Genomic DNA, 471,219 nt, shown 5'->3' on the forward strand with positions numbered 1-471,219 from the left:
GAAATAATCCTGAGGGAAGTGGATGGGCCTATAGTGAAATGAGGTGGCCACATATTAATAATTGTTGATGCAAGTGACAGGTGCATAGACAATCATCATATTATTCTGTACTCTCATCTATATTTGAACTTTCTCACAATAAATTCTAAGGTTGTTTTGAGGATGAAATGCATTCTCTTGTGTAAAGGCACATATCTGAATGGTTGACCTACCATTGATGGCAAGAAATGCACAGAACCTTTTTCCCTTTGGTGCACTTGAACCAGTTAAGAACTCGTATTCAAAAAGATTTTCTGTTAAATCCATTCTGTTGCACACGTTAGGACCCCTCTTCCTTTCAACTTCGCAGTTGGAACAAAATCTAGATCTTTAAAACAAGACACTGTCAATAAAGCACAGTAAGTGTTTAGCAGCTGTGCATTTTTAAGCAAACCGTGGAATCTGGCTTGTTTCCCAGGAAACGATGTTTCCATTTCACAATGTAACAGAACAGGAAGAGTGTGAACTCTTGTTTGAATGTAGATTCCTTGTGTGCCACTCAGATTTCCATGTTTCCATTGTAGTCTGGGTGTGAGAGTCCAGCTGCATGTTGGTGGAATGACTCATTTTTCCACCAAGGTGCAGATTTCTGTGAATCCCAGGGGCCACTGATTGGTGTGAAAGAGCAGTCAGCACAGGCTTGGCTCCTGGATCCATCATATGACTTGATTCAAAGTTTTCTTCATGGGCTTAAATTGCAAGAAGCAATTCAGCTATTCAGATAATTCATGCTCCAAAACCTTTAATGTTTACAAGTGGTTATTAAGAGCAGCTACTTGAGGGACTTCCCTAGAAGTCCAGTGGTTAAGATTCTGCCCTTCCCCTGCAGGGGGCATGTGATTTCTGGCCAAGGAACTAAGATCTGACATGCTGAACAGTGAGGTTAAAAAACACAAAAATAAATTAATATTTTAAAAAGAGCAGCTACTAGATACAATAAGGAAATACAAAGGTAATAGAAGCAAAATTACATCCTTTGGGTGTTTAGTAATCTCATCAAAGAAATAAATGTACGAGAAGTATAAAGATTTCAAATGAGTCAATGATACCCAATACAAGTATATATAAAATATATCCATCAATGTTTTGGAGTCTTAGAATAATAGAGTTAATGAAATAAAATTTACATTTTCAAGCAGGACAAGAAGAAAAAATTAAACAGAAAATTCTCTCTCCATATTTGTTTGGGCCTCCTCCTTCCCTAATGTGCAGTGTGCACTTGCATTATGCATTAACCAGAGCTCCTCCAACCATAAAGATCATTTAACTTCTTAAAAGAACAGTGTTCTTTCTCAGCTCCGTAGGGACTCATGGTGACTTGCTGTTCCACTTTGTAGGTGTGTACCTGAACTATGTATCCTTGGTAAACTTTATGTAAAATATCAGCATGTCATTTTGATGTATGATACTTTGTCTCAGAAATATATAAAAAGCCTTCAGCTTCTAAGAGGTGGAACATTTCTCCAAGCTTTCTGAGAATCTGCTTTCCGGGGTTATAGTCCTCAGTTTGGCTCAAATAAAATTCCCTTTTTAATTATTAACTGGGTAGTGAATTGATTTTTCATTGATAAGAGTGAGCAAAATAGAAACAGGTTATCTATCTGGAAATTTTTATAATTTACAAAATTTTAAAATTTACAGAAAATCTCTAAGTACAAAAAAGGTTGTATATATTTTTGGAACCATTTGAGAGTAAGTTGGCAACATCATGTCTCATCAACCCCAAATACCTTGTTTCTATAAACAAGGCCATTCTGATACATAACCACAGAACAGCCATCAAAATCAGGAAATTGATATCAATACATGCCACCATCTGGTTCTCAGCTACCTATCAAATTTCATTATTTGTCCTAATAGTGTCCTTTATCACTTAGTGATCCAATCTAAGTTCACACTTTGAATTTACTTGTCACCTTTCTTTAGTCTCCATGAATCACAGGAATAGTTCCTCATTTCTCACTTGACTTTCATAACATTGTCATTTTTTAAGATTACAGGACAATTATTATGTAGAATATTGTTCAATTTGGGCTTTCTGATGCGCTTTTTTTTCCCATGATTGGATTTAGGGTTTTAACTTTGGCAGGAAGAGCATGAAAGGGATACTGTGTTCTTTTCATTGTATCCTATCAAGGGGTACATGATTTTGATTTGCCCTTTGCTTGTGCTGTTAACTTTGATCAGTTAAGGTGAGGTCCGATTTTCCAGTATAACTGTCGGTCACTCAGTTGTGTCCAACTCTTTGTGACCCTGTGGACTGTAGCCCACCAGGCTCCTCTGACCCTGGAATTCTCCAGGTAAGAATACTGGAGTGGGTTGCCATTTCCTTCTCCAGACTATAAAGTTAGTCTTTTCTTCTTTGTCATCCATAAGTATTTTGTAGGGTGGTATTTTGAGACTGAGTAAATACTCCATACACCAATTTCACACACAAACCACCAGAACTCATCTAACATGAAACAGCTTTGCTACCTCTATAACTGTAAAGAAGTTTAATTTTTAATTTAAAATCTAAAAAAAGGAAATATCCAGGTCCAGATGCTTTTAGTGGAGACTCCACTAAACATACAAAGAATTAACACCGACTCTACACGGTCTTTTTTCAGAAAGGAGAAGAGGAGAGAATCCTTCCTAACCCATTTTATGAGACTGGTATAACCCTAACATAAAAAACCAGACAGTACAAAAACGGTAAGCCAATATCCCTCATAAATAGACATGTAAATATCCTTAACAAAGTATAAGCAAATAGAATCCAGCAATATGTAAGAAAGAATTATATATGAGCTGCTGCTGCTGCTGCTGCTAAGTTGCTTCAGTCATGTCCAACTCTGTGTGACCCCATAGATGGCAGCCCACCAGGCTCCCCCCATCCCTGGGATTCTCTAGGCAAGAACACTGGAGCAGGTTGCCATTTCCTTCTCCAATGCATGAAAGTGAAAAGTGAAAGGAAGTCGCTCAGTCGTGTCCGACTCTTAGCTAACCCATGGACTGCAGCCTACCGGACTCCTCCGTCCATGAGATTTTCCAGGCAAGAGGACTGGAGTGGGTGCCATTGCCTTCTCCATATATATGAGCAAGTTCGGTTTATTCCAGGGTTGCAAGGCTGATTCAGTATTCAAAATTCAACCAGTGTAATTCACCAGGTGAACAAGGTAAAGAAGAAAAACCACATGACCATCTCAATTGAGGCAGAAAGTACATTTGACAACATTCAACACCTATTCATGACAGAAATTCTCAGAAAACTAAGACTAGAGTGGAATTTCCTCAACTTGATAAAGAACGTCTACAAAAACAAAACACCACACAGCTAACAGCGTATTTAATGATGAAAGACTGAATTATTTCCCCTGAAGATTGGAAACAAGTCAAGGATATCTGCTTTTATCACACATATTCAAGTCAAAGTACTAGCCAGCATAGTAAGGCAAAAAAAGGAAATAAAAGGGATACAGATTGGAAAAAAAGAAATAAAACCGTACCTTTGTGCAGATGGCATAGTGGTCTATATAGAAAATCCAAGGAATGTATTTTTCAAAACCCTAGAGATAGTACATGAGTTCAGCAAGGTTACAGCATATAAAGTAAACACATAAGAATCAATTGTATTTCTACATAGTATCGGCGAACACGTGGAAACTGAAATTTAAAATACTATTTATGGGGCTCCGAATTGACCCAGAGAAGGGCAGTGTCGTCTCAGCGGCGCTGCAGAAACCCCCACCAAAGACGGCTCCCCCTCCCCGGGCCTGTCTCCTCTTGCCCACGAGTCCTCTCGCCTCGTAGGCCTCTCGGATCTAATATCGTGGGGTGAGGTGAGAGCAGGCCCGGGGAGGGTGGTTACCGCTGAGGAGCTGCAGTCGCGATCAAGATGATAGAGGTACTGACAACAACTGACTCTCAGAAACTGCTACACCAGCTGAATGCCCTGTTGGAACAGGAGTTGAGATGTCAGCCAAAGGTCTGTGGCTTGAGACTAATTGAATCTACACATGATAATGGCCTTAGAATGACTGCAAGACTGAAGGACTTTGAAGTAAAAGATCTTCTTAGTCTAACTCAGTTCTTTGGCTTTGACACAGAGACATTTTCTCTAGCTGTGAATTTACTGGACAGATTCTTGTCTAAAATGAAGGTACAGCCCAAGCACCTTGGGTGTGTTGGACTAAGCTGCTTCTATCTGGCTGTAAAATCAACAGAAGAGGAAAGGAATGTCCCATTGGCAACTGACTTGATCCGAATAAGCCAGTACAGGTTCACAGTTTCAGACTTGATGAGAATGGAGAAGATTGTATTGGAGAAGATGTGTTGGAAAGTCAAAGCTACTACTGCCTTTCAGTTTCTACAGCTCTATTACTCACTCCTTCAAGAGAACATGCCACATGAAAGGAAGAGTAGCCTTAATTTTGAAAGACTAGAAGCCCAACTTAAGGCATGCTACTGCAGGATCATATTTTCTAAAGCAAAGCCATCTGTGTTGGCATTGTCTATCATCGCATTGGAGATCCAAGCACAGAAGTATATAGAGTTAACAGAAGGAGTAGAACGTCTTCAGAAACATTCCAAGATCAGTGGCAGAGATTTGACTTTCTGGCAAGAGCTTGTATCCAAGTGTTTAGCTGAATATTCATCGAACAAGTGTGCCAAACCAAATGTTCAGAAGTTGAAATGGATTGTTGAAATGGATTGTTTCCGGGTGTACTGCAAGGCAACTGAGGCATAGTTACTACAGGATAACCCACCTTCCAACAATTTCCGAAACAGTCCCTTAATTGGTAAATTTGGATGATTACGGCAACAAAAAACTTCTGAAGCCTTTCTCCACAATCCTGAGCTGTGGATTCCATAATATTATAACGGATTTAAGATGTGAAGCCTCAAAACATCACAAATAGATTAGCGTTGGTATTCTCAGATTTGGGAAAACTGCCTAATTAAAATTACCCTATAGTGGAATTACTCAAATTTGAATTCACCTATGAAACATACAAATCAAAGTAACAGTATAAATGTGAAATGCAAATGACAAGCCTGGAAAGGTAAACTGTGAATCTTCATTTCTAACATTGATCCAAGTTTCTATATTGGGTCAATATATTGTATTTAGGTGGTGTTTAAAAAGGGTAACCTACTTAAATTTAAACTATGAAGTTTACATCAAAACCACCATTTCACAAATGCACTTTTTAAGGCACAATAAGGGTCACTATTCTAGACAGTGAGAATAGTTAGTTTCTCGGCACCTATGATGCAAGTAATTATTAACCCAGAGATGTGGACCTTACTGCTACACAGAAATCACATTTAAATTTGAGGGCATTTATGTAAAGCAAAACTACCAACTTGTTAATTTTGGCATGTTATCTTTAATATTTTTCTAGAAAACAGGTGATGTTTGTATCCATGATTTTAAAAGTTTTATACAAAATTTACTGCCTCAGTCTAGTCCCATCAAGAAAATTAGTTTTTACTGTACTAGTAGCTCAAAACAAATTAGCGTCACTCTGAAAACTTTTTAACACTCCATCAGTTTTTACTGAGGACTGTTTTTATAAAACTTGGTTCTAACTTAGAATTTTGCTTAAAAGGAAGAGAATATACTTACATTAATTGCCCGTACTGTGTGCCAAAAGCAAGTATCAAGAAAGGTAAGTAGGCATCTTCATAATTACAAGGTTGCTGAGGTGTGGTGTTTGGAGATCTACGGGGTTGAAGTGTTGCAGAGAGTTACTCCATGCAGTGTGCAGCCTGAACCCATCCAGGATGGCTGCACCCAATTCTGACATCATTTTATGGCTATAGAGGCATTAGAAAATGAACCAAAGAACCACAGTGTATCTTATACTTGGTAAACTGTGTTTTATGGATAACTTTACAGTTTTCCCAAAATACTGATAAATTTCAATATTTTGAATACATCAGTGTTAATTTTGAGTTGCCAGAGGTAACCTAACCAACTCCCATTATGTTTTGGTACTAAGGGATATGCCTTTCAATAAAGTTACTGAAATGCAAAAAATAAATAAATAAATAAATAAATAAATAAAATACCATTTATGGGGATTTCCCCAATGGTCCAGTGGCTAAGACTCCACGTTCCCAATGGAGGGGGGCCTGGGTTTGATCCCTGGTCAGGAAGCTAGATCCCATGTGCTGCAACTAAGAGGTCACATGCCAGCAACCAAGAGTTGAAGATCCCACATGCCACAACTAAGACCTGGCAGAACCAAATATATATAAGATGTTTAAAACTTAAAAAGCAATGCCATTTATGGGGGTTCCCTGGTGGTTTAATGGTTAGGATTTGGTGTTTTCATTGCTGTGGCCTGGGTTCAATCCCTGGTTGAGGGACTGAAGTCTTGAGAGTGGGATGGCCCCCTCGAAAAAACAAAGCATTTACAGTTGCTAAAAAAATATGAAATATATGTGAATCTAATAAAACATATATAACAGAGTTAGTTTTGTTCATTTATAATTTTTTAAATAAAATCACCCAGTCTGTTAAACTTTCATTAACATTTATACTTATAACTGTATATAGTATTTTCATGTTTTACATTTCTTCTATATCTGTGGTTAAAACCAATTCTCGTTCTCATTATATTTTTAGTCTTTCTCTCATCTTACCAGAAGTTTTCCTATTTTTATTAATAGTTTTCCTATTTTTATTAATATTAAAAAAAGAACTACCTTTTATGTTTGTTATCTTTTAAGTCATTTGTCAAAATTTATTAATTTTGAACTCATGCACTATACTTGGGTTTTGTGAAGGTTTTTTGTTTTATGGAGTGCTGGCTGTGCTGCATCTTCTTTGCAGTGCCCAGGCTTTCTCTGACTGTGGTGCAGGGGCTTAGTTGACCCAAGGCACATGGGATCTTTGTTTCCCCACCAATGATGGAACCCAAGTTCCTGGCATTGGAAGGTGGAGTCTTAACCACTGAACCACTAGAGAAGTCCCGTGTGCTAGGGTATTTTAAAAAACACATTCCTTGAGATTTTCTACATAGATCACCGTGCTATCTGCACAAAGGCAGATTAATAAATTCTGCCTTTCTGCTTTATTTGGGTTTATCTTGTTGTGTTTTATAAACATCCTGAGAGGGGAGTGGCCAAGATGGCAGAGTAGGAAGATCTTGAGTTCACCTCTTCTCATGGGCAGACCAAAATTATAACTATTACAGAACAACTATTGATGAGAAAGACCAGAAGACTAGTAGAAAAGATCTTCCACAGTTAAAGATATAAAGAAAGAATCACAGTGAGACAGGTAGGAGTTATAGGGATAGAATAGGATAGTTATATACAGGTAGTTGTAGAAGTTCCAGTGAACAGTGAAAGTGTTAGTCGCTCAGCTGTGTCTGACTCTTTGTGACCTCACAGACTACAGCCCACCAGGCTCCTTTGTCCATGTAATTCTCCAGGCAAAAATACTGGAGTGAGTAACCATTCCTTTCTCCAGGGGATCTTCCCGACCCAGAATCAGATCCAGGATCAAACCCCAGTCTCCCGCATTGTGGGCAGATTCTTTACAGTCTGAGCCACCAGGGAAGCCAATGAGGGACTATAAATAGAGAGGGAAAACTAGGGAACTTTGAGAGACCACTGTAAGTTAATGATCGCTCAAGAAAGCTATTGGAACATCATGGAACGAAGCAGGCTTGCTTAACTAGAAAGCCATAAATAAAAGCACAAGATATGCCCCAGGCCATTTGGTGAAAGAAAAATGTTACCACCTTTCTGATGATTTGAATAAGTGCTATGATAATCCTAGTTGGACTTCATAGGGTCAGAAACTCTCCTGCTTGACACAAAAGGAGGAGCTAGTGATATAAGCCTGATGTCTACTCAAAGAAGGTGGTCTTTCCCCACCTCCCCCACTTTCCCTGTCTTCCCTGATGGCTCAGAGGTTAAAGTGTCTGCCTGCAACTCCGTCCTGGGTTGGGAAGATCCCCTGGAGAAGGAAATGGCAACCCACTCCAGTATTCTTGCCTGGAGAATCCCATGGATGGAGGAGCCTGGTGGGCTACAGTCCATGGAGTCGCAAAGAGTCAGACACGACTGAGCGACTTCACTTTCACTTTTCCACTTTCCTTTGATTAAAAAATTTTAGCCCACTTAATCCTTGAGGCAGAGTCCACTTGCCCGCTTGCATCTCTCATAAGCGTCCAATATTAATAATTGTACTTCTTTCCATCACTTTGCCTCTCACTGAATTCCTTCTGCACTGAGACACAAAGAACCTGAGCCTTCAGAAGTCCAGACACCAGGTAAGTGACTGTAATTATGTATATCTATGGCTGATTCATGTTGATGTTTGGCAGAAACCAAACAAAATTCTCCAAAGCAATTATCCTTCAATTAAAGAAAGGAAACAGGGGAAAAAAAAAAAAAAGACCACAGGTTAGAATCCCAGTCAGAGTTTTGGCTGGCTTTGAGTCTTGGTCACATGGGTCGGTCGAAGTCTCAATCTGAGGTGCACAGTTTCAGCAGAGGCAGAGATGCAGTATAGTCAAGACCTGTAGCCCTAGGTGGATGACCCACAAATGGGAAGATAATTACAACTGCAGAAGTTTTCTCCAAGGAGCAAGGGATCCAAGCTCCACACTGCACTCTGCAATCTGGAGTTTCTGCACTGGGAAAATGAGCCCCTGGAACTTTGGGCTTTGAAGGTCAATGGGCTTACTTTTGGAAGAGCCAGAGGAGTGCAGGAAATAGTCTCCACTTTTAAAAGGTGCACACACAACTTCACATGCCGTAAGACACAAGGAAGTAGCAGTAGTTTGAAAGCAGCCTGGGCCAGACCCACTGCTGATCCTGGAGAGCCTCCCAGAAAGGCAGGAGGCACCTGGAGCTCACCCTGGGGACATGGATACTGGCAGCAGCCATTTTAGGAAGTTCAATCTACCATGCAGACACTGGTGCTGGCAAGAGCCATCTTAGACTCCTCTCTCTAGCTTATTGGCCTCTCCCACCAATAAGCAGTTGCCAAGACCCCTGGGCCCTGTCTCTGCCCACCAGTGGGCTGACACGAAGTCTGGGACCTCAAGGGTCCTGCAGTAAGAGACCGAGGACCAAATCCACACACCAGCAAGCTGGCAGTAGCCCAGTATCCCCTGGGCCCCTGCCCAACCCATCACCAGGCCAACTCCAGGACACTCACCTTAGACCCCTCAGCCAGCTGCTCTGGGATTCAACCCCACTCACCAGCAAGCCAACACCTGGCTCTGCCCACCACTGAGGCAGCACTAGCCCCGGGGCCATGGGGGCCCTGCAGCTAGCTGCCTCCTGACCTGGCCCCACCCACCAGCATCTGGTATCTTCTGCACAAGGCAGGCGCTGGCAACCAAGCAGACCAGGGACCAGCCACACCTACCAGATTGCTCACTGTAGTTAGCCCATTACAACAGAAGGGCTCTCACAGAGCCCACACAAAGGACACGCATAGAGGATACAGCTCTGGTGACCAGAAGGGCCCACCTCTCCAAGCTTGGGAAATATAACCAACCTACCAAATACACAGAAACAAAAATAGCAAATTAGGCAAAATGAGGCAACAGAGGAATATATTCCACATGAAAGAACAGGATAAAACCTCAGAAGAAAAATCAAGTGAAGTGGAGGTAAGCAATCTATCCCATAAAGGGTTCAAGATAATGATGACAAAGATGCTCAAAGAATTCAGAAGAAAGGATGAACAAAGTGAGAAGTTAGACATTTTTAAGAGTTAGATAATATAAAGAACCAAGTAGAGCTGAAGAATGCAGTAAGGGATTTTTTTAATATATGAGAGGGAATCAACAGTAGATTAGATGATATAGAGAAATGAATCAGTGAACTGGAAGACAGAGCACTGGAAATCATGTACACTAAACGGAAAAATAGAATTTTTAAAGAATGAGGGCAGATTAAGAGATCTCTGGGACCACGGCAAATGGAGTAACATTCACAGTATAGGGGTCCCAAAAGGAGAAGAGAGAGAAAGGATCTGAGAACACGTTTGCTCAATGTTACTAACCATTACGGAAATGCAAAGCAAAACCACAATGAAATATGTGAGAATGGTTGTTATAAAAAAAAAAAAAGGGGACAGATAACAAGTGTTGGTGAGGGTGTGGAGAAAAGAGAACCCTCACACACTGCTGGTGGAAAAGTAAATTGGTGCAGCCACTCTGGAAAACAGTATGGTGATTCCTCAAAAACGTGAATAGAAACTTCCCTGGTGGTCCAGTGGTTAAGACTTTTCACACTTCCACTGCAGGGGACACAGGTTTGATCCCTGGTCAGGGAACTAAGTCTTCCCTGGTGGCTCAGACAGTAAAGAATCCGCCTGCAATTTGGGAGACATGGGTTCAATCCCTGGGTTGGGAAGATCCCCTGGAGAAGAAAATCCACTCCAGTATTCTTGCCTGGAGAATTCCGTGGACAGAGGAGCCTGGCAGGCTACAGTCCATGGAGTCACAAAGAGTTGGACAGCTGAGCAACCAACACTGTCACTTCACTTTCTTTTCAGGGAACTAAGATCCCACACCCCACGTGGCGCAACAACAACAAAAAATAGGACAGCTGCTGCTGCTGCTGCTAAGTCGCTTCAGTCGTGTCCAACTCTGTGCGACCCCATAGATGGCAGCCCACCAGGCTCCCCTGTCCCTGGGGTTCTCCAGGCAAGAACACTGGAGTGGGTTGCCATTTCCTCCTCCAATGCATGAAAGTGAAAAGTGAAAGTGAAGTCGCTCTCTTAGCGACCCCATGGACTGCAGCCTACCAGGCTCCTCCTTCCATGGGATTTTCCAGGCAAAGTAGGACTACCATACAGCAATTCCCCTTCCTGCTATTTACCTGAAAAAATGCAAACACTAATTAGCAAAGATCTATGCACCCGTACATTCATTATAGCATTATTTACAACAGCCAAGATATGGAAGCAATCTAAGTGCCCATCAATAGATAAATGGATAAAGAAGCTGTGAGATATGTATCAGTGATGTGCTGTGCTGTGGTTAGTCACTCAGTTGTATCTGATTCTTCAACCCCAGGGACTGCAGTCCACCAGCCTCCTCTGTCTATGGGGATTTTCCAGGCAAGAATACTGGAGTGTGTTGCCATGCCCTCCTCCAGGGGATCTTCCTAACCCAGGGATTGAACTCAGATCTCCTGCATTGCAGGCAGATTCTTTACTGTCTGAGCCACCAGGGAAGCCCAAGAATACTGGAGTGGGTAGCCTATCCCTTTTCCAGGGGATCTTCCTGACCCAGGAATCGAATCAAGGTCTCCTGCATTGCAGGCAGATTCTTTACCAGCTGAGCTACAATGATATATTACATATATATGCATATAATATATATATATATATATCAGCCATAAAAAAGAATGTAACCTTGCCAGTTTGACACAACACGGAAGGCCCTAGAAGGTATTATGCTAAGTGAAATAACTTCAGATAAAGACAAATGCTGTACTATTTCATTGATATGTGTAATCCAAAAATAAAACAAATGAGCAAACATAATAAAACAGAAACAGTCATAGATACAGAGAACAAACAGGTGGTTTCCAGTGGAGAGGAGGCTGTGGGGAGGAAAGAAAAAGGTGAGGGAGATTAAGAGGTACAAACTCTGGGCTGCAAAATAAATGAGTCACGGGTGTGAAATGTAGTGTGGGGAATATAGTCAACAATGATGTGCTATCTTTCTGTGGTGACACATTGTAACTAGACTTATCATGGTGATCATTTCAAAATACAGTAAACTATCAAACTATTATGTTGTGTAACAGGAACTAACATAGTTATACTTCAAAAACAAACAAACTTATAGAACCACAAAAATAATTCACAGTTACCCGAAGTGGAAAATGGAGAGAGGGGAAATTGGACGAAGACAGTCAAAAGTACAAACTTCCAGTTAAAAGATAAATGTTATGTATAAAAGTTCTTGAAAGTAAATTCTGAGTTCTCATCACAAGGAAAAAAATTTTTTTAATTTCTTTAATTTTGTATCTATATGAGATGTTCACTAAAGTTATTGTGACCATCATTTCATGATGTATGTAAGACAAATCATTATACTGTGTATCTTAAAGAATCTACCTGCCAGTTCACCTTCCCCACCTGGGTTGGGACGATTCCCTGGAGAAGGAAATGGCAACCCACTCCAGTATTCTTGCCTGGGAAATCCAGGACAGAATGGACAGAGGAGACTGGTGGGCTACAGTCCGTGGGGTTGCAAAAGAATCTGACGTGACTTGGTGACTAAACAACAACAATACCTTAAACTTATACAGTGCTGTATGTCAATTTTATCTCAACAAAACTGGAAGGAAAAATGTCAATTTTATGCTTATTTAACTTACCTTAATTCTTTCTTGCTTAATAAACATATTTAAAGCAACTGTTATTCTCATTCTGAGTGCAACTTTAGTGATCTCTCATACAATTTCATATGTAGCACTGTCATTAAAAGATTGATCTTCAACTCAGTCTTGAAAGAAACAATTTGCAGAGAAGTGCTAGAATCATTCCCAGTGTAGGCAGAAAACCAACAGGTTCATAGTCTACTCACAGACAACACTTGTTCACTCTTTAAGACAACTCAAATTTCATCCCCTCTGTAAAGATTTCAAAGCATGGTTAGTGATGCCTTTATCAGTGAATCCATAGTACTACCTATATATTACTAATAAAAATCCTTATTGTATTGTAGATTCTGTGCTCCTTCGGGATAGGACCCTTGTCCAATTTTCTTTCTTTTTCTTCTTCTTCTTTTTTTTTTTTCTTCAGGATCTTAGTTCTCCAACCAGGGATTGAACTCAGGCCCTCGGCACTGTGAGCATGGAGTGTTAATCACTGGACCACCAGGGAGTTCCTGTCCTATTTTCTATATGTAGGCCTGAATCATATCGAGCACAAAACCTTGTACTGAATGAAATAATAGAAGAGAGGAATATAGAAGCTGACTGGAAAGCTCCTAAAATTCACTTCCCTCACAGATTTTACTCAAACGCAGTCTTGTCAATAGCTATTCATGTTGCCAGAAAAATGTAAGGGCCCAAAGTATCCTTTTTTTAAACAGAACTAATTGTTCATTTGTATTCAGACTCTCTAAGCAAAAGGAAATTTGTAATGAAAATACAGCTCAAGGCAATATCCATCTGAAGGTTCCCTTTTGGATAACTTTCTGCTTCTCCTAAAAAAAAATTTATCCTCTGAAGACAGCACCCTTATTTATTTTCTCTACAAGTTTCCTGCAGGCTCTCTTCCCCACCATTCTCCCTCCTTAAAAACACCACAAAAGCTTGGTAACTTTTTATAGCATAAAAACAACTCCAGTGTAAAGCACAGAAATTTCCAGCCTTAAGTAAGCACGTGATTGCAAATAACCTTTACCAGTTTGTCACAAGTTAAACTGAATTCCCAGTTTTGCTTGCTTTCTTTCAAACATATGAGTTGTCTATTGAATGCCAGGCACCAAGTTAAGCAGTAGACATACAACAGTTTAGGGTGAATCTATCCCTTGACCATTAAATCAATCAGATTCAATAAATCTACTTGAATTTTCGCCATGTGTTTCTTTACTACAGATCTCACCTCCTTTCTCTAAGTCACTAGAAACTCAATACAGAAACATTTGCCAGGTTTTCCACTTCAGAAATCTTGAACTCGTTTCTTGTTTACCTGGGCAAATACTTCCGGTCTAATTTCACAGAGAGGTTTCTCTGCTCTATGTCACTCAATCCTTTCCCTCCTTCTCATCTCCAGTTTTCTCAGTTTTATTTCTTTAAGAAGCCTCTTTCCATGGCATTCTTCACTCACACAAATTAAGAGGCTTCTTGCCTCATGTGTTGGTCACAAGAGTCTTAAGCGTTGCATAAAATGTCACATGCCTTAGATCATTCGTATCCCCTCATGGATGTATCATTACCAGAGCTAAAGGACGTGGACATTCCCTGAGTTTCAAAGGGAAACTCAAGATCTATTATGAATATATGTTTACTTAAAAACTTTTATCTGAAACATTGATGAACTTTGCAAATAATAGAGTGTTTTTTTCTTTGTTTTTGTATCTTGGCCATACTGTGCAGCTTTCGAGATCCTAGTTTTCTGACTAGGGATCAAACCCGCACACTGGGCAGTGAAGGCGCAGAGTCCTAACCGCTGGGCCACCAAGGAATTCGCAAGAAGCTTATCTTAAGGAACTCAGAGTGCAACGACAAAAGTAAGTACATGTTTCTATGGAAACAAACTGCTAATCAGTATTTCAAGAACAATGGTCAAGGTCATGACAGGTTACTTAAAGATTGTGGCAGGAGAAATCTTTCATCCAACACTCAAATCAGATGTTTGGTAGAATAGTTTAGGATTAGAGTTCATTTTCTTTAATATTATTTATTTATTAGGTTGTGATGGCTCTTAGTCGCAGTACACAAACTCTTAGCTTCGGCATGCAGGATCTAGTTCCCTGACCAGGAATTGAACCTGGGCCCCCTGCATTGAAAGCATGGAGTCTTAGTCACTGAACCACCAGAAAAGTCCCTAGAGTTCATTTTTACATAAAAGGGAAAAAATTATTTGACTATATATATATAATCATTACACTGTGATACTATCACCTCAAAGAGTGCCGGCAAGCAGAATGAACTTTTGAATCAAAATTTTAGCTGCCAGCTGCTTGCACTATCACACAGAGCAAAATTTCCTCCTCAAAACTGGTAAGGCAAGTGCACTGGGGTGAGCAGTGCTCCTCCCAAATTTATGTCTACCTGGAGCTGGTGAATATGTCCTTACTTGGAAGCAGAGTATTTGTAGATGTGGCCAAGTTAAGAGTCATACTGGATTAAGGTGGGCCCTGATCCACTGACTAGTGACCTTATCAGAAGAGGGAAATGTGGATGCATGTCCAGACACCCAAAAGGTGGAACGCCATGTGAAGATGAAGGCAGCAACTGGCTGATGCTGCCTTCCCAAGGCAAGGAACACCAAGGATTATGGGCAACCACCAGGAGCTGGGTAGAGGGAATAAAGGATTCTTTCTTAGAGCCTTTTGAAATACTGTGCCCTGGTGGATACCCTGATTTCAGACTGCTGTTCTCCAGAACTATGAGAGAGTAAATTTCTGTTGTGTTAGGCCACCCGGTTTGTGGTCATTTGTATGGCAGTTCTAGGAAATTAATACAGGAAGCATATGGCAAAGAGAAATACTTCAGCAAATATGAATTTCAAAACATTTGGTTTAACTTTAATACCCTCCTCAAGGTCCCATCTAGGACCTACGTTGGGTAAGCAAACAGGAGCTCACCTTTCACTGGTGGAAATTCAGAAAATTGTTGTGCATTCATTCAAACTAAAAAAAGAAGGAGGAAAAAGGAGAAAAAAGTATTTATTTTACTTACTCCAGTACAATGATAATTCTTTTAAATTTGATCACTGACTCTGGTCTGTCATCTTGCTAGTAGAACTAAGTGTTATAACTATTGCATAGACATTTCCACAGATGCCAAGAAATAATAACTCAGTTTAGACATCCAGAAATGCATTACTGGCTATGGCTCATATGGAATGGCTCATGTCTTCTAGGGCTGTGTAGTGATAGACCGTTTATGTTGGATCTTGTTGGATATATGCTGTGCTTGTTCAAGTTACAGAAAGTTGCAAGTACAATTTCTTCCTTTCTTAGAGAGGCATACAAGTTAACTCTAGATAAAATCAATGTAAATGCATGCTTATTCTGGATCAAAATATCTTAGTTTTGGGCTAAGTTGATGTATTTACTTATTGTGATGAAAACAAAATCTGAATTTAGTTTGATAGTAGTGCTATTTCTGTTCTACTAGTCTTTGCCTTCTCCTCCAAACTTCTATTTATCCTTTAATACCCATCTCAAGTGCTGTGTCTTCTTAAAGCCTCCCCCATTGGGAAACAGGATTAGTGAGTTTTCTCTGGGCTTACAAAGACTACTTCAATCGTTGCTATATAGTATATGTTAGTTGTTTGTCTGTTAGACTGTGAGCCCCTTCTTCCTCTTTGCGTTGCTAACATTATGCTTGGTATAAAGCATGCACTTAATAGATGTTTGCTGAAGGAATGATGAATTTTTGATGACTGAAAGCTATTTATTAAAGTACTCATCATTGAACTTAAAACAGCATTTTCCTCATAGAATGTTCTAAAGTAGAATAACTTCGGGAACTATACATGGAATACAAGTATCAGCACTGTTATTGTACTGAACTTGATGACTCTGCAAAGTTTTCACTGACTCCACACACATTTCCTGATTCTAGCTTCTGCTTGGAACCTTCCCCTCATATCTCTATTACAAGAATACAAGCATCTGTCCTGAGCTCTCTACCCCAACAGATAATGAAGTCCATAAAATGAAGGGGACAGAGAAAAGGCAGGATGTTCCTTATGTTCCATATTCCTTTCCCTTTATACCTGTGTTCTTTTGGTGATAGCAGGTTTCCATTAGGAGGTCTTTCAGAATCAACTACCCATTCACCCATTCATTCAGGAAATGGTACTTTACTACTGAATGAGTAGGCTCATAACTAGGGGAGAAAAGTCCAGGTAGAAAGTACTGTGTTTATAAGAGAAATAGAAAAGCCCCATTAGAGTTCCAGTGAGGAACATGAAGTTCAGTTCACACTTGCTCAAGTTCCCACATCTTGTAACTAACTGTGAGAGCTGAGACTGGCTCTTCTTGCATTTGACATCAGGTGGAATAACTGGAGGAACTGAGATTCAAGCCTAATTTGGACAATACAAAAGCCTGGGGTCTTCTGCTACACTATACCATGCGCCTCCCATAGACTACTGTTTCAGTTATTTGACAGATGCAAAGGTTATCTAAGTTATCAGCAATGAAAATAAAAAGGATCTAGGGGTAGAGACAAGATATAAATGCAGGTTATACAATGAGAATGACATGATAGCTGACTAAATTAAGAATGAGAGGGAAACGAATAGAATTAAGGATGGCCTAAGGGAATCCCCTGGTAGTCCAGTGGTTAGGACTCTGTGCTTTCACTGCTAGTGGCCACAGTTCCATCATCCCTGGTCAGGAAGAAACCCAGGATGATTTAAGCTTGGAGTTCTGGTAACTAGGAAAATAACGATGCCATTAGCAGGATTAAGGATCTCAGAGGAAGAGACAGTTTTTATTCAGTGAGAGCCTTGGAGGAAGGAGATGGAGGGTAAAATAGGTATGAGTCCTATATATAGACATTTAAGCCTGACATTAGGCAAGACTTCTAAGGAAGAGAGCAGGTAGGGAAAAGAAACAGAACACTGGAGAAAGACTGATGGCAGGAGATGAAACGGAAAAGGAGCTCTGAGAGAATATACTTCCAAGAAAGCCATGAGAAAAGAGAATTCAAGAGAACCGAGATGAGACCAGATGAAAGGCTGTCTTAAAGGTAAGAGAATGAAAATTTGTGGTTAGCAAACAGCTGACCCTGAGGTTTAAAAAAATTTTTTTTAAGTCTCAAAGGAAGGAAATAACCGTCATTGTGTAATAGTTTTCTAAAACTTGGCAGGCATTCAAATGTGGGTCCTTATCCGCCTTTCCGGTTAAGGTGAGAGAGCTAGGGAGAACTAAGCTCACCAGGAAAATGAGGTTCTGGGGCTCTCCAAGGTGCTACTTCTCAACAAAATCGAAATGAAATCCTGTCTTCATTCATACTGTGACATGGAAAATGCAAATTAAGTGTCCGTTTTGCCCTTATTTCCTTTAGGCTGGTAAAGCAAGGTTGATGATGTTTTGCCAGGTAGATGTCAATCCGTCATTAAATTTGAATCCTAATATGGTCCACCACCCACGAAGTATGAATAACCGGTTTTCTGAGTTTTTCCTGATACAGTTCTGGTTTTGACAAACGATTTGGGATCCCAACTCTTCCTTACAAGTACGGCAAGAAAAGGGAACCGACATCAATCGATAATGGTGGGGTTGTTGTTGTTGTTGTTTTTAAATAAATAATGGGTAGGCATCACTTAACACGGTTTTAAAACCTTAGGTTATTCTTCTACAGATTTTGAGGAAGATAAAACCTTTAAGCGATCAAGTGGGAGCACAAGTATGCAAAGAAGATTCAAAATTAACTTTCACAACACATGGCCTAATAAGGTTTCTCCCACTGTTAATTGGAGAAAAACAGACCTTGGATAGTTGCTGGAGGGACTGAAACAACTACCTTTACAAAGAGAGGTTTCTCCGTACTTAAACTAAAGAGCCCCCTGCTCAAGCCTAGACCATAGGATCTAGCACCTTTATCAAGTCTCTCCCCACTCTAGGAATCAAATTTTCTCCTCTGTAAAACAAGGGGAAAAGATGTGTGTGCGTACAGAGGAGACTGGCTGGAAGCCCTTTAAAGCTTCCCTGCAGCTCGCAACTTATTTCATAATTTCTCCCCTTCATGCTATTTCCCTAGAAGAGGGAAAAGTTGTGAATTAATTCCTTGGATATGAAAATAAATAAAGCAGACAGCCTGGCTTCAAGGAAACTTATTAGGGAACACGGATTCTGAAGAGCTCAATGACTTAAGGCCGCCAGCACCTGCGCCACAGCCGGCCGTCCCCGGCCCGCAGCCGCGGCTGAGGGAACAAGATGGCGTCAGCACGCAGGGTTTCGCCCACGCCCCCGCGACTCCGCAATGCGGCCTCCGGCTGAGGCCGCACCCCATTGGCCAATGGCAATGAGGTCATCGTGGGGGCGGTGGCCGGCGGCGGCGCGGAGGTGGGGCTTTGCGGACGCACGCACGTCGAGGTGCGGCTGCCAGGAGCTGCGGAGGCTGCGGGTTTGGTTTGCCGCAGCTGCCTTGGCGGCGGCACCCACCTGGAGGTGAGCGGGAGCTGTGGGTACAGCGCGGCCGGGAGCGGCCTTTGAGGGGTAAAACAAGCCCTTCTAACGGCCCCCTCGGTTGTCAAAGGAATTAGCAAGGGCTTCAAGTCTCTGAGAGGAAATGGGGGTTCACCCCTCCTCGGGTACCCCTCCTGTAGGCAGAGGAACAGGAGGTTCACTCTCTTTTTGAGGCTCCGATCCCTTCTCCCATTTACGTGGAAGGTGGAAAAACTGAAGGTTATTGGGAATACAGAAGAATTGGAGGTCTTCTTAGAGGGACTCCCATTTGAGGGTTCTCCCCTTTATTCCCCATTCCAGGAGGTAGGTGTGCCTGGGCCCGGGGAATTCCTGCTTCTCACTGGATAGACAGGAAATGAGGCAGGTGAACTTGAATACCTCGTTAAGGGAGACGAGGGCTGGATGGCAGTTGTGAGGCAGGAGGGCTCGGGAGCTCTTTATTTGGACTCCTCTTGTGCAGGATTACTGTTTCTTCCTATTTTGCTTTGTGACCCTCCCAACACCCCCGGATCGCTATGGCCTTTTTATTTTTCGATTTGGCTCCAGTGGGACAGAGATGTTCTAGGGAGACTTGTAATCATTAAAGAGCAGAAACAGGGAGGCAACTCATTGGAGGTTGTCATTATCGGCAGCCTCTGAACTATGCTGATCTGGCATAATTTTATGTGCTTAGAGGTTGTGGAATCTATTCGTGTTGGGAGGTGGAGTGGGGACTGTTAACAGCTGTTTTGGATGAGTCAGGTGTAGGCAGTCTCAAAGTCAAGCTACATAATCTCTTAAGAAATTCTTGTTTCTATCTAAATGTGTTGTTTTGCTACCTTGAATGCCAAATGCACAAAGGTTTTGTCATTCAGATTTCTCAAAATGTCTCCCAGGCTTCCGGAGAAATAGCTCTTCCTTTGATGCCAGTTTTGCCTATCATTAGGAATGCCCTCATGATACCAGAAATAACGTGCAATTTGTTGAGTTTAGATACTGTACAGTCCGTGCCTTACAGTAGCCGACTGAGAATAAATAATTACAGTTTCAGGACCACTGATAGCGCCAATTGTCTTTCCTACCCGGTAACGGTAAGACCGCCCCAGAAGGATATCTTTACTGGCTCATTCATGAGAAGCTTTAACAGATGGAAGAACGTAGTTAATCTTGAAGGTGGGGATAAAAAACAGAAAGCTGCGGAGGTTGAAAGCTTATTCTCTGACGATAAAATTGCTTTGTCATTTCATGTGTTCCCATCATGTTTGACTTGAGGTTGGGCATAATGTGTAAGCTGTTTCTGTGTGTGTGTATGTAGAAGTTAACACTTATGTGTTTAGATTCTTTGGGGAGAAAATGGTGTTTTGTGAGGGGTTTGAAAAGGTAAATCCTTTAAGGTAGCTGTACCTTGAGGGAAAAGGTAAATCCTTTAAGGTAGCTGTACCTTGAGGGCAGTGCTGGGACTTTGGCTGTTAGAAATTGGCAGTAGAGGATAGAAAACTAATCTCAACAGAGACATCCTTTTTGAGAGGGTAATTGAAGTCTCTTCTGATTGTTTCCTGACACAGGCAAAAACAAAAAAAGATCTCTGTGAATGTCACTGCCTTATAATACTGTGTCCAGGGTATTTAAAGAACTGTTTCGGATTCCCAGTTCCTGTTTTTAATCTGAATACATTCTTATGTATTGAGATGTCCCACATTATTGTCATTTGATCCTGATGTTGACTGCAAAGGAAGTGACTGTTCATCAGGCATTCTTCATAAGAGGATTCAGTAACAGCCTTTGCTATTTCTTCTGTCTTTCTAAGCTCTCAAAACAGTTAATAAAGATCTGTCAGCATGGAGTGGGAGAAATGAAATACAATGTGGAAGAGGCCTCCTGGGGTGTTTGCTTTCAGTCCTCTTGGTAGTTCCAAGTTCATGTAATTTTCTCTTTTTGTTTTAGGTTGCAGAGAAATCCCGGTACTCAGCTGACCGGTCCTTTCTGTCACCATGGGGGAGCTTTTCCGGAGTGAAGAGATGACACTGGCCCAGCTTTTTCTACAGTCAGAAGCTGCTTATTGTTGTGTCAGTGAATTAGGTGAACTTGGAAAGGTTCAGTTTCGTGATGTAAGTAGTTATGGCACCGCTTCTTGATTATCACTGAACTTTATTTTTCTTGTTATGGCCAATTGCCTCGTGACAGATGTTTTGCTTTTTATTTGCAAAAATAACATTATAGTACTGGCTTACTACTAGAAGAGTGTACATTTCAAGTTGTCTTTGCACAGGTGAAAGTGATTTGTGCTGATCCTTCCACACTTTTACTAGCGTACCTTGTGGAGGATAATCTGAAGCATTCTCAGCATAATTGCTTGAAATGCAGACGGAGGACAGCCTCCATCCTCAGCCTTCAAAAGTTCAAGGCTCGAACTTCACTTTTGGGCTCCTTAACACCCATAGTAGGGTATTTTTAAAAAGTGTCATAGCTCTGCGTACAATAGGATGTATTTATTACAAAATCTGAAGCATCCAGTTACAGATATATAGTGCATAAGGGTATACTGAATACTCACTGTTTTGAAGCTAGGCACTTTGGAGGAGGAGATAGCAAAAGAAAGTGGATAATCTAAGTATTAAAAAAAAAAAAAGTATACTATGAGGCTTACAATCTGATCAGGAAGGCAAATCTACGGTGCTGAAAGGAGGGGGCAGTTAACAGTTCCTTGTTATGCAGTCTCAAAGCTCCATGTACCTCTTGTTTATAGCATTCGTCAGTCTTGATTTTCTGTTATTGGTGTGAGTGACTGATTAAAGAATGTCTCTTGTGCAGTGATCTTAGCACGAGGAAGATAGGGACATTCACTGTTATATCCTTAGTGCCCACATATAAGATAATCAATATTTGTTGGAATGAATGGATAGATGAAAGAGGAGTGGTCAGAAAGCAGTGGAATTAATCAGTTTTGACTTCCTGGAATTGGCAAGCTTTCTGGAAATTCTCAGTCTGAGCTGAAATTGCATAGATATAATCCAGTGACAAGGTCTCATTCCTTTTTCTCTTTGAACCCTCTTATATTACCTCGCTTCAAATGTTCTCCTAACTCAGCTAATGCATCAATATTCTTCCAGTTTTTTAGACTTGAAGGCTAAATCAAACCTAACTCATCCTTAATTTGCATCCTTTATTTCATCCTATGGTGTCTCCCTACCTAACACCATTGTGTGTATTCAGTGTTCTTAACTTTTATGTCAATCATAAAAAAAATTAATAGGGATTAATAAGGTGAATATTTATTTTAGTTCCAGACCACTACAATAAAGTATCTCAATAAATTGAGTTACACAAATGTTTTGGTTTCCCAGTACATTTAAAAGTTATGTTGGGAATTCCCTGATAATCTAGTGTTTAGGACTCCTCCATTTCACTGCTCAGGGCATATTATCAGTCCTTGGTTGGAAGATTGAGATCCTGCAAGCTAGTGGCGTGGCCGAAAGAAAAAGTTATGTTTATACCATAGACTGTAGACTACACTAAAGTCTATTAAGTGTGCAATAGCATTATGTCTAAAAAGAAGTACATACATTAATTTAAAAATACTTTGTTGCTAGAAAATGCTAAACATCATCTGAGCCTTCAACAAGTAATCTTTCTGCATTCAGAAGGTTACTGATCACCATAACAGATACAATAATGAAAAAGTTTGAAATGCTGGGAAAATTACCAAAATGTGACAGAGACAGAAAGTGAGCAAATGCTATTGAAAAATGGCAGTGATCAACCAACCTTCCTCGAAGCAAGGATGCCCCAGACCTTCAATTTGTAAAACAATGGAGTATCTGCAAAGCGCAGTAGTGTGAAATACAGTAAAATGAGTTACGCCTGTAACTATGTTTCTATTATCTAATTAAGAGAACTACTCACAAATAATTGAAAAATGCCTGTGTAGCTTTCTTCCGTGCCATTCATTTCTCTCTCCTCCCCTACAAAGGTGATTTCTACAGTGATCTTTGCTTTTGTCATTCCTTTGTGTTTTTCCCCCATTTTTGCTGTGTGTGTATGTATGTATCACTAAATAATAATATATGGTATAATTTTGTATGTTTTAAAACTATGTACATGGTTTCCTGTTGTATATATCCTCTAGCAAGTCATTTTTAAATTTAACATTGTGAGAGTTAACCATGTTGATACAGGTAGTATCAACCTGTATGGGTTAAATTGCTGTATAGTTATTGTAAGAGTATACAGTTTAGCATTTTTTCCTTCTGATGAACATTTTGGTTGATTGCAGTTGTTTGCTCTAGAGTGGTAGTGAAGATTCATATATATATATATATTATATATATATTGTGGTATACATATGTGATAGTTTCTTCTCTGTATATATTATGTATATATCATGGTATACATATGTGATAGTTTCTTCAGGGCAGTGGTTCTCAAACTTTTTGGTCTGAGGACCTCTTTACACTCTTAAAAAATTATTGAGGACCCTAGAGGGTTTTTATGTGAGTTACAGTTATTGATATTATTGTACTGGAAATTAACACTGAGAAATGTTTGAAGTATTTATTTATTAAATCATTTTAAAATTATAATAAGCCCACTACATGTTACCATAACTTTTTTATGAAAAATAACTATTTTCCAAAACAAAGAAGAATAATTTTGAGAAGAAGGGTATGGCTTTTACACTTTTGAAAATCTTTTAGAGTCTGAATTAGTAGAAGACAGCCTGATTCTTACTTGTTTCTGCAGTCTGCCGTGACGTATCTTATGAGCCTCTGGGAAATTTCACTGCAGACTCATGAAAGGATAAGAATGAAAAGGGCAAATAATGTCTTAGTGTTGCATGAAAATGGTATTGCTCTCATGGACCTGCTGCTGCTCCAGGGATTATAACCAGGAGGGGCATTGCTGAACATCGTGTGTGTCCCTGTTAGATGTAGTCAGAGTCCATACTTCATGGTGAATGTACCTATTCATGCTCCCATCGCTGGCTGAAGAGTTCCTTTTGTTCCACAATTGTGCCAACACCTCTGTGCTCAGACAGAAAGAAATTTGCCCATGTGATGGTTATGAAGTGGTATCTTACTGTTTTAATTTGTACCTTTTAGACTAGTGTATTTAGTATCTTATTATTTGTTTATTGAACATAATGAGTTTCATTTTCCATGAATGTCTGTCCATATTTGCCTATTTTTCTGTTGAGTTTGCTTGCTCACTGACGTGTAGGATTTTTTTTTAAGTTCTCCTTGTACTCTGGAAGCTAATCTTTTTCTAATCCTCTGTTGGTAACTTCTAGGCTGTGGCTTGTCTTTTCCCTCTGTTGATGGTATAGTTTGTCACATATGTAAAGTTTACTTTTCTTTTTTTGTTATTAGTATTTTCTTTTTTTCCAAAATTTTTATCTTGAAAAATTTCAAGCCTGAATACTCTGGTGTAGATTCATTAGCTGTTAATATTTTGCTGCAGTTGATACAGTCTTTTTTTTACTGTACTGTCAGAGTGAGCTGTCTCCTTCAAACCCTTTTTCTTTTTTTCTTCTTATTTTACCTTCAGTAACATGTTGATAAAGTATAAGACCAAGCTGATAATAGTTAGGATTGTGTTCAGCTGTATGTAACTAAAAACCCGAATGATAGGGGTATACTTTTCTCATGTAACATGAAGCCCAGCTTCCCACTGTCATCAGCGTCCTAAGATCACTTTGTATTTGTTTGAATATCCTTGAGCACTTGGCTTTTGTCTTTACAGATGATCACCACAACTCACAGCATTTCATCCATATTCTAGGCAGGAAGAAGGAAGTGCAAAGAGGAAGGGGAAGTACTTACATATGGAGGAAAACAATTTTCCCAGAAATCCTCATCAGACTTTGCTAATTATTCATTGGCCAAAATTACGGTGTAATCTAGCTGCAAGGGAGTTTGGGAAATGTGGTTGTTTTTTTTTTTTTTTCCAACTGATCTGCTACTGCCTGAACAAAATTGGGAATTTTGTTAATAAGGAAATAGAGCAGAATGCCTTGTGTCTATCACATAGTATGCTTGTCTTGCTCCTAACTTTAAGGGTAATCTTTTAGATTTTTTATAGTTTAAATAGGATGTGTATTCTTAATTTGGGGGGAAAATTCTATTAGATTATGCAGATTCCTTTCCATTTCTGGTTTTTCTGAAGTTGTCACAAATGGTTGTGGAATTTTACTGAATGCCTTTTGTTTATTGAGATTACCTTAAAAAATTTTTTTTTTCTCCTTTAACTCTGTTAATTTGGTGAATTACATAGGCACTTTTTTCCCTACTAATTTTTTTTAACAGCTTTACTGAGATACAATCCATATACCATACAATTTGTCCATTTCAAGTGTACAGTTCAATGATTTTTATTGTAGTCACAGAATTGTACAACCATCACCACACTGAATCTTGGACACTTTCAAGAAGAAACCCTGTACCCATTAAGAGTCCCTCCCCATTTCCTCCTAACCCCACGCCCCACCTCCAGCCCTTCAGTTTAGTTCAGTCGCTCAGTCGTGTCCGACTCTTTGCAACCCCATGAGTCGCAGCATGCCAGGCCTCCCTGTCTATCACCAATTCCCGGAGTTCACTCAGACTCACGTCCATCCAGTCAGTGATGCCATCCAGCCATCTCATCCTCTGTCGTCCCCTTCTCCTCCTGCCCCCAATGCCTCCCAGCATCAGAGTCTTTTCCAATGAGTCAACTCTTCACATGAGGTGGCCAAAGTACTGGAGTTTCAGCTTTAGCATCATTCCTTCCAAAGAAATCCCAGGGCTGATCTCCTTCAGAATGGACTGGTTGGATCTCCTTGCAGTCCAGGGGACTCTCAAGAGTCTTCTCCAACACCACAGTTCAAAAGCATCAATTCTTTGGCGCTCAGCCTTCTTCACAGTCCAACTCTCACATCCATACATGACCACTGGAAAAACCATAGCCTTGACTAGACGGACCTTTGTTGGCAAAGTAATGTCTCTGCTTTTGAATATGCTGTCTAGGTTGGTCATAAGTTTCCTTCCAAGGAGTAAGCGTCTTTTAATTTAATGGCTGCAGTCACCATCTGCAGTGATTTTGGAGCCCAAAAAAATAAAGTCTGACACTGTTTCCACTGTTTCCCCATCTGTTTGCCATGAAGTGATGGGACCGGATGCCATGATCTTCGTTTTCTGAATGTTGAGCTTTAAGCCAACTTTTTCACTCTCCACTTTCACTTTCATCAAGAGGCTTTTTAGTTCCTCTTCACTTTCTGCCATAAGGGTGGTGTCATCTGCATATCTGAGGTTATTGATATTTCTCCCAGCAATCTTGATTCCAGCTTGTGTTTCTTCCAGTCCAGCATTTCTCATGATGTACTCTGCTGCTGCTGCTAAGTCGCTTCAGTAGTGTCCGATTCTGTGTGACCCCATAGATGGCAGCCCACTAGGCTCCTCTGTCCATGGGATTCTCCAGGCAAGAACACTGGAGTGGGCTGCCATTTCCTTCTCCAATGCATGAAAGTGAAAAGTGAAAGTGAAGTCGCTCAGTCGTGTCCGACTCTTAGTGACCCCATGGACTGCAGCCTACCAGGCTCCTCCATCCATGGGATTTTCCAGGCAAGAGTACTGGAGTGGAGTGCCATTGCCTTCTCCTCATGACGTACTCTGCATATAAGTTCAATAAGCAGGGTGATAATATACAGCCTTGACATACTCCGTTTCCTGTTTGGAACCAGTCTGTTGTTCCATGTCCAGTTCTAACTGTTGCTTCCTGACCTACATACAGATTTCTCAAGAGGCAGGTCAGGTGGTCTGGTATTCCCATCTCTTTCAGAATTTTCCACGGTTTATTGTGATCCACACAGTCAAAGGCTTTGCATAGTCAATAAAGCAGAAATAGATGTTTTTCTGGAACTCTCTTGCTTTTTCCATGGTCCAGCGGATGTTCGCAATTTGATCTCTGGTTCCTCTGCCTTTTCTAAAACCAGCTTGAACATCAGGAAGTTCACAGTTCACATATTGCTGAAGCCTGGCTTGGAGAATTTTGAGCATTACTTTACTAGCATGTGAGATGAGTGATACATAATACCAATAATTTCCTTATTAGTCTCTCTGTTACCAGTCTTTCTCTCTCTTACAGTTCATTCTTCACATACAATATTCTTCAAAACAGCAAATCTTTAAAAAAAAAAAAAAAGTAAAAATCAGATCATTTGATTCCATATTATTGCCCAGAGGACAAAATCTTCCACATCCTGCTCCTTGCATTCCCTCATCTTGATCTGTAGAAAATGTCCCCCATTCTCTGAGAATATGATTGATTTATGTCTCTGAGTCACTTGTCATGGTCTTTCTGCTTGCATTCTATTTCTGCTTGTTGAACTCTGCCTCATTGCCAGCTCAGGTGTTACCTTTGTGCATTTTTTCTCTTGTCCCCCAAGATAGAATCAGTTATTCCTTGTGTGTGTGTCTGTCCCCCCCCTTTTTTTTTTGCCCTCATTTTTTTTTTATGGAGGTAAACTTTTATATTCAATGAAATGCAAAGATCTTAGGAGTACAAGTTGATGATTTTGGTAAATGTATACACCTTTATAACCATCACCCCAATCAAGATACAGAATATTTCCAGCAGCCCAGAAGGTTGCCTCTTGCCCACTTCTGGTCAGTCCATACCCACCGTAGGTAACCACTGTTTTGATTTCTACCATCATAGTTTAGTTTTGCCTGTTCTTGAACTTCATGTAAATGAATGATACAGTACAGACTTTTTTTTTTTATTACCTAGACTCTTATGTCCAACTTCTTTCACTCATTCAACTTCATGTTCTTGAGATTTAATCTCATTTTATATATTTCTGTAGTTTATTCTTTTTTATTCCATGATATGAACATAGCACAATGCTTTTATCCAGCCTCATGTTGGTGGACAGAGAAGGCAATGGCACCCCACTCCAGTACTCTTGCCTGGAAAATCCCATGGACGGAGGCGCCTGGTAGGCTGCAGTCCATGGGGTCGCTAAGAGTCGGACACGACTGAGCAACTTCGCTTTCACTTTTCACTTTCATGCACTGGAAAAGGAAACAGCAACCCACTCCAGTGTTCTTGCCTTGAGAATCCCAGGGATAGGGGAGCCTAGTGGGCTGCCGTCTATGGGGTCACACAGAGTCGGACACGACTAAAGTGACTTACAGTACAGTTGTTGATGGATATTTGGATCACTGCTAGTTTGGGGGTATTGTGAATAAAGCTGCTGTAAACATTCTTTTTTTCTTTGGCTATACTGCACAGCATGTGGGACCTGAGTTCCCTGACTAGGAATCGAACCATGCCCCTTGCTACAGTGGAAGCATGGCGTCTTAATCACTGGACTGCCAGCGAAGTCTTTACGAACATTCTTGAACAAGTTTCTGTGAACGTGTTTTCATTCTCCTTAAGCAGGTGCCTAGTGGTAGAATGTTCAGTCATGAGGTAGGTAGGTGAATGTTTATAGGAAACTGCCAACAACATTTTGCTTACTCTTTAATAATATTTTCACAAAAGTTGTATTGATTGGTTTCTGTCTGTCTCTTCTGTAGGGCTGATAGCTCTTCAAACCTGGGACATATCTTACTCTTTGTATTCATACCAGTGCCTAATAGTGTCTGGCGCATATTTGGTGCTCCAGAAATGTTGAGTAACTGTTAGTTCTTTATTTGTATTACTTTTATGGAACTTATCACAGTCTATCTTATGGGTTGTATTCATCTTTCTTCCCTATTAGGTTGCAAGCTTCTTAATGAGGAGGAATTTGTTTTATTCTTGTTTGTGTTTCCCAGAATATCTTGTGGCATTGTTTTGAAAATTACTTGTGATGGGTGGATGATTGAATAAATAAGCCTGTCACCTAGAAGGTGAAGACCCTGGGCAGAAAACTGAGAGAAGTTTGCTTTCTCTCTCTACTGACTGAGAAGGAGGAGAGAAGGAAAAGCAGCCAAAGCTTCTGTTATATCCATTGCCTATATTTGGGAGGTGGTTGTGCTCACTGAGCCTTCTGGCCTGAGATGAACATTGTGTGCTACTGTGTTTTGTCATATTTGCCTCCATTCCAGTAATAAGCCTGCAGCAGTGAGAGAAGGGTTTTTACGTTTCCTTGGTGTGACTGGTCCTAAAGCGGGTTGTGTGGATCAGTAGAAAGTTTTTTAATAGCATTGTATTAGCCAATATTTTGGCCACCTGATGCAAAGAGCTGACTCATTGGAAAAGACCCTGATCCTGGGAAAGATTGAATGCAGGAGGAGAAGGGGATGACAGAGGATGAGATGGTTGGATGGCACCACCGACTCAATAGACATGAGTTTGAGTAGACTCTGGGAGTTGGTGATGGACAGGGAGGCCTGGCGTGCTGCGATTCATGGGGTCGCCAAGAGTCAGACACGACTGAGAGACTGAACTGAACTGACACATTGACATAGAACTAGGTTTTCACTTCACAGGATCTGTTGCTTATGAAAGAGAGGAAATGGATACAGTATTTGGTATTCTGTTCTTATTTTGCAGTTAAATCCAGATGTGAACGTTTTCCAGAGGAAATTTGTGAATGAAGTTAGAAGATGTGAAGAAATGGACCGAAAGCTTCGTATGTGCATTTTGGTCTTGTCTGATGTTCCTCTAGTGACCCCGTTGTCTTAAATTAGAGTCCTCTTCATAAAGGAAGAAAATACTATGAAAGGAAAAAGAGAGAAAAAACCTTGCAGTCTAATGTGAAGATGAATTTCTTGTGCACAAGTAGATGTGTGGTATTTGGGCTCGGTGGTGCTTAATAGAAACTTTGAGATGACAAGGCTGCAAGCTGAAAATACTGTTTTTTGTTTTTCTTTTATGATAAGAGTTTTATGTCAGTGCTACACTGTAGAATTCTGAGAGATAGGACCTAGAACACCATCAATTTTAGATGGCAGCATAGCCAGCTTTAAATTGTCTATTTATGTGGGAAGAACCTAACATTTATTGAGGTACTATTGAGAGTTAGGGTGTTCATACGCTTTATTTTGTTCATTCCTCACAGCATTCCTTCAAGCAGGGTATCAGTTTCCTTATTTAAGTAAATGAGGAAGCTAAAGATCAGAGAGGTTAAGTGACGTGCCCAAGAATGTAAGTGGCCACGATGGGATCAGTGTCTGAATCCAGGTTGTCTGCCTCCAAAACCCAAGATCTTGCTGCTATATGAGGCCAACTTTCAGTTGGGTGAATTTAGTCTCTGTGCTGAAAAACAAGTCAGTAGTTATCACCTGAAAACACACTTTTCTCCTGTGTTTTGGGGCCTTTTCTGTGCTTTGTTTCTTGTTTTGTTTAACTCAGAGCTGACCTATTTTCAAATTTAACGAAACCCTTGTAGGTTGGAGTTGTCTCACTAGTGTGCTGAGGGTCAAATATTCTACTGAGTAACACTCTACTTTAGCTGTCCTCTGCACCAATATCTGTGACCAGAGCCATCACACAGGGTTGAGAGCTGACACAGATGAGAACCAGTGTTAAGATCAGAAGAGGAAAAGAAGACAGTAGTGGACTGATAAACCTCTTTGCAGGAACTGTGCTTTAGAGAATGTGGGGTAGGAGGAAGAGCAGTGTGAAGCAAAAAGGAGTTACAAGCTCTGCTTCTTTTATATGAAAAGTGTCTTTCTTAGAATGAAGCTCTTCTTAGCCAGGTTTGGGATCTTATTATTTTTTTCCTCAGATATTGGCAGTTCCAGACATGTGGATCTAGACATGAATGTTTTGATTCTGTCGTTCTAGGATTTGTTGAGAAAGAGATAAGGAAAGCTAACATCCCAATTATGGACACTGGTGAAAACCCAGAGGTGCCCTTCCCCCGGGACATGATTGACTTAGAGGTAAATAATTCTTCTGAGGAAGCCAGAAAAGTTTCTTTATATTCAGGGCAGAAATTACTTTCCTAACTAGATGGAAAGTAGAATAATTCTTGCCGTCCTTTTCTGTTGATTGCAAGGTTCTTGTGGACGGGATTAAAATGAATTTCCTTTTTTATGATATAAAAATCACTGTGGTATTAATATCTCCAATACTGTCACATGCCACTAATGGTTATTGGCTTGTTGAAAATTTATTGGATTAATGTTAATTTAACTAGTAATTTATTAATAATCTCATAAACTGAATCTCATAAAATCTCGATAGACTTTTCAATCATTATTTTATCTAAAGTCCGCTGGGGGATTTAACCAAGTGTATAACAGAATCTATAGACAAAAAGAGGCTATTTTAAGCAAAAAAAAAACCTTTATAAAGAAAACCACCCTGGTAAAAACACAGTACAGTCATCCCGCAGTAACCAGGGAAGATTGGTTCCAGCCCTTCCCTCAATATCAAAATCTGCTGGTGTTCAAGACCCTTGTATAAAATGGCTGTAGTATTTGCATATAACCTACGCTCATCCTCCCGTATACTCTAAATCCTCTCTGGATTACTTACAATACCTAATGCAATGTAAATGCTATGTTAATCATTGTAAATACAAAGTAGATCATAGGTAAAATAGTTGCTAGTGAGCAACAGATTCAAGTTTTGCTTTTTGGAACTTTCTGGAAAATGTTCCTCCCCAAATATTTTTGACCTATGGTTAACTAACCATAACTAACCATAACTAAGCATAACTATACAATCTGTGGATATGGAACCAAAGAATACACAGGGCCAGATGTATTGCTGGGTAGATATGAAGATACCTTTGAACATTCAGCGTGGTCAGCATTCTGCGGGATGGATTATTTCATCTGTCTTTTAGAGCAAACATTTTGAGCTTAGTGTGAGTTAATAGTTTGGTTGGTTGTTTGTTTTGTTTTTCTATAGGCTAATTTTGAGAAGATTGAAAATGAACTGAAGGAAATCAACACAAACCAGGAAGCTCTGAAGAGAAATTTCCTAGAACTAACTGAATTAAAATTTATACTTCGCAAAACTCAACAGTTTTTTGATGAGGTCAGACTACTGTTTCTTTTAGTATTTAAGCAGCTGATATTACACCAGCACTAATGGGCCATATTTTTATTCCAATAATTATTTTAATTTGCTAGTTTGGGAACAATACCATTTCTGCACCCTGTTTTAGTTGAAGAAATGTCAGATTCTGTTCCATTTTCCATGCAGTACACAGCCAGCCATGGTTTTGTATATTTTTGCATTTTCAGCAGTTTTTCATCTCAAAATGAGGAAAGGAATCCTAAAGTAGTTGTGTAAACATAGATGAAATTTTACATATGAAGGTAAGTATATGCTTGAAGTTGAAGCAACAGGAAAAAGTTATACATGAAATTGAAACAAAAATTTAATCTCCAAACCTTTTGTCATTAAATTTTAGCTTGTATCCTCTATGGTTGCTTGTCAGCCTTTGAGCATATTTTTAAGTATTCCAGATGGCAAGCACACTTAATTTGAGAGCTGTTTTTTTATGTTGTATGGAAAATTGGTAGGATTCTTGTTTGAAATTCCTGGATTTTCCTCTAAACTCAACTTCAGTACCTTGTAGGGGCAAAATGTTAATAAGTTCCTGGGTTAAAAATGTAGGTGACTCAGTTGCCAGGGGACAGCTTGCTGAAGTGACCCCACCACAGGGATTTGGAACAAGGCTCTCAAAAGGCTTCCTTCTCCCAATTAAAGCTGGGGAGGAGTCTTAGCTTCCGGTGTGGACATGCTTTTACTGATGGCCTAAAATATGGGTAACTCTTCTATTTTATAGGTGTCTTTGCCACCCGATTAGCAACATCGTACATTTCATAGATTGTCTCAGTCACTATTCAGTATGCCTTCCCATAAGTTCTTTTTTTAAAAAAAAAATTTTCAGCCACGCCTTGCAGCATGTTCCCCAACCAAAGATCAAATCCATGCCTCCTGCACTGGAAGCACTGCAGAGTCTTAACCACTGGACCACCAGGGAGACCACCCCATTAAGTTCTTTATTTCCTTTGCTCAACAACAAAAATTAGCAAAGCTTTTAAAAAAAACAAAAGGCCTGCTTTAGTTAGTATCTGATAAGTCCTCGGTTTCACTTTTAATTTCTATGTTTTGAAGAAAAAATAACTCTCCCTAGTTCTCTAGCCTGGAGCAGGGGTTTGCCAACCAGCAACATCAGCCTCACCTGGGAACTTGTCAGAATGCCAGTTCTCAGTCCTCATTCAGAAACCCTGAGGGTGGGGCCCAGCGATCATTTTCACAAGGTGATTCTGAAGCATGCTAGCGTGAGAACCACACGGGGCTGGGGAAAGTCAGTTGAAGACGTGTTACATTCCTCAGTAACTGAAGATCTGACTCAGAGAAACCATGCTAATTAACAAGATCTACTGGAGCCAGGGAAAGGGGGAAAAGCTCCTAGGAATTAAATTGCCTGGTCCTGAGAATCAGGATCAGGCTACATATCAGGAGAGAGAGGGTGTGAATATTCAGTTTGCTTGCTGAGTTGAGAATTTTGAAACTGACTGTAACTTCTTTCACCAGTCCCCACTGTCATCACATTAAAGGATGTGGGACAGTGTAATTAGCTCTTTGCAAGTATTCCAGGTCTTTTGCAACAGGCATGGTCACTTATGTCAAGTGGTTTTTGATGAACAAATAATCTGGAATTCCAGTATACTTACTGCCTAAACATTATTATTATTTAATAATAATATTATATTTAATAATAATACGGCATTATTATTGTTGGATCATTTGAAGAGCACTTGCTGTTTGTGAGGCATCAGCTGGGTGACATGGTCTCTGTGTTCAAGGGCTATATCACTTAGTCATGTCTGGAAACATCCACGAACACAGTGACTCCCTAGGCTCACAGATGGCGTGCTTTTTATACGTGTCCAAGCTGCTGCCCACAGATCCAAAGTAAACCTGGCCTCAAGATCAAAGCTCAGTTACTTTTATCATTATTGGGTACTTAGTTCTTTGACTCTCTCCCTGCCTTTTTCCCCCTTTTGATATACCCTTTAGTTTTTTGCTGGGATATTGATAAGATATATGAGAATGTTTTTCATAGTCTCCTGAGTTTTAAGGATTGGGATAGACTTCCTAGTCTAGTTCATTCTGGGAGAAATTCTGAAAAAAAGACTGACAAATGGACTCCCTTAAGGAAAATAGTTTTTTTAACTCTTCATTTTATAATACAAAAAAAAAACAACACACACACACACAATAATAGTAAAAACAAAATAAGCAGAATCACTTGGAAAGATGATATAAGATTTTAAAATTGTTACTATGGGTTTAGGAATTTTCTTTGTGGTTAATAGGTGTAAACATGAAATGCCCATCTTGAGAAGTCAGGCATGACCTTCACACCCTCTTCATTTTGCATCGTTTCCCCCCTCCTACTCATGCAAAGCATTTTTTTGAGCATGAGGCCTTGGCTGTGAGAGGCTCTTCTACTGCTGTCGTCATCAGTCCCGCTATTTCCAGTGGCAGGAACCCCTCCTTTTCCCTCCTCGTGCACAGTCAGCATCTTGTCCACTCTCGCCATTAGCTCACAGCCTCAGCCAGGCCCCTTTCAATAGCCCCTGCCCTGCTGAGGCCAGACAGCAGCCTCAGGGTCGCTGCCAGGACAGGAGACAGAGCCGCACAGAGTTAAGCACGTCTGCACCTGCGAGTACACGCTTCACACGATGCAAAAGATCAGGAGGCTTGGGACCTCGAGTCTCAGAAATGTAGACTTTTCATGAGCCTTTCTTCCATGCCTGAGATTATAATGTTTGCCAATGGCCTGAAACACTACCTATTTTAAACCCTTCTTTTGAATATAATTTGGTGAATATGATCAGTAATTTACAATAATGAGTTAGCAGAAAATGACTAAATCAGAAAATGATTCACTGCGTCTCCAGGCATAGGGGTTATGATTGGCCAGTTGTGGAGAAGGGGAGAGGTAAACACATATTGAATAGTCTTATGATTTATGATGATTACAAATTCAACTTAGCCATTTCTTATCCAGAGCATTTTAAATGACTTGTTAATGATTATCCTTTTCTCAGTCTTCTTGCTTATGAAGAACTGTAAGAGCTGGAGAGATTTCTCTGCATCTTTTACCATAAGCACCATAACATATGAAAGCGTAAAGAAGACTGGAAAAGTAATGGTTAATGGCATGCAGAGCCCTGCCTTCCTTTCCTTCTGAGTTTTCCATCCATCTGCTTTCTTTACTTTTCTTTCCCATCTGCCATCTCCTTTGGGGCTTGCGTGAATACTTCGGGTGATTAAATGTAATTTTTTTCTCATGTCAATGGAAAGAAAAGTATTTGCTCTTGGTCATGTAGCTTGAACTGGATGTGCTGCTTATACTGAAGAGTAGAAATAGAACTATTGAAGTTGTGCTACTTCCTCTTTCAAGGCATGGTTTTAGTATTCTGACTGGGGGAACGGGTAAACCAGAGGGCACAGCAAGTAATGTAGAAGAACTTTGGCAGTATTTTTATGAAAGAACCCAGATTAGGACTGAGATACCTGATGACATGGTTTTAGATATTGCTTTAAAGGCCCTCAGTTAGTGGTTCTGGACAGTTTCTCATCAGGCACAATTATTTCATTTGAAGGATTCTTAAGTTTGAAATGGTGTAATTATTAATTAGAATATTATTGTAAATTTGTATTTGATTTTAATTCTGCCTTTTTTTTTTTTTTTGGTATTCCCAGAGATTCTAGATGGAGCCTTCTCCTTTAGAGGAGCACTGTTTGCTTTTCCATCAGTTCTCCTCTTTAGAGCACATATTTGCACTGAGCTTTATCTTTATGGTTTACTTAAACCAAGCATTGTGAACCATGCAGTAGAGTAGACAGGAGGCTTGTGAGTTTCACTGGTTTTTGCTAAGGGACATCCTAAGAGCAAGATGAAATGCTGTAGTTACTCTGGATCCTCAAAGCAAGTTGCCTGTGGTTTGTAGTCAGCGGATTTGATTTTAAGCAGAAACAAGAACTGCGCACTTGAGAACAAGTAGTAACCTGTGCCCTCATTATCTCATCTTCAGTTCAGTTCAGAAAGTTTCCCAAATCTCATGGTGGTATTTCTCTGCACTTCTGGTGTGCCCACTGCCTATCCTTCATTTTTTTTTTTAAAGAAATTTTTTTCTTTTTTCTTTTGGTCATTGAGAGTTGATCCTGCTTCTAGAATTTACTTCCCAAACAATTGCTTTCACTTGTTTAGACTTTCAGACTTATCTGGTTTATACTCAGTTCCCCACCCCCACCCTGTGACTTTACATTTATAGTCCTGTGACTATCAAGAAGGGATCCCCTGTGGCTTTTTTTTTTATAGCAGGATTGATAAGAGTAGAATCAAATTGAAATTTGGAGTGAAGATGATGAGAAAAATTCTCCTGACTTCATTTTTATTTAGTTCTGCTTTTGAAAAGGAAGATTCCTCTGGCTCACTTCTAGTCTTTGGTCAAACAGGTAGGCCATGGATATTGAAGCTGGGGAGATGAGGCAGTGGAGCGGTCAGTTAGCCTTCATTTCTTAGGGCAGCTCCTCCTTCCTGGTGAGAGGAAATAAGGCGAGACGTATTGTGGAGAGAGAGGCTGAGAGGAAGCGGGGCAAAAAGTATTGTGTAGAGAAAGGCTGAGAAATGTAGGTCTGCATCTGAGAAGGTCCCGCTCCTCCTCCATTTTATTGTATAAACTGTCGTGGTGGAAATCATTTTAAATCTCAACAATCCAACTAGTCCACATGTTCTGAACTGGCTTATTATCTGTTACTTTTTTTCACTTGATTTAGATTGTTAACTTAAGCTATGTTCTCAAGAATCCTTAAGCTGTAAAGCCCACAGGAACTTTTTACCTGGATTCCTGGTCAGAAACTAGGACATTCAGGTATGTTTTCGCTTTTCCTTCCCTTTATTGATGCAGTGAAGGCCCATGCCTGCCCAACTATTGTGTTTCTTACCTTTTTGGACAACGAATACTCTTTAAATCCCATGGTTTGAAGCTTTTTTTTTTTTTTCTTTTAAATAGTGGGTGTGCTGAAAGCCCCCATGTTTTGACTTTTTAAGGGCATGGAAAACCTAGACGTCTGGAGACACCCCTTCTATCTTTCTCCTGTTCAGGACAGTGACAGCTCCTTGCTTTCTTCCTGGGAAAGAGAGTCTCCATCTTTTACATTCTTACACAGGGAAAAGTCTAATTTGCAGCTGCCTGGAAATTTGATATTGAATGTATCTGCTGAGCTGCCTTGTTTTTGCTCAAAAGGAAGAAATACTTCAGCTTCTATGCATATGCAAGAATATTTTTGATACTTTCATGGCTTATTCAGGAAAACATAAGAGAAAAAATGGTTTCCACCAAGTCACAGGTTTATACGGGTGTCACTATCATTTAACGTTTTTTTCTTTATTCCTTATTTCTAAAACCATTTCCCCAGATGCTTTACTGGGGCAGTTCTGCTTCCTTTACCTCTTGTCTTTTCTTTGTTTCTTCCCCTGTTCTTCTTGTCTTCTTTTTGTGGGTATGTCTTCTCTTTTGGTGGTTTTCTTTTTTTCATCTTTATTTTCTGAACTTATCTCCTGGTTCCTCGTTCCCTGCATGCCACTAACTATTTTCATTAGATATTAATTGATTTGTGAATTCAGGCTGAATTGCATCATCAGCAGATGGCGGATCCAGACCTGTTGGAAGAGTCCTCGTCCCTCTTGGAGCCAAGCGAGATGGGAAGAGGCACGCCCTTGAGACTTGGGTAAGTACCACTTCGATCCTCTGTACTCAGCGGAGTCATGTCCATTTTTGCTGTTCAGAAGAGCAGTCAGGCTGGGCATTCACTGCCTTCCAGGATGCCCTTTCTTCTGAGCCTGTTGCAAGTTGTTGCTGACTGACTTTGGGTTCAGTTCCTAAGTCGTTCTGTCAACCCTCTGCTGAGTCCAGGAATCAGATTTTGGCAGTTATTTTGGCATAGCAACGCCCAGCCTCCTGTCTGACATCTTTCCCCTCCCCTGCTCTTCACTTTCCTCCTATCCTGTGGCATGGAACCATTCCCAATCTGGCTCTTCTCCCCACAGCTTCGTGGCTGGTGTGATTAACCGGGAGCGCATCCCTACTTTTGAGCGCATGCTTTGGCGGGTGTGCCGGGGGAATGTGTTCCTGCGGCAGGCTGAAATCGAGAACCCCCTGGAGGATCCTGTGACTGTAAGACAAGGGAATTGCGTCTGGTGGAGTAGGTCTGGTACAGGGAACTCAGAGCAGCAACATAGCATGTGCCACCTGAACCTGACCCTCGCAAGAGGAGCCCTTACATTTACTCCGTTTGGATCTGTGAATTTGAGGGACTCCTCTTTTCCTCTTCGCCTCCATCGTATGTGTACATACAATGTGTACATGATGTGTGGGGTCTTAGTTCCCCTACCAGGGATCAAACCCAGGCTACAGCAGTGAAAGTGCCGAGTCCTAACCTCTGAGTTGCTAGGGAATTCCCTCCAGTTATTTCAGCTTTATGTGTTTTCTGGTACTTATCTGGGACCCAAAGAACATTAACTCTTAAATGAAAATTAAAGCAAGACATCTGGTTCCAAGTTTGGTAACATCCATTTGTACAAGGAGGAGAGATTTCCTAAACTGTGATCCTCATAAGTTGATGAAACTTTAATTGATGGTTTTTGGTCTACTTGTTTGTTGGGAATTTTAGGAACTTAGTTTCAAGATTTATGTTGTGCAAAATAGGATGATATTCCCTACCCAGTGCTTTGGAAAGCAGGAATAACTTAACATCTTGGCATTTGACATAACAGGACAGAGTTCTTAGCATAAACCTACATTTATATGGTGAATCCATTCAGAGATGACAAGCAAAGATGAGTAACTGTTCTGCAAGAAATTTAGTTCACTTTGCTATTAGTGTTATTTAGAAGCCTGGAGTTGGTTATTATGTTCTTAATTATCTTTTGGGTGTCTTAAATTAGTATTCTTTTTTTTTTTTTAAACCTAAGAAGAGAGGTTGAATTATGAGGCTTCTCAGAGTAGCTGGGTCCTTCAGCTAGAAGTAAATGCATCATGTCCTCGGGACCGAGTAGGAGGGTGGTGACACTTAGGTTACGGTGAGTCTCCTAAAGTACCAGTTTTGTAGTCTTACTGAAGGCTGTCTTTGGGTCATGGAAACATCACAATCAGCAGTTACACCTCATGTGGAGCTATTCTCAGGAATATTCAGCCAGGTTCCTGGGCAACAGAAGCATTATTTTTTATCAACAAGTGGAGTAAAGGGAGGGTCTGGCTGTCTCTGACAAAGCAGCTGCACAAAGAATGTGCTCCAGTTAATTCCTGGAGAACTTAGGAATTTAAGACCCATGAGCCTTACTTACTCCTTCCCTCCTCTTCCTTCTTTATCCTCCGAAGTTTTGTTTGTTTTCCTGTTATAAAAGCTCTGTATGAACTGGAGAAAATACAGGCCACCGGAGACAGTCCTGGCTAACACCCACTATAGAGTCTTTTTCTGATCTTTCCTACTAACCTTTGCCTCAGGCTTCAGGTATACACTTGGTCTTTGGATAGATTGCCTTCCTCCCTGCCCCCTGAGGTCTAATTCAGCATGAATCATGAGATTGTGCATCAGCATTTCTCCCCAGCTGCTCAGCTCCTTGTAGTTATTCAGTCCCCTTTATCTGGAGTTTCTGAGCATGCGAGCAGGCAGGAATGACTTCCTTTCTTCTCTGTACTTGAGTCATTTAGGCAATATAAGAATTATTCAGTTTGAATAGTTGAATTGGTAGATAGGGCTAAATTCTACTACAAAGAGAATCATCTTTGCATCTGTGTCAAGCTCCTCATTGAGTTTAAAAACAAGTATGGGAAGATTTTTGTAAATCTTTATAGAGCAAATGTTCTTGTGGAGCTTAAGAGATGGATTGAAGATAATGGTTAAAGTGCATGGTTGCCAGACCCTTAAAGGATTCCAGTTGTTTCTATGTCACCAAGAAAGAAAGATGCTTAAGAAGTTTTCTGGGTTATAAGTCTGAATTCTTGGTTTTTGGTTTGGGGCCTAGGGAGACTACGTGCACAAGTCTGTGTTCATCATTTTCTTCCAAGGCGATCAGCTGAAAAACAGAGTCAAGAAAATCTGTGAAGGGTAAGAGAAACATGCCTCCCCGCAGGGTGTAGCCAGGCCACCTGTTAAGCCTGTAGAATGGTGAGACACAAGCCCTGTAAGTCCACCTTAACGTGGGGAATATATTTTTTAATAATGTGAAGGTTATCTTGACCAGAAATGGCCTAAGTTTATTTTTTTTTTACAGACTGTCAAAATCACAATTTCCTTTTCTTGGGAAAAGTAATTAGGACTCATGGTTTATAAATTCTACATTGTTTTTGGACAATGGGTTTGCATACCTAGCAGTGTATCGTAGGCACTGTGCCCTTAAACTTTTCTGAAATTCTGCCCATGAGATCCTTTCTCCATGCCATTTTTCTCCAGCACTTTATAATGTGATTTGTAATAACTGCTTCTGTCTTTCTTTTTTAATCTAAAGGAATTTAATAGTTACAGAGAATGCCAAGACAGTTCAAATGTTGCTTGCTGCTCTATTGTAGGCCCCTTCCCATAAATAATTATTATTGATTAGTGCATCAGTCTGAACTAATCCTGTTTTGGTCCTTCCAGTATGTTGGGATTATGTTCTGAGATTACTTAAACTGGCTCCGTGAAGCAATGTCAGTGTTCCTCAGGCTGTGTCTGCACATTCCAGGTTCCGGGCTTCACTCTATCCCTGTCCTGAGACGCCGCAGGAGAGAAAGGAGATGGCTTCTGGAGTTAATACCAGGATTGATGATCTCCAAATGGTACACTGAGACCTCAAGGGAGTTTGTCTTTGTGAAATACTGCTTACTTGAAGCACTAACAGTTTATTAGGCACTTACAGAAGCTCAGGATATGTTTGTTTGTGTGTGTGTGTACTATTTTTAAGTCATTCCCTGAAACTCTTCCCCATCCCCCACAGGGAATGACTTTAAAATGGTGTGAATTATCTTCAAATGAGACAGAGATGCTATGCACCTGAAATCGTTGTTGCTTAGAATATTCAGTTCCCCAGCTCATGAGTCTGAGATACATTTATAGTGAATGAAGTATGAAGTATGAATAATAAAGTATGCTTAGTTAAGAAAAAAATCAAATAATACAGAAGTACATATCAAATCAATTCTGCCTCTCACAGACATGCTCTACCTCCAGAGGCAGCTACTCTTAATAGCTTGGTGTGTGTCCTCCTGGTCACCTTGAGTCTGAACATACAGTCTAGTCAGAGTCCTGGGGTAACTCTTGTTACCCAGGAAGGAACTTTTACCCCGTCGTAGTGTGTGTAGTTTGTGCACGTGATGGCTGTCACAGGCTTCTAAAGAGGGAGTCATGATTTATACATACATGGGAGGAAAAGGGTGCCCAGTTGGAGTTTGGTTCCCTGTTGAAAGAATGTAATGATTGTTACCTTGAAATCTTAAGAATCATGTTCGACATGTTGAAACATTTCAACCCCTGTTGTGTATGACCCACCACTTGACCTGCTGCTGGCTCCTGTTAGCTGCACTTAGCAGTTTAACCAAGGGAAGAGAGTTTTCTTCGAACTGCTGATGGGTAATGAGCCATGTGTACATTCTGGCTTCTAGGACTGTTATACCCCCTCCTTATGAGTAGGGTTGCAGTAGACTGTGAAGAACATGTGGTGTAGCCTTTATAAATGGCTAGAATTTGACTTTTAAAGCACCAAAATGTATGAAGTAAAATTTTAATGGATTAATTTTTTGAAGCAAAATTTTAAAAGGGATTGAATACCAAGGAGTGAGATGTAGGGGTGGGGGCAAGTTTATTAGCATCCTTCCAGAAGTTTAAATAGTCATTGTGAAATTGTCAACAATCAGGGGAGAAAGTATCCTTGTTCCTTATTCTCAAGTGAACAAGAGTTTCCCTAGCATGCCATGGGTTTTTTTTTTTTTTTAAACCTCTCGTAGAAGTTCTTTCTACTGCCCAAGACAGTTTCTCAGGGAGCAGTCATGACTTTTTTTCCTGAACTGACCTGAAGAACCAGCTATGATGGAGCACTTGTGCTAAAATGATTAATACATAGTTTTTTCCTTTTCAAAAAGATGTTGAGATTTCAGATAGATTCTTATGCACAAGTGAGTGGTGAGCTGCTTGCCTGGTTTTGGCTTCTCCCCTCACCTGCTATAGACCTGTTAAATATTTGGTGATAAACAAGACAGTAGAATGTGAAGTGTCCCTGGCCTTTCTTTCCACCTCTAGTCGAGGCAGTATTATTCCTCCGAGGTAACTCTGTGCTGGTTTCCAAGGGATCGGGCTTCCTGGGCAGAAAACAAAGCCTGACAGAAAAATCAAGCCTCATCTGCTCTGTGATGACTGTGGTATGTGGCAGTCTGAATCCTCTCCAGAGGCCATGAGTCTCCTGTCTCCTTCCCCAGCATGGAGTCTCTAAGAAGCAGATGATGGCGATCAGCAGCGCCTCTTTCCCCCCACTCCTCAGTGCTGGCTGATGTTCAGGGGCGTTCTGCGGCCTGCTGTTCATAAGTACGGATGTGACAACTCTGTCCGTTCCTGGGCCTGGGACACTGACTTCTTCAAGTCAGAGTTACAGGCTCCATATGGAAAACGATTGCTCTTTAATGAACCAGATAAAAGCCAGTGACTGCATTGTTCAGCCATAGATTTGGTGGTAAAATTAGAAAAGCTGAAAACCATTTCCTCAGGTTTCTCTTTAGCTTGAAGTGAAGTGAATATGAACATTAGTAAGTAGAACTCTTAATTTCTTTCAATTTGGCCAAAAAAAAACACAAAACCTTCTAGCCAGAGGAAGAGAAAAAACAGATTCCCCCGCATCCCTTCTCAGAAAGCTGTGCCTCCTTGCCCTCATGTCCTGAAATGGAAGAAGGGCGTTAGAAGAATCGCTCTCCTGCTCCTTTCTCTCCCCAAAGGTTCTGAACCAAACAGAGGATCACCGCCAGAGGGTTCTTCAGGCTGCTGCCAAGAACATCCGTGTCTGGTTCATCAAGGTGCGGAAGATGAAGGCCATCTACCATACTTTGAACCTGTGCAACATAGATGTGACCCAGAAGTGCCTAATTGCGGAGGTCTGGTGCCCTGTCACTGACCTTGACTCCATCCAGTTTGCGCTCAGAAGGGGCACGGTGAGTCCCCCACAGCTGGCAGTGCAGCCTCCAGCCAGGAAGAGAGGTTTCCATCAGTGGTAACAGGAATCAATCACATTCTCGTGGCATTTTTGTCTCAGAATTCTTCAGTTTACCCACCTTGTACTCACCTTGTATCCTGACAGAACATCTCGTGTATCCTTATTTTCAAATGTAGCAATTGTAATTCAGAAAAGATTAAATGATTTGATCATATCCCTGTGATCCTTCAGGGTTACTCACACCCAGAACATCAGTTTCCTGGTCCATTCTCTCTGTCCATTAGTCTAGGTACATAGTATAACCCTTTAGTAGTAGTTACAGCTACTGCCCTGTCCAAGCCTCTGATCGAGGGGTCAGGAGGTACAGAGATATAAAAAGTAGGCCCTCAAGTATCTTCTGACTTGAAGAGGCTGATGTGCAAACATACAAGACAGTCTGTGCCAAGAGCAGTTTATGTGTGTAGAGGGAAGGCAGGTGCTAGCTTGTCCAGCAAGGATGATCAGAAGAAGCTTCAAGAAGGTGGCATTTACTCAGTGCTTTGAAGACTGGATAAGATGTCTTTTGGCAATAACAAGAAGTAAACAGTCTGGCCAAAGGCAAGTACAGTATGACCACACATGGTTGGGCCAGAACAGGAATTGTAGCGGGCAAGCTGAAAGAGCAGGAGGTAAACCTGAGTCAGGGAGCCAGGAACCTAATTATGAAGGGTCATTAATACCAGATTAGTGAGTTTAAATTTTATCCTGGAGGGAGTAGAGAGACACTGGGAGTTATTTAGCAGTGAAAGGACATGATGATCACAACAGTTTTAAAAGAATAATCCAGGGACTTTCCTGACAGTTCAGTGGTTAAGATTCCACGCTTCCACTACAGGGGGTACAGGTTGAATCCCTGGTCGGGGAACTAAGGTCTCATGTCCTGCATGCTGCATGACTCAGTCAATCAATCAATCAATCAGTATCAATCAATTAAATAAAAGAGTAATCCACTGATAGCATGGGGGTTGGATTGGGGAGCTGAAAGAGCCTACAAGTGGGAGGACAGTTAGGTTATTGTAAACAGTAGTAAGTGATAATGACCTGGCAGTAAGACCTGGCAATGGGAAGAGCAAATAATGATGAATTTGTGAAACATTCTGAAGGAAGTATCCATTGATAGACCTAGTATTTAGCAATGTACAGGAGAAATACAAGGTGAAAAAATTAAAATGTTTCTGAGGTATCAAAGCTGGGTGACTGGTAGAATAATAGTTCCATTAATGGAAGTTGAGATTCAGTAAGAGAAACTTATTGATTGGAGAAAGCTGCTAAGTTCCGTTTCAGTCACATTGAAGGGTTGGACAGAAATCCATGTGGAAATGTAAAACAGACGATGAGATAGTTCTCAAAAGGGGAAAATGCCTCTATTGGACAGGCCTGGAGTAGTTACTCTCTGCTAAGGTTTCCACTACGTACAGATGCAAGAAAAATATGTCCTCGAGCTTTCTGTCTGTCTTGCTGTGGCAGCCCAGATTGAATGGGAGAATGCATGGGAAGATTTTTGCACCTCACAAATAACCTTGTGAACAGTAAAAGCCTGCTTTACTCAAAAAAAAAAAAAAAAAAAAAAGGCAAAATGAAAGAAATAGGATACATGAGATTGGCAGGGAATGAGACCTCCAAGAGAGAAAATAAGGAGTTAATAATAGAACCTTGGGGGCCTGCAATGTTACAGGCAGAGGAGGAGGAACCAGCAGAGAGACAGGAAAGGCATGGCTGGTAAACAGAAGAGGAAGCTCTCCAGTGTCGGGGGCTTGCATGTAAGAGAAAAGATCTTTGGATCTGGTGATGAGCCAGCCACTTTGACCAGGCGTGGTCTGCTAGACTCCAAGGATTATTAGAGAATTAAGAGGAGGTGGTGAAGAGGGAAAAGTCAGAAAATAACTTTGCTTTCTTCATAAAAGCAGGAGAGAACAATGACACTTGTAGACAGATAAGGATATCTTCAGGGAAGAAAGTACCACGTTTTTTTTGTCTATACATTTTAGACTTAATTTTTTTGTTTCATGATAAGGATATTCTTCCCAAGACTTCGTTTACACATATCATCATAAATTTTATAGCCTAGTTCTAGTGTCCTCAAAGACTGGAAAGATTGAGATATAATTTACCTGAAAGGAAACACACATATTTTATGTGTACTATTCAGTGAGTTTTGACAAATATATGCCTATGAATCCACCACTGTAATCAGAAGGGTGACCTGATTCTGATCTGTGCTTGATGTTTCCCAGGAGCACAGTGGTTCCACCGTGCCCTCCATTCTGAACAGGATGCAGACAAACCAGACTCCCCCCACCTATAACAAGACCAACAAGTTCACGTATGGCTTTCAGAACATAGTGGATGCTTATGGAATTGGAACTTACCGAGAGATAAATCCAGGTAAAAAAGCTTGAATCTTTTCCCTCTGGAGATTTTTTTGTTATTTCTTTTAATGCTTCACTTTGAATGCAATTGAGCAATTGGCTCAAGACTGAAGATGCTGTCCAGGCCTCACCTCTTGTAGAATTCCCATGAAGAGGTGCCTATCTGGATGTAAGGAGTGAGGTTTATTGCCAGGTGGAACTCCTTTAGCAGGCGATTTTATAGGAATTTTATAGGCATGAGCTCCATAGATTGGGTTCCTCTGTCCTCACGGCTGTATAGCACCTGGCTTTCACTCACATGCCATTTGCTGGAACTGCTTTAAGGAAAAAGTTTTCCCAAGGTCATTGACATTTTAGAATAGCTTCCTGGTTCCAGGTTAGATAGAGAAAATATAGCAGTTGTTGACCATTTTAAGCACAAGGCAGATTTCTCCTCTGTTCAGAGAGTTAGTGATTAAATCAAGAGTCAGGTAATTCATGTTTAGTGGGAGTCTTCTGCAGGACCTGATCTGCTCCAGATTCTGAACGTTCTCCCACTTAACCTGGTGGCTTTATTCAGCTGGTTGCAGTGCACAGGGGAGGAAAGTTGGCCTGTCCCAGGAGCAGCATCCCAGGAGTGAAAGAAAAGGAATCAAGAGACAAACCCCCCTGGTGCCAAGGCTAGAGACAAAACCTTCATTTCCTGTGTGATTCTTTGTTGAAAATGCTGGTGGTAGCTTTGTGAGTCTGTGCAAATCCTGCTGTGGACATTATTTCCTGGGAATCCCTCTGACCAGCAGCTTGGGAATGAGTCCCTTTTATACTGATCTTAGATTATGGAGAGGGATGTGATGTGTTAGGAGCTGCGGTTTTCTGGAATTTGTCTTTTTCTCTGTTTGGTCTCTTTATAGCTCCATACACCATCATCACTTTCCCTTTCCTGTTTGCTGTGATGTTTGGTGACCTTGGCCATGGCATTTTGATGACTCTTTTTGCTGTATGGATGGTGTTAAGAGAGAGCCGGATCCTCTCCCAGAAGAATGAGAATGAGGTGATGTTTTGTCTGTTTGTTTTTGCTAGAAACTCAGAAACATAAGATAGTAGTATTATTTTCTTGACATATTTCTAATATTTTTCTCCTGTAATCTTTGGCTGCATACTGTTTTTGTCTCTCCATAGGGCAACAGGTTTATAAAAATTTTGTACATACAGAAGGATAATTCAGTCTTTTCTCCATGATTGATGGAAATATATTTTCTTTTTACTTATTTGTTGAGGTATTATTGATTTATAATATTACATTAGTTTCAGGCGTACAGCATAGTGATTGCAAAATTTTATAGATTACACTCCACTTATAATTATTATAAAATGTTGGCTACATTCTGTGTGCTGTACAATATATCCTCATAGCTTATTTATTTTATGCATAGTGGTTTGTACCTCTTGAGTCACTTACCCCTATCTGACCCTCTCCCCTTGGCTCGCCCCACTGGTAACCACACAGTTAACACTAGCTAATTCAAGAATGAACTAATGTCTAGGTTACGTCTGCGTTGGTCTGAAACTTTATAATTTCTCAAGCACCATTATGAAAATTATGATCTGGAAGTCTCTGACCCATAGAGAAATTTTAGAGACTATTTAGAGAATAGAGGCGCTATGTTCATTTTAACACTAAAGAGGCCATGTGCTGTGAAAGTACATTTCTTGTTAGCGTTTGTATTTTGGTCTTTACTTCAAGCTCTCTGACCCAGAATGGGGTAAAAGTGGCAAGAGAGGAAGGGGCTAGTATATTCTGAATGATATTGTCACAACTTGAGCTGCAGGGATTATGTTTCATTGGCCTCTTTCTTCTGGCTCCCAGATGTTCAGCACTATATTCAGCGGCAGGTACATCATTCTGTTGATGGGCGTGTTCTCCATCTACACTGGCCTCATCTATAACGACTGCTTTTCCAAGTCTCTTAATATCTTTGGGTCATCCTGGAGCGTACGGCCGATGTTCGATATATACAACTGGACGTAAGTTGCCAAGAAGCTGAAAGTCAAAGCTTATTCCTTTCACGTCCAGCTCTGGATTTCCAGATAAGTGGTAAACCAGCACTTCTTTAGGAAGTGTTTGACACTGTTTCTGTTCCAAAAGAATGTAGTGTCTCCTCTTATCTATGCTCTAGCCTGGGAAATGCTTTGTGATTTGTTCAGTAGTATCAAGGAACTGAAACTGTAATTTAGGCACATTGATTCTTTTTGTAAGTTAAAAGCAGGTCTCCCGATTTCCCTACCTGGTCTTGTATGTATGTTTAATCTTTCTCTTTGTTATCTATGATCCCTTCTCACTCTCTAATACTAATCCCTCCTCTGTTACTGAAAAGACAAGGTAGCTTATAGTAGTTTCTCTGGGGATCAGTTTTTGGATCACAGTGATTCCCTCTCTTGATAAAAAAATAAATGCTGGTTTTCTCCTAACACGGTAGGGAAGAGACACTTCGGGGGAACCCTGTCCTCCAGCTGAACCCAGCCGTCACTGGAGTTTTTGGTGGACCATATCCTTTTGGCATCGATCCAGTAAGAGCACTTCTTTTCTATATGTCTGACATGAAGTTGTTTTTTTTTTAATTGGCCATGCCACATGGCTTTTGGAATTTTGGTTCCCCAAAAAGGGATTGTACCTGCACCCCCTGCATTGGAAGTGCAGAGTCTTAACCACTGCACTGCCAGAGAAATCTCTAACACCAAAATCTTTAAATGAAACCCAGAAGTGAAAGAATGAAAATGAAGATAAATAGTTTTTTTGGAGTTTTAGGTTACATATTTTTAGAAAACCTCAGTGTATCTGTCCAGAGTACTTTAAAGCCTCAAGAGACCCAGATGCCTTGGGGAGCCATGTTATTTTTCCTGCATGACTTACTTTAGAGATGGCTAATAATACTGACTCTGGGAAGATTGATTTTTCAAGACTCCTTCCCAGTTTATTTCTGTTTGACTTAGTTTCATTTTTATTTTTAGCAGATGTTTTAATAAAGCAAAAATAGCTCTTTTCTATGGATTTTAGATTAGCATTCTTATAAAACTTGTCCCAGAATTTTGTTTTGTTTTGTTTTTTTCGAATGTGTAAGCAAGTAAAGTGGGATCAAATCTTTTGTGTTATGTGCTTAAACAAAGGAGGTAGGGAGGAATTTAAGCATTAGATTGTAAGGATTACAGAATTCCAGAGGAAAAGCAGATCATTGCCAGAAAGATTGAGGTTTCTTATTAAAAAAATAAAGGAATTAATCTGGCCTTTGAAAAATATTGCAGATTGTTATAGATGAAGAGAAGTATGTGCAAAAGCATAGAGGTAGGGAGATAAAAAGTGAATTATTTTAATTTTTATAGAAGCTAATGTTACTGAAATGCTTACTATGGACCAGGTACTGTACTGAACCCTCAGCATATCTTATTTATCCCCAAACAATTCTATCAGGTAGAGACTGCTGTCTGTGCCATACAGATAAGGAAACTGATACTTGGAGATATTTCATAACATTTCATATGTGCATTTAACAGATGTTTACTGAATCCCTATTGTCTATAAGGTGTAGCAGCTGCTAGTGAAATACATCATTCTAAGACATAGCTCCTACCCTCAAACAGCTTGGAATCTAATAATAATACTATCTCACATTTCTGTAATGTTCTGTAGTTACAGAGGTTTTGTTGTTGTTGTTGTTGCAGACATTTGATGCTTACAGGGTAGGTACTGAGTTTAAAGTGCCTGTGGGTCACCCGGGTATAAATGTCCATCAGGCAGTTGGAGTTGCAAAAGCTCAGGCCAGATTGGGGCTGCAGAGAGAACCAGCCAGAAGTTTTCAGGTTAGAGGTCACTGAGGATGAACTCTTCATGAAGAGGCTAGTTCAGAAAAAAAGATGCTGGGCTAGATGGTGGAAGATCTGGCCTAACAGGTTACAGAGTTTGCTTTTGGTCTCAGAGGTGATGGGGATTCTTGGAGGTTTTGGCCTAGGGACATGGCTGCCTCAGAGTCATTACTTAGGGGAAACACTCTGATGGGCAAAGTGGAGACAGAACTGTCAGGAAGATTTTACAGGCGTCCAGGCCTTACGCGACAAAGCTGAAGGCAATTAATATTTAAAAATAATGGAAGGTCAGCACCACTGGGTTTCAGCCAGCATCTAGAAGATAAATGTCCCCAATTTCTTCAACAAATATTTTGTAATGAATAAAAAAGGAGAGCTCCAGGGAGAAGCTATAGAGACTTAAAAACCCTATCAGCAGTCACGTGATACAGTGACTTATTGGACTCTACTTTGAATAAATGAATTATTTTTAAAAATATGGATGCAATCAGGGAAATCTGAATATTAATGATTCCATGGTATTAAAGAAATCATTGTTAATGCTTTGGGGTGTTACGACAGTACTGTGGTGATTTTTTTTTTTTTTGCACCAGGTCTTAGCTGCAGCATGTGGGGTCTTGAGTCTTTGTTGCAGCAAGCAGGTTCTTTAGTTGTGGCATGCAGGATCTTTAGTTGCAGGAGGCAGGATCTAGTTCCCTGACCAGGGATTGAACCCAGGCCTCCTGCCTTGGGAGCACAGAGTCTTAGCCACTGGACCACCAGAGAAGTCCTTTGTGGTCATGTTTTTAAAATGAGCTCTTACCTTTTAGAGATCCATGCTGAAATATAATATGTACAGGTAAAAGGATATGATATCTGGATTTTGCTTCAAAATAATATAGAGGTGGGGCATAGGTGAGGTAATGATGAAGCAAGATTGATGAGAAGTCAATAATTAATCACTGCAGCTAGGCCATAGGTACATAGGAGTTTGTTATGTTATTCTCCCTGCTTGTATGTATGTTTAGAATTTCCACAATTAAAAAAAAACTTTTTCAACAGTAGGTAAATATTTTTCCATTTGAGAACTGTTTGTAATGCCTTCTGTCTTCTTGGGATGTGATAGATTTGGAACATTGCTACCAATAAACTGACCTTCCTCAACTCCTTTAAGATGAAGATGTCTGTTATCCTTGGTATCATCCACATGTTGTTTGGAGTCAGCCTGAGCCTTTTCAACCACACGTGAGTTGCTCTGTCTTGTCCTAAGAATTCACACAGTTCAGATAGTGCTTTTGCCTGAAGAAGTCATAATACCTTTAGGAGGAAATAATAACTCAGAGCACTGTTCTCTATTGAAGTGCCTTTAAAAAAAATCTTAACTTCTTCAAATGAAGCTTGCTTATTAATATCAGTCCCTTAACAATGTATGAGTTTGCCAGGTGGCGCTAGTGGTAAAGAATCTGCCTGCCAGTGCAGAAGACACTAGAGACATAGGCTTGATCCTTGGGTCGGGAAGATCCTCTAAAGTATTAAATGGCACCCCACTCCAGTATTCTTGCCTGGAAAATCCTATGGGCAGAGGAGCCTGGCAGGCTACAGTCCATGTGGCTGTAAAAAGTCGGACATGACTGAGCCACTGAGCAGACAACATACAATTGTTCTCAAGATCTTTGTTAAAAAAAAAAACACCAAAAAAAAACACCAAAACACCACCTTGTGTAATTTTCATCAAAATGGAAGTTATGTTTTTTCCCATGATGTGTAACTCACATAAACTTGTGAATTGTAGTCTCAGAAGGTACTTGATTTTCCCTTCTCTTTCTCACGAGGGATTGACGGGGATGGTATTAGAACTGTTCAAGGTTCAAAAGTTTGAAAGTAGTCATTAATCCTGCCTGTCTCTATTGCCTCTAGTGCTTCTGGCTGTCACTTCTTAAAGTGTTCAATTCTTAAACACAGAATTGATGGAAAGTTAGGTAGAAAGTCTAGGGAGAGCAGTCCACTTGGTATGAGGTGATCCGCGGTCTGTTCACTGTTAACATTTTTTTCTGTCTTAATTTTTAGCTACTTCAAGAAGCCCCTGAATATCTACTTTGGATTTATTCCAGAAATAATCTTCATGACCTCTTTGTTTGGTTACTTGGTTATCCTTATTTTTTACAAGTGGACGGCCTATAATGCTAAGACATCGGAGAAAGCACCAAGCCTTCTGATCCATTTCATAAATATGTTCCTCTTTTCCTACGGGGACTCTGGTAATTCAATGCTGTATTCTGGACAGGTGCGTCAATCTAGAGGTGGACTTTTCTCAGGTTGTTGTCCTAGGTCAGGAAGCCAGATGTTTCTGTGACCTGAAAGAAGCCTTTAAAACTCCTTTTCAGTCCACGCATTCAGATCTAAATTCAACCCAGTCTTATTCTTTGGGAGAGTCAACTGTAATTTTCTGTATCCAGGCAGAGTGGAATTTATAACTCCCATTCTATGGGACAAACCTGGGCTTTGCTGCAACATCTAGTTATTTTGAGAAACTGGATTATGTTTTTTATTCTTAGATCAGTAAGAAAGAACTATTTTAGGGAAAATCTCTGCTAGAGTTGGAAACTTCACGTTTGACTAATACAGCGTGCATTTTCCTCCTTACTTTGCAGAAAGGAATTCAGTGTTTCCTGGTAGTGGTTGCACTGCTGTGTGTCCCTTGGATGCTACTGTTTAAACCACTGGTCCTTCGCCGTCAGTATTTGAGGAGGAAGCATTTGGTGGGTATATTTCTGTAGCTGAAAGTTACCAGATTTTTTTTTTTAATCAATGCAATTCCTCATTGGATGTAATGAGTTGTGCATAACCGGTATTCTCTTAAAATGCACTTGTGTTGTATCCCAGCATGAGCCCTGGACCTGCTGAAAAGAAAAGAACAAACATGTAATTGCTGTTCAGACAGCCAGATGCTCAGCTTTGAGTAGTCCAGGGGGCAAGAACAAGTCATAGTTTTCACCTTTCCTGATGGGGCTTTGCTCATGCTGTGCTCAGCACAGTCCAGGTCTGGGCCCGTCTCACTGCAGCAATAGCTGAAGCAAGGCTGCCGGAGCTGCGGACGGCGAACCCACTCATGTGGTTTGCCTGGGCAACCACAGGGCTGACACCAAGACATTTTCTTTTAAAATGAGACCGTGATACTTTCACCAGCCAAAACATCTGGTGTAGGGAAAGATTTGGTCTAAAGCACATTGACGTTTTTTCTTTTTAAAAAAGCTGCATATGTACTTGTGCTTACTTTATGTTTGCGTGCATCTGAATTACACACACACATACACACACGCACACACTTAAGTTGCCAAATACCCGTTTCTGGCACTGTAGTAATGCTTACTTATTACATTGCCTGGTAAAGCCTAAAAGATCGTATTGCATGACTCTCATACGGCTGTTAGATTGTTACTCCTGTTGGAGAGCAGCTGAGTTACCAGACCGTCCTTCTCCCTTTTCTGACCATCTCCATCCTTCCATGTGCCCTCCATTCGTCTGCCCTTTCACTCCCTCCCTCTCTTGTTTCCTTCTCCCTTCCTCTTTTCTCCCATTCACTATCAGGAAGGGCAACCTGTGGAGGCCCCAGTCAGCCCAACCCCGAGCCAACAGGGACTAGAGGCAGCAGCGGCTGCAACAGTGAGTGAATTAAAACCAACAAACCATCACATATTGTTTAAAGAGGTGGCAAACAGTGCAGCAGAATTCTTTCTAAGTATGTTGAGAGCATGGGCCATGTGTGCTCTTGGGAATTTTGTCCTTGTTACTCACTGAGACGATGACAGAAAAAACCTCCACCTCTTAGGAACAGACTGTAGTGTCATCTTTACCATTGGTCCACTAAGTTCCCATTCAGTGTATAAGTACAGTCATGTCTGTGAACGCAGGGCGTTTGTCATACCCTCTCCAAGCCCATCATCTTAATCCAAGAGGGCAGCTCTTGGACTCATCCATTGTCATGTGTGCATTTTGTGACCCTGTGTTGGATGATTTTTTTCATCATGGAGTGAGAACATCCCTGTGATTCTTGAATTGATTTCCCTCCACTTTCAAGATCTGCTTCAAAGTGATGCTTGGACATTTGGTCCACGTTAGCTGTGACTTACTCTCTTTCCAGTGGAGACTTGTACGTGTCTCCTTTTCTGTGAGAGACTCAGAAGCCCTCACATCCTCAGCTGTTCATTGAGACCTCATCCCTGCCATGTGTCTCGTGTACTTTCCACTTGGTGTTATAACAAAGTCATCTTCTGTTTCAGTCTTTCCTTCTTCCAGTGCTAGCTCATGATTCAGTGACAGCCTTTGAACCTTAAGCATTTCATTATTTGTCCTTAAAACATCTCTTAACCAAAATCTTATAATGTACTAATACCAAATTAGCCCAATCTATTCTAGGTAATAATGAATCTGTAATATTTTTGAAATCTCACCAGTAGCGGTTCTTCATGTTCTATTGTATTCTAGTGGCAACATACTCTTTTAAATAAATGAAATATTTAGATGGTGACCATTTACTTCATTAGGTGTTCCTGATCCTTTTAACTCCAAAAACTAATTATTCTTCTAGAACTAGTCTAAAAAGGCTGATATCTTGAATCAGAAGATATTTAAATGTGGCTGCTTAAAATTGTTTTCAAATGGGGACTTATTCTCTTTTATGAGAGGGGGAAAAATACCCTAAAGCACATACTGTCCATGTATTGACATTCTTCCCATGTGCTCTTCTTTCTTCTAGTCTTAGTTTAAAGTGTGCTTCTGCTGCATCAGTCTTGATGCTTTTAAATCTAGCATCCTCTTCTGTGATACTGTCCAAGTTAAAAGTCTCCGGTCAGGAAACCTGCTCATTCGGAGGGACTCCTTAGCCCACTGGTTCTTTAGCCAAACATCTATTTCTGGAGAGCAGCCTGAATGCATCAGAATGATCATTCCATTATGAGGCCCTAGATTCTTGACCCTAAGAGCTGAGGATATGAACACAGATCTGGTTTTGTTCCGTCCCCTGTCCTCTTGGTTGTCTGTAAGCAGTGTGTCATAGTTTTAATTTTTTCTTTTCTTCTTTCTGCTGATGTGTGTGTCTCAGCTCCCTTCCTGTAACTCACACTTCCTCTGTTCCGAAGGGACACCTATTCTGTCCGGCTGGGAGGTTTAACCTGGCTGCCCCCTCACTTTATCTGCTGGTTGGGGAAAACTTCAGAAACAACTTTATGCTTTAGGCCCTAAAGCCTGCTTCCTCAACCCAGGCACCCAAGGACCCACCCAAGGATACGCAGGAGTCCTATCCTGTCACCAGTGTGGTGCAGAAGATGCTGCAGAGTGTACACTTGTGTTACATGTTCAGTCCGCCTCTCGGGGGTCATCAGGTGTAATAGTTACACAACCTGGAGGTGCCTGGGGCAGTTCCCAGATCTGACTACGCATCAGAATCATCTGGTGAACTTTGAACTTGTTTCTTAGGTGTTAGAACAGAGAAGGGGAGGAAGACATAGAGATTGCCCATAATGCCATGACTCCTCATGGCATTATGTGTCACCCCCTCCTGACACGAAAAACTAAAAGCAAAGCAATAGGTGCACTTGGTTAGGGCTGCAAACAGTACTGACAGTGAAGCTTCCCCCACCTCCTCCTCCAGGCTATTGTTAGCAAGTGGGGAATTTTGCCTTTCAATTTTTTTCTGCCAATATCAGCATATATCTGTCATCTATTGATAGAAGTACGTATATACGTATGTACGGGTATATCTATTTAAAACACATTAGCAGTTGGGTTTTAAATTGTAGCGCTCTTCTGCCCCTTGACTTACTGTTTCATCACAGTACCCTTAGAGTTGCCCAGCAGTCCGCAGGACTGTCAGATGTGCTAAAATTATGTAACCATCCTCTTATAGATGGCTCTGGTGGTTGTTCCCAATTCTTTGCTGTTCCAAATAATACAGCATCCTTGTCCTTGTATCCTGATAAAACTTCACAGGTATAGATGTTCCTAGCAGTGGGCTTACTGTCTTAAAGGGTGCATGCATTTTGGGGGACACGCTTTTTCAATTTTGGTAGACAATCAAAACGATCATACAGTTTGTCCTTGGGGAAATATTTTTTAAGATACAGATTTTCTAGGCCCCACCCTAGACCTATGAAATTTACCATTTCTAGAGGTGATATTCGAGACTGTCTATTTAATGAAATGCAGCTTTCAAGGTGATTCTGATTCAGCCGGTTCTCTGACGAGCACATGAGAACCATTACTAGAAGAAAAGAGAGAATCTGCCCAAACCTGGAGGGTCGGTGGTCGTATGCTGTGGTCAGAGATGCACACCAGAGGTGAAACAACGAGTGGGGACCTTGGGGTGGCTGTCCCAAACCGCTTGCGTATTGTCGCTCGTGCTGCTTGGAGGCCATCTTCCAGGAGAGCAGTCTTTGAACTCTTGCCTTGTTTGGCTTCCTGGGTGGCAGCCACGTGACATAGATCTCAGAGCGCTTTCCTTGGTTCCTTTTCACTCTAGTGGCAGGTTAGCACTAATTGGTATCTGCCACACTTAACCCCAGTTCTGCCTGGTTTTTGTACCCAAAGAATCTCCTTGCCTCAATAAACCCAAACTTTTCCAGATCAGGCTGACTTAGAAATTCTGGTCCTGGGGACCCTGCTCAACACGCCTGTGGAGTGAGAGGCAGCAGGCACCTAGTCAGCATCTGCCCACATGCCTGTGAAAAAGTTGTGTTAGCACTCGGAGTCCTCCCCTGAAGGACAGGAGCCTAACTCAGTATTCTCTAGCTGCAAGCTAATGTACATTAAGCCTTTTTTCCCTGTTCTGTGTGACCTAGAAAGTCCTTTGTTCCTGGGCAAGGACCCAGTACATTTGGGGGAGAAGTTGCTGAAACTGTCTGGCTCCTGTTGAAATCTTAGCCGACCAGGTTGCAATCACTGTCATCTGACTCCCCTCCCTCTTAGAAAGTGTAATCTTAAGTTCCAGAAAAAGTTAGGTCACTGAAGCCTTTACAGATAGAGCCACGCTTATTAGGAGAGTCTGTTCCTACTAAGCTTTTCATGCAAGCAGGATTCTCAGTTGGCATTGGCTGAGGCGAGGTTGATGTCTCTTGGTGCAGCAGAAACTGCTTGTTGCCTCTGATCAGACTGAGGTGGTACATGTAGTTCAGGCTGGGCCTGGGCAGAGGTGGTTGGGGTGGGAACAGTGGCTTGATTTTACTTAGCTGTTCCATCAGCGGGTTTTGTTTTTGTTGTTAGAATATATGCTTTTCTGAGGTTTGTATGTACTAACCATCACCCTTCCCCACATCACAGAATGTCACATTAAAGCCCAGGCAAATTCTACTCTTTCTGTTCATCTGTGTAGGGAACTCTCAACTTTGGTGGGATCAGGGTGGGCAACGGACCGACAGAGGAGGATGCTGAGATTATTCAGCATGACCAGCTCTCCACCCATTCAGAGGACGCAGAGGAGGTAAGATCAGTGGTGTGGGCTTCCTCTCCTCCCATCTCGGGTCAGCCCTAGTCTTGTGTTCCCAAGTGGTGTCACTCCTGTCTGCTCCTTGAAAGATGTAAATACTAATACTGAGCATCTGCCTGCCTTCTGAATCTCTTAGGGCCCCTCAGCTTTTTTCCAGTGGCCCCTGCTCTAAACTCCATGTGTTGCCTGCTGAGCCCGTAGTAATTTTGTTCTGTTGTCCGGCTTCTTGAGTTCTGCAATGCCTGCAGTAACCCTATGCGTGAATCAGTCACTGACCACTCTGCTCAGACTGAGGCAGAGCCAGCCCCAGTGCCCCAGCTCTGACAGCAGAAACCCGGCCAATTTTGGTGGCCCCTTCGTCCCTTGCCCTTTCTCAGACTGGTTCCCGTGTGAACCTCAATCAGTGGGTTTTTGAAGTCCTGTTCAACTAATGTGCTCTTATGGCAGACATGTTCCGTGAGCCTTTTAAAGGGGTTACTTGCCTACTTTTTAAAGGGAGGGTGAAGTCTGAACATGCTAGACTTTTCCTTAAACCACCACCTCCAAGCTCAGTTTTTTTTTAAATCAGTCTCCTTGCCTGACCGTTTGTACGACAAAGCCTCTGAGCTGAACTTTGAATCTCATCTATCCACTATATTCTTCTTAAAGCATAAAGAATAGGAGTTGGAGACCCAGGGGACTGAACTGTGCAGTATGACTGACCGCGTCTACCATGTGTATGACTTTTTTTAAATAGAAATGGCAAGGCTTGGGATGCCTTTTCAAAATAAGTACCAGCACTCCAAGCACTGCTGATCTTGCTTTCCATTTGTGCTGAGGAGGCCTGTCTCTAATATGTTAGAACATTTAACATTCGCGGTCCCCCACCCCCACCAAGCAGCAATGAGTAGCCTGGTGCTTATGACTTGTGACCTTGTGTGTGGTGTGGCTTCCCACTAAGTGTAAATTTGTGTTTTCAAGCCTACCGAGGATGAAGTGGTAAGAAACCAGCTGGCTTTGGCTTCATGTTTATCTGGGGCTTCTCTTCCCATCCTTGTCATCACTCTGCTGTCCCTGCCGCATCCTGGGGCCCCACGTGACACCCGTGTACCCTGCATCTCACTGGCCATCTCTAACCAGTCTGTGAATCTGTGTTCTAAAAAAGCTCATCTCCATTAACTGCATCTCATGTCAGTCACCTCTGTCTCTGTTTCATTGACTTTGCTGATCTAATGCCTTGAGAATGGCTTTACAAGGAGCTGCAAGTAATGTCTGCACTGGCATTCTTGAAGTGACTCCCCTTGGGAGTTAAACCCTGTTGGCCTCTGCCTTCCTCTCTGTGATGCTATGATGGTCGCTCTGCCCTGGGGGTAACCATTTCCTCCTTGCTCCTCTGAGTGCTTATGGGAAAGCTCACCCTTCCTCCCTGAGATGCCGCCCACCTCTTCCTGCTGCCCTCATCGGCTTGATGATGCTTGGAGTGAGAATGCTGGACCTTTGCTGGGGGTCACCTTTACCTCCATGTGACCCAGTTAGAAGACAGACAGCTTTCAAAAGGGGGCTTTGCCTCTAGGATGCATCCCAGAAAAAAACAGTCCATCTGCATGCAAGGAGTTCATATTATCCCAGCCACACATAGAGAGTAACAGAGTAGAAAGTTGGCTAAATGTTCAGGCCACAGCCAGACTAGAAGGCCTTCTAGCTCGGCCCTGATTCGCTTAGCAGTATACACATTTTGAATTGGGTTTTTAATAGGCATTGCTGCACTGTTTGCATCTTCTCCCCAAATTTCTCTCTGAAATACCCAGACCTGTGACCCTTTCCCTTTTCTGGCTTTACTGGTGCTAAGTGGGCAGTGGGATGGGAATGGGAAAGGCTTTGCTATTCTATGTGAAAGCAGACAGTGCTCGGTCTTCCTGAAGGCTGGAGAGGTTCCTTGGCTGGTATCTGGGAGCTTCTGTTCCTCCAGACCACTCCTCTGTGCATGGCCGCAGGCTGAGCAGACCACTTCTCTGTGCATGGCCGCAGCCTTAGCAGACCACTTCTCTGTGCATGGCCGCAGGCTGAGCCGCCTGGAAGTGCCAGGTGGGAGTGCGTCCGTGTCAGTGAGGAGCCCAGCCCTCTCCCAGTAAGGCTGTCTCCAGCACCAGTGCCTCCAGCTCAGTTTTTATATGTGGCCCTGTCCCAGGGGAGTGGACATGCAAACAAGATGGACTGGAATTCAGCCTTCCCAGTCTCTGGCCCCACCCCCGACTCCCTCAGAGATTGTTTCCCATAGCATCATAAGTGGTGAGGACATTCAGATAACTGTCTCAGATATCTAAATACATCACGGGTAGAGGCAGCAGACCCTCTCTCTGGGGGCGCTCTGTCCAGCTGCAAACCAGAGCCCGGCCCCTCAGTTGTCTGGGAAATCTTTGAAGGCTGTGACCATTCAGCAAGGGTCAGTGGAACCTCTCCCTACTGTGTCACCTCACCAGATAACATTCATCCAACCCATTCGTTCAGTCACCCTCCATGTGCCAAGCACTCTGTTTAGCACTGCAGGAACTGAGAGAAGAAAAAAAACCAAGTCCTTGCCTTCAAGGAACTCCGAGACTAATTGAGGAGACAGTCTGGGTGACAGATGCTGTGATCAAGGTGTGCCCAGGGTGCTGTGGGAGCACAGGAAGAGGGCACCTGACAGAACTCTGGGGGGGGTGGGGAAGAGGACCCCTAGAAAGGGTTCCCCAAGGGCATTATTGCTGAGGTTGGCCTGGTCCAGCCAGAGTCCTCTGGAGGGAGGGCCAGAGGGAATGCAGACCCATAGTATGTAGTTACCATAAAGACACATTTTGGGGATAAACAAGTTTTCAGCTTGCTGGAGCGCAGTCAGGAGTTGAGGGACTGGTGAGAAGTCAGACTAGAGGTGGCAGACAGCAGCCATAGTAGAGTATTAGGCAAGAAGGAGCGTCAGGGGCGGTGAAGCTGCAAGTAACCCAGTGTGTACCATTGCTGAATACCCTAGGGGAGAAGGGGAGAGGGTGTATTGTGTGTGTGGGGGCACAGCCTGAGAGGGGTCAGGAAAGACCAGGGAGGTCTGGAGGGAAGTCAGGCATTGGCAGTGGGAGTTGGGAAGGAAGGGAGCAATAAGAGATGGGGGACGGAAAAGCCGCAGTCCTCGGGCCTTCGTGAATGCAGGCAGTGGGAGTGAGTGAGAAGTCAGGCTCGACTTCCAGGTTCCGGTGCCTGGGGCGCTAGTTATGACCCCAGTTAGATACGGGATGAGGAGCAGAAGTAGGTCTGGAGGGTCAGAGAAGAGCAGTCAGTGAGTTCAGTTTGGGTGGTGTGGAGTTTGAAGCACCTGTGGTGTGGCAGGAGGAGATGTGGACTGCTGGTTGGAAACCCGCAACATGGAAGTAAAGGTGCCCATTGGGAGCTCCTCCCGGGGTGGCCACTGAAGGCCTGAGTGGCAGTGCTACAGGAGAGAAAAACCAAGAGGAAGTGAGCGTGTCACGGAGAGGAGGAGCGCAAGGCAATGGTGGCAGATGCTGCAGAGGCTCAGTCACAGGATGTCTGTTAGACCTTGTGCCCGGGAGCTAAGGGGAGCAAGCCTGGGAGCTATGTGGAGCTAAGAGGGCGCAGCATGAGGAACAGGCATGGTGGGGCGGCCAGGAGGCGGGTAGAGGATTAGGGCGTCTGCGGTGGCTCCCAGTCGGTTGTAGCTGACTCACATTGGGCAGTGACAGACTCCCAACTGCTTGGCTGGTTTCTTACTTAATTCTCAGCCCACTTACTCTCTTCCACACCCCACCCCCCAGTATACAGGTGTGAAAACTTGCCCACGGTTACAGAGTAGGAAGTTGGGAGTGAAAGAGAGAAAGCAAGGGTAACGCCTGGAGAAAAGCTTCCTCTTCCATCTCTCTAAGGGCGCCCACAGTCACTGCTTTCACGGAGCTCTTAGTAAAGCCTTGCGCTCCATGGAGATGGGGACCCTGTCCTTCCCTGGAGCGTGGACTGTGGGGTGACAGCCAGCAGTGGTGGCAAAAAGCTCTTAACAACATTGTCAGGATTGGAGTAACTATGGTTACCCTAGTTTTCAGGGTAACTAGAAGACTTTGCAAGAGCCTATTTCAGAAGAAAAGCCCAGAAATACTCTTGGTATAGATAAGGGTGAGGGAAAATGAGGCGATTGCCAGAGATAGCGTGTTGGACCTGGCCCCCCTCGCCACTGGCCATGCTCGTGAGGCCTTGGCTGTTAGCGCTTCACCAGCCAGCCCAGCCCTCTTCTGCCCTCATGATGTTTCTCAAGGTAGTTCTTTCTGGTATCTTTTGGGGGTCAAGTCATGTGAATCTGGAAAGAAACTGGTGAAAAACGGACTCTGACCTGCAGGCAAGGCAGGCTTGGAAAGCCGAGCTGCTGCTTGGGCAGCAGCCCTCTGCTTACTGGGTCCGCTCTGGGCCCTGTCAGGAGGGGCTGCCTGCCTCCTGGCCTTTAGTGGCTGTGGCGCCACCTGGGAGAATGAGGCCCAGAAGCACACCTAGGGCTGGACCCTGAGCAGGCCTAACAGGAAGCTCCCCACAACCCCTCCTCCTTATGCTGGAAATGATCTGTGACGTTGAAAGGAAAACCGGAAGAAAGGGAGCGTGAGGAAAACAGACCTAAAAGATAACCTTCATCACCTGCCCGAGTAGGAATTTGTAAAACTTTGCCAAAATGTCCCTGTGTGATCTTTTCAGAAGTCTCTAAAGTAGAAGGGAGTGACCCTGCTGCCCACATGTTGGGAAGATAAGAAGGGGCTGCGGAGGTTTAGTCTCCTCCAGGCAGTTTGCAGCCTGGTGGCCTGTCACCTGATGCGCATCCCAGGGAAGAGCCCTTCCTGCCCTCCTGGCTCTTTGAGAGCAGGGTGCTCTGCCCTCAGGCTCCACGAGGTGGAAGTCAAGCCGGAACAGAGCTGCCAGACAGCTCTTACCCCAACGTGCACCCCACTCCGGAGCTGACAGCCTAGTGGGGAGAAGAAGCATATGTGTTAAGAAGAGTCCCATTAAGATATAGTTCATTACAGTGTAGTATTTTGAGGGGCGGGGGGGCCCAGCTGGGGGCCCAGCCAGGCAGGATTTCCAGGGGTGGCCCCACCGAAGTGTCCCCACCAGGAATTCAGCACCAGGGGCTCTGAGCCCAGGTAGCCATTCATGCCAGCACTCAGACCCCTGCACGCTCCCCTCCCCGCCTCATTTCTGCTGTCTGATTTCCTCCCCTGACAGTTTGATTTTGGGGACACCATGGTGCACCAGGCCATCCACACCATCGAGTACTGCCTGGGCTGCATCTCCAACACCGCCTCCTACCTGCGGCTCTGGGCCCTCAGCCTCGCTCATGCACGTGAGTGTATTTCTCTCGGGTCAGAAGCCATGTCTGTCCCTCTTGCTTGGGCACTCCCTCCACTGGGGGCTTAAAGAGAGTGGACATTACCTTAGGGCTCTGGAATTATGGACTCCCGAATCCCAGGAGAGTGACATCCCGCTGGGAGGATCCACACTTTTGCCAGGTTAGCTGTTGAGGTCGCAGGAAGCCACGGGGCAGGGCATACTGCAGTGGGGAGATGGAGAGCGAGGTGCATGGCCTGCAGCACCCCCAGCCCGACTGAACCGATGTCCTGTCTCTCCCCATCCCCAGAGTTGTCCGAGGTGCTTTGGACCATGGTGATCCACATCGGCCTGAAGGTGAAGAGCCTGGCCGGGGGCTTGGCGCTGTTCTTCATCTTTGCCGCCTTCGCCACCCTGACTGTGGCCATCCTCCTGATCATGGAGGGCCTCTCAGCCTTTCTCCATGCGCTGCGGTTACACTGGTGAGGGGAAGAGGGGGCTGGGGCGGGAACGTGTCCTTAGCTGCACAGAGGGTGGTTTTACGCTGGTCCAAAATCTGAAGACGCTAGGAAGTGTCTGCTTGCACATCATCATGCCCAAGGACATGCTTGGTGGTGAGCCCCAGGAAGTGTGCTCTGAACAGCACAGCTCACTCTCCCAGCCTCCAGGGAGGGGGCCCTGGTGTGCTGTCAGTTGTGCGCCTGTGTTCAGCCTTCTTCAATGTCCTGATTATGGCTTCAGAGATCTTCTGGGGTCTTTGTTTGGGGTTTTGCACTGGCATTTAACTCTTTCCTGTCTTCCGAGCAATGAAAGCAGCTGTGGAATAGATTCTAAGGCCAGGGAGGCGCTGGAGCACACTCTGCCCGTGTCTTGTCCCCTTATCCTGTCATGGCGCCAGTGTCTTTAGGTAGGACCCTGGCAGCTCTGTGTGAGTAGGGGGATTCCTGTTCCAGAGCATGTTGCTCGGTACACTAAAGCCATCTCTTCAGAAGGGCAGGTTTTGGATTTGTTTGTTTTCTTTCTTGAATGTTGTCTGTGGCTCTTAATGGCTGTGTATGGAAGTGGCTCAGTCCTGCGGAGTGGAGAGCTGGGGTCTGGTCTGGACTGTGACTCCATGATTTTAGAGTAAGGTTGGCAGATTTAACAAATAAAATTACAGAGCCCTCAGTTAAATTTAGATTTCAGATAAACAATGAGCTTTTTTTTTTTTTTTTAGTATTTCCCAGATGTCCATGGGACATGTTTATATTGAAAACTGGCTGTACCGTACTTTATCTGACTACCTGACCTCAAACCCTGTCTCCTTAAATCTCCCTTTACATTGTGATTCTCTCTCTCTTTTGGGGTCCATCGGCTCTGGAAGCTTTAGACCTGAAGTGTGCACACACAGCTGTGCCAGTTTAGGGGCTCACAGACTCACTGCCCTTCCCTTTGGGCTCCCTAGACGAGATGATCTGTAGTGTTCATGATCTCAGGGTCAGGAGAGAGGGCTGTGACTCTTTTCATTGCTTCTCAAAACCTGAAGAAAACTGAAATCTGAACCTGAGAAACCTCTTCCCCACTCCCCTTATCTTTGTTTTTTTTCTCGCCTGACTTGTTTTCAGCTGAGCCTGCTCAAAGATTCCACCATTTGTTGTTCTGAATGACAGAGGGGAAGGTGAGGCGTGGGAGGGGGAGCCGTGGCCGGGGGAGCCGTGGCCGGGACTGACTCTTCCCTCAAAAGCTCCTTTAGGAGAATCGGCGTCAGGACACCGTGCTTTCTGGGCCTGGTCCTCTCCTCCCCCACGTCCCCTCGCCGCCCAGCTGTTGTTTACTGGGAGCCAGGAGTCTGGCCCGGCCCAGTGGCCCGACTGCTGGCGCACTACCCGCTCTCAGCTTATCAGCACACGCTCGCCCCAGCACACTTCCTCACCACCCAGTGCTGCCAGCCTGTGGTGACTCACTTGGTCTTACCCTCTTGGCTTCCTTCCTTTCCTATTCACTTCTCTGTTTCTTGAGCACTGGGCTCCAGGGAACAGTGACCAACCTACCTGGACTCAAGCCCGAGTAGGGAGCCCATTACCTACCCCCAGGTCAGCGGGGCGCAGTCAAGGAGCTGGGGAAGACCTGTCAGAGCAGTGAGCCAGGCCCACATGGAGCAGGGAGGGGCCGCCTGGGCCCGATGTCCAGGGTGAACGGTGGCGATTGGAGGTCATGCTTTGCTGCCAGAAGGATTCTTCTTCCTCAGACTCACCTGTGGGCTTCGAATGAAAGTCCTTATGAATGAGCCTGAGGAAGTAACAGGTGGCGAGTGAGCAGGCTTCAGAATCGGGTGACCCTAGTTTAAATTCCAGCTCTGCTGGCACTGGCTGGGCACCCCTGAGGACAGCCCTTGCCTCTCTGAACCTCACTTTCTCTCCTGTGAAAAGAGGATAATGTCCATGTGACAAGGTTGCTGCAGTTAAATAGGAAATAATGCACAGACCAAGTGACTGTCCTGGTGCCCTGGCGCATCAAACCTGAGGTCAAATGCAGATGGAGCTGCCCTGCGGAGAGGGCTGTGGCCCCTATAAGCGCTCTGCTTCAGTCTGTTAGAAGAGAGACCCAAGGGGAGGCACATGAGACCACTTGAATGCCTCCCAGACGTAGTTTGCAAGGAATAGGCTCATCAAACACTGTATCATACTTGCAGGGTGGTGGTGGTTTGGTAGTGGAAATTTTGGATAGGAAAGGAAAAAAACAGCAGTGAAAATTCCTTTGTGCAACTTTGAGAATCGCTTCCCTGGAGGCCTTTGTTTTCCCCTGCCACTAGGAAGGAGTGAATGAAGCTGGTGCTCGTGCACCCCCTCCTGGCTGAGTGTGGACGTGCCCCGAGGATCTCCAGACTGCAGGCATTCTGAGTTACGACCATCCTGTGAGGGGTGGAAACAGCTGGGCCGGCTGAAAATGGCTGCAGGGACATTGCTGCAGTGTTTTCCTGGCTTCCAGCCTGGGCATCTTCATACCTGTCACTTTACCCCTAGTGTTCAGCTGGGCTTTCTTGAATCTGCTGCAAGGACTGCCCCATTACACAGGTTCTGGGTCTCTTTGGTGCGAACAAGAAGAAAACCATCTGACTTGATAACAAGGATAAACCTTGAGACTGAGGGTCATGTAGGGACATGAGGAGGTGAAGGACATGTGAAAACAGCAGGTGAATTCATGCACCCACGTGCTCATTCTGTCTCCTCCTGAGTTGCGTCTGTCTGTCTTTTCCCCCACCAACTGTGCAGCGTGGCCTTCGTGCCCACCATAATTAATGAAAGGTCTTTTCTTCCTCAGAAAAGGCAAAGGCAGGGGTGCGATTTGTGGTTTGAACTGTGGACACCAGATTGATGTTAATAGAAAACTTGTTGCCCCATGACCTACCTTCACAGGAACCTCATCCCTTCCTGCCTAGCAGGTTCCACATGCACACTCAGACGGGGGGCTAAAGGGGCAGATTTGGGGGCCAGTTTGTAAGGAATACAGTGGCACCACAGCCAGACACCGCGGTGGCTGAGGGAGTGGCTGCTCAGGAGCATGAACACCCCTGAAATGTAGCCCCCTGGGCTGACCTCACGGCCCCGCACGGGGGTCATCGGCTGGCTGTGTGCTGCAGGCCCAGCACTGCTCAGATCAGGACAGGACCATCTTTCTAAAACCGCCTCCCGTCGGCCACACCCCAGCAGGGAAGGTCCAGGCTTTCTCCCTTCATTCACTCAAGAAAACAAGATTTCTGTCACGTAGCAGGGGTGCTCTCTCCAGGGACTCCCCGTCAGTCCTTCCGGGCCACTGGGTGGCCTTTGCCAGGTGTGGGAGCTGGCAGAGTGACACAGCCCCGCCCGACTGCCCGAGGCTCTCCTCGAAGCTGCAGAGTTGGAGATGCATTTTAGTGGCCTGGGGCGTGGTAAGGCCCTGGAGGCGTCCCAAGCAGAGCCGCCCCCACCCCCGCCCCCGAGAAGGAAGGACTGACAGGGCAGCCAGCAAGGTCCCGCCGCGCCCCGGCACAGAGGACTTCATGTCTGTACTTTCTCAGGAAGCACACAGTTCCTGGCTGGGGCCGGGGGGTGCGGGGGAGAGACCAGCAAGGAAACTGCTTTCCAGCTTTGTACTGGGAGGTTGGGGCAAGCACGACCAAGAAGTGGAGCCACACTGGCCTTGAAATACCCACAGTGTCCCCTTGGGCACCACCCTAAGTCCTTAAGTGGCAGCTAGTGGGCGAGGGGGACCGCGCATCCGCTCACACAGTAGAATGTGTGTGCCCCCCTCCCAGGCCTGGGTCCCCTGATACACATGAAGCAGGCAGGGTGATGGCAAGAGACCTCTGCTTCTGACCCATTGGGCCTGTGAACACATCTGCAGCTTCTCTGTTGAGCCAGTTTGGATCAGAACTGTTTGTGTGATGAGTCAGCCAGAGGTCAGATACCTCACAGACCCCAAGGTGACTTGCCCACGGTCTGGCTGTACATGGTTGAATGACATGAAATGCTGTTGCCTGTGCACGCACAGCCTACCCAGCATGGAGAATTCATCCTCAGAGCCAGGAAAAGCCGAAACCTACCCCCACCCCCATGGCATTCCTCAGAGGAGCTGTCTGGAGCTGGACCCTCATCATGGGGGTGTTGGGACATGGGGCTGAGACCTGCAACTGACTTCAGTTTGAAGCACCCCCTCCTGGATCCCGTGCTCTCTGAGGGGGCATGGCCGAGGCACTGACCGGACTCCTCCAGGGGTCAGGAGGCTCTGGGGACCTTGGCGCAGCCCCTGGAATGTGGGATCAGGGTGAAGGGCTGCCTTTTCTTGTGCTCACACAGAAAATCCAGTTCCCCAGGGCTGAGGGGCCTCTGGGGACCTCTTAGGACCACAGCAGACAGTCCCCTTCCCACCTCCTTTTCACTGATTTCCTGCTTTGTCTTGGAGGGAGAATACCCTGGCGGAAGGCTGAATGAGAGGCAGGAAGGTGGAGAGTGTCTTGGTGCCCACTGCCCACAGCCTGCCTCAGCTCCGCGCGGCTCACTGCTGCAGGGATCCAGGCCACCAGGGTCACACAGCATTGAGTGGAAACTATTCCTCAGGGCAGCTCTCCTTGGCTTTTTTATCCTCTGAATCATGCATTTTTCTGCCCATATTTGGTGGTGATTTGGTCGCTGGGCAGCCATCCAGGGCGAGCTTGCAGCCGGGCCCTGCTTCCAGGCGTGGACGCCTTCCTGCCCCCTCAGAGCTCGAAGGGCCCAGGGAGACCATCAGGGCTGGATGCTGAGCTGCCGGGGAAGGGAGCTAAAGCTGTTTTTCCTTTCAGTCCCCAAGAGAAGAATTCTTTCTCAGATGTTTTTGTAGTTGGAGAATATTTTTGCCATTGCTTTGAGAAGACTTCCTCTCCTAACTTCCCCCTTTCCTGGGAATTTCCTCCCCTAAATCGAAAGCCTCCACTGTTCACTCACAACCCTTGCTTCTCCTTCCTCCCCTGAGAAGAGATAAAAACAAGCGAACAGTGGTCCCTGCCAGGGTTCCTCACACAAGCTCACACCACTCCATGTGGGACACTTCCGTTGGAGATCCACACCAGGCCCTGCCAGGAGCGGGTGTTGGGGGACTCTTCCCCATCACTGTTAGAGGCTCAGGCCAACTGAAGGTTTTCTGCACCCAGCTTTCTGCAGAGTTTGGCATATACACATTTTCTGCTGAGCAGGACAGAGCAGGAACAGACCAAATCAACACATTGGTGCAGTGCGCCCTTGCTGAGGGCAGGCCCTGGGCATCACGGGCTGGAAGCAGGTTGAAGTCTGGGCTTCATGGGCAGCGGGGGCTTGAGGAACTTGAGGTTGGGACATCTTTCTGTAGAGTCCCAAAGTTTTTGTGGAATGACACTCTCTTCTTCCCATTCTCCAGGGTGGAGTTCCAGAACAAGTTCTACAGCGGGACTGGCTTCAAGTTCCTGCCTTTCTCCTTTGAGCACATCCGGGAAGGGAAGTTTGATGACTGAGCGCCCAAGGGGCTGTGTGCCCGGCTGCCCTCTGCTCCCCGCCACGGTGGTTAGCTGTGCTCCGCTTGCCTGCTGGTTGTGATCCCTGGGTGTCAGGGCACCTGTGTCATCCCCATCCCCTACCCCCAGCCACCTGTGAGGCATTTAGCTCGATCCAGGTCCCCCAGCTCCCCCTGGTCCCCCGCCACCCGCAGCTTGGTATGTGGTAGTGTAGTGGTATTCTAGAGAAGCTACGCCCTGACGGTCACTCACACCCACTCACCCTGGGCACCCAGCCTGCCCTCCCAGCCTCTGTCTCATTCTTTCTTTGCCCCCTGGTGGTGAACACATTTGTGCATTTACACGAGAGCCAAGAGCACTTAGAGGGGGGGCCTCCACCGTCCACACCCAGACTTTGAGCCCCTGCTCCTGCCATTCTCTTTCCTGGCTGGGGGTGGGGTCCTCTTTAACACTCCCCACTCTTAGATTAGCAGCAAGGGGTCTAGGGAGATGGTGTTTTTGTCCTCCACCCATTCGCTCTGATCTTCAGTGCTTGTCCATCAGGAATTCAGCTCAACCCAGCTGCGCCAGCAAGCGTGGCTTCTCCCTGGCAGCCCAGAGTGTCCGTAGATATCCCACACCACCTTCCTAAGCGCACCCTGAACTCACACCTTCCCCTCCTCCCTCCCAGATTCCCCTTTTAGCACCCAGCATAACCTGCACAGCTGGGAGAACCCAAGACAGAGGTCCTGACTGGCTCCCTTGGTTGGCTGAGTCTCAGGCCGTGCTTGGGCCCTGCCACAAGCACCCCTCTGCACAGAGGTTCCAGACTGATGCCCTTTCCTGGTGCAGATGGGAGACCTTGCCCACCCCCAATTATGAGTCTCAGAATTGTAGTCATCAAGGCGTTTCTGCCTGCTCTGCCCACCAGTGCCCCTCCCTACCTCCCTGACAACCCCACGTCCAGTGAGTGAGTCCTAGGCGGGAAGGTCGATGGCATTTACCATTTATTTGCTGGTTGGAGGCAGCTGGCAGGGCTGCCAGTGCATGTGGCTGAGAGCAGCATGGCCCTGAGCACTACCTCTCCTACTTCCCCCTCACCTTATCTCAAGTCTCCCCCACAGCAGGAGACAGATCTTGGGGCCTTTTAATCATGTGTTGGCATGGCAGCCCTGGGCGCTTTAGCTAAATTGATTCGCAGACCTTCAGTGATGGAGAGGACCCCCTAAATTGGTCAGCCCCACACACATACACTTGTCTAAGGGAGCTGCTTGGAGCTGCTCAGTGACTCCCCAGGCTGTCTGCTCCACCCCAGCTTCACCCTGCGCCAGCCAGTGTGACCTGACCCAGCCCGTGTGCAGAGCCCCTCCTGTCTGGCCCCTGTGGTTCACATGATGACCTTTGCTCTGTGGACAGAGGGGTTAGAAGCAGAGTTCTGTATCAGGAATCCTGCCAAGGTCCCTCTGTTCAGACATGCCTGTGCTGAATAAAGTGTGTTTGACTCGATCAGGGAGGCTGCCCGTCTGTGTGCCCATGGCTCCCGTGTCACTCAACCCTCTTGAGTCCACTAGTATCTTACCCCCTCCACTTCCCTTGGCCAGCATTGCTGCTTTTTCTGTGATCCAAGGCCACAGCTGCGGTGGCCCTGGCCAGGCAGTTTGTGAAATTCTCACCTTATCTCAAGTTTCCCAGGGGCCTTCCCACTCCCCCATCCCACCCTCCCTGAGCCAAGGCAGCTTTGCAGACACCACCCATGTAGGGGAGGGGCTTGGGGTCCCATCACCACCCCCTTTTCTGCACCACACACCCAAACAGCCCGGGGAGGAGGGGGAGCAGGGGCCTGGGTGTCTGCCCACCCTCCTCTCCGGAGCTCTGCTACGAGCATGCTCTCCAGGGCTCAACTGCCTGGCTATTTTTAGCCCTGATTGCCTTTGGCCTTGGTGTAGGTGGAACTCTGCTGGGGGGTTGGTTCCTCAGGGCAGCTGGAGAATTCGAGGTGCTGAGGCAGGCAGCCCAAGGGCCAACAGGCTGTCCCGGCTGGCGGGGTGGGCAGGGCGGGCGCCTTCTCCCTCCTCACAGCCATGTAAGGCGACCACATTCTTTCTCAGCCCGCCCTCTCCATTCCTGCCTTCTCAAACCTCTAGGGGATGGGCTGCCCAGGAATGTGAGCACCAGGTTGACAACTGCTGCTGCTCCAGGAGGGGCAGGAACACCCTGTTCATGCCATGCTCCTCAAACCATCTCGTCTCTGACAAGCCACCTGCCCTGGAACAGGCCTGGGCTCAACACCCAGCATCTGCTCCTCAGAAAGTTGAGAGGGACCATTCAGGTAAATGAGCTCTTTTAACCTCCACTCTGCTACTGACTCAAAGAGGGAGGCCTAGTGAGAATAGATACTTGGAGTTAATGGAATAGAGCTGAGAGTTCAGAAACAGCCTAACAGGTATAGTCAGCTGGTTTTCCACACAGGGCCCAAGATAATTCAATGGATAAACAACAGTCCTTTCAACAGACGGTGTTGGTACAGCTGGGTGAAAGTGAAAGTCGCTCAGTAGTGTCCAACTCTTTGCGACCCCATGGACTATACAGTCCATGGAATTCTCCAGGCCAGAATACTATCCACACATGACAAATTGGGACTGTGACTCACCATATACAAAAATTAACTCAAAATGGATCATCGACCTAAATGTAAGTGAAATTTTAGAGGAGATCATAGGAGTACCTCTTCCTGACCCTGGGTTAGGCAGTGGTTTTTAGAAATGGCATTAGAAGCACAAATGATAAAAAGATAAAAGATAAGTTGGGTTTTAGCAAAAATTAAAAAACGTTAGTGCTTTGAAGGACAGGGTCAAGGCACCCCTCGTGGTGGGAGAAAATATTTGCAAAGCATATCTCTAATAAAGGACTTATATCTAGAATATATGTAGGACTTTCACAACTCAGTGATAGAGACAAAGACTCAATCTTTAAAAAAGGGCAAAGAATTTGAGTACACATTTCTCCAAAGAAAATATGAGGCAAATAAGTCCATGAAGAGATACTTGACATCGTAAGTCATTAGGAAAATGCAAATCAAAATCTCGAGGAGACATCACACCACCTAAAAAGGTTATAATTTTTAAAAGACAATTACAAGTGTTGACAAGGTTGTGGAGAAACTGAAAGCCCCATCCCCTGCTGGTGGAAACATAAAATGGTGCAGCTGCTTTGGAAAGCAGCCTGGCAGTTTCTCAAAATGTTAAAATGTAGGGTTAAGTTAGGACCCAGAAATTTGAGTTCTAGGTAGCTACTCAAGGCAAATGAAAAAATGTCTACACAGGCTTGTGTGCAAGCACTCACAGTGGCTTTATCCATAATAGCCCCAGATGGAAACGACCCAAATGTGTATTAGCTGATGAGTAGATAAACAAAAGGCAGTGTATCTATCCAGTGGATATTCTACAATAAAAAGGAACAACATTGATACATGCTACACGAATGGACCTCAGAGTCAGACATAAGGCCTCATAATGTATGACTCCTTTTATGTGAAATGGCTAGAAAGGGCAAATCTACAGAGATGATGTAGATCTGTGGTTGCCCAGTACCCGTTGCTGGGTGGCATTGCAGGCAGGGTTTCTTTGGGGGGATGGTGATATTCAGATTAGATTATGGTGACGGTTGCACAACTGTGGGTATACTAAAAAAAAATTGAGTTTAAACTGATAAACTTCCTGATAAGATCAATAAAGTGGGGCTAGGAAGGGGGAACTAGGACTTCCCCAGGAAGAAATGCCTCCCAAAAGATCTGGGTCAGTGGGTCATTAGCTAAGGATTTAGGATCTAGTGGCCTTGAGCTGACCCCAGCCCAGCCAGCTAAAGATGGGACCAAATAGAACTGAGCCCTGAGAGAGGGAATCCCCAGGAGCCCTGGGGTGGGGTGGGGAACGGTGGCTGTTGCTCTTTCTGTTGCTCTTTCTGTTGCTCTTTCTGTTGCTCTTTCTGTTGCTCTGTTGTCTCTCTTGGTCCCTTGGTTTATGGGGTCTGAGTCCTAACAATTGGACCCCAGGGAATTCCCATTGCTCCTGTTTTTAAGTCTAGACCTTTACCCTGATTCCCCTTTTTGTGGAATCCCTGGACCCCAGACATCTGCTGAGTGAGTCTGTGCCCCCATCAGTGAATGTCCTCTTGAGGTCCTAGAACAGTGTGGAGAGGGTGGCTTTGGGCTCAGTGTTATAAAGATAGGGGACAGTTCCATCACCATCTTCAGGACCCGTCTCTTCTTCCTGTCCCTCAGTGAAGACCAGGGCAGGATGGCACCTCTTTCTGCCCAGGAGCGTGGTGTGGAAAGAGCATTGGAGCTCCCCTCTCCAGCCTTCCAAAGGCAAGGCCTAGGCATGGGCTGCTCCCTGGTGGCCAGACAGGGAAGGACTCATTCCTCTTTATAGGTAAGGCAGGTGGGATCCTAGGGGGGTTGTCACAGGTAGGGAACTGAATTGGCAGGGCAGAGGGCCAAGAGATCTGAAGGGTGCATAGGCAGAGGGCAGGCTGGCAGGAACGAAAGAGGTAAGATAGGAGTGGAGAGCGTGGACAATTTGTTTCACACACAGTAAATGAAAAAGCAATGAAATGTGTCATATGGTAAAGGGATCAAACCGTACAGTTCAGTCGCTCAGTCGTGTCCAACTCTTTGTGACCACATGAATTGCAGCACGCCAGGCCTCCCTGTCCATCACCAACTCCTAGAGTTCACTCAAACTCATGTCCATCAAGTCGGTGATGCCATCCAACCATCTCATCTTCTGTTGTCCCCTTCTTCTCCCACCTTCAATCTTTCCCAGCATCAGGGTCTTTTCCAATGAGTCGGTTCTTCACAGCAGGTGGCCAAAGTATTGGAGCTTCAGCATCAGCCCTTCCAATGAATATTCATGACTGATTTCCTTTAGGATGGACTGCTTGGATCTCCTTGCAGTTGAAGGGACTCTCAAGAGTCTTCTCCACCACCACAGTTCAAAAGCATCAATTCTTCAGCACTCAGCTTTCTTTATAGTCTAACTCTCATATCCATACATGACTCCTGGAAAAACCATAGCTTTGAATAGATGGACCTTTGTTGGCAAAGTAATGTCTATGCTTTTTAATATGCTGCCTAGGTTGGTCATAACCTTTCTTCCAAGGAGCAAGCATCTTTTAATTTCATGGCTGCAATCACTACCTGAAGTGATTTTGGAGCCCCCAAAAATAAAGTCTGTCACTGTTTCCATTGTTTCCCCAATAGCATAAGCCCTCCTGGAGGAGGTCGCCATTAACCCCACCATATAGAGCCGCCAGAACTTAAACAGGACGGGAAAACAGACTCTTGGAGGGCACAAACAGAACCTTGTGCACCAGGACCCAGGAGAAAGGAGACTGCAGGCTTCTCATTGCGGTGGCTTCTCAAACCGTACAAAAGGGCCTAATGTAAAAGTAAGTCTTCCAGGCTTCCCTGGTGGTCCAGTGGTTATGAATCCACCTGTTAATGCAGGGCACATGGCTTCCACATGCCTCGGGGCAACTAAGCCTTTGCACCACGGGCACTGAGCCCGCACTCCAGAGCTCATGCTCTGCCACAAGAGAAGCCATTGCAATGAGAAGCCTGCACACCACAACTAGAAAACAGTCCCTGCTTGCCACAACTACAGAAAGCCCCACGCACCACGAAGGCCCAGCACAGCCAAAAATAAAGTTGTCCACCCCATTACCCTAGGCAAGGTTAGCACTTTTTACACAGCATTAAAAAAAAAAAGACGGATGCACTATATCCAGTGATTTGACCTATTTAAAATACATATATATATACTTTGCAGAACATTCCAAATCAGCACCAATACATCTTCCTCACTTTTTAAAAAAGCAAATGCTTGATATTTCATCCTATCAATGCACCCTAATTTCTTCAGCCAGCCCTCTACTGTCCTCAAAGAGTTCCCAGCTTGGTGGGGAAGAAAGACAGTGTGACGCACTGGACTAATCGGTGAGGCCCCCACCACACATCCCATGAGCTCAGGCTGCGAATGTGCTACCAACCCCCAGGATGGGGTCCCCAACCTGCTGTCCCTGCCAGCAACCATCTGCCATTCTGCATGAAGGCCCCATAGAGAGGTAACCTGAGCCTGACGGTGCACCTGCAGCTCAGTTCCCCCAAGCAGTGCATTCCCTGAGACCCAGATTACTGGCAAAACAGGTCCTTGGAGGAGGAGAGTCTGCTGAATCTCACCTGGAGCAAGAGGTGTTTGGAGCGGGTGTTGGAGTGGAGAAGGGCCTGGGGGGCTACAAGCTATAGCTCCACAAGGACCCATCTCTCTGGGCAGGTCGAGGAGCTCCTTTCCAGAAAAAGCTGAAAAGCCTCTGATTGATACTAGGAACTGAGTGGAATGGAACAGGGCCGCACCTCCTGCACTTGCTGCCCACTGAGCCAGGAACAAGGCCGTGGGCACCATAGCTTGAGTCCGAACCTGCGGGCAGGGGGCAGGGTAAGCTCAGTGGCTTCCCACATTCCCTCTGGATGTCCTGAGTTGGCAACCCTCCTCTGACCCCTTTCCTGTCTCTAAGCAGCTGCACTCAGGCCTGACAATCTGGTAAAAGCTGCACCTGCCTCCAAAAGGGCTCAGAATCCTTTTAGAAAGTGCAGTCTTTCCAAAGGGCCCACCACTCCTGGCCACCACACAGCCCTACTCAACCCCTCGCTGCCAGTAAGCAGCATGAAATGTTGCATCTCTCAGGGGATGGTGGCAAGAACACTCATCTGAGACTTAAGACTTTCTGGTTCTAGTCCTAGTCCTGCTGTCCTACTTGTCATTGATCTTCTCAAAGTTACTTCCTTTCTCTGGCCCTCAGTTTCCCAGTATGTAAAATGAAGATAATCCCCGTCCTGGAGAAGGAAACCCTCTGACACTGTTGGTGGGAATGTAAATTGGTGCAGCCACTGTGGAGAACTGTATGGAAGTTCCTTAAAAAACTAAAAGTTGACCTACCATGTGACCCTGCCATCCCACTCCTGGGCATATGTCCAGAGAAAACATGGTCCAAAAAGATACATGCACCCCAGTGATCATTGCAGCACTGTTTGCAACAGCCAAGACACGGAAGCAGCCTAATGTCCATTGACAGGAATGGATAAAGATGATGTTGTACATATACACAGTGGAATAATAGTCATTAAAAAGAAGGAAATAATGCCACTTGTAACAACATGCATGGACCTAGAGATTGTCATACTGAGTGAAGTGAGTCAGAGAAGGAGAAATATCATATGACATCCCTTATATGCAGAATCTAAAAAAAATTATACAAATGAACTTATTTACAAAACAGAAAGAGTCACAGAGAACAAAATTATGGTTGCCAGGGAGGAAGGATGGGGGGACAGATTAGTTAGGGAGTTTGGGATGGACATGTACACACTGCCATATTTAAAATGAATAACCAATAAGGACCTACTGTATAGCACAGGGAACTCTGCTCAATGTTACGTGGCAGGCTGGAAGGGAGGGGAGTTTGGGGGAAAATGGATACATGTATATGTATGACTGAGTCCCTTGCTGTGTGCCTAAAACTATCACAGCATTGTTAACTGGCCATACTCCAGTATAAAATGAGAAGTTAAAAAAAAAAAAAAAGATAACGCCCGTCCTGTTCAGCAGCTGCTACCACTTAGGGATCACATGAGAGCCCTTGACACATCCACTAGACCCTGCTCCTTGGTCAGCCCAGGCTCACATGACACATCTGTCCTCCGACTTCCTGACCTTTTAGTTCCTCAAACCTGCTCAGCTCTTTCCTTACCCTTCCTGGGTATTCATATGTGTATTTTTTTCTTCGAGGAATGGTCTTCCCCTTTGTCTTCTCCTAGTCAATCCCAATTTAATGCAGATTAAATGTCACATCCCTTTGGAAGCCTTTGGCTGGGTACCCCGCACAGCATCACAACTACACTGGACCATTGAACAACACCCATGTGAACTGCACAGGTCCACTTACACAGGAATGTTTTCCCATAAATACGAGTTACTGTACTATATGATCTGCGGGTGTAGTACCCTGGATACAGGAGGGCTGACTGTAAAGTTATATCTCAACTGCCAGTGGGGTCAGCACTCCTAACGCGCACAGTTCAAGGGTCAACTGTATAATATTAATCTTTGTTTATATAAGTACTTGGTTTGTAGGTCTCAGGAGAGGGGTGGTAGTGCCTGGTACAAAATCAATGTCAAATATTTATCAAATGGTAGGATGGATGGAAGGAAAGTGATTTGTACGTGAAAGCACATTATACCCAAGGGCGCTTGTGAAAGGCTGCGAGTCACATCCCATCCTGGACTTTTGAAATCACTAGAGTCACGCGCTCTTGGACCGAGTGTGGTCGGAAAACACCCACAAGAAGCTGGTGCGGGGCCCCGAAGCTGGGTTTCCCGGTCGCCGGCGGGTTTTACCTTCAGTTCCACGTGACCTGAGGCCCGCAGCTGATTGGGCGCGGCCGGGCCGGCCCTGGTCCCTGGTCCCCGGTCCCCATTGGTTCCCCACGGGGCCACAGCCGGGCTGAGGACCGCTGGACCATGGAGGCCATGGGGGTGGCCGCGGCTCTGGGGCTCCTGCTCCTCACGGCGGGAGGTTCGACCGGGGACGAGGCCCGAGAGGCGGCCGCCGTGCGGGAGCTGCTAGTCCGGCTTCTGGGGCCCGGGCCAGCGGCCGCCTTCTCCGTGTCGGTGGAGCGCTCCCTGGCGACCGAGTCCGGCCTGGACACCTACCGCTTGAGCGGCGGCGGTGCCGGGACACGGGTGCAGGTGCTCGGCTCCACGGGCGTGGCCGCCGCCGCGGGGCTCCACCGATACCTGCGCGACTTCTGCGGCTGCCACGTGGCCTGGTCGGGCTCTCAGCTGCGCTTACCGCAGCCCCTGCCCGCTGTGCCGGAGGAGCTGACCGAGGCCACACCCAACAGGTACCGCGACCGGACCCCGCCGGTCGGCTCCCCTACAGCTCCCGCTGCCCCCGTTCCCGCCCCCTCCCCCCGCCAGGGGCTCCCCCTCGGGCCGAAGGCCCCGCCCCGCCCCAGTGCCCGGCTGCTAGCAAGCACTGGCTTCAGACTCCAGCTCTGATTCTAAAAGCTGAGTATCCTTGAGTAAATCACTTGGCCTCTCTGAGCCTCAGCGGGAAACAACGGAAAAGTGGAAACAATGACCTCTACCATGCAGTGGTGCCTTTCTTATTGTGATGATTTGCACGGTGCGGGGTGTAGAATTTGTGGTGCACGATCGGTGAGCAGTAAATGCTGTTCCGTTCCTACCCCACCCTCTCTTCGAAGATGCTCCCTGAGGAGTGACACCCAGCCTGGCACAGGCCTCTGCTCGAGCGCTTGCCCCACTGTCCTGAGATGATGGGTTCACACAGCTGTCTCCCCATTAGACTTTGGGGAAAGGGATCCCCCTTACAGGGCAGGGGCACACTGTACCCAGAGTAGGAATGAAAATGGAATGTGCCCTCTCAGATATCTGGGAGGCTAGAGAGCTGAGTGCTGGGGATAGGTGGGTGGACACTTCGGAAGCTCAAGCCTCAGAGTGTCTGCTGCATCTGGGTTGGATCCCGGAGTGAAGCAGTAGTCTAAAGGCCACACCCGGAGTCACTCCTCTCTGGGCTCCATCTGGGGTGGCAGGGCAAGCTGCTCCCCCAGGTCTTCCCCCGATTGTGTACCCTTAGGGCTGAGAGACCTCCTCTTTGCCCCTAGGGCCGTGCCCCAGCTCCTGCCCCTGCCTGCAGGTACCGCTATTACCAGAATGTGTGCACACAAAGCTACTCCTTCCTGTGGTGGGACTGGGCCCGCTGGGAGCAGGAGATCGACTGGATGGCGCTGAATGGAATCAACCTGGCGCTGGCCTGGAGCGGCCAGGAGGCCATCTGGCAGCGGGTGGGTGCCAACCACACCCCAGGTGTCCTGCCTGCCCCACATCAGCTCAGTATCTGGCACAGAGACTAGGGCTCCAGAAGTGTTGGTAGCAGGAGTGATGGCTCCAGCCTCCCAGCTTCCATGGTTGAGACACACTCGTGGGAGGACTTCCCCAGGGCTGGACCCCAGCACCCCCAGTAAACATTAAGAAGCCAGGTTTCCCTGTCTCCCCACCCCACCTGGGTCAGTCAGCTGCTTCTCTGGATTCTGTTTCATTAGCAGCTATTGCTCTGCCTTGTCCTCTTCCTCTCCATCCTTCTTCATGGCGCCAGTTCAGGCTCTCAGTCTCCTCTCCTTGGTCGCCTGCCCACCACAGCCTCTGAAGAGCATCAACCAAAAAATAATGCAAGAGGCTGCATATAAGAAGAGTTTATTTGGGAGACTTTACTAATTGCCATTTGGGAAACACAGGCTCAGATACCTGAAAGAGTGCTCTGAGAAAGAGAAGTAGGGGCTTATTTTTTGGAAGCCATGAGACTGTTAGAAGTTCCCTGATGGGAATTGTGACTGGCAGACATTGATTGCAAGTTATTTTAGGGTAAAGGCCTGATAAGTATCTTGAGTTTCTAGGAGGCCTTTTGGATGACTTGATCAGATTAAAAAGTCAGATTCCATTCTGGCTGAGACATGCATAAATTACACTTCTTTAGTGACCTCCTGGTCATTAGCACTTAGAGAGCTCTCTTAAGAAATATTTTCCTTTCAAAACAAGACTCCTGGCTCTCAGAGTTGTACCAGAGTGTCATTTCTGAAATGTGAATCTAGGGGAGACCTTCAACTTTGAACACACCCAGGAGTTCCCTGTTACCATCAGGCTCTGCCCAGCCTGGGAGCTTCCATGGCTGAGCCCTGAGAGCTCTGGCTGCACCTGGGGCTGCTTAAGCTCCTTGCAGAGCTGCCCTCACCCATCATGCTAGGCTGCTTGCTCCATGAAGCCTTCTAAGCCCCTTCCCCATTTGAGGGAGAACCCCTCTGTGCCTCACCCCACCTATGCACCAAGAGTGACATTCGCAAACTCACCTGCTAACTGATCTATTTCTTCTGGACTGTGGGCTCCTTGCAGGCAGGGATCAGAGCTTGTCTTAGGAACTCTAGGGCACAGAGAAGAGAGGGATGTGTGTTTGTCGAGTGAATGAATCAGTGAATAGAGATGAGTGATTTATATGTGTGGGGCTTGCCTTCCTCCTCAGGTGTATCTGGCCTTGGGTCTGACCCAGACAGAGATTGATGAATACTTCACTGGTCCTGCCTTCCTGGCCTGGGGGCGCATGGGCAACTTGCACACCTGGAGTGGCCCCCTGCCCCCATCCTGGCACCTCAAGCAGCTTTACCTGCAGGTAAAAGGATGGAGAATGGAAGGGGCAGAACTGATGCTGGATAGTCACAGGTCTGGGGTGGGAGTAGGGGGACTCTGTGTGCCTTGGGAGAGAGGAGACCTCCCCCTGGCGGGGTGGGGTGGGGGGGCGGCGGGCATGCTCACCACCACCCCGTCTGTTCCTCCCAGCATCGAATCCTTGACCGGATGCGCTCGTTTGGTATGATCCCTGTGCTGCCGGCGTTTGCAGGGCATGTCCCCAAGGCTCTCACCAGGTGATGTACCCCACCCCCACCCCCTCCCCATTCAGCTCAGAGAGAGAATATATGTTCCCCTGCGAGACACTATTTGAAGAAAAACTCAAGCTCTGGATGTAGGCCTGGGCTTGATTCCTAGTTCTGTTACTGACTAGCCATGTGACCTTGACTGCTCTGGGCCTCAGTTTCCTCACTTGTAAAATATATGTATGGCTTGGCACAGAGTCTTAGCAAATGGCAGCTCTTAGTGATGGTAGGGGTGCTCCTCTGCTCCTCTGTGCTATACACATCCTCAACTGTGGCTGGTCAATTTCTTCAAGGCCCAACTGAGACCTCCTCTCCTTCAGGAAGCCTTGCCAGGGGCCCCCAGCATCAGTTATCACCTTCCTTGGGCCTATAAGTGCCTGGTTCCCACTGCCCTCAGCGCTCAGCACATGCTGCTGGCCCCACTGGCCACTCCTTGGCCTTCTCAGCTCGGCGGCAAGAAACTCATTCGTACATTTAGCCAACATTTGTCAGACTGTCTGGGGCTGCCAGAGCAGACCCTGGGCTGGGGGCTGGGGATGCAGCCACGAAGGTGCACAGAGACCCTGCTCCTGGTGGGAGACACGTTGCCAGGGGGATACAACCCAGTGATAAGGAATGGATGTGGCCCAATTCTCCATCAAGGTCACTTCTGCTTGGGGAAGAGAGGAGCAGCAATGGCTCAGCGCAGAGGTGGTATCATTTATTTAAGCCATAGGGAAGGGCTTCTTGTTGTTCTGTCGCTCAGTCCTGTCCGACCCTTTGCCACCCTGTGGACTGCAGAAGGCCAGACTTCCCTTCCCTGGCGTTCACTATCTCCTGGAGTTTGCTTAAACTCATGTCCATTGGTTGGTGATGCCATCCAACCATCTCATCCTCTGTGGGAGGAGGAGAGACAGCCAAAGCTTTCCAGACGGGACACGAAAAGGATGTCAAGGAGTAACCAGATGCATCAGCAGGGAGGGGGGAAGCGAGAGCTCCAGGCCCAGGGCACAGCATGGGCAAACGCCCAGAGGCATGAGGGCTCCCAGAACGGCAGGTGTCAGTGAGGCTAGAGGAAAGGACTGCATCGGCCTCCGACTGTAAATGTCTGAACTGTTACCCCCTCCCCCGCACTAGGGTGTTCCCTCAGGTCAATGTCACCCAGATGGGCAACTGGGGCCATTTCAACTGCTCCTACTCCTGCTCCTTCCTCCTGGCTCCCGAAGATCCTCTCTTCCCCCTCGTGGGGAGCCTCTTCCTGCGGGAGCTGACCAAAGAGTTTGGCACGGACCACATCTACGGGGCTGACACTTTCAACGAGATGCAGCCCCCGTCCTCGGAGCCCTCTTACCTGGCTGCAGCCACCGCTGCTGTCTACCAGGCCATGACCGCAGGTACGGTGCCAGTGGGAGGTGAGAAAGGGAAGTCCCCTGGGCCCTCGAGATGGAGGTGGCAGAGGTCAGGGGGTTGGGAGGAGGGATGGGGAATTGTAACACCTCACTGTGACACACAGCACTGTACCATTTCCCAAGCACTTGTACACAAACATCATCTCATTTAGTCACGCTGTGATTGAGAGGTGAGCCCTGGAGCGGACACCCTGCTCCCTCACCGGCCCTGCCACTTCCTGCCTGCGAGACTTGCAGCAGCTCCCCTCCCTCCCAGTACCTCGGCTGCTTCATCTACAAAAGGGGCTCGCTCATAAATAGACTGATGCCCAGCCCAGAGTAAAGTGTCATTAAGTGCTGACTATTGAAAATATTCTATTTGGTCTCTACCTCCATGCTGAGGGCTTCTCAGGTGGCACTAGTGGTAAAGATCCTGCCTGCCAATGCAGGAGACACAAGAGATAACAGGTTCAATCCCTGGGTTGGGAAGATCCCCTGGAGGAAGGTGTGCATATCCTCTCCAGTATTCTTGCCTGGAGAATTCCATGGACAGAGGAGCCTGGAGGGCTACAGTCCACAGGGTTGCCAAGAGTTGGACATGAATAAGTGGCTTAACACACGCACACATGTGTATGCTGGTAGGCTAGAGGTTAGAGATGTGCCCCCAATCAATAAGGTGCCCTTCCTGGTACACAGATAGGAACACAGCACTCCTCCCAGCCACTAACAAGGGAGGGCAAGAGAAGGGCCAGGTCAGGGATGGCTTGGGGAGGCCTCTGTGTCAGCTGGGAAGGGGCAGATTGGGGTGAATTGGCTCAGGCTTCCTTGAGCAGCGGTGCTCCAAGTGTGGTCTGGGACCAGCAGCGTCACCCCAGGGCCTGTTGGATTGCAGGTTCTCAACCTCCCCCATCTCCTGAATCAGAATGAGGGGGGCTGGGGCCCAGGCCTCTGGGTAATTCTGATGCTCCCTGAAGCTTTGCAGTACTCAACTGGTAGTCCCAGGGGAAGGGTATGTGTGATGAAATGTCCTGATAACGCGGGTGGGGAGATGATTTACAGGGACATGATGGAGTGTGATAGAGTCATTTAACTTCTCTGGACCTCTGTTTCTTCATCTGTAAAGTGGGGTGAATACTCCCTGCCCCCCTCCTCTCATCACCCTCCTGTCCTCTGCCTCCCACAGTGGACCCTGATGCTGTGTGGCTGCTCCAAGGCTGGCTCTTCCAGCACCAGCCTGAGTTCTGGGGGCCCGCCCAGGTGGCGGCTGTGCTGGGTGCCGTGCCCCGTGGCCGCCTCCTCGTTCTGGACCTGTTCGCTGAGAGCCAGCCCGTGTACGTCCGCACAGCCTCCTTCCAGGGCCAGCCCTTCATCTGGTGCATGCTGCATAACTTCGGGGGCAACCATGGCCTGTTCGGGGCCCTGGAGTCTGTGAACCAAGGCCCCACAACTGCCCGCCACTTCCCTAACTCCACCATGGTAGGCACGGGCATGGCCCCCGAGGGCATCGGCCAGAACGAGGTGGTCTACGCCCTCATGGCCGAGCTGGGCTGGCAGAAGGACCCAGTGGCCGATTTGGGGGCCTGGGTGACCAGCTTTGCAGCCCGGCGGTATGGGGTTTCCCATGGGGATGCAGAGGCAGCGTGGCGGCTGCTGCTAAGAAGTGTCTACAACTGCTCGGGCGAGGAGTGCCGGGGACACAATCACAGCCCACTGGTCAGGCGACCATCCCTACAGATGGTCACCACTGTCTGGTACAACCGATCAGATGTGTTTGAAGCCTGGCGGCTGCTGCTGGCAGCCACCTCCACCCTGGCCAGCAGCCCAGCCTTCCGCTATGACCTGGTAGACGTGACCCGCCAGGCAGTCCAGGAGCTGGTCAGCTTGTACTACGAAGAGATGAGGACCGCCTATCTGAAGAAGGAGCTGGTTCCCCTGACGAGGGCAGGAGGCATCCTGGCCTATGAGCTCCTGCCTGCCCTTGACCAGGTGCTGGCCAGTGACTGCCACTTCCTGCTGGGCAGCTGGTTGGAGCAGGCCCGACAGGCAGCAGTCAGTGAGACTGAGGCCCATTTCTATGAGCAGAACAGCCGCTACCAGCTGACCCTGTGGGGGCCAGAGGGCAACATCCTAGACTACGCCAACAAGCAGCTGGCAGGACTGGTGGCTGACTACTACGCCCCCCGCTGGCGGCTCTTCACAGAGACGCTGGTGGAGAGCCTGGTCCAGGGTGTCCCCTTCCAGCAGCACCAGTTTGACAGGAACGCCTTCCAACTCGAACAGACCTTTGTCCTTGGCACAAGGAGATATCCTAGTCAGCCTGAAGGAGACACAGTGGACCTGGTCAAGAAGCTCTTCCTCAAATATTACCCCCGGGCTGTCTCCTTCTGACAATTAACCACTCTCAAGCCACCTTCTCCCCAGACTCCAAACCTGAGCAGGTTTCCAGGGCCTGGGGCTGGGCAGGCGTCACAGGAGCACCGCAGGCCTGAGTGAAGGAACTCACTGACCCATGGGGTCAGGCGCGGACTATCTGGAGGGGCTGAGCTGCCTTCCCCCACATCCCAAATTCGGGATCAAAGTACTGTTTTAATACAACTTAATAAACTGGTAAATCACCTAGATGGGTGTGTCAGAATGTCAGTGCTGGACTTCTTGCGGTCCAGTGGTTAAGACTCCTTGTTTCCACTGTAGGGGGTGCAGGTTCCATCCCTGGTCAGGGAACTAAGATCCCACATGCCATGTGGCACAGCAAAAACAAAAAAAGAATGTCAATGTCATGATGCCGGCGAGGACTCGGGTCTGTAGCCTGGGCGCTGGTGAGGTCAGGTCTCCCTGCCCGCTTGCCTTGGCTTCCTCAGTGTTTTGTTTTATTAGTTTTATTGGTCATACATCCAGAATTGATTATATAAATCTTTCAAAATAATGAAATATTACAAGGATAGAATACAGTTCAGCTTTAATTGACAAATACTTGACACGGAAACCATTTTCACAAATACTTGTTTTTCTTATAAGAATACTTCAGAAAACAAGCCTCTATATCGCTTACAGCAAATTTTATGGAACTTTTTTCCCCTTTAACCGTCATTTCAGATTTCCTATCACAGAACATCTGACAGACCATAAACCAAATTATAATCAGCTGCTGCTGCTTTGTCTAGTCTTTCCTGATCTGAAAGAATTCATGTATTCAGGCTAGAAGAGGTAATTAAAACATTCCTTCCAAATCTAACTTATATCAGGTTATCACTGTGCTTAGTGAAGAATCTTCTCATTTTTCACTTAGGCTAGTCTGGTTAGTGTTCACCCCTGCTGTTTCAAGCAGAAGGGATAAGTCTTTATATTCCTAAGAGTTTCTAAACTGCAAAAACAAAACCCTAGAAGCAACCGTTAAATGCAAATATTTAGAAAGCTAAAACATTTGCTAATGATGAGAAACAGAATACTTTAATTTTTAAAATTTATTTATTTGGCTGCCTTGGGTCTTAGCTGTGACACGGAAGGTCTTCCGTCTTCCTTGCGGCATGTGAGGTCTTTAGTCATAGCATGCAAACTCTTAGTTGTGGCATGTGGATTCTAGTCCCCTGACCAGGGACTGAACCCAGGCCCTCTGCATTGGAAGCAGGAGTCTTAGCCACTGGACCACCAGAGAAGTCCCAAGAACACTTTAAGATTTGAGAACACTCCTAGTTGAAGAAGAAAGTGTAAGGATATGGCGTGCTCACACGTGCTTAGTCAAGTCCGACTCTGCCACCCCATGGACTGTAGCCCCCCTGGCTCCTCTGTCCATGGTATTCTCCAGGCAACAATATTGGAGTGGGTTGCCATTTCCTCTTCCTGTGGATCTTCCCTACCCAAGGATCAAACATGAATCTCCTGCATTGGCAGGCACTGAGCCACCTGGGAATTCCAAAGGATGTGGCAGTAGTTTTATATTGATAAAATATTGAAAAAAATGAAAAAGGTGAATCTTACATCAGTGGCATATCATTTCTAAAGTGCCAGGACATACAGAATCTTAAGAGACTGTGTCTAGCTGAACTATTTGACATTTTTCTGCTGGTGTGACTTTTTCTTTTTTGGCTGTGCTGGGTCTATTGCTGTGTGAACTTTTCTCTAGTTTCAGTCGTGGGGGATATTCTCCAGTTCCAGTGACGGGCTTCTCACTGTAGTCACCTCTCTTGTTGTAGAGCAAGGACTCTAGGGCACATGAGCTCAGTGGTTGTGGCTCCCGGGCTTTGTTGCTCTGAGGCGTGTGTGATCATCCTGGATGAGGGATTGAACCCATGTCTCCTGCGTTGGCAGGAGGATTCTTTACCACAGAGCCATCCAGGAAGCCCTGATAGTGTCACTTTGAAATAGTCTAATAAATACTCCTTTGTCTGGAACAAATAGTCATTTAATTTAGGCCAGGGGAAAATTTACAGAATACAGAACACATTTCCCTGAAGAGACAGGACATCCCCAGGGGAAATATCTGGCATTTATTCCATTCTTTGTTACTGAAAAATGTGTCTGGTTAACAAAAGTTTGTTATACTTTACGCGTAGCTTAAATTAAAATCAAGAGCCTGGCAGCATTCTCCAGTCCAGTTTCTGAGTGCTCATCTCCAAGTACCCAATATTCTTAAAAGAACTCTTTGATCAGACCCTTGCCCAGTTAGAGATTTAACAGTACTTGGGGACTACAATATGTCCCCTTTCTCTGCTTTTTGATTTCTCTTTTCTCACCCTAATGTAACAAGCTGCTACAGGTTTTTACCAAAATACCTGTTTGGTATTGTTTTGAAAGTGGGTTATTCTGCATTACCAAAAGCCTTCCATCACATTAGAATGGGTCACATTAGCTTCTAACTAGCACATGGCCACATCATGTCTGCTGCAGTGATTTTTGCCACTCAGCATAGTTCCTATATCTGTCATGTCCTTGTCTCTCAAAACACCATCTATTAAGCTGATCAGCTCGTCTTCACTCATTGGTTCGTGTTCACTCCCTCCAAGGTTGGATTACATCCCTCACCAGTCAAAGCCAGATCAGGCTGCTTCCTGGCTCACTCAGCCACCAAGCTTCCTCAGCTTTAATACTAACTCCTGATCTTTGAGGCTTCCCGGGTGGCGCAGTGGTAAAGAATCCACCTGCCAATGCAGGGGACACAAGAGACATGGGTTGGATCCCTGGGTCAAGAAGATCCCCTGGAGTAGGAAATGCAACCCACTCCTGGAGAGTTCCATGGACAGAGGAGCCTGGCTAGCTACAGTCCATGGGGTGGCAGAGTCAGACACCACCCAGCAACTGAACACACATACACACACCTGACCTTTGAACCAAGAATACCCTTCCAAAACACTTTCACACCCTCAGCCGCTAACTTTAGCAAAAAGTTGTCCCTGTGGTACAGAGGCTTGCTGGGACAGAGGCTTGCCAAGGCAAGATCTGCCCAGGGCACTCAGCGCCCACATGGGAGCTTCATACCTCCTGTGTGCAAAACTTCACCCTCCCTCTGACTAACAACTTAAAGAAGGGGCTTTCTAAGCCAGGGGCCCTCTTCTCTGCCTTGACCTGGAGAGCAGGCCAGGGACCCACAGGAGGGCTCAGCCTTGAGATTGTGCTGCAGACATAATAAAGGGGTGGGGACCCTGGAGGGCAGGGGCGGAGCGAAGCAGGTGATATCCATCCCCGGAGACCAGAGCCCAGCATATCCGGGATCTCTCCCTGTGCACATCCCAATGGATCGCACTGTGGTACTCATCACCGGCTGTTCCTCCGGCATTGGTCTACACCTGGCCCTGCGACTGGCGTCCGACCCGTCCCAGAGCTTCAAAGGTACCTGATGGAACGGGGTGGAGAGAAAGGAGCAACTCCTTCTCGGCCTAAGGGGGCCTAAGTAAGGCTGAAAGACCGGAATTCAGAGCCTTGTCCTCTCCCTGAACCTCCAGTGTATGCCTCGCTGAGGGACCTGGCGTCACAAGGCCCACTGTTGGAGGCCGCCCAGTCCCGAGGGTGCCTTCCCGGCTCCCTGGAGACGTTGCAGCTGGACGTGAGGGATGCAGATTCCATAGCCGCTGCCCAGGCACGCGTGACCGAGGGCCGCGTGGACGTGCTGGGTGAGCCTCCCCGCAAAACAAGCCCAAGAGCCTTCTTCACTCTGTGTCCAAACCAAAATGTCCCGAAGCCCACGGAGCACGGGGGGACGGGCGGGAAGGAGGGCCGTGCGTGAGGCGGCGGGGTCGGGTCTCTCTCCCCGCAGTGTGTAACGCAGGCCGGGGCCTGGTGGGGCCGCTGGAGGCACACAAGGAGGGCAGCGTGGACGCCGTGCTGGACGTGAACCTAACGGGGACCGTGCGGATGCTGCAGGCCTTCCTGCCGGACATGAAGCGCCGCCGCTCGGGACGCATATTGGTGACCGGGAGCATAGGCGGCTTGATGGGTGAGCGGAACGCGGCCAAGGGCCAGAGGCGCGCGGGGCGGGGGTGGCTCAGCAAGAGCGATGGGGAAGAGGGTGTCCAATAAAAGGGGAGGGGCCTGGTGAGGCTGCCCCGGGACCCTCCGGCGCCCCTCCCCGCGGACCCCCTCCCGGACGCGCCCCAGCAGACTCCTCTCCCTCCCAGCGCTTCCCTTCAACGCCGTTTACTGCGCCAGCAAGTTCGCGCTCGAGGGTTTGTGCGAGAGTCTGGCGATTCTGCTGCAGCCCTTCGGGGTCCAGTGAGTCACCGCCCTGCCCCGGGGACCCCCTGACCCCTGACTTTGGGAACCTCAGCACCCCATCTTGTTGGAACCGCTCTCAGGCATTCTCCCCAGTGCGGCTCCCGTTGCTTGTGCGCCAGGCACAGTACAGGCGCTTGGCGCGCGTCCTCTCGTTCCACCTGTCCACCCTGCTGGTGAGGCGTCGGTATTGGGCAGCTCAGGCCCAGAGAGGCTCGGTGACTGACCCAAGGTCACACCGTTTTAAGTGACCCGGCCAGGTTGGCCTTCTGACGCCAGAGCCTCTCTCACAACCTCCAAGGGATGTGGGGGCGCTTTTCCGGCTGTAAACCCGCTTTCAAATAAATGCTCGCAGCCCGAGCCCCCCTCAGGCCCTCCCTTCTGGGCTTGCATCCGCCCGCGCTCACTCGCCGCTCTCCGGCCCGCAGCGTGAGCCTCATCGAGTGCGGCCCGGTGCACACCCCGTTCCCCGAGAAGGTGGAGGGCGGCCTGGGCGGGATGCTGGACCGCGCGGACGTCGAGACTCGCGACCTCTTCAACCGCTACCGTCGCCACTGCGAGAGGGTCATACGTGAGGCGGGTCAGGACCCGGAGGAGGTGGTCGAGGTAAGGGCCGAGCAGGACTGCGGGAGCGGGGGTGGGTTCTCCAGCCCAGCCCCGGCCAGCGCGCCTCCTCCGGCTGCTGCAGGTCTTCCTCCAGGCGCTACGCGCCCGGCGCCCGGCCCTGCGCTACTTCACCACCGAGCGATTCCTGCCACTGGTGCAGCTGCGCTTCTCTGACCCCAGCGGCTCCAGCTACGTCGCCGCTGCGCACAAGTCAGCGTTCCACGACAAGGCCGCCGAGGGCTCCGACGGCGCCGGGGCGGAGGCAGAAGCCGGTAAACTGGAGGCATCTGAGCTCCGCGCTCCTCTCGCCCCGCAATAAAGGCCTAATCCGCTGCTGTCCCCGCGCTCTCCTTTGCGGCCCCGGGGGGTGGGGTGCGTTTGGGTAACGGAAAGGGGCTTTGACTGGGCTGACCTACGTGACCACGGGCGCGCACAGTGGGTGGATGATCGCGAAAGACGGTGTTAGCCCGAGTGATACCTCCGGAAACCGAGGCCCAGAAAGGGGAGGAGCTAGCCTAAGGTCAGGCCTCAAGTTCCCCGAAGGGCAGGTAGAGCATTCCCTATATTCTTGGCGTAGGGGTGTCTGCAGCCATTGGAGTTAGGTGGACCTGGCGGGGGAGAGTCGGCTTGTAACGTGGCTCCCAAGAGTCACGGAACCTTAGGCAACGTTCTGACCCTCTCTGAGTCTGTTTTCTTACCTGAAAAATGGGTATGATACCTATGTGGGGGCTTCTCAGGTGGCGCAGTGGTAAAGAATCCGCCTGCTAATGCAGGAGACACTGGTTTGGTCCCTGGGTCAGGAAGATCTCCAGAAGGAGGAAATGACAAGCCACTCCAGTACTCTGGCCTGGAGAATTCCATGGACAGAGGAGCCTGGAGGGCTTACAGTCCCTGGAGTCACAAAGAATCAGACACAACTGAGCGCTGTAGGCACACACATATCATGGATTGTGGTAAGAATGAACTGAGATAGTGCCTCAAAGTGCTGGTATTAGAGGTCTTAATAGCAGGCACTAACACTGTTACTACTAGGGGTATTACTATTGTCATTGTGTTACCCTGTAGAAGCCAGATGTGTAAAAAAGAAACAAGGCTAAATGAGCAAAAAGGAAACAGCCCCACTCATCCCCTCCTTGCCCCCTGCCCTAGACAACACTCAACAGGAGGGATCCTGACCCACCCAGAAGCTGACTCACCAGGAGGTCTAGCTGAGGCTGCAGACCTCCTTCCGGAAGCCGGCAAAAGGACCTGGAGTGGCAGGAGCCACTGAAAGGGCCTGCAGGGTTGCAGAGACGATCTGATTTCCTCTGAGGTTGGGGCTGGAGGAGGGGTGGAGACAGAGACTAGATGGGGAGGTTGCAAACAGAGGAAAGTAGTAGGGATGCTCCAGGAGGAGCTTAATAAAGAAGATGCATTAGCGGACTCGTCAGGTACGAACACACAGTACTCTGGGTAATGGCACAGGAGCCTTGCACGATAATGTCCAGAGGCATCCTATTTTGGAGGACAGCTTTCTCATTAGAGACCTCAGGACGGGCTTTGTTGGTTATCATTTAAGGCTTGCTAGGTGCCGTCAGTAAGGGCATGTGTGTGCTGTAACTTTCCCCAGGCCAAAGGAGGGAACAAAGACCGCAGTCTAATGATTTGTGACAGTGAGCACAGAATGCGCTCACATGGCCCTGAAGAGAAGACGGCAGGCTTAGGTACTTGACCTGGTTGTGCATGCCATGCGCATTGACCAAGGATGCAGCACTGTCAGATGTGAGCACGGGGCATGGTGGGAGGTGCTGGGTATGCGGGACCAGACCTTCATCTTCTATCTCTTTTTTTTGGCCACGTGACTTTTGGGATCTTAGTTCCGTGACCAGGGGTCAAACCTGCACCCTCAACAGTGAAAGAGCAGAGTCCTAACCATGGGACCATCAGGGAATTCCCACCTTCTTCCCTTTTTTAATGGTGCATGGTCCACTCCAAGTAGAGTATGTTTCAACAACCAATCCATCACTGGCTGGGAACTCCGATGGATGCCCCCTGACTCCTTTGGCTGTTCCTTTGGGCATTGTGTAGACCACATAGGTCATGCTGTTACTGCATGAACCATGTCACTATATTTCAAGGGCAATTGGGTATTCTTGGCAATACGCCATCCCATCCAGGCTCTTCAGTGATTGCTTTTTCAATGCACCCAATCTGTTGTATCTACTGAAGGGTCAGTTTCTAGAGCTTGTACCTAGGCAGGGGATCAGCTTCCTGATTGCTAGGAGATGTCAGTGCCTTATGAGCCAGAATGTGGAAAACGGTGAGGACCATCTCAGGTTCTTGCATACGAACACAAATGTCTTCACACATCTTGACCTTACCAGGGCTTATCCATCTCTCAGCTTCCCCTTGTCCAAGCTGTAGGGTAAACCCCTTTATTTATTTTTATAATCGCCAGAGTTTATTCACATTTCACCAACTGTACAGGCAAGTGAGTGTGTGTGTGTGCACGCAAGTGCAATTCTTTTTTTTAATTCATTGTTTTAGTTTTGGTTCAGCTGGGCCTTCATTGCTGTGTGCAGACTTTCTCTACTTGTAGCAAGCAGGGGCTTCTCATTACAGTGGCTTCTCTTGTTGCGGAGGGGTTAATCGTTTAGAACAGCACAACTGTTCTGCATTCAGCCCATTGGCTGCTGCAGTTCCTTCCTGTTTCCATCTAGATGATGTCATTGTTGGGCAGAATAGCAACTGCAGTCCAAGTGGGTGGGGTGCCCTGGTTAGACCCATCTGTATACCAGGGACCAGCGGGGACCCCTGCTCCCACCGCACCTCTCTACGAGCTGCAGGGGCCACTCCAGGTATAGAGGCATCTCCACATTCCTCAGGGCCAAGTAGCACTTTGAATGTCTAGAGACAGTGGACTGGTAGACAAGGTACCCTTTTGTTGCAAATGGCCACTTAGGTAACGTGGGGGTTGAATCCTGGCAAAGGTGGGTTGACAGAACACAGTCTCAACCCTGCTCTTGACAGGGAGGGAAGTTCTTACCATGATAGACTATTCTTTTCATGAGAGGCTCTACCTGATGGGGTGTTCTGTGTACACTGCAAGGAGGCTCTATGGGGGTGTATTGGGGTTTGTCCCCTCCCAGAGCTAGGGTGCTCTCGCCTTCTCTTGTCTCTGCCGCCATGTGTTTGGAGTCACAGATGCCTCTAACTCCAATGGTGTCCCTGCCGGGAGAGGCCCAGTGCCTTGATGTGTTTCACTGGTATTCTTGCTGTCTCAAAGGTGGCTTGCTGCCCTGACCCCCAGCCCCACGTGTGCTTTCTGTTTACCAGGTGGGATAAGGGATGGAGGTACCAGGCCGGGTGGGGAATAAAAGTCCCTCCAAATCCCCCACAAAGGCTTGCACCTCTTTCTTGTTCTTAGGAGTTGGAAAGGCTTGTAACTTATCGATCACAGCTTCCAAGACACGAAACTCTATGGGGTTGTCTGGGCCTTGAATTTTCTGAGGGCTTACCACCCATCCTCTCCTCACTGATGTTCCAGCAACATCTGCAGAAGGTCCTGAAGCAGAGGCAAGTCTGCATATGTTAACATTATATCATCAATGTAATGGGCCATTTTACTGATGTGGGGAAGGAGTATAAAGACAAGTCTGGGGCTCCCATCCCACGACATGTGGAGGGGTTGTGCAAGTGACCATTGGGAAGCCTTGAAAGGTCCATTGTCACTCCTCCCACATGAAGGTAAGTTGATGCCAGGTGTAGAGTGAAAAAAGCATTTGCTAAGCCCAGTACTACATGGTAGGTTCCTAAGATGGCAGGGGTGGCATTGTTGGGCACAGCCACGTGCATGGGGGCTTGTTCAACTCTCCTTGGCCCACAGTCAGCTGCCATGAGCCATCTGGCCTTTTTAGCAACTGTACCGGGCTGATGAAAGAATTAAGGGCAGGGTGTACCCTTCCCATGCAGTGCAGTTCTAGAATAGTTTCTTCTGTTTAATTCCTTAAGCTCTGCCCACTTGACAGTTACCGTTCATCCCCTACTGTTCCCAGTTGGTGTTGCTTCATCGCTGGTTCGATTACTTTAACCCTGATTGACTATGCCAAAGCCTTTGACTGTGTGGATCACAATAAACTGTGGAAAATTCTGAAAGATAGGAATACCAGACCACCTGACCTGCCTTTTGAGAAATCTGTATGCAGGTCAGGAAGCAACAGTTAGAACTGGACACGGAACAACAGACTGGATCCAAATAGGAAAAGGAGTACGTCAAGGCTGTACATTGTCACCCTGCTTTTTTAACTTATATGCAGAGTACATCATGAGAAATGCTGGGCTGGAGGAAGCACAAGCTGGAATCAACATTGCTGGGAGAAATATCAATAACCTCAGACATGCAGATGACACCACCCTTTTGGCAGAAAGTGAAGAAGAACTAAAGAGCCTCTTGATGAAAGTGAAAGAAGAGAGTGAAAAAGTTGGCTTAAAGCTCAGAAAACTAAGATCATGGCATCTGGTCCCATCACTTCATGGCAAATAGATGGGGAAACAGTGGACACAGTGGCTGACTTTTCCTGGGCTCCAAAATCACTGCAGATGGTGATTGCAGCCATGAAATTAAAAGACACTCCTTGGAAGCAAAGTTATGACCAACCTGCTGCTGCTGCTGCTGCTAAGTTGCATCAGTTGTGTCCGACTCTGTGCGACCCCATAGACGGCAGCCCACCAGGCTCCCCCGTCCCTGGGATTCTCCAGGCAAGAACACTGGAGTGGGTTGCCATTTCCTTATCCAATGCATGAAAGTGAAAAATGAAAGTGAAGTCGCTCAGTTGTGTCTGACTCTTAGCGACCCCATGGACTGTAGCCTACCAGGCTCCTCCATCCATGGGATTTCCCAGGCAAGAGTGCTGGAGTGGGGTGCCATTGCCTTCTCTGTGACCAACCTAGACAGCACATTAAAAAGCAGAGACATTACTTTGCCAACAAAGGTCCGTCTAGTCAAGGCTATGGTTTTTCCAGTGGTCATGTATGGATGTGAGAGTTGGACTATAAAGAAGGCTGAGCACCGAAGAATTGATGCTTTTGAACTGTGGTGTTGGAGAAGACTCTTGAGAGTCCCTTAGACTCCAAGGAGATCCAGCCAGTTCATCCTAAAGGAGATCAGTCCTGGGTGTTCATTGGAGGGACTGATGCTGAAGCTGAAACTCCAATACTTTGGCGACCTGATGTGAAGAGCTGACTCATTTTGAAAAAACCCTGATGCTGGGAGGGATTGAGGGCAGGAGGAGAAGGGAACGACAGAGAATGATATGGTTGGATGGCATCACCGACTCGATGGACATGGGTTTGGGTGGACTCCGGGAGTTGGTGATGGACAGGGAGGCCTGGCATGCTGCGGATCATGGGGTCACAGAGTCAGACACGACTGAGCGACTGAACTGAACTGAACTGAGGCAGAATTCCCTGACAGAGGTTTGCAGAGTTTGACCTTGTAGGATATCAATGACCACTATGTTCCTTGTATTGGATATTTTCAGGGTGTGTGTGAGGGCAGGGAGAATGCCCAGTTTGTTTTGTGAAAAGGACCTTCCTGATTGCAACCCTTTGCCCTCTGTAATTCAGTGGTACTGAGGGAGCCTGGAAAACTTCTGAGGGTGACTATGTGTTAGAGTATGTCCGGGGAATTCCACGGCAGTCCAGTGGTCAGGATTCCGGCTTTCACTGCCATGGCCCAGGCTCAATCCCTGATTGGGAGACTAAGATTGCACAAGCTAAGCTGGGCAGTGTGGCCAAAAAGGAAAAAGAAATTAAGGTATACTGGCTCCAGTATCCACTGAAGCTGTCCCCTTTTACTTCTGGAAGATCAATCGGTGTTGAGCTCCAACCAATTGCCTCCAATGGGTCTCACCTGGAGGCAATCTCGGCCTGCATCCTATAACCTGGGATATGGAAGGCACCCACCTTGAATAGGAGTTTCTCCAAGGCCTCTGCTGGGGTTGGCATGGCAGCAAGGATTTAGGGGCAGGTAGGGCAGGTCTGAACAGTTGTTTTAAGGCTTTCCACAGGCCAACCAACACAGCACTGGATGGCCAGTTTATATTTTCCTGTGCAGTCCTGGCAGTAATGAGATCAAACCACATCAGCTTCCAGGTTACTTTTACCATCTTTACAGCCCACTCAAGGATATTCGTCTCCCGCCTTTGCAGTGGTTCACCCTGCGTGGTTCCTCAAACAAGCTCACTAGACCAGCCTGCGTGTCCCAAGATTTCCCATGCAGGTGCTTCTTTGCCAAGGTCCATTTCTTCGGTCTCCTGGTCGGCTTGCCACCAACGTCGATTTGTCAACTGGGGGCAAAGACCCCCAGAATAAAGAAAGAGGCAACCACTCTAGATTGGAAGGTGGCAGGTTTAATAAGCAGCGGGAACTTCCCAGACATCCAGTGGTTTAGACTAAGCCTTCCAGTGCAGGGGGTGCAAGTTCAGTGCTACATGCCATGGAGTGTGGCTAAAAAAGTTGTTTGTTTGTTTTTTTTTTTTTAAAAGCAAGGGAACTTACACACAAGGCTTGTCATGGTGGAGAAAGAAGAGTAGATCTCTGCAGCTGTCCACCAGAATCTCCAAGTTTCTATAGAGGCCTTAAGTGGGTTCAGTCACCTAAACCATCCAGGTGGTCTCAACAACATGGTGCCCTCTCAAGGCTGCATGCTTGAAATAGGTCCCACTGGAGGAATCGTGGGCAGACTACATTCCAAGGGCACGGGAGGGGTGAGCTGCCTCTGACTGCCCAGCTCCAGCTCAAGGGTCAGTTGGCAGTCACGGGAGCTCCTCCAACAGTGATTCTGTAAGCATGTGAAACAGTGTGTCCAGATGTTTCAGGGCATTGCCTCACAGTCTTTCTGGCTTGCTTCCTCAACTGGGTCCTCTCTTTTTTAGTTTTATTTTTGGCTGCACTGGGTCTTCATTGCTGTGAGGGCTTTTTCTAGTTGCAGTGAGCGAGGCCTACTCTCTAGTTGCGATGCATGGGGTTCTCATTGTGGTGTCTTGTTGCAGAACAAGGGCTCTAGGCTCAAGGGCTCAGTAGTTGTGGCACAGGGGCTTAGCTGCCCCTTGGCATGTGGAATCTTCCCGGACCAGGGATCAAACCCGGTCCCCTGCATTTGCAGGCAGATTCTTAACCACTGGACTTCCAGGGAAGTCCTGAGTCCTCTCTTTAAAACCCAACTTAAGATGTCTCTGCAAGAAGACTGGTCTCAAGGCCTTTGTGGCACTAAAACTCTTCCATCATTGACTTCAGGACCAGATCCAGGTTCTGTGAGGCCAGAAGCTTGTACACTTTGGGAGATCTCTTTATGATAAAAACAAAATTAAGTGTGCAAGTGAGCATTTATTTAGTATGAGAACAGAAACCACAGCACATTACTATAGTGGATCTTGGAAATTGGTTTCCCTCCGTTTTGAGATCACCCTGGACAATTTACCTGAAATGTTCCTAATGGCAACTTGGCTTTGTCTTCCCACTGCTGCTGCTGCTAAGACTACCAGTTCCAGCCTCTCCAGCACTCTTTGTGTGCTAAGTCACTTCAGTCGTGTCCAACTCTTATAGACCGTATGGACTGTGGCCCACCAGGCTCCTCTGTCCAAGGAATTCTCCAGGCAAGAATACTGGAGTGGGTGGCCATTTCCTTCCCCAGACCAGCACTCTAGCCTCATGGTAAATTCTCGCCACTGAGTCTCCTCCCCCAGCCCCGCTGCCTTTTCTTCCTCCCACAGGGACCATTCTCTGGCAGCTCTACTGAGCTCACACGCAGAGCTCTCCTCTTCTTCCTCCTGTCTCGGGAAAACTGTCATATCACTGGTTCTGGGTGATGTGGAGAGCACTGCACGGGAGCCACGACACATGGCCTCTGTCCTTACCTCCCTAGATGTCCCTGGAACATACAGGGCCTCAGTGTTTCCATCTGTGAAATGGGGACTTGGACAGAACTGTTCCGTGACCAGATCCTTAGATTGGGAGGGCGTCAGGAGGGCTCTGGGGACGCCGAGCCCTAACTTAAATGCTACCCTATGACACATCCCTCCATCTCTGTCCCCGCGATTTATTAAGCAGGAAAGCCAGGTGTTAGTTCCGCCTTTGCCGCTGTTTCCCGAGTGACCTGGCTGAAGCCAGTCTCTTCTCTCAGAGTCTGAAGGGCACCCGTTAAGCAGGCTTTCAAGCCCGCCTTGCCCTGCGTGCGTGCTAAGTCTCTCCAGTTGTGTCCGACTCTTTGCGACCCCATGGAGTGTAGCCCGGCAGGCTCCTCTGTCCATAGGATTTTTCAAACAAGAATACTGCAGTGGGTTGCTGTTTCCTTCTCCAGCGGCTTTGCCCCACTCCGCCCAGTTTCCGTGAGGTTGGGTTTGGCAAACAAGTTTTCACGCACCTCCTACGCCTCAGAGCTCCGCCCCTTTGCAACCGCAAGCACCGCCCCCCCCGCCACGCCCCCGCCTGCCGTCTAATAAAAAATCTCGCGAGAATCCCTCGCCGAACCAAAGCTGAGATTTTTGGCCTTTCTTAGGTTCCGTAGTTTCGAGTCACAGCTCCGGAACTTGTGTTAACGGGTCGTGGTTGGGGAAGCCTCCGTGGTAGTGCAAGCGGAACCAAAGCCCGGAGGTCTCAGTAAGTAGGACCCGAGCCTGAGTGTCCTCTTCTAGTCCCCTCCTCCAATTCCTTGAAGATGCTGGTGCAGCTCAGCAAGAACGCCCGGGATTTCTGGATCCCCAGTCTTACGACGCAGGGGCTCCTGCCCAGTTCCTCTCCCCACCCCAGGATTTTGATTCAATTCAGCGAATTCACCGCTCTGAGAGATGATAAAACCGAGATTAGAACACAGCCCGGAGGCGCCATTTACCAAGTCCAGTCCCCTTTCCCAGATTCCTCTCGATTGGCACTGAGAACCCCGTCCCTGCTCCAGGTCTCCCTCTCTTGGGTCCGAGTCCCCCTACAGTTTTCGGCCTCAAACACATAACGCCCATTCACCCTCGCCTCGTCTCCCTGACTGTCCGCAGGCCTGGGAAGGATGGCCGTATTCCGGTCGGGCCTCCTGGTGCTGACAACGCCGCTGACTTCCCTGGCCCCTCGCCTGGCCCCCATCCTGTCTTCGGCAGCCCGGCTGGTGAATCACACGCTGTATGTACATCTGCAGCCGGGCATGAGCCTGGGCGGCCCGGCTCAACCCCAGTCCAGCCCCGTGCAGGCCACGTTTGAAGTTCTCGATTTCATCACGCACCTCTACGCAGGCGCCGATGTCCACAGGCACCTGGACGTCAGAATTCTGCTGACAAATATCCGAACCAAGAGCTGTCTCCCTCCCCTACCCACCTCAGTCCAGAACCTGGCCCACCCGCCGGAAGTGGTCCTGACTGACTTCCAGACCCTGGACGGAAGCCAGTACAACCCGGCCAAGCAACAGCTCGAGCGTTACGCCACCAGCTGTTACAGCTGTTGCCCGCAACTGTCTTCAGTGTTGCTGTACCCAGATTACGGGCCTGCAGTGTCCCCCGCGGGGTCCCTGGGCGTCCACTTACCCTCCACCATCAGGCCAACCTCCCCTGTGGCCAGGTCTGCAAAGCAGCCAGTGCGTGGCCACCAGCGGGGGGCTGTGGGCGGCACCTTTGACCGCCTCCACAATGCCCACAAGGTGTTGCTCAGTGTCGCGTGCATCCTGGCTCAGGAGCAGCTTGTGGTGGGAGTGGCGGACAAAGACCTGCTGAAGAGTGAGTGACAAGAGACTCTGGATCCGGGCGGTCTAACCCTCCCCCCGCAGGCCAAGACTGAGGAAGGGGGCCCATCCATTACTTCCCACCCCTCCTAAATGTCACAGTGCCTGGGGCTCAGTTCGCACTGAGGGGATATGTTAAATGAATAAACGCAGATTTTTTGGTGTGTGGTCTAGTCACCATTCAATCAGGATCCCCCAAATGTGGAGCCAAAGAATCTGCACTTATAAACAAGTTCTCCAGGTGATGAATCCTAAAGTCTGAGCTCCTGGGAATAAATGGATGAGTAAGCTGTAGGTAGCAGTGCCACGGGCAGTAAGAGGAGGCTCTAGAAATTCTCTGGCTCTTGGAATTCTTAATCTGACACCTCCTGGCACTGCCAGTTCTCTGCACATGTGCCAGCCCCTGCAGCAGTACTGTGCTTGCCTGCTGCCTCCTCCTCATAGGCCCCTTCGTCCTGCCCCCACCTCCCCTCTGGAGATAGGATGCTTAGGGACACTCTTCCCCAAACTGGCCCACCCTCATCCTCCTCGGTAAGAAGATCTCACTGTTCTTCTGGGCTCCTTCCCTAGGCAAGTTGCTCCCTGAGCTGCTCCAGCCCTACACAGAACGCGTGGAACATCTGAGTGAGTTCCTGGTGGACATCAAGCCCTCCTTGACATTTGATATCATCCCCCTGCTCGACCCCTATGGGCCCGCTGGCTCTGACCCCTCTCTGGAGTTCCTGGTGGTCAGCGAGGAGACCTATCGTGGGGGGATGGCCGTCAACCGCTTCCGCCTTGAGAATGTAACCCCTGAGGGCAACTGGCAGAGGGAGTGGATGGGGATGGGGAAGGCCACTGGGGGCTGTTGGAAGTACTGTGACCCCAGAGGAGGGAAGAGAGGGCTGAAGGTGGTGGGAAGAGGCAAGGAGGAACTGGTTCCCACCTTGCCCTCTGAGGCAAGCTCCACCTCTGGGGTAGGCAGGGGAGGAGGTGATAGATTTGTCCTTGTCCACTCACCCCTCCTCTCTCCTCACTCTTCCTTTGCTTCAGGACCTAGAGGAGCTCACTTTGTACCAGATCCAGCTGCTGAAGGACCTGAACCACAAGGAAAACGAGGAGGACAAAGTCAGCTCCTCCAGCTTCCGCCAACAAATGCTGGGAAACCTGCTCCGGCCTCCATATGTAAGCCCCCACCCCCATGTGGGTGGGCTGGGATTGCTGGAGAGCAAAGACTGAACGGTTCAGCCTCCATCCTGAGTCTGGGGACCCTAGTAACTGGGGTTCTCTGTTATGTACCTGTAGAAGAGGCCAGAGCTTCCCCCAGGTTTCTATGTGATCGGGCTGACGGGCATCAGCGGCTCTGGGAAGAGCTCAGTAGCTCAGCGGCTGAAGGGCCTGGGGGCGTACATCATTGACAGTGACCACCTGGGTCACCGGGCTTATGCCCCCGGCGGTCCTGCCTACCAGCCAGTGGTGGAAGCCTTTGGAACAGGTAATAAGTGGGGAGGACTGGAGGTGGCCTGAAGCAAGGAGGTGGCCTGGCCTCCTTGCCCAGTCCTCCGTCTCTGTCGTCCAGATATTCTCCATAAAGATGGCATTATCAACAGGAAGGTCCTAGGCAGCCGGGTGTTTGGGAACAAGGTAAACACACACCTCTCCAAGGGCTCTGCAGCTACTGCCAGGCCCGGAGGTGGGGACCCAGTGAACCTCTCTCTTCTGGCCCCAAATGCTAGTCTCCACCGCCTGTTCCCCACCACCTGCTCCCTCGGGCTGGCTTCATCTCTGGGGGAAGGTGAACTTGGCCCACCCCTTCCATTCCCTTCCTTAGAAGCAGCTGAAGATACTCACGGACATTATGTGGCCAGTTATCGCAAAGCTGGCCAGAGAGGAGATGGATCAGGCTGTGGCTGAGGGTGAGTGAGTAGCCCAGGGAAACAAGTGGAGCAAATTCTACTCCCAGAGCTCCCCCACCCCAAATCAGACTATCCACTTTCCCTGGGACTACGTTTCCTTGGCTCTATGACTGGTAGCAAGTGGTGGGGTGCTGCTGGCAGTGACTGGGGTCTCTCCACAGGAAAGCGTGTGTGCGTGATTGATGCCGCCATGCTGCTTGAAGCCGGCTGGCAGAACATGGTGCATGAGGTGTGGACAGTTGTCATCCCCGAGACCGAGGTATCTGGATCCCATCCCCACTCCATCATTGTAGCCTGGTTCCTGCCCGGAACCAGTGGGCTGACGAATGCCCTATCTGCCCAGGCCATACGACGCATCATGGAGAGGGATGGCCTGAGTGAGGCTGCGGCTCAGAGCAGGCTGCAGAGCCAGATGAGTGGGCAGCAGCTTGTGGATCAGAGCCACGTGGTGCTGAGCACCATGTGGGAGCCGCATGTCACCCAGCGCCAGGTTGGTGCCCAGGGAAAGGCTGGGTTGTGGGGAGGGAGTCTCAGTGAATACCTGTCTGACCCTGTCCCCGTTTTCTTCCTGACATTCCGGCCCGTCTCAAGGTGGAGAAAGCCTGGGCCCTCCTGCAGAAGCGCATCTCCGAGGCACCATCAGGCCCATGACTGACAGAGTTCTCTGTGGGGTCAAAGTGGCCCCTGGAGCTGACGAGATCCAGCGGTGAGGAGGAATGGAACCTTGAAGCTCACTCTAGCCTGGGCCTAGAGGGCTCTGAGCTAAGCTGGGCAGGGCAGTGCTGGGCCCGCTGGACACAGGAAGCCTACCCAGCTTGCCAGTGTGTGGCCAACACTGAGGATGCAGCTCACGCGGTGCAGGCCCCCGGCGTTGTTCTATCCCCGCTCTTATCCACAGGTCGTTGGTACCCCTGCTGGGCTGGGGCCAGGGCAAACACTGGAACTTGTAACAGAATTAAAGGTGAATGTTGCCATGGTGTCTGCTTCCTGCTTCAATGACTCTGGGTATCTTTGTGACCCTTGAGCCCCAAGTGCAAGGCCCAGGCCTGAGAAGCCAGAAGTGCAGTGGTTAAGAGTGTGGCTTCTGAAGCTAGCCAGACTGAGGCCAGCATTGGCCCTGTCACTGGCTAGCTGTGCACTTCTGGATAAGTTCTGGACCTTCCTGGCACTTCAGATTCCTTAGCTTACAAAGTAGCGTAATTTGGCTAACAGGTTCTTTCTTAATTCCACAAGTATCCTGCCAGACTCTGGGCTGGGTGTTGGAGGAGCTTCCTTCAACAAGCCATTCGAGCCCCTGGCCTCACAGAGGTTGCATCTCGGCGGGGTCGGAAGAGGTGGCCAGAAGTGCAGGTCTGGGAAACTCGTCCGGTCCCAGGAGCCCGCTGGGCACGGCGGTGCGCCTGCGCTGCGACATTATGCGGACAAGCCTCTTAAAGGGACCCCGTTTCACGGAATGTGCTTCATGTCGCGGCGGCTGGAACATCTATCCTGAGCAAGAGCAGGGACTAGCGAGGAGGGTGGCCCCGAGGCCACCAGTGTCAGCTCCGACAGCAGGCAGGGCACCATCTAGGCGGCGGCTGCGGCCGGGCGTGGGGGTTGTCCGCCGGATCACGCGTGCGCAGCCGCCCCGCCCCCGCCACTGGGCTGAGGGTTGGTGGGTTTGGGTCACGTGAGCGCGCCTCGCCTCTTCCTCCAGGTCGGGGGCCCGCCTGCTGGCAGGTTTCCGGTTCGGTGGGTCGGACATGACGGAGCCGGGCGCCTCTCCGGAGGACCCCTGGGTCAAGGCAAGCCCCGTGGGCGCGCACGCCGGCGAGGGGAGGGCGGGTCGGGCTCGAGCGCGTAGGGGGTCTGGAAGACTAGGGGACTCCCTGCAGTCCCCAGAGCTACCCCCGCTCCTCGGGCCCTGGGGCTGCAGAGAAGACAGCTCTCACCCTGTGTGTGCCAAGGTGGGAAGACAACTGAGGCGTGTGCGCGCGGGTGTGAGGGGACGGGACTGGAGGGCTGGGGGCGTGGAGTGGGCGGACGGGGTCCTGCTGAGGGGCGGCGCTCCCGCGGCCTAACCGCTCTTGGCTTGGGGGGAATCCTGCGACTGCCCGCGCACCCCAAGTGTGTACGTATGTGTGTCCGTGTGTGTGTACACGCGTGCAGGGGCGGAGGAGGCCTGACGGGCTTCTCCCTTGCTCGGTGCCGCAGGTGGAGTATGCCTACAGCGACAACAGTCTGGACCCTGGTGAGTGCCTCTCGCACCCTCTTCACCTCTGGAGGGACACTGCCACCTCAGCCCGATGGATTCGCGAGGCCTTGGCAGCCACACCTGAGCACAGCCCACCGTCCCTGAGCTGAGCGGGCCTGAGCAGCGAGGGAGGCTCTGGAGGACAGGGGCAGGAAGCATCCAAGGGTGACACCTAGTTCCCTCTGCCCTGGAGCAGGGAAGTGATGGAAACAGGGCCAGCCGGTCACTCTCCATCATCACGCCCAGATGCCACTTTGTGAGCCAGGAGGTATCCTTGCAGGCCTGTGGAGCAGTGTAGACTAGGGACGGGAGCACTGCGGCATGGCACGACAGGAAGTGGGTGGCCCAGGATGGCTGGCTTTGGGGTTGAAGGAGAGAGGTCAGCATTTAGGGCTCAGGAAGCCATTGGGCCCACAGGTGTCTGAGAGCCTAGCAGAGCCCCTCCCCCTATTCTATTCCTTAGTGATTGGGGCCTCTCTTTTCCAGGGCTTTTTGTAGAAAGCACCCGCAAGGGGAGTGTAGTGTCCAGAGCTAATAGCATCGGTTCCACCAGTGCCTCTTCTGTCCCCAACACAGGTAGGCGGCAACATCTCCCCACCCGGGGAACCAGATGTGCCTTCATTTTAGTCTTTTTCTTAGACAAGGCAGCTCCTGCCTTCCACATGGGGGCGCTGGAACCCTAGTTCTAGACACAGGGTTTCACCCTCACGTCATCTAGGGCATTAGGTTCTTGTATCCATTCGCCATCTCTGGGCACCAGGTTCTTCCCAGCTGGGGAAAGTGGGCTAGCTGGGCCCCACTGGGCCCCAGAATGACCTCTTCCTGCCCCAACCCTGAGCGTAGATGACGAGGACAGCGATTACCACCAGGAATCCTACAAGGAGTCCTACAAGGACCGGCGGCGGCGAGCACACACTCAGGCCGAGCAGAAGAGGAGGGACGCCATCAAGGTGATTGGGGGGGCCCGCACCTCAGGGAGCACCTGCACACTTCAGATCCACTCTGCCCTGGCCCCAGCAGGCAGTCCCAAGCAAGCTTGGGGGCAGCTAGTCTAGGCCCTAGACGTGAACTTCTCCTTCCTTTCTACTCCTCTGAGTGAGCGAGCATGGAACTTGGTATCATGGAAGAAAAGCTGCGTGCCCGTTTGTCTTGACCCCTCCATAAAGGAACCCGTTTCCCCTGCTCTCTCCACAGAGAGGCTATGATGATCTACAGACCATCGTCCCCACCTGCCAGCAGCAGGACTTCTCCCTTGGCTCTCAGAAACTGAGCAAAGCCATCGTGCTGCAGAAGAGTATGGCCAGGAGAGCGCTGGAGGGCTTGGAGCCAAGGGGGCTGTGAGAAGGCTAGAGCCTAAGAGCCACTTTTGGCCTGGCCCGGGGGGGATGGTTTTAAGGAGGTGGGAGGCGGGGAAGTGGGGTCTGGAGGGAAGGGGAGTCAAAATCAGCCTTGTCTTTCTGTTGAGACTTCCTCTCCGCCCACCCCCTCTGCCCACCCCCACTCCAGCCATTGACTACATCCAGTTTTTGCACAAGGAGAAGAAAAAGCAGGAGGAGGAGGTATCCACGCTCCGCAAGGATGTCATGGCCCTAAAAATCATGAAAGTGTAAGGGAGGGTGTTGGGTTGGGGGAACCAGGGCATCTGGTTTTGAGGGGACTCTGAGGCCTCTTCAGTTCACACCCTGCCCTTCTTCAAAGGCCGCATCAGATGATATTCTTAGTCCCTTGTGTGGTAGGCACCACTTAATCCCAACTGTAGCAAATAATACTCTGGAAACACCAGTGGGATTTAATGAAGGAAAGGTTGGAGGGGGTAGGCCACCACTGCTGACGTAGAAGCTGATGTTGAATCCATCCCACAAGTTCGCTGGGAATCTCCTTCCCCGGGGAGCATGGAGGGTAAGCGCTATTACTCTTCAGGGGCCAGGAGAGCTGCTGCAGCCCCTCAGGCCTGGCCTGCTCGCTTTCAGGAACTATGAGCAGATTGTGAAGGCGCACCAGGACAACCCCCATGAGGGGGAGGACCAGGTCTCGGACCAGGTCAAGTTCAACGTGTTTCAAGGCATCATGGACTCCCTCTTCCAGTCCTTCAATGCCTCCATCTCTGTGGCGAGCTTCCAGGAGCTGTCAGCCTGTGTCTTCAGCTGGATTGAGGAGCACTGTAAGCCTCAGGTACGGGGCGGCAGTAGTCACGGGGTCAGGGGCTCTTCGCTCAGGCAAAGTGACCCAAGCTGTGATTTGTTCAGAGAGGCAGGGCAGCAGCTTTTAGGTTTCTTGAGGGTATTTTTACAACTTGTATTCCTGTTTCCCTCTGCTTTCTAGCCCAGATACTCCTGTGGAGGCTTCATTTTGCAAGAATGATCTGAGCACTCACTCATGCAAGGCCTCTGTTTAGTTCACGTTGTGGCAAGTAACAGCAGCCTCAGGCACTGCTTGCCTGCCCAGCAAGTGAGCCCGGATCACTTGCACTTAACTTGGGGTTTTGGGAAAAGATTTAAGGCCCCCACCCTAGGCCCCCTACAGTAGTTTTCCTTGGGGTGCCTAATTATTATTTGTAATAGAGAGTGTGTTAACGGTTGACCGAGTCTTTTGAGGTCTGGTTGATTTTACTGAGGCTTGACTTGTATCTGAGATTTCCTTTTGTTTGCCAGTGTTTTTTTCTGTATAATTTAAAAAAGCGACTCTACATTTCCAGTTATCACAACATATTGGCTGTATTCCTCATGCCGTACAACACCCCCAGTCGCTTGTACCTCCCATTCCCCCACCCTGATGTTCCCCCAACCCCCATTCCCGACTGGTAACCACTAGTTTGTCCAGCGTACTTTTTTGTTATATTCACTGGTTCATTGTAGTTTTTTAGACTCCACTTGTAAGTGACGTCGTATAGTATTTGTCTTTCTCTGACTCGTTTCACTTAGCACAATGCTAAGTCCATACATGCTGCTGAAAAGGCGAATTTTCATTGTTTTGTCTTTTTATTTTAACTGAGAGGTATTCCGTTGTGTTTGTGTACCACATTTTTAGTCATTCATCTGGGGTTTTTCTGATTTTTAAGTTTTATTGAAGTATAGTTGATTTACAATATTAATTCCTGCTGTAAGCAGTGACTCAGTTATATTCGTTTTCATATTCTTTTCCACTATGGTTTGTCCCAGATAGTAAGTTTCCTGTGCTATTCAGTGCGACCTTATTGTTTATCGTCCTACGTGTAAGTTTGTCTCTTAATGCCAAACTCCGCCTCTCCCCTACCCACCCTGCCCTCTCAACCACAAGTCTGTTCTGTATACCTTGTTTCATAGATACTTTGTGTTGTACTTTAGATTCCACATATAAGTGATATATGGTATTTGTCTTTATGACTTCCTTTGCTGATTAATATGATCATCTCTAGGTCTGTCCATGTTGCAGCAAATGGATTATTTCATTCTTTATGGCTGAGTAGTATTCCATCACACACATACACTCTGAATTAAGTGTTTTTGTTTTTTTGAATATACACACGTATTTGTTTTTTTTCAAACATATACGTCAGGGTGGAAGTGCTGGATCATTTGGTAGCTCTTTGAGTTTTTTGAGAAATCTCTATTATTATTTTCCACAGTAGCTGCACCAATTTACATTCCCACCAGCAGTGTGCAAGAGTCCTCTTTTCTCCACATCCTTACCACCATTTATTATTTGTGTTCTTTTTGATGATAGCCATTCTGACAGGTATAAGGTGACAGATGATTGTGGTTTTGATTTACATTTCTCTGATGATTAGTGACGTTCAGCTTCATGTCCCTGTTGGACACCTGCAGTTCCTCTTTGGAAAAATGTCCATTCAGTTCTTCTGCCCATTTTTTAATTGGGTTGTTTTCCAGGGATGTTTTTTGGCCATACCATGTGGCTTGTGTGATCTTAGTTCTCTGACCAGGGGTTGAACCCGGGCCACAGCAGTGAAAGCACCGAGTCCTAACCACTGGACCACCAGGGAATTCCCTAGTTGTTTTTCTGATGCTGAGTTGTTATCAGCTGTTTATACATGTTGACTATTAACCCCTTGTCAGTCATATCATTTGCAAATATTTTCTCCCATTCAGTAGGTTGTCTTTTTGTCAGTGGTTTCCTTTGCAGTGTAATAGCTTTTAAGTTCAACTAGGGTCCCATTTAATTTCCTTTAGGAGATGGCTCTAATAAAATATTGCTGTGATTTATGTCAGTCTTCTGCATGTGGTTTTCTCTGAGTTTTATAGTATCCAGCCTTACTTTAGGTCTTTCGTCTATTTTGAGTTTTCGTATATAGCATTAGAGAATGTTTTACTTTCATTCTTTTACATGTAGCTGTCCAGTTTGCCGAGCACCACTTATTGAACAGCCTGTCTGTTCTCCACTGTGTATTCTTGCCTCCTTTGTTGTACATGAACTGACCGTGAGTACGTGGGTTTATTTTTGGACTCTCCTGTTCCGTTGATCTTGTCTGTTTTTGTGCCAGTATCATACTGTTTTGACTACTGTAGCTTTTGTAGTAAGTATAGTTTGAAGTCAGGTCATATGATTCCTCCAGTTCTGTTCTTTCTCAAGATTATTTTGGTTATTCAGGGTCTTTTGTGTTTCCATACAACATTTAAAGTTATTTGTTCTGGTTCTGTGAAAAATGCCGTTAGTATTTTGATAGGGACTGCACTGGGTCTTTAGATTGCCTTGGGTAGATGGTCATGTTAACCATGTTGAGTCTCCAGCCAAACAACAGGTTGTGTCTTTCTGTTTGTGTCCAGTTTCTTTCATCAGGATCTTATTCTGAGTACAGGTCTTGGCCTCCTTAGGTAGGTTTATTCCTAGGTCTTTTATTTTTGATGTGATGGTAAATGGGATTGTTTCCTACATTTCTCTTTGATCCTTCATTGTTAAAGAAATGCAAGAGATTTCTGTACATCAGTGTAGTATTCTGCAACTTTACGAATTCATTGTTGAGCTCTAGTAGTTTTCTGATGGCGTCTTTAGAACTTTCCATGTTTAATATCTTGTCAGCTGCAAACAGTTTTATTTCTTCCTTCCCAATTTGGATTCCTTTTATTTCTTCTCCAATTAGTATAACTAGGAGTTCCAAGACTATGTTGAATAAAAATGGTGAGACTTGGCATCCGTGTTTTGTTCCTGATTTTAGAAGAAATGCTTTCAGCTGAAGCCATGTCCCAAATTTTTGTTGCAAAACACCATGAACATACTGCAGCACTGCAAGTTTTACAATGAACCCTCAAATACCCCCGCCTAAAGTGCACCATTAGTCATTTCTGTATTTGCTTTATCACAGAGCAATGCATCTCAGCCTATTGGGGGCATGTGCAAAGTAAACTGTAGCCATCAGTGCTTTCCAGGGGCTTTTTATTTTAATGGTACTCTAAAGAGCGCACCTGGCCCAGGCAGGTGTCACTGAGCAGCTCTGTGCCCTCCTTGACTGTCATCTCTTTCTTTCTGTGCGGCCCTCACCAGACCCTACGGGAAATTGTGATTGGCGTCCTGCACCAACTGAAGAACCAGCTTTACTGACCAACTCTTGGAACCTGCAGAACAGCCAGCAAGAGGCTTTGAGTCTCCTACTTGGCCATGGAGCCACTGGGCTTATGAGAGTGGACTGTGGCACTGCACACTAGTGAGCTGCTTTCTCCTCAGTGTTTGGCTCCCCAGCTTCCTCCATGCCCTCCCCCGCCTTCACTGAATTGGTGGGGGGAGAGTATTATGAAAGCTTTAATTTATTTGACCATAGATCTCAAACCTACCTAGTCTTTCCCCCTCCCATAGAAGTCCTCAGGATAGAGGTCTGCTCTTGGCACCCTAAAGAGCTCCTGGCCTCTCCCCTTTTTTGAAGCCTGGAATTCCTGCTCATATTTGGTAACTACTATTTGCCTGTTCTGGTGTCTCTGGCAACACTGAGCCAGTGCAGCCATTTGGCAGTAGTTGGATGGGAAGAAGGGAGTAAGAGGAAGTACTCCCACAGCCATGAGGGGTGGAAGGCGGCCTCATGCCTAGGCTAGGGCTGCCTGGTCAGTCCAAGGTGAGGCCAGAGCTTTTTCTGGCCAACTCAGGGCAGGGCTGCCAGGTTCCTGCCCTTGCCCCCTACTCCACTGCCTCCCTGCTCTGGGTGGTAGAGGGAAGCAACCTCCCCACCCACTCCTGCCCTCTGTCCCCACAGGCAGCAGCAGTGCACAGCAAAGTCAAGTGTGACACAACACTACATATTAAATGTCTTTAATTTTTCTAAACAATGCAATTTTGCTAAAGTTACAATTTTGGAAAAGTAACTGGCCCCCAGACTATTTGCAGCCTTTCTGTCAAGTGTATCTGGCCCTCTACCGTCTCAGTGCTTCCTACGTTTCTCCCAGGACTTGGGGGGAATGAAGGTGGGTAGAGGAGATTCTTTAAAGGCCTTCTGACTTGCAGAGCCCAGGAGAATCCTGGGTAAGGCCCTGGGCTTCTTGAATGCTGTGTCTGGCAGCCTCTCTCTGCCCTTGTTCCCAAGCTCCCTTTTGCCTTCCTCAGGTCTGATAGTTGGGAGGTGTGATTATCCAGAGGAAATGAAATATTTTTGTATCAAATTATATTACAATAAATATTGCCAAATGCTGTCCTTTAGCGTTGTTCCACATTTAAGTGTTTAGTTTAAGCAGTTGACAAGTGGCTGATGAAATAAGCATGCCCATCCTCTCTGGGCCACCTGCGCTCCCTCCCTCCACCCAGTACTCTGGTGTGTGCCCAAAGGTGGGCACCACCAGGAACAACAAAAGAGCTGACCTAAACACGGCAGCCAGTCCAGAACGTCTGTTCCCAGTCCTGCCGGGGGAGCCTTTCAGGGATCTGGGAGCTTGACGTTGTGATCTTCATCCGTCTCTATCCCAACTTCCTCCTGTGGGGCAGCGAGACAAGAGAATGAGACCGCCTTGGATCAAAGTCCCAGGGGAGCAAGGGAGGGCGAGCACCACTTACAAAGAACTGCTTCTTGCTCTTGGGGTATCCTTCAAGGATGGCATCAGACAGCTCTGTTGCCTGAGAAGAAATAAGACCACCCCGTTTCAGATGCCAGTACTGGGCATGCCTGACGGGCCCCTGAAACGAGGCAGCTGTGTCCCCGGGGGCTGCTATCGTCCAGGGCCTTCCTAGAGCTCCCCTACACTTACCATCCTCTTGCGCTGCCTCCACTCCTTGTGGTACTTCTGCCTCTCCTTGTACACCTAGACGGGGAAACAGGTTCCTTTGAGCCCACAGCAGCTGCTGGGGTCAACCCTCTTCCTCACTTCGAACCTGCAGAGGCAGGCCTCCCTGCTCCGCCTCCCTCCCAGCCCACCTGCTCTTTCTCTTCTGGAGTCACGTGGTTGGTGGCCGCTTTGATGTTCTTCAGTCTTTCTCTGTAGCCAGCACATTCCTTCTTTAGCTCCTCGATCTCTTTCTGCATCTCCGGTGTGGTCAGGGCAGTAGTTAACTCCTTCAGCTCTAAAACCACACCTCCCTGAAGTCAATGGCTACCCTGAGGTAGGAGACGAGGCCTCCACCTTGCTCTGGGCTCTCTCCATACGGGGTTCAGAATGGGTCCTATATTCTGGAAAGCCTCAAGAAAGACTAATGCTTACCAAATTACCAGTTTATTCCAGTTTTCTTTCCTCCTAAATCTACAAACAGTTGGGGAGTGTAAGTTCGAGTAGACTATTAGCTGTAGTCAATTAAATAGGCAGAATAAAGGGGAGTGTGGGAACCGTGTATTGATATCACAGTAGGGAACGTAAATGTCTGTCTTGCCCATTTGTCTTCAAAAGCCATTAGTTGTGACACATTAAGTTGAATGTGACACCTATGTTGTTGTTATTTAGTGGCTAAGTCGTGTCTGACTCTTGCGACCCTCGACTGCAGACTGGTCCTCTGTCCATGGGATTCTCCAGGCAAGAATACTGGAGTGGGTTGCCATTTCCTTCTCCAGGGGATCTTCCTGACCCAGGGATCGAACCCCTGTTTCCTGCATTGAATGGTGGATTCTTTTACCACTGAGCCACCAGGGAAGCCCATAATGCCTGTGGCAGCCTAGCAAAGGGATCTCTGCTGCGAGATGTCACTGCACTCAATAAATCCTGCACTTAGTAATCCCTGACCTTGGGACCAACCCTGACAGTAGGGGCACCTTCCAGGGGCTGCCAGTCCTACCAGCCTCCATGTGGCGGCAGCTCTGCTGCAAGCTCTGCACCTTAGCCGTGAGAGCCAAGATTTTGGCATCCAGGCCTTGGAGGTCAGCATCACTGACCACGTCAAACTGGTCCTGCCAGAGACAAAAGGAAAAACAGAAGCAGGCTGATGGGAGGCACAAGAGGGGACCCACATCTGGGAAGGCAATGTTCATATACACTTGAAAATCTGGGGCTCCCCAACCCTCCAGAGGGCCCAGGAAGGTAGTGGGAGGGTACTTCTGAGCAGTCGTTCAGTCTAGAACCTGTTTCCTCAAAAAGCTACAAGAAAGAACAAGTTGAAACCTGCTATTCGTCCTCAGGGGCTTTGAGGTGTGGGATCCTGACCAATAGAACAGAAATAATCTTGCAGTTTACTAGCAAAACTACTCACTGGGCTGAAGGAGTAAAGAAACATTCTTTTAAAGGGGCTGATACCTAATTACAGGTTTCCACAGTAGTAAGAATCAAGACAGGTGAAGCGGCATGGTGGGAGGTATCAGTGAGTCTGAGGCGCCCCTTCCATGTGAGCAGCTGCTAGAAAAGGCCTGTGCTGGGGCTCAGCGGCATCCTGTCAGTTGGTGATGGGAAGCAGGATAGAAAGAACTGGAATGCCACCCTGAGCAGTTTGGACTCTACAATCAAGTGCAGTAAACCATTAAGGCAGAAGGCAGCACTACAACCTGCAGGCCAAATCCTGCCAGATGCAGGTTTTTAAAAACACAAAATTTATGGAAACATAGCCATACCCATTCATCTACATACTGTGTATGGCTGGTTTTGCCCTACAATGGCAGACTTGAATGCCACTGACAGCTGTGCAGCTGCAACAAAAGACCACCAGGTCTGCAAAGCATAAAAATATTAACTGGCCCTTTACAGGAAAAAAAACCTGCCAACTTCTTTATGGAATCTTCAGTACAGCAGTAATATAATGAAACCTACTTTAGGGAAATTAGCCTTGACAGTGGATGTTAAATCTTGTAGGAGTACTGAGTAAAGGAAGATGGATGACAAACGGGGTCTGCTTTAGAAGAGCTTCAGTTTTGTAATGGAGGCAAGTGAAAGACAATTAAAATAGAGGATGCCTCAAAGAGGTGAGTGCCTGAGGAAGGCAGTTAGTTCAGAGCAGTAAGGAAGGTTTCCAGAGGTGATGCCTGAGTGAAATCCTAATGGATGAGTAAGAGTTAGCTAGGCAGAGGAAGAAGGGACTCCAAAACCCGGGCAGAGGAAGGACAACAAGCAAAGGCCACAGAAGTTAAATACATCTAAATGGGCTAGTATTGATGGATGGAGAAATAACCAGGACAGGAGAGGCTGGAGCCAACTCTCTGAGTGCCTTTTATCTGTTCTAAGGAGCACTGGAATTTTTGGTAGGGAAATGGCATGACTAGAGTTGCACGTACATAGATTATTCTGGCTGCAATGTTTAAGATATGTGTAAGGAGCCCAGGCGATCAGGAGGATACTCCAATAGACGAGGAACACCTGAAGCACAGCAGTGGTGGCAGCTGGAAAGGAGAGGATGGAGTCAAGAAAGGAGAAACACCTAGGCTTGACGGCTGACTAGGCATGTAAAATAAGGAAGAATAATTTCCCAGGGAATTCCCTGGTGGTCCAGTGGTTAGGACTCAGTGCTTTCACTGCTGAGGGCCCGGGTTCGATCCCTGGTTGGGAAATGAAGATCCCACAAGCTGTGTGGTGAGGCCAACCAAAAACAAAAAGAATGACTCCCTACTCTCTGGCCTGGGTGAAGAATGATTCCGTTAGGGAGAAGAACACAAAAGGAGCCGGTTTAGGGGAGAAATGAAGCATTCTACTTTGGCAATATTGATTCTGATGGGTCTGAAGGGGGCCTGGGCCGCAGACAGAAGGAAAACAATTTGGCAGACTGGTTCTCATTCTAGATGACTGGGAATAAGAACTTCCACGCGTAAATGGACCTCGACAGCAACAATTCAGGATTTTCTGTCATCGATCATATTTCAAGTCTGGAAATCTAGTGAAGTCTGGATGACAGCAAAGGGAGTCCACACTTTGTCCTAAAGGTTGGCTGGGGCCCTTTAAATGACCTAAGACGGGTGAATTTCACTGGATGCTTCAATTCTCCCAAATAGAGTTCATACTAGGGGCTGACTGACCTAATGCCGGGCTCTCATACATCTGTTTTCCTCACCTGGTCCGCAAAGTATATCTTCTGCTTGCCATACATCTTCTCTTTGATTTTGCCTTGTTGCGCCAGCTGCTCCAGCGCCTTCACCACCGCCTGACAGAGGCGAGAGGACGGAGCAATCAGGAGAGGGACTTTGGGAGCCGGAAGGATGTCACCAATGATGGGGGAAGCGCCCGACAAGCCTTAGGAAGCCCTGGGCTAAAATGGCAACCTGGAGGTGCAGGACCCTGGGGGTCCCAGGGGAGGTCCCGGGGTCCCAAGAGAGGGTTCTCACCGTCTTGCCCAGCCCATGTTCCCGCTGCAGGTTCCCGAACACGTCCTGGGCACTGTAGGGCCGGTTCTGCTCCTGTAGGTACTTCAGCAGGATCCCGGAGGCTACGGATAGAGACAAGGCAGGAAGGGGGTCCTTCAACCGACCCCAACCCACCCTCCTCCCGGTCTCCCAGCTCCCACGGCTGTTACCTCCCGCGGCAGCTTCTGACCGGCCTTTACTCATGGCTTTTCCCGCCACCAAACTCCGAAAACCGGACGTTGTAGTTGCTCGGGGTAACGGCTCCTTCCGGCAAAGGGCAGGGCGGGCCTCAAGTGTGATTGGCTGGGGGCAGCCTTCGCGAGGAGCGGAGCGGATCGGCCCTTCCCGGGCACCGTACTTCAGCTCGGCCTGCTCTAGGGAGTCCGGCTCCCGCCCCAGCGGCCTGGGTCTCTGCTGGAGAGGTGGGATGTACGCTTCGAACCTCTCTCTTCCTCCCTTCGGAACCAGGGCTGTAGGGAATCACGCCTTGGAGTCTCGGGACCCAGCTCCAGCGGCCGCTGAGCACTCGTGACCTTGAGCTGGACTGAATATTTGAGTGGAAAGGAATCTCGGCATCAGCTCCCGCTGGGCAAGTGACTTGCTCAAGGTCACAGTTACCCAAAGGCGTGTCCCGTCCCACGGCCCAAGCCTTTCTCTCGGTTTTTATCTTTTGCAAAACGGGAACAAGAGGTGCTTGCGGGGGGTGGGGGGTTGTGAAGACTTAATAGAACGACGCGTAGACGCCCTGCAAGGAATAACGCTGCGTTTGTTTGCCCGTTACCGAGCTTCTCACGCAGGCGGCGCTCAGCACACGCTGTGGTTGAAGGTATGGTTGGGAGGGGGCTGATCGTAAGCCACAAAGCTTGTAGAAGTTTCTTTTTGGCAGAGACAGTCTTAGGGTAACACCTGACAGGTGCTTTCCATTCCTGCCCACAGTGGCGAGTGGGACAAAGCCTTAAAATAAGTTATTTCTAGTTTCTGAGGTCAGCTGAAGGCCAAAGAACAGCTGTTCCTGCAGCTCAAAGAATCCAGTGGGGCATGGTGCTACTTTTAAAAGCCTCTATTACCTCAAATCTCATTAGCCTTTGAAACCTGTATTCCTCTTCACACGTTTAGCGGACAATATTAAGAATTAGAAATGATGGAACTGCAGGTTAGATGCCCGCCAGGAGTGCCGGTTATGCTGTCTGGGCTCTCCTGGAGATGGGGGTTAGCTTCCTACCATGGTGATTTTTCTGGCTGTCACAGAACAAAAAACCGAGGATGAGCAAGTGGGTCCTTCACACACTGGGCTTTCTTTGAGGCTGTCACCTCCTCTAATAACATCTCAGATTAGCAAGACCTTTCAAGGCTAAGACACCATTCAATGTTAAGTCTCTTAAAGGTTGTTCTCATACAAGATTTATTCCCCAGCACCCCTCCCACCCTCATCCCCATCCGGATTCACAGTGGAGGACTAAGGAGATTCAGAGCAGGATCCGCAGGTACAAAACACACCTTCCAAAGATTTTGCTCTCCTTCCTTTTCTCCCTCCTGCCAACTCCCAAGGCCTGAAGCTACACACACTCATGCAAACGCCAAAATCCCACTCCTTTCCCACACCTCCTGTTTTCTTCCACATCAGAGCTCACCTGTAAGACATCTGGGCTCTGAGAAGAGAGGTGTCCAAAGTCTGAGAACCCTAAAGCGAGGGAGAGGCTGTTACTCTCAACTTCACACAAAGGGAAGTGACTGAATCAGACACCAAGCTCTTCTCTCCTCTCACCGTTGACTATTTTTACTCCCTGGCCTCTACCTTGTCCATCAACCAAGAGCAAACACGTTAGCACACTCCCACCTGCAGCACGTGAAAACTGGCTCTGTCCAACATCCATCACCCAGGTGCGGGGTGTTGGAGGGAGTGGTCCCTGAGGATCAGCAAAGGGGTAATTTATGTGGAGGGACAGATGATTAGGAGAATTTGGCTTGAGCTCTGATTGGGGAGGCATGGGTTTAGAACTAGTGATCATTTTGTTTTTGTCTCACATGATTTTTACTAGGGGCAGTAGAATATAGATACCCCATACAGGGGTTTCTGCTGATTACAGACACATTCTCGCTAACTGGGCTCATCTTAAAAGAGGCCCTGCCAAACTGGGCAGTTGAAAACAAAATTATTAAAGGAGCTGAACAGAGGGTAAGAAGAGCTGGTGCAAGAAGAGCTGGTGGCTCCTGGGATGAATGCCACTGAGCCGTCTGTAAAGTGCTACTCTGACATCGCCTGTGTGGGATTATTGCTTCTCCAAAGGAGGAGCAGGGGAAGGAAGGGAACACGGAAATGGTATGGAATGGTATGGTATTGCTATGCTCGTTGCTCAGGCTGATGGGTAAATGGAGCCAGGGGTTAGCAGCACCAAAAATAACCAGGCAGCTCCAAAACAGTGAGTGAGTCTGGGAGCTACAGAGGCGTTCACCCTCCCAACCCACTGACCCCACAGCCCAAAGTAATGTGGAAGAGGCCCACCCACACCTCATGTTCACATTCTAAAACTTCACAAGCAAGATTCTGGAGCACTAGGGGCTAGGCCTCAAGAAATGAGGATGGGCTGAGGCAAGGGGAACAGGCCTGCTCTGCAGAACCAAAGGACAAGTTTGCTTAGAAAAAGGCAAATCAACCATGGCTTAGCAAAAGAGGACAGTAAAACTCTTCCAGCTGCCTGACTCGGAGCTCTAGGGAGATGATAAACGGAGGAAGGAAGGGAAGGGATCTATTCACTGAGGGCCTCTGACCACCCAGACCTAGAAGCACACAGCAGCATCCCCTCAAAAGGGAACCAATACCCCTGACTACTTTGTTCCCCAAAAGTACCACCATCCTGATGGAGAGAAGTGTCCCTCAGGGGAGCACACTCTCACTTCGGTGACTTGAGCTCAGATATCAGCATCTAGCTGATAGCAAGGGAGTGAGTATCCTCTCTGAGTAGGCCTCTGAGCATCAGCCAGGCCACCGTGCATACTATATATAATTCAGAGGGTTGGACCTGGGTTCTTCCCTTGCCCCTTCACCTTAAGTGGAATGGGGAGAAAAAAACTTAAACCACAGTGACCCCCCCCCAAAGGAAGTCTCTCCTCAGTGGCTCCTGGAACTGGCAGGGTCCAGCTGATTCAGCTCTGACTGGTCCAGAAGTTCAAAGTCATCCCCCTCAGCATCAGTGTCCAGGTCTGAACTGGGTGCCCTGAGGACACCTCTGGTGGCTCTCCGGGGAGGTAGGCCAGAAGGGCCTGGCTGGGAGGCCCCTGACAGGGCCAGTTGGATCATGCCCTGCGAAACCAGGCTAGCAAGGTTGCTGGTGAGGTTGGATCCTGCAGGCAGGGCACCAAGCAAAAGCTCCGGCAGTGCGGCCTCTTCCCGGCTGGCAGGGGGGCCCTGAGACTCCCCAGCCCCCGGCGGGGACCGGTACATCAAGCTGGGCATCCCAATGCTGGTATCGTCCTCGTCATCCAGGCCCGTAGGATCCACGTTAATGGAAGGGAAGTCTGGAAGGTCTCTGGCGAAGGATTCCTCTGGATCACTGTGACCATCTAGGTCTGGGAGAACAGAGGAGTGTCTGAGACATGGCAACCGCCTGGCCTTCCTGTGCCCCAGCCCCACCACGTCAGCCCCAAATAACCAGATGTTTCCACCCTGGATTTCTGGCACTGGTCAGCCTTCCCCCTCCACTTATAGACTGCTGTTACCTTTACTGGCCAAAGAACTTCCCCTTTCTCTGCCATGTCCCCCATGAGCTTTGATCCTGAGGCCACTAAGCGGCTGAGGACTTCCAGGGGAGCAGCAGTGCCATCTGGCTGGAGCCATGCCCCTAAAGCTGCTCCACCACCTAATCCACAGCTCGGAAAACAGGTGAGGCGGGGGTAGTGTCCCTGCTGCCTGCAAAGCTGAGTGGCAACAGTCAGAGCCAGTATCAACTTGGGTCCAAGGTTCCTCTCACCTTCAGAGCCTTCTGTTAGAGGTGTTTGGCCCCGTGAAAGGTTGAATGTACCGTTGTCTGTACAGGAGACCTCAGCATCCGAGTGCTCGGAGTCTGTGATGGCCAGTTCCCTGGCAACAGTGGAATCATCCAGCTGAGGTAAAGACAAGACCAACAAGCATGAAGAAGCGGTGCCATTAGAAAACAGGTGCAGTCTGCCACTTACAGCTTCACCAGTGAGCTGGCCCCAAAGGCTACCCCTAAGGCTAACAGTGTAACCAGGCATGGATGGCGACTTCAGTCAGAATCCTGACCCCTTTCAGGTTGCTCCCCCAGGGAAAACACTCTTTTTCATCAATCTTGAGCCCAGGAAGGAAAGCAGCCTTGAGAGTCAACCAGCCACTTATACTCTGATGCAAATAACTAACCCAGAGAATACTTTTCACAGGTGGCCAGGAGGAAATGCACAGGTTACCGCTTGACCTAAGGCAAGCTGGGCTGTTTAAAGAGAGATCAGGCCAGTTGCAGAAGTTCTGCCCTGATGGCAGGGGTTAAAAGGAGACATGGAAGAGGGTGTGCTGGTCACCAAACTCAAACAAAGATCTACATACAAAGTCCCAATATAATACTAGCTTCTCTCCTCACTGCTCTTGGGGGCAGGAAGGTCCTTGGAGAGCCCACAGTGACCCTGGAAACCTGTTTACTGTCTAAACAGGAGTACCAGATGGTAAAAAAGGAGCTAAAAAAACTGGCCAGTGAGGCAGCTCCCCACACCCCAGATACCTGAGGACAGAAGGCAGCAAGCTCCTCCTCGCTGTCACTGTGGTTGTCCGCAGCACGCTCTGGGTGGAGAGCTCTGCGCCGCACTGTGTGGGAAGAGCAGAAGCCATGAACACCTTCCCTTGAGGGCAAACTCCCTCCCTCTTCGAATTTCAAAGGCATTAAAGTCAGAATACCAGAGAATGAACCCCTTAAACCTACATACCGATGTCTGAGGAAGGAACTGCCTAAGTAGCAAGGTAAGCTAATAACATAACAGGAAAGAAACCCTTTCTGTTCTGGTCAGATCAACTACCAGTCTTGTCAACAAGCCTCAAGCTCAGCTAAGAACAGATCAGATATCAGTGTGAAAAGTGGATACTATCACAGAGAAGGCAAAGGGAGCCACCCCACCTGGGCTGAATCAGGCTTTTGAGGAGTGGTACTGCTCAACTGGCTGCGTCAGGCGGAGCCAGGCCTTGGCACCCATGTGCAGGGCTCTTAGAAGGCCAGGGCTTAATGAAGACCCAAGCCGACCACACCACAGAAGATAGGGAAAAGCTCGCTCGACTGTCGTTTGTGGGTTGGAGGATCTCAGGCTAGTATACACCCGGCTTCAGAAGCCAGTTTTCAATCACTTTGGGAAGGCAGCTTTCAGGAGTGAACAGAGGCCCACCTGAGGAGTTTAAAAGACCTACTCTGCCATTTACTAACCGTGAGCTTCAGTTTCCTCAACCAGAAAAGGAAAATATCACCCTCTTTTTAAGGGTGTTGTACAGACAACGTATGCAGAGCAGCCAGCTCAGTGCTTGGGCACATGGGACGTGCTTCATAAAAAGCAGCTAACACTGGGAATATCTTCACTGTCTTTTATATGATGTGGGAGAACTTGTCTCATATTTGTCTAAAATGAGTGTCTAGAATTCCAAAGGGAAAAATTGGTAAGCCTGCAGAGTTCCCTAGAGTAGATCATCACTTTTACCTACCACCCCGCTATGCACCAACCACATCCCACTTCTCCACGTTCAAGGACCTATGACGCCAAACCTCTGGGCTTCTCCTTCTCCCCAAACTGCCCAAATGGACGGAAGGTTCCCCTGGACACTTACATTGTCTCTCTCTCTGCTTGGACATCATGTAGCCACGAACGCTGAAGTCCAGCCGCTGCAGTGCGGGCTTCAGCCGTACATACACTCGGTCCCACAGTCGGTGGTACACAGCGAGGGGCCACATCATGACAGTGACAACTGAGAGGAGTGAGAAAGAGTGGTGAGATGGAGAAAGGGCTGCATACACAGTCCTCACTGTCCCTCTGCCGTGTGTCCTTAGGGCTGGGACACTTAGTGTGGGACGGTCCTGCTTAATTCTGCAGGTCATCTTCACGAGGTGAAGATTTTTGGGGTCAGAGACTTCTGTAGCCCTGACAGGGCTGTGCACGGTGGGCTGTGCTGCTGACACATCAAGGGCAGAACCAGTGCTGTCACCTGCATATGGGTGTCGCTGAGTCATAAACACGACCAGATGGTAACAATGCCTCGGCAGCTACACAACACATCATTCGAGCTTCTGCTATATAATCACCAGGGTCATTATTGCTCAGTTCTTCCAGCCTCAAGTAGACAGAGTTCATGCCAATATGAAGTAACTAAATTTACAAAACTGCTCTGGAGGGGTGGGGTGGGGGGAAGTGCTCCAGGTAAACAGAACCTAGTAACCTACAGAGTAAACAGAATCTAGAACAGAATCCTAAGAGTTATGTCCTACTGTTACACAATACACTGACTCTAAAAATTCCCTCCTGAAATAGGAACAGACAGTCCTTTCTTTATAGCTGGTTAGTGGACCCTTGTCAGTTTCTAAAATTCGGTAAGAAAAGGACTTTATATGTGGGAGCTTGACAGGTAAGAAGAAAGGTATTTTCATGACTCTAAACAGGACATGAAAATAAAAAAGGTCATTTCCTGGAGAACCAAAATATAAAAGTCCTCTCTCTAGACAAAGGTAGCTATGGCTAGAGAAGCTATGAGTAGGTTAAGCTTGTGGGGGAGGTATATATCATACTTACGAATTAAGTAGGAGAGCAGGAGCCCAGGGATGTAGCGGCCCAAGACAGCCAAAAAGGTCAGTATCCCACAGCTCAGCAAGCAGAACTAGGGGTGTCAGGAAACAATATTAAGTTTCTGCTATATGGCAGGGGATGGGGTGGGGATGGGGGGCAGGTAAGATGGAATGTGACTGAAATGATTTTTTATGACCTCTGAATAAAGCCTGGACATGTCAGAATGACATGTACCTAGCCACTGCTGCTGATGGTGATTCTGCTGGGGAGGAAAGGGAGCATGTCCACTTCTATTCAAACTCTTCTCACATGGCTAACCCCACAGGGCTGCACCTTTCATGCTGGGAAATGGTTTGAATAGGACTGAGCCAAAAATTCTCTCTGAAAACAAGTGCTGGTGGTGGGCTTTTTTAAGGCAAAGTAAAATAAAATGAAAAACTCAACCACTTACCACATGTTTAATATGACACAGAATGCACACAAGCAAGCTTTCTTTCCCATCTTGGGGCAGGAAGATGGCCTAATCTAAGTGGCAAGCACCTGAAGGAGTCATTGAGTTCTTGCCTTAGTCCTAGTGGCTGGTCAGAAGCCCCTTCCTATGACTTCCCTTGTCTCTACCAGCACCATGGTCTTTTCTTTCTTGAATGAGGATAGGTAGTAAAAGGGCTGTTTCAGTTTAGCATGAACTGAACTGAGAAGCCAGAAATGAGAGTGAAAAAGGGAAGAGTCTTACCTTGCCTGGGTTTTGCTTTTTGAAAAGCAAAAGATTCCTTATGAAAATGGTCCCACTAACCCAGACTTCAGCTACGTGGTGGCAGAGCTCGGGCACGCTGAGTAACCGAGGGTGCACAAAACCCCAGCTATGGGAAAGAGAAGGGGGAGCTGTGAAAGGAGGGTGCTGAGGGTTCCCCCCCATCTCACTTTGAAGGCAGCTGATGGTTCCGGGTTTAAATAGGGGCTGGGGAGTGGCTAGCCCGAGGTGCTCTAGAGGTGAAGCACGACTTTCTTCTTGGCTCTCCAGGTTGAAACTTGAATTTAAGGACTAGGAGGGCAAACTTGTTCTGACAACTCCACCCTATGAGCCAGCAGCCCAATCCACGTGTGTAAACCTGCCACCAGCTCCTAGGCCCTTTGTGCTTAAAAGCATCTTTCCTGTGCTCAGACTACTGCAATTCACTAAGATTGCAATCCAGGAGAAAACGTAAAGCACAGACTGACAGCACTGTGGTGGGTGGGGTGGAGGCGATGGATGTGCCCCTTAGAGAGAAAACAAAACAAAACCAAAATAAACCCAGCAAAGACAATCCAACATATGACATGAATGAACTGAAAAATGAAAGCAGGAGCTGTAAGCCACAAGAGGAATCTTTGGCTTGCTGATGCCAGAAACGAATGTGTTTTCTGACCAGGAACTTTAAACAGCCAAAGGTAACAGAAACACTAAATGACCTGGTTTTTATAAAAGCCAGGAGACAAATGAGGTAAGTTGCCTCTAAGTTTTCACACGGGCTGAATAATTCCTTGGTACGTCAGCACGCTAATGTTGCTTTCTCAGAAATGTCTCTTACAAGTATCACAGGACGCTCAGCATCTCAACCTACTGCTGCCTGAACTTTAGGATTTGTTAAAATGATTATTTGCAACAGACTAGGTTCTCAGCTTCTAATTTGTATCCAGAACATGGAGTTAACAACCTGTAACCAGAATACTACAACAAGAGAATCAATCAGAGCAACAAAAAGGGATTTAATTAGCATTCCATACCTCTCATTGTCTAACACGCCGGGTCTTGGCACTACAATATTAAAACAAACACCAGCATTAGTTGGTAGGGAAAACAAAACATGAAAATGTTAGGCTGTTGGTCTGATAGCTCAAGTTTTAATAGGTTTGGGGGAAAGGAAAACAGTAACAGCCAATAAAAAGGAGACACCATGTTATACTGCCAGTTAGGGAGCTACAGACAAGGGAATGATAGCTAATGCCTGCTCATTTCTCTGGTAGGATGGGGTGGGAATTCAAATGGAGCATTAGGGCCCCTTCTAATTACTACAGCTGAGAGCCAAGGTGCACACAAAGAAGTTCATCCCACCCACCCCTCAAGTGTGTCTGGGTTGCTCATATGCATCAATGTGTGCCAGGTCATGAGGGCATGTTATGACTACTTTAACTCTGGAAATCTGCTATTCAAAAGAGACCTATTAACTACAATCAATGATGAAAAGTCTTCTGACATTCACTAGCCATAGGACAGGTGGGTGAACTACATGATTCCTTGAAGTCTCTGCAAAATAGGATGGGAATGTATTTAAAAACTGTACACTCTAGTTTGAATATTCTGCCAGCACTTCAAAAATAACATGTCCAACCTACATCAATCTTCCTCACTCTCAGTCTCCACCCAAACCAACTGCCCAGCCTGCCGCTGCCTACCTCTGCTAACTGTAATGCCACTCTTACTCCTCTCCTCGCTCTGAAATCCCAAAGCTGCTGTTATTCCTTACTCCCCTAACCTCCTATTTATCAGTCTTTTTAAACAATTTAAAAGAAATTCCTGAGAGGCAAACTGATACTGCCTTGGTATTGATGCAGTATCTAGTGAGGAAAATTATTTAACAACTTGATGACTATTTATTCCTCACACCAATTATGAAGGAAAGGATATCTCAGGTGGTGGATACAGATTTCCTGAACTTAACAACAATGGGAAGGACAGAACTCAGCTCTAAGGCACTGTGGGTGGGGCGCTAGCCCTTCAAGTGTCTCCTAAAGCAAATAATTCAGACTTCAAAAGCTATTCCCAGCTTCACATACTCCTCCAAAAACTCCTAAAACTACAGGTAAAAATGATAGACAATTTCCGGTTCAGAATGTTCTAAATCCTACCAAACTCACCTTTTATTTCAGGCCAGATTTTGTTCTTCCATTGATCTATACACACAATAATCATTGAGCTGAATGCAAGTAAAAACACAAGACGAAGGGATGTCAGGGCAAAGAACCTAAAGGGAAGGAGAAAGAGAAGATCGTTATCCACTTAAGCTAATTTTATAAAAGACCCTATGTGCACTACTGGTTCTGTGGTAAACAGACTTAAGTGCTAGCTATACACCTTGGGAAAAACCACTTAAACTCAACGGACTTTAGCTATTTTACCTATGGCGTAGACATAAGAATTTGCTTCTGCAAAGCCAAATGACTAAATCAAATAAACTTAGAGCCCCTTTCAACTTTCAAGTCTGTGATTCTATTAATTTCAAGAAGAAATTCATCTTTTTTGTTGCCTGTTTTGGGGTTTCTCGGCCACACTGCATGGCTTATGGGATCTGAGTTCCCCAACCAGTGACCGAACCTGGGCCCTCAGCAGTGAAAGCTCAGAGTCCTAACCACTGGATGGCCAGGGAATCCCCAAAATTCATTCTCGAACTGAACAAGTTGTTATGATGAAAGCAAACGTCTTTCTATAAAATTAGACCCTGGTTCAGGGCAATAAACTGACAGAGGTGCATTAAAGAACAGCTAACTCAATCAGACATCCTTTTTCAGATAAAGGAACAAAGGCTCAAAAAAGTGAACCAACTTGGTCAAGGACACACAAAAAGTGAGCACTGAAGCTCCATCTAAAAACCACTTCTTCAGAACTGACATCAACCCTTCTCAAACTTCCCAGAAAACCTGACTCATTTAATGAGGAGAACATTACTGATACCAAAGCCAGACAAAACACTACAAGAAAACTACAGTCCAATACACGTTATGAATATTGAGGCAAAAATCCTCAATAAAATATTATCAACATGAATTCAGCAGCATATTAAAAGGATTATACACCATGAATAATTCCAGGGACTTATCCCAGGAATGCAAGGGTGGTTCAAGATACAAAAATCAACAACTGTAATGTATCGAATTAACAGAATGAAGGAAAAGCTAATTATTATTTGAAGGAATAAATATGGGTGCATAAAAAGATGTTTACAAAAAAATTGGGGAAATCAGAACACTGACAGTAGGTCTGAAAATATTAAGGAATTACTGTTAATTTGGGGGGATATGGTGATATTATGGAAGTTCTGTTTTTAAAGAGTCCCTATCTTTTAGAGATACATACTAAGATATTTATGAATGAAATGACGTATTTGGGATTTGTGTCAAAACAATAGCCTGCCAAGGGGCAAAGGATGTGAAAGAAGAGGAAACAAGACTGACTGTGAGTTCTTCACTGCTGAAGCTGGGTGATGAGTACATGAAATTCCTTATGCTCTCCTCTCTACTTCTGTATATATTTAAAATCTTTCACAATAAAATTTTTTTTCAAAAAAAAAGACTGGTTCTTATGAATCTTTCTATGATCCAACTCAAAAGCCTCCAGGGCAGTGCCCTGCAGAGTGTCTGTAGTCCAGTGATTTTACCAGACTGTCAAGGAAGTAAGTACAGAAACTGAAAGCAAGAATTTAGTAATTTTTATAGCAATTTGACCAAGTAATTTCGAACATAAGGATATATTTGGGTTTGTATTTTGTGTGCCTTTTTAACTTATCTAGTAACTTATTTATATTGTATTTTACAAAAATTTGATCAGATGTAGACCGGGGAAAAAGACAACACTAGTCCTTCACTGAAGATGGTTTGAGAGACAACTGTTCTAAGATCTTTGTTGTTGCTGTTTAGTTGCTACGTTGTGTCCGACTCTTTGCAAATCCATGGACTGTAACCCACCAGGCTACTCTGTCCATGGGATTTCCCAGTCAAGAACTGGAGTGGGTTGCCATTTCCTTCTCCAGGGATCTTCCCAACCCAGGAATCGAACCCGCGTCTCCTGCACTGACAGGCAGATTCTTCAACACTGAGCCACCAAGGAATTAAGGGAGGCCAAATGCATCACCAGAGAAGCAGTTCAGCAGGGCAGTGAGGTATGGCTTTTAAAGCTAGATTGACTTGAGTCTTTCTCTGAACAGGCACTCTTAGTTGTATGACTCTGAGTAAATTAGCTTAAACCTCCTTAAGCCTCAGTTTCCTCATCTATATGTTATATCTATATTAACAATAACAAATCATGCAGGATTGTTTGGAGGTATAAGAAACAACATACTTAAGTCACTTATAAAAGTATTATAGTTGGCTTCCTTGGTGCTCAGTGGTAAAGAATCTGCCTGCCAATGCAGAAGACCTAGAGGCAATCTCTGATCCAGGAAGATCCCGCATGCTGTGGAGCAACCAAGCCTGTGCGCCACAACTATTGAGCCTGCGCTCTGGGGCACGGGAGCTGCAGCTACTGAGCCCATATGCCTAAAGCCCGTGCTCCTCAATAAGAAAAAGCCACTGTAATGAGAAGCCCGAGCACCTCAACTAGAGAGAGCAGCCCCTGCTCACCGAAACTTGAGAAAAGCCTGCACAGCAACAAAGACCCAGCAGAGGCAAATATAAACAAATAAAATTATCTTTAAAAATACCATGGTTGATCTTGCTAAAAAGACAAGAAAATACAAACAAGGCACCTATATATGCCCAATATATGTCCTATTCAATTTTACAAAGGAGCAGTGTTATTAGCTATCATCACAGCAACTGATCAAACGAGAATAAGGATGACCAAGAGATCATTCATGGTTATAAACGATCTCATCTTCTCAATACAACACGTGACCTAATGACTTGACATATTCACAGAATACCATACTAAGAGTATAATCCTTTTTTTTTTTTTTTTTTTTTTAAGAAAAAGCTGTATCTATGAATACATAGATATACATACATACATATGCATGCAGGGACTGTCAGAGGAACTTTAATTTTGGTCTCTAGATGTTTTGCACTGTTTTCAATAAACATGAATCCATGTTATGTATTTTAAACAATACAAAAAATGAGGGATGGAAGAAACCAAGAACTTAAAGAAACCCAGTCACTAATGGCAACCCTATTCCAATATTTCCACCCCATCACTTCAAGGATACTGTAATTATACACGAAATTAAAGAATGAAAGTAGTTTAACAGGAGTAAGCCTCAAGAGCTGCCCCAAGGCCATTAATCTTCTCTCCAAAGCCAGTTCATCACCTCAACAAACAAGGAAGTTTAACAAGGCCAAGGATAAGGGCTGAGAGCATCTTGCTCCCCCGTGCTGCTGCTTCCATGTCCCAGCAGCAGGATGTGGCACGACTCAGTGTTCTCTGAAGTACCTGCGAGGGCTCTCTAGGGAGGCAATCCAGACTATCTGCAACTTTCACTTTCCAGATCACAACTGCTAACGCAAATACAAACTGGGGTAGGGAAAGGATACTAAACTTTTCTAAGAAAGGTCAGTTTTTCAAAGATGACCGCAATAAAAATACAGTTTCTCGAAGAGCTGAACTATAGTCTGTTAGAGCCCCCACCTATGCTTCAACTCAATTCAAACATTTATTAATTGCCTACTATATGCTGAGGCCTTATGGTAAGTAGGCCAGTTACAGAAAAGAGTAACACATGGACCTTATTCTCAAGTGGATTTGTGTCAGTACGTGTTTGTAACATAGCATGATAAGATAACAATAACGATGAGGACATCTAAGCTGGGATTTGCAAAGGTAAGACAACACAGGAAAAGAGTGTGAGAAAGGAGAAGATATTCAGAGAGGGAGAACAGCCAGCTGGCATGACATATTTAGGGAACTACAAGTAGTCTGACAGAACTCAAACATAAAGAACAGAGGGAGAGGATGAGTATGGGGAGAGAGGAAGAAGTCAGACCATGAGGGACCTTTTATGACAAAGGGTACTGAATTTTATCCTGCACATAAAGGAGAATCAGCAAAGAGTTTTACAAATGGTCTATTTGCTGGATCATGAAGGCTAAAACTGCAAGCATCTTCTTGAACCAGATTAATCCTGGTCAGTAATGCAATTTTAGAGCCAGACACAGGATAACCTTTCCTTGAACAAGCCAACGCAGAAACTTAAGAGGAAGAAGAGCTTTTCTGTGAAGTGAGAGTCGCTCAGTCATGTCTTACTCTTTGTGATCCCTCAGACTATACAGTCCATGGAATTCTCCAGGCCAGAATACTGGAGTGGGTAGCTTTTCCCTTCTCCAGGGGATCTTCCCAACCCAGGGACTGAACCCAGGTCTTCCACATTGCAGGTGGATTCTTTACCAGTTGAGTCACGAGGGAAGCCCAAGAACACTGGAGTGGAAATCCCTTCTCCAGCAGATCTTCCTAACCCAGGAATCCAACCAGGGTCTCCTGCATTGCAGGTGGACTCTTTACTAACTGAGCTGTGAGGGAAGCCCTAGGTAAAATAACAATTCTTGGAAAAATAGTTTCTTCCATACAGATAAAATATTAATTAATGGGAAGTTCACCTCAAACCACTAGAGTTGATCTCTTCAAGGTACCTGCATGCATACATGCTAAATCACTTGTGTCTGACTCTATGGGACCCTATGGACCCTGCCAGGCTCCTCTGTCCATGGGATTCTCCAGGCAAGAGTACTGGAGTGGGTTGCCATTTCCTCCTCCAAGGGATCTTCCCCACCCAGGAATTGAACCAGCATCTCTTACATCTTCTGCACTAGCAGATAAGCTTACCACTAGCGCCACCTGGGAAGCCCCCTCCAAGGTACCTGAAAGTGAAACTGAAAGTCGCTCAGTGCATCCAACTCTTTGAGACCCCAAGGACTGTATAGTCCATGGAATTCTCCAGGCCAGAATACTAGAGTGGGTAGCCTTTCCCTTCTCTAGGGGATCTTCCCAACCCAGGGATCAAACCCAGGTCTCCCGCATTGCAGGCGGATTCTTTACCAGCTGAGCCACCAGGGAAGCCCAAGAAATACTGGAGTGGGAAGCCTATCCCTTCTCCAGCAGATCTTCTCGACCCAGGAATCAAACCGGGGTCTCCTGCATTGCAGGCAGATTCTTTACCAACTGAACTATCAGGGAAGACAATATCAAATGTTATTAATTCCTTTAGGGGTCTATCAAATATAAAAGAATATGGATAAGTGTGTACACCTTTCCTTCAGCCTCAATACTAAATTCTTAAAAGGAAATATCAGTCTCAGATTGGTGTGTTTGGAATATAGTGAAGTCACATTATACTTTTATTTTATGGAGGTAACTTGGCTGTGACAGAGGATGAGATGGTTGGATGGCATCACTAACTCGATGGACATGAGTTTGAGTAGGCTCTGGGAGTTGGTGATAGGCAGGGAAGCCTGGCGTGCTGAAGTCCATGGGATTGCAAAGAGTCAGACACGACTGAGTGACTGAACTGAACTGCACTGGAGGCCTACCTGTTAAAAAAAATAACCAACTCTGCAACTATGTACAAGGACAAGACATAATTGAAGATAAAGTACTTGTGAGATTGGTGTAAGTAAGGAATGAAGACAAATAAGGGAGGATTCCTCTGGATTAGTTTCGTCTTCCAATGTCTATTTCTGCAAGCCAAAAAATTCACATACAGATATAACAGTGTAAAAGCTGGATAAGACAACATGCAAAACATTTTTCAGCAACTATAATCATCATGAGAACTTTCCAACTTAGCAAAAACAACTACAACTGCAGTCAACTCTGGATATTCACATGTGAATTATTTAATTTGATTATTGCCCACAGCCCATTACTCCTACCAAGTGTAGAAGGTTCACAACAGACTTTTCCTTAATGATATTTATTTATTTATTTTATTTCTAATGGCAAGCATGTTTGTAGAAGAAATTTCAGAAAATATACTTCATAATTAAGGAAGAAAATAAAAATAAAATTAATACACTATTACCAGTCTGACAAAAAAAATTTTTTTACCCTAAATCTGGTCAAGCCTCTAGATTCAGCTACCAATTTACAGGAAACACACAGAAGAGCACAGAGGAACGTGTTAAGCCACAGGGATGCAATCAGCAAAATACAATCTGTAGGACACTTTACAGGACAAACTGGTTTCTTGCCTCAAAACAAGGAGGAGGTGGAAAAGAACTGGGGTATAGAAGACACAAAATTGGCCAAGAACTGAACATTTTTAAAGCTAGATACATGGTGATACATAATATTATTCTGCTTCTTATATATATGTTCTCCAATTTTCCAAAGTAAAAAGCTTAAAAAATAAATAACTCATTATCCACACACATATCCCAAAATATCAAGAGAGATTATTCCCTTCAGTTAAAAAAATATTCACATATAAAATACTCCATGGGAAAAAAAAAAAAAACTCCATGGAAGGATACAGGGTACCTGGTTTAAAAACGTTCTCCTTCACTTAAAAATCCATAGATATGTTTTTCTTTATCACCAGAAAAGCACTCACAACTTGAGGATGATTAATTACATCATACACAGATACAATTAGTTTTTAAACCTTTCCCTAATTGAACTGAGATGCTTCCAATGTTTGATGTAATAAAACTCTGTATCACTAAGCATAAATCTGACCTTACTTATGATTACTTTAAATGGAAGTACTAGGTCAAAGGAGAAGGCAATGGCACCCCACTCCAGTACTCTTGCCTGGAAAATCCCATGGACGGAGGAGCCTGGTGGGCTGCCGTCTATGGGGTCACACAGAGTCGGACACGACTGAAGCGACTTAGCAGCAGCAGCAGCAGCAGCAGCACTAGATCAAAAACCATTAACTATTTTAACAGCATTACAGAGATACAGTTTGCATACCATAAAATATACCTTGTAAACAGTCAAATTCAGTGTTTTTTGGTATCTCAGAGTTGCAACTATCATAATTATCTGATTTAGAACATTTTAATCACCCCCAAAAAAACCCCATGCCGGTTAGCAATCACTCCCAATTTCTCCCAAGCCCTTGAAAAGGTAGTAACTTTTTAAGTGTCTTAATACTGTTGCCTAGTTTCCAGAAAGGCTGTCAAATTCATATTCCTATCAACCATACATCAGATTTTCCATATTTTGCCCAGAATTAAATACTATCATTTTTAAAAACCTAATAAGCAGAAATTAGTAATTCACTGCCACTTATATTAGATTTTTTATTATTAATGAGTATAAATGTATATATCCATTGATTTATTATTGTTTGGGTTTTTTTGTCCTTTTATAAATTATCCACCCCCTTTATTAGGGGCTAAAATTCAATTAACTATCAGTCTAAATAAAATACTTATTAGAAAAACAATCTGGTGTCCAGAAAAATCATGAGAAATTCCAAAAAGAAACAATTTTTTGAGGTCAACAAAACCATGGATCCTCATCATTGGTATCGGTAAATTAGAGTCTGCTATAATCATAAACAAAAGAAAGATCACATGTCTATTTCAATCAAAGAAGATACTATTTCTGGGTTTCTTTGTTATTACAGAATAAGCTTCTCTCAGTGGCACTTCAGAACAAAGCAGCCCATCCTATAGGGACAGAAAGCCCATTATTGTACAGCACTTGCGGCTGTCTGGTTAATGAGCCAGTCACTGGTAAATTAGAAAGACAAAAAATTAACGTAACCTATATCGTGTAGTGCTGGTTGCTGCCTGTACAAAACCAGAAATGAAACCAGCTAGCTGCAAACGACCCACCTTATGTTAATGGACAGAAAGCACCCAACCTTAAAATCAGAACAGATAAAAACTTTTGGCAAAAAAAAAAGAAATAAAAAAAGAAGCCAAGGCAGCTCTGGGAATCCTCCCTGCTCAGGGAGACAGTGAAGGACTGGGAAGCCTGGCATGCTACAGTTCATGGGGTACCAAACAGTTGGACACGACTTAGCGACTGAGCAACAACAAGGCATCTCTGGGAGTCCTTCCTGCTACCAAATGCAAGAAGAACCCTCCAAAGACCATCATCAGAAACATCTGCTCAATAGATTCCATCTGAAATTTGATATACAGATTTTTTTTTCACAGAATAAATGCCTCTACTTAATAGGCCCTCCTTTCCATTTCCTATCTCTCACTACTATTTTTCCCCCCTCAAATTCTAACCTTTTAAATCAGCGTTACTGTATAATCACTTCTTGGGTCATTTTTTCACTTGGGGGTATTTTTCCTGGGGGGGAGGGCAGGGAGGGAATCACCTTTTTCCCATTGTGAAAACAAGAGATTTCCTAATACCCACTAAAATATAGTATGGTTAACTCAGACTTAGTGACTCTAAAAACAGATCCCAACAGAGATCTTATCAAAGAGAAAAAAAAGTTTGTGGACTGCTCTAAATCAATATTCCTAACCTCCTAGAATCACAGAATGTGAGACTGGAAAGGAGCTCAGCAGTCATCTGCCCCCTGCTCCCAGTCCCCTACCCCTGTGAACCATGTGCTTTTCATAGGAGGCAGTACAAGGGCTTAGAGTTTACACTCCTTTCCAGGGCTCCTTTATCCTTCCCTTATCTCCTAGGAATGAGTCCAACCAAAAAGTTATTAGAACCTGTTTTTTTCTTATCCTGTCAGGATAGATTCTTGCTGACTCAGATATTCTTCCCCCAAATTATTCATTTACAGGTGCTGTTGAGGCTAACGAAAATACAGGCCTGATATTGATAAGGAAGGCCTGATATTTCTGTTGTTATACTAGAGAAAATAACATATAAGTGACAAGGAGCAATACAGGCTAAAGATCACAATCACTGTAATTTTTCTGGAACTGGAAAATAAGAAGGAAAGCCTTGAAATACTATAGGAGCGAGGCATCTCATCTATCCCTATCTTTTATGTTCTTTATTAAAATGTAAAAGGGCACATTCACGGGTACAGGAAAACCTCAACTGAGAAGATAGAACATTGAAAGTTAAGAGCTACCTACCTGAATTCTGATGATTTGTTTGTACTCCTATTCAGTCTTCTAATACCTCGAAATGTATAAAACACCTCAGTTAATGATGTATCATTATTCAAAACAAGTAAAGAAAAATAAAATGCTTCAGATTTGATTTCTCTCTGACCTGCACCGAAGACCCACCTGCATTTCCTAAATACCTTTTTAAATGAAATGAGAACAAAGCAATTACTCTTTGACATTCCTAAGCAAAATATCTACACCCATATTCAATTTGATGCTACTGGAATGTAGTCTGACTTTTATTTTGAACCTCAAATCACCTTCCACGGAAGCTCATTTCCTAAAACAAACCACCCTGTGAACTCCAATGTTAAACAACCCTCACTTCTGGATCCTTACCACCATCAGTCAGTCATTTTGTAACCTTCACAGGTATGAGTCCTCTCAATAAATGGTACACCCAGTTCTTTCACTCTCAAGAGTCACACCCTCATCTTGTTACATCTCTCCCCCACCTACTTAGAGCCTGATGGGAATGTAACAACAGTAAATGCCTACTGGATACACAGCAGGCAAGCTACCAGGAAATGCCAGAGATAAAGACTAATGGGTGTCAATGCATTAAGAGACCCAGGAGAAAGGAGAAAGGGATCTGACATTCTAAACATTGCATATTAGTAAACTTAAGTAAATGCTATTGGGAACCAGCAAATTAAAGGTAACTGTAACATTTAAACACATGTATGAGCAGACTTCCACCCCACATTCTACCCAGAAAATCTCTCAGGCAAGGATCATGTGGAAGGTCCTCTCCTCAAAAATAACAACATATATGCTACTGATCTATGTGCATTAATAAACCCTTGCTTTATCAGAATTCATTTAAATGCTGCCAATGTTTTTATACATCAGTCACACTTTAATACAAACTGATTCATGATCAGCTCTTTTCCTAATAATACAATCCCATTGTAGGCAAAGAAGTTTTGACTTAATGGTCTGGGGCTACAGTCTGGGATGTGGAGGTGAGAGGAAAAGAAGATAAGGTCACTTGGGGAAACGCTCCAGAATGAGGTGCTACAGTTAAAAGTTTCCTAACAGAGAGCCTGGGGGAGAGTAGGTACCTGGGGATCAAGGAAGAAGCACTACCAAAAATAAATGAAGAATCCTGAAGGAAAAGTTTATCAAGTTTGCTCAAGACTCTAGAAGCAACAAATATCAAGAGATTGCTGTGACACCTCTAACCCAAGTCTCCTTCAAACCGGGAGACGATTACTGTAATATATACCTCCGTAGTGTGTCTTCCTGTCAATGAACTTGGAATTATTTGTTTGCTCCAGCTCACTAAAAACGTTCTTTCAAAGGATAACAAATATTTTGGTTTTAAAACCAAGAATTTCAAGAGGAAAGATATTTCTAGCAAAAACAATTATGTTTTGGAAACACACACTTTGTTTTGTTTCAGGCTTATCCAGAACTGCTTTATTTTTCATTCAGCTGTAGAAACCCCCCCTACACTTGAGTTCCCTTGGAATCTGATCAGTAATACTTCCCTAGTTACGAATAAATTCAAACTCTGCTTGGCAGATCCTATGAAGACCTAAGTTCACTTCAGGAGATGACAACTCAGGGAAGCAGCAGTTCCATTTTCACACAGCATGACACAGACAGATTCTTTAAGCATATTTTTAGCCCTACTATCCCAGCTCAGAAAAACAAACACTATTAGACACCCTCAATTTCCTTGCATATAAACCGTGGCGAAGGATGCTCCTCTAATTCCTTGAAACACGGAGAAGTCGTCTTAAGTGGCTTTGAAATGAGTGAAATCCCACAATTACTATTTCATAACTGTCTTCAAAAGCTTGTGATTTTCTTTCAAGTTGCAGTTATGGAGGCTCTCACGGACTCTCAGACTTTGCAAACTTCCTGAGTGGGCAAAAGGATGTCTATCTAACATGCTAATTCAGGTCGTTTAAGCCTGTTTCCTTATTACACCTATGGATCCCTTTTCAAGATCTCACGCCTTACTCACCTACCCCAACAATAAGTACTAAGATCTCGAGACTGTTGAGCAGACAAGAGAAGGGAGGTGATGGCCTTAACGGGACACAGCTTCTCTTGGCTAAAATGAGGCGCCTTCGCTCACTGCGAGCGGCTCAAGATGTTACTAGAAGCTCCTGCTAGATGTGCGGGGCGAGGGTGCACGTAAAGCAGGGGAAACAACTGGAAGGCCCTAAGAACTGCGGTGCCAAAGCCTCAGGCGGGATAGAGTGGAAGGAGGTGAGACAAAATTAGGCAGGTATAGGTAGGAGCCAGTGCAGCGAAGAAAACAAAGGAGGCGAGAGAGAGAGCCTTAGAGAAACCTGACGAATTCGCGCCTCGGAGGGTTTCCGAGGATCCAGTTCTCTCACCAGAAAGCCGCGTTCAGCCCCAGGCACCACAGGGCGCTCCTGGCTGGCCGCTCCCACACCAGGGCTGCCTGCACTCGGCTCAGCAGAGGCTCGTAAGGCCCCAGCACCTCCACCAGGGCCCGGTGCGCCGCCTCAACCTGCTGGTCCCGCTCCCAGGAGCCTGACATAGGGCGGCGACCCTTGAAAGTCTGACCGGAGGCTGGGCCTGGGGCCTCGGCCACCCCCTCTGCCTCCGCCATCTCCCCCCTGCAGCCACAACATCCGGGGCCACGGCCCGACAGTCACAATAATATCAACTGCGCAGATGCGCGAAACGACGAGGGAGGCCGCATCCCTCCACAGCGCGCCTGCGCGAACGCTCTTGGTCGCGTACATCCCAGGACGAAGAACACTGCGTCAAAATTACGTCCCCGACGCCCGTCAGGAGCTGCGCACGCGCAGTCTGCAGGGCTGAAGCCGAACGAGTAAGGAAGTGCCCTCGCCAGAACTCAGTTTTCATTGGAACAGAGGAAGTTTGGGGGCGGGGCGAGCTTTGGCGTATGCGCAGTGCGACGGGCTAGCGAGCGGCGGCTTTGCTGGCGGGAGCGGCAGCATTTCTGTGGCGAGAGCGGTAGCTTTGCCGTAGAAAGCGGCTGCAACGCAGCTGCCAGAGGAGAGATGCCGAGGGAGATCATCACCCTACAGTTGGGCCAGTGCGGCAATCAGAGTGAGCGAACTTCCGGCCCCTCCACTAGCCAGGGTTTCTTAGGTTCTACGGGATCTCACTGTGGGATCCTGAACTCCATCTGCCCTTCCCAGAATCGTAGTTCTCCGAAAGGTGGGACATGCCTGACCCAGTATCCAGTTGCTCAACCCCAAGGGGCCCTCCTCTGCCCAGTCGCTGATATAGTGCCCTTTCCTCTGACACGAAAGACTCCCGAAGCTTGACTTCCTATCCCTGGACCCAGGCATTGAGTCCCCCAGCTCCTAGTTGGAACCTGCCCAGACCCAGATATCCTCTTTCTTCCCGCCCCCGTCCCTCCCGTCAGTTGGGTTCGAGTTCTGGAAACAGCTGTGCGCCGAGCATGGTATCAGCCCCGAGGGCATCGTGGAGGAGTTCGCCACCGAGGGCACTGATCGCAAGGACGTCTTTTTCTACCAGGTGCCGCCAGCGACTTAGCCAGGGCCGGTAGTGGCCCAGGGGTTCTGAAGGGAAGGGCAGTGGCTTGGTACTGGGAATCCCACTGGGCAGAGGAGCCAGGGAGGCTGGCTTGAAGAGGGAGGGAGGCAGGAACCAGGGTTGGGAGGGCTGGAGGACTGGGCAGGCCCGAGCTGATTGGGCTCCTCCTAAACTCCCCTTTACAGGCAGACGATGAGCACTACATCCCGAGGGCAGTGCTGCTGGACCTGGAGCCCAGGGTGATCCACTCCATCCTCAACTCCCCCTATGCCAAGCTCTACAATCCAGAGAACATCTACCTGTCGGAGCATGGAGGAGGAGCTGGCAACAACTGGGCCAGCGGATTCTCCCAGGTCATTTGCTGTTCCCTGGCAGAAGAACTCCACTCCTGCATGGGGACTGGCCCTATGACTTCCTAAAGAGAAGATAAACCAGATGGAGACTATATGAGTGGAGAGGGAGATGTGACTGAGGGGGTTCTGAGCGAACTATGTAATAGTCATAAGACACTGCACTCGGCTCATGCCGGATGCCAGGCCATTGTTAGTGTTTTACATAAATTAACTTACCCAGACCTTCCAACAATCCTAGAGGTAGGTACTACAGGTCCACAGTCTCTGTAGGTTTCCAGAATCCAGAAAACTCTGAAACTAAAAGAGGATTTATAACTACTCATTTAGCATCAAAACCGAATCTCAATATAGATAAGCTAGTTTATAGTTTCTGTTCAACTTACTTCCACTTCTCATTCCTTTCACTACAGAAATATTAATGTATTTGGTTAGCACCCCTCAGACCCCTGCCCCACTGGTGTTCTACTTAGCTTGTGTTATACACACCATATAGCCCTCCTAGAATCTGAAATATCTGAACTCTGAAACATAATGCCCCAAGAATTTTAGATAAGGGACTGTGGACCTGTATTAGTGCCTTCATTGTACAGATGAGGAAACTGAGGTATAGAGAGATGAAGTAGCATGCCCAGAGTCACCCGACTAACTAGACCTAGAGCTAATATAGGCAGTCAGGCAGTCTGGATGTAGAGACCCTGCTCATAACCACCAGGCTGCACTACCTTTCAGTGCAAACAAAAAGCAGGACCACTGTGTTCTGAAAAGGACTTTTAGGTACTATAAGGAGAATGGAGGGTGGCTATTCTGAGGCCAAAGTCCTTGTCCCTTAGTCCTGCCCCACTCTGATGCCCCCCATGTCTGTACAGGGAGAGAAGATTCACGAGGACATTTTTGACATAATAGACCGGGAGGCAGATGGCAGCGACAGCCTAGAGGTGAGCATCTCCGGAATGCCGGTGGGGGGCCAGCAGGGACAGCTCGGCAGCACCCTTTAGAAGCCATCTGTTAGGTGTGGGACCCTCCCTGTGCAACCTTTGCACTGCACAGAAGCCACAGGGCCTTGTTGGAAGTAATGAAGAGTCTACTAATCTGTGTGTGGGGGGTGGGGGGAAGGAAGTGGAGGAGAGGTCCTGGGAAGATAGGAATCCAAGAAGTTATGAGATGGGTAAAATTGGAAATCCTGCCACTTGAAACCTAGATACTGACCGCCCCTTCCCCATGCAGGGCTTCGTGCTATGTCACTCCATCGCTGGGGGAACAGGCTCTGGCCTGGGCTCCTACCTCTTAGAACGGCTCAACGACAGGTAAGTCTGTTTTGAAGGGCAGTGAGGATTTGGTTTCCCAGGTGACTGGGAGGCCCTCCACATAAAACCTTCCCATTCACTGGAGCAGGAAAGGGCTCTTCATTCCCTGCTGTATTGAGAAAGGAAAAGTACAATGATCAGGAACCCAATCACACTCCTAGTGGTTGGAACCAGAGTCTAGAATCCCGATCTTTGATGAAGATTCAGGGAGTAAGCCTGATTCGGAGTTAGAACTCTAGGTCCTAAGATGTCTCTCTGCCCTTCCCCCCTTTTGGGTTACAGACTGCCAAAAGTCAAGTCTCCCTTCTCTGCTGTCCTGTGACCCGAACCCCAATTTCCCCATCCTGACAGTCATTAGAAACCCCAGGTTTACCAAGCCTCCAGTCTGTTGCCCTTGACCATCCTTTCTCAAACACCACTAGGTACCCCAAGAAGCTGGTGCAGACATACTCAGTGTTTCCCAACCAGGATGAGATGAGCGATGTGGTGGTCCAGCCCTACAACTCACTGCTCACGCTCAAGAGGCTGACCCAGAACGCCGACTGTGTGGTAAGTCCGGGAGTCTCCCTTACTCCAGTCCCAACCCCCATCTATTTCATCCTTTTCATGCATTTTTAAAAGTCCCATTTTGAACCTTCCTGTGCCCCAGTCTTGTTCAAGTTTCTTTTGGATGGGTCTTTCTGGCCATGAAGCACCAGGGAAATGAAGCGTCATAGCCCAGACTCAGGCAGAGCTCCTGTACTTTCTGTCCTCCTAAATCTGACACCCTCTTCTGTCCCCCCAGGTGGTGCTGGACAACACTGCCCTGAACCGGATCGCCACAGACCGCCTGCACATCCAGAATCCCTCGTTCTCCCAGATCAACCAGCTGGTGAGCCCCCCGCTCCTGGACTCCCTCCTTCCCGAAGCACCATCTAGGGAAGGGAGGCCCCCAGGACAAGGCCCATGACCCGGCACCCTGTCCCCAGGTATCCACCATCATGTCAGCCAGCACCACCACCCTGCGCTACCCCGGCTACATGAACAACGACCTCATCGGCCTCATCGCCTCGCTCATTCCCACGCCACGGCTCCACTTCCTCATGACTGGTTACACCCCCCTCACCACGGACCAGTCGGTAAGAGCAGCCCTCAGGCCCAGCAGGCCCTGACCAGCCTTTCCCTTCTCTCTGCTGCACCCAGAGGCCCTGCTTCCTGGCTGACTTGCTCTCCTCTCCCCCTGCCCGTGGTGCCCTGCAGGGCCCAGGCTATATGGAGTCTGCTGATGCTTCTGCACAAGGCATGAATTAGCTGAGCTCAGGGGACTGAGATCTCTGATCCCTCAGTGAGGACCTGAATCTAAGGACACTCCCCAGAGAGACCAGCCTCCCCCGCGTCTGATGGGGCTGTGCGTCACCTCGTGCTTTCTGTCCATGCATCTCTCAACTGTGCCCTGAGTGCTGGGCTGCCCTGTGGCCACTCTCCCCTCAGGTGGCCAGCGTGAGAAAGACCACGGTCCTGGATGTCATGAGGCGACTGCTGCAGCCCAAGAACGTGATGGTGTCCACAGGCCGGGATCGCCAGACCAACCACTGCTACATCGCCATCCTCAACATCATCCAGGGGGAGGTGGACCCCACCCAGGTAGGTGAAGCCCCTTTGTCCTACCCCCGGAGCCCATAGGGGTAGAGGAGAGGCTACCACCACCATTCCTGTGCCCACCCCAGGTCCACAAGAGCCTGCAGAGGATCCGGGAACGGAAGCTGGCCAACTTCATCCCCTGGGGCCCCGCCAGCATCCAGGTGGCCCTGTCCAGGAAGTCGCCCTACCTGCCTTCTGCCCACAGGGTCAGTGGGCTCATGATGGCCAACCACACCAGCATCTCCTCGGTGAGCCCCATAGTCATCTTCCTGGTGGTGCCTCATCTCTCTACAACCTTGCTGCCCTGCTTCTGGCTTTTTTTTACTGTGGGGATACCCCAGCCTTGGTTCCCTGGCTCTCTGAGTCACATGGTTCCTTGAAGTTCTCCGTGACCCCTCTCCACTCTAAGTCCTTTTTGTACACCCTTAGCTCTTCGAGCGGACCTGTCGCCAGTACGACAAGCTGCGGAAGCGGGAGGCCTTCCTAGAGCAGTTCCGCAAAGAGGACATCTTCAAGGAGAACTTTGACGAGCTGGATACATCCAGGGAGATTGTGCAGCAGCTCATCGATGAGTACCACGCAGCCACAAGGCCAGACTACATCTCCTGGGGCACCCAGGAGCAGTGAGTCCTCTGGACAGGGACCCTCATCTGCCTTACTGGTTGGCCCAGGCCCCGCCTGACTGACCACCCCTCAGAGCACAGATCAGGGACCTCGCACCTCTTTCTTATCAACACACTTACCCGTACTCTCTGTTGACCTGAGGACACATGTAATCTCCTTGTGAGACTGTTTATGTTTAATAAACCACTGGATATAAATCAAGTCACTGGACTGTTTGAAGGCTTGGGGAACTGGAAGAGGGGGTGCCTGTTCTTTCTCCATCATTCTGATGGGGTCTTCCTCTACTTCCTACACCTTCAACTCTAAGCAAATGGCCTCCCCTAGCTTTTCCTTCCCCTGCTTAGTATTGGAGAACATGGGTGGGCTGACTCACCTGAGACATTCCTTTTTAGGGCAAACAGGCCCACACACACTGCCTTGCTCTCCTGACACTCTGTATCCCAGTTCCTCCCACCCTCCACCTCCCCATATGGTGACCATTCACCAGTTTCACATTCCCACATCTGAATGTCCCATTGGTCATCACAGCAGCAGGCCTGTGGCCACCACCCCCACCACCAAGCCCTGGACAAGCAGTAGAGTCAGCCCAAATGCCTTTAATCTTGCAGGCAGGGTAGTGACAGAAAGCCAGTCCTGGAATGCCCTGGTCAGGCAGGTGGAGTCTAGGATGATCAAATCAGGAGACCAAATCCAAAGCCTGGACTATAAGCAGGGCCAAAAGTGGACCCATATCTAAGGTGCCAAAATTCAGTTATTTCAAAGGCTAAAGTTGCCTTTTTAATTAATTAATTTGCTGTGCATTAATTAATTTGCTGTAGATCTTTAGTTGCAGCATGCAAACTCTTATTTGAGGTAGGTGGGATCTAGTTCCCTGACCAGGGATTGAACCCAGGTTCCCTGCATTGGGAGCATGGAGTCTTAGCACTGGACAACAAGGGAAGTCCCAGAGCCTTCTACTTCTGGTACAGGATTGCAGGGAAGTAGTTAATACACAGTGGCCTAAGGCTTCAGGATCAAAAGAACAAAGCAGGTTGTCCGTAGACTGGTGGATTGTCAGGGCCCCTCTTAGGCCCTCATACCCCCCAAAGCTGAGGGTTGTAGTAACTTTTACATGCATGTGGACCCTGTGCCAGGTGCTCTGCGTTATTTTGTTTAATCCTCAGGACAGTCCTATGAAGTAGTAAATGTTATTAACCCCATTTTGTAAATGAGGAAACAGGCTGAGTGATTAATTTACCCAGTCACCCAGCTGGTGAAGAATAGAGTTAGAGTCAAACCCTGGTTTGACTGCCTGGCATAGGTGTTCCTAACCATTGCACATCCTGCTTTTTGTGATACCTTCCTGGGCTGGTGTAGAAGAGTCCCATTTCTGGGGTCTTGGAGCTGTAGGATGGGTCCATGGTTGTCACAGGATGTGGGGACCTTGAACACCTGTGCATATTGGGCAGGTGGAGTCCAGGGAGGGAGGGGGTGTCGGCCTCAGCAGGCAGCAGGTAAACCCACCAAGCGTCCCTATCACCCCGGTCAGGGCAGTCTTCTTGCCTCACCACCCAGATGTCTGGGGCCAAACCTAGAGAACCAGGCCCTGTGGATGGGAAGGATGGCACTGGCAGGGCTCAGCAAGCAGATGAAGCACCAGCCCAAGAAAGTCCCTCCAGCTCTCCATGAAGGCTGAAGAGTCCCCTTCACTTTGGGTGAACTAGGACTTTTTCCCTCTTGCTCCCTGTTAGCCTGGGGACACACTTTTCCTTCCATGAACCACTGTATCTTTCATAAAGCTCTGAACGTAAACAAAGCGAGCAACACACAGGGCAGACCTTCATGAACAAAGGGGATGCTTACAGGACTGATGGGCTGAGAATGCGCAGTCACAAGCCAGGCCCTGGGCTGCCTGAGGGTGGCAGGGAGGCTGGTCACATCAAAGCCTGTCACCACCATGGTCAAAGCATGAGCCTGTCTCTTTTGGTTGCCAGGGTCTGTAGGTGGTAGACTCAGGAGAGCCAGCCTTGTTGTCAGCCAGCTGCCTGTTCATCCAGGAGGGAAGAAGATGACTTCAGGAAAAACCAATGGGCACCGGGTCCCTTCTCAGCTCTACCTCTGACGCCTGCACCCTGGATACCTTGTGTTGCTCCCGCCCTTGCCACTGACGACCTGCCTTTCATCTCCTGGGGCATCTGCAAGACTGGCTGGTGCTGAATAGGGGATCATGAGCTAGCTGGCAGATGTGGTGAGGCTGCTGTATGTGAAGAGCCAGCTGGCCCCCCTCCAGGCCACAACCATCCCAGAACCCTCCTTTGCGAGCCTAGTTAAACAGTATGGAGCCCAGAAGGGAAGGAATACCTAGGGAATCTGGAGTCAAAGTTGTATGTGGATATTACTAGCTACCGACCCAGAGGGGTGAATACCCTCCTCAGGAGGGGGAACTGGACTTAGCAAAGATGCCTCCTTTTTCTGACTGCTGAGTGTCTCAGCGCAGACTAACACCTCAATGCCAGCTTCAGAGCTGGGCCCCTCCCCCAAGGCTATTTCCAGATCACCCATCACCCCACACCAGCCCAACCCCTCCCTGTTCTTGGCCAGCAGCAAACCCCAAAGTGTGTCAACCAGAGGGCAGCGAGGAGGCCAGGTGGAAAGGGAGGGAGGCCTCTGGGATCAGGGCAGCAGGTGGTGCTGGTGAGAAAAATCCCTGCGGTCTGAGAGCCTGCCAGCCACAGAAGTGACTGTCCCTGATGAGCGACAGGACTGTTTCGGAGGAGCTGGAGCGAGCAGAATGCTCAAGCCTGGAACAGGAACCACTTCTGGACTAAAGAGATGAGAGAAATGAACAATTTATTTTATTTCAGCATTTATGTTTTGGCTGTGCTGGGTCTTCGTTGCTGTGTGCGGGCTTTCTCTAGCTGCAGTGAGCAGAGACTACTCTAGTTTCAGCAAGAGGGCTTCTTGTGGTGGCTTCTCCTGTGCTTCTCCTAGAGCACAGGCTCCAGGGCTTCAGTCGTTGCAACACAAGGGTTTAGTTGCTCTGCGGCATGTGGAATTTTCCCAGACCAGGGATTGAACCTGTGTCCCCTGTATTGGCAGGCGGATTCTTAACAACTGAACCATCAGGGAAGTTCAAAGATGAGCCACTTAAAGGTAATTTTTCTAGAACACTTCAGTGTGATGTGACCACGGGGACCTTTATATGTACCTGAGACAGAGATCTAGCAATAGGAAGCACTTTAAAAACAGACTGAGGGACTTCCCTCGTGGTCCAGTTGTGAAGAATTGCCTTCCAGTGCAGGGGATGCATCAGGTTCAATCCCTGGTCAGGGAATTAAGATCCCACATGCCTTGGGGCAAATGAGCCCACATGCACTGCAACTAGAGAGAAGTCCACGGGCCACAACTAAGAGCCTGTGTGCTGCAATAGAGACCCAGCACAGCCAAAAAAAAATAAATACATTCCTTAAAAAATAAAAATAGAGTGAAACTTTGAGATTGTAATTTCCAAAAATGTGTTGAGATGAAACCGGGAGGTGATGAACTCAAGGATGGGCAGGTGAGGAGAGCTGCTGCACAGAGTTGGTGAGTTAGTCTAGCAAGCCTTATTCGTGGTCTCTACCAGACACAGGTATTCTAGAAATCCCTGGAAATGGGCACTCTGCCCTAGAGAGTCAGTTAAAATCCAACACAAAGGGCTTCCCCAGTGGCTCAGTGGTAAAGAACCTGCCTGTAATGCAGATTCGGGTTCAATCCCTGGGTCAGGAAGATCCCTGGAGAAGGAAATGGCAACCCACTCCAGTATTCTTTCTTTCCCAGGAAATCCCATGGACAGAGGAGCCTGGTGGGCTATAGTCCATGGGGTTGCAAAAGAGTCGGACAGGATTGAGCAACTAAAATCCAACATACAATCCTCCCTCCAGTAATGCCCACGCCCCACTACCACCACCACCACTCTCCAATCCCTCTTGAGGATCTGAAGCAGGTAAGGCGATGCCCTAGAAAAGTCACAAGAGCATTTAAATTGACACGCTGATTTATTAATACATCATGTGTAAGTTTAAATTACATATGGCCTGACCACTACAGTGTGAAATGATAAAATGTTCTTGCAAAGCTGCAGGCTCTGTCAATCAAGGTCTAATACTTCTGTGAGACCCTACTGGAAACACCATCTACATATCTGTGGCACTGCTGTAATGGTAACCTTGGTCGTGGAACCCAGAAGTAGGTAGTTCTCACTAAGCTTCAATCCTCAAATCCAGTGGCACTGAATTATTAATAGGGTGACCAATTCATCCTGGTTTTAGCACTGAAAGTCTTGAGTCCCAGGAACCCCCCTCAGATTCAGTTTTAAAACTAAAATTTCCACATTTCCTCATTCCTGGGAAAACCAGGACAGCTGGTAATCCTAAATTTAAGAACACCATAGAGATGATTGGAAAATCTCAAGGCAGTATATGTGAGTGATCAGGGCTGAGTTCAGGCCTAGTAGACATTTGTTCATAATTGAGCAAGCATTTATTAAAAATAGAGACTGGGCTTCTCTGGTGGCCCAGTGGTTAAGAATCTGCCTTGCAATGCAGGGCACACCACTTTGATCCCTGGTCCAGGAAGATCCCACATAACATGGGGTACCAAGCCTGCGTGCCATGACTACTGAGCTCTGCAACAAGAGAGGCTACTGCAGTGAGAAGCCTGTACATTGCAACTAGAGAGGAGCCCCCGTTCACTGAAACTAGAGAAAGGCCTCCTGCAGCAACGAGGACCCAGTGCAGCAAAAAATAAATAAATAAATGTATTTTTTAAAAAATACAGACCAAGTTGCCCATTAAACTTCACAATGGACCCTACCTGAGGGGGTTTCCAATTTTATCAGGAGAGAAAGAAAGTGAAAGTGAAGTCGCTCAGTCGTGTCCGACTCTGTGACCCCATGGACTGTAGCCTACCAGGATTCTCTGTCCATGGGATTTTCCAGGCAAGAGTACCAGAGTGGGTTGCCATTTCCTTCTCTGGGGATCTTCCCGACCCAGGGATCGAACCCGGGTCTCCCACATTGCAGGCAGACGCTCTACCCTCTGAGCCACCAGGGAAGCTCTTATCAGGAGTGGGTAATATATAATGTGATTTTATTACATATTCATAAAATATTAATAATATAATTTTTGTATGTCATCATGTATTTTAATTAACTAACTGTGTCAAATGTAAGTTGTTAATTTTAAGTGCTGAATGTAAAATGGCACTATTCTGGGCTTCTCTGGTAGCTAAGCTGGTAAAGAATCTGCCTGCAATGCAGGACACCCCAGTTTGATTCCTCGGTCAGGAAGTTCCCCTGGAGAAGGGATAGGCTGCCCATTCCAGTATTCTTAGGCTTCCCTGGTGGCTCAGATGGTAAAGAATCCGCCTGCAATGCAGGAGACCTGGGTTCAATCGCTGGGTTGGGAAGATCCCCTGGAGGAGGGCATGACAGCCCACTCCAGTATTCTTCCCTGGAGAATCCCCATGGACAGAAGAGCCTGGCAGGCTACCAGTCCATGGGGTCACAAAGAGCTGGACACAACTGAGCGACTGAGCACACACACACACAAGCACTATTTTAAGCACTTTAAATTTATGAGCTCATGTAATTTTGACAACCATATAGATAGATATTAGCCCAATTTTACAAACAAGGAAACTGAAGCTCAGAAGAAAGTGAAGCTCTGGATCATATGGCTAGTACGTGGTTTTTCTGTACTTGGAAAGAAAAGACAGATGTGATAAATGTCAAATATATGATGGGCTGTCAATGGCAAGAGGGAGGGTCTCATTCTGTGACACTCCAGGGAGAAGAGTAAGGACCCATGGAGGGAACCACAGAGGGGCAGGACCCAGCTTCACGGCAGGGGGACTTCTCCATGATCAACACTACCCTCGAGTGGAGTAAGTGGACACGTGGACCGTGAGTTCCCCTGCAGTGAACTCGGTCAAGTAGATTCTGCACGATGACTTGCCTGGAATGGATGGATGCCAGCAGATGGATGAGGTGACCTTAAATCCACCTTCCAGCCTTAAGGACTGTTAGGAATTTCTTAAAAGTCATTTTCTTTTATAATAACGTTTATTCATTTTTATTTTTAAAATATATTTATTTGTTCTGGGTCTTCATTGTGGCATGTGGGATCTAGGTCCCTAACCAACGATCCAACCCAGGCCCCCTGCACTGGGAGCGCAGAGTCTTAGCCCCTGGACTCCAGCTTATTTATTTTTTAAAAAACAAATCTATTAGGGGCATACCATGTACCCGAATCCTTTCCAGGAACTGGGGATACCTAGATGAATAAACTAAGGTGCTTAGAATCTCAAAAAATTCACAGCCCGAGACATCTACACAGAAGTGACAGTCTAGATGGTAAGCAAATGTCAGCAGGACCACTACAGTGTATGCTCAGTAAATATCTGTTGAATATCTGCAAGAAGGAGAGGCTGTGGGGGGTCAGTGTGGGAGTCCCACAGAGGAACAGTTGTTGACAGGGTCTTGAATTCTGAGGAAAAGCTTCCCAAGTGGAGATGTAGGAGAGGGTAGGAGGGCTGGCATGTGCAAAGGCGCAGTCTGGGCAGGGGAGTGAGGTGTAGCTCACTCTCCTCTGAAGCTCAGCCATTCCTGCCCCATCAGTAGTTTTGAGGGGACACTTGCAACAGGCAAATGAGGCCACCAGGGCTCACCTAGGACTGCACATATGGCATGGCTTGTGTGCTCAGTCCAACTCTCTGCGACCCCATGGACTGTAGCCCACCAGGCTCCTCTGTCCTTGGAATTCTCCAGTCAAGAATATTGGAGTGGGTAGCCATTTCCTTCTCTAGGGGATCTTCCCAATCAAGGGATTGAACCCATGTCTCCTGCTTGGCAGGTGGATTATTTACCACTGAACCACTTTTAGCTTCAGAAGCCCCATTTAAGGCTGAGGGGATACCAGACAGAGAAAGGAGGCTGTGGCCCAACCCAGGTATGATAGTAGGCTTCACAGAGAGAAATCAGCCGGGGTCTTTTATGCAAAGGGAACAGTTAAGGCACTGACGTCCACAGGGAAAATCATGGTAAGCACCGGGAAGAACACCTGGGAGAAGAGGGAGGCCCAAAAACAGGACTGTGGGTTTGGAAGCTTCGAAGACTCAGAGGTGCATCTGGGGAAGCAATTGGAGACCAGGTCAGGGAGATATTCCAAGACCAGGTCAGTCATGTAGGGCCTTTTATGGCATGTAGAGTTCGGACTTTATTCTCAGAGCAAAGAGGAAACCCTGAAGGCCAGCTGGGAAGCTTCAGCCACCAGCCTGCCCTTTCTAGACTTTCCCCCCCAAATGACCCCCACCCCCACCTCCTGCTTTCTTTTTTTTCCCCATTATTACTTATTACAGAATGTTGCATATAGTTCCCTCTGCTATACAATAGGACAAAGGTTAACTATTTTATATATAGTAGTTTGTATCTGTCAATCCCAAACTCTTAATTTACCCCCTTTCCTCTTGGGTAACCATGAGTTTGTCTTCTAAGTCTATGGGTCTCCCTCTGTTTCATGTATAAGTTCATTTGTGTCGTATGTTATTTTTTAATAATTTTATTTATTTTGGGTTGTGCTGGGTCTTCACTGCTGCATGGGCTTTTCTCTAGTAGAGGTGTGCAGGCGTCTCACTGTGGTGGCTTCTCTTGTCTGGGAGCACAGGTTCTAGAGCACAGACTCAACAGTTGCGGTGCACAGGCTTAGTGCTCCGTGGCATGTGGGATCTTCCTGCATCAGGGATCGAACCTGTATGTCCTGCACTGGTATGCGATTCTTTACCACTGAGCCACCAGGGAAGCCCCTGTGTCATATTATAGATTCCATGTCAAGTGATATTATATGGTCTTTTCTATATGGACCTGCTTCACTTAGTATGATAATCTCTAGATCCATCCATGTTGCTGCAAATGGCATAATTTTATTGATTTTTATGACTAAGCAGTATTCCATTGTATACATGTACCATATTTTCTTTATCCATTTGCCTGATGATGGTCATTTAGGTTGCTTCCATGTCTTGGCTACTGTAAATAGTGCTGCAATGAACATTGGGGTGTGTGTATCTTTTCTAATTAGAGTTTTCTCTAATTAGAAAAACTCTTCTAGAGTTTTCCAGAAGTGGGATTGCTGGATCATATGGCAGCTCTGTTTTTAGTTTTTCTAAGGAAACTCCATACTGTTTTCCATAGTGGCTGCACCAATTTACATTCCCACCAACAGTGTAAGAGAGTTCCTTTTTCTCCACACCCTTTCCAACATTTATTTGTAGACTTTTTTTTGGGGGGGGGGCGGTGCTGCATCAGGTTGCAGCACATAAGATCTTCGGCACACAAGCTTGCAGCTCCCTGACCAGGAATCAAACCCAGGGCCCCTGCATTGGGAGCGCATAGTCTTAGCCACTGGACCACCAGGGAAGTCCCTGTAGACTTTGATTAATTATCATTTATTTATGGCTATGCTGGGTTTTCATTGCTGTGTGCAGGATTTGTCTGGTGTGGTGAGCGTGGGATACTCTTCGTTGCGGTTCATAAGCGTCTCACTGCAGCGGCTTCTCTTGCTGCTGAGCACAGGCTTTAGGTGTCTGGGCCTCAGTAGTTGCTGCCCTTGAACTCAACAGCGCAGACGCAGTGGTTGCCGCGTGTGGGCCCGGTAAAGCGCCTGGGCTTCAGTAGTTGTGCCGTATGGACTTTGCTGCTCCACAGCATGTGGGAGCAAACCCGTGTCCCCTGCATTGGCAATCAGATTCTTAATCACTGGACCACCAGAGAAGTCTCCCCTGTAGACTTTTTTTTTTTTTTTCCCCTGTAGACTTTTAAATGATGGCCATTCTGACCAGTGTGGGGTGGTACTTCATTGCAGTTTTTATTTGAATTTCTCTAGTAATTATCGATGTTGAGCATCTTTTCACTTTCCTAATGGCCATATAGATGTCTTCTTTGGAGAAATTTAGGTCTTCTGCCCATTTAAAAAATTAGTTTGTTTGCTTTTTTGATAATGAGTTGTATGAGCTGTTTGTATATTTGGGAAATTAAGCCCTTGTCAGTCACATCATTTGTAAATACTTTCTCTCATTCCACAGGTTGTCTTTTTGTTTTGTTTATGGTTTCCTCTGCTATACAAAGGTCTGATTCAGTCCCAGTTGTTTATTTTTGCTTTCATTGCTATTGCCTTGTCCACCCCTTGCTTTCTATTCCCCTCCTGTTCCCTAACTTCTTTGCAACCAATATTTGGCAAACCTAATATCAAATCTCTTGTCTATGTCCTGCCACTTCTTTCTGAAAGTGGATTCTTAGCTGCCGTTGCCAGTACACTGACGCCTGCTCTTTATCATTTTTTTCTCAGGAGCCAGGGCCGGCCCCACCCTAAGCTGCCCCAGACCAGTTCTGCTCAGTAGCCAAGCCCAGCTTCCTTCCCTTCCCCCAAGGCCTCAGATCATTCCTGGCCAGGCCCAGGCGGGCCTCCTCCGGGAGCTCAAACACAATATTCCCCTTTCTGTGTGCAGTGCACTGGCTGCACAATTTCACAGTGCTTTGTTAGTGTTATAATTGTATTTTTTCACGTAATTTCCTTTTCTAAACTCTCGAACACACCCCATGTATTCCATAAAATGCTTTGGCATTCTTGCAATAATTAAGTTCCAACAAATAAAGGTGTTTTGTAAATGTACCCTATTCCTTAGCAGTTAACTCTATAATAAGACAGATTTTTTTGGTTCATTTTTTGTAGTAATCAAGAGATGTGGGTATGAAATGTGGACATTTTCTGTTAAAAATGAAAATATAAAGACAGGATACAAAATCCTTGCTACAAACTGATTTTTTTTTTTTAAGTTTGAAATGATAAATTCACAGAAAAGTGCAAAGAAACACACAGTGAGGTCTTTGACACCCCCTACCCAGCCACAGGGCTTCCCAGGTGGCGCTAGTGGTATCGACCCTGCCTGCCAAAGCAGGAGATGTAAGAGACATGGGTTGTATCCCTGGGTCAGGAAGATTCCCTTGCCTGGAGAATCCCCATGGACAGAAGAGCCTGGCAGGCTACAGTCCATAAGATCATATAGAGTTGGACACGACTGAAGCGACTTACTTAGCATGCACGCATGCACCCAGCCTTGGGTTAACATCTTGCATAACTATAGTATAATATCATAACCAGGAAATTGACATTGGCACAATCCACAGAGTGTATGCAGACTTCACCAGTTATATATAGAAAACTATATATATATATATATATAGTTAATGAATGTGAGTGTGTGTGGCCCTATGCAATTTTACATGTATACCTTAATGTAACCACCACCATAAACATGATACTTCATTATAACAACAGCCCATGACTCTCTCATGCCACCCTTTTATATCCACACTCACTCTCCCCTCAGCCTGATTTAAATATGAAAAAATATTAATGGAGCACAGAAAAATTGCCGAGAAAATTGTGGGATAATGCTTGATTTATTTTTTATTTTTACAATTTTTAGTCTTTTCCATTTTTATTCAGTGAGAATCCATTACTTTTTTAAATTAATTAACTAATTAATTTAAAATTAATTAACTATTTAAAATTACTTAATTAACTAATTTGGCTGTGCCAATGGGATCTTCAGTCTTCACTGGGGCATGTAGGATCTTTTAGTTGCAATGTGCAGAATATTCAGTTGCAGCATATGAGATCAAGTTCCCTGACCACCTTTCAAACCTGTGCCCCCTGCATTGGGAGCATGGAATCTTAACCACTGGACCACCAGGGAAGTCCCAAGAATCCATTACTTTATGAGAAAAATATCTTGGTGAAATTTCTAGTATACACTGTAACATTTATAATCACATGATCCCACAATTTTCAAACTGGAAGAAGACCTGGTGGATTTTAATTTATATTAAAGTTTACCAGCAGATCAAAATAAGCCCTCCCCTTCCACTCATAAAAATTTTTCCATCTCCCACAGAGCAGTTTACAAAGTAAAACATTCTAAGTGTTGTTCATAATTTTATCCTAGCCCGCCTTTATAAGGTTAAACTTGAACACAGTAAAAAGACATTGTTTCTATTATTTACAGATTGCATAAAAACTCATTGCAAAATGTAGAGGCATAAAATCTTGATTTATTGTTTCTCTTGATTCTGTGAATTGACTGGAAAGTTCTTTTGTTGGTCTCCTCTGGCTCACTTGGGCTATTACAGATGGCTGGAACAGCTGGAAATTCATTCCAAGTTGGCCTCATTCACAAGTCTGGCAGTTGGTGCTGAGCAGGGAGTCTCAGCTCTTCTCATGACCTCCCAACCTCCAGTAAACTAGGCGCTGATCTGGGACAGTGCTCCAAGAGGGTGTGCCCCAGTGCTCAGGTGCTTATCCTCCCAGGTTTTCGGGATGCACAGGTCTCCTGGCCAAGCCCAAGGCTGATAGGGAGTTACACAGAGGCAAGAATACTGGGAGGCAGGATTCATTAGGGGCCATCAAAAGCCATAATCTACCGCAGATATAAAGGTTTGCCCCTTTATAAGAATGTAAATATGGGCAAAATAAAATACTTCTTTGAGTCCAGTGGAAAGGCTAAAAAAGGCAATTATAAGTAATTTCTTTTTTTAAAAATTAACTTATTTATTTTTGGCTATGCTGAGTCTTATTGCTGCACATGTCCTTTCTCTAATTGCTACAAACGGAGGCTACTCTCCTGTTGTGGAGCATGGACTCTAGGGTGAGCAGGCTTCAGTAGTTGTGGGACATGGGCTCAGTTTCCCCGAGGCATGTGGGATCTTCCCACACCAGGGGTCGAACTGGTGTTCCCTGCATTGCAAGGTGGATTCTTAACCACTGGACCACCAGGGAAGCCACAGCAATTTCTAATCTTCATATAACCATTATTCAATCAAGATAATAGACAAGGTCAATCTCCCCATGGTTAACTCAAGAACTAGTGCCTCATTAAGGGAGCTGAAAAATATAGTTACACAGTCAACTAGATGTTACATTCATGTATCTATTTCCATACATAGTAATATAAATAAGAAATTCTCTTAATATTTACCAAACATAGTTCAGCTATTTTTAAATTTTTGGCCACACCAACACATGTGGTATCTTAGTTCCCAGACCAGGGCCTGGTCACCTGAGCCTCCTGCAGCGGAAGTGGAGTCTTAGCCCTTGTACCACCAAGTCCCTATAAATTTTGTGTGTGTATGAGCGTGAGCTCAGTCACGCAGTTGTGTCCAACTCTTTGCCAGGCTTCTCTGGAATTTTCCAGGCAAGAATACTGGAGTGGAGTATTATGGCACTAGAGTGCCATTTCCTCCTCCAGGGGATCTTCCTGACCCAGGGATCAAACCTGGATCTCTTGCATCTCTTTATTTTTAAAAGATTTATTTTTGGAACTCCCTGGCAGTCCAGTGGCTAAGATTCTTTGATCTCACTGCAGAGGACCCAGGTCTAATCCCTGGTCAGGGATCTAAAATTCCAAAAGCTTTGCAGGGCAACCAAAAATATTTTTTAAAATAAATAAATAAAACACATAAATATATTTATATAAAAATAAATAATATCTATTATTTTAGAATAAGTATTTATGAAAAATCTAATTAAAAGTTTACATTAAATATTAAAAATTATACATTAAATCAACTTTTGCCTCAGAACTAATTTCTGAAAATACAGGAAATATAAAAGGGATCAGTTCAGTTTAGTTGTTCAGTCATGTCCAACTCTTTAAGACTCCATGGACTGCAGCACTCGAGGCTTCCCTGTCCATCACCAACTCCTGGAGCTTGCTCAAACTCATGTCCACTGAGTCAGTGATGCCATCCAACCATCTCATCCTCTGTCGTCCCCTTCTCCTCCTGTCTTCAATCTTTGCCAGGATCAGGGTCTTTTCCAGTGAGTCCATTCTTCCCATCAGGTGGCCAAAGTATTGGAGTTTCAGCTTCAGCGTCAGTCCTTCCAATGAATATTCAGGACTGATTTCCTTTAGGATTGACTGGTTGGATCTCCTTGCAGCCCAAGGGACTCTCAAGAGTCTTCTCCAACACCATAGTTCAAAAGCATCGATTCTTTGGTGCTCAACTTTCTTTATAGCCCAAGTCTCACATCCATACATGACTACTGGAAAAATCATAGCATAAAAGGGATATGCTTTTTAAAATTTTAATAAATATATTTCGGACGTCCCTGGTGGTCCAGTTTTTAAGAATCCACCTGCCAATGCAGGGCACACAGGTTCAATCCCTGGTCTAGGAAGATCCCACATGCAGTGGAGCAACTAATCCTGTGTGCCACACCTACTGAACCTGAGCTCGAGAGCCCAAGCTCCACAACAAGAGAAGCTACCACAATTAGAAGCTAAGCACTGCGACTAGAGAGTAGCCCCTGCTTGCCATAGCTAGAGAAAAGCCTGCATGCAGCAACAAAGACCCAGTGATGCCAAAATAAATAAAATACATAATGGATGTTTCTTTCACTGTAAAGTAGAATCAACACGTGCTATACAGCTAAGTTTTGATGTGTGTTCCCTCCAAAGTTTGACTGATCCGACGGCTCCCTGAAGCATAAGACACTTAGATAAGACTTAAGATCCACTGAGAATTTATTTGGAGGATCAAATGTTTCAGTCGATCTTGAGACTACAATAGTTCCTCAGACATCTGCTGTGAAGCTTGCTCCCTCGTCTGCCAGATGCTGTCTCCAGATGCACTGGCCCCTGCCCTTTTCTGTACCACATCTCTCCTTGGCTCCCTTCACTCTCCAGCCATGCTGGGCTTCCTTCAGGTTCTTCAACCAGTCAGCTCTGGCTTCCTAGCTCTCTTCACATGTCTCCTCCTCTGAGATCTCCTCGCTCCACTTCCTTCCTCTGGCTGACTCCTTATTCTTCTTGCATGTTACTTAGGTGTCACTTCCAATGAAGATTTCTGACTTTTCCATATATGTTCCACCTGCACCCTGGGGGCTTCCCAGGTGGCGCTAGTGGTAAAGGAACCCTCCTGCCAATGTAGGAGACAAGAAATGAGGTTCAATCCCTGAATTGAGAAGATGCCCTGGAGGAGGATGTGGCAACCCACCCCAGTATTCTTGCCTGGAGAATCCCATGGACAGAGGAGCCTGGCAGGCTACAGTCCCTAGGGTAACAGAGTGAGACGTGACTGAAGCGACTTAGCATGCATGTGTTTTTGATAATGTTAGCATTCTGTACTTTCCCTGCCATAATGTCACCATATTCTGCTATTTTTTTTTTTGTAAAATTAAAAAAAATTGTTGTTGTTGTTAAGCCATGTGGCATGTTAGTTCCCTGACCAGGGGTGGAACCTGTGCTCCCCGCATTGGGAGTGCAGAGTCTTAAACACTGGACCACCAGGGAAGTTCTCACACTTTATTATTTTATGTTTTTAGTTTTATTTCTTCTCCCTGAGGGCAAGGAATGACCTGTTCATTGCTGTGTCTATTGACTGACACATGGCAGCCCACCAGGCTCCTCCGTCCCTGAGATTCTCTAGGCATGAACACTGGAGTGGGTTGCCATTTCCTTCTCCAATACATGCATGCATACTAAGTCGCTTCAGTTGTGTCTGACTCTGTGAGACCCCATGGACAGCAACCCACCAGACTCCTCTGTCCATGGAATTCTCTAGGCAAGAGTACTGGAGTGGGTTGCCGTTTCCTTCTCCAGAAATGTCCCTCAAGTGAATACAAATACAACAGAAAGGAAATTAAAGAGGCACTTTCAGTAGCCATGTTCACATACTCAAGATTATGCTCTTTGCCCAAAGGTGATGCTGTCAAGTCTTGACTTATAGTCTACTCATTTTTTAAAAATAATTGTATTTATTTGTTTGTTACTTTTGGTTGTGCTGGGTCTTCGCTGCAGTGCCAGACTTTCTCTAGCTGCAGCGAGAAGGGGCTACTCCCCAGTTGTGGTGCTCAGGCTTCTCACTGCGGTGGCTTCTCTTGTTGCAGAGCACAGGCTCTAGGTGGACGGGCTTCAGTAGTTCATGCATTCAGGCTCAGCAGCTGTGGCTTGCTGACTAGAGCAAGGGCTCAGTAGTTGTGGCTCCCAGGCTTTAGCTGCCCCATAGCATATGGAATCTTCCAGGATCAGGGGTCAAACCCGAGTCCCCTGAGTTGGCAGGTGGATTCCTAGCCACTGTACCACCAGGGAAGGACTTCCCACCTTACTCCTACTTTTTAAATTAATTAATGTATCATTTTTGTCTGTGCTGGATCTTCCTTGCAGCCCGCGGGCTTTCTATAGTTGTGGGGAGAGGCCTACTCTCTAGCTGCAGCATGTAGGCTTAGTGCTGTGACCTCTCTTGTCGTGGAGCACAGGCTCTAGGTGCACGTGCTCAATAGTTGTGGCTCAGGGGCTTTGTCGCTCCACTGCATGTGGGCTCTTCCCTAACCAGGGGTCCAACTCGTGTCCCCTGCATTGCAAGGCGGATTCTTAATCACTAGACCATCAGGGAAATCCCACCTTACTGTTATTTTAAATAAAAGTCTGACCTATTCGGACTTATGAATTCCTAAACCAACACAAAGTTGAAAGCACAAAGGAGAGTGCTACTTGGGACTGTCAACTAAACGCAGTCAGGACCAGCAGGATCAGTCCGATAAGGAGAGCAGGAACAGAAGCATTGCAAAAAGTCCTCAGGAAAGGCCAACTGGCTTAGAGGAGAAGATAAGAGATTTTGGGCAGCACAGCCAAATCCAAAGCCTAGCATTCATGCAGTGCCTGGAGTCAAGGAGAAAAGACTGAATTTCATTGAGCATATACCATTTAGGAAAAAAGAGGGGCCTTCCCTGGACTCTGAGCTTGCACTGCAGGGGGCACAGGTTCCATCCCTGGCTGGGTGCTGCACGAACCCCATGGTGCAGCCAAAAATTTTTTTAAAAAATAAACCAACTATAGCTTAAGAACTTAAAAAAAAAAAAGAGTACATTTTACCTATTTCCATGAAAACAAATTTTTTTAATGCTTTAAGTTTGGGGACCTAGAAAAATAAGCCTGGTTATCTGGAAAATCCACTTTTCCACATGGAAAATCCCCCTCCCCCAGCCCTGGTAAAACAGTGAGGGGCTACTGATTTTCCACTGAAGGAGGCAGTATCTTGCCTCAGGGATTATTGTTGTTGTTCAGTCACTAAGTCGTGTCTGACTCCTTGTGACCCCCTGGACTACAGCATACCAGGCTTCCCAGTCCTTCACTATCTCCCAGAGTTTGCTCAAACTCATGTCTCTTGAGTCTGTGATGCTCTCTAACCATCTCATCCTCTGCTGCCCCCTTCTCCTTTTGCCTTCAATCTTTCCCAGCATTAGGATTTTTTCCAAAGAGTCTGCTCTTCACATCAGGTGGCCAAAGAACTGGAGCTTCAGCTTCAGCATCAGTCCTTCCAAGGAATATTCAGGACTGATTTCCTTTAGGATTGACTGGTTTGATCTCCTTGCAGAGTTCAAGGGACTCTCAAGAGTCTTCTCCAGCACCACAATTCAAAAGCAGCAATTTTTCAGCACTCAGCCTTCTTTACGGTCCAACTCTGACGTCTGTACACGACTACTGGAAAAACCACAGCTTTAACTATACGGACCTTTGTTGGCAAAGTGATATCTCTGCTTTTAAATACACTGTTTAGGTTTGCCTCTGGGATACCAGCCCCCTGATCACGGCTTTCCTGGCAATTGCTCCACTCTATTTCATTAATGACTCACTTCTCTGTCTCCCTGGCTGGCCCATGCATTTCTTGCAGACTGGGATAGGGTCTTTTATCTCTTCAGCCCTGATATCTACCACAGTCCTAGCACATTGTAACCGTTCAATAAACATTCATTAAACAAGTAAAAGAACAGTGTCAAGGCCATAGCTTCTACTCTCTGCCTTTCCTTTAACAAGAAGACATTAAAAGCCTTGCCGTACAATCACATAATAGCATACCCCAGGATAAATTTGTGTGTTCATCACACTGGCCTACAGATCAATAACACAGTTGACTATAATCAGCCCATTTTCAAAGAGGAGGAAAAGGAATAAGAGATGTCATTTCTGCAACTTTAGAGATTTTTTTTTCAATTTCTTTTATGCATGACTTAAGAAAAGATATCCCAGGAACTTGGCTTGAATTTCTGGATTCAAGTTGAATTTCTGATATTTGAGCCTCTGGAAATGGTCCCAATGGATACATTTATACAAGATGCCATTAGCACCTGAGTGGAAACAAACCGGTGACTAGGAGTATTTTACTTTCTACAAGATCAAATAACAGTCATGAAGCACGAACTGGATCTGTCGACGGCTGCACCAAAACAGAGAATCAGTGGACAGTACGGCAGTTCTAAGGCCCTCTCTGCAAAGTCAGCTGGGAAAGGGGGCATCAGAACTGGCACAGGGGGTAGGTCACCTATAGGGTAAAACAAAGCTGCCAACTGGATGTGTTCCCCTGAAACAGCTTTGCAGTGGCGCGCCTCGCTCAAGGAGCACAGGCTCAGCCAAGAGATGACCAGAAGGAGGAGGTGAGGAGGGAGAGAAAGCCTCGTGTGTGCATGCGTGCTAAGTCACTTCAGTCATGTCTGACTCTGTGACCCTATGGACCGTAGCCTGCCAGGCTCCTCTGTCTATGGGATTTCCCAGACAAGAATACTGGAGCTGGTTGTCATGACCTCCTCCAGGGATCTTCCCAACCCAGGGATCGAACCCATGCCTCATGCATCTTTTGCATTGGCAGGCAGGTTCTTTACCGCTGGCTACTCAGGAACCCCCTGGGAGAGAGCCTCAGCAACACCCAACTACAGCTGGGCCAGTGAGAAAAACATTGAGTCAAACAACCCCAGAGTTTGAAAGTGATCCATTTTTCTTTTCCCAACCTACAGCCCCCACTGAGAATTCCCACTCCCACCATGTCCCAGTCTTCTTTAGGATTCTGGACCCTAGAGAGAATTGCTCCCCAGAACATTTCTCTTGCCCACTCAGATTCCGTTTCTGGAAACGGCACTGTCCAATCTCATCAGCAGGGCCCCAAGGTGGAAATGAATCACACAGGACACTGGTCCCAGGGATGGTGTGGAAAAAATACCAGGTCACCTACTGCTGCTGCTGCTGCTGCTGCTGCTAAGTTGCTTCAGTCATGTCTGACTCTGTGTGACCACATAGATGGCAGCCCACCAGGCTCCCCCATTCCTGGGACTCTCCAGGCAAGAACACTGGAGTGGGTTTCCATTTCCTTCTCCAATGCATGAAAGTGAAAAGTGAAAGGGAAGTCGCTCAGTCGAGTCGAACTCTTAGCGACCCCATGGACTACAGCCTACCCAGGCTCCTCCATCCATGGGATTTTCCAGACAAGAGTACTGGAGTGGGGTGCCATTGCCTTCTCCCTGAGGTTCATGAAAAGGATCGAGTAGCAATGAATCTACTAGGCTTTATGTCCAAGGGCTAATGAAGGCCAGACTATGACTTCAGCTTCTAGGACATAACCACAGATGATACAGCTGAAGAGGGTCCCCCACCCACAGCCAGGGGACAGCCTTAACTGAAGCCCATGTGGCCCCTGGAACTCCATGTTACCTCACCCTCTCGTGGATTGTAAACAGACTCAGTCCTGAGAACACTGTGATACTCTGTCTTCTTTGGAACCCACTTGTGTTCAGGGAGCTCCCCAAAGTGACTCTTCTATTTCAACCAGCTCGGTTCCCTTGGACTCACATTATTTATTTCTCTATATGCACCGTAGTTGTCCCTTGCTCATTCAGTCAGTTTCTGACCACTGCCTCTAACCCACATGTGAGTACATGCCTTCAGGTACGTTCCATTATCAGGAGATGCAACAGCTGTTAATCCATCGCCCTGAGCCACCAAATTGATCCTTCCTACCCTGTCATACTCCATTCACTGACATCCTTGCCCTGCGAACAGCAAGGCCCTATAAATGCAAGCATTTCTTCTGCTTCTCCTATGCCAAGAGTTCTTAACCTTTGTTGATACATGGGTCACTTTCGAGAAACTGTTACGAACTTTTCCCCAGAAAAAAATAAACATATAGACTTGAAAATAATGTTAAGGGGTTCTTGACTCATAAAGCCCATTCTATGGACTCCAACTCATGACAAGAAATGATGACCATTCTAAAGAGACATGCAGTCAGAAGAGTGAGAGCTAGGGGGAATTCCCTGGTGGCCTGGTGGTTAGGACTCAGCACTTTCACTGCTGGGCCTGGGTTCAATTCTGGGTCAGACAACTAAGATCCCACAAGCCAAGTAGTGTGGCCAAGAAAAAAAAAGTGAGAACTTAACCTAACTGTTCTCCATATGCATCAATGTCTACAGAGGATTTGGGAACAAAAGTTTGTTGGTTTCATCCCTGAGGTCCAGCCAGGTGCTGTCCTCACCTGCCCACTGAGCTCAGGCAGCAGGCTCATAATAAGCAACCAAGACAGCGGCTCCTCATTGAAGCTGGAAGACATATCAATACCCCTGCCCACGTCAATGCACTCCCACCTATGGGGCCAGCCCAGACCTTACACACCTTTCCCAATGGCCATCTAGGTGGCTCTGGTGCTACCTCGTCACCTTGACATAGTGAATAAAAAGGACTTCCAACAAGTCTGCCAGGCCACACCTTCTCTAGATTGCCTACTTCTCCATTCATCCCTCTCTTCCCCCGCCTCCTTCTCTCTCCCTCTCTCACACTCACACACACATTCCAGCTGTCACTCAGGAAAGCAGTCAATGTCAGCATCCTGAGGCCTCCTTGGAGCAAATTTCCTGGAGCATACCATCACAGAAGACTGCTGAGCTCAGGAATGGTTGCCAATGGCCACTGGCCAGATTATATTTCCTGGGTCACTCTGACCTCCTCAAAGGCCACAGCCAGTAGCGATCTGGTATTCTCATGTTGACATCCTATTCCAACCCTCTCTGCTTTAAAACAAAGCAAAACCTTGATCTTGTCACAAATCTAAGTGGTTATCACATACACACAGGGTTGTCACCAACCTTCCCCCATCTATTCCAATAATGATTACATATTTGTAACAAAAACTGACCATGAAGATAATTGAGGGTGTGTGGACCCCAGGGAAGGGGAGAGATCTCCCTGCCCTTCTGTAGACTAGGGACTTCACCTACTCTCATATGTAAAGTGAAAGTCGCTCGGTCGTGTCTGACTCTTTGTGACCCCATGGACTATACAGTCCATGGAATTCTCCAGGCCAGAATACTAGAGTGGGTAGTTGTTCTCTTCTCCAGGGGATCTTCCCAACCCAGGGATTGAACCCAGATCTCCTGCATTTCAGGGCGATTCTTTACCAGCTGAGCTACCAGGGAAGCCCTTCCTTTCCCAATCATGGGAATTCTCCCTCCATCCCACATATCTTTCCTACTGGTAGAGTATTAGCAAAAGAAACAAAACTCTAAGGTACCAAAAGAAGCCTCTCAAGATGAACCTCAGAGTCAACTCTGGATGTTGTGGATCATCATGTAAATTAGAAATTTACACAGATGATGTGTCACCAGAGTTTTATTCCAAGATCCAGTCCAATTCTGGCCTCTCCTGACATGTGTCAGGCAATGCGATGTAATTACAATGTTATCATAACCTATGTCTCACATGGTTGTCACTAACTAGATTTGTGATTTGGGGCAGGGCACTTCATGTCCCCTGGCCTCTGTCTCATCATTCATTCACTCAACAAACATTTATTGAGAAACTAGTAGTTTCAGGCACTGTGCTAAGTGCTACTGACAACAGTGATGAGCAAGATATAGACCAGCTGAAGAATTTCCCACTCTATTGTTTACGTGTTAATATAAACAATTCATCATGTGACTGCATAATTAGGGCAATGGTGAAGGCTGGACAAGGTACTGGAGGAAAACTGGGAGGGGAGTACTATCTGACTGGGGCACAGAGGGGTCCGTAAAAACGAGAGGGTTGGACTTCCAGATAAAAGAGTCGGTTACTGTAAGATCATGATGCATTCCAAAAGGCCCCAGAAGGAATTTGGATATTTTGCTTCAGGGAAATGTGTGCAAACCACCCTCCACTAGTGTAGATAAGGTGTATACCATTGACGATTTGGCTCAGAGGTTAAAGCATCTGCCTGCAATGCAGAAGACCTGGGTTTGATCCCTGGGTCGGGAAGATCCCCTGGAGAAGGAAATGGCAACCCACTCCAGTATTCTTGCCTGGAGAATCCCATGGACAGAGAAGCCTGGTGGGCTACAGTCCACAGGGTCCCAAAGAGTCAGACACGACTGAGCGACTTTACTTTCACCTCTTCCAAATCAAAGAGAAGCCAGATTCTCATTATCAGACTTTCGTAGTACCCAATTTTAATGATTACCTACAAGTGTAAAGAACACTTGATAAAATCAAGTCTCTTCCAACTCAAAGGTCAGAAAACACATTATGTATACTTGTGCCATATACATACTTAACCAGCTGATGAAACAAACACATCTTTTTTGGGGGCTGCACCCTGTGTGGCATGAGGGATCTTGGTTCCCTAAACAGGGATCAAACTGGTGCCTCCTGCAATAGAAGCACAGAGTCTTAACCACTGGACCGCCAGGGAAGTCTCAACACATCATTTATTGTTTAGTCACTAAGTCATGTCAGTATTCTTGGGCTTCCCTTGTGGCTCAGCTGGTAAAGAATCTGCCTGCAATGCGAGAGACCTGGGTCTGATCCCTGGGTTGAGAAGATCCCCTGGAGAAGGGAACAACTATCCACTCCAGTATTCTGGCCTAGAGAATTCCATGGACTGTATAGGCCACGGGGTCACAAAGAGTTGGACATAACTGAGCCTGTCCTTCACTATCTCCCAGAGTTTGTGCAAACTCATGTTCACTGATCCAACCATCTAATCTTCTACTGCCCCTTCTTCTCCTGCCCTCAATCTTTCCCAGCATCAGGGTCTTTTCCAATGAGTCAGCAACACATCTTTTAAGTGGGTAAAAAACTCAAACACAGACACACATAAAATCGAATCCATCATAAGATTTTCTTTCAAACAAAAAACAGAAATAAAACCTATTCATCTGTGATTGCTGGGAACTCACTCACCCTGAAATGCTATTGAACTAAAGTCTGCTAATTGTGGCTTACAATTAACTCAAGCACAAGTTAATACTGTCAATATTTAAATCCTCAAATACTGAAAACAACAGCGTTCCAAATGCCTAAAAGGTCAATATTTATCCTTCCAAGTTATTTACTTTTTTTGCTTATCTGTTTTTTTCTATATTTACTACAACAAATATGTTTTGATGCTATAATGGTTAAACCCAGTAGAGATGATTATTTTACATAGAAAAAGTGTGTCCTCTCCCATTAAAATACTGTTTTTCCTATTTTCCCAAGGTAGTGTGAGGAAGATGATACACATCCAGAATGGATGGTAAGTCAGTTATATCTACAACTCAGTGCTTAGATTTTGTTCTACCCTGAAGAAGAAATACAGGTAAAATACAAAGTTTTCCCATCCTATTTTCTATTCATCAGTTTATATATTTTGATATATACATTTGCTATATATTTATTTATCAAAAGTTTTATGTGTTAAGAAGCTATCTCAGTGGTTGCACACTGATGTAAATGTACTTAAAGCCACCGAACTGTACACTTAAAAACAGTTAAAATGGTAAATTTTATGTGATGTATCTTTTACCACATTAAAAAATAAATAATGAAAAATGTTTCATTTTTTTAAAAAATGCAATTCCCTTGTGTATATGGATCTTGAACCGTAACTTTTCTAAAGTCCCTCATTAGTTCTGGTAGCTTTTTCAGACACATTCCTTAGGATTTTCTATGTACAATCAAGTCTCTGTAAATACAGCTTTATTACTTCCTTTAAAACAAAAAAAGATATCTCTACATTAACAAAGCAAAGGCTACCAGAATATAAAATCTCTTTTTCTGTACCCTCAAATGCAGTTTTTTTACTAAAATTTTTTTTTAATATTTGGCTGTGCTGGGTCTTCGTTGCTGCATGGGCCTTTCTGTAATTGCGGCGAGCAGGGGCTGCTCTCTAATTGCAGCACTTGGGTGTCTCACTGCCGTGGCTTCTCTTGTTGCAGATCATAGGCTCTAGAGCACATGGGCTTCAGTAGTTGCGGCACGTGGGCTCACTAGTTGCAACTCCCAGGCTCTACGGCCCAGGCTCAGTAGTAAGATATGCCAAAGAGGAAGAACCATGTCATACAGATGTCAACTCAGATTAGGGAAGATCAGATTAAAATTACTTTGATTCCAACACGTGAGAATAGTTTGAGAATGATTTTGCTTCAACATGTGATTAACAGAAAAACACCTAAGTCATGTATCATTCCTGAGCCATGGAGGAACTATGGCAGAGGGAAGTGGACACAGGCCGTTTCCAGGGTTCCTGGGCTATCATCTTACTCAATCACAGAGTGATTCAACCCAGGGGGCACTGTTTCTACCTGTTTGGTCTCGGTCCATCCAGAAGGCACTCACTGACTGGCCTCTGTCACTCATTTACAGATGGGACTGAAGCAGGCAAGGGAAAGGATGCGGACAGTTCTCACAGAGAATCCTCAGAACACTCACAGATCCCCACCCTCCCCTCAAAGAGCCTGCACAAAGGGACTGTCTTGAGACCTGCAGAACCTTGGGGTCAGCCACCAAAGTCTTAAACCAGAGCAGTAAGGAGCCCAGGGGGCAGACAGGCCAGGACTAAGAAAATGAGAGCTCCAAAACAAACAAAAACCATTAATAAAAAGTGTGAGGGCTGGATTTTCCAATTTTCAGTTAGGCTGTTAAATAACTATTCTTAGAACCTAAAAGGTTTTGTTAAATTGTGTTGATTTAACAAACTAAATGATAGAAAGCAGGAAACTAAAACCATGTCAAAAGTTAATTTTTAATAATCTCCTAAATGGGCTAGCCAAATACACTAGCCTGGCATAGCTAAAGAGAGGTACTGGTAGCATAAGAAACACCAGTAGAGTCAAAGCGACTACCAATGTCAGGGTTTCCCTTGTGGCTCAGCTGGTAAAGAATCTGCCTGCAATGCGGAAGACCTGGGTTCGATCCCTAGGTTGGGAAGATTCCCTGGAGAAGAGAAAGGCTACCCACTCCAGTATTCTGGCTGTCAACATACATATAAAAACAGTGGAAGCTCTAGAAATAAAAACAGTCCCAGATACTACAGGAAATCAAACTATTAGATACAACAACATATTAAAGCAGTAATAGAAGATATTGCATCTTACTACAATGCTTCCAAAAATGGAAACTTTCTTATTTCATCAGGAAAAAAAAAAAAAACCTAATGAAATTTTTTCCTGTCTGGCACAATAGAATCTTAAAAAGGAACTCTGACCAGAGCACCAAGCCAAATACATTGAGACTTAAACAGAAATCACCTTTACTGTAAGAAGGAGAAAAAAATACAACTTACAACAGAAGAAAGGAAACTACAAACTATAACAATACCATTATTAGTAAATTATGCAAACACACTTTTTGAAAAAGAAATAAGCCTCAGTTTCCTCATTCATGAAATGAAAAGTTGAAATAGACTAAGTACTCAGTGATCAAAAATTGTATGTGTTTAAAAGTTATCTTGAGGGGAGTTCCCTGGTGGTCCAGTGGTTAAGAATCCACCTGCCAATCCCAGAAGATTCCACATGCTGCCTTAGTGCCCAGCAACTAAGCCTGGGCACCACAATTACTCAGCCTGTGAGCTGTAGCTACTGAAGCCTGCATGCCCTAGAGCCTGTGCTCCGCAGTAAGAGAAGCCACCACAATGAGAAGTCAGGACACCACACTAAGAGCAGCCCTTGCTCACTGCAGCTAGAGAAAGCCCGGGAGCAGAAATGAAGACTCAGCGCCGCCAAAAATACATAAATAAATATATATTTACTAAAGAAAATCCTTAAAAAAAAAAAGAAGCTATTTTTTGAGGCTTCTCTGGTGGTCCAGTGGTTAAGAATCTACCTTGCATTGCAGGGGACAAGGGTTAGATCCCTGGTTGGGAAACTAATATCCCACATACCTCTGCGCAACTAAGCCACAATTAGAGGCACAACTAGAGGGTCCATGCGCTACAACAAAGGATACCTCACGACACAGTGAGATCCTGTGTACCTCAACTGAGACCCGACACAGCTAAATAAATAAATAATTTAAAAAAAGAAGCTGTCTTGGGTGAGGTCGGGAGGGATGGATTGGGAGCTTGGGGTTAGCAGATACAAACTATTATATACAGAATAAACAACAAAGTCCTAATGTATAGCGGAGCAAACTGTATTCAGTATCCTGTGATAAACCATAATGGAAAAATGGTTATAATGGGAAATGAGCTAGAGGGTTCACAGGAGTCCCCAGGAACCCCTTCTGAGGAGAACTGCCTCAACCCTTCCCTTTTCTTAGGGTGTGGTTGTCATTTTCTCTGCAAACTGAAAGAGGAAAGGTTGGATCAAGATGGTGATGCACAGTGGCAACAATTTGAACAGACAGACCCTCCATTCTTCACAAAGAAATTAGTTACATACAACAGATAATGAAAGTGACAGAAATATGTCTATCTTTCTAAAAGCTACTTTTCTGGAAAGTACACTTAAAGAATATCAAGATAAGAAAATTAAATGCATTTTAAAGCAGGCATCCCTAGCAAAATGTATTTTAGGGCAGGCTGAAATGAGGGCCTAAGGTCATCCATTTGATGAAACTGTATCTGTTAGCAATTACGAGAGTGCAGCAATCAGGGATAACATGGGCATGAACTAAGGACAAGAGCAGAATCCTGAAAATGCCATCATGAAATACGTAATTTCCAATCAACAGTACAAGAAGGGATGCAAAAACTACATAATAAAATAAAAAATTGAAATTTCCCCTAACTTTTTTCCAGTGAGTATAAATATATTAAAACATTATCATTTATTTTTAAAATACTGCATGATTTCTTTTACAGAGGCATTGGTGGCATACACAAATTCACCTCATTCAAGTAATTCCTAAAAGAGCATACTCAAATTTATACCTGGGATAAGTTTTTCATTTGAAATCAATTATGGGACTTCCCTGGTGGCTCAGATGGTAAAGAATCTACCTGCAATGTGGGAGACCTGGGATCAATCCCTGCACTGGGAAGATCCCCTGGAGGAGGGCATGGCAACCCATTCCAGTAGTCTTGCCTGGAAAATCCCCATAGACAGAGGAGCCTGGTGGGCTACAGTCCAGGGGGTCGAAAAGAACTGGACACGACTGAGCAACTAAGCACAGCACACATGGGACTTCCCTGGTGGTCCAGTGGTTAAGACTACCTTCCAATGCAGGGGGTGTGGGTTCGATACCTGGTCAGGGAACTAAGTTTCCACATGATGTCGGGTATGGCCAAAAGTTTTTTAAAAATAAAATATAAAAGAATTATGAAGTATATAGGGTACAATTATATGATCCTTGTTAATTTTTATGTTCTTAAACGTCTAAAATAAAAGTTTGAAAGTTTAATTGTAGATATCTTTAAAATTTTAAATGTTTAGGTCTTGTTATGTGGTGTAAATAGCTGAATCCTAAGTGTATTATTTCAGCCTGGTCAGTCATCTCTGTTTCAGCACTCTTGCTTCAATAAGTAATCAAAAGACTCAGGAGAGCATATTGTTGAGCAATGCTCCTTAAACTTCAACATGCCTGCACATAACTCTAGGATCTCCTGAAAATGCAGATTCTGATCCAGTAGATCTGGGGTGGGACCTGAAATGTTTTTTTTCTTTCTTATAATCGTCGTGTCCGATTCTTTGTGACCCCATGGACTGTAGCCTGCCAGGCTCCACTGTCCATGGGATTTTCCAGGCAAGAATACTGGAGTGGGTTGCCATTTCCTCCTCCAGGGGGGCTTTCTGACCCAGGGATCGAACCCGTATCTCCTGTCTCTCCTGCACTGGCAGGAGGATGCTTTTACCACTGAACTACCTGGGAAGCCCTGAGATGGTTATCTTTTAACAAGCCTGTAAGTTACACTGATGCTGCTGAGCCAGGACAAACCTGAGGACCATAGCTAGAGAGCAATGGCTTTCAAACTGAGGTGTGTGAATATCATGGGGAGGGCTCCTTAAACCAGATTGTTGGGCTCCACCCCCAAGTCTGAGGTAGGGTATGAAATTCTGCATTTCTGTGTTTTTGTGGGGGTTTTTTTGGCTGAACCAGCAAAGCTTATGGGATCTTAGTTCCCCAAGCAGGGATTGAACCTATGCCCTCAGTAGTGAAAGCACCACTGGACCTCCAGGGAACTCCCTGCATTTCTAACAAGTTCCCAGGCAATGCTGATTCTGTTTGTCTGGCATCCACTCGTTGAGAATCATTACTATCAAGGAAAGAATATTAGATTGTGAGAGAGAATACCTGGGATTAGCCTCAGCTCTGTTACTAACTGGCCCTCTGACTCAATCAAGTAGAAATACAGTGAGCTGCAATTAAAAGAACATTAAATTAAAAGCAACTTAAATAAATAGTAGTTTGTTTTTCTCCCTTGGTAAATCCAGAGGTAGGCAGTCCAAGCTTGAGGTTAGGAAACCATCAAGGACACATGGCCTTTTTTTCTTTTTTAGTATTTTGGCCATGCTATACAACATATGGGATTTTAGTTCCTCCACCAGGGATTGAGCCATGTCCCCTGCAGTGGAAGTGCAGAGTTTTAACCACTGGATCCCCTGGGATGTCCCAGGGGCACATGGCCTTTCTATTTTGTGTTGCTCCATCACTAATGCGTGGCTTTTTGTGCTCCTGGACACAAGACAGCTGCTGAACCAACTTCCAAGCAGAAGAAAGGGAATAGAGCAAATGTGGAAAGGGCATCCGGCTGCACTTGCCTTTTGAAAAAGTTTTCCCACGAGTCTTGCTCCATGGCTTATGTTTACATCTCACTGGCAGAACGAAAGCAACCGTAGACCAATCATTGGGAGGTGACTAGATAGAGCAGACTGGACTCACCAACCACCAGTGTCTACCACAGTGATCTCAGACGCAGACACAAATCTTAACATGATATCAAGACAAAGAGAAGCTCCAAAACGTCAGTACACAGCTCTCTGAACCCCAGTCTCCTCATTTGTAAAGTGTATGAGATGCACTCATACACGGCAGGACAGGTCACCTGCAGTGTGGATCTATCCTGTATACTGTGGGACATTTAGCATCTCTGATCTCTAGGTACTAAAAGTGAGTGCTGTCCACCCTCACTTGTGTGATACAGCCAAACAGGCCTCTGCTGGTTCGCAAGTGCCTCCTGGTTGGTATAAAGCACGGGAGGGTGACTATCTTCTGGGGTTGGAAACCACTGTACTAGATGGTGTCAGGTCCAAAATCGTGTGACTCTTTCTGGCCTCTTCAATAAAGGCTAGTTTTGTTTGTTTTTCTGAAGCCCTGGCTATACAGCAGAAGCATGGGTCCCCACTCTCCACCTCATGATGGGTAGGCATTCTTTCATCTCCTTACTGCTATTTTTAGATAATTAACTTTTTAAAAGTATAATTTACAATGTTGTGTTAGTTTTTGGTGCACAGCAAAGTGATTCAGATATATATATATATAGACATATATTCTTTTGAAGATTCTTTTCCATTATAGTTTATTACCATATATTACAATTTAGTTCCTTGTGCTATACATTAGGACTATTTGTTGTTTATCCATTCTAAATGTAATAGTTTGCATCTACCAAACCCAAACTCTCAGGCCATCCCTCTTCCTCTCACCCCCCCCAGGCAGCAAGTCTGATCTCTGTGTCTGTGAGTCTATTTCTGCTTTGTAGATAAGTTCATCTGTGTCATATTGTAGATTCCACATATAAGTGATATCATATGGTATTTCTTTCTCTTTTGAACTTACTTCACTTCGTGTAATCCCTATGTCCATTCATGTTGCTGCAAATGGCATTATTTCATTATTTTTTATGATTGAGTGGTATTCCATTGTGTGTATGTACCACATTTTCTTCATCCATTCATCTACCAGTGGACATTTAGGTTGCTTCCATGTCTTGGCTATTGTAAAGAGTGCTGCTGTGAACACCGGGATGTGAGTATCTTTTCAAATTAGAGTTTTCTCCAGATATATGCCCAGGAGTGGAATTGCTTGATCATATGGCAACTCTATTTTTAGTTTTTTTAAGGAACCTTCATACTGTTCTCTATAGTGGCTACAATTTACATTCCTACCAACAGTGTAGGAGTGTGGGAATTTTTTTTCACATCCTTTTTTTTACATCCTCTCCAGCATTTATTATTTGTAGAATTTTAGATAATGGACATCTGAACTCTGTGAGGTGATACTTCATTGTAGGTTTTTAAAATTTTTTTTTTTATTTGGCTGTGCTGGATCTTTGTTGTGCCACACAGGATCTTTGATCTCCATTGCTACATGCGAACTCTAAGCTTTAGCACATGGGACCTGGTTCCCTGACAAGGGATCAAACCTGGGTCCCCTGCATTGGGAGTGTGACGTCTTAGCAACTGGACCACCAGGAAAATCCCTTCATTGTAGTTTTAATTTGCATTTCTCTAATAATAATAGATGTTGAGCAACTTTTCATATGCCTATTGGCACGTCTTCTTCAGAGAAGAACAACTTTTGATCGAGTTATTTGTTTTGTTGAGTCGTATGTGGTGGTTTAGTTGCTAAGTTATGTCTGACTCTTTGCGGCTCCATGGACTATGGCCCGCCAGGCTCCTCCATCCATTGGATTCTCCAGGCAAGAATACTGGAGTGGGTTGCCATTTCCTTCTCCAAGGGATCTTCCTGACCCAGGGATCGAACCCAGGTCTCCCGCATCACAGGCAGATTCTTTACTGACTGAGTGATGAGGGAAGCCCATTGAGTTGTATGAGCTCTTTGTATATTTTGGAAATTAAGCCCTTGTCCATTGCATTGTTTGCAAATATTTTCTCCCAGTCCATAGGTTTAGATAATTACTCTCGCCTTGCTGAAAAAGCCACCCTCCTCTTTTGAGGCACCTATTATCCACCACCACACTCTTCTGCTTGTTCCAAAGATCCAACTACTTCCACGTCACTCTTCAACATTCTGCAGATTTTCCTCTCCACTCCAAACCTCACCTTCATGTTTACATCCACATGGATGGTCCTGGTTGGACTGGCTGTTTCTTGACCTCCTCACCTCCATACACACTATGGACAAACCACACCACCTGCCATCCCACAAACTATTCCTTAACCTCAAACCTGACTGGCTAACTCTTGCACCACCACTTCCTGCACCTCAACCTTCTCATCCCCTTAGTCCCACTCTGTTACTTCTCATGTTGATTTCACTCTTCCAAGCTATCAGTCCCTTCCTAGCTTCACATTCTTCTCCAGGCAGTCTGCATAATTTGATCCATCCTTCATTTACTCCCCTGATCTTCGCCCCCATCCTCCTGGTAAAACCCAGCCCTGGCTTTCACTGATCTGCGCTCTGACTCCCACACCTGGGCAGCTGAACACTGCCCAAGGCAGCACACTCCCACCTGGACTACTGCCTTGACGTCCTGGTGGTCCCTAACTGTCCCAGCCCTCTCCACCCACTGGGCTGGGAGACCTCATACTTGTGCCTGTCAGCTCTCTCTTCCGCTCCCTACCTTTGTCACCTCCCCTCTTACTCTCAGCAGATAGCTTCACTCCTACTAGATGGTGAAAATAGAAGCCATCAGGCAGAATGCCCCTCAACTTCCTGTCCCCTGCTCCCACCCCACTAAAACACTTATTTTTATCCACACTCATCCTTTCCTCCCTTTCATTGTGGGAAAAGTTTCCTTCCTGTAGTTAATCCCTCCACCTGAGCCCTGCATCCCAAGAGCTCCAGTCTCCTCAGGAACTTGGTTCTTAAAATCCCCTTTGTCCCTTCAGCATTTCAACATCATGTTGAAATACTGAGGCTTTTGCAAGCTTCTCCTATGCTCTAAAAAACAGTGTTCCCCAGACACTACATTCCCACCTCCTCGGTACAAGTCTCCCTTTCTCTCTTTTCCCCTTGAGAGCTAAGTTCTTTTTTAATTGCTGTTTTATTATTATTTTATTTTGGATCTTAGTTTCAACCAAGGATAGAACCCATGCCCCCTGCAGTGGAAGCATGGAGTCTTACTACTAGACTGCCAGGCAAGTCCCTAGAGCTGAGTTCTTAACCCTTATCACACCACAGATGCTTCTGGAATCCGGGGCATGCTTTTGGCAGTCTGGTGAATGATGCAGTTTTTTAAAAAATATTTTTTTTAATTAATTTATTTATTTGGCTGCACTGGGTCTTAGCTGTGGCACTCAAGATATTTGATCTTTGTTGTGGCATGTGAACTCTTAGTTGTGGCATGAGGGTCTAGTTCCCTGACCAGGTTTTGATATAGGTTTGATCCCTGTATCCGTCTGGGAATATTCCACATGTCGCAAGGACAACTAGGCCTGTGCACCATAACTACTGAGCCTATGTGCTGCAGCTACTGAAGCGTGAGCACCTAGAGCCTGTGCTCTGCAATAAGAGAAGCCGCTGCAATGAGGAGCCCACACAACACAATGAAGCGCTGTCCTCACTTGGCGCAACTAGAGAAAGTCCATGCAAAGCTATGATGCCCCAGTTCAAAATAAACAAATAAATAAACTATGGTATAATCATACATGTACTTCTTTCATTTTATTTTTGTGTCATCCATGAATGTATTAAATAACAAGATCTCGAGGGGGCCTAACAACTCATTCACAGGTAGTGAAGATTATAAACAATATTTTGTAACATCTGCATCAGCTGTGATGTGATCTAAAAATAGCTGTGATTTTTAGCAGTAACAGAGTCACAGGCACTGCTCGTACTAGTGAAGTGTGATGCCTACAGTTACAATGGAAGGGAAGGCTAAGTTTTAATTAGAGGTGAGTGAAAAATCAAAATAATAATTCATTCAAGTTCATGGTCTATTCTATCCATAAACCCCTTGGAAGCAATCTGTGATCCCCATATTAAACTCACTGTTTCAAACTCCCTGCCCACCTCCTTATCTTCCACATGTCTTAATTTTATGTTTCCTCAAATATTCATCAGTGCCAACTATATATAAGGCTAAGTAACTTTTGCCAGGAGATGCAGGAGACATGGGTTCGATCCCTGGGTCAGGGAAGATCCTCTGGAGGAGGAAATGGCAAGCCATTCCTCCAGTATTCTTGCCTAGGAAATCCCATGGACACAGGAGCCTGGCAGGGGGCTTGCAGTCCATGGGGTCACAAAGACTTGCACGTAACTGAGTGACTAAGAATACACATACAACCTTTTGCAATCTAGCTGTTACTCCCAGGGTTACTATACTCACTGAAGTCATTAGTAGTCCCCCACACTAGAAAGACCCTTTTCTACCTCCATATTACTCTATCTTCCTACAGCCTCAGATGTCAAATCATTTCCTCCTTACAACGTTCTCTTTCCTAGGTTTCTGCAGTATCCTTCTCTGTGGCTATGCCTCCATTGTCGCTTAATCGCTAAGTTGTGTCCAACTCTTTTGCAACCCCATGGACTGTACCCTGCCAAGCTCCTCTATCCACGGGATTTCCCAGGCAAGAATACTGGAGTGGGTTGCCTCCAGCTGCAAGTAAGAACAATAATTTTTTAAAAAGTTTAAACTATAAGGAACTATCCCACATTTCAAGAGGTCCAGATACAAGGCAGCTCCAGGGCTGATGAATTTGATGGCTCAGCAGCAGCATCAGGGACCCAGGTGCCTTCCATCTTTCTGCTCTACCATCTTCAACATGATGGCTTATCTTCAAGAAGCTCTGCACAATTAAAAGATGACTGCAGCAGTCCCAGGTGCCAATATGCAACTGAAGAAGTGTAAATTTTCCTTTCATTCTTTACAATGTCTCGTGGCTTGCAGGATCTTAGTTCCCTGATTAAGGGGGTTGGATGCAAGCCTCCGCAGTAAAAGTGCCAAATCCTAACCACTGGACCACCAGGGAATTCCCTCTTCCTATCTGTTTTTATCCAGTGAGGAGATCTTCCCCAGAAGCCCCCAGAAGTCTTTCCTTACATCTCACGGACCTGAATTGCATCACATATCCCTTCCTAAATCAGTTGCTGGCAAGGAAATTGTGAGAACCATAGTTGGCTTGGATTAATCAGGATTTACTGCTGCTTGGAGGAGAGGTGGAATGCAGAACAAAATCATGGCTCTGCCAGGAACAAGGAGGGTAGGCAATCAAACCTCACTGATAGGCTCTAATTTTTCTTCTGCCTTTTTGTTTGCTCTTTCATTTTTCTTTGCAATAAAATCTTCCTACTCCTTAGATGTTATATTCTATTGGGTTCCATTCCAGTTCTCTTCCAGTCCAGGACCATCCCACACCATGTATCCTCCCTGAGTGATCCTATTCAGGCCCAAGGCTTCTACTGCCACTTGGGTACAGCCAACTCTCCACCTAGACCCTGCTCCTTCGCTCTGGGCCCCTGTATTCTCTGTTGCCTGCCAGCTCCCAACTTCTATCTGGATATTCCCCAGGCTTCTCAAACTCAACCTCTGCAAACACGTTCCTCCTGAATTCCCATGTTTCAGTACATGGCCCTACCTTCACCCAATGTCCCAAGATTGAAATCTGTCCGCTCAGACTCTTCCCTCTCCCTTAATCCCATGACACATCCAGTCATCTTGAACTGTTATAGATTCTCTCCACTCTCTCTCTAGAATCTGTAGCTTGGGCAGGGCCCTTCTCATGTCAGGCCTGGCTAGAAACCTTGCCTGTTGCTCCATTCAAGCATGCCCATCTCACTGATATCAGAGGGATTGTTCCTTTTTTATTTTTTAAGATTTTTTTAAAATGTGGACCATTTTTAAAGTCTTTACTGAATTTGTTACAATATTGCTTCTGTTTTATCTTTTGTTTTTTTTTGGCTGTGAGGCAAGTGGGATCTTAACTCCAGATCAGGGATTGAACCTGCACTCTACACTAGAAGGCAAAGTCTTAACCACTGGATTGCCAGGGAAGTTCCTTTTTTCTTTTTATTTATTTAAAATTAATGTATTTATTATTATTTTATTTATGTTTAATATTTATTTATTTGGCTGTGTCAGGTCTTAAGTTGTGGCCTTAGTTAGGGCAACAAACTCTTAGTTTTGTGCACGTGGGATCTAGTTCACTGACCAGGGATCAAACCTGGGACCCCTGCGTTGGGAGCAAGGACCCACTGGAGCCACCAGGGAAGTCCCCAATCCATTTTTTTCTGAGCTTGTGTTTTCTTCTTACTGATTTGTATCCACTCTCTTTCCCTCACCCCCATTTTCTCCACCTGCCTAATTCCTACTAGACATTCAAGATAGGCCAGGGATGACCTCCTCCAAAAGTGAAAGTCACTCAGTTGTTTCTGACTCGTTGTGACCCCATGGACAATACAGTCCATGGAATTCTCTAGGCCAGAATACTGGAGTGGGTAGCCTTTCCCTTCTCTAGGGGATCCTTCCCAACCCAGGGATCAAACCCAGGGCTCCTGCATTGCAGATGGATTCTTTACCAGCTGAGCCACAAGGGAAGCCCTAAAATACTAGAGTGGGTAGCCATCCCTTCTCCAGGGGATCTTCCGAACTCAGGAATTGAACTGGAGTCTCCTGCACTGCAGGTGATTCTTTACCAACTGAGCTATCAGGGAAGCCCTCCTCCAAAAAGTATTCCCCGATTCTCTGGCCTCTTCCTGCCCCCACCCCAAGTTAAGCCAGCTCTATACTCTCTACACCTGGAGAAGGCAATGGCACCCCACTCCAGTACTCTTGCCTGGAAAATCCCATGGATGGAGGAGCCTGGTGGGCTGCAGTCCATGGGGTCGCTAGGAGTCGGACACGACAGAGCGACTGCACTTTCACTTTTCACTTTCATGCATTGGAGAAGGAAATAGCAACCCACTCCAGTGTTCTTGCCTGGAGAGTCCCAGGGACGGGGGAGCCTGGTGGGCTGCCATCTATGGGGTCGCACAGAGTCGGACACGACTGAAGCGACTTAGCAGCAGCAGCAGCAGCAGCAGACTCTCTACACACCAACGCTGCTGTGTATTTATCTCCTCTACAAGTTCATGAACACTTGGGTCTGTTACCACTATTTCCTCTCTCATATTAGTGTGCTATGTGTAATGTAGGTGCATAATAAAAGAATAAGCGAATAATAGGCAAATAGGATTACCTTCAGGTTTATTTTCTTTTTCGTATTCCTTAAGAAAACAACACAGAACAAAACAGCCAGTTTTGTTCTATTTCACAACCAAAATATGAATTTAGTAAAACTCCTTTCACATTTTACATTGTTTAACCTTTTTCCTTGGCATCATTTTGAAAGTTAAACTCCCTGGGGTCACAGTAGCCCAGTCTCAAGACCCTGAGACACACCCTCATTTTCTCAGCTCACACACTGCCTCATTACTTCACAAGATACCTGTGCTCCTGGCCTACCATAGGCCAGGCATTCAGGAAAGCCCAGAAACAAAGGTGCCTCCCAAATAATGTCTTTTTAAAAAATATTTATTTTTACTTATTTGGATTTACTTGGCTGTGCTGGGTATTTGTTGCACCATGCAGAATCTTTGATCTTTGTTAAAGCATGTGGGATCATTCAGTTTCAGAATCTTTTTAGTTGTGGCATGTAAACTCTAGTTCCCTGACCAGGGATCGAACTCAGGCCCCTGCATTGGGAGTGAGGAGTCTTAGCCACTCACCCACCAGGGAAGTTCTCAAAATAATGTCTTATTGGGAATTCCCTGGGGGTCCAGTGGTTAAGACTCCAAGCTTTCAATGCTGAGGGTAAGGGTTCAGTCCCTGGTCGGGGAACTAAGATCCGGCAAGGCACAAGATGCAGCCACAAAACAAATTAAAGTTTTATTCAATCTGGGATGTTCAGTAAAGGCTTAGGACATTTAACAAACTTGTTAGTTGACAAATGCTACATGTATTATCAGATGCTAACCAAAGCCTCAGACAAAGGAATGCCAAATCCCACTACCTGAATCAGAGATCATAGAGCCAAACAAATAAAACTCAACACTCAATAATCAAGCTGTAGGTAATGACCTCCAGGTCCTATGATGGACCATGAACCTGGGCCTTCTGTTCAACCTCAACAGAAGTCTGCTCTGAAACTGAATCTGTAGGCTCATCACAAAGTAATTAGGTTTTAAGCTTTTTTCACATTTATTTAAAACAATCAATCATTTAGTTTTTACCCTGATTAAGATCTTTCATCTCTAGCAGCAAACTATATTTCAATTCCAATTGCATCTTATGATATAACAGCAGCTAATATTTGCTGAGTGTTGACTATGAGTCAGGCACTGTGCTAAGTGCTCATGCATCATCTCATTTAACCCCGACAGACAGGTCAGTTCTCAGCAGAAATGGAAAACACGCCCTGCTAATAACTGGGAGGATTTATGTTCAGCTCACCTAATGTACACAAGCACCTCAGTTTCCAACCCATTTCTGCAGAGGAGGAGGAGCCTCAAGCTTGTCAGAGATGGCCTCTTAAAGAAAACTTACACTGCAACTTCTCCAACTCCGAGAAATTCACACGTTCTAACCTGTTTGCCTATAAACCGAGATTTTAAGGAAGTTTCCCTGCTTCTGGGAGAAGGAGGAGCAAGGCACTATTGTTAATTAAGAAAAGGCTGAAATTAAATTCCCACGTTTCACAAGTGTTCCTAAAGGGCTTACAGCTTATTATTTTAAAGGAAGCAAACAACCATTCCAGGCTCAAAAGGAGGGGAGGCCTGGCAAGCTTACTGTCACCTCTGAAGCCTTGCCCTTCACCTGGGCAAATTCTAGAGGGGCCTGCCAAAGTCTCTGAAGACAGGCAGCCCTGAGGAGCTGTTTCGTCGGGGGAGGGGAGATTCAAGGCTAACGGAGGCGCTCTGACCCCACCCTCAAACTTCAAAGGAAGCAGCCAGATCCTCCCAGAAGAGGCCGGCCGGCCTGCCTGCGGATACTCTGGGAGGGCGCGCGAACTCTTCCGACGGCAGGGCGGGAGCTGGCAGGGAGGCCCGGTAGGGTTAGGGGAGGGAAACTGAGCCCGGGAGAGGACAGGCGTGGGGCGAGCCATCGCCTTCTAAAGAAGCCCAGAAGATTCTTGGCGGCCGGGGCTGGAAGGCGGCCGAGTTCTCCTTTAAAAAAAAAAAAAGAGAGAGAGAGAGAGAGAAAACAAAACCTAAAAAAAAAAATCCTCGTCTGAGCTTGACTCTTGGCCGCGGTGCTCTCACCAGCGTCTGTGCAGCGGCTCCCAGAAAAAGCTCGCCAGACGGGGACAGACCCACAGCCCAATCGAGCGGAAGAGCGGCCAGAAGCCAGCCCACGTCGGAGCCAGGGCTTGGAATGTTGGGGGCGGGGGAGAGGCCGGACTGCACCGACTCTACAATAATTGGTTCGGAGACAATTGGCCATCCATATGGAAAAGATAAAGTAGATCCCTATCTTACAGCAGGCCTGCAAATAAGTTCCAGATGCACTAAAGACGTACAAGGAAACAAGCAAAACTACTATTGGGCTGTGGGACGAAAACAGCGAAGGACAGCTTTAAAATAGTGGGAGAAGAGGCAGGTCCTTTAAGAAGGAATAAAACGTGCAAATCGTAATTGAAGAGATGGATAACTTTGTCTACATTAAAATGAAAATCGTCTCTGAGGCAAAAGACATCATATACAAAGGGTAAAGACAAGCCATAGGCCCATAATATTTGCAATCCATAAAACCAAGAAAAAATTCGTAGAATATCTTGAATTAAGAGAAACAGCCCAATAGGGAAAAAAAAGAGGGGGGAGCAAAGGAAATAAACAGGCAATTCCCGGGGGTCAGTAACAAGAGAAAATTGAATCAGCTTTGATTGTGATCCTAACTGGAAGTTACAGCTATGAGTTACCTGGAGCTGACAAAAATGAAGATCTGATAACCCAAGTGTGGAACTGAGTATAGGGAAATAAGAATGCTATTGCTGGTTAAAAGTATAAGTTGGTACAACCATCTAGGAAAAAATATGCCAAACCTGGCAAAGTTGAAGCTGCACAAGCTCTTGGTAAAGATATTTTTCTTCAGGTTCACAAGTGGTTAACTCCTGTAGGCATTTGATGTAACAGCAAATAAGTGGAAACAATCAAATCACCCCTGTATGGAAATAGAATAAACTGTTTGTATCCATCCAATTAAATACTATGAAGCAGTTAAAAGGAACAAAATGAATCTACACTATCAACATAGCTAAATCACTAAAGCTAAAGTAGGGTGAAAATAGCAAGATACAAAAAGATATTACACTCTGATACCATTTATGTAAAATTTCAAAATAATATATAGTAAAAATTCAAAATCATGCTTGCATGTTTAAAACTTTTTGAATTTTAAAATAAAATAGAAACCACAATGAGATACCATCTCACATTCATTAAGATGGCCTTTTTTTTTTTTTTTTAAAGTAACAAGTGTTGATAAAGATGTGGAGAAACTGGAACTCATGTGCATTGCTGTGGGAATGTGAAATGGTGCAGCCACTGTGAAAAATAGTATGGCAAGTCCTCAAATAAAGGAAACACAATCCTGCCATGATCCAGCAATTCTGCTTCTGGGCATATACCCAGAAGAATTGAAAGTAGGCACTCAAACAAGATATTCTACACCCATGTTCATTAACAGCGTTAAGCAGAAGCACGCCAATGTTCATTGACAGATGGATTGATAAAACACAAAACGTGGTATATGCATACAATGGAATATTATATAGCCTTAACAAGGAATAAAAGTATGATATATGCTGTAACATGGAGTAACCTTGAGAACATTACCTAGTGAAACAAGCCAGACACAAAAGGACAAATACTGTGTTATCCCACTTGTACGAGGCACTTAGTCAAATTCACTGAGACGGAAAGTAGAATGGTGATACGGGCGGGGATACTGTTCAACAGGTAAGAGCTTGGGAAGGTGCCAAAGTTCTGGAGGTGACCGCTGCAGACCGTTACAGAACAATATGCATGTACTTAACCTCACAAAATTGTAATTTAAAATGGTTAAAATGGTAAATTTTATATATATATAATTTGAAAACAGAAATTTAAAAGAAAATTGGCTTGAATTCAGCCCCTCTACCTAGCAGAGCAGGCAGAGCCGCTCACCTACCTATAAAGCAGAGCGCCGGTGATTCCAGACACCTGGACGTCCCCTCCCTCACTTCCCTTCCCCCACACCCGGTCACTCCCCGCGGCCGGGCGCGTCTCACTGCGCAGGCGCAGAGCTGGGGCGGGTGGGCAGGAGGGGGCGTGGCCTCACTCCGCGCCTGTGCGGAATTCCAGCTGCAACTGCTGTGGGGGAAAATGATGCCCAGGTTGGGCTCCCGGGCCGCCGGCCGAGAGGAGGCCCGCACTGCACACGCGCAGACCGAGCATCCGCGTCAAAAGCAGAAGAGAGCGCGCGCTCCCCACGTCCTGCGCGCCCAGCTGCCAGGCGTTCGTCCCTGCCGTGACTCCCGCCGGGCCTGGCCAGGCTGGCGCGGCCTCATCTGAAGAGCGATGCCCCGGGAGATCATCACCCTGCAGCTGGGCCAGTGCGGCAACCAGAGTGAGCGAACGAGAGCCGGCCCAGCTAGTCTCCGGTTCTGCCCCTTCGGGCCCCACCCGAGTGCTTGGCATCTTCCCACATCCCCGCCCCACCCCCGCCCCGCTTCCCTTCCACAAACCTCCTGCCCTACTGCGCAAGATGAACCAGGTCCCAGACACCCAGAACGAGAGACATGCCTCTAACCCTGAGCTGTCACGGTTCCCAGACCCGGGCGTCTTGGGTCCACCCTTGAATGTGTGACAGTGTCTGAGCCTCACCCTGGGCTCCCGAGCCCTCTGCTAGAGGGCTTTAGCAGAGCCAGGCATCTCTCCCCATCCCCTAGTTGGGTTCGAGTTCTGGAAGCAGCTGTGTGCCGAGCATGGTATCAGCCCCGAGGGCATCGTGGAGGAGTTCGCCACCGAGGGCACTGATCGCAAGGACGTCTTTTTCTACCAGGTGCCCCCAGCGACTTAGCCAGAGTTGGCAATGGCCCAGGAGGCCTGAAGGGAAGGGCTTGGGTACTGGGTACTGGGAAATCCACTGGGCAGAGGAGCCAGGGCGGCTGGTTTGAAGGAGGAGGGCAGGCCCGAGCTGATTGGGCCCCTCCTGGACTCCTCTTGACAGGCTGACGATGAGCACTACATCCCGAGGGCAGTGCTGCTGGACCTGGAGCCCAGGGTGATCCACTCCATCCTCAACTCCCCCTATGCCAAGCTCTACAACCCAGAAAACATCTACCTGTCGGAGCATGGAGGAGGAGCTGGCAACAACTGGGCCAGCGGATTCTCCCAGGTATCCAGGTGGCCATCCCAGAGATTCTTGATGTTCCCTTCCTGGGGTAAGGCAAGCACAAGCAGTCTGGTGATTAGACCGTACTGACAGTAAGAGACAGGGGGCTACCCTGATAAGAGGGACAGACACACAGAAGTTTATGCAAAGTAGCATTTCTGGGGTGAGGGCCACAGTCGGGGCTCTGCTTGAGGTGTCAGCAGTGTCCCAAGGTAGAGTTACTGGTGCTGAAAAGAGATGCTGTCCAGAAGCGTCATCCTCACGTCTCTATAGATGTCTCCTCCCTCCTCATGTCTCTATACAGGGTGAAAAAATCCATGAAGATATCTTTGACATCATAGACCGAGAAGCAGATGGAAGTGACAGCCTAGAGGTGAGGTTTGGCCCTTTAGGGGAGAGGAGGGAGGAAGCTGAGAAGTGCTGGGGAAAGTCAGGAGGTAGCCTCCCTGGTGGCTCAGATGATAAGGAATCAGCCTGCAATGCAGGAGACCCAGGTTCAAATCCCTGGGTTGTGAAGATCCCCTGGAGAAAGGAATGGCAACCCACTCCAGTATTGTTGCCTGGAGAATTCCATGGACAGAGGAGCCTGATGGGCTAACGTCCGTGGGGTCACAAAGAGCCTGATCAGATGTGTGATGGGGACAATTCAATTCATAACTCTTTCATTGAGTATCAGATGTGAGATGGTGAAGTAAATAAGGTTCAGTTTGTGTCCTCAAGAAGATCCTAATCTGGGTGGCATCAGCTCCTTCCTTCTCAAGGAGCCTCACACTGGATGGATATAGAGGAAGCCCTGAGACTTGAGCGGGTTGGGAGGGGGACATGAGACAAGCCTGAAGCCTCTCCCCCAGATCCCTGGAGACTGCCTCTCCATTCCTTCCCCTGCAGGGCTTTGTGCTGTGTCATTCCATCGCTGGGGGGACCGGTTCTGGCCTGGGCTCCTACCTCTTGGAGCGATTGAATGACAGGTAAGCCTGTATTTGGGAAGAGGGCATTAGCTCTGTTTCCCTGGGTAATGTCTTTTCTTTTGTCACTTTTTTCTTTTGGCTGAAAGCCCTATTATTACTGCCCTCGAGGTATAAGTAGGAACAGAGCCTGGCCTCCCAGGGACCATCTTGGAAGCAATAACTTCCAGGAAGCAAGGGGTCTGCATAGGTGGGGGAGAGGACCTAGGAGGGAGGGAGGTTTGATGCTTCAGGTTTATCTGTTTTGGCTTCTGGGCTCTAAAGTTCTGCCCTCACTCCTTTTGTATAAGGCCTTGGTGGCACTTGGGAAGGAATGGCCCCTGTTATCCCTGGAGAAGACAAAGAGGGGCAGTGATGAGAGTCCTTCCAATTCACTCTGCTACCTTCCTGTTTCCCTCTTCCTCACCCCCAGGTACCCCAAGAAGCTGGTACAGACATACTCAGTGTTTCCCAACCAGGATGAAATGAGTGATGTGGTGGTCCAACCCTACAACTCACTGCTCACACTCAAGAGGCTGACCCAGAACGCCGACTGTGTGGTGAGCATGGGAGGAGGAAGTGGGGCCTTTGGCCTACCTCCCCAAACCAGTGAGACACCTATACTCTGCCCTTCCCAAGCCCTTGCCCAGAGAACAGACAACCAACAAAGCCATACCTGGTGGCCCAAAGTATGAAATAAGAACCTGACCCCAAGCTTCTCATAGTCCCTTTAGGCAGCAGGACTCTCAACAAAGTGAGTAACACCCCCCTCCCACATGTCTCCACTTAGCCTATTTAATACCTACTCATGTTTCCATTCTCAGCCTAATGGTTACTTTCTTAGCAAAACCTTCCCTCACCACCCAGACAAGGTCAAATTCCTTTGTGCTTATTTCAGGCGTAACTATACTTTTCTGTTGTTTTATATTCAATGCCAGTCTCCCCTCTCTAGACCAGGGGTCCCCAACCTCTGGGATCTAATGCCTGATGATCTGAGGTGAAGCTGATGTAATAGTAATAGAAATAAAGTGCACAATAAATGTAATGCACTTGAATCATCCTGAAACCCCACTCCTACCCCGGTCCATGGAAAAATCGTCTTCCACGAAACTGGTAAAGTTGGAGACCGCTGCTCTAGACTATAGACCTGGTGAGGGGGAAGACCATGCCTATTTTACTCTCTATGGTTTCTCCAGAGCCAGGTACCATGCATGGCACATGTTGGACAGTCAAATATTTCTCTAATGCACTGGATGGTAGAAAAGTGTCTCCCTGATGCCCCAGAGACAGTACTTGCCCTTTTAATGAACACACCTACTTCCTAGTTTTGGAGTTTAGAGGGGGACTAAGCTAATAACCTATTTCTCTGCCCCGTTTCTCCTCAAAAAGGTGCTGTGACCCTCTTCTGTCCCCCCAGGTGGTGCTGGACAACACTGCCCTAAACCGGATCGCCACAGACCGCCTGCACATCCAGAATCCCTCGTTCTCCCAGATCAACCAGCTGGTGAGCCCCCCGCTCCTGGACTCCCTCCTTCCCGAAGCACCATCTAGGGAAGGGAGGCCCCCAGGACAAGGCCCATGACCCGGCACCCTGTCCCCAGGTGTCCACCATCATGTCAGCCAGCACCACCACCCTGCGCTACCCCGGCTACATGAACAACGACCTCATCGGCCTCATCGCCTCGCTCATTCCCACGCCACGGCTCCACTTCCTCATGACTGGTTACACCCCCCTCACCACGGACCAGTCGGTAAGAGCAGCCCTCAGGCCCAGCAGGCCCTGACCAGCCTTTCCCTTCTCTCTGCTGCACCCAGAGGCCCTGCTTCCTGGCTGACTTGCTCTCCTCTCCCCCTGCCCGTGGCGCCCTGCAGGGCCCAGGCTATATGGAGTCTGCTGATGCTTCTGCACAAGGGCATGAATTAGCTGAGCTCAGGGGACTGAGATCTCTGATCCCTCAGTGAGGACCTGAATCTAAGGACACTCCCTAGAGAGACCAGGCTCCCCCGCGTCTGATGGGGCTGTGCGTCGCCTCGTGCTTTCTGTCCATGCGTCTCTCAACTGTGCCCTGAGTGCTGGGCTGCCCTGTGGCCACTCTCCCCTCAGGTGGCCAGCGTGAGAAAGACCACGGTCCTGGATGTCATGAGGCGACTGCTGCAGCCCAAGAACGTGATGGTGTCCACAGGCCGGGATCGCCAGACCAACCACTGCTACATCGCCATCCTCAACATCATCCAGGGGGAGGTGGACCCCACCCAGGTAGGTGAAGCCCCTTTGTCCTACCCCCGGAGCCCATAGGGGTAGAGGAGAGGCTACCACCACCATTCCTGTGCCCACCCCAGGTCCACAAGAGCCTGCAGAGGATCCGGGAACGGAAGCTGGCCAACTTCATCCCCTGGGGCCCCGCCAGCATCCAGGTGGCCCTGTCCAGGAAGTCGCCCTACCTGCCTTCTGCCCACAGGGTCAGTGGGCTCATGATGGCCAACCACACCAGCATCTCCTCGGTGAGCCTGGCTGCCTGGTCTGCTTTGGCCCCTCTTTTCCACCTTCATCATTCTCCCCCAGATCCAGTCCAACCCCCTGTCTCATCCTGGCTCCCATCCTGGAGATTTTTATCTTTTTCAGCTCTTTGAAAGTTCCTGCCAGCAGTACGACAAGCTGCGGAAGCGGGAGGCCTTCCTGGAGCAGTTCCGGAAGGAGGACATCTTTAAGGATAACTTTGACGAGCTGGACAGGTCCAGGGAGGTTGTACAGGAGCTGATTGATGAGTACCATGCAGCCACTCGACCAGACTACATCTCCTGGGGCACCCAGGAGCAGTGAGTCCTCCGTACTGCACCCTCTGGACAGTAAGCACAGTCCCATCATACTTGATTCCTCTGGTCCAAAATCCCCTCACCAACAAGGTTCTAGATTTTTCTCCAATTCAAGAGTGGGCCTTGCTTCTTCCTTTTGACGCCTTCACCCTTGATATGCTTATTTAGCTCTAATAAAGTAATAAAGCTTAGTTGTGAATATAGTCAGGCCTTGGTCTGTGAATAGCTGTCAGGCCTTGGTAGGCGAATACGGGGGACAATGAAACGATCTCCGTGGTGCCTCACAGTTCCCAGGCATGTGTTGGTAGGGTAGGCTTTACCTGCTCTAGTCTTACCAGGTAGTCCCAGTCCGTGTGTCCATTGTTTCCATGAGCATCCCTGCCTAGAACCAGGCTGTTTGACTGGAGCCAGCGTTACTGATGTCTGCTGTCTCCTCTGTGCCTAAGGTCCTGCCCGAGGGTGGATCTACATTGCCCATATTGCCCCAGCCTCCTCCACTCAGGGCAGAGGCTGTGGAGGCTGCTAAAAGAAGGCTTGCAGCATTCTGAGCAAGTCAAGAAAGCCAAGACTCTGGATTCCCAGGCCCAAGGCATTTAGATCCTCAGGAGTTAACCCAATTCAGCTTGATCTGATAAAGCAGTAACAGAGCTCAGGAGTAAAGCTGAGCCCATCCCGATCAATGCATTGTCTGTGCCAGAGAAGTTCTTGGGTCTGATCCTGCTCCAGGCTTCTGTTCCAGGCCCAAAGCAGTAGGCACATTAAAGATGGTCCCAACTAAGACCCAGAAGCTGGACACCAGGGTAGGACTGGGTAATGCCAGTCCTGGTGACTCACTGTCCTTGGGCCTCAGGGACGCCAAGAGGCCACCCCCATGCCACTCAATGGAAGAAGGATGAGTAATTGCCAGCTTCCAAAACTGCCCTCTTGCCTGCCCCACCCACTACCCTAGGGCAGCATACTGGCCACGAGGAGGTTAAATCTAGAAGGTCAAGGAGGGTGGAGCCCTGCGGTGTTCAGACTCCTCTCAGTGCTGGTAAAAGCCTGGGAGTGTGGGCGTCCCTGGGGGTGGAGCTCTGAGCTCTGGGGCTCCAACTTGTCCCACTGACAACACTCCTACAGGAAGGGTTTGTGTAAATAAGGATTTTTTTTTTTTTGCTTCTCTTCTACAAATAAATTAAGAAACAAACTAGAAAATTGTCTGCACCCATTGCAGCCCTTGCGTGTGGGGTATGCCCTGTCCCTGCAGGGCCAAAAGGGTCCATGGTTCCCTGAAATCTCAGAGTAGTCCAGATCCAGGCTGGAGGCAAGAGGGAGGTCGTGACCTCTTGGCAAGCTCAGTCCTGCAGCTGCCCCAAACAGCCCGACTGTCCCTGGGGCTCGTCCAGGCCCGGGTGCTGGCTGGGAGGGGAGGTGTCTGGCAGGTCTTGGCATGGAGGAGGGCTGCTGCTGGGCCTCTCGGGGGAGGGGTTGGCCAAGTAGGCATTCACCAGCTGCACGATCTCTTCCACCTAAGAGAGGACAGAGGTCAGAGTACAAAAGGGGCCAATGAGTTCTCCTTTGTCTCATCCTCCCCCCAGGCTCCTTCCCAAGGCCTTATGTGAGCTGCCCTCCTCAACCTTTCCTTCCTCATCACCACTCTCCCTCATTCTGTGCCTATCACACTTCTGCTCCTCTGTTATCCTAAGGCGAGTCTCATCTCAGGACCTTTGCACTTGCAGGTCCCTCTGCCTGGAAAGCTGTGTCCCAGGATCTCCTTTGGGTGTTGTTGAGTAGCTTTTCCTGACCATCCTACCTAATGCTCTGATCCCCTCCAGTCACTTCCTGTCTGACTACCCTTGCCTTCATAGCATTTGTCACTGTCTTTAACAGTCTTTGATCCCTTGTTTCGTGTCTGATGGCCAGTACTAACGTAAGCTCCTTGAGTTTGTCTTTGATCACTGTGGGATCCCTAAGGTCTAGGGCTGTACCTGACCCATGCTCAATGTTTCATAAATGTTTAACACCCTCTCCCTCCCTTCCTCCTTCTACACCCTCTTCCCACTCACCTGGGGACTCTGCAGGAGGAGCTGGCTCTCTCCCACCCTCAAGGCCAGGGTGTGGGGACCCATTAGCTGGCAGGCGGCCACACGGCCATAGCTGACGCTGTGGATGGGCTCTGTCTCACCCGGCCGCGAGAGGGACATGGCCTTGGCTCCCAGGCCCAGGCATAACTTCTGTGGAGCGCCCCCACCAGGCTCCTGTGGACGTGGACAGACAGGCAGAGTCAGGGTGGAAAGGGGGGACCCTGCTGCATTATTTTTGGTGGAGGGAGATGGCTGTGAGCAAGAGGTTTCCTGGTCCCTCCCACCCCCCACATGATCCACAGCTCCAGAGAGTGAGGGCCTCAGGGACAGTGATTCCTGGGCTTTGAGATGGGCAGCTGTGCTGGGTGTAGGGAGCGCAGTGACCCACAACGGGGGCCTGTGGCTCTGGGGCAAAGGTGTGGGGCTTGGGCCACCAGAGTCCCCCTCTCCCTTCTCCCCCTCACCGTGCTCAGCTCCAGAACGTCATACCGAGCAGCGCCGAACCCTGGACACTGCGCCGCCAGAGCCAGGTAGGCAGCCATGGCCTCAGCTCGGCCCATGCCCCGTAGCCGCTTCCAGCCTCCCAGCACAGCAGCCGCCCTGCCAGCGCCACCTCCTCCCTCGCGGGCCACGCTTCCAGCCGTGCGGCCGGCCCCGCCGTGCCGGGCCCGCTCCGCCCGCCTCTTGGCCAGGCTCGGGCTCCAGATCGCCCCGGCCAGCAGGGCGGCGGAGGGGGGAGGCCTGGGCACCGGGCGGGGAGGGTCTTCACGCGGCCGGGCCGGGGTGGGCAGCAAGCGGTCCAGGCGCGGCAGGGGCGCCCGCGGGGGGAAGTCCCGGTGCAGGCTCTGCAGGCGCAGCGCCGCCAGGGCGCGCAGCGTGTCGTCGGGCGGGGGCGGCCGGCCGCGCAGCAGCAGAGCGTGAGCCTACGGGGAGGCAGCAGGCATCAGCACGGGAGCCGCGGGCACCGTCGCGAAGACACCTAGGGTGCGGAACTGTAGGTCTGGGTTGGAGCACCGCCTCCCCCGGGGTTGTCATAAGGATGAAAAGCGAAGGCCCAGAAAGGGAGGGGTTCAGGCTACGGGGTCTCCCCCAGGCGTGAGTGCGGGAGAGCCTCACCTGCTCAAAGAGGAAGGGCAGTTCGTGACCGTCTGGGGACAGCCCCTCAGGGTGCAGAGGTCCGTGAAGACGCAGACATAGTCTCCAACCGGTGTCCGGAGGGTCCTCCAGCCCGGCTTCCTCCGCCGCCAAGCTGCAGAAAAAAGAAGGGAGCGATACGGCCGGGTAGCAGGGCCCCGCAGGCGGCAGCCCAGGGAAAGAGGCGAGGCCAGATGTTTGGAGGCGGGGCCCGCCCGGCCGGAGTGGACCGCGGAGGCGAGCCTCGGAGCCCGACTGCAAACCGCCGGCGGGCAGGAATCCGCCTGTGAACTTCACCATGCCGAGGCCAGCGCTCGGTAAACGTTTACTTAGGGATGGATTGAAGCAGAGAGGCCAATGGGCTAACGGAGAGCAGGGCTGGGGCTGGACATTTACTTCTCAAACCTGGTGAGCACGTCGGCCACGAGAGTCCCCCCGGCCAGGGCTCGTTCCTGCGCCCCTCGTTGCTCGTACAGCGCGAATGTATTACGGCTCCGGGTCAAGCCCAGCCGCCCCACCAGCTCTCGAGCCACCTGGAAGGCAGGGAGCATAAGAGGAAAGTCAGGCTCAGACCACGCAGGGGGCCTGCCAGTACTTCTGGAAGGGTCCAACTGGAGGTATCTTTCAGGTCTCTTAGTCCCGCCACACGCAGCCCATACCCAACTGATGACTCTCAGACTCGGGCAAACCTAGGGTCCCGGCACCAGGAAAGCCAGGCACGGGACGCTGGGAGGCTGAGGTTTCCGGGGTTCTCTCTGGTCTTACCTCTCCCGCCGTGGTGTGGGAGTCTATGGCCACAGGGCAGGCACCAGCCCCCGGACAGTGCACGGTGCACAACAACTCCTGCCGTCGGCTCAGCGCGGAAATCTCGGCCAGCGATGGCACCAGCTCCCGGCCGCGCGTCCGGCCCAGCGCTCTCCGTATGAAGCGCGCATATTCCGCCAGTTCCGAGTCCGGGAGCGCCTGCTCAGTCCTGGATTAAGGACAACTGGAGGGTTAGTGCTCCCAGGGCTTTCCTTCTCCTCCCCACTATTGCCTTCTTAGCTCAGACTTTTATTTCACCTGGCCCGATTCCCTCCCCTCCAACTCTAAGTTCCTTGAAGGCAGCACCACCAGCTGTTCTGAATCTAAACACCACCCCACCCCACCCCCACGCTCTGTAAGGAGCTGAATTACTTTCTAAGGTCCTTGGCAGCCTATCTGCCCTCTCCCACTTCCCAAAATTTCCATGCTCCTCCTTTGGGTTGAAATCCAAACTCCAGCCGCATTCTGCCTTCCAACCTAAAAGTCCTGGCACTGGACTGCATCAGCCCCGAGGAAAAACAGCCTTTTAATAATTCTTCCGCTCAAAGTGGGAGCCTTTTTTGTAATTCCTCCGCCCACAAGTGGGATATGAACTTGTGATTCCCACAAAGGCATTGCGCTCCGGAGCAGCGGCCCTGACCTTGGGCAAGTCCCTTCCCTTCTCTGGGTCCAAGTTCTCCATCTGCCAAACCCTTTGGAATGGCTGCCATTCTTTCTCAGCTCCCTCCGCTCCCTCGCCTTGGCCTTACCCCCACGCCTCCCCTCTCACCTCTCCAGATGCCCAAGGAGGTGTCCCCGTACGGCTCCCCCTGGCCGGAAGGTGCAGCTCATGCAAGTGAGGAGCTGCCAGTACCGCAGGGCCGCGGGGTCTTGGGTTGCTGGCGGCCCGGGGGGCCCCGCGGGGCCCGAGGTCTGCTTAGCCAGCTGCAGGAAGAGTTCGTCTCGGAGCGCGGGCAGGTCCCGGCAGGTCTGGAGCACACCCTGCATCAGGGGCCCAGGGCGCCGCGCCCCCTCCAGGGCCTGCAGCGCCAGGAACAGCCTCACGGCCTCCTCGCGCAAGGGCGCATAGCCGGGACCTGAGGGAGGGTGGGGGCGGAGGGACGGTTTGGAGAGGGGAAACAAAGACGGGCCCTGGGAGGAAGGCGTGAACCGCGGGAAGGTCAGAAGGAGTACAAGGGGACAGGGGTGGCAAGGAGGGGAGAGTGCGAAGGACAGGAAGAGTGAAGGGAAAGCAATGGTCCCCACAGAGCCAAATTCAACCCCTGCCTCCCAGGAATCTCCTCCTCTAGACCCACTAAGGCTAGGCTTCAAGTTAGTAACTTGGAAAAAGTGTTAGTCGCTCAGTCGTGTAACTTTGCTTCTCCATATAGTGACTCTTTGCTTCCCCATGGACTGTAGCCTGCCAGGCTCCTCTGTCCACAGGATTCTCCAGGCCAGAATAATGGAGTGGGGAGCCGTTCCCTTCTCCAGGGGATCTTCCCAACCCAGGGATTGAACCCAAGTCTCCCACATTGCAGGCTGATTCTTTACCGTCTGAGCCACCAGGGAAGCCCTAGTAACTTGGAGGGATAGACTAAAAGACAGAGTCAAACCGTGGGTTCTGTACTTAGGTACTGAGAGTCATCACTGTGGGCCAGAAAACAGGTTGGACTGAGAGTCAGAAAACCAAGGCTCTTCTCCCAGCTCCCCTTATTCCTCTAGCTTGAGAACCTGGGCCTGTCATTATACCCTTTTGGGGAGAAGTGCAGCTAAACGAGGCCAGCACATTCTCCTGAGGTGGTGGCTTTTCCACCACTTGTAAAGGAAGTATGTCATGGTGTTGAGAGTATAATGAAAGAACAAGAGAGAGTGTGTAAAAGCTCGTGAAGGAACATGGGTAGTCAGAATGAGACCCAAAGAGAAGGTAGTCAGTCAAAGGGGGTCTTTAATTTCTGTGCTGGCTTCCCTCCCCCTCTACCCTGGGTATCAGTCTGCACCACTTCTTGTTTCATCTTCATCCTTTGAAAAATGAGGGGCTAGGGGCTAGTCCTCTGAGGACTGCTAGATCCCTATCAAGTGAGACCCCATCCCAGGGACTTGGGCCATGGCACCACTCACCTGGGGCAGTGACTCCGTAGGGCAGGGGCAGGAGTGGGGCATACAGGGCTCCACTGGTGTGCCTCAGAATTGGGTTTCTTCTGTAAATAAGGGCCACGGCTTCTGGATCCCCACGACTCTCCTAGAGGCCAGGGAAATGATCTCAGTGATGGAGAAGGGAGCTCCCTCGTGAACCCAGAAAGCTTATGGGTCCATCACTCTCCTCTTTCTCCATAGAGTTCTCTCCCTCGCACCTGAATGTCCCTGAGCAGCAGCTGGGTGGGGGTCTCCAGAGGTGCCTTGGAGGCGATCACTTCCCGCAGCGCCACCCCCCAGCACTCTGCCTCTGACTGGCGAGGCGAGCAGAGCCGAACGCTGTGCTTCCGGCCACTCACGGTCACTGACCACAGACCTGGGGGAAAGAGAGGCCGCGGGGGCGGGGGGGGGGGGTGGGCAATCAGGGCTGCCTGGGGCAGCTGCCTGGGGAGGTAGGAGAATCCCCAGGAGGTCTCACCGGTCTCCTTGGGCCTGCGCTCAGGGCCGGACACTGAGCACAGGCTGGTGAGCACTAGGCTCCCGAGCCGCCTCGCCCCCTTCCCGCTGCTGCTGAACTGGTCCAGGGAGTCCCGGGTGAGCACAAACCAGGCTCGGCGCGGGGGCAACCAGGGCCGCGCCCCTCCTCCTCGGGGCTCGCGGTACAGCCAACCTTCGGGGGAAAAGGCGGGAAAGGGGATCAGCAGGATTCGACATCATCCCCTGGAGGGTTGGGATGGGGCCTCTAGAGCGTATGAGGTGGATCCCCACCTTTCACGACGACATCTGGGTCATCTTCAGACGGCCCCTTCTCCGGGATGAGGCTCCGCGTCTCCTCCCAGCTTTGCAGCCTGGGCAAGAGGGGAGTGAGGGTTGGGCAAGCCTGCCGGTCCTGCACCCCGCCTCCAGGAGGCTCTTCTCTAAGGGCTCCCCAGACAGGCCGCGAGGGGTGCCTACTCCCGGCTGGGCACCCCTCCCCCAGGCTGTGGGAACCGCTGGGCCGTTCTGACCTCGAACCAGAAATAGCCTGGACCCCCCCTTCCTCCCCGCGCCCCCAGCCGGACCGCCCCCCGGGACCCTGGCCAAACCACAGCGTCCGGGCGTAAGGCCTCTCCCTTATTGCACAACCGCGGGGAGGGAAGAAGGAGAGGATGGGGGTCCCAGGAACTGGCTGGGGTCTCCAGACCATGGGACTGCAGGGGCTGGGCTCACCTGTCTGAGACTGGCCCACTCCTCATAGGCTGAGTCAACGTCACATCTAGGGGGCCCTGGGGAAACAGGGCATCTCTCAGGCTCAGAACCCTCCTTGCAGGATGCCAGTGGCTTCTGCTCTGGGACAGCGCAGCTCAGGGAATGGAGGAATCAAGGCGTGGGGTGGTGACTGTGACTGACCCAGCGAGCTGAAGCCACTGGACTTGCCCCTTCCACCAGTCTCTACCCAACAGCCCAAGCTAAGAAGCCAAGACTCTTGCCTTGTCTCTGATTCAAGAGGCAATCAGGGGTTGGGGAAGAGTAGAAAAAGCACCAGGCAGAGTCAGGAGACCAGGGTTCTAATACCATCTCAACCATTAATTCCAGTCAGAAACTCGCTGTGGAACCTGGGCAAGCCCCCTTAAGTCTTTGGGCCTTAGCTTCCCAATCTTTGAAAAGGGAGTGGTAGATGAAGTCCTTTCTTGCTCTGGCAGACTCGAAGTCACCCCCTCCTCCTCATTTTCCCTTCTTTGGCTGGTGGGCGTTCAGGCTGGCAGGCAGGTGGTAGGCACGGAGGTGAATGAAGGGAAGAGGAACGCTTTCAGTATAGGAGTTTCTCCAAGAGCTTCTTATCCCCTCCCACAGACACTCCTGAAACTCAGTGGTAGGTAGAGACCCTGCCCTTTTGCTGGGGCTCAGGCCAGGCTGAAGAATACTCTGCATGGAAGGTACAGTCCAGGATTTTGCCCTCCCTCCCCCATCCCACCTTCGTGCCCTGGAATTTCTACTGTAGACTGGGGTCTAAGAGAGGCTGAAAACCCATCCAGGAGCCAGGTCAGGCGGGAGGAACTGTGCCAGGGTCCCATTGCGACCAGGCAGCTAAAGCCAGGAGGCGGGGGAGGGGGGCCAGGGACACCTGTCCCCAAGCTCTGGGGGAAGGGGGGTGGAGGTGGAGCATGAGGGAGGCAATGGCAGTGGTTCACAAAGCCGACCCTGCCCAGAATGGAAGCTTGGGGACGCCTGGGTCCAGTGCCTTCAGGGGCACAGGTCCTCTTATTTTCTGGGGGGGCCAAGAGGGGCTCTCAGCCACACCACCGTAGGGGCAGGTGCTGACCCCTCTCTTAGACCAACTACCCTAATCGCAGTCCCCTGCTTCCCTCCCTCCCCCCCTCTATATTTATCCGCCCTCCGCCTCCGCCAGGTGCTGGCGCCGGCCCCGGCGGCGCAGCCCGCCCCACCGGGCACTGAGCCACTGGGCCTGCTAGGGACCCCTGAGCGGGGGATGGGAGCCTGACCCAGGCCACAGCACACGAGTCTGGCTGCCCGGAGTCTGGTGGCTGGGGTGTAGGGGCATGAGAGAGGGGACGTCAGGGGATGATCGTCTCCTACATCAGTAGAGCCTCAGTTTCCCCATGGCAAGATTCGACGAAACCCCGGAGCCGAGTGTCTCTCACCATTCCCTCAGGGATCCCCGAGGAGCTTCACCAGGAAGGGAGAAGAGTTCTGTCCTGAGTGTCAGGGTAATGATGAGGGGTCCTCGGAAAGCTGTGACCCCCCGGCTCCCTCTCCATGGAGCCCCCGCCACGGACCCCAATCTGAGGATACCTGCTTCCCCTCGCCCAGGTCCCTGCGGCGGGAACTCCTGCATCTGGCCCTAGCTCCCTGCGCTCGTGAACTGGGAGCGGAGCGGACCCAGGCGTCCGAGCTGCCCAGCCGGCCTCGCCACATTCCTCGGCGCTGGCGGAGGCGGAAGGAGACGAGATGGGACGCGAGCCCGGCGGGGAAGGGAGAGGCAGGGCCAGGTCGGGCCAGGCGTGACACCTCCCCTGCCTCAGGGCCCCCAGCAGGTGGACAGCGCCCAGCGTGCTGCGCGAGGCCCACAGGCAGATCCCAAGGCGGGCTGCTGCTGGAGCTCTCGAGGGCTTCGAGCCCCCAGGCAAAAACATTCACTGAGAACCCAGTCCACACGGCGTTTGCTGGAGTCGAGCAGGATTAGGCTTGACGGCCGGTTGTAGTGAGAGGGGTTGAGACAAGGCTCCAAACCCCCCGGGGACTTACCCTCCCGCCGCCCGCTGGACTCGGGGTCCGTAGCTCAAAGGTCTCCTCGTCCTCGTCTTCGTCCCCGTCCCCGCTAAGCTCGCCGTCCCCGTAGTCCCGATGCAGAAGAGTAAAGCCTCGACGGCAGCAGAGGAGCCACCACAATCCCCCGGGGAGAGGCATCCGGGCGAGCAGCCGCGGGATGGGGGTGCGGGCAGCCGAGGCCGAGCTGCAGGGGGTCGGGGAAACTGGCGGGGCTCCGACCCGAGCGGGAGAAAGATGAGGCGGGAGGAGGGAAAGGGAGTCGGGGAGTGGGAGGAGGTGGTGTCTGGCGCTGGGGTGCAGAGGGTCGCTAGCTGGAGCCTGCAGGGGGCTCGGAGTCTGGGCCCCCGGAGGGGGAGGGGGGCAAGCGTCCAGGGCTGGGGGTGGGGGGGAAGGAGCAATGTCCGGAGCTGGGAAGTAGTGTCCGTTGTAGTGTCCAGCTCTGTGGGGGGCAGTGTCCGGTGCAGTGTCCGAGGTGGGCAGTTGTCCAAGCTCCAAGGAGGGTCGTGTCCGGTAGGGCGTCCGGTGGCCGGGGCCCGGGCCGCGCGCGCTGCGCTCCCTGCAGCCCGGGGACTGGCGCGCTAGGGGCGCGAGCACAGTGCCGGGACCCCGCCTCCCCAACCCCCTCCTCTTCGGGCCCCCCTCCCTCTTCTTTCTCTCCTCCCTTCTTTACAGGGCTGTGTCCAGTTTTCGTCACAGCCTCTTCTGTCCAATCCCTGTGCCTGGCGCCGGGCGCGGCCACCAATCAACCTACTGAACCGCGGCGGGTTGCATCATGTGCCCCTGGCTTGGTGACAGCGAGGAGGGGCCGGGGAATAGGGAGGGAGGGGGCAGTGTGATGTTAGCCACGCCCCCGCCTCTGAGGTCAGACGCGGACTGCTAGTGACGTCACGGAAGCCCGCCTTCATGCTCTTGTTTTAACTCTTGGCTTACCAACCAACAAATTAAAAGTGCTCTTGGGCAGGAGCTTTGCAGAACAAAGTGCCCATAGGGCATAGAGGGAGGCTCTGAGTGCTGCCCTCCGACTGCTGTCTCGTCACAGGTTTCCTAAGAAAGGAAAGAACCTTAGCTACCTGCGCCAGGCACAGCCCTAGAGGTGTAGCCCTCCGCCCGTGGATGGAGTCCAATTCCTCGATCTGAGTTACCTCTTTGAGGTGTAGAAACTGAGGCAGAGACTCCGGGAAAGTGCAGTCCAGGCCCCGAAATAAAATCTAATTTAGAGCGCACAACTCACTGAACTCCAGTTGAGAGAGTAGAGTGACGGGATTCTAGGGCATCCCGTGGTCTTCGAATGGAGTGGAGGCTTCTCCGGTGACGATCCTACGATTCTGGGTAGGATGGGGTTAACCGAGGCTCTAAGCGGACGGGGCGGGGCCATAGGGGCGGGGCCAGAGTGACCGCGGGCGCGCGCGTGCGTTGCTGACTCAGCGGCGATTCCCGCGAGCTCCGGTGGAGGGTTCCAGGTTGACCCCCAGTGGCTTGGACCTTTTGAGGATCGGCGCCATCTCCGGGCCTTCCCTGGATCCTGGTACCGGGAGGCCGTGCTTCTTAGTCTCAACCCCCGGAGGCTCCGAGAAGGAAAACTAGCCCGAGCTGGGCGGGGCGGGACAGGGCAGGGACGACAGGCCAGCGCCTCCCTGGAGACATCCCCGCCACTCTCCGCCCTTCTCGCCCTGGGTCCCCAGACCCCTGGCTGCAGTGGTCAGGGCAGCTTTGCTGACCGGATGTTAAACTGCGAGAGTTGTGGCACGTGGACACCATTCTGCGTGTCTTGACTATGTAAAACAAAGACTGGGAATCAATGTCTCTAGAGGCCATCCCAGCCTTGTCCTCGCCCCAGATGAGAGAGGCCTGCCCTGAGACTTCTTCGGGATGGAAACCATATACTCTTTTCCCTGTCTGGATCCCAGACCCTTGCCTGCAGGGAAGTTCTTTCCGTTGTCTTTCCTCTGAGCCTGTCCCGAAGGAAGAAGGAGAATAGCTTCACCCCCACCCCCACCTCACCCGTGATAACCACTCTTTGGAAATCTGCAAATTGGAATTCTCTCCTTGGATTTTCTCCAAGGTGAAAACCTCCGACTCAACTTTTTAGATTACTTTTTTGTCTCCAAAAGAGAACCTTAGAAGGGACTCTAGAGTGGTAACTGAATCCAAAAGCACACCCAAAACGGGAATCTCCTGGCCCCGTTCGTACCCCCACACCAGGCATAGGCACACGCAGTCCCGGACAGCCTCAGCCTGAGCATTCCAGAGGCCAGAAACTCGGTACTTGCTAAGGCAGCCATTACTGGATAGCACTCTAGTTGTTAGAAAGCTCTTCCTTACACTGTATCAGGAGGAACCCCCACCCCTCCTCGCCTGGCAACTTTCCCACCTTACCTCTGCTGGCAGAGGCCCGGTGAGAGTGGGTGTCAGTGTCTAGAGCTTTAGCATGCTCAGGAGACCCCCCACCCCCACCCAGGCTCTCGGTGCCTTCCTCTCAGAGCCAAGAGCTGGAGAGTGGGAAGGGGGGGCGGGGGGAACCACCATTTCTGCCCTGCTGCAAATCATTTCCAAGCCGGTGACTCAAAAATAGTAACAGTTGTTGAGTTGCATCTCATTTCCATGTTGTCTATTTAATGTGCCAAAGTACAGAAGCAATTCCTAAGGTCCCTACCTCTTTCTCAGTGCCCCCCACCGACTCTCCCTTCCCACTACTCTCCCTGGAAACATTTCCTCAGCCCGCCCCATCCTCTTGATTCGCAGCCCTAGTGGTCCCAGGAGGAGAAACTGTTGGTCTCAGTGGGAGCCGAGCAGGAAGAAAGGCGGGGCCGGCGGGGGCAGCGGCCGCCGCCGCCGCCGGGGTGAGGCCCTGGACTGCAGCCCCCACCCCTTAGGAGCCTCCGCAGGTCCTGGCGGAAGCGCAGGCCCAAAAAGGCGTAGAGCACTGGATTGAGGCCGCAGCGGGCGAGGGCCAAACCCCCGGTCACCAGCAGTGCCAGATCCTTGCGCTTGCTGGCTGGGCAGCTCCGCTCGCGGGCCGCCAGGAGGTCGGCAGTATCCAATAGCAGGGCGAGACTGTAGGGCAGCTGCAGCACCACGAATGCCGCCACCAGGGCCACCACGACGCGCAACGCGCGCCGGCGCTCGGGCCCCCTGGTGGCCAGCAGCGTGCGGCCCAGGAGCGCATAGCAGGCCGCCATGACGCCCAGCGGCAGCGCGAAGCCCAGGACCACCTGCGCCACGGCGCTTGCCCCTTTCACCGTCTGCGTGAGGCCCTCGGGGAAGATGAGACGGCAGCGCCGCTGGCCTTCCCGGTGCCCATCCTGGCTGAAAAGGAGAGCGGGCAACGCCAGGAGCAGCGACAACAGCCACACGATGACTGAGACCAAGTGTGCACGGCCCGGCGCCGAGGGCCTCGGTCCAGCTGGGAGGGCCCGCGCGATGGCCACGTAGCGGTCGGCGCTGATGCAGGCCAGAAAGAGGAAGCCGGCGTGGAAGGAGGCCGAGTAGAGGCCAGAGATGGCACGGCAGGTGGCACTTCCCAGACTCCAGCCTTGCAGAGCCCCGGCTGCGGCAAAGGGCAGGGTCAGGGCCAGCAGAAGGTCGGCCAGGGCCAGTTGGAGCAGGTGGGCAGAGGTGGGCGAGCGGGCAGCACGTCGGGCCGCCAGATGGGTGGCCAGGACCAGGCCATTGCCGGCCAGACCCAGTGCAGCCACCGTCAGGGAGACACTGGGTTGGAAGGCGCGACTGAAGGCCTGGACGTCGGCCTTGTAGCAGAGCTCTGGCAACGGCTCAACCGAATATGCCTCATCCTCCCCAGAGTAGGGGCCCCAGGAGACCTGAGGAGGCCATAATGAGAAGAGAGACCTTATGAGACAAGCCTCCACCACACGGCTCCCCCTCCCACACAAGCATTCCAAGCTAGGAGCCGGTGTGTGACCAGGTACAATGGTACAGCACACAGGGAGAAGACATAAACTCTTTTCCAGACTCTTCCTAGCATATCCTCGACAGGCCTTGACTTCCGGCGCACCCCTCCTGTCCCTACATCCAGCTTCCTGGGTGACCTTGAGCAAATCATTTGCTTTTCTGGCTCTCCAGCTGTCTAATATAGGTAATGTGGAGATCAGAAATCCCGACCAGCCCTCCTGAGGGGGTGGTTTGAAACGAGGATTGTTTGAAATAAGGAAGATAATGAATGTGAAGCATTTGTGCTCTCTGAAGGCCCAGCGTCTGCATTATTAATAAATCTTAAGAGCTTCCGTTCTTTTGCAGCGCCATCTCCTGGAAGAACACCCATATTCAGACTTTGCCTCAGACTTGGTCCCTGGAATCCTTGCTTGGTCTGGAGAATCGTTTTCTACCTCTCCTTTCCCTTCTCTCCTCCTCACCCCCACCCCTAAGCTTCCAGTACAAGGTTCGCTGAACTACTCATGATGTAAAGGTTGGACTTCAGGTTTTCTGGGCTCAGTTAGGAGCTTAGACCTCAAGATTCAGCTCACCCTTCCTCTCATCCCCAGTCGTGTCCCCCAACCCCAGCCTCTCATTACTAGCCCCTTCTATCTGGAGGGCCGCTGGTCCCAGAGGGTTCCAGACATCCTAGGTAAATCATAGGAAGGCAGAGACTTGGTGCCAGGTGGGGAATCCCATCCGTTCACCTTTACCCTCCCTCCCTGTAACCCTTTCCTCCCCCCTGCCCCCACTCCCACCTGTTCTGCGGGCTCAGTCCCCATCTCTGGCTACTCAAGTTTCTGAGGTAAAGCCACCGGGGAGAGAAGTTATAAACTAATGGGACAGGAAGGAAGGGGCGGGGAGAAGGGCCGAGATGGAGGTGGGGATGAGGGTCTGTGGGCCCTCTTTACCTAACTTTCCTATTCTACCTCCTAAAAAAAATTTCCCTTTACCTTGCCAGTAGAAAAAGAATGGGTTTTGGAATATTATCACTTGGTAGCTACCTGTGGGATCTGAAGAATTTTTTTTTTTAACCTCTCTGAGCCTCGGGTTTTTCATCTGCAAAATGGAGTGAGATAAAAATGCAGAATTCACAGGGTAATGAAGGTGCCTAGCACGCGTGCCTGGAGCAGAATTTGCTGTCTGAAAATGTTAGATTCTTTTTACTTACACTTCTCCCTATCTCCAAGCACCCTCCCTTTCCATCTCCTTGGATTTTCCAGGATCCCCCAGCCGGCCCCTGTCTCCCTTCCCCCATCTCTGCGGCCACAGTCCCTGTAGCCTCGGGTTATTCAGGGTATTTCCCGGTGGCGGGAGGCTCTCTACCCCCGCCCTTTCGCAGCGGGGCTGAGGCGCGCGCTTGCGCGGGGTCTGGGAAAGCGGCGCGTGCCAGGAGAGCGAGGCTGGGGAAAGGGGGAGGTGAGAGGAGAGAGGGTGGAAGGAGAGGAGAGAACAGCAGAGAAGCAGGAACGGCACCTAGGGAGACAAGAAAGAAGGGCTGGGGGAGAGTGGGAAGAGAGAGGGGTGGGTAAGGGGGAGAGACAGCCATTCGTTGCAAAAACCCAGGAGGATAGCCCGAGCTGGAACTGGAGCCCTAGCCGGAGCCGGGCACTGGAAGGCGGCCGCCGAGACCCGTCAGCCCTGCATGATGCGTTTCCGGCTTTTCTGCATCCTACTCGCCGCGGTCTCTGGAGCCCGGGGCTGGGGCTACTGTGAGTGCCGGGCTCGCAGGCAGGCGGGGTTAGGCCCGGGAGTACGAGGTCTGCAGGGCGGGTCCCGCACCGCATTGCGGCTGGGTGGTCGCGGGTCTCTTCTCGGCCGGCGCGCACTCGTGCGCTTTCATCCTTTGCAGCCTCTCCCCCGCGCTCCGCAATGCAGCTCCGAGGCTGGCGCGCGCGCCCGGGGCTGGGGCTGGGCTCCGAGCTGAAGATAGAGTCGGCCCGGGCGGGGACTTGGGGCTGGGATGCAAGCGTGAGCGAGTGCCGGGTTTGAGGGTTGGAAATAAGAGTGGTACCGGTGACTCGGGCTAGGGTTAAGGGGACTGGGGCTGGGCTTGGAGCTGGCCCAGGGACCAGGGTTTGGGGTTTGCGGCTAAGGCTGGGGCTGGATATGGGGGTTGGGATCCATGCAGTATTTGGTGAGCCAAATCGTATAGATGGTAAGTTTGGACATGGAACTGGTGGTGCTAGGAATGGCTGGGGTTGGGGCTAGGCCTGCATTTGGGCTCCGTGCAGGTTTGCAGGTGCTGCTGAATGGGACTGAGGCTAAGTCTGGGGACGGATTGATGTCTTGGGGTGACTCAGGTTCTGAAAGATGCTGAGGTTTGGGATTGTGTTCTGGGGAGTACTGAACTCCAACTGGTCCTTGGGAGGGTCTGACCTAGGGGTTCCCCCAGGAGGAGAAGGCAGCTTCCCCTCAGTGTGCAGCTGTTGCTGCAGGCCAGGTTGAGCAGGTGGTTTAAGTTAGGGCTGGGTCTGCACTGGGGGGAGTGAAGATCAAGCACCAGTTGCTCAGCGTTCTGGGCCTTTGGAAGGACTGGGAGGGGCCGCCCTGATAAACATGTCTGTTCCTGCAACCCAGACGGCTGCGACGAGGAGTTGGTCGGGCCCCTGTATGCACGCTCCCTGGGCGCCTCCTCCTACTATGGGCTCTTCACTGCTCCCCGATTTGCCCGGCTGCATGGTGAGCAAGGTGGTGCCCCATGGTGGGGTGAGGGACTCTGAAGGGCTAGAGGTAAAGGGGGAGCTAGTAGTGAAAGCCCTTGTCCCTTCTGTAGGCATAAGCGGATGGTCTCCCCGGATTGGGGACCCAAATCCCTGGCTGCAGATCGACCTAATGAAGAAGCACCGGATTCGGGCTGTGGCCACGCAGGGCTCCTTTAACTCGTGGGACTGGGTCACACGTTACATGCTGCTCTACGGCGACCGAGTGGACAGCTGGACACCGTTCTATCAGCGAGGGCACAACGCGGTACTCCAGGATCCCTGCACACACACTTGGGAACCTTCCCAACTGTGTGACCTGGGCTGGGCTGGGCACAGGTTTGGGGGAAGTGGGGGGGGAGGTGGTGGTGAGGGCACAGATGAGGAGCAGTGACTTTCACTACAGGGACTCAGTCCAGAAGGACCGTCTGCTTGCCGTGTGTTCAGGATATGCCCAATTGACAGGGTTTAACAGGTGATGGACAGGGAGGCCTGGCGTGCTGCGATTCATGGAGTCGCAAAGAGTTGGACACGACTGAGCGACTGAGCTGAACTGAACTGAACATACTTCAGGGTAAAATCTGGGAGAGCTTCTTGGAGGAGGCGACATCTGAGTTGACTTTTGAGGAAATACTGGGATGGTGGAGAGGACGCTCTAGGCTAGGGAAACTGTAAAGTCAGGAAGGCGGAGGAGATAAGGACTGTCTGCCTTCCAGAGGTCGAGATTAGCTGGATGCGACAGCTGCGGGCTGGGAGGCTGTGGAAAAGCAAGCAGAGTGTGGGAACGTGGTCACCCCTCTCCCCTTGCCCTTAGACCTTCTTCGGTAACGTGAACGAGTCGGCGGTGGTTCGCCACGACCTGCACTATCACTTCACGGCGCGCTACATCCGCATCGTGCCCTTGGCTTGGAACCCGCGCGGCAAGATCGGCCTGAGGCTTGGCCTCTACGGCTGCCCTTACAGTAAGGGTGCGGGGTCGTGGTGGGGGCGGGGCGGGAGACAGAATCCCCCGACCCCCCACCCACCTACGGTCCTTCCTGCAGAGTCCGACGTGCTGTATTTCGATGGCGATGATGCCATCTCGTACCGCTTCCCGAGAGGGGTCAGCCGGAGTCTGTGGGACGTGTTCGCCTTCAGCTTCAAAACCGAAGAAAAGGACGGGCTCCTGTTGCACGCCGAGGGCGCCCAGGGCGACTACGTGACACTCGAGCTGCAGGGGGCGCACTTGCTGCTGCACATGAGCCTGGGTGAGCTCGCGGCCGCGGCGCGGAGCCCCAGGCTCTCCTCCCACGTCCCTTGCCGCACCTCCTCCGCAGAGCCGCGCCCTATTCCTTATCTTCCCCTTCCTTAACTATTTGGACTCATCTGCCTTCTTCGTGTAAAATCTGGTGCTTGCGAAACTCTGGACTGGGAATTAGGACAAGCGGATTCCAGCACCTAGCACCTACCAGCGGTGTGACCTTGGACGAGCACTTCCCCAGTCTGTTTCCTCATTGTAAAAACATTGTATATACGTATACAGGCGCGCGCGCGCACACGCACGCACACACACACACACACACACACACACACACTCCTGAAGCGTTGTTGTTTTGTATCTCATTCGCTTTCCATAATATGCACATGATGAGGTAGAACCAGCTATCGTGCCCCGTTTTAGTGATAGGAAGACAGAGGCTCAGAGAGATTAAATGACTAAGTCCGTACTTGCCAATGGCCACCGATCCACCGCAGGCTGAGGGTGGTCCAGTCTCTATGTGCCCACCCTCCCTGGCCGTCCTGGGCCTTGAGCAGTTCGTCCTCTGGGTTGCAGGCTGTTGCTCCGCCTGGGGGGTTTGCTGGGCGGTAGGGCCTAAGTGGGGTTCTCCAGGTTCCCGGTCTGACCCTGCCCTACCCCACCCTCAGGCAGCAGCCCCATCCAGCCAAGGCCGGGTCACACGACCGTGAGCGCTGGCGGCGTCCTCAATGACCAGCACTGGCATTACGTGCGTGTCGACCGATTTGGCCGTGAGGCAAATCTCACCCTGGACGGCTATGTGCAGCGCTTCGTGCTCAATGGCGACTTCGAGAGACTGAACCTGGACAACGAGGTGAGCAAAGAGGGGAGAAGCCATTTGGCTAAGTGAGATGCTAGGTAGGCCGGTGGCGGGGGTGGGGGGGGGGAGGTGGGGGCGGCACTTCTTTCAGAGGTAAGACTGTTTTCTGAACATGCTAGCAGGAGTTGGCAAACTCCCAGAAAAGCTTGGGTTTTTGTTGTTGTTGCTGGTGTTAGCATGCCGATTTCCGGGCTCTACCCCAGAGCTTCTGAGATGGAGTCTAGAAATCTGGACTTGGGGGATCAGGCAAGATGAGAAAATTGCCCTCTCCTGGCCCTGATGTGCAGATAAAGAACCCCAGACAGGTTCATCGACTTACCCAAGGGCGTGCAGCCAAGTTGTGGTGGGGTCAGGGCTAAAACCCAAGCCTCAGGAGGCCCAGCGAGCTTCCAGCTTCAATACCGATACTGGGGGAACGTGTGTCTCAGACCTCAGCCTAAGCGTGGGAAAGTGGACGGGCGGGAGCGCGAGAAAGGCGCGCACTCTGCCGCATCTAGGGAAGCTTACTCCTCACCCCGCCCGCAGATGTTCATCGGGGGGCTGGTGGGCGCCGCGCAGAAGAACCTTGCCTATCGGCATAATTTCCGCGGCTGCATAGAAAACGTCATCTTCAACCGAGTCAACATCGCGGACCTGGCCGTGCGGCGCCATTCCCGGATCACCTTCGAGGCCAGTGGGCAGGGGGATCGGGGAGGACGGGGCATCAAAGCCTCCGGGAACAAGTGGATGGAGCGGGGAGAGATCTTGAGAATCATCTAAAAGCCAAGGAGCCTTCTCCCTAGCCAGCTGCTCACGTTAGGGGCGAGGCATCACTGACTCACAGGAGGTGCGAAAGGCCAGCTTCCAACCCCGCTCCCGCCTAGTTAAAAGCTGCGGTCTGGTCTCACCATCTCCTCAGTTATAAATGAAGAGAATACGGTGTGGCGGCCCGGAGTGGCTCGGCCAGGGGTCACACAGCGCAGGGGCTGAGGAGGGACTTGAGGGCTGTTTAGGTATTATGTGGTACCCCCTACTCCAACTCAGGAGCTAATCAGGCGCTCCTGAGATGATCAGGAGATGATGTAGATCAGCGAGAAGAGTCCTGAGGGCTGACTTGGTGGCTGGAGACCTCTCCACACCTGGACGTTTTTCTGGGCGGGGTGAGGTTGGGGAGGTACACCCAGGGAACCTGGCTCCTCACAGAGGCCGGGGCGTGGCATCAGCTTGAGTGCTGATGCATCCTCACTTGGGTCCCCAGGGTAAGGTGGCGTTCCGTTGCCTGGACCCGGTTCCTCATCCCATCAATTTCGGAGGTCCTCACAACTTCGTGCAAGTGCCTGGCTTCCCCCGCCGCGGCCGCCTCGCAGTCTCTTTTCGCTTCCGCACCTGGGATCTCACTGGGCTGCTGCTTTTCTCCTCCCTGGGGGATGGGTTGGGCCACGTGGAGCTGATGCTCAGTGAAGGGCAGGTCAACGTGTCGGTGGTGCAGACCGGCCGAAAGAAGCTTCAGTTTGCCGCTGGTGAGCAGAGGGAGAGGAAGGGGAGGCAGAGGGAGGCCAGAGCAGGGCAGAGACACCGGAGACTGTAGACCTGGACTGAGACCTTTGCATCTCAGAGGGGTGAGGGAGGGAAGGGAGGGAGCCCTGCAGGAGGTCCCAGGATGTAGACAGCTGGGAGTTGGAGGGCAGGGCAGATCTGAGGGACTAAGGCTGAGAATCCTGGTACTCCATTTGGAGGGTCCCTGTAGGTATCATTCACTGATGACTTTTGACTCTGTGTCAGCCGCTGGGGTTCCACATAGTGAAGAGAGACATTTGGGGATGTCACCGCTCAGTGTGATAAGTGTAAAAATGGGAAGCACAGAGGCTGCTGTTAGGATAGAGTGGGGTTGCTGCTTCTCCACTCAAGACACTCTTCCAGAGCATGGTGCCTCCCCCACCCACACTGTCCTCCTGTCCTGTCCAGGGTTCCGCCTGAATGATGGCTTTTGGCATGAGGTGAATTTTGTGGCCCAGGAAAACCATGCAGTCATCAGCATTGATGATGTGGAGGGGGCAGAGGTCAGGGTCTCATACCCACTGCTGATCCGTACAGGAACCTCATACTTCTTTGGAGGTAAGTGGAGGTCAACCTGGCTAGACCCCTGTCTCTGGGTGGGAAGGCCCCATCTAAGTCCACCCAGATAGGGCTACATGGAGAGTTTTGTAGCAGTAAATCTCTCTTGCCCCTCTGGGGCCTTGGGGACTGGAACTGTCATTGTCTACTGGCCCCCTTCCTTGCTTCCTTCCTTCATGTCTGGCTCTCCCTTGGCATCTCCCTGGGGGAGGGTCTCTGGAGTCTCCCCTGGGGAGGGCCTCACAGGGGTGGTTGCTCCAGGTTGTCCCAAGCCAGCCAGTCGATCGGGCTGCCACTCCAACCAGACGGCGTTCCATGGCTGCATGGAGCTGCTCAAGGTGGATGGTCAACTGGTCAACCTGACTCTGGTGGAGGGCCGGCGGCTTGGATACTATGCTGAGGTCCTCTTTGACACATGTGGCATCACTGATAGGTATCCAGAAGCCCCTCTCCCTCCAAGAGGTGACCCCCTCCAAAGCCCTCTTCCACGGTCTCCCAGTGATGGGAATGGCGTTTCTCAATGATTTCCCTTCTGGTCCCAGCTCCTGAGTCTCCCACCTGGGAATGATTGCTTCTTGACCTCTCACTTCCCAGTTATTCCCTTAAAGTGTCACATGCTCAGAATGGAAATGAAGCATCTGTTTTTGGTCCTAGAGGGTTTTCTTTGGGGGGAGGTGAGGATGGGGATATAAGGCATAATTAATTCCTTTGGGGAAGAGGCAACAATAGTACTTGAGCCCTGAGGCCTGCCTAATGCCCCAGCATTCAGGCTTCTACCTGGCTACTTAAGTGGAGTATGTTAGGTGGGTTCTGGTGCTCTCAGGACCTGGGACTGAAGCTTGTAGGGGTCAGACCCTACTCTGCAGCTCCCCATAAGGTTCCTTCCCTGCGTGCTGACCCCCTCCCCTAGGTGCAGCCCTAACATGTGTGAGCATGACGGTCGCTGCTACCAGTCTTGGGATGACTTCATCTGCTACTGTGAACTGACAGGCTACAAGGGGGAGACCTGCCACCAGCGTAAGCCAGCTGGAGTGTGGGGGAGAGTCTGGGGGAGAGTCAGGAAGTTTCTGGGGATCGTGAGGCCGCTAAAGATGGTGGGGCTGGCCCTTCTAGCCCCCAACCCCATAACTACCTTTTCCCCAACTCACTACCCACCAGCTTTGTATAAGGAATCCTGTGAGGCTTATCGACTCAGTGGGAAAACTTCTGGAAACTTCACCATTGATCCTGATGGTAGTGGCCCCCTGAAGCCATTTGTGGTGTACTGTGATATCCGAGGTAAGTGGCTCTGATTGAGGGGTGATGGGCAGCGGACGATGAACTGTGGGAGTGTGAGGGGGAACAAGGAAGGATGGGAGGGTGGACCGGAGCCAGTAAGATTAAACGGTGGAGGGGTAAATGAGGACAGAGCGGGAAGGGAACATTCAGGAGTTTGTAATCTAGCCTTGCAGCTAGATCTCAGCTTCCTGATCCATTCCAGCTGTCTCATGGCTGGCCTATGATGTTGGAGACTTAGAGCTGGGCTGGCATGGAGCTTCTGGCCTCATGTATTGGCTCTGAATTGGCGGCAGTGGTGCTGGAGGCAAGTAGGAAGGTGGGTAGAGAACGCTTCTCTCCAGCCACAGCTCCGCCTCGTCCCCTCCCCCAGAGAATCGGGCATGGACAGTTGTGCGCCATGACAGGCTGTGGACGACTCGGGTGACAGGTTCCAGCATGGAGCGGCCATTCCTCGGGGCCGTCCAGTATTGGAATGCATCCTGGGAGGAGGTCAGTGCCCTGGCCAATGCTTCCCAGCACTGTGAGCAGTGGATCGAGTTCTCCTGCTACAATTCCCGGCTGCTCAACACAGCAGGTTAGGGCTGGGGTGGGGAGGGCAGGGTGAAAGCTGGAGGAGAGACCCATGGGGTCTGGGAGAAGAGCACCAGAGGGCTCAGGAAGTGGTCTGGGCTGGTTGGAAGGGTGAGGGAGGAGCCCTAGGCTAATGAAGGCGGGGCCTGGAAGCTGCCTGCCCCTCTTCCCCAGGAGGCTACCCCTACAGCTTTTGGATTGGCCGAAACGAGGAGCAGCACTTCTACTGGGGCGGCTCGCAGCCTGGGATCCAGCGCTGTGCCTGTGGTCTGGACCGGAGCTGCGTGGACCCCGCTCTGCACTGTAACTGTGACGCCGACCAGCCCCAGTGGTAAGGGGGGGCAGGAGAACAGGGCTTTCAGGATGCTGGGGGCTGCCGAGCAGCAAGGGCTGAGCCACTGCATCCCCACCCCCGCAGGAGAACCGACAAGGGCCTGCTGACCTTTGTGGACCATCTGCCTGTCACTCAGGTGGTGGTGGGGGACACGAACCGCTCCAGTTCGGAGGCCCAGTTCTTTCTGAGGCCTCTGCGGTGCTACGGCGACCGTGAGTGGCAGAGACTTTTTGTGTGCCCTTGCAGGGTCGGCTCTGTAGTTCCAAAGCCCTGACCCACTGGGTGGGAGGGGGGCGGTCTCCAGGACACCCTGCCAGACACCCTGGCTCCGTCGGTGACATGCCCACACCTGTTCCTCTGCACCTGCACCTTCCTCTTGCATGACACGCCTTAGTCTCTCCCTGGGTTCCCCCAGCTGTCCCCCTTTGCCCTGTCGCCTGCCTCCCGCCCTGCTGACAAGGCCTTCCTCCATTTGGTTCTGTAGGAAATTCCTGGAACACCATCTCCTTCCACACTGGGGCTGCACTACGCTTTCCCCCAATCCGGGCCAACCACAGCCTTGACGTCTCTTTCTACTTCAGGACCTCGGCTCCCTCAGGAGTCTTCCTAGAGAATATGGGGGGCCCTTACTGCCAGTGGCGCCGACCTTATGTGCGGGTGGAACTCAACAGTGAGCAAGCAGACACTGTGGGGGAGGAAGATCCCTGGGGAAGATGTGGGGTGGGTGGAGGCTGGGGTAAGTGGCAAGGCCAGATGCCCCTTTGAAAGGAAGCATGGGAAGGGCTTTAGATGGGCCTGGCTTCTAGACCCAGCTCCATCTCGATAGCTGGCTTTGTGACCCTGAGCACCCACTTGGCCCCCCTGGACCTTTGGCCCCTGAGTTGTGAGTGAGGAAGCTGGACTCCTGTGGGTTGGCTGGGGGAGGGGGGTGTGGGGCTCCTATTTGATGAGCTATGCTTCTAACCTGAGAGGTGGGGCTGGGAAGCTGGCTCCAGGGATCTGGGAATGTGAGAGAGCAGAGGTATGAGGTTTTAAGCACTTTACGGGTTTTGTCCCAGGCTGTAAACAGACTGGGCTTCCCAGGTGGTGCAAGCTAGTAAAGAATCCACCTGCCAATGCAAGAGACGTAAGAGACAGGGGTTCAAACCTCTGGGTCAGGAAGATCTCCTGGAGAAGGAAATGGCAACCCACTCCAGTAATCTTGCCTGGAGAATCCCATGGACAGAGGAGCTTGGGGGGCTACAGTCCACGGGGTCACAAAGAGTCGGACAGGACTGAAGCGACTTAGCACGCCCACGTGTGGACAGATGGAGGGACAGTCAGGGAGCTCCAAAGAGCAGAGAAGAAGGGCTGTGTCGACCCCGTGAGGGCCCTGGGGGCTCTGAGTCCTCTCCCCCCGCCCCTACACTGTCCAGCATCCCGGGACGTAGTCTTCGCCTTTGACGTGGGGAATGGGGATGAGAACCTGACGGTGCACTCAGACGACTTCGAGTTCAACGACGATGAGTGGCACCTCGTCCGGGCAGAAATCAACGTGAAGCAGGCCCGGCTCCGCGTGGATCACCGGCCCTGGGTGCTACGGCCGATGCCCCTGCAGACCTACATCTGGCTGGAGTACGACCGGCCCCTGTATGTTGGTGAGCAGCAACCTGGAGGCAGGTCTGAAGCCTCTGTCACCACCCTACCCTCTCAAGGCCACTCTCCTTGTTTCCAGGAACCCCATCTCTTAGGTCACAATCCCCTCAGCCTCACAGTGAGCCAAGGCCCACCCTTCCTCTCCAGTCCCTGGCATCTTTTCCATTCTTATAGCCCTCCACTGCCTTTGCAACCCCAATACTTTCCCCCATCTCTGCTCTACACCCGTTTCTCCACCTGCCCACCTTCCCCCCAGGATCTGCAGAGCTTAAGAGGCGGCCTTTCGTGGGTTGCTTGAGGGCTATGCGTCTGAATGGAGTGACTCTGAACCTGGAAGGCCGTGCCAATGCCTCTGAGGGTACCTCACCCAACTGCACAGGCCACTGCGCCCACCCCCGCTTCCCCTGTTTCCATGGCGGCCGCTGTGTGGAGCGCTACAGCTACTACACCTGTGACTGTGACCTCACGGCTTTCGATGGGCCATACTGCAACCATGGTCAGTGCTGCTGGTTATGGGAAGAATGAGCCAGAGGGCATCATGGGATGTAGGGAGGGCAAGGAAGGAGGGAGGATGCAGTGTCAGCATCGGGGAAGACTGTGTTCATCCTGCGCTCCTGAGCTTTGAGCTGGGCTCTCAAGCAGTTGAAGCTGCTGGGTGATTCCAAAGGAATAAAGCGGGACAAGGAAGGGATGGCACAGCTAGCTGGCACTACAAGAACAACAGCAACAAAACAAATAACTTCCCCATCTTCTCACTGTCGCCAAGGGAACCCAGGTTGCCCCCCTTGCAAGCATATCCCCATCAGGCTGCACGATGCCCTCCTATGCCATTTCCTAGTTGACAATCGCTGCACACCTAAAACATGTCTACAGCCTGGTTCTTGGTTAAGGTGAGCCTTGACATTCACCATAGCAAGATTCTGTACATACACCAAGAACACATCCTCCCCAAGGCTGGTCTAGGAGGATGCATGAGCAGGTAGGTCACTGGTGAGATAGGAAGACATAGGGACTAAGGGACCCACAGAAGTCCTTTGGTCTTGGTTTAGAAGTGTGAGTAGTGGCAGGTGGGTTTGTGGTATCTTGATTCTAATTCTGACCCTCCATCTACTATGTATCCTCAGGCAAGTTGTGGCCCGTTTCAGAGCCTTGCTTTCCCCATCTGTAAAGTGCAGGGATTGGATCAGATGATCTTTTCCATTTCTTAAGATTTTAAGATTCCATTCCATGACATAGGGCCTCCAGGGGACCTAAAAGTGAATGGAGATGGGTTGTGGTGTAGCAGAAACTGGGGACACGTGCCAGGTGGTGTGCGTGGATGACATACATAGCGTCTGGAGGTGGGGACGGGCCCTGACTTCACTACCTCTGCCTCAGACATTGGCGGTTTCTTTGAGCCTGGCACCTGGATGCGCTATAACCTCCAGTCGGCGCTGCGCTCCGCAGCCCGGGAGTTCTCCCACATGCTGAGCCGGCCAGTGCCGGGCTACGAGCCTGGTTACATCCCTGGCTATGATACTCCCGGCTACGTGCCTGGCTACCATGGCCCTGGGTACCGTCTGCCTGATTACCCGCGGCCAGGCCGGCCAGTGCCAGGCTACCGTGGACCTGTCTACAACGTCACTGGAGAGGAGGTGTCCTTCAGCTTCAGCACCCAGTCTGCCCCCGCCGTCCTGCTCTATGTCAGCTCCTTTGTGCGTGACTACATGGCCGTGCTCATTAAGGAAGATGGTGAGTTCCCCACGGCTCTCACCCTCCACTCTAGCTTCCTCTGGATGCCTTCCATTCTCATAACTGTTGACCAATACAAGGACTCACGTGCTCTTCCAAGGTGGCGGCTTTGGGGGACTTCCCTGGTGCTTCGAAATGCAGGGGCCACAGGTTCCATCCCTGGTCAGGGAACGAAGATCCCATAGGCAGCATGGCGAAGCCAAAAAGAAAAAAAGATGGGGATTCTGGGAGCTGAGGGGAGACCCCCCTCTTCCTTCTTCCCACCCCACAGGGACCTTGCAGCTGCGCTACCAGCTGGGCACCAGCCCCTATGTGTACCAGCTCACCACCCGCCCTGTGACGGACGGCCAGCCCCACAGTGTCAACATCACCCGGGTCTACCGCAACCTCTTCATCCAGGTGTGTGCCAGGGGTTCAGATCATAACCTCATCATCAAGGCTGTGGCAGTGGGAAATGGCAAATATTCAGCATCTGTAGGGCACATTCCAGTGTACAGAGAATGTTCACATGTAGTATCATGGGACCTCACAGTTGCCCTGTGAGGCAGTTCAGGTAGGCAGCTCTTCTTATCTTCGTTTGACTAGTCATGAAAGGGGCTCTGACAGTAAAGTGGTTTCCCCAAACCACCGTAAGCTGCAAAGACAGGGCTCAAAACCAGTTTGTGAGGTTTTTAATACCAAATCCTGTGTCTGGGCCCAGGACTTGCCTATGTGGGACTGAGTTAGAACCCACCACCAGTCGGGAGAGGAGAGTCCCAGCCTGGTCTGGGCTATGTCTGCTGCTGGTTCGCCCTCTCATCTCCTTTCCCCTCCCCACTCAGGTGGACTACTTCTCCCTGACGGAACAGAAGTTCTCACTGTTGGTGGACAGCCAGCTAGACTCGCCCAAGGCCTTGTATTTGGGGCGCGTTATGGGTAAGCTGGGGTTGAGACGGCATTTGGGGTCGGGAGCTGTGGACTCCTCTGGAGTCCAGAGGAGGGTGAAGGATGGGGAGTGGCAGTGAAGGTGCTGCTAAAGAGAAGTGGGAACCTAGGGGTGGTGAGAGGGGCCAGGGCTGTTGGGAATCTAAGCCCCCTTCTTTCTGGGCTGCCTCTCCCTCAGAGACTGGAGTGATTGACCCAGAGATCCAGCGCTACAACACGCCGGGTTTCTCGGGCTGCCTGTCTGGTGTCCGATTCAACAACGTGGCTCCTCTCAAGACCCACTTCCGAACGCCTCGACCCATGACCGAGGAGCTGGCTGAGGCCCTTCGTGTCCAGGGAGAGCTGTCTGAGTCTAACTGCGGAGCCATGCCACGCCTTGTCTCAGAGGTGCCCCCTGAGCTGGACCCCTGGTATCTTCCCCCAGGTACATCCCCAGGGACACAGAAGAGGAAGGGAAAAGAGGGACAACAGGGAAAGGAAATGACTCTTAATCTGCAGGAGGCTCCTCCTAACTGGTGCGTTCTCTTTTTTTCAGACTTCCCGTACTACCATGATGACGGATGGGTTGCTATACTTTTGGGCTGTGAGTGGCACCGTCCCTACCCTGACCTCTCATTCTACCCTCTGGCTGTCAGCCTTCCCTCCCTGTCCCGTATCCTCAGGCCTGAGGGGTAGTGAGGGCACTCAGTATATGGTGATGCCAAGAACCGTGACACAGGCTTTGCTGAAGGTAGTTGATAATCAGCTTGGAGATTTTTAAATATTGGCAGATTCTATAGATTTTAATAGAAATGAAATGAAATATTAAAACTGGGCCAAAGTTTTTACAGTGATGTGCCTATCACTGCCTGACTCAATATATCATTTCCATTGCTGGTCACGTCTCTGACTTTATGACTTTGTGGATCAGATAATGTTCACTTCATGATAAGCAGCTTAAGTCATATGCTCCTCTGTTGGGTCATGGCCACACGTTCCCACCAAAGTCAGGGGTTTAATATCTAAAAGGTCCCAGAATTAGGCAGGAACTGTGTCTTAAAGAGTGCTTTACTGCACTATAAAAGAATACATTTTATGGTATGTTAACTATATCTCAATAAAGCCGTTATAAAAAAAATAAGTGGGGCTAAAGCTAAGGGATGAGGAAACAGGGGTAGAGTAACATCCAGAAAGATGAGAAATTGGTGTAAGTACCAAGGATGTTGAAAGAGAGTATTAGAAATAGAATTCTATTATTAGAAAAAGAAATTTATTAAACTTTACATATACCATATGAGAAACAGAAATTCTAATATTAGAAACAGAATAGAAGCCAGGGCTTTAGACCAACCAGACACATCAAGAATAGCTTGATGTGGTTGTACAGCTGATGCTGTCGGACACATATGCTTTAGGCCAAAAGGATACATGTGTGTCTGTGTATAGGTGAAACCCAGAGATCTGCCCTGAATTGTTCCTTTTTTCTCTTTCAGTTTTGGTGGCCTTCTTGCTGCTGGGACTGGTGGGAATGTTGGTGCTCTTCTATCTACAGAATCATCGCTACAAGGGCTCCTACCACACCAATGAGCCCAAGGCCACACATGATTACCACGCTGGCAGCAAACCTCCCCTGCCTACTTCAGGCCCAGTCCCGGCCCCAGCCCCAGCCTCAGCCCCGACCCCAACACCAGCTTCCACCCAAGTTCCAGCTCCAGCTCCAGCTCCAGCCCCAGCCCCAGCCCCAGCCCCAGCCCCAGCCCCTGGCCCCCGGGACCAAAACCTACCCCAGATTCTGGAGGAGTCCAGATCTGAATGAATCAGGAGAGGGGCTTCAAGGACCAAGCCCGTCTCCTCCGAATTCCCCAATCCCGCCTCCACCCCATCCTCGCAGGGACATGTGGCTCCTCTTAGCTGGCTCTGCTCATCTAGAGGATTTCCCTCCTGCCAAGTCTGGTGGGCAGAGCTACAGATGGGACCAAAGGGAGTGGCTGAGCCTCACTGCCTAAAACCAATGCCCTGCCCATCCCCATTTCCCCAGGCTCCTGGTTGTTTGCCTGCCCCAAAGAAGCCTCGTGGGGTTGGCCCAGGCCTTTCCTGCCAGCCCTGTCCCAGCTACGGCCAGGGATTAACACCAGAGTGCAGGGGAGATTAACCACCTCCCTTCAAATATTCAATCTCAGCAGGGACAGATGTGTGGGATTGAAGGGGCGCACAGGGCATGGGGGGAGGCTGCTCAATCATACCCCCCAGCCTCCCCCCTCCCCTGCAGAACATCTCCCACCTGCTTCCCCTCAGTTGGGGGTTAGGAGGGCTTCATTGCTGCCCCTCTACCCCCCTTTGCTGTTTTTTACAGAGACCGAGAGGCCTCGCTTTAGCACCTTAGTACCTCCGCTGCTTTACACGCTTTAGCCAAAGCCATAAAAAAACTTGCAATGTAGAGAGAATAATGCAGACACTGACTAGCCAGCCCTCTACTCTTCCTCCCTCCTCCAAGATATGCAATAGCCTTGGTGCCTGTCCAAAGGCTTGGCCCCCCTCTCCAATGCATGAGGAGCCCTCTTTCCTCCGCTCAGAGATGCTGCTTCATTTGTCTAGGAGGTCATATCCTTTATATATATTTTTTGTTGCAAAGTCTCTCTCTAGAGAAACTATATATATCACTCTAATTTTTTTAAATTATCAGTTTATATATAAAAGACAAAATCAATTGACTGTCCTGTTCTGTGCCCAGTGTGCTTCTCCTATGTTGAGAAGCCCAGTGTGCTTCTCCTGTGTTGGAAGTCTCATGAGGTCTGCTGGTCACTCACCCAAGCCTGATCAGCCTCCACTCTGAAGCTGTGCTCTCAGTCTCGGAGCTGTTCTAATAAAGCAGAGTGACAGAGCTCCAGTCTGTGTGTGGTAGTTGGCGGCGTGGCTAGCGGATAAGCGGGATGACTTTCAGGGAACTAATCTGACAGCTCCAGAATCTTTCATGGGGAGCGCTTGGAATCCCGGCATCGCCTGCTGGAAGGCTGCTTGGTTCTTGCCAACCCCCTGCCCCAGATCTCCCCCAACCCTGGTCTCCGTGGACAAGTGGAGATCAGAATACTCAAGCTTCCCCGGATCCTTCCAGGGTTCATCCCTGGACCCCAAAGCACACAGCACACAACTTGCCAAAATGGATTCTACCACTTTATTCAGATAAGAGGTCACAAGCCACAGGACTTTAAAGTGCGTGAAATTCACTGGCAACAGAGCCGCACATATACCAGCCTCCCCCATCATCCCCACCACCTCACTCCATCCATCATTACTTGTCTGGGGGGGGGGAGGGGTTAAGACCCGTCATTTAAAGGTGGGGGAGATTAGGGGAGAGGATGGGAATGCTGGAGCAACAGCAGTAGGTAGTGGTCTGACACAGGGGAAAGAGGGGGTCAACCACAGTGATTCTGCACGCTGAGGGAAGGATAGGGTCAGTCTAGCCTTTCAAAGGCTGGATGTCAATTTTTCCCCATCTACTCCTCATAGCAAGCCCCAGACTGCATTTCAGACAGTCCTAACCCTCCTTTCTCTGTCTCTGGTTTTTCTCTGTGAGTAATCTGGAGCCCACAGTCCAGCTAGAGGGTGTCCCCTATACACAATGCATACAAACCACAGCAGATGTAGATTTCAGAAGCATGGCAGGGTCTGGCCCCGTCGGGTGGGAAGAGGCTTCTGTCAGGAACCGGCTGGGCGTGTGCTCAGTGCTGAGTGCCTGTGTGCCCACTAGTGTGGTGAGTGAGGGTATGTGAGTGAGTGTGTGTGTGTATGCGTGTGCACGCGCATGTCCCACAGAAATCCCTAGGTGACAGTTTGGTCAGAGGGAACCCTACTCCTTGCTTCACAGGGACAGCCAATGGGGTTAGAGGAAGGGGGTGGTCAGCACAGACCAGGGAAGAGAGGCTCTGACTCCCCACAGAGAAGGGAGAAGCCGGCTCCCTTATCTAATACACCCTAGGCTAGTCTATACCTGCCCGTTTCTCTTTCTCTAGCACAAAGCTCCTTATTCCCTGCAGCTCAGCAGCAGCCATAGACACAGGGGCGGTTCTTAGGGCTGGTGCCATTCTCATTCAATTCTGCTGTTTCAAGGCAGTTCCTTCTGCCTCCACCAGGACATGAGATAGAACTGGAGAAGAATCTTCTACCACCTCCTCCCCTCTCCCTCAGGAAAGAGATTTGGGCAGGGACCCCCGAGACCTTAGCTCAAACTCCACCTCAATCTCCAGACCTTCTAAAGGAAATAAAGTGCTTCCATGAATCCCAGAGAGAATGTCACTATGAACTGGCACAGGTGGCCGGCCTGCTTCTTCTCAACATTTAAATACCCTCTGCCAGTCTGCCTGTGTGGTGCCATCCTAAACACATGGAACCTGGGAGCTCCTCGCCCACCTCCAAACACAGAGTGTCAACTCATCCTTTCCAACAGCAGGGATTCCAGGCAGGAAAGTGATCCACCAACAACCTTCCACTTCTCTAGTCCAGGCCTGCACCCCACTACCCGGAAGACGGGAGCAAAAGCGGCCCCATATTCCCAGCCTCTAAGGGAAACGAAAGGCCTGAAAACAGCTACATCTGCAGGGAACAAGAGCGTCATACCCAGGTTGCGCCACCCCTCCAGTTCTTCAGCAGCAGTGAAATGCCCACCTGTTGTTGCCAAATCAGAACTTTGGAAGGGGTCGACAGGGCACTGGTATCTGCTCCCGGGAATCTGAAAACATACCCATTCGTCTCCAGAGTACACACAGAGGGTGCCCCAAAGCCTGCTGGGCCCCAAGCTTAGCAGTTTATTATTGTCATCAGGCTGGTTCTCACTGTCTGCAGAAGGATGGATGGCACTCAGCTTTCTTTCTCCCAGCCTTAAAGAGCTTTTCTTAGAACCCACACTCTTTCAGTTTGAAGCATGTCAGGGGGAAAGAGGTAGTAGTCAGGTGCCCCATCTCCCCTCTGAATTCAGTCTGCTCTGCCCGCCAGGCTCATCTTTAACCCTGACCACTCATAGGCTCCGGGTACCAAATTTCACTGAACCTGTCCTCTCCTGGTCTCAGGACCACAGAGAGATCTGCTGGTGATCCAACTACAGGAAGGATCCTTGACTTGGAAAGTTAGGCTAATGCTTGTTAGGAACCGTCCAAGGTGACTCCTGAGGCCCACAGCCTGGGGAGCCATTAAGAACTCAAGCAAACGTCACCCGCCCCCAGCCTGTACTCTCTTCCTCCAAGGCCTGAGACGCAGTCTCCCACTGGTGCAACTCTCTCTCCTGGGGGCCCAAGCCCTAGCCCCCTGTATCCCCTCTCGCTGAGACAGTTCTGTCCCCGCTGGACACAGGTGAGGCCTCACTACAGAGGGAGCGGGTGGGGGTTTCTCGGTGTAGGAGACACATAGTGCAGGAAACTCGAGCAGCAGTGGTGTGTGCATGAAAGCAGGACAGGGCCGCGACCATAGCGCTGGCGAGGAGCCCACGAGGCCTAAAGGACATCCGTCTCCCGCTCGATCCCCACGTACTTGAGGGCATCAGCTTGGCTGTACCTGTCCCAGGGCAGGAGGAGGAACCAGGTCACTACAGAGGCCTTTGTGATTGAAGAGATGAAGCCCCTCCCATTTCACTTCCCCTCCCCGTCCCATACAAGGCTCATGCTTCAGAGGCGAGGCACCAGAGAGCACCACAGAGAAAAAGCCTCGGTCACCATGAAACCTCCCCCTTCACCCGTGTCACTCACCCTCAGTCCCCCAGATAAATTTCAACAGCCACCCCCTCTGCCCTTTGGGCCACCTCCCTAGGACTATTCCTGGCTGCCTCACCTGTAATCAAAGAAGAGCTCTTCGCCAGCTTGAATTGCCCTCTTGGCAAAGATCCCAATTCGATGATCCCCATTCACCATGACCACTGAAATAGGATAAACCCAGGGCTAGATTCCCAGTCACTTCAAGTCAATGATCAGCAGTGAGTCTGGGCCGATTTTCTCCAAATTCCCAGTGAAAACACACATGAAGAGGAATCAGAAAGTCATCAATGAAGGTAGAAGTCTCTATGCTTTTAGATCTGTTATTTTGGCTAGTGACACAGGGAAAGAATTATCTTCAAAAGAGTCACGTTAGGAAAAAAGGTTTATAATGTATTCAGTCAGAAAAGCAGATTAAAAAACCAAGACAGAAAGGCTCAAAATGATATTAGACATTAATCATGATTATCTTTGGACAAAGAAATAATTCAGTTATTAAAAAAAAACTGAACTAATGGATAGAAATCATAGTAAATGAAGCATCCATCATCTACCCCACCTCCCAAGTTACTGGGAACTCACCTTTGGCATAACAGTTGGGGTTCACCGAATGGTTTGCAAATCGAATTTTGTTTCCTTTCCGGGTAGCATCCACTACAAAATCTATAAAGGAAACCAGGGGGACTATGAGCTTACCAGGCAACTCTACATCTTCCTGAGCCCGAATCTGAAGTCAACTAAACTGGAACAATACAATGCAGGGGAAACCCTGAGTCCCAGCACACTAACTGGAGCTAGAAACAGCCCCTCATGGAAGCACTCCCTGCGGGTTCCCTTCCTCTTTCGGGAATCACAGACCTCCCCTCCCACCTACTGGGAAGGGAGATTTCTGACGTATAAGTGCTCAGGGCTCTGAAACAAACACAACCCGGAAATGGAGGTTCTCCCAGAGCAAGCAAACTGTGGCTCCTGGAGTCTCTGAGTTCAGTCTTACCACTGTGCTCTAAGCATCGGCTGGAAGACTCAGGGCTGGTCTGAACCTGAACGATACCAGGGGAGTCTGGTAGGAAGACCTGCCTGAGACCACATGGGGATGAAAGAGAGACTCCCTACCGTTATTGAGGTTGAACAGGAAGCTGGACATGTACTTGTCATAGACCTTCCCTCGTCGATCGGCCTCATCCTGAGAGATGAGCTGTAGAGACAGACAAGGAACAGATACTGGGGATGTAGCTGCCTGCTCAGGGCATGGCACTCTGCCTGTAGAAAGGGCCAGGAAGGGGCTTATGGAGGACGACAAGAACAGTAGTCAGAGGGGGAGCTCAGCTAGTTTCATCCCAATCCCTGCACAGGCTAACCAACACTGAGACAGACCAGAGTCCCCCGCCTGCCTGGCCCCCTTGTGTAGCCTGAGTTGCCAGAAAGTCGAAGAAAGAGTGGTTTGTTTCAGGATTGCAAACAGTTCTGTGGGATCCCCCGAGAGGCCACATGAGAACTTGGCTGAGTTATTTAGAGATTAGTTCACAGAAGTCTGGCCCACAGAAAATCAGAGTTTCTCATCAGTATCTCTCCATATAAGAATGTGGGCCAAACCGATAGCACTCACCTCACCACAGTATTCAGAAATGAATTCATTCTTCTGCACAGACTCCTTAATGAAGGTGCCCCATCCGGCCACATCTGAGGGGGCCAGCAGCAGGTGCTGGGGAACAGGGAGTCAAACCTCAGATTACAGGGCGTGTGCGAGCCGGGGGCGGGGGGAATGTGTGCTGGGCGTGCACGTGGGCTGCGGGGAGCAGGGTGGAAAGAACTAGCAACTGTAAGAGGATCTGAAAACAGAAAAAGGTCTAAGCCATTGTGTTCTGGTGGGAGGTGATGAAGAGAGACATGACACCTCTTCCTCCAGCCTAGGAAATCTCCTACACCTGACCCTGCGGAACTCACTGCAAGTGTCCACAGAAAACAGACACTGTCAATGACATGGCCTCTTCTCTGCTCCTCTCAGTCTGGCCAAGTCAGGGGATTACTTCTCTAATCCCTCAAGGGGACCAAAGGTTTGATGAACTCAGGAAATGTGTGTCTGTCAGGAATCACCAACACTGGTGTACAAACCACCTAAGGAACCAGTAGACAGAGGCTGCTCAGATCTTCAGTCCTTCCCACCTGACCTGGCCTGGAGTCCTGGGAAAAAGCCCTCACCTTTTTGAGGCCACGTTGAATGCTGCAGTTCTTACAGGAAACCACCTTGCAGTCCCAGTGCTCTGAGGCCCCACAGGTGAGGCACAGGTCAGGGTCACACTCGCGCACCGCCAGGTAGCACGGGCACTGCTTGGTATTGCACTGGGTCTTACAGCGACAGCCGGGAAAGCGATTCTGACCTGCGCGGGATGACAGGGAACGTCAGGGAGAGAAGCAGGCTGATGCTGGGACTCCGGTTTGACTCAAGAGACAGTGGGGAAGTCAGTGTTATGGGTTCAAGGATATTTGGCAAATAACAGAGAAACTGCCTTCCCAATAATCACATGTTGTTGTTATTATTTAGTGGCTCAGTCATGTCCAACTCTTTGCGACCCCATGGACTGTGGCCTGCCAGGCTCCTCTGTCCATGGGATTTCCCAAGCAAGGATACTGGAGTGGGTTACCATCTCCATTTCCAGGGTATCTTCCCAACCCAGGGATCGAACCTGCATGTCCTGCACTGGCAGGCGAATTCTTTATCTGGGTAGTCCCAATAATCACAGACTCAAGTGTTTTTCAGAGAAAACAGAGCACCTCCCAGCATTCACGTCTGAGTCAGAAAAGCAGGTTTGATTCTGGACAAGTGTTTTCTAGAGAATCCCTAACAATGCTCTCCCCTTACCACCTCCACTTTGTTGGGAGAATTTGGAAGGTAGGTAAACAGTGCTCCAGAGAAGAAGAAATCAGTGCTTTTCACTGGTAAATCCTCACCATCAAAACAAGAATCATTTTGAGAACATAATGCATCCGTTCTATGCTATCGTCCTCCACCCACTGCCCTCCCAGCACAATCACCCACCCCTCTATTGTGGTTAAGATTGCTATCTTGTGTTACAAAGTACTTCCAGCACAACTGCCTGGGTACCCAGGTCTGCAAGCTCTGGGGGCTGCCACCCAACTGCTCAGCCTCAGTGGGGGCGGGCAGGCAAGGGTAAGAAGCGAGAGAAAAGCACGCTTGAGTCTCTGTCCCACCCTCTGCTGACATCCAGATTGACCTGAGGCTAAAACTCCAGATAGGAGACTAAAACAGACACACACAGAGCTATAACCCGTATACGTTGTAAAACAACATCCTGGAAAGGGAGGCTGTATTTACACCTTAAGGTAAAAGATTCTCACATTTCTTAATGCTGCCCTAGAAGGTGAAGCTGGAAAAGCAGCTTATTTCAGTGTAACTGTGGCTTTTAGAATCATAACCTCAGGATTTTTAAAAAAATGACTTCCCCTGATCTTAAAGATCTTGTTTCCTCTGTAGAATGCTTTAAGTGCCACACAGAGGGTATCGGAAGGCCTGTAAGCAGAGAAGGGTGCGAGGGGAGGGAAACCTGGGCTGCTTAGGTTGACAACTATGGCCAACAGAGAACTCTTACAGTCGGGGTTGCACTGGCAGAACTTCTCACAGAAATTCTGAGTCATGATGCAGGGGCACGTGCTGTCACAGGGGCGGTCCGGGTGGTCGCAGGGCTGGTAGTTGTACACCTGGGTGGAGGAGTTATCTAAGAGAGAAAAGAACACACTACTGTGGCCACTGGTTCTGACCAACCTGGACATGCATTCAGTACCTGACGTGAGAAGCAATCACAGGGGTGGTGGTCCATAAGCTACAGTGGAGTGATCTGCTTTGTAGGGAGAGTGTGGAAATGGTGTGATTACAGGGCAGTTATTTTAAACACTAAATGAGGGGACTTCCCTGCTGGTCCAGGGGTTAAGACTGCTTCCATGGCAGGGGGTCTGAGTTCAATCTCTGGTCGAGGAACTAGGATCCCACATGCCACCTGGCCAAAAAAATTAAACAAATACCGCCCCAGAACACTAAATGAAGCCTAGAACCCTGTATATGGCTCACGATGAAAGTCAGAGACCACAGGCCTGTGACTGTATCTCCTGAGAGGTCTTCTCAGCTGCAGCGAGGAGCTGAGCTGTCACCAGCTGTTGCAGGGGGGACCTGCAACGTGCGGAAGCCATGCAGGGTCAATAAGTGCAGCCACAGGTGGGGCAGGGGAAGGGCGGCCACAGGCTGCAACCTGAGCGCAGCGCCCCAGTGGAACTTACCTTTCTTCAGCTGAATTTTCCGGCAGTGTGCAGCCCACAACCTGCAAGAGACGGTACAGCTCAGGGTTGTGGCCCTGGGGAACTCTGCAGATTTGGGTAAATGATAGCATGACCTCCTTTGGGGGACTGCGATCTGATCACTGGGATCCTCCCCAAATCCCTTCACAACAGGCCTGGATGCCGGTGCACAGAAGCTGGAGCACACTTTACCTGCAGCTGGCCTCTGGCTCAAGATTTAAACAAAAACAACACATCCCACCCATAAACAAACATACATAAAAAAAAAAAAAAAACAGATGCAAGACCAGACCAAACCCTCTACATCTATTAAAATGCTACTGTTTCTCCATTTCTCCTCTCCCCTGCCCTCCCTCTCTTTGAGGAGGTGGAGATGTGGGGGCATTTCAGGATGGGGAGGTGGGAAGACTTTTCAGAAATCTGCTCTGAGTGAAGGAATTGAAAGGGAGATGCCACAGGGATTTCCTTCTATATCTGGAACCAGTGTCAGTTTTTTAGGGAACAAAGCCAGATGGAGTGTTGGATGCAAAAAAAAAAAAAAAAAACTTCCAACCCTAAGCAAAGGTTAGCTAGAAGACAGTGTTATTATGCAACTTAGAGATACAAGTGCCAAAAACAGAACAACAAAACTCTGGTCAGAGTTGAGAAGTGAGTGCAGTGGTAATAACAACCCAGTGAGAAGAAACGGCCTCAGGGTGGAGCCATGAGGCCAGTTTACATCCTGCTGGCCGGGAGCTTAAAAATCAATTATTTCATGGTCCACAGCACTGCGGGACAAGGGAAGGGCTGATTTAAGGCACAGATTGCAGGGAGCACTGAGGAGACTGGCCCTCCACTGAGTGATGCTGAACTGCTGGGCAGTGGCTGCAAAAGGAGGCAGCAGCGAAGCCCTAGGGCAGGTCAGGGCACAGGGAACAGTCTGGCCACAGAAAGCCTTCGGTCCAACCCTTGCCTGTGCTTTCTCTTCTTCTTCTGCGAGGGGTTCATAAGCTCATCTGTGGGCAGCTTCAGGATAAGTGACTCTTTGACTGCAAACTGGAAGACCTGGAAGAGAAATCCAACAGGACCTGTCACTTCTTGAGCTGAGGAGTCAGATAAGTGACCTAGGCAGGTGCTGGTTTCTGAGCTTGTGGGCAGATGACTGAGCATCTTTAGCAGGCATAGACAGAGCAGCACGGGGACACAGGGTTGCTGTTTCTGAAGTTCTTTGTATTTGGTTGTGTTTTTGGTTTTGGTTTGGTTTGGTTTTTGGCCATGCCATGTGGTGTGCAGGACCTTAGTTCCCTGTTCCCTGACGAGGGATTGAACCCATGCCCCTGGCATTGGGAGCAAGGAGTCTTAACCACTGGATCACCAGGGAAGTCCCTGAAGTTGATTCTTAAATGTTTATCCTGACTGAGCACAGGTAGTTTTCCTGGTCAGTCTCTTTCATCTACTGCTCTGCCTTTCAAGCCCAGAGGGAGTCAATTCTTACCAAGAGTATCTGCTTCTTACTAGGAAGGGCAGTGTTGTATATCTTGTGTAACTGAGTCTGATGTGACCTGAGGTACCACCCGGCTAAGCACTAGCTCCCTCTGTTGGCATAAAGATGTTAGAGCCTTGACTATTTTAGTAGGACAGCATTTCAGGAAGGCCTGGTCCCTTTTAACATGCTGTTTCCCTTAGAACATTTGTTTTTTAGCTTTTTCTTTTCAGTTACAGGCCTTCTCGCAGTTCCATGAAAACTGTGAATCTTATTTTCAGGAAAATAACACACAAAAATTGCTTTGTACACAGTTTGCAGGCTTTTAAGTAAAAAACCTGTGCCTTGGGGAGATAGGTATGAGATCCAAAAAGAAAGGAATAGGGGACACAGTTTTTCAAGGCATGAGCCTGCTGTGTCTCCTTTTGCCTGGCACAGCAATAAAGCTATTCATTTCTACTTCCTCCAAAAAGGCCTCTCATGCCTTCTGAGATGGCTCACACTCTATCTATGGAGTGTTTTCCCCTTGAGTAAACCTTCTTTCACTTAAAAAGAAAAGAAAGCAAAGGGCACTTCAGCTCATGGTTCTACTACTTGTTCTAAGTAGAGAGTACATGAAGAAAAGATTGCAGAGACTCTTCTGGAAAGTGGGGAGCTAAGTGAGGAGGGCTCAAGCTCTGGTGTTCCTGTTTGGACCAGTTGGCCCCAATACCTGACTCCCTATCCCTGTGCTTCAGTCTGTCTGCTCCCTGTAGGCTTCTCCCACCTTCAGAACATCAGAAGCTGCTATCAGATGGCGATTCTAGTGATGATGTGAGTGAGATGCACATGGTCCAGACACAGCCATTAGGGGTGGTAATTAGGAAATCTAATGATAGAACATTTGAAGAATAAAGCAGCTGAGAAGACTGATTGGGGGGACGGTGGCAGCTGTAGCCACAGAAGCAGGAGCAGGGGTGTGAGATAAGAAGATCCCCAGAAGGACCCAGGAGTGCCTTCCAGGAAATGGGTCCACATTTAGAAAGAAACGGAGAAGAAAATAGCCACCCACTCCAGTATCCTTGCCTGGAGAATCCCGTGGACAGAGGAGCCTGTTGGGCTGCTGTCCATAGGGTTGCAGAGTCGGACACGACTGAAGCAACTCAGCATGTATGCATGCATTAGAAAGAAAGGCAAGAACACCTCTGCCTCCACCAAAAAAAAGAAAAAACCTGAGAGAGGGTAGAAACATCCAGAAGAGTTAGATAGTGGCTAGAGACAGAAATACGAATTCAGCAAGGACAGCAGATCCTAAGTATTGCTAGGCCTGGCATTTGCAGAAAGCCCTCCAAGTTTGGGGAATCCACCTCCTGGTCCAGAAGCACAGGCTCATGAAGGACTGAACCTAAGACAGCTTCTGTCCAGACAGGCAGCCTTACAAAGTGACCAAAGGGCTCCCAGGGCAAGGACTTGTTCCCGTCCCCTTCAGACAGTACCTGCTTGCATGTCTTAGTCCCCAGAAGTCTGGCTATTGAACAGAAGTTGTTGAAGTAGGTGCCATGAAAGACTCGAAAAAGAGATTCTTCAGCCCCAGTCCACTCCACAGGTTCTGAGGGTGCTTCCACGACACAGAGCTGAGGTGGGGCTGGACTCGCCTTCTGTTTCGTGGGCGTCTGACAGCGAGAGTTTGCCTCTAAGAGAGAAAGGAATGAGAGAAACACAAGAAGCTGTGCAGCTGGCCTCAGTGGTTTGCTACAAGCTCAGCACTTCATTCTACACCAAAAGGTAGAAGAGTTAGGAACGAAAATACTCCCTGTCTCTACTGCTTACAGGTGAACCTGTGGAAAGAATGAACAATTTAAAAAGGTAGTAATGTTAACCGTTATGGCATGATCCTGGGTTTACCTTGTGTAGCAAGAAGAGATCATTTTCTGCTCACTGTACCTGAAGAACTGGAGGCCCAGTCATTGCCAGTGTCCCTGTCGCTGTCCCCTTCTTTGGTCTCAGCCACAGCAGAGGCTGAAGTGTTGGAGCAGGAAGCATTGACCACGTGGTGCCTTCGCCGGCGACGCCCGGAGCACTTGGAGCGAGGGTTGTGCAGCATGGCGTACTCCTTTGCTCCTTCCTGCAGAGGCCATGTTACAGTTAGGAAACAGAAACAGGCCACCATATTGGTCCCATCATCACAAACCATCTTCAATATCTGTGCTAACTTGCACCTTGACACTTATTTTTTTCCTCTGTACCATATATGACCATGTGATAGCTTCTTAACAAACATCTTAAAGCTTACACACTTGTATCTCTTGACAAAGAGCTGCCCTATAATATAATCTTTATAAAGATATAATCTTTATATATTATGCACAGATGTTTCTATGCATCTTTGACTATCCAGTGAGTCGTTATCTTATACTCATTTGCTCACAAGCTGACTGGAATTTGAGAATACATTCTCCTGTAGATGAGAAAATGAGGGATGTGCTGACAGCATGCAGCTAATTATTCCAGAGCAGGTACAAGAATCAGGGCCCTTCATCCCCAGGCCTCACTGTTCTTTATGTTTTACCACAATTGTCTCTGTTTCAGTAAGAAAATATATAACCCTTAAATTTGTATAATATTACCACTCAATTCGTCATGTATGGATGTGAGAGTTGGACTGTGAAGAAAGCTGAGTGCCGAAGAATTGATGCTTTTGAACTGTGGTGTTGGAGAAGACTCTTGAGAGTCCCCTGGACTGCAAAGAGATCCAACCAGTCCATACTAAAGATCAGCCCTGGGTGTTCATTGGAAGGATTGATGCTGAAGCTGAAACTGCAATACTTTGGCCACCTCATGTGAAGAGTTGACTCACTGGAAAAGACCCTGATGCTTGGAGGGATTGGGGGCAGGAGGAGAAGGGGACGACAGAGAATGAGATGGCTGGATGGCATCACCAACTCGATGGACATGAGTTTGAGTGAACTCCGGGAGTTGGTGATGGACAGGGAGGCCTGGCGTGCTGTGATTCATGGGGTCGCAAAGAGTCGGACATGACTGAGTGACTGAACTGAACCACTTAATTTAGGAAATTCCCTCAAGTCAGTATTTTAAACTAGGATGAATATTTTATTACTTTATTACTTTATAGCTATCTTTTTTTTTAAAGACCAGATAATTACTTAGCTGGATCATCTATCTTCTCGCTAGACTTAGTTTCCAAAGATTTTGAGCTGTTTCTGGAAACTAAATCTGTAAGTAAAGGATAAAGGTTTACCATTATTAAGGATATTCAGAATAATATACTGTAGGCTCTCAAAGAAATTCCAAGAGAGAAGTTTTTATTTTAACTGAATCTGATACTGCGTGTCTATGCTCAATGTGACCTATACAGGATTCCAGGATGACTACTCTGGGGAGGGCAATGCCCTTTTTATTGTTTTTAATTTAATTTGGCTGTGTTGAGGTCTTCACTGCTGTGCGGGCTTTCTCTAGCTGTGGTGAGCAGGGGCTACTCTCTAGTTGTGGTGCACAGACTTCTCATCACGGGGGCTTCTCATGCTGCAGATGACAAGACGCAGGGCATGAGGGCTTAGGCAGCTGCAGCATGTGGGCTCTGTAGTTCTGGCTCCCAGGCTGAAGAGTAGCAGAGCATGGGCTGAGTTGCTCCTTGGCACGTGGGATCTTCCTGGATCAGAGATTGAATCTGTGTCTCCTGCACTGGCAGGCAGATTCTTTACCACCGAACCACCAGGGAAGCCCCAGCAATGCCCTTTTGAGTTATATAAAAAGCATGAACTGTGGAGTTAGACCAGAGCTTCAATTTCATCATTGCCACACCACTGACATAGTAACAAACTTTAGGCAAAATATGTAACTTTTATAACCTATACTTTATCCACCTCAGGATGTTGTTATAAACATGAAAATAAGATCATATATGTTAAGGGTTAGCACAGTACTTTGACACATAGGAAGGAATTAATACATATTATGGAAAAAATAAATCAGATAAAGTCTATTTATTTTTTGTTTGTTTAAATGGAACTTTTTGGGCATTCAGTTCTATGCATTTTAAATATTTATGTTTATTTGTTTTGGCTGTGCCACATCTTAGTTGCAGAGTATGAACTCTTAGTTGCAGTATATGTGATCTAGTTCCCTGATCAGGGATCAAATCTGGGTCCCCTGGATTGGGAACACAGAGTCTTAACCACTGGACCACCAAGAAAGCGCTATTTATTTTTTTGCTATTACCATGTGGCACATTTTCCAGATTTTTACCCAATGGCACTCTCTATCATCTTTCCTTCTATTATCCCACTAAAGATAGTTCCAGAACCACCTGGCTGTATAATCTCATTTTAATTGGTAGCAGAAATTTTATCAAGGTATTTTATTCTTTACCTAAGTTCACCCTATCGTGTGAAAGTAGCTCAGTTGTGTCCGACTCTTTGCGATCCCAAGGACTATACAGTTCATGGAATTCTCCAGCCAGAATACTGCAGTAGGTAGCTGTTCCCTTCTCCAGGGGATTTTCCCAACTCAGGGATCGAACCCAGGTCTCTCACTGGCAGGGAGCTGAGCCACCAAGGAAGCCCAAGAATACTGGAGTGGGTAGCCTATTATTGCTTTTTCAGCGGATCTACCAGACCCAGGAATCAAACCGGGGTCTTCTGCATTACAAGTGGATTCTTTAGCAGCTGAGCTACCAGGGAAGCCCCACCCTATTGTGTAGAAAGCAAAACTATGTCTTTGACAAGTCCAACTCAACCTATTCCCTTCTAGCTCTCAGTGGGCTGCCTCCCCACATAAATGCAGAATGCACACTGCTACATGAGGTCTGTCCGCCAGCAAGGGTCCACCTGGCTGATTACCTCACATAAGATATGAGCACCTTCATGTGTTGTTCCTCCTACATTTATATGCAGTTAAAGGGAGACAGCAAAGATAGTGTCTCGTGCACACACATACAGCTCCAAGTCAAACAAAGCAGTTTCAGACTCTGAAATCTGAGTAGACGATGTTTAGAGCAAAAAAGCCTTCAATGTTCTTCACACCTCGCTCCATGAAACTAACTTCACAGTGCTACTGCTGCAAAATCAGGGCGCTCCTTACAAGCAGAAGTCATGTCTCATCTACACTTTGTGACCCTCAGGGTGTTATATACCAGCCCAAGTGGTTTGTGTTCTCTGGGGCAGAAAGCCCAAGGACCATTTCCTGCTCAGATTTCCACCAATTTCAACCATGGCAGAAGAATTTAAAACGTACCAGCAGAAGGAAGCAGTCTGTGCCACACGGTTCTGGCTCAATCTTGATTTCTTTGTTCTTGCGTTTATACACATTAGGGGTGGCATGGAAAGCTGGAAAACACAAAACTGTCCTGTTTGCAATGGCTCATCTGCTAGACAGGAGGAGGAGGAACAAATCTGAATTAGGGAGCCACTGGAGGAGAATTTAGATGTAAACAGCTATCATCAAGGTGAATCAAGCGGAATCATTTCTGACATCAACACAATTCTTCCAAAGCTAGAGGAAACTCGGGACAACTGTGTTGCTGGTTAATCTGTCCTCACCGTGTGAAGCACACCACACTGTAACTACACAAGAGGAAAGAGAACTGGCCCTTTGTAAAACCATTATCGGATCAGAAGCCAGGAATTCCATTGGAGAAACTAAAAATAAAGAGAATGAAATGGTGGCTGGGGATGGAAAACAGGAGAGCATTTCAGAGCAGCCCACTCACGGTGAAGGAAGCAGTCGTATTTGAAGCAGCGCCGGCAGAAGAGTGTGTGGAAGGAGTGCAGAGACTGTTCCCGCTGCACAGACTTGGCGTTGGGGCCGTCGATGTTGGGTGTGCACTGCGGGGGGAGCGCATTGGGGTCTGACATCTCTGTGAGCTCTCGGTACCTGGTTCGGAAAAGAGAGGTAAGAGTGCCTTCCAAGGGAATGTCTCCATTGAGAAAATGCAGACTGATATGGGAAACTCTACTCAGTGCTCTATAATAGCCTACACAGGAAAAGAATCTAAACAAAAACAAAAAAGACTGAATACATGTATATGTGGGCTTCCCTGGTGGCTCAGTGACAAAAGAACCGGACTGCCAATGCAGGAGTCACGGGTTTCATGGGTTTGATGCCTGGGTTGGGAAGATCCTCTAGAGAATGAAATGGCACCCCACTCCAGTATTCCTGCCTGGAGAATTCCATGGACAGAGGAGCCTGGTGGGCAACAGTCCATGGGGGTCACACAGAGTCTGACACAACATAGCGACTAAACAACAGATGTGGATGTGTAACTGATCCACTTTGCTAAAACGAACATATTGTAAATCGAATATACTCCAATAAAAAATTTTTAATTAAAAACAAAAAAGAAAATGCAGACCGAATACTGACAGTTATCCAGAAATGGTCTGCCAAGGGAGAAAAGGGATGATGCGTATTTTTTTTTAATAGGTCTTTATGTATAAGCAGGTAGGTTCACCATTGTAATGATGCCGGGCCTGGTATGTGTATATATGAAAGTAAGGGAAGGGAAATATTTTCTAAGTATGGTGCTGGAATAACTCTCCAGTAAAGTGGCAAAACCTTAAAACTTCTCTGCCCAGATTTACGCAAAAGCCAGCAAACGATGACCTTTAACGTGGGAATGGGAATTTAGAGGTAATCAGAAGTGTAGGCAAATCAAAATGCACTTACCAAAAATGAGACTTTTTATAACCCAAAAAAAGCCTGTATGCAAGTTTTGCCTGAGTGGTCTACATGGCCTGCGGGGGGCAGCCATCCTACCTCTCCTTCATGTCGTCTGGGACACCGTTCTCAGGGAACATCGAGGCGATCGCACTGAAGATCATGTCGTTTGGGAATTGTTTCTTGGAACTCTTTTTGCTGCCTGGATTGGAAACGATACACAAACAAAGCTAGTTGATCATCTTGTACTTTTGTCATGGCATTCTGATTAGAGCTGCTTTTTAACTCAACCATTGACTATGTCAGAATACAGAAAGAAGGTCAGTGCTACCTGGACCTATCTAACAGGCTACTGGTAGCTAAGGAGATCAGAGCCATCTACATATTAACAACAAAATCCACAGTCCAGGGGAATTCCATGGTGGCCCAGTGGTTAAGACTCTGAGCTTTCACTGCCGAGGGCCTGGATTCAATCCCTGATTGGAGAACTAAGATCCCACAAGCCTCATGGTATGGCCAAAAAAAAAAAAAAATCTACAGTGTAAGACAGAATCTGGAAGTGAAAATAGAAGTTTTTATGGAGAGACCCGAGTATAGAAGTACCTACCATAATGTCGATGCCAAAGAACAAGATGGAAAACAAAAACAAAAAACAAAGAACAAGATGGATACTGTAAATTTGTTATAAGAAGAGAAGACACTTTGTGTCTAGACATATGGTATAATTAAATAACAAAGTACAATTAAATATGAAATTAATTAAATATTGTCTAACATGGGAAAATGCTCATGATGTAAGATTAAATAATAAGGGGTATAAAATTATCTGTGTGTATATACACATATGTGGTATGATACTAACTTCACCTACCATGTATATATATGTTGATTTACTTAGGTACTTTTTAAAAACTGAGATAAAATACACATAATACATTTCAGGTGTACATGTGTATATTTTTATATATACATTTTTTAAGTCTAGAAGGAAATATTAATACTAAAAAAACTACTTCTAGGTAGCAAGATAATAGGGTAATTTTACTTTATTCTTTATAACTTGCCATATTTTTCAAACACATTATTTTTTATAATTAGAAATAAACAATGATTACTGTCTAAAGTTCTCCTAGTTTTTTCTTCAGCTAAATCACAGCTATCTTAAACCATCAATCAGTAAACACGTTCTCCTTTTAAGTGGACCAGTGAGAAGTGCCAATAGCCTTTAATAAGAAATAAACCTATCTTTTGCTTTCTTCCCTTTCCCTGTCACCCCAGGTGGAATAAGGAGGTCATGCTCTTCACCTTCAATAGCATGTCGTTTCCTCTTTCTTGTTACTGGCAGATCCTCTTTGCTGTCATCTTGCTTTCCATCTGAGGTGTCGTTGTGCCCTTCTTCATCTTCATCCGAGTATTGATTCAGAGCATCTACCAACTCCAGGAAAACAGCATCACTGATCAGGACAGAGCCAGGAATCATCTCTGAAATATAAGAATTAGATGGATGAGCAGTGATCATTTCATACTCCATTAGTCCTCCTCAGAAGGTTTTCCTGTATTCACTTCTGAGACTCAAGATAATATATGTACATTTTTATGAGGACAACCAGGGAGTTACAATAATTTGACTGGTTCTTAAAATTGCAACGGTTCAGCTGGCTAGAGTGGGAAATCCAGTTATGGACTTTATTTTTACGGGGGTTTTCACTGCCTCAGTAATAGATCAACCTGTATTTACGGTTCAAAATATCACAAAAGTGGGCCAACAATACAAATAGGACAGAGAAAAAAATGATGAAAATGTACTTGGTTTTGCAAGTGATGGGTCAGTAGTAACATTGTTGACTCAAAAGACAATATACTTTAAAAAAAAAATCATACTACATGGGGTTAAACTATTAATACAACTTAGGATAAAGCCTCAGAACACTAGAGGGCACCGTGTATAAACAATGCATTTCAATGGCATCACAACAGCATCTTTTGACAACACAATAGTCAAAAGAGCAGGTTGAAGCCACTGGTTTGCAATCTATGAAGAGTTTTCCCCTATCTTTCCCCTTCTTACATACTAACAACTTTTTCTAAAACTAAAACTAAATACAAATGACTTGCTTTTGAAATCATACACAAGTTCCTTTGCCCTTGTCCTCTGAAGTAAAAGGTTTTTGCTTTAGTCTCCCGGGTCTTCCCTAAGTCACAAAAAGGTTGGCTCCAGAGGTAATGATTAAGAAATGTGAAGACATAGAAACAAAGAAAAGCTGTTGGGCCAGGAAACTGGTAACAATTTAGACTATAAATCTGCAACACAGCAGAATCACTGTACTCCCAGTTCCCCAAAAGAAAGATAAAGGCCTGACACACATTCCTAAGTTGTTTTATAAGAAGCAGACCTCCCACCAGACAAAAACTGCTGACCGCAAGCATGAAGACCCTAGACTGGTTGAAACCAGAAGGTTGATGAGGCTTGAAACTTCACCCAGATGCCAACCAATCCAAGAAGTGGGCACAACTGATCATACACCCTGCAGTTCTCTCCCTCACACTGCCTTTTAAATCCCTCCCCTGAAAGCCATTAGGTAGTTCTGGTCCTTTGAGCTTGAGCTGCCCATTCTCCGTGCTTGGCGCCCTACAATAAAGACTGTACTTTCCTTCACCACCACCTGGTGTCAATAGATTGGCTTTATCGCACTCAAGTGAGCAGACCCAAGTTTGGTTTGGTAACACTTTTAGGAAAGTCAGAATATTCTTGCCAACTTCTGGGAGATTCAGGAGTATTTGGATCTAAGAAGAGAGGTTATGCTCATTGCCAGTATCACAGAAAGGGAAACAAAGAACAAAATAGCCTTGGATGGATTTATGGTAGACTTCTAAGACCAAACTTATTTATTCACTAAATTTTCTCTCCACCCACTAGAGAGAAAATCATATTACTATATAACCATTATATTACTATACAATCCTTTTATGTCTCAATTCTTTTTTTTTTTTTTTGGCCATGCTGCATGACTTGTGGGATCTTAGTCTCCTAACCAGGGACTGAACCCCGGGACCCTGGAGATGACAGTATGGACTCCTAACCACTGGACCACCAGGGAATTCCTCCAAATCCTCTTAAAATTTAACTGGGGTTATTTGTAATATAAAATGTTTACTTCCAGCCATGTGGTGACATGGAAATAGTCTTCAGTGTATACATCATGAGGCAGCAGATAAAAGCAAGCTAATGATACACATGAACCAAGAGGCACATCCTAATACAGTCCTCTCCTTAGGAGCCCAGCGCCACTACCTTCTTCACCGTGGACTTTGCCATCGTAGTTATTGATCAGCTCCTCAATGAAAGTCTCATCTTCCTCTTTCACCTCATCTCCCATGTAGGGGATATTGCACAAAACTGTCTCATCTTCCACCTGAAATCAAACCAAATGTTTGTTTGCTGTGCATCTCCTCTGTCCTGTTTTTTTTTTTTTCTCTTTCCTGTTTAATCGAACCTGTGTGTGCTGAACCATTTTTGCTGCTGTAAAGCTCCTAAAAATGCCTTTGGTTACAAAGTTCACTACATTTTAAAGACCAGTCATTTTGGCAACAAAGCCTCAAATGGGAGTCATGCTACTCTTGGAAGAAAAAAAAGTCAGCTTTACTACCTGAGGATATTAACTACCAAATGTTAAGCTGGATGTTAAAAATATTCCCACCAACACCTAAAATCTGACAACACATTTCTTTCTCATAGTGATTCCATCTATTATGTCATTTAATCCACTAAACATTGTGAAACTGGTACAAATATCACATAGACAGATGAAAAGGAAGACTTTCAAGAATATAAACTACAACATAACTGCAGTAATTAAAACAGAAATTGGCAACCATAAAATATTTGTATATTCTATTATACAGACTAAGATTAACCTCCCATAAACATAATAAAAATTCTTATTACAACTGATATCACTCACCCTCAGTGAGAACCTAAAGTCAATTACAGAACGAGCTATGTATATTTTCTGGCAATAAACAATATGAATGGATTTTGTTTTGTGGTTCAGCAGAAAACAGTCATTTTCAGTTCTATAGCTATCAAGTAGAGTTACTCTGAAGTTTTCTTCTAAGAGATGATTTCCTTCTGTTAACCTATATCCTATTCCAGTCAGCAGAACTGCTATCTGTCACCAGACACAATAAGCGATGGCAGTATTTAGCAGCCTGATTATCAGAACCACAAATAATCCTGGCAGGAGTCAGCATAAAGCCCCAGAGGAAAGGACTGGAGATCCACGTGTGCCTCTGCTATCTCAGTTGCTTTCACAGCATCTTGCCTTTAGGGGATTAAGAAAGGATTGCTCCATCAGCAGGGAGCTGTCAACCTGCTAAAGCCTGAAGTGTCTGATTTAGAATACATTTAACTGCACGCAATGTTATAAAATTGGACCAAGGTAGTAAAGGAAAGCTGGACTCTTGCCCAATCTGTTTCATTCAAAAACGAAACAGCATCAATTCTGAAGTACACTCCAGAGAACGCAAAAGCTAACAAGTTAGAACAATTTGCTATATGTGTTTTTCAGAGTCAATAAATCACAAAAACATTCTGCCCTGCATGTCCAAGCTTTGTTAAGTATATTCTGACAATCTTTCCCCTGAGAGGAGTGCCAGCATTTCAATGTTAAAAAAAGAAAAAAATCATTCCATTTAAACAATCACCACAGTACTTTCAATACATACCATGAAGTTCTGCTGGAGAGGGGACCACGAGTACATGATGGGAACCAAGGCAACTGTGTTCAGAGACCTCATTAACATGTGCTGGCTTGCAAATCCCGGGAAAATGCTCTCTATGGTACACTGAAATATAAGCAATGACATGGAGAGGGAAGGCAGGTCCACAACCCAAGAGAGAATGGGAGTTTCCTTCCAAAATTATCCCAGTAGCCTTCTAATTCTTACAAGTGAATAAGCTGAGGATTTTGTAACATTGAGCTCCTAAAAGGAATCCCTCAGTTGTAAACCTGTGGGAAGCAGGAACTGTCTATTGCCCTTGGCCTCCCATATTCAACTGTTGTTTATCTCCATCTAAAACTGTTGATCTCTTTGGGCTGTACCTGACAGCAAAGAGCCTCTGAGTGTCCTAGGAGATGAGAACGAAGACAAGGAAGTTTTCCTGAAGACCTAAACTTTGCAGTGGACTTCAGCTTAGCTGCAGAGCTGATGGGGACACTACAGGGGGAAGCCAAGTGGTACAGAGATTATGGTCACCTTTTGCTTTGGGAAAGAAAAGTGCCCTTCATAAACTATCTGTTTTTTATATTTTAGAAACATCATCTCTATAAGAAACTAACAGAGTGACTTTTTTAGTTTACAAAAAGGATGTCCCGTTGACCATATTGGTCAATTACCCACAGCATTCCTTTTCCAACTTCAAAATAGCTGAGGTACCAAAAAAGCCACAAAAGAGGTTGCTTTGAAGCTTGTATACAGAGCCCAGGAAAGTAGACAGCAAATGTCTTATTTTTCTAGGTAAAACTCATGATTAAACTCATTAGCTGAAAAGAACAAAAGGCAAAACCGTTATTCTTTTTTTTTTCAATAATACAATTTGGTAATGAGTCTGATGTCCTTTTGATTTTATTTATTTATTCTCAGGCTGCAGCCTGGAATATACAGGATCTTAGTTCCCTGAGCAGGGATTGAACTTGTGCCCCTTGCATTGGAAGTGTGGGGTTTTAATGGCTGGACCACCAGGAAGTTCCATAGTTATTCTTTAAGTTTCAGGTTCACCATCCCAGTTATTCAAAGATGACTACAGTAATTGCATCCATTGTCTTTATTTTCTAATAATAATAAGTGTGACCCCATGGACTGCAGGCCACCAGGCTCCCCTGTCCATGGACTTTCTCCAGGAAAGAATACTGTGTGTGTCTGTGTGAAGTCGCTCAGTCATGTCCGACTCTTTGCAACCCTGTGGACTGTAGCCCACCAGGCTCCTCTGTCCATGAGATTCTCCAAGCAAGAATACTGGAGTGGGTTGCCATTTCCTTCTCCAGGGGATCTTCCCAACCTAGGGATTGAACCCACTTCTCCTGCATTGCAGGTGGATTCTTTACCATCTGAGCCACCAGGGAAGCCCAATAAGCCAGAGATACAGAAAAGAAAAGAAAAAAAAAAAATCCTTAAATCCAAGGAAAAGAGAAAGGCCAAGCTTAGACACTGGAAGTACCTTTTTGAGAAAAGGATGCCCACTCACAGGCTTCATTAACTGAACAGGTTGGACACGAAGCTTCTTCCATTCTTCATTGAGGATCTGGGTTTTTTCTTGAACTTTTGCAAAATTTGCTACATAGAGAGCCTAGCAGAGCCAAGGAAAAACTTGTTAGGATTTTAAGAGAAGAGTTAAAAGATAAAAATAAAAAATCCAACCCCTCCATGTTGAATCAATTTATAGCCTTTCACTTGTGAAGTTTTTCTACCTTTGCACCCATATTCGCCTGAAGCCGTTTAAGCTGCCGAAGTCGCATGTATTCAGACTTAACTTTCCTCTTCCAGTAAGTGATACATTTGGACGTCGGGGGATTTGGTATATCCATTTTGCTGTAATCTAAGAGAGACAGAGATGACAAATGGCATTTTACTTCTTGGAAATGACACATTCCTCAAATTCAAATAAACATGGTCAGTTATGCTTTCATTCCCATTACATTTATTCACAAAAACAAGATTTGTGTAAAGAACACAAATCTATGAGTTCAACGGAAAGTTCCAATTAAGAAAAGATTTCATATCAGCAATGCCTGGTCTGATTACCTAAAAGCTTAGCCACTGTCCTCTGTGGTAACATGCTTTTAATTTAGCTCTCACTTTCACAGATATTTAGAAACTTGGATTACTTGCAATTTTGGAAGCCTGTTTACTACTTTGATTAAGAGAAATGTTTAGCAGGAACCAAGTTAATATCAAGAGCTTCATGGAAAGATTCACCCACACAAGAAAACTGTACCTGCCAAATTGCCTAAATCTACCAGATGTCTAGCAATTAAGGTCGAATATGACAACATAATCTCATCTCCAAGTCACCGGCATGACACATGGAAATACATAACACTGCCAATCACTGGGGGTTCTTTTTGAGGCGCTTGAATTAAAGTTCAGTTTTAAAGAAGTACTTATTGGACCACGCTCTACCTACCTCATAGAACGCAAGGCGAAGGGTAGGGTTTTCCAATTGGCTTCTGTTCTTCAGAGGAATGCCAAGACACAAAGGCAAAATAAATGTTGAGCTTTTCAAAAGAGAACAGACAGTCATTCCAAGTCAGTGGAGCATAGTCAGATCCTCAGAAGGATGTTCCCCCCAAAACTATGAAGACTTTAAAGTCTCTGCTACCACAGTATTTGCATGGAAATCAGATCCTAATAATACTTGATGCCATTTGAGAAGGGAGCTTTATTTTATTAAATTCTATCTTTCCAGGCATACACACAAATATATTCTCACAATTACCAAGTGCACTTTTCTGCTTTTCTGCACCAATTTCTAGGCTCAGCCACCAGGCCCATCAATTACTTTAGAGAAAGAACAAATAGTAAGTATATGTAAAAATTCAATAAAATCTACAAGATTTTTATTCTATATCGGCTACTTAGGTTCCTGGAGAACTAATTCTATTATTTCGCCTAACATACTAAATTTCTAAAAACATTATGAGGAGCTATAAATGAAAGTTGCTCTGCTGCTGCTGCTAAGTCGCTTCAGTCGTGTCCGACTCTGTACAACCCCATAGATGGCAGCCCACTAGGCTCCCCTGTCCCTGGGATTCTCCAGGCAAGAACACTAGAGTGGGTTGCCATTTCCTTCTCCAATGCATGAAAGTGAAAAGTGAAAGTGAAGTCGCTCTGTCATGTCCGACTCTTAGCGACCCCATGGACTGCAGCCCACCAGGCTCCTCCATCCATGGGATTTTCCAGGCAAGAGTGCTGGAGTGGGGTGCCATCACCTTCTCCGAAAGTTGCTCAGTCGTGTCCAACTCTTTGGGACCCCATGACTACACAGTCCATGGAATCCTCCAGGCCAGAATACTAGAATACTGGAGTGGGTAGTCATTCCCTTCTCCAGGGGATCCTCCCAACCCAGGAATTGAACCCAGGTCTCCCACATTGCAGGTAGATTCGTTACTAGCTGAGCTACGAGGGAAGCCCAAGAATACTGGAGTGGGTAGCCTATCCTTCTTCAGAAGATCTTGCCAACTCAGGAATCAAACTGGGGTCTTCTGCATTGCAGGCATATTCTTCACCAGCTGAGCTACCAGGGAAGCCCCTAGAAGGAGCTATGAAGAGTCAAAATTTGAAACAGAAACTAAAGTTTAGAAGCATGTGAAAATTACCTGTTTTCACCCATAAGAAATAATAGCATAGACAAGAAAACAGCAAAATTCAACCCAAGGTCACACATATGCCATTGATTAGATCATTACTATAATACCTCATTCAACTGGACTTTAAGAGGACTATATGGGAATGTTTCATTTGAAGAATCAAATGGATGGGTGTGATGCTATATTAAACTCAGAGGATACATCAAGGAAGGACAGGGCTTCCCTGGTGGTCCAGTGGTTAAGAACCTGCCTGCCAATGCAGGGAACATGGGTTCAATCCCTGGCCCAGAATATTCCACATGACACGTGGCAACTAAGCCCATGTGTCACAACTTCTGAACCTGGGCCCCAAAACAAGAGAAGTCACTACAGTAAGAAGCCCATGCACCACAGCTAGAGAAAGCCCTTGCACATCAATGAACACCCAGTACAGCCAAGAATAAAAAATAAAATTTTTTAAAAAAGGAAAGACAGAATAGCAAAGAAACAGACAGACTCACTGTGTTCACTCTTAATCACTTGTAATCAACTGATTCAAGCTCTTAAAAGCAATTCTCTGTAAGTTAAATATTATCTCTCTGGGGGAAGGGAATGAAACACCACCATAATCTAAGAACTGGAATCCCAGAAGCTAAGGTGTTGGGTTATTAAAAAAAAAAAACTTAAGCAATTCTGAATTTATTTCCTATAAATTACAGCATCTCTCTTTCTCTTATATCTTTTAAGTATGTTTCATTCCTCTATGAAGTGGGGGCCAAAAGAGGGACTCTTTCTTAGAATTAAAAAACTATTTAATAACATACACCCCGCTCACATGTAATATTAAGTAGCTGCCCATCTAATTTCTGCCCTGAACAAGCTTAATAATAATTTGCTCCAGGAGATGAAAAAATGGTTCAAATCTAGGATAAAACTGCCTCCCTAAGAAACCTTAGGTTACCCTTTTCAAGACCCAAATGACCCCAAAATTTATTCTGAACTGCAATCCCTCTCCCATTGCTTTTGGAACTCATTTCCTTTTGAAACAGTAAGCTTAAGGCAGGTTGTTCCATCCATTTAAAGTTGGAGACTAGGAGTTCCCTTGCAATTCAGTTGTTAAAACCCTTTGACTGCCAAGGGTCTGAGGTTCAATTCTGGTCTCAGAACTAAGATCCCGAAAGCCTCACAACTGGATTTAAACAAAAAAAAAAAGCAGACAAAAATAAGGTAAAAATGGAGACCAAGTAATGGAAAAGAATCCACAGCTGCTAGTATGTACGTGTGTTGTAGATTTCTTAGAGGAGACAGCCACAGGAAAACATCGATATTTTTATTGAGAAAATAAAAAAAGGAAGTTACAGGGCTTCCCTGGTGGTTCAGTGGTAAAGAATCTGCCTATCAATGCAGGAGACATAGGTTCGATCCCTGATCCGGGAAGATACCACATGCCAAAGAGCAGCTAAGCCCAAGTGCCACAACTATTGAGCCTGTGCTCTAGAGCCTGGGAGCTGCAACTGCTGAGTTCACGCTCACTGTAGAGCCTGTGATCCACAAGAGAAACCACAGCAAGGAGAAGCCTGTGTATCAGAGCTAGAGAGCAGCCCAGGCAACAACGAAGACACAGCACAGCCAAAGATAAATTAATTAATTAATTAAATTCTACATACACAAAAAAGGAATTACAGCTGAAATGTGATCTCTTATAGTCTGTCAAAAGAGATGATAGCAAGCACACCAGAATAGTCTAATGATCAATGGCACTATTTCTAATTTTACTCAGGTGCTTTATTTGGCCAGAGTAGTACACATATACATGAACATATCATTGGGTTTTATCCAATCATAACATAAAATAAGCCACCCTTCCTTCTTTAACAATTAAAGTGACATTTGAATCTCATGTGATCATGAGCCAATATTTATTTTGCTTGGCTTTTTAACGGGTTTTCAGTATCTCTAAAGTTTATTTGGCAGTTAGTCCCCACAAAGTATATGAGGAAGATGAGACATACTGTTTGGAACAGATAGGTATGATTAAAATAAACAACTGAAACACAGCCAAGATGGGTTCCCATAGCACTCGAACACTAACAACTATCACTTCAAAGATCTAAAAAAAAAAAAGCAAGCAAACAAAAAACTCAGCATTCACTAGAACAGATTAGGAGAAATGGGTTTATTCATCTTAGGCAAAAGAAGTGCCACACAAAAAAATATTTTAAATTTTACTGTATCTGTTATTTAATTACTTACATATGCAAAACACTATTCACATTCCAGTTAAGTACTAAGCTAAGAGCTTTTCATTACATTCACCTATACATTGAAAATAAACTCCAAAACATATGCTATCACAGTTAAGAAGTTTAAAAATAAGTCTTTATATGAATAACGCCTACAATTCGATAATAAGATAGACACCAAATAAAAAGTACGCCAAAACTTTGAACAGATACTCCACCAAAAAAGATATAGAAATGACAAATAAGCCACAGAAAGATGCTATCATTAGTCACTGGGCTTCCCTGGTGGCTCAGGCACTAAAGAATCAACCTGCCAATGCAGGAGACTCAGGTTCCATCCCTGGGTCAGGAAGATACCCTGGAGAAGGAAATGACAACTCACTCCAGTATTCTTGCCTGGGAAATCCTGTGGACAGAGGAGCCTGGCAGGCTATATACCCCAGTCCAGGGGGTCCACAAAGAGTTGGACATGACTGCGCAACTAAACTAATCATTAGTCATCAGGGAAATGCAAATTAAAACCACAGTGACATAACTATTATACAACCACAAAATGGCTAGTATTAAAAAGATTTATAATACCAGTGGTGAAGATGTAGAGCAATACAATCCTCATGTACTGCTGGTGCCAATGCAATATGGTACAACCACTTTGGAAAAGTTTGCCAGTTGTTGTTTTTGCTTTTTAAAAATTATTTGTTTATTTGGCTGAGCTAGGTCTTCATTGCTGTGTGGACTTTTCTCCAGTTGCACTGATCGAGGGCTACTCTAGATGCAGTATTCAGGCTTCTCATTGCAGTGACTTCTCTTGTTGCAGAGCACAGGCTCTAGGGCACTTGGGCTACACTGGTTGTGGCTCCTCAGCTCTAGGGCACAGGTTCAATAGTTGTGGTGCACAGGCTTAGTTGCTCCTTGGCGTGTAGCTTCTTTTCAGAGCAGGAATCAAACCCATGTCTCCTGCACTGGCAGGCATTTTCTTTACCACTGAGCCACCAGAGAAGCCCATTTCCTTTTTTTTCGTTTTTTGGCCATGTCACAGCACATGTGGGATCTTAGTTCCCTGACCAGGGGTTGACATGCATTGGAAGCATGGAGTCTTAACCACTGGACTACCAGGGAAGTCCCCTTTTTAAAAATGTTAATGTGTACTTACTACACAACCTGGCCTACAATTTCTAATTATTTATCGGAGAGAAATGAAAATATACATCCCCATAAAGACCTGTACACAAATGTGCAAAGCGTCTTTATTCATAATAGCCACAAAGTGGAAACAATACAAATATCTATGGATTAGTGAATGTATACAAAGTACAGTGTATACATACAATGGAATACTACTCTCCAATAATAAGGAACGGACAGTTCCTATATATGCAGATGTATTGCAAACAGTTCCTATATATTGCAAAAGCCTTATGTTACGTGAAAGAAATCAGACACAAAAATTGTATACTTTGACTCCACTTATATGACTAGAATAGAAAGGAATTACATGAAAAGAAGCATAAGGGACATTTTTGAGGTGATAAAAATACCTTGGCTGTGGTGATGGTTATATGACTATGAACTTTTTTTTAGTGCAGTTTTAAAAAAGACGTATTTGTGGCTGTGCTGGATCTTCTGGGTCATGTGGCTTTCTCTAGTTGTGGAGAGCAGGGTCTACTCTAGTTGTGGTACTCGGGCTTCTTATTGTGGTAGCTTCTCTTGCAGAGTACCAGCTCTAGAGTGCTGGCTCAGTAGTAGTAGTGCACAGGCTTAGTTGCCATGCAGAATGTGGGATCTTCCTAGAGCAGGGATTGAACCCGGGTCCCCAGCACTGGCAGGCAGATAATCTTGAACCACCAGGTAAGCCCTAACTATGTACTTTTATGAAAACTCACTGAACCTCTGGGCTGTACATATAGAAAAAAAGTCACTAACAAGAAGTTGTGACCCTGAATTCTTAATTTAAAATAAAATTATAGCATTAACATTTTCTAGTGTTCCTTTATTAAGAGAATCAGGTTGTGTGTATTTGAGACAACAGTGACAAAAATCAAAGCAGAATTAGCTTTTATGAGACCCAAGGAAAACGCTGGCTCTTAGCATGTACAACACTGATTCAGACGAGTTAAAGGAAACTCCTAACAGGCTACAGCTCTACCGTGACTGGTTCTGAATTACAGGAGCACAAGGCTTAATGTTTTCTGTCTAATGGGAATTCCCTGGCAGGCCAGGGGTCAGGACTCCATGCTCTCACTGCTGAGAACCTGGGTTCGATCCCTAGTCAGGGAACTAAAATCCCATAAGCCTTGAAGCGTGGCTAGGGAAAAAAAAAAAAAGTATGTAGACTGCTCATTATCATTAATAAAACAAGACTTTTCAATTATTCCATTCTGAATCAAAATATTAGGGCTACTATGTCTGAGAACATAACACATCAGAGGCACTAAACTCTACCTCATTAAGGAACTCTTGATTTCAAGGTCTGGAGTGATGAAATCCCAAATGATAAGACAGTTGGACTAAAGATGTTGGGTAAGAGCTCAATACACAGTTTGGTCAAATTAAAAACAAGCAAAACTAGGCATTTTCTGAAATGGAGGTATTCTCTAAAAGCAATTTTTCCCTTAAAACCCTCTCCCTCAATCCTAATCTAATTCTCTTCACCCTTCTCTACATATTTTCATTTTTAAATTTGTTATCTTTTAGATTCCACATATAAAAGAAAACAAACAGTATTCATCTTCTACTGTCTGACTTATTTCAAGAAGCATAATATCCTCCAGGTCTATCCACATTGTTGTTAAGTTGCAAAATATTTTGTGCGTGTCACATTTTTATTCATTCATCTGTTGATGGGCACTTAGGTTGTTTCTATATCTTGGGTATTGTAAATAATGCTGCTTTGAATATTGGGGTGCATATATCTTTTTGAATTACAGTTTTCATTTTCTTCAGCTAAATACCCAGAAGTGGACTTGATGGATTGTATGGCAGTTTTTAAAAATTTTTTAAGGAATCTCCACTGTTTTCCATAGTGGCTGTACCAATTCACATTCCCACCAACAGTGCAGCAAGGTTCCCTTTTCTTCACATCCTCACCAGCATTTGTTATCTCTTGTCTTTTTTAATAACAGCCATTTCAACAGGTGTGAAGTGATATCTTATTGTGGTTTTCATTTGCATTTCCCTGTTGATTAGTGATGATGAGTAGCTTTTCATGTGCCTGTTGGTGATCAGTGTGTCTTTTTTGGAATACCTATTCAGACCCTCTGCCTTGTTTTTTTTCTTTTTTCTCTGCAGTTTAACTGTCTGATGTAGAAATGTAAAGTGTTTTTCAGTTCAGTTCAGTTGCTCAGTCATGTCTGATTCTTTGCGACCCCACGGACTGCAGCATGCCAGGGTTCCCTGTCCATCACAACTCCCGGAGCTTGCTGAAACTCATGTCCACTGAGTCAGCGACACCATCCAACCATCTCGGCCTCTGTCGTCCCCTTCTCCTCCTGCCTTCGATCTTTCCCAGCTATCAGGGTCTTTTCCAATGAGTCAGCTCTTCGCATCAGATGGCCAAAGTGGCTAAAACACTTGCCTCAAATCTTTTTTGGCAAGTAGCTAATTAACAAAGCATAAACTTAAAAATATATATATATTTACTTACTTGGCTCTGCCAGGTCTTAGCTGGAGCATACAGGATCTTTAGTTACAGCAGGTGGAATCTAGTTCCCTGACCAGGGATCAAAAGGCCCTGGCACTGGGAGTGCAGTCTTAGCCACTGGACCACCAGGCAAGTCCAACAATGTATACATTGTTTAAAAAGTTTTTAAACTTGAGTATACACATGAAAAAGATAAACTTAGTGAAATAAACTGTTACCTGTTTCACATAAGGCACAAACCAAGGGTGGGAACTGTTACCTAGAGAACTAAGAAGGCCAGATTTCAGATCTCAAGAATTAAAAAGCTAAATATAATATTTTAAATAGCTTTTCAAAGGCATGCTAATTCAAAGGCAAGTATAAGTGAAACAAGTCTAACTACATTTCCTCACAAAAGTCCTCTTGGGCATAAAATTTCACTTTTAACCCTAGGCTCCTTCTTCTAGTGCTGTTTCAAAGAGAACTAAAGTAACAGCACTTCCACTCCAGCAAGTTTGAAAACTACCTTGGCATCCAGTTCCATGACTGGCCTATGAGTAGTCTGTCAGTTCTTCCACTACCTGGATGCAGATCTTCCCACTTCCAGTCCCAGGGATCTTCCCACTTCCAGTCCCAGGGATCTTCCCACTATTTCTTTATTCCACAAACATGTATTGAGGGGACTTCCCTGGAGGTCCAGTGGTTAGGAATTCATCTTCCAGGGAAGAGGGTGCAGGTTTCATCCCTGGTAAAGGAACTAAGATCCCACATGCTGGCAGAAGTGGAGGCAACGAAAGAGTGCTGCAGCTAAGATGCGATGCAGCCAGAAATAAACTGATAACTAATTTTTAAAAAGATGTATTGGTCACCTACTGTGTGCCTGGCACTGTTTTTGCATTCAAAGTGCATCAGTGAATAAAACAAGCCAACATTTCTCCCCTGGGAGAATTCATTCCCACTGTCTGTAATACACACATTCAGCATGACAATAGTAGTATTATTAGATCTTTATAGATGATCTTTGCCTCTATTATAAATGTGTGCACTTATGTGTGTGTTTAAAGTACTTTATCTCCTCATACACACTTTCTTCTATGCAATTAAGTAATCTTCTTTTATCAATGCCACCCATTCCAGCTCTAGGGATTCCAAGGCTTAAAATAGACAGGCTCTCACAGAAACCTCTGATAAAGTTGGCACCTTCTAACGCTGGAAACTTCCTTTAAGTTTCTTAAACTTAAAAGAACCCGATGGGGGATTTTTCTCTTCACAGGCATCATGGCAGCAAAGGCGGAAGAGACTCTCACAGTCGTGGCCATCTTCACACGCACCCATGGCTACCTCGGCTCTTAGCCCCATCCTCATCCCTCTAGCTCTGGACTATCGCGATACCTAGGCGACTCCAGCTATAATCCCGTATTTCACCTATGAAAAGCCCACTCTCAATATTTCCACCGGCGGCACTAACACTCTTCCATATCCTTTCCCCTCCCCGCTCCCGAAACAATTTCTCAGTAGTAACTTTTTACCGAAATAAGTTTGCTCCACATTTCCTAACAGGCACGTCCCAAATACACCACCTTGCTTTTGCTTCAAGGCTCTTTCCCTTACATTATTCGATCCCCAAGAGAATTCTGGGGTAGGCAGGGATTGGCGCGAGACCAAATTTGGAGAGAAGCCTCTTATTCAGGGCCAGGACTTGGGGGAGGCGAGAGGGGCACCGAGCGTGAGAACCCGGAGGCATGCGGCACCGCCTGGACCCCGAGAACGAGCGCCCCTTTCCATTCTGCGCCTTAGGACCCTCACTCGCCTCACCCCGTTTTTACTGCCACCGCTTCCTCAACACCCCCCAAAGTCATCGAAAGCTGACCCCCCGCGTCTGGTCCTCAAGTCCCCAGCAGTCCACCTCGCTAAGGGCCCCCGCAGCTGCCACCGCCCACCTCGCCCTCCCCGCGCAGGGGTCCCGCCCACCTGGCCCACCCCGCCCTCCAACGGGATTTCGCGTTCCCGGGCCCGCCCCCGCCGCTCCTCCTCCTGGACACACCGCCCTCCCCGCCGCAGACGCGGTCCTCGCTTGGGGCTCGCTCGGCCAGCTGTCCTCTTTCCCCCAGCTCTCGGAACGGGGAGTGGGAGCTCCGCTAAGCCCAGGCAGGCAGTTGGTGTGTCCCTCCGCTTCCCCCCAGTTCTCTGATCCCTTCGACTCTCCCTCCCTCAGGCTCCCCGGTGGCGAGGCACGGAGGCCCGGCCCCACCGGCGGGCCGGGGCTTGTTTACTCACTCACCCTCCATCCCGAGCCGCAGGGACCCACCGCTAGCACGCCTGCGCGCCGCGGCCCCGCCCCCGCGCCGCGGCCCCGCCCCGCGCCTCCGGGCGCGTGCGCACTGCGCCGCCCGCGCCCCGCTGGCTTCCTTCTTCGCAGGTCTGTGGTTTGGCGCCAGTACCCCAAATTCAGGAGTCTGAGGTGGTGCAACCCGAACCCGAAGATTTCCAAGGCGGCGCTGTCAGGGGACAGGAAGGGCTCTTGAGAAACTTCCTGGAGCCAGTATTGTCCTCTTGAAGACCCAACCAGTGTTGCATCATCCTCACACACTGGTGACATGCCACTTCTCACTTCAGCTTTTCACACCAACCTGCAACCCCTTCATACAGATCTTTGACAGATATTTGATTTACAAATATCCCCAAACACCCGTCTAGGGCTCTTAAGTTATCATTCTTGCTTTATTTACACCAGGCTTCCCTATTTCTGTCAATAGTTTTCCCAGTCACTTAGATTCAAATTAGTTGCCTTGAGTCAAAGTATCCTCTCACAAGATACTTATAAGTTACACAAGGAAAAAAAGTAACGTTACAGAAGAGAAATCTAGCAGACATCACCTTAACCAAATGATCAAAGTTAATATCACTAATGCTGAGATAATATTTTTACTGCTGCTGCTGCTGCTAAGTCGCTTCAGTCGTGTCCCACTCTGTGCGACCCCATGACCGCAGCCCATCAGGCTCCGCCGTCCCTGGGATTCTCCAGGCAAGAACACTGGAGTGGGTTGCCATTTCCTTCTCCAATGCATGAAAGTGAAAAGTGAAAGTGAAAGTGAAGTAGCTCAGTCGTGTCCGACTCTTAGCGACCCCATGGACTGGAGCCCACTAGGCTCCTCCGTCCTAAGTACCTCTCAATATGATTCAATGAGGACACAAAATCAGTTCCATAGTAGCCTTGAAAAAAATGCATAAGCTGAATTAACCAGGAGGAAGCATGAGACAAATCCAAAATAAAGGGTAAATTTGCACAATAACTGGCTAGTATCTTCAAAAATATCAAGATTGGGACTTCCCTGGCGGTCCAGTGGTTGACTCCGTGCTTCAGCTGGAGGGGGTCGAGGGTGCAGGGCGGGGGGAAAAAAAAAAAGACAAACGGTGAGGAACTGTCCAGATTGGAGGAGACTGAGGAGACATGACAAGTAGATGTAATGTGTGATCCTGGATGGGATATTGGTCCAAAAAAGGCATACCAGTGGGATAATTGATGAAATTAGAATAAGATCTGTAGATCAGTTAATAGTATTTTGTCGATCTGAATTCCTGGTTTGGGCAATCACACTTCGTCAACAATTGAGGAAGTTGGCTCAAGGGCATACAGGAAACTCTCTACCACTTGTAACACTTCTATAAATCTGAAATTATTTCAAAATATAAAGTTAAAATTAAAACTTAAAATACAAATTAACATCACCTTAAATTTGTCTCCACATACTTTTTTTTCTTTTGGCTGTATAATGCAACTGTGGGATTTGGGATCTTAGTTCTCCCCACCAGGGATTGTTTAACCCATGACCCCTGCTGTGGAAGTGTGGGTTCCTAACCACTGGACCACCAGGGAATTCCTGCTACATACATAATATAAAAGCCGATAATAATTTTTTTTCCAAATAATCATAACGACTCTGTAAAGTAGGTAGGGAGGATTTTAGTTTCCCACACAAAGCTATTCTGGCATAAACGGGTTAAAAGATTGTCTTGATGAAAAATTACCCTATCAGGTCTCTGGATTTCAGATTTAGTATTTTTTCCTTATATCAGAAATTTTTCTTTTTTTTCTCTTGCCTACACCCAATTCACCACCAAATCAAAGTAAATATTCCTTCACACTTGGCAGTTTGCCATGATGTTCCTTTCCATTCCAAATGCCTTTTTTAGATCAGTGGTTCTCAAGCTTGATTCACATTGAAGTCACTGGGACAGCTTTAATAACTACTGATTTCTTCCTCCCACCTTCAGAAAGCTTGATTCATTGGCTTGGGCTTCAAGAAGTCTAAGAGCATCCCAAGTGATTCCACTGTGTAACAGGTTTAAGAACCATGGTACCAGTGGTCCCTAAGCCTTTTGGCACCAGGGACCAGTTTTGTGAAAGACAGTTTTTTTCACGGATGGGGGAGGGGATGGTTTCAGGGTGATTCAAGCACATTACATTTATTGTGCTCTTTATTTCTAATCTAATGCTGCCACTGATCTGATAGGAGGTATCAGTGCATGGCCTGGAGGTTGGGGACCCCTATGTCACACTACATAATATTTGTTGAAATAAAGAATATAGTTGAAAAAAAGGCAGAGAGTGGGGGGAGTGGGCAGGTGGCAGATCAAAAAAAAAAGGAATATGAGTTACCTAAGGCAAGATGTTCAGAAGATCTGAACGTCAGTACTGAGACTGGAGAGCAATTTGGGAACCATCAACTCTGTTGGTAACTAACACCATGGGAGTGACCCACATTGTTTTAGGGAAGCATGAAGTATGCCAAGTGACAAGAGGAGAACAAATGTCTTTATTCTGCATAACAAAGACAATATATTTACAAAAATATTTTGATGTGGAAAGGAAGGAAGGTGAAGGGATTTGTGTCAGAGTTATAGATCTGAGTGTATAATCCATCTCCAACTCCACCTCCTCATTAACCCACCATCCCCCAAGATCTCCCCCAGCTTCAACACTGTTACCACTTTACACTCACTGCCAGGCTGTCTACCTCTTTCCTATCCATCACAGCATTTGGCATAGGACTAAACCCAGGGTTTAATAATCCTTGTTCACTAGAGGATTATAAAAACATCTTTCCACATCACCAATAATTGTGGGGTTCTTGGGGAAAGTTTGTCTGCCAATTGCTTCCTCTCTCCCTCTCTGAAGGGAGAGTTTTTCCTGAGACCAGGCTCTTTCTTAGCTGACCATGGTCCATGAGATACCATAAGCCAATTTTTTGTTTGGCTAGCTCTTCCTCTTTTTCTTTTCCAACCCTTCAGGTCTTTGTCCTATAAATTCGTAGAAAAACTGTTGGCAAGTGGTCAGCTACTGGACCTTTGAAAAACAGTACCATCACCCCTGCCCCACTCCTCCCGGCCCCACCCCCAGGCAGTTAATAGGAATAACTGTGTCACTCCTGGCTTCCAGTTGCTCATCTTGCTCTTAAATCGCAGGCCTCTGGGGCTGAAAGAAACTGGACAAAGTGTGCTGAGTAGCCTAACGAGGTTGGTTCTTTTTCCGAAAGTTCTCTATTGCGGAAAAATAAAATTATGTGTTTAATTTCTGAAACCTGAGGCCTGATTTGCCTTGGCAGCCCTTCTCCCAGGCTTGGCCGAGAGTCCAGCAACACTAGCACACTGATTAATACCAGCTCAACTTGCTCCCTGGAGAAGAAGAGCATTATTTACTTGACCATTTTCTTAAATCCTTTTTAATTTGCATGTATCTTAGCATGATCTGCTTGGCTTTAACATGCTGTATCTCTGACCAGTGGCCCCAAAGAAGCCTCAGGGAAGACTGTTCTTCTCTGTGCCCTCAGTATCCCTATCCCCAAGCAAGATTTTGTTCCACTCAGTGGTTAGAAACAACATTTCTGTCACACATTCTGTTCCTTCTGTTCTGTTCCTTCCAAGGCAGGCAAGTTCTAAGTGTTCTTTTGTCCCCTGCTTGTCTTCAGGTCACTGTTAGAAAGGGAGGCAGCCGATGCTTCCCAGAATTCAAACAGAATTCTGCACTATTCCTTTCTCTCTTCCAACTTTTCTCCCTTCCTCCTTCCTTCCAGCCCCCTTTGGACGGTGACCCCTCTGCTCATTCAGCCCCTCCCTTGTAAAGCCCACGGGGCTATCAAATAGCATTTCTCCAAGGGGACACAGGAGTGAAGAAAGGCTGAGCCCCAGACAGTCCCTGACAAGGGAAGTGTAAACACAGCTGTGGAGATGGGAGCAGACCATCCTCTCTCCTCCCCCATTTCCCACCCAGAAGCAGGGGAAGGCCACCCTGCTGTGGAGAAACAAACAAGCAAGCAAAGCACAGCACAACCCCAGAGCCTGCACTCAGGTCACCAGAAACTGGGGCTGCTGCCCAGGCCTTGGTGGGGCCAGCTGAATTGCCAGACCCCTCCCTGAACACTCAGAGTCAGAGGCAAAGGCAACTCCAAAGCAAGTTGAGGTCTGGACATCATTGAGCCTGGAAACATAGCTCAAGTTTTGAAGCTTCTCCACTCCCAGACATTTTTGTCCTCTGATCTCAAAAACCCAGCTTTCCGCCTCAGGTACTTAGCCTCTGACCCCTAGTTGCTTCGGAATCATAATAATGCATTCAATTCAGCAAGTAAGAACAGGCCCACAATAAACCCTTGTCCGTGGCTCTTAAAAAGTTTAAATTCTGAACCTCCAAGCCAAAATATTAGAAAAGGGCCTCCTTAGCTTTTGTTAATTACAAGGTAAATAATTCTAGCAGGAAGCGGAATTACTTTGGGGGATTACTTGGGTGGGATTCAGGCCTTGCTTTGCACATACTCTGAAAGCTCCAAGCCCACGGCTAGGGTGGTGCTACCCACTCTCACTCTCTCAGCACAGTTAATGCAGGGCCTTGATCCCACGGGACACGCCTTTGGCGTGGCCCTGCCTGGGAAGTGGCCCCAGTCGGGTGGACAGCTAATGGGCTGTGCTTCCTTCCTGGCTATCAGGGTCTTTGACTGTATAACTGCAGAAACAGAAAACGATCACAGCCTTCAAACACTGACCATTCAGTGTATGCCTGGCATTGTGCTAAGTTTTTTAATAATGGGTCATCTCATTCCATAGGAAGTCAGCACAATTCTTATGCTCATTTTACAACCGAAGAAACCAGGGCTTACAGAGATTGTGGAACTTGCCCAAGATCAGCCAGCTGGTAAATGGTGAGGCTGGGATTTGGGCCTCATCATTCTGACGCCAAACCTATGCTTGAAACCTCTTCATTCTCCCTCCTCTTGTCTGTAAGATCTTTTAGCTCTGAATCACAGGTCTGTATTGTCTCCATGATTTTCTCCTTTCACCAGTGGCGCCAGAAAGAGAAATGTGTTTGGGACTCTCCTCTGCAAGTTCAGAGGAAAACAGTTCCTAATCAACAAGGGGCTCCTTACTTCCTCTGTGCTGGAGATGCCAATCAAAGCTGGACACTGGACAGGCCCCCGTATCAGCAGGGCACAGCCTGTGTGCAAGACAAACAAATCCTAGTCAGACAGGAAAGGAGAGTTCCCCTTGGTTCTGTGACTTCCCCTTCTTTCTTCCCTGGCTTATCAGCAGGATCCTACACTGCTGATACTATGGTCCTTTGAACCCCACTGCAGCTATGATGGAGTACAAGGCTATAGAGACTTTTTTGGAGAAAGTACAACAGATCCCATCTACAGATCCCATCCATGACACCTGAGGGAAAGAAACAATGAATCACATTTATTTATATATTTAATACATTGCCTTTAGCATTGACATAAATTCATTAGCTGGTGGCTCAGACGGTAAAGCATCTACCTACAAAGCGGGAGACCCGGGTTTGATCCCTGGGTCGGGAAGATCCCCTGCAGAAGGAAATGACAACCCAATCCAGTATTCTTGCCTGGAAAATCCCATGGATGGAGGAGCCTGGTAGGTTACAGTCCATGGGGTCGCTAAGAGTCGGACATGACTGAGCGACTTCACTTCACTATTGTATTGGATGTGAACCTATCTTATCTTGTACAATCTTTGCAAAATGCCTGGGGAGGGGGTAGGTCTTGTCATCCCCATTTTACAAAGAAAACTGAGGCTCAGGGAGATTGACAACGTTGGCCATAACCACATGACTGGTAAGTAGGAGGGCTTGGCATTCAAACCCAGGCTGGGACTCTCTGACTCCAAAGTCAGTATTCTTTTCAATAAAGTGTTGTGTAATGAAAAAAAAAAAAACTGAAATTATGAAATGGGAAGGATCTCAGAATATCTTGGAAATAAAATTTCATAACTGTGTGTGGTACACATTACGATAGTAACTACCATTTATCATACGCTTACTAGTGCCAAGCATTGGGCTAAATGCTTTAACATGCATCATTTCTACTGCTTAGTGAGATACACATTAGTAACCCCATTTTTATAGATAAGAAACCAAGCAAGTTCAAAGGGATTAAGTAACTTGTACAAGGTCACAAACAGCTAAGAGTGATGGTGCTGGGATTCAAATTCAAGTCTACTTGACTCCAAAGTGTGTACTCTTAATCACTTAGGCAAGAGAAATAATAATAAATGTTGACTATGAGCCAAGCACTCCTCTAAGTTCTTTAGCTCATAACTTACAGATATTATATCCACTTTAAAGATGATGAAAATAGTGTCTTTTATAGTATCACTTAGGCTTCCCTGGTGGCTCAGACAGTAAAGAATCTGCCTGCAGACCTGGGTTCGATCCCTGGGTCAGGAAGGTACCCTAGACAAGGGAATGGATACCCACTCCAGTATTCTTGCCTGGAGAATCCCATGGACAGAGGAGTCTGGCGGGCTATGGTCCATGGGTTCACAAAGAGTCAGACACAACTAAATGACTAAGCACGTCAAGCTTACATTACACACACATGTGTTAAATACACATGCACTAGTGTCATATTTGCTTAACTTATGTTGGATCCTTGTTATGACCTAGAAAATGACTTTCTTCCTAGTGTCATGGACTTTTTTCCCCCAGTATCCATCTAAGTATTAAAGTCTGGGGAGAAAGGATGTGAAATGATAATATCTGCAGGTGAAGTAAACATAGTCAGGGCAGGGCTCATACTGAGTGGGGAAGGCCCCCTGTGCCACAAGGAGCCCTATCTGTTTGCTCTTCCAGCCAATCTTGCTCATTCCTTACTATTTCCTTCTGACTACCAGATCAGATAGTAGGTTGACTTCCATAAGGTGTTGATTAACCTTTCTTAGTCTCAATTTCCTCCTTTGTAAAGTGGGTTGCTATGGTATCTGCATACATACAGTCCTGAGGAGTTTTGTTTGTTTGTTTTGGCTGTGCTGAGAGGCGTGTGGGATCTTAGTTTGCTGACCTGGAAGAAGCCTTGCCCTCTGCAGTGGAAGTGCAGAACCTTACCCACTGGACCACCAGGGAAGTTTGTGAGCTGGGAATTTTTAAGTGAAACAATTTGTGTGAAGCACTGAGCACACTGCTTGACTCCCTCAGGGTATCCCCATGTTATACAACACCTAGACTTCAGGGTGGGAAGGGTTAGAAGGGTTCCTAGGGGTGTTTTCAGAGGATAGTTGTAAAAAATGGAAGAAGGGTAAAAGCAATCCTGGCATCTGGCATTGGGTCCTCACAGCAAGCATGAGTCAGCCCCAGGTGCCGAGGGACCAGCAGTGTTCTCAGCACTGCTGGGTGTGTGCTGTGGTCTTTTGGCCATGGTCCTCTTCAGTCATGCTGCCTGAATGTCATTCTTGTAAATCTGGCCCGGGTTCTTTTCAGAAAAACAGCCTCCACCATGTGATGTCATGGTCCAGCCTGGGTCAGGGAGGGAGGTTGGGGGGCCGACATTGTGTATACAGAGTTGAGTAAAGCAGGATCTTCTTATTTTTAGAGGGACCCATCTGATCATGGAAGAAACTCTCTATCCTTCTCTCTTCCACTTAAGATTCAGTAAAGGGAACTTTCCTGGTGTTCCAGTGGCTAAGACCTTGTACTCCCAATGCAGGATCCCAGGTACTACTTATTCCCTGGCCGGAGAACTAGACCCCACATGCCCATGCTGCATCTAAGAGTTTGCATGCCGCAACTAAAGATCTTGCATGCTGCAACCAAGACCCGGCACAGCCAAATAAATAATTTTTTTTTTTAAAGCATGAAGTAGTAGCATCAAGTAGTCCTGATTTCAAACCCTGGCTTTGCCAATTACTTCCTCTGAGACCTTGGGCAAATCACTCATGTTTTCTCCATTTCATCCATGGACAAGATTAATTCTGATGTTGTGGTGGGGAATTTTAAAGAGATGCTTGCAAATCACTCAGCATAAGTGTCAGGGAACACACTCTGTAGCACATAATAATTGTTCAATAAATGTAACTACTTTTGAGTCCCCAGCAGTTAATGAGGAATATGGCTTGACCATTTTCCCTGCTTTTCCCTCATAACTTATATATATGATAAAAGAGTCAACATTTTTTTCTGATAACCATTCTTCCCCATGAAAGACGGTCATGCTTCTCATGCCAGTATCCTGGAAATGAGGAGGATGGGGAGAGATGGAGTAGTTGCGTCCCTACTCCCTTGTCTTCCCTCCCTTAACCAGCTGGCTCCCTGACTGTAGCTCTTCTGAATTTCCCTGCTGCCTCCCAGCACTCTGAAGAAGATAGTCTCCTCTCTCCAGCTTGGAAAGATCAGTCCTTCCCAGCTGGAACTTTGGGCTTCCCTGACCCTGACTCTCCCCCACACCTTTTCCTGTGCTCTGTTCTTTATTTTGCAGACAGCGGGGGAAGACGCCAGCATGTGTGATTGTCTGTTCTCGGTAGAGATGGTAATTCCTGGATGCTCTGGATGTAATTTTACTGTGTAGGAGGCTGCCTGTGTTTTTGACTGCCTCATGTTGTTCTGGATTTGCCTATGAGTGTAGAGGGAAGGCTGAGGATTAGAAAAAGCACTCCTTCTTAGGGTCAAATCACCTCTCCCCCTGCTCCAGGCAGGATGGCCATCGGCTAGTAATAAGAAGAGAAATTTATGTGGCAGTGAGATCCCTGCCCACAGTAAACTGTGGAAAATTCTGAAAGAGATGGGAATACCAGACCACCTGATCTGCCTCTTGAGAAACCTATATGCAGGTCAGGAAGCAACAGTTATAACTGGACATGGAACAACAGACTGGTTCCAAATAGGAAAAGGAGTACATCAAGGCTGTATATTGTCACCCTGCTTATTTAACTTATATGCAGAGTACATCATGAGAAACGCTGGGCTGGAAGAAACACAAGCTGGAATCAAAATTGCCGGGAGAAATATCAATAACCTCAGATATGCAGATGACACCACCCTTATGGCAGAAAGTGAAGAGGAACTCAAAAGCCTCTTGATGAAAATGAAAGAGGAGAGTGAAAAAGTTGGCTTAAAACTCAACATTCAGAAAACGAAGATCATGGCATCTGGTCCCATCACTTCATGGGAAATAGATGGGGAAACAGTGGAAACAGTGTCAGACTTTATTTCTTTGGGCTCCAAAATCACTGCAGATGGTGACTGCAGCCATGAAATTAAAAGACACTTACTCCTTGGAAGGAAAGTTATGACCAACCTAGATAGCATATTGAAAAGCAGAGACATTACTTTGCCAACAAAGGTCCGTCTAGTCAAGGCTATGGTTTTTCCTGTGGTCATGTATGGATGTGAGAGTTGGACTGTGAAGAAGGCTGAGAGCCGAAGAATTGATGCCTTTGAAGTGTGGCGTTGGAGAAGACTCTTGAGAGTCCCTTGGACTGCAAGGAGATCCAACCAGTCCATTCTGAAGGAGATCAGTCCTGGGATTTCTTTGGAAGGAATGATGCTAAAGCTGAAACTCCAGTACTTTGGCCACCTCATGCAAAGAGTTGACTCATTGGAAAAGACTCTGATGCTGGGAGGGATTGGGGGCAGGAAGAGAAGGGGACGACAGAGGATGAGATGGCTGGATGGCATCACTGACTCGATGGATGTGAGTCTGGGTGAACTCCGGGAGTTGGTGATGGACAGGAAGGCCTGGCATGCTGCGATTCATGGGGTCGCAAAGAGTCGGACAACTGAGCGACTGAACTGAACTGAACTGAGATCCCTGCCCAGGATAAGTCAATACAGGTTGAAGCCAGAAATCTCAGGTCAATGTCCAGTCGGATCAGAACCAGATCTTTCTCTTCCCAGGCACTGGGAGGTGGGAGTGGGGTAAGGACAGAGGAGTAAGGGATTGTATAGGGAACTCAAAGCCTAGATTCCACTGGACATAAGAGAAAAAGACTGAAGACAATATTATATGGCAATTAAAAAGAAAGAGGCATATTTATATACAGTATCAAAGATAACCCAAGACATATTACTATCTTAAAAAAAAATCACTGAACAACAAGGATATTAATTCTAATTTTCCTTTAAGTCCAAAATATGTGGGGGAGGTGAGAAAGGAATGGGGGTATAATGTTTTCTGTTTTTAAATATTTTGCAATGAGTATACAGTTCGGAGAAGGCAATGGCACCCCACTCCAGTACTCTTGCCTGGAGAATCCCAGGGACCGTGGAGCCTGATGGGCTGCAGTCGATGGGGTCGCACAGAGTCAGACACGACTGAAGCGACTTAGCAGCAGCAGCAGCATACAGTTAAGTCCCCTACATATGAACCTTCAAGTTGTAAGCTTTCAAAGATGCAAATGTGCATTCCATCAATGTCATGCATAAATGAAACTGCAGCTTGCCCTCCATCTCCTATTGCTGATGAGCCTTCAGCTATACCATCACCCACCCTCTCTTCTTCCTCTAGGCAGTAACTCTTCTTGCCTGTTCACTCAATACCAGCCTCTGTACACCAGCTGTTGTACTGTACTTTATAAGGTACTGTACTGAAAGATTAAAAATGTTTTTGTTTGTTTTTATGTATTATTTATGTGAAAGTATTATAAGCCTATTACAGTACAGTACTATACAGCTGATTCTGTTAGTTGGGTACCTAGGCTAGTTCTGTTTGCTGCACTTAAAAACAAACTGAACTTATGAATGTATTCCCATAACCGAACTCGTCTGTATGTAGGGGACTTATTGTATACTTACGTATTACTTGCAACTAAGAAGTATGTCTTTATAGCAAAAAGATGTAGTTTTATTTTTTTTTCAATGATTAATAGTTTATTTTCTAAGAAATTACAGATGCTTATATGTCAAAATTCTAACTTTCACATAAAGGTATTAGAATATACAAACTTTTTTGCAACTTGATTTTTTCACTGTATTCATTAGTTAAAATAAACAAATTTATAATTTAAAAAAAGATGTAGTTTTAAAGCAGAAATAGAAAGGAAAGGTAAGCACCCCCCTCACCAGGGGTGGAAAATAGGACCTCGCATGAAAGAACCAGCCTCTGTCCCTAATGAAGTCCTTCTCTGGCCCTTGCTACAGATCATTTCCTATAACCACTTGGAAAAGATGAGGTTTCTAGTCCCCATTCAGTCTCAAATGACCTGCATAGCAGACTCCCAGTTACCCTGATGCCCCCAGAGGTCAGTGAAACAGCCAAACATCCAACTAACTAGGAAGAGTGAGAAGAGGGAAATCAGGAGAGGAAATTTCCAGATTCTCCAACAGGAGGTTTGGACTTCCAAGTCCAGGAAAGATTACAACAAGCCCTCCTTTGGAGGTCTCCACATCTTGATGCTAGCTTAAACCCAACTCTAGGGCTAAAACACCACTTTCTACCAAGTCACTTTTATTTCCCTTTTGCTACTCCAGTCATTATTATTATTTTGGGCTGCACTGTGCAGCATGTGGGATCTTAGTTCCCCAACCAGAGACTGAACTCTCACCTCCTACATTGAAGGTGCGGAGTCTTAACCACTGAACCGAAGTCCCTTATATATGAAAATACTGAGCTCCAAAGATGTGAAATGACCTACCTAAGGTTACACAGTGAAATAGATGTAATATCTGCCTTCAGAAACCTAATCAATCTTTGTTTTTATTCATTATTCCATATTGCTTTATTTAGAGTCCAACATGTGTTTTTGTCAACTTTCATCTTAATCCCAACCCCAATTCTAACCCACAGCGGACTCAGGTGCTTCTGGCCAATGGCAATAGCTGATGTTGCTTTCTGTCCCTCCTGGCTTCCTCCTCCCATCTTATTACCTAGAAGTCTCCCTCTTGACCATGCTTCCTTCTGAGAAAGTGCAATCACAGGTGGGAGGGAAGGAGTGGAATTTGGTTCTAGCCTGAAATGACTCCAAGGCTGCCTGGCTCTTTTCTGTACATTGCAGAAGACAATCCTCACTAGGAAGGCTTTGGGGTTCATGCCAGTTCCCTTCTCCCTTTGGATTCCTTGCTAAAGCAACCTCTTGATCCTAACGATGGAAGACCAACAGGTTATCAGTGGCCATGATTTAAGAGCCTAAGACCCTGAGATGAAGATCCGAAGTGAGGTCATGAAAGATAATTTGTGGTGGGCAGGAATCCTGTAAACCAGGACACAGCAGCAGCTGAGTCCAAGGGTCAGTGTCTGGGAGTAATTTGGGAAAGTTTGGTGCTGACAGCTGTGTCTGGAGTCAAACGTCATGAACAAATCAGCTTCTGGGATCCTCAGAATGATGAAGCTCTGGCTCAGGACACACAGTCAGCTGTGGTATGGCAGCAGTCAGGGCCGCTGGGGCCCCAGACTCAGCCTTGCTGTTTCTCAGCTGCGTGACTTCAGGCAAGTCCTTACAAAAGGAGGAAAGGAAACTAGACTGCTGAGTGAGGGCAATGCCCTTTCACAAGGATCACTCTCACTGCAGATCAGGGTAGCACCCCTCTTTTACATGGGAATAATCTGAGAATCCACTAAGGTAACTGAAGACATTGCAGGCTATGTAGCTGGAAAGTAGGAAGACAGGATTAGAACTCAGAGCCTCTGAGCTCCAGTCCCAGGCTCTTTCCTCTGAGCAGTAAAGTTTGTACCCCCTCACGATGAAGTCGCCCATAGTAGGTTCTAAACTCTTCCCTTCTCACAACCTTGGTCCTGAGGAGTTGTGGCCACCTTCTTGGGGATGGAGCAGTCATACTTTTACCCAGCCCTGAGTGTGGGGCTCAATCTGGTTTGGGGGGTGTCTAGGCCCCAGGGGGTGCCTCGAAGGGAGGGTATTTGGACTTTGGTTTCCCTGTACCCCATCCTCAGGCCTTCTCCCCAGGGGATTCCCAGGGCTGGCTCCCTTTCCTCCTCCTCCTCGGGTTTTGGCAGGCAGACTGACATCAGTGGGTGTTCCCAGGGAAAGGGAACTCTGAGTCCAGCTCCAGGCGCCCCTTCCCCCATGGCTCAGGGCAGCCGCAACCTCCAGCCTTAGAGACTGCAGTGTTGAGAAGCCCTCTGAGCTCCCAGCCCCCTCCCTCTTTTCACTATCTCCCCACACATTCCCACCTCACCGAGAAAGAAAAGGGGCCACTAGAGTTCGGGGAGCAGATGCTCGGAGACCTGACGAGTCCTGGGCGCCACGCGGCCGAGCCCAGGAAATGGATCCTGGTTCTGGGGTTACGAGGGGAGCTGTCCAGCCCCGCGGGGTGAGCTAGCAGAAGGGGTGGGCCAACGCCGGCCGGGCGGAGGGAGCGGCGGGCGCCAGGGCCGGGTGGGGCAGCGACTCCCCCTCCAGCCCGCCGGCCCCGGGCGTCGCCCCCGCCCCCCACGTGGCCGCAGCAGTCCCAGCCCCCGCGAGGAAGCGGCGCGGCTTCCTGCGGCTTGGGACCGGGATATAGGAGCCCCCGCCCGGGCCCGGCTCAGCGCCGCCGCTCCTCCTCGCCTGCTCGCCGTGCGATGGCCTCGCTCCGGGCGGAGCACGCTGTCGGCGGCTCGTGGCTCCCCGCCACCCGCTCCGGGCGACCGGCTGCGCTCCGCCTCCTCCTCCTGCTGGGCGGTAAGCGCAGCGCCCCGAGGTCCGGGCGGGAGGCGCGGGAGGCCCTGGAGGGGAGAGGGACTGGACGTCTCGGAACGGGCTCCGGCGTGCGGGTGCGGACCGCGCTGCCCTCTGGACGGTACCCGGCCTCACCGCAGCGAGGGCGCCGCGCGAGCTGCTTCCTACTTCGGGAAAAGCTGAGATGCCCGGGGCCCCTGCAGAAAGCTAATGGGAGGTCTGGAGCTGGCGAAGAAGGAGGGGTTTTGAATGTGTGAAGGAATTGGTGCGGCCCCCTCTCTTCCGGGCACCGAGGCACCGCGTAGGGGCCTGGAGTGCTGCTCTGTCTCTTCTGAAAGTAGCCCCGACTTTCAAGAGTCTCAGACCCCAACACACACCCCGCTTCCTCCTGGCTCCACATCCCCATCCTCCCATCTCCCTGTCCCTTTTCTGCCCATAGCTGTCCTGAAGCCCCAGGAATCCCTGGCTCAGCTTCTTCCCACCCCAGACAGCTCCAAGTCAGAAGGTGAGTAGCCAGCGACTGTGGGAGGGTGGCCCCGGGGAAGGAGAGAGGTGAGTGGGGATGGTTCCTTTCTCACAAGCCAAGCCCCAAACCCAACTGGTGCCCCTAAACTCCCTTCTGTTCTCTCTCTCAGGGTTTCTTATTGTCTTTCTACCTCTCATCCCACAAAGCCCCCAACCAGCTGTGAGCTGGCAGGTGGGTTAGAATATTCCTGAAAAAGTGTATGTGGAAACTCTTGCCAGGCTGGAAAGTCCAGTGTACATGGAAGGCATTAAACTTTTCCTGAGCTGGGACTGTCTCCTCAGCTGGGAGTATCTTGCTTGGGAAATTTTCTGAGGCTCTCTGGGTAGTTCCCGTATTTGAAGATAGGAACAGCGGTTCCACAATGGAAGTACCTGGACCAGAGGGCTTGGACGGTGGGACAGGGTATAGTCAATGTGCAGCATCTCTACCCACAGGGAAAACGGTGTTGGAGACCTATGGGACAAATGTCCTACAATGTTGGCACGATTATAAGGTTCAAATGGATTCTATCAAGAAGGACTGGTGTGATTGGGCCCTGATTAGCAGGTAGGGGCAGTGCTGGAGGGTGGCTTGGGCCTGGGGCTTGCTCCCTGTGGGTGAGTGTGGGGCAGTCCTCTTTCTGGCCCCAACCCTTCCCTCACTCTAGCCCTCTCCTGTCTCTAGGCCTTATAGCTTCCTTCGAGACTGCTTGGAAAAGGGTGCAGAAGAGTTTGGCCTGGGCTTCCCCAATCCCTGGGCGGAAGAGATCATCTTTGAGACTCACAACATCCACTTTGCCAACTGCTCCTTGGTGCAACCCACCTTCTCAGACCCCCCAGAGGATGTGCTCCTGGCCATGATCATAGCCCCTATCTGCCTCATCCCCTTCCTCGTCACCCTCGTGGTGTGGAGGAGTAAAGACAGTGAAGCGCAGACCTAGGGTGGCATGAGCTGTTTGGCAGCCATCTTACTCCTTTCCTCTGCCACCACCTGGTCTCTCTCCTCCCCTCCCTACTTCCTTCTCTGGCTCCACCCCAACTGGAGATTCTTAGATTGGTGGAAATGGAAGCTGGGTGGGGTCATCGTGCAAGTTCTGTAATCTTCAAAATAAACCTTTTCTTTTTTTTTTTTTGTACGTTGTTCCCCTCTCCATTCCGGGGGGCGGGGTGGGGGGTGGGGGGCTGTGTCCTTCCAGAGTTTCTGCCATTCCCACAGGCCCTCAGCTCTGGGCAGCAGAGCTAGAAGAATCTAGATAGGTCCACTGTTTTGTTCACTTACTGGTCCCTCCTGAACTCCCTCCCCCACCTGAAGGCCATGCCCCTGTATCCCTTCCTCCCAAGGCCAGGCCTTTCCTGCCCCTATCCAAACCCAGCTTCAGGAAACTTGCAGGAAGAGACTCCCTTCCCGTCTGGATAGCAGCTGGGGAGGTGAGGGGGGTGGGACGAGAGAGGACTCTCTGCTGTGACTTCTGCAAGGAGGGGGTGCCATCCAGAAGCCCTGAATTTTCCCCTTCCTCATGCCTCAGTTTACTCTCAGGGCCTGGTAATAGAAGCCCTGATGGAACCAACGGGAGTCCATCCCTAAGGACCTCAGGATCGAGGGCAAAGGCAGTTTCCTCTACTAGACTCACCACAGGACTTCCCCTCCAGGTCCTTGGCCCTCATCCTACATTGTCCTGGACCCTGGGTGGGTGTGGCCTATAGCCTGGCCACACACTGCCCCCTGGTGTCCACTAAAGCCAACAACCAGACGATGAACATGGCCTGGAAGAAGCTCAAAACTGAATTGTGAGATCAAAGACCTGTTATCCCCACAGCAACCACTAGTTCTTGATTGGCTGCTTCTTTTAGCTTCCTAAGCCGTGCTTATGCTCCCATAAGACACTTTCCCACTGTTAAGGGCCATACCTGGTGACCCACCGTTTCTGTATACAGACATTCCTGTATGTTCCTTGGATGGTGAGGCCCAGGTCTCACCACAGAACCTTCACCTTCAGATCTCCCTGGGACAAACCTGCCAGGTCATCAGAAACATCTACACAGTAGCTTTGTTCTTTAAAAAGATACCTGTTTATTCCCTGTGGCACCTGGCACCTCTTTAGGAACTCTCCTTCCTTCCTTGTTGAAATATCTGCCTTCCTGAGTACATAGCCACTTCCTGGGACCTGCCTGTCTATTCTACAGATATATATCTATATATTTCCTGGAATATATCTATTTATTCTCTGAGACACACTTTATTCCCTAGGATGTTTTGAGGTTTCACCATGAGAATCTTTGCTCTATTCCCATAATGCATCTATCTTCTCCAAGGATGTATCTGTCCTCTTTTTGGCCCATATTTACCTTCATGCATTTTACTAATATACATCAAAAGCATATCGGTGTAAGTCACTATAAATAGCCTATTGTGTTGGGAAGACAAGTTAGATAAGGCTTGGTTCTGCTTTGATGTCTTTCATCTGGCAAGGGAGCTGACATGTGCAGACACAAACAAAAACAATGGAATGTGTGATGAGAATTATGCAAGGGATACAAGCCAAATGTCATCTGAGTATAAAGGAAGGAGGAGTCACATTTAGCTAAGGTGCAGTCTAGCTGAGGTCACAGGGGAGTGATTGTGGAGCTGGCATCTGACTAGGCCTTAAATGGTGAGGATTCTCCTATGGGAGACAGTAGAAAAAGAGATGAATTAGAAAATTACTGCAGTAATCCAGGTTTGAGAAAACAAGGGCATGGACCAAAGGAGTGCTATAATGGAGAAACAGGAAATAATTAAAAAGTAGGAAAAGGCAAAATAGAGGAGGGAATCCACAGGATTTCAATATGAAGGTGAACAAGAGGAGAGGTTAGAGCTGACTCTGGCTTTGAATTTGAGTTACTAGGACAATGATGGAAGTAATAATATTTAAAGGGCCATTAAGAGGAGAAGCTGGCTTGAAGAAAAATATACATATTATATATGTATAATATAACAATGGAACAAGATGTAACACACCAGGGAGTGAAGGGCTTCTGACATAGAGAGTTGGAAATGGGAGTGATCTTGTTGCTGCTGGTACTATAAAAAAGTTGGAGTTAGGAATACAGGTTTAGTCCTCTGCAGAGAAATGCCATGTGAAGCCATGAGAGGGATGAGAGTTCCCAGAGAGAAGGTGTACTAAAGAAAGCTGATGTCCTTAGAAAACATGCACACATATACAGTGAGGACTACAGAAAACAAAAGGGAAAGATCAGAATCAGCAGAACAAGGATAAAGAAAGCCAATGGACGCAAAGGAGATGGTGCCCTTTGAGAGAACATTATCCATCGAAGGGTTCACTCATTTAGTCATTCAACAGATATTTGTTGGGCACTTCTGTGGACCAGGGACTGTACACAGTGAAAGATGGACTTCAGTGGGGAGATGTTAGAGATCAGACAGGAAATTGAGAGGGTGGTAGAGTCAAGGAAACTACAGATTTTCAAGTAGGGATGACCTCAGCATATGTAGACTAGAGGAGAGGAGCCAGGAGAAAGGGAAAAAGAAGGGAAGATGATGCACAAAGAAGTCCTGGAGGAAATGGGAAAGGAGAGCCAAACAGATGCCAAAGGGTTGGCCTTGTCGAGGGGGTTCTCTGGCTGTCCAGCCCTTAAGACTCTGCACTCTAACTGCTGAGCTCGGGTTCTATCCCTGGTCTGGGAACTAAGATCCCACAAGCTGTGTGGAGTGGGCAAAGGAGTAAAAGTGAAAGAAATTGAGAGATGAATTGAGTGTGGTGACAGAGAGGAAGGACTAAGAGGTTCACAAGCATGGCCTCAATCTCATAAAAATAGAAGAGACGGGCATTCTGCAGAGTAGCAAGAGATGGGAACTGGTGGAATGGCTTGATGTGTATGGAAAATTTTGAAAACTGTGACAGGGAATGTGACAGGGAATCAATAAAAGTCCAAGCATCACTGGGCCGTACTGATAGAACAGCAGTGACGTCAGTCAGGGAATCTGAGACGCAATCAGAAAGTTCTGGTGACTTTTTTTTTTCCCTGTCAGTAATACTACACGGTTTAAGGCGTGAAGAAGATTGAGGAATAGGTGGGCAGTGATCGACAACTCTGGTTTGGAAAATGAGCAGCAGGGAAGCAGGCAAGGGGACAGAACTGAGTAGTCTAGGCTAGGCAAGAAGTCCTAAGACCAATGGAGTCCCGGGACTTGAGACTAGAAATAGAGGACATGGGAGAGGTGAGACAGAGGTGGCTGTGTTCAAATATGGCAGCTCTGAATCATGGAAGCAGAGCCATTTCCAGGTATAAAAGCTACAAATGAGCTCCTGGGGAAGATGGAGTCGAAGGACACAGGAATTGAGGGGAACTGTGAAGGGTTTAAGTTAAAAGCGACACAAACGTTAATATTAAAAGAAGCCCCGTATAGTGGAAACAAGCCCAGGCTGGGTCCTGGAGACCTGGGTTCTGCTTGCAGTTCTAACTGTGCCACTTTGGGGAAGTCACTGTTCTCTCTGAGGTGGAATCAGAAGACTTCTCGGGGCCCCTTCTGCTCTAGCTCGTAAGGATATGGGGATAATGGCAACAAACGGGCTGACGAAGATCCCTCGGGTTGGGCCTCCTCTCTCCCCAGAGGCTCCCGGAACCTTTCTGCAGCGCTTTCTGTCCGGACGTGCCGGAGCGGAGACCGGAAGTCCTTTGCCGGCGGGTCCCGGGTTTCCTGGGGTACTACGATGGCGATGAGTTTCGAGTGGCCGTGGCAGTATCGCTTCCCACCTTTCTTTACGTGAGGCTTAGACCCCGAGAAGCCCCGATGGACCTCCCTCCCCTCCCCCGGACCCCGGGCTCAGCCCTAATGCTTCAAATGGGGAGGGGGAGAATGGACCCGGTCGCCATTACCCTCAGTCCCTCACTTTCTTCCCCGAATGCTCCTCTGGCAAGTGCTGCCGCTCGCCCTCTCTCAAGTCCTCTAATTCTGCGCCCCACCCGCTTCACCCGGCAGGTTGCAGCCGAACGTGGACACTCGGCAGAAGCAGCTGGCTGCCTGGTGCTCGCTGGTCCTGACCTTCTGCCGCCTGCACAAACAGTCCAGCATGACGGTGATGGAAGCCCAGGAGAGCCCGCTCTTCAACAACGTGAAGCTCCAGCGTATCCTCCCTCAGGCACTTCCACAGCCCACACACATGCACTTCCACCTTTCCCACATGCCCAGACTTCACACTCCCTCTCACCCACAGAAGACAGGTTCCCATTCAGACCGGCCTTGGTAAAGAGCCCGTTTGTGTAGCTGACATCCATTCCCTCGCCCCCCACCCCCGACGCCTGCCCCAATGCAGCACCAACTCCCTCTTGTCCTATACAGTGATGAGTACCTAGGTGTCGTTCAGATCTTACACTTTCGGCCCTGAAGCCAAGTACCAGGGTTTTTCGACCTGAGCCCTTTTGACTTGTTGAAACTTAAGTCCCTCTGTATGAGGCTCAAACTCTAGCATTACCTTTAGTAATTTTCTTAGCCTACTCCCCTCACCCAGGAAGTAAGGATGGTTTTCTTTTGCTGCCTGGTTCATCCTTAAAATATCTGGACAATGGTTGGAGGAAGAGAGGACAGGGAGTGAGAAATGATAGTACCTTTCATTCTCTAAAGCTCTTTTTAACAAACAAAAACAAAACACATTTTCTTTTTTGGCTGGCATTTTAGGGCCCCCTGCATTGGAAGCGCGGAATCCTAACTACTAGACCACCAGGGAAGTCCCTAAAGCTTTTCCTTTTAATCAGACTAGTTTCTCTTTACCTTCCTCCTCCCCAGTATGCAGGAAATGCCAGTTTACATCCTGTTGTGGAATTGCACATCTCAGTGTGTAGGAGGGAGAAGAGTGGTAGTTCGTAGCATGAGCCTGGCTCTGAGAAATTTCATCCCACCAGTTCATTCCATTAATGCCGTTCCCTTAACCTTAAACCAGGGAAGCTGCCCGTGGAATCAATCCAGGTTGTGTTAGAGGAACTGAGGAAGAAAGGTGGGTCCAGTTCATCAGATTCCTTATTTTTTTTCCTAGTGGGGTTCTCCTGAGGGCAAATTAGCACAAGTCTTTTCTTTTAAGAACTTTTTTTCCCTCTCCTGGCTTGGAACCCAGAGTGTTCTGTACAGTAGCCTAATTCCCTGGGCTCTTTCCCCACACTGGTTTACAAAATTGAAATTTCTCCATTTGTGCCCCAAGACCTGAAGAAGAGAATGGATGCCTTGCAGATAGTAAAACAATTTTTGAATTGCTCTTTCTGAAAGCTGAGTCTTTTCCACTCTGTTCCACCTTTAGTTTGCCTCTTTGTCTCTTCTTGGAGCACGATGCTTTCATAAGTATCTTTTGCAGGGAATCTCGAGTGGTTGGATAAGAACAAGTCTAGCTTCCTGATCATGTGGCGGAGGCCAGAAGAATGGGGGAAGCTCATCTATCAGTGGGTGAGACTATTCTGACACAGTGACCCATGGCAAAGGAGAATGACTGTATGCTCAGCAGATACCTGGTGTTTTCAGATCCACACTGAGCAAAGTGGGAGAGGGCAGAAAGAGGAAATGTAGGTCTTCCAGGCAAGCCTTTCAGTGACTCAGTTTCCCTGGTTGCAAAGAACTTCCCTGTCTTTGCCAGTAGAAGGCCAGGGGCTGTGTGAGGCCATGTTTGGAGAATGCAGTACTGGGAACCATGAATACTGTTGGCTGGAGCCTCTGGCCACAGAAGATAAATGGGGAAAGGAAGAGAAAAAAAAAAACCTGGACCCCCTCCCCCATTACATCCTTATGGGGCTGCCCACAATATAAATGAGACTTTCTGAACCAATGTGGGTGTGGGGACAGCCTCTCTCCCCTGCATTCCAGGTCACCACCAGCCCTGAACATTCCCGAGAGAGAGAGGAGGGGAAGAAGCAGCAACAACCCAAATATAACAAACATACACCACCCATTTCTGAACAGGAAAACAACCAGGATGAGAGGTCATTCCTCAGACACGTGAAGGCCTGTGGTTTAGTGGTTCTGAGCATGTGTATACATGTATAAATATAGCACCTGTACGGTTTGTGGGTTTTCGGCCACTCCTCTGCTGAGGTGACAGCTCTGGTTTGGGAATAAGTATCATTCCTGGGTCAGAGAGGTGGAGCTGGGAGTTTGCCTTCTCCCAGGAAATTCCTGGGTCTTACTCAGTCCCTGTATTCTGTGTCCATAGGTTTCCAAGAGTGGCCAGAACAACTCCGTGTTCACCCTGTATGAACTGACCAATGGGGAAGACACAGAGGATGAGGGTAATGCTTTTCCCTCTCCCCCCAGTTTTGTCATGTGAATTCTCTGTAATCTTGTTTAGTTGACATTCAAACTTCCCATGTTTTTGTCTAAATTCCAAATACTAAATAATACAAAGGTTGTTAACCCGTGTCCAAGATGTCTATAAACCACCTGAATTCACATGCAGAACACCCACAGTCTTTGTCTGTGGGGGTGTATATGCATTTATCTAGGGATAAAGTCCATATTTTAAGACTTAAAAAAAAAAAAAACATTTTTGGCCATGCCACAGGGCATGTAGGGATCTAAGTTCCTCATCAGGTATTGAACCTGTGCCCCCTGCAGTGAAAGCATGGAATCTTAACCAGTGGACTGCCAGTGAGGTCCTCCATGTTATAAGATATTGAAGGGTGTCTGTGACCGATGAAAAGTTAAGAATTATTGGTGTAGATGCTGAATGAGGAACCAGGGCAGGAGATTAAGCCTGAAATCTGCATTCCTTGTTGACTCAGGCTTTCTTTCACCCTTTATTCTTATAGAGAGTTCAGGATCTGTGGGTGTCAGCTGAAGGGATTGGGCCAACACCCCCATCCCCAGCCCTTTAGAATACTTTGGTTTCTGGCCAGACTGGGATTTGTATACTGTTTTGATTTTTACATAGTGTAAATACTCTCTCAGCTCTTTTATCTCTGACTCCATATGTTGATCCCCAGGATCATCAAAAGTACCAATCTGAGCTGGGTAAAGGGGGCTCCTCCCCTTTCTGCCAGGCCTAGCTGCCCCAGTAGTTTACAGCGCTTGGCTTTCCCCTCTTTCCTGCAGGCCTCTACTTGCTACTCCCACCATCGTGCCATGACTTAAGTGCTGCAGCATTGCCCAGCCCACCACTCAGGCCAGGCAAAGCTGAAGGCTTCCTTGGAAAGCAAGCTCCCTGACTTAAGAGCTGGGCCCTGCAGGGGGTGTGCTGTGCAAGCCTGTTAGGACTTGCCTCCTGCCTCTCATAGCTCCCTGCAGTATCTTTGCCGTGTCTCCAGATACGCAGCTGGCCCGTGGCTCCCACCTTTGTTCTTTTGTTTTTTTTTTACTAGGATAGGGCAGATACCTGTGCTGGATCTTTGCAGTCTCCTGGCCAGAAGCATGGCTATACCTCAGTGTGTTAGGACAGGTCCTACCAATGGGTACAGACGCAGTTAGGGACAGCATCCAGTGACAAGAGCCTTGACCTCCCTGGACTTGTCAGGGCCCCTTTTTTGTGGCTCACAAGCAAATAGGGTTACTCTTGAATATCGAGACACTAATGGGGGGATGGGGCAAGAGTGTGTAGGCTTTGAGTCTGACAGAGCAAACAGGAAGGGGGAAATAGCATGAACTCTCGTTTCATGTTGACTCAGGCTTTCTTCCACCCCTTACTCCTGAAGAATACCCAGAAAGGGTGGGTGGTAGCTGTAGCAGTACTGATGGCCTGGAAAGTTCTCTGCTTCCAGCTCAACTGCTCTCCTCAGAGGCCTTGAGCCCCTAGGAGCAGTGTGTCCCTGACTGCCCTTCTTTCCCTGTCCAGAGTTCCACGGGCTGGATGAGGCAACCCTACTGCGGGCTCTGCAAGCCCTCCAGCAAGAGCACAAGGCTGAGATCATCACCGTCAGCGATGGCCGAGGTGTCAAGTTCTTCTAGCAGAGACCTATCTCCCTTTACTTCTTACCTCCCACCCTGCCAGGGCTTTCAAAGGGAGACAGACCAAGTGTCCCCACAGACTGGATCTGTGACTCTGCCTGACTCAAAAGGGCTCTAGTCCACGGGTGGGTTTCCTGCTTATCCCATTTGTCTGTCCCTGGGATCCGGTGAGGCTGAGGTGCCAGGGAGGGCAAATGTGCTTCTCCTTGTCCCACCTCTCCTGAGCCAGGGTCTGAAACCCAACACTTCACTTGTGTCATACACGTAAGTACACACACACACATGGCCTGCACAAGCTTCTGTCTCTTCCCCCAACCCCACTCTCCACCCCCACTCCTTTAGCTGCTACTGCCTCCTCTCAGGCTGGTGCTGGATCCTTCCTAGGGGATGGGCAAAGCCCTGGCTGCAGGCAGCCCTCCAGGCAATGTGAAGATAGAAGGCCCAGGACGGGGCCTGGCCATGAGAGCTGGGGCCCAGCACTGATTTATGATTATTAAAAAGCTTAACCCCACTGCCTGCTGCTGAAGTTACTATTGGAATGAGCAAGGGGAGTACTGTGATCTGGTAACCAGGCTGAGTGAATCCCCACCTACCTTAGGGGAGAGGTCATCCCGCACTGGGGGACTCTGAGCCTGCAGTTTTACATCTGCTGGGTGGGCTGTGTGAGGGAGTGCTAACGGAACACAGACTGGGGACCTCAGCTTTCTGTGTCTGCAGTGGAATAACTTAATGGCTCCCCTCCCTCACCACCTCCCCATGGAAGTCCTGCACGACGCTGAAGCCCCTCCCTCCATCCATCTGGTCTGGCTCTGGTAGTTGAGGCCAAGGGGAGCTGAGGGGGAGTAAACCGGATATGGACTTTGGTTTATTGGAAACTTTGGCAAACAGAGGGGGGAGGAAGGAGAGCCCACAGAGCAAAAACAGCCACTTTGGCCAGGGCCAGGCTGCGGTTAAGGTGGGGAGTGGAGAGGATGGGTGACCCGGTCCTTGGTTTGGGGGAGGGGCTGGCTCTGTGGTGCACACACCCATCCCTGCGCAGCCCCGAGGGACTGCGACTTCGGAGAAAACCAGATCTTTCCACAGACCTCTGTATTGTCGGCCCGAGGCCATTCTGGACGATTAGGAGGGGGTGGCGCTACCTTATCTGGGGCGTGCAGACTGATGGTAGCCTCCTCCTCACCACCCCCCTTTACTAGGGTCGGGGAGCCGCGGTCACGTTTCATCTCCCTGTCCTAGTAAGGTGCTCCCCCAAACAGGTCTGCGCACTCTTAGTGTGCGAGGACACAGTCTCTCACCGGGCTCCGGCTACGGAAAGAGACTGAGGGCGGGTGCTCCGGGAGGCCAGGAGGAGGAGGGCCAGCGGCCGGGGGCGGGGCAGTGGCCGAGGTGAGGGGCTGCGCCAGGGGTTCCACTGCATGGGCAGCTCCGAGGGGGCGGCTCTGGGGGGTAAGGGCGGGGCGGAGGCGGGGTGGGGGCGGAGCTGCGGGGCAGGAGAGCCGGGCCTGGGGCCCCAGTAGCTCAGCCGGAGCACTGCGCACCCAGCCAGTCGTCCTGTCAGGCCTCCCGGCTTACCGCCTGCAGTGCCCGGTCCTTCCTCATGCTGGCACCCCCGGCCCCAGAGACCGAAGTCCCCATGTCCCAGGCGGAGGCTGACCTGCCCCTGCGGCCCCCGCCGACCCTTGCCGCGGCGGGGCCGCCCCGCCTCGGGCCCCCTTCCCGCCGGGTGCGCCGCTTCTCCGGGAAGGCTGAGCCCCGGCCGCGCTCTTCCCGTCTCAGCCGCCGCAGCTCAGTCGACTTGGGGCTACTGAGCTCTTGGTCCCAGCCAGCCTCACCCGTTCCGGAGCCCCCTGATCCGCCGGACTCCGCTGGTTCCGGCCCCGCGATGAGCCCACCGCCCAGCTCTGAGGAGCCCCTTGAGGGCATGTGGACCACGGGCGCCCCTGTGAAGCCTGCAGACTCCGAGCGTTTGGAGCCCGCCGGCTCCACAGGAGGGTCGGGGTCCCGGGAACAGCCGAGGATCACCGAGGCGGCGGCGGCCCGGGAGCGGCGGCGGGAGCAAGAGGAAAAAGAGGACACGGAGACCCAGGCTGTGGCAACGTCCCCGGACGGCCGATACCTCAAGTTTGACATCGAGATTGGACGTGGCTCGTTCAAGACGGTGTATCGAGGGCTGGACACCGACACCACGGTGGAGGTGGCCTGGTGTGAGCTGCAGGTGCGGCTGGGCGCTCCCTCGGTGACGCCACGGGATGGGACCTTTGGAGGTCTTGGGATGGGAGACCCAGGGAACAGCAGCAAGGGGGATGTATTTTTCCAGTCAAATGTCCGGACACTTGTCCCACTTGCTCTGATGATCCATGGACCTGGCTGATTCCAGGCTGCAGAAGGATAAGCTGAGGCAGGTGTTGTTTGGTAGCTCCCCTGTGGATTTAAGACATTCTTACTTTTCCGGCTCCATCTCAACCCTGAGAGCTGGAAAGAAAATAAGATGGGAAATTGGGTAGGGAGCCAGCTCAGACCTGAGGGGTGGCTCACCAGTTTCCTGCAGTGGTTACCCACTGTCTCCTCCTCTCCCTTCCCCTTAAGTCCTGAGACCCTCAGTGTGACCCTGATCCTCCTTTTTCCTTGCCTTGGATCTTTGCAGATTAGAAGGCTGGAATGATGGAGGCCAGGAGCTGGGACAGGGTCCTCTCCACTTCCAGAAGATACAGGGCTATTGTAGCAGGACAGGGCCTTCCCACATCCCTTCTGGAACAAACTTCTGGACTTCGCCATGGCTGGGGGAGGGGGAGACAGGAGCTCCAGCCCTGGCCTGAGTCCAGTCCTGCTCCTCATCCCACTGCCTACCTGAGCTATCCTCTCCCCAGACCAAAAGCACTGAGCCCCATGGGCTTTAGGGGTATGCTGGCTTGAAGGACCTTCCTCCCATAGAGGGGAAACCCAGTTAAGTCTGAGCTAGTAGCTTTGGATTCAGACTGAGGGGACAGAGCCTGGAGGAAGGGTCCTCCCCTCCAGCCCTGGCACTGAGCTTGCCCCTTGTGCCTGCCAGTGCCACACCCCAGGCTTTAGGCCAGGCCAGGAGAAGCGTCCAAACTAGGGGTTAGAGGGGGTGGAGGAAGGAGATGGGGGAAAGCGAGACAGCTATGGAGCAGGGGGCGGTCTCCTGGCACCTGGTCCTGGATCCCTTCTCTTTGTCTGTACCTCCCTCTGCAGTCCTTCTCCCTGGATCTAGCAGTTACCAGTTTCTGAGGCCAATCCCCTTGCCGGCCCCAATTCTCTGCCCGCCTGCCTGCTTGCTGCCTGCCCGCTGCCAGCCCCCGGGCGTCCCTTCCCGCCCCACGGCCGGCCTGGGCGGCTACAAAGGCGCTATTGAGTTCAGAGCTCCTGGACCGGGCTGCATAAAAGCTCTTGTGTCCAGGAGGGGGTCCAGGGGGCGGCCCCAAGCCCATAGTGGGCGTGTCCTTGGAGCGGCCCAGGGGGCGCAAACCGGGAACTCCGGGTCTACAATCCTGTTGGCGAATGATCCCACCCACACAGTCCCATCTGTTGGCTCCTACCCTCACCGCTCCTCCAAGCCCCGCCGCATGTGTCCCCATCCCCCTCTTCGTGGGGGTCCTGGGCCTGAGGTGACCGTGATCCCCGTCCCCTACCCCACAGACTCGGAAACTGTCTCGAGCCGAGCGGCAGCGATTCTCGGAGGAGGTGGAGATGCTCAAGGGGCTGCAGCACCCCAACATTGTCCGCTTCTACGACTCCTGGAAGTCGGTGCTGAGGGGCCAGGTTTGCATCGTGCTGGTCACCGAACTCATGACCTCGGGCACGCTCAAGACGTGAGCTCCGCGCCTGCTGGTGGTAGTTGGGAGGACTGGTGGTGGGAGGTCGCCACTGCTTCTGGAGGAGCCTGGCCTCCTCAGACTGTACACGCAGGTCCCAAACCGGGCTCACTCTCTTATCCTCGCCTCTTGAGTGTCTGGAGGCCTGCAGTGCCCCCTAAAGAGTCCTCCACCATGCTACCCCTCTCCTCTCCAAGCTATCCTATCTTCCTGGAATCTGGTCTTATCACTTCTCTCCTTAAAACCCCTTTGAACTATCCCACCGCCCTCCGGATAAAGTCCATTCTTTCTAGCGACTGCTCACAAAGTCCTTATAGGATCCAGCCTACATTCCGGACAAAGCAAATTCCCAGCACCTCCTCCCACCCTGTGCCGTCACTTGTTGTCTCCGTGCCTTTAAGCACGCCTTCCTTCTGCCTGCAAGGTCTTCATCTCTTCCCATTTTCACCCTTGAACTCCTACTCATCCTTCAAGACACCACAGAAAAGTTATTTCCTCTAGGAAGCCCTCCCCCACGTCCGGGGAAGCTAGTCATCCCTTCCGCGCTTCCACAGCACCTTGGCGGCGGCCATATCTTGAATTTACCCGTTTTGTAACCTTCTGTCTACCTGCCACACCCCCTGACTGCCTTTCTGTCTGAGACTGGGCGCGGATCTGTGCTAGGAGAAGCTAGCGGCAGATGCGTGGGCGGGAGTGGGTGGGGCTACGGGGAGGAGAACCTCCCAGTGGTGGGCTCCCTCCCCATCCTCTGTGTTCCTTGTTCTGACCCTAGCTGTGCGTCCTCCCCTAGATACCTGAGGCGGTTCCGTGAGATGAAACCACGAGTCCTTCAGCGCTGGAGCCGCCAAATCCTGCGGGGGCTCCATTTCCTACACTCCCGAGTACCCCCTATCCTGCACCGAGACCTCAAGTGTGACAACGTCTTTATCACCGGCCCTTCGGGCTCCGTTAAGATCGGGGACCTGGGCCTGGCCACGCTCAAGCGCGCCTCCTTCGCCAAGAGCGTCATCGGTGCGTCGCTCCAGGAGGATCCTTGCCACTCCTACCCTCCCTCCCCTTCCCCTGTCGGGAGAGAGCCTGGGGACCCCCTGCCCCTAGTAGATTTAGAAGGGTAATTAGAGTTAGAACCCCTCCACGGAGTTAGAAAACCACGGGGAAGATGAGACTTGTAGCGTGTCCTCTTCCCCACAACCCCCCCCCCCCAACACACACACACACACGACGAGAAGGGGTGAGTCTCTTGCACTCCAGAATTCGCGGGGTTGCCCCCACCCCCACTTGTACTTTCAAGGAGAGGGACGAAGCCAGAAAGGAGGCACTAACGTCTGCTGTGGATCCTGCAGGGACCCCGGAGTTCATGGCCCCAGAGATGTACGAGGAAAAGTACGATGAGGCCGTGGACGTGTACGCGTTTGGCATGTGCATGCTGGAGATGGCGACCTCGGAGTACCCCTACTCAGAGTGCCAGAATGCCGCTCAAATCTACCGCAAGGTCACCTCGGTGAGAGGGAGGAGAGGGAATCACAAGTCCCCCTTCCATTTGGCTGCCCCGGCCACCCCGCGGTCAATGCCCTTTCCCTTAATGAAAACGGGGTAGACACAAAGACGCCCCGGTGAACACTGAAGGTTACTGGATGCACTCACGGCCTCTCCAATACAGGCTTTTTAGAATAACGATGTGTGTAGCGCTCCCTAGAGATTACAGATGATTCAAATCCAATCTCTCATCCGATCGTATCCGCTGCCCCGCGGGGTGAGCAGGGCAAATGTTCTGCCCTGCATTTTACAAATGAGGACACCGGCTCAGCGAGAGCCTGGTTCAAGGTCGCACTGTCATACGTGTGTGTGTGTGTGTGTGTGTGTGTGTGTGTGGGGGGGGGGGGGGTCGGGGCGGGGGGACTGGGATTTGAAATCACAACTTCTAAACGCGTAGCTGGTGCTTTGGCAACTGCAAGAGCTGCCGCCTCGGGCTGGGGCGGGGTGGGAGGGGGAAGTCAGCAGAGAGCTGGGGCACAGAGAGCGGGAGGCCTCATGCAACCACATTCCCCAGGGCACGAAACCCAACAGCTTCTACAAGGTGAAGATGCCCGAGGTAAAGGAGATCATTGAAGGCTGCATCCGCACGGATAAGAATGAGAGGTGGGTGGAGGGGGCAGGGCGGAGGGGGGTGGGGTGATGGGGAGGGCGGGCGGCGGGCGGCGGCGGCGGTGGGGCTCTGCTCAAGCTGGCACCGCCCTTAGGTTCACCATCCACGACCTTCTGGCTCACGCCTTCTTCCGCGAGGAGCGCGGCGTGCACGTGGAGTTGGCGGAGGAGGACGACGGAGAGAAGCCGGACCTCAAGCTCTGGCTGCGCATGGAGGACGCGCGGCGAGGGGGGCGCCCACGGGACAACCAGGCCATCGAGTTCTTGTTCCAGTTGGGCCGGGACGCGGCAGAGGAGGTGGCTCAGGAGATGGTGAGCGGAGGACAGCATACCTGCTGCGTAACGTATGAGGGGCGTGTGGACCTCAACCGGAGGGGCCAGTGCCTTGCGGGTGCGATGTCTGGGCGGTGGGTTGTCTGGGCGGTGGGTTGTCTGGGTGGTGGGTTGTCTGGGTGGTGGGCTCAACGAAGCCCTCTCCGAGTCTCCTACGAGTGTCTCCCTGCTGCCCTCGCCTTAACGCACCTGCGGGCACACTTAGTGTTCTCCGCAAGTCGAAGATTTCCTTTTCCAGCCCTGGGTCCCTCAACCTCCCTGTTTTAACTTCCTGCTGATCCGGTTTTCCCTAATTGTCCTTCTCTCCGTGTTATCTATTTTTCCCTTTCTTGTTTCCCCCACCCCATCTTTTTCTTGATCTTGCTTCATGCTTGGAACCGTGCATTTGAGAAAGCCTGTCGGCTCTAGAGTTAAAGTTAAATGCGTCTTTCCATTTCAGCAGGCCCTCCATTACTGGACGGGTCCCCATCAGTCTTGTTTTATACCAGGATACATTCCCATCTTTCTCCTCCACAAGACTACAAGGTCTTGAGGGCAGAGACTATGTGTATTGACCCTTCTGCCCCTGACAGTGCTTAGCAAGTGATGGGAACTCAGTTAACCACCCACATCTTAGAGCCCTCTCACGTGCATCTGATGGTTGTTACCAACCCTGCATAGAGTGATTTTATCTGATTTACTGCTGAGGAAATGAAAGCTCAAAGAAGCTGAATATCTTGTACCAGGTCGCAAGCAAGTGGCACAACTGACTCAGGTTGTTCAGATTTTGAGTCAGCTCATCCTGCCCCACCTCCTTTACCTGTCCAGCGAAGCTTGTTATTGAAATGAATAAGGATAATGCATAGAAGCTGGTGGACCAGGAGAGGCATATATGAGAGGCAGAAAATGTGGGGATGGTTTAGGAAGGTCTGAGGTGGGAAGGGAAAGAGTATGATATTCTTGATGGAAAAATGCAGTTGAAAGGGTGGGAATCATCTGTTGGTGGATCTGGGTCAAGAACCTAAGAATGTGTTTGAAATAAGACATAGGAGTCAGTCTCTGTAACCGAGCTCAAATCTGACCTGAGATTGGGACCTGATCCATTACATACAGAGGTTCTTGACTTTGACACTAGTGACATCATTGTTCGGGAGACTGTGCTATACTGTTGTAGGTTGTTGAGAAGAATCCCTGGCATCAACTTAGTAGATCCCGGTGGGATCACCCCCCAAGTTGTGACAACTAAAAATATCTACAGATATTTTTCTCCACCATCCCCCCAGAACAACTGACTTAGAGTATAACCTTGAACTGGTCACTTACTTTACTTATTTCTAAAATAGAGTTGATAAGACCTATCTCAGAAGGTTGCTGGAAGGATTTAATGATGATATGGTAAAGAGTTGCCAGTTGGATTTCTCTGGTGATCCAGTGGCTAGGACTCCATGCTACTAATGCAGGGAGTCCAGGTTTGATCCCTGGTCAGGGAACTAGATTCCACGTGCTGCAACTGAAGATCTTACTTGCCACAACAAAGATCCAGCGCAGTCAAGTAAATAAATGACTTTTTAAAAAATGCCAGTTGTGGACACAGTGGGTAATCAATATATGTTCCTTTTCTTGTATATCCTAGAGGCCTCAAGAAGGTGTCCTGATGGGGCTTTGTTGGGAGACGGTGAATCTCACCTCAAACTGTGTTCCTCACCCTTCCAACTCCAGGTGGCCCTGGGCTTAGTGTGTGAAGCTGATTACCAGCCAGTGGCTCGTGCAGTGCGTGAACGGGTTGCTGCCATCCAGCGAAAGCGTGAGAAGCTGCGTAAAGCTAGGGAGTTGGAGGCCCTCCCCCCAGCGCCGAGACCCCCACCAGCAGCTGTCCCCATGACTCCTGGTCCCTCCAGTGCCTTCCCTCCTGAGCCCGAGGAGCCAGAGGCAGACCAGCACCAGCCCTTCCTCTTCCGCCATGCCAGCTATTCATCTACCACCTGTAAGTCACCTTTAACATCCCAGAACCCTTGACCTCTGCCCCCCTACCCAGACGTTTAACCCAACAGCACTGTCACTTACCCAGCCTTCCACATCTAGCCAGGGCTCCTTCTGGGAAAGAACTCTCCCACAGCCCCAGGCCCCCTCCTTGCTCAGGCAGTCCCCTGCTCAGCCATCACCCCCCTTTATTTCCCCTTTTTTGATCCCCTCCCTCCCCCACCAGCGGATTGCGAGACTGATGGCTACCTCAGCTCTTCCGGCTTCCTGGATGCCTCAGACCCTGCCCTTCAGCCCCCTAGTGGGGTGCCATCCAGCCCCGCTGAGTCCCATCTCCGCCTGCCCGCGGTGAGAGGGGGTCACATGGGGGGGCTCCCAGCTATTCCAAGCCTATGACCTAGCTCTCACCCTGTAAAACCCAACACTATGACCTGGCCCCATGTCCTTGGAAATCCACCACTCTTGTCCTCATCTTTATTCCCTCTGCCTAGTACCCCAGCACCCTTGATATCGTCTTCTTGGAACCCAACAAGTTATCCTCCCCTGACCTCATGAACCTATATCCTGTTTCAGGCTTTTGCTCTATCCATTCCACGTTCTGGCCCCGGCAATGACTTTTCCCCTGGAGAGAGGTAAGTTCTGGTCTGAGTGGGGGCTTCAAGGTGAGCTATATGGAGCTCTGGGGTTCAGTGTCTTTTCCCTTTTCCAGTTATGCCTCAGATGCAGCATCAGGCCTTAGTGATGTGGGAGAAGGGATGGAACGGATGAGGAGACCCCCAGGGAAAAACCTCCGGCGTAGACCTCGATCCCGGCTTCGGGTCACAAGTGTAAGGAAGGGGCACTGGAGTTTGGGAATAACCTACAGGGCCTGGATGGAACTGTCAGTGATGGGAGTGCGGTCAGCCAGAAAAGGCGAGAAGCACTGTGTTACTGGTAGCCAAGAGGCCACCAGTCATGTTTTCAATACGAGACTTTGGGGGCAGAATCTGCTTCTCTCCGGTTCCAATCTGGCCACTGTGACTTGGGTGGAGAAGGGTGGGGACACTTGATGAAGACAGAGCTTGACCTCCTCCCTTCTGCTGACTTTGACTCTGAAGGTCTCAGACCAGAATGACAGAGTGGTTGAATGCCAGCTGCAGACGCACAACAGCAAGATGGTGACCTTCCGATTTGATCTGGATGGGGACAGCCCAGAAGAGATCGCAGCTGCCATGGTGAGGGAGAGATGAGAGCACATTCTAATGGTCTGAGACAAGAGTCTCCCTCCTGATGTCCCCGGGTGCTGAACTGCCCCGCCCCCCGCCCCCCACAATCCAAGGACAAGGGTTTCAAGCTGGCGGGCCCTCAGTGCAGTGACACTGAAGACGTATCTGCCTTTGTTTGGGAGGAGATTTCTGTTTATCCAGGGAGGTTTGGATCCTCAGCTGGAGCAACTTGAGACTAACACAGGATATCCACAAGTGCTGCAGTGAAGTGTATGCACACTAGACACGTGATGCTGTGGCTGTAAGGAGAGGATGGGCTGTAAGGGAAGGGTCAGCAGCGCAAGAGGAAGGACTCACGCAAGGTCTTGACAGATGAGTCGGAATGGCAGTGAAGAGTAGAAAGGGCGTGTCTAGTGGTGGTATGGCAAAGGAGAGGCATGGGAACAGGGAGTGACTTGAAGTATAGGGCTGGGAGGGCTTCTTGAGGAGACCTTTGTCACTGGAATTAAGGGTTCCTCTTGGAAGCAATAAGATCCTGCTGTAAAGCAGAGAACTATATTCAGTATCCTAGGTAGTAAATCATAATGGAAAAGAATATTAAGAAAGAATGTGTATATATACATATATATTATATGTATATAATCACTTTGCTGTACAGCAGAACTTAACACAACATTGTAAGTCAACTATACTTCAATTTAAAAAAAGTTTTGTAGAAGTGAGGTTGGGCATGTAATGTGGGCTTAAGCATGTAATGTGAGCGTGTAATGTGTAATGGAGTCTTAAGAGTTAAATGTGTAATGCCGTGAGAATAGGTTTTAAGACTGCTCTGTTGTGGGATGTGGGAGAGGGCTGTGGGTAGAGTATCCAGTTGGGAGATGGACACAAGAAGCCAGATATGGTCCAAGGAGAGAATGGATTATGGAGGGGGAGGAAGAAGAGGGGTGAATCTGGGGGTTATTTTGGGAAAAATAACCTACTGTGTCATCCAGTAATTGATTGCCATAGTACAGTGTACATAGAACATGGTCAGTAAATACTTGATGAATTGACATGAGAGGGAGTTAGGGCAAGGGCTATCAAGGGTGACCTGTAGCTTGGAGGAACTCATAGGAATAGGCCATCAAAGGAGATAAGTTTTAAAATGAGAGTATGGCTTCGTTTTTTGGAGGGGGTATCATGATGAGCTTGAATGACAGAGGGGCAGGCAAGATAAGATCCTCCATAAGTAAGCAGAATATGGGTCAGGCAGGACTGGCAGGAGTGGATCTGGGAGTCTCAGCACAGAGCTGAGCATGAGAGAAGATGGGCCTGCAAAGCCAGAGGTATAGAGGAGTATCTTAGTAGATACCCCCAGTTCCGGAACGGGGAGCAGGGATAGGTTATCAAAGGACAGAATTGGAACCTGAGACAGAAGGAACTCTGGAATATTTTAGTAAAAACTGAGGAAGGAGATTGCTTCGAGGAGGCATAGGGTGAGGCCTGAGGCAAGACCACACTGGCTTTTGTCAGGAGGAGGTCTTTGTGGGAGACCAGTTTCAGTGGAATGGGGGCAGTGGCTGCCAGCCTCTGGGATGCGGGAGGGAAGGGAATGGAGGAAACGTCAGACTTCAGGAACTCCCTCTAAATCTTCCTCTCCATCATGTTATTCAGCTTGTGTCAGGGACAAAGACAAAACAGCACCTGGCATGCAGGCTTATCCACTTCTGTCAAGCCACTCAGACCTTCAAGAATCTTTCATCCAGCCACACTGGTTTCTGAATGGTCCTCTGAAGAGGCCTACTTGCCTTTTCAGCTTCTGCTTCCATCTTTTCAGCAGTCTTTCTCCCTGGGAGCTTTCTCTATGGGCTTTCAAGCCCAATTCAGATCCCACACAACCAGAGGGACCCTGTCCCTGAACCCAGGGTCCATTGCCTTCTTTTCTTTCCTTACTAGCCCACCCTCTCTTTCTCTGCAGCAGAATTCTCTCAAGACTTTAAATTTGCTCTTTTGCCCCCAAATTGGTAGTGGCTACCTGTGGTTACAGAGTAAGGTTCAAATTCTGGAGTATGACCTTTAAAATTCACAGCACTCTTCAGCTGTACTTCAGTCTTCGCTATTTTGTGAATGTGCCCTTTGCTGCCTCAGAACAGTGCAGAACAGAGGAAAGGATGGAGGTTCACATAAGACCTGAGTTCCAACTTCAGCTCTGTTAGCTACTAATTTGGCAAACTTGGGCAAGTTTCTTAATCTCTCTGAACTTCATCAGTAAAATGGAGGGGATATTACTTATTTTGCAAAGATGTTCTGATGGGCTTCCCTGGTGGCTCAGATAGTAAAGAATCTGCCTACAGTGCGGGAGACCCGCCTTTGATCCCTGGGTCAGGAAGATCCCCTGGAGAAGCAAATGGCAACACACTCCAGTATTCTTACCTGGAGAATTCCATGGACAGAGGAGCCTGGAGGGCTACAGTCCATTGGATAGCAAAGAGTTGGGATGCAACTGAGTGACTAACACTTCTCACTTTTCTTATGTAATATATGAGAAATGATATAGCATGTATGAGAAGTGAAATGATAAAAGTATGGGAAATGTCCACACGTGGTAGATACTCAATAAAGGGTTGCTTTTCTTAGTCATCCTTCAAGACTCAGCTCTGGAGCCATCTCAGCTGCCCGCTGTCCCCTGAAGTGTTATGAACTGCTTTCTTCTTGGAATGGTGTTTTATTTTATTTATTTCTACTTATTTATTTATTGTTGGCCAAGCCATGTGGCAGGTGGGATCTTCCCCTACCAGGGATTGAACCAGGCCCCCTGCTTTGGGAGCGCAGAGTCTTAACCACTGGACTACCAGGGAAGTCCTGAAATGGCATTTTTAAAAATCATGGTAAAAAACATATAACATAAAGTGTGTCATTTTAACCGTCCTGAAGTGCACAGGTCAGTAGTGTAAAGTATATTCATATTGTTGGGCAATAGGTCTCTGGAACTGTTTTATCTTGCCAATCTGAATCTCTACCCATTAAACAGCGGCTCTCCCTTCCCCCTCCGGGAATAGCACTTTTATCTGTACCTCAATCATAAATGCCTTACCTGCCTTGGGCTGACTTGAAGTCTGTTGAGTTATATATGTGTGTGTCTCTTCCACTAAGATTTTGGGCTTCTCTGAGACCAGGACAGTGTTTTCTGCTTCCTTGTTCCCTCAAAGAATCTAGCCTATGCCTGGTGCATAAAACACTCAATTAAGTGTTTGTAGACCTGAATGCTGGCACATAAAACACTCAGTAAGTGTTTGTGGACCTGAATGTTACATTTATCACATATTGCCTTATTTTTACTTAACTCTGTGGAGCTGTGTTTATGTGGATCTGTGTGGCACATTTTACAAGCTGTATGAGCAGAGTTGTGTCCAAAAACAGGTGAGGCATCAGTGGAAATATAACTCAGGTTTTGGCTTTAGAAAGATCTGGGTGCAAATCTCGTGATCTTGGGAAGACTGAACTGCACCTTGTTAAGCATTGGTTAGCATAACTCTAAAGAGACCACATGGAGACCACAGCAAGCTGTTGTTGGTGTCAAATGTGATAAGATATGTAAAGATCTGGTATAAACACGCATGCTATGAAGTTTAGCTCCTTTCCTCTAAGCTGTATTTCTCCTTACAACCACACAGTGCATGGCACACAGCTGATGCTTACTAAATACTTGTTTTAGATTGATGAGCAGAAGCAGTGGGGTGAAGGGTTGGTTTTTTAAAGAAAGGGACAAGTGGAATTAACCGAGCTCCCCTTCCCCTTCCTACTGATTCTCACCAGGTGTACAATGAGTTCATTCTACCCTCGGAGCGAGCTGGATTCCTGAACCGGATTCGGGAGATTATCCAGCGAGTGGAGACCCTGTTGAAGAGAGATACTGGCCCTGTGGAGGCTGCTGAAGACCCTCTGAGTCCCCAGGTCAGACCCCTGTGGGCACCTCCAGGGGGATGGGACTCTGCTACAGGCTTCATTACTTTTTGCCTCCACCAGTCCCCTTGGATCTAACTTGTTGTCATCTCTAGGATCCCAAAACAATGGCTCTGCCCCCATTTAAGAGTCTGATGAAAGCCATGGACTCTTGTTCCAGAAAAATGTGTTCAGTGCATACTTTTAACTCAGTATTTTGACATAATTTCAGACCTGCAGAGAAGTTGCAATAGTTGTACAAAGAACCCCTAGGTGCTCTGTCTAGATTGGCTAGTAGTGTCTTGTCACATGAGCTTTAGCCTTCTCACTTCCTGTCTCCCATCCACGTGTGTGTCCATGCATTCTTGTTTTGGAACCATTTAAGTAAGTTGCAGGTGTCATGCCCCTTTACCACTAAATATTTCTTGAAAACACTTTTGAATCCCTTGAAACTCATCTGTGGACTCACAGAAGCTCATGAGTCCTGGCTTAAGAAGCCCAGCCTCAAATTTTCCATCTAAGACTCAGCTCTTCCCACTGTGACATTTCTCTCTCTCAGGAGGAGTCAGCACCACTGCCTGCTCTCCCGGGGTCCCCCCCAGACCCATCCAGGGGTATGTACTGCATTCTGTCCCTATTCATCCCACCCCTGGGGTTGCTCCATGGGAATGGAGGACTGGAATCTCAACCTCCCCTCCCTCCCTTCCCAGCAGAGCTCCAGAGCAGCACCTCCCTGGAGCAGAGATGCTGGGCAGCTTTTTCCACCTCCACATCTTCTCCTGGAACCCCCTTGTCTCCTGGAAGCTCCTTTTCTCCTGGAACTCCTGTTTTCCCAAGTCCCATCCTTCCCATCACTTCTCCCCCATGTCATCTCAACCCCTCCTCATTCTCCCCAGTTTCTCCTCAGGCCTCCTCAAATCTCTCTCCACACCCCCAAAGCTGTCCACTTCCACTCTCCCCCAGGGCACCCCAGTTTCCAGTCCCATCTGCTCAGTTTCCACAGAGTTCTCTCCTCCCCGATTGTTTCCAGGGCACTCCTGCTCCCTCCTTTCCCCTCTGCCCCTCTGCTTGTCCCCTCCCCTCCACCACCGCAGCCCCTCTCCTCTCTCTGGCTAGTGCCTTCTCTCTGGCTGTGATGACCGTGGCTCAGTCCCTGCTGTCCCCGTCCCCTGGGCTCCTGTCCCAGTCTCCTCCAGCTCCTCCTGGCCCTCTCCCTAGCCTGCCCCCTCCCACTCCCTGTACTCCTTGTGGCCAGGAGTGGCCTTCATCTCTGACAGCTGAGGTGGAGAGTGAGGTGAGTAGGAAACCAAGAGGGATGGGGCGGCGGGAGGAGGGGCGGGTGGGCTTCATTCTGGATCATTTCTCTACTCACAGACCCACACTTTATAGGCCTCTCCAAATCTTGGTCAGCCACTCCCGGGTGAAGCCAGATTGGCGCCCATCTCGAAAGGTGAGACCTTTGACCACTGACTCTCCCCTGCCCATCATTCTCAGTGACTTTATTTCCTACCACCGATTTCTCTTCCTTCTTTCATGATGCCTTCTTTGTCTTGCTGCAGAGGGAAAGCCTCAGCTTGTTGGGCGCTTCCAAGTGACTTCATCCAAGGAGCCAGCTGAGCCTCTTCCCCTGCAGCTGGCATCCCCAACTCCCTCTGGCTCCCTGAAGCCTCCAACCCCTCAGCTGACCTCGGAGAGCTCGGACACAGAGGACAGTGCTGGAGCCAGGCCAGAGGCCAGGGAGGCTCTGGCTGAAAGTGACCGTGCAGCCGAGGGCCTAGGGGCTGGAGCTGAAGAGGAAGGGGATGATGGGCAGGAACCCCAAGTAGGGGGCAGCCCTCCACCCCTGAGCCATCCTAGCCCAGTGTGGATGAGCTACTCCTATAGCAGCCTGTGTCTGAGCAGTGAGGAGTCCGAGAGCAGTGGAGAGGACGAGGAATTCTGGGCTGAGCTGCAGAATCTTCGGCAGAAGTGAGTCTGGGGAGAATGGTGGTCAGGAGGTGGATTTGCCAGAGCTAAGTGTTGGGCCAGCCCTCTCACGGCCCTGGTGTGTCCTCAGGCACTTGTCAGAGGTGGAGGCACTACAGACACTACAGAAACAGGAAATCGAGGACTTGTATAGCAGGCTTGGAAAGCAGCCCCCACCAGGGATCGTGGCCCCTGCTGCTATGCTGTCCAGCCGCCAGCGCCGCCTCTCCAAGGGCAGCTTCCCCACCTCACGGCGCAACAGCCTGCAGCGTTCTGAGCCCCTGGGCCCGGGTGAGACAGAAGTCACCAGCTCCCATTGTTCCAGAGTCCCCTCCCTAGTGATCTGTCTTTCAGGCCCTGGGAATCTGCCCCTTGCTGTGGGGGGACTAGCCCCCCACTTTTCCCTGTGGCCCCTTCCCTCATTCAGTGCTCTCCCTCCCCATCCTGCACCCAGGCATCATGCGAAGGAACTCCCTGAGTGGCAGCAGCACCGGCTCCCAGGAGCAGCGGGCAAGCAAGGGGGTGACATTCGCCGGGGATGTTGGCAGGATGGTGAGGGCGGGCTCAAGGGAGGGAGAGCCCAGGGAATGGTAACTGGCTTTAGCTTCAGCCTCCTCCAGCTCTGGAGGTTCCTTAGTACTTCTTCTTTTTCCTCCAGTGAATTATGAACAGAAGCCATGTGTCTCACCCACACCTGGGCCCACCATGGAGCTTATGCCCTTAGAATCTGCTGACCAACACAACTCTGCGAGGAAGACCTCAGCACTGAGGGAGTAGGAGGCTGGACGGGCATGGACAGTGCCGCTCCCCTAGAAGGAAGAGCCAAACATGTGGGAACTGTTTGCTGTGTGTAGAAGGTGTATGTTCTGTAAATCCTCATCCTTGCCACCTCCCCAGCCGAGAGAGAACCACTAAACAGTCCCACCTGAGTCCAGATGATTCTAGAAGGCACACTCCCAGTTGGAAAGGAGGAGGGAAAATTAGTAGCAGCCAATAAAAATTCTGGAACCTAGAACCTGGTGAATCTGTATGGATCTTAAAAACTGGGCAAAGCTCTGTGGGGGAACTTCCCTGGTGGTCTGGTGGTTAAGGATCCACCTCTCAGTGCAGGGGACATGGGTTCCATTCCTAGTCAGAGAAGATTCCACATGCCACAGGGCAACTAAGCCCATGTACCACAACCACTGAGCCTGCACGCCCTAGAGCTTGTGCTGTGCAGAGAGAAGCCACTGCAATAAGAAGCCCACAGGGAAGAGTAGCGCCTGGTTGCTGCAACTAGAGAAAACCCAACTAGAGTAGCAATGAAGAGCCAGCACAGTCAAAAAAGCTTTGTAGTAGGGTTAGGCAGGGGAGGATTTAGAAGGAATTCCCCTCTCACAATGGGAGGCAGGGGTGGAACCCAGCTTTTGGGCTTCCTGCCAGCAGTTCATGAAGAAACTTCAAGGTCAATAATCCACCTGACCAAGCTAAGATTCCACCCAGACTCCACCTTAGGCCTACAGAAGCAGGCCCCAGTGGAAATTAATAAAAGCTGCTTGTCCATCCTTCCTTTACCTCTGGAGAACGGAAAAGGCAGTAAAGTTGAGCATAGTGTGGGGTTGAGGACAGAAGGGTGACCTTCCTCCCCGCCTGCTCCCTGCCCCCAAGAGCTGGTTCAGTCTCAAAACAGCCCAGTGACCCACCACAATCTCTCCCTTAAATCAGGTGGAAAGATCTCATGGAAAAAGTAATTCTAGTTAAACATTTCCGGCTCCCTGGGGCAGTATCAGTGCTGCAGCTGCTGCCTGTGAAGTGCTTCAGCATGAAGTGTCAGCCCCAACACACTCATTGGACTTGGAGAGAAATGACTTCGTTTATTATTTTCAACCTGACCCCATCTTTCCCACTTTAGGCTCCAACACTGCACAGAGCTGCCACACCCACCCCCATAATAGCCCACCTCTTGTCCTCCACCCTCGAAACCAGCCCCCAGGGGAGTTTAAGAGGATTAAACCATGAAGTCAAAGCTTGGGAAAAGCCAAGGTGGATACTTCAAACACGGAAACAACTAGGAAAAGGGGTCAGTGGGCACACAGAATCAACATTAGGTGGGCGTTGTTCCCTTGACAATGGCCAGATGCACAAAGCGGCTACTTGGACCCCTATCATGGTCCAAAGTTAGTAAGAAGGCCAGCAACGCAGGCTTCAATTTCTACAGGATCATGGAGCATCATCCATCATGTGAAGGGACTCCAGCAGGTTAGAGATGCACCATGCCCATCTGGATCAGTGTCCTGATGCCCTTTCCAGAGCTCGGGCTCGAGCAGCTTTGGCCTCATCTTCCAGCTCATCCAGGAAACGCTCCTGGGACACCGAGTAGAAGGTGTAACCATCTGGGGAGGTGGGTTCAGGAAACCACGTGGAATATGTGCATTGCCTTTTCTCAGATTTGCTCCACCACTTTTGTTTATCTCATCCTCCCAAATCACCTTCTGCCCTCTGCTCCTCTGAGCCCTGACCCCGATTTCGTTATCATTAATAAATTATATTAAAAGAGCACCTTTAAAATGACAAGGTACACTTAAATTCTTGGCTCGGCGTTAGAAGTAGCCAAGGTTTTCATAGTTCCGGTTCTTTCTACCATCCCCGCACTGCCCTCCTACACGCCTTTGCTGCCCTTCCCCTGCCCCCATATGCGGTCTTCCCTAGTCTGTCGTCCAGATGGATACAAATTGCTAATACCAGGGCCCCAATGCCCAGGCCGGTCACGATGTTCCGGGTCCGCCGTTGTGGCAGCGTCTTCTGCCACTGGGCGAGCTGCGCCTGCCGCATGAATTGTAGTTGTGCAGGAGTCAGCTTCTCCCGAGTCGGGTCGATGCGCTGGGCCAGGGGGGCCTTTCCGCTTTGGGCATCCACAGGGTCTCCAGGTCCGGGTGTCGCCATGTTGCCGCTCTGCCCTTCGCCGTTCTCGGGGCGCGGGGCTTGCTGGGAATAGTAGTCCTCGGCCTCTGAAGGGACTCCTGGGAGCTGTAGTCCGCCTTTCTGTTCACAGAGTACGGCTCGCGGCTAAAGGGAAAGGGCGGGGCAGGAGGGAATAGGCCGTGCTTTCCGATTGGCTGAGGGCCCGCGGCCGTTGGGGCGGGAAAAGGCTGTGGAAGGCTCGAGGCTGTGTTAGGAATTGGGTTTTCCTCAGATTTGAGGCGAGGACGAGGGCAGGGAAGGCGACGAAGCATCCAAGGGGTGGCAGAAGACTGAAGAGAAGTTAAAGGGATCGGTTTATGAGCCGTCCGGGTGCCCAAATAGGGTTCTGAAGATGGACCGACCTGAAAGGCCAAGATTATCCTCTCTCAGTGACTTTCGGTTTGGAGCTGTTGCCACAGAGACCATTGAAGACACTCTGCTCCACTTGGCCCAGCAGAATGAGCAAGCCGTGCAGGAGGCTGCGGGCCGGATGGGCAGCTTCAGGGAGACCCGGATCGTGGGTGGGGATGCAGGCCGGGGGGCTGGTCTTATGGGAGACCCGGGCACTTGTCTTTGAGGCACCCATCTTGAGATTCATTATGCGTTATTCCTTAAAGTTTCGTTAGTACCTACTATATGCCAGGCGTGGGGGTACAGTGATGAGCCAGACTCACCAGCCCCCCACCCTTGATTTAACATGTATAGACTACTTACTCTCCTTGCCTCCTGGGATAGAAAGATGAAAAAGAGGTCTAGTCCCAACTTTTAAATCATGTATATAATCTTTGGAGACTATTAGGACAAATCTGCAAATGACTAGGTACAAGTATGGTTAGATAAGTGTCATACCACATAAAACAAGCTTTTATGGAGACTGAGAGGAAAGATGGAGTGAGGTGGGAGTAGGATGAATTAAGGAGTCCTCCAAGCATCATGGTATTTAAGGTAGACCCTGAAGGATGACATTTTGGTTGGTGAAGGTGATGTTTCTTTCTTTTTTCCGGCTGTGCTGGGCAGCTTGTGGGAGTTCCCCAACCAGGGATTGACCCCAGGCCTTAATAGTGGAAGCGCCAAATCCTAACCACTAGACCATGGCAACTCCTAGGACCATGTTTCTACTAAAACGGAATAACATGAGTCAAACAATGAAATAGGGACACTTTGAGTGAATGTGGGTACCATGTCATCCAGGTTGGCCAGAGCATGTGGAAGAGTAGTTGAAATTCAGACCAGAAAGGTGGTTTGGAGACATTCCACGGGGAATTTTGAATGCCAAAGTGAGGAGTTTATATGCGACATAATAGGAAAACAAGAAGGCATTAAAGGTTCCCCCACCCCACCCCACCCCCCGCATATGGGAGTTCTGTAACTGTAACCTTTGCCTTAGAAAGAATTATTTTGGCTGTGATGTAAAGGATGGATCAGAGTAGAGAGCGGTAGGGGGTAGGTTGTCCAGTGGAGTCTTTGTCAGTTGTTATTTTTTAGGTAATAAGACAGAAGAAATGACAAGACAGGATAGATTAAAAACATTTCAGAGGTAAAATCTAGGGCTCTGCAATGGATGAATTTAAGAAATGAAAAAGGGGAAGATGACTATGTCAAAGGGTTGAGCCTAGACATACGGTGGTGCCATTAAGAGAAACACACATACAGAAAAAGAAAAAACAAAAAGGAAACGTGACTTGTCTGGGAAATAAAATAGTTTTGGTTTGAGATCTACTGAGTTTCAGATGCTTGTGGAACATCTGGAAGAAGGTTTCTGGCAGGTTGTTTAAAAATTTAAATTGGAAGAGAGGTCAAGTAAAGATAAGGGTTTGGGAGTTATCTCCATTAGTGATACTGCTGAAACTGGCAGAGGATGAGCTCTTAGAAGCGGAATCTAGTACAGTTTCTTGGGAGACATTTTGTGTTCAGGAAAGTGGAGAGGGAAGAAGAGTCATGAAGAAAATAAATGGAATGGTTGGGGAGATAGGAACAGAACCAAGAGACCCTTGGAAGCAAGAGGAAAGTTTCATGAAGGATGATGGTCAGCAGTTTCAGATGCTTCAGAGATGTGAACAACAGGGATGAGGATTGCAAAAGGACCATGATATTTAACAATTTGGATGTATTTTCTGACCCCTGAGACAATCATTTCAGCAAATTGTAAAAAGTAGAAGCCAAATTGCAGAATATGAGGGACTGAGTGATTAAGGGGTAGCAGCAGGTATAAGCTAGGCTTGCGAGAGTTTTCACAGTGATAGAGGCTACAGAGATAGAGCCCTAGTTTAAGAGATTGGAAGGGGAGGGTCTTTTAGTTAATAGATTTGAGTATGTTTGTATAATAAGTACAGGAGATGGAGCCAGCAGCAGGAGAGAGGTATAACCCTCATCCATTCCACCGAACCCACACTGTTTTCTTGGCAAGTTAAAATGGAAAATATTAACAGAAACAATTGCCCAGATATTAATAGTTAATAATTCAAATAAAAAATAAAACAACTATAAACACACCCCTCCCCATGAAAATAAAGAAATGAAATCTAGGCTCCAGCAAATAAAATGACTGGCTAATGACACAATTAGGAGTTCTAGGATACTTTGCTTAATTGCTTAAACTAATTATCCTCTTCGTTGGACACTGTTAGCAGAGCTTTAGCCTCTGTCATGATGAAGTTTTGTACATATATCTATGTGTAACCTGTGTCAAGTCAATTGTTAAACTTTTATGCTTAATTTTATAATTTTTTTCCTTTAAGTTAGATTTTCTCTGAAGATATATGGAAATTTGACTATTTGTAATTCTTTGTTGATTAATGCTCACAGTTCCTAGTTCTGCAGACCTTTAAGAGCTAACATTTATCCTTGTTTCCACCCTCTAATGATATTGCTAACTAAATAGAATTCTATCTGGGGCTGTTCTTTCAAAGAGAAACACAGGCAGCCTAAAATCTTGCCAAGGTATCTTACCCTTCCCACCTTCCCAATGACTTGCCCCCACCCAAGCTGGACCTTGTTCCCTGATTTAAGGGATGATTCTTCCAAACAAGCCACTTCACAGTAACAAACTTGCTCCTGGAGGAGGCTCAGCCACCAAAGATTTACCCAACAAACTGGTGGTGGAGAGGTGGTGTCCAGCTGTAAGGTGAATTGTGTTTGTAAAGCAATGGGAGTTCTCCAGAGGGTGGTTACTAAACAAACAGTGTTATAAAGAATATCGAAGCTCCAGGAGGGACCTTTTTGTTCCTGTCAACATTCCACTGAAAACAGAATATAGGAGTTAGGGTTTTTATCCATCCAAGAATCTCTCTTGAAGCCGGAGGTTCCCAGCATGGTGTAAAGGCCAAGTAGACCAGCTGGTTTGTTTGTGTGTAGCTGGCCAAGCCTTTCATCAGTTGAGACCCACAGGAAGGCTCAAGGGGCCCTGAGGGGGCTTAGTAAGCCTTTGTTTTTGCACTCAGTCAGCCTCCTTTTCATGCTTCTCATCTGCCTATTGGCAGCAAAGGGAACCAGGCTCCGCTTGGATTGTTTCAGTCTCATCTTTCACACTTCCTGACCCTCTTCCCTGAGCCCCATCATGGCCTTTATACAAGGCCAAGAGTTCCCAGGGTCGTTTTGGTTGCACCTTGTGAATCAGGCTCTTCTTTACTGTTTTGGCAGAGTTTGTTTTTCTCCTGTCTGAACAATGGTGTCTGGAGAAATCCGTGAGCTACCAGGCTGTAGAAATCCTTGAAAGGTAAAGCCCTGAGCATAAGGCTTTTGTGAGAGTAACTCACAGGATGGCTAATGTACCCATATCTTAAAAAAAATACTAGTTGCTTCTTACTGTGAAGCCAGGTTTGTACCCTCTTTTACTTGCAAATGTAATTTTTTTTTAAAGTTTTGTATTTTTAAAAACATTTATTTTTGGCTGTTCTGGAACTTTGTTGCTTTGTGCAGACTTTTTGTAGTTGTGGCAAGCTGGGGCTACTCTTCATTCTGGTGCAAGGACTTCTCATTGAGGTGGCTTCTCTTGTTGCAGGGCACAGAATCTAGGCCCATGGGCTTCGGTAGTTGCAGCTCATGGGCTAAGTTGCTTCATGGCATGTAGAATCTTCCTGGATCAGGGATCGAACCTACATTCCCTGCATTGGCAGGCTGATTCTTATCCACTGTGCCACCAGGGAAGTTCACAAATGTAAATTTTTTTAGCCAGCAATTGGATATTAGGATAAGATGTAGCATAGTTTGAAGCACAAACTCCATTTAGTCTCAGTGTGTGTGGATTGATTTCTCTCCTTTTTCCCTTCTTTACAGGTTTATGGTTAAGCAGGCAGAGAACATCTGCAGGCAAGCTACAATTCAGCTGAGAGGGAAGACAGAGCCTCAGAATTGGAGGGCTCTGAAAGAGCAGCTTTTCAACAAGTTTATCCTGCGTCTTGTGTCATGTGTTCAGCTGGCGAGCAAACTTTCCTTCCACTACAAAGTAAGGAGCTAGGGTGGCTCATGGGCACCTAAGTGTTAGAGAGAAACCAGCTCATCCAAAGGTAGCTTTGAGAAACCCACTCCTAGGTCTAGGTGATACTACTCATGCGGAAATTCCAGAGTATAATCATGCTTCCTAAGCAGACCTCCTACACACACACACACGGTCACACAGACCTCCTACACACACACACAGTCACACAGACCTCCTACACACACACGCAGAGTCACACAGGCTTCCTACACACACACACATACACACAGTCACACAGACCTCCTACACACACACAGTCACACAGACCTCCTACACACACACACACACACACACACACACACACACACACAGTCACACTGCAATTATTAACCTGAAGTTCTGTTCCCAAAGTATAATTGCTGGACAGATGCCATCATTCATACAGGTCACCTTTCCTCCCCTTGGACTCAAGGACAGTTTACATAAGGTGCCTGAATTGCTAACCTACCTAGTAGTATTAAAGGCAAAAAAACTACTGCATTTATAAAGGACAAAATGTTTCCATATCACTATGTGATGCTTGTATAATAAAGTATCATTTATTCAACAAATATTTATTGTCTTCTATGGTGCCATAGCTACAAGAGTAAAAATATTGTCTATGCTCTCAAGGAATTTATTATCTAATGGGAGAAGACAAACAAATGTGGGAAAGTATTCTGATTAGTGTGAATACAGAGGGCTGTGAATGTACCTAATCAGCCTTGTAGAGACAAGGAAGTGTATTTAGAGAAAATTACTTTTTTTTTAAACAAACAGCAGAACATTTATTCAGTATATTCCACCTGTTGTTAAGCACTATCTCCACTCCCATCTAGAGGTGTTTCTCAGTTCTGCCTCTCTTTGAGATTAATTAAAAAATTTTAATAATAATTATTTCCTGCTATTAACTTACAGTAATGCATTACTCTTTTAATTGTTATCCAGGAATGTTTCACTGCCTGTATGCTCTAGTTTAAGTTGAATACAAATGGTGAGGGCAGACATCTTTGCTTTTTCACAATCTTAGGGAGAAAGCATTCAATTTCTCACCATTACAAATGATGTTAGCTGTAAGATTTTTGGTATATCACTTTAACCAATAAAGTGACTTCTTGAAGGGGAGGGCTGGGGAATGGATGGATCCTAAGGGGAGAGGAGAAATAGGTAAGGAGAGCAGTTAAGGGAGGTGTGTGCGGGGTGGGGGGTTGGAGGGCAGGGCAGAGGGAGATGCAGACATGGGAAACGTGTAGACACCTGGAGAGCCTGTGGGTTTGGGAATGCAAGTAATTCTGTGTAAGTGTAAAGTATAATGAAGAAGGCAATGGCACCCCACTCCAGTACTCTTGCCTGGAAAATCCCATGGATGGAGGAGCCTGGAAGGCTGCAGTCCATGGGGTCGCTGAGGGTCAGACACGACTGAGCGACTTCACTTTCACTTTTCACTTTCATGCATTAGAGAAGGAAATGGCAACCCACTCCAGTGTTCTTGCCTGGAGAATCCCAGGGACGGGGGAGCCTGGTGGGCTGCCGTCTATGGGGTCGCACAGAGTTGGACACGACTGAAGTGACTTAGCAGTAGCAGCAGCAGTAGAGTATAAGGGGGAATTACCAAGAAGAAGCTGAGATAAAGGCAAGGACTGGATTGTGAAGGGCTTTGTTTACTATGCCAAGATGTATGACCTCTATTCTGACGACCTGCTCTCCCTTTCACTATCTTTTGGTTTTGTTTGCTCAGATAATCAGCAACGTTACAGTCCTGAATTTTCTCCGGACTCTAGGGTATCTTCACACTAAAGAAGAACTGCTGGAATCAGAGCTTGATGTTTTGAAGTCCCTGAACTTCCAAATCAATCTGCCTACTCCCCTGGCATATGTGGAGATGCTCCTGGAGGTTTTAGGTACATAACTGTGTTGGGCATGTGAGTTGGAGTCTTCCATAAGAAGGCAGAACTTCCATAGAAGTTCCTAGGGGGACATCCCTGGTGGTCCAGTGGTTAGGACTCACGCCTCCACTGCAGGTGGCACAGGTTAGATCCCTGGTCAGGGAAGTAAGATCCTGCATGCCTCACGGGTGGCCAAAAAAAAAAAAAAAAAAGATAAAAAAAGGAATGTGTTAAAGGGTTTGGGGGCAGTGGGCAGAACCTGCCAGTGAGGAACAGCAGTTTTCAGTAGTTTCCTCTAGTACTTGTCAGGGAAAGAAACACCAGTCTCCGCACCTGGATTCTATTTGGACTCATTAGCCACTCTCTTATTGTAAGATCAAAGAGTTGATTTTATAGAGGCATGAGATAAGAGGGGAACAAGCAAATAGGTTCCAATTATATATGTATCTCGTAGATGAAGTTTTCTCTACTTCTCCCTTTGTCCTTTAAAATCGACCTCCAGCTAGAGGTTTCTTATAGTAGAACTTAGCAACCAGGAAGCACACTAGCAGCTCCGAAGCTTTGTTTCGCATGACAACTGTGATTACAATCAGACACACATAATGCTCTTTACCATGCGCATACTCCATCTAGGATACAATGGCTGTTTGGTCCCAGCCACACAGCTGCATGCAACCTGCCTGATTCTACTTGACCTAGTCTATCTTCTGCATGAACCTGTATATGAAAGCCTGCTGAGGGCTTCAATTGAGAACTCCACACCCAGTCAGCTGCAAGGGTAAGGCAACTCCTTTACTGTAGGCTCCTTCCAGAAACAGGGAGTCAGTAACATATCACGAGAACCTGGGAAATGGAATTTACCTAGCAAGGCACCTAGGCCACAGATAACCTGCACGGGTTACCTTGTTCTAATCTACATCTAATATGTTGTTTGGATGGATGACTGAGTCCAATCAGCAAAACCCTAGAGGCTTTTACTTTTAAATTTAAATGACTTCAAGTAATTAACATACTTTCATTCCTAATTCTTTTATAGCTGCTTATAATTTCAGATTACTGAACTGCTTTTATAGTCACCTAGGAAAAAAAGCCAGTCACAGGGTTGCAACTTGGACAAAGTGTTTGATTACTGTAAAGTCAGGCTGCTAAAAAGCCTCACAGTTACATTTGGTAGGGAGACAGATGGAACAACAAAAGGTCCATAAACCATTCAGCCAGAAGGCTCATGTTTTTATCTCAGTTGAGTTGGGGGAAGTTGGAAGAGGGAATCAATTAGATATTACTTGACCATTTCTTTCCATGTATAAAATTTCCCATGATCAACTCAGAGTTGAAGTCCTGTAGCCCTAGGATTTGGAAGATCGAGTGTCACTCTAGCTCCAAAATTAATGTGGTTTTAATCACTCAGGGAAAAGTTTGTTTCAGTGAAGGAAGACTTCATGCTGTTGGCAGTAGGAATCATTGCAGCAAGTGCTTTCATCCAAAACCATGAGTGCTGGAGCCAGGTATGCATCACTGAGCAGGACCAGCATGGTCAGAATTCATTTAATAGAAAGCATTCTCCCATTAGTTAAGGGAAAACAGACAAGCTATAAAAGGTAACTGCCAAGACCTAGGATTAGGATGAATAAGCAGGACTTGGGAGAGAAAACTAGGATAGGACTGAAAAATGTTCTCCACTTCCCCCCTTGTGAAATTGGAAATGAAGGCTCAATTTCAGCTTGTTCGCTTCCCATTATGATAATCCACTACCATGTTAAAGCCCATTAAGTGTATCCTCCCAAACAGAAAATGTCAAGACTCAAATATCCCTCTCATATTTTACAAAACTTTTCTCAGCAGAGGGAAATGTCTAGCAGAAACTTTCCATGCTAACACTATCAGGGCAAAGGTATCCTAGCTTAACATGGCCACTGGCAAACACTGGGATCTGGATTCTCTGTGTAAGTTCAGAGAAATGAAAAAACTTACATTTGGCTTGAGAGAAAAGCCCCAGCAATGTGTCTATTTGTGCACTACCGTGTTTATGTAGTAATAAGAAATCTGTCTCTATTTCTGAAGGTCATGGGGCATTTGCAGAGCATCACTGGCATTGCCTTGGAGAGCATTGCTGAGTTCTCTTATGCAATCCTAACTCACAGCGTGGGAGCCAGCACTCCAGGTCAACAGCAGCCTGTTCCTCCCCACCTGGTGGCCCGACCTCCAAGGTCTGCGCTTCCTTCAACACATGAGGCAGGCGGAATCTGCCAAATATAAACAGCCTTCTGTCACTGCACCCATCCCTCCCTTTGTTTACTTTCATACTCAGGGTACAAAAGTTCCAAGCATCTTCTGAGTTGTCTTTTGTAATCCAACTTCACGCTTATTTTTCTGCATCAGAGAAAGAATTAAGATGAATAACCATGTCCCTTTTGTCATATCACACTGAAAATGTCAAAGAGCTGGGAGAAGACAGAGGATCAGTGAAATTAGTTTATTTTTGTTTAACAAGATATTTATTCTTTTTATTTTATTCATTTTATTAAGACAGAACCTCAGACATGGAAATTAGTATTAACCAGGGACTCAAATACTGAGACCATATGGGTGACCCTGACTGAACATCAAGGATGTTGACTTTATTTCCCCTTAAAATTAGTTTAACATCTCTGTTCTGTTACAGAGAGCTACACAAATAGGGCCTTCTCTACAGCTGTCTATTTTTCCATTAGTCTTTTTAAAAACTAACACCTACCTCTACACATATTTCAACAGACTTTCCACATACCTGCACTTGAACTCAATTCTCCCAGAATACAAAGTACTCTATTTTAGTTAAAGAAAAACCCAACAGTGCACCTCTGGGCAGTTATCAGACTGCAGTTGATCTTTTATTACAAATAATTAAATCTCTCCACCAAGGTCTCAAACAGTATCAAACACCATTTCATATCTCTTAACACAGAGTAGAGCAGGCATTCAGTACTAGAACCAAGTAAGAAGTGTTAAATTTCAAGCTTCTGATCACATCACATGGTGACCAAAGCTTGTGTCATTTTCTCATGTTATCCAACTGTGCATCTCACACTTCTTGTCCTCTCAGTGGAGAGACAAAAGTTTCTAGTTCATGTTCTAAGTGCAGGAAGTTGAGAGAGACAAACTCCAGTGAAAACACATCAATCTCAATTCAACTCAGTTAAAAAAAAAAAAAAAAGCAAACTTAAATTATTTGTTTTGAGGGGACAAAGGGAAAGGAAGGCATGGGGTTAAGAGTCAAAACTGTGACAAAGACCAGATGCTATACATGGCATGTTGTAGTTCTGGAAACTATCTGTTATATGATATTTTAAAATAAAGTGGCTTTTGTGGATTTTTTTTTCTTTTTTGGTATTGTAAACATATGCTGTTTAATAGTACCCGAATTTAACACTTTCTTTTTCTGCAAACAAAACAAAATTGAAAGCCTTTAAGGCAAACGAACTAAGGAAAAAAGAAAGTCATTTGTTATAAAACTGTGAGGATACCCAAGCAAGACCCCACTTAAGATTCGTCAGCATGAACTTGAGAGCTTTTGTCCACTGTTCCTCCGAGTTAAACTGAGTTTTGATGGAATAGGAACCACCACTGCCTCCTGTGTCTTCAATTTTGCCTTTCTCCACATCCATCCTGCAGGTGAACACAGCAGAACTCATTAGTAACTGAGATCCAAGTTAAGTCAGTTCAGGCAAATAGGCAGGGACTTGATCAAGGGACCATTCACGTCATTTTATCTATTAAAGAACTCTTGGCAAGCAACGGTAGTGTATTTTGGATTTGCTTGAAAGCCCAAAATCAAGAAGGCTGTCACAAGAGCCTCATTGTCATTGCAGAGTACAGGGACAGGACACACACCCAAATGGATGAGAAGCCTGGAGCAGAGGGTAAGTGAGGGTGACAGCACTCTGCACTGTTTTCCTAGGCATCCCTCCCTCGTGGGGAGGGAAGGGAGGCAGAAGAAAAGAAATGCTTTGTTTTGGGGTGATGGAAGCGGCTCAGCCTTACTCTCTTAAGTAAGGTGCCCATCTATCTCTGGGCTCCTGCAAAATTTGATCAAAGGAAGCATTCCTGTATCTTTCCAAGGGCATAAGGGAAAACCTCCCTGAAATTGGAGAGCAGGCTTGAGCTTTGCACCAAGAAAATCCCCCACACCATTGAAGTCAGCATTTTTTCCAGGGATCAGGTGGTCACACTGTCTTGCTTACAGTGTTGGATCCATCCTGCCCATCAGCGTCATGGGATTTTACTCCGTTTTCAGCTTTCCCACCATGTGTACTGGTTTTGCTTCCATTCTTACTGTCCCTTCCATTCTGCTCACTTTGGTCCTACTTTAGATTCATTCAGCACTGGGGAATACTGACCTGTAAGGAAGGCAAAAACGTGTCTCGCCTTTCTCAACTTCTTCTTTGAACTGCTGCACACAGTCCAGGAAAGCCACCATTGCATGGTCAAACTTGTTGTCCCAGAAAAACCGAAGCCCCCCTGAACAGTACAACGGCAGCTCCTGCCCGAGAAGAGAGAACTAGCTGTACATGTGGCCCAAACACTGGCTTCAACAGGCTGCTCCCAATCCAATCCATCTCTCTAACAGGTTCTGTCTGGATTCCACTGGCAACAGTAACCTTGGGCAAATACCATGCACCCAGAACTGTTTCACCATCACCGAAATGTATTAAACATGTGCATGGTGATGCCTTTCTCATCCTGGCACACACCTTCTCCTTGGATCTGCCCACATCCCTTCTCAACAAACTGTAGAAGTATAATTTTCTCAACAGACCCCAAAGAGCTAATCCTGAACTGGACAAGCCACTGAACAAGACACTGGCTCATCATAAGATATCTCAGTCTAAGAATGAAATTATGCTATTATCAAAAGTAAACTATTTTGTTACGAGGTACAATAATTCTATACTATAGGTGAAAAATGGAACTTCCTAGAGTACCTTAGATTTGTCTGTCAGAGACTCCAGATATGAATGGTTTCCATAGGGAACAAGTCGATACCTAAAATGGAGATGCAGACAGAGATGAATACAGGACTCTACCTAAAGAGATTACTAGGGTGTTATAACCCAGTGATTTTTGGTCTTCAGCTACCCAAAGAAAGTGAAAGTATTAGTCACTCAGTTGTGTCCAACTCTTTGCGACTCCATGGACTGGGACCTACCAGGCTCCTCTGTCCATGGAATTCTCCAGGCAAGAATATTGGAGTGGGCTGCCACTTCCTTCTCTAGGAGATCTTCTCGACCCAGGGACTGAACTTGGGTCTCCTGCATTGCAGGCAGATTCTTTACTGTCTGAGCCACCATGGAAGCCCAAGCTACCCAAGGACCTCTTTTATTATTTCCACTTCTCTCTAACCTCCCCATGGGGCCTCCATGTTTAAAAAGTTTTGTTTGGGACTTCCCTGGTGGTCCAGTGGCTAAGACTCCATGCTCCCAATGCAGGGGGACCAGATTGGATCCCTGGTCAAGGAACTAAATCCCACAGGCTGCAATTAAGACCTGGTGCAGTTAAATAAATAAACAAACACAAATAAGTATTTTAAAAAAGAGAAGGAAAAAAAACCCTACATTTATTGTATAATTATCTGAGGGTCTTTTATGGATGAATGTATGTTCTGGTTTAGATTTAGAAACAGAAATCTGGAGATTTTTTAGGTTCTGGAGACAGGAAGTTGAGGACCACTGCTATAGTCATGCAGTTCATGGACTGCTCAATCAGTGGAAAAGGCCTGTGGTGAGGAGAAAACCAGAAGCACACAGTCTCCATAGACAGAATACTCCCTGCTTGCTGGGAGCAAGGGCTCTTGCGTAGTCAACAGAAGTAACAGGTAGGATACACAGATTATATCAAAGACACACCACACTCAAGAAAGGACCACCTTTTTTACCTCTGAAATTTCAGACCCATCTTATTGGCCAGGGCGTGGAGCAGCAACACTGTCTGGCCCCAAGCAGCATTAATCTCATTCCATTCCACAGGAACACTGGGCAGCCGACCCAGTCTGAAGTTATTGATTGTACCAAACTGTCCACTATGCCTACAGAAGAAGGGCAGGGAAAAATACAGAGAGAACTTAAAACTTGGCGAATTCTGATATTTCCTGTTCTCACCTAAAACCTGGCATAAATCTCTCTCCTTATCTTCATATTCACATATCCAAGCCCTACCTGGTACTTTAAATACATGCCTAAAGCGTGAGTCATCATCTTTCTCCCTGCTGCTCAGACATCAAAGTAGAAACCTGGGGGTCATCCCTGAATGCTCTCTCTCAGCTCCCTTTTCCCCAAAACCACCAAGCTCTGCTGGTTCTACCTCCTAAACCTCTTGAATCTGTCCACTTCTATTCAGACTCAATACCATGGCTCTCTTTGTGTTTAGAATCCCCCGGACAAATTTCCTAACCAACAGCCTTGCCCTCTCCCCCAAGTCATTTCTCACATTGCAGGTAAAGCCATCATTTACAAATATAGCTGTACTGTGTCACTTTCCTGCCCAAAGCGCTTCAGTGGCTCCCACTGCCTTTCGGATAAAGTCCAAATCCCTTAACGAGGCTTCTAAGATCCTTAAGGAATTGGTAGTGCTCCAGTTTCACACCCTGTCCTTCTCTGCTTTATACTCCATCTCCAGTCACAATAAGCTCCTTTCAGTCCAGAAGGTTCAGTGGGAGATTATCACTTCCACTTTCCTCTGCCTCTTTACACAGGATGTTCTCTCTGCCGAGAACAACCCTCCTCCTCTGCAGACTTAGACTCCATGTCTCAGCTTAAACATCCACTTCCTCTGGGGGAAACGTTCATGCAGCCTCCTCAAATCAGGTGAAGTGCCCTTATGTGTTCCCACAGCACCCTGGGTTCACCAGGACCACGCTGAGGTGCAAATGCCTGTTACCCAGCCATCTCCCCCTCCCCCACAAGACTGTAGCAACCAGGAGGCAGAATGAATATTGCTTGCTGCTGCCCACCCAGTGCTGAGCAGTGTCGACCACATAGAAGATGCTCAACAGATACCAGCTGAAATGGATAAAATGTCAAATAAATGAGTAAACAAATAACTCCTGGAGAGGGGGATGAGAAATCAGCACCAGGCAGAGGCTCAGATTTTCCTGTGGCTGGAGGGCTCCAATCTTTCCCTCTCCTTGGAAGAATGGAAGTTACCAAGCTCTAGAATCTCAATCCCCTGACTGTGGCTATCCCAACTCAAGAAATGGAAGAAGCCTAGATGGGATGAAAATGACATGGACTTCTATTTCATGGGAGGTGGGCACCTTGGCTTAGTGGTCAACAGCTAACATTCAGATATTCAGTGCTTCCCAGATGCTCCTCACCCTCCAGCCCTTCTTACCAAATGTGGAAGGTTGCATTAAAGACGTTGGTTTTCTTCAGCTTGTCCAGCTGCATCTGGGCATAACGCATCTGGTTTTCTACACTCTTCAGCTCATCATCCAGTTCCAGCTGTTGTCTTTTAAATTCACTGTATTCCCTTTGATACCTGTGAATAGATAAGGTGGTCATTAAAGGCTGTTAGTTTGGGGGCTAAAATTTCTCTCCCATCGCTCCTCTCAAAGACTTCTTCTAGTGATTATGGTCACTTCTAGTTGCAGCACCTTGTACATTTGGCATAGATCTCATACAAAGGAACATAGTTGCCCTAGATGTTTTGCCTGGGAGGGACAGAAATGTCCCAAATTCCAGCTGCTCATATGCAAAAAAGAGGAGGAGGACAGGATGCTTCCAAACCAGGACCAGATACTTCTTGGACTCCTGGTCTTTTCCAGAAACAAGGTGAATTAGTCAATGGTGGTTTCTTCCCTGAAATGGTCTGATTGTCTATCACTTCACTTCTACATGCCTATTGTCCTTTAAATGGTTAGTGTATATCATTTCTAATGGAACTTGTTACACTACCTCATGAAAAATTTAACTTTTTCTCAGTCCTCCACTCCCCCACCTTCAGTCTCCTCCACTAGACAGAGGGTTCTCTCAGGTCAAGAATACCAATGAAGGACTTCCCTGGAGGTCCAGTGGCTAAGACTCCGAGCTCCCAATGCAGAGGGCCTAGGTTCAATCCCTGGTCAGGGAACTAGATCCCACATACCGCAACAAAGATCAAGGATCTCATAAGCTGAAACTAAGACCTGGCGCAGCCAAATAAATTAATATTTTTAAAAAAGAGCACCAGTGATATTTTTGAGCTGGAAGAGAATAAATGTAGGCCAACACACTTATCCTTCCAGAGGAGGATGTGGGATTCAGTGCCTGACTCATCCAAATGTTCCCTATAGGACAGAGCTGTCACTAGAGGCCTGGTTCTCGGCTCTCCAAAAGCACTGGACAAAACCAATGCTTCTGTCACTAAATCATGCTGACTCTTCCTACATAAGCCTCCCAACCAACGTCGAGAATCAGGGCCTGGAAATGCAGGGTCTAGAGCAGACATGCTGCTCAAAGTCGACTGCTGTTTACAAACCAGACACATTCGGCTGTGAGCCATTTCCCCTCCCGGAGCCTTGAGGTAGGAAGATGGAAGAACAGGGTGATCACTCACTGAGCTTCCTCCTGATCCAACCTCTCAGCCTCAGCCTGGACCTTCTCCAGATTTTCCGCCACTATCTTCCGGTTCTTTTCCACATCTTCCAGCTCTTGGATCAGCCTCTCCTCCTCTAATGCCAGCTCCTTTAGCTCTAACCCAAGCTGTTCACTGTCATCTTCATTCATTTGCTCTAAGATCTCCAAACAGCGTCTGCCAAGAACACAGGCAGGGAATGCTTACGGGAGGGAACCTGTTATTCCATTTCCCTGCATGAAGCACAGCTCTTGAGTAAGGGCTGTACAGCCCCAGAGCAATGAGCACCCCAAGACTCAGAGCCCTGTTCCTGGGACCAGGCTCTGGAGGCACTCACTTGTAGTTCTGACATTCATTTTCAGTGACGTTGAGCTGAGTGTCCAGCTGGTCTAGAAGAGTGTCTGTGCATTCCTCACACAGGGGGTGATCCACATCTGTCTGGCCTGACATGATGTCAAAAAGGTCCCCAGTGACCTGGAAGAAGAGAGTCAGGGTAGGGCCTGTCTCATGTCACCTGCCTGGAGACCCCCCTACCAGCCAGCCCACTGAAAGACACTGGCATGAGGCAGACTTGCCTTTAGTCTTCGGCTGAGGTTCTCCATGGTGCCGCCATCAGATGCCTCCCCAATCAGAGTGAAGCTGTTGGCACTTTCTGTGGACATCATCCTGCAGACAGCCCCCCGCCCATGGGCCACATGAGGGAGCAGAGAGGCCTCCTCCACCTATATGCAGTGCTGGTGGCAGAGACTCTCAAGCACCAGCTGAGGGGCCTCAAGGCGCATACCCACTCCTAGCCCGACTGACCTCCCAAGGATACCTCTCTCCCAAGGGAAGGCCATGCTGGTCTTCCACAGGGGCACTCAGCACGAAGGTTGGCCTGGATGGACTAAGGAGGGAGAGGGGGCATCAAAAACGGCTATGTGTGTGTCTATAGTAGAAAAGGAAGGAGAATCAGGAGAGACCATTTCTTACATGCATTAATAACTAAGAACCTGAACATACAACATTTGTTATCTTAAAACTTTTCAAGAGCTCATCTCTTCCATTAGTCAATCACACTCTCAACTTTTCTTAATTCTTCATCATGAGAGCTACTGTTCCTTCCCACTGTGTGAATGGCTACAGGAAAAAATCAATACTGGAAGGTGATGGGCCAGGTGTAAGGGACAGTGTCTTTTCTAGAAGAGTGAAAGGCTAGGTGATGATTCATCTCCATCACAATTCTGGGTTCAATTAAAATTCTACTGGCCTTTGGCAAGGAACAGGGGGCTGAGGAGTAGTAGGCACCTGGCTGGGGGGATGAATCTGCGAGAGACACCATCCTGGCGAGTTTCAATAAATGGCTCCTGGGAAGGAAATAAGAAGTCATCAGAATTCTAGCAGCTTTTGAGGTGGGGTCTATTTTCCCAATGGCCTCAGAACTATTTGGCTTTACCCATGATTGATAAACACAAGACTTGAGAAACAAGAGACTTAAGAAATGGGTGTTTTCTAGCCAATCCTTGGATACAGGCACTAAGAAAGGACCCCTGGTACAAATAAACCCCAAGTCCCATTTGGTTTTTTTGTGGGAAACAGTATTTCTTAACTATGTTATACTCTGTTATATTTGCATTTTCTCAACACTTACCAGTCAGGCTAGGGGAGAGAATGCCCTTCAGGGGTCCCCAACCTTTTTGGCACCAGGGACCAGTTTCATGGAAGACAATTTTTCCATAGACCAGGGCAGGGGGAGGGGTAGTTCAAGCGCATTATGTTTATTGCACACTTTATTTTTACTGTTTTTACATCAGTTCCACCTCAGATGATCAGGCATTAGATCCTGGAGGCTAGAGACTCCTGCCCTAAATCATGGCACAAGGGAAAAGCCAGAGCAGACTGCAATGAAGTCTGCCATGGCATAAAACAAAGTAGATTCTTTGTTTTCCATACTTTGATATAATTTGTATGTGACCAAAGTCTTATCTTTGACAATGAAAATCATCACTCAATACAGTTTAAAAAAAATGACATGTTCTCAAACACTGACAACCCTTTCTACCTAGTGTAATCACACAATTCTATCTCTAAACGTAGATACTTTTAAGACTAGAGAGGAGTGGATATTACTAATGAACTACAACAACAGGTATGAACCAGGTAAGACCTGGACACACAGGTCATCATCCCACCTCCCACCTAAAATAGCTTATAATTCCACTCCAAATAAAGCAGAGTCTCTCTTCACATTTTTGAATGGATGCCTCATTCAGCAACCCTGTGACCTCAGGTATACTTCTGTATCTTCAGTGATCTAAAGTGGCCTGATTATGCAGAATGTCTCTTGTTAACCAGAGATTCCACATATCTGGGGGCCCCAGGAGCACCAAGGACCCTGCAGAAACCCACTTTGCATTCCAGTGTTTTCATACCTCTCCTGAGTTAGCCTCTTCCTCCTGGGTCTCTCCTGGTTTCAGCTGGGCTGTGGCAAGTAATGGAGCTAAGAGCAAGGGAAACATTGAATCTTTTAGAAAGTCTTCTCAGAGCAGGAGCATGTGTGAAAGGATAAGAATCAAAACATCCTCCACCTTTTTCTCAGAGTAGAATTTACCAAAAAAAGGATCTGTTTTCTTCTTACACTCATTAAATCAGATTAAGGAATTATTAAAGTTTTTTCAGTATAATGGTATGATTAGGTCTTTAAAGAGACATCTTACCTCTCAAAAATACTTAAATAAAATATTAATGGTGTTTATATGTTTGGGATATAATGGTGTAAATGTGTTTATATTATTGGTGTAAATATGTTTATATTATTTGCTTCAGAATCATTTGGGGCTGTAGGTGAAACATGGTTAAATGTGCCTGCATAATCGCTGAAGCTTGGTGATGAGTATACAGAGGTTCATTATAAACTTGGATGTTTTCCATAACAAAAGTTAACATCCTTTTCCCCCCAGAATAAGTGGGAGGGAACATGAAAGGAAGATGAAACTTCCTTTTCTGGAACTAAGATCCAGGAAGATGAAAGCTCTCTACATAGCAATGGAGATCTAAGTTACATGAGTATATACATTTTTCAAAACATACAATGAAGGGTAATTCACTGGCAGTCCAGTGGTTAGGACTCCACACTCTCACTGCCGAGGGCCTACGTTCAATCCCTGTTGGGGAACCAGGATACTACATCCTACAAAGTGTGCATCATGGCCCCCCAAAAAGCTAAGATATGTAATATATAAATCTTGACAATTAGGGACTTCCCTGGGGATCCAGTAGTTAAGACTCTGAGTTTCCACTGCAGGGGGCAGAGATTCCATCCCTGGCTGGGGAACTAAGATCCCACATGCCATGGGGTACAGGCGAAAAAAAAAAAAAAATCTTGACAATTAAAAATTGTCAATGTATGAAAATTTACCTTTAAAAAAAAGAGGTAAAGAGCAAAATACCTGAGTGGATATGGGAGGTGAATGTAGGCATAGAGGAAACAAGAATGGTTGAATGTAGCTTATTGTTGAAGCTAAATGATGGACACAAGGGAGTTTACTGTGCTATTCTCTTGATTGTATGTTTGAAATTTTCCATATTAAAAATTTCCCATATTAAACAGTTAATTCCCCTCAGAAAAGAGAAATCAGGTATTGATAATAATTGTTAATATTTGCTGAGTATTTTTCCCTGGCATATTCTTAAGTATTCATGGTCTGTGTCATATTTGATCTTTACAACTATCTTGAGGTTGTTTTACATTTTACAGATATAGGAAATAAAAAAATTGGGGCTTAGAAACTAAAAACTGGGTGAAGTAACTTGCAAAAAGTCATTCTGCCAGTAAATGACAGCCAGAAGTTAAATTCAAGCAGAGTGACTCTAGGTCCATGAGCTTATTTTAACTGTTTATTCAATCTTTTCCTTTTTCCTAGCTTCATCTCACTTCTTGGGGATTTGGGATTCTATTCCTCTATTTTCCTCTACTTGCCTCTACTTATCAGCTATTGGCTTCTGGGTAAGTCATTTAACCTGACTGAGCTTCAATTCCTCATGGATGAAATGATAAATTTTTACTACTCCTACGCATAGGGGAGTAAAACTGAACTACTCCATAGAGGTTAAAAGTAATGCATGTAATGCACTCGGTATACGGCAAGTCCTCCACAATTGCCGTTTATTTTTGTATATACATAATCCTTTACTCTGGAACAGCAGGAGCAGAAAACTAAGGACCTTTCCTTGTTATAGAAAGCTCTCAGAAGCACATAGTGTCAGAACTCTTTCATGTTCTCGATAAGAAAACAAGGAACCAGAGAGATGAAGCAACTTCCGAGGCTCACAAGGCTTGTTTGTGGCAGGCTATGTATAGTCCTTAAGACCTTCATCTCCAAAGCTGCCCACTTTGAACGATCTTGATCACCCTCTTTCCAAGGGCCTCGCTGACCTGTGAGCTCCTGGATGGTGACACGGTCCAGAATCTTGAAGCTCGTGTCCAGTTTCAGAGGCTGGCTGCAGCGCTGACACACGAAGCTCACCTGCATGGTGCTGCTGGATGTCTTACACCCCTCCATCCCTGCGGCGGTGGAAAGGAGACGACGTTAGGAAGAATAAGCGCCCTTGAACCCCGGGTTCGGAGCTACCGCCTGACTTGCTGTTGTGGTGAAGGGGTAAAAATCCCCGCCTGCACCTTTCCCTGTAGGAACGGTAGGATATCAGGCGGACCTGCTTCCGGGGCTGACCCGGCAAAGGCAGTTTACAGCCCAAAGTCAGGGAGGGTCTGCAATAGGGGCCGTCGGCGTTCCCATGTCCCCTTCGAAAGTAGCCGTTCAGCCCCCAACGCTTTTCACCTCGGGACCCGGAGCCCGCCACCCTGATCCGGTCTACCGCGGGGGTACCGCGGCTTCGGGTCTGTCTGCGAGCGGGACTTCCAAAACTGCCATCGCCCAGCCTTCAGCTACTTCCCGGTCCGCCGGGGGAGGACTTCCGCCGGGACCGGACTTGACGTCACGATGACTGCCGTGCCGCAGGGGTCAATCATGGTCCAACCCGCTTCCGCCTGGCTGCGACCTCTAGAGGCTGAGCTGGGAAAGGCGGCAGGCGTCGGCCTGGGGGCTGGTGTTGCGAGCGGAAGTGGCCCGACCGAGTTGGGAGCGAGTTGCGAAAGAGTCCGATACAACTTAGCGAATAAACAAACAATCCCTGGACACGCCACCATTTTCTAACTCAGTGACTATTCTTCAGATTTGTCACTTCTTAGCGGAGCCACTTTCGTTATTCTCTGCGGTATCAATTTTTAAAATTTCTCATTGGGAGAACTGGGCGTTTTTTTGAAACGCTGAGAAAGAGGTAGACACTTGGAAGGGCAAGTGAGGAGGTAAACCTTATTGTGTTTCATTGTATGTTTTAAGGTTTCAGTTATGATAAGGGAAAGTCCGACACTTTAGATATTGAAATATAAAGTTATAAAACTAAAACATTTTTGTGTTGGTGCAGGGAGTATCCATGGAAGAGAATAAAGTTAAAAAATAGACCATGGATGGGGGGAGGGGATTTAGTGGGTGATAAAGCTAGTGTTTAAAATTAGTGGGGAAGTGATCTACTTAATAAGTGACGAGTGGGACGAAAGAGCCATGTAAGTGGTAGTGAGCTGAATCTTCTACTTCACTGTTCACACCAAAAGAAGTTCCAAGTTAGTCACAAATGTAAGCTTCAAAAATACGATTGGGAATTCCCTGGCGGTCCAGTCGTTAGCACTACAAGCTTTCATTGCTGAGGGCCCCAGTTCAGTCCCTGATAGGGGAACTAAAAATCCCACAAGCCGTGTGGCAACAAAACAAAACAATGGTTAAAGGTACTATTTGAAAGCATGAGTGAATATTTTTTATAATTTTGAAGTAGAGAAGGGCTGTCTAAGCATGACATGAAAATCAGAAGTAAAAAGGAAAATATTGACTTTTACTCCTTAGAAATTAAAACTTTCTGAATTTCCCTGTCCTTTCACTGGTCAAGACTCCGCACTCTCAATGCAGGGGGCATGGGTTTGCTCCCTGGTTGGGGAAGATTCTGCATGTTGGTGTGGTGTGGCCAAGAATGAAAATGAAATTAAAACTTTGTGGGGGTACTCTTTTACCCCCTTCTGATGTCTATGTCAGAAGCTTTCTCTGTCTCCTTTATACTTTAATAAAACTTTATTACACAAAAGCTCTGAGCGATCAAGCCTCGTCTCTGGCCCCAGATTGAATTCTTCTCCGGAGGCCAAGGATCCTGGCGTCTGCGTCATTCAGCAACAAACTTTGATCTTGGGGGCTCGTCTGGGATTCTTCAGGACAAGGTAAGGATGCTTGGAGCTCTAGTTCTTTGTTCTCCTAGCGAACACATTTTCTGCTGTACTTTACTAACTCTTATTTATTGGAGGGTATGTAACTCTATTGCTAACACTAGCAAGCGGGTACTCTTTCTACCCCCTTCTGATGTCTATGTCAGAAGCTTTCTCTATCTCCTTTATACTTTAATACAACTTTATTACACACACACACACAAACTTTGTGAACTATCAAAGACAGTGTAAAAAAATTGTGAAAAGAAAATGTGGAAATTAGTTGTGCCTCATTAGAAAGAAGATAAATTTTTTTGATATACAGAACTCTATTCAATCAATAAAAAATACCCATGGGCCAGTAATGAAATGGGCAAATAATATGAAAAAGCTCACAGAAAAACAAATGGTTGATTAAAAAAATTAAAAGATACTACATTTTACTAGTAATAGTGGAAATAAAACTGAAGTCAGGCAGCTTTCCTCACTTAAGAGATTGGTAAAGGCTGAACTAATTGATAACATCATGTATTGATGAGCATATGGGGAACTCTATGTACTCTATGTATAAACTAGTACAATCTTTTTGGAGGACAATTTGGGAATGCCTTTCAAAAATTTAAATGTTCGTATTCTTTGATTCATTAAATTTCTTTCTAGGAATTTTCCTAATAGATAATACAAGTGATCAAATACAGATGTAAATAAACTTATGGCTAAATTTCCTTCAGTAAATAGGGATTGTGTAGATAAATTAGGGTATTATTCATTCAGCAGAGTACTGTGCATGCTCAGTAGCACAGTTGTGTCTGACTCTCTGCAGCCCCATGCAGCCATTAAAAAGAATGGAATAACTTGCTTTTTCCTTGGTTCCTTTGGCTACTTTGAGAATGGTCTGAAGAAGGGTAAGAGTAGAAGCAGGGAGACCAGCTGGGAGGTTTTGCATGAATTGAGGCAAGAGATGATTCTCAGTTAAATAAGAAAAGTCATAGGCAGTAAACATAAGTCCGTCTGTATGAAAAATAACGTGATATATAATATGACATATGTTATGTTATAGGAAATGATATACAGCAAGCAGTGTCTTTCACTGAACAACGGGACAGAGATTTTTACTTAATACAAATTTGTACTGTTGGATTTTTTTGACAATAAGCCTATAATTCATTTACAGCAAAATTAAACTTTTACAGAAAGATAATATAACAATACAGGAAGTTAGGGCAGTAGTGTCATAGAATTACCCATAATCTCACCACACTCTAAGTTTTATGTTTTGCATTATGATGTTTCTTCCCTGTGTATTTTATTTTTGTTTTAGTCACTCATTTTATTTTTTTTAAACTTTTTATTTTGTGTTGGGATATAGCTGATAAGAAATTTGTGATAGTTTCAGGTGAACAGCTAAGGGACTCGGCAGTACATATACATGTGTCCATTCTCCCCCAAACGCGTCTCCCATCCAGGCTGCCACATAGGATTGAGCAGAGTTCCCTGTGCTATACCGTGGGTCCTTGTTGGTCATCCATTTTAAACATAGCAGTGTGTGCATGTCCGTCCCAGCTTGTTGACTGCCGCTTCCCCGCCCACCCCCGTCCTTTCCCCAGCAGCCATAGATTCCTTCTCTAAGTCTGTGCCACTGTGCATTTTAACAAAGTTAAGTGAAGTGAAAGTGGAGTCGCTCAGTCAAGTCCAACTCTGTGCAACCCCATGGGCTGTAGCCTACCAGGCTCCTCCGTCCATGGGATTCTCCAGGCAAGAGTACTGGAGTGGGGTGCCATTGCCTTCTCCAATTTTAACAAAGCTGTATTTGTATTTGTGATCTACGAGCAATTTTTGTATCCTGCTTTTACAATCTACTGTTACATAATAAGTATTTTCCCTTGTTGCTACACAGATTTTGTAATTGTCACTCTCATGACTGTGTTACCTGAGTGCTACCTTAATGTGTTTATTTGTTGCGTTGCTTCCAGTTTTGCTGGTTACAGTAATGCTGCAGTGAAAAGGTGACTACTTCCTAATGCTAGAACCTTACCACTGAGATCACTGAATTTGGCTATTTCATGTCTCTTGATTAACATTAGCAATTGTTTTCCAAAGTGGTTTCATATACTTATATTCTACTTCCAGTAATGTTTGAGAGAGCCTGTTTCAAGATGCCCTGGCCAGGGGTAGCTATCATATATCAATTGTTGAAGAACAAGGGCAAAAAAAAAAAAAAAAGGCACTTCCTTGTTCTTTTCATCAACATCATTGGTAACGTGTAGATATTGGCTCTTTTGTGAAACTTGTTTGTGTCCTTTGTGCATTTGTCTACTAGGTTCTTAATAACTAAGGTATTTTCCAGATGTGCAGATGTTTCACGTTTTTATGAAGTCAAATCAGCTTTTTTTCTGGATGATTTACATTGCTTAGAAAGCTGTTTCCACTTTCAGAAGTGACTCTCTTAGTATTTTAAATGTGTATGCCCTACTATAATTAGCATCAGACATAATATGTGGGACTAGGTTGCTTTTCTCCTTGTATTGCTAACCAGAGATGGTCTTTACAATCCTTATTCCTTGGATCTTTCAGCATGAAACTCCCTCTAGAGGAGTTGAGTGGAATCATCCCCAAAGGATTCCCAAGTAAGGCTGGCGTGATTGATTCATAAGTGCGTGAAAGTGTTAGTCGCTAATCTGTGTCTGACTCTTTGTGACCCCTGGACTGTAGCCCACCAGGCTCCTCTGTCCATGGAATTCTCCAGGCGAGGATACTGGAGTGGGTTGCCATTTCCTTTCTCCTGGGGATCTCTCTTCCCAACCCAGGGATCGAACCTGGGACTCCCATGTTGCAGGTGGACTCTACCATCTGAGCCACCAGAGGCCGAATCATAGTTGTATTCAATACTTCTTCCTGTGTGGCTGCCACTAACACCATCTCAGAAAGATGTAGATACGTAAAGGGCTTCTAGAGAGGGAGGGCTTTTAGAGATTACAGCTGTGGGTTTGGAGGTCTATCTTTGTCATTTACCAACCCTGACCTTGGCAAGTTACCTTGTTTTCTTATTTGTAAAATGAGAATAATTGGGAATTCCCTGGTGGTCTGATAGTTAGTTAGAACTCTGCATTTCCACTGCAGGGAGCAGAGGTTCCATTCCTGGTTGGGGAACTAAGATCCTGCATGCTGTGCAGTGTGGCCAAAAAAAAAAAAAAACTTAAACGAGAATGATAGTGTATGTCACATAGGGACATAGGGTAGTGATGTGATGATTAAATGAGCTAATAATATGAAGCATAAAGAGCAACATCCAGCACATAGTAAACTGTCTGCTCTGCTGTTTGGACAATACGTGACAATCAGTAGGTGTAGTACCTGAGGAACTGAATATTCAAAAACATACCATAAGTCATCAATTCAACAAATATTTATTGAAGACCTACTATGTGCCAGTCGCTCGTCTAGGTCTGGGAGGATACACTGGTGAACTATTCTAATAGTTTATATTCTTGAAAAGAGATCTGGACAATAAACATATAAACAAATGAGTATGGTGACTTCAGATAATGACAGGTGTTACGGGTTGAATTGTTTACCCAGAAGATATTGATATTGGAAGATACTGAAGTCCTAAGCCCCAGTACCTGTGAATGTGACCTTATTTGGAAACAGGATCTTCGCAGATGATCAAGTTATTGAGATCATTAGGTCATTAATCCAGTATGACTGGTTGTCCTTAAAAAAGGGGGGTGTCAAAGTGGACACAGAGATGGACATAAACAGAGGGAGGACAGTGAAGAGGCACAGGGAGAAGATGGTTGTCTCCAAGCCAAGGAACAGTTGAGACTCGCAAGAGCACCCATGTGACTTTTGTGGACATGAATTTAAAATAAGACCAGTCATCAGTGATCACTGATTCATAAGCACCCAGGAATAAACAGTTTGTTAAATACAGTGGTGCCCTCAGCAATTGTTCACTGAATAAATAAACAAATGAGTGCCTATTACTTAAAACATTTGGATAAAGGAGGAGGAAAAGCAATAAAAAAGGAATGTGTACCTCTCTTCTTATGGGGCTTCCCTGGTGGCTCAGGCAGGAAGGAATCTGCCTGCAGTGTAGGAGACCTGGGTTCCATCCCTGAGTCAGGAAGATCCCCTGGAGAAGGGAATGGTTACCCACTTCACTATTCTTGCCTGGAGGATTCCATGGACAGAGGGGCCTGACAGGCTATAGTCCATGGGGTTACAAAGAGTCAGACACCACTAAGCGACTAACATTCTACTTGAAGAAAACAAAACACAATTATTTGAGAACAAAGCCATATTTCAATAAGCATAAACACATTAAGCTTCTAAGCTGAAGTTATTAATTCTGAAAGAAATGCAGGGTAATGGCTCACTTAAAATATGATGTAGTTAATTTGAGAAAGCATTCCTGAAGTTAAATTCCAGATCAGAGTTCAAAAGTTACTAGGAACAAGTGTTAACAGAAAGGAGAGGTAAAAAGGGGAAAACTGTTAGATGTTAATAAGCAAGATGGTGGGATTTCCCTGGTGGGCCAGTGGTTAAGAATCTGCCTTGATGTGTAGCACATGGAACTCCTGCTCAATGTTATGTGGCAGCCTGAGTGGGAGGGGGTTTGTGGGAGAAGGGATATGTGTATATGTATTGCTGAGTCCCTTCACTGTTCACCTGAAATTGGCACAAGGAATCTGCCTTGCAATGCAGGGGACTTGGATTTGATTCCTGGTCGGGGAACTAAGATCCCGCATTCCTCAGAGCAACTAAGCGTCCCCAACTAAAGTGACTAGAGCGTCTTTGCACCGAAATGAAAGATCCTGCATACTACAGTGAAGATCCCGCATGCCACAACTAAGACCGGACACAGCCAAATAAATAACGTATTAAAAAATAAGCAAGAATGGTAGTATGGGCCATGTTGTATGTGGTCTTGAATAAGTGGAAAAGGACTTTGAGTCTGAAAGTGGGGATGAGAATAATATCGTTTAAGGAGTAACCTCTTCATGCTAAGCATGAACAGTTAACTTACGTGATAGTGGCTACTATTTATCAAGTGCCTGCCTGCTTCCATAACAAACCTACTAAATTACATACTATTTATTAATAACAAAATTACATTTTACAAATGAGGGAATTGAGACTCAACATTTCAATAATTTACCCAAGATATGACAGTTAGGAAGGACTGATGCTGAAGCTGAAACTCCAATACTTTGGCCACCTGATGTGAAGAGCCCACTCATTGGAAAAGACCCTGATGCTGGGAAAGATTGAGGACAGGAGGAGAAGTGGGCAACAGAGGATGAGATGGTTGGATGGCATCACTGACTCAATGGACACGAGTTTCAGCAAACTCCAGAAGATAGTGAAAGACAGGGAAGCCTGGCATGCTGCAGTCCATGGAGTCTCAGAGAGTCAAACAAGACTGAACGACTGAACAACAACAAAGGAGCTGAGGCTCCTGATTTGAAGGCAAATTTCTCTGATTCCGACACGACTGAAGCGACTTAGCAGCAGCAGCGGCGGCATTCTGGGGAGAAGGCAGTGGCAACCCACTCCAGTACTCTTGCCTGGAAAATCCCACGGACGGAGGAGCCTGGTAGGCTGCAATCCATGGGGTCGTAAAGAGGCGGACACGACTGAGCAACTTCACTTTTTTTCTCTGATTCCAAAGACCACAGTCAGTCACCTTTCATTAAACTGTGTATTCCCATCATCTCCCTTGCCCTCCCCCCGCCCCCATCTCCCTTGCTCTTCCCCCCACCCCCATCTCCCTTGCTTTTAACACAGAGGTGTGGTCAGGATAAAATGTAAATCAGATAACCTGCCTTTGCACTTAATCCAAATTGTTTCCTAACAACTTTCCCCACCCCACTTCCACCCCCAGGTTACTAACTAGTCTTTCAGTTTCTTCAACTGGGACATCTCTGGTGGTCCAGTGGATAGTACTCCATGCTTCCACTGCAGGGGACCCAGGTTTGATCTCTGATCCCAGGAAAGATCCAGCATGCCACGAAGTGCAGCCAAAAAAAATGAAATGAAAAATAAATGGGCTTAAATTTTTTTTCAACTAGACCACATCTTTCCTTCCCCAGAGCATTTGCCTGTGCTGCACCCATACCTTTGAAGACTCTTCCTATCACTCTTTTCAAGCTAACCCCTTTACATCCTTTAGATTTGAGCTTAATTATCACTTCATCTGAGGGGCCTTTCTTGGCCATTTTATCCAAAATCAGATCAGATCAGTCACTCAGTTGTGTCCAACTCTTTGCGACCCCATGAATCGCAGCACGCCAGGCCTCCCTGTCCATCACCAACTCCCAGAGTTCACTCAGACTCACGACCATCGAGTCAGTGATGCCATCTCATGCTCTGTCCCCTTCTCTTCTTGCCCCCAATCCCTCCCAGCATCAGAGTCTTTTCCAATGAGTCAACTCTTCGCATGAGCTGGCCAAAGTACTGGAGTTTCAGCTTTAGCATCATTCCTTCCAAAGAAATCCCAAGGCTGATCTCCTTCAGAATGGACTGGTTGGATCTCCTTGCAATCCAAGGGACTCTCAAGAGTCTTTTCCAACACCACAGTTCAAAAGCATTCTTCAGCACTCAGCCTTCTTCACAGTCCAACTCTCACATCCATACATGACCACAGGAAAAACCATAGCCTTGACTAGATGGACCTTTGTTGGCAAAGTAATATCTCTGCTTTTGAATATGCTATCTAGGTTGGTCATAACTTTCCTTCCAAGGAGTAAGCATCTTTTCATTTCATGGCTGCAGTCATCATCTGTAGTGATTTTGGAGCCCAGAAAAATAAAGTCTGACACTGTTTCCACTGTTTCCCCATCTATTTCCCATGAAGTGATGGGACCGGATGCCATGATCTTCATTTTCTGAGTGTTGAGCTTTAAGCCAACTTTTTCACTCTCCTCTTTCACTTTCATCAAGAGGCTTTTGAGTTCCTCTTCACTTTCTGCCATAAGGGTGGTGTCATCTGCATATCTGAGGTTATTGATATTTCTCCCGGCAATCTTGATTCCAGCTTGTGTTTCTTCCAGTCCAGCGTTTCTCATGAGGTACTCTGCATATAAGTTAAATAAACCGGGTGACAATATACAGCCTTGACGTACTCCTTTTCCTATTTGGAACCAGTCTGTTGTTCCATGTCCAGTTCTAACTGTTGCTTCCTGACCTGCATACAGATTTCTCAAGAGGCAGGTCAGGTGGTCTGGTATTCCCATCTCTTTCAGAATTTCCCACAGTCTATTGTGATCCACACAGTCAAAGGCTTTGGCATAGTCAATAAAGCAGAAATAGATGTTTTTCTGGAACTCTCTTGCTTTTCCATGATCCAGCGGGTGTTGGCAATTTGATCTCTGGTTCCTCTGCCTTTTCTAAAACCAGCTTGAACATCAGGAAGTTCACGGTTCACATATTGCTGAAGCCTGGCTTGGAGAATTTTGAGCATTACTTTACTAGCGTGTGAGATGAGTGCAATTGTGCAGCAGTTGGAGCATTCTTTGGCATTGCCTTTCTTTGGGATTGGAATGAAAACTGACCTTTTCCAGTCCTGTGGCCACTGCTGAGTTTTCCAAATTTGCTGGCATATTGAGTGCAGCACTTTCACAGCATCATCTTTCAGGATTTGGAATAGCTCAACTGGAATTCCATCACTTCCACTAGCTTTGTTCATAGTGATGCTTTCCAAGGCCCACTTGACTTCACATTCCAGGATGTCTGGCTCTAGGTCAGTGATCACACCATCGTGATTATCTGGGTCGTGAAGATCTTTTTTGTACAGTTCTTCTGTGTATTCTTGCCATCTCTTCTTAATATCTTCTGCTTCTGTTAGGTCCATACCATTTCTGTCCTTTATCGAGCCTATCTTTGCATGAAATGTTCCTTTGGTATCTCTGATTTTCTTGAAGAGATCTCTAGTCTTTCCCATTCTGTTGTTTTCCTCTATTTCTTTGCATTGATCACTGAAGAAGGCTTTCTTATCTCTTCTTGCTATTCTTTGGAACTCTGCATTCAGATGTTTATATCTTTCCTTTTCTCCTTTGCTTTTCGCTTCTCTTCTTTTCACAGCTATTTGTAAGGCCTCCCCAGACAGCCATTTTGCTTTTTTGCATTTCTTTTCCATGGGGATGGTCTTGATCCCTGTCTCCTGTACAATGTCACGAACCTCATTCCATAGTTCATCAGGCACTCTTATCTATCAGATCTAGGTCCTTAAATCTATTTCTCACTTCCACTGTATAATCATAAGGGATTTGATTTAGGTCATACCTGAATGGTCTAGTCACCAGATGGTCAACACCAAAATCAGACTGATTATATTCTTTGCAGCCAAAGATGGAGAAACTCTATACAGTCAGCAAAAACAAGACCAGGAGCTGACTGTGGCTCAGACCATGAACTCCTTGTTGCCAAATTCAGACTTATCCAAAATAGACCCCTGGTATTCTCTATGTCAGCCATATCCCCCCTAGCATTTATCAGATTTTGCAATTATGTTGTCAGTTTACTTTCTGATCTCTTTCCCCAGTATTAAGTCTATTAAGTCCCATTAGACCAGTGAACTTGAGTTTTGTTTACCTCTGATTTCTCAGAACTGTGCTGTTCTGGAAACCACTAAACACATAAGGTTACTGAGTACTGCAAACCTGGCTCCTCTGAATTGAGGTGTGCAAGTAAGCGTAAGATTCATACTGAATTTCAAAGACTTGCTATGAGAAAAGAATGTACAAGATCACATTGATTTTTTTTATATTGGTTACACGATGAAATATTTGGATAAATGGTTAAATATATGATTAAAATGAACTTCACCGGTTTTACTTTTTAAGGTGGTTATCAAAAGACATTTAACTTATATAAGTGACTCACATTATTTCTAGCCTCTACACTGCTGTCCCAGAGCCTAGTCCACTTTAGGGTGAAATAACCAACGTTAAGAGAGACCTTATGAATGGGTGAGTTAAGAGTTATAGTCTCTGCCTTTTATGGGGAAAATGGATACAGCACTGCCCTAAAAGTTAGGAGATCTGACTTCTGGTCTTGGATTTTCTGGAATCACCGTGTAGCCTCGACAAGCACTACCCGACTCGGGGCATCAGTTTGCCCATCCATCAGGCAGTTCGTCTCTGAGATCTGGAAGTGTATGAGAATAAGTGGCTAAGTGGCAGAGAAAAGTGGGGAAGCCTGGTGCAAGAGGATTTCTGTTAGGTTCCAGTCTCACGCTATAGCTTCGGCCAAGAGTAGGAGGCAGTGCGCATAACACACTAGACGCCCAGAACCCAGCACTGGGACAGCCAGCTTCCTCGGGCCGACGTCACTGGAGCGCGACGGCATCGTGGGTCGGGTCCCCGCTCGAGACGGGGCAGCGGCTCAGAAGGTCCCTTCCGTGAAGGCGAGTGCCGGGCAAACAGAGAGGCAAACAATCCCTGAGTCTCTTTGAGGCTCAGATCTCACTAAATCCTCTCCACCATCCTCCCTCTCATTTCACCCGTATGCGGTACAAGAACTGGGAGGTAAGAGCCGAGAGCCAAGCTCCCAAAGCGGAACCTCAGCGCGGCTGCGCAGAGCACGTGCGCATCCTCGCTGGACTCCCGGCGATTGGCTGTGACGCAACTTCCGGTGTGAGCGGCGAAAGCCGGGAGGGCGAGCGAGAGAGGGAGCAGGCAGCAGGGACAGGCAGCAGGCGGGCTGGCTGACCGACGGCACGAAGGGAGGGAGCAAGTGATCAGTGAGTGACCCAGCAAGGGAGGCCGCGTCCTGAAAGCAGCCGAGATTCTCCCTTCCTTCTGACCCCCTCCCCGGAGCCCACAGCGCCTCCGGTTTCCAGCGGAGCGGACACGGCCCGGCCCGGCCATGGCCTCGTTGCTGAAGGTGGATCAGGAAGTGAAGCTCAAGGTAGCGGCACCGGCCCCGGCCGCCTTACCCCTCGCTTCGATCCCCGAGCTGTCTGACCGGCTTCCCACTCCCCGTGGCGTCTTTGTCTCCCAGGGGACACCGGCCCTGAGCTTCCGCTCGGCTCAGCCCAGCCCCCCACCCCCGGGGACGGCATCGGGGGAGAGGATAATATGGGGTGGCCTAATGTACCCTGTCTAATAGGGAAGACCTTCGCGGACACGTGGTGGACTTAGTGCTTTAGGCTAGTGACAGCGTAAAGCCCCCCAGCCCAGCAACGTCCCCGCTCCATACGCTGCTACTGCCCCTGCCCTTGGCGTCAGGCTTGCCTCGTATCGTAGGCCAGGTTTGGATGGGGGTTGACACGTTTGTGAGCTCACACCTCCCCCATCTGCTTGTCTTTTGTCTGCTCTCAAAGTCAGACAGCTTCAGACTGGGAGGGAGGGAGGGAAGACAGGTGGGTGCTGCCCTCAAGCCCCGCTTCCCTCTCCTGAGATGGAGAAATGGATCCTCAAAAAAATAAAGTATTTGCAGTCTGGGGGCCTCTCAGCTTCTCATTACAATTATAAGGTGAGGGAAAGACATTTGGATTTGGGCTTACCCAACCTGCCTATACTTATGTTGCCAGCTGCTGATTTGCTCTTACTGAATTGCTTTCTTTGTTAATTTTAGGTTGATTCTTTCAGGGAGCGGATCACAAGTGAGGTGAGTGAAATAAGTAGGAGGGTGAGTGTTGGTTAATAGTTGGGAGTTCCCCAGAGAAGAGATATCTATAGAGACAGGCCTTCCCACAGGTACTAATTCGGTTGTATTTTCCCTCATCTTCAGGCAGAAGACTTGGTGGCAAATTTTTTCCCAAAGAAGTTGTTAGAACTTGATAGTTTTTTGAAGGTGAGAGACACTTTTCTTTTCCTCAGATTCCCCAACTTTCTTGGCCAAGGTCCTTCTGTCCAGTGGGACAGATGAGGTGTTGATTCTGTTTTGTTGTGTACCCTAACGCACTCTGATTTCTTGCCTTTTGAATGAAATACTTCTTTGTTCATCTTGAAAAGACTAATGTTTTTGGGGGTGGGCGTCTCTCTTTCAGGAACCAATCCTAAACATCCATGACCTAACTCAGATCCACTCAGACATGAATCTCCCAGTCCCTGACCCCATTCTTCTCACCAACAGCCATGATGGACTGGATGGTGTAAGTGTCCTATATTTTTCTTTGTGTTTCGAAGCAGTAGGGGTTCTCTGTTCTCTATTTCCTGGTCAGTTGAAACATACTGAGAGGAGACAGTGGGCTTTTTATCTGAAAATGAGGATTCTTGAGACATTATGACTCCAGAGCACCTCCTTTAGATCCTGATTTTCATCTGTAGCATGAGGTGAATGTGTTAATGCTACTCTGTTAGAGTGAGTTTGAAATAGGACAGATAGCTATAGGTTCCCGCAAGTGATCTGGTCTGTCCCCATGACTCTAGGCCGGACTTTTCTTCTCATGTAACTACAGTCCTAGCCTTTGTGTGTCTTTGGCACCTAGTTGTTACCAGTTATATGTCCACATTCTGTTATAACACTGATGACACTGTCTTGCTCTTTGTCTGTATCACTGTCTCACTGATAGAACTTGCAGTTCTGAAACTATCTTAATTATCTTTGTATCCCCAGCATCTAGCATTGTTCCCAGCACATAGCAGTTGCTAAATACGTTTGTTGAGTGAATATTGTGTGTTTTTATGGAATTGGCAGATTTGCACATATTCCCTTAATTATCCTAACTCTGCATTCAGTGGTTCGTTTTTCCTGTTGTTTGTAGTACTCTCCCTCCTCTAATTGCTTATTTATTTATTTATATTTGGCCACAGCATGCTCCTTTTGTGGGATCTTATTTCCCCAACCAGGGATCGAACCTGGGCCTCTGGCAGTGAAAGTGCCGAGTCCTAACCCCTAGACCACCAGGGAATTCCCCCTAATTGCTTCCTTTGTTTATACTTCTTGAAACGTTGGTTTTCCCAGCAGAGTTTAAGTTGCATTTTGGCAAGAATCTTATCTTAAAGGCTTGTATATGCTTAATAAATTGTGCATAACTTAAGACAACCTGTCCTAAGGAAGGGATTAAACTTGCTTGAAGGGTAACTTATGATGGGGATGGGGATGTCCAGCAGGCTATTTGCCATCTCTTTGTATCCTTAGCCTACTTACAAGAAGCGAAGATTGGATGAATGTGAAGAGGCCTTCCAGGGTAAGAGCTGCCTTTACCGTCTCCCACCCCAGTCCTTCCCGGCAGATGCAGAATGTGTTCTCCTGGCCAGGAAGCAGGATCTGATTTTATTTCCCAGAGTTCACGTTCCCATGTCCTCTAAGCATTGTCGTTATTTAGCACTCTAAACCTAATTTTCCAATTAACAGGGAGGGTTTGTCTTAGTGTGGACTGTCAAGGGAGACAGGTTGAAGAGGACGACACATCACAGATTTTTCACAGAAATGCCAGTTCCGTGTTAGTTTTTCCTCTTCAATAATAGTTGATATGTTAAGTCTATAGAGCAGGGGTCCTCAATCATGGTACTGGTCTATGGCCACACAGCAGGGGGTGAGCAATAGGCAAGCTAGCAAACCTTCATCTGTATTTACAGCTGCTTTCCATTGCTCACATTACCACCTGAGCTCTGCCTCCTCTCAGATCAGTGGAGGCATTAAAATCTCTGAAGAGTGCAAACCCTACTGTGAAAGAGGGATCTGGGTTGCCTACTCCTTATGAGAATCATCCGGAAACTATGCTTCCTGAGCTCTCACAAATCCATGGGAAAAATGGAGCATATTTAAATTTCCTTATTCAGACTTTTGGAATACTCTAGACTTGTTGTGTAGTCTGTTAATCCGTGTGTTCTCTTTTTTATTCTGTTGGGGGCATCAGGTTGTGGATAGGGTTATGCCAGATAAAAGGCCAAGGTCATAGCATTTCACGGGGCTGGGAAAGAAAGAGAGAGAGACCTGGAATGCTATGTCCTGCCCTTCCACACCAATAATTTAATCTTCCTCACATCCCTGCCAGGAACCAAGGTGTTTGTGATGCCCAATGGGATGCTAAAAAGCAACCAGCAGCTGGTGGACATTATTGAGAAAGTGAAGCCTGAGATCCGGCTGCTGATTGAGAAATGCAACACGGTGAGGCAGGGGCTAGTGACCTGTGGGCTGACCCCAGATAACCTGGCTTGAACTGTGCTAGATGATGGATGTGCTCGATGATGGGGCTGGGGGCGTGGAGGTGATGTGGCAGCTGGCAGACTAGGTGTCTTGGCTCCTGTGCTCCTGGCCTGTGTCCCCAACAGCATGAATTGTGTACTTCATGGCTTTAGGAGAAAGGGCTGAGGTCCTCTTAACGTGTATTTTGATCCCCTCACCCTCCAGGTCAAAATGTGGGTACAACTCCTGATTCCTAGGATAGAAGATGGCAACAACTTTGGGGTGTCCATTCAGGTAAGGCACCTGCAATAGAAACTGGAGAGGAAGGTGTGGGAGTATTCTCACTTCCTCTGTGTTTCTGTTTTCCTTTCCTTTTTGTTCTGCCGTGGGATGACATGGAAGTGACTTTTGACTCATTTGCTTTTTTCAGGAGGAAACAGTTGCAGAACTAAGAACTGTTGAGAGTGAAGCTGCATCTTATCTGGACCAGATTTCTAGGTAGGGCTGCTGGCGTGTGGCCCAGGAATTGGGGGCTGGTGAGGTGGTGAACACCGTCTGGGGTCTCCTGCAGCTTCCTCCTCTTCTCTCTCCTTTCAGATATTATATTACAAGAGCCAAATTGGTTTCTAAAATAGCTAAATATCCCCATGTGGTAAGTGAGGGTTTTTTGGGCTGAGGGTGGAAGTGGTAGGACAGGGAGGAGTGACTATTCCTAGGAGGAGCTGTGTGGGTGACAGTCAGGCCTTGGGAACAAGACTTTTCTCTGTCCCCCACCAGGAAGACTATCGTCGCACCGTGACAGAGATTGACGAGAAAGAATATATCAGCCTTCGGCTCATCATATCAGAGCTAAGGAATCAATATGTAAGTTACCCTGGACCCTGCCCACAGTTGTTCTAGCTTTTAGTTCTGGTGGCTATTTTCTTCCCATTCTCTGGGGGTTGAGTTGGGGGTTGGAGGTAAAATGAATGGAACAAATTCTGCCCATCAACTGAGTGTTGAAAGCCCCATGAGGTCATTGAAGGTGTCTAGGTGCTTCTCTCCCTTCTTTCTACCTGGATGGGAAAGGGCACAGTATAGTCTTGGGGTGAACATGTGGGTGTTAGCGTCAGGCATAGATTTAGAACTAATTCTACCTGTAATATGGGGCCTTGGGCAAGTTTAACCTCAAACTGCAGTTTCTTTATCTAACACATTAAAGGACCTAGTGTAATTCCTGTATGTTAAGTGCTTCATAAATGTTATTTATTAGACTCTTGGACGCTGGGATATCCCCAGCTGTGTCCGGGGTATGAGAGAGGTAGAAGGGCAGCCACCCTGAATTCAGATTCTAGTGAGATTTGGATCATGTGAGTGATTGGGAGTGGGGGGTTTGTGGGGGTGTCTCATTTTCCTAGTGAGGTAGGGGTTGAATAGACACATGATTCCCTGATCCCTCTCCTCCCAGGTCACTCTACATGACATGATCCTGAAAAATATTGAGAAGATCAAAAGGCCCCGGAGCAGCAATGCAGAGACACTGTACTGAGGCCGGGGCCAGGGTCAGGGGACTCTGTGAGTCTGGCTCAAGACCGACATTGCCTTGGTTTGTTACATGACTATCGTGATGGGGAAACTGGCTGGAAATAGTAATCACACCTCTCTCTGTTTTTAGTTAGAGTCTAATGAAACTCTCATGTAGTTCTGTGACGTGTTTACCTCTTTTTTCAGGCCTCAGGAACTCTTCTATTTCCTTCTCTAATACCCCCCGCCCCACCCCGTCCTAATTTCTGGAGAACTCCAGGTTTGTGTGCGCAGGATGCTGGCACAAGAATACTTGTGTTTTCTCTCCCCGGCTCCCTCCTGTGTCTTGGGCTTTGTGTTTTCTTCCTTTTGATGATGAGTTGGTTAGAAGCTGAGGGAACTGGAAGGAAAGTGCTCGGTGTTTTTAGGAACTGGGGCGGGAGGGAGGGGACCAAGTCCTCTCTTCCGGAAGGAAGGTTAGTGTCCCTTGCCACTGTGGGACGTTGGAGCCTCCCTGCCACAGTTGCCCTGGTGATGACTGAGGGTTTCCCGTCTACATACATTGTACCTTGAACATGATCATGACAAGAAGCACCTTAGACCTTCTTCTGCCAAGCCCCTAGCTCCTTCAGATGTTTTTATAACTAGGATTTTCACATACACATGTGTGTGATATACACACATACATGCAGCACACACATGCCTTGCTGCTGTTACTTGATGCCCTCCCCTCCCCCCGCCCTGCCCACCTGTAAGCCCTGTCTCTCTCACCTTTTCTCTCTCTCTCACACACACACACTGTTTAGAAGGTGATAGGTGTCTTAGTCCTCTTCCACCAGGGCCCATTGTCTCCTGATATCGTAGCCTTTTGGGTGCCTGAGGCTGTGAGTTGGAGGAGAGCTGAGAGATGAGAAGCAGAGGGAGTGGGGAAGGCCCCTTCCTCTGTGACTTGGGTCCCTTTGGGCGTTTTTGCAAAGGCTTGTCCTCTGACCCCTGGTTGCCTCTTCCCAGGCCAGTTGTAAGTTGGGGTAAGGGTGTCTGCAGCTGTGAGGCCAGATGCTGCTGCTGCTACTAGGCTTTCCCTTTGGGAAAAATGTTTTCTTATTTGTAGTATTGTGCTTCCCGGGAAAGTGTTCACTTGTGTGTATATGTGTGTGCATGCACACACATGCATGTACACGGTGTGTGTATGTGGAAATCTGCCGAGCAAGTCAAAACCATAGAAGAGTTGCCTCTTATCTCTCAAATCTTCCAGAGATACCACTTGTTACAACTTTTGTGTTAACCCTCATCAACCCCTACTTTTTTATTCTGCCACTCCTGGAGAGTCTGTTGGTGGCTCTCTTTCCTTCTCTCAGTGTCTGTTTCTGACTTTTATCCTTGCCCCTTCCCCACCCCATCTCTGTCTTCCAACCTCCAATCATATTTCCATCTGAGCGCATCATTTTGGTCTCCCGTTATGCTACAGAGGAGGAGTTCGGATGCTGTCTTCCCATGAATAGTACTCAGTAACAAACCAATTGCATTTTAGTTGGGCAGTGCCCCTACGCACCTCCAGACCCCTTCCAGCTAAAACCCTTCCCCCCTCCCATCCTGTTTCTCTCAGTTTCCCGTTTTGTCTGTTGGATTGTCCAGTACCCCTCCTCCTCCCTCTACTGCCCTTGGATCGTAATGTAAAATTCTTTTACCATGTCAAGAAATTATTAAAAATACAGGTACTTTGACCTCTTTCTAAAGCTGCAGACGCTGATGCGATGCTCTGGTGGCCTGGGGCATACTCACACTTAGGTGTGTGCACATTGGGACACCCACCTCCATATATACCTCCAGTCACTCTATTGGGTGTCTTTACTCCAATTGAGCTGCCTCTTTTCTCTGAAATAATGAAAAGACTGAGGCTTCTGCCTACCAAGGGGCAAGAGTGGGTCCTTCATTTGTGTGCAGTCTGAATTAAATGCAAGTTGAAAGAAAGTGAAAGTCAGACATGCCCTGTGAGGCTCCTCTGTCCATGAAATTCTCCAGGCAAGAATACTGGGTGGGTAGCCATTCCCTTCTTCAGGGGATCTTCCTGACCCAGGATCTACCCCAGTCCCCTGCATTGCAGGCAGATTGTGTCCCGTCTGAGCCACCAGATAACTCTTCTCAAACCTAACTTGCCTTCTACACTGACAAGATCCCAGCTCCTTCCTTCCTTCTCCAGTAATACCCTGAACTGTCAGTAGAGGGTGCTGTAGTTCCATGTGTGGGGAATCACCTGGCTCAAGACATACCCCACCCCATCGTTTTCTTTATACAATACTTCTCTCTGAATAATGTCTTAAGTTTCTTGAGGATATGCCAGGGACTCCTGGTTTTGGCTTTCAAATGACTTGGAGGGCTGTCTGGGATCTTAGCTCCCTCTGAAATAAAAGTTTCCTTAACTTCCACCTTGCAGAGTAGCGTACTGATATCCATTGATCTGGGATCCATCGTCTTTACAAAAAAAAGACTTAAGGTCTTGAATGGTGGAGGAACATTTCTTCTATTCTGTTTCAGAGATCAGTACCTGTAGCTGACTGTTTTTGAATGCCTGCCCCGTGTCAAGCTCTGTGAAGCACTTTATCTGCGTGATCACATTGATTCTCCATGAATCTCTAGGGTAGTTTTATCCCTTCTTTATAGATCAGGACACTGAGTCTCATGATAAGTAAGTCCCCTGAGGTCACGCCGCTTCGGGACCTGCGATGGTATACAAATTGACTGCTGTGGCCAGGTCTTCACCACTCGTTTCTCAACCGACTAGATGGAAGAGGCCTGAGACTGCAGATCAAGGGCTTGGCCTTAGGCATCTGGCAGAACACAGTGCTTACTGCTGAACTGGGCAGTGGATCCTGGAAATACTGGGGGTAGTGCCTGCCAGAAGGTAGGAAAGTGGCCAGAGTGGTTGCATGTAGCTCATAGGACTTGATCGGGCATCTAAGATTTGCATTCTTCCTCAGACCCATTCTGGGCAGAAGGTAGAGTTTAGCGTGTATACAAATGCCCTCTAATCTGCTCTAAATGATGGCACTTGGGAGCCGATACTGACCGTGCTGCTGGGAGGAATTCAGGGATGGGCCAAGGCGATGCACGTGGAAGCCGTACCTTGAGCCAAACCACAGAACAGAAAATTGGAGCAGAATTATATAAATCAAGGTCAGAAATTTCCCGTCCAACCCACAGGGTGGAGTTTTCGCTATTCCTATCCATCCTCCTGAATATAAACCCTGATTTGATGTCAGTAACTGGAAGGAGCAGCTGGTGGGACTCTCCTTTCAGCTCTCTGCATTCACCATGAATCTCAAGGTAGTCCTTGTGTTCCTGGCACTGTCTCTCATCACCATCTTTGCCCTGGCCTATGTCTTGCTGACCAGCCGTGGTGGCTCCAGCCTGCCTCCCCGCTGCCCCTCTGTATCCCCCCGTGCCCAGCCCTGGACACACCCTGGCCAGAGCCAGCTGTTTGCAGACCTGAGCCGAGAAGAGCTGATGGCTGTGATGAGCTTCCTGACCCAGAAGCTGGGGCCAGACCTGGCGGATGCAGCCCAGGCTCGACCCTCAGACAACTGCATCTTCTCGGTAGAGCTGCAGCTGCCCCCCAAGGCTGCAGCCCTAGCCCACCTGGACAGGGGGAGGCCCCCACCTGCCCGGGAGGCACTGGCCATCGTCTTCTTTGGCAGACAACCCCAACCCAATGTGACTGAGCTGGTGGTGGGGCCGCTGCCCCAGCCCTCCTACATGCGGGATGTGACCGTGGAGCGTCATGGGGGCCCCCTGCCGTATCACCGACGCCCCGTGCTGGCAACCGAGTCTGCCCAGATGTGGATGCATCTGAAAAAGGTGGAGTTCCCCAAGGCCCCAGTCTTCCTGGCTTCGGTCTTCAACTACAATGGCTCCACTTTGGCGGCTCTGCATGCCACCCCTCGTGGCTTGCGCTCAGGGGACCGTGCTACCTGGATAGCCCTCTACCATAACATCTCAGGTGTCGGGATTTTTCTTCACCCCGTGGGGCTCGAGCTACTGCTGGACCATAGGGCTCTGGACCCTGCCCACTGGGCTGTCCAGCAGGTTTTCTACCTCGGCCACTACTATTCAGACTTGGGTCAGTTGGAATGGGAGTTTAAGGCTGGCCGGCTGGACGTGGTTAGAGTTCCTCTACCCCTGCCAGATGGGGCCTCATCCCTCCGCTCCCGGGTGTCCCCAGGTCCTCTCCCCCCTCTTGAGTTCTCACCTCAGGGCTCCCGGTACAGCGTCCAAGGGCACCTGGTGGAGTCTTTCCTCTGGACATTTACCTTTGGCCATGGGGCATTCAGTGGCATGAGAATTTTTGATGTTCGGTTCAAGGGTGAGCGAGTGGCCTATGAAGTCAGTGTCCAGGAGTGTCTGTCTGTCTATGGTGCCGATTCGCCCAAGACCATGATGACCAGATACCTCGATAGCAGCTATGGACTTGGCCGTCACAGCCGGGGCTTGGTGCGGGGAGTAGACTGCCCCTACCAGTCTACCATGGTGGACACCCACGTGTTGGTGGGTCAAGGGGCAGTCCAGCTGCTCCCGGGGGCTGTGTGTGTATTTGAGGAGGCCCAGGGACTCCCTCTCCGAAGGCACCACAATCAGCTTCAGAGTCATTTCTATGGTGGTTTGGCTGGCTCGGCCCTCGTAGTCAGGTCTGTGTCCTCTGTAGGCAACTATGACTACATTTGGGACTTTGTGTTGCACCCAAATGGGGCACTCGAAGGGCGGGTCCATGCCACGGGCTACATCAACACAGCTTTCCTGAGCGCGGGAGAGGAGAGCCTCCTTTTTGGGAACCGCGTGGGGGAGCGAGTGCTGGGGGCGGTGCACACACATGCCTTCCACTTCAAGCTGGACCTGGATGTGGCAGGTGAGTGCCCCGGGGGATGAGGACGGAGAGTTGGGGTGGGCCAGAGGGGAGGGAGACCTCCACATCAGGCCCAAAGAGGTAAGAGGGTGGCATTCCAATACCACAGTTTATTGTGGCAACAGCAGGGACTGATGTGAGTGTTTTGACTGCAGTTAGCCTAGATGCTGGGTCTGCTGGGTGTTTAGCAGAAGATAGGGTTCCACTGCCTGGCCCCTCTGACCTGAAACTTTAAAACGAAACGTAATGGCCGTGCTGGCTAGCTGGCTGCCTTAGCCTGTCTGTGGGTAGGGAACTGGCCTTGTCAGGCTGGATGCAGCTGGAGTTGGGGCTCTGAGTTCTTCGTTATTCTGAGAGAGTGTGGAGGTGGGGAAAGCAAGGGGATGAGCAGAGGTAGGAAGCAGCATCTAAAGAGGTTTATAGAGTGGAGGTAGTGCCGGGGCCTGAGAGAGGGAGTAGCTGGCTGGGGGCTGCTCCCACAGGATTTCAGACGACTAGGGAGACAGCATAGGGGCCCAGGCGCCTTCTGGGGAGGCCCAGCCCATTGCTGCCAGCACTCGTCATCACAGTAGGCTCTCCAGTGACATGGCAGGTCTGTAACAGGCTTGATGCAAATGTAGAGGGATTTCTCAAGTAGGGCTCTAAGCACCAAGGGCTTTCTCCTCTTGACAGATTTTTGTCCAGTTCAGAAAATAATGAACCAAATCAGATGATTCGCCCAGAGAGAAAATTTGGAATCCGCCAGACCCTGTCTATTTTAGTTACAGAAATCGAGGAGGGTGGGGGGAGATGGGTCAGAAAGTGGCTCCCCATGTATAATGCACCGTAACTCGGCATATTTCTTGTGAAACATTTTCATATCCTCTTGAGTGTAAAGATGGCACATGTGCCTCTGTGTGTGTGGTGTGGAGGTGGAGGGGAGGAGAGCTAAGAAAATAGCATGATGGAAATGCTAGTATTAACTAGATTATTCTTTGACAGATTTGGTATATGACTATTTTCTGATGTGAAGTTTTCTCTCCAGCACTTTGACGTTAAAGAGCCTTGTCTTAGGATGTAAAATCAAGTAACACTTACTGGATCCTTAGAGCATGCAGCGCAGGCTCGTGCTGTGGGCCAGGGGCTGTGTCAGACGCCTGCACACAGGGCACTGGCTGCATTCAAGACAGCTCCCTTGTGCCAGCACCTTCATGGAAGTCAGACTGGAAGGAACTGACAGTCTGAACCTGCAGAAAGAGTATAAGCTTTCAGAGATCACCCCAGACAATTTAAAGATACAAATGTATTTATTTATGAAAAAGACAAAGTGGTCCCTGCCAAATTGAGAAGAGAAGAAAAACAAAGTTTCAGAGTCAGGAGGAGGATGCAGGGCACCAGAAGAGGGGATCAGGTTTTTCCAGCCAGCTTCTCCAAGACAAAAATCCCTTTCATAGTTAGAAGAATGTTGTTAGCCACCTGTGTGTGCTTTTCCATTTATGGAGCTCAGCCACAGAACAACTTTTTTTATGCCTAGTGTAGAGATTCACAAGCTGAATCAAATTTGCTTCACTACAGAGAAGCAAATAATTGGTCCAAGGTCTATTGGATAGACCAGGGCCCAGAACTTTCTGCAGCAATAGAAATACACGCCTGCCTTGTCAAGTCTGTTAGCCACCAACCATAGGTAGCTGTTGAGCACTTGGAATGTAGCTAGTGTGACTGAGGAACTGAAGTTTTAAATTGAAAGAGCCGCTTGTAACCGGTGGTAGCTATTGGACAGGACAGGTTCAAAGAAGATCAGCTAGCCCTCAAGTCCAAACCTGGTTCCCAGTGCAGAGTGCTGTCTGCTGGGCTCTGCAGCCCTTTTTCAGGCCAGTGCAGTGGGCGTCACGGAGATGACAAGGGACCTGTCTCACCTGGTGTGGAACTCCTCTCCCTCCCCTCACCCTGGCAGGGCTGAAAAACTGGGTGGTAGCTGAAGACGTGGTGTTTAAACCTGTGGCAGCCCCTTGGAGTCCGGAGCACCAACTGCAGCGCCCACAGCTGACTCGGCAGGTCCTGGGAAGGGAGGACCTGACGGCTTTTTTCTTGGGGAGCCCCCTTCCCCGATACCTTTACTTGGCTAGCAACCAGACTAATGCCTGGGGTCATCAGCGCGGGTACCGAATCCAGATCCACAGCCCTCTTGGCATACACATGCCGCTGGACAGCACCATGGAGAGGGCCCTCAGCTGGGGGAGGTGAGGAGGGCCCCGGGGAACTGGGTGGTAGGGAAGGGCTGGTCCCCTTCCCATCCCAGCTCTTAAGAGACCCCAGCTCACTAACCTCAGTGGGCCCTTCACCCCTGGATCTCTCAGATCCAAGCAGATAATGGGACGGGTATCAGTCTCACACAGAACCTGATTCAAAGGCTATCTGGGCTGTCCAGGCCCTTGATGTTTCCTGACACTGCCCTTCCTACAACATTCCTGGTTAGATACCAGCTTGCGGTGACCCGGAGGAAGGAGGAGGAGTCCCAGAGCAGCAGCATCTATTACCAGAATGACATCTGGACAGCCACTGCGGCCTTTGCTGACTTCATCAACAATGAGACCCTCTTAGGAGAGGTTGGTAGCCCTAGGGGCAGAGGACCAGGGCTCCCCTGAGCCTAGTGTCATGGCTGTAGGATGGAGGGTATGGTAGGTTTCCAGCTGTTAGATTAGGGGCCAGGGAGTCCCCTGATGACCAACATGGCTCTTCCCTCCTAGGGTGAGATTAGCTCTGAGACCAAACTACAGCTGCTAACATGGATGAGAAGCCTGTTATTTGGGCCTGGGCCTGGAGACTGGGGATCGTGGCTGAGGGGAGGTTCTCTGGGTCTCGCCTCCAAAATCTCCAGCTCCTCCTCTTCCTGCAGGACCTGGTGGCTTGGGTTACAACCAGCTTCCTGCACATCCCCCACGCTGAGGATGTCCCCAACACAGTGACTCTGGGGAACAGAGTTGGCTTCTTGCTCCGACCCTATAACTTCTTTGATGAGGACCCCTCCATCTTCTCCCCTGGCAGTGTCTACTTTGAGAAAGGCCAGGATGCTGGGCTCTGCAGTGTGAATCATGTGGCCTGCATTCCCCACCTGGCAGCCTGTGTCCCGGACCTGCCGCCTTTCTCTTACCAAGACTTGTAGCCCTGAGTGTATGGAGGAACATGGGCAGGGCAGGGTGGTGGTGGTGCTAAGACCTGTACCTTCCTTCCTATTTCCACTTCCTGCTCTCCTGACACTCGACCCTTGGGAAATAGCCTCCTACCACATAAACCCCCATATACCCTGTTGGTAAACTCCTGTTTCCAATTCATTGTCTTAAAAATGATGAATTTATACAAATAATGCCATTATTAAAATATTCAGGCAAAACCCCTCACAAATCCTGCCACTCAGAAATAGCTGGTATTCACATTTGGTGAACATTATACCAGACATTTCTTTATGCATGTGCATTGAAATGGAAAAATAGAATTTTTGAAAAACCTCATGGTGTGTGTAATTTATAATAAAGAGTATTATGAGATTTTTACTTGAATTTCTTCTGTTTGACTTTTGAAGTATCTAGAATCCCCCAGAGAATATTAGGGATTCTGGCCAGGGAAATTAGCCAGGGAGGAGAGGGGGCAAGGGGGACAGACCTGGCCAAGAAATGCTGCTTGGGAAACTGAAGAAGGGGGGTGGGGGGTATTCTTGGAAGGAGGACAGTAGTTCCAGTTGCAGGAAAGGAAACATCTGGCCCTGGGAAAGTGAGGGCTAGGGAAAGAAGAGGGGTTGAGGGGGACAAGGGGCTGCCCCCCTCTGACATTTCTATGCATTTCTGTGCTCATTCTGGTTAGCTGCATTATTTTGAAATCCCCACCACCCCTTCCCCGTACACCAGAGCTCCCTTGACCCAGAGAGCAGAATCTGAATTGGGAGTCTGGAAGACAAAGCCATGTAAGGGCTGTGGAAATCGCTGGGGCCCTGCCTTAGCCCCGCCCCAGCCGCCCCACCCCGCCCCCAGCCTTCCCATGCTCTCCCCACCTTCTGTTTCCTTTGCATCGGAATACTGAAAACCTCAGCCAGAGTCCAGGAACCCTCAATACAGGGGCCAAAAGAGACCCTCTTCTGCTGGCCTGAGAACACGTTTCCAGTTTGGTTCAATCCTCTGTCTTTGTAATCGCGGGACCATGAACCAGAAGACCACCCTGGTACTCCTTGCTCTGGCTGTCATCACCATCTTTGCCTTGGTGTGTGTCTTAATAGCTGGCAGGGGAGGAGATGGGGGTGAAGCCAGCCAACCTCACTACTGCCCCTCCGGAACCCCCAGTGTCCAGCCCTGGACACACCCTGGCCAGAACCAGCTGTTTGCAGACCTGAGCCGAGAAGAGCTGACAGCTGTGATGAGCTTCCTGACCCAGAAGCTGGGGCCAGACCTGGCGGATGCAGCCCAGGCCCGACCCTCAGACAACTGCATCTTCTCGGTAGAGCTGCAGCTGCCCCCCAAGGCTGCAGCCCTGGCCCACCTGGACAGGAGGAGCCCCCCACCTGCCCGGGAGGCACTGGCCATCGTCTTCTTTGGTGGACAACCCCAGCCCAATGTGACTGAGCTGGTGGTGGGGCCGCTGCCCCAGCCCTCCTACATGCGGGATGTGACCGTGGAGCGTCATGGGGGCCCCCTGCCCTATTACCGACGCCCCGTGCTTCTCCGAGAGTACCTGGACATAGACCAGATGATCTTCAACAGAGAGCTGCCCCAGGCTGCTGGTGTCCTGCACCACTGCTGCTCCTACAAACAAGGAGGAGGGAACCTGGTGACCATGACCACAGCCCCCCGCGGTTTGCAATCAGGTGACCGGGCCACCTGGTTTGGCCTCTACTACAACATCTCAGGGGCTGGGTACTATCTGCACCCTGTGGGGTTAGAGCTGCTGGTAGATCACAAGGCTCTGGACCCTGCCCAGTGGACCATCCAGAAGGTGTTCTTTCAAGGCCGCTACTATGAAAGTCTGGCCCAGCTGGAGGAGCAGTTTGAGGCTGGCCGGGTGAATGTGGTGGTGATCCCAAACAATGGCACAGGTGGGTCCTGGTCCCTGAAGTCCCAGGTGCCCCCGGGTCCAACTCCACCTCTGCAGTTCCATCCTCAGGGCGCCCGCTTCAGTGTCCAGGGCAGTCGAGTGACCTCCTCATTGTGGACTTTCTCCTTTGGCCTCGGAGCTTTCAGTGGTCCTAGGATCTTTGACGTTCGATTCCAAGGAGAACGACTGGCTTATGAGATCAGCCTGCAAGAGGCCGTGGCTATTTATGGTGGGAATACCCCAGCAGCAATGCTCACTCGCTATATGGATGGCTGCTTTGGCATGGGCAAGTTCGCCACGCCCCTGACCCGAGGGGTGGACTGCCCCTATCTGGCCACCTATGTGGACTGGCATTTCCTTCTGGAGTCTCAAGCCCCCAGGACCCTACATGATGCCTTTTGTGTGTTTGAGCAGAACAAGGGCCTGCCCCTGAGGCGACACCACTCAGATTTTATTTCCAAGTATTTTGGGGGCGTTGTGGAGACAGTGCTGGTCTTCAGATCTGTGTCAACCTTGCTCAACTATGACTATGTGTGGGATATGGTCTTTCACCCCAATGGGGCCATAGAAGTCAAATTCCATGCCACGGGCTACATCAGCTCAGCGTTCTTCTTTGGTACTGCCCAAAAATATGGAAACCAGGTTCGGGAGAACACACTGGGCACCGTCCACACCCACAGTGCCCACTACAAGGTGGATCTGGATGTGGGAGGTAAGACATGCTGGCAGAGGCATTGATTTTGTACAGGGGGTTGAGGAGTTGTCACTATTTGCTTTGGGTTTGATGGAGGTTTCCCAGGAAAGGAAGATGTGGGTATGCGGTTTTGGAGTTTCATGCTTTCTCTTAGCTGGATGGGAGAGAGTTGACTGTTGAATTTCCCTGTGATCTTAGGGTACAGGGATCTGTGGCTGGGTACAGAGATGCCAGACTCCATCCACATGACCTCATCAGAAAATCTTGGGGAAAAGCTCAGCTTAGAGAAGAGACAGTATCCAGGCTAAGGGTCCTCTTTGCCCTCCTCCCTCCCTGGCACCTATACGGGCCCAACTTGAGTGAGGCAGACATTTGTTTTTTGGCTTATCTGTGTCTGCCTGCAGTGCTGGTGTTGGGGAAGATCTGGGTGCATTCTGCTGAGTCCCTGGCACATGTATGCCAGCTCTGGATATCCCCAGGAGCACATTTCCTTGGCAGGTGGGCCCCCCTCCTCCTTGAGTTTTCATTTCTGGGCACAATACATTTAAATGTGAAGGGTAGAGAGGATACTGTGGAATATTCCAAAAAGTTTCTGGAGTTGGTGGTCACAGAGAGCCAAGGTAATGGGATATTTAGGAGTCCATGACATTTCACTGTTGTTCCCCACATTGATTTCATCACCAGATTTTTCTTTCTGTTCTGCTGCTGAATATCTCCAACCCGTCGCCTGGCCTTCCTGTTGTCCCTGCTGGGCGCTAGGCCTCTCTTTGCTACTTCGACTCCAGGGTTCACCCTGTGCTCAGAGGGACTTACCAGCCCAGGACAGCCTGCTCCCTCACACACTTCCCAGTTTCCCCGTCACTAATGGATTCCCAACTGCAAAAGGACCAGCCAGGCCTGTCCCTTCAGAGGGCAGCTGCCACCTGCCTTCCAGATGCTTCCCTTTGCTGTTTTAGCCACACCCTCACCCTCTGTGTCCCTGGAAACACACACAATAGGTGACAGTTGGGCTTCTTTGCTTTTGCTCCTCTTTTGCTCCAGCCTTGAATACTTTGCCATGCCATCTCAGATGGTGACATCCTTAAGGCCAAGCTGAAACGTGGACCAGAACTGCCTCTCTTCCTGCCTGTACCTGGGTTCCTCTAACTGTGAACGTTGAATGTGCTCCTCTCACACTGTAGGCTCTTTAGGGCTTGGCTTTCCTCGGACTTCTGTGAGAGCAGAAGGGTAAGGTTGCATTCATCAGAGTGTCCCCAGCACTGAGCACAGGTGTCTTCACTAATAAGTGTGAAACAAGGAAGGAGTGAAATGCTCAAAGAAATATTTCAGAGGTCACCAGCTTTGGCTGAAAGATGTGGAGATCCTGGGATGAGGGGAGGGAAGCAGGGGACACAGTGAGTCTGGTCTCTTTGGCCCCTACTCTGAAGCCAGGTGCAGGCAGAGTCCGTGGGGTGGCGCAGCTGCCTGACCAGCCCTTCCTCATCCTCTCACCCCTCCAGGACTGGAGAACTGGGTCTGGGCTGAGGACATGGCTTTTGTCCCCACAACGGTACCCTGGAGCCCTGAGCACCAGATACAGAGGCTGCAGGTGACCCGGAAGCAGCTGGAGACTGAGGAGCAGGCTGCCTTCCCCCTGGGAGGGGCCTCCCCTCGCTACCTGTACCTGGCCAGCAAGCAGAGCAACAAGTGGGGGCACCCTCGCGGCTATCGCATCCAGACGGTCAGCTTTGCTGGGAGGCCGCTGCCCCAGAACAGCTCCACAGAGAGAGCCATCAGCTGGGGGAGGTGGGTGGTGTGTATTGTTGGAGGTGGGTGGATGAGATGAGAAGCGCATGTTGGGAGGGGCAACTGGGAACCCAGTTCAAGATCTACACGAGGTGAGGTAAGAGCACAAAACATTTCCTGGTTATCAAAAGGCCTACAGTAGACACATGGTTCCTTTGGAAGGCTAAGGCCCAGGCAGATAAGTCTTTCCTGTTTTTCTGATGCTGTGAAATCCAAAGGGATCAACAGGAAAAGGACATGAAAAGATGTTGGGCTCAGGTCAAAAAGAAAAGAAACACAAAGAAAAAGATCAGCCAAGCACTGTATCTTTAAAAAAAAATGTTGGCCAACCACCAGGTGGGATGTGGGATGTACAGGAAGCCGGCTGCACACTAGGGTGACATCACGGTGAGGGTGTGGATGAGCTGGGAAGCTGAGGTCCATGGGCTCAGCTCCCTTCCATGATGATCAGGCAGCAGGACAGGGACGGTGACCATGGACCCCTGACCAGAACATCTCTAGGTACCAGCTGGCCGTGACCCAGAGGAAGGAGACAGAGCCCAGCAGCACCAGCGTCTTCAATCAGAATGACCCCTGGACTCCCACTGTGGACTTTGCTGACTTCATCAACAATGAGACCATTGCTGGAAAGGTCAGCTGACTGTGGGAGAAGAGGGAGGGGTGGGAGGCACAGAGATCAGCCCCAGCTTCCTTTGGCTGGGGGCCTGAAAGCCTGTGATCAGCTGAAGGGCTGAGCTGACTCCTGCTTCTGTGCTTTTGTGGATCTGCTCACTATTTGTGGGGGGAAACTTCCTAAGCTGGGAGTTCATCTGCAGACCCTGGCTGAGGTTACAGCCTCTCCTCGAGAGGCAGCAGCTCTCTCAGTCTCTGCTTGTGGACTGAGTCCTTTAAGGGCTCCAGGATTCAGAAGGGCTGGAATGACCAGGGAAGACCACATCTCTTATACCTAAAACTTCTCCATTTCTGTCTTCACCACTAAAGGATTAATTTCCAAATGCTGAACTTTTCTGCCACCCAAACCTGATCTACTCTCCTCCATTTTCCTTTCTTCAGTTACAGTTTGGGAACTCTCCCAGAGTCGGGGGAAGTGCTGAAGTAGCCTGTGGTTGTCATCATTTCTCTTGGGATGGGTTGGCTGATGGCGATGTGATGGGAAATGTCAGAGATGGCACTTGCAGGCTGGGACATTGGAGGCTGGTGTTGCTCCTAATATGAAGTTGATTCTTTATGCTTTGACTTCTGGGTTACTATGAAAAAAAGGTTTAAAGCCCTCTAGAGTGATGGTGATGCTGGGAGGGATTGGGGGCAAAAGGAGAAGGGGACGACAGAGAATGAGATGGCTGGATAGCATCACTGACTTGATGGACATGAGTTTGGGTAAACTTCGGGAGTTGGTGATGGACAGGGTGGCCTGGCGTGCTGCGATTTATGGGGTTGCAAAGAGTCAGATACTACTGAGTGACTGAACTGAACTGAACTGAACTGAGAGAGATGGTGGACTCCCAAAGTGAATCCTGTGGGAGGCAGAGGTGTCCTTAGCAGCACCAGGCCTCATGACCCTCTTTCTTGCCTCACTAGGACTTGGTGGCCTGGGTGACAGCTGGTTTCCTGCACATCCCACATGCAGAGGACATTCCCAACACGGTGACAGTGGGGAACGGTGTGGGCTTCTTTCTGCGACCCTACAACTTCTTTGATGAGGACCCCTCCATCAATTCTGCTGACTCAATCTACTTCCAAAAACACCAGGATGCTGGGTCCTGTGAGGTCAACTCCCTGGCTTGTCTGCCCAAGGATCCTGCCTGTGCCCCTGATCTCCCTGCCTTCTCCCACGGGGGCTTCTTCACCAATTAGGTGTTTCCTGGGATGGGATATGTGACTGTGGCTCTAGGGTCTGGGAGTGTGGGGAGAAGGGCCAGGAACTGGGGAGCCTGTGCCCTCTTCTCCCTCCTCACACCCCTGGGTCCTCTCTCTCCTCCATCGTCCTCCCTTGCTTACCGCCTCACTGGGATCATCCTGAAGCTATGCTGCCTGAATCAGGGGCTTCTCAGCTCTGTGCACCCCAACCTGCTGGGTTCCTGTCGCAGAGGAGAGGAACGGTCAGCCGAGAGGCTGGAGTCATGGTTACACGTTTCTACAAGACTCCTCGGTTTGGTGTTTTTCATTTTCTTTTCTTTTGTCTTTGCTTTCTGCTTTCCCCAAATGGTTTTAGGCCATGCCAGGTCTCTCCTGAGACTCCCCAGTCCTCACTTGAGAGGAGAGGAAGCGAGGTCTCTCTGGGGATGGATGCCTAGAGGCCGTGGGCAGGGTTCCTGGCAGGCTTGTGAATCCAGGAGTCCAGCTGGAAGGGGCTCTTTGGCCCATGTTTCCTCTCATCCTGGTCCTCCTTCTCCCTCTTCCTTCTTGCCTCACCTCCTCCTGTTCTTACCTATTCTTATAACCTGGGATTTACATCCCAGCCCTGAGGAGATGTTCCTCAGCTCTCACTTTTCAACTCTGGTCTCCTCTCCTGACTCTAGGCCTGTGGAAGTCTGAAAATGCAAGGGACATCTAGCTTGAGAGGACAGTCCCCGTCTGTCTCCCTGTGTCTGGGAGCCGCCCCTTCCCCCAGTCCTGGGGCAGGGTGTTTCCCCACAGTTCTTTCTGCCCGTTTGTATAGGCCTGTCTTGCATCCTCTTGCAGAGGATGCTCATGGAGACAGCAGCAGCTCTAGTTAGCACTTGAGGTGGTTTGTGGGTGCAGTGGTAATGAGGAGTGGTCATTTTGTGCCAGGTGTGTGGTGTGACCAGGGTCCTCTGAACTTGGCAATAGCCAAGATGGGAGACTGGGTGAGAGCCAAGGGTGAGAAGCAGAAAGACCAGTCACACCATGCCATGGGGACAGGGGCGGACCAATTACGTGTCAGCATGCAAATGAGCCAGGGCCTCTGTGGGTGGAGCCTCCCCCACAGGCTGTCCCTACAGAATCCGGGGTCTCTTCAAAGATCGGACATAATAGAACTCTGCTTCCCTAGAAGATTTGTTAAGTAAGTTCTAACACAGCTTGGCAAAGAAATACTCTGCAGCTATAAAACTATATCTTTTTATAGAAATTATTCTTCTAAAGAGCAAGGCAATGCACAGAATTGTGTATGGGCACCTTCATTTGTGTTTCACCTCCTACCATGGGGGAGGATCATATAAATCCATATTTTCATATCTTATAGATGCATATTCAGAAGACACGGGTAACACTGGTTGCCTCTGTGAAGAGGAACAGGAGGTAGGGACTTGGGAGGGAGACTTGATACTATATATCCTTTTGTACATTTTGAATTTTGAACTATGTGACTGTATTACCTATTCATTTATTATTATTCAAATAATAAATGGGGCTAAATAAGTTCTGACTTCATTCTTTAAAGTAACTTGTCTTTTGGGAAGGGGTAGGGTGGGGGAGGGTACTGTGCCCAGGGACTCAATTTTTTCAAGTGTTTGAGACCCAGAGAAATGGCTGTGGCCTCTGTGCTTAGTCAGTCAATCATGGCCAGCTGTTTGTGACCCCATGGCCTGTAGCCTACCAGGTTCCTCTATGGATGGACTTATCTAGGTAGGAATACTGGAGTGTGTTGCCTTTTCTTTCTCCAGGGAATCTTCCTGACCTAGGGATAGAACCTGGGTCTCCTGCATTGCACATAGGTGTGGCCTCTGGTGACCCCTCTGTCTCTTCTTGCCTGTATATTTCCAGGAAAAAATGTTAAATGTCAAGAAATCTCTTTTGCTGTCTCTTGCTCACTTTCTCTGTCTGCCTCACTTCGAAGAGGGGGAATGAGAGGCAATGGGGAGGGGTGACTTCCACCTGCTGGAAGCCCAGGCAGGGCTGGGCAGTGAGGGACAGGAAACAGATTTCACATGCTGCTCAGCTTCTAATCTGAGGGAGATCATATCCAGGGAGCACAGAAGCTTCTGCTCCCTTCTATCCTGCTCCAAGCCCAGGTTCTCTTCTGAGTCAACAGTGGATGGAGGTGATCTGACCAGAAGCAAGCTTCCTAAGAACAGGGAGAAAGCCCTCAGTCAGGAGACAGGGCCAGTGCTGGGTGGGTGAATTTATAACATGACCTGAAGTGAAAGTCAGAGTGACAGAGGAGAGAGACTGAGGGAATGAGGGTCTAAAGACTGAGACGGAGGAGAAAAATGGGTGCTGTAGCCTCTGTGGTTCTGATACTGCCTTGATGCCTCTTCTTTCTCTGACCTGAGTCATTGAACTTCTCCATGACACTCTTATGTGTAGTCTCCACCTCCTCTTGGCTCCTTTTTCTGATCAGTTGCACAATAGTCAGTGCTGGAGGCAAGAGGAAGAAAGAAATGCGGTGTCCACCCCTTCCCCAGCCTGGTTGAATAAGTTGCAAGTCATTGCCTTGAGTCCCATGTCCAGACCAAGGCTGTGAGTGTTTGCAAGTGGAGTGTGCCTGTGAGTGTGTGTGGATGCCCGCTTACAGCTTTTTTTTTTTTTAAGTGTTGTTGTTGTTATTGTTGTTTTCTAATATTTTTCTTTCTTCCTTTCTTCGGCTGTGCTAGGTCTTGGTTGTGGCATGAAGGACCTTCAATCTTAGCTGTAGCATGTGGGATCTAGTTCCCCAACCAGGGATCCAACCAATGCCCCTGCCCTGGGAGCAGGGGAATGTTACCCACTGGACTGTCTGAGAAGTCCCAGAGCACTGCTATATTTAGGAACACTTACCACCTGGCAGGTTCAGTTACTGAATAAGGTAAAATCCCAGCCAAAAATCGGTAGTAGTTTGTGTGGTGATGAGATACTAATAATTGTGTAGAAGATCCTTGTATACTTTATACAATGCTTGGTGGGTTTAGGAAAAGGGGATACCCTTAACCAAATAAAAAAGGTGTATGAGGGCCTGCTGACAGCTTCTCTGATGAGACTTATCAGTGAGAATCGGCTACCCTTTCCAGTATTCTTGCCTGGAGAATCCCAAGGACAGAGGAGCTTGGCAGACTACAGTCCATAGGGTCGAGAAGAGTCAGACACGACTGAATCAACATAGCACAGCATATATCAGTGAGAATGGGCTCATTAATTCTACAGCCTGTTTACTTGTTTTAAGGGGAAACCCACCCCTCCAGCTGCTCCCAAAAATGTTCTTTCTCATTTATCCAACCCTCTCCCTGAACTTTATATCTCTCCCTCTTGACTGGCTCTTGACTCACACCTCATTAACTCTCTGCCAGGACCCTGACTCTCCAGGACAAGGTCTTCCCTCAGCTTGTGCTTCTCGGATGCCTTCCTTCAAGGACAGCTCTCCTTTTCCCACCTCCAGCTTCCCTTTCCCACCCAGTCCCTCCTTATCCTGCTCTTCCAAGTGCTGATGCAGAATCGAATAACAGTCCCTTCCAGCCATCACTTTCTGGACTTCTGGGAGGCATTGGTCCTCTCTGATTAGTCCCCACTGAAAACTCTCTCCTGTCATGACCTCCTCCCATTCTGACCCCTCCGAGGGCTTGCTGGCTGTTTCTCAGCCTCTTATGCCGGCTCCTTTGCCTTTACCATGCCCACCAACCTGCTCAGCCCTACACATGGGCATCTTCTGGACTCTGGCCCTGCTCTCCTCTCTCCCCTCTGCAGAGTCCTCTCTGGGTGATCTCAGGCTTCTTATCTCTGTGCATTAGTCGCTCAGTCGTGTCAACTCTTTGCCACCCCATCGACTGTAGCCCGCCAGACTCCTCTATCCATGGAATTCTCCAGGCAAGAATACTGGAGTGGGTGGTCATTTCTTTCTCTGGAGAATCTTCCCAACCCAGGGATCAAACCTAGGTCTCCCATATCGCAGGCAGGTTCTTTATCATCTGAGCCAGTGACTACCTTTTGTTGTTTGACACAAATCTCTATTTCTAGCCTAGAGGCTGTCCTCTGGCCCTTGAAACCTATAGACCCAATGGCCTTTTTTCTGGGCATCTATGATCAGGCTTCCCACAGGAACCTCACCTCAAGCTTGTTGGAATCCTCCTTCAATTTGCTGCTCTTCTTGTAGGTCCTTCTTCTGGAGAAGGCCCCTCACCCTCCCAAGTCACCCAATGGAGACCTGGTGTCCTTGTGTCACCAAAGAGTCTGTATCCTTTCTCACACACCCACCCAATCAGACACCACGTCCTGCCAACACCCCCGGCCACATTGCTCAGATTCCTCACTTCTTCTCTGTCCTGGAGGTCACTGGCCTCATCTGACCCTTTGCCTCCTGTCGCTGTCCTTGCTTCTGTCTTTGACACACTCGGTGCTCTCTCAGCATTGAAGCCAGAGCTGTACCCCTGGGGTGCAGATCAGAGTACAGTGACCTGGGCATCTGGAGGGGTTCCACTGGCCTCATGGGGACTCAGGGACAGCAGGCAGGCTCAGGCAGCACGTTCTGGGGCCCAGCCTGGGGACTGGGTATGGCACCTGGCTCCCAGGGATAGAGTCACCTTCAGCACATTCACACAGGCTGCGAGCAAGTTTGTCCAAAGGGAAATAAAACTTACTGGAAGAAGCAGGATGTGTAGCTCCTTTCCTCTGAGTAACTGTCCAACAGAAACACCTTCAAACAGTTGTTTATGGTGTGTGATATGATGATTGTGAAGCCTAGGTTGACACGAATTCAGAGGAAGCCCAATGTGACAGCAAGACGCTTCTAGAGAAGGTGGGCAGAGGGGCACCTTCTGCTCTATCAGTTCCTCCTCAAGGTCAGGCCAAAGCTCTCCCTCCCACTCCCTGATCATCACTGCCTCTCCTCTTGGAAGGAAATCATGACCAACCTAGATAGCATATTAAGAAGCAGAGACATTACTTTGCCAACAAAGGTCCATCTAGTCAAGGCTATGGTTTTTCCAGTAGTCATGTATGGATATGAGAGTTGGACTGTGAAGAAGGCTGAGTGCCGAAGAATTGATGCTTTTGAACCGTGGTGTTGGAGAAGACACTTGAGAGTCCCTTGGACTGCAAGGAGATCCAACCAGGCCATTCTAAAGGAGATCAGTCCTGGGTGTTCTTTGGAAGGACTGATACTAAAGCTGAAACTCCAATACTTTGGCCACCTCATTCGAAGAGTTGACTCATTGGAAAAGACTCTGATGCTGGGAGGGATTGGGGGCAGGAGGAGAAGAGGACAACAGAGGATGAGATGGCTGGATGTCATCACCGACTCAATGGACATGAGTTTGGGTGAACTCTGGGAGCTGGTGATGGACAGGGAGGCCTGGCGTGCTGCAATTAATGGGGTTGCAAAGAGTCGGACACGACTGAGCGACTGAACTGAACTGAACTGAGGAGACCTGGGGATCCCCACCAGGGTGGACATTCTTGATCTGTGATTGGTAACACTGGTCAGGACAAAAAGTGTTCCTCTTCACAATGTGTTCTAAGCTGGGAGGAAACACCATCATTTATCAAAGGATCCAGAATGAAGTTCCTGGGCTAGAAAGGCTTGCCATGGGGCCAGGGCCGGGTTTGACCTCAGATTCTGTCCACCCCTTTATTACAAAGTCTACATGAACCATTTCAAACTGAGACAGGCTAGGGCCAGAGACCCTGTACTGGAGTGCTTACACTTGGCACCTGGACAGATATCTCCTTGAGCAACAGAATACAACCTGTAACAGACTAAAAATATCTGCAAGCACTGGGCAGTCTGGGCAGTTATGAACAATGAGACACAAAAAACACAGAAATGTATTGCTGCTTCTGAGGTGAAAGGAGAAGAGCAGGGTTGGGCATGACCCCTGCACACAGCACCACCAAAGGGGTGGGCAGACCACCGAAGCCAGCCCTCAATCCGCTCCACGGATCTGCCCCCACTCTTACTCCACTGAAGGAACCAGGCCACAGAGGGCAAGCAAGGGAACCTGTGTTTTGTTCTTGCTCCTTCCTGCTGCAGCTCGAGTACCAGTTAACTCTCATTTGATTTACTTCACCGGCCTCTTTATCAATTCAATTGATGTAAGAGTCTGAGGCCCCAGGTTGGTCACAAAATGACCCGTGTGTGGAATTTCCATATCAAAATAGAGCTGGTTGCACAAGCAGCTGGTATCTGGAGAACCTGACCTTTCTCAGGTTGATTTCCCTGGTTTCACATGTGCCCAGACTTCTGTCTTTCTGCCATGCCTACTTTGCTTAAGACCCACATACTGCACAAGCCCTCCTGACCTGATCTCTTCTGCTGTCCCACCAACTCCTGTCTCTACCTCACACCCAATGCGCTGACCTTGGCCATTTCCTGCCCATGTCAAGTGCTTCAAGTACTGATTCTTCAGTTTCTTTGCACCTTCTGATCCTTTTGGCTGGGATGTACTGTCTATTCTCCTCCAGAAAACATACTCTGTTTGCAATGTCATCTAAGGTGACTTCTGGGGAAAACGGTGTTGAACATGTCCAGTTTGGAAAGGACTTTCCCCCAGTTCACTAGGGAAGCATGTCACGTGTCTGGAACCTCAGTCTCTCCTGGTTCCCACAGGACTTGGCTGTACAGAAGATGGTGTCTCCCCTGCATCACCTGCCCGACAATGGAGATGACTTTGTTCTCTGCCTCTGCAGCATTCTGGAAAAGGGTTTCCTGGGGATGAAGGTTGTGGACAGCTAGGTTAAATTCACAGCCAGGGTATTATGCACCCTGACATCTGATGTGGTCCTTCAGTTCTGCTCAAGGGGTGGGGGTCTCTGTAAGCTGCAACTTCCCACCCCCTCCAGCTTCTGAATGGATTCACTCCCCTCAGGCTCTCCTCTAGTGACTCTGGGAGTTCAGGACCTCCAAGATGTTGACTTGGCTCAGCTCTTCAGCCCCTCAGCTCCCCACAGGTGATTGGCGTTCTCAGCATGACTCTCCAGGCTCCTATGCATGCCATTAGGGTTCTGCTTGCTGCATGGGAGCCCTCATCAGAGGGCTTCATGGACTAAAGGAAGGAAGATGGAATCTGGCTGGATGGATGAACACAGGGGAGTTTTGCTTGCAGCCATGTAGCAAGGAGCAAGGTTCCATCAAGAGAGTGGAAAAAGAGCTCCGAGACCCATCACTTCTACCATTTCTTCCCTCCAGCTGTGTCTCCCACACGCATCCCTCCCCCATTTTGTTCCCCAACAGTGAAGCTGAGTGTTTGATTTGAAACAGGAGGACAGAGGCTGACATGGGCCACTTAAAATTCAGGTTATAACCTCAGCTGCATCTTCTGAGCCTGGCCTGATCACTGCCCCGCCCCAACCTCAAACCACTGCCACTCCTCTTTCCTTGGCTGTTTGTCCTTAGTGTACATATAACTCATAGACCCGAGCACAAGTCAAAGACAGGAACCTACAGACACTGAAAGAGGCACTGTGCACCCAGTCCTGTCGGTCTGTCCATCATGCATGCTGCACTCCAAATCACGAGCCTGAAGACAGCCAGAGCTTTAGCGATGTTCATCTTCATTTTTCTGTCCTTGTGGACTCTTCTGGTGATGGGCAGGGAGGAAGGTGGTGTTGGGAGTGAGGAGGGCGTTGGGAAGCAATGTCATCCCAGCCTGCCTCCCCGCTGCCCCTCCAGATCCCCCAGTGTCCAGCCCTGGACACACCCCGAACAAAGCCAGCTGTTTGCAGACCTGAGCCAAGAAGAGCTGACGACTGTTATGAGCTTCCTGACCCAGAAGCTGGGGCCAGGCCTGGTGGATGCACGCCAGGCCCGACCCTCAGACAACTGTGTCTTCTCGGTAGAGCTGCAGCTGCCCTCCAAGGCTGCAGCCCTGGCCCACCTGGACAGGGGGAGCCCCCCACCTGCCCGGGAGGCACTGGCCATCGTCTTCTTTGGCGGACAACCCCAGCCCAATGTGACTGAGCTGGTGGTGGGGCCTCTGCCCCAGCCCTCTTACATGCGGGATGTGACCGTGGAGCGTCATGGGGGCCCCCTGCCGTATTACCGACGTCCCTTTCTTATCCGAGAGTCCCTGGACATAGACCGGTTGATCTTCGACAGAGAGCTGCCCCAGGCTGCTGGTGTCCTGCACCACTGCTGCTCCTACAAACAAGGAGGAAGGAACCTGGTCATCTTGACCGCAGCTCCCCGCGGTATCCAGTCAGGGGACAGGGCCACGTGGTTTGCCCTGTACTGTAACATTTCAGGATCTGGGATCTTTCTGCACCCTGTGGGGTTGGAGCTGCTGGTAGATCACAAGGCTCTGGACCCAGTGGACCAGTGGACCATCCAGAAGGTGTTCATTCAGGGCCACTACTATAAGAGTCTGGCCCAGCTGGAGGAGCAGTTTGCGGCTGGCCAGGTGAATGTGGTGGTGATCCCAGACAATGGCACAGGTGGGTCCTGGTCCCTGAAGTCCCAGGTGCCTCCGGGTCCAGCTCCCCTTCTACAGTTCCATCCTCAGGGTGCCTGCTTCAGAGTCCAGGGCAGTCAGGTGACCTCCTCATTGTGGACTTTCTCCTTTGGCCATGGAGCTTTCAGTGGTCCTAGGATCTCTTACATTCAATTCCAGGGAGAATGGCTGGCTTATGAGATCAGCCTTCAAGAGATCCTGGTTGTCTATGGTGGGAATACCCCATTCGCAATGATGAACCGATACATGGATCGAGGCTTTGGTATGGGCAAGTTTGCCACGCCCCTGACCGATGGCGTCGACTGCCCCTATCTGGCCACCTATGTGGACTGGCACTTCCTTCTGGAGTCCCAAGCCCCCGGGACCCTACATGATGCCTTTTGTGTGTTTGAGCAGAACAAGGGCCTGCTTCTGAGGCAACACCACTCAGATGTGTTTTCTCACTATTTTGGGGGTCTTGTGGAGACAGTGCTGGTCTTCAGATCTGTGTTGACCTTGTTCAACTATGACTATGTTTTAGATGTGATCTTTCACCCCAGTGGGGCCATTCAAGTCAAATTCCATGCCACGGGCTTCATTAGCTCAGTGTTCCACTTTGGTGCTGCCAGAAGATATGGAAACCAGGTTTGGGAGAACACACTGGGCATCGTCCACACCCACAGTGCCCACTACAAGGTGGATTTGGATGTGGGAGGTAAGACACCCTGGGGGAGGCAAGGATTGCAGTAGAGGGGCCTGAAAGATTGGGGACATCTTTGGGTGAGAGGTGAGAAGCAAGGGACACACTCAGTCTGGCCTTGTCTTTGGCTCCTACTCTGAAGCCAGGAGCAGGCAGGCTCCAGAGGGGGCAGGGCAGCTGCCTGACCAGCTCTTGCTCCTCCCTTCTCCTCTGAGAGGGGAAACCTGAGATCCATGGGCTCAGCTCCCTTCCATGATGATCAGGAAGCAGGACAGGGACGGTGACCATGGACCCCTGACCAGAGCATTTCTAGGTACCAGTTGGCCGTGACCCAGAGGAAGGAGACAGAGCCCAGCAGCTCCAGCGTCTTCAATCAGAATGACCCCTGGACTCCCACCGTGGACTTTACTGACTTCATTAACAATGAGACCATTGCTGGAAAGGTCAGCTGACTGTGGGAGAAGAGGGAGTTGTGGGGGACACAGAGATCAGCCCCACCTTCCCTTGAGGTGGGAGCCTGAAAGCCCGTGATTACCTGAAGGGCTAAGCTGATTCGTGCTTCTGTGCTTTTGTGGATCTGCTCCTTACCTGTGGAGGGAAACTTCCTAAGCTGGGAGTTCATCTGCAGACCCTGGCTGAGGCTCCAGCCTTTTTTCATGAGGCAGCAGCAGTTTCAGTCTCTGCTCTGTGGACTGAGTCCTTTAAGGGCCCCAGGATTCAGAAGGGCTGGAATGATCAGGGAAGACCACATCTCTTATATCTAAAACTTCTCTGCTTCTGTCTTTACCACTACAGGATTAATTTATTTTTATTTTTTTTAAATTTATTTTATTTTAGATTTTATTTTAGTATTTTTTAATTTATTTTAATTGGAGGCTAATTACAATATTGTAGTGGTTTTGCCATACATTGACATGGATCAGCCATGGGTGTACATGTGTTTCCCATCCTGAACCCCCCTACCAGCTCCCTCCCCAGCCCATCCCTCTGGGTCATCCCAGTGCACCAGCCCTGAGCACCCTGTCTCATGCATTGAACCTGGACTGGCAATCTGTTTCACATATGATAATATACATGTTTCAGTGCTATTCTCTCAAATCATCCCACCTTCGCCTTCTCCCACAGAGTCCAAAAGACTGTTCTATACATCTGTGTCTCTTTTGCTGTCTTGCATACAGGGTTATCATTACCATCTTTCTAAATTCCATATATATTTGTTAGTACACTGTATTGGTGTTTTTCTTTCTGGCTTACTTCACTCTGTATAATAGGCTCCAGTTTCATCCACCTCATTAGAACTGATTCAAATGTATTCTTTTTAATAGCTGAGTAATATTCCATTGTGTATATGTACCACAACTTTCTTTTCCATTCATCTGCTGATGGACATCTAGGTTGCTTCTGTGTCCTGGCTATTTAAACAGTGCTGCGATGAACATTGGGGTACACGTGTCTCTTTTAATTCTGATTTCCTAGGTGTGTATGCCCAGTAGTGGGATTGCTGGGTCATATGGCAGTTCTATTTCTAGTTTTTTAAGGAATCTCTACACTGTTCTCCATAGTGGCTGTACTAGTTTGCATTCCCACCAACAGTGTAAGAGGGTTCCCTTTTCTCCACACCCTCTCCAGTATTTATTGTTAGTAGACTTTTGGATCGGAGAAGGCAATGGCACCCCACTCCAGTACTCTTGCCTGGAAAATCCCATGGATGGAGGAGCCTGGTAGGCTGCAGTCCATGGGGTCGCTAAGAGTCAGACATGACTGAACGACTTCACTTTCACTTTTCACTTTCATTCATTGGAGAAGGAAATGGCAACCCACTCCAGTGTTCTTGCCTGGAGAATCCCAGGGACGGGGGAGCCTGGTAGGCTACCGTCATTAGGGTCACACAGAGTCAGACATGACTGAAGTGACTTAGCATAGCATAGCATAGACTTTTGGATAGCAGCTATTCTGATTGGCGTGAGATGGTATAAAGGATTAATTTCTAAATGTCAGCCTTTTCTGTCACCCACAACATGATCTTCCCTCCTCCATTCACCTCCTCTCAGTTACAGTTTGGGAACTATCGCAGAGTCAGGAGAGGTGTTGAAGTAGCCTGTGGGTGTCATCATTTCTCTTGGGATGGGTAGGCTGATGGCGATGTAATGGGAAATGTCAGAGATGGCAGTTGCAGGCTGGGATAGTGGAGGCTGGTGTTGCTCATAATGTGAAGTTGATTTTTTATGCTGTGACTTCTGGGCTACTATGAAAATGTGTCTAAAACTTAAAACCCTCTTGAGTGATGGTGAGCTCCCAAAGTGAATCCTGTGGGAGGCAGAGGTGTCCTTAGCAGCGCCATGCCTTATGACCCTCTTTCTTCCCCTGCTAGGACCTGGTGGCCTGGGTGATAGCTGGTTTCCTGCACATCCCACATGCAGAGGACATTCCCAACACGGTGACAGTGGGGAACAGTGTGGGCTTCTTTCTGCGACCCTACAACTTCTTTGACGAGGACTCCTCCATCAGTTCTGCTGACTCCATCTACTTCCAAGAAGACCAGGATGCTGGGTCCTGTGAGGTCAACTCCCTGGCTTGCCTGCCCCAGGTTGCTGCCTGTGCCCCTGACCTCCCTGCCTTCTCCCACGGGGGCTTCTCCTCCTAGGTGTTCCTTGGAATGGGGAATATGGCTGGGGCCCCAGGGCCAGGGAATGTGGGGGAGAAGAAGGGCTGGGAGCTGGGGAGTCTGTGCCCTCTTCTCCCTCTTCACCCTCCAGGGTCCTTTCTCTCCCTTGCCTTCCCTCCCTGCTGGGAGCATCCTGAGCCTGTGCTGCAAGAGACAGGGCCGTCTCAGCCCTGTGGACCCCAACCTGCTGGGTTCCTGTCACAGAGAGGAGAGGAATGGCCAATGAGGAGCCTGGAATGATTATTAAAGTTTTCCAATCACTTCCTGGTTTTGATGTGTTTTGCTTTTTTATCCTTTTGTCTTTGGTTTTCTGTGCTCTCATAGCTTTTTAGGCCATTCCAGGTCTCTCCTGAGACTCCCCAGTCCTCACAATGGAGAGGAGGATGCGGGCTTTCTAAGGGGATGGCCACCAAGAGGATTCCTGCCAGGACTGTGAATCCAGGAGTCCAGTTGGAAGGGGCTCGTTGGCCCTTGTTTCCTCTCATCCTGGTCCTCCTTCTTCTCTTCCTTCTTGCCTTGCCTTCTCCTGTTCTTACCTGTTCTTCTATCTTGGTATTTACCTCCTGGCCCTCAGCGGATGTTCCTCAGCTCTCATTTTTCAACTCTGGTCTCCTCTCCTGACTCTAGGCCTGTGGAAGTCTGAAAATGCAAGGGACATCTAGCTGAGAGGACAGTCCCCATCTGTGTCCAGTGTCTGGAGGCTGCCCCTTCCCCAGTCCTGGGGCAATGTGTTTGTATGCCCTGTCTTGCATCCTCTTGCAGGAGTGGTCATGGAGACAGCAGCAGCTCTAGGGAGCACTTGAGGTGGCTTTGTGGGCGCAGCGGTAATGAAGAGTGGTCATTTGTGCCAGGTCTCTGTGTGACCTGTGGCCTCTGCACACTGCAGGAGCCAGTGGGGGAGGTTGGGTGGGCACCTAGGGAGCGAGGCAAGAAGACCTGTCATGGGGCCAGGGGTTGTCCAATCACGTGTGATCATGCAAAGGAGCCAGGGTGTCTGGGGGTGGAGCCTCCCCCACAGGCTGTCCCTCTGGAGATGTGGATGGAATAGGTCTGGATCCAGGGTGTCTCTACAAATATCCAGAGATTGGAAATAGTAGAACCGTCTTTCCTAGAAGATTCATTAACTAAATTCGAATACAGTTTTACAAAGCAATATTACATAGCTATAAAAGCAATTGTATTTCTTTCTAGAAATCAATCTTCTAAAGAGCAAGGCAAGATACAGAAGTGTGTATAGGGCACCACCTTTTGTGTTTTAAAGGAAAGATCATATAAATACATATTTTCATATCTTATAGATGCATATTCAGAAGACATGGGTGACAAGGGTTGCCTCTGGAGGGCATCCAGGTGGAAGGGACTCAGGAGGGGGACTTAGTATAAACCCTTTTAAAAGCTTTGAACCATATGACTGTATTATCTATTCATTTATTATTATTCAAATAATAAAAGGTCCCATACAAGACCTGACCAAAAGCACTGCAGAGGGTGACTGCAGCCATGAAATTAAAAGATGCTTACTCCTTGGAAGGAAAGTTATGACCAACCTAGATAGCATATTCAAAAGCAGACACATTACTTTGCCAACAAAGGTTCGTCTAGTCAAGGCTATGGTTTTTCCTGTGGTCATGTATGGATGTGAGAGTTGGACTGTGAAGAAGGCTGAGCGCTGAAGAATTGATGCTTTTGAATTGTGGTGTTGGAGAAGACTCTTGAGAGTCCCTTGGACTGCAAGGAGATCCAACAAGTCCATTCTAAAGGAGATCAGCCCTGGGATTTCTTTGGAAGGAATGATGCTAAAGCTGAAACTCCAGTACTTTGGCCACCTCATGCAAAGAGTTGACTCATTGGAAAAGACTCTGATGCTGGGAGGGATTGGGGGCAAGAGGAGAAGGGGACGACAGAGGATGAGATGGTTGGATGGCATCACTGACTCGATGGACGTGAGTCTGAGTGAACTCCGGGAGTTAGTGATGGACAGGGGGGCCTGGCGTGCTGCGATTTGTGGGGTCGTAAAGAGTCAGACACGACTGAGCAACTGATCTGATCTGATCACCCTTTAAACTATTATAAGTTGTCTTTTCGGATAGGGTACAATGGGAGAGGATAAACTGTGTTGAGAGATGAGCCCAGGGACTCAATTTTCTCAAATATTTGAGACTCAGAGAAATAGGTGTGGTCTCAGGTGACCCCATGCTCTGGCTTTTCCAGTAGTCATGTATGGATGTAAGAGATGGACTATAAAGAAAGCTGAGCGCCGAAGAATTAATGCTTTTGAACTGTGATGTTGGAGAAGACTCTTGAGAGTCCCTTGGACTGCAAGGAGAGCCAACCAGTCCATCCTAAAGGAGATCAGTCCTGGGTGTTCATTGGAAGGACTGATGTTGAAGCTGGAACTCCAATACTTTGGCCGCCTGATGTGAAGAGCTGACTCATTTGAAAAGACCCTGATGCTGGGAAAGATTGAGGGCAGGAGGAGAAGGGGACGACAGAGGATGAGATGGTTGGATGGCATCATCGACTCAATGGACATGGGTTTGGGTGAACTCCGGGAGTTGGTGATGGACAGAGAGGCCTGGCGTGCTGCGGTTTATGAGTTCGCAGAGTTGGACACGACTGAGTGACTGAACTGAACTGACTGACTGACTGACTGATGACCTCTTTGCCTCTTCTTTTTTTTTTTTTTTAAATATGGAACGCTTCACGAATTTGCGTGTCATCCTTGCGCAGGGGCCATGCTAATCTTCTCCGTATCGTTCCAATTTTAGTATATGTGCTGCCGAAGCGAGCACTGCCTCTTCTCGTCTGTACGTCTCCAAGGGAAATGTTAAACCTCAGTCAGTCTCTCTTTGACTGTCTATGGCTCACTCTTCCTGTCTGTTTCTCTTCAAGGAGGGGGAATGAGAAGCAATGGGGAGGGGTGGCTTCCACCTGCTGGAAGCCCATGCAGGGCTGGGAGGTGAAGGACAGGAAACAGATTTTAGATGCTGCTCAGTTTCTGACCTGAGGGAGTCACATCCAGGGAGCTCACACACACAGAAGCTTCTGCTCCTTTCTGCATTGCTCCAAACCCGGGTTCCCTGCTGGGTCAACAGTAGATGGAGATGAATCAGTGAGCTGGAGAGAAGCTAGGTTTCAAAGAACAGGGAGAAAGACCTCAGTCAGGAGAGAGTGTGGCGGGTGGATGAATTTATAACACGACCCAAGGTGGAGGCCAGAGTGGCAGAGGACAGCGACTGAGGAGAAGGAGAGGTTAAAGACTGAGACAGAGGAGAAAAATGAGTGTTGGGGTCGCCGTGGTTCTGATACTGACTTAATGCCTTTTCTCTCTCTGACCTGAGTCATTGAACTTCTCCATAAGATTTTTATGCTGTTGTTTCTACCTCCTTCTGCCTTCTTTTTATGGTCAGTTGCATGACAGCCAGTGCTGGAGGCAAAGGAATAAAGGAATTTTTTCTTTTGGAATAAAGGAATGTGGTGTCAACCCCTCCCCTACCCGGGCAGAATAACTTGCAAGTCATTGCCTTGAAACCATGTCCAGACCAAGGCAGTGAGTGTTTACAAGTGGTGAGTGTGCATGTGAGTGTGTCCGGATGGTCGCTCACAGCTTTGATGTGGAACAGGGACTGTGGTTGTGTCTCTCTACAGCTGGTCTAGGGATGACACCCCTGTCCCAGGCCTCAGTGGACATGTAGACTGTGAGCTTTTCAGCCCACTCAGGTCGGAGGCCTGCAAGGTGGACCTCCAGCTGGCCACCCCACCCACGCTCTCATCAAAACCTGAAGCTGGCTGGATTGTTGGCCTCAGACTCAGTGTCAAGACAAAGAAGGGAAGAGTAACGCAGGATGTCAGGTTCTGAAAGAATTCCTGTCCACAAGGGCACAAATTTTGGACTTGGGCCCATTGCCCTTGAGGAACTGAACTAGGGGACACCCAAGATGTCCTTACAGGAGGGTGATAACTGGGACTCCAGGAATGGAGACACAGGCAAACCGTGAGCAGCAGAAGCCTCGCCCTCCTGCCTTGGCTCTCGTCCTGCAGCCCCAAGGCAGGGCTCCCTCTGCGAGTGCAGGATAGGATTCCCACACGCGTTCAACAAAGACTTCCCCAGTGCCTCCTGTGTGCCAGGCACCTTGGGAGGCACCAGGGTACATTATGGAGTAAGACACAAGGTCGCCCCCAGGGGTGACAGTCGCAAGTCAAGAATCAATTACATCAGGGACTTTTTCAGGGAGGTGGGAGGAGGAAAAAGCAGGGGCTCCTGACCTGGACTTAGGGACTGGAGAAGGCTTCCTGAGGCACGAGATGTCTAAGCTGATGGATAGAGCTGGCCATAGGAGAAGGAAGTGAGTAGTGACAAGTTTCCAGGAAGCGAGAACAACATGTTCAAAGGCCAGGAAGTGACAAGGTAACACCATCCAAGTCCCCAGGTTCACTGACGGGTGTGTGGGCTGAGAGCAGAGCCTGGAGGGACAAGCAGGGGCACAGAAGGCAGGTGCTTGCAATCCATGGTTCCCCTAAGAGAAATGGGGAGCCATGGAAGGATTCTAAGCAAGGGCGTGCCAGGGTGAGAGTTTCCTTTGCCCCTCCTGCAGTGGGGGCCCAGCGTGTGAACCACTGGACCACCAGGGAAGTCCCAGAGCATCACTGTATTTAATGGACACTTAACACTTGGGAAAGTCAGTTGCTGATTAAAGTAAAATCCTACCCAAAAATAGTTCCCTTGGTGCTTTGTGCACTGATGGGATAATTGCTTAGATGATCCTTGTAAACTTTATACAGAGCATGGTGGGATGGGAGAAAATTAAACCCCTAAGGAAAAAAAAGGTTTCTTGGCTCTCCCTGACAGTTTCTTTGACTGGATTTGACACTGAAAATGGGTTCATTATTTCTACAGACTCTTTACCTGTTTTAAGGGAAACCCATCCCTATTGGCCCCCTCCAGAAGGGGGTCCTCTTGCTAAGTCAAGTCTAGCACACTGCCTCTCCTGGGGGGTGTCTTCCCTGGGTCTGTTCCTTCCAGGCGCCCTCCTCCAAGGAGAGCTCTCCCTTTCCAGGGTCCTTCCCCCTGAGTCCCTCCTCATCCCATTCCCCTCCCTCTGCTGATGCAGAAGCCACAGGCCCTTCCAGCCGCTACTTCTGGACCTCTGGGTGGCATTGTCCGCTCTGACTAGTTCCTACGGAAAACTCTTGCCTCTTGTGACCTCCTCACATTCTGACCCCTCCGAGGGCATGCCAGCTTCTTCGCTTCTGCTCTGCCAACCAGCCCGCTCAGCCCCACACCTGGGCGTTTTCTGGCCTTTGGCCCCGGCCCTCCTCTCTCCCCTCTGCACAGTCCTCTCTGGGTGATCGCAGGCTCTCCTATCTTTAATGATTACTACTTGTTGTTCAATCTAAATCTCAATTTCCAGCCTAGAAGCTGTTCTCCCATCCCTGGAAACCCATAGAGACAATGGTCCTTTTTCGGGGCATCTGTGCTGGGGCTTCCCAGGAGCACCTCAACCTCAAATTTATTGGTTTCCCCCTTAACCTTGCTGTTCTTCTTGTAGGTCCTTCTGATGAGAAAAGCCCCTCACCCACCCAAGTCACCCGTTAGAGGAAATTCCTTGGTGGTCCAGAGGTTAGAGCTCCTCCCTTCCACTGCAGCCGTCACGGGGTCCAGCACGGTTGGGGAATTAGGATCCTACAACGTGCACTGTGGGATCAAAAAAAAAAAAGTCCATAAATTACCAAGTCACTGAATGGAAACTTTGTCTTTGTGTCGCCTAAGTCACTGTGCTCCTTCTCACCCACCCACCCAACCAATCAGACACCGAGTCCTGTCAGCTCCACCCACCACGTTGCTCAGACCCTCCCTTCCTCTTGTCCTCCAGGTCACTGGCTTCAGTCTGGCCCTTTGCCTCCCATCTGGTGTCATGGTCTCTGTCTGTACCAATCCAAGCCCTGCTCGGAACCACAGTCAGAGCCATGTCCCCAGATTGCAGATCGGAGGGAGTGCAGTGACCTGTGTGTCCTTCCGCTGCTGGACCAGGCCTCTGAGCAGAAGCTCAGCTCACGCACTGCCACCTGGGGCCCAGATCTGGGAGCTGGAGATGGGCTCTGGGTCCCAGGAATCAACTCACCTTGAGCATAGTCACAGAGGCTGGGGCAAAGTTTGTCCAAAAGGAAATAAGACCTAGGGTGGGGGGAACAGTACGTGTGGTCCTGTCTCCTGAGTAATTCTCCAAATGAGACTCCTTTTTTGGTTTAGGCTGGCTGACACGATGATTGTGATGCCTACGATGAAAGGACATCAGAGGAAGCGATGTGTCAGCAGGACACTTAGAGGAGGTGGGCAGGGGGCACCTTCTTCTATATCAGTTCCTCCAGCAGGTCAGGCAGAATCTCTCCCTCCCGCTCCCTGAGCATTACCCACCTTCCCTAGGAGACCTAGGATACCCCAGCAGAGTGGCTCTTCTTGACCTGTGCTTGGTCACACTGGTTGGGATTAGTTTTCCCAAGCACAGGGAAAGCATTATCCATCCTCTTGATGATGTGTTCTTACCGAGGAGAAGAGGCCATCACTTACAACAGGATCCAGAATGAAGTTCTTGGCCTGGAGAGGCTGGCCTTGTGGCCAGGGCTGGGTGTGCCCTTAGACTCTGCTCCTCTTAGTACAAGGTCTGTATGAACCGTTTCAATTTCAGAGACTGGGGCTGAAAACCCTTGACTGGGGTGCTTGCACTGGCACATGGACAAATGTCTCCTCAAGCAACAGAATACAGGGAAACTGTAAGGCATTAAAAATACCGGCACAGAGCAGCAGCAGCTGGGGCGATCGTGAACCATAAGATACAAAAAGAGCACAAGTGTACTGCCACTTCTGAGCTGCCAAAAGCAGAAGCAGTGTATTGGGCACTATCTCTGCACACAGGACCACAAGCAGTTGGGTGGACCACCTAAGTCAGCCCTGGGGCCCACTCTGCAGATCTGCCCCCACTCTTACTCCACTGAAGGAACCAGTCCACAGAGGGCAAGCAGGGAACCTGTGTTTTGTTCTTGCGCCTTCCTGCAGCAGCTTGAGTACCAGTAAGGCCCTGCCTCAATTCCTCCTCTGGCCTCTTATCAATTCTACTGATGGAAGTGTCCTAGGACACAGGTTGGTAACAAAATGACCCGTGTGTGGAATTTGCATATCAAAATAGAGCTGGTTGTAGAAGCAGCTGGTATCTGGAGAACCTGAACTTCCTGGGGTTGATTTCCCTGGTTTCACATGTGCCCAGATTTCTGTCTTTCTGCAATGCCCACTTTCCTTAAGACCCGCATACTGCACAAGCCTTCCTGACCTGATCTCTTTTGCTGTCCCACCGACTCCTGTCTCCACCTCACACCTAAAACACTGACCTTGGCCATTTCCTGCCCAAGCCCAGGCTGTTTCAAGTTCTGTACCTTTGCACGTTGTGATCCTTTTGGCTGGAATGTACTGTCCATTCCCCTCCAGGCGAACTGCAAGGTCATCTAAGGTGCCTTTCAGGGGAAGTGGTCTTGGAGGTGGGCAGGTTGGAAAGGATTCTCCCCCAGGTCACCAGGGAAGCATGTGCCATCTCTGGAACCCTCAGTTTCTCTGGTCCTGTCAGGACTGGCTGCACAGAAGATGGTGTCTCCCCCACATCACCTGCCTGAGAATGGAGGTAGCTTTGCTCTCTTCCTCTGCAGTATTCTGGAAAAGGGTTTCCTGGGGATGAGGGTTGTGGACAGCTAGGTTAAGTCCACAGCCAGAGTTCCAGGCACCCTGACCTGTGATCGTCCATCAGTCCTGTTCCTGGGGTAAGGAGGGGGTCTTTCTTACACTGACTGCTCCCCCCACTGCCTGCTCCCCTCCTGTGACTCAGGGAGCTCAGGGCCTCCACGATGTTGAACTGGCTCAGCTCTCAGTTCCCCAGCTCCCTATAGGTGCTTTGTGTTCTCCGCATGACTCTGCAGGCTCCTGTGGGTGCCTGTAGGATTCTGGTGATGGGGGAGCAGAGGACAGTGATGAGGGCTTCCCAGTCTAGAGGAAGGAAGGAGCGAATCCTGCTGGAGGGTTGTGCTCAGGTGTGATTTTCTTACAGCCAGGTAGCCAGGAGAAAGTTTGGGCCTGGAGCAGGAAGGAAGAGCCCAAGAACAGTCCCTTTCTGTCCCCGTCAGATCTTCCCCTTCTGTCTCCAGCTGTGTACTCAAGCCCAGCCCTCCCCCACTTTGTGCTCCAACCTTGAACCTGAGTGTTTGATTTGGAACAAAAAGACAGAGGCTGACATTGGTCACTTAAAATGCAGATTCCTACCTCAGCCCTATTTCCCGAACTGAGTTAACCACTGCCCCCACCGCCACCCTCCACTCCCTGCCAACCCTCTGCCCTTGGCTGCTTGTCTTGAATGTACCCTTCATGCCATCGCCCAGAAGACCCACCCAGAGCCAGGAACCTCGAGACACTAAGAGGGCATCATTCACCCAGTTCTGTCTGTCTATGTATCTTGCATGCTGCATTCTGATTCAAGAGCCTGAAGAGTCAGGAGTTTTAGCGATGTTCATCTTCATTTTTCTGTCCTTGTGGACTCTTCTGGTGATGGGCAGGGAGGAAGGTGGTGTTGGGAGTGAGGAGGGAGTTGGGAAGCAATGTCATCCCAGTCTGCCTCCCCGCTGCCCCTCCGCATCCCCCAGTGTCCAGCCCTGGGCACACCCTGACCACAGCCAGCTGTTTGCAGACCTGAGCCGAGAAACGCTGACAGCTGTGATGTCTTTCATGACCTAGAATCTGGGGCCAGACCCGGTGGATGAGACCCAGGCCCGACCCTCAGACAGCTGTGTCCTCTCGGTAGAAGTGCAGCTGTCCCCTAAGCCTGCAGCCCTGGCCCACCTGGATAGAGGTAGCCCCCCACCTGCCCGGGAGGCACTGGCCATCATCTTCTTCGGCAGACAACCCCAGCCCAATGTGACTGAGCTGGTGGTGGGGCCACTGCCCCAGCCCTCCTACATGCGGGATGTGACCGTGTAGCGTCATGGGGGCCCCCTGCCGTATCACCGACGCCCCGTGCTTCTTCGAGAGTCCCTGGACATAGAACGGTTGATCTTCCACAGAGAGCTGCCCCAGGCTGCTGGTGTCCTGCACCACTGCTGCTCCTATGACCAACGAGGATAGAAACTGTTGACCATGAACTCAGCTCCCCGTGGCGTCCAGTCAGGGGACAGGGCCACCTGATTTGGCCTCTACTATAATATCACAGGTCAGGAAGCAACAGTTAGAACTGGACATGGAACAACAGACTGGTTCCAAATAGGAAAAGGAGTACATCAAGGCTGTATATTGTCACCCTGCTTATTTAACTTATATGCAGAGTACATCATGAGAAACGCTGGGCTGGAAGAAACACAAGCTGGAATCGAGATTGCTGGGAGAAATATCAATCACTTCAGATATGCAGATGACACCACCCTTATGGCAGAAAGTGAAGAGGAACTCAAAAGCCTCTTGATGAAAGTGAAAGTGGAGAGTGAAAAAGTTGGCTTAAAGCTCAACATTCAGAAAATGAAGATCATGGCATCCTGTCCCATCACTTCATGGGAAATAGATGGGGAAACAGTGGAAACAGTGTCAGACTTTATTTTTCTGGGCTCCAAAATCACTGCAGATGGTGACTGCAGCCATGAAATGAAAAGACGCTTACTCCTTAGAAGGAAAGTTATGACCAACCTAGATAGCATATTCAAAAGCAGAGATATTACTTTGCCAACAAAGGTCCATGTAGTCAGGGCTATGGTTTTTCCTGTGGTCATGTATGGATGTGAGAGTTGGACTGTGAAGAAGGCTGAGAGCCAAAGAATTGATGCCTTTGAAGTGTGGTGTTGGAGAAGACTCTTGAGAGTCCCTTGGACTGCAAGGAGATCCAACCAGTCCATTCTGAAAGAGATCAGGCCTGGGATTTCTTTGGAAGGAATGATGCTAAAGCTGAAACTCCAGTACTTTGGCCACCTCATGCGAAGAGTTGACTCATTGGAAAGGACTCTGATGCTGGGAGGGCTTGTGGGCAGGAGGAGAAGGGGATGACAGAGGATGAGATGGCTGGATGGCATCGCTGACTCGATGGACGTGAATCTGAGTGAACTCCGGGAGTTGGTGATGGACAGGGAGGCCTGGCGTGCTGCGATTCATGGGGTTGCAAAGAGTCGGACACGACTGAGCGACTGATCTGATCTGATCTGATAGCATCACAAAAGGTGGATCTTACCTGCACCTTGTGTGGCTGGCGCTGCAGGTAGACCACAAGGCTCTGGACCCTGCCCAGTGGACCATCCAGAAGGTGTTGTTTCCAAGTCGCTACTATGACAGTCTGGCCCAGCTGGAGGAGCAGTTTGAGGCTGGCCGGGTGAATGTGGTGGTGATCCCTGACGATGGCACAGGTGGGTCCTGGTCCCTGAAGTCCCAGGTGCCCCCGGGTCCAACTCCCCCTCTGCAGTTCCATCTTCAGGGCCCCCGCTTCAGTGTCCAGAGCAATCAAGTGTCCTCCTCATTGTGGACTTTCTCCTTTGGCCTCAGAGCTTTCAGTGGTCCTAGGATTTTGACATTCGATTACAAAGAGAATGACTGGCTTACAAGATCAGCCTTCAAGTGGCCAGCACTGTTTATGGTGTGGGAATACACCACAGCAATGCTCACTCGCCCTATGAATAATGGCATTGGCATGGGTTACTTCCCCACACTCCATTCCTGTAGAGCGCCCCTACCGGGCCACCTACATGGACTGTCACTTCCTTGTGGAGTCTCAAGCCCCAAAGACACCACATGATGCCTTTGGTGTGTTTAAGCAGAACAAGGGCCTGCCCCTGAGGCGACACCACTCAGATTTTCTTTCCCACTATTCTGGGGGCGTTGCGCAGACAGTGCTGGTCTTCAGGTCTGTGTCCACGATGCTCAACTATGACTATGTGTGGGATATGGTCTTCTACCCCAATGGGGCCATAGAAGTCAAATTGCATGCCACGGGCTACATCAGCTCAGCGTTCCTCTTTGGTGCTGCCCGAAGATACAGAAACCAGGTTGGGGAACACACGCTGGGCCCCATCCACACCCACAGTGCCCACTACAAGGTGGATCTGGACGTGGGAGGTAAGACACCCTAAGGGAGGCAACGATTTCAGTAGAGGGGGCTGAAAGATTGGAGGCATCTTTGGGTGAGAGGGGAGGGAAGCAGGGGACACACTCAGTCTGGTCTTCTCTTTGACCCCAACTCTGAAGACAGGTGCAGGCAGAGTCCAGAGGGGCAGGGCAGCTGCCTGACCAGGCCTCCCTCCGCCCCTCCCCCTCTGCAGCCCCCCTGCCCCCAAAACTGGAGAGCTGTGTCTGGGCTGAGGACATGGCTTTTGTCCCCACAACGGTACCCTGGAGCCCTGAGCACCAGATGCTAAGGCTGCAGGTGACCCAGAAGCAGCTGGAGACTGAGGAGCAGGCTGCCTTCCCCCTGGGAGGGGCCTCCCCTCACTACCTGTACCTGGCCAGCAACCAGAGCAAAAAGTGGAGGCACCCTCACAGCTATCGCATCAAGACGGTCAGCTTTGCTGGGGGGCCGATGCCCCAGAACAGCTCCACGGAGAGAGTGGTCGGCTGGGGAAGGTGGGTGGTGAATATTGTTGGAGGTGGGTGGATGAGATGAAAACAGCATGTTGGGAGGGGCAATTGGGAACCCAGTTCAAATTCTACACAAGGTGAGGTAAGAAAACAAAACATTTCCTGGTTATCAAAAGGCCTACAGTAGACACATGGTCCCCTTGGAAGGCTAAAGCCCAGGCAGATAAGACTTTCCTGTTTTCCTAATGCTGTGCCCCAAAGGGATCAACAGGAGAAGGACATAATAAGATGTTGGGCTCAGGTCAAAAAATAAAGAAAAAGAAAGAGATCACCCAAGTACTGTATCTTAAAAAAAAAAAAAAAAGGTGTTGGACCACCCACTAGGTGGGATGTGGGATGTGCAGGATAATGGCTGCACACTAGGGTGACATCACAGTGAGGGTGTGGATGAGCTGGGAAGCTGAGGTCCATGGGCTCAGCTCCCTTCCATGATGATCAGGCAGCAGGACAGGGACGGTGACCATGGACCCCTGACCAGAGCATCTCTAGGTACCAGCTGGCCGTGACCCAAAGGAAGGAGACAGAGCCCAGCAGCACCAGCATCTTCAATCAGAATGACCCCTGGACTCCCACTGTGGACTTTGCTGACTTCATCAACAATGAGACCATTGCTGGAAAGGTCAGCTGACTGTGGGAGAAGAGGGAGGGGTGGGGGGGCACAGAGATCAGCCCTACCTTCCCTTGGCGGGGGGCCTGAAAACCCGTGATCACCTGAATGGCTGAGCTGACTCCTGCTTCCGTGCTTTTGTGGATCTGCTCACTATTTGTTGGGGGAAACTTCCTAAGCTGGGAGTTCATCTGCAGACCCTGGCTGAGGTTCCAGCCTCTCCTCAAGAGGCAGCAGCTCTCTCAGTCTCTGCCTGTGGACTGAGTCCTTTAAGGGCCCCAGGATTCAGAAGGGCTGGAATGACCAGGGAAGACCACATCTCTTATACCTAAAACTTCTCCGTTTCTGTCTTCAGCACTAAAGTATTAATTTCCAAATGTTGAACTTTTCTGCCACCCAAACCTGATCTACTCTCCTCCATTTTCCTTCCTTCAGTTACAGTTTGGGAACTCTCCCAGAGTCAGCGGAGGTGCTAAAGTAGCCTGTGGGTGTCATCATTTCTCTTAGGATGGGTAAGCTGATGGGGACGTGATGGGAAATGTCAGAGATGGCAGCTGCAGGCTGGGACATGGGAGGCTGGTGTCGTTCCTAATATGAAGTTGATTCTTTATGCTTTGACTTCTGGGCTACTATGAAAAAAAGGTTAAAAATTTAAAACCCTCTTGAGTGATGGTGGGCTCCCAAAGTGAATCCTCTGAGGCTGCAGAGGTGTCCTTAGCAGCGCAGGGCTTCATGACCCCCTTTCTTCCCCTACTAGGACTTGGTGGCCTAGGCAACAGCCGCTTTCCTGCACATCCCACATGCAGAGGACATTCCCAACACGGTGACAGTGGGGAACGGTGTGGGCTTCTTCCTGCAACCCTACAACTTCTTTGATCATGAGCCCTCGTCAATTCTGACTCCATAAACTCCCAGGAAGTCCAGGATGCTGGGTCTTATGAGGTCAACTCCCTGCCTTGTCTGCCCAAGGCTCCTGCCTGTGCCCCTGATCTTTCTGCCTTCTCCCACGGGGGCTTTTCCAGAACTCGGTGTTCCCTGGGATGGGAAATGAGACTGGGGCTCCAGGGTCTGGGAGCGTGGGGAGAAGGGCCAGGAACTGGGGAGCCTGTGCCCTCTTCTCCCTCCTCACGCCCCGGGGTCCTCTCTCTCCTCCATCGTCCTCCCTTGCTTATCGCCTCACTGGGGTCATCCTGAAGCTATGCTGCCTGAATCAGGGGCTTCTCAGCTCTGTGCACCCCAACCTGCTGGGTTCCTGTCGCAGAGGAGAGGAACGGTCAGCTGAGAGGCTGGAGTCATGGTTACACGTTTCTACAAGACTCCTCGGTTTGGTGTTTTTCATTTTCTTTTCTTTTGTCTTTGCTTTCTGCTTTCCCCAAATGGTTTTAGGCCATGCCAGGTCTCTCCTGAGACTCCCCAGTCCTCACTTGAGAGGAGAGGAAGCGAGGTCTCTCTGGGGATGGATGCCTAGAGGCCGTGGGCAGGGTTCCTGGCAGGCTTGTGAATCCAGGAGTCCAGCTGGAAGGGGCTCTTTGGCCCATGTTTCCTCTCATCCTGGTCCTCCTTCTCCCTCTTCCTTCTCGCCTCACCTTCTCCTGTTCTTACCTATTCTTATAACCTGGGATTTACATCCCAGCCCTGAGGAGATGTTCCTCAGCTCTCACTTTTCAACTCTGGTCTCCTCTCCTGACTCTAGGCCTGTGGAAGTCTGAAAATGCAAGGGACATCTAGCTTGAGAGGACAGGCCCCGTCTGTCTCCCTGTGTCTGGGAGCTGCCCCTTCCCTCAGTCCTGGGGCAGGGTGTTTCCCCACAGTTCTTTCTGCCCATTTGTATAGGCCTGTCTTGCGTCCTCTTGCAGAGGATGCTCATGGAGACAGCAGCAGCTCTAGTTAGCACTTGAGGTGGTTTGTGGGTGCAGTGGTAATGAGGAGTGATCATTTTGTGCCAGGTGTGTGGTGTGACCAGGGTCCTCTGAACTTGGCAATAGCCAAGATGGGAGACTGGGTGAGAGCCAAGGGTGAGAAACAGAAAGACCAGTCACACCATGCCATGGGGACAGGGGCTGACCAATCACGTGTGAGCATGCAAATGAGCCAGGGCCTCTGTGGGTGGAGCCTCCCCCACAGGCTGTCCCTTCAGGATCCGGGGTCTCTCCACAAATGTCCAGAGACTGGACATAATACAACTGTCCTTCCCTAGAACATTTGTTAAGTAAGTTCTAATACGGCTTGACAAAGCAATACTCCGCAGCTGTAAAACTATATCTTTTCATAGAAATTACTCTTCTAAAGAGTAAGGCAATGCACAGAATGTGAACCGGGCACCTCCATTTGTGTTTTATGGGGAAGGATCATATAAACCCATATTTTCGTATCTTATACGTGCATATTCAGAAGACATGGGTAACACTGGTTGCCTCTGTGAAGAGGAACCAGGAGGTAGGGACTTGGGAGGGAGGAGACTCGATACTACATATCCTTTTGTACGTTTTGAATTTTGAACCGTGTGACTGTATTACCTATTTATTTATTATTATTCAAAAAATAAATGGGGCTAAATAGATTCTGACTTCATTCTTTAAAGTAACTTGTCTTTTTCTTGCCTGGAAAATCCCATGGACGGAGGAGCCCGATAGGCTACAGTCCACAGGGTGGCAAAGAGTCGCACACGACTGAGCAACTTAACTTTCAGGGTAGGGGAGGGTACTGTGCCCAGGGACTCAATTTTTTCAAGTGTTTGAGACCCAGAGAAATGGCTGTGGCCTCTGTGCTTAGTCAGTCAATCATGGCCAGCTCTTTGTGACCCCATGGACTGTAGCCTACCAGGCTCCTCCATGGATGGAATTCTCCAGGTAAGAATACTGGAGTGTATTGCCTTTTCCTTCTCCAGGGAATCTTCCTGACCCACGGAGAGAACCTGTGTCTCCTGCATTGCACAGAGGTGTGGCCTCTGGTGACCCCTTTGCCTCTTCTTGCCTGTATATCTCCAAGATAAAATGTTAAATGTCAAGAATTTCTTTTGCTGTCTCTTGCTCACTCTCCCTGTCTGTCTCACTTCAAAGAGGGGGAATGAGAGGCAATGGGGAGGGATGGACTTCCACCTGCTGGAAGCCCAGGCAGGGCTGGGCAGTGAGGGACAGGAAACAGATTTCACATGCTGCTCAGCTTCTAATCTGAGGGAGATCATATCCAGGGAGCACAGAAGGGAGCTTCTGCTCCCTTCTGTTCTGCTCCAAGCCCAGGTTCTCTTCTGGATCAACCGTGGATAGAGGTGAGCTGATAGAAGCAAGCTTCCTAAGAACAGGGAGAAAGCCCTCAGTCAGGAGAGAGGGCCAGTGCTGGGTGGGTGAATTTATAAAATGACCTGAAATGAAAGTCAGAGTGACAGAGGACAGAAATGGAGGAAAAGGAGAGGCTAAAGACTGAGACAGAGGAGAAAAATGGGTGCTGTTGCCGCTGTGGCTCTGATACTGACTTGATACCTGTTCTTTCTCTGACTTGAGTCATTGAACTTCTCCACAACGTGCTTATGCGGTTGTCTCTACCTCCTCCTGGCTCCTCTTTCTGATCAGATGCACAATAGTGAGTGCTGGAGGCAAAAGGAAGAAAGAAATGCGGTGTCCACCCCTTCCCCAGCCTGGTTGAATAAGTTGCAAGTCATTGCCTTGAATCCCATGTCCAGACCAAGGCTGTGAGTGAGTGCAAGTGGTGAGTGTGCCTGTGAGTGTGTGTGGATGCTCGCTTAGAGCTTTTTTAAAAGTTTGTTCTCACTTTTTTTCTTTTAATGTATTTTTCTTTCTTCGGCTGTGCTAGGTCTTAGTTGTGGCATGAAGGACCTTCGATCTTAGCTGTAGCATGTGGGATCTAGTTCCCCAACCAGGGATCCAACCAATGCCCCTGCACTGGGAACAGGGGAATGTTACCCACTGGACCATCCGAGAAGTCCCAGAGCACTGCTATATTTAGGAGCACTTACCACCTGGCAGGTTCAGTTACTGAATAAGGTCAAATCCCAGCCAAAAATCGGTAGTAGTTTGTGTGGTGATGAGATATTAATAATTGTGTAGAAGATTCTTGTATACTTTACACAGTGCTTGGTGGGTTTGGAAAAAGGGGATACCCTTAACCAAATAAAAAATGTGTATGAGGTCCTGCTGACAGCTTCTCTGATGAGACTTATCAGTGAGAATTGGCTACCTTCTCCAGTATTCTTGCCTGGAGATTCCCAAGGACAGAGGAGCTTGGTGGACTACAGTCCACAGGGTTGCGAAGAGTCGGACTCGACTAAATTGACTTAGCACAGCACATATCAGTGAGAATGGGCTCGTTTATTCTACAGCCTGTTTACTTGTTTTAAGGGGAAACCCACCCCTCCAGCTGCTCCCCAAAGGTTCTCTCTCATTTATCCAACCCTCTCCCTGACCTTTAAATCTCTCCCTCTTGACTGGTTCTTGACTCACATCTCGTTAAGTCTCTGCCAGGACCCTGACTCTCCAGGACAGGGTCTTCCCTCAGCTTGTGCTTCTCAGATGCCTTCCTCCAAGGACAGCTCTACTTTTCCCGCCTGCAGCTTCCCTTCCCCACCGAGTCCCTCCTTATCCCACTCTTCCAAATGCTGATGCAGAATCACAGTCCCTTCCAGCCACCACTTTCTGGACTTCTGGGAGGCACTGGTCCTCTCTGATTAGTCCCCACTGAAAACTCTCTCCTGTCATGACCTCCTCCCATTCTGACCCCTCTTGGGGCATGCTGGCTGCTTCTCAGGCTCCTATGCCGGCTCCTTTGCCTCTGCTGTGCCCACCAACCTGCTCAGCCCCACACATGGGCATCTTCTGGACTCTGGCCCTGCTCTCCTCTCTCCCCTCTGCAGAGTCCTCTCTGAGTGATCTCAGGCTTCCTATCTTTGTGCATTAGTCACTCAGTTGTGTCCAACACTTTGCCACCCCATAGAGTGTACCCTGCCAGGCTCTTCTGTCCAAGGAATTCTCCAGGAAAGAATACTGGAGTGGGTGGTCATTTCTTTCTCTGGGGAATCTTCCCAACTCAGGCATTTAACCCAGGTCTCACACATTGCAGGCAGATTCTGTATCATCTGGGCCAATAACTACCTTTTATTGTTTGACACAAATCTCTATTTCTAGCCTAGAGGCTGTTCTCTGGCCCTTGAAACCTAGAGACCCAATGGCCTTTTTTCTGGGCATCTATGATCAGGCTTCCCACAGGAACCTCACCTCAAGCTTGTTGGAATCCTCCTTCAACTTGCTGCTCTTCTTGTAGGTCCTTCTTCTGGAGAAGGCCCCTCACCCTCCCAAGTCACCCAATGGAGACCTGGTATCCTTGTGTCACCTAAAGTCTGTATCCTTTCTCACACACCCACCCAATCAGACACCACGTCCTGCCAACACCCCCGGCCACATTGCTCAGATTCCTCACTTCTTCTCTGTCCTGGAGGTCACTGGCCTCATCTGACCCTTTGCCTCCTGTCGCTGTCCTCACTTCTGTCTTTGACACACTCGGTGCTCTCTCAGCATAAAGCCACAGCTGTACCCCTGGGGTGCAGATCAGAGTACAGTGACCAGGGCATCCGGAGGGGTTCCACTGGCCTCATGGGGACTCAGGGACAGCAGGCAGGCTCAGGCAGCACGTTCTGGGGCCCAGCTTGGGGACCGGGGATGGCACCTGGCTCCCAGGGATCGAGTCACCTTCAGCACATTTACACAGGCTGAGGGCAAGTTTGTCCAAACGGAAATAAGACTTACTGGAGGAAGCAGGATGTGTAGCTCCTTTCCCCTGAGTAACTCTCCAACAGAAACACCTTCAAACAGTTGTTTACGGTGTGTGATATGATGATTGTGAAGCCTAGGATGACATGAATTCAGAGGAGGCAATGTGACAGCAAGACGCTTCTAGAGAAGGTGGGCAGAGGGGCACCTTCTGCTCTATCAGTTCCTCCTCAAGGCCAGGCCAAAGCTCTCCCTCCCACTCCCTGATCATCACTTCTCTTCTAGGAGACCTGGGGATTCCCCACCAGAGTGGACATTCTTGATCTGTGATTGCTAACACTGGTCGGGAAGAAAAAAAGTGTTAGGTGTTCTCTTGACAATGTGTTCTGAGCTGGGAGGAAATACCACGACTTATCAAAGGATCCAGAATGAAGTTCCTGGGCTGGAAAGGCTTGCTGTGGGGCCAGGGATGGGTTTGACCTTAGATTCTGTCACCCCTTTATTACAAACTCCACATGAACCTTTCAAACTGAGACAGGCTAGGGCCTGAGTTCCTATACTGGAGTGTTTACACTTGGCACCTGGACAGATATCTCCTTGAGCAACAGAATACAAACAACCTGTAAGAGACTAAAAATATCTGCAAGCACTGGGCAGTCCGGGCAGTTATGAACAATGAGACACAAAAAACACAGAAATGTATTGCTGCTTCTGAGGTGAAAGGAGAAGAGCAGGGTTGGGCATGACCCCTGCACACAGCACCACCAAAGGGGTGGGCAGACCACCGAAGCCAGCCCTCAGTCCGCTCCACGGATCTGCCCCCATTCTTACTCCACTGAAGGAACCAGGCCACAGAGGGCAAGCAAGGGAACCTGTGTTTTGTTCTTGCTCCTTCCTGCTGCAGCTCGAGTACCACTTAACTCTCATTTGATTTACTTCACCGGCCTCTTATTAACACAATTGATGTAAGAGTCCAAGGCCCCAGGTTGGTCACAAAATGACCCGTGTGTGGAATTTCCATATCAAAATAGAGCTGGTTGCACAAGCAGCTGGTATCTGGAGAACCTGACCTTTCTCAGGTTGATTTCCCTGGTTTCACATGTGCCCAGATTTCTGTCTTTCTGCATTGCCTACTTTCCTTAAGACCCACACACTGCACAAGCCCTCCTGACCTGATCTCTTCTGCTGTCCCACCAACTCCTGTCTCCACCTCACACCCAATGCACTGAGCTTGGCCATTTCCTGCCCACGCCAGGTGCTTCAAGTTCTGTACCTTTGCACCTTCTGATCCTTTTGGCTGCGATGTACTGTCCATTCTCCTCCAGCAAACATACTCTGTCTGCAAAGTCATCTAAGGTGACTTCTGGGGAAAGTGGCCTTGGACAAGTCCAGGTTGGAAAGGACTTTCCCCCAGTTCACCAGGGAAGCATGTCCCATCTCTGGAACCTCAGTCTCTCCTGGTTCCCTCAGGATCTGGCTGAACAGAAGATGGTGTCTAGCTCACATCACCTGCCTGACAATGGAGATAGCTTTGCTCTCTGCTTCTGCAGCATTCTGGAAAAGGGTTTCCTGGGGATGAAGGTTGCAGACAGCTAGGTTAAATTCACAGCCAGGGTATTATGCACCCTGACATCTGATGTGGTCCTTCAGTTCTGCTCAAGGGGTGGGGGTCTCTGTAAGCTGCAACTTCCCACCCCCTCCAGCTTCTGAATGGATTCACTCCTTTCAGACTTTCCTCTAGTGACTCCGGGAGTTCAGGACCTCCAAGATGTTGACTTGGCTCAGCTTTTAAGCCCCTCAGCTCCCCACAGGTGATTGGTGTTCTCAGCATGACTCTCCAGGCTCCTATGCCTGCCATTAGGGTTCTGGTTGCTGCATGGGAGCCCTCATCAGAGGGCTTCATGGACTAGAGGAAGGAAGATGGAATCTGGCTGGATGGCTGAACACAGGGGAGTTTTGCTTGCAGCCATGTAGCAAAGAGCAAGGTTCCATCGAGAGAGTGGAAATAGAGCTCCGAGACACATCATTTCTACCATTTCTTCCCTCCAGCTGTGTCTCCCACACCCATCCCTCCCCCATTTTGTTCCCCAACAGTGAAGCTGAGTGTTTGATTTGAAACAGGAGGACAGAGGCTGACATGGGCCACTTAAAATTCAGGTTATAACCTCAGCTGCATCTTCTGAGCCTGGCCTGATCACTGCCCCGCCCCAACCTCCAACCACTGCCACTCCTCTTTCCTCGGCTGTTTGTCCTTAGTGTACATATAACGCATAGACCCGAGCACAAGTCAAAGACAGGAACCTACAGACACTGAAGGAGGCACTGTGCACCCAGTCCTGTCGGTCTGTCCATCACGCATGCTGCACTCCAAATCACAAGCCTGAAGACAGCCAGAGCTTTAGCGATGTTCATCTTCATTTTTCTGCCCTTGTGGACTCTTCTGGTGATGGGCAGGGAGGAAGGTGGTACTGGGCGTGAGAAAGGAGTTGGGAAGAAATGTCATCCCAGCCTGCCTCCCCGCTGCCCCTCCGGATCCCCCAGTGACCAGCCCTGGACACACCCTGACCAGAGCCAGCTGTTTGCAGACCTGAGCCAAGAAGAGCTGACAGCTGTGATGAGCTTCCTGACCCAGAAGCTGGGGCCAGACCTGGTGGATGCACGCCAGGCCCAACCCTCAGACAACTGTGTCTTTTCGGTAGAGCTGCAGCTGCCCTCCAAGGCTGCAGCCCTGGCCCACCTGGACAGGGGGAGCCCCCTGCCTGCCCGGGAGGCACTGGCCATCGTCTTCTTTGGCGGACAACCGCAGCCCAATGTGACTGAGCTGGTGGTGGGGCCTCTGCCCCAGCCCTCCTACATGCGGGATGTGACCGTGGAGCGTCATGGGGGCCCCCTGCCCTATTACCGACGTCCCTTTCTTATCCGAGAGTACCAGGACATAGACCAGTTGATCTCGACAGAGAGCTGCCCCAGGCTGCTGGTGTCCTCCACCACTGCTGCTCCTACAAACAAGGAGGAAGAAACCTGGTCATCTTGACCGCAGCTCCCCGCGGTGTCCAGTCAGGGGACAGGGCCACGTGGTTTGCCCTGTACTATAACATTTCAGGATCTGGGATCTTTCTGCACCCTGTGGGGTTGGAGCTGCTGGTAGATCACAAGGCTCTGGACCCTGCCCAGTGGACCATCCAGAAGGTGTTCTTTCAAGGCCGCTACTATGAGAGTCTGGCCCAGCTGGAGAAGCAGTTTGAGGCTGGCCAGGTGAATGTGGTGGTGATCCCAGACAATGGCACAGGTGGGTCCTGGTCCCTGAAGTCCCAGGTGCCCCCGGGTCCAACTCCACCTCTGCAGTTCCATCCTCAGGGCGCCCGCTTCAGTGTCCAGGGCAGTCGAGTGACCTCCTCATTGTGGACTTTCTCCTTTGGCCTCGGAGCTTTCAGTGGTCCTAGGATCTTTGACGTTCGATTCCAGGGAGAACGGCTGGCTTATGAGATTAGCCTGCAAGAGATCCTGGTTGTCTATGGTGGGAATACCCCATTCGCAATGATGAACCGCTACATGGATCGAGGCTTTGGCATGGGCAAGTTTGCCACGCCCCTGACCCATGGCGTCGACTGCCCCTATCTGGCCACCTATGTGGACTGGCACTTCCTTCTGGAGTCCCAAGCCCCCAGGACCCTACACGATGCCTTTTGTGTGTTTGAGCAGAACAAGGGCCTGCCCCTGAGGCGACACCACTCAGATGTGTTTTCTCACTATTTTGGGGGTCTTGTGGAGACTGTGCTGGTCTTCAGATCTGTGTCGAGCTTGTATAACTATGACTATGTTTGGGATGTGATCTTTCACCCCCATGGGGCCATTCAAGTCAAATTCCATGCCACGGGCTTCATCACTTCAGTGTTCCACTTTGGTGCTGCCAGAAGATATGGAAACCAGGTTCGGGAGAACACACTGGGCGCCGTCCACACCCACAGTGCCCACTACAAGGTGGATCTGGATGTGGGGGGTAAGACACCCTGGGGGAGGCAAGGATTGCAGTAGAGGGGCCTGAAAGATTGGGGACATTTTCGGGTTAGAGGTGGGAAGCAAGGGACACACTCAATCTGGCCTTGTCTTTGGCTCCTACTCTGAAGCCAGGAGCAGGCAGGCTCCAGAGGGGGCAGGGCAGCTGCCTGACCAGCTCTCGCTCCTCCCTTCTCCCCACTCCATTCCTGCAGGGCTGGAGAACTGGTTCTGGGCTGAGGACATGGCTTTTGTCCCCACTGCGATACCCTGGAGCCCGGAGCACCAGATACAGACGCTGCAGGTGACCCGGAAGCAGCTGGAGACGGAGGAGCAGGCTGCCTTCCCCCTGGGAGGGTCCTCCCCTCGCCACCTGTACCTGGCCAGCAAGCAGAGCAACAAGTGGGGGCACCCTCGGGGCTACCGCATCCAGATTATCAATGAACCTGTGGAGCCACTGCCCCAGAACAGCCCTATGGAGAGAGCTGTCAGCTGGGGGAGGTGGGTGGCGTGCGTTGTTGGAGAGTGTGGTTGAGATGAGAAGAGTGTTGGGAGGGGCATTTGGGTCCCAGTTCAAATTGTACACGAGGCGAGGTAAGAGCCCCAAACATATTTCCTGGTTATCAAAAGGCCCACAGTGGATACACACCACCCAAGTGGGAAAAATCTTTCCATTTTGGTGGGGCCATGTTGTGAAATTGAAAGGGATGTACAGATAAACATGGAAAGGTATTGGGTTACCCACTAGGGTGACATCGAGTGACTGTAGATGAGAGGGGAAACCTGAGGTCCATGGGATCGGCTCCCTTCCATGATGATCAGGCACCAGGACAGGAACAGTGACCATGGACCCCTGACCAGAGCATTTCTAGGTACCAGCTGGCCGTGACCCAGAGGAAGGAGACAGAGCCCAGCAGCTCCAGCATCTTCAATCAGAATGACCCCTGGACTCCCACTGTGGACTTTGCTGACTTCATCAACAATGAGACCATTGCTGGAAAGGTCAGCTGACTGTGGGAGATGAGGGAGTTGTTGAGGACTCAGAGATCAGCCCCTCCTTCTCTTGGGTGGGGCCTTGAAACCCTGTGGTCACCTCAAGGGCTGAGCTGACTCGTGCTTCTGTGCTTTTGTGGATCTGCTCCTTACCTGTGGAGGGAAACTTCCTAAGCTGGGAGTTCATCTGCAGACCCTGGCTGAGGCTCCAGCCTTTCCTCATGAGGCAGCAGCAGTTTCTGTCTCAGCTCTGTGGACTGAGTCCTTTAACGGCCCCAGGATTCAGAAGGGCTGGAATGACCAGGGAAGACCACATCTCTTATACCTTAAACCTCACCGCTTCTGTCTTCACCCCCAAAGGGTTAATTTCTAAATGTCATCGTTTTCTGTCACCCACACCCTGATTTCCCTCCTCCATTTGAGAGTTTGGGAACTCTTGCAGAATAAAGGGAGGTGCTGAAGTAGCCTGTGGGTGTCATCATTTCTCTTGGGATGGGTAGGCTGATGGCGATGTGATGGGAAATGTCAGAGATGGCAGCTGCAGGCTGAAATAGTGGAGGCTGGTGTTGCTCCTAGTATGAAGTTGATTTTTTATGCTTTGACTTCTGGGCTACTATGATAAAGCGTTTAGATCTTAAACCCTCTTGAATGATGGCAGGCTCCTGAAGTGAATTCTGTGGGAGACAGAGGTGTCTTTAGCAGTGCCAGTCCCATGACCCTCTTTCTTCCCCCGCTAGGACTTGGTGGCCTGGGTGACAGCTGGTTTCCTGCACATCCCACATGCAGAGGACATTCCCAACACGGTGACAGTGGGGAACAGTGTGGGCTTCTTTCTGCGACCCTACAACTTCTTTGACAAGGACTCCTCCATCAGTTCTGCTGACTCCATCTACTTCCAAGAAGACCAGGATGCTGGGTCCTGTGAGGTCAACTCCCTGGCTTGCCTGCCCCAGGTTGCTGCTTGTGCCCCTGACCTCCCTGCCTTCTCCCACGGGGGCTTCTCCTCCTAGGTGTTCCTGGAATGGGGTATGTGGCTGGGGCCCCAGGGTCAGGGAATGTGGGGAGAAGAAGGGCTGGGAGCTGGGGAGTCTGTGCCCTCTTCTCCCTCTTCACCCTCCAGGGTCCTTTCTCTCCCTTGCCTTCCCTCCCTGCTGGGAGCATCCTGAGCCTGTGCTGCAAGAGACAGGGCCATCTCAGCCCTGTGGACCCCAACCTGCTGGGTTCCTGTCACAGAGAGGAGAGGAATGGCCAGTGGGGAGTCTGGAATGATTATTAAAGTTTTCCAATCGCTTCCTGGTTTTGATGTGTTTTGCTTTTTTATCCTTTTGTCTTTGGTTTTCTGCGCTCTCAAAGCTTTTTAGGCCATGCCGAGGTCTCTCTTGAGACTTCCCAGTCCTCACGTCGGAGGAGAGGATGGGGCCTCTCTAAGGGGATGGCCGCCGAGAGGATTCCTGCCAGGACTGTGAATCCAGGAGTCCAGTTGGAAGGGGCTCTTTGGCCCTTGTTTCCTCTCATCCTGGTCCTCCTTCTTCTCTTCCTTCTTGCCTTGCCTTCTCCTGTTCTTACCTGTTCTTCTATCTTGGTATTTACCTCCTGGCCCTCAGCGGATGTTCCTCAGCTCTCATTTTTCAACTCTGGTCTCCTCTCCTGACTCTAGGCCTGTGGAAGTCTGAAAATGCAAGGGACATCTAGCTGAGAGGACAGTCCCCATCTGTGTCCAGTGTCTGGAGGCTGCCCCTTCCCCAGTCCTGGGGCAATGTGTTTGTATGCCCTGTCTTGCATCCTCTTGCAGGAGTGGTCATGGAGACAGCAGCAGCTCTAGGGAGCACTTGAGGTGGCTTTGTGGGCGCAGCGGTAATGAAGAGTGGTCATTTGTGCCAGGTCTCTGTGTGACCTGTGGCCTCTGCACACTGCAGGAGCCAGTGGGGGAGGTTGGGTGGGCACCTAGGGAGCGAGGCAAGAAGACCTGTCATGGGGCCAGGGGTTGTCCAATCACGTGTGATCATGCAAAGGAGCCAGGGCGTCTGGGGGTGGAGCCTTCCCCACAGGCTGTCCCTCTGGAGATGTGGATGGAATAGGTCTGGATCCAGGGTGTCTCTACAAATATCCAGAGATTGGAAATTATAGAACTGTCTTCCCTAGAAGATTCATTAACTAGATTCTAATACAGTCTTACAAAGCAATATTACGCAGCTATAAAAGCAATTGTATTTCTAGAAATCAATCTTCTAAAGAGCAAGGCAAGGTACAGTAGTGTGTATAGGGCACCACCTTTTGTGTTTTAAAGGAAAGATCATATAAATACGTATTTTCGTATCTTACAGATGCATATTCAGAAGACATGGGTGACACTGGTTGCCTCTGGAGGGCATCCAGGTGGAAGAGACTCAGGAGTGGGACTTAGTATAAACCCTTTTAAAAACTTTGAGCCATATGGCTGTATTACCTATTCATTTATTATTATTCAAATAATAAATGGTCCCATAAAGACCTGACTTCATCCTTTAAACTATTAATAAGTTGTCTTTCAAATAGGGTAGAATGGGGGAGGATAAACTGTGTTGAGAGATGAGCCCAGGGACTCAATTTTCTCAAATATTTGAGACTCAGAGAAATAGGTGTGGTCTCAGGTGACCCCAATGTCTGGCTTTTCCAGTAGTCATGTATGGATGTGAGAGATGGACTATAAAGAAAGCTGAGTGCCGAAGAATTAATGTTTTTGAACTGTGGTGTTGGAGAAGACTCTTGAGAGTCCCTTGGACTGCAAGGAGATCCAACCAGTCCATCCTAAAGGAGATCAGTCCTGGGTGTTCATTGGAAGGACTGATGTTGAAGCTGGAACTCCAATACTTTGGCCACCTGATGTAAAGAGCTGACTCATTTGAAAAGACCCTGATGCTGGGAAAGATTGAGGGCAGGAGGAGAAGGGGACGACAGAGGATGAGATGGTTGGATGGCATCACCAACTCAATGGACACAGGTTTGGGTGAACTCCAGGAGTTGGAGATGGACAGAGAGGCCTGGCGTGCTGCAGTTTATGGGTTCGCAGAGTTGGACACGACTGAGTGACTGAACTGAACTGACTGACTGACTGACTGATGACCTCTTTGCCTCTTCTTGTCTGTACGTCTCCAAGGGAAATGTTAAACCTCAGTCAGTCTCTCTTTGACTGTCTATGGCTCACTCTCCCTGTCTGTCTCTCTTCAAGGAGGGGGAATGAGAAGCAATGGGGAGGGGTGGCTTCCACCTGCTGGAAGCCCATGCAGGGCTGGGAGGTGAAGGACAGGAAACAGATTTTAGATGCTGCTCAGCTTCTGACCTGAGGGAGTCACATCCAGGGAGCTCACACACACAGAAGCTTCTGCTCCTTTCTGCATTGCTCCAAACCCAGGTTCCCTGCTGGGTCAACAGTGGACGGAGATGAATCACTGAGCCGGAAAGAAGCTAAGTTTCAAAGAACAGGGAGAAAGACCTCAGTCAGGAGAGAGTGTGGCGGGTGGATGAATTTATAACACGACCCAAGGTGGAGGCCAGAGTGGCAGAGGACAGCAACTGAGGAGAAGGAGAGGTTAAAGAGTGAGACAGAGGAGAAAAATGAGTGTTGGGGTCACCATGGTTCTGATACTGACTTAATGCCTTTTCTCTCTCTGACCTGAGTCATTAAACTTCTCCATAAGATTTTTATGCTGTTGTTTCTATCTTCTCCTGGCTCCTTTTCATGGTCAGTTGCATGACAGCCAGTGCTGGAGGCAAAGGAATAAAGGAATTGGTTTTTTTTTTTTGGAATAAAGGCATGTGGTGTCAACCCCTCCCTTACCTGGGCAGAATAACTTGCAAGTCATTGCCTTGAAACCATGTCCAGACCAAGGCAGTGAGTGTTTACAAGTGGTGAGTGTGCGTGTGAGTGTGTCCGGATGGTCGCTCACAGCTTTGATGTGGAACAGGGACTGTGGTTGTGTCTCTCTACAGCTGGTCTAGGGATGACACCCCTGTCCCAGGCCTCAGTGGACATGTAGACCGTGAGCTTTTCAGCCCACTCAGGTCGGAGGCCTGCAAGGTGGACCTCCAGCTGGCCACCCCACCCACGCTCTCATCAAAACCTGAAGCTGGCTGGATTGTTGGCCTCAGACTCAGTGTCAAGACAAAGAAGGGAAGAGTAATGCAGGATGTCAGGTTCTGAAAGAATTCCTGTCCACAAGGGCACAAATTTTGGACTTGGGCCCATTGCCCTTGAGGAACTGAACTAGGGGACACCCAAGATGTCCTTACAGGAGGGCGATAACTGGGATTCCAGGAATGGAGACACAGGCAAACTGAGCAGCAGAAGCCGCTCCCTCCTGCCTTGGCTCTCGTCCTGCAGCCCCAAGGCAGGGCTCCCTCTGCGAGTGCAGGATAGGATTCCCACACGCGTTCGACAAAGACTTCCCCAGTGCCTCCTGTGTGCCAGGCACCTTGGGAGGCACCAGGGTACATTATGGAGTAAGACACAAGGTCGCCCCCAGGGGTGACAGTCGCAAGTCAAGAATCAATTACATCAGGGACTTTTTCAGGGAGGTGGGAGGAGGAAAAAGCAGGGGCTCCTGACCTGGACTTAGGGACTGGAGAAGGCTTCCTGAGGCACGAGATGTCTAAGCTGATGGATAGAGCTGGCCATAGGAGAAGGAAGTGAGTAGTGACAAGTTTCCAGGAAGCGAGAACAACATGTTCAAAGGCCAGGAAGTGACAAGGTAACACCATCCAAGTCCCCAGGTTCACTGACGGGTGTGTGGGCTGAGAGCAGAGCCTGGAGGGACAAGCAGGGGCACAGAAGGCAGGTGCTTGCAATCCATGGTTCCCCTAAGAGAAATGGGGAGCCATGGAAGGATTCTAAGCAAGGGCGTGCCAGGGTGAGAGTTTCCTTTGCCCCTCCTGCAGTGGGGGCCCAGCGTGTGAACCACTGGACCACCAGGGAAGTCCCAGAGCATCACTGTATTTAATGGACACTTAACACTTGGGAAAGTCAGTTGCTGATTAAAGTAAAATCCTACCCAAAAATAGTTCCCTTGGTGCTTTGTGCACTGATGGGATAATTGCTTAGATGATCCTTGTAAACTTTATACAGAGCATGGTGGGATGGGAGAAAATTAAACCCCTAACAAAAAAAATAAAAGGTTTCTTGGCTCTCCTAGACGGCTTCTTTGACTGGATTTGACAGTGAAAAATGGGTTCATTACCTCTACAGACTCTTCACCTGTTTTAAGGGAAACCCACTGCTCCTGGCCCCCTCCAGAAGGTTCTCTCTCAGTTATCCACTCCTCTCTCTGAACTGTAAATATTTCCCTTTTAATTGGCTCTTAACTCATCTCACTTAAGTCGAATCCAGGGCCCTGCCTCTCCTGGGGGGTGTCTTCCCTGGGTCTGTTCCTTCCAGGCGCCCTCCTCCAAGGAGAGCTCTCCCTTTCCAGGGTCAGCTTCCCCTCCCCCTGAGTCCCTCCTCATCCCATTCCCCTCCCTCTGCTGATGCAGAAGCCACAGGCCCTTCCAGCCACTACTTTCTGGACCTCTGAGTGGCATTGGTCCCCTCTGACTAGTCCATAATGAAAACTTTTGCCTGTTGTGACCTCCTCACATTCTGACCCCTCCGAGGGCATGCCGGCCTCTTTTCTGGCTCCTGTGCCAGCTCCTTTGCTTCTGCTCCACCAACCAGCCTGCTCAGCCCCACACCTGGGCATTTTCTGGCCTTTGGCCCTGGCCCTCCTCTCTCCCTTCTGCACAGTCCTCCATGGATGATTGCAGGGTCTCCCATATTTAATGATTACTACTTGTTGTTCGACCTAAATCTCAATTTCCAGCCTAGAATCTGTTCTCCCATCCCTGGAAACCCATAGAGACAATAGTCCTTTTTCTAGGCATCTGTGCTGGGGCTTCCCAGGAGCATCTCAACCTCAAATTTATTGGTTTCCCCCTTAACCTTGCTGATCTTCTTGTAGGTTCTTCTGATGAGGAAAGCCCCTCACCCACTCAAGTCACCCCTTAGAGGAAATTCCTTGGCAGTCCAGAGGTTAGGACTCCTCCCATCCCCTGCAGCCGTCACAGGGTCCATGCATGGTTGGGGAACTAGGGTCCTACAACTTGCAGTGTGGGACCAAAAAAAGAAAAATCCATATATAACCAAGTCACCAAATGGAACTGTGTCTTTGTATCATGGAAGACACTGCGCTCCTTCTCACCCACCCACCCAGCCAATCAGACACCGAGTCCTGTCAGCTCCACCCACCACATTGCTCAGACCCTCCCTTCCTCTTGTCCTCCAGGTCACTGGCTTCTGTCTGGCCCTTTGCCTCCTGTCCGGTGTCATGATCTCTGTCTGTCCCACATCCAAGCCCTGCTCGGAACCACAGTCAGAGCTGTGTCCCCAGATTGCAGATTGGAGTGCAGTGACCTGCGTGTCCTTCCGCTGCTAGACCGGGCCTCCGAGCAGAAGCTCAGCTCAGGCACCGCCTCCTGGGGCCCAGATCTGGGGGTTGGAGATGGGCTCTGGGTCCCAGGAATCAACTCACCTTGAGCATAGTCACAGAGGCTGGGGCAAAGTTTGTCCAAAGGGAAGTAAGACCTAGTGAGGGGAACAGAACGTGTCGTCCTGTCGCGTAAGTAATTCTCCAAGAGACTCCTTTATTGTTTTAGGCTGGCTGACATGATGATTGTGAAGCCTACGATGAAAGGACATCAGAGGAAGCGATGTGTCAGCAGGACACTTAGAAGAGGTGGGCAGGGGGCACCTTCTTCTATATCAGTTCCTCCAGCAGGTCAGGCAGAATCTCTCCCTCCCGCTCCCTGAGCATTACCCACCTTCCCCAGGAGACCTAGGATACCCCAGCAGAGTGGCTCTTCTTGACCTGTGCTTGGTCACACTGGTTGGGATTAGTTTTCCCAAGCACAGGGAAAGCATTATCCATCCTCTTGATGATGTGTTCTTACCGAGGAGAAGAGGCCATCACTTACAAGAGGATCCAGAATGAAGTTCTTGGCCTGGAGAGGCTGGCCTTGTGGCCAGGGCTGGGTGTGCCCTTAGACTCTGCTCCTCTTAGTACAAAGTCTGCATGAACCGTTTCAATTTCAGAGACTGGGGCTGAAGATCCTTGACTGGGGTGCATGCACTGGCACATGGACAAATGTTTCCTCAAGCAACAGAATACAGGGAAACTGTAAGGCATTAAAAATACCGGCACGGAGCAGCAGCAGCTGGGGCGATCGTGAACCATAAGATACAAAAAGAGCACAAGTGTACTGCCACTTCTGAGCTGCCAAAAGCAAAAGCAGTGTATTGGGCACTATCTCTGCACACAGGACCACAAGCAGTTGGGTGGACCACCTAAGCCAGCCCTGGGGCCCACTCTGCGGATCTGCCCCCACTCTTACTCCACTGAAGGAACCAGTCCACAGAGGGCAAGCAGGGAACCTGTGTTTTGTTCTTGCGCCTTCCTGCAGCAGCTTGAGTACCAGTAAGGCCCTGCCTCAATTCCTCCTCTGACTTCTTATCAATTCTACTGATGGAAGTGTCCTAGGATGCAGCTTGGTAACAAAATGACCTGTATATGGAATTTGCATATCAAAATAGAGCTGGTTATAGAAGCAGCTGGTATCTGGAGAACCTGAACTTCCTAGGGTTGATTTCCCTGGTTTCACATGTTCCCAGATTTCTGTCTTTCTGCAATGCCCACTTTCCTTAAGACCCACATACTGCACAAGCCTTCCTGACCTGATCTCTTTTGCTGTCCCACCAACTCCTGTCTCCACCTCACACCCAATACGCTGACCTTGGCCATTTCTGACCCATGCCCAGGCTGTTTCAAATCTGTACCTTTGCACGTTCTGATCCTTTCGGCTGGAATGTACTGTCTATTCTCCTCCAGGCAAACACACTCTGTCTGCAAGGTTATCTAAGGTGCCTTTCGGGGGAAGTGGTCTTGGAGGTGTGCAGGGTGGAAAGGATTCTCCCCCAGTTCACCAGGGAAGCATGTGCCATCTCTGGAACCCTCAGTTTCTCTGGTCCTGTCAGGACTGGCTGCACAGAAGATGGTGTCTCCGGCACATCACCTGCCTGAGAATGGAGGTAGCTTTGCTCTCTTCCTCTGCAGTATTCTGGAAAAGGGTTTCCTGGGGATGAGGGTTGTGGACAGCTAGGTTAAGTCCACAGCCAGGGTTCCAGGCACCCTGACCTGTGATCATCCATCAGTCCTGTTCCTGGGGTAAGGAGGGGGTCTTTCTTACACTGACTGCTCCCCCCACTGCCTGCTCCCCTCCTGTGACTCAGGGAGCTCAGGGCCTCCACGATGTTGAACTGGCTCAGCCCTCAGTTCCCCAGCTCCCTATAGGTGCTTTGTGTTCTCAGCATGACTCTGCAGGCTCCTGTGGGTGCCTGTAGGATTCTGGTGATGGGGGAGCAGAGGACAGTGATGAGGGCTTCCCAGTCTAGAGGAAGGAAGGAGCGAATCCTGCTGGAAGGTTGTGCTCAGGTGTGATTTGCTTACAGCCAGGTAGCCAGGAGAAAGTTTGGGCCTGGAACAGGAAGGAAGAGCCCAAGAACAGTCCCTTTCTGTCCCCGTCAGATCTTCCCCTTCTGTCTCCAGCTGTGTACTCAAGCCCAGCCCTCCCCCACTTTGTGCTCCAACCTTGAACCTGAGTGTTTGATTTGGAACAAAAAGACAGAGGCTGACATTGGTCACTTAAAATGCAGATTCCTACCTCAGCCCTATTTCCCGAACTGAGTTAACCACTGCCCCCACCGCCACCCTCCACTCCCTGCCAACCCTCTGCCCTTGGCTGCTTGTCTTGAATGTACCCTTCATGCCATCGCCCAGAAGACCCACCCAGAGCCAGGAACCTCGAGACACTAAGGAGGCATCATTCACCCAGTTCTGTCTGTCTATGTATCTTGCATGCTGCATTCTGATTCAAGAGCCTGAAGAGTCAGGAGTTTTAGCGATGTTCATCTTCATTTTTCTGTCCTTGTGGACTCTTCTGGTGATGGGCAGGGAGGAAGGTGGTGCTGGGAGTGAGGAGGGAGTTGGGAAGCAATGTCATCCCAGCCTGCCTCCCCCCTGCCCCTCCGCATCCCCCAGTGTTCAGACCTGGACACAGCCTGACCGGAGCCAGCTGTTTGCAGACCTGAGCCGAGAAGAGCTGATGGCTGTGATGTTCTTCTTTACCTAGAAACTGGGCCCAGACCTGGTGGATGCCGCCCAGGCCTGACCTTCAGACAACTGTGTCTTCTCAGTAGAGCTGCAGCTGCGCCCCGCCGCCAAGGCTGCAGCCTCCGCCCACCTGAAAGGGAGCCCCCCACCTTCCAGGAGGCACTGGCCATCGTATTCTTTGGCAGACAACCCCAGCCCAATGTGACTGAGTGCTGGAGACAGTGCTGGCCTTAGGTCTGTGTCCACGATGCTCAACTCCGACTATGTGTGGGATACGGTCTTCTGCCCAGTGGGGGGGCAGAAGTTTCTCTGGTCCTGTCAGGACCTGGCTGCACAGATGATGGTGTCTCCCCCACATCACCTGCCTGAGAATGGAGGTAGATTTGCTCTCTTCCTCTGCAGTATTCTGGAAAAGGGTTTCCTGGGGATGAGGGTTGTGGACAGCTAGGTTAAGGAAATTTGGCATAGAAGTCAAATTCCATGCCACGGGCTACATCAGCTCAGTGTTCCTCTTTGGTGCTGCCCGAAGATATGGAAACCAGGTTGGGAAACACACGCTGGGCCCCATCCACACCCACAGTGCCCACTACAAGGTGGATCTGGACGTGGGAGGTACAACACCCTAGGGGAGGCGAGGATTTCAGTAGAGAGGCTGAAAGACTGGGGACATCTTTGGGTGAGAGGGGAGGGAAGCAGGGGACACACTCAGTCTGGTCTTCTCTTTGACCCCAACTCTGAAGACAGGTGCAGGCAGAGTCCAGAAGGGCAGGGCAGCTGCCTGACCAGCCCTCCCTCCTCCTCTCCCCCTTAGCACCACCACCCACCCCCAGGACTGGAAAACTGGGTCTGGGCTGAGAATATGGCTTTTGTTCCTGCGGCAATACCCTGAAGCCCTGAGCACCAGATACAGAGGGTGCATGTGACCCCGAAGCAGCTGGAGACCGAGGAGCAGGCTGCCTTCCCCCTGAAGGGGCCTCCCCTCACTACCTGTACCTGGCCAGCAACCAGAGCAACAAGTGGGGGCACCCTCGATGCTATTGCATCCAGACAGTCAGCTTTTGGGGGGCCACTGCCCCAGAACAGCTCCATGGAGAGAGCTTTCAGCTGGGGGTGGTGGGTGATGTGTATTGTTGGAGGTGGGTGGATTAGATGAGAACAGCATGTTCAGTTCAGTTCAGTCTCTCACTCATGTCCGACTCTTTGCCACCCCATGAATTGCAGCATGCCAGGCCTCCCTGTCCATTACCAACTCCCGGAGTTCACTCAAACTTGGATCCATCGAGTCAGTGATGCCATCCAGCCATCTCATCCTCTGTCATCCCCTTCTCCTCCTGCCCCTAATCCCTCCCAGCATCAGAGTCTTTTCCAATGAGTCAACTCTTCGCATGAGGTGGCCAAAGTACAGGAGTTTCAGCTTTAGCATCAGTCCTTCCAAAGACACCCAGGACTGATCTTTAGAATGGACTGGTTGGATCTCCTTGCAGTCCAGGGATCTCAAGAGTCTTCTCCAACACCACAGTTCAAAAGCATCAATTCTTCGGCACTCGGAAGGGGCAATTGGGAACCCAGTTCAAATTCTATACGAGGTGACATAAGAGCACAAAGCATTTCCTTTAGGTTATCAAAAGGCCTACAGTAGATAAATGGTCCTCTTGGAAGGCTAAAGCCCAGGCAGATAAGTCTTTCCTGTTTTCCTGATGCTGTGAAATCCAAAGGGATCAACAGGAGAAGGCCATGAAAAGATGTTGGGCTCAGGTCAAGAGAAAAGAAAGATGAAGGAAAAGATCACCCAAGTACTGTATCTTAAAAAAAAAAAAAAAAAAAAGGTGTTTGGCTACTCAATAGGTGGGATGTGGGATGTGCAGGAAGCCGGCTGCACACTAGGGTGACATCACCGTGATGGTGTGGATGAGCTGGGAAGCTGAAGTCCATGGGATCGGCTCCCTTCCATGATGATCAGGCAGCAGGACATGAGAGAGTGACCATGGACCCCTGACCAGAATATCTCTAGGTACCAGCTGGCCGTGACCCAGAGGAAGGAGACAGAACCCAGCAACTCCAGCATCTTCAATCAGAATGACCCCTGGACTCCCACTGTGGACTTTGCTGACTTCATCAACAATGAGACCATTGCTGGAAAGGTCAGCTGACTGTGGGAGAAGAGGGAGGGATGGGGGGCACAGAGATCCCTTGGCGGGGGGCCTGAAAACCCGTGATCAGCTGAAGGGCTGAGCTGATTCCTGCTTCTGTGCTTTTGTGGATCTGCTCACTATTTGTTGGGGGAACTTCCTAAGCTGGGAGTTTATCTGCAGACCCTGGCTGAGGCTCCAGCCTTTCCTCGAGAGGCAGCAGCTCTCTCAGTCTCTGCTTGTGGACTGAGTCCTTTAAGGGCCCCAGGATTCAGAAGGGCTGGAATGACCAGGGAAGACCACATCTCTTATACCTAAAACTTCATTTCTGTCTTCACCACTAAAGGACTAATTTCCAAATGTTGGACTTTTCTGCCAACCAAACCTGATCTAACCTCCTCCATTCTCCTTTCTTCAGTTACAGTTTGGGAACTCTCCCAGAGTCGGGGGAGGTGCTAAAGTAGCCTGTGGTTGTCATCATTTCTCTTGGGATGGGTAAGCTGATGGCGATGTGATGGGAAATGTCAGAGGTGGCACCTGTAGGCTGGGTCATTGAGGCTGGTGTTGCTCCTAATATGAAGTTGATTCTTTATGCTTTGACTTCTGGGCTACTGTGAAAAAATGTTTAAAGATTTAAAACCCTCTTGAGTGATGGTGGGCTCCCAAAGTGAATCCTGTGGGAGGCAGAGGTGTCTTTAGCAGCACCAGGGCTCATGACCCTCTTTCTTCCCCTACTAGGACTTGGTGGCCTGGGTGACAGCTGGTTTCCTGCATATCCCACTTGCAGAGGACATTCCCAACATGGTGACAGTTGGAAATGGTGTGGGCTTCTTACTGCAACCTTAAAACTTCTTTGACTTCTACCCCTCCATCACTTCTGCTGACTCCATCTACTTCCACAAAGACCAGGATGCTGGGTCCTGTGAGGTCAACTCCCTGGCTTGTCTGCCCAAGGCTCCTGCCTGTGCCCCTGATCTTTCTGCCTTCTCCCACGGGGGCTTTTCCAGAACTCGGTGTTCCCTGGGATGGGGAATAAGACTGGGGCTCCAGGGTCTGGGAGCATGGGGAGAAGGGCCAGGAACTGGGGAGCCTGTGCCCTCTTCTCCCTCCTCACGCCCCGGGGTCCTCTCTCTCCTCCATCGTCCTCCCTTGCTTATCGCCTCGCTGGGGTCATCCTGAAGCTATGCTGCCTGAATCAGGGGCTTCTCAGCTCTGTGCACCCCAACCTGCTGGGTTCCTGTCGCAGAGGAGAGGAACGGTCAGCCGAGAGGCTGGAGTCATGGTTACACGTTTCTAGAAGACTCCACGGTTTGGTGTTTTTCATTTTCTTTTCTTTTGTCTTTGCTTTCTGCTTTCCCCAAATGGTTTTAGGCCATGCCAGGTCTCTCCTGAGACTCCCCAGTCCTCACTTGAGAGGAGAGGAAGCGAGGTCTCTCTGGGGATGGATGCCTAGAGGCCGTGGGCAGGGTTCCTGGCAGGCTTGTGAATCCAGGAGTCCAGCTGGAAGGGGCTCTTTGGCCCATGTTTCCTCTCATCCTGGTCCTCCTTCTCCCTCTTCCTTCTTGCCTCACCTTCTCCTGTTCTTACCTATTCTTATAACCTGGGATTTACATCCCAGCCCTGAGGAGATGTTCCTCAACTCTCACTTTTCAACTCTGGTCTCCTCTCCTGACTCTAGGCCTGTGGAAGTCTGAAAATGCAAGGGACATCTAGCTTGAGAGGACAGTCCCCGTCTGTCTCCCTGTGTCTGGGAGCCGCCCCTTCCCCCAGTCCTGGGGCAGGGTGTTTCCCCACAGTTCTTTCTGCCCGTTTGTATAGGCCTGTCTTGCGTCCTCTTGCAGAGGATGCTCATGGAGACAGCAGCAGCTCTAGTTAGCACTTGAGGTGGTTTGTGGGTGCAGTGGTAATGAGGAGTGAACATTTTATGCCAGGTGTGTGGTGTGACCAGGGTCCTCTGAACTTGGCAATAGCCAAGATGGGAGACTGGGTGAGAGCCAAGGGTGAGAAGCAGAAAGACCAGTCACACCATGCCAGGGGGACAGGGGCGGACCAATTACGTGTGAGCATGCAAATGAGCCAGGGCCTCTGTGGGTGGAGCCTCCCCCACAGGCTGTCCCTTCAGGATCCGGGGTCTCTCCACAAATGTCCAGAGACTGGACATAATACAACTGTCCTTCCCTAGAACATTTGTTAAGTAAGTTCTAATACGGCTTGACAAAGCAATACTCCGCAGCTGTAAAACTATATCTTTTCATAGAAATTACTCTTCTAAAGAGTAAGGCAATGCACAGAATGTGAACCGGGCACCTCCATTTGTGTTTTATGGGGAAGGATCATATAAACCCATATTTTCGTATCTTATAGATGCATATTCAGAAGACATGGGTAACACTGGTTGCCTCTGTGAAGAGGAACCAGGAGGTAGGGACTTGGGAGGGAGGAGACTCGATACTACATATCCTTTTGTACGTTTTGAATTTTGAACCGTGTGACTGTATTACCTATTTATTTATTATTATTCAAAAAATAAATGGGGCTAAATAGATTCTGACTTCATTCTTTAAAGTAACTTGTCTTTTTCTTGCCTGGAAAATCCCATGGACGGAGGAGCCCGATAGGCTACAGTCCACAGGGTGGCAAAGAGTCGCACACGACTGAGCAACTTAACTTTCAGGGTAGGGGAGGGTACTGTGCCCAGGGACTCAATTTTTTCAAGTGTTTGAGACCCAGAGAAATGGCTGTGGCCTCTGTGCTTAGTCAGTCAATCATGGCCAGCTCTTTGTGACCCCATGGACTGTAGCCTACCAGGCTCCTCCATGGATGGAATTCTCCAGGTAAGAATACTGGAGTGTATTGCCTTTTCCTTCTCCAGGGAATCTTCCTGACCCACGGAGAGAACCTGTGTCTCCTGCATTGCACAGAGGTGTGGCCTCTGGTGACCCCTTTGCCTCTTCTTGCCTGTATATCTCCAAGATAAAATGTTAAATCTTAAGAAATTTCTTTTGCTGTCTCTTGCTTACTCTCCCTGTCTGTCTCACTTCAAAGAGGGGGAATGAGAGCCTGCTGGAAGCCAAGGTAGGGCTGGGCGTTGAGGGACAGGAAACAGATTTCAGATGCTGCTCAGCTTCTGACCTGAGGGAGATCATATCCAGGGAGCACAGAAGCTTCTGCTCCCTTCTGTCCTGCTCCAGGCCCAGGTTCACTTCTGGGACAAAGGTGGATGAAGTTGAGCTGGACAGAAGCTAGGTTCCAAAGAACAGGGAGAAAGCCCTCAGTCAGGAGACAGGGCCAGTGCTGGGTGGGTGAATTTATAACATGACCTGAAGTGAAAGTCAGAGTGACAGAGGACAGAGATGGAGGGAAAGGAGAGGCTAAAGACTGAGACAGAGGAGAAAAATGGGTGCTGTGGCCACTGTGGCTCTGATACTGACTTGATGCCTCTTCTTTCTCTGACTTGAGTCATTGAACTTCTCCACGACGTGCTTTTGCTGTTGTCTCCACCTCCTCTTTGCTCCTTTTTATGGTCAGTTGCACAATAGTCAGTGCTGGAGGCAAGAGGAAGAAAGAAATGCGGTGTCCGCCCCTTCCCCAGCCTGGTTGAATATCTTGCAAGTCATTGCCTTGAGTCCCATGTCCAGACCAAGGCTGTGAGTGTTTGCAAGTGGAGTGTGCCTGTGAGTGTGTGTGGATGCTTGCTTAGAGCTTTTTTTAAAAGTTTCTTGTCAGGGTTTTTTGTTTTGTTTTCTTAAATATTTTTCTTCCTTTCTTTGGCTGTGCTAGGTCTTAGTTGTGGCATGAAGGACCTTCAGTCTTAGCTGCAGCATGTGGGATCTAGTTCCCCAACCAGGGATCCAACCAAGGCCCCTGCCCTGGGAGCAGGGGAATGTTACCCACTGGACCGTCCGAGAAGTCCCAGAGCACTGCTATATTTAGGAGCACTTACCACCTGGCAGGTTCAGTTACTGAATAAGGTCAAATCCCAGCCAAAAATCGGTAGTAGTTTGTGTGGTGATGAGATACTAATAATTGTGTAGAAGATTCTTGTATACTTTACACAGTGCTTGGTGGGTTCGGAAACAGGGGATACCCCTAACCAAATAAAAAATGTATATGAGGTCCTGCTGACAGCTTCCCTGAGAGACTTATCAGCGAAAATCGGCTACCATCTCCAGTATTCTTGCCTGGAGAATCCCATGGACAGAGGAGCTTGGTGGACTACAGTCCATCAGGTCGAGAAGAGTCGGATACGACTGAATCTTAGCACAGCACATATCAGTGAGAATGGGCTCGTTAATTCTACAGCCTGTTTACTTGTTTTAAGGGGAAAGCCACCCCTCCAGCTGCTCCCAAATGGTTCTCTCTCAGTTATCCAACCCTCTCCCTGAACTTTTTATCTCTACCTCTTGACTGGCTCTTGACTCACATCTCGTTAAGTCTCTGCCAGGACCCTGACTCTCCAGGACAGGGTCTTCCCTCAGCTTGTGCCTCCCAGATGCCTTCCTCTAAAGAGAGCTCTACTTTTCGTGGATCAGCTTCCCGTCCCCAGCAGGCCCCAGATCCCCAGTTTCTCCTTATCCCACTCCCCTCTTACTGCTGATGCAGAATGACAGGCCCTCCCAGCTGATACTTTCTGGACTCTGGGTGGCATTGGTCCTTCTGACTAATCCCTACTGAAAAGTCTCACCTGTCGGGACCTCCTCATATTCTGACCCCCCTGAGGGCATGCCGCATGCTTCTCAGCCTCTTATGCCGGTTCCTTTGCCTCTGCTCTGCTTACCAACCTGCTTAGCCCCACACATGGGCATCTTCTGCACTCTGGCCCTGCTCCTCCTCACTCCCCTCTGCAGAGTCCTCTCTGGGTGATCTCAGGCTTCCTATTTTTGTGCATTAGTCGCTCAGTTGTGTCCAACTCTTTGCCACCCCATAGAGTGTACCCTGCCAGGCTCTTCTGTCCATGGAATTCTCCAGGCAAGAATACTGGAGTGGGTGGTCATTTCTTTCTCTGGGGAATCTTCCCAACTCAGGCATTTAACCCAGGTCTCACACATTGCAGGCAGATTCTGTATCATCTGGGCCAATAACTACCTTTTATTGTTTGACACAAATCTCTATTTCTAGCCTAGAGGCTGTTCTCTGGCCCTTGAAACCTAGAGACCCAATGGCCTTTTTTCTGGGCATCTATGATCAGGCTTCCCACAGGAACCTCACCTCAAGCTTGTTGGAATCCTCCTTCAACTTGCTGCTCTTCTTGTAGGTCCTTCTTCTGGAGACGGCCCCTCACCCTCCCAAGTCACCCAATGGAGACCTGGTGTCCTTGGGTCACCAAAAGTCTGTATCCTTTCTCACACACCCACCCAATCAGACACCATGTCCCACCAACACCCCCGGCCACATTGTTCAGATTCCTCACTTCTTCTCTGTCCTGGAGGTCACTGGCCTCATCTGACCCTTTGCCTCCTGTCGCTGTCCTTGCTTCTGTCTTTGACACACTCGGTGCTCTCTCAGCATAAAGCCACAGCTGTACCCCTGGGGTGCAGATCAGAGTACAGTGACCAGGGCATCCGGAGGGGTTCCACTGGCCTCATGGGGACTCAGGGACAGCAGGCAGGCTCAGGCAGCACGTTCTGGGGCCCAGCCTGGGGACTGGGGATGGCACCTGGCTCCCAAGGATAGAGTCGCCTTCAGCACATTTACACAGGCTGCGGGTAAGTTTGTCCAAAGGGAAATAAGACTTACTGGAGGAAGCAGGATGTGTAGCTCCTTTCCCCTGAGTAACTCTCCAACAGAAACACCTTCAAACAGTTGTTTATGGTGTGTGATATGATGATTGTGAAGCCTAGGTTGACACGAATTCAGAGGAAGCAATGTGACAGCAAGACGCTTCTAGAGAAGGTGGGCAGAGGGGCACCTTCTGCTGTATCAGTTCCTCCTCAAGGCCAGGCCAAAGCTCTCCCTCCCACTCCCTGATCATCACTTCTCCTCTAGGAGACCTGGGGATTCCCCACCAGAGTGGACATTCTTGATCTGTGATTGCTAACACTGGTCGGGACAAAAAAATGCATTAGGTGTTCTCTTGACAATGTGTTCTGAGCTGGGAGGAAATACCACGACTTATCAAAGGATCCAGAATGAAGTTCCTGGGCTGGAAAGGCTTGCTGTGGGGCCAGGGATGGGTTTGACTTTAGTTTCTCTCCCCTCTTTATTACAAACTCCACATGAACCTTTCAAACTGAGACAGGCTAGGGCCTGAGTTCCTATACTGGAGTGCTTGCACTTGGCATCTGAACAGACATCTCCTTGAGCAACAGAATACAAAGAAACTGTAACAGACTAAAAATATCTGCAAGCACTGGGCAGTCCGGGCAGTTATGAACAATGAGACACAAAAACACAGAAATGTATTGCTGCTTCTGAGGTGAAAGGAGAAGAGCAGGGTTGGGCATGACCCCTGCACACAGCACCACCAAAGGGGTGGGCAGACCACCTAAGCCAGCCCTCAGTCTGCTCCACGGATCTGCCCCCACTCTTACTCCACTGAAGGAACCAGGCCACAGAGGGCAAGCAAGGGAACCTGTGTTTTGTTCTTGCTCCTTCCTGCTGCAGCTCGAGTACCACTTAACTCTCATTTGATTTACTGCACCGGCCTCATTTCAATTCAATTGATGTAATAGTCTGAGGCTCCAGGTTGGTCACAAAATGCCCCGTGTGTGGAATTTGCATATCAAAATAGAGCTGGTTGCAGAAGCAGCGGGTATCTGGAGAACCTGACCTTTCTGAGGTTGATTTCCCTGATTTCACAGTGCCTAGATTTCTATCTTTCTGCAATGCCTACTTTCCTTAAGACCCACACACTGCACAAGCCCTCCTGACCTGATCTCTTCTGCTGTCCCACCAACTCCTGTCTCCACCTCACACCCAATGCACTGAGCTTGGCCATTTCCTGCCCATGCCAGGTGCTTCAAGTTCTGTACCTTTGCACCTTCTGATCCTTTTGGCTGCGATGTACTGTCCATTCTCCTCCAGCAAACATACTCTGTCTGCAAGGTCATCTAAGGTGACTTCTGGAGAAAGTGGTCTTGGACAAGTCCAGGTTGGAAAGGACTTTCCCCCAGTTCACCAGGGAAGCATGTCCCATCTCTGGAACCTCAGTCTCTCCTGGTTCCCTCAGGATCTGGCTGAACAGAAGATGGTGTCTAGCTCACATCACCTGCCTGACAATGGAGATAGCTTTGCTCTCTGCTTCTGCAGCATTCTGGAAAAGGGTTTCCTGGGGATGAAGGTTGCAGACAGCTAGGTTAAATTCACAGCCAGGGTATTATGCACCCTGACATCTGATGTGGTCCTTCAGTTCTGCTCAAGGGGTGGGGGTCTCTGTAAGCTGCAACTTCCCACCCCCTCCAGCTTCTGAATGGATTCACTCTCTCAGGCTTTCCTGTAGTGACTCCAGGAGTTCAGGACCTCCAAGATGTTGACCTGGCACAGCTCTTCAGCCCCTCAGCTCCCCACAGGTGATTGGTGTTCTCAGCATGACTCTCCAGGCTCCTATGCCTGCCATTAGGGTTCTGGTTGCTGCATGGGAGCCCTCATCAGAGGGCTTCATGGACTAGAGGAAGGAAGATGGAATCTGGCTGGATGGCTGAACACAGGGGAGTTTTGCTTGCAGCCATGTAGCAAAGAGCAAGGTTCCATCGAGAGAGTGGAAATAGAGCTCCGAGACACATCATTTCTACCATTTCTTCCCTCCAGCTGTGTCTCCCACACCCATCCCTCCCCCATTTTGTTCCCCAACAGTGAAGCTGAGTGTTTGATTTGAAACAGGAGGACAGAGGCTGACATGGGCCACTTAAAATTCAGGTTATAACCTCAGCTGCATCTTCTGAGCCTGGCCTGATCACTGCCCCGCCCCAACCTCCAACCACTGCCACTCCTCTTTCCTCGGCTGTTTGTCCTTAGTGTACATATAACGCATAGACCCGAGCACAAGTCAAAGACAGGAACCTACAGACACTGAAGGAGGCACTGTGCACCCAGTCCTGTCGGTCTGTCCATCACGCATGCTGCACTCCAAATCACAAGCCTGAAGACAGCCAGAGCTTTAGCGATGTTCATCTTCATTTTTCTGCCCTTGTGGACTCTTCTGGTGATGGGCAGGGAGGAAGGTGGTGTTGGGAGTGAGGAGGGAGTTGGGAAGCAATGTCATCCCAGCCTGCCTCCCCGCTGCCCCTCCAGATCCCCTAGTGACCAGCCCTGGACACACTCTGACCAGAGCCAGCTGTTTGCAGACCTGAGCTGAGAAGAGCTGACAGCTGTGATGAGCTTCCTGACTCAGCAGCTGGGGCTAGACCTGGTGGATGCAGCCCAGGCCCGACCCTCAGACAACTGTGTCATCTTGGTAGAGCTGCAGCTGCCCCCCAATGCTGCAGCCCTGGCCCACCTGGACAGGGGGAGCCCCCCACCTGCCCGGGAGGCACTGGCCATTGTCTTCTTTGGCGGACAACCCCAGCCTAGTGTGACTGAGCTGGTGGTGGGGCCTCTGCCCCAGCCCTCCTACATGCGGGATGTGACCGTGGAGCATCATGGGGGCCCCCTGCTGTATCACCGACACCCCGTGCTTCTCCTAGAGTCCCTGGACATAGACCAGATGATCTTCAACAGAGAGCTGCCCCAGGCTGCTGGTGTCCTCCACCACTGCTGCTCCTACAAACAAGGAGGAAGGAACCTGGTCATCTTGACCACAGCTCCCTGCGGCGTCCAGTCAGGGGACAGGGCCACGTGGTTTGGCCTCTACTACAACATTTCTGGGGCTGGGATCTACCTCCACCCTGTGGGGTTGGATTTGCTGATACATCACAAGGCTCTGGACCCTGCCCAGTGGACCATCCAGAAGGTGTTCTTTCAAGGTCGCTACTATGAGAGTCTGGCCCAGCTGGAGGAGCAGTTTGAGGCTGGCCAGGTGAATGTGGTGGTGATCCCAGACAATGGCACAGGTGGGTCCTGGTCCCTGAAGTCCCAGGTGCCCCCGGGTCCAACTCCCCCTCTGCAGTTCCATCCTCAGGGTGCCCGCTTCGAGTGTCCTCCTCATTGTGGACTTTCTCCTTTGGCCTCGGAGCTTTCAGTGGTTCTAGGATCTTTGACGTTCGATTCCAGGGAGAACGGCTAGCTTATGAGACCAGCCTGCAAGAGATCCTGGTGTCTATGGTGGGAATACCCCAGTTGCAATGGTGAGCCGCTACACGGATCGAGACTTTGGCATGGGCAAGTTTGCCACGCCCCTGACCCGTGGGGTCAACTGCCCCTATCTGGCCACTTCTGTGGACTGGCACTTCCTTCTGGAGTCCCAAGCCCCCAGGACCCTACATGATGCCCTTTGCATGTTTGAGCAGAACAAGGGCCTGCCCCTAAGGTGACACCACTCAGATGTGTTTTCTCACTATTTTGGGGATCTTTGTGGAGACAGTGCTGGTCTTCAGATCTGTGTTGACCTTATTCAACTATGACTATGTGTGGGATGTGATCTTTCACTCCAATGGGGCCATTCAAGTCAAATTCCTTAGATAAATGCTTAGATGATCCTTGTTAACTTTATACAGAGCATGGTGGGATGGGAGAAAATTAAACCCCTAACAAAAAAAAAAAAAAGGTTTCTTGGCTCTCCCAGACAGCATCTTTGACTGGATTTGGCAGTGAAAATGAGTTCATTATCTCTACAGACTCTTCACCTGTTTTAAGGGAAACCCACTGCTCCTGGCCCCCTCCAGAAGGTTCTCTCTCAGTTATCCACTCCTCTCTCTGAACTGTAAATATTTCCCTTTTAATTGGCTCTTAACTCATCTCACTTAAGTCGAATCCAGGGCCCTGCCTCTCCTGGGGGGTGTCTTCCCTGGGTCTGTTCCTTCCAGGCGCCCTCCTCCAAGGAGAGCTCTCCCTTTCCAGGGTCAGCTTCCCCTCCCCCTGAGTCCCTCCTCATCCCATTCCCCTCCCTCTGCTGATGCAGAAGCCACAGCCCTTCTGGCCACTACTTTCTGGACCTCTGGGTGGCATTGGTCCGCTCTGACTAGTCCCTAATGAAAACTCTTGCCTGTTGTGACCTCCTCACATTCTGACCCCTCCGAGGGCATGCTGGCTTCTTCTCTGGCTCCTGTGCTGACTCCTTTGCTTCTGCTCCGCCAACCAGCCTGCTCAGCCCCACACCTGGGCATTTTCTGGCCTTTGGCCCTGGCCCTCCTCTCTCCCCTCTGTACAGTCCTCCCTGGGTGAATGCAGGCTCTCCTATCTTTAATGATTACTTCTTGTTGTTCGACCTAAATCTCAATTTCTAGCCTAGAAGCTGTTCTCCCATCCCCGGAATCCCATAGAGACAATGGTTCTTTTCCTGGACATCTGTGCTGGGGCTTCCCAGGAGCACCTCAACCTCAAACTTATTGGTTTCCCCCTTAACCTTGCTGTTCCTCTTGTAGGTCCTTCTGATGAGGAAAGCCCCCACCCACTCAGGTCACTGGTTAGAGGAAATTCCTTGGTGGTCCAGGGGTTAGGGCCCCTCCCTTCTGCTGCAGCCGTCACGGGGTCCAAGCATGGTTGGGGAACTAGGGTCCTACAACTTGCAGTGTGGGACCAAAAAAAGAAAAGTCCATATATTACCAAGTCACCGAATGGACACTGTGTCTTTGTGTCGCCTAAGTCACTGTGCCCTTTTCACCCACGCACCCAGCCAATCAGACACCGAGTCCTGTCAACTCCACCCACCACATTGCTCAGACCTTCCCTTCCTCTTGTTCTCCAGGTCACTGGCCTCAGTCTGGCCCTTTGCCTCCTGTCCGGTGTCACAGTCTCTGTCTGTCCCACAGCCAAGCCCTGCTCAGAACCACAGTCAGAGCTGTGTCCCCAGATTGCAGATCAGAGTGTAGTGACCTGCATGTCTTTCCGCTGCTGGACCAGGCCTCTGAGCAGAAGCTCAGCTCAGGCACCGCTACCTGGAGCCCAGATCTGGGGGCTGGAGATGGGCTCTGGGTCCCAGGACAACTCACCTTGAGTATATTCACAGAGGCTGGGGTCAAGTTTCTCTAAAGGGAAATAAGACCCAGTGGGGGCAATAGGTCGTGTCTTCTAGTAATTCTCCAAATGAGACTCCTTTTTTCTTTTAGGCTGGCTGACACGATGATTGTGAAGCCTATGATGAAAGGACATCAGAGGAAGGGATGTATCAGCAGGACACTTAGAGGAGGTGGGCAGGGGGCACCTTCTTCTATATCAGTTCCTCCAGCAGGTCAGGCAGAATCTCTCCATCCCGCTCCCTGAGCATTACCCACCTTCCCCAGGAGACCTAGGATACCCCAGCAGAGTGGCTCTTCTTGACCTGTGCTTGGTCACACTGGTTGGGATTAGTTTTCCCAAGCACAGGGAAAGCATTATCCATCCTCTTGATGATGTGTTCTTACCAAGGAGAAGAGGCCATCGCTTACAAAAGATCCAGAATGAAGTTCTTGGCCTGGAGAGGCTGGCCTTGTGGCCAGGGCTGGATATGCCCTTAGATTTTGCTCCTCTTATTACAAAGTCCGCATGAACCGTTTCAATTTCAGAGACTGGGGCTGAAGACCCTTGACTGGGGTGCTTGCACTGGCACATGGACAAATGTCTCCTCAAGCAACAGAATACAGGGAAACTGTAAGGCATTAAACATACCGGCATGGACCAGCAGCTGGGGCAATCATGAACCATAAGATACAGAAAGAACACAAGTGTACTGCCACTTCTGAGCTGCCAAAAGCAAAAGCAGTGTATTGGGCACTATCTCTGCACACAGCACGACAAGCAGTTGGGCGGACCACCTAAGCCAGTCCTGGGGCCCGCTCTACAGATCTGCCCCCACTCTTACTCCACTGAAGGAACCAGTCCACAGAGGGCAAGCAGGGAACCTGTGTTTTGTTCTTGCTCCTTCCTGCTGCACCTTGAGTACCAGTTAACTCTCACTTGATTTACTTCACCAGCCTCTTATCAGTTCTATTGATGTAAGAGTCTAGGACCCAGGTTGATAACAAAATGACCCATATGTGGATTTGCATATCAAAATAGAGCTGGTTGCAGAAGCAGCTGGTATCTGGAGAACCTGACTTTTGTGGGGTTGATTTCCCTGGTTTCACATGTTCCCAGATTTCTGTCTTTCTGCAATGCCTACTTTGCTTAAGACTCACACACTGCACAAGGCTTCCTGACCTGATCTCTTTTGCTGTCCCACCAACTCCTGTCTCCACCTCACACCCAGTACGCTGACCTTGGCCATTTCTGACCCATGCCCAGGCTGTTTCAAGTCTGTACCTTTGCATGTTCTGATCCTTTTGGCTGGAATGTACTGTCCATTCTCCTCCAGGCAAACATACTCTGTCTGCAAGGTCATCTAAGGTGCCTTTCGGGGGAAGTGGTCTTGGAGGTGTGTATGTTGGAAAGGATTCTCCCCCAGGTCACCAGGGAAGCATGTCCCATCTTTGGAACCCTCAGTTTCTTCTGGTCCTGTCAGGACCTGGCTGCACAGAAGATGGTGTCTCCCCCACATCACCTGCCTGACAACAGAGATGGCTTTGCTCTTTGCTTCTACAATATTCTGGAAAAGGGTTTCCTGGGGATGAGGATTGTGGACAGCTAGGTTAAGTTCACAGCCAGGGTTCCGGGCACCGTGACCTGTGATGGTCCATCAGGCCCGCTCATGGGGTAAGGAGGGGGTCTCTCTTACACTATGACTGCTCCCCCCACTGCCTGATCCCCTCCAGTGACTCAGGGAGCTCAGGGCCTCCACGATGTTGAACTGGCTCAGACATTAGTCCCCCAGTTTCTCAGCATGTGTCTCAGCATGACTCTGCAGGCTCCTGTGGGTGCCTGTAGGATTCTGGTGATGGGGGAGCAGAGGACAGTGACGAGGGCTTCCCAGTCTAGAAGGAAGGAGCAAATCCTGCTGGAGGGTTGTGCTCAGGTGTGATTTGCTTACAGCCAGGTAGCCAGGAGAAAGTTTGGGCCTGGAGCAGGAAGGAAGAGCCCAAGGACAGTCCCTTTCTGCTCCCGTCACATCTTCCTCTCCTCCCTCCAGCTGTGTCTCACAAACCCAGCCCTCACACACTTTGTGCCCCAACCTTGAACCTGAGTGTTTGATTTGGAACAAGAAGACAGAGGGCCAGTTAAAATGACGTGGGCCAGTTAAAATGCAGATTTGAAACTCAGCCCTATTTCCCGAACTGAGTTAACCACTGCCCCCACCCCAGCCTCCACTCCCTGCCAACCCTCTGCCCTTGGCTGCTTGTCTTGAATGTACCCATCATGCCACTGTCCAGAAGCACCACCCAGAGCCAGAAACTTCCAGACACTAAGGAGGCATCGTGCAACCCGTTCTGTCTGTCCGTGTGTCTATCTTGCATGTTGAATTCTGATTCAAGAGCCTGAAGAGTCAAGAGTTTTAGCAATGTTCATCTTCATTTTTCTGTCCTTGTGGACTCTTCTGGTGATGGGCAGGGAGGAAGGTGGTGCTGGGAGTGAGGAGGGAGTTGGGAAGCAATGTCATCCCAGCCTGCCTCCCCGCTGCCCCTCCAGATCCCCTAGTGACCAGCCCTGGACACACCCTGACCAGAGCCAGCTGTTTGCAGACCTGAGCCGAGAAGAGCTGACAACTGTGATGAGCTTCCTGACCCAGCAGCTGGGTCCAGACCTGGTGGATGCAGCCCAGGCCCGACCCTCAGACAACTGTGTCTTCTCGGTAGAACTTCAGCTGCCCCCCAAGGCTGCAGCCCTGGCCCACCTGGACAGGGGGAGCCCCCCACCTGCCCGGGAGGCACTGGCCATTGTCTTCTTTGGCGGACAACCCCAGCCCAATGTGACTGAGCTGGTGGTGGGGCCTCTGCCCCAGCCCTCCTACATGCGGGATGTGACCGTGGAGCGTCATGGGGGCCCCCTGCCGTATTACCGACGCCCCGTGCTTCTCCGAGAGTACCTGGACATAGACCAGATGATCTTCAACAGAGAGCTGCCCCAGGCTGCTGGTGTCCTGCACCACTGCTGCTCCTACAAACAAGGAGGACAGAAACTGTTGACCATGAACTCAGCTCCCCGTGGAGTGCAGTCAGGTGATAGGTCCACTTGGTTTGGCATCTACTATAACATCACAAAGGGTGGGCCTTACCTGCACCCCGTGGGGTTGGAGCTTCTGGTAGACCATAAGGCTCTGGACCCTGCCGATTGGACCGTCCAGAAGGTGTTCTTTCAAGGCCGCTACTATGAAAGTCTGGCCCAGCTGGAGGAGCAGTTTGAGGCTGGCCAGGTGAATGTGGTGGTGATCCCAGACGATGGCACAGGTGGGTTCTGGTCCCTGAAGTCCCAGGTGCCTCCGGGTCCAACTCCCCCTCTGCAGTTCCATCCTCAGGGCCCCCGCTTCAGTGTCCAGGGCAATCGAGTGGCCTCCTCATTGTGGACTTTCTCCTTTGGCCTCGGAGCTTTCAGTGGTCCTAGGGTCTTTGACGTTCGATTCCAGGGAGAACGGCTGGCTTATGAGATCAGCCTGCAAGAGGCCGGTGCTGTCTACGGTGGGAATACTCCAGCAGCAATGCTCACTCGCTATATGGATAGTGGCTTTGGCATGGGTTACTTCGCCACACCCCTGATTCGTGGCGTAGACTGCCCTTACCTGGCCACCTACATGGACTGGCACTTCGTTGTGGAGTCCCAAACCCCCAAGACACTACATGATGCCTTTTGTGTGTTTGAGCAGAACAAGGGCCTGCCCCTGAGGCGACACCACTCAGATTTTCTTTCCCACTATTTTGGGGGCGTTGCGCAGACAGTGCTGGTCTTCAGGTCTGTGTCCACGATGCTCAACTATGACTATGTGTGGGATATGGTCTTCTACCCCAATGGGGCCATAGAAGTCAAATTGCATGCCACGGGCTACATCAGCTCAGCGTTCCTCTTTGGTGCTGCCCGAAGATACGGAAACCAGGTTGGGGAACACACGCTGGGCCCCATCCACACCCACAGTGCCCACTACAAGGTGGATCTGGACGTGGGAGGTAAGACATCCTAAGGGAGGCAACGATTTCAGTAGAGGGGGCTGAAAGATTGGAGGCATCTTTGGGTGAGAGGGGAGGGAAGCAGGGGACACACTCAGTCTGGTCTTCTCTTTGACCCCAACTCTGAAGACAGGTGCAGGCAGAGTCTAGAGGGGCAGGGCAGCTGCCTGACCAGGCCTCCCTCCTCCTCTCCCCCTTTGCACTGCCCTCCACCCCCAGGACTGGAAAACTGGGTCTGGGCTGAGGATATGGCTTTTGTCCCCACGGCGATACCCTGGAGCCCTGAGCACCAGATACAGAGGCTGCAGGTGACCCGGAAGCAGCTGGAGACCGAGGAGCAGGCTGCCTTCCCCCTGGGAGGGGCTTCCCCTCGCTACCTGTACCTGGCCAGCAAGCAGAGCAACAAGTGGGGGCACCCTCGCGGCTATCGCATCCAGACCGTCAGCTTTGCTGGGGGGCCGATGCCCCAGAACAGCCCCATGGAGAGAGCCTTCAGCTGGGGGAGGTGGGTGGGGTGTGTTGTTGGAGGGGGGTGGATGAGATGAGAAGAGCATGTTGGGAGGGGCAATTGGAAATCCAGTTCAAATTTTACACCAGGTGAGCTAAGAGTACAAAACTTATTTCTTGGCTATCAAAAGGCCAACAGTGGATACACAGCCCCCTGGGAATGCTAGAGCCCAGGTGGGAAAAGTCTTTTCTGTTTTGGTTGGGTCATGCTGTTAAATTGCAAGGGATCAACAGGTAGACATGGAAAGATGCTGAGCTACTGACAACTTCCAGGGTGACATTGAGTGACTATAGATGAGAGGGGAAACCTGAGGTCCATGGACTCAGCTCCCTTCCATGATGATCAGGAAGCAGGAGAGGGACAGGGACAGTGACCATGGACCCCTGACCAGAGCATCTCTAGGTACCAGCTGGCCATAACCCAGAGGAAGGAGACAGAGCCCAGCAGCTCCAGCGTCTTCAATCAGAATGACCCCTGGACTCCCACCGTGGACTTTTCTGACTTCATCAACAATGAGACCATTGCTGGAAAGGTCAGCTAACTGTGGGAGAAGAGGGAGGGGTGGGGGGCACAGAGATCAGCCCCACCTTCCTTTGGCAGGGGGGCCTGAAAACCGGTGATCACCTGAAGGGCTGAGCTGACTCCTGCTTCTGTGGTCTTATGGACCTGCTCCTTACCTGTGGAAGGAAACTTCCTAAGCTGGGAGTTCATCTGCAGACCCTCAAGAGGTAGCAGCCCTCTCAGTCTCAGTCTCAGCCTCAGCTCTGTGGACTGAGTCCTTTAAGGGCTGCAGGATTCAGGAGGGCTCGAGTGACCACGGAAGATAACATCGCTTATATCAACATCTCTGTTTTTGGCTTCACACTAAAGATTGATTTCTAAATGTCAGCCTTTTTTGCCTCTCAATGCCTCATCTTCCCTCTTCCATTCTCCTTCTCTCAGTTAGTTTGGGAATAGCCCCAGAGTCGGGGGAGGTGCTGAAGTAACCTGTAGGTTGCATTATTCCCCTCCCATGTATAGACTGATGGCGATGTGACAGGGAAAGTCAGAGATGGAGACTGTAGGCTGGCAAGGAGTTCTGGTATTGCTCCCAATGTGAAATTGATTCTTTATGCTTTGATTTCTGGGCTAGTAGGAAAAACGTTAAAGACTTCAAACTGTCTTGTTTGAAGCTGGGCTCCCAAAGTGAATCCTGGGGGAGGCAAGTGTCCTTAGCAGTGCCAGGAGTCATGACTCTGTTTCTACCCCACTAGGACTTGGTGGCCTGGGTGACAGCCGGTTTCCTGCACATCCCACATGCAGAGGATATTCCCAACACGGTGACGGTGGGGAACGGTGTGGGCTTCTTCTTGAGACCCTACAACTTCTTTGACCAGGAGCCCTCCATGGATTCTGCTGACTCCATCTACTTCCGGGAAGGCCAGGATGCTGGGTCCTGTGAGATCAACCCCCTGGCTTGCCTGCCCCAGGCTGCTACCTGTGCCCCTGACCTCCCTGTCTTCTCCCACGGGGGCTACCCTGAGTACTAGGTGGTCCTTGGGGCGAGGAATGTGTCTAGGACCCAAAGACAAGGGAGTGTGGAGAGGGGAGGGGCTGGGCACTGAGTTTCTCCCAGCTCCCACCCCAGGTTCCTCCCTCTCCCATCTTCTGCCCTTGCCTCCTCAACCCTGCTGGAAGTATCCATAGCCTGTGCTGCCTGACCCATGGGCTTCTCAACTCTGTTGACTCCCGACCTGCTGCATTCCTATTGCAGAGAGAAAAGGAATGGCCAACTGGGAGTCTAGAGTGATGATTAAACCTTTCCAAAAGACTTAACTTCGGCAATTTTTTTTGTTTGTTTTCTACTTATTTTGCCTCTGGGTTTCTCAAATCATTTTAGGCCATGCCAGATCTTTCTTGAGACTCCCCAGTCCTCACTTGGGAGGGGAGGATGGGGGCTCTCTATGGGGATGGCCGCCTAGGTGCCCCGGGCAGGGCTCCTGCCAGGTGAATCCAGGAGTCCCGCTGGAAGGAGCTCTTTGGCCCATCTTTCCTCTCATTCTAGTCCTTTTTCTCTCTCTCTCTCTTCCTTCTTGTTTAACCCCTTGTGTTCTTCAGTTCAGTTCAGTTCAGTCCCTCAGTCATGTCCGACTCCTTGAGACACCATGGACAGCAGCACGCCAGGCCTCCCTGTCCATCACCAACTCCCAGAGCCTGCTCAAACTCATGTCCATTGAGTCAGTGATGCCATCCAACCATCTCATCCTCTGTCGTCCCCTTCTCCTCCTGCCTTCAATCTTTCCCAGCATCAGGGTCTTTTCCAATGAGTCAGTTCTTCACATCAGTTGACTAAATAGTGGAGTTTCAGCTTCAGCATCAGTCCTTCCAATGAGATGGTAGGAGGGGTGAAATCACATTTAGAATCAAACCCCGTACCCGCCAGAGACATTTGGAGGGCTCAAACAAAACCTTGTGCATACCAGGACCCAGGGACCCCACAAGAGACTGAGCCAGACCTCCTGTCCTTTCTTACCTGTTCTTATTTTCTGGGATTTCCCTTTCTGCTCTGAGTAGATTTCCCCCAGTTCTCATTTGTCAACTCTGGTCTCCTCTCCTGGCTCCAGGCCTGTGGAAGTCTCAAAATGCAAGGGACAGCTAGCTTGAGAGGACAGTCCCCTTCTGGTTCCCTGTGTCTGGGAGCTTCCCCTTCCCCCAGTCCTAGGGCAGAGGGTCTCTTCACAGTTCTTTCTGCCCATTTGTATAGATCTGCCTTGGATCTTGCATCCTCTGGCAGAGGCTGGTCATGGAGACAGCAGCAGCTCTAGGTAGCACTTTAGATAGCTTTGTGGGTGCAGTGCTAATGAAGAGTGGTCATTTTGTGTCAGGTGTATGTGTGACCAGTGCCCTCAGTACCAGGGTTAGCCAACAGGGGAGGTGGGGCAGGCAAAACAGGAAGACCAGGCACTCGCACCATGGGGCCAGGTGCTGTTCCATCATATGTAAGCATGCAAATAAGCCAGGGTTTCTGGGGGTGGAGCCTCCCCACAGGCTGTTCCTATGGACAGCTGGGTGGTGGCAGACTGGATTTGGGCTGTCTCTGCAAATAACCAGAGATGGGAAGCAGTAGAACTTGTGTCCCTAGAAGACTGATTAAATAAATTCTGATACACTCTTAAAAAGCAATACTATGCAGCTGTAAAAGTAATTATATCTCTTTATAGGGAATCATAATGCAGTGAACAAGAAAAAGCACAGAAGTGTGTATAGGACACCTCTACTTGTGTTCTACAGGGAAGGATCACACAAATACATATTTTTCATATCTTAGAAATGTGTATTCAGAAGACATGGGTAACACTGGTTGCTGCTGTGGAGAGGAACCAGGAGGTGGGGACTCAGATGGGAGGCAATGGGAGGTTTAGTAGTATAAACCCTTTTGAAAATTTTGAATTTTGAACCATATGACTGTATTAATATTCATTTATTATTATTCAAATAATAAATGGGCCCAACAAAATTTGACTCTGTTCTTTAAACTAACTTGTGTTTTAGGAAGGGGTAGGGTAGGGAAAGCTAAAGTGAGTTGAGACATGGGCTTGGGGGCTCAATTTTCTCAAGTGTTTGAATCCAGAAAAATGGGTGTGGCCTCTGGTGATCCCTTTGCCTCCTCTTGTCTGTACATATACAAGAAAAATGTTAAACCTCAGTCAATTTCTCTTTTGCATCTCTCACTCACTCTCTCTGTCTGTCTCTCTTCAAAGACGGGGAATGAGAAGCAATGGGGAGGGGTGACTTCTACCTGCTGGAAGCCCAGGCAGGGCTGGGAGGTGAAGGACAGGAAATAGATTTCAGATGCTGCTCAGCTTCTGACCTGAGGGAGTCACATCCAGGGGGCACACACAGCACAGAAGCTTCTGCTCCTTTCTGTCCTGCTTCAAGCCTAGGTTCACTGCTGGGTCAACAGTGGATGGAGATGAGTCCATGAGCTGGAGAGAAGCTAGGTTCTGAAGAACAGAGAGAAAGACCTCAGTCGGGAGAGAGGGCCCGTGACAGCTGGATGCATTTATAACTTGGCCCAGGGTGCAAGTTCACAGCCAGGGTTCCAGGGACCCTGACCTGTGATGATCCACCAGTCCTGCTCGTGGAACAGGGAGAGAGTCTTTCTTACATTACTGCAGCTCCCAACTCCCTCTAGTTTGCTACTGGTTCCACCCCTCAAATGTTTCCCTCCAGTGACTCGGGGAGCTCAGGGCCTCCAATATGTTGAACTGGCTCAGCCCCTCAGTTCCCCGGCTCCTCCCTGGTGCTTTGTGTTCTCAGGATGATTCTCCAGGCTCCTGTGGGTGCCTGTAGGATTCTGGTGATGGGGAAGCAGAATACAGTGATGAGGGCTTCCCAGACTAGAGGAAGGAAGGAGCGAATCCTGCTGGAGGGTTGTGCTCAGGTGTGTTTGGCTTGCAGCCAGGTAGCCAGGAGAAAAGCTGCATCTGCATGAGGAGAGAAGCCCAAGGACGGTCCCTTTCTGCTCCCGTCACATCTTCCTCTCCTCCCTCCGGCTGTGTCTCCCAAACCCAGCCCTCCTCCACTTTGTGCCCCAACCTTGAACCTGAGTGTTTGATTTGGAACAGGAAGACAGAGGCTGACGTGGACCACTTAAAGTCCAGGTTTCTACCTCAGTCCCACCTCCTGAGCCTGGTTTGACCATTGCCTGCCCCCAACTTCCACTCCCTGCCAACCTTCTCTCCTTGGCTGCTTGTCTTGAATTTACCCATCATGCCACCACCCAGAAGGACCACCGAGAGCCAGGAACCTCCAGAGACTGAAAGAGGCATTGAGCACCCAGGTACTGTCTGTCTATCTTGCATTCTGCATTCCAATTGAAGAGGCTGAGGACAACCAGGAGTTTTAGAGATGTTCATCTTCATTTTTCTGTCCTTGTGGACTCTTCTGGCGATGGGTAGGGAGGAAGGTGGTGCTGGGAGTGAGGAGGGAGTTGGGAAGCAATGTCATCCCAGCCTGCCTCCCCGCTGCCCCTCCGGATCCCCTAGTGACCAGCCCTGGACACACCCTGACCAGAGCCAGCTGTTTGCAGACCTGAGCCGAGAAGAGCTGACAGCTGTGATGAGCTTCCTGACTCAGCAGCTGGGGCCAGACCTGGTGGATGCAGCCCAGGCCCGACCCTCAGACAACTGTGTCTTCTCGGTAGAACTTCAGCTGCCCCCCAAGGCTGCAGCCCTGGCCCACCTGGACAGGGGGAGCCCCCCACCTGCCCGGGAGGCACTGGCCATTGTCTTCTTTGGCAAACAACCCCAGCCCAATGTGACTGAGCTGATGGTGGGGCCGCTGCCCCAGCCCTCCTACATGCGGGATGTGACAGTGGAGCGTCATGGGGGCCCCCTGCCGTATCACCGACGCCCCGTGCTTCTCCGAGAGTACCTGGACATAGACCAGATGATCTTCAACAGAGAGCTGCCCCAGGCTGCTGGTGTCCTGCACCACTGCTGCTCCTACAAACAAGGAGGACAGAAACTGGTGACCATGAACTCAGCTCCTCGTGGAGTGCAGTCAGGGGACAGGGCCACGTGGTTTGGCCTCTACTACAACATTTCTGGGGCTGGGTTCTTCCTGCACCCTGTGGGGTTGGAGCTGCTGGTAGACCACAAGGCTCTGGACCCTGCCCAGTGGACCATCCAGAAGGTGTTCTTTCAAGGCCGCTACTATGAGAGTCTGGCCCAACTGGAGGAGCAGTTTGAGGCTGGCCAGGTGAATGTGGTGGTGATCCCAGACAATGGCACAGGTGGGTCCTGGTCCCTGAAGTCCCAGGTGCCCCCAGGTCTGGCTCCCCCTCTGCAGTTCCATCCTCAGGGGCCCCGCTTCAGGGTCCAGGGCAATCGAGTGTCCTCCTCATTGTGGACTTTCTCCTTTGGCCTCGGAGGTTTCAGTGGTCCTAGGATCTTTGACATCCGCTTCCAGGGGGAGAGAATTGCGTATGAAGTCAGTGTCCAGGAGGCCTTGGCCATCTATGGTGGAAATTCTCCTTTTGCCTTGAGAGGCCGGTATGCAGATGCCAACTTTGGTTTGGGGTACTTTTCCACGCCCCTGAGCCGTGGGGTGGACTGTCCCTATCTGGCTACCTACGTGGATTGGCACTTCCTTCTGGAGTCCCAAGCCCCCAAGACACTACAAGACGCCTTTTGTGTGTTTGAGGAGAACAATGGCCTGCCCCTAAGGCGACACCACTCAGATTTTCATTCCCACTATTTTGGGGGTGTTGTGGAGACAGTGCTGGTCTTCAGGTCTGTGTCCACGATGCTTAATTATGACTATGTGTGGGATATGGTCTTCCACCCCAATGGGGCCATAGAAGTCAAATTCCATGCCACAGGCTACATCAGCTCAGTGTTTCTCTTTGGTGCTGCCCGAAGATATGGAAACCAGGTCCGGGAGAACACACTGGGCACTGTCCACACCCACAGTGCCCACTACAAGGTGGATCTGGATGTGGGAGGTAAGACATGCTGGCAGAGGCAACGATTCCAATACCAGAGTCTGAAGTCTTAAGCCTAGATTTAAAAGTTTTCATTGTGCCAGTTCCTTGGTTGTCCAGTGGTTAAGACTCCACATTTCCACTGCAGGAGGCAGGGTTCCATCCCTGGTCAGGGTGCTAATATCCTGCTTGTTGGGAGGCCAAAGAGAATAAAAATCTCTTTGAAACATTAAAGATGTAAATATGAATAAATATGAAAGTCATCAAACTCCTCAGAGATTTTCAACCTTAGATAGTTATTCCCTCATGCTTAAAAAAATAATTCTTTCCTTTTTCAAACTGTGCACCTGCAGTTCTAGACTATATCATGGTGTGTGCTACGTAGGAGATACTACACAGTGGTGGTTTAGTTGCTCAGTCATGACCAACTCTGCAACCCCATGGACAGTAGCCCACCAGGCTCCTCTGTCCATGGGAGGAGGCAAGAGTACTGGAGTGGATTGCATTTCCTTCTCCAGGGGGTCTTCCCAACCCAGGGATGGAACCCACGTCTACTGCATTGGCAGGTGGGTTCTTTACTACTGAGCCACCTGGGAAGACCCATGGTAAGATATACTCGTATAGATTTTTACTGAAATTTTTCGATCATAATGTACATATATTTTCTCAGTTCTAATTTCTCACATAACAACATATTACACTCATGCAAACAACAAATATTTACTGAATGCACATTTGTGCCAAGCACTGCACTAAAACAGTTTAACAAAAGAAACCACATCTCTGCTCTCAGGAGGCTTAGGTTATAATGGAGGAGTAGGGACCACATGAAGAGCTCCTGGAAAATGTGAGAGCAACCGTTTTTTTTTTTTTTTAATTGAAGTTTAGTTGATTTACTATGTTGTGTTAATTTCTGCTATGCAGCAAAGTGATTCAGTTATACATACACACACACATATATATATATATATTTCATATTATTTTCCATTATGGTTTATCTCAGGATATTGAATACAGTTCTCTGTGCTATGCAGTAGGTCTTTGTTGTTTATCCATTCTATATATAGTAGTTTATGTCTGCTAACCTCAAACTCCCAATCATCCCTCCCCGACAGCAACCACAAATCTGTTTCTATAGCTGTAAATCTGTTTCTGTTTCATAGATATGTCAATTTGTGCTGCATTTTATTATTTATGAAATTTTTTAATTGGAAGATAATTTCTTAACAACGTTGTGTTAGTTTCTGCCGTTCGACAATGTGAATCAGCCATAAGCGCGTGTGTGTGTATACATGTATGTATCCCCTCCCTCATGAGTCTCCCTCCCACTCTTTCCCATCCCACCCCTCTAGGTCATCACAGAGCACCTGGCTGAGCTCCCTGCATTATACAGGAGCTTCCCATTAGTTATTTTACACAAAGTATTTCAGTGCTACACTCTGAATTCGTCCCACCCTCTCCTTCCCTCGTTGTGTCCACAAGTCAGTTCTCTACGTTTATCTCTCCATTCCTGCCCTGCAAATATGTTCACCACTACCATTTTTCTAGATTTGATATATATGTGTTAATATACAATATTTGGTTTTCTCATTCTGGTTTACTTCACTCTGTATAACAGGCTATAGGTTCATCCACCTCAGTTCAACTGACCCTCATTTGTTCTTTTTTATGGCTCAGTAATATTCCATGGTGTATATGTATTACATTATCTTTATCCATTCACCTGTCACTGGACAGTTAGGTTGTTTCCATGTGTTGACTATTGTAAATACTGCTGCTATGAACATAGGGGTACATGTATCTTTTCAAATTATAGTTTTGTCTGAATATATGCCCAGGAGTGGGATTGCTGGATCATATAGTAACTCTATTTTTAGGTTTTAGTGTAGGAGGGTTCCCTCTCCAGCATTTGTTGGGAAATGCTTTTTTCTATTCTTTTATTCTGTTCAATATGGTAGTCACTAGCCACTTCTACTGTGTATATGTATATCTCACATCTTCTTAATCTAATCATCAGTTGTTGCCCTTAGGTTGCTTCTAGGTCTTGGCTATCATAAATACTGTGGCTATGAACTTTGGGGTGCATGTATTTTTTTGAATTACAGTTTTCTCCCAGGCCCAGAAGTGGAATTTCTGGATCACATGGCAACTCTATCTTTACTTTTCTGAGGAACCTCCATACTGTTCTCCTTGGTGGCTGCACCAATTTACATTCCTACTAACAACTTAAGAAGGTTCCCTTTTCTCCACACCCTGAGAGAAAGATCTTTATACTTATCGTCTTTGTATCTCAGTTTACTCAAGTGTAAAATGGTTTAACGGTGCATTTCTCATAAGATTGTTGTCAGGATTAGTAACTATTTGAAAACATTTTTTCTTTTGAAATAACTTTTTTGGTTTTGGCTGAGCTGGGCCTTCATTGCAGAGCATGGTCTCTTCGTCAACAGGGCTGGGCTTTCTCTAGTTGCGGCTCACGAGCTTCTCTTGTTGTGGAGAGCAGGCTCTAGAACGTGAGGGCTCAGCTAGTTGTGGCCCTTGGGCTTAGATGTCCCAGGGCATGTCAAGTTTTAGCTCCTTGACCAGGGCTCAAACCTGCATCCTATGCAGTGGAAGATGAATTCTTAACCACTGGACCACCAGGGAAGTCCCTGAAATAACTTTCAGTTCAGTTCAGTTGTTCAGTCATGTCCGACTCTTTGCGACCCCATGAATCTCAGCACACCGGGCCTCCCTGTCCATCACCAACTCCCGGAGTTCACTCAAACTCAGGTCCATCAAGTCGGTGATGCCATCCAGCCATCTCATCCTCTGTCGTCCCCTTCTCCTCCTGCCCCCAATCCCTCCCAGCATCAGAGTCTTTTCCAATGAGTCAACTCTTCGCATGAGGTGGCCAAAGTATTGGAGTTCCAGCTTTATTTTTTTTTGGAGTTCCAGCTTTAGCATCATTCCTTCCAAAGAACACCCAGGACTGATTTCCTTTAGAATGGACTGGTTGGATCTCCTTGCAGTCCAAGGGACTCTCAAGAGTCTTCTCCAACACCACAGTTCAAAACCATCAATTCTTTGGCACTCAGCTTTCTTCACAGTCCAACTCTCACATCCATACATGACTACTGGAAAAACCATAGCCTTGACTAGACAGACCTTTGTTGGCAAAGTAATGTCTCTGCTTTTGAATATGCTATCTAGGTTGGTCATAACTTTCCTTCCAAGGAGTAAGCGTCTTTTAATTTCATGGCTGCAATCACCATCTGCAGGATTTTGGAGTCTAAAAAAATGAAGTCTGACACTGTTTCCACTGTTTCCCCATCTATTTCCCATGAGGTGATGGGACCAGATGCCATGATCTTCGTTTTCTGAATGTGAGCTTAAAGCCAACTTTTTCACTCTCCTCTTTCACTTTCATCAAGAGGCTTTTTAGTTCCTCTTCACGTTCTGCCATAAGGGTGGTGTCATCTGTATATCTGAGGTTATTGATATTTCTCCCGGCAATCTTGATTCCAGCTTGTGCTTCTTCCAGCCCAGCATTTCTCATGATGTACTCTGCATATAAGTTAAATAAGTAGGGTGACAACATACAACCTTGACATACTCCTTTTCCTATTTGGAACCAGTCTGTTCCATGTCTTTAGACTTACAGAAAAATTGCAGACATTATAAAGAGTTGCCATACATCCTTCATTGACTCCCCTTAATGTTAACATCTTACATAAACACAGGACAGTCAAACCCAGGAAATTAACATGATTACGATATTATAAATGGCAGACCTGATGAAAATGTTATCAGTTCTTCCACTGATTTCCTTTCTCTGTTTCAGGATCTAAACCAGCATCCCACATTGCGCTTAGATGTCCTATCTCTTTATCGTCTTCTTCAATCTGCAGCAGTTCCTATTATTTATCTGTTTGGCTGCGTCCAGTCTTAGTTGCAGTACGTGGGATCATCACTGCATCAAGCAGGATCTTTTTTGCAGCCCACAGGCTCTCTTGTTGTGCCAGGCACTCTAGGACATGAGGGCTCCGTAGTTGTGGTGCGTAGGCTTCCTTGCCCCACAGCACATGAGATCTTAGATGGGATTTTTGATTCCCCCAACCAGAAATCAAACCCACATCCCCTGCATTGTAAGGCTTAACCACTGGACCACAGTGAAGTCCCAGGAACTGACACTTTAGAAGATACTAGTCAATCATTTTGTAGAATGTCTTTCATTGGGTTTTCTCTGATACTGTCTCATGATTAGATTGAGCTTGTGTTTTTGTTTTCATGGAGTTTCTTGGGTAAGAAAACCACAGGAATGACATTACACCCTTCTCAGAGCATCGTATCATGGGATACATCATGTCCTTATGTCTTATCACCAGTGATGGGGGACTCAAGCAGTTGGTTAAGGTGGTATTTTCCAGCTACCTCATTGCAAAAGTTACTGTTTTTCCACTTGCAGTTAACAAATATTTGGGGTAAATTTTTGATGCTGTGCAAATGTACTATTTCTTTTCTTCTCAAGCTCTTTCTTCTCAAACTCTTGCCTACGAATATTAGCAACTATTGGTGGATTTTTCCTGCAACAGTGATTATTACTGTGTCATTTACATTTTTCTCTTTTTCTTTATACATTTATTCATTGGAATTTTCCATAAGAAAGTGTTGTCCCTCCATTTTATTTCTATATATAATTATTTATTCATAACTATATGAACTCACGGATATTTTACTCTAAGGGTTAGAACCCCCTACTACCGTTTATTTTTTTCCCTAAATTGTTCCAGCTTTGGTCATTGGGAGGGCCTTCAGGTTGGTTTCTGTGTCCTGCTGACATGACTCCCTCCTTTTTTGAGCACTTCTTTACTCTCTGGCACCACAATATGTTTCTATTCCATCTCGTATTTTCCCTCTTCTAACCCTTGATTCAACCACTTCTCCAAGAATCTCTGGTTTCTTTTATTGGAGAATAGTATTTAGAAATCAAGATCTGGGGAGCAGATGTGCTCATTATTCCTGGGATGTCATTGCTTTCAGGGTCACTTATTGGACTTAACTAGAAAATATATGTATGTATTCTGACACACATGTCTCTCTTTATCTCTACATCCAAACTAGGACAACTCTTTTTTAAAAAATGTATGTACTTGTCTATTTGTGGCTATGCTGTGTCTGTTGCTGTGTGTGGGGTTTCTCTAGCTGCAGTGCCTAGGCTTCTCACTGTGGTGGTTTCTCTTGTTGCAGAGCACAGACTCTAGAGTGCAGACACAGTAGTTGAGGTGCACGGGCTTAGTTTCCCCAAGGCATGTGGAATTTTCCCAGACTAGGAATTGAACCCATGTCCCCCGATTGGACAGGGAAATCCTTTTTAAAAACAAACAAACAAACAAACTTTTTATTGGAGAATAACTGATTAATAGTGTTGTGATAGTTTCAGGTAGATAGCAAAGGGACTCAGCCATACATATACTTGTATCCATTCTCCCTCAAGCTTCCTGCCATCCAGGCTGAAAAATATTTATGTATTTACTTATCTATTTGGCAGCACCAGGTTGCATGTGAGTTCTTAGTTGATTCATGTGTATCTAGTTCCCTGACCAGGGATCAAACCTGGGCCCCCTGCATTGGGAGCTTGAGTCTTAGCCACTGGACCACTTGAGAAGTCTCTATGGCAAACCTTAAAGCACATGTAATGGTGCCTGATACGCATGGAAAAGTATTAGCTATTATTGTTAGTATTATCCATATGAGTTTGCTTGTACGGCTGTACCAGAAAAGAGAACTCTTGGCCTGTAGTTATCATCTATAAGTAGAAAGGCTTCACCGGTGGCTCAGATGGTACAGAATCTGCCTGCAAGGCAGGAGACTCTGGTTCGATCTCTGGGTTGGGAAGATCCCCTAGAGAAGGGAATGCTTACCCATTCCAGTATTCTTGCCTGGAAAATTTCATAGACAGAGGAGCTTGGAGACCTACAGTCCATGGACTCACAAACAGTCAGAAATGACTGAGCAACTAACACACACATAAGCAAACAATGTGGAGTGTGGACTAAGAGCAGTAATTCACAAGAGGAAACTGAGGCTTTGCTTAATCAGTCTCTGCTCTCTCTAATCTTTTGAAGGTATGGAGGGAGCTTCCGGCATGTTTTGGTTTACTGTTCTTTGGTCTCAGATCACTTAAGTTGACTCCTAATGTGGAACCTAGCTGGACTCCAGTAAATTCGTTTAAAACAAATATGTAGGCAACATACTGTGCCTAATTCTGTGCCAAACCCAAAACAATAGAAAACACCACTGAGCTCCAGCGGTGTTGGGCCTGGGGGCTGACTTTCCTCCCGCTGGCCTGCATGTCTGCTGGCCATGGGTGGTGGAGCCACTTGATGTTGGTTTCCTCTGGGTACTCATGTATAGTCAGTGTAGGACCAGACTGAGACCTAGGTCTCCGGCATTCCCATGAAACTAACCACGTGCCCTTGGTGACAAACCGGGGCACATCTAAGCCTCCGTTGTCCCATCCATAAAATGGGTTGTTGTGTAAGTAAAGCATCAATCCATGTAAAGCCCTCAGCACACTGCCTGTGTAGAACTCCTGCAAGTTCAGTAAATTGAGCTACTGCTGTGATTATGTTCATGAGAAGGCAGTTCTAATGATGGAGCTTCAGATATGATATGCAGACCTTTTCCTCAGGTCAGAAAGAACCTGACTCTGCACATCGCCTGCTAGACTGCTCCAACCTCAGGTAAACTACCCTACCTTCAGCTCCTCAGAAGGAGAAGGTCAATGGAAACTCAGTCGTAGGGCATCTGGGGTTATTACCAGAGATGATGTCCAGAAGGAAAACCTTCTCCAAATCTCTGGATCAAGGACATTCTGGGGAGAGGGGAAGGAAGCAAGGGGCACGCTCAGTCTGGCCTTGTCTTTGGCTCCTACTCTGAAGCCAGGAGCAGGCAGACTGCAGAGGGGGCAGTGTGGCTGCCTGACTAGCTCTTGCTCCTCCCTTCTCCCCACTCCACTCCCGCAGGACTGGAGAATTGGGTCTGGGCTGAAGACATGGCTTTTGTCCCCATGGTGGTACCCTGGAGCCCCAAGCACCAGATACAGAGGCTGCAGGTGACCCGGAAGCAGCTGGAGACCGAGGAGCAGGCTGCCTTCCCCCTGGGAGGGCCGTCCCCTCGCTACCTGTACCTGGCCAGCAACCAGAGCAACAAGTGGGGGCACCCTCGGGGCTACCGCATCCAGACCGTCAGCTTTGCTGGGGGGCCGCTGCCCCAGAACAGCTCCATGGAGAGAGCCTTCAGCTGGGCAAGGTGAGTGATGGGATGTAAGGGAGGCATTGGGGGAGGTGGATGGTACAAAAGGCTACGTGTTGCTGGGAACCCAGGTTCCCCACCTCCTATGGGAGTGTGTACACACTCACAACCGCACATTCTCACACACATGCATTCATACAGCCACAATCTTAGGCTGCTCAAATTGAAGCCTACTGGGTGAATGGATGAATGGAAAGATAGATACTGAATTAAATGGAAAAAACGTTTAAGGCATCAGTAGAATCTATGAGGTGGGTATGTGGGTATTCACTATACTCTTTCAAGTTTTCTGTATGTTTAAAATGCTCATAATCAAGGTTGGAGAGGAGAGACTTCCCTGGCAGTCCAGGGGTTAAGACTTCACCTTCCAGTGCAGGGGTTGTGGGTTTGATCCCTGGTCAGGGAGCTAAGATCCCATATTTCTCGTGGCCAAAAAGCCAAAACATGAAACAGAAGCAAGATTATAACAAACTCAGTAGACTTTTAAAAAATGGTCCACATTAAAAAAAAACATATAAAAAAAGATTGAGTCAAAATAGTTATTAAAAAGTCTGTAAACAAATGCTGGAGAGGGTGTGGTGAGAAGAGAACACCCCCTATACTACTTGTGGGAATGTAAATTGGCACAGCCACTATGGAGAACGTAGTACGGACATTCCTTAAACACTAAAAAATAGAACTACCATATGGTCCTGCAATCCCACTCCTGGACATATACCCAGAGAAAATGTGATCGAAAAGTATACATGTGTTCATGTATACATGTGTCCTAAAAGTATCCAGTGTTCATTGCAGCACTCTTTACAGTACTGTTTACAGTTAAGACATGGAAACAGCCTAAATGTCCATCAACAGAGGAATGGATAAAGAACATATGGTACATATACATAATGAAATATTACTCAGCCATTAAAAGAAGTAATGGCTTCAGCTCCTCAGAAGGAGAAGGTCAGTTGAAACCCAGCCACATAAAATAATAATTTAAGGAGTATGCTCAACCTAGTTGAATCAGATTTCTTTAAGTACCTTGGAAGAACACCCTAACATAAAATGTATGAAATTTAACCACCAGTGGTCATTTATCTCTCAATGAAACAGGGGTAGGGGCATTGGTAGGGTGGAGGACATTTGCAGCAACATGAATGAACCTAGAGATTGTCATACTGAGTGAAGTAAGTCGGACAGAGAAGGAGAAATATCGTATGACATCCCTTATATTCGAATCTTTAAAAAAAAATTATACAAATGAACTTCTTTACAAAATAGAAACAGACTCACAGATTTAGAGAACAAACTTATAGTTGCCAGGAAGGAAGGGTGAGGGGAAGGGATAGTTGGGGAGTTTGGGATCGACATATACATGCAGCTATACTTAAAATTGGGCTTCCTTGGCGGTCCAGTGGCTAAGAATCCACCTGCCAATGCAGGGGACATAGGCTCGATCCCTGGTCAGGGAGCTAAGATTCCCACATGCTGCAGGGCAACTGAGCCCATTCATCACAACTACTGAGCCAGCACTCTAGACCTCTGAGCCGCCACTACTGAAGCCCTCATGCCTAGAGCCCGTGCTGCACAACGAAGACTAGTCCCCGCTCCCTGCAACTAGAAAAAGCCTGGGCTCACAGCAGCAAAGACCCCATGCAGCCAAAAATAAAAAAAATAAAATGGATAACCAACGAGATCCCACTGTGTAGCACAAAGAAGTTTGCTCAATGTTATGTGGCAACCTGAATGGGACCAGAGTTTGGGGGAGAATGGATACATGAATATGTGTGACCGAGTCCCTTTGCTGTCCACCTGAGACTATCACAACATTGTTAATTGACTATACTTCAATACCAAAAAAAAAAGGTTGAAGGAGGGAAGAAAAGAGGAAGAAAGGAGCACATCTCTGAGGGAGTCCTCCCTAAAATCCAGGTACATGAGATACTGAAATTGACCTAAGATGGGAATCAGGCCATGTCTGTGCCTATGCATGCAGGCCCAGAGTCCCATGTGCATGGAGGCGTGAGCCACAGTCCCACCTGAAGTCTGAACGATGGGCTAGTAGATGTTTGAAATACATAATATTGAACACATGCAGGAACTTTGTGAGAGAGAGAGTGGGAAGTGGACAGAGGATGATAAAGAGGCTGGACACCCTAAGACCTCTGTGCTCCTTTCCCCTTTGTGTCCTCTCCTCAGTGCAGCTTCAGGCAGCAGGATGGGTCGATGATCTTGTGGGTCTAATCCAAACCCCCTGCAGGTACCAGCTGGCCGTGACCCAGCGGAAGGAGGGGGAGCCCAGCAGCACCAGCATCTATAATTTGAATGACCCCTGGAGCCCCACCCAGGACTTCAGTGACTTCATCAACAATGAGACCATTGCTGGGCAAGTGAGTCGAGAGGGGGCCTGTGAGGGTGAGGGAGGAGGCAGAGGGAGCAAGCATGAGCCTCCTCACTCTCTTCCAAGTCAGAATCCTCCAGGCATCTGTAGGACTCACTAAGGAAGAAAGTGTTATGATTTCACATTTTTCCTGGCTGATGAGCTCAGTCCTTCTGTATGAGGCCACTGTGGGAGGCAAAAGTGTCCTTAGCAGCACCAGGCCTCATGATCCTCCTTCTTCCCCCACTAGGACTTGGTGGCCTGGGTGACAGCCGGTTTCCTGCACATCCCACATGCAGAGGACATTCCCAACACGGTGACGGTGGGGAACGGTGTGGGCTTCTTCTTGCGACCCTACAACTTCTTTGACCAGGAGCCCTCCATGGATTCTGCTGACTCCATCTACTTCCGGGAAGGCCAGGATGCTGGGTCCTGTGAGGTCAACCCCCTGGCTTGCCTGTCCCAGGCTCCTGCCTGTGTCCCTGACCTCCCTGCCTTCTCCCATGGGGGCTTCTCCCACAACCAGGTGGTTCTTGGAATGGGCAATGTGACTGGGGCCCCAGAGCCAGGGAGTGTGGGGATGGGAGAGGACGGGCACTGAGCTGGGGAGTCTGTGCCCTCTTCTCCCTCCTCACACCCCGAGGTCCTCTCTCCCATCGTCCTTCCATGCCTCCCCTCCCTGCTGGGAGCACCCTGAATCTGTGATGCCTGAGACAGGAGCTTCTCAGTTCTGCAGACCCCAACCTGCTGGGTTCCTGTCACAGAAAGGAAAGGAATTGCCAGCGAGGATTCTGGAGTCATGGCTATACTTTCCCCAGGAGACTACTTTTTTAAAGTTTTTTAAAATCTTATTCTTTAAATAAGATATAATTCATATACCATGAAGTTCATGCTTTTAACATGTACAATTTAATGGGTTTTAATATATTCATAAAGTTGCATAACCATGACTACTATCTAATTCTAGAACATTTTCATCACCCCACAAAGAAACTCCAAATTGTGTTAACTATACTTTCTATTTCCCTCCAACCCCTTCCCAATTCTACATAACCACTAAACCTTTCTGTCACGACAAATGTACCTAGATCCCGGGAATTTCACATAAATAGATTCATGCAATGAGTGGTCTTTTGTGGTTGGCTTCTTTCCCTCAGAGTAGCATTTCTGAGGGACATCCATGCTGTAGCATGAGTCAGTACTTCATTACTTTATGGCCAAATAATATTCCATTATATGAATAGATCATATTATGTTTCCACTTTTTGGTTATGATGGATAATGCTGCTATGAACATGGATAATGCTGCTATTTGTATACAAGTTTTCATGTGAGTGAATGCCTTCATTTCTCTTGGGCATATACCAGGGAATGGAATTGCTAGGTCATATGGTAAAGGACATCAACCCTGAATATTCATTGGAAGGACTGAAGCTGAAGCTCCAATACTTTGGCCACCTGATGCAAAGAGTCAACTCATTAGAAAAGGCCCTGATGCTGGGAAAGATTGTGGGCAAGAGGATAAGGGGGTGACAGAGGATGAGATAGTTGGATGGCTCAATGGACATAAGTCTAAGCAGACTCCAGGAGCTAGTGAAGGGCAGGGAAGCCTGGTGTGCTGCAATCCATGGGGTTGCAAAGAGTCAAACACGACTGGGCAACTGAACAACAAATGGTAATTCTGTGTTTACCCTTTTGAGGAATCACCAGGCACTTTTCCAAAGAAACTGTGCCCTTTCCTTTCATTTTTTTGGTATAACATAGCATAAAACTTTTACTTCAACTTTTGTGCAACATACTTACACATATCATAAAATGTACCATTTGGCCACTGAAATTTTTTTATTATTTATTTTTGGCTGTGCTGGATCTTTGTTGCTGCACTGGTTTTTCTCTAGTTGTTGTGAGCGGGGGCTGCTCTCTAGTTGCAGCGCATGGGCTTTTCATTGCAGAGACAGCTTCTCTTGCTGCAGAGCGTGGGCTCTAGGGCGCGCAGGCTTCAGTAGCTGCAGCACATGGGCTCGGTAGTTGTGGCTCCCAGGCTCTAGAGCACAGGCTTAAGAGTTGTGGCGTATAGTCTTAGTTGCCCGCAGCATGTGGGATCGTCCACGCACCAGGGATCAAACCCATGTCTCCTACATTGGCAGGCAGATTCTTTACCACTGAGCTACCAGGGAAGCCCTCATTGGGCCATTTTTAAATGTACAGTTCAGGTACGTTAAGTACCTACAGAAGCTTTCTTGGGTCTTTGCTGACTGGGTAAAGCTCCTCTTCTGTACTGACTGGGTCTTTAATATGAAGGTGAGGCGTCTACAAACCACTTGTTCTCTGGAGCCCCAGGACAGGGTCCTCACAGGCCTGTGTCCCAGGTCTTATAAGGTGCTTCCTTCAACTCCCTGTCACCCTGCCTAGCTCCCTCCTTCTCTCTCCTTTCTTCTCTTTCTCCTCCCCCTCCCCTTGTTACTTGTTTCCACTCTGTGGTATTTCCCTCTGCGGTTCTAGGGGAAGTCCCTGCTGCCGCAGGTCCCAAAATCCTCACCTCCCCATTTCCTCAGCTTTAGAGTCCCCCTCTGTCCCTGGGCTGAGGATGCCTCGGGCATACAGAGGTGTCCCAGTGGGGACAGTCCCACCTAATCAAGCAACAACCTCCAGGGCCTCACATCCTGGCTGCCCCTCCCTGGCCATGGACTTCGGGTGCACATAAATAAGAACTGGGACATTTTCCAGAAAGGAGTGTAGGGCAGGAGTAAGGCCAGGGGCAGGTAGGCCTCAAAGACTGAGGTTTCTCAGATGCCTCCAGGCTAAAGGAACCCTTGTGGTGTCTTATCTATAGTTTGCCTTATCCTGTCTAGTGTTTTTTTCTTGAGGAGGAGACGGGGTTCTTTCCCCAGCTGGAAGCCATGACTGCAGACCCAGCCCCCGGGAGGACACTGGCAAGGGCAGGTCCTGGCAAGAGGGGAGTTCAGGATACAGAGATTTGGGTCCAGCTCAGCTGGTGACCAGAGGGAAACCGCAAGTTCAGACTATGTGGAAATCGCATCGTTTCTCACAGGAGCTGCCTGGACCCAGACTCAACCAGGAATTAGGTTTTGGCAAAGGGACTTTCATAGAAGGACTTAAAAGTCACGGGAGCCACATTCTTGATTCAAGAATATCAGCAGCGTATGGTGAAAAGTGGAGCTTCCCGGGTGGTGCTAGTAGTAAAGAACCTGCCTGCCAATGTAGGTAGATGTAAGAGACACGGGTTCAATCCCTGGGTCGGGAAGATCCCCTGGAGGAGGAAAGGACAACCCACTCCAGTATTCTTGCCTGGAGAATCCCATGGACAGAGGAACCTGGCAGGCTGCAGTCCATAGGGTTGCACGGAGTTGACTTAGCACTCAGGCACACATGGTGAAAAGTGCTGACGGGAAGGGGTTAAAGGCAGAGCTGGTTTGCTATTGATGATTATTTTTATTTTGCTTCTCAGCTCGGGATTCAGCATTTCTTTACTCTGTCACCCCAGATGAATGTCATATTTTGATTTTCTTTTTTTTTTTTTCTTTTTTTTCCCCTGCCCCCATATTTTGATTTTCTTGTGTTTTCTTGTTTAAAGAAATTTGAACTATGACAAGTATAAATGTCATCTTGCCCCTAAAGATGGGCGGGGCGGGGTGGGGGAGGGTTAGGGTTGCTTCTCCTGGCTGGTCCACCTCTGCTTCTCCATATACAGGGGTGGGGATAGGGGACCTGTGGCTCTAGGCTGACGTCTGTGTGGGGGAGCTCTGCTGCTGCTGCTCACTTGCTGACCAAGGAGTGTGCAATAGGGCTCCCCACTGGGGTCAGAGGGCACAAGGGAGGCTGCACACAGGGAACACTCAAGAACAGTCATGGAGGAGGTGACCCTGTTGGAAGGCTCTCCTGGGAACACACCTTTCATCCAAAAGAGAGAAGCAAGCAGCCCAGAGAGATCCAAAGGGTCAGAGCAGAAAAGTTAGCAGGGAGCCTGGCGAGTGGGAGGAATGCTTGGGAATGTGGCCCCTCTGGGACTGTTGGACTTACACCTTGAGTACTACGCACACTCACACACACATACCCACACACAAGAGTCAGTGTGAGCTCCCTGGCCTGGCATCTCAGGGGTGTCTGCCTCATGTCCTCGCCTTTCCATTTGGCCTGTGCCAAGGGGTGACCAGGTTTTCTCCACTCAGGCCCTGCAGGTGGGTGTCTGCAGCTTCTGCCCCGTCCCTCCTCCTTACCTGGACCCTGTGAAGGCAAAGAGCCTGTAGTGTTCTCAGTGGAGCTTGACTCTCAGTTACCTTTCCACCTTTAAATTATTTTTCTTTAGCCAACTGCCCGTGCATCTCATTAAGAAGGGTTTATATTCTTAATTTGGGTGCACATATTATTTAACATGGGGCTTTCCCAGTGGCTCAGAGGGTAAAGAATCTGCTTGCAATGCAGGAGACCCGGATTCGATCTCTGGGTCAGGAAGATCTCCTGGAGAAGGAAATGGCAACCCACTCCAGTATTCTTGCCTGGAGAATTCCATGAACAGAGGAGCCTGGTGGGCTACAGTCCATGAGGTTGCAAAGAGTTGGGCATGACTGAGCGACTAAGCAGCAGCAGCAGCAGCAGCATTGTTTAACATACGAACTACTTTGTAAATAAAATTGTTGATTAATAGAAGAAAATGAACACTGCAGAGACTTCCCTGGGGGTCCAGTGGCTAAGGCTCCACACTCCCAATGCAGCTGCCTGGGTTTGATCCCTGGTCAGGGAACTAGATCCCACATGCCACAACTAAAGATCCCAAATGCTCTAAGGAAGATAGACAATTCCATGTACCACAACTAAGATCCCTCGTAGCCAAATAAAAATTAAAAACAAACAAAAACAAAACAAAAAAACTACCGAAAGTTATTCTTGATGCTTGTAATAAAACAACAACAAACATATACCTTGGCCATAGTCTGTGGGCCGGGACATGATGGGGGAGCACCCCCCTTTCTCAAGGACCCTCAAAGAATATGATATCTCAGCCTCTCCCACTTCTCCCACTGAATGGAGCCAGGATGGTGGCAATGACTCTGGGCTAGCGGATTTCCATCTGCTGCCTCGTTTATTCCTCACAACTGCCTTAAGAAGCAGATATTGTTATTTCCATTTCACAGATGAGGGCTCAAAGATTCGGAGGGATTAGGTAACTTGCCCCAAGTCACCTGACTGGTAGGCAGTGGGGCTGGGATCAAACCCAGGTCTTCATGGAATAATACCTGACTCCTTCCTCTGCACCATTGCTCTTCTCCACTGCCTGGCAGCCTGGTTAAAGAATTAAACAATGTAATGCTTGAGAAGCACTTGGCACCTGATCCATGGGAAGTGACCCTCTAGGAGAAAAATCAGCACTCAGTGGACCAGAGCAGAAATCTGCAGTTGCCTTAAAGCAAAGCCTCTCAACCTTGACGGGACATTGAAATCACTGGGGAGCTTGTAAAACTCCACACACCCAGGCTGCATCTCAGCCCAATAAAATTAGAATTTCTGGAGGTGAAGCTCAGATATTAGCAGTTTTTTCCTTTCCCCCTGCTGATTCTAACATGAAACCAATGTTGAGAAAACCCCAGGACAGCAGTTCAGTTGCAAACCTGCCAGAGGAGGCTGACCAGAGAATCTAAAAAAGAATGTGGCTGTCTGAAGGCACTGAAAAGGAGCATTGCAGAGCCGCCCTGGAAGGGCCGGTCCACCCGTGTCCGGAGCAGACAGTCCAGCCCACAGCTGGGATGCGTCCAGCCCTGGAGGCGTGACAGCCACGTGGATGGAGACTCCAGCCCTCTCAAATCTCTCTCGTGACCAACTGCTGCTTCTGATTCGAAGTTCAGTGGGCCAGCTTCCCACCACATCTCAGTAATGGAGAGAAAACGGGCAAGTCAGTTGTAGCTCTTTTGTAGATGGTATGCATGTATCTCGTGTACATTGGTATTCTGTAAATTTAAATTGATGTAAATTGATCATTGCTATTGCTTTGACAGTTATTGGAAATGGAGATTAGCCTTCAAGTGTTACTCTGGTAAACTTGGATTTTCCCTAAAAGACCACCCCTCTGGGGGAGCTGACGAGTGTGGTTTCTGATTTAGGCCCCTCCCTTGGATTCTGGTGAATTCACTAGGAAATCATCGTGGGGTATCCCAGAGGACATCAGCCAGACTCCCCTGACAAAGCGCACACCAGCCTCACCACAAACTTTGCATCTAACGTCCTGTGCAGACTCACTGTGAACGAATTCCCACCTTCCTTCCAACCCCCTCCACAGTTTTCCTTGGCCAAATTGCGCTTTATAAATCTTCAGAGCATCCCACTGTCTTTAGGGCATTACAGATCGGGTACAGCAGCCCCCACCATCCTGATGCCCTGCATGCTAGGTGCTCCCAACCGTGGGACCTTCCCCAATCAGGCTGTTCCCATCCACTCATGCCTCTGCCCGTGAGCTCCCCTCCTCCTTTCCTCTGGTTCCTTCCTCTTTCCCCTTCCTCTCTTCTTTATTGGGTGACGTTTCATTCATCCTCTAAAACCCAACTTGAATATTATTCTGTCCCTCTTTCCCTGCTGGTGGCTTTGTTCTCCCGCACCCTTAGTTCTTCAGAAAGAACTGTACGGTGGAGGTTCACACACTGAACTCTAGTTAATTATCGACACATTTCCTCCCCTTGCTTCCCTAGGGTTAGAACCATGTCCTGTTGGCCTTGGTGGCCTGGTGCCCAGCATGGTGGCATGCCCAGTGCTTGCGTGCGTGCATGCTTAGTCGCTTCAGTCATGTCTGACTCTGTCTGATTACGGGTGCTTAAATGTATCTTTGTTGAAATCTGAACAAACAGTGACAATTGTTACATTCAGTGATTCAAGTAAAAAACCATTTCATTTCCCATTTCTCCTTTGACTACCTCAAAAAGAAAATCTAAAGCCTAATGTCTGTGTAGTCAAAGCTATGGTTTTTCCAGTAGTCATGTATGGATGTAAGAGTTGGACCATAAAAAAGACTGAGCACCAGGAATTGATGCTTTTGAATTGTGGTGCTAGAGAAGACTCTTGAGTCTCTTGGACAGCAGGGAGATCAAACCAGTCAATCCTAAAGGAAATCAACCCTGAAGATTCATTGGAAGGACTGATGCTGAAGCTGAAGCTCCAGTACTTTGGCCACTTGATGTGAAGAGCCGACTCACTGGAAAAACCCCTGATGCTGGGAAAGATTGAAGACAAAAGGAGAAGGGGGCAGCAGAGGATGAGATGGTTAGAGAGCATCACCGACTCAATGGACATGAATTTGAGCAAACTCAGGGAGATAGTGAAGGACAGGGAAGCCTGGTGTGCTGCAGTCCATGGGGTCCCAAGGAATCGGACATGACTTAGCAACTGAACAACAACCAAAGAAGGCTAATGGGACTTCCCTGGCCATCCAGTGGTTAAGACTGCGCTCCCAGTGCAGGGGGCAGGGGTTCTATCACTGGTTGGGATAAGATCCTGCATGCCCCATGGTGTGGTTAAAAAAAAAAAAAAGAAGAAGAAGCCCAAAGATCCTGAGTGAATGATCACCCTCGCTGCACAGGCTAAGCTGGGACACAGGACCAAAGGGCAATGCTGACACATTAGCCTGAGTATTTCCTTTCCAGATGAGACCTGCACTGCTGGAATCAACAATCCAGCCAAGGTTGCAAGATGGAGGGGATGGGACAGAAACGCTTCAGAGTAGGTGGATGTTGGCGGGTCTATAAACCTGTTCCCCATGCTGGGTTTTCCCTGAAACAGGCAGGAGGGGCCCAGAGCCTGGGATGGCATGGAGTGGGAAGGTTTGAAGCATAGACTGGATGTTGGACTCCAAGCAGTAGTGGTAGTAGCATCACTCAGTCATGTCCAACTCTTTGTGACCCCATGGACTGTAGCCTGCCAGGCTCCTCTGTCCACTGGATTGTCCAGGCAAGAATATTGGAGTGGATCCCCATTCCCTTCTCCAGAGGATATTCCCGATCCAGGGATCAAACCCAGGTCTTCTGCATTGCAGGCAGATTCTTTACCATGCTATAGAATTTGACATGTACGTAGGCGGCAGAGCAATGAGTTAAAAGTTTTCTTTGTTCTATAACATGGTATAGTGTTTTATAGTGTGGTTTCTGGAAACAGATTGTTAGGATTTGGAACTGGCAAGTATAGCCCTGAGCAAATTAACTTCCCTGTGCCTCATTTTCCTCACCTGTAAAATGGGAACAGTAATAAATATCCCACTCAGGATTTTTTTGAGGACTAAATGAATTCGCTCATGTACTTTTCCAATACTAGTTCTTGTGTGTGCGTGCATGCTCAGTCACTTCAGTCATGTCCAACTCTTTGTGATCTTATTGAGTATAGCCCACCAGGCTCCTCTGTCCATGGATTCTCCAGGCAAGAATAATGGAATGGGTTGGCTGGCATTCCTTTCTCCAGGGGATCTTCCCGACCCAGGTATCAAACCCAGGTCTCCTGCATTGCAGGTGGATTCTTTACCCACTGAGCCACTTGGGAAGCCCATACTAGTTCTTGGCATATAATAAATGCTCAATGAATGCTAGTTAGTGTTTGATATATATTTTTTAAATTTAATTTTTTTTGACTGCACTGTCTGACTTGTGGGATCTTAGTTCCATGACCAGGGATCAAACCTATGCCCTTGCACAAGATCAACCCTAAATTCAAAGGATGGAGACATAAACCTCACATCTTGACAGGAAAAGAGGCAAAGTCACAATGCAAAGGGATGTACGTCAGTAATGGGAGGAACCACTGCAACTGTCTAATGAAGTAACCATACTGACCCTAGATATGCAAGCATCAGTTCTGGTGACTAGAAGGGATGCTTTCTTGGCCTCAGGGCTCAGGATAACAGGAAAAGGGTTAAGGTATATGCAAAACAGGTGTAATGCAAGGTTTGAATATGCTAAGTGACCATTAAGGACTAGGGGAGTTCAGGTCTGACTGATCGTTTATGGCTGATGAGGGGTGGATATCAGTGGGTTGGGAAGGCTTTATTACTCAGCCTTGAAGTATGTTCAGAATCTGGATATGTGGAGATGGGAGGATTTCTATTCCAGATGAAGGAAATTTAGGTGAACCAAGGCATGTTTGGGAAATTAGTATAGTGGGAATGAGGGGGTCCCAGAAAGAGAGCTGCAAGACAAAAGGCTGGGAAGATAACTTGAGTTCAGACTCTGGGTGAGCTTGAGTTTGAACTTCATTCTGAAGGTAATGGGGAGCGACAGGATATTTTCCAGGTGATAAGTGGAAAGAACTGTACTGTAAGAAGGCTGCTTTGCCTTTGCCAGTGGTCTGTAGGATGGCTCAGGTTGGGGAGTGAGAAGGGGCATAGGCCATAGGCATTAGGGCATAGGCATTAGGTAATGAAGGAACCAACTAGGCAGGGGGATTGATGAGTGGCCACCTGAAAAGAAAATCAGACAAGACCTGATGAGGTGTCAAGGATGCTTCAAAGGTGGTCAGGCTCAGTGCCTATAGGATGACAGAGGAGGAAGAGATGCATCTACAAAGCAGAGAAGTCTGGAGGAAGAACAGGTCTGGAAGGAACTCAGATCTGGGGGGTGTGTGAGGCTTCCTCAGTGGCTCAGTGGTAAAGAATCCACCTGCAATGCAGAAGCCACAGGAGACTCAGGTTCCATCCCTGGGTTGGGAAGATCCCCTGGAGGAAGAAATGGTAACCCACTCCAGTATTCTTGCCTGAAGAATCCCATGGACAGGGGAGCCTGGTGGGCTACAGTCCATGGGGTCACAAAGAGTCGGACACAAGTGACTTAGCATGCATAGCATGAGGCAGCCAGATGGGGTCCAAGAGGGTGGCCTAACATTAGACTGATGATGGGAGGAGGAAGAAGAGAAAGGAAAACAGAGCTTGCTGGAGCAACACTGAAAACAGTGAGTGTGCTTGTTTCAAGGAGGTTATCTGTCAAAAGCGTCAGTTGTGGCCAAAAGACTAACAAAGAGGAAGGATGAGAAAAGGTCAACCAGCAGATCTGACAGTGGGAAGGTCATGGTGATTTCCCAGTAGAGCAGAGGAGGCTGAAGTTGCACAAAGCTACTGCTAAGTCACTTCAGTCGTGTCCGACTCTGTGTGACCCCATAGACAGCAGCCCACCAGGCCCCGCCGTCCCTGGGATTCTCCAGGCAAGAACACTGGAGTGGGTTGCCATTTCCTCCTCCAATGCATGAAAGTGAAAAGTGAAACTGAAGTCGCTCAGTCGTGTCCGACTCTTAGCGACCCCATGGACTGCAGCCCACCAGGCTTATCAGTCCATGGGATTTTTCAGGCAAGAGTACTGGAGTGGGCTGACATTGCCTTGGGAGCAACTCACATCCTGATCTCTGGAATTCAAGGTTGGAGAGATCCCCTGAACTTGCACGACACTAGCACCTCCCTCCTTCCACTTCAAACGTACTGTGGTGCAGAAAAACTTTAAAATATTCCAAATAAAACAAATCTTTCCTTCCATCCTAAAGGACGGAGGCACAATAGGCTCTCCTTGCCCTTCTCTCTCCCACTCTCTGGCTGGAGATCAGGCGCTGTCAGGACTCATGTTTAGGGAGACAGGCGTTGGCGGGACAGACAGCTGTTTATTTCCTAGCAGAGCCCTGCTGTGTTTTCATAGCTCAGAATAGTTCCTTGGCCCTCTCCAGGCCTGAGGGGAGGGGGAGAAACCTCATTGTTTGTTTTCATGACAATTCTGGGCCTCACCTCTTCCTTTTTCTCTGCATCATGGTTCTCATTTGGGAACTCTCAGAGGGGGTAAGGTGTGGGTTAACAGGGTCCAAGACTACTAATTTCCTAATTATGTCCTCTAGCTGGGCTCCGGAAGAGGGAAGGACTAATAACTGACTGTACAACGTGGGTGTTTTGGTTGGGATGAAAATTCTGAAAATTAAAGAAAGAGTTGATTAAAGGACTACAGGGCAGAGCTGGAAGAGAAAAACAGTAGGGGGAAGAGAAGAGGGTGGAAACCCCCTCCCCCAATCTGGATCACAGCTGGATGCCAGGCTGTCTGTAGGGAGCTGACCTCCACTTGAGAATTGTGGAGTGCTTCTCTGACTCCCCGTGCACCTCAGTTCTTGGATAAGTACTGGCAGCACCCAAGTTTGGCAGATGCCCAGAGATGAAAGGAAGAACTGACTTCATTGAACAATCTTTCAAACTCTGAAGTTTTTGTTAACTATGTGGATACATTACTTTTGAAAATATTTTAATTAAAAAGATATGCAGATACTATTGTATATAAAATAAACAACATGAACCTACTCTATAGTACTGGGAACCATATTCAATACCTTTTAATAACCTATGGAGGTGGAGGTTTAGTCGCTAAGTCATGTCCAACTCTTGTGACCCTATGGACTGTAGCCTGTTGGGCTCCTCTGTCTATGAGATTCTCCAGGCAAGAATACTGGAAGATAATCTGAAAAAAAGGACACACATAAATATATTTATAACAGAATCACTTTGCTGTATACCTGAAATGCTGTAAATCAACCATACTTCAGTGCAGAAAAATTCCCCAAAAAAGATATGAACACGTTTATCTTTTTCCTTCTGTAATAATGAATTATTTGCTTCTATCAAATAAAAGTCAGGCACCACATCATTGGAGCTACTTTCAAATGAGCACCCAAAACTCAGAGAATGTTAAAACAAAGGTGGGTGAGTATCAAGTCACAAGAGTGAAACTCAGAGAACTCTAGTGACTTGGTTGAGGTCACACAGCTCTTTAATCATTCTCTCTTTTTTTTTTTCCTTTTAATATTAGTGATGGGAATGGGGGAAGGACAGTCTCCTGGACTGCCTGCTATAAGCTTGAGAATGTTTCTGAGTCTTCTTAGGAAAACCAAGATGCTCTTTCTGCCCCATACCCACCTCCTACCCCCCATCCCCTACCTCACTTCACTCTCCATCAGGCTGAGCTAGGACTTCACAACTGATGTGAAGTCAATTCCCTCCCTTCCTTTAGTTCTTCCAAAGAATTCATGAGTTGAAGCAAGGAGGAATGCAGGTCAGGATTGGATCCTTAGCTGGAGTCACTCTTCCCGTCTCCCCTCAGCCAGCTCCTCTTTGACTCTGGAGTATAGACTAAGACAAAGAAGAAAATGAACTTTTTCCTAATAGTCCCAACCACTTTTTTAGAGCTTTCCTTCCTTTGCTTCTGCCTCTGCCATGCAACGTCAACAAAATTTAACTCCTGGCAAGAAGGATGGAATTTGACAGATAGAATGTGTCCCGGATGCTGGGGTGGTTTGGCACCACCAAGGGGCTGATGGAGAATGGGAGAAGTGTCTACCCTCTGGTGGTAAGTGAACTAGTTGACCGTTTGTGAAAACAGGATAATCTCTGGAGGGAACAATAGCTTCTTTGGGAGGGGAAGGGGGTTTAAGGAAGAGGGAGGAGAGGGAAAAAATGATCAGTCTGTACTTCCCATAATGGCTTGGATTGTTAGGGGAAACACTGACTGAAACCGCCCACCATGGCCAGGCACAATAGTAACCATTTGCATGAATAATTTTATAACAGGAAGTCTTGGTCAGGAACACAGAACTAACAAGCCACCACCAACCAGAAGAATTCGGGAAAGGTCAAAGGGGGACACCACGTGTCTACCAACCTCCCAGAATCCTCCTTGCTGGAATCCATCTTGGATGTGCAACATGTACACCATCAGGAAGGACCCTGAGTCAGAATGATTGACCAGAGACAACCCAGAAACTAATCCCATTACCATAAAACCCCCTAGACTGTGAGCCATGTGACAGAGCTGTTCTCTTGGGTCCCCTTGTCCTGCTGCTCTCAACCTGGGTGCCTCTTCCCAGTAAAGTCTCTTGCTTTGTCAGCACATTCGTCTCCTCGGACAACTCATTTCTGAGTGTTAGACAAGAGCCTGCTCCTGTTCCCTGGAAAGGGTCTCCCTTCCTGCAACAGGATGATTCATTTGATTTTGGTAGAAGGCAGACCCTGAGGTGACAAGAGGTAGGTAATGAGCCAAAGATTCTTAACTGTTTACTGTGAAGCTAGCGCCCTGCAGCATTTTTCTGTGGACAAAATGTCCAGCTCATCCTGAGACATGAACCACGCTTCCCCAACCTGGTCAATAGATGCACAGTTCAAGGTCCTGCAGCTGAACTTTCCCACCGTGCTGGAGATAAGTCAGCCATTTTCACTGGCTAACAATGATTAACCCACCTCTCCCTCCACCTGTTTTTACCGACATGTTTTTGTAAAAAAAAAAAAAAAAAAATCTGGGTCACTCACATCAAAGGTAACGGCAGCTGATCCAGCCAATTTCTGTCTGCCCCTCAACCCCACCCCCATCCCATGCCCCCACCACTGATCACTTTGGTAAGAAAAAAAGCACCTGAAAAGAAATTTGGTGGAGTGGGAGGAGAGTTCTTATTTTATTTTATTTTGGCTACACTGGGTCTTCATTGCAGCACACGGGCTTTCTTTAGCACAGGCTTAATTGCCCTGAGGCATGTAGGATTTTAGTTCCCCAATCAGGGATCAAACCTGCATCCCCTTCATTGGAAGGCGAAGTCCTAACCACTGAACCACCAGGGAAGTCCCAAGAAATTAAAAAAAAAAAAAAGTGTACGTCTTGTGGTTACAGCTGTCACCCTTCAGAGACATCTACATTGTTACTCAAAGCCTTGGAGTGAAGCTGGGTTTGGCCTCCCTGCTACAATGTGCAGACAAGATCCATTCTAGTGATCATAGCTGAGCAGAAAGGCAGCTCCTTTCTCAATAGGACCTAGAGCCCCAGCCACTAGAGAGGATTTGGCTGTAGATAAAGTCACCATCTCTTTTTGTTAATAAATGTAATTTCTGGATGAGGTGCATGGTCACTTATGGCTCCTTCCCTTTTGCTTTCCTGTCAGCAAAGAAACTTGTCTGAGTGAATGAGTCAACCTTGCTCTGGGAAGAAGGTGCCAGATACACTGGAACCAGCTGCTCTTAGTTAACGGCAGACCAGACTGTACTTTCTGGAAACTTGCCTTCATGTTCTTCCCAAACCAAGATCTCCAAGCCTCTGAATTTCTGTTTGTGCAGAGAGTGCCTGGGGAGTGCCCAGCTAATGTGCCTGGTGAAGAGGGAGGGACCTGTATAATTTTCCATCTTCACTGTTTCCTAGACTCAGCAGTTGTTTCCCCAGAGAGCATTACGAAGCCTTGAGTTACTAAACTAAATCTTGTCATATTATTTAGCTAAACTAAATCTTGTCATATTATTTGTATGACTTTGAAGCTCCTTAATAAATTAACATTTGTGTTCCAAAAAACCCAAAAGTCTTGAGCCATCTCTGCCAAGGACAAAATAATAGGGAACTCACTGACATTTGTATAAATGGATTCTGTTTTCATCAAAGTATGCTGCACTGGACATAGTTAAGTAAATGGCTTCCCTGCCCCGCTAGAGATGGTGTGGAAATCCCTGAGGACAGCCGGGATTTAACTCTGAATTCCTCAGAGAGCCAGGCATGGTGCTTTGCTCAATAAATGCTTGTTGCATTAAACTGGAGAACTTCTTGAAAGATGCCAGAAGCTGGAGGGAGATGATGGAATCCTCTCTCTGGAGATAGTTCTTTAAATGAGAGAATTCTCACGGAAACCTCCAGCCACTCAAATGCTTTTTCTGCTGTATTCACCACAAATAGTCACAAGTCCCTGGAGGATTTGAAAGCTCCCAATTTTTCTCTTCAGTCAGCTTTCTAGCAGCCTCAAGTTCTTGGGCTGGGGGCCTCACCTCTTTCTGCACCTGATAAAAATTTGCTGGAGGCAGCAGGAAGGGGTTGGAAGTTAGAAAAGTAGAGACCAGCAAATAGTCTCATGATGTAGGCAATTGCTCTAGACAAGAGAGTCACCCTGCCAGGCAGGCAGCCTGTCAGAAAGACTCCCCAACTGCCCTGTGTGCCCAGAATGGGATATCAGCTCCATCTGCCCTCCTTATCAACAGGCTCACACTCCCTGAGTTTCCCCCAGAAGATAGGGCTCTCCCCTGGCTCCCCATATGCTGAGCACGTGATGGCACCGTGCCCAACTCAGGTACTCTGGCTCCTCGCAGCCGGCGGAGGTTGGAGACCCAGATAGTGCCTCTGAATATGTTGTCAGAGCATCTGCCCAACTTGCCCTTGTCTCACCTCTGACCATAGAAACTTCAGTCCTGAGGGATCATTGCAGTAGATACTCAGTACTTTCTAGGAAGGCTTATCTGGTTAGAGGGAGGGGGTCACCTCTTCTGTGGGGCCTGCTCCCTGTGACCTGGCAGTCCCGATAGTGCAGAACACCCTCCCCCTCAACACCACAAGGACACCCATCATTTGGAGCCCACTCACTGCCACCAACACCACCATTACTCCAGCTCTCCCTGCAAGGGGTGGCAGGATAGGGATGCTTGGACCAGCAGAGACAGTAGAGTCAAAGGCAGTTAAATTCTGCTGGAGCTGAGGAGGAGCCCAGAGGGGTGGGAATGAGACTCCAGATCATAACTCCTGGATGAGGTTTTAATCATTTCCAGCATGGAATGTGGTCAACCTTTGCTACAAACTCATTTGCTCTGAGTTTCTTTTCCCTGTCCCCGAACTACCCCTTACAAAGCAATTGTGGACTTACTAAGGGAGAATTCAGGTGGATTTTAACAAGTTTTATTCTCACCGGCTCTTATCCTTGAAAATGCATCAGCCTGTCACCTGACTCAGACCCTGCTCTCTTCAGTCCTAGGTCATGTGAGTGTGAGGTTTTGGTCTCTGTGCTGATGCAGGGTGGTTTCTGCCTGTAGGGGTGAGCAGGCAGCATTGCTTCGCATAACTTGATGTATTTTACTTTATTTCTTGTCTACATCCATGGCTATAATAGTACTGTATTGACTTCTTGGTGATTATGCTTATCTATCTATCTGTATATATCCAAGTACAAATGAAAGAAAACTCAAAGTACAAAGCCCTTTCCAGAGTCCCAGTCCCCAGTTTGCTTGTGATTTTATTTAGAACTATTTATTCATCGTATGGGCTTCCCAGGTAGCTGAGGAGACTCGGGTTCAATCCCTGGGTTGGGAAGATCCCCTGGAGAAGGAAATGGCAACCTACTCCAGTATTCTTGCCTAGGAAATCCCATGGAAGAAGGAGCCTTATGGGCTACAGTCCATGGAGTCACAAAGAGTCAGACACAACTTAGTGACTAAGCAGCAGCAGCAGCAGCAGTTCATCATACTGTTTTTCACTGAGCCACCGCGCACACACACATGCACTCTATTGCTTATACTTATGTGTTAAAACCCCAAAGGTCCTCACTTTAAGGACGTTAAATGAATTAATCAGTGCATTCAAAGATGATTATTTTCTGGACCTAAGAGATACAGAGCCAATACTGGAAAGAGGGTTTGACCTCCCAAATCAGAGACATTTTCCAGATCCTAGTGAAATTCAGAAATGTCCAGCAATGTGACAGTCCCCACTACAATAGAACTTATTATATTTTAAAACTTAACTATTTAAAAGTTGAATTGCTAGAGCACCAAGACTTTTCTTTGTTCCCAAATAAGTGCAATTGCAGACGGGAAGTCAGACATCTTTGCAAGAACCATGGCAGATTTAGACTCTGTCCTGTGTCTCTGGCCAGGTTTCAGAACCAGGAGGGCAACCCCTTGTACCGTCAAGCAGCCATGCCAAAGTTAATAATTGGCTGTGCCAGCCCATGGCTGATCAGGCTGTTTTTGTGTGCCTGTTTTTCTATTTTACGTAAATCACACTTTACATGTTTGCATCAACCTACTGGTGATGCACCTTTGATCAATAGATTTTAGACAAAAGTGGTTTTTGAGTCCAAAGATCAGGGCTGGGTTGGCCTGCAGACTGGATACAGGGTGTATAAAACAGAGGCAAGGCACAGGCTGATAGCAGAGCAATCACCACCCAGTCTGAAATAACTGCAAGGGCACAGCCGAAGGCTTCCTGAGTGAGGATGGAGAAGGGAATGAACGTTCTACATGACTTTGGGATCCAGTCAACACACTACCTCCAGGTGAATTACCAGAACTCCCAGGATTGGTTCATCTTGGTGTCTGTGATTGCAGATCTCAGGAATGCCTTTTATGTCCTCTTCCCCATTTGGTTCCATCTTCGAGAAGCTGTGGGCATCAAACTCCTCTGGGTAGCTGTGATTGGAGATTGGCTCAACCTCGTCTTTAAGTGGTGAGTAAGAGCCAGACAAAGAGGAAATCAGGAAGGAAAGAGGCTGGCATTGTCTTTGGAAATGTCTGTCCATCAGAAGTTGCTTTTTCATGCTATTCATGCAATTGTAGTTTACTCCCCTCCTGTCTCTGGATCCTCTATAGAAAGAGAGAAGACAGAAAACCCTGTCAGTGAGTGAAGAGACAGGAAAGACTAATATGGATGGAAGGCCAGCTAGACCTAGTGAATTATAGGCTATAAGCAAAGAAATGCCATTTTTCTGTTTGCTTGTTTTTGTGTTTTTTGTTTGTTTTTCTGGCTGCTCTGGGTCTTGGTGGCTGTGTGCAGGGTTTCTAGAGTTGGAGAGAGCAGGGGCTACTCTCTAGTTGGGATGCACGGGCTTCTTGTTGTAGCGGCTTCCCTTATTGTGGTGCACGGGCTCTAGAGCTCAGGCTTCAGTAATTCTGGCGCATGGGTTTAGTTGCTTTGCAGCATGTGGGATCTTCCCGGAGCAGGGATCAAACCCGTGTCCCCTGCATTGGCAGGTGAATTCTTAACCAATGGACTACCAGGGAAGTCTGAAACTCTGTTTTATTACTTTGAAGCAGCATAGGTGACACAAAGATAGAAGGAAGAAAGATGAGGTATGAAAAAAGGAAACAGGCAATTTCAAAACCCATTGTGTGAGGTCATGAAAAGCAATTCAGAGACCTCTCTTGTTCAGCCAGCTTTATGTCTTGGGCAACTCAGAGCAACTCTCTGAGTTTCTGTTTTATAATCTGTAAACCTAGATTATCTCTGGGATCTTAATAATTACTATAGTTATCAACAATTGTTGATCCTGTAGTATGTGCCAGGCCACATGCTAAGCACTTTTTTATAGGGTATTACTAGTAAGAGCGGAGAAGGCAATGGCACCCCACTCCAGTACTCTTGCCTGGAAAATCCCGAAGTCCATGGGGTCACTGAGGGTCGGGCATGACTGAGCGACTTCACTTTCACTTTTCACTTTCATGCACTGGAGAAGGAAATGGCAACCCACTCCAGTGCTCTTGCCTGAAGAATCCCAGGGACGGGGGAGCCTGGTGGGCTGCCGTCTATGGGGTTGCACAGAGTCGGACACGACTGAAGTGACTTAGCAGCAGCAGTAAGACTAAGGCACTGAGTTAAGTGACTACAAAAACACAGGTAGTAAATGTCAGAGTAAGGATTCAAGCCCAGGCAGGCTGACTTCATAGGCAAGGCTCTAAAGAATTATGTTATATCCAGTGCTAATAAACTGACTTTCAAAAGGTAAAGAAGCCCCAATTTTAGTATTTGCCAATTTCTACTGTGTCTGTTATCCCATTATGACCACTTTCAAGCTATCAATGGGTCTGGCTTGAAAAAACCCTGAATATTTTACAACTGTTAGCCAGGACCAGTTGACTCCAACACATCACTGTTTTGGTCTCTATTTCTTCGTGTAGAAAATGAACAGTTTGGACCAGCTGCCCTCAGAGACTTTTACCATCCCTAAAATTATCTTTGTTCACTGTCAGGTGCTTCTTAAGATCTCTTCTAGCTTTAATTTTCTTTGGCCATAAACAAGAAAAGTCTTGAACATTGTTATTGGGCTCAGAAGCCCAAGGCATACTGACGGGATTCTGAAATTTCTGTTGAAAAACCTACCAAGTTTTGCCTATAACTTCCATTTTCTCTAACTTGGTAGAGGTCAGAGTTAGTGGCTGTCGCCAGTTTTAGGGAGAAGTCACTATTCCTCCACTGCAGAGCAAAAGAAGCATCCTGACTGACGCTTCACACCTGTTTCCACAACGAAAAACATGCTTTCAAAGGGGAAGTGGTTGATCTGAGATATTCTGTTTCAAAGCTGGAGGATACAAAACAAGCAAATAGTAGCTATGTATGTCCTTACAGAAAGTGATTCTGATGGAAATAGAGACCACAAGGGAGGCTTGTCCTTGGGGCTCGGGCTCAGTCTCCGAAGTCCGGAAGAAACCCAAGACTTTGGAGGCCTGAAGAAATGAGCTGTAGGATACGCAAATCCAAGGCGCAAACTGTAGTCCCTAGGCATCCTTCTAGGGCAAATTCTTCTCAGGGTTAAAAAAAAAAAAAAGTTACATAGCTGCTGTTAATCTGCCTGCCAATACAGGAGCCTCAGGAGATCTAGGTTCTATCCTTAGGTCAGGAAGATCTCCTCGAGAAGGAAATAGAAACCCACTCCATTATTTTTGACTGAGAAATCCCATGGACAGAGAAACCTGGAGGGCTACAGTCTATGGAGTCACAAGAGTGGGACACGACTTACCAACTAAACCACCAGTGAAAGGGAAGTCGCTCAGTCGTGTCCGACTCTTTGTGACCCCATAGACTGTAGCCTAGCAGGCTCCTCTGTCCATGGGATTTTCCAGGTAATAGTACTGGAGTGGATTGCCATTTCCTTCTCCAGGGGATCTTCCCAACCCAAGGCTTGAACCCGGGTCTCCCGCATTGTAGACAGACGCTTTACCATCTGAGCCACCAGGGAATTCCTAGCTGCTGTTAATATGGTTTTGAGGATATGGGATTTATTTATTTATGTTTGAATAAATAATACCTCCAAAGGCAAAATTCACAAGTTCTGTAAAGGATGCTCCATAAATGTCTCCCTCCCTCCCTCCCTCCTGCATTTCTCTAACAGCTCAGTTCCCCTTCTTGGAGGGGCTCGTGTTCTGGGTTGGGTCTTATGGATCTTCTCCTTGAGCTACGCTCTCTTCTTGAAGCTGTGGCATCGGGCCAAAGCATTCCTTCAGTAACTCCAGACCCTCGTTCTGCTTTTTCACAGGATTCTCTTTGGACAGCGCCCATACTGGTGGGTTTTGGATACCGACTACTACAGCAACACCTCGGCACCGCTGATAAAGCAGTTCCCGGTCACCTGTGAGACCGGCCCAGGTGAGAGGCCCAGCCCTCATCCAGACAGAAGCTGGGTGGGCCGTGCCCACTGTGGACACCTGGCAACATTCGTGCTGGATGAAGCTGTCTTTGAAGGGGACGTGCAGAGAGCCACTCCTTCAAGCTCTGGTCATGGTCTTGGATTTGGTACAACTCCATCTGAATTCACTTGCAGCCAGGCCTTCCAGAATAGCCTGTGACTGCCAGTTTGGAATCTGCCTAATGTTTTCAGAACAGAAATTGCTAGTTCAGAGAGGCAAGGGCTCCCTCACAGACAAAGGGCTCGTGAGAGTAACTGTGCTGTGGCCCTTTGTCCAGGAAGGGAACATGGTAGAGGCCTGAGCCCCTGGTCATCCTTTCCAGAAGCCTGGCCAGGGAGATGTGTCTTCCCCAGCTGACCGTTCAGTCCCATACCCTATCTGTACTTTACTAGTTACACCCAGACAGGCATTGTTCAGCCAAATGATAGATTTCATTTTTCAGTAAAAAAAAGGAATATTCAACCCCTCCGCTCCCCTACAGGTCTCAGTGTTAGTGTCCTAAACTCAGGGGCCCTATCCCTGACTCCCAGACTAGGGCATTGCCCTTGGTTATTTGTTTACACGAAACCTCAATTCACTTTAGAGTATATTCACTCATTCAAATGTTATTTATTTAGTATCTGTACCAAACATTGTTCTAGGCACTTGAAATGCCTCAATGAATAAAACAAAGATCCCTACCCTTGGGAATTCCCTGGTGGTTCAATGGTTCAGCACTTCACTCGGCGCTTTCACTGTGGGTGGGTGCTCAGTTGCTCAGTCATGTCCAGCTCTTTGCGACCAGCTCTTTGGACTGTAGCCCGCCAGGCTCCTCTGTCCATGAAATTTTCCAGGCAGGAATACTGGAATGAGTTGCCATTTCCTCCTCCAGGGGATCTTCCCAACCCAGGAATCAAACCCGAGTCTCCTTAGGCTCCTGCATTGGCAGCCAGATTCTTTACCACTGAGCCATCTGGGAAGCCCTCCCTGTGGTGGCTCAGGTTCAGTCTCTGGAACTAAGATCCCACAAGCTGTGTGGTGCAGCTTAAAAAAAAAGGCTCCTACTCTTGTGGAGCTTATATTTGAATGAGATGTGTGTGTGTGTGTGTGTGTGTGTATGTGTGCGAGAGAGAGAGAGAGAGAGAGATAAAAAATCATAATACACAAGTAAAATATTTAGGATATTAGAAGAAGGAGGAGGATGAGGAAGAAAGGCAAGGGTTTATGTGGGGTTCCCTGGAAAGCAGACTCAGATGGAGATCAGCACACAGGAGGTGCTACACTCGAGAGCAGTACTTGTGGAAGGAAGGGATGGAAGCCACCTGGGCAGAAGTCTAATTGCCATTCAGTCTCAGCTAACCCCATAGGAGCTCTGAATTGATTCAAGGGGACCAGGTCTTATACCCCAATAGAGATGAGTGATTGGGTGCAGGATCCCCCCCAGGAAAGGGTAGTAATAGAGATGAGTGATTGGGTGCAGGGTCCCCCCAGGGAAAGGGTAGTTTTGATCAAGATGGCTCTCATCAGCCCAGGGCAATGTCCAGTGAAGTCTGAGCACTGAGAGCCACCTGCAACCACACTCTCAACAACAGAAAGGAAAAATAAATTCTTTAGTCCAGAAAAGGATCCTGTGGCACAGGGCCCTCCACCTTTCAGGAAAAGGAGACCAGGAATAGCAATTGGATGCAGTGTTAAATAGAGTGGTCAGGGAAGGACTCACTGAGAAGGAGAAATCTGTGCAAAAACTTGAAGGAGGCGAGAGAATTAGCCAATAAATCCTGGAGGAAGAGGTGTCTGGATAGAAAGACCAATGTCACAGACACTGAGGAGGAAGTGTGTTTCAAGGAGAGCAATGAGGCCAGCACAGCCAGAGCTGAGTGAGCAAAGAGAGTAGAAGAGAGGTAATGGAGGGCAGATCGATTTGCAATTATATACCCAGCAGGCTGGTTCTGTGTGTAATCTCTAGACTGTATATAGACTGTATAATCTCAAGAGCTGAGGCTTTCTCTGACTGTGCCACGCACTGTTCTCCCAGAGCCTAGCACATTGCTGGTCATGTAGTAGGAGCTTAATAGATATGTGGTACATAGATAACTAAATAGGTAAATGAATGGATGGCAGGATGGGTAGATGGGTGGAAGGATGGATGGGTGGATGGATAATTGAATCAATGGATGAAAAGATAGATGGCTGGCTGGATGGATGTAAAGATGGATAGATGTCTGGCTGGATAGATGGATGAAAAGATGGAAGGAAGGATGAATGGATGGATGGATGGATAGATGATGCCCCCTAGCAATCTCCCAGATGAAGATTTTTCAGCTTTGGTTCATTCATTCATCTCTTTCCTATTCTTTAGGGAGTCCCTCTGGCCACGCCATGGGTACAGCAGGTGTATACTATGTGATGGTCACATCCACCCTCTCTATCTTTCGTGGAAAGAAAAAGCCAACCTACAGATTTCGGTAAGAACTCAGCTCTGGGTTATGGGTGGTGGATGGCAGGAGGTGTCTCTGTAGCGGACATACCGCTTGCTCTTCCTCCATGCCCTCTGCCCACCTCATGCCTTGGGGTGGTACTAAAAAGAGTTGTGGCATTTCTGCCAGGAGTAAACATTAGAGTCACAGAATGTTAGGGGTAGAAGGGACCCATATGGGCAACATCTAATTTTAGAGATCAGGAACAAGGCCTAACAGAAGAGGGCTTTCTCAAGATCAGCTAGTGAGGAAGAAGCAGGCGGTAAATAAAAGCCCATTTCCGTACCAAACATTGCGATGCCCCATCCAGGTTGAAATAAACAAAGAAGCAGAAGACACTATTTTTATGGGGAATTCTGAGTATGCAGCCACTGAGCAAATTCTTCATTATGAAACATAAAATAGAGAGGTTGAAATTCACATACACAGGGGTTCACCACTTGCTACGGCTATCTTTGAAATTTTGAGTACAGTCTTCAACTTACAAAAAATTCCGCTAATACAACCTGAGTTTGCCAGGCTCCAGTGTTGCTGCTGAGGCTATTCTTTTTGGTGAAGGATCTATATCTGGATTTTCTTATGACTGCCTTTTCTGTCGCAGGTGCTTGAATGTCATGTTGTGGTTGGGATTCTGGGTCGTGCAACTGAATGTCTGCCTGTCACGAATCTACCTTGCTGCTCATTTTCCCCATCAAGTTGTTGCTGGAGTCTTGTCAGGTACCAACTGCTCTGGTTCCCTCCCTCCAACCCCCACCTATACCATTCCTTCCTAATCAGGACAAAATGCCAGTATTCTAGCCATGTTCTGTGTATAATCAATACCGTTAGTATTTTAGTGGGTTGGAAGTCAAGGGTGGGCAATTTAAGTGACTTATTTCTATGGGAGTGCCCAGATATACACAATTAAGTGTGCTTCAGAAAAATGACAAGACAGCAAATTAACTCACCCAGTTGACTTTGCCTAAAATCACTGAGATATTTTTACATTCTTTATTTCTTACAGCTCTTCAATTGGAAGTGGGCCCTAGGTTAGGGTTAAGAAAACCTATCAAATTTAACAAATTAACACAATGTTCTTGGAAAGCTCTTTATTTAAATAAACTCATTTGCAAACCTAATAGATACCCACAGCTGGACTTTATTATAGGGTCTGTGTTTCAAATATGTTGTTTTCTTAGATCCAGCTAATAAGGGGCAGAAAAGACTTAGGTAAGCTAAGTGTAAGAAAGAATTTCTTGACTTTGTGGGAAACACTGGAATACAAGACCTTAGGGGAAATGTGGAATTTTTCCCCTGGAGACCTGAAAAAGCAGAGGAGAGCAGCATTCACATAGCATGTTGAGAACAAGAAAAATGATGACTTCCTGGCAACTATGAAATTAACACAGCATTATAGCACTGGGTTCCATGTTTGAGGAAGAGCCTGGAAGTTCATGTTACATGAAAGATCTGAGAAAGTTTAAGTCAGAAAGAAGAATAACTATCTTTATTCTTTGAGTTCCCAATCTGTTTTGTCTAGTCTTTTCCACCAGTTTATTATTTTTAAATTGAAGTATAGTTGATGTACAATATCATGTTAGTTTCAGGTGTACAGCAGAGTGATTCAGTATATATATATATTTCTTTTCAGATTCTTTTCCCTTATAGGTTATTATAAAGTACTGAGTAGAGTTCCCTGTACTGTATCAGTTCAGTTCAGTTCAGTCGCTCAGTCGTGTCCGACTCTTTGCGACCCCATGAATCGCAGCACACCAGGCCTCCCTGTCCATTACCAACTCCCAGAGTTTACCCAAACTCATGTCCGTCGAGTCGGTGATGACATCCAGCCATCTCATCCTCTGTCGTCCCCTTCTCCTCCTGCCCCCAGTCCCTTCCAGCATCAGGGTCTTTTCCAATGAGTCAACTCTTCGCATGAGATGGCCAAAGTATTGGAGTTTCAGCTTCAGCATCAGTCCTTCCAATGAACACCCAGGACTGGTCTCCTTTAGGATGGACTGGTTGGATCTCCTTGCAATCCAAGGGACTCTCAAGAGTCTTCTCCAACACCACAGATCAAAAGCATCAATTCTTCAGCACTCAGCTTTCTTCACAGTCCAACTCTCACATCCATACATGACCACTGGAAAAACCACAGCCTTGATTAGACAGACCTTTGTTGGCAAAGTAATGTTTCTGCTTTTGAATATGCTGTCTAGGTTGGTTATAACTTTCCTTCCAAGGAGTAAGAGTCTTTTAATTTCATGGCTGCAATCACCATCTGCAGTGATTTTGGAGCCCCCAAAATAAAGTCTGACACTGTTTCCACTGTTTCCCCATCTATTTCCCATGAAGTGATGGGACCAGATGCCATGATCTTAGTTTCTGTGCTATATAGTAGGTCCTATATCTGTTTTATATATAGTAGTATGTATATGTTAATCCCAACCTCCTAATTTATCCCTCACCCCTAAGAATGAAAAAAAAAAAGTGAAAGTGATAGTCACTCAGCTGTGTCGACTCGTTGCAACCCTGTGGACTGTAGCCCACCAGGCTCTTCTGTCCATGGAATTCTCCAGACAAGAATACTGGAGTGGGTAGACATTCTCTTCTCCAGGGGATCTTCAAATGTGTTTAAATGTGTTAACAGAGGCTCTAGAGTTACTTACAAACTCCTGCAAAAAGAATTGAGATCTATCAGTTCAGTTCAGTCCAGTTGCTCAGTCGTGAGAGAGGTTTTAGCACAGCACAAATGATCAAATTCATGCGAAGATGAAATGAGCTGTCGAGTGGGAGTGAGCTCTCCATCCTTGAGGGTATTCAAACAGAGACAGGAGGACCACCCCTGACCCACCTCTCAACACAGGAAGTTTGCATGTGGTGGGAGGAAGTAAGTGGCATATCTCTTCCATCTCAAAGAATCTATGGCCGAGGACAGGCTGGAATCACACAGGGGAAAAAAACAAAAGACCCTCTGATCTGGCTTCTGGGATTTAACTCCACAATGGTGGGACAGATGGCAGGTCACCCACTGCTCCAAACTCACCTCTAGCTGACGGGCCAGCATCTTCCCCAGTTCTCACGGTCATTCCTTCTTCCACTCAGGCATTGCGGTTGCTGAGACTTTCCGCCACATCCAGAGCATCTACAATGCCAGTCTCAAGAAGTACTTTCTCATCACCTGCTTCCTGTTCAGTTTCGCCATTGGATTTTACCTGCTGTTAAAGTGGCTGGGGGTCGACCTGCTGTGGACTCTAGAGAAAGCCAAGCGAAGGTGTGAGCGGCCGGAGTGGGTCCACATTGATACAACGCCCTTTGCCAGCCTCCTCAAGAATCTGGGGACCCTCTTTGGCTTGGGTCTGGCTCTCAACTCTAGCATGTACCGGGAGAGCTGCAAGGGCAAGCTCAGCAAGTGGTTCCCGTTTCGCCTCAGCTGCATCGTGGCCTCCCTCGTCCTCCTGCACCTCTTTGACTCTTTGAAACCCCCCTCCCAAATCGAGCTGATCTTCTATGTCCTGTCCTTCTGCAAGAGTGCAGCAGTGCCCCTGGCATCTGTCAGCCTCATCCCCTACTGCCTCGCCCGGGTGCTGGGCCAGCCCAACAAGAAGACTTTGTAAAGGGATGTGGAGCCTTCAGAATTAAAAGCCAATGACTCTGCCAAGGATTGAGGATGGTTAGGGCCTTCTGCCAGCCCATCATGGGGCCAGAGGTACTAGAGTCACCTCAGGTGGCCCCCTTTCCCCCTTTGCAATTCTAATTGTTTTGGGTGATGTTTTATTGAAAAACTAGAGAAAGCTTTTATTTGAGAAAGCCTTATTGGAAGGTGGATCATTCTGGATTGTTCCTGCAAAGGTCTGCTTTTTTTTCTGTCCAGTACAAAGGCAAGACTTCTTGGTAGTAGTAGTAGTTTAGTCTCTAAGTCATGTCCAGCTCTTGCAACCTCATAGACTGTATCCCACCAGGCTCCTCTGTCCATGGGATTCTCCAGGCAAGAATACTGGAGTGGGTTGCCATTTCCTTCTCCAGGGGATCTTCTCCACCCAGGAATCGAACCCTGGTCTCCGGCCTTGCAGGCAGATTCTTGACCAACTGAACTATGAGAGTAGGATCAGCTAGCTCATAATGCTAGGCTGGGAATCACAAGTGAATTTCCCTTTTTTTTTTTTTTAATGACAACATGTTTAATTTATAAAAGTTACCTTGCAGATATGGAATATGTTTATGCTAAGAGTAAGACACCACTAAAAAGTCAGTTCTTTCTTAAATCTTCTAGCTAACAACTGCATTTTCTACTCATGCTCATCATTACCCAGAAAAGGAGAAAGGAGCTGTGGATTTGGTAGGGAAAGGATTGATTAAGGAGGATTTTTAAATATCTTGCATACCCTGAAAATTGTATGTCAAACAATATCTTAATGACTTTGATTATATTTGAATCTTTAGGTAAAGGACTCTCAACAATGGGGGACAACTTCAAGTATAATTAATCAGTGGTTAGTGGAGTAATTCTGCTTGTATTTTTCTATTATATATCCATGGTCATTGTATTTACTGAGATTTCTGGATGGCTGTGGTGACCTGGATATTGTACTAGGTCAGAAACTTTGTACAAAGTCAGCTTATCCTCCATAACATTTAATCTTTCTCCTTACTAGCCCAGCTCTGCTTTCCCCAGAATTTCCAACTGATTTTACACCCATCCTGCTGAATCCTCAGATGCCTGAAGGCAACTCTGTAGTGGTGCTTTTGTATGTTTCAGTTAAGCTCTTAAATTTTAGGCAAAATGGCAAGGAGAGGGCCAGGATTCCTCTCTCCAGAAGGTCACTCCAATGTTACACTTGATTCCTGGAGGATAAATATGACTCCTTTCCATATCCGAAACCAATCAAGAGCACATTCTTGGAAGAAAAGCCAACTCCTCCTCCTTGCCTGTTCTCTAGTCTCAACTGATTTGCAGACTATGTTCTTTTAAAAAAAATGTTGAAGCCTATTTATTTGAGAGTACTTGTTTTTTCTACTAATTATATAGCTCACCATATATTATCATTCACACCAACCATCCTGGTCATAACATCTTTGCAAAGAAAAATATATACATGCAGTATTTTATTAAAACAACATTTTACTTAAGAATGAAGTCTTGTTGATTACTATATTTTAGAGGTAATGTGATCTGAAGCTTCTAATTCTGGCTCAGCTAAATTTCTAGCTCTTTCTCTATTTCCCTAAACAAATAATTTGGTTTCTGTGTACTTACATTTTCTTTTTGAAAAAGGAAGCTGTTTTGTCTTGGGTTGGGCCAGAAGTCCCAACAGGGCTTCAGAGAGTTGTAAAGTGTCAACAAGGACACAGGCAGAGTTGAACATATCAACATAGGCACAATATCGTTGGCCAAGATGGAACGTTAGTTACCAGACCACAGCGCAGCACGAGTTGCTTTATGGGGTCAAACTGCAACTTGAGAGCAGACAGGCAGGATCACTACTGAACTAAGCAATCAGGGAATGTAAGTTGTACTAGCAGAATAAGGCTGAGCCAACTTGGGAGTTCTCTGGTTGCTCAGTGGTTAGGACCCTGGCACAGGTTCCATCCCTGGTCTGGAAACTGAGATCCCACACCCTGTGCAGTGTTGCCCAAAGGATTAAAAAAAAAAAAAAGTCTGAACAGACTATGGAATCCAATATCCTGGTGTCAGCAAGGTTTTTGGTTACAGTTAAAGGAAGTCTGAACAGAGCAAGTTATAGCAGCAAAGGATGCTCAGAGATACTGAAAGTGTCGCTCCAGGATTTATTTCATCCTGGGTGCAGGGTCCCAACCTCCAAAAGCCTTGACTCACCAGCATAACTCTGGATCTACTGAGAGTGAGACCTGATCATTCACGTCAGAATGCTGGGGACTTCCCTGGTGGTCCAGTGGTTAAGAGTTTGCCCACCAATGCAGGGGACATGGGTTCAATCCCTGGTTTGGGAAGATCCCACATGCCTTGAGACAACCAAACTGATGTACCACAATTACTGAGCCCATGCTCTAGAGCCTGTGAGCTGCAACTGTTGAGCCTGAGCACTGCAATTAGAGAGTAGTCCCCACTCACCTCAATTAGAGAAAGCCTGAGTACAGCAGCAGAAATTTAAAAAAAGAAAAAGAACTTTGGGATGTGAATCTTTAGGGAAAGTTGAGTCCTACGGAATTTGATTTCTTTGGGATTGTTGGGGGGGCTAGCACCAGGCACCTCTGAGATGCTAATGGTCTCATCAGGGGAGAAGAGAAATGGTCTTGTTCAGTTTGAATTGAACCCCACTGCTTGGGCATGGTCCCCATCCTGGAGGGTTTATTTGCCCTCGAGGACCAAAGCCAGATTCTTTGCAATAGAGTTCTGGCAGAAAGTAAACAACACCCCCGCCCCCAGTAGTTGGTCAGGTTGATAAAGGCGCATAATAAAAGATGAAATTTGTGCTTAATATACGCCAGGCTCTGTTTTTACTTATACATTTTATTTATACAGTAAACTCTCTTAATTCTCCCAATATCTCTGTAAGGTGGGTGTTAGAATTTATCCTCACATTACACATGAAAAGGCACAGAGGCGTTAGGGAGCTGGTCCAGAATGGAGGAGCCAGTTTAAGAACCAGGCAGTCTGACTCCAGAGTTCATCCTCTCTCCTCTACTCCACGGATGCCAGTAAGACGAGTGGCTGCACCAAATCATCCTTCGGATACCAGACACAGCTCATAACACAGACCACAGAGATTTTGATTTCTTGTGGCCAAAGGACATTATAAAACTTAGACTGACCCTCCCAGTGGGCTAGTACTGGTTTCTAAGTATGAAGATACCATTTTTCAAAGTTCATTTCATAAACTCACTATTGAAACAGGCATAACAATATTAGTTAACAGCAGTGTCTAAAACAACTTTAGCTCTTTCTTTTCTTTCTTCTAAGAAAGAGCTTAAGGCAATTCCCTGGTAATCCAGTGGTTAGGACTCCTCCCTCTCACTGCTGAGGGTTTGGGTTCGATCCCTGGTCAGGCAACTGAAATCCCACAAGTCATGCAGCATGGCAAAAAAAAAAAAAAAAAGCAAGGGCCTAAAAATCATGTTGAGCCTCTGGGTCAGAAACTAACTTACTATCTACAATCAAGATAGCACAAGAAGAGAGAATTACCACAAAGAAGTTTTGGTATAGATCTATATAAAAGGGTAGAACGTAAAGAAATCCTGTGGAAGATTTTTAGATCAGAGATTCCACCAGTGCAGGACTGCTATCTTTCACTGGGACAGGCAAAGGCTAGAAATGGACAGTCCTAAAGGCTAAGAGGGCCTCCCTGGTGGCTCAGATGGTAAAGAATCTGCATGTAGTGCAGGAGATTCAGGTTCAATTCCTGGGTGGAGAAGATCCCCTGGAGGAGGGCATGGCAACCCGCTCCAGTATTCTTGCCTGGAGAGTCCCATGGACAGAGGAGCCTGGTGGGCTACAATCTATGTGGTCTCAAAGAGTTGGACCTGACTGAGCAGCTAACACAAAGGCTAAGAACTCATGATGGGTAAAGTTGAGAAGAGTGTCAGCCCATGATCAATTTGTAAAATAACCAATGTATTAGCACATTTTGATCACAGATCTGCTCCTCAAGTTACAGATATATGTTTACTTTAGACATGACTTGTGAATCCTCAGGATGACAGTAAGTTTAAATGACCAATAACCATTTTATTCTTTTAAAAAGAATTTTTAAATTTCTTTGTTTGTTTAAATTATGAAAGTATGATAACACATTTACAGGAGACTTGGAAAACAGAACAAAGTTACATATAATTCTGCTATATATTACAATTATTTTTTAAGTAAGTAAATCAAGATTTTTAGTTGGAGTTTCAATAGAAAACTCTCAAAAATTAATAGAATGAATATACAGAAAAGTAGAAGGATATAGTAGGCTTGAAAAGCACCATGAGCCAATTCAACGTAATTAAAATTTATATAATTTTCACACAACAGTAGGATACAAATTCTATTCAAGTTCCCATAGACTGTAAATTAAGAGACATTGGACCATATCCAGGGACATAAAGTAAGATGCAAAGATTTCATGGTTTAAAGGTACTGAAATCATACAGAGTCTATTCTCTTATTACTGTAGATCTATAGTATGCTAGATTTATGTTAGAATTATTATTAATTATGTTAGAATTATGTTAAATCAATATCAAAAGATATTTGAAAATAATCCACAAGTTTGACCAAGGTCCACGTTATGTTATAACACAATTTGATAGATTGGTCTAGCAGTCTTTTCATTTTGAGGAGATGGGTTTAAGGATGATACAAACACACACACACACCATACAATTGTCTTCTTGGCCTAGGAAAGCAGACCCATTAAGAAAATGCAAATTCTGCTGCCTGAGCCAATCCTGCTTCACCATGGAGAGACCAAGGGCTTGAAGTTTTTGTTTCTGTTTTTTAACAAAATTTATAATAGATTTGAAAAATTTATAGCAACTTTATTGAGATGTAGTTCACATACTGTACAATTACAAAGTGAACTATTCTAGGGTTTTTAGCATATTCAGAGAATTGTACAACTATCACCACAAATCGATTTTAAAACATTTTCTGTCGCTCCATAAAGAAACCCCACAGCGGGACTTCCCTCATGGTCCACTGGATAAGAATCTACCTGCCAATGCAGAGGACACAGGTTTGATCCCTGGTCTGGGAAGATTCCACATTCCACGGAGCAAGTCAGCCTATGTGCCACAACTACTGAGTCCAAACTTCTGGAACCCAGGCTCCACCAGAGAAACCACCACAATGAGAAGTCCACACCCTCAACTAGAGAGCAGCCTATGCTCACTGCAACTAGAGAAAGCCCACGTGTAGCGATGAAGACTCAGCACAGCCGAAAATAAAATAAAATAAGTAATTTTTAAAAATTTTAAAAAAAGAAACCCCACACCCATTAGAAGTCACCTCCATCTCACCTCAACCTGCTCCACCCTCGGCCACCACTGATCTACTGTCTGTCTCACAAATCTGCCTATTCTAGACATTTCATATGAATGGAATCACACAACATGTGACCTTTGGGGTCTGGCTTCTTTCATTTAGCATGATGTTTTCAAGGTTCATCTATGTTATAACATGTATCAGTACTTCATTTCTTCTTATAGGCAAAGAATATTTCATTGTGTGGATAAATTTTGTTTATCCATTCCTTAGTTGATGGATATTTGGATTGATTCTACTTTTTTGGATATTATGAGCAATACTGCTATGAACCTATGAACATCTGTGTACAGGTTTTTGTATAGATGTATGATCTCATTTCTCTTGGGTATATCCCTAGGAATGGAACTTCCAGGTCAAATGGTAACTCTACATCTAACCTTTTAAGGAACTGCTGCTGCTGCTGCTAAGTTGCTTCATTCGTGTCTGACTCTGTGCGACCCCATAGACGGCAGCCCACCAGGCTCCCCCGTCCCTGGGATTCTCCAGGCAAGAACACTGGAGTGGGTTGCCATTTCCTTCTCCAGTGCATGAAAGTGAAAAGTGAAAGTGAAGTCGCTCAGTCGTGTCTGACTGTTTTCCCAAAGGTCTAGAAAGGAAAAGTTTTACAGTGCTCTTGGTTTTGCCATCTCTTTTGATTTCTTAGGATCATACCCTACATCAGATCAGATCAGATCAGTCACTCAGTTGTGTCCAACTCTTTGCAACCCCATGAATCGCAGCACACCAGGCCTCCCTGTCCATCACCAACTCCCGGAGTTCACCCAGACTCACGTCCATCGAGTCAGTGATGCCATCCAGCCATCTCATCCTCTGTCGTCCCCTTCTCCTCCTGCCTCCAATCCCTCCCAGCATCAGAGTCTTTTCCAATGAGTCAACTCTTTGCATGAGGTGGCCAAAGTACTGGAGTTTCAGCTTTAGCATCATTCCTTCCAAAGAAATCCCAGGCCTGATCTCCTTCAGAATGGACTGGTTGGATCTCCTTGCAGTCCAAGGGACTCTCAAGAGTCTTCTCCAACACCACAGTTCAAAAGCATCAATTCTTTGGCGCTCAGCCTTCTTCACAGTCCAACTCTCACATCCATACATGACCACAGGAAAAACCATAGCCTTGACTAGATGGACCTTTGTTGGCAAAGTAATGTCTCTGCTTTTGAACATGCTATCTAGGTTGGTCATAACTTTCCTTCCAAGGAGTAAGAGTCTTTTAATTTCATGGCTGCATTGTCTAATTTTTTGCTTTGGGAGGGTTTCAAAGCAAGACTGATCAGGTGATCAGATTTACATGATGAAATATCAGTGGGCACTTCCCACTTTTGTTGGTAATGATTTATTGTTTCAAGAGTATTTCATTCGAAGACACACATGGATATTTGAAGTTCCAGTCCTAATCAACCGACTAGTTGTTTGTAAACTGTCAAACTTCGCTGAATTGTTTTCTGAAAATCGTTACTTTAGCTGTTGAATTATTAAGGTTTATTGATTTGACTCTGCAGTAATTGCCAAACTAAGACAGATGCCTTTAAGGCACATATGTGTAAATAAAATACCACAATATCATTTGTATCCAGGAGATTTTCAAAAGCCTCTTGAGAATGAAAAACACTCTGTCCAAAGAGCCTTCTGATGATGTTATTAAGGAAAGAACTGACTAGAAATGATATGACAAAGCAGTCAATAAGTCACTTCCATTAGGGAACCAAGAACCTAATTCATCTGGAAGAGAAATCAGCAGTCATATAGTCCAATGATGGGCAACCCAGAGTCCAAGACCTAATTGTAGAGCAAAAGGTAAAAAAGCTGCCTTTGGGTTGCTGGCTTCTTAATAAAAAGAGAAAAAGTTCAGAATATTTTTCTTTTTCCTGAATTGGCCCTTATTTTTTTTTAAGGTGTTCACTATTAATTCTATTCAAAAAATATTTTTTTCATTTCATAGATACAGAAATGAAGGTCTAGAGAGGTAAAACAGCTCTTTTAAGTGAGTAACCTAACCTAAGCATGAGTAACCTCTCCTCAGGTCTCATGCTTCTTAGCAGAGAACAATCTCTTTGCCTGACTCCAGCATTTACCTGAGCAGTGAGGTCAACAAGCAGCAGTTACCACAGAAGTGAAAGACATAAGTGACTAGTAGAGCCAGTATATTTGAACCAGGACCAGCGTCTGTTAAGCAAATTAAGCCACAGCTATTGAATAACTGTGTTCAAGGTAGCCTGTTCCTAATTAAGTTATGTGCTCCTGTCTTCCTTTGCTTTCATAAATCTTTCCAGGGCAGGAGTGTAACTACAACAAGAAACGACTTGATGTTTTTATGGGGATTTTTTAGCATGAGGGTAGTTTTCCAGTCAGCAGCTTTTCAGTGCTTTCTTTTCTGCCGTCTTCTGGCTTCTTCTTCTGATTCACATTCCATGGTTATTGACTTCCGCTCAGCTCAACTGCACTTCAACGTTTGATGGCTAACCGGATTTCTCTCATTCTGTGCCATTACAGAATTGGGGATTCCAATTGTTTGGGGTTTTTTAAATTTTTATTTTGTTTATTTGGCTGCTCCAGGTCTTAGTTGCGGCATGAGGGCTCTTCATCATAGTTGCAGCCTGTGGAATTTAGTTTCCTGACGAGGGATTGAACCCAAGCCCTTGTATTAGGAGCATGGAGTCTTAGCCACTGGACCACCAGAGACATCCAGGGAATTCCAGTCTTTAAGAGCTGCAATTCTTCTCTCCAGACCAAAAAGAATGAAAATCTGATTCCTTCTTTTCCATGATGAAACTTTTTGGACTCTGGCTGTGGCATGCCACCTTGAAAAGAATGCCATCTTTTCACCTCTGTCTTTCCCTCCAGTCTCCTTCTTCAACCCCAGCCCATTGGCAACCCTGCCACTGATGCCTACTTGATCTCCCTAGTAATGAATTCAAGGAAGCCTTTGGGCAAGTACAAATAGGCTTAACTAATAGCCCAAGTGGCATGAATTATGTTACCAACCAGGGTTCTTGACCTTCCCCAATCAATACAGATTGACTAGAGGCTGGACAAGAAATGTAGGGAAGGCTACAGTGGGGCCCCTGCTGCAGCACTGGGATGGCAAAAACAAGCAACAGTTTCCCTTCCGTGTTTCCCAAGGAGGGGCGAGCTTGTTCCTTACATAAAGTGAGGGTAGGGGTGCATCCAGGGGTTGGGCTGGCAGGGTGGCTTAGGTGGTTTGCCCACCCCTTTGGTGATATTGAGTGCAGGGGACATGTGCAGTACTCTGCTTTTGATCCTGACAACCTGTTTTTGCTTCCAGCTTCTCAGAATTGGCAGTTGGGGTTTTTGGTCTTTTTGTAGCTTTTATTTATTTGTTTTTGGCTGCTTTGGGTCTTCGTGCCGTGAGTGGGCTTCTCTCTAGATGTGGTCTGCAGTGGCAGCGCATGGACTTAGTTGCCCTGTGGCATGTGGAATCTCAGTTCCCCGACTAGGGATTGAACCTTCGTCCCCTGCATTGGAAGGTGTATTCTTAACCACTGGATAACCAGGGAAGTTCCTTTCTGTGTCTTTTTATCTTGTTGTTCAGAATTTGCCCCAACTACACAGTCATGCAGCTATTTTTGTTCCCTTAAAATTTCCTTGTATTTTATCACTCAGAGAGACGTTTGTCCAGGTGCAAGCACTGTAGCACTGCAACAAAGGGCCCCAGGTCTCAGCCTGTCTCTATGTCTTTATTTGTTTATATAATTTTGTTTATTTATGGCTGTGCTGGGTCTTCGTTGCTGCTTTGGCTATGAGTGAGCAGGGGCCACTCTCTACTTGCGGTGCACGGGCTTCTCACTGTGGTGGCTTCTCTTGTTGCAGAGCACGGGTTCTGGGGTTCACAGGCTTCAGTAGCTGCAATGCGTGGGCTCAGCAGCGGTGCTTCACAGGCTCCAGAGCACAGTCACAGTAGTTGTGGCACATGGGCCCGCTTGCTCCTCCACATGTGGGATCTTCCCAGACCAGGGATCGAACCTGTTTCTCTGGCATTGGCAGGCAGATTCTTCACCACTGAGCCACCAGGGAAACCCTGTCTCAATGTCGTTAGACTACCAATGCCCTCCTTACCAGTCCATCTTGCCCTCCATACAATGACTGCAGTGAAATGACAGAGGCATCATGTCTCCCTCCAGACCACAGAGAAACCACCATGGACACCATGTCAGAGACTCCAAAGGGCTCCTTTGCTCTGGAAGAGCCTCAGGGGAGGCCCTCACTGTTGACAGGCATCAGAGCTGATTCAGGAAAAGCTGATGCAGCAGCTCCAGGCTTTGATTTGCTCTCCAAGTTTTGTCAGTAGGCTCGCTACTCACAGCGGCCGCCAAACTGTTATCTCCAGAACTCTGCCCTTTCTCATTTCCTACCTACAAAGCTCCACACAGCTGCATGATATGCTTCTAAGAAATTCCAAAGGGCAGGTGACCCCAAACATAATAACTGTCAGACCAGTGAGTTAATTTCTCAAGTTGAGGGTTGGCTGAACTCAACTCATTTCTAAGAAAAATAAAAGGGGACTTCCCTGGTGGTCCAGTGGTTGAAGTTATGAGCTTCCTCTACAGGAGGCACGGACCCCCTGGTGGTCCACAGCCACAAAAAAGAAAAAACCTGAGGAGGATTCTGCCACTTAGGGCTCTCTCACCTGAAAGGGCTCAAGGTTTCCAAGCTCCAAGTTGTTACAGGTTTTCTTTGGGGAATTCCAATAATAATCGATCCTTGAGGAAGATTAACTGGGGGAAGAGATTTGAGGATGAATAAGAAAGTGTTGGAGAAGAGCTTAATGAAAGGAAGAGTCAGGAATGAAAACAAGTTTTATTTTGGGCTGAGCCAGCTGGGAAGCCAAGGGCAGAGCAGATGAAGTTGGAATGTTCCATTCTTTACAGAGATGGGGAGAGTTTCATACTGTTGCTCAAATACGATCATGTCCACACAAAATATCTAATCAACCAACACTTCTTCTCCACTGGGCGCCATTTTGCCTCCCAGGTAACATTTGATGGTGCCTGGGGACATTTCTGGTAATCAAAACTGGAGGAGGTGGGGAGAAACTGGAGGGGTCGCTACTAGTTTCTAGTGGGTAGAAGTCACATAAACTGTAAACACAACCCCCTCTCCCCCCAACAAATAATTAACTTGCCTCAAATGTTAATAGCACACCAGGATTGAGAAACCTTTGACAAACCAGAAAAGGGGTGGCTCAATCAGTTTATTCGAGAGAACTTTCCTCCAGCAGATGTTTTTCAACTCAATGTCAGGGCACCGCTGTGCCAAGGCATCATTGTGGTGTACCAGGCAGCCCCTCTTTCAGTTCTCTCTGAGGTGAGAGATTTATCATTCTAAATTCTAAGACCTTTCCCTCCAATAAAGTCAACCTGTGAAAGTAACAGGAGTTGTGGCATCCGGGTTCCTGCAAGTAAAACCACTCTCAACTCCAAGACTTTTCTAGAGACCCTGAAGCTGAATGTTTTTCTAGGGATCCACAGATGTGGACATGATTAAACACAGGATAAAATGTGTAGACGGGTTGAGGGTAACAGGGTCGGGGTCTGGCAGAGGCGGGGTCTGACAAGGAGCCACCAATTGTAAGAGTATGGGAGAAAAACTCCCCCCTCCACCCAAAGGTTCTAGATGTACTTAACATGTTGTTAAATCACCAGGGAGAGGAATGAGTAAAACAAAACACATTCTTCGATGAACAAAGAAAGAATGTAGTTAAGACACACGGCATAACACTGGTGCTTAACTCCCCTGAACTAGGACTTGACTTCTTTGGAGAAAACGGAAGAAATGAGATTCGTCTTTGATGTCTCATCACTACAAAATTCAGTGTCCCATACTATTGGTGCAGGCTCCTGTTGTAATTCCTGTGAACTGTTGGTGAAAAAAAAGAATCCAAATTTGATTGTGTCTTACTGCCCAAGTTAAGACTGAGAAAGGAAAAAATTCTCATTCCAGGCCAAATAGCCTTCAGATGATAAGGTAAGAATTCACTAGAAAAAAATTGACTTTTAAAATGATGTGTAAACTTTAATAATAGTTCATTCCAGCGGATGTGTTTCCTTGTTTACTAGTTGTTAAAAATTAATTCATACTCAAGATAATATTATTTTTAAAAATACTTGATATACCCCTGAACTTGCCACAAATATCTATCCATCTCCTTCGTATTTTTTTCCCTTTCCTGTTTTCTCACAGCTCCATGCTGTTAGTTTCTTGCTATGACTCTCCAGTTTCCCATTCTGAACTCTTGCATTCCTAGTTTTTTTTTTTTTTTTAAAGTGTGCGTCTACTGTAGGCCTGACTTTGTGAAAGTAATTGAAGAAGTAATGTTATTTTGGTAAATATTTATTTGGCATCTCTGAAATATTCTGGCCTCTGAAATCTAATTTCCTTCTCCCTCCCCATTAAAAAAAATATATCCCCACCACTTGGCTGGTTATTGGTGAGCTCTTAGCACGATCTGAGGATTCATGTGCCAGGGGTCTGATTCCAAACAAGTTTTCTTTTTTTTTTGCCATGCCATGCAGCATGAGGCATCTTAGGCCGAAACCCAAGCCCCCTGCAGTGGAAGCACAGAGTGCTAACTACAGGACCATCAGAGAAGTTCCTCCAAACAGGTTTTAAAACCCAGCATGTCTTTTGAGCAAACTCCGGGAGATAGTGAAGGACAGGGAAGCCTGGCATGCTGCACTCCACAGGGTCACAAAGAGTCAGACAATGACTTAGCGACTACCCAACAAATGTCTTTTCTGCAACTGTTAGTGTCTCTAGATTCTAGAGCAAAGACTTCTGATGCCAGAGTTCATATTTTCCCAGGCTTTGGCACCTAACTGTGTAGATGTTTGGCTGCAAAACCAAGCCCACTGGTTGATTTATAATTATCCACTTTCTGTGCTCAAATAGCTCTTGAAAGGGTCAGGCCCCAGAAGATATTACCATTACAACTTTACAGCAGATACAACTTGCCAGTAATTCACAAGCATCTTGACAGCAGTCGTACCACCCTCAACTCTGAACAACATTTTCCTTTCCTCAAGATCCGCCTCCCAACTTTTTTGCCCAACACACATTTTACACAGTTGCAAATTTTCCATTTGGTGTTCTTTGTCACTTAAAATAATCTACGCATTCCCTAGAGCCAGCAGAGGCTACATTCCCATCCTTGAAAATCGTTGCCTGGTATTTCCTCATGTCACTATACCATAATTTGCCGAGCCATTCCCTTATTTGGCGTTTGGCTTATTTCCAATTCTTCACTCTTATAAATAGCAGCACATGAACATCTTTGCATGAATCACATTTTTTTTCCCTTTTGGGTTATTTCCTTGGGGTATATTCCCCAAACTGGTAATACCGGGTTAAAGGTTTGAAAAGTTTCATGGCTGTTGTTACTCACTGCCAGAATATTCTCTAGGCAGACTGTGGTATATTTACGTTTTTCAGATGTTTAATGTTTCCCATGAAATACAATAAGGTTACCTTTTATCTTCTCTTGTTCTTCCATAATCTTCAGTAGGAGAGGGAGTTACAAAATTTCAAAACAAAACAAAAGTAAGGATGGAAGAACTCTGTATAGCCAGAGATGAGCTCTTTTAAGCTAACTTGATACAATGCTACCCCACAAGTGCTGGAGTGAAACAGCTGTATTTCAGGCAGAATAGAAAATGACATTAAGGTTCTGGGAAGGCATGTCAGCTGAGGATATCTGAGGCTGAGATAGTTTCAGCGAGAAATTAAGGCTGGCAAGTGGCAAGATCAGGAAGACTTGGTAAGGAGGGTGGGGAGAAAGGTAGAAAGTAAAAAGAAAGAATGGTGCTCTCTTGTCATTGCTGCTTTTGTGGTGATGGCACCAGCAGAGAGAAAAATAAGCTGATTTTGTGCCTTTGAGATTCAGATTAATCACCATCTGCAGGTGACTTCTAAGGATTGTGAATGCTTGAGGACCTTGTCGCCTTGGTTTAAGAATCAAAACCAAAATAAAACAAAACAAAAATAACCTACTGAGTCATCCTTATCATCTGGTTCCTCAAGCAAATAATAGTGATGATAGTGGTGGTAGTGATGGTAATAATGATATGATAAATGTGGTGGTGGTGGTGGTGGTGGTGATGGTGATGGTGGTGATGGTCATGGTCATGGTGGTGATGGGGGTGGTGATGATAATGGTGGTGACGGTGAGGCGCCTATCACTTTTCTGAAGACTTTACACATTTAACTTGTTTCATCCTCCCAATACCCTTTGTGATCCCCACTTTACAGAGGAGGAGGCAGAATCAGAAAGCTAGGAACCTTCCTCAAGGTCACCAAGTGAGTAAGCCAGATTCAAACCCAAGCAATTGATCACCATACCTGGGCTCTGACCACTGTACCATACTGCCCTAGGTACTACAATAGAAAAATAGCTCGTGTATGGCTATGCAGTAAGATATATGCAATAGAATATCCAACTTTAGAGTCTTCAGAAAACTTCTGAATGTTAAAATTATTTCTGGTTCCTGTCTACTCATCTAAATTGAAACAATGTGCTATTCAAACATGTCTTGTTTAAATTTAAACTATCAGTGGGTCTGTGTGTATATATAGCAATATCATTTTAAGTGCCTAAGAAAAATGAAAGAAAATACACCAAAACATCAACATTGACTGTCTTTAGATGGTGGAATTATGGGTATTTTTTCTTTTTTCAATGTTTCTATTTTTTCTCAATTGTTCTATACTAAGCATGTGTTACCATTTTCCCCCACTCTTTATTTTGAAAAAAATTTTAAATAAAAAGTAAAGTGCAATGAATTTCAATATACACTTCATCTAAATCATCAACTTTTCACATTTTGTCTTATTTGCCTATCACTCTCTCTCACTAGATAGTTATAGGTATAGATAGACACATTTCTTATTTTTTTAATCATTTATTTAAGGGTAATTTGCAGACCTCAGAATTCCTTTGCTTTTAAGTACTTTACATAGTGCATAAGAACGAGGATAGAGAAGGCAATGGCACCCCACTCCAGTACTCTTGCCTGGAAAATCCCATGGACAGAGGAGCCTGGTAGGCTGCAGTCCATGGGGTCGCTAAGAGTCGGACAGGACTAAGCGACTTCACTTTCACTTTTCACTTTCCTGCATTGGAGTAGGAAATGGCAACCCACTCCAGTATTCTTGCCTGGAGAATCCCAGGGACGGGGGAGCCTGGTGGGCTACCGTCTATGGGGTCGCACAGAGTCGGACACGACTGAAGTGACTTAGCAACAGCAGCAGCAAGAACAAGGACATTCTCTTACACAACCATAGTCATATGCATTCCTTTTTCATCTGAAGAACTTCAGTTTAACAAAAACAAATATTTATAAATAAACTAAGGCAAACTAAACATTTTCTGTTTCAGTACCTTGCACTCCCTGTTATAAGACCTTTCCTTACTCTCGGAAGCTCACCTGCCCTGCCTTATCCTTATCCTTATCCTCATGCCCAACCATGCCCCATCCCTGCCTGGGAAACTTCCAGAACACTTTTGACTTCCGGACATCTGTGAGTCCAAGTTTCCTTTCAGTGTTCTGAGTAACAATGGTATCAATCTTGGTATCAATCTATGCACTTCCTTCTCTGAAAGTCAAAAGTTTGATTATTCAATTAACATAATACTTAGATTACTATTAAAGTTAATATTTTTATTTTGTTACTATAATAGAAATGTTAAAACTCTGAAGATTTTCAATTATTTTTCCCATAAAATGTCTTATGGTTGCCAGTCAGGTAAGAAGTGTCCATCCTTTTTTTAAATTGATATTATGTTTATGTATTTATTTATCTATTGGCCACATTGGATGGCATGTGGGATCTTAATTCCCAGGCCAGGGATAACTTGCATTGGCAGAGTGATAATATTTTTTCAACTAGAACAATTTATTCATTTAACAAGTATTTATTGAACATCCACGATATCCCAGGCATTAATGGAACTAAACTATTAATACCTAGCACTTTGGAGCATTTATTATGGCCCTGAAACTTCAATTAATACCTGAATTAATTCTCACAACAATTACCATTCCCATTTTCCAGACAGGTAAACTGGGAAATTAAGTAATTTGCTCAAGGTCCTATAGCTCACTAGAATTCAGACCTAAACATTCACCTTCTGTCTAGAAGAGGCACCAGGCAATACTGCTGGGGGTGCCTTAAAGGGGTCCTTGCCTTAGATAGGGTCGGTTGGGGTCAAGAGAGGGACCCAAAACCAATTCCATTTTCCCAGCTTCTGGGCTCTAGCAGAGAAAATAGATAAAAGCAAGAAAAGTATGCCTCTGGGAGTGGGTAATTATTTCTGTAAAAACTGACAATTGTCTTGGCCTTAAATTAGCTTCTAGGATAGTCTTGGTGATTCTGCTCCTTCTGGCCGCTCCTCCTCTGTCTCCTGGGGTGGTTTGCTCATCCTCCTTCAGCCCAGTGTCCAACGTTTCAAGTACTCAAAACTGTCTCAGGCCTCTTTTGGCCTCCTGTCTGGTCCGAGGTTTAAATTACCACCTGTGCCATCTTCTGTTTACCCCTCCAGATGCCATCTCTGCCCTTTCTCCTCCCACTGTGGGCTCTGGAGGGGACCCTGGATGGACTACCTCAGGCTCCCTTTCCCTGTGCTTCTGTTTGGGTTGTTTTGTTTTGATTTTTAATTTCCTTTCGGCTGCACTGGGTCTTCATTGCTGCTCGCGGGCTTTCTCTAGTCGCAGAGAGCAGGGACTACCCTTTGTCACGGCGAAGGGGCTTCTCACTGCGGTGGCTCCCCTTGCTTCAGTAGTTGTGGTGCCTGGGCTCAGCTGCTCTGCAGCCTGTGGAATCCTCCTGGACCAGAGATCAAACCCATGTCCCCTGCATTGGCAGATTCCTGTCCACTGGACCATCAGGGAGTCCCCATTCGGATGTTTCAGGTGGGAGGTGTAAACAAGAGACCAGAGGGCAGGAGATGAGCCAGGAGATCTATTTCTGAAGGCAGTGTCCCTATGCCAAAGTCCACAGCTACTGTTAGGCTCCTCCCCTCTGCACACAGTTCTCTCTGACTTTCAGTAACATTTCAGGGCTGGAAGGGTTAATGGCTCCCTATTTGCAAGCCCCAGAACACTACTCTCTTTTGTAATAGATTTCCTTCAACCTGACTCACAATTTTATAAACAGCACCTTTATTAAACCCTCCTCAAAGTAAACAATTGGAGCATACATCTGCTTCCTGCCGGACCTCTGCTTATCTCCCAGTGACTGTCAAATTAATTATCTCCTTCCAGAATAATCTCCACTGCTTTCTATTCAACTACTCACTTAAATTTCTCACAGTGCCTCACACTCAAAACACCCAAGCCTGGTATCGTGTGATAAAAAATATACGTGGTCTTTGTCCCTGGTTTTGGCAGAGTTCCTAAAACCCTTGGAATTTCCAAGTGATAAGAGCAATAAAATTGTCTTGATATTCATAACAAATCCCTTTCAACCACACCCTAGTTTATGTTAATGAGGTGACTGTTGGTAAGGATGGGGTCTGCCTGCTAGGGGAACCAACCACTTGATTAGAAGGTTGGAACTTTCAGTCCCGCCCTCCTGACCTCCCAGGAAGTAAAAGGGACTGGAGGTTGGATCAACTGCCAACAGGCAATGATGTAATCATTCATGCCTATGTAATGAAGCCTCCCTAAAAACCCAAAAGGATGGTCTTTGGAGAACTTCTGGGTTGGTGAACGCAAAGAGATCTGGGAAGAGTCGGGTGTGTGGAAAGAGCATGAAAGTTCCATGACTTTTCCCCATGCCTTGCCCTTGGCATCTCTTCTGCCTGTTTCTGAGTACATATCCTATTATAATAAACCGGTAATTTAGTAAGTAAAGTGTTTCTCTGAGTTCTCTGAGCCACTTTAGCAAATTAATAGAACCTAAGGAAGGGGTTGGTGGAACCTCTGATCTGTACCCAGTGGGTCAGAAGCACAGGTGAAAACTTGGGCTTAAGACTGCCCTCTGGGGACTTCCCTGGTCATTCAGTGGTTAAGAATCCACCTTCCAATGCAAGGCACATGGGTTTGATCCCTGATGGAGGAGCCTGGTAGGCTGCAGTCCATGGGGTCTCGAAGGGTCGGACACCACTGTTGGACACAACTGAGCTACTTCCCTTTCACTTTTCACTTTCATGCATTGGAGAAGGAAATGGCAACCCACTCCAGTGTTCTTGCCTGGAGAATCCCAGGGACGGGGGAGCCTGGTGGGCTGCCGTCTATGGGGTCACACAGAGTTGGACACGACTGAAGTGACTTAGCAGCAGCAGCAGCTGCAAATAAGACCTGGAGCAGCCAAAATGAATAAATAAATATTAAAAAAAATATATACATACTGGCCTCTGGGGAAGCCACGAAGCTCAGCCTCCCTCCCCACTCCCCAAGAGAAAACTGGCCTCTGAATGGAGGGTTAAGGGGAGGACAATGTCGTAGAACTGAGCCCTTAAACCTCAAACTCCAGGTAGATGGTGTCAGAATTGAGTTGAGTTGTAGGACACCCAGGCTGTGTCCCAATAATTGCTTGTTGGATGTTTGGGGAAACACCCACATACACACATTGAAACTGGGTCCAGAACCTACCTTCCTCCGGGTCTGTGCACTGCAGCCTGGTTCTTCCTGGCTTTTGCATAGCATTCTTCTCAAAACACTCTTCCTCCACTTCACACAGAAAATTCCTCCCCTTCGATATCACTTTCTCAGGGAAAGCACCCCTCACCCCAAGCCTAGATCAAGAGCCCCTGTTAATCCCATGCCTAGCCCCCTTTTACCCTTCCTCTCTAGCTAGTGTCAGTGTGTGGCTTATTGAGCCACATCTGTCTTCACTAGACTCTAACCCCCGTGAGGGCAGTTTGCACCTGCTCGGAACACCACAGTAAGTGACTTCAGGAGAAGGCCTCTGACAGTCTGTTGACTGATACATGAAAAATAGACAGCTGTTTGCTGAGAAAATAGTTGGAAAAAAACAGCTAACAAATTATAGATTTATGTAGCTTCAAGTGCCACAAATGACTCAACAAAGAAGACATTCTTAGGCTCCCAACTGAAAATTAGAAAGAGGCTGAAAACCCAAAGGATGGGTTAGACGATGGAGAAACTTTGGCCTCTGGGTTCCCAGGAGGGGTTTTCTTCCCAGTAAGTGGAGAACAAACTCTTGAAGCAGCTGATGACAAGGAAGGCATGATTAAGAAACTTGCTGCTATTTTTCAAGATAGACTGATTCCCAAAGATCCCAGGGCGAGACAGTGTGTGAACTGAATCCTATTTAACCCTGGGGCTTTCAGGTAGGACTTGATCTTTTTGTTGAAGGTCACAGACTTCTTGGTGGTGACCTCTTGCCTCAGCCTCTGTGACATTCCAGTTCCCTGTCCCCTTTAGGATGCTTTGAACATCATAAAAGCAGAAAAAACGTCCACAAACACCCAGTGATAACAGAACTCATTATTAGATAGTTGCACTTCAGGGGTTACATGTCTTAATACTATGGATGTCGATGTTCACCTTCCTCGTGGCTGTATATATTTTTATTACTTCCTTGTGTTCCCTTTCCAGGATTATCTGACACTCTCCTAGGTTCACAGCAGTTTTTCCCCCTATATCTTCGCAAGGTTACAGTAATTTTCAGAACCAAGAGAAAAAATACTTCTATCTCTGACCAGCCAATATTAGGTTTCTGCATTGTAAATCACTTGATTCTGGACCAGGATATTATCAGGATATATATATCCATGGGTGTTCTATCCAACCCAAGCTCCTCTTTTCTATTTAAACTTGACTTGCTACATCAATAGATTGTACAAATTCATCCCTTGGAGTCTGGTGTCTCTCACCATAATAGTGCATCCTACGTCTGAGCCAAATCCTACTGTCTCATCATATGAATGTATGAGTAGTATTGACCGGGTCTGTTTCAAGTATTAAAAATGTATGTGTGCTTTATCACATCTCATTATGACTAACAATGAGCTTTGGAGGTTCCCCCTGCAGAATATTTGGGTAATTCTTCATCTTAGAAAACTTTGGGGTTGATCTACTCTGAGATCTCCACATATATAATTTCTATTTATTGTGTGTGACCACTGATCTTGATCCATCTTTCCTGTTCTTGGTACAATTTCTACCTTTTTCCAGAACTATCCATCTCCCATTAATTTCTTGTGGTCACACTTTGCTAACTACACAGTAAAAAAATGTATAAGCCTACTAATTTAATTTTAAAAATCTGTATTTGTTGACACTCCTCTATTAATTAAAGCTAACATATTCTGGTATATTTATCCTTTTAAGAAATTATATGCCAACTTCTTTGTCTTGAGATTTTCACACATTCAACTCATTTCAGTCAATCATAATTGTGTTTTTCTTTTTTGATGTCAAAACTGTTGCATTTTAGTCAATGGCTTCCTTATCCTTCTACCATTACCTGTCTGAAACCTTTGTTTTCTATCCCTATCCTAAATTTTCCTTACTCCAAGATGCAGATGCATCCTTCAAGAAGTCTCAGGTCATTTCAGTGAGAGTCAGGGGTTGGCAGAAGTGCACCTCTTAATGTACTGCAGTCAGAAAAACATATTTCTTGTTAAAGGTCATGAGTTCACAATGATTTTTCCAATTAAAATTACATTTTTTCTAATGCAAAATCTTTTATTTTACCTATAATATTTCTGCTTAAAGTTTGATTCTTTCACCCACAATATGATCGTACTTCCTTCTCTTTTTTTGTTCCTCATATTCCTTGGCAACTATGAATCATGCCATCTCTTTATTGATAATCATGTCCATTGGGTTGGTCTCTTTGTTCTTGTTGACCAACCTGTCCTTTTTCCACAAACAGCAGGAAATACACACCCACACACATGCACCCAGACTCACTGGCCAGGGCCAGCATTCTTCTTGGAAGCAGCCTCCTGAAGCCAGCCAGCCATTTAAGACAATGACTCCTTCTGGAGTAAAATCATAAGAGAATTTCAGAGAATGTTTAGTTAATATTCTTTTTTGCTGAGTCGACATTTGAGAAGCTGCCATTTGTTCTCAAAGGGTATTTTAATTCAACCTTAAAAAATCATAGTTTTGGCTCTTCCTGATTATAAAAGTATCACACATAGGGATTACAAAGAAGACACTTCCCTAAGAAGTGTTGACAACTATGGAAATTATAAAGATGACAATAAGGGTCACTCCAACCTCATTACCCAGAAATAACTCCTGCTAACATTTTGAAATAAGAAGTATGGAATGAAACTGAAAGAGCTGCTGAACTTTGGACAAATATTTCATCAGATTCATTAGAGATTTCTCTAAAACTTCTTTTTTTAATGTGAGAAATATTAAGAGCCAGTTGGGTTGTTATGCTTTTTTTATTATTATTATTATCTTCAACTTACAGAGTTGTAATGAAAAGTCATCATTCTGATTTAAAAGTTTGTACTCCAGTATTCTTGCCTAGGAAATCCCACGGACAGAGGAGCCTGGTGGGCTACAGTCCACAGGATCACAGGAGTTGGGACACGACTTAGCGACTAAACAACAAAACAGATCAATAGACCTTAAAGGAAAATTCAAAATAGAAAAAGTTTGTCCTTTCATGAGAAAACATCTCCTGAGTTAAAAATGCCCTTCCAATAAAAACAGCAGAACAAAAACTGTGGGGGTCCAAAGGTCTCAGAATTTCCCTAATTTTTTTCTTTTTTGTTTAGTATACTTTAGGTATCTTTAAATTAACTAATATCTCTTAATGAGTAACATTTGTTTTCAGGTAGTTAAACTTAGTCAACTGTCCCATAAAAATCAGAAGACCTCTCTGATGTCTAGCTGGATAATTACAAACCTATTTTTTAATTAAAAAAATAAAAAGTTTAAGGGACTTCCCTGGCATTCCAATGATTAAGATTGTGAGCTTTCACCGCAGGGGACACAGGTTCAACCCCTGGTCAGGGAAACAAGATTCCACATGCCTTGAGGTGTGGCCAAACAAATACATGAATAAAACTTTAAGATCTAAGCTTACTTAGGTTCATTTTCCAAGAGAAAAGATTGGGGGAAGCTGAACTCTAGGCACGATGTCCAGGACTGCGGTCAGCAGGGAAGCATGGGAACAGACACACTGTGCTTGCTTCCGTGTGCGCTGTGTCACTTCAGTCCTGTCCAACTCTTTGTGACCCTATGAACCGTAGCCCACCAGGTTTCTCTGTCCATGGGATTCTCCAGGCAAGAGCAGTGGAGTGGGTTGCCATGCCCTTCTCCAGGGGATCTCCCCGACCCAGGGATCGAACCTGCATCTCTTAGGTGTCCTGCAACAGCAGGCTCTAAATAGCAGGTGGGTGCTTTACACTAGCGCCAGAGCTCCCCAAGTGCCCCTGCTGTCTTGACGCCTCCTTGGGGAACCCCCTAACTCAGCCACAGCTCTGAAGCTCACAGCAAGGGCCCCCCAGGATTCTGCTCCTGCCCCTCTTGGCTCGACACCATCCTTCAAGGCCAGGAGTGGCCCTTTATCCCTGTCTCTCCCTCACTCCCACAGTCAGTGGGTCGGGAAATCCCAAGGGCTCTCTAACTTTCGAAGTGTATCCAGAACCCACATCTTTCCATCTGCAGGAGGAATGGGAAGAAGCAAGGGGGTCTGTCAGGGGGCTGATGTTGTCATCCAGGTCAGAGAAGATAGCATCAGCCCCCTGACAGACCCTCTTGCTTCTTCCCATTCCTCCTGCAGTCTTTTTTCATCAGAACAGCCATAGCGATTTTGGCGGGAGCGGGAGCTGCACAGGGTCTTCACTGTGGCCTACAGGGGCGTCTCTGTAGTTTCGGTGCTCTGACTTTTGTCTAGTTGAGGTGCACAGGCTTAGTTGCCTTGCAGCATGTAGGATCTTACTAACAGTTCCCTGACCAGGGATGGAACCTGAGTCCCCTGCATTGGAAGGTGGATTCTTAACCACTGGACCACCAGGGCAGCCCCGATAGTGATTATTTTAAGTTGAAAGTCAGACTCTGGGCCTTTGTGCTTAAGATGCTTCAGTGGGTGGGATGTCATTCAGAGTAAGAACTGCACTCCTTCTGGGTTGGTGGCAGTCGGGGCGGGGGAGTGGGGGGGTTGGGGAGGCGTTGGGGGACAAAGGACCCTCATCTTGTTCCTCTGCTTCCCCTACAGCCCCCACTCCTGCCTCCGTGGCTCCTTGAGGTCCCTGGAGCAGATCAGGCGCACTTCAGCCTGAGGGCTTGGCAACAGCTCCTCCCCTGCCCCCATGCCCTACCCTCAGATACCTGCCTGCCTGATGCTCTCATCTCTGTTGAATCTTTGCTTGAATCTCATTTTCTCAACAAAGCCTTCCATGACTACCCGATTTAAAATTTCCATTCCATGTTTTTCTCTCCCCATTCTCACCCTCTGCATTCCCAATCCTCCTCTTTCCTGCTCCCTTTCTTTCATTTTCTCTTACTGATTAGATTCATTGTTTCTGATGTGTCTGCATTACTAAAAGATAATCTCTACTAGGGCAGGAACTGTTTTGTTCACTGGTATATCCCAAGCACCTAAAATAATGCCTGGCACATAAAGGCACTCAATAAATACTTGTTGAAAATGCTTAGGACTCACGCCATAGCAACTGGTAAATAATTTGAATATATCACCTAAAAAGATCCCGTGAAACTAGCCTATAAAAAGCAGTCAAAGGAAAAAGAAACAGCAAAGTGCATCAGGGGAAACACTTGTGGTTAGCAACTATTATAAATCCAAAATGATGGTTCACAAAATTAGAGCATCCGTCAGTCCCCCTATCCCCACTCCCACCCCAAATTACCTGGCTGAAGGAGGCATGGCCTTCGTGGTCTAGAAAATACTGCTCCTTCTGCTACTTCGGTTCTCGGGATCATTTATAAACTATATCCTGCTTTATTTTCAGTCCATGACTTTCTTGAACAGTGTGTCTCTGTGACATTTTTTTTTTTTAATGTTTCGAATCAGCTCTTGGAAGATTTCATGGTTCATTGTCACGTAAAGCAGCTTTTCTTTCTTTGCAGTTCTCAGTTTCAATTTCTTACATCCTACGTTTTTCTCTTTCTTGGATTCTTCTCTTGTTTGGCTGGAGTTGATCCAATACACCAAAGCAAATATTGTTTGTTTGTTCCAGAAAGGGAACACAAGCGGTAACTTTTCTGAGTTCTTGTCTGTCGAACAGTATCCCCGTTTTGTTCAGGTCTAGAATCTTGACAAGTTTATATTCCAGGTGGTTACTGACGCCATCAGAGGCCAGTCTGCAGCCACAACTCTCTGCACACGTTACCCAAGCTCCCTCTGTATTCTCAGAGGCTCCTTTCTCACAGTGGCTGCGAAATCACATCGAAATTGTTGAAGCCAGCTCTCCAAGATGGATATATTCTACACTTGTCAGAAGTAGTGAGCAAGTGTGTCCATTACGTTATATTATATTATGAGTTCATTAGCCTATCTTGCCATAAAAGCCTGCTGTAAAGGATTTTATAAAAATTGGTCTTACAAAACAAATTAGCTTAGAGCAAAGGTAACTGAAATAGCCAGAAATGCAAAATGTTGCTGTTGTTTTTTGTCAATAATCAGGATGTTAAGGGGACTTCCTTGGTAGTCCAGTGGCTAAGACTCTGCACTCCCAATGCAGAGGGCCCGAGGTGGACCCTTGTCTGATCCCTGGTTGGGGAACTAGATCCCACATGCCACAACTAAGACCCAGCGCAACTAAATAAATATAAATAAATTTTTTTTAAAAAGACATGAAAAGGGCTTTAGGGAGTCAAGAAGCTGGAAAAAAAATGAGTTAAAGATACAGAATTTCAGGAAGACTGAGAAAATTTGAGAGATAACCTGGAGGTAACATTCAAGCCTCAGCTTTTAAAAAGATGAAAAAAAGAAAAAATATTCCTTGTTGTCTTGCGGTAGCCCTTAATAGCATCAATATAGAGGAATTCAGAAGTGGGAGGGGGGACCTGGGAAATGGGAATAACAAATGCTGTTTTCTTTTTTTGTGTGTTTGTTACATAAATTAAGTCATTTATTATTGGCTAGCCATGTTTCAGATGGCGAAACTTCTCCTGGCATTGGTATATGCCTCCAGTCGTCTCGTGGCAGACGTGACTGTGACTGCATATGTGGGCTTAGAGGCACCAACAGCTACCATTTTCATACAGGAACCACAGTGCCACATCGCCACAACTCAGCTCTTCAGTTTCCTCTCCAGAAAGAGTGAGTGTGCTTGGTGTGCTGGCTGATGGTGATTTTCTTCACCATTCTTCCCAGAGAGGCATCAAAACGAGTCCCATATTTACCGATGACTCTGAACTTCTTAGTGTCTTTAGCCTCGTCATTGCCAACTAAGGCTGAGCCCAGAGAGCCGGATGCTGAATTAAGTTAGGATTCAGCACTATTCAGAATCTCTGGTCTTGGCAGAATCAAGGGCCTAAAATATCAAGCATCAACTTGACCAGGGCAGTGCTGTGCTTAGTCGTTCAGTTGTGTCTGACTTTTTGCAACCCCATGGACTGCAGCCCACCAGGCTCCTCTGTCCATGGGGATTTTCCAGGCAAGAATACTGGAGTGGGTTGCCATGCCCTCCTCCATGGGATCTTCCCAACCCAGGGATTGAACCCAGTTCTCCCGTATTGCAGGCAGATTCTTTACCAGGTGAGCCACCAGGGAAGCCCAGAGAAGGGTTAAAACTCCCCAAAACACAAATGACAAATCCTTTCCAGAAGGCCACACCTTGTCTCTTGATTCCCTGTTGGCCTCTTGAGAACTGACTGCCCCATGTCCACACACAAGATCGTCAGAAGCCACAAGGGGCCAAGACGTGGAGCAGTCTGGCTAAATCAGCCGGGGCCTCCTTTACCTTTTTCCTGGCAGAGGCCTGGGCAACCCTAGGCTCACAGCACCCTCTGCTGTCAAATTCCAGAAACGGTGCCTTGGTGTTGAGACCAAGACTGCTAGAGGATTCTGGTCTGGGGCGAAGAAGCAAATGACAAGAGCAGAAATTCAAAATTAGTTTTCATGCAAAACTTCAGGATGAGTTAATCTTGGTGGTAACAGGCAGCAAAGACACAGCCAAAGAAAATGGGACAGCGGAACTTTTCCAGCAAGACGGCTTTTCAGTCTTTTCCAAAGCTGAATGGAAATCCTGGACTCACCCACACCAGGAGCCAAAAGAGGCCAAGTACACTTTTTCGAGCACCATTTGTAAAACACATAGAATGTTGTCTTCAGAGAAATCGAGCCCAGAGTAACAGAAAGGAGGAGACAGACAAGCTTAGTATTAAATGGAGGGAATTAGGGGCTTCTCTCTCGGACTCTGTAAGAATAAACTCCTGGCTTTCAGCATGATAATGTACGTACCTGCCCTAACAGAGGTAAAATTAAAGGCTACGTGGCAACATTGTAATGGAAGGTTTTCACCTCTATTTATAGCTTGTTTATTTGATCCTTTTTCCTTGCCAAAAGCACCAGACAGCCTTAAGATCCTTAAATGCCCCTGTCCTGAAATCACTTATTTAACCATAAGAGAGATGCTAGTTTATAAAAGATATTGGATATATATGTATACGTGCTAAGTCGCTTCAGTTGTGTCTGACTCTTTGTGACCTTATGGACCATAGCCCTCCAGGCTCCTCTGTCCCTGGGATTTCCCAAGTAAGAAATACTGGACTGGGTTTCTGTCCCCTCCTCCAGGGGATCTTCCCTACCCAGGGATTGAACCTGTGTCTCTTACATCTCCTACACTGGCAGGCAGTTTCTTTACCACGAGCCACCTAGGAAACCCTATATATAAATATATATATATAATTTGCGTGCTCTTTTAAAATATATTACTAGTACTTATAGGCATGTGTGCTAAGTCCCTTTAGTCATGTCTGACTCTGTGTAACTCCATGGACAGAGGAGCTACAGGCTCCTCTGTCCATAGGATTCTCCAAGCAAGAATACTGGAGTGGGTTGCCATGTTTCCTCCAGGGGATCTTCCCAACCCAGGGATTGAACCTGAGTCTCTTATATCTCCTGCATTGGCAGGTGGGTTCTTTACCACTAGTACTTATATAACTACTTGCTAATATACTAGGTATGCTGCTGAGAGGCCATACCACATGGTGGGTCGGTAGATGGATTCAAGAGCCAGATTGCTGGTTCAGCTTTGTGCCATGCCAGTTACTAGCTGTGTGACCTCAGGCAAGCTCTTTATCTCTCTGTGCCTCTGTATCCTCATCTCTAGTAACAAACTGTAGAAATGATCCCTGAAAGTATAGTCTTCGTATCCTCATCTCTAAAGAGGATGACAATGCGATCATCTCATGGAGTTGATTTGAGAATTAAACAAGTAATATTTATAAAGTGCTTAGAACCATGTCTGGCAGAACCATATACATTTAATACCAACTGGTAATTAAGCAATACTAAACAATAATAAAATAAAAATTAGGCAACGGCACTGAAGTCTGCCTTTCACTATTTTTAAAATATTTATGTATTTTTTAAAATTTTGTTGCGTGGGATCTTCGATCTTCACTGAGGTAGGCAGGATCTTTAGTTGCAGCGTATGGGATCTAGTTCCCTGACCAGGAATTGAACCCCAGACCACTCCCTTGAGAGCACTGAGTCTTAGTTACTGGACCACCAGGAAGTCCCTGGCCTTTCACTATTTGGAATTGCAATTAGCAGGGGGTTTTATCAAGTGTAAATTCCTTGTATTCATGAGATCTTTTTCAGACTATGTTTTTATCACTGTCTTTTTGCTGGGGTGTAACAAAGCATTTACCTTCTGTTAGTGGGGAGGGAGGGGAGCCTCTGGGGACCAGAAGAGGCCTAGAAGTGATGAGAGAGACTCATTTGGATGAAGAGCAACACAAGCTTCATGTCTTATTCTTTGCCTCCTTCTTGTAACAGCCACAAAAAAGGTACCAAAGTATGTGTGACTCTGATGAATCCATCAGCCTCTTTAAGACCCTGGTCTTCTGGGGCTGAGGACAGTTTGAAGTCCAGAATTTCATATAAAGAAGGAGCTTAGCAGTGACCATCTGGTTGCAAGGGAAACCAGCTGAGTTGTCTTAGAACAAACCAGCTTGGGGAATTCCCTGGTGGTCTAGTGGTTAGGGCTCAGGTGCTTTCACTGCCAAGGGCCTGGGTTCAATCCCTGGTCAGGGAACTAAGATCCCACAAAACACACAGCACAGCCCCCCCAAAACCAAAAGAAACTAGTTTTCTTTGCCTATTAAGCGCTCTGCTGTGTTGAAATGGCCAGGATGCTGGTGCCCAGGAGAGACTCCATTCTCCCCCCAGCCTCTGTTTTCACTGCTACAGCCCTCCTGGCTTCCCTCCCCACCACTTTTCTCTCTTCTTCACCCTACTCTTTTCCTCTTTGTCTTAATAGAATGTATAATTTTACATTTATTTGCTTCTCTCCTTTAAAACGCCATTGAGAACAGTGATCACAGCTGTATTATCCACTAGTGTGGCCCAGTTCTTAGCAGTGTCTGGCACTCGCTACACTCTCAGTAAGTATCTATTGAATACCTGAACAAATGAATTCTGGGATTGTTTATTATCTGTCCAAACTAACAATAACAACAAGGAACTTTCTTGGGGGTCCAGTAGCTAGGATTCCATGCTCCCAATACAGGGGGCCTGGGTTCGACCCCTGGTCAGGGAACTAGATCCGCATGCTGCAACCAAGAGCTCTCATGTCACAAGTGAAAGATCCTAGATGCTGCAATGAAGGTCAAAGATCCTGAGTGCCACAACTAGGACCCAGCATGACCAAATAAATAAATATTAAGCAACAACAACAAAAAATGATTTGGGCTTCCCTGGTAGCTCAGCTGGTAAAGAATCTGCCTTCAATGAAGGAGAACCCAGTTGGATTCCTGGGTTGGGAAGATCCCCTGGAGAGGGGATAGGCTACCAACTCCAGTATTCTTGGGCTTCCCTGGTGACTCAGTTGGTAAAGAATCCTGCAATGCGGGACCCCGGTTTTGATTACTGGGTTGGGAAAATCCCCTGAAGAAGGGAATGGCTTACCCACTCCAGTATTTTGGCCTGGAGAATTTCACGGACTGTATAATCCATGGGGTTGCAAAGAGTCGGACATGACTGAGCGACTTTCACTTTCAAACAACAACAACAAAAACAAGTCAGGCGACATGGAAGAAAGAGGGAATTTTATTTTCTCAGAGGGAAGGTTTGATTCTGAAACACTTGGCTTTGAGGTTGGTGTTTGAGGATGAGCAGGAATGTTTACAGGAGGTCTTGGCTGCAGGTCGCTTCTGCAGGGAGTTCATGGAAGGGCTCAGCAGAAGACAGAGAAGGCTCTCACTGTTAGTGCCTCTTCTGCCCTGGACCCAGGCTCAGGTCAGTTTACCAAGACCCGCTCTTGTTCCTTGACCTTGAGAGCCAGGCGCTCTGCCAGCAGTAGTCTGCACAGAAGGTACAGACCTTTCTGGGAAAAAAAAAAAGAAGAAGAAAATGTCTCTATCACTCGTTCCCAAATAACCCTAGTTGCCCTCCATCAAGGGCTCTTTAGTCATAGCTTGGATCCAATTCAGGAAAAGAATGGGCGACATAGAAGGTTTCTGCATGAGTGTTTCATTAGGGTATGTTGAGCTGCCTGTTTCCCAGCAGGGCCTTGAAGTTTATTTAAGTTCTTATGAAGGGAAAGACCTGGCATTCTAGCATAGCTTGGCCGACTCTCTGGTTTCCACTCAAGACTAAAGGGTGGGGTGCAGCTATAGGACATTTAGGCTGTCTCCTGCTCCATGTCTGGCTTTCATCTGATGTCTTTTGTCTTTCATACTAAAATCTGATCCAGCACCTAAACAGGCACACAGAATTACAAAGGTGACCCTCACCTGGGTGTGAGCTACAACATCTGTGTCTTCAGCAATTTATGGGTACTTGAGTCATAAAACCTTCTGAGCCCAGAGCCCCTTCTCACTATTTCTATGCTGTAAAAGTGGATTCTAGGGACTTCCCTGATGGTCCAGTGGTTAAGACTTCGCCTTCCAATGCAGGGGGTGCAGATTGGGTTCGATCCCTGGTCAGGGAGCTAATTCCACGGGCCTCATGGCCAAAAAAAAACAAAACATAGAACAGAAACAATATTGTAATGAATTTAATAAGACTTTAAAAATGGTCCACATGAAAAAAAAAAAAAAGTGGATTCTAACAATGTTCCAGAATATACGATCTATGTGTATGTATGGGTACCTAAAACTCTACCATATTTTATGCTAATTAATACCTATTATTCTCTTGGTCCTCTTTTAATGTTACTCTAATAAATGTTTAAACTCACTCTGCTTGATTTTCTGGTGAACCTCACAAAAGATAATCCATCCCTTCCCTTGAATACAAACTGTTCCTCTCCCTGGGGCGTTGGATTAGGGCCCCTCTGACAGGCATGAATGACATCACTGGTTCCAAAACTGCTGCTTTATTTTCCCTTCCTTCATACAACTAGTTAGTGTTTTCATTTGCTCAAATGTTGATGCACTTTCCTAATTGAGTTATTTCTTTCTGAGGACATAGTGTTTATATCCCCACTTGCAGGTCAAGAAATTGAAGGTCAAAGAGAGTCTCAGCAGGGAAACCAGACATGCTGGGTTTTGCTGGAGACCATCCTGGTTTGTGGGGGCTTCCCAGGTGGCACTAGTGGTAAAGAACCCACCTGCCAATGCAGGAGACGCCAGAGATGCGGGTTTGATCCCTGGGTTGGGGAGATCCCCTGGAGTAGGAAATGGCAACCCGCTCCAGTATTCATGCCTGCAGAATCCCATGGGCAGAGGAGATTGGCAAATTACGGTTCATGGGGTTACAAATAACTTAGTGACTTAGCATGCAGACACGCATCCTGCTTGGTGACTGTGGCTCTGGAGAGATGTGTAGAGCAACACTTTCACTCTTAGAAATACGAAAGTTTGGGGACTTCCCTGGTGGTCCAGTGGCTAAGGCTCTGTGCTCCCAGTGAAGGGGGCCCAGGTTCAATCCCTGGTCAGGGAACTAGATCCCACATGTGGCAACTAAGGGTTCGAATGCCAAAACTAAAGAGGCCCCATGACACAACCAAGGCCCAGCACAGTCAAATAAATAAATAATTTTTTAAAATTCCTTAAAATATGGATAGTCAATGATATGGTCTAGTCTACATGATCAGAACTCACCTGAGTGGTGGCAAGCAGAGGTAGTCCCAGTCCACTGCTCTTTTTAGTATGCCCCGAGGAAAGAGAAATATAAAGGGATGGAGGGAGATGACACACACAAGAAAATGAATTCACTTGGGAATTCCCTGTGGTGCAGTGGTGAGGACTCTGCACTTCCATTGCAGGGGCCCTGGGTTCGATCCCTGGTCAGGGAACTAGGATTCCAACAAGCCACAGAGCCAAGCAAAACAAGACAAAATGGTTCCACTTGGGTCTCTGCTCAAGGGAATCCTGCCTGAGTCCTTCTAAAAGTAAGGAGCCTTCTGTGAAGCAAATAATATTCCCCCATCTCTCATCAGATTCCATTTTGTACTGCATAACTTTAACACTACTTTTTTTTTTTAACATGACACTCATTTAGCTGAGAAAAGCAAGATGCAGAGGGGCGTACAGTCTGTTTCAAAAAAAGGAAGATTTATATCCATCTATTAAAAAAATACTACCAGATGATAGATAAGAAATTAATGGTTGTCTCTAGCATGGAAAATTGGGCCGGGGCAGGGTTGGAAAAAGACTTTTTAAAAATACATTTTGAGGGCTTTCCTCGTGATCCAGTGGTTAAGGCTCTGCACTTCCCATGCAGGGTACATGGGTTCAACCCCTGGTCAGGGAACTAAGACCCCACATGATACACAGTGAAGTGAAAAAGAAGTTTTTTTAATGCCTTTCATGCCCCTCAGCAGCCTACTGATGCAACATCAATGCCCAGATTTTGCCTCAGGAATCAAACTCCTCTTTCTTCTGGCCACCTCCCTGCAGCCTACCTCTCCCACTCCTCTGCCTCCTGGCTCCGGCTGAAGTCTCAGGCTCCAGACTCTGGTCCCTGACAAGTAGGCTGCCTTGAGGCTTTCAGTCTTACCAAACTATTTTAACTTCTTTCGTTTGGGGAGAAAACTAACTGGATATCGTCCTCTACTTAGGGGATCTTAAAACATGGGAAAATGTTATTCCCCACCAGAGCTGAATCTACCCTGAACTTTCTAGAGGTGTTATCACACACACATGTAAGCACAGAACCTCATCAGGAGACTCAGGATTGAATCATAAGTTGATTTGAAGGACCAGCACAGATACCATAACTGAGTGCCTGTGATGGAAAAACACAGGTGGTTGGGGG

At 47.9% G+C, this 471,219-nt stretch overlaps 27 protein-coding genes, 3 long non-coding RNA genes, 4 other non-coding genes and 5 pseudogenes across 68 annotated transcripts; 27 read left to right on the top strand and 12 right to left on the bottom strand.

Moving 5' to 3' along the window:
* The first annotated feature begins 3,796 nt into the window (after positions 1-3,796).
* LOC133232454 (cyclin-G1-like) lies at positions 3,797-5,074 on the top strand. Its single transcript, XM_061391855.1, has one exon. The coding sequence runs from the start codon at positions 3,917-3,919 to the stop codon at positions 4,766-4,768; it is 852 nt and encodes a 283-aa protein (XP_061247839.1). The 5' UTR covers positions 3,797-3,916; the 3' UTR covers positions 4,769-5,074.
* An 8,895-nt stretch (positions 5,075-13,969) lies between these two features.
* On the top strand, positions 13,970-69,493 carry ATP6V0A1 (ATPase H+ transporting V0 subunit a1). 9 transcript variants are annotated; one of them, XM_061391865.1, is made up of 23 exons: positions 18,770-18,878; positions 20,820-20,983; positions 29,388-29,466; positions 30,624-30,721; positions 31,698-31,826; positions 37,447-37,550; positions 37,870-37,996; positions 39,847-39,929; positions 40,546-40,639; positions 42,782-42,994; positions 45,270-45,420; positions 46,295-46,434; positions 47,251-47,408; positions 47,861-47,951; positions 50,347-50,465; positions 51,288-51,504; positions 51,872-51,979; positions 52,809-52,883; positions 56,587-56,694; positions 57,661-57,678; positions 61,924-62,041; positions 62,336-62,507; positions 67,915-69,493. In XM_061391865.1, exons 2-23 carry the CDS (start codon positions 20,867-20,869, stop codon positions 68,006-68,008), a joined length of 2,613 nt encoding a protein of 870 aa, XP_061247849.1. In that variant the 5' UTR covers positions 18,770-18,878; positions 20,820-20,866; the 3' UTR covers positions 68,009-69,493. The 9 variants fall into 9 exon arrangements, with proteins under 9 accessions (XP_061247842.1, XP_061247846.1, XP_061247849.1 ...); XM_061391858.1 differs by lacking the exons at positions 18,770-18,878; positions 52,809-52,883 and adding an exon at positions 13,970-14,255; XM_061391857.1 differs by lacking the exon at positions 52,809-52,883.
* LOC133232472 (uncharacterized) lies at positions 15,250-18,656 on the bottom strand. Its single transcript, XR_009731388.1, has 2 exons — positions 17,643-18,656; positions 15,250-15,380 (listed from the first exon to the last, which is right to left on the bottom strand). It is a non-coding gene; the product is annotated as an uncharacterized LOC133232472 (long non-coding RNA).
* On the top strand, positions 44,394-44,528 carry LOC133233132 (small nucleolar RNA SNORA31). The gene has a single exon (XR_009731609.1). It is a non-coding gene; the product is annotated as a small nucleolar RNA SNORA31 (small nucleolar RNA).
* On the top strand, positions 69,461-73,228 carry LOC133232466 (uncharacterized). Of its 4 annotated transcripts, XR_009731386.1 has the most exons (3): positions 69,461-70,316; positions 72,267-72,417; positions 72,811-73,228. XR_009731386.1 is itself a non-coding variant. In XM_061391886.1 (2 exons), the coding sequence occupies exons 1-2, from the start codon at positions 69,461-69,463 to the stop codon at positions 72,362-72,364; spliced, it is 954 nt and encodes a 317-aa protein (XP_061247870.1). In that variant the 3' UTR covers positions 72,365-73,228. The 4 variants fall into 4 exon arrangements, 3 of the variants coding, with proteins under 3 accessions (XP_061247870.1, XP_061247871.1, XP_061247869.1); XM_061391886.1 differs by having other exon boundaries at positions 72,267-73,228; XM_061391887.1 differs by lacking the exon at positions 72,267-72,417.
* Positions 73,229-76,503: 3,275 nt separating this feature from the next.
* Positions 76,504-83,533, top strand: NAGLU (N-acetyl-alpha-glucosaminidase). Its single transcript, XM_061391877.1, has 6 exons — positions 76,504-76,946; positions 77,762-77,909; positions 79,139-79,285; positions 79,453-79,538; positions 80,664-80,920; positions 82,098-83,533. Exons 1-6 carry the CDS (start codon positions 76,564-76,566, stop codon positions 83,300-83,302), a joined length of 2,226 nt encoding a protein of 741 aa, XP_061247861.1. The 5' UTR covers positions 76,504-76,563; the 3' UTR covers positions 83,303-83,533.
* A 1,612-nt stretch (positions 83,534-85,145) lies between these two features.
* On the top strand, positions 85,146-88,554 carry HSD17B1 (hydroxysteroid 17-beta dehydrogenase 1). The gene is made up of 6 exons (XM_061391888.1): positions 85,146-86,737; positions 86,851-87,018; positions 87,162-87,341; positions 87,523-87,616; positions 88,045-88,222; positions 88,305-88,554. The coding sequence occupies exons 1-6, from the start codon at positions 86,641-86,643 to the stop codon at positions 88,539-88,541; spliced, it is 954 nt and encodes a 317-aa protein (XP_061247872.1). The 5' UTR covers positions 85,146-86,640; the 3' UTR covers positions 88,542-88,554.
* A 6,037-nt stretch (positions 88,555-94,591) lies between these two features.
* LOC133232473 (uncharacterized) lies at positions 94,592-97,857 on the bottom strand. Its single transcript, XR_009731389.1, has 2 exons — positions 97,768-97,857; positions 94,592-97,040 (listed from the first exon to the last, which is right to left on the bottom strand). It is a non-coding gene; the product is annotated as an uncharacterized LOC133232473 (long non-coding RNA).
* COASY (Coenzyme A synthase) lies at positions 96,770-100,833 on the top strand. 2 transcript variants are annotated; one of them, XM_061391878.1, is made up of 10 exons: positions 96,770-96,859; positions 97,249-97,956; positions 98,532-98,746; positions 98,994-99,125; positions 99,246-99,435; positions 99,520-99,584; positions 99,772-99,856; positions 100,018-100,115; positions 100,200-100,346; positions 100,448-100,833. In XM_061391878.1, the coding sequence occupies exons 2-10, from the start codon at positions 97,260-97,262 to the stop codon at positions 100,505-100,507; spliced, it is 1,689 nt and encodes a 562-aa protein (XP_061247862.1). In that variant the 5' UTR covers positions 96,770-96,859; positions 97,249-97,259; the 3' UTR covers positions 100,508-100,833. The 2 variants fall into 2 exon arrangements, with proteins under 2 accessions (XP_061247862.1, XP_061247863.1); XM_061391879.1 differs by lacking the exons at positions 99,246-99,435; positions 99,520-99,584.
* A 687-nt stretch (positions 100,834-101,520) lies between these two features.
* MLX (MAX dimerization protein MLX) lies at positions 101,521-108,704 on the top strand. Of its 3 annotated transcripts, none has more exons than XM_061391889.1 (8): positions 101,521-101,802; positions 102,050-102,086; positions 102,576-102,665; positions 102,933-103,039; positions 103,284-103,383; positions 103,596-103,695; positions 104,060-104,261; positions 107,565-108,704. In XM_061391889.1, the coding sequence occupies exons 1-8, from the start codon at positions 101,599-101,601 to the stop codon at positions 107,619-107,621; spliced, it is 897 nt and encodes a 298-aa protein (XP_061247873.1). In that variant the 5' UTR covers positions 101,521-101,598; the 3' UTR covers positions 107,622-108,704. The 3 variants fall into 3 exon arrangements, with proteins under 3 accessions (XP_061247873.1, XP_061247874.1, XP_061247875.1); XM_061391890.1 differs by having other exon boundaries at positions 101,521-101,640; XM_061391891.1 differs by lacking the exon at positions 102,576-102,665 and having other exon boundaries at positions 101,524-101,640.
* PSMC3IP (PSMC3 interacting protein) lies at positions 108,305-114,025 on the bottom strand. The gene is made up of 8 exons (XM_061391893.1): positions 112,914-114,025; positions 112,726-112,826; positions 112,455-112,544; positions 110,262-110,373; positions 109,414-109,559; positions 109,247-109,300; positions 109,056-109,115; positions 108,305-108,975 (listed from the first exon to the last, which is right to left on the bottom strand). The coding sequence occupies exons 1-8, from the start codon at positions 112,945-112,947 to the stop codon at positions 108,919-108,921; spliced, it is 654 nt and encodes a 217-aa protein (XP_061247877.1). The 5' UTR covers positions 112,948-114,025; the 3' UTR covers positions 108,305-108,918.
* On the top strand, positions 111,885-111,957 carry TRNAE-UUC (transfer RNA glutamic acid (anticodon UUC)). The gene has a single exon. It is a non-coding gene; the product is annotated as a tRNA-Glu (tRNA).
* A 92-nt stretch (positions 114,026-114,117) lies between the features above and the next one.
* Positions 114,118-133,998, bottom strand: RETREG3 (reticulophagy regulator family member 3). The gene is made up of 9 exons (XM_061391880.1): positions 133,647-133,998; positions 122,404-122,510; positions 121,273-121,303; positions 120,242-120,368; positions 119,515-119,599; positions 118,559-118,696; positions 117,474-117,556; positions 116,712-116,844; positions 114,118-116,310 (listed from the first exon to the last, which is right to left on the bottom strand). Exons 1-9 carry the CDS (start codon positions 133,883-133,885, stop codon positions 115,853-115,855), a joined length of 1,401 nt encoding a protein of 466 aa, XP_061247864.1. The 5' UTR covers positions 133,886-133,998; the 3' UTR covers positions 114,118-115,852.
* A 179-nt stretch (positions 133,999-134,177) lies between these two features.
* TUBG1 (tubulin gamma 1) lies at positions 134,178-138,907 on the top strand. Its single transcript, XM_061391881.1, has 11 exons — positions 134,178-134,352; positions 134,675-134,787; positions 134,991-135,158; positions 136,025-136,093; positions 136,383-136,462; positions 136,885-137,011; positions 137,247-137,333; positions 137,431-137,580; positions 137,933-138,085; positions 138,169-138,330; positions 138,512-138,907. Exons 1-11 carry the CDS (start codon positions 134,304-134,306, stop codon positions 138,707-138,709), a joined length of 1,356 nt encoding a protein of 451 aa, XP_061247865.1. The 5' UTR covers positions 134,178-134,303; the 3' UTR covers positions 138,710-138,907.
* On the bottom strand, positions 136,460-177,963 carry LOC133232471 (uncharacterized). Its single transcript, XR_009731387.1, has 3 exons — positions 177,828-177,963; positions 176,701-176,819; positions 136,460-136,571 (listed from the first exon to the last, which is right to left on the bottom strand). It is a non-coding gene; the product is annotated as an uncharacterized LOC133232471 (long non-coding RNA).
* LOC133232464 (tubulin gamma-2 chain) lies at positions 177,963-182,994 on the top strand. The gene is made up of 11 exons (XM_061391882.1): positions 177,963-178,265; positions 178,588-178,700; positions 178,869-179,036; positions 179,338-179,406; positions 179,922-180,001; positions 180,411-180,537; positions 181,395-181,481; positions 181,579-181,728; positions 182,082-182,234; positions 182,318-182,479; positions 182,601-182,994. Exons 1-11 carry the CDS (start codon positions 178,217-178,219, stop codon positions 182,796-182,798), a joined length of 1,356 nt encoding a protein of 451 aa, XP_061247866.1. The 5' UTR covers positions 177,963-178,216; the 3' UTR covers positions 182,799-182,994.
* Positions 182,995-183,916: 922 nt separating this feature from the next.
* Positions 183,917-192,796, bottom strand: PLEKHH3 (pleckstrin homology, MyTH4 and FERM domain containing H3). Of its 6 annotated transcripts, none has more exons than XM_061391867.1 (13): positions 192,151-192,790; positions 190,114-190,169; positions 189,673-189,752; positions 189,383-189,574; positions 189,123-189,280; positions 188,890-189,010; positions 187,562-187,868; positions 186,754-186,961; positions 186,394-186,521; positions 185,971-186,103; positions 185,319-185,777; positions 184,837-185,028; positions 183,917-184,299 (listed from the first exon to the last, which is right to left on the bottom strand). In XM_061391867.1, exons 1-13 carry the CDS (start codon positions 192,310-192,312, stop codon positions 184,126-184,128), a joined length of 2,370 nt encoding a protein of 789 aa, XP_061247851.1. In that variant the 5' UTR covers positions 192,313-192,790; the 3' UTR covers positions 183,917-184,125. The 6 variants fall into 6 exon arrangements, 5 of the variants coding, with proteins under 5 accessions (XP_061247851.1, XP_061247850.1, XP_061247852.1 ...); XM_061391866.1 differs by having other exon boundaries at positions 186,385-186,521; positions 192,151-192,789; XM_061391868.1 differs by lacking the exon at positions 192,151-192,790 and adding an exon at positions 191,698-192,144 and having other exon boundaries at positions 186,385-186,521.
* A 1,956-nt stretch (positions 192,797-194,752) lies between these two features.
* On the bottom strand, positions 194,753-196,984 carry CCR10 (C-C motif chemokine receptor 10). Its single transcript, XM_061391884.1, has 2 exons — positions 196,863-196,984; positions 194,753-195,992 (listed from the first exon to the last, which is right to left on the bottom strand). Exons 1-2 carry the CDS (start codon positions 196,884-196,886, stop codon positions 194,919-194,921), a joined length of 1,098 nt encoding a protein of 365 aa, XP_061247868.1. The 5' UTR covers positions 196,887-196,984; the 3' UTR covers positions 194,753-194,918.
* A 659-nt stretch (positions 196,985-197,643) lies between these two features.
* On the top strand, positions 197,644-212,329 carry CNTNAP1 (contactin associated protein 1). The gene is made up of 24 exons (XM_061391894.1): positions 197,644-197,816; positions 198,685-198,786; positions 198,881-199,074; positions 199,621-199,768; positions 199,850-200,053; positions 200,712-200,896; positions 201,428-201,571; positions 202,140-202,401; positions 202,847-202,996; positions 203,258-203,429; positions 203,907-204,013; positions 204,155-204,274; positions 204,645-204,848; positions 205,019-205,175; positions 205,263-205,390; positions 205,663-205,848; positions 206,594-206,815; positions 207,070-207,309; positions 208,191-208,544; positions 208,816-208,943; positions 209,366-209,459; positions 209,647-209,892; positions 210,004-210,051; positions 210,941-212,329. Exons 1-24 carry the CDS (start codon positions 197,750-197,752, stop codon positions 211,261-211,263), a joined length of 4,185 nt encoding a protein of 1,394 aa, XP_061247878.1. The 5' UTR covers positions 197,644-197,749; the 3' UTR covers positions 211,264-212,329.
* Positions 212,330-212,605: 276 nt separating this feature from the next.
* Positions 212,606-244,191, bottom strand: EZH1 (enhancer of zeste 1 polycomb repressive complex 2 subunit). 5 transcript variants are annotated; one of them, XM_061391873.1, is made up of 22 exons: positions 242,056-243,003; positions 241,841-241,954; positions 234,793-234,883; positions 234,077-234,204; positions 233,827-233,955; positions 232,335-232,454; positions 230,902-231,022; positions 228,915-229,091; positions 227,709-227,811; positions 226,663-226,826; positions 226,188-226,279; positions 222,879-223,059; positions 222,431-222,627; positions 220,446-220,537; positions 219,476-219,516; positions 218,794-218,919; positions 217,385-217,563; positions 216,792-216,887; positions 216,299-216,380; positions 215,768-215,848; positions 215,265-215,349; positions 212,606-214,991 (listed from the first exon to the last, which is right to left on the bottom strand). In XM_061391873.1, exons 4-22 carry the CDS (start codon positions 234,191-234,193, stop codon positions 214,931-214,933), a joined length of 2,244 nt encoding a protein of 747 aa, XP_061247857.1. In that variant the 5' UTR covers positions 234,194-234,204; positions 234,793-234,883; positions 241,841-241,954; positions 242,056-243,003; the 3' UTR covers positions 212,606-214,930. The 5 variants fall into 5 exon arrangements, with proteins under 5 accessions (XP_061247857.1, XP_061247856.1, XP_061247859.1 ...); XM_061391872.1 differs by lacking the exons at positions 241,841-241,954; positions 242,056-243,003 and adding an exon at positions 244,098-244,191; XM_061391875.1 differs by lacking the exons at positions 241,841-241,954; positions 242,056-243,003 and adding an exon at positions 243,017-243,324.
* A 13,303-nt stretch (positions 244,192-257,494) lies between these two features.
* On the top strand, positions 257,495-259,342 carry RAMP2 (receptor activity modifying protein 2). Its single transcript, XM_061391916.1, has 4 exons — positions 257,495-257,710; positions 258,147-258,212; positions 258,668-258,779; positions 258,897-259,342. Exons 1-4 carry the CDS (start codon positions 257,611-257,613, stop codon positions 259,150-259,152), a joined length of 534 nt encoding a protein of 177 aa, XP_061247900.1. The 5' UTR covers positions 257,495-257,610; the 3' UTR covers positions 259,153-259,342.
* Positions 258,165-267,642, top strand: VPS25 (vacuolar protein sorting 25 homolog). The gene is made up of 7 exons (XM_061391918.1): positions 258,165-258,212; positions 262,824-262,976; positions 263,193-263,338; positions 264,151-264,204; positions 264,556-264,644; positions 265,405-265,480; positions 267,019-267,642. Exons 2-7 carry the CDS (start codon positions 262,924-262,926, stop codon positions 267,129-267,131), a joined length of 531 nt encoding a protein of 176 aa, XP_061247902.1. The 5' UTR covers positions 258,165-258,212; positions 262,824-262,923; the 3' UTR covers positions 267,132-267,642.
* An 83-nt stretch (positions 267,643-267,725) lies between these two features.
* On the top strand, positions 267,726-283,507 carry WNK4 (WNK lysine deficient protein kinase 4). Of its 5 annotated transcripts, none has more exons than XM_061391898.1 (19): positions 267,726-269,346; positions 270,789-270,961; positions 271,755-271,975; positions 272,308-272,465; positions 273,015-273,103; positions 273,205-273,421; positions 275,141-275,405; positions 275,628-275,749; positions 275,975-276,033; positions 276,111-276,228; positions 276,499-276,615; positions 280,402-280,539; positions 281,087-281,141; positions 281,241-281,821; positions 281,917-281,977; positions 282,087-282,495; positions 282,584-282,783; positions 282,947-283,044; positions 283,151-283,507. In XM_061391898.1, exons 1-19 carry the CDS (start codon positions 268,729-268,731, stop codon positions 283,151-283,153), a joined length of 3,702 nt encoding a protein of 1,233 aa, XP_061247882.1. In that variant the 5' UTR covers positions 267,726-268,728; the 3' UTR covers positions 283,154-283,507. The 5 variants fall into 5 exon arrangements, with proteins under 5 accessions (XP_061247882.1, XP_061247881.1, XP_061247883.1 ...); XM_061391897.1 differs by having other exon boundaries at positions 281,238-281,821; positions 283,151-283,239; XM_061391899.1 differs by having other exon boundaries at positions 281,238-281,821; positions 282,947-283,002; positions 283,151-283,237.
* An 812-nt stretch (positions 283,508-284,319) lies between these two features.
* On the bottom strand, positions 284,320-285,460 carry LOC133232489 (cytochrome c oxidase assembly factor 3 homolog, mitochondrial). Its single transcript, XM_061391919.1, has 2 exons — positions 285,201-285,460; positions 284,320-284,864 (listed from the first exon to the last, which is right to left on the bottom strand). Exons 1-2 carry the CDS (start codon positions 285,412-285,414, stop codon positions 284,758-284,760), a joined length of 321 nt encoding a protein of 106 aa, XP_061247903.1. The 5' UTR covers positions 285,415-285,460; the 3' UTR covers positions 284,320-284,757.
* A 71-nt stretch (positions 285,461-285,531) lies between these two features.
* On the top strand, positions 285,532-294,972 carry CNTD1 (cyclin N-terminal domain containing 1). Of its 2 annotated transcripts, XM_061391911.1 has the most exons (7): positions 285,532-285,953; positions 289,072-289,147; positions 289,708-289,876; positions 291,627-291,789; positions 292,408-292,552; positions 293,183-293,279; positions 293,836-294,972. In XM_061391911.1, exons 1-7 carry the CDS (start codon positions 285,785-285,787, stop codon positions 294,028-294,030), a joined length of 1,014 nt encoding a protein of 337 aa, XP_061247895.1. In that variant the 5' UTR covers positions 285,532-285,784; the 3' UTR covers positions 294,031-294,972. The 2 variants fall into 2 exon arrangements, with proteins under 2 accessions (XP_061247895.1, XP_061247896.1); XM_061391912.1 differs by lacking the exon at positions 289,072-289,147 and having other exon boundaries at positions 285,867-285,953.
* BECN1 (beclin 1) lies at positions 294,234-305,325 on the bottom strand. 2 transcript variants are annotated; one of them, XM_061391909.1, is made up of 13 exons: positions 305,178-305,323; positions 304,775-304,903; positions 302,772-302,839; positions 301,648-301,706; positions 301,178-301,246; positions 300,936-301,026; positions 300,698-300,834; positions 300,343-300,537; positions 299,140-299,286; positions 297,686-297,835; positions 296,736-296,796; positions 296,151-296,293; positions 294,234-295,419 (listed from the first exon to the last, which is right to left on the bottom strand). In XM_061391909.1, exons 2-13 carry the CDS (start codon positions 304,899-304,901, stop codon positions 295,251-295,253), a joined length of 1,416 nt encoding a protein of 471 aa, XP_061247893.1. In that variant the 5' UTR covers positions 304,902-304,903; positions 305,178-305,323; the 3' UTR covers positions 294,234-295,250. The 2 variants fall into 2 exon arrangements, with proteins under 2 accessions (XP_061247893.1, XP_061247894.1); XM_061391910.1 differs by lacking the exon at positions 301,178-301,246 and having other exon boundaries at positions 305,178-305,325.
* A 183-nt stretch (positions 305,326-305,508) lies between these two features.
* Positions 305,509-321,415, top strand: PSME3 (proteasome activator subunit 3). 3 transcript variants are annotated; one of them, XM_061391915.1, is made up of 12 exons: positions 305,509-305,704; positions 306,533-306,661; positions 317,228-317,260; positions 317,384-317,446; positions 317,643-317,747; positions 318,737-318,785; positions 319,596-319,708; positions 319,952-320,020; positions 320,157-320,224; positions 320,324-320,378; positions 320,504-320,590; positions 321,174-321,415. In XM_061391915.1, exons 5-12 carry the CDS (start codon positions 317,688-317,690, stop codon positions 321,252-321,254), a joined length of 582 nt encoding a protein of 193 aa, XP_061247899.1. In that variant the 5' UTR covers positions 305,509-305,704; positions 306,533-306,661; positions 317,228-317,260; positions 317,384-317,446; positions 317,643-317,687; the 3' UTR covers positions 321,255-321,415. The 3 variants fall into 3 exon arrangements, with proteins under 3 accessions (XP_061247899.1, XP_061247898.1, XP_061247897.1); XM_061391914.1 differs by lacking the exons at positions 305,509-305,704; positions 306,533-306,661 and adding an exon at positions 315,988-316,558; XM_061391913.1 differs by lacking the exons at positions 305,509-305,704; positions 306,533-306,661 and adding an exon at positions 316,979-317,125.
* Positions 318,433-318,505, bottom strand: TRNAE-UUC (transfer RNA glutamic acid (anticodon UUC)). Its single transcript has one exon. It is a non-coding gene; the product is annotated as a tRNA-Glu (tRNA).
* A 2,328-nt stretch (positions 321,416-323,743) lies between the features above and the next one.
* AOC2 (amine oxidase copper containing 2) lies at positions 323,744-329,662 on the top strand. Its single transcript, XM_061391907.1, has 4 exons — positions 323,744-326,129; positions 328,060-328,345; positions 328,582-328,711; positions 329,002-329,662. The coding sequence occupies exons 1-4, from the start codon at positions 324,542-324,544 to the stop codon at positions 329,266-329,268; spliced, it is 2,271 nt and encodes a 756-aa protein (XP_061247891.1). The 5' UTR covers positions 323,744-324,541; the 3' UTR covers positions 329,269-329,662.
* A 460-nt stretch (positions 329,663-330,122) lies between these two features.
* On the top strand, positions 330,123-337,044 carry AOC3 (amine oxidase copper containing 3). 2 transcript variants are annotated; one of them, XM_061391905.1, is made up of 5 exons: positions 330,139-331,896; positions 333,378-333,663; positions 334,165-334,294; positions 335,242-335,425; positions 335,686-337,044. In XM_061391905.1, exons 1-5 carry the CDS (start codon positions 330,297-330,299, stop codon positions 335,955-335,957), a joined length of 2,472 nt encoding a protein of 823 aa, XP_061247889.1. In that variant the 5' UTR covers positions 330,139-330,296; the 3' UTR covers positions 335,958-337,044. The 2 variants fall into 2 exon arrangements, with proteins under 2 accessions (XP_061247887.1, XP_061247889.1); XM_061391903.1 differs by having other exon boundaries at positions 330,123-331,896; positions 335,242-337,044.
* Positions 337,045-343,022: 5,978 nt separating this feature from the next.
* On the top strand, positions 343,023-347,423 carry LOC133232477 (primary amine oxidase, lung isozyme-like; annotated as a pseudogene).
* Positions 347,424-350,008: 2,585 nt separating this feature from the next.
* On the bottom strand, positions 350,009-350,115 carry LOC133233077 (U6 spliceosomal RNA). The gene has a single exon (XR_009731561.1). It is a non-coding gene; the product is annotated as a U6 spliceosomal RNA (small nuclear RNA).
* A 5,688-nt stretch (positions 350,116-355,803) lies between these two features.
* On the top strand, positions 355,804-361,283 carry LOC133232476 (primary amine oxidase, liver isozyme-like; annotated as a pseudogene).
* Positions 361,284-367,190: 5,907 nt separating this feature from the next.
* On the top strand, positions 367,191-376,692 carry LOC133232478 (primary amine oxidase, lung isozyme-like; annotated as a pseudogene).
* Positions 376,693-379,046: 2,354 nt separating this feature from the next.
* On the top strand, positions 379,047-385,619 carry LOC133232490 (membrane primary amine oxidase-like; annotated as a pseudogene).
* Positions 385,620-388,257: 2,638 nt separating this feature from the next.
* On the top strand, positions 388,258-391,156 carry LOC133232483 (primary amine oxidase, lung isozyme-like; annotated as a pseudogene).
* Positions 391,157-394,827: 3,671 nt separating this feature from the next.
* Positions 394,828-398,946, top strand: LOC133232481 (primary amine oxidase, liver isozyme). The gene is made up of 4 exons (XM_061391906.1): positions 394,828-396,623; positions 396,843-397,128; positions 397,534-397,663; positions 398,385-398,946. The coding sequence occupies exons 1-4, from the start codon at positions 395,027-395,029 to the stop codon at positions 398,658-398,660; spliced, it is 2,289 nt and encodes a 762-aa protein (XP_061247890.1). The 5' UTR covers positions 394,828-395,026; the 3' UTR covers positions 398,661-398,946.
* An 88-nt stretch (positions 398,947-399,034) lies between these two features.
* On the top strand, positions 399,035-418,143 carry LOC133232479 (primary amine oxidase, liver isozyme-like). 2 transcript variants are annotated; one of them, XM_061391901.1, is made up of 4 exons: positions 399,035-403,618; positions 410,602-410,887; positions 413,136-413,265; positions 413,506-418,143. In XM_061391901.1, the coding sequence occupies exons 1-4, from the start codon at positions 402,022-402,024 to the stop codon at positions 413,854-413,856; spliced, it is 2,364 nt and encodes a 787-aa protein (XP_061247885.1). In that variant the 5' UTR covers positions 399,035-402,021; the 3' UTR covers positions 413,857-418,143. The 2 variants fall into 2 exon arrangements, with proteins under 2 accessions (XP_061247885.1, XP_061247886.1); XM_061391902.1 differs by having other exon boundaries at positions 399,035-402,907; positions 413,506-414,380.
* Positions 418,144-430,112: 11,969 nt separating this feature from the next.
* Positions 430,113-442,336, top strand: G6PC1 (glucose-6-phosphatase catalytic subunit 1). Of its 2 annotated transcripts, none has more exons than XM_061391921.1 (5): positions 430,113-430,322; positions 433,296-433,405; positions 435,785-435,890; positions 436,504-436,619; positions 438,984-442,336. In XM_061391921.1, exons 1-5 carry the CDS (start codon positions 430,288-430,290, stop codon positions 439,493-439,495), a joined length of 879 nt encoding a protein of 292 aa, XP_061247905.1. In that variant the 5' UTR covers positions 430,113-430,287; the 3' UTR covers positions 439,496-442,336. The 2 variants fall into 2 exon arrangements, with proteins under 2 accessions (XP_061247905.1, XP_061247904.1); XM_061391920.1 differs by having other exon boundaries at positions 430,120-430,492.
* The last annotated feature ends 28,883 nt before the right edge of the window (positions 442,337-471,219 follow it).

The sequence above is a fragment of the Bos javanicus genome, chromosome 19 (genome assembly GCF_032452875.1).
Source record: "Bos javanicus breed banteng chromosome 19, ARS-OSU_banteng_1.0, whole genome shotgun sequence".
Lineage (NCBI taxonomy): Eukaryota > Metazoa > Chordata > Mammalia > Artiodactyla > Bovidae > Bos > Bos javanicus.

What these genes read in the sequence shown, in the direction of transcription:
- LOC133232454 (XM_061391855.1), top strand. Translation starts at nt 3,917, where the DNA reads ATGATAGAGGTACTGACAACAACTGACTCTCAGAAACTGCTACACCAG.
- ATP6V0A1 (XM_061391865.1), top strand. Translation starts at nt 20,867, where the DNA reads ATGGGGGAGCTTTTCCGGAGTGAAGAGATGACACTGGCCCAGCTTTTT. An exon ending in GGCACGCCCTTGAGACTTGG is followed by an intron (nt 37,551 to 37,869) that starts GTAAGTACCACT and finishes TTCTCCCCACAG; the next exon opens with CTTCGTGGCTGGTGTGATTA. An exon ending in TTACCGAGAGATAAATCCAG is followed by an intron (nt 45,421 to 46,294) that starts GTAAAAAAGCTT and finishes GTCTCTTTATAG; the next exon opens with CTCCATACACCATCATCACT.
- LOC133232466 (XM_061391885.1), top strand. Translation starts at nt 69,461, where the DNA reads ATGCCTGTGCTGAATAAAGTGTGTTTGACTCGATCAGGGAGGCTGCCC. An exon ending in AGTTGAGAGGGACCATTCAG is followed by an intron (nt 70,317 to 72,915) that starts GTAAATGAGCTC and finishes GATTTCCTTTAG; the next exon opens with GATGGACTGCTTGGATCTCC.
- NAGLU (XM_061391877.1), top strand. Translation starts at nt 76,564, where the DNA reads ATGGAGGCCATGGGGGTGGCCGCGGCTCTGGGGCTCCTGCTCCTCACG. An exon ending in AGGAGGCCATCTGGCAGCGG is followed by an intron (nt 77,910 to 79,138) that starts GTGGGTGCCAAC and finishes CTTCCTCCTCAG; the next exon opens with GTGTATCTGGCCTTGGGTCT. An exon ending in CTACCAGGCCATGACCGCAG is followed by an intron (nt 80,921 to 82,097) that starts GTACGGTGCCAG and finishes TGCCTCCCACAG; the next exon opens with TGGACCCTGATGCTGTGTGG.
- HSD17B1 (XM_061391888.1), top strand. Translation starts at nt 86,641, where the DNA reads ATGGATCGCACTGTGGTACTCATCACCGGCTGTTCCTCCGGCATTGGT. An exon ending in CCCGTCCCAGAGCTTCAAAG is followed by an intron (nt 86,738 to 86,850) that starts GTACCTGATGGA and finishes CTGAACCTCCAG; the next exon opens with TGTATGCCTCGCTGAGGGAC. An exon ending in GGGCCGCGTGGACGTGCTGG is followed by an intron (nt 87,019 to 87,161) that starts GTGAGCCTCCCC and finishes CTCTCCCCGCAG; the next exon opens with TGTGTAACGCAGGCCGGGGC.
- COASY (XM_061391878.1), top strand. Translation starts at nt 97,260, where the DNA reads ATGGCCGTATTCCGGTCGGGCCTCCTGGTGCTGACAACGCCGCTGACT. An exon ending in GGACAAAGACCTGCTGAAGA is followed by an intron (nt 97,957 to 98,531) that starts GTGAGTGACAAG and finishes CTCCTTCCCTAG; the next exon opens with GCAAGTTGCTCCCTGAGCTG. An exon ending in ACCTGCTCCGGCCTCCATAT is followed by an intron (nt 99,126 to 99,245) that starts GTAAGCCCCCAC and finishes ATGTACCTGTAG; the next exon opens with AAGAGGCCAGAGCTTCCCCC.
- MLX (XM_061391889.1), top strand. Translation starts at nt 101,599, where the DNA reads ATGACGGAGCCGGGCGCCTCTCCGGAGGACCCCTGGGTCAAGGCAAGC. An exon ending in AGAGGAGGGACGCCATCAAG is followed by an intron (nt 103,040 to 103,283) that starts GTGATTGGGGGG and finishes CTCTCTCCACAG; the next exon opens with AGAGGCTATGATGATCTACA. An exon ending in GCCCTAAAAATCATGAAAGT is followed by an intron (nt 103,696 to 104,059) that starts GTAAGGGAGGGT and finishes GCTCGCTTTCAG; the next exon opens with GAACTATGAGCAGATTGTGA.
- PSMC3IP (XM_061391893.1), bottom strand. Translation starts at nt 112,947, where the DNA reads ATGAGTAAAGGCCGGTCAGAAGCTGCCGCGGGAG. An exon ending in AGATATACTTTGCGGACCAG is followed by an intron (nt 110,374 to 112,454) that starts GTGAGGAAAACA and finishes TGTCTCTGGCAG; the next exon opens with GACCAGTTTGACGTGGTCAG. An exon ending in CTGCCGCCACATGGAGGCTG is followed by an intron (nt 109,560 to 110,261) that starts GTAGGACTGGCA and finishes GTGTGGTTTTAG; the next exon opens with AGCTGAAGGAGTTAACTACT.
- RETREG3 (XM_061391880.1), bottom strand. Translation starts at nt 133,885, where the DNA reads ATGGCGGAGGCAGAGGGGGTGGCCGAGGCCCCAGGCCCAGCCTCCGGT. An exon ending in GGGCTGAACGCGGCTTTCTG is followed by an intron (nt 122,511 to 133,646) that starts GTGAGAGAACTG and finishes CCTTCCCTTTAG; the next exon opens with GTTCTTTGCCCTGACATCCC. An exon ending in AATCTGGCCTGAAATAAAAG is followed by an intron (nt 121,304 to 122,403) that starts GTGAGTTTGGTA and finishes TTAATATTGTAG; the next exon opens with TGCCAAGACCCGGCGTGTTA.
- TUBG1 (XM_061391881.1), top strand. Translation starts at nt 134,304, where the DNA reads ATGCCGAGGGAGATCATCACCCTACAGTTGGGCCAGTGCGGCAATCAG. An exon ending in CCCTCACCACGGACCAGTCG is followed by an intron (nt 137,581 to 137,932) that starts GTAAGAGCAGCC and finishes CTCTCCCCTCAG; the next exon opens with GTGGCCAGCGTGAGAAAGAC. An exon ending in ACCACACCAGCATCTCCTCG is followed by an intron (nt 138,331 to 138,511) that starts GTGAGCCCCATA and finishes GTACACCCTTAG; the next exon opens with CTCTTCGAGCGGACCTGTCG.
- LOC133232464 (XM_061391882.1), top strand. Translation starts at nt 178,217, where the DNA reads ATGCCCCGGGAGATCATCACCCTGCAGCTGGGCCAGTGCGGCAACCAG. An exon ending in ATGGAAGTGACAGCCTAGAG is followed by an intron (nt 179,407 to 179,921) that starts GTGAGGTTTGGC and finishes CTTCCCCTGCAG; the next exon opens with GGCTTTGTGCTGTGTCATTC. An exon ending in CCCAGAACGCCGACTGTGTG is followed by an intron (nt 180,538 to 181,394) that starts GTGAGCATGGGA and finishes CTGTCCCCCCAG; the next exon opens with GTGGTGCTGGACAACACTGC.
- PLEKHH3 (XM_061391866.1), bottom strand. Translation starts at nt 192,312, where the DNA reads ATGCCTCTCCCCGGGGGATTGTGGTGGCTCCTCTGCTGCCGTCGAGGC. An exon ending in CTACGGAGTCACTGCCCCAG is followed by an intron (nt 187,869 to 188,889) that starts GTGAGTGGTGCC and finishes ACCCTCCCTCAG; the next exon opens with GTCCCGGCTATGCGCCCTTG. An exon ending in CCCACACCACGGCGGGAGAG is followed by an intron (nt 186,522 to 186,753) that starts GTAAGACCAGAG and finishes CCTGCCTTCCAG; the next exon opens with GTGGCTCGAGAGCTGGTGGG.
- CCR10 (XM_061391884.1), bottom strand. Translation starts at nt 196,886, where the DNA reads ATGGGGACTGAGCCCGCAGAACAG. An exon ending in GGACTGAGCCCGCAGAACAG is followed by an intron (nt 195,993 to 196,862) that starts GTGGGAGTGGGG and finishes TGGCCTCCTCAG; the next exon opens with GTCTCCTGGGGCCCCTACTC.
- CNTNAP1 (XM_061391894.1), top strand. Translation starts at nt 197,750, where the DNA reads ATGATGCGTTTCCGGCTTTTCTGCATCCTACTCGCCGCGGTCTCTGGA. An exon ending in ACATGTGGCATCACTGATAG is followed by an intron (nt 203,430 to 203,906) that starts GTATCCAGAAGC and finishes CCCCTCCCCTAG; the next exon opens with GTGCAGCCCTAACATGTGTG. An exon ending in TCTGCGGTGCTACGGCGACC is followed by an intron (nt 205,391 to 205,662) that starts GTGAGTGGCAGA and finishes TTGGTTCTGTAG; the next exon opens with GAAATTCCTGGAACACCATC.
- EZH1 (XM_061391872.1), bottom strand. Translation starts at nt 234,193, where the DNA reads ATGGATATACCAAATCCCCCGACGTCCAAATGTATCACTTACTGGAAG. An exon ending in TTTCTGAATACTGTGGTGAG is followed by an intron (nt 216,381 to 216,791) that starts GTGAGTGCTATC and finishes CTGTCTCTACAG; the next exon opens with CTCATCTCTCAGGATGAGGC. An exon ending in CCTGTTCAACCTCAATAACG is followed by an intron (nt 215,849 to 216,298) that starts GTAGGGAGTCTC and finishes TTTCCTTTATAG; the next exon opens with ATTTTGTAGTGGATGCTACC.
- RAMP2 (XM_061391916.1), top strand. Translation starts at nt 257,611, where the DNA reads ATGGCCTCGCTCCGGGCGGAGCACGCTGTCGGCGGCTCGTGGCTCCCC. An exon ending in CCTCCTCCTCCTGCTGGGCG is followed by an intron (nt 257,711 to 258,146) that starts GTAAGCGCAGCG and finishes TTCTGCCCATAG; the next exon opens with CTGTCCTGAAGCCCCAGGAA. An exon ending in GATTGGGCCCTGATTAGCAG is followed by an intron (nt 258,780 to 258,896) that starts GTAGGGGCAGTG and finishes TCCTGTCTCTAG; the next exon opens with GCCTTATAGCTTCCTTCGAG.
- VPS25 (XM_061391918.1), top strand. Translation starts at nt 262,924, where the DNA reads ATGGCGATGAGTTTCGAGTGGCCGTGGCAGTATCGCTTCCCACCTTTC. An exon ending in CAACAACGTGAAGCTCCAGC is followed by an intron (nt 263,339 to 264,150) that starts GTATCCTCCCTC and finishes ACCTTAAACCAG; the next exon opens with GGAAGCTGCCCGTGGAATCA. An exon ending in GGAAGACACAGAGGATGAGG is followed by an intron (nt 265,481 to 267,018) that starts GTAATGCTTTTC and finishes TTCCCTGTCCAG; the next exon opens with AGTTCCACGGGCTGGATGAG.
- WNK4 (XM_061391895.1), top strand. Translation starts at nt 268,729, where the DNA reads ATGCTGGCACCCCCGGCCCCAGAGACCGAAGTCCCCATGTCCCAGGCG. An exon ending in AGGAGGTGGCTCAGGAGATG is followed by an intron (nt 273,422 to 275,140) that starts GTGAGCGGAGGA and finishes TTCCAACTCCAG; the next exon opens with GTGGCCCTGGGCTTAGTGTG. An exon ending in AAGAGATCGCAGCTGCCATG is followed by an intron (nt 276,616 to 280,401) that starts GTGAGGGAGAGA and finishes GATTCTCACCAG; the next exon opens with GTGTACAATGAGTTCATTCT.
- LOC133232489 (XM_061391919.1), bottom strand. Translation starts at nt 285,414, where the DNA reads ATGGCGACACCCGGACCTGGAGACCCTGTGGATGCCCAAAGCGGAAAG. An exon ending in GGCCCTGGTATTAGCAATTT is followed by an intron (nt 284,865 to 285,200) that starts GTATCCATCTGG and finishes CCACCTCCCCAG; the next exon opens with ATGGTTACACCTTCTACTCG.
- CNTD1 (XM_061391911.1), top strand. Translation starts at nt 285,785, where the DNA reads ATGGACCGACCTGAAAGGCCAAGATTATCCTCTCTCAGTGACTTTCGG. An exon ending in CAGGGAGACCCGGATCGTGG is followed by an intron (nt 285,954 to 289,071) that starts GTGGGGATGCAG and finishes CTGTTTTGGCAG; the next exon opens with AGTTTGTTTTTCTCCTGTCT. An exon ending in AACTTTCCTTCCACTACAAA is followed by an intron (nt 289,877 to 291,626) that starts GTAAGGAGCTAG and finishes TTGTTTGCTCAG; the next exon opens with ATAATCAGCAACGTTACAGT.
- BECN1 (XM_061391909.1), bottom strand. Translation starts at nt 304,901, where the DNA reads ATGGAGGGGTGTAAGACATCCAGCAGCACCATGCAGGTGAGCTTCGTG. An exon ending in AATGAATGTCAGAACTACAA is followed by an intron (nt 300,538 to 300,697) that starts GTGAGTGCCTCC and finishes TGTTCTTGGCAG; the next exon opens with ACGCTGTTTGGAGATCTTAG. An exon ending in ATGGGTCTGAAATTTCAGAG is followed by an intron (nt 296,797 to 297,685) that starts GTAAAAAAGGTG and finishes TCTCCATTTTAG; the next exon opens with GTATCGACTTGTTCCCTATG.
- PSME3 (XM_061391913.1), top strand. Translation starts at nt 317,051, where the DNA reads ATGGAGAAATGGATCCTCAAAAAAATAAAGTATTTGCAGTCTGGGGGC. An exon ending in GGGAGCGGATCACAAGTGAG is followed by an intron (nt 317,261 to 317,383) that starts GTGAGTGAAATA and finishes CCTCATCTTCAG; the next exon opens with GCAGAAGACTTGGTGGCAAA. An exon ending in AACTTGATAGTTTTTTGAAG is followed by an intron (nt 317,447 to 317,642) that starts GTGAGAGACACT and finishes TCTCTCTTTCAG; the next exon opens with GAACCAATCCTAAACATCCA.
- AOC2 (XM_061391907.1), top strand. Translation starts at nt 324,542, where the DNA reads ATGAATCTCAAGGTAGTCCTTGTGTTCCTGGCACTGTCTCTCATCACC. An exon ending in GCTGGACCTGGATGTGGCAG is followed by an intron (nt 326,130 to 328,059) that starts GTGAGTGCCCCG and finishes TCACCCTGGCAG; the next exon opens with GGCTGAAAAACTGGGTGGTA. An exon ending in ATGAGACCCTCTTAGGAGAG is followed by an intron (nt 328,712 to 329,001) that starts GTTGGTAGCCCT and finishes CTCTTCCTGCAG; the next exon opens with GACCTGGTGGCTTGGGTTAC.
- AOC3 (XM_061391905.1), top strand. Translation starts at nt 330,297, where the DNA reads ATGAACCAGAAGACCACCCTGGTACTCCTTGCTCTGGCTGTCATCACC. An exon ending in GGTGGATCTGGATGTGGGAG is followed by an intron (nt 331,897 to 333,377) that starts GTAAGACATGCT and finishes TCACCCCTCCAG; the next exon opens with GACTGGAGAACTGGGTCTGG. An exon ending in ATGAGACCATTGCTGGAAAG is followed by an intron (nt 334,295 to 335,241) that starts GTCAGCTGACTG and finishes TTGCCTCACTAG; the next exon opens with GACTTGGTGGCCTGGGTGAC.
- LOC133232481 (XM_061391906.1), top strand. Translation starts at nt 395,027, where the DNA reads ATGTTCATCTTCATTTTTCTGTCCTTGTGGACTCTTCTGGTGATGGGC. An exon ending in GGTGGATCTGGACGTGGGAG is followed by an intron (nt 396,624 to 396,842) that starts GTAAGACATCCT and finishes CTCCACCCCCAG; the next exon opens with GACTGGAAAACTGGGTCTGG. An exon ending in ATGAGACCATTGCTGGAAAG is followed by an intron (nt 397,664 to 398,384) that starts GTCAGCTAACTG and finishes CTACCCCACTAG; the next exon opens with GACTTGGTGGCCTGGGTGAC.
- LOC133232479 (XM_061391901.1), top strand. Translation starts at nt 402,022, where the DNA reads ATGTTCATCTTCATTTTTCTGTCCTTGTGGACTCTTCTGGCGATGGGT. An exon ending in GGTGGATCTGGATGTGGGAG is followed by an intron (nt 403,619 to 410,601) that starts GTAAGACATGCT and finishes CCACTCCCGCAG; the next exon opens with GACTGGAGAATTGGGTCTGG. An exon ending in ATGAGACCATTGCTGGGCAA is followed by an intron (nt 413,266 to 413,505) that starts GTGAGTCGAGAG and finishes TTCCCCCACTAG; the next exon opens with GACTTGGTGGCCTGGGTGAC.
- G6PC1 (XM_061391920.1), top strand. Translation starts at nt 430,263, where the DNA reads ATGGAGAAGGGAATGAACGTTCTACATGACTTTGGGATCCAGTCAACA. An exon ending in CACCTGTGAGACCGGCCCAG is followed by an intron (nt 433,406 to 435,784) that starts GTGAGAGGCCCA and finishes CCTATTCTTTAG; the next exon opens with GGAGTCCCTCTGGCCACGCC. An exon ending in AAGCCAACCTACAGATTTCG is followed by an intron (nt 435,891 to 436,503) that starts GTAAGAACTCAG and finishes TTTCTGTCGCAG; the next exon opens with GTGCTTGAATGTCATGTTGT.